The 576716-nt window shown below is 39.6% G+C and overlaps 3 protein-coding genes, 1 long non-coding RNA gene, 1 other non-coding gene and 3 pseudogenes across 18 annotated transcripts; 3 read left to right on the top strand and 5 right to left on the bottom strand.

The window, feature by feature from the left end:
- Positions 1-135654: 135654 nt before the first annotated feature.
- Positions 135655-538828, top strand: CASK (calcium/calmodulin dependent serine protein kinase). 8 transcript variants are annotated; one of them, XM_030933842.1, is made up of 26 exons: positions 135655-136320; positions 217780-217910; positions 275288-275393; positions 314384-314461; positions 320228-320300; positions 384010-384112; positions 390274-390449; positions 395269-395391; positions 414571-414654; positions 428092-428191; positions 444041-444162; positions 465610-465687; positions 468533-468613; positions 476179-476367; positions 483163-483241; positions 491620-491705; positions 493095-493163; positions 495823-495891; positions 497287-497322; positions 499003-499199; positions 510351-510466; positions 518207-518287; positions 518394-518474; positions 522257-522459; positions 529778-529861; positions 533205-538828. In XM_030933842.1, exons 1-26 carry the CDS (start codon positions 136262-136264, stop codon positions 533379-533381), a joined length of 2781 nt encoding a protein of 926 aa, XP_030789702.1. In that variant the 5' UTR covers positions 135655-136261; the 3' UTR covers positions 533382-538828. The 8 variants fall into 8 exon arrangements, with proteins under 8 accessions (XP_030789702.1, XP_030789703.1, XP_030789709.1 ...); XM_030933843.1 differs by having other exon boundaries at positions 217780-217892; positions 533205-533381; XM_030933849.1 differs by lacking the exon at positions 497287-497322 and having other exon boundaries at positions 217780-217892.
- On the top strand, positions 139927-140022 carry LOC115898866 (annotated as a pseudogene).
- LOC115898667 lies at positions 312440-312831 on the bottom strand (annotated as a pseudogene).
- Positions 328271-332331, bottom strand: GPR82 (G protein-coupled receptor 82). Its single transcript, XM_010368969.1, has 3 exons — positions 332197-332331; positions 329629-329699; positions 328271-329472 (listed from the first exon to the last, which is right to left on the bottom strand). The coding sequence occupies exon 3, from the start codon at positions 329436-329438 to the stop codon at positions 328428-328430; it is 1011 nt and encodes a 336-aa protein (XP_010367271.1). The 5' UTR covers positions 329439-329472; positions 329629-329699; positions 332197-332331; the 3' UTR covers positions 328271-328427.
- On the bottom strand, positions 359699-368320 carry GPR34 (G protein-coupled receptor 34). 7 transcript variants are annotated; one of them, XM_030933852.1, is made up of 4 exons: positions 368209-368301; positions 367474-367564; positions 366066-366153; positions 359699-361422 (listed from the first exon to the last, which is right to left on the bottom strand). In XM_030933852.1, the coding sequence occupies exon 4, from the start codon at positions 361341-361343 to the stop codon at positions 360198-360200; it is 1146 nt and encodes a 381-aa protein (XP_030789712.1). In that variant the 5' UTR covers positions 361344-361422; positions 366066-366153; positions 367474-367564; positions 368209-368301; the 3' UTR covers positions 359699-360197. The 7 variants fall into 7 exon arrangements, with proteins under 7 accessions (XP_030789712.1, XP_030789713.1, XP_010367273.2 ...); XM_030933853.1 differs by having other exon boundaries at positions 359699-361349; XM_010368971.2 differs by having other exon boundaries at positions 367474-367561; positions 368209-368299.
- LOC104666835 lies at positions 424513-425666 on the bottom strand (annotated as a pseudogene).
- Positions 482003-482109, top strand: LOC115898862. The gene has a single exon (XR_004058520.1). It is a non-coding gene; the product is annotated as a U6 spliceosomal RNA (small nuclear RNA).
- Positions 538829-553805: 14977 nt separating the features above from the next.
- LOC115898571 lies at positions 553806-565713 on the bottom strand. The gene is made up of 4 exons (XR_004058265.1): positions 565552-565713; positions 556795-557022; positions 555559-555650; positions 553806-554019 (listed from the first exon to the last, which is right to left on the bottom strand). It is a non-coding gene; the product is annotated as an uncharacterized LOC115898571 (long non-coding RNA).
- Positions 565714-576716: the final 11003 nt, after the last annotated feature.

The raw sequence follows: 576716 nt of genomic DNA, 5'->3' as shown, positions 1-576716 counted from the left end.
CAATAAACATACGTGTGCATGTGTCTTTGTAGCAGCATGATTTATAATCCTTTGGGTATATCCCCAGTAATGGGATGGCTGGGTCAAATGGTATTTCCAGTTCTAGATCCTTGAGGAATCGCCACACTGTTTTCCACAATGGTTGAACTAGTTTACAGTCCCACCAACAGTGTAAAAGTGTTCCTATTTCTCCACATCCTCTCCAGCACCTGTTGTTTCCTGACTTTTTAATGATTGCCATTCTAACTGGTGTGAGATGCTATCTCATTGTGGTTTTATTTGCATTTCTCTGACGGCGAGTGATGATGAGCATTTTTTCATGTGTCCATTGGCTGTATAAATGTCTTCTTTTGAGAAGTGTCTGCTCATATCCTTTGCCCACTTTTTGATGAGATTGTTTCTTTCTTTCTTGTAAATTTGTTTGAGTTCTTTGTAGGTTCTGGATGTTAGCCCTTTGTCAGATAAGTAGATTGCAAAAATTTTCTCCCATTCTCTAGGCTGCCTGTTCACTCTGATGGTAGTTTCTTTTGCTGTGCAGAAGCTCTTTAGTTTAATTAGATATCATTTGTCAATTTTGGCTTTTGTTGCCGTTGCTTTTGGTGTTTCGGACAGGAAGTCCTTGCCCATGCCTATGTCCTGAATGGTATTACCTAGATTTTCTTCTAGGGTTTTTATGGTTTTAGGTCTAACATTTAAGTCTCTAATCCATCTTGAATTAATTTTCGTATAAGGAGTAAGGAAAGGATCCAGTTTCAGCTTTCTACTTATGGCTAGCCAATTTTCCCAGCACCATTTATTAAATAGAGAATCCTTTCCCCATTTCTTGTTTTTGTCAGGTTTGTCAAAGATCAGATGACTGTAGATGTGTGGTATTATTTTTGAGGGCTCTGTTCAGCTCCATTGGTTTATATCTCTGTTTTGGTACCAGTACCATGCTGTTTTGGTTACTGTAGCCTTGTAGTATAGTTTGAAGTCAGGTAGCGTGATGCCTCAAGCTTTGTTCTTTTGGCTTAGGATTGTCTTGGCAATGCAGGCTCTTTTTTGGTTCCGTATGAACTTTAAAGCAGTTTTTTCCAATTCTGTGAAGAAAGTCAATGGTAGCTTGATTGGGATGGCACTGAATCTATAAATTACCTTAGGCAGTATGGCCATTTTCACGATATTGATTCTTTCTATCCATGAGCATGGTATGTTCTTCCATTTGTTTGTGTCCTCTTTGATTTCACTGAGCAGTGGTTTGTAGTTCTCCTTGAAGAGGTCCTTCACATCCCTTGTAAGTTGGATTCCTAAGTATTTTATTCTCTTTGAAGCAATTGTGAATGGAAGTTCATTCCTGATTTGGCTCTCTGTTTGTCTGTTATTGGTGTATAGGAATGCTTGTGATTTTTGCACATTGATTTTGTATCCTGAGACTTTGCCGAAGTTGCTTATCAGCTTAAGGAGATTTTGGGCTGAGACGATCAGGTTTTCTAAATGTACAATCATGTCATCTGCAAACAGGAACGATTTGACTTCTTCTTTTCCTAATTGAATACCCTTTATTTCTTTCTGTTGCCTGATTGCCCTAGCCAGAACTTCCAACACTATGTTAAATAGGAGTGGTGAGTGAGGGCATCCCTGTCTTGTGCCAGTTTTCAAAGGGAATGCTTCCAGTTTTTGCCCATTCAGTATGATATTGGCTGTGGGTTTGTCATAAATAGCTCTTATTATTTTGAAATACATTCCATCAATACTGAATTTATTGAGAGTTTTTAGCATGAAGGGCTGTTGAATTTTGTCAAAGGCCTTTTCTGCATCTATTGAGATAATCATGTGATTTTTGTCTTTGGTTCTGTTTATATGCTGGATTATGTTTATTGATTTGCATATGTTGAACCAGCCTTGCATCCCAGGGATAAAGCCCACTTGATCATGGTGGATAAGCTTTTTGATGTGCTGCTGGATTCGGTTTGCCAGTATTTTATTGAGGATTTTTGCATCGATGTTCATCAGTGATATTGGTCTAAAATTCTCTTTGTTTTTGTTGTGTCTCTGCCAGGCTTTGGTATCAGGATGATATTGGCCTCATAAAATGAGTTAGGAAGGATTCCCTCTTTCTCTATTGATTGGAATAGTTTCAGAAGGAATGGTACCAGCTCCTCCTTGTGCCTCTGGTAGAATTTGGCTGTGAATCCGTCTGATCCTGGACATTTTTTGGTTGGTAGGCTATTAATTATGGCCTCAATTTCAGAGCTTGCTATTGGTCTATTCAGGGATTCAACTTCTTCCTGGTTTAGTCTTGGGAGAGTGTGTGTGTCCAGGAATTTATCCATTTCTCCTAGGTTTTCTAGTTTATTTGTGTAGAGGTGTTTATAGTATTCTCTGATGGTACTTTGTATTTCTGTGGGTTCAGTGGTGATATCCCCTTTCTCATTTTTTATTGCATCTATTGATTCTTCTCTCTTTTATTCTTTATTAGTCTTGCTAGCAGTCTATCAGTTTTGTTGATCTTTTCAAAAAACCAGCTCCTGGATTCATTGATTTTTGAAGGGTTTTTTTGTGTCTCTATCTCCTTCAGTTCTGCTCTGATCTTAGTTATTTCTTGCCTTCTGCTAGCTTTTGAATGTGTTTGCTCTTGCTTCTCTAGTTCTTTTAATTGTGATGTTAGGGTGTCAATTTTAGATCTTTCCTGCTTTCACTTGTGGGCATTTAGTGCTATAAATTTCCCTCTACACACTGCTTTAAATGTGTCCCAGAGATTCTGGTATGTTGTATCTTTGTTCTCATTGGTTTCAAAGAACATCTTTATTTCTGTCTTCATTTCATTATGTACCCAGTAGTCATTCAGGAGCAGGTTGTTCAGTTTCCATTTAGTTGAGCAGTTTTGATTGAGTTTCTTAGTCCTGAGTTCTAGTTTAATTGCACTGTGGTCTGAGAGACAGTTTGTTAAAATTTCTGTTCTTTTACATTTGCTGAGGAGTGCTTTACTTCCAACTATGTGGTCAATTTTGGAATAAGTGTGATGTGGTGCTGCGCAGAATGTATATTCTGTTGATTTGGGATGGAGAGTTCTGTAGCTGTCTATTAGGTCTGCTTGGTGCAGAGTTTAGTTCAATTCCTGGATATCCTTGTTAACTTTCTGTCTCATTGATCTGTCTAATGTTGACAGTGAGGTGTTAAAGTCTCCCATTATTATTGTATGGGAGTCTAAGTCTCTTTGTAAGTCTCTAAGGACTTGCTTTATGAATCTGGGTGCTCCTGTATTGGGTGCATATATATTTAGGATAGTTAGCTCTTCTTGTTGAATTGATCCCTTTACCATTATGTAATGGCCTTCTTTGTCTCTTTTGATCTTTGTTGGTTTAAAGTCTGTTTTATCAGAGACGAGGATTGCAATCCCTGCCTTTTTTTGTTTTCCATTTGCTTGGTAGATCTTCCTCCATCCCTTTATTTTGAGCCTATGTGTATCTCTGCATGTGAGACAGGTCTCCTGAATACAGCAAACTGATAAGTCTTGACTCTTTATCCAGTTTGCCAGTCTGTGTCCTTTAATTGGACCATTTAGTCCATTTACATTTAAGGTTAATATTGTTGTGTGTAAACTTGATCCTATCATTATGATATTAACTGGTTATTTTGCTCATTAGTTGATGCAGTTTCTTCCTAGCATCGATGGTCTTTACATTTTGGCATGTTTTTGCAATGGCTGGTACCGGTTGTTCCTTTCCATGTTTAGTGCTTCCTTCAGGATCTCTTGTAGGGCAGGACTGGTGGTGACAAAATCTCTCAGCATTTGCTTATCTGTAAAGGATTTTATTTCTCCTTCACTTATGAAACTTAGTTTGGCTGGATATGAAATTCTGGGTTGAAAATTCTTTTCTTTAAGAATGTTGAATATTGGCCCCCACTCTATTCTGGCTTGTAGAGTTTCTGCTGAGAGATCTGCTGTTAGTCTGATGGGCTTCCCTTTGTGGGTAACCCAACCTTTCTCTCTGGCTGCCCTTAAGATTTTTTCCTTCATTTCAACTTTGGTGAATCTGACAATTATGTGTCTTGGAGTTGCTCTTCTCGAGGATTATCTTTGTGGCATTCTCTTTATTTCCTGAATTTGAATGTTGACCTGCCTTGCTAGATTGGGGAAGTTCTCCTGGATGATATCCTGAAGAGTGTTTTCCAACTTGGTTCCATTCTCCCCATCACTTTCAAGCACACCGATCAGATGTAGATTTGGTCTTTTCACATAATCCCATATTTCTTGGAGGCTTTGTTCATGTCTTTTTACTCTTTTTTCTCTAAACTTCTCTTCTTGCTTCATTTCATTCATTTTGATCTTCAATCACCGATAATCTTTCTTCCAGTTGATCAAGTTGGTTACTGAAGCTTATGCATTTGTCATGTAGTTCTCGTGTCATGGTTTTCATCTCTGTCAGTTTGTTTATGGACTTCTCTGCATTGGTTATTCTAGTTATCCATTCTTCCATTCTTTTTTCAAGGTTTTTAGTTTCTTTGCATTGGGTACGTAGTTCCTCCTTTAGCTCTGAGAAGTTTGATCGACTGAAGCCTTCTTCTCTCAACTTGTCAAAGTCATTCTCCATCCAGCTTTGTTCCATTGCTGGCAATGAGCTGTGTTCCTTTGGAGGGGGAGATGTGCTCTGATTTTTTGAATTTCCAGCTTTTCTGAACTGCTTTTTCCCCATCTTCTGGTTTTATATGCCTTTGATCTTTGATGATGATGAAGTACTGATGGGGTTTTGGTGTGGGTGTCCTTTCTGTTTATTAGTTTTACTTCTAACAGTCAGGACCTTCAGCTGCAGGTCTGTTGGAGTTTGCTTGAGGTCCACTCCAGACCCTGTTTGCCTGGGTATCAGCAGCGGAGGCTGCAGAAGATAGAATATTGCTGAACAGCAAGTGTTGCTGTCTGATTCTCGCTCTAGAAGCTTCGTCTCAGAGGTGTACCCAGCCATGTGAGGTGTGAGGTGTCAGTCTGCACCTAGTGGGGGATGTGTCCCAGTTAGGCTACTCAGAGGTCAGGGACCCACTTGAGCAGGCAGTCTGTCCATTCTCAGATCTCAACCTCCGTGCTGGGAGAACCACTGCTCTCTTCAAAGCTGTCAGACAGGGACATTTACATCTGCAGTGGTTTCTGCTGCTTTTTGTTTAGCTATGCCTGTCCCCAGAGGTGGAGTCTATAGAGGCAGGCAGGCCTCCTTGAGCTGTGGTGGGCTCCACCCAGTTTGAGCTTCCCAGCAGCTTTGTTTACCTACTTAAGCCTTAGCAATGGCAGGCACCCCTCCCCCAGCCTTGCTGCAGCCTTGCAGTTAGATCTCAGACTGCTGTGCTAGCAATGAGGGAGGCTCTGTGGGCATGGGACCCTCAGGGCCAGACATGGGATATAATCTCCTGGTGTGCCATTTGCTAAGACCCTTGGTAAAGCACAGTATTAGGGTGAGAGTTACCCAATTTTCCAGGTGTTGTGTGTCTCAGTTTCCCTTGGCTAGGAAAAGGAATTCCCTTCCCCCTTGCGCTTCCCAGATGAAGCGATGCCTCACCCTGCTTCAGCTCTTGCTGGTTGGGCTGCACCCACTGACCAGCACCGACTGTCCAACATGCCCCAGTGAGATGAACCCGGTACCTCAGTTGACAATGCAGAAATCACCCATCTTCTTTGTCACTCACACTGGGAGCTGGAGGCTGGAGCTGTTCCTATTCAGCCATCTCGGGTGCCCCCAATTCATCCACTTTCTACTGACCATCCACCCACCTAGCAACGTGACAGGAGTTTTAAAAGCAGAAGAATCAGGCCAGGTGTACTGGCACAAGCCTGTAATCCCAACACTTTGGGAACCTGAGGCGGGAGGATCACTTGAGCCCAGGAGTTTGTGACCAGCCTGAGCAACATAGTAAGACCCCCATCTCTACAAAAAATATGAAAAATTACCCAGGTTTTATGGGCGCACCTGTAGTCCCAGCTACTCGAGAGACTGAGGTGGGAGGATCACTAGAGCCCGGGAAGTTGAGGCCACTGTGAGTCGTGATCACACCACTGCACTCCAGCCTGGGTGACAGTGAGACCATATCTCAAAAAATAAATAAATAAGATAGAAGAATCAGAGCCTATTGATTCACCATCGCAAGCAGTGAAAGCTGGCAGGGTAAGCTACAGATTCATGGTCACAAAGGCACCCAGAGTGAATGCCTAACCCAACCAACAGAAGGTTTTGGGCAGCAATGTTTTATTCTAGGCCTTGCCACACATGGCGGCTACGGCTAATAATGAGCATTCTGCTGTAATAATCCGTACAGATAACTACTAACACTTATTAAGCACTTACTGTACATCAAGGCACTGGGCTAAGCACTTCACATACATTAAATCCCAAAGAGCTGGGTACTATCATTATAAGCATTTTCCAGAAAAGAAATTATAATGCAGAAATGTCATAAGGCTCGTAATTGTAGTGCCACACTCATACATGGGGCTCAGCCCGTCTTATTTTCTAGGAGTCAAGCTCTCCCAGTCCATCCTGGGACAAGTCACAGACCTAATAGCAAGGAGCAGAGCTAGGATTGGAGCCCAGGCTGTCTGATGAGATGCAGGCATTTTTCCACTAAGAATTTCCACCTTCTGTGACCAGCCTAGCAGCAAAGTGGGCCCAGCCTCCAAGGAACACATTTCACAAATGCAATGAATGGCTGATTGCTGTTAAAGGCACGGTTAGGAGATGCAGGAAGGAGCTGACAGGGAGGATGACTCGGAAGTTTCTAGATTAGGAAACTGGGTAGATGTGGTGCTGTTACCCAAGATGGGGAATGCTAGAGAAGAGGGGTTCTGTGGAGAAGAACATAATGAGTTCAGTATTGGACATTTTAAGTATGGGGGAATGCTATTTATTCACTTTTTGAACACAGAGTGCAAAAGAATACCATCCCTCTCTTGAATTCCCTACTTAAAGAGAAAGAAAAGAGCTATTAAAGATAATTTCAGTCAAGTAATTTAAGGCATCAAATATAGAACATGGAATTTCATATATGGACGGGATCTTAAAATTCATGCAGCACCAATCTCCTCATTTTACAGATAAATAAATTGAGGCTCAGACAGGCTAAATGTTTTGCCCAAAGTCACACCTCCACTGTAATGAAGTAAGGGTCATTTGCCAAATCCTAAATTGCCAAGAGTTTTCTTTTTTTCGTTCCTTCTTTTACTTGGAAATACATGAACATTTTAAATCCCCAAACAAGAACTGCAGCTATTTGGGGAAGAACCAAAAAAAGACCCACCATGGCTTGTGCTCTGCTTGCAGCTCTGAAGGAACCGTTATCCAATCATTGCAGTTGCCATAGCTCAGCTCACATCCTACATAAATCCCCTGACAGCAGCAAAAACTCAGTGCAAAGAGTCGGCTTATTTTGAACAACGTTCAGAACCAGACGGAGAAAGGAGGAGACAGAAATCATCATTTATCATTCGGGACAAAAGGCACAGTCAGTGGGAAAATCTGATTTTCAATCATTTAAAGGGTATTAAAGTGAAAAAGAGATAGACCTGGCAAGATGTATCTGAGGAGGATTTTTTTTTTTTAATGAAAACAGCACATGGTGGGCTTAGTTACTGTATGGATTTAAATCAGATGTGACGTTAAATCTATATGCCAAAGAAGAGCATGAAAGTCCTGTGGCTTACTGATTCCCCTCATTCAACCCCAGCTCCATATTATTTTATTAGCTCATTATTGATATTTTGATTCATGGAACAGTGTTAAAATGCAGTACATAAGCATGAACACAGTGGAAGTGATTACTTGAACACCAACCAAAAAACACTCTAACATAAGGATAATCTAGGTGGTGTCATCAAAGCTCTTAGGCCATGATAGTGTTTTTTTTCTTAAGCTCTCAGGAAATAAAATAGAGAAATGGAAGCAGTCAGGGGCACTGTGGAAATGGTGAGTTGATATGGGGAGCCAAATAAAAATACATATTTCTTTGGACTCTTTTCTCAGTAGACAGCATATTTGCCCCCAAATTGATTATCCCCAAAATTAATTGCTTGAAATTAAAGTAGTTCAGGAGCTCAAGACCACATGAACAGCAACAAAAGATTTCATACACAGGCCTCACGGGAATTTGGCTCAGCTCTTGCAATAGAGAGATGGGAGGATGGATTGGTCCTCCTCTGCACCCACCCCTGTTAACATGGCCAAGCAAGATTTATCCATGCTTCTCTTCCCCAACCCCATTATCCCCCACCACTTTGGCCTTTATTCATGAATGTAGAAGGAGAAGAGAAAAGAAGACAAAAAGTAGCAGCAAGAAGGGACGGCTCAAGGGAAAGCAAAAATTAAGCTACTGAAACACCTGTTCCAAGCAAGCAACTCCACTCTAAAGATGGTTGTTCCATAGTCTAGAGAGTAGGGCTTTCATATGTATATTGACTCCTATGCCAGGGTAGGGCCATATTCCATTCAGATTCTCAAACATCTGCAGATATAGGCTATGTCCCTGTGGCAAAAATAATTACTTGTCCACTAAAGTTCTTGCCCCTTCAATAAAATAGACATTGCTAAAACACACAAAGCTACATTTCCCAGCATCCCCTATTATTTAGGTGTGGTCATATAACCAGTCATTACCAATGGAATGAGAACAAAAAATGAAGTACATCATTCCAGGCCAAGAATTTTAAGAAACAGGTGTACCTTCACCATACTCGTTCCCTTTCCATGGCTACATGCAGATAATGAATATAAGGTCCTAGGGTATAGTTGAACCATAAGGTGGAAGGATCCTGGGTGGCCTGAATCATCATGCAGAGGAAAACCAACCATTAACGAAATTAATGAGAAATATCCAATTAGAATATTAATGAGCAAGAAATAAACTTGTATTACATTGGGGCCATTGTACACGTTGTAGTTATTTGGCAGAAACACGATGGACCACCACTCAAAATTTGGTTTGGATATTGAGATTGATGATGACACATACACCAAGAACATACAAAAGGGTTTATTACTTCACATAATGAGGCTTTCTGGGCAGGCTCCCAACAAGGTCAGAAAATGACTTTGAGAGAAGATGAAAGAGAAAGTGAGTGCCTTGGTCACTCTCCATAATGTCTGGAACTCTGAAATGGATAAGCAGTGTGTCCGTGAAGTCTTGTATTGTGACTTTAGGATGTGTAGACACATGTGATATTCATTCATACTTTGAGGCTCTACAAGGCAGGAGCTTCCCAGAGTTCCTTACCTTGAAGAGGGCAACCTTGGGCAAGGAATTGTTGCTGCTGCCATTGCCCAAGCCAGACAGCCAGATCATTGGCAATGGCCCATGATTGTATAAATGTGGAAATGGGGTTAATTATTGGCCAGGGAATTCATTACTAAAATGACTGCCTGAAGTTCAGCCAATTGTGCTGAGGTATCATCCTTGATCAGGTAAGATCCGGCTAAGGGATGAAAAGCAGCAGCTCTCCCACAAGATTAATTGTATGTAATGGTGGTGATACCATACATAAAATGTATAAAGTCCCATTGTTGTTCACTCAGTTGATCCCAAGGTGTTTCCCAGATAAACAACGGGGACTTGGAAAGGGGTGACCTCCAGCTCCATGGCATCTAGCAAGAAACCAAGGACAGGGGAAGCTATCTACCCCCTTCTTCAAGTGGGATACACCAGAAGACCCAGGTTTGACTCCATTGGATAGCAAGGAGTCCTCAGTGTCCATGACAAACTTGCAGGGTGCGGCTCTTACGACATAATAGGCAGCTGGGTGTGGAAGGTCATAGACTCAAAGTCTACGTGAGTCTTCATCTTCAGAAGAACCCAGTATGTGGCCAGCACTTTTCCCTCTAATGGTGTATATGACAGGGGAAAGGAGGGCAGTTTCTTGCACCAGAAGGCATTGGCAATCTATGACCATCATGGGTGGTCCAGAGACTCCAGGAGGCCCAAGAGGAGGTTGCTAAAGCCTCTACAGTAAAGGAGTCTCGGGGTAGGGTGGGGCACGAACAGGAGTGCCTGTTTTATTGAAATTTGGACAGATTCTGGAGCCTTTTGTTGTTGATGACATTACTCAAGGTAGGCCAATTTGTAAGTAACACAAATGGGCTTAAGTAAAATTTGTACATTAAGAATGCATTACCTCCAGAGCCCAAAAATACCTAAAAGATGTTGGGCTTTCTTCAACATTGTGGGCGCTAAGAGAGTCAATGTTCATTTCCCAACAATGACAGAAATTTAACTGAGATAGCAGGGCCTAGTATTATGTGTGAGGCAATGGTCCATCCCCTTTTTGAGAGCTCCTTTGTGTTTGTATGGCCTAAATAAGTATGTCAAGTGAATCCCATCAGAGGAGGATGTCATCAGTTTGATGTCATACCTGCGCTCCTTGAGAAAGATAAATGTGGCTAAGATTTCACCTGTGAAATTGTGTGAGACAGCAGGACTGCTGACATACCCCATGAGTAGCCTGGTAAAGGTGAATTGTGTCCCCTCAGAGGCGAAGGCAAATTGTGGCTGAGAGCCTGTTGAAATGGTCACTGAACAGAACATATTAGCCAAGTCCATGACTGCAAAGCATTTACCAGTTGCTGATTGGACAAGAAAAATAATTTCCATAGTGCTTGCTGTGGGGGCCTCAGTGGATGGGACCACGGGATTAAGATTTCAATAATCCGTCCCAAGGTGCTATGCATTCTTTCCATGTTTAAGAACAAGTCAATTTGGTTTGTTAAAGGGATAAGTGGGAGGGATAATCAACCCTTCCCTAAAGTATAATGGATTTCAATCCTTGAAGGCCCTGTTCTAATTAACATTAGGCTGTCAGACCAAAATTCACCTTTATTTTACATGTTTTTTCCCAGCTGCAAAAATGGAAACTATGAAAAGGCTTATTTAGTTTCCACAGCTGGTTGTTTATATGATTACTTCATCCTACGAAGCATTCTGAAATCCAGACTCTAAGAAAGGGTGGCCTCTGAATCCACCGACCAGCTGCGTGGCAGCTTGTTTTCTGTTTCATGCTGTCCTTGTCTGTGGTGGTCACTTCCAATTCCATTGGGAACTTGCCATCTAAGTTACTTGTTGCTTCCAACTGAGCTTGCAGTCGCCTTGGAAACTCAAGGGAAGCAGGACTTACATAAAGGTCTTGAAGAGAAAGGGGTGAAATTGCCCTTCATTATGACTAACGCAACTTTCCTAAGGAGGAGACAGGAAGCTGATGATATGCCTTCTGCATTTGTTTCCTGTTAGAGCATTGATTTATTGACATATGGCTGAGAGATGTTGCCATTAATGAAGCTTTAGCCTGCTGAATGATGCCAGCCTAAACTTTTCAGCAGGGTGAAGCTTCCAGCTCTTGAATCTGGGATCGAGACCAACAGCTTCCACATGAAGAATGCCACTAACACAGGAAGAAAAGAAAAGCACTCTGTGCAAAAGTCAACCTTGAAGACTCAAGTTAAGTACAAATATTGCTGCAAGAGTTTTTCACATTTTTGTTTAGTTTTCTGCCTGTTACGCTGTTTGCATAATTTCAAGTAAGGTAGTTAATTTCTAATTATGCAGGCTGCTTATTGCTTTCTTTAGAAAATAAATACTGCCCTTGGACTCATACAATTAGGACACAGCCTTGGTGTATCTACCGTGTTATTTAATGTCCCAACAAGGCCCAATCATTTGGGCCACGTGATCTGCCTGTTTTGACATTGGTTTTCCTGTGATTGGCTCTGGTTGCCAAGCCCCATATCTCAGGAAAATCATTTTCCTGCCCCAGGTTTGCTGCTGGAAAATATGAGATCTCATAAAGTAGGACTGCAGACGTTCCTACTTGTTAAGTAATTAATGCAGAGTTAATTCCTTCAAAGTTCATCACATCAATTAGGAAACTGCCTTCTTTCTACCTTCTGAGGATGCACAGAGGGGCTATAGACGTAGAAGCAGACAAGACTGAGTTTGAATCCTGCTTCTCTCTAACACCTCATCACTTAAGTAATTGTTTCACCTTGGGCAACTTAACCTTAACCTCTAAGACTCAGTTTCCTATTCTGAAAAATGAGGATGGTGACAGTATCTACCTCAAAAGGTTGTTGTGAAGTGTCTGGGAGACAATGTACGTGTTCTTTGTTTTGCAGGGTTGGTCAGCCTCCCTTCCCCTTCAAGCCTAGAGTCAGCATTAAGTTCCTTGCCTGGAGGAGGGGTGGGGAGAGGAACTGGGCTGAAAGTTGAAATAGTCTACACATTTCCCAGCTTCAGTTTACAAAAGCCTAATCCCCTAGGACCTAGGAGAACAGAGAGCCTCTGAACTGCAGAACAAAAGTTTGAGGGAAAAAAATGAAGGAAGAAAGATTTCAGAACCCAGATGGAGCAACATTCCTCTAAGGGGAGATGAGGGGAAAAGAGGAGAAGAGCAGGGACGGTTCTGAACTCTGGGCTCTGAACTCTAGTAGGTTGGGCTCTAAACTCTGCTTTCCAGGAAGAAAAGATCTTAGAGATGGGCCAGACCCTCTCCAGGGGACTTAAGGGTTGATTGTTATAAGCAATCACACTTGCTTGTCCTAAGCTATCCTGTCTAAAATGTGCTACATTCATTCCTCCTTCCTGAACAAGGCACCTTTTCCTCTTGTCATAGTCATTATGCACATTCATTACTGGGCAGCTCCAGTGAGTAATACCTTACAGTTCTTTCTAAATCCATAGGGCCATTTATCTCTGCAATCCGTGGCCCTAGACTACAGTGCTAATGTTTGGATGAACGGAGGCAAGATGGCACACTTCCGGGTTCTTCATCCCCCCCAACTTTTCCCGCGCACGCGAAAATCCAGCTGGCGACCCGGGAAGGTGCAGACCAACTAGGCATGCGCCAGGTGATGTCAATCTGAAGAGACCAAGATTTACCTGGTCGCACCTGCGGAATGCCCCCGGACACGCCCGTGCCCCGCCTATCGCCCTCCCACTCCTAGAAAAGCCGCTCCGGAGGCACGCCACGCGCGGCCTTCCTCAGTCCTCCACTCCTGTCGGGATGTTAGGACTGCGGGAACTCCGTCCGAGAGCTGTATGGGTGACTCTGGGGGCCCCTTTTGTCGGGGGGCCAACAGACCTCTCCCTACCCACCTTCTTCCCTTGAAGCTAGGTGACCAAAATAAACTTGCAGTTTTGCTCCTACCCTTGTCTAGTCGCTGGTTCTTTTGTACCCGCTCTGGTGGTCTTAGAAAAACAAAACAGTTGGTGCCGAAGACCCGGGAGGAGACCCCTCCTCAGGCCTCTAAGGGTTGAGGAACCTCCTCCTGCTCCCACGCAGCAGACGGACCAGGACCTGAGACCCGCTTCCCTCACTCCCACGGCCTCTCTGGGGTAAGTGCCCTTGTCTCCTCTTTACCTCCCTCGGCCAGAAATCCTGCGCAGGTCCGGGGTCCATTTGGAGCCACCAAGTGGCTCGGGAGACCCGTTCAGGACGGAGACGTCCGCCTGAAGGTAATCTCCACTTAGGCTTCAAGAGCCTCTCGTCTGTCTCTGCTGGTTCCAAAGGACGCTTTGAAGCCAGGCAGGGATCCATTCCCATGTCCATTGGGTCCATTGTGTCGGTAAAGAGGAAACAAATGGGAAACCCCCAGTCCAAATTTCCAAAGAGCACCCCCTTAGGGTGCCTCCTAGCCAATTTAAAAACCTTACAGCTTGAACAAGACCTTAGGAGGAAGCGGTTAATTTTCCTTTCCACTGTGGCGTGATTGACCTCAGCAATTTCTGCCAGCGGCTAGGCAAGTGGTCTGAAATTAATTACGTACAAGGCTTTTGGGCCTTACGCTCTCGTCCCGACCTGTGTAGCCGATGCTCTTTGGCCCAAGTTATGCTAGCCAAGGACGCCGGCTCACAGGAACCCGAAAAAGAGGAGTCCTCATTCCTTTCTGTTCAGCCGGAGGATCTAGGGTTTCCCTCACTTCCGCCCTATACTTCTCCTCCCTCCGCTTGGACTCCTCCTTCCTTTTCCTTACCTACTAGTAATCCACTCAGTCCCGTGCTTCCTTCGGGGCCCCCAACTGGCTGTCTTGAGTCTCCTGTCTCTGCACACACCCGCTCTAAGTGCCCTGCTGATGCCTCCACTCCTGCCCCACACCCTCCTACAGTGTTAGCGCCTTTGCGAGAGGTGGCTGGGGCGGAGGGGGTAGTCAGAGTGCATGTCCCTTTTTCATTGGCCGATCTTTCCAAAATTGAGAAGCGTTTAGGGGATTTCTCAGCTAATCCCACCATCTACATAAAGGAATTTAGATACCTTTGTCAGGCCTATGACTTAACTTGGCATGACCTCCAGGTTATCCTAACCTCCACCCTAAACCCTGAGGAGCAAGAGCGCATCCTAGCGGCCGCCAGGCAGCATGCCAACCAACTACATTTAACTGACGCCACCATCCCACTAGGGGAGCAAGCAGTCCCCTCGGCAGACCCGGACTGGAACTACCAAGCAAACCAGCCTGGGCGCCATAGGCGAGACATAATGGTTCAGTGTTTGTTGGCTGGTATGCAAACAGCCTCAAACAAAACTGTAAATTTTAACAAATTAAAAGAAATTATTCAAAATCCAGAAGAAAATCCAGCCGCATTCTTAAATAGGCTGACTGAGGTTCTAACCCAATATACCCGGTTAGATCCGGCCTCCCCTACAGGGGCCACCATTTTGGCGTCTTATTTCATTTCTCAATCAGCTCCTGACATTCGTAAGAAACTTCAGAAGGTAGAGGATGGTCCTCAGGCACCAATACAAGACCTGGTTAAATTAGCCTTTAAGGTCTATAACTCCAGAGAGGAGACGGTTGAGGCAGTGCGACAGGCACGCCTCAAACAGAAGACCCAGCTCCTAGCAGCGGCTTTACGGCCCAGTTGTAACCCCAGACCAGAGAGCACATACTCCGCAGACTCCAAGGCTACGAAAGGAGCCTGCTATAAGTGCGGCAAGGCGGGACACTATGCCAACAGGTGTCCGCAAGGTCCCCGAGCCCCAACGCAGCCTTGCCGTAAGTGCAAGGCGTCAGGACATTGGGCCAATGAATGTCCTAAGCCTCGTCCACCAGCAACCCCCTGCCCTGCTTGCCAGCAGGGAGGACACTGGAAGTCTGATTGCCCCACCCTGAGAACAGGTGCTGCGTCTCCACGTGACCCCCTTTCCCAGGATCCTGGGAGCTCCTTCCAGCTCCTACATCTGGACGATGACGACAACTGAAGGTGCCGAGACTCGGGGACCCCCATCACCCTTGCCGAGCCACGGGTAACTCTCCTGGTAGCGGGTAAGACAATTAATTATTTAATAGATAGCGGGGCTACCTATTCTGTTTTGCCGTCCTTCTCTGGACCTAGCCTTCCATCCGATATCTCTGTAGTAGGAGTAGACGGAAAGCCATCCACCCCACGAAAAACTCCACTCCTTAATTGCTGCCTGGCCAACAACTACTTTGCGCACTCGTTCCTCATTATACCCTCATGCCCTACCCCCTTACTAGGCCGAGACATCCTGAGCACCTTAAAGGCCTCCATATACATTCCCACCAACTCATCCACTCCCCTTCAACCCCCTCATGACCTGTTGCTCATGCTTTGTGCAAGTGCACAGGCTCCTCCTATGTCGCCCCCACCCCCCATCTTCCCTATTTCTGTACACCCTCAAGTGTGGGACACTTCCACCCCGGTCATAGCTGCTCACCACCCACCAGTTCTCGTCAAGCTCAAAGATCCCACTCGTTTCCCAAACCGCCCGCAATTCTCTCTCTCTCCGACACATCTACAAGGTTTAAAGCCAATTATCACGCGACTACTTAGCCAACATATTCTTGTCCGCACACATTCCCCCTGTAACACTCCAATACTTCCAGTTAAAAAGGCAGATGGAACGTATAGGTTAGTACAGGATCTTCGGCTAGTCAATGAAGCCACCCGTCCCACGCACCCTGTAGTTCCCAACCCTTACACCCTTCTGTCCCATATCCCCACCAATTCTACTTATTTTACTGTCCTAGACCTTAAGGATGCTTTCTTTACCATACCCCTACACACAGACTGCCAGTTCCTTTTTGCTTTCACATGGGAGGACCCAGACACATCTCCAGTGGCAAGGGACACTCGGTGACTACACTGAAAATGAAGTCTCATTTTATACTTATATTGCTGTTTCACTCATACACTCAGACCTTTGCTAGTCCGCCTACTGTATGGCAATTTTTTTCTCATCACTGAAACTTGGCCATAAGACAGCCGAACACACTCAGTAGTACATAGTTCTGCCAGTTGTCTTCCTTAAGGCTATTTCTCGTGCAACTGCCCAATCCTTCCTTTCCGTTATTCAACTCCAAATTCATCCTGAGGTAATCATACTCAGGCACCCAATGGAGGCCAAAACGGCCCCCATTGAAGGCTATTTCTCGTGCAACTGCCCAATCCTTCCTTTCCGTTATTCAACTCCAAATTCATCCTGAGGTAATCATACTCAGGCACCCAATGGAGGCCAAAACAGCCCCCATTGAAGGCTATTTCTCGTGCAACTGATCTCTCTCTAAAACTCTTAACCATACAGCCACTAACTCATCCCTCTATGTCCCCGTGTCCTTGGTCCCCAGTCTAACTCTATACAGCCAGGCAGAAGTAGCAGAGCTTTTCCAGCAACTTTCCATGCCACTACGCCACTCCCGTCAAAACGGGCTGTTTTTCCTCCCTCTAGTTATTGGAATCAGCTGAAAGCCTGGCCTCCCTGCAGCGCCGAACTACCTCAATAGCCTAAGTAGCTGCCCAAAACAGGCAAGCCCTAGGCTTGTTTACAGCTGAAAAAGGAGGCACTTGTCTCTTCCTTAGAAAAGAGTGCTGCTATTATGTTAGCAAGTCAGGCCTAGCAGACACTAACATTCAAACCCTCAAATGCTTCCATACCTCGTTCCTATACTAATACTGTGCTTTATTTTATTCTTCATCCATACGTCCAAATGCCAACCATGGGCCCCGACCTTAACAGCGCCCCTTAACAGCAGGAAGTAGCCAGACAGACCACGGCGCCCCTTTATCACTATTATCAATAAAAGGTTGGACTGTTTGGATGAACGGAGGCAAGATGGCGCACTTCCGGGTTCTTCATCCCCCCCCCAACTTTTCCCGCGCACGCGAAAATCCAGCTGGCGACCCCGGAAGGTGCAGACCAACTAGGCATGCGCCAGGTGATGTCAATCTGAAGAGACCAAGATTTACCTGGTCGCACCTGCGGAACGCCCCCGGACACGCCCGTGCTCCGCCTATCGCCCTCCCACTCCTAGAAAAGCCGCTGCGGAGGCACGCCACGCGCGGCCTCCACTCCTGTCGGGATGTTAGGACTGCGGGAACTCCGTCCGAGAGCTGTACGGGTGACTCTGGGGGCCCCTTTTGTCGGGGGGCCAACAGACCTCTCCCTACCCACCTTCTTCCCTTGAAGCTAGGTGACCAAAATAAACTTGCAGTTTTGCTCCTACCCTTGCCTAGTCGCTGGTTCTTTTGTACCCGCTCTGGTGGTCTTAGAAAAACAAAACAGCTAAAGTAACCTTTGAATCTTCTTTTCCCTTTTTTTTTTTTTTTTTTTTTTTTTTTTTTGTCTCCTGATGGCTGGCAACCTCTTGTCCAATGTCCCTTCCTGCCTGGGGTCAATCAGTATGTCTCCCCACAGCAGTTCCTCTCCTTTTTCACTTTCATTTGCTATTACAAACTTTGTGTTGCCTAGAAATGGAATAAAAAATTTTTAGGCTGAGTGGAGTGGCTCATGCCTATAATCCCGGTACTTTGGGAGGCCGAGGCAGGAGAATCACTTGGACCCAGGAGGCAGAGGTTGCAGACAGTCAACTTCGTGCCACTGCACTTCAGCCTGGGTGACCGAAAAAGACTCCATCTCAAAACACACACAAAAAAATTTTAGAATTGAAAGGTAAGCAGATTCTAGGTGAGAGAGCAAGGAATGTTATAATATTGAAATATTTGTCTTGACTGTGTGATGGGCTAAGTTGTGTCCTCCTAAATTTCTGTTGAAGTCCTAACTCCCAGTGTGACTGTATTTGGAGACAGGACCTACAAAGAAGGAATAAAGGTTAAGTGAGGTCATAAGGGTGGGGCCCTAATCTGGTAAAACCAGTATTCTTATAAGAGGAAGAGACACCAGAGAGCTCTTTCTCTCTCCATGTGTGCATAGAGGAATGGCCATGTGAGGACACAGGGAAAAGGTATGGCCATCTACAAGCCAGGAGGGGAGACCTCATCAGAAACTGACCCTGAGGGCACCTTGATCTTGAACTTCCACCCTCTAGAACTGTGAAAAAAATTAATTTCTATTGTTTAAACCACCCTGTCCTTGGTATTCAGTTACTGCAGCATGAACAGACACAGACTACATAGGGAAATATGTTTGTGTTTTTGCCTCTGTTTTTTGAAAGGGAGTGGGTGTATTAGTTTGTTTTTATGCTGCTGATAAAGACATACCTGAGACTGGGTAATTTACAAAGGAAAAGAGGTTCGATGGACTCACAGTTCCACGTGGCTGGGGAGGCCTCACAATCATGGTGGAAGGCAAAAGGCACATCTTACATGGCGGCAGGCAAGAGAGAATGAGAACCAAGTGGAAAGGGAAACCCCTTATAAAACCATCAGATCTCATGAGACTTATTCACTACCACAAGACCACAAGAATAGTATGGGGCAATTAATTATCATTTAATTATCTCCCACTGGGTCCCACCCACAGCACATGGGAATTATGGGAGCTACAATTCAAGATGAGATTTGGGTGCGGACATAGCCAAACCATATCAGTGTGGTTGCCAACTTTCAGTATTCTGCTTGTGTTATGTCAGAGTGGAGTTACTGGATAAATAAGAAATTACTTTTAAAAAATTCAAATATAGTATTAGAAAAGAAAAATTAATGGAGATACTTCATTATGTGGCCTACTGAGAAATATTTCCTAAGGTAAAAGTCCAGTAATCTTCATCTGCATACTTGTGCAGTATGTCCTCTTGGTCAATGTAAAGCACAAGTAGCTAGCACACTGATGATACAAATCTAAGCAGAAAAACAATACATTATTATGAAGCCTCTGCAGTAACTGTGTTTTAATTAAACTCTAAATACATTTTACAATCACCACTAGTTTTCCCAATGCACCATCAGAAAATATAACTTTTTTGGTTCTCATTACAAGACCTTCTTGCAGTGGTGCAGAAAGTAAATCCAAGCTTCAAGTACTGTCTGGCAGCTTCGTTTTCTTTTCTTTCCTTTTTGTAAGAGAATATCACCAACTACTCAAAAATAGCTGTGTTGAGATAAATATTAGCCATTCAAATGGGGCCCATCCTCACTGCCATGAATATGCTTTTTGCTATTGTTTAAAAAGAAAAAATAAACAACCAGCTAACTAATGCTAGTCATGCATTACTTATCTCACAAAGAAAACAATTAAAATCTTAATTTTTTTTCTGAATTCTTCTAGATCAGCAATGGCCAACTACAGGTCATGTGCCAAACCCAAATCCAATCACAGCCTGATTTTTTGTAAGGCCTAGACCTAAGAATGGTTTTTACATTTTTAAAGGGTTGCAAAAGAAGAAGAAGGAGGAGGAGGAGAAAGAAGAAGAGACAGAAGCAGTGAAAGCAACAGAGACCTTATGTGGCTGACAGAGCCTAAAATATTTACTATCTGGTCCTTTACAGAAGAAGTTTGCTGGGTGGTAAAATAATATATTGACTTTGGGGTAGCATTACGAATGAAAGTATAATTTATACGAAATCACAAAATCGGGACTGAATGTACAAGGCTCTGCATACATTCATTCCGTTTACAGAATAAATACCAAATAATCAATCTCTACTAAAACAGAGACTGTGAAAAAGTGAAAATATTTGGGAAAAGTGTTTGTGATGAATCTCTGATATATCCCTTCCAATGCAGAAAGTAGGTTGGTGGTTCCAATACCAGGGTAGGAAAGGGGTGCTAGGGGCACAAAGGGTGATAAGTATCCAAAGAGATTAATTGGCTACAATTGGTGGCAAATCAAAACAATTCAATGTTCACTGCAGCACTATTCAATGGACAATTCAGTGGACAATTCAATGTCCACTGCAGCACTATTTACAATAGCAAAGACATGGAATCAACCTAAATGCTAATCAACGACAGATTGGATAAAGAAAACGTGGTACGTATACACCATGTAATACAATGCAGCCATAAAAAAGAACGAGATCATGTCTTTTGCAGGGACATGGATATAGCTGGAGGTCATTATCCTTAGCAAACTAACAGAGGAACAGAAAACCAAATACCACGTGTTCTCAGTTATAAGTGGGAACCAAATGATAAGAACTTAGGAACACAAAGAAAGAAACAACAGACACTGGGGTCTGCTTGACAAGGGAGGGCGGGAGGACGGAGAGGAGCAGGAAAGATAACTACTGGGTACTGGGCTTAATACCTGGATGTTGGAATAATCTGTACGACGAACCCCCGCGACACGAGTTTACCTATGCAACAAACCTTCGCATGTCCCCACAAACCTAAAATCAAAATTTAAAAAAAAATTCAAGAGGAACACTTTTGTATAGCACATGGCTAGAAGCCACACAATGTGACTAAATAGATCATAGACATTAAAATATACCATTTAATTTGGTTGAGAAAAAAATCAGAAGCGAAAGACATTTACATTATTCTTGAGAGCCTCTTTTGCTAGCAGAAATCTGTTTTTTCATCAAGGACAAGTGTACCAAAGAACTCTTATTTGTATTGCAGGGGCTGAATTTCAAGAGGAAATTTTAAAAAATAAAGACTGCTTTTGCTGTGGGCAGCCGCCCCATGCAGAAGGTGAAAAACAAAAGAGCATTATTTTACATTAAGTCTTCATTGGGATAGGTAGAAGGGTGTGCAGTGTGTTATTCTGGTTCAAAATCAAATACTTCAAATGAACAAAAGACATAAAGAACTAATTAACATTAGAAAATAAAGATATGAGGAAATGTTTATCCTCCCAAGTAAAATACATTTTAAAGTAACCTTGAGCTGTTATTTTACGCTAACATCAAATTAGCAAGATTTTTTAATGGCAAGAACATTGTGTGCTGGCAACATAGGGATAAAACTGGTATACTTCTACTGCTCTAGGGTGAGAGTGAGGGAAATACCCCTGGAAATGGGAGGAAATTTGGCCCCTCATATTAAGAGTCAGCAAGAGTTCCTTCACTTTGACATAGAATGCTCACTTTGGGGGAATTGATCTTAAGAAAATAAGAGAAAAAAATTCTTGAATCAGCAAAGATGTTCACTGCTATCCTACACACACACACACACACACACATTACACAGAGGTCACCGGACTCACCAAATGTTCAAAAATAGGAAACGTGAATAAATAGTTGATGTCATATTGACTTGAAAGAATACTATGTAGTCATTAAATCCTCATAATAAAGACCATGTAGTAACATGGAAAAATATTTTAGGATTATTTTCAAGTCATAAAACAAGTTGGAAATACAAAATAGTATGTGTGGTGTGTTTACAACTATTAAATATGTGTTTATTGGCCGGGCAGGGTGGCTCATGCCTGTAATCTCAGCACTTTGGGAGGCCAAGGCGGGCAGATCACTTGAGGTCAGGAGTTCAAGGCCAGCCTAGCTAACATGGTGAAAACCCATCTCTCTCTATTAAAAATATTTTTAAAAATTAGCCATGCATGGTGGCACATGCCTGTAATCCCAGCTACTCAGGAGACTGAGGCAGGAGAATCGCTTGAACCCAGGAGGTGGAGGTTGCATTGAGCCGAGATCTCACCACTACACTCCAGCCTGGATGACAGAGCAAAACTCCATCTCAAAATAAATAAATAAAATAAAAATAAAAAATAAATGTGTGTATTGAACACAAAAACAATATCCAAAAATAAAACACTGTATAGTCAATAAGGTTGTAAGAGGGTGGATGCTTTCTTGCCTGTAATTTTTTTAAATATTGATATATTGTTTTCCCTGTTGAAGAAAAAGCTTGCCAGAGCTGCTTCCATGTGCATATGAGCATTCTGCTGAATTAATCTAGACACATTGGAATTTAACACAGCCAATCTTGAACTTGTTTGAAACTCAGCTTCCTGGCATTCAGTGATGAAACACCTGAAACTAGCCACTGGCTTAGAAGAGTTTACAATCCATTTTATGAACCAGCCAGAGACCTGAACTCAGAATGTCTCATCATTCGATGTACTTTCTCCCTTTTCACCCCATACCTAGACCTTTATTTCTGCTAAGAGAGTCTGCTGATCCAGTATTTGTGTGTTGTCAGGCAAGCAAATAAATTTAGCTTTGTTTCAAACTGCCATTTGGTAGTCTTCTTTTCTTCTTCTTCTTTTTTTTTTTTTTTTTTTTTTTTGTTTGTTTGTTTGTTTGAGACAGAGTCTTGCTCTGTCACCCAGGCTGGAGTGCAGTGGCGTGATCTGGGCTCACTGCAAGCTCTGTCTCCCGGGTTCACGCCATTCGCCTGCCTCAGCCTCCCAAGTAGCTGGGACTACAGGCGCCCGCCACCACGCCCAGCTAATTTTTTGTATTTTTAGTAGACACGGGGTTTCACTGTGTTAGCCAGGATGGTCTCGATCTCCTGACCTCGTGATCTGCCTGCCTCGGCCTCCCAAAGTGCTGGGATTACAGGCGTGAGCCACCATGCCCAGCCTATAGTCTTCTTTTTTATCCTTTCCATCTCATTAGAATGAGATGTATTAGCTATAGCTCTCACTGCTTCTGGGAGACTGTCTGCCATGGTAGCTTCCCCCTCCTCGGTAAGGACCACAGTGACAATTTGACTTCAGAAAAAAAGCACACCATGAGCCCCATCTCCTTCCAGGATATGGCCAGCCATAGAAAACCCTTCATCCCAACACTAAGCAATCCTTCCTCTTATGAAATGTTCCCAAACAGCTCACTTGTCCCTTGCAACCAACCTGTGATGGCTACATGTACCTAGGGGCCATTAGAAAGTCTCCCTCCCTTCTAAAAAATCTCACCTTGATAGAACGCTTGCCAATCAGACTGTCTCAGCATTTCTTCACTAGCTATAAAACTGACTCTCCTCTCTAACACCTTTGAACCTGTGCAGAAATGGAAATGACCTGCACAAGGGTTCCCTTGCTGCAAGCTGATGAATAAACAGCCTTGGTTAATTTTGCCACAGACTTAGTTTCGTCTTTGACACTTTGTTTTGACAGTTTCTCTAAACGTTAAATAATTTAGATGATACAATCAGGAAGGAATAAAGACCTAGTGGTTCTTTAGAATTATAACTCAAATCCTATTAAAGAAAACAAAAAGCTAAACTTTTAGGAGCTCAACTATGAAACAACCAATGATGAAGCAAAATTTAAAAACTTACGAATGTGAAATTTCAATCACTTCCCAAATCTATTTAAATTAGAGAGATGTGTTTTACTCAAATCATAGGTCATTGTACCAAGATTTCTTTCCTTCTGGACTCATCCGAAATATCACCAAGATCCCTTAATTCCTACTTTTTCTGTCCAGCTGTAGCTACTCTCTCAGCCTCCTCTTTTTCGTTATGGTCAAATTGGCAGAGAGTCACAGGGCCACAGCAGACCCACCCTCAACATTAATGTGCAGTTAACAGCTCATTTCCAATCTTTTCTATCTGCCCCATCCTCCATCATCATGTCTCTGATTCTGAATTCCTTCTCAAATAAAGTCTGCTAAAAATGCTCCCACTCAACTGTAAGTAACTGGCAATAATTAGTGTTAACCCTTATTGTAGGTTCAACTGCATCCCCCAAAAGATATATCTAAATCCTAATCCCTGGTACATGCGAATGTGATGTTATTCGAACATAAGGTCGCTGAAGATGTAATCAAGTTAAGACGAGGTCATACAAGATTAGGGTGGGCCCTCAATTCAATGACAGCAGTCCTTATAAGAAGAAAGAGATTTGGGGAGACGGAGAGGCAGACAGGGAAGAAGGCCACGTGACCACAGATACAAAGATTGAAGTGATGCCGCTATAAGTCAAGGGATACCAAGAATCACAGGCAACCATCAGAAGCTAGAAGAAAGATGTGGAACAGTCTCCTCCAGAGCCTTCAGAGGGAGCATGGTGCTGCAGACAAGATGATTTCAGCCTTCTAACCTCCAGAACTATGAGAGAATACATTTGTTATCTAAAGTCACCAAATTTGTGGTCTTTGTTACAGCAGCCACAAGAAACTAATATAACCCTCCCATTTGCACTTTTAAGAAAGGTGTAGCTCTGATGATGGAATTGCAGGAATCAGTCTGCTGGTGGGGAAGATTTTTGAAGAGTCATAGGGGCTATGGGTAATCACCCTTAAAGCATACGAGGTATTTTAAGGCAAAAACCAAACGCTTGAGGGAGCATAGGGGTCAGTGTAGGGGTCAGGTATAAGGAGAGGGAAGAAAGAATATTTGAAGTGTTACCAAATACTGTTCACACCTAGCGTTGCTACACATGTAGTTCATGTAGTTTGATATCAGTTAATAACATAGGAGCCCATTACTCATCAAGCAGGCTAAATTAACTTAGTCCCCTAAACTTCTTTACTTTTTCCTCTCTTCCTTTAACCATCTTACTAAGACACTCCACTAGAGAGTAGACAAGGAATGAGGAGAAAGTGTTCCCTACAGGCTATTAGTAACCATGAAAAAATTATTTATTGATGAGCTGATTTGACTTTGCTTTTGCTGTATTTTTCCTTTCCCCAAAGAAAGGACAAATGCCTTTGTATTCCCTTGTGTAGGGTATGGAAAGATTGTGCAAGCAAGAGGGGGAAGTGTTGTTACATAGCAGAAAGCAGGAGGCACATACACTTTTTGGATTTGGTTTTCAAATCCTTGAGCTTATTGGGGTGATTAAATTAGATCCTAGAAAGGAGGGGAAAGGGATTATCCCCTTTGGTATTGAGGAATTCAAGAGTAGAAGCAGCTAAATCAGAGGAGAGGGCATCTCTGAGTCTGGTATGGAACCTGACCCCTCACTTGGAGAGGACCTCAGTAGGGAGAGACTGGAGAACCACATAGAGACATGCACCATGGCATGAGAAGCCCCAAGAAAAATTTCCAGTGGCTGCTTGAGCTGGAAGCAGCCTAAACTTCAAAAAACAAGGCAGTAGTAATCAGGTGATCTAAAAACCAGGCTCCAACACAGCCCAAGGAAGGAAGAGATAAGGACCTGTCTGTATCTGAGGTAGCATTTCTCACAGCCCAGGCAGGATGGAGACTAGAGTCAGATTTGATTTGATTTGAGAGAGAAAAAAAAAGAGTGCAATGTATTGTCTCTTATCCTCTCAAGTTTGCAGACTAAAATAAAATTTAATTGAGGAGCCAGGGGTTTATTAACTAAATTTAGTTTAGGGGTTCATATATGGATTTAGGGGTTCATATGTGGATTGCAGTTTTGCAAGTGTTTTCCCTGAACTAAATTAACACAGAGAATTAAGAGCTGGCATGAACACAGTTGTCCTTCATTTGTGAAGAGGTTTTTTGCTGCCAAATGACAGGTACTCTGCCTATGTGGGAGCATCCACGCATCCCAAAACCTTGTTCTATGACAACTAAAGCAGTCACCCACAAAATAGCTCCTGGGAAACTGAACTCTTGATGGCCATGTTAGAAACTCTGAAAATCACCAAGTCTTAGTCCTCAGGGAGTAAAAGCAGCCTTCCTACTCACCTGCTACACTGTGACTGGCAAATGCCCGGAACAAAATTCAACTCAGTTTAGTTAAGTTCACACAGGGCAATGTGTGACCATAGGTTGCACTGACCTGTGGATGAGACAGCAAATTTTCCATTAAAAATTTTAGAATTCTTCATAGCTTTGAAATATGCTTTAAAACACAGTTTAACCTTTCTTTTTTATTTTTTTTAAACTTGCAGATAGTCCCAATCAATGTATAGAAGACTTTGATTTAGTGTTTTTTCACTACTGCTGATTAGAGGTCAACATTAAGATAGACGACTATGGAAATCAATACAGCCAGAATCTGGTTATAGAAAAAATAATAATCTATGCTTGGAAATGAAATCACTGGAGGAGTTCAACTTCTGACATGACAACACAAAAAGCTCCATGGATGCACTCCTCAGCTATTAAGAAATTGGTGAAAATTGTTTTTAAAATAACCATTTAATCCTCTGGAAATGGCCATATGAGCATATGGCAAATGAAGAAATGTTTACTCAAAAAAACCTACTAAAATTTGGTAAGAATTGTAAGAATCCGTAGTATATGAACCAAAACATATGCCCTCCCACTTCCAAACTAAGTGAGCTGGAAACTCCACTTCAGACTGGTACAACCAGGAATACAGTACTCCCCTTTACCATGCTCCCAGTCAGGGCTATCCATCCAAGGAAGGGAGCAGGAAAATAACATTTCACATCCTGCCCCCAGTTAGCTGCTGCTAAATTTAAATTCCAGGTGATTGAGACAGAGAAGTATGTGCTGCCTTCTTCTGCGTAGCCACGACTCACAAAATAGAAGTTCTACCTTTCGTTCAATGCCTCTAAGAATAATGGAGCCCCAGTTGTCTTTGCCTTAGTTCCTGGGACATGGTTTTCATGCCAAAATAGGCAAGTCTAGGAGACCAGGACAGTTGCCCCCACTCCATCCACCAAGCATTCAGCTCCTAATACAAGGGTGTCATTCAGAGACCAGCCATTGACTCTACCATCAGCACCAGAGCCATGACTAAGAGATGTTGCCTGAAGGGAGAAGCAATCCATAGAGCAGAGAGTTCCAAATCCCACTACAAAGGAATTGGCTTCATTTGGAACAGAGAGTGAAGAAGTTCAAGCCTAAGGGCACTCTCAAAAACAGTGGAAGTGTGCTGAAAAGCAATAGGGAAACGATTAGTAGATTCATTGGAGATACAGGCTACATTGTAGGCCAACTAGTGTGCTGGAGAGAAACAAGGAAAGAAACAGCCGAAAAGACCTCTCTTGGGCTCAGAACATTTCTAAAACACTGACCTCAGGAACTACTCCTTTAAAGGAGCCCAGATGTGATTGGATTAGATTCAGAAGTAATCTGTGTACCAGGGCTTCGTTGAAAAAATATAGAACATTCAACTGACAATTAGAGAAGTGTCTTAACAGTTAAGTGTATTCGGGGAAAAAGGCAGTCAAAGAGAGTACTGCCAAAACCACTATCATGCCAAGGTGACTATGGGCATACTCAAGACTGACACTTCTGAGGAGCAACATCAGAGGCTCACACTGTGAGTGTAGGAATAAGTACACTTCACTAAAATAATCCAGCTAGTTATTAAATAAGTAAGGAAGCAAGTAATAATAACAAGCCCTGAAGTCAGTGATGGGGAAGTACCCATGTGCTGTAATATATTATTAAAAATGTCTAGTTTCAAAAATATGAGATATTCAAAGAAACAGGAAAGTATGACCCGTATGCTAAAGGGGAAAAATCAAGCAACAGGAGCTGCCTGTGAGTGTGACCAGATGTCAGATTTAACAAAGATTTCAACATACCATTATAAATACATCCAAAGAGCTAAAGGAAATAATAATTATAGAAGTAAAGTATGGAAACAAAGTTGCACCAAATATAGCATACCAATAAAGTAAAATGTATATAGTGAGAGTATCAAAAGGAAAAATGAGAGAGAAAGGAGTAGAAAAAATATTTGAAGAAATAATGGCTAAAACCTGCCAAAGTTTACTGAAAAATATTGATCTATACATATAAGAAGCTCAGTAAGTTCTAGGTAGGATAAGTACAAAGAGATCTACAAAGTGACACATTATAGTAAAAATGCTAAAAGTCATAGACAAGGAGAAAATCTTGAAAACAAAGAAAAACAATCACTTACATGAGAACCACAATAAAAATAACTAACATCTCATCAGAAGCAATGGAGGTCAGAAGACAGTGGAATAACATATTTAAAGTGCACAAAGCAAAAAGCCTGTCAGTGGAGAATCCTGTATCCAGCAAACCTAACTTTCAAAAATGAAGACAAAATGTTAAAAATTCCCAGATAAACAAAAATATATAATTTGTGGCTAGCACACCAATCTTGCAAGACATCATAAAAGCTCTTTAGGCTGCAACCAAGTGACTCCAGGTAGTAACTTTAATCCACACACAAAAAACAAAGGACATCAATAAAGCTAATTATGTAATTATAAATGACAGTACAGATGCATATTTATTCTCCTTTCTTTGCTTAACAGTTTTTAAAAATCAGTATTATCAAACAACGTGTATATAATGTGTCATTAAGCCTATAACATAGAGAAATGTAATACATTTGCCAATAAAAGCACAAAAAAGGGGGTGGAAGCAAGCTGTATTGGGCTAAAGAATTCCAAATGGTAACTGGAATCCACAAGACAAAATATAGAGACCCAGAAATGATAAATAAGAAGATTAATATAGTGAAAGCTACAAATATACACTTATTCTCCTTTTTCTCTTAGACTCTATAAAAGACATAGAATTTTGTAAAGTAATAATTATAAAAGTGTATTTTTGGATTTTTAACATTCCTCCCAATCTCTGTCTTGCTTCCGCCACTCCTTTCCTGACTTCCCTGGAGGGCAAATTATTGAATTCTAGGATTCATTTATTCATTCATTCATTCAATTTGTGTTTATTGAGTGCCTATCAGTTCCAGGCACACTGCAAACTTTTCTGGAAAGACTGCCAGGCTTAGGTTGGGTTTCCCAGAAGCAGACCCCTGAGTTGAAGATTCATGTGCAAGTGCAAGAGATTTAGCATTACATAGATGTAATATGTATAAGAATGCTGCAAAAAGTAGGAAAGGAATAGAACCATAGAGAAGTAACATTTCTGTATCTTACTAGAATTAAATTAGTATACATCTGAAGCTATCTCTGATAAATAACTAATAAATACATAGTCAGAAAAATCATTAAAGAGATGAAAATGCTGCATTAGAAAATATTCATTTAATGCCAAAGAAAGCACACATGAAGGAACAGAGGAGCAAGAAAAATATAAAGACAGAAGACATATAGAAAACAAAAAGTAAAATGGCAGATATAAATGCAGCTATATTGACAATAACATCAAATGTGAATGGGTTAAACAATCTAATAAAAAACAGATTGTCAGACTCGGTTTAAAAAATAAGATCTAACTATATGCTAACTAGAGAAGAAACAATTTAGATTCAAATATGCAAATAGATTGAAAGTAAAAGGATGCAAAAAGATATATCATGCAAATAGCAACCACAAGAAAGCTGAAGTGGAGTGACTCTAGTAATATAAGAGAAAATAGGTTTTAATGCAAACAAATTACTAGGGATTAAGATGGACACATAATGACAAAAAGGTCAATCCATCAAGAAGATAAATGAACCTAACAACAGAGCACCAAAACACATGAAGCAAAAACTGACGGATATAATGAGAGAAGTAGACAATTCAACAATGATAGAGATTGCCACACTTTCTTCTCAATAATGAACAGAGCAACTAGTTTGAAGATCAATGCAAATAGAAGCCTTCAGCAACACCATAAACCAATTAGAACTAACAAACATCTATAGAACACTCTACCTAATAAGGACAGAATACACATTTTTCTCAAATGACTCAAACAAATCAGTAAGGAAGAAACAAACAATCCCATCAGAAGGTAGGCTAAGGAGATAAATAGACAATTCTCAAAACATATGAAAGAAGGTCAACATCACTAATGATCAGGGAAATACAAATCAAAATCACAATGCAACCACCTTACTCCTGCAAGAATGGCCATAATCAAAAGAATAAAAAAACAGTAGATGTTGGCATGGATGCAATGAACAGGGAGCACTTCTACATTGCTGGTGGAAATGTAAACTAGTACAGCCACTATGGAAAACAGTGGGGAGATTCCTTAAGGAACTAAGAATAGAACTACCATTTGATCCAGCAATTCCACCACTGGGTATCTACCAAGAGGAAAATAAGTCATTATTCAAAAAAGACACTTGCACATGTTTTTTTACAGAAGCACAATTCACAATTGCAAAATCGTGGAACCAACCCAAATTCCCATCAATCAATAAGTGGATAAAGAAACTGTGGAATACACACACACACACACACACACACACACACACACACACACACATATTATATATATGAATACTATGCAGCCATAAAAAGGATTGAATTGCCAGACGCAGTGGCTCACGCCAGTAATCCCAGCACTTTGGGAGGCCGAGGCGGGCAGATCACGGAGGTCAGGAGATCGAGACCATCTCGGCTAACACGGTGAAACCCCGTCTCTACTAAAAATACAAAAAATTAGCCGGGCATGGTGGTGGGTGCCTGTAGTCCCAGCTACTCGGGAGGCTGAGGCAGGAGAATGGCGTGAACCAGGGAGGCAGAGCTTGCAGTGAGCAGAGATGGTGCCACCGCACTCCAGCCTGGGCGACAGAGCGAGACTTTGTCTCAAAAAAAAAAAAAAAAAAAAAAAAAAAAAGGATTGAATTAACAGCATTTGCAGTGACCTGAATGAGACTGGGTACTATTATTCTAATTGAAGTAACTCAGGAATGGAAAACCAAACATCGTATGTTCTCACTGATATGTGGGAGCTAAGCTATGAGGACACAAAGGCATAAGAATGATACCACGGATTTTGGGGACTTGCGGGGAAGAGTAAGAGGAGGATGAGGGATAAAATACTATAAATATGGGGCAGTGCATACTGCTCGGGTGATGGGTACACCAAAATCTCAAAAATCACCACTAAAGAACTTATTCATTTAACCAAATACCACTTGTACCCCCAATAACGTATGGAAAAATTAAAAAATAATTTTAAAAAAATGTTTTAAAAGAGAGAGCTATGGCCCTATGGACATTTGTCATGAGGGAGAGGGACAGCCCTAGGATTCATTTATTCATTCATTCATTCAATATGTGTTTATTGAGTGTCTACCAGTTCCAGGCACACTACAAACTTTCCGAGAATGACTGCCAGGCTTAGGTTGGGTTTTCCAGAGTCAGACCCCTGAGTTGAAGATTCGTGTGCAAGAGATTTAATAAGGAGGCCAGGAAGGGAGTAGGGGAAGCAAGACAGAGATTGGGAGGAAAGCAAGCAAGAGGGTGATTTCCGGTGAAGTCCCTTGGAGAGAAGTGCATTCCGGCCCCAAGAGGAGAATTCTGGAGTGTAAGTTACACTGCAGAGTTGTCCAGACTTGAGGCAAGGGAGCTGGGCTTTGATACTCCTAGGTGGAACCACCACAGGGTAAGCTTTCTAAATGCGCCTTAACTCTTAACCTATTTACCTTCCTTGATTTAATCTAGTGAGAGATAATTCTACTTCATTGAGTGATTTCCTCTCACCCCGCATCCCAAATGCCGCCTTGTTAATAGTCACTATCACTCTTTAAAGTTTTCTTCCCTCCCCTCTCCACTTAGTTCAGGCACACTCACTCACTCATTCAACAAGCATTGATGGAGCGCTTGATATGTGCCAGTCATCGAATTAGGAGCTGGAAGTAGGAGAAAAAGCAAATATAAATAAAGCTCAAACCCTTACCCAGACAGCTTCTGATGGCACCATGATATATAAAGACCTCTAACTTTGTAATTAGATAGAAAGAGCCCTTTATTTACTGACAATCTTGGACCAAACCACATAACTCTCTAAACCTCAGTTTTCTTAATCTGTAACATGAGAATTCTAATTCCTCCCAATAATCTTTGTCTCCAAAGGTTTTCATAGAGATTAAACAATGCATGTAAAGTGCCTAACTTTTAATGTCTGGTGCATTAAAAGTACACAGAAGGAAGTTTTGTTAATTGTGGAGAGTTTTGGAAAAGTGAGAGAAATGAATTATCTGTCCTCTTTCAAATAGTTGCAGTAAAACAGCCATAGTATAATGGAAAGATTAGTCGGACTTCGAAGACCTCGGTTTTGTTCAGCTCCAGTGCTTACTATTGTCCTTGGACATACAAACTCTGCTTTCCTCATTGGAGTAGATATTTACTAATGGGGTTTGGAGGCTCCTCAGCATCTAATCTCCTTTCCCATAGGGGAGAAGATCCTGTTGTGTGAACCTTGGAGGAAGCAACTACAAAATCCACAAGGCTGCAGCCAGGACACAGGCACGTGACCCAGGCTTAGCCAATCAGAGGTCTGAGTCAGCATTTGAGGACTCTGATGCAATGGGATCTACCACTTGGTGGGAGCAGTGGGCACACCAGCCAGTGCCCCTGGCAACGGTATCAGCAGAGATAGTTCAACGTTCACTATTTTTAAAATGTTAGGATACATTCTCTTCTGAAAATGAAGAGAATATCTACTTCACAGGATTTGGGGAAAATTATGCCAAAATTAAAAAATGATCACAGGACCTGGAGCAAATTAGATGCTTAATAGATATTTCTTGAGTCTGTTTAGGAGGCTTTCCCAAGTTTTACAAAAAAAGGCTGACAGTTTCTGGGTTGGCTTCTACCAAAACATAGAATTCCCAAGGACTGTTTTATCCAGCTCCCATCCCAGTTATGTATTTCTCTTTGATCACCACTCCAAGTTCAAAGTACATTTAATTCTGATACGCAGAAGAATTCAGTTCATTATCTCTGGTTAAAAAGTAACTGCTTTATCTGGTACCTTCTGAAAGGCAAGATCAGAGGGTTTTGTAAATAGCTTCCTTCCCTCAGTTTAAGGTCTAGGTGAAGGAGAGAAAACTAACAACCAGAGAAATCTCAACAGCTACAGTGAGACAGATGGCTAAGTGCTGGATGTAATTTATGTCAGCAAATCTTGTCACAAAAAAAGGAGTCTCCCATGGCAATGCTCTGTGCATCCAGGCATTCACTAGGGTCCACTTCATAGCCCTCTTCCTTGGCTCTACAAGGTTTTCTTTTGTGAAATCTCTTTCACTCTTTCATTTTCAACCATCGCCTCCAAGCTGGTGGCCCTCCATGGCTGCAATGCCACATTGCCAGCCACCTGCTGTACCCCTCCACCTGGTTCCACCTGCACTTCTAACTCAATACCTAAAACACTAAATTCATTATCTCCTACCTACCCTGCCCCTTTGCCCAAACAACTCCACTCTGAGTTTCTTATTTTTGTTCAGGATGCCACCATGCTCCCAGTTAGCCAGGCTCCAATCCTTGATAGTATTTCTATTCATTTCCCCTTCTCCTAGAATCTATTCTCTGTGTAGACATTCATATCCATTCACCCGTTTGTTTCCATTCCCACCCTGGTTGGGGCCCAAATGTTTTTTATGTCTCAATTATAACAAAGGCTTCCTAGTTGTCCTTTATCATCTCTTTCTTCTAGTCTGGCTATGTGCTCTCTCTCCTCCTCACAGACCTTAAATGACTGAACATTGCCTATTCAAGCCAACAAACATTTATTGCAAACCTAATTGTGCATAACACTATTCTAGGTGTTCTCTGAGATTCAATAATTGAAAGAGATAGTCCTTAATTGGAGGGGAAAAATGATTGTCCTTAAACTAAAGTTATTTGTGTATTTGTGTTATTTGTGTAACTGCCTTGCAAGAAGTATACACAAACACGCACACACACATAACATAACGTAACATAACATAATATAACATAACATAACATAACATAACATAACATAACATAACATACTGAACCCTATCAGTGTTCACAGAGAGGGATCAATGGATTTGGTGTAAATTTAAAAACCAAACTTTAAGACTCCATCATTTGCACAACACCTTTGAGAATGACTAAGATTTTGATAGGAGAGTTCAGTAAAAGGGCATCAGGGGAAAAAGTATCATATTAGGAAAAATCTTGGGGTGGGAGCACACAGGAGAGAATTTCAAGGAACTACAAGGAGTCCAGTCAGGATGAAACAAAGGGGACTGACCAAAAGATGAGCTGGGGAAACAAGGTAAAGCCCCGATGATAGTGGGCTTTGAATGTCAAGTTGTGAGATTTATACTTCACTTCCTCTACATTATCTAGTAGGTTTGGGGCATTTTGCTTGTTTTTAAAGAATTGAATATTTTTAGGCTGGGCATGGTGTCTCATGCCTGTAATCCCAGCACTTTGGGAGGGCAAGGTGGGTGGATCACCTGAGGTCAGGAGTAGGAGACCAGCCTGGCCAACATGGTGAAACCCTGTCTCTACTAAAAGTACAAGAAATTAGCCAGGCGTGGTGGCAGGTGCCTGTAATCCCAGCTACTTGGGAAGCTGAGGCACGAAAATCATTTGAACCTGGCAGGCAGAGGTTGCAATGAGCCGAGATCGTGCGACTGCACTCCAGCCTGGGTGATGGAGTGAGACTCCATTTCAAAAAAAAAAAGAACTGAAATTTTTTTTTATCATGGAAGTAGCACAGTCAGTGCTATTAGTCTAGTGATGATCAAACCTAAAAATAAAACAGCTCAAACAATATCAGGAAGTTTGCCAAAGGAAAATAAAGTAAGTATAGAGTGGGAAACTTCCTGTCTTATTGCAGGAGCACCTAGTACAATGGTTACACAGAATAAGCACACAGTAAATAGATGAACAAATGGATGGAGAAATGGGTAGTTAAAAGAAATGATGGGAAAGGGACACTGTCAAAGCATTTTTTCTACCTAATAATTTAGTTTAGAGAACCTGGATATCAGTTCTGGTACTTCATATCTTGAAGACTATGAATGTGACTTTTTTTATATCATCATTTTAAAAATTCATCTCAGCCTAACAACTGAATATTAAGCAAACTTCTGGGGAGCTTACCTATTACAAAAATGAGTAGGTACTCTGAGCCTGCCAAGTCCAAATGAATTCAGGTTGAGTAAAGTAAATGTTGAACAGACAGCTAACAGACATAATGTCTACATCTTCAGAAGAAGACAGAAACTCAGAGAGGAGTAGAGAGGTAATTCCAGTGGAAGGAAATGGTGACTACAGCAAAGATTGGTCTGCATAGATGGATGGATTTGACTGGATGCCTGGAGGCAATATTCTACAGAATATTCAAAAACCAGAAACGTCAGGAAAACCTGGTAAACTGAGTTACTAAACATGAAGGTAACGAAGTGTCAGCAGCTAGATTAGCTTTTTGGTACTGGGAACCTTAGGTTAATAAGTTTAAAGAGCTGTTTTAGTATGGCAATTCCTCAAGGATCTAGAACTAGATGTACCACATCACCCAGCCATCCTACTACTGGGTATATACCCAAAGGATTATAAATTATTCTACTACAAAGACACATGCACATGTATGTTTATTGTGGCACTATTCACAATAGCAAAGACTTGGAATCAACCCAAATGTCCATCTGTGACAGACTGGATTAAGAAAATGTGGCACATATACACCATGGAATACTATGCAGCCATAAAAAAGGATGAGTTTGCGTCCTTTGTAGGGACATGGATGCAGCTGGAAACCATCATTCTTAGCAAACTCTCACAAGAACAGAAAACCAAACACCGCATGTTCTCACTCATAGGTGGGAACTGAACAATGAGATCACTTGGACTCGGGAAGGGGAACATCACACACTGGGGCCTATCATGGGGAGGGGGGAGGGGGGAGGGATTGCATTGTGGAGTTATACCTGATATAAATGATGAATTGATGGGTGCTGACAAGTTGATGGGTGCAGCACACCAACATGGCACAAGTATACATATGTAACAAACCTGCACATTATGCACATGTACCCTAGAACTTAAAGTATAATAAAAATAAATAAATAAATAAATAAATAAAGAGCTGTTTTTAGAAGTTCTCATATACTTTTCCACTTCTTTATTGCACCACTCTCCTCATTGTCTTTTGTATTCTGTATAAGGCCTCTTGCTTTAACTTTGTTTTCTCTTGTTCTCGGATGAGCCCTTGTACTCATCTGGAAATGTCCTAGATTTTACTTTATAAAGAAGACAAAATTTTGATGTCTAGATGGTAAGCAGTGTACCCTAGGAAATGACTTCATGGTGACATTTTCAACCAGCAGTTATGCGCAGTAGAATGTATGTAAGGGACTGTCTCCATGGGAGTTAATCATAACATGTCAACGAAAGGACCCAGCTCCCTGGGCTGGTGGGCCGAGCCTCCCACTGCTGCCAAGTGTTGTAATATTAAACAGGGACACAATTTTTGACCCTGACAGTTTAGAATTTGGTGGCTTCCCTCAATCAAGGACTCAGAAAGGCATAAAATAAGTAATATTCTGAATTTATTTAAAATGCATGCCACCCATGAGAGGAAGAATGGTGAGGTAAACAGGTACCAGATGGGAACAGAGGATGAATCAAAGATCTTGTGTTTGAAAAACAGCAAGTGGTCCATTTTAGATGAGACATTTTTAAAAGTTAGAGAAATATTGGGGGGTGAAGCCAAGATATTAGCTTGGGATTATGTTCTTTGGGGGTTGAGTACCAGAGTGAGGAGCTGGTACTTAATTTGGCAGACGGTGAAATGTCACAGATTCTTTGAGCAATTTAACTGTTATAGTTAGCGCTACTTAATTCATTATCAATGTGTAGGCTAGATTTAATCAAGGAGATAGAGAAGACCAGAAAACAAGTTAGGAGAGTGTAATAGAGACAGCTAGCTGACCAATAAAAATACACCCTTCTCTGGTATGGAGTTGGGGCTTGAGAGTGGCTATCCAGACAGACTACACTCACCAGCTCCTCCTGCCCCTATCCTGCAACGATTTGGGATTATGTGATTAATTCTTGCCAATGGAATTCAGTGGAACTGATGCTCATTACTTCCAGATTAAGGTGGTGCTATAGTTTGCTTTGTTTGTCCCCTCCAAATCTCATGTTGAAATTTGATCCCAAATGTTGGAGGTGGGGCCTAATTAATGGAAGGTGTTTGGGTGATGGAGGTGGATCCCTCATGAAGGGCTTGGTGCTGTCTTCAACGTAATTAGTGAGTTCTCTTTTTATTAGTTCCCCCAGAGAGTTGGTTGTTATAAAGAACTTGGCACCTCCCCACCTCTTCCCTCCTCTCTTGCCATGTGATCTCTGCACATGGTGGTTCCACTTCCCCTTCTGCCATGATCAAAAGCAGCCTGAAGACCTCACCAGATATAGATAGCAGAGCCATGTTTCTTGTACAGCCTGCAGAACCATGAGCCAAATAAACCTCTTTGTGTTTATTTTTTACAAATTATCCAGTCTCAAGTATTCCTTTATAACAACACAAATGGACTAAGTCTGGCGGTTACATGGTTGATCCTCCATGCTTTCTCTTGACACTATCTTCCAGCCCCTTGACATCAGGACATTCTTGGAGCCATAATACAGCAGAGCCATAAGATGGAAGCACAGACCTTTTTCATACTCTGGGAAATTTTAAAGGTATGGGAATATGTTCAGTGAGGGACACTGGTTTAGTTACAATACAAGGCTCACAAACTGTAAATCATAGATTTCACTTTCAGGAAAGCTAGTTTCCTTGCATAGAGAAAAGCTAGAAGCTACTCTATTGACATTCCTATCTTTTTCTGACCCAGGTATTTCTTCCCATCTCCCACCTTAACATCTCGCCCCAAGGAGGATCTAATGAGGTAGTGTGGCTCTGTCATTAAAACCCATGTGGGATTTAGAGAAGAACTGCTTTTTTACTCATTTATGCTATAAGGAGCCAATTGGTGATTCAGTGACCTAAGGGCAAGTCTTTCCCAAATATCTTCTTTTTATTACCTAAACTTCAAACACCTAGAGGCTCATTTACTACTTAAAATAACACATACCCTTTTATAGGCTAAATGTGCTTGCCTTAACTTCTGAGGAAACCACATGGCCTGTGGCTTCACAGAAGAGGTGAGTCAAGGTGGCCATGTACTATGTATTTATTGGTAGCATGAGTAGGGCAGAACTAGGCAGAGGGCCCAAGATTAGTCAGTACCCTCAAGACTCCCAACATTCAAGTTAACATTTCCCAAGAAAATCAGAGCACCTCACTCCATAAAGTAACTTGGAGTTACTTATAATCCTGAGTCCCTGACAGGATTATAAGCAGCAGAAGGTAGGCTGGGCGTGGTGGCTCATGCCTGTCCCAGCACTTTGGGAGGCCAAGACAGGTGGATCATGAGACCAGGAGATCGAGACCGTCCTGGCTTACATGGTTAAACCCCGTCTCTAATAAAAATACCAAAAAAAATTAGCCAGACGTGGTGGCGGGCGCCTGTAGTCCCAGGTACTCGGGAGGCTGAGGCAGGAGAATGGCGTGAACCCAGGAGGCGGAGCTTGCAGTGAGCGGAGATCACTCCACTGCACTCCAGCCTGGGCAACAGAGCGAGACTCCATCTCAAAAAAAAAAAGAAGAAGAAGAAGCAGACGGTAGCAAAAAAGAAAAGAACAGACCAAAGCCAAGTCAGGGCAGATCCTTGTGTGAAGCAGAGATGATGCACAGAACTGAGGGAGAAAGACTGGTTTCTAGAACCACATCAATTGCTGATGTCTTCCTACTCTTTATTTCTAGCATGTGGACATCCAGATAATAAGTCCTCCTTTCTCCTGAGGTAACTTGAAAGAGTGAGCTTAAAAGATAAATTGACACAACACTTAAACAAGCTTACAAAAAAGGCTCTCATACGCTTAAATAACCAATATTGATGTTACTCTAAATCCTCTCTCAATGTTTATCAATATACAGCAATATACTTTTTCTTAGTTGGCCAGTGTATACTTCCTATACCTTCCCCTTTTTTCACTTAACATTATTTTGTATACATATTTCCAAGTAGCAGCATACTCACATCATTTCTTCCATCTATGTATCATGCTCATGAGCGTATGTGTCTATTTTGAGGTATTTGAGTCATTTTCTATAAAGTAAATTGATAACATAGTGGAATTCTGGACACAAAATGATACAAACCAATACTGAAGTTAAAATAGGTAAACAGGCTATTGGTCTGTCAAATGTGTGTGACCTTTCTTTCTGACTTGAAAGCAAGTGCATGTTGAAGCTGCAATAGGGGTGAGAAACTAAGAAGATCCAGGATGAAGAAGAAAATGTTAGAGCTTGAGGAGGAAAGGTCTCATGGGCAAGCCTCAGTCCAGAGACTCTTTGGTCAATAAGCTCAAACGACAAATGTTTGTGGGGTCTGCACTAATTCCCAAGTAGTTAATGTCATAATTGAATTAAATCGCAGGACAACCAGTTGGTGTCAGATAATTGCTGTCAGAACAAAACCATCATCTACATATACAAACGGCAAAACAGTACTCAAGAATGTTTAGAGCTGGGTGCAGTGGCTCACACCTGTAATCCCAGCACTGTGGGAGGCCGAGGCAGGCAGATCGCTTGAGCTCAGGTGTTTGAGATCAGCCTGGGCAACATGGCAAAACTCCATCTCTACTAAAAATACAAGGTTGATCTTTGTCACTTACCATTGTGACGTAATAAACAATGTATCTGGTCTTGTCCACTGTTTCTGGCACAGAGTTTCAAAACTCTTGGAATTCCCCATAAAAGTGTCTTTATTTATAACAAGCCCCTTTCCTTCACATCTGAGTTTATGCTAATGAAGTGACTTATGGTGGCTTCCCTAGATAGCTTCAGGACAAGAGCTGGTCATCAGAAAGACAGTCCCAAGAAAGGGGAAGGGAACTGGAGATTGGGTTCAGTCATGTGGCCAGTGATTTAATCATTCATTCTATATAATGAAACCTCAGTAAAATCACTGGACCTTGAGTCTCAGTAGAACTTCTAGTTGGTTAATACACTGATGTTCTTGGGAGGTGGTGTGCCCTGATTTCATGAAGACAGGTCATAGAAGCTCTGTGCCTCCCACCACACACATTTCCCACCCAGACCTTGCCCGATTCATCTCTTCCATTTGACTGTCCCTGCTTTGTATCTTCTATAATAAAACTATAATCATAAGCATAGCACTTTCAGTGAATTCTGAGTCATTCTAATGAATTAATGGATGTAGAAGGATGAGTAGTCATAAGAACCCCCAAATATGTAGCTGGTTGGGCAGAAGTGCAGATGGCTTGGGAACACCCAGAACTTGTGACTGGCATCTGAAGCAGGGGACACCTTGTGAGACAGAAACCCTTAACTTGTGGGGTCTGCACTAACTCCTGAGTAGTTAATGTCACAGTTGAATTCAATCTCAGGACAACCATTTGATATCAGATAATTGCTGTCAGAACAAAACCATCATCTACATATACAAACGGAAAAACAGTACTCAAGAATGTTTAGAGCTGGGAGCAGTGGCTCACACCTGTAATCCCAGCACTGTGGGAGGCCGAGGCAGGCAGATCGCTTGAGCTCAGGTGTTTGAGACCAGCCTGGGCAACATGGCGAAACCCCATCTCTACTAAAAATACAAAAGAATTAGCTGAGTTTAGTGGTGCATGCCTGTAGTCCCAGCTACTCGGGAGGCTGAGATGGGAGAATTGCTTGAGCCTGGGAGGCAGAAGTTCCTGTGAGGCAAGATCGTGCCACTGTACAGCCTGGGTGACGGAGTGAGGCCCACAGTCTCATGGCTGGATGCAATAAAAGTTTTTTACTCATATGAAATCCGAAAGTGGTGTTCTTCGTTGGGTGGTCTTCCATCTTGGGTATCCACCTTCTACGGGGCCTCAGAATACTCCACACACTCAACAAATGGGGAAAGAGCATGGGAGGGTATATATGGAAAATGTTCTACTCACATTCCATTGCTTAGAATTTAGTCTACCTCTTACTACAAAGCATCTCAGGAAATGCACTCTAGCTGTGAACCCAAGACCAGGAAATGGGTTTGATGAGCAAGCAGGCACTCTCTCTCACAAGTATACAAAATAATTTCCTTATTCCAGAAAATACTATAACATAATTGAGATTTTTAACCTGTTTAATCTCAGTAGTCAAGAAAGTTATAATGAGGTAGTTTCCTCATTGCCAGTTGTCATGCTAACATGTTTCAAAATGGAGCAGAACTACTATAGTGTTTCAGTTCACTGTAAGAAAGGTTTCTTCAGCACCTACCATCCAGGACCTGTGATAACCAAAGGGTATACAAAAAAGAATAAGACTTAGTCCCATTCTGGAGAATCTTACAGTCCAGTAGAGAAGCTTATAGACCATTGGAACTTATAGACCATTTAACTTTCATACATTAAAACTGTACACAATTAATGCAAAGAGAAAAGTTATTTGCAAGTAGGAGGACAGTTCAAAAGTAGAGATGCTTTAAAAATACTATACCAATACCACATCAAAAATGAGCATATTATCCAAAGGAGCAATTGGACATATTGATGGATGGATGAACAGATGTTCTAGTATAATATCAAAGAAAACTATTTTAATTGATGTAGTAAAACACACAAAGCAAGATTCGGAAAAGTATGGCTGACTTAAGGAAAGAAGAGGAAAAGTCACTTTTTAAAAACAACTACATCTCTAGCTTCCAAAACAAGCAGTTCCCAACTCAGGCACTGTGTTTTTAAAATCATGTTTTAAGTCAATTATTTGGAACACTGTGTGCATTTTTCTTTAGGAGCAGTGTCATAAAAGGTTATTTAGATTCCCAAGCCAACCAGAGCTGTTGGTCTACTTAACCCATAAAGTACCTGAAAAAATTGTACTAAGGGTCCTATTTCGTACAAGAAAATGCATCTGGTTTCTAACTCACAAAAGGGCCACTCCCACCTCCACTATTTCAACAGAGATTACAGCAGGTGAGGTGGGGGGATATATTGTAGTCCAACTGTGGCTGAAGCAGGAATAGATTCTTTAAGAAACCAGAATACAGCATGGAGAAAGAAACGAAGTCTTCATCATATGGAGAAGTCACAAGGAATAGATGTTTTTGGGCTTCAATAGCTAGTTAACATCCATAGATCCAGATTCTCTTCAAAACTCAGAAGACCTCAGTTCACATTCTCACACAGCAAAAAATCAGCTCTTCAGTTTAGCCAGTCCCCACCCTCCCTAGTATCTTACCCTTGTTCACTGCACTTATTTAAGTTACCTGCCCAGGATGGTCAGTGCTACAGAGAGCTAAAGTAAAGTAAGAACTGAAAAGTCAGGGCCGGGCGCAATGGCTCACCCCTGTAATCCCTCCACTTTGGGAGGCTGAGGCGGGCGGATCACGAGGTTAGGAGTTTGAGACCAGCCTGGCCAATATGGCGAAACTCCGTCTCTACTAAAAATACAAAAATTAGCCAGGTGTGGTGGCGGACGCCTGTAGTCCCAGATACTCGGGAGTCTGAGGCAGAAAAATCGCTTGAACCCAGGAGGCGGAGGTTGCAGTGAGCCAAGATCCACTCCTGCCAGGGCGACAGAGCAAGACTCCATCTCAAAAAAAAAAAAAAAAAAAAAAAAAAGAACGGAAAAGTCCTAAATTTACAGAGATGGATTGTAAAACTGTGGGTCTTCGTGTCTAACATGCATCTATCTTCTCCTTGAAATTGTCGGTTCATTTCATCTGTTGAAAGTAAAAGGGCAGACGTGTGGTAGGCGGATTGATATGAGCATTGTAAGTCAGCTAAAGTTAGAGGCTGTTATTTGTGTGATGTTATCCCCAAGATTGCTTCATTTTCTTCAGTAGAGATCAGCAGATTCAGTGTTTAAGTGGGAAACCCAGAAACATCTCAAAATTTTCATAACAGAAGGTACTTCTTGAAAAATTATTTTCTAGAATGTCCGAATTGGAGAGAAAAAGAGCAGCTATATCTGAAAGAGGAAGGAAGATAATATGGTTTTTGTTCGCAAGTCATCATATTCCGATACGGTTTACTCGGATGAAATTTTTTCAGTTTGGGACCGTTTAAATCTGTGGCATTTTCAGGTGACTAACACTTTTTAAGGAGAAACTACTAAGCAACTATGATCAAATATTTACTCTGGAACTTTTTCCAAAGAAAAAGAATATGACACATGAGTTACTATGAATAAATAATTTGAGGAAAGGATGGGTTACTCAAGGAATCTAGATAAAAATTGTCATCAAATGGCTCACTCGGAAAAAAAAATTACTTCCAACTTGTAAATTATTAATTTCAAATATTGTGCTTTTCTTTTTATTTTATATAATATTTTATCCATGTGAAAGGATAAATGAAATACTTAAGTTTGAAAACATAGGAATATAATAAAAGTCAACGAAACCCTTACCTAAGCACTATAACATTGTAAATAACTTGTATCTACTTATGTGTTCTTTCCTATCCAAGTCTCCCACCTCCCTACAGAAGTACTTACTATCTTGATTTTGTGCTCATCATTCTATTCCTTTTTACAGTTTTATCAAATATGTATGTGTGTTTGAACCCTATATTATTAAGCTTCCTTATTTTGAGTATAAAAGTGTGTATTACTAAATAAGTAATATGGGCTAAATACTGTATGATTCCATTTATATGAAATTCAAGAAAAATCAAAACTCTAGGGATAGGAAAAGTTTATTACCTAAAAAGTACAAATGTTTATAGCTTGATTTTTCACTAAATGTTATGCTCCCCAAAATAATTCATGTTGTCACTTGGAGATATAGTTCATTGATTTTCATTTGTGTATAATATTCGATTTTATACATACAGCACATTTTGATACATTCTTCTGTGGAACATTTAGTGATTTTGTTTTATATTTTTTCCATGTGTGTATATTCCCTGGAACATACAGGAAAAATTTTACTTTGGGTATTTAAAAAAGAAGAATAGCTAGCTCATAAGGTAAGCAAATGTTTAACTCTACAGCATAAATGCCAAAATTTTTTCAAGAATGGTTGCAACAACTTGCAATCTATCAACAACACATGAGTTCCCATTAATCAAATCCTCTCCAGCACTTACTATTGTCAGACTGCATCATTATTACAAATATAGTGGGTGTAAAATCTTATTTCACATTAATACACAAAACAACATGGGTAATCTCAGATATTAATACATGCTAAGTGAAAAAAGTCAAATGTAAAAAGGTAAATACTGCATGAGTCCATTTATATTAAATTCAAGAAAAACCAAAACTCTAGTGATAGGAAATAGGTCAGTGTTTGCTCGGGCCAGAAGAGGAGAGCATTAAGATGATGAAACTGATATAGACCAATGGAACAGAACAGAGCCCTCAGAAATAGTACCACACATCTACAGCCATCTGATCTTTGACAAACCTGACAAAAACAAGAAATGGGGAAAGGATTCCCTTTTTAATAAATGGTGCTGGGAAAATTGGCTGGCCATAAGTAGAAAGCTGAAACTGGATCCTTTCCTTACTCCTTATATGAAAATTAGTTCAAGATGGATTAGAGACTTAAATTTTAGACCTAAAACCATTAAAAACCCTAGAAGAAAACCTAGGTAATACCATTCCGGACATAGGCATGGGCAAGGACTTCATGTCTAAAACACCAAAAGCAACGACAACAAAAGCCAAAATTGACAAATGGGATCTAATTAAACTAAAGAGATTCTGCACAGCAAAAGAAACTACCATCAGAGTGAACAGGCAACCTACAGAATGGGAGAAAATTTTTGCAATCTGCTCATCTGACAAAGGGCTAATATCCAGAACCTATAAAGAACTCAATCAAAGTTACAAGAAAAAAATAAACAACCCCATCAAAAAGTGGGCAAAGGATATGAACAGACACTTCTCAAAAGAAGACATTCATGCAGCCAACAGACACATGAAAAAATGCTCATCATCACTCGCCATCAGAGAAATGCAAATCAAAACCACAATGAGATAGCATCTCACACCAGTTAGAATGGCAATCATTAAAAAATCAGGAAACAACAGGTGCTGGAGAAGATGTGGAGAAATAGGAACACTTTTATACTGTTGGTGGGACTGTAAACTAGTTCAACCATTGTGGAAAACAGTGTGGCGATTCCTCAAGAATCTAGAACTAGAAATATCATTTGACCCAGCCATCCCATTACTTACCCAAAGGATTATAAGTCATGCTGCTATAAAGACACATGCACACGTATGTTTATTGCAGCACTATTCACAATAGCAAAGACTTGGAATCAACCCAAATGTCCATCAGTGACAGACTGGATTAAGAAAATGTGGCACATATACACCAGGGAATACTATGCAGCCATAAAAAAGGATGAGTTCATGTCCTTTGTAGGGACATGGATGCAGCTGGAAACCATCATTCTCAGCAAACTATCACAAGAACAGAAAACCAAATACCACATGTTCTCACTCATAGGTGGGAATTGAACAATGACATCACTTGGACACAGGAAGGGAAACATCACACACCGGGTCCTATTGTGGAGAGGGGGGAGCAGGGAGGGATAGCATTAGGAGATATACCTAATGTAAATGACGAGTTGATGGGTGCAGCACACCAACATGGCACATGTATACATATGTAACAAACCTGCACGTTGTGCACATGTACCCTAGAACTTAAAGTATAATAATAAAAATAAATAAATACAAAAAAAAAGATGATGGAACTGTTCTATATCTTGATTGTGGTAGATGTTACATGAATTACATGTATGCAATTACCAAAATTCATCACACTGCACTTAAAATGAGTGACTTCTATTGTATGTAAATTGTATCTTAACAAGCTAAGAATTTTTTTTTTTGTTTTGTTGTTGCTGTTGTTGTTGTTGTTGTTGTTGTTGTTGTTGTTGTTGTTGTTGTTTTGAGACAGAGTCTTGCTCTGTCGCCAGGCTGGAGTGCAGTGGCAGAATCTCGGCTCACTGCAACCTCTGCTTCCTGGGTTCAAGCAATTCTTCTGCCTCATCCTCCCGAGTAGCTGGGACTACAGGTGCACACCACCACACCCAGCTAATTTTTGTATTTTTAGTAGAGACCAGGTTTCACCATGTTGGTCAGGATGGTCTCGATCTCTTGACCTCATGATCCCCCCTCCTCGGCCTCCCAAAGTGCTGGGATTACAGGTGTGAGCACTGCGCCAGGCCAAAATGTTATTAATATTTTATTTTGGTCACAATTTCCATTTCCCTGACTACTAACAAGAGTGAGTGTAGCAGACACTATTGGTGCCCTGAGCAGATCTCCTTTATTGAGCCAGTGCATTTTTCCTTCAGATACTGCCAGATTGGCTGCTAGTGGCTCACAGCTTCTCTCTTCTCTGGAGAAATGCTCTTGGCCAATGTGAGTCATCTCACCTGAAGAAGCCTGGGGCAGCTCACAGTCAATGACTGGCCATATAGGAATAAAAAGGCCCAGTCCCTTGTCTTCTAGTGGGACAAATCTGTAGTGCCATACCATGGGGTCAGTCTGAGAACATATCTTTTGTTTGGCTTCTTCTCCTGCTCTGTGCTACTTCCCTCACTTCCTTACAGGTTTTTCCTTACAGCACTCCTCTCTCACTCAAGAATCCCTGTCTCAGGCTTCTAGAGAATCCAGCCTAAGATAGTCTCTCTCTCTCTCTTTTAATAAAATGCTAACTCATGTCTTTTGCCTATTTTCCTAATGGGTTGCTCTCCCTTTCTTATTAATTTTAGGAGTTCTTCATATACTGTCAGTTTCATGTGTTATAAATATCTTTTCACAATATGTAGCCTATTTTTCATTTGCTTTTCAGCTGTCATTTGATAAACAGATGTTCTTAATTTTAATGTAGACAAATTTATCAACAATTTTTTTGTAGTTTGAAACTTTTTATGTTGTTTAAGAAATCCTTCCATGCCCCTAGGTCTGAAATATATTCTTCTAGATCTCCTGTTAAAGGTTTTTAGCTTTTGCTTTTTACATTTTTCTCATTTGTCCACCTGGAATTGAATTCTGTGTATGATGTAGGGTGGGGACCTAATTTCACTTTTTAATATATTCATATATATTAATATCCATTTATTTAAGAATTCCCTTTTTTTCCCGCTCATCTGCAAGGGCATCCACAGCATGAATTATAGTTCCGTATATGTATGGATCTTTTTCTGAGCTACCCATTGCATTAATGGGATAAATCCTATTTTTACCTTTCTTTTATATGACTGGATTGGGTTTCCTAATATCTGTTAAAGATGTCTGCATAGATTCAGTAGTAAGATTGGTCTGTAATTTCTTGTTATAATGTCCTTGTCTGGTTTTGGTAACAAGCTTATAGAATAAATTTGGAAGTGTATCAATTGCTAACTTTTCTAGAAGACTTTGAATAATACTTTGTGTAAAATTAGGATGATCTGTTGCTTACAATTTCAATAAAACTTACCCATAAATCCAAGTAGATCTGATGATGTAACTTACTAATTAAATAAAACAAAATCACCAAGTCAATAAAAGTCTAACTACAATTTAATGTAAAAATAACTGGCTTACACTAAATTATCCTCTTAAACATAAGTATGGAACTGAATGTTATGGCCCAAGTTTGGTGGTGGTGGTGGTGGTTATTGCTGTTATTTTTGGCACACCTATATTGCAATGCATCTGTGATGACTAAATCCTCCCACTTCTTTATTCAAAGCCCTGGAACATCTTCATTGAACACTGGTGATGTCATTTGGCTTCAACTAGGGCAAAGACATCAGGATCATTTACTTTTTCCGACTGTCTCTAATTGCCTAGGGAGTCCTAATAAAACAACCCAGTTGGTATTATTTTGTGCCATCTAATCACTGAAGCCAATGCAGCCTCTGAAATCTTATGACTGTCCTCAGTTTAAAGGGTCATCCAGAACACACTGAATTTATTTTTTTTTTTTTTTTTGATTGTCATTCAGACAAAAACAAAAAATTCTTCAATTCTCGTAGACATTATTTGGCCAATGAAATGCATCACTTCTGAATAAAAGCTTCAGAGGACATTGTATGGCTTCCCATAGTTGTCTTTGCTTCTGCCCTGCCAACCATGAATGATCCAGATAGATTCCATTGTAAAAGCTTGGGCCCTGTGGTAAAGCAGAGCCACAACTGACCCAAAATGTAGATGTAATGTGAGCTAGAAATAACGCTTTGTTGTAAAAATAATCTAAAAGAAAAGACATGGATCTTGTAGACTAGGTCTGTAGATCCCATTTTAAGAAATACTGCTCAAAAAAGTAAGCATCTTACACTGGTATGTTTTAAAAGCCTTACATAATCTGTTCCAATCAACATTTCCCAAATATTTGCTCATCACTGCACTGAGAAATCCCTATACTTTCTTATCATTGAGCTTTTACTCATGGAATTCTCTCTCCCTTGACATTTATCTCTCTCCCCATCTCTGCTCCCTACAGATAATCAAAGACTCAATTATTCTTCAATCATTCCAGTGGAATGACTATTGAACTTAATATCTCTTTAGTGACACATGTTACATCTTTCCTTCTATTTTACTTTTTCTCTATGTATCTTATATTCCCTACCAGATCCTCTCCCTGAAAGCTGGAATGGATTTTCTACATCTTTGTATACTTCCCAGTGCCTAAAACAATGTGTTGTTTATACTGAGGGCTCAATAAACAGTTGTTGAATAACTGAGTTTATTTAATCTTTATTAATGTGAGTTTAATAGCAATAACATTAAGATTGGTAAACATGACAAATCTAGACCATGCAACTTTCTTTGTAATGCAGCTGCAAAAACTGCTCTCCTACAATGACTGATTATGTTTTTGAAGAGTTGTAAAACGTTAGTTATGGAAAATGCCACAGAGACAGAACTAATTTATCTGGTACTTAGTTAAAATTCCACAGGGCATGAGGCAACAGAGGAATTATTGTAAATGCCTGTTCTTATGAATGATTTAATTAGCCTTCTCTACCTATAGAACAAAATTAATTTAGAGACAAATATTGCTGGAAAATTTTTCAAATGTAAACTTTTTCAAAACCTAGAAGTTCTTGTTAAATTTTATAAGGTGTCTTTAAAATAACGCAAAACAGCCTCCCTAAGCATCAAGATAATTTTTCATCAACCACCTTTAGGAGGTGGGGATGGTGCAGGCTGGCTAGGCAAGACAAAACCAAGGGACAGATAAGGGATTAGAGTCTAGGACCTTCAACTCTTTGCCCTACCTGTCTTGTTTCAAAACCCTACACTGCTCTAGAGTCTGTGTTCCTCTAGACTCTGACTTCTGGCTGTTTTGGTCAGACTGTTCAATGCCCTGTCTTCACTCACTATTAGCTTCATGAGAGTTGGGGCAGGAGCAAGAATAGGGGGCTCAGTTCTGCACCACATTTCCTTAAACACCACACCCAAGCCAGCTGACATTCTACTGCCCAGTGCTCACCCCCATAGTCACAGGAGACTAATGCAAAATGCCCTGGAGTCCCTGTGGGTTGAGAATTGAGGGGTAGGGGGAGTCATACTCTGGGGAAGAATTAGAGCATAATCTGGGGACAGAGGGAAGGGGACACAATTGTTATAGGCAAAGAACCATCATGTGTAAAGGAAGAGAGCATTGTTGTATTTAGGAAGCTATTACATGTTCAGATGTGTGGGACACAGATAGAGGTTGAGGAGTGATGAAAGACAAGGCTTGAGAATACCATCATGATTCAGTTTTTGTCTTGAAAAGGTCATTCTGCAAGAGGAAGAAGTCAGATGGGAGCCAGGGAGACCAATTAAGAGGGGATTGCAGTCGTTTGGATGAGAAGTAATGAAGGGGAAACTGGGACAGCTGCAGTGGAGACAGAGAAAAGTGAATGGATCTGAGAAATTTATGAAGATACAATTGAAGACTTAATCACTGCATTCAGGGGGATGCCCAGCTAAAATCAAGCTGAATGGTTTGGTGCACCAGAGCCAGTGTGTTAAAAAGGCAGTGAGTTCTAGACACACCACGGGAATAATTTCCCTCTGTTAGTCAAATCAACTTTGCTGACCTAAGCTATGGATCCTGGACATTTGTTATTCAACCCAACTCCCTAACACTCTTACAGCTCCACTGCCCAATCACTTCAACTTCTCACTGTCCATCCTCCTTCAGTCCAGGTCTCTGATTCAGAGACCTCACGTAAATTTCTGATCCAGTAATTACCTTGGCTTTTCTTCTAATTCATCCCATGGAACAAAAGATGCAGATCTGTTTAAGTCAACTGAGGCCATCCCAGGAGCCTGGAATGGGGTCAGCTCTCTCCAACATACATGGGCTGTAAGGGTAGGGTACAATTAGGAAGGGGACTGGGTAATATGTCTCTTGTGAATGTCCTCCTGCATGCCTATTGAAATAATTCTACCAATCTGTCAGGATAAGATTCAAATGCTACCTCTTTACGTTTTTTTCAACCTTTATTTTAGTTTCAGGAGGTACATGTGCAGGTTTGTCACATGAGTAAATTTCATGTCACTGAGGTTTGGTGTACAAATGATCCTGTCACCCAGATAGTGAGCATAGTACCCAATAGGTAGTTTTTAAACCGTTGCTTCTCTCCCACTCTCTCCCCCATAGTCCCCAGTGTCTATTGTTCCCATATTTATGTTTATGTTTACTCAATATTTAGCTCCCACTTATAAGTGAGAATATGTGATATTTAGTTTTCTATTCCTGCATTAACTCACTTGGGATACCTGCCTCCACCTTCATCCATGTTGATGAAAGGACATGATTTCATTCTTTTTATGGCTGCATAGTATTCCATAGTGTATACATGCCACATTTTTTATTCAGTTCATCACTGATGGGAAGCTAGGTTGATACCATGTCTTTGCTGTTGTGAATAGATGCTGCAATGAACATATGAGTGCACGTGTCTTTTTGGTAGAACCATTTATTTTCCTCTGGCTATATATCCAGTAATGGGATTGTGGGGTCAAATGGTGGTGGTTTTGCTTTAAGTTCTTAGAGAAATCTCCAGACTGCTTTCTACAGTGGTTGAATTAATTTACATTCCCACCAACAACATATAAACATTCCTTTTTTCTCTGCAACCTCACTAACATCTGTTGTTGTTGTTTTTTACTTTCTAATAATAGCCATTCTGACTGGTGTGAGATATATCTCATCGTGGTTTTTATTTGCATTGCTCTGATGATTACTGATGTAGAGCTATTTTTCATGTTTGTTGGTTACTTATATATATTCTTTCAAGAAGTGTCTGTTCACGCCCTTTGCCCATTTTTAATGGGGTTATTTCCTTTTTGCTTGCTGAATTTTTTAAGTTCCTTATAGATTCTGAATATTAGACCTTTGTTGGATGCATAGCTTGTGAATATCTGCTCCCATGCTGTAGGTTGTCTGTTAGTTTCTTTTGCTGTGCAAAAAGCCCTTTAGTTTAATTAGGTCCCACTTGTCAATTTTTGTTGTCATTGCAATTGCTTTTGGGGACTTAGTCATAAATTCTTTGCCAAGGCTGATGTCCAGAATAGTATTTCCTAAGTTTTCTTCTAGGATTTTTATGGTTTGAGGTTACATTAAAGTCTTTAATCCATCTTGAGTTAATTTTTGTATATGGTGAAAGAAAGGGGTCCAGTTTCAACCTTCTGTATATGGCTAGCCAGTTCTCCCAGCACTATTTATTGAATAGGGATAAATTCACCATTCCTGATTGCTTGTTATTGTCACCTTTGTCAAAGATCAGATGGTTATAGGTGTGTGACTTTACTTCTGTATTCTCTATTCTGTTCCATTAGTCTATGTGTCTGTTTTTGTACCAGTACCATGCTGTTTTTGTTACTGTAGCCTTGTGGAATAGTTTGAAGTTGAGTAATGTGATGTCTCTGGCTTTGTTCTTTTTGCTTAGGATTGGTCCAGCTATTGGGGCTCTTTTCTGGTTCCATATGAATTTTAGAACTGTTTTTTTCTAATTCTGTGAAAAATGACATTGGTAGTTTGACAGAAATGGTGTTGAATCTGCAGATTGTTTTGGGCAGCATTGCCATTTTAATATTGTTGATTCTTTCAATCCATGAGCATGGAATGTTTTTTCCATTTGTTTCTGTCATCTATGATTTCTTTCACCAGTGTTTTGCAGTTCTCCTTGTAGAGATCGTTCACCTTCTTGGTTAGATGTATTCCTAAGTACTTTGTGTGTGTATGTGGCTAGTGTGAGATTGCATTCTTGATTTGGCTCTCAGCTTGAACATTATTGGTGTAAAGAAATGCTGCTGGCCGGGCGCGGTGGCTCAAGCCTGTAATCCCAGCACTTTGGGAGGCCGAGACAGGCGGATCACGAGGTCAGGAGATCGAGACCATCCTGGCTAACACGGTGAAACCCCATCTCTACTAAAAAAAAAAATACAAAAAAAAAAAAAAAAAAAAAAAAAACTAGCCGGGCGAGGTGGCAGGCCCCTGTAGTCCCAGCTACTCGGGAGGCTGAGGCGGGAGAATGGCGTAAACCCAGGAGGCGGAGCTTGCAGTGAGCTGAGATCCGGCCACTGCACTCCAGCCTGGGCGACAGAGCGAGACTCTGACTCAAAAAAAAAAAAAAAAAAAAAAAAAAAAAGAAATGCTGCTGATTTTTGTACATTGATTTTGCATTCTGAAACTTTACTGAAGTTGTTTATCAGCTCTAGGAGCCTTTTAGTCAAGACTTTAGGGTTTTCTACAAATGCTACCTCTTTAAAGAAGTCTTCCCAGACTCCACCACCATTAACCCAAACTGCAAGTATATATTTAGTTAAAAGTCTCCCTCTTTTACATTTTTTTAACTTTTTTTTTTTTTTTTTTTTGAGATGGAGTCTCACTCAGCAACCCAAGCTGGAGTGCAGTGGCACGATCTCGGCTCACGGCAACCTCCACCTCCGGGGTTCAAGCGATTCTCCCACCTCAGCTTCCCAAGTAGCTGGGACTGCAGGCACATGCCACCACATCCAGCTAATTTTTGTATTTTTAGTAGAGACAGGGTTTCACCATGTTGGCCAGGATGGTCTTGATCTCTTGACCTCATGATCTGTCTGCCTCGACCTCCCAAAGTGCTGGGATTACAGGTGTGAGCCACCGTGCCTGGGCTTTTTTTTTTTTTTCTTTTAACATTTTTAACCTGTCTTTGAGTACTTACATGGTCTATAATTTATAATATCTATAAATTTATAATTTGACTACATATGTTTTGTCTCATACTAGATAATAAATGCCTTGAAGTTGAAAACTGCCTTCTTAATCTTTCATTTATTCATTCAACAAATATTTGAATGATTGAATGAACTAAGGAATGAATCTCTCTCTACTCCCCAGTGCCTTATATATAACATCATCCTTCCTCAGAAAATCTTCCCAGAGCTATTAAAAAGAGAATACTTTATCGACCTTAAAAAGAAGGAAATCTTGCCATTTGCGACAACATGGATGAACCTGGAGGACATTCTGCTAAGTGACATAAGCCAAGCACAGAAAGACAAACAGTGCATGATCTCACTTACACACACAAATTTTAAAAGTTGAACTTATAGAAAGAGAGTAGGAGAGTCATTACCAGGGGTCAGAGAGTGGGGGAAATGGAGAGCTGTTGGTCAAAGGGTACAAACTTTCACTTATAAAATGAATAAGTTTTGGATATCTAATGCAGAGCATGGTGACAATAGTTAATAATCCTGTGTTGTATACTTGCAATTTGTGGTTAAGTATTCTCATCGCAAAAAAAAAGGTGGCTGTGTGAGGTGATGACTATGCTAATTAGCTTGATTGTGATAATCATTTCACAATGTATACATATATCCAAATATCACTTTGTGCACTTGAATGTATACAATTTTTATTTGTCAATTATACCTTAATAAAGCTGGACAAAAATAAAATAGGGTACTTTTGGTAGTCATGACTGATACCTTCTTCCTCTAGGCTAGGAGTGAAACTATAAATAGACAAAGAATGGAGTAAAAAGAGGAGTTTAGAAGAAGAGGGCTAGATCCAATTGATCTTCCTCTTTCTTTTACATTACTTTTTCCACTTTTTTAAAAGAAATTGCTTTGAATGGCTGATAAAATCCCAAAGGCTTGGTATTTTTATAGCCCAATTTGAGGTAAACTATTTTTCTTTATCCTGTCAAATCTCTTCTCTATAAATATATCAAATAGATTCACCTTATTTTCCTTCCATCAATATAAGTGTAAGTAAAATGATTTACGGGCTGGGTGCAGTGGCTCACTCCTGTAATCCCAGTGCTTTGGAAGGCCAAGGCAAGAGGATTGCTTGAGGCTGGGAGTTTGAGACCAGCCTGTGCAACATGGAAAGACCTTGTCTCTACAAAAAAAATTAAAAGAAAGCCAGATGTGGTGGCGCACACCTATGGTCTCTGCTACTCGGGAGGCTGAGATGGGAGAATCTCTTAAGCCCAGGAGGTCAAGGATGCAGTGACCTGTGATCTCACCACTGCACTCCAGTTTGGATTTACAAAATGGTGGTCTGTAATAGGATGCCAATATGTGGCACATATTTGAAGCACTGTCATAATGGAATTTTTAAGTAATTAAAATTATTTCACGACTAATTAACAACAGTTTATAACCCCATAAAGCATTCCAACTTAAGCATTTCTATTCATACTCCATCTGCTAAATATTAAGTAGAATAGTACAAAAATAGGAAAGGGGAAGCCATTTCCAATTATGTTCCCATTTTTTACTTATTTAGGACAATGGCTTAACTCATTTACTTCTCTTCACAGCATTTAATATATATAAATGACTATAAACATTCATTATGAATGCAGAAGAAACACTGTTTATTCTATTTTTAAAAAGCAAAATGGAACTATCCTGACTTTCAGATTTGTCTAAACAAAGGCCAACACTAGTTAGAGAAAACATCTGTCTGAATAAAGTCAGAAAATTCCCAAGGATATACTTAACTACTTCTAAGCATGCTTTCAGAACAGACGTACCCATATACGTGTCTTGCAGTCCAGATGGAATGATGAAACTTCCAAGACCCTCCTGGCATGTATTTAAATGTTTGGCTGTCCAGATACAAACTTTATCCACAAATAAGAATTACCATTCCAAAAATAAGTGGTTCAAACCATCCACTTGCTTGTAGAAGTAACAACTGAATTCTTCATGCTTTAATTCATACTGTGCTAACACTGTTTCTATTCTAGAATTTGAAGACCTTTAGTCAACACACATTGATTGGTCTCCTGTCCATCACAAGCCACTGTGCTGCAAGTCTAGAAAAATGAATGATATACATCTATCTCTCCAAAAGTGTCTTGGTAGGAGAGATAGAATTTATGTATGAATAACTATAATGCAATAGCAGGAAATTACACAAGAGAAGACATAGTATTTGACATAGAATGTAAAGTTGGTTAGGATTTCAAGAAGCAGTAGTACCAGGAATAAAGGGAAAAAGGCAGAAAATATACAGTGTAAATGCATGAGCTTTTGTGATATTATTTACGATATGTAGCAGACACTATTGACACTCAGCCCGTATCCCCTTGTAACTCTCTGTTCCCTGCACACTGTCCTCAGATGCAGAAGCATGAAAGGTGGTTAATCAATTCCTCTGCTTCTTCACCTCTCAAGTAGGATGTATTGTACACTCTCCTAGAGATCCCCAGCAGAATAAAACCCAATTACCCACATTAATAGACTATGTATTGGCTATTTTTCCTTCCTTGTCTAACTTCCCTATGTCCCTAGAAGTGCTTCTCAACATTACCTCCCATGTAAAATTCTTCACTCAGACTACTCATAAGATCAGCTTTTTGGGGAATCCAAACTAAAACACAAAAACTCAGCCAAGTGGGAATGTTACTGATGACTGACAGAATGATCTGTTATTTCACAAGTCACTGGAATAGAGCGACATTTCCCCAAACAGACATCCACAGGATATCCATGACCAATGATTTGCTCTTCTTGGAGATTTACAATACACATTAGGATAAGGACAACATTAAAAAGTCCAGTGGCATGCCGGGCATGATGAGTCACACCTTTAATCCCAGCACTTTGAGAGGCCGAAGCAGGTGAATCGCCTAAGGTCGGGAGTTCGAGACCAGCCTGACCAACATGATGAAATCCCATCTCTACTAAAAATACAAAAAGTTAGCTGGGCATGGTGGTGTGCACCTGTAGTTCCAGCTATTTGGGAGGCTAAGCCAGGAGAATTGCTTGAACCCAGGAGGCAGAGGTTATGGTGAGCCAAGATCACGCCATTATACTCCAGCCTGGGTGACAAGAGCGAAACACCATCTCAAAAAAAAAAAAAAAAAAAAAAAAAAAAAAAAAAAAAGGCAAGTGGCAAAACCAAAACCCATTTAACATTGTTTCAGAGTTAACCAAACTTATTTGGCACCTTTGTTAGCCTCCCAGTTAAAGCAAGTCTGGGAAGTGCTGGAATTGATATTGATGCATGTCTAATTTTAATGAAATGTACTCTTCTTTCATAGAGACCCAGAACCTAATTGAAACATGTTCGCTAGTGTGCAGATATTCAGAGTTTTAAGCCAAATTTTCATTTCTTTCAAGTATATTTTCAGTTGTTTGCTAATGATGGCAGATTGATTTTTGAATGCCTTAACCTAAGTAATGTTCTATACTGTTCAGAATCTCAGCTCACATGACTTTCTATGCACCAATGGCCTTGACCTAACTTTCTATGGGAACCCCCTACACTCAGAGGTGGAAAGAGGGTTAAAAAGGATTCTAGAAAGATGTCAACAGAAACACGCATCCCTGCTGCCCAATGTCTCACATCGCCAATCTGAATGCCTTTTACCTCTCCTGCACAGGGGCAGCCACAGGGCCCAGAGAGAAGGTGGAGGCTGAAAAGTGTGAGGAAGGCCTGGTCAGACATATTGGAGTTCTGAGGAAGGAACTTTCACACAATTTTGCTTCCCTCCAGACTGAACTAGAGTCTGGGAAATTCCTGTGGCAAGAAACTCTAGGATTGAGAACCAGAGCTTCTCAATTCCTAGAGATACATTTGCTCCCTAAAAATCTCAGAACTCACCCCACCCAGAGGCAGGGTAGTGAAAGCCACTGGGAGTGGTCCAGAGAGGAGCTGTGGGGGAGCTAAATCTGGAGGTGAGTCCTCCCTGCCAGAGAGATTGTGAGAATCTGGTCTTTCACTCTGAAAAGACAGTGAGCAGTGCAGCAAACAACTTGCCCAAGAGAAGCTGCAAGTACTAAAACAGATTTCCTAAAGGACATCATAAAGGAAAAAAAACACCTATGAGGATCAAACAGTTCAAAATAAGAGTTTCTGAGGCCAATAAACATGATTTTTTTTTCACTTTCAAGAAAATCAGTGGATGAAATGAAAGAGAAAATGAACACTTTTGAGACTCATATTGATGGTATGAAAGATCAAAAGGGAAAAATATTACAAAACACAATGCAAAGAATTTCAACTTCCAGCCACAAAGGAGCAACATTTCTGGGAATAATCTTCCTGCCAACAACCATTATAAAAGTTGTTGGATACGTCAAGTATCTGTTTAACATTGTTGGAGAACAACAAGACAGGCAAAACTTCAAGGGTCAAAATGTTACAATTGGGAGGTACATTGAGGTGAGCCCCACATTCACCTGTGACTTTTCCTTTACGACATTTGCTAGTTCACTGCACTGAAAGTTGGAGCCTAGCAGAAATCGGTGGTCAGGGGCTTGTGGAAATCTCTTTGGGCTACAGAGAAGAGTTAGTTTGGTGTTGCCCAGGGGACCAATGTCTCAAATAAGAGGAGAGAAGTAAACTAAAAAAATTCTAGAATCAACTTCACCTTGAGATGTTTTCTAATTCCTAAGTTACGTGCATGCTTAAGTGAGAGTCCCAGAAGCCAAGACAAAAGTCACATCTGGGAGGCTAAAGAGTTATTAAAGAACTTCAGCAGTCCAATAGTGCTAGGGAATCAGAGAATGAAGTTCAAGCTCAGCAAAGTGGGATGGTTCTTTTAAGCCTACAAGGGTTTAAGTTGGGACTCCAGAAGGGAAAATTCCTAAGTGTAAGGTAATATTCTGCCAGTAACAACAAACTGGAAATAGACCAGCCATGACAAAGGCTAACACCTGCCATCAATTGAATCAAGGTGATCTTCAAATGCTGTGTGCCTATGAAGAGAGCTAACATGAGTTGAAGCAGCCACAATTTTTCATGCACAGTGTCCTGCATCCAAATAATAAGAATTTCTTGACACATCAAGAAACATAAATAGATCCCTGAAAATCAAGAGATAAACCAGATAATAAAAATTGACGATTCAAATATTGGTGTTATCAGACATGGAACTTAAAATAATTATAAACAATATGTTTAAGAAAGCAAAGAATGAAGAATCTCACCAGAAAACTGAAATTTTATATATATATATAATTCAAGAACTTAATTATATATAATTCAAAAAATTATATATATATATATAAAACCCAAGAACTGAAAAACACATTTATTGAAATGAAGAATTCAATAGATGAATTTGATAATAGAAGAGAGAATGGACAAACTGAAAAACAGATCAATAGAAAATATCCATAATTGAGAGAAAATAAAAAGATGGAAAATGCAGAAAATAAACATATGGGACAAAATTAAAGGATCTAAGATGTGTAATTGAGTCCCAGGAAGAGCGAGGAAACAAAAACAATGATTAAAGAAATGCTGGCTAAGATTTCCCAAAACTAAAAAGAAAAAATTAATAATAACAATATCAATTCAAGAGACTCCTAACAGGATGCTTTATAATAAGCTTCCTAAAAACTCAACACAAATAGAAGACATTTAAAGCTTCCAGAGGGGAAAAATGACATATAACCATCAAAATAGTAATAATACCAACAACTGTCTTTTCCGAAGAAACTGTAGAATCCAGAAGACAATGGAATTACATCTTTAAATGCTTTAGAGAAAAGTGCCAACATAGAATGCTACAGTCAGTGAAATTATTTCAAAAACTAAATGTTCTAACAAATAAAACTAAGACAATTCCAGCAAACCTCCACCAAAAGAAATACTAAAGGGAGTTTTTCAGATGGAAGGAGAATAATCTCAGATAGAATAATTCAAGAAGAAATTAAAAGCACTGGGAAGAATAAATATGTGACTAAATCTAAATGTGTACTTTCCTTAGGGTTTAAAATTATAACTTTAATATATCATTGTAAAATTTTAAATATATGAAGAAGTAAATATTGACATCAGTAACACAAAAATGTGAAGGAGAACAAATGGAGTTGAGTTAGAAAGAACCAGGCGAAATGGCTTACACCTGTAATCCCAGCACTTTGAGAGGCTGAAGCAGATGGATTGCTTGAATCCAGGAGTTTGAGACCAGCCTGCGCAATATAGTGAGATCCTGCATCTACAAAAATTAGCCTGGCATGGTGGTGTGCACTTGTAGTCGTAGCTAGTCAGGAGGCTGAGGTGGGAAGACCACTTAAGCCCAAGAGGTCAAAGGTGCAGTGAGCTGTGATCACACCACTGCAATACAGCCTGGGCGACAGAGTGAGACCCTGTCTCAAAAAAAGGTTATGAAGTTATTAGGTTGCTCAAGAAATGATAAAAGTATTCATTTAAACTAAACTGTAACATGTTGATTAAGCATGTTATAATCTGTAGAATGGGCACTAAAATAAAAATTTTATACCAGCTTCATTAAGATACAGTTCACATACCATGCAATTCATGCATGTAAAGTGCACAGTTCAGTGGCTTTTTGTATATTCACAGATATGGGTAACCATCACTACATTCAATTTTGAGCATTTTTGTCACCTCAAAAAAAGAACCAAAACCCTGTACTCTTTAGCTATTGCCCAATCTCCCCATCCCAGTCAGCTCTAAGCAGATTTGTCTATCCATGATGTTTCTTACAAATGGAATTATACAACTTTAGTGACTGGTCTGTTTCACTTAGCATAATATTTTCAAGGTTTATCCATGTTGCAGCATATACCAGTACTTCATTCCCTTTTATGGCTAAATAATATTACAGTCTAAGGATATATCACATTTTTTAATCCTGTGTTTGGTTGAAAAAAAATGAGTAGTTTCCACCTTTTGGTTATTATAAATAACATTGCTCATGAATATGTTTTTGCATTGACATATGTTTCCATTTCCTGTGTGTATATACCTAGGAGTAGAATTCCTGAATCATAGGTTAACTCTATGTTTAACCATTTGAGAAACTGTCAGACTGTTTTCAAAAGTGGTGGCACCATTTTGCATTCCCACAAGCAGTGTATGAGAATTCCAAATTCTCTACATCCTCACTAACACGTGTTATTATCTTCCTTTTTAATTATAGTCATATAGTGGGTATGAAGAAGTATCTCACCATGTGGTTTTGATTTGCATTTCCCTGACAACCAATGAGGTTGAGCATTTCTTCATGTGCTTATTAGCCATTTATATATCTTCTTTTTTACAGAAATATCTATTTAGATAATGTGCCCATTTTTAATCATGTTTTTTTATTATTGAATTATAATTGTTCTTTGTAGACTAGTTCCCCCTTTATTTGCAGTTTCACTTTCCACAGTTTCAGTTACCCATGGTTAATTGCAGTTGAAAAGTATTAAATGGAAAATTCCAGACATAATCTACATTTTAAGTTGCACTCCATTCTGAGTTGCGTGAAATCTTCCTCCATCCCACCCAGAATGTGAAACATCCCTTTATGCAGCATATCAATGCTGTGTATACTAACCAACGTCACTTAGTAGCCATCTCAGTTACCAGATTTTAAAAATAACATCATACATATAGAATTCAGTACTATCTGTTGTTTCAGGCATCCACTGAGGGTCTTGAAATATATCCCCTGCAGGTAAGAGGGGGAGATTACCATACTTTCTAGAAACAAATCCCTTATCAGATATAGAATTTGTGGATATTTTCTTCCATTCTATGAGATATTTATTCTTTTCCTTGATAGTGACCTTTGAGGCATAGCAGTTTTTTATTCTGATAAAATCCAATTTACCTATTTTTTTTGTACTTTTGCAGAATTACCCCAATGTTTTCTTCCAGGAATTTTATAGCTTGAGGTCTCACTTTAAGGTCTTTGATCCATTTTGAGGTAATAATTGTATATAGTATGAAGATAAGGGTCTAACTATATTCTTTTTCAACCAGTTGTTCCAGCATCATTTGTTGAAAACACTCTTCTTTCCCATTAAATGGTCTTTGTACCTTTGTCAAAAATCATTTTCTCTGTTATGTAGTCTCTATATCATTTTAGTCTCTGTATCATTAATTTCCTTTCTAATGTTTATTATTTCTTGTCTTCCGCTGCCTTTGCTCTGCTTTTTCCAGTTTCTTAAGGTGGAAGGTTAGGTTATTGATTTGACATTTTCTTCTTTTTTAATATAGGGATTTACAGGTATAAATTTCCCACTAGCACTGCTTTAGCTGCATCCCAAAGATTTTAGCATCTTGTGTCTTCATTTTTATTCATCTCAAAGTATTTCTAGTTTCATTTTCTATTTCTTCTTTGATCTATTGGTTATTTAGGAGTATATACTAATTTCCACATTTGTGAGTTTCCAAAATTTCTTTCTGTTACTGATTTCCAATTTTGTTCCATTATGGTTAGAAAACATACTTTGTATTTTTCTATCACTTTAAATGTATTCAGTAAATGTATGTAATATATGGTCTATCCTGGAGAATGCTCCATCTGCTCTTGAGAAGAATGTTTATTCTCCTGCATTAGATGCAGGGATGTTTGTTAGGTCTAGATGGTTTGTAGTGTTTTTCAGTTCTTCTATTTGCTTGCTCATTTTCTTCCTGGTCATTCTTTCCATTCATTGAAGGCACTATTACTGTAGAATTGCCAGCTTGTTTGGTTTTTTCCCTTTATATCTGTCAGTTCCTACTTTATGTATTTTGGTGTTTTGCCATTAGATATACATATGTTTATCATTCTTATATCTTCCTGATGGTTGACCCTTTCATTATTACAAAATGTCCCTATTTATCTCTAGTAATATTCTTTCTCTTACGGTCTATGTTTTCTCATGTTAGTACAGTTTCTCCAGCTTTCTTGTGGTTGTTGTTTGCATGATATATCTTTTTCCATACCTTTACTTTTGATTTATTTGTATATTTGCATCCAAAGTGTTTCTCCTATAGACAGCATATGATTGGATATTGTTTTCCTACCCAGTCTGAAAATCACTGCCTTTCTTATTGGATTATTTAATCCATTCACTGGCAGCATGCTTAACAGTGCCCCACATTTCTCTAAGACTCCATTTATCATCATTATTCTCAGTTGTTTAGATTGCATAATCTCTTTCAATCTATCTTTCAGTTTGCTGATTCTTTCTTCTGCCAGTGCTAATACATTATGAGCCCCTCTAGTAAATTTTTCATTTAAATTACTGTACTTTTCAATTCCAGAATTTCTAATTTTTTTTAATTTCTCTATCATTTTCTCGACTTGATGTGATATTGTCATTATACATTATTTTACTTGTTTAATAATGGTTTCCCTTAGTTTTTTTGAACATATTTATAATGGCCATTTTGAAATCTTTGTGGTTTTTTTTGTTTGTTTGTTTTGTTTTTTGTTTTTGTTTTTTTTTTGAGACGGAGTCTTGCTCTGTCGCCCAGGCTGGAGTGCAGTGGCCGGATCTCAGCTCACTGCAAGCTCCGCCTCCCAGGTTCCCGCCATTCTCCTGCCTCAGCCTCCCGAGTAGCTGGGACTACAGGCGCCCGCCACCTCGCCCGGCTAGTTTTTTGTATTTTTTAGTAGAGACGGGGTTTCACCGTGTTAGCCAGGATGGTCTTGATCTCCTGACCTCGTGATCCGCCCGTCTCGGCCTCCCAAAGTGCTGGGATTACAAGCTTGAGCCACCGCGCCCGGCCCTGAAATCTTTGTTAATTCTGACACCTGGTCACTTACACAAACACTTCAACTGCCTGCTTTTTTTTTTTTTTTTTTTTTTTTTTTTTTTTTTTTTTTTTTTTTTTTTTCTGGTGTAGGGACCATACTTTCTTGTTTCTCTGCATATCTCATAATTTTTGTTGAAAATCAAGCATTTTAAATAATATATTGTAGCAATTCTGGGTACTCATTCTCCCTGTCTGGGCCTGGTCATTGTTATTTGCTTGTTTACCAGTTTAGTGAATGGCTTGTTTTAAGGAACTCTATTCCTGTCTCCCCTGTAGTGTGAAATCTCTGATGTAGCTCCTCAGGGATACAGCCTTGGATATGCCCAGAGTCACTCTAGGATGACAGTGGTATTCCACAGCTCTCTTTGACTAACTCATTTTCTGACCACACCACATTTATAAGCTCCATTAATTGCAGTTCTAGCTCCTTTGAAGAGATAGTTCCTGAGGTCAGGGTTTGAAATTTGTTCTGACCCCAGGAGGTCTCCCCAACTGTCTCTTTCCTGTTTCTCTCTAGCAAACTAGTCGACTTACAATATGGCCTATATGTCTAATAAATCAATCAATCTTTTTACAGTTGCCTTTCACTACCGTTTCCACTGTTTCTGTGAGCTTCTTAGGCTTGAATTGCACCAGGTCTGTTGCAAATAAAATTAGTTTTGGGGAGTAGAGATTTGTAGCTCTATGTTCTACAGTCTGCTTTCTCTCCCCAGCTCAAACCTTTGAGCCAAGGTTCTAGCACTGAGTACACAGAGAGCATGCTTCTTTTCCAGTGACACCACTGCTTTAGAAACTGAGCACTCAATGGATGGGGGGGGAGAGAGCATTCAGCATGGAGCCCCTGCCCCAGGGGCTGGGTGCAAGGGCACTCTGGACCCCAGTATTCGAAGCAGCACCATGCCCAAGGTAGAGCCTTCATCTCACAAGTAGTGCTGGGCAGAAGGAGCAGAAAGTCATATGAGAGACTTTCATATGAGTCTCTCAGCCCCACTCATACAAAACTTAGTCTCAGCATCAGGTAGCTAGGAGCAAGATGAGAAATGTTAACATTCTGCCTCTCCTTGGAAGCTAGCCTTTTATCTAGGAGCTAGGGAGAGAGAGCCTTACGTTCTTGGTTTACCAGTCTAGAATGGAGCTTCCATCTCACCAAAGTGGGAAGGGGAAGGATGGCACAGATATTGGTTCAAATACCAAAGACTCTTGCAATTCTTTCCAAGTTTTAGAAGATTTTCTTAAATATATGTTTAGTCATTTGCTGTGTGTCCATAGGGCCACTGAACCAGCACAGTATGACAGAGCTTGTCGCACTATCATACTGGAAGTGGAACTACTAAAATAAAATTGTAAACTATATAACTAATAAGCTAACAGAAGATGAAATAATAAGAAAGAATTCAATAGTGTATGAGAAGGAAATAAAGGAAGAAAAAGGAAACAAGAACAGATTAGACAAATATGTAAGTAAAATAGTAGACAAAATCAACTCTATCATTAATTACATTAAAACTGAATGAACTAAATACTCAAAACACAGTTATCATTCAATTATCTTCTTCTGAGAATGTCTATTCAAATCATTTGCTCACTTTTAAATCAGATTGTCTTGTTTTGTTTTGATTGATGCATAATAGTTGTACATATTTGGGGGTACATGTGATGTTTTGATACATGCGTACAATATGTAATGATCAAATCAATGTAATTGGGATATGCATCACCTCAAACATTCATCTTTGTGTTGGGAACATTCTAATTCTTCTAGCTATTTTGAAATACACAGTAAATGATCGTTAACTATAGTCACCCTACTGAACTATCAAACACTAGATTTTATTCCTTTATCTAACTGTATTTTTGTACCTATTAATCAACCTCTCTTCATCCTCCTCTTCCCCTACTCTTCCCAGCCTCTGGTAACCACCAATCTACTCCCTATCTCAATGAGATCCACTTATTTAGCTCCCACATATGAGTGAGAACATGTGATATTTGCCTTTCTGTGCCTGGATTATTTCACTAATGTATTCCCAGTTCATTTATGTTGCCGCAAAGGATGGAATTCCATTCTTTTTTATGGCTGAATAATATTCCATTGTGTCTATATATCACATTTTCTTTGTTCATTCATTGTTTATAAACACTTAGGTTGATTCCACATCTTGAATATTATGAATAGTGCTGCAATAAACACAGGATTGCAGATATTTCTTTGATATACTAATTTCCTTTCTTTTAGATATACACCTAGCAGTGAGATTGCTGGATCATATAGTAGTTCTATTTTTAGTTTTTTTATTAATCTCATTGCTGTTTGCCATAGTGGTTGTACTAATTTATATTCCCACCGACAGTGTACAAGGGTTCTGCACCTTAATCTGCATTCTTACCAGCATCCATTATTTTTGTCTTTTTGATAAAAGTTCTTTTAACTGGGGTGAGATGATATCTCATTTTAGTTTTGATTTGCATTTCCCTGATGATTAGTAGTATTGAGCATTTTTTCATGTGCCTGTTGGCTATTTGTACATCTTCTTTTGAAAAATGTTTATTCACATCTTTTACTCAGTTTTAAATCAGATTATTTGGGTTTTTTGCTAGTGAGTTGTTTCAGTTCCTTATACACTTTAGTTATAAACCCCCTGTCAGATGTATTGTTTGAAAATAGTCCCTCCCATTATGTAGGTTGTCTCTTCACTCTGTTGATTGTTTCTTTTGCTATGCAGAAGCTTTTCAATTTGATATAATCTATTTGTCTATTTTTGCTTTTGTTGCCTGTGCTTTTGAGGTCCTATCCATAAAATCTTTTCCCAGACCAATGTACTGAAGCATTTCCCCTAGGTTTTCTTCTATTAGCTTCAGAGTTTCAGGTCTTACATTTAAGTCTTTAATCCATCTGGGGTTGATTTTTGTACATGGTGAGGGATAGAGTTCTAATTTTATTCTTTTGCATGTGTACATCCAGTGTTCCCAGCACCATATATTGAAAACTGTTCTTAACCTAGTGTATGATCTCAGTGCCTAAATGGCTCGAATAAATGTAAAAAAAAAAAAAAAAAAAAAAAAAAAAAAGTCGGATAACTAATCATCAGGGAAATGCAAATAAAAACCACAAAAAAATATCATCTCACTCCAGTTAAAATGGTTATTATAAAAAAAGACATAAAATAAATGCTGGTGAGGAACTCTTATATACTGTTGGTAGGAATGCAAACTAGTACAACCATTATGGAAAACAATATAAAAATTCTTCAGAAAACTAACAATAGAACTACCATATGATCCAGCAATCCCACTGCTGGGTATATATCATAAGGAAAGGAAGTCCCTATGTCCAATAGATATATGCACTCCCATGTTTATTGCAGCACTATTCACAATCCAATATATGTAATCAACCAAAGTTTCCATCAATAGATGAGTGAATAAAGAAAATGTGGTATATATACACAATGAAACATTATTTAGTCATAGAAGGGAATGAAATTCTGTTATTCATGTCAATACAGATGAGTCTGGAGAACATTGTGTTAGGTGAGATAAGCTAGGCACAGAAAGACAGATACTGCATCTTCTCATTCATATGCAAAAGCTAAAAAAGTGGATCTCATAAAGCTACAGAGTAGATTAGTGCTTACCAGAGACTGGGAAAGACAGGGGAGAAGGAGGATGAAAAGAGGTTGATTAATAGGCACAAAAATGCAATTAGATAGAAGAAATAAAAGCTAGTGTTTGATAGTTTGGTAGGGTGACTATAGTTAATAATTTACTGCATATTTCCAAACAGCTGGAAGAGAGGTTTTTAAATGTTCCCAATACAAAGAAAAGATAAATGTTTGAGGTAATGGCTATCCTAATTACCCTGATTTGATCATTACATATTATATACATGTATTGAAATATTACACTGTATCTCCAAAATATATACAATGATTATGTATCAATTAAAAATAATAACCAAAAAAGTAAAATAGAAAATAAAAGACAAATTTATCAGACTGGAATTTTTAAATCAACTATACGCTGTTCACAAGAGACATGCTTTATATATAATGACACAGAAAGTAAGAAACTAAAAGGAAGGAAAAATACTAACCAAAGGAAAACTGGTACAACTATACTATTAGATAGAGTATTATTTAAAGCAAGAAACATTATTTGAGATAAAGAATGATATTTTATAATAATAAAGCATTCAATTCAACAGGAAGCTATAACAATCCTAGATTTGTATGTGACTAATAAAATATGTATAGCAAAATTGGCAAAACTTAGATGAAAATTATAGGGAAATCAGAAATAATATTTGGAAATTTTAATATACCTCTTTTTTAGTAACTAATGATATCATTAAGAATGTAGAAGAATTGAACAACAGGACTAAAAAACTTGCCCTAATAGACATATATAGAACACTGCAATAAACTGCAGAATAAACATTCTTTTCAAGTGAATATGGAACTTTTGCCAAAATTGAACATAAGGTAGAGCCATTAGTCAAGTCTCAACAAATTTCAAATGGTTAAAATCAGACATAAATTGAATTATCTAAACAGGTGAATTAAACTTGAAATAAAATCCTCAAATGTGTTAGAATTAATCAGGATGCTTCTGAATAATCCATGGGACAAAGAAGAAATTACAAGGGATATTAGAAAATATATGAACCATATGGTAATGAAGATACAACATATCAAAAGCTTATAGAATACAATGCTTAGAGAGAAACATGTAACCATAAATGCATAAACTAGAAAATAAACAAGGCTGAATAATAAGTCATCTAAATTTCCATCACAGAAAGCTAAGAAAAAAGCAGGAAATCAAACCCAAAGAAAGAAGGAAATAAATCATAAAGATAAGAGTAGAGTACCATAGTATAAAAAACAATTGTGCAAGAAAGAAAATTACCACAGCCAAAAAATATTTCCTAAAAAGATGAATATAACCAATAAACTCCTAGCAAAACTGATCAAGAAATAAAGAGAACAGAATTATCAATTACCAACATGGGGAATGAAAAGAGGACATCATTACAGATCCAAAAGACATTAAAAATATAATAAGATACCATGAATAATATTTTACAAAGTAATTTGGCAATATTTATTAAAACTGTAATTACATGTACTTTTCAACTCAGAAATCCTACTCCTTGAACTCTAACGCATAGAAATAAAAACACCAATTCAGAAACAAATCTCCCATGTATATGGAATATATCCAAAGACGTTTCTTGCAGCAATGTAAGTAGTCCCAAAAAAACCCATGAAAATAAAAATCAATGCAAACTAGTTGGAGAATGGAATATTAGGCAGATATAGAAAAGAATGAGGAAAAAAAATGTACAATGAGAAAAGGAAGATACATTACAAAGATTCTGGGATTTGGGTTTTTCCATTTTAATTAATTTATTTTAAAATTGATGAATAAAAATCACATATTTATGATGTACGATGTGAGATTTTGATATATGTATACATTGTGGGATGAGTAAATCAAGCTAATTAACATATTCATCACCTCACATACCATTTTTGTGGTGAGAACATTTAAAATTTACTATTAGCAATTTCGAATATGCAATACATTATTATTAACTACAATAGTCATCATGCTGCACAATAGATCACAGAAGATCTCCAGAACTTATTCATTCTAACTGAAACTTTGTACCCTTTGACCAACATTTCCCACTCCCCCAGCCTCTTGTAACTACTGTTTTGCTCTTTGCTTCTATAGGTTTCACCTTTTTTTGTTTCCACATGTAAGTGAGACCATGCAGTATTTGTCATTCTGTGTCTAGCTTATTTCACTTAGCATAATTTCCTCCAGGTTCATCCATGTTGCTGTAAATTACAGATTTTTTAGAACTGAATAGTATTTCATTGTATAGAATCCTGCATTTTCTTCATTCATTTGTTGATGGAACTTAGGTTGGTTCCATAGCTTAGCTATTGTGAATAATGCTGCAATGAATACAGGAGGGCAGATCTGTTTTCGATATACTGATTTCATTTCCTTTGGATATATACCTAGTAGTGGGATAACTGGATCATGTTGTAGTTCTGTTTTTAAGTTTTTGAAGAGCCTCCATATATTTTTTTCATAATTGCTGTACTAATTTAAATTCCACCAACAGTATACAAGTGTTCTCTTTTCTCCACATCCTCACCAACACTTCTTATCTTTCATCTTTTTGATAATAGCCATTCTAACAGCTTTGCAGTAATATCTCACTGTGGCTTTAATTTGCATTTCCCTAATGATTACTGATGTTGAGCATATTTTTATATATCTGTTGGCCACTTGTATATCTTCTCTTCAGAAATGTCTATTCAGGCCCTTTGTTCATTTTTTTAATCAGACTATATATTTTCTTACTATTGAGTTGAGTTCATTACATATTTTGCATATTAACCGCTTATCAGATGTATGACTTGCAAAGATTTTCCCCCATTCCATAGGTTGTCTCTTTACTCTGTTGACTGTTTCCTTTGCTGTGCAGCTTTTTAGTTTGAAACAATCTCACTTGTTTACTCATGCTTTTGTTGCCTGTGCTCTTTTTTTTTTTTTTTTTTTTTTGACAGAGTCTTACTCTGTCACTCAGGCTGGAGTGCAGTAGCGCGATCTCCCGGGTTCAAGCAATTCTTCTGCCTCAGCCTCCTGAGTAGCTGGGATTACAAGCACACACCACCACACCTGGCTAATTTTTGTATTTTTAGTAGAGACAGGGCTTCACCATGTTGGTCAGGCTGGTCTCGAACCTTTGACCTCGTGATCCGCCTGCCTCAGTCTCCCAAAGTGCTGAGATTACAGGCGTGAGCCAACGCGCTCAGCTGCCTCCAGCTTTGTTCTTTTTGCTCAAGATTGCTATGGCTATTCATGGTCTCTTGTGGTTTCACACAAATTTTAGGATTGTTTTTTCTATTTCTATAAAAAATGTCGTTGGAATTTTGTTAGGAATTGCATGGGATCTGTAGACCACTTTGGGTAGTATGGACATTTTAACAATATTAATTCTTCTAATCCATGAACATGGGGTATCTTTCCATTTTTTTGTGTCTCCTTCAATTTCTTTTATCAATGTCTTATAGTTTTCAGTGTACAGATCTTTCACCTCCATGGTTAAATGCATTCCTAACTATTTTTTGATACTACTGTAAATGGATTGTTTTCTTGATTTCTTTCTCAATTTGTTGTTAGTGTATAGAAATGCTACTGATTTTTGTATGTTGATTTTGTACCCTGCAACTTTACTGAATTCATTTGTCAGTTCTAACAATTTGTAGTGGAGTCTTTAGGGTTTTCTATATGGAAGATCATGTTGTCTGCAGAGAGAGACAATTTAACTTCTTATTTTTCAATTTGGATGCCTTTTATTTATTTTCCTTGCCTAATTGTTCTGGCTAGGACTTCAAATGTTATGTTGAATAGAAGTGGCAAAAGTGAGCATCCTTGTCTTGTTCTTGCTCTTATTGGAAAGGCTTTCAACGTTTTACCATTGAGTATGATGTTAGCTGTGTGCTTGTGATATATGACTTTCATTGTATTGAAGTATAGTGCTTACATATCTAGATCCTGTTTCTGTTAAATGATTCTTAACTCTGTGTGTGTGTGCGCGCGTGTGTGTGTGAGAAATTCTATGATCTTGAGAAAAGGTCTGGAAAAATAAACACCAAGTCATTTATACAGGTCAGTGGAGGTGACGGTGGGAGGTTAAAGTATCAATAAAAAATTAAACAAAATTCATGTTTTCAATGCATGTCTGTATCAAAACATTTCATGTACCCCTATAAATATATATACCTACTATGTACCCACAAAAATTAAAAATAAAAACATTTAAATTTTTTAAAAAGAAAAATCATTTTCAAAAAAAGTTATCCGCAATTTAAAAGATAGTATGTATCATATTTTCTCTTTTAAGTAAAAGTACTCATATAAATATGCATGCATCAACGTGAAAGGATAGTCTCCCAAAACACTAGTGGTGAGGATCTTGGGGTGGTGAGATTTCAGAAAACTTTTTACTTTCTTCCATACCTGTTTTCCTAAATAGTTTGAATTTTTTGAAAAGCAACAATTTTTTAAAAGCTATTTTCATTGGTAAAACAATAAATAGAAATAAAGGTAGAAAGCTGAAAGGAGGGAAAAGTCAAAGTAGAATTAGAAATTGGGCAATGAAGCATCCCAGAAACATGGCGAGAAAAACTCTCTGTGTCTTCTTTTAGTGGAACCTGTCACCACGGCACCAGTCAGGGAATTCCAGATAATCTCTCTTTTGTTGTTTCTTAAATGACCATCACCAATATCTGAAGCAGAGATGACTGACAATCCAACCATGAATAATTAGCCTGGGTCCCTCTGAGAAGCCAGAAGAAGAAACCAGGGCATAATATTTCTGGCAATCCTCCTTACTTTGTCAGCCTTCCTGTGATTCTACTTGGTATGGGTCAGTGTAACTGTTTCCTTAGATTTGCTTATTCAAGATGACGCCATGGTCCATTATACTCAGATACCAGGTTCCATTATCCAAACGGTCACCTTCTGCCTACTCTGTGTCATTTAAAACAACCGTGCCTCAGCCACCACCCACTAAGGCTATAAAACCGGTTTCAGGTTTTCATAGTGAATCACATCCCTGTGATGTTAACAGGAACCTGCTTTTCCCCGACTGACATGTCTTTCCTTGAGGGTAACACCTTTCATTTTCCACCCACACACCACCCATAAAAGTTCTTTAATCATCTTCAGTTCTATTTGCTCTGAATAAATCTTATTCACAGTTCCTGATGGGCATGTGGGATAGAAGTAAGCTATCACTTTTCCTTTGCCCAATAACAGCACCCATTTTCTCTTTCCTAATGACTATTCCCGAGTTTTTCCAGAACCACTGAGATCATGTCACATTTAACCCTGTTTCTAAATTCTATCCACCTCTTTCACTGTTATTTCGCTCAGGCCAAAGTCCTTGAAATCATCCTTAACTCTTCACTCTCTTTCACATTCCACATCCATCACATCAGTAAATCTGGCTCTACTTGGCTCAACATCATTAGTTGTTAGGAAAATACAAATTAAAATCACAATGAGATACCACTTCATATCTAAGAGAATGACTAAAGTAAAAAGTACCAACAATATTCAATACTGACAAGGTTACAGAGCAACTGGAACTCTCTTGCATTGCTGGCAGGAATGCAAAATGATGCAGCTGCGATGGAAAGCAGTTTGGCAGTTTCTATAAAGTTGAACATGCACTTACCACATATACCAATCATATTCCCAGATATTTACCAAAAAATGAGAACTTATGTTCATACAAAAGACTGTGCACAAATATTTATAGACACTTTATTCGTAATCACCCAAAACTGGAAACAACCCAAATGTCCTTCAGTTGGTGAATAGAAAAACAAACTGAGGTGCATCTATACAGTGGAATTCTACTCAGCAGTTATTAATAAAATAAATAAACTTTGATTCATACATCATAGACGAATGTCAAATGCATTTTGCTTAGAGAAAGAAGCCAGACACAAAAGTCTACAAACCATATGATTCCATTTATGTAAAATTCTGGAAAAGAATTTCTGCCCATGGGGGCAGAAAACACGTCAGTGGTTACCAGCTATTGGGCTTGAGGGACTAGTGTGACTACAAAGAGGCAGTATGAGGCAATGTTTAGAATATGAAACTGTTTTATACCATGACTTTGGTGGTGGATATGTGAATATATGAATTTGTCAAAACCCCCCTGGTCCAAGCCACCATCAACTCTGCCCTAGACTCCTACGGTGGTCTCCTAACTGCTCTCTTGCCTCCAGTATTGCCCTTTTACAGTGCATATGGTAGCCAGAATGATACTTTCAGACCTAAGTCATATCATGTCACACCCATGCCCAACAGGCTTAAAATAAAATCCAATGTTCTTACCATGATCCCTACGGCCCTACATGATCTGGCCCCTTGATAACTTCTCTGACCTCATCACCTAGTATTGCCTTCCTCACTCGTTGTATTCCACCTACACTGGCCTCCTTTCTTGCCCATGAACAGGCCAAAGATACTTCAACTTCAAAGTCTTAACCCTTAATGTTTCCTCTCATGGGAATATTTTTCACTAAATACTTGCATGGCTTATTCCCTTGCTTAAAACCATCAGTGGCTCTCCATTGCACACAGGATAAAATTTCAACTCCTCAGCATGGCACTTAAGACCCGTGATGTGACCCACACCTATCTCTACATTCTTATCTGTCACACATTGTGCCCCGAACACAGCAAATTGTGTTTCTGAATTCTATCCACTTCCCCTTTTTTGCCTGATGAATATCTACATATTTTATTTTTTGAGACTCCCTTCAAGCACTGCCTTCAGATAAAACAGATGACTCCCTCTTCATGTACCTACCATGTCCTTCAGTGCTTCCATCTGGACATGTGTTTCATCAAGCTCTCCAGGTGATTCTTATGCATATTAACATTTAAGAAGCACTGGCCCAACATTTATCACATGTGATGTATGTGATTATATGTCTGTTTCCCCTGGCTGGACTGAAAAGGGTTTTGATCTATCTCCACAGCCTAACACAATGTCTGACTGCCAATAGGAGCTCAATAAATATTAGATGAAAGGACAATTGAATGAATACATGTCCACGTTTTCTACTTCCATGTTTCTGACCAAACAGAGTTCTCTCCCTGTAATGACCACGTCCAACCAGAAATTATCTGGCACACACCTGCCCTGTGGTGTTGGAACCATACTGTGAGTTTTCTTTCTTTTTAGGCTGGCTCACTACGTCATTACAGACTTACTCAGGTTGCTGTTAATTTAGCTAGATATTTAGTCACAAGACAGTCCCTGAAATCTAAGTTTGAGGGCTGCATTCATTAAGTACACAGCCTGAGTGCAAAGGTCTAGGGGTCATTGTAGATTTTTAAACCTAAACCAATTATTTCACTGACTAGATCTCCATCTTTCTTTGAAGGAAACCATCCCTTAGATGTAGAAAATTTGATATATTCATACTAAGTTCTTTTTTTAAGTTGACTTGTTTCATAATTACTGCTTCTGATTAAAATTCACTATTCTAGGAAATAATATGTTGAACAAAATCTTTATCAATGTTAGTTTTTTTATTGAACTTAACTTGTACAAAGAATTTTAATCTGTAAAGTCCTTGGCCTTCTCAGACATTTACTGAAAGACAACATAGGTTCTCTCCACCCAACTGCCTTTTAGTAGTATCACAAGTGTTCCTTTCCCAGTAGGGATGATGAATTGCTAAACAAGACCACTGGCAATTAAGAGTGAGGCACATGATACTTGTTACTATTAATGCCATCAATCCTGAGAACTGTCATGAGGCTTTATTTCTACCATCTAACAACTTATCTTCACTGTTCCAACCACCTACTCCAATTCTAATGCTTTCCAATAAAGCAGTGGTAGGTTGGAAAGAAAGAAAAGAGTAAAGGGAAGTAAGTGTCTTTCTAATTGTTATAAGGAAGATGGGGAATTGGGGATAGAAGGAGGTGGCTGCCCAGACATTTTGCTTGGAGTGAGTGCTCATGCCTACATCAGCCTGAATATTAGGTAGGTGTGGCCAAGAAAAAAGAAAAGGTTTTTAACTGATCGTGACTCATTCCTACATAGTGTACACTAATTAAGCTCCCACCCATTTATTTTTCCAGCTCAAAAAAAAAAAAAAAGATTTATGGCAAGATAGTCTGGGTTGCCTGCACTGTGACTCAGCAGTTTCTGTTTATGAAACCCAAACTGCTATAAAATCTTAAAGAAATTAGGATCAAACATCTCTAAAGTTGGGATACTATATATTAATGGATCTTCTATCCCCAGATGTGTTTGATCTAATTTTTCCAACTAGATTCCTCTAGTGGGTTTTAGGCATACACACAGCCCTATGGCAAGAAAACAGAACATGTCAGAAGCCTACCAATGCCATCTGACGCTTTCCCTCTTGCATCCCTTCTATACTGGTTTGTACAGGAGGGTGTGAGGCTCAGTTGAAAACTGACACTGGTTTTCGCATGGTTAAAATTACTGCTGTGTAAATTTTCTGAGAATTTATTTCCGAGAATTTAAACAAGAGGCTGTGGCTGAGACTGCTTGTTGCCCTCCTAAGTCCATTCTCCTTGACTTTCATAGTGACGGCAATGGCACATGACCACCCAGAATACATTACCCAACCACCTTTGCAGCTAGGTATAATAAATTATCCAGTTCTGGCCAAAGGAATGTGAATGGAAGTAGTATGTTCAACTTTCAGGTTGTGCCCTTATAGAGCAGAGGCCTGCCCTCACCTTGCACTTGACTCATTCCTATTTAATACTAGAATGCTGGCATGATGGTGGGAGCTGAAGCAAACATCTTTGACCTAAGTTGGAAGCAATGAATTAAATGTAGAGGAGAAACAAACAAGATAGAAGGTGCTTGAGTCCATGATGATTATGGAACCAACATACCAGCCTTGAATGGTCTACCTAGATTTTTATATTAAAAGGAAATTTAAAACTTCCATCTTGTTTAAGCCACTATTAGTTTGGGTTTCTCTGTTACAACAGCTGTAGCAATATCCTAACTAGTATAGATACTTTCTTTTTTTTTTTTTTTTTTTTTTTTTGTAAGCAAAATCAACTCTGTAGCAGGCAGAAAAACAGAACTTGAGATTAGACCACACCATGCTCAGTCATAGGAGCAAATAAGGATAAGACAAGGTATTATCTTAGATGGATGGACCAAGACCAGGCCTAGAGGCAGGAGCAAATGACCTTGGAGGACAGTAGTTGCCAGCAGTCTCTGTAAGCAGGGATATTAAAACCCTTCCTTAGAAAAGCTGAGAAGTGTGGAAGCCAGAGTCCTTGTTGCTTTCAGAGGAGAAAAGAAAGAGATGTTCCTAAGCCCTGTGGCATAATGAGATTGGAATGCATCCTAATATTCCAGCATTTCATCTCTGATCATTCCCTTCTTTACTGTATGAGTAACTGTATTCCCTTGACTTCTACCTGTATTCCTTCTCAAACAAAAACGGCCGGAGTGGAAAACTTTGGGTCAATTTGAACATCAAAGTAAATAATAATGGTAATACATTATAACACGTTGACTTTTACAAGAAATATTCATAAGTCTACGGTGATACTCTAGAAAAGAGGAGGGAGGCAAAGTCTTTTTTCTCAGAAGAATGCCAGCAAACAACCATAAGAAAATGATAGAAATTAGAACATTATCTGATATGGTTTGGATCTGTGTCTCCACCCAAATGTCATGTCAAATTATACTCCCCGATGTTGGAGGTGGGGCCTGGTGGAAGGGGATTGGATCATGGGATCTGATTTCCCTCTTGATGCTGTTCTCTTGATAGTAGGTGAATTCTGAGTTCTCATGAGATCTAGTTATTTAAAAGTGTGTAGTACCTCCTTCCTCTTTCTCTTCCTCCTGCTCCTGCCATGTAAGACCCCTTCTCCTTCTTCGCCTTACACCATGCATAAAAAGCTCCCTGAGTCTTTCCTGGGAGGAGATGCCACCATGCTTCCTGTACAGCTTGCAGAACCATGAGCCAATTAAACCTCTTTTCTTTATAAATTACCCAGTCTCAGGTATTTCTTTATAGCAGCGCCAGAACCGACTAATACGTTATCATTTTGCAACCACCACTGTAATAATTGATTCAAACTTTGGTGAAAAGCTTGTTGAAGAACAAGATATGTATACACAGTCTTGCTTTCTTCACCATAGACCACTTTCTGTTTTTCTTTTTTTGTTGTTGTTGTTTTTATTTTACTTTAAGTTCCGGGATACAAGTGCAGAATGTGCAGGTTTGTTACATAGGCATACATGTGCCATGGTGGTTTGCTGCACCTATCAACCCGTCATCTAGGTTTTAAGCCCCACATGCATTACATATTTGTCCTAACGCTCTCCCTCTCCATACCATCCTGAACGTGCCCGATCTCGTCTGACCACAGAACACTTTCTAGGCACAAAGGAGAAAAGGTCCAATGGAGAAATCCACTCAACACTTACCTTAGCCAATTGCTCAAATTTAGTGCAATGATGAGAAAGCCTGAGACAATATGCATCCCGATGTGATGCACTGAACACTATACACTAGCGATTCTTGCAAACAATGTGTAACTGAATCTAATCATAAGCAAATAGTTGGACAAATTTGAATTGTAAGACAACAAAACAACTTGTCTGGACTACTTCAAAACTGTCATTGTCATAAAATTTCCCTCCTCGGCCTTCCCAGAAAATAACTTCAAAAATTGTTCTAGATTAAAGAAATGAAAGATACCATAGTTAAGTGCAATATGCAGTGCTTGAAAGCATCCTGGATTTATAAAAAATAGTGATAAAAGCTGTTACTAGGGACAATGGGGATATTTTAAATACAGATTTCAAAATAGATACTATAACAATATTAATTTCTTTGATGTAAAAATGATATCTCATTATGTATTCTCATTATAGCCATGTTCTTAAGAAATACATGCTGAAGTATTTAGGGGTGAAGAGTCATAATGGCTACAATTTACTTTCAAATGGTTTGGGGGAAAATTTTATGTATACAGAGAAAGAGGGAGCGAGAAAGAGAACCAAATATGAGAAAGTATAAATAATTGGTGATTCTAGGTATATGGTATATGGGTGTCCATTGTTCTGTTTAACCAACTTTCTTTATTTGAATTTTCATTAAAAACAAAGGAAAATAGCCAATTTGCTAATGATCCAGATTTATCTTTATTCCACATATTTCTCTCAGTAAACAAATTAGTTAAGAAAAGCGAGGCTATGCTTTTCTATAGTCACTCGCAATTCCTTCTCAACCTCCAAAGGCTATTATTTTTCAATGAAATTCCAAAGATTATGAAATATTTACATATTCTAATCAAAAATCTCACTTTTTCTTTGACAATTAATAAATGCAACAGGGATCTTCTTCAAAATTGTGTTTTGATTCTGGCAACTTTAGTCTGGTAGGCTCTGATGAATTGAACAAAATCTTGGCTTTCCTTCTGAAGAATATACATACCTGTTCCTTTCTAGACCAACAACCTTGAGCATCTGTTGACACATGAGAAATAGCTATTTGAAGTCCTTGAAGCAAGTCAGTATCTGAGTTTCTGTCTCAAATATTTCCAGTGGAGAATTCAGCATTCTCCTATGAGTAGGGGAAATTAGAATAATGGCGAGATGGGTACGTATTTGAGTTTTGCTGGGGTTAAAAGAATATTGTTTCATATGGTTTTACAATACACTGATATAGTTCAGCAATTCTACAGAAAGACTGTTCCACTGTCCTTGCAATGATTCATAAAATCATCTTGGACCATGCAGTGGACCAAAAAGTGGAAAAGTGAACTTCATCTTGAAAACCAAGAATTAAAACTCAAAGAAGTTGGTTGCTTTCAAGGTGAAGCCTCCTGTCGATCACATAGAATAGACTTTCTTCACTGAAGGAAATAAGGATATGACTGTCTCTAGGGATGGAATGGTTTGGCTCACTTGTCCAGAAAAAAGCCTTACAATTTAGAGCATTAGTGTAGTTAGTAAATAAGTGTCCACTCTCTATATGAAATTACTATTTCCTTCAATCTGCTCATTTGGATAGGTAAACTGAGGCACCTCAGCAGCTATTATGATATAACCAAGTAGCAAGTTCCATTTTCACTCTTTATCTATTTCCAGGGCACTCTCATGGATGTCCATAGCTCTGATTACCATCTCTACATGCTGACAGTTTCCGAATCTGTATCTGTAGCCCAGAGTTTTCTTCTAAGCTTCGCATCCATATATCCAATTGTCTAGGTGTTATTCTACTTGGAAGCCCCACAATTCTCTCAACCTGCATGTATCTAGAACAGAATTGGTGATGTGCTCCTTAAATCTTGCCCCTCCTGAATCCCCCCTTCAGTGAAAGGCATTACCATCCACTCAGTTGTACAAATCAGAAAGCTTGGCATCATCTGTGACTCTTCTCTCTCCCTCACTCCCGAGGTCTAATCAGTTACAAAGTCCTGTAATGTCTGTCTCTTATATATCTCCCAAATCCACCCACCTTTTCCATCCCCCTGGATTCAGAAGATATACTTCCAAATAGATTATTAAAATTATCTGCAAACTATACTTCAATTTTCTCCTCTTCAAACCATTCTCTATATTGCGACCACAGTAATTTTCCCAAAATGAAAATCTAGTTATAAACCTCTTCTGCCTGAAATGTTTTAATGGATCTCCATTGCATTTAAGATACATTTCAGATTCCTTGGGCTTAAAAGATCCTGTATGTTAGGGGCCCCTGCTAACCTCTTCCTAATTTATCCCTCACCAGTTAGCCCTTCAAACCCTGTGCTCCAGGAATACTGAGCTTCTTTCAGTTTCTCAAAAATAACTTGTTCATACCATAGGGTATTACACTGCATTGTGGGATAACTATGTGTATTGAGTGTTTGCTTATCTATGTTCCTTCACCAGACTATAAGCTCCATGAGGACAAGAATTGTGTCTATCTTATTCATCATTTTATCCCCAGATCATAGTGCAGTGCCTGCACAATTTCGCTTTTTGAAGTTTTCCTTAAGACATAGTAAAATCAATTTTGTAATTATGGTGTGGCTAATTAGAAAGAAAATATATTCTCTGTAAGGTATTAAGTTCAATTTTTTATTAAATTAATTTTATTAATTATGTTATTCAAATTCTACACATCCTTTTGTTTTTATAAATAATAGGGTTGTATCAAAGTCTCAAAGCTATTAGATTTATGTGAATTTGTCAATGAGTTTCTAACAGTTTCTGCTTTATAATAGTGGCACTAAGTAATTTAGCATATACAGTTTATTATACCTTTGCTCTGTATAATGCTTTTTGTCTTGAATTCCACTTCACCTGAAATTAATATTGCCACCTCTGCTTTCCTTTTGCTTGCATTTGCAAAAAAGATAAATTTTTGTCCATCTCTTTCTTTTTAAGATTTAGTGTCTTTTTGTATGCTATTTTGCAATATATAGGTATATTTTATATTACAATCTAATCACAGTATTTCTATTTTAATAAGAAGTTTTAGCAATTTATGTTTATTGTTATAACTGATGTTTTGTTGCTTTTATGACATTTTTCATGTTCTCATTGTTCCTTCAAGGCCACATATGCTCTACACATTGTGCTTACTTCATTTGGTCATTTAGAAAATATAAACTTTGTTTGTATTAAAGAGAATATGTAATTTTTAAAGAATAGTCTTTAACCTAGTACTTTAGTCTTCCAAGTTAAAAATGGTATTATGATATCCTCTGGCTCTTCCACTTAACTTGCCCTCACTTGCTATGCCATTTTCCAACTTTTATTATTTGTTGGTAGTCATATAATCTTAATAATTCGTCTTCACTTTCAGGAAGTGTGTGTGTGTACATATGTATAATCCATGTAATAAATGTTTACACAGAAGGAATATATCTTCAACGTATTTTTCAAGAAGTAACATGGATGGACTATTTTCTGAGTCCCTACTATTCATGTCTTTCTGTTGCCTTCATTCTTAAAAGAAAAGTGACTACTTGAACCAAATATTTTTCTGTACAAACATTTTAGTCATTGCTTTGTAATCTTTTAGCACTTGCTTTAGTGGAAAATGCAAGTGTTCGCCTTATTTTTTTTCTTCTTTTATATGTAAATTAATTAAATATCTAGACACTTACAGAATGTTTAAATCTTTAGGATATAAAATATGTCTACATGGGAAATTCTTTTTATTTTCCATGTCTGGAAGATTCTAGACTCTTTCAATCTGCACAATCAGATCTTTTTCTACTCATGAGCATTTTTTGCAATTATATCTGATTATTGCTTGTATTCTAATCATTCTGATCTCTTTCTCTAGTATATCTGCAATTTTTAGGTTTGATAATTGTTCTTACTCATGCCTTTTCACTTTTTTCTACTTGTTACATAGATTCTGGGGGAAAAAAATGTGTTTGTTTTCTGCATTACCACTTCAATTTTTAGTGTCAGTTCTGCTCTTCTCCAACACCAGAAAGGATTTTTGATTCTGCTATTGAATTTTTAGCTCTCTCATGGTTTCTTTTTTAAATTTTTTTCTTTACCGCAATTGTTTTTCTGTTATTCTCTTAAAATTTTCTTCATTTCTGCTACAGTTTCCCTAAGCTTTCTGATCCTCTTTTATAGAAGTCACATCTTCTTCTAGCCTTAAAGATATAATTTTCTTTTTTTAACTTTTAAGTTCAAAGGTACAAGTGCAGGTGTGTAATATAGGTAAACTCGTGTCATGTGGGATTGTTATACAGATTATTTTGCCACCCAGGTACTAAGCCTAGTACTCATTGGCTGTTTTTCCTGATCCTCTGCCTCCTACTACCCTCTACCCTCTGATAGGTCCCAGTGTGTGTTGTTCCCCTCTATGTGTCCATGTGTTGTCTTCATCTAGTTTCCATTTATAAGTGAGAACATGTGGTATTTGGTTTTCTGTTCCTGTGTTAGTTTGCTAAGGATAATGGTCTCCGGCTCCATCCATGTCCATGCAAAGGACATGATCTTGTTCTTTTTCATGGTCGCACAGTATTCCATGGTATATATGTACCACATTTTCTTTATCCAGTCTATCATTGATGGGCATTTAGGCTGATTCCATATCTTTGCTATTGTGAATAGTGCTGCAATGAACGTATGCAAGCATGTACCTTTATAATAGAATTATTTATATTCCTTTGGGTATATACCCAGTAATGGGATTGCTGGGTCAAATGGTATTTCTGTCTTTAGGTCTTTGAGGAATTGCCACATTGTCTTCCACAATGGCTGAACTAATTTAAGACTGCATACCTACAAGATATAATTTTCTACTAGTTTCGGTAGTAAATCATTTCCACAGTCCCATTTTTCTCCTGAGTCTTCACTGTGGTGTTTCTCTTGTTTTGCAAGGTTTTTTTCATAGGTTCCTACGTACCTCTTTTCTATTTGCGCATTCCTAAAATAAAGAGAGATCTAGCCTGGCCCAGTTCTTGACAAAAGACAACTTTGGTTGTTCTCATTTTCCTTTGGATATTGCTCAGTTCACCTTCTGAGGGTTCAATTGTGTTGATATTCACTGTTCTCAATCCAATTTTCACTGCCCAGAAGATATTCATTTTGGGCACTCTGATATACTAAGTTGGAACTTTCTCCCACCCCTATGGCTTGCTTTTGTAATGCTCTAAGTCAATAAAGAACATGGAAAACTATAATGACATTAAGTTGTTTCCAAAAAATTGCTTCACCCCCAAAAGACAAATGACAACATAGATTGAATCAAAAGTGCAACCCTTATATACATGTAAGGGTTCTTTTGGTCTCTTCAACTGAAATGAGGTATTATTAATTGTTTTCTGAAAGATTTTTGGTCTCTACTAAATATAAGAAGAGATATACTAATATAAAAGTAGATATACAAGAAAGAATGCTCTGGCTGTCTCATAAAATCTCCCCACTAGCAAATGGATGGCTGCCATGTTTTCTGGTAGGTCCATACCTGATGATTCTGAGCCACAGAACAGACAGTGAAGGAAGCATGAAATAAACTCCTTTATAACACTGGCAGATTCTGTTTTCCGAAATTGATGGCAAAGTACCAGATCACAAATTGTACTTTTCAAACAAGTATATCACCCTTGTAATTAAGTGAAATTCTACAGAGCTGACAAACGACAAAATGTCAGTCTTGCTTTTCTTTGTTATTATGAGCCTTCATCTTTTTCTGTGTTCATGATTATTTTACTGACAAGAATTATAGCAGCAGAAACCACCAACCAGATACCATCTTAAGACAAAAATTACACCTTAATTTTGTCACGTCGCCTCCAAAATCCCTCTTCCCAACCTGTCCAAAAAAAAGTAGAATCAAACCTAAATATATAACTTGTATTTACCTTGTTTATCTTGGAATGACATTAAGTTATTTCCAAAAAGTTAATTCATCCTCAAAAGACAAACAAGTGACAACAGAGGCAAATTCAAAAGTTCAGGCCACAGGCTCCCTAAGTAGGAGTTTCAAAGGTTCTTTGAACCATGGCCATATTGAAAGAATGAGTTGAAAAAATTTCCATGAAACTACTTTGAAGAGAATGGTTCTCATTTGTATGCTGAAGTTATAGCGTGTTGTTAAAAATTCAATCACATTACTTTATAGCCACACCTCTACATGAGGTGTTTCTTTCTCACTCACATATTGCCTCATTAATTGCCATTAATCAAGCATTCATGTTAATGTTCTTAGGCCTAATCTTTACTTTCCTTGGGGTAGAAATCTTAACTTTTCTGAGTTGCCTTATTGTCAAAAGTTGTTGTGCCAGTTGTTAAGCTATTCTCTCTCAGCTCCAAATCCAGCCTTCTATACTTTGTTTTATGATGCAAACAAATACAAACCACATTTATGCTTTGTTAACTGCTCCCTGTTAGGCACTGCCTATAGGGAACGCTAGAGAGAGAGATGCAAGATTAGAAGAGGAAAAAGAGACATGCTCCTTCCGGTTTACTTCCTCTTCTTGGGATGTTCTATCTGCTTGTTGCTTCTGTGAGAGTCACCCCAACCTCGCTTCCTAATTCCAGCAGTGACAGTCCCTACCTGTAGCAGCAGCTGAATCCAGTTTGCAGCTTTTCCCACACTTATAGAACCAGTCTCATCATGCCCCCATCCCAGAGACGCCCAGCCAGCCAGCACCCCCTCCTCAGGAGCTGGGTCCAGGCCCCATGAAACCTCTTCTCTCAGCACAAAGACACCAGCACCAGTCAACTGGCTGGTGTCCCTTCCTCAAGTACCTGCAGCTCAGCCTCATGTAGTCCCTCCTCCAGGTCTTTAAGTTTTAATGATTTCAACTTCCTCCCTTTGTTTTTTCAGCCATAGGGATGGTAGCTGTTTCCTAAAGTTGCTACCTACATAATATGTTAGAATTTTCTCTTTGCCTCTTTAAGTATTTTTTTTGGTTGAACTGTGTCCCCTAAAAAGATGTTGAAGTCCTAGCCCTCAGTACCTGTGAATGTGACTTTACTTGGAAATAAGGTCTTTGTAGATGATCAAGTTAAGATTAGGTCATTAGGATAGGCTCTAATTCAATTTGACTGGTGTCCTTACAAAAAGGGGAAATTGAGGCAGAGGGACAAACATATATAGAGAGAAGGCAATGTGAAGACACAGGGAGAAGACCATCTACAAGCCAAGGAAAGCCTGAAGCTACCAGAAACTAAGAGAGAGAGACTTGGAACAGATTCTCCCTCATAGCCCTCAGAAAGAACCAATGCTGCCAACACCTTGATCTTAGATTTCTGACCTCCAAGGATGTAAGACAATAAATTTCTCATTATTTAAGCCATCCAGTTTGTGGTACTTTGTTATGGCAGCCCCAAGAAACTAATATAAATACTAAGTTGACAACTTTACACCTAATTAACAATTTTTACAGTAAACTCTCTATGTTAAAATAAGTGGTGGGGGACCAGGTACAGTGGCTGATGCCTGTAATCCTAGCACTTTAGGAGGCTGAGGCAGGCAGATCACTTGAGGTCAGGAGTTTGAGACCAGCCTGGCCGATACGGTGAGACCCCATCTCTACTACAAATACAAAAATTAGCTGGAAATCACTTGAACCCAGAAGGCAGAAGTTTCAATAAGCTGAGATCATGCCACTGCACTCCAGCCTGGGTGACAGAGTAAGACTCTGTCTCAAAATAATAATAAGTGGTGGGATTTCTGTCTCCTGACTAGACCCGGGCTGATACTTGGGATTCCCTCCAGAAGCAGATCCTGAAAAAAGGATGTGAATGCAAGTAGTTTATTTGGTTTCCAGGCGGTGGGCGACCAGGGCTGAGAACTTGCCCCAGGCTACCAGCCTCCCAGCTGAGAAAGCAAGCAGGGCTTTTGCGCCTCCCTGCCTGTCAAGTCTGCAAACTGGATTCACGCCCTCCCCCGTGTTGTGGCCAGGAGACTTGGCAATCAGTCGGAATTGTTACAAAGTTCAGCTGGAGGTTTCCTTCTCCCTGTGGTCTTTTCCCAGTACCTCTGGCAGCCCTTCCCAAGGACCCCTGTGAAACAAGTCAGAAATAGGTTCCCTGGGGACCCAGAGAGCCCACAGGGCTTTTCCCACTGCTTCCTCTACCCCTGTATTTCACTCAGCTCTCTAAATTGACTCAGCTTCAGTTAAGGTTGAATCCTTCTCCTGTGATCTAGACCTTCAGTTTCCCCAGTGAGGGTGTGTGTTTGGGGGCGAACAATCCCCCTTTCCCACTTTCACAGCTTGAGTACTCACAGTATTTGAGTTGTCTCCCGTATCCTGTAGGAACAATCCACTTCCTTCAGAGGATCTGTGGATTCTCTCAGCTTTCCTCGTGTATTTCTGCAGTAGTTCTGGAGCAAAAGTTCACAATGTGTGTCTCCACATGCTGCTCTGTGTCTGAGTGGGAGCTGCAATCTAGTCCTGCCTCCTATCTGCCATTTTCCCTTTCTTTTCCAAGTAGTTTATTTGGGATGTAGTTTATTGGGGAGTAGTTTATTTTGGAGGTGATACTGAGAATAACCAGTAGCAGAGACAAGGAAAGGAAGGAAGGCAATACAGGGTGAGTTAATGAAGTTACTGCTATGGGCAATTACAGTTTAACCCTCCTGGGGACCTCTGAGTGACTCTGTAGAACATGCCTCAGAATTGTCCCACTGAAGGGATGATGAAGCTAGGGTATTTATCCACCAGCTCCTGTCCTTCATTACTGGAGAGCTAGTCCTGGAGACATTAACTCCCTAGCACCTCCAGTCTTCTTTGTGCAGAGACTAAGCATGCTCCTATGGTCAGAGAAAGCCCTCAGGCAGAGTCACAGGTACTTACGGCAAGAACCAGTCTCATTATGTTCCCTTCTCAGAGACACCCAGGCAGCCAGTACCACTTTCTCATGGGTCTGGGTCCAGACCCGGTGAGACTTTTAGAGAAAAAGACACTAAGCACAAAGACACCAGCACCAGACATATATATCTGGTCATACGCAGGAATGGTGAGGACAAAAAGATAGGTGAGTACCAACAGCATCTGCTACATTGATTGTTAAGTCTTCAAAGTCTAGCTATTCAAAGCCTAAAGTTACCTTAAGTGGCACAGGAAATTATGAAATGTGAGCACCTTTTATTTTGCCTAAAGAATTGTACTGAAGTGGCCAGGTACAGTGGCTCACGCCTGTAATCCCAGCACTTTGGGAGGCTGAGGCAGGCGGATCACGAGGTCAGGAGTTCGAGACCAGCCTGGCCAACATGTTGAAACCCTGTCTCTGCTAAAGATAGGAAAAAGTTAGCCAGGCGTGGTGGCGCGTGCCTGTAATCCCAGCTACTCGGGAGGCTGAGGCAGGTGAATCGCTTGAACCCAGGAGGCAGAGGTTACAGTGAGCCGAGATCGCACCAATGCACTCTAGCCTGGGCAACAGGGCGAGACTCCGTCCCAAGAAAAAAAAAAAAGAATTGCGGTGAACCAGGAGTACTATTGCCTTTGTAAATCAAGAGCCTCGGCAGAGTTGCACAATACAACACAATAACGCTCCCTTTGCACTTGCTGTCTGAACTTGTCGAATGCCTGAAGGTATATTATGAAGATATATTTAAACTATTTTGTTTATAGTTCTGATCCTATACCCTCTTTCCAGTGACTTGACAGAATCACAGAAAATAAGAACTAGAGAACATCTAAGAGATCAACTTGTTTGCAAGTTTTCAAAAAAAAAAAAAAATCAGATTCAAATCTTTCTGCAAACAAAATCTTATGATAGCAAAAACAGCTGAAAGTGGAGTTGTCCAAGTTGACACTTGTGACAGGGCAAAAGTTGAGGGGTTGTGTCTTTTTTTGAGTGCCCCCTCCCTCACATCCCACTGGCACCCTCGAGAGGAGGTCAGAAGACCCCTAGTGTTCATTTGACCCAATTTAACAAGCAGTCATCTACTCCAGCCTTCTCTTGCTAATGGGGAGAGAGAATTCCAACTTTTCTCCCCCAAAATCTACAAAATCATACCATGTTATCAAACACTGACTTTATCTTTGTTTTTAAAAATCCTCATAATTTGGATCAGAATAATTCAGAGTGACTGACTGGGTTTTTACTTGAATGCTTACTACTGCAAACAGGATTCACAAAGCAAATGAATTAGATTAAAATAAAATGGTTTGATGACCATTTCCACTTAAAAATCCTTCCAGCCACTTTACATAGTCTGTTTTCATGTTTTAAACTGGGAAAAATAGCTCAGTGGAGGGACAGAAGTGAAGAGTGGGATAGAAGAAAGAACTGGCAGTTACAGATGTAAGAATCAGTAAGTAGTTGTTGAAGGAGTACTGACATTGTATGTGTGGATAAGCTTCCTGAAGGTACGAAGCCCAAAATGAAAAGAACAGAAACCACAGGATGGGGCTTAGAAGCCAACTATCATTAACGGAGGAGAAAAATTAGCAAAGACACAGGAGAGTCAAAAAGATAAGAAAAAACACAACCAATGTCAGAATTTAACAGAGAAGAGACATTTAAAGAGATTCAAGTAGTTAATGTAGCACAGCTGAGTAGTTAAGAATGAAAGGTAAATTTGTGCCACTGGCTTTGGCCAAATGGTTTTAATGGCGCTCTTAAATGACACAGTTCTAAAGAATGGTAATGCAGATTCCAGAGGATTCTAAAGAACATAGGTGTGGCCACCTATTGGGATCTTTACTAATTAAAAAAGACAAAAGTCTGCTTTTCATGAGGTTCTTTTCAAGGAATCTTTTGTTCAACCTCAATTACCCGTAGTCTACTTTTTCCTTAATTTGTCCTCTAGCCAAGGTTATGGGTACCAATTTGATGAATCTCTAGTTCAGCTAAAGGCTCTCCTATTTTAATCTGCATCACAGCTTGATTTCTTAGTATAGTTATGTTTGTGGAATACTAAGAGGCTATTAAAGCATTTTTGTTGTATCTTCTGAAGATGGCTCGATTCTGGACATAATTCTTCAATCTCATAATTTTTTCAGTTTTATATTTATTGAACAGTCATAATTTATTTGAAAAGGCCTGCAGCAAGCATCAGTGGTAGTTTTCATTATTTGACAGTTTTCATAAGAATTCAATATGTTGGAATGCATTCCTCACTGGCACTTCAATATGCAAGTCTATACGCTACGCAACTGACAATAATTCTTGTAGGCTGGTCAATCCTTACTCAGGGTCATCCTTGCTGCAACGAATTGAAACTTTAATACTTATGAGAATTTCTGTGGTGTTCCTGATAGTACTGAGAATGGTAATGGGGAGATTTTTATCAAAACAGAAGGGATCCCTCATTTTGATGCTGCTTCTAAGGGATAAGGGATGATCACGTTTCTCTCCTTCCCTGATTATTTGCTATCATTGGCAATCTGCATGTCATGAGTAATGAGGACCACCATTCACTTAACCCTCAAGTAGGAGACTCAGAAATGATCTTTGCCTCTTCACTCTCATGCCTCCCTGTGGGTGTTATTAAAGTCTGCTTTTTCTTCTTTCACACGCATTCTAGTTACTATTATTGGGTAACAAAACACCCTGCAGTAGTTTATGTTTCAACTTGACTGGACCACAGGATGCCCAGGTAGCTGATGAAATGTTATTTCTGGGTGTTTCTGTGAGAGTGTTCCTGGATGAGATAAGCATTTGAATTGGTGGACCGAGTCAAGCAGATGGCCCTCCCCAGTGTGGGTAGGCATCATCCAACCTGTTGAGGACTTGAACAGAACAAAAAGGTGGAGGGAGGTTGGATTCAAGCTACTCTGCCTGACTGCTTGAACTAAGACATCAGTCTTCTGCCCTCCTGGTTCACAGGCCTTCAGACTCAAACTGGAATCTACCCCATCAGCTCTCCAGCTCTCAGGCTTTTAAACTACACCACCAGCTTTCCTGCTTCCCCAGCTTGCAGACAGAAGATTATGGGGACTTCTCAGTCTCCATAATTATGAAGCAAAACCACGCACACACACACACACACATCCTATTCTGTTTCTCTGGAGTATCCTGGCTAATACACTAATACACACCTCAAACTCAGTAGCATAAAACAACAACAATGTAATGCTCACAGATTCTGTGGATTAGAAATTTAGACTGGGCCCAGAAAGGATGGCTTGTCTATGTGCTATAATTTGGGGGACACACAGATTCAGATTTAGCCGCAAGTGGCTCAAATGACTGGGAGCTGGAATTATCTGAAGGCTTCTTCATTCACCCATCTGGCACCTGGACTGGGATGACTTCAAGGCTGGGCTTGGTTGGGACTGTTGACCAGGGCACCTACATGTGGCCTCTCTGTGTAGCTTGGGGTTCCTTACAGCGTAGAGCCTCACTTCCAAGAGGCAGTGTCCTGAAAAGTAGCATGTACAGAATTAGTATTTCAAGGGAAGCAGGTAGAAACTGCCTGGTCTTTTCTAACATGGCCTCAGATATCATGCAGCATCACTTTCATTACATTCCATTGGTTACAAGCAAGTCACTATGGCCACCCCATATTCAAGGGGAGGGGTCCCTTGACGGAGAAGTGGCAAGTTCTCACTGCAGAAGAGCATGTGGGATGGGAGATATTGTTGTAGCCATCTTTGGAAAATACAATCTGCTACAACACTTTTGATGGTCATTTTTGCTCTCTGTTTTGTAACAACTCAGCAAAACCCCTCGTCTGAGCCCTGGCTATCTTCCAATCACACAGTAAAAGCCTCCTCTGCAATAGCTTCTATATTTATTTTCTTTTTTAAACACAAATTTATTATTTTACAGTTCTGTAAGACCAACACAGGTCTCACCAGATAAAATCAAGGTGTCGGCAGTGCTGCGTTCCTTTCCACAAGGCTCTAAAGGAGAATCTGTTTCTTTGTTCATTCAGGTTGTTGGCAGAATTAAGTTCTTTATAGTTGTGGGACTAAGGTCCCATTTCCTTGCTGGCTGTCAGCTAAGGGCTGTTCTCAGCTTCTAGAGGTCTCTGAATTCCTTGGCTCATGGCCCCTTTTCTCTAGCTTCAAAGCCAACAGTGGTTGAGGCACGTCTCTCTCACACTGCCTTTCTCTCCTGCCTCTTCTTCTCTCTCTCTGACCTACTCTTCCGCCTTCCTCTTCTACCTTTAAGGTCCCTTGTGATTACATTGGGTCCACCTAGGTAACCCAGGATAATCCCCTTATCTTAGGATCCCTAACCTTAATTCCATCTGCAAAGTCCCTTTTGCCAGATAATATAACACATACAGGCATAACAGGAGGGATTAGGATATAGACATCTTTGGGGGAGGAGGGCCTTATTCAGCCTACTGCAGTGACTCCACATGAGAGCATTGCCTCTGTTTCTCTTTTTATTAGTATAGTTGTTGTAAAATATACATAATAAAAATTTGCCATTTTAACCATTTTAAATGTACAATTCGGTGGCATTAAGTATGTTCACAATGTTGTGCAATCATCCCCACTATCCATTTCCAAAATCCTTTCACCATCCCAAACCAAAGCTCTATAACTGTTCATCAATAACTCTCCATTCCTCTCTCTACCCGGTAACCAATAATCTACTTTTTGGCTCTACAGATTTGCCTACTCTGGATATTTCATATAAGTGGAATCATATACAATTTACCCTCTTGCGTCTGGCTTATTTCACTTTATTTCTTTGCATGGCTGAATAATATTCTGACATATGTATATACCACATTTTATTTATCCATTCATCTGTTGTTGGATACTTGCGTTGTTTTCGCCTTTTAGTTTGTGAATGACGCTGCCATGGACATTAGTATACAAGTACCTGCAAGAGTCCTTGATATCAATTCTTTTGGGTAAATACCAAGGCGTAGAATTACAGGAACATATAATTTTTTGCAGGAACCAATAGTTCTATGTTTAACTTTTTGAAAAAAAATGCTAAATTGTTTTCCACAGCAACTTCACCATTCTACATTCATATCAGCAATGTATGAGGGTTCCTATTTCTCAACATCCTCACCAACACTTGTTATTTTCTGTTTTTTGTTTTTTGTTTTTTTAATTATCCTAATAGGTGCAAAGTGATATCTCACTGTGGTTTTGGTTTGCATTTCTCTAATGACTAATGATGTTGAGCACGTCTTCATGCACTTATTGGCCATTTGTATACCTTCTTTGGAGAAATGTCTATTAGAGTCCTTCGCCCATTTTAAAATTTAAGTTGTTGTCTTTTGGTTGTGGAGTTATATGAGTGTTTCATATATTCTGGATATTAAATGCTTATCAGATATATGATGTTTTAGTCTGCTCAGGCTGCCATAACAAAATACCATAAATTGGGTGGCTTTAACAATAGAAACTTGGCCGGATGTGGTGACTCACACCTGTAATCCCAGTCCTTTGGGAGGCTGAGGTGAGGGAATCACCTGAGCTCAGGAGTTCAAGACCAGCCTGGGCAACATAGCAAAACCCCATCCCTACAAAAATTACAAAACTTAGCCCGGCATGGTGGTGCACTCCTGTAGTCCCAGCTACTCAGGAGGCTGAGGCAGAATGAGCCCAGGAGGCGGAGGTTGCAGTGCACCAAGATTGTACCATTGCAGTCCAGCCTGGGAGGCAGAGCAAGGCTCTGTCTTTAAAAAAAAAAAAAAAAAAAAAAAAAAAAAAAAATTCTCACATTTCTGAAGGCTTATAAGTCCAAAATCAAGGTGCTGGCAAATAGGTTTCATTCTGAGGCCTCTTTGTTTGGCTTGCAGGTAGCTACCATCCCACTTCTTTTCTTTGTGCAACACAGAAAGCAAACATGCTCTGTTCTCTCTTCCTCTTCTTATATGAACACTAATCCCATTATGAGTTTCCACCCTCCTGATTTCATCTAAACCCAATTACTTTGCAAAGGCCCCACCTCCAAATATATCACAGTGGGGATAGGGCTTTGCCATGCAAACTTTAGGTAGGCGTGAATATTCAGTCCACAGCATATCCAAATATTTTCTCCCATTCTGTGGGTTGCCTTTATACTCTCTGAATAGTGTCCTTTGATACACAGAAGTTTTTAATTTTGATGAAGTTCAATGTATCTCTTTTTTCTTTTGTCATCTGTGCTTTTGGTGTCATATTTTAGAAACCATTGCCAAATCTGGGTTATGCAGAACTTGCCATTATGTGTTCTTCTAAGAGTTTTAAGTTTTAGCTCTTATCCTTAGGCCTTTGATCCACTTTGAGTTAATTTTTGTGTATGATGTCAGATAAGGGTTTGACTTCATTATTTTACATGTGGATATTTACCAGCTCCAGTGCCGTTTGTTGAAGAGATTGCTCTTCTCCCATTGAATTGCATTGACTTCCTTGTTGAAAATGAATTCAATACTTCTCTATTTCCTGAGCAATTTTTATAGGGTAATCGTTATTTGTTGCTTCTTTAATTTTTCCCTCTATCCTCATTAGTTTAGTTGATCCTGTCCTCAGAATATCACAGTGATTTCTGTTAACTAAGGTCAAGGCTGTTTCTTTCAGTGAGCAGTGCTCAGTCCACCTGGTCTGTCCACAAGTCCCTCTATACTGTCGTAAAATTCTCCCCTAGCAGATAATGTCCTATGGACAGGCAGTTTGTAAATTGTCCTCCTACTCCTCTTTCAACAGTTTTTTATAAGCACCCCCACCCCATCCTTTGTTACAGATTGTCAGAACTAGATCAAAGAACTTTTCCAGACCCTGCTTCTCATTCTACTCCCAGTAATGGGTTCCATCTTGTGGCCTCAAGTTAAAGACTCATTGCTTCATTCACTCATTCATTCATTTAACAAATATTTGTGAAATCCTTCTATATGCCAGGCGCTGAATTTGATGCTGGAATCTTCTATTCTCTGCCAAGTTGCTTTGGAGTGGTATTTCCCTCAAGCTAGCTCTTTAATTGTCTGCTCCAGCTCTGGCCCTGATTGCAGTTTTTTTGAAGGCCTTTGGCTGCATGCCTATCTTTCCTCAACTTCCTGAAATTCTGCCCTGGGTTTGAGCCCCGTACCTCCTGCTTGGCTCGAAACAGAGATTATACAGTCTTCCCAAAAACGTTATTTCTCTCCTCATGGTAATAAAAGAGGCTACCTTGTATTGACACCTACTATGTGTTGGATATTGTGCTGGATACTTGACATTTTATCTCTAATACTTATTCTGCCAATCATTGTTTCGGCCCTAAGGATACAACAGGGAAAAAAACAAAGATCCTACCTGAAAGGAGCTTATGCTCTCTTACAATCCTTGACATGGCTCAGCAAGGCACAGGGAAGCAACGGGGCCCAGAGAGCGTAAGTAACCTGCCCCAAACCACACAGCTATTAAGTATCAAAGCTGGAATTTGAACCTAATTCTCTGACCCCAACAATTATATTCTCTATACTGAATCAAGCTACCTCTCATGGTCTCACTGTAGTCAGTAGCTCACATTTTCCAGCACAAAATTTCTCAACACCAAAACTGTCACATTTTATCAATGGATTAAAACCTTGATGAACGATAACAACTGCATGTATTAAAGTACATGTAATTTGTGGATCAACTAGAAAATTTTTATTTGTTTCAACCTTATTTTTGGCATCCTTTAAAAAATATATTGGTTAGCTTTTCTGCTTTTATAAGAATAGTGCCTTGGGTTGCTCTTTATGTGCAGTAGTAGTATTCCCTGTATATACTAGAAATGTTTTCAAGGTGCAATACTTTGAGCACAGGTAGGCTACCTCCAGGTCAAATAGTTAATTTTTGTATTTTTAGTACATCTGAGTTAGTAGACTACATTCTAGCCTTGGCTCTGCTACAAGTTAGATGACTTCGTACAACTCGGGTCTTTTCTTGAGCCTCAATTCTGCCTTCTTTAATATAAAAGAGATTGGGTTAAAAGGAATTTTGTTAGGCCAGGCACAGTGGTTCACGCCTGTAATCCCAGCACTTTGGGAGGCCAAGGCTGGCAGATCACCTGAGGTCAGGAGTTCGAGACCAGCATGGCCAACGTGGCGAAACTCTGTCTCTACTAAAAATACAAAAATAAGGTGGGTGTGGTGGCGCACACCTATAATCCCAGCTACATGGGAGGCTGGCAGGAGAATCACTTGAACCCAGGATGCAGAGGTTGCAGTGAGCCGAGATCATGCCACTGCACTCCAGCCTGGGTAACAGAGTGAGACTCTGTCTCAAAAAAAAAAAAAAAAAAAAAAAAAAAGGCAATACTGTTTGTGTAGTGCTTTACATTTTTCAGTGCAATATTTGCATACCAGCTGATTGATCATAATAATGACCTCATTATCCCAATTTTATAGATGTTTCAGATTAGGTTTAAGGACATGCCCAAGTAATAAAGACTCAATCTTAAGCTTTATCTGTAGACCCCAATCCCACGTTATTTCAGAAGAAAGGATCTTCAATGTCTCCTGCAGTTTCTACAATCTAAAATTTTACAGCTATGCTACTTGAGTTCTGATTAATCAGGGTTATATTTATTCCAGCTCTATTTTATCATTTTTCTGAATATGTGCTAATATGTTCACCAGTATGAACAATATAATTATGAAAAAACTTACTGGAATTCAGATGACTAGAAATCAAGAACTTTTGACTTTTCTTGCTTAGAAAATAGCTTAAGTATGAAAAGTTGATATTTATTGAGTTTTTACTATGGGCAAGGTACTGTTCCAACTACTTTATATATATTCACTCACATACGTCTCCAACCAGCAATCTAAAGTAAATAACATTATGATGCCCATTTTGCAGAGGTTTGCCGTATTAACCAAAGTCCCATGGTGTGTTAGATTGCATTATTTGCTCGCAATTTTTGCTTCTTGCCATGTCCCCCCTGCATGGGAGAAGTATACTTCCCTGTTCCATTAACATAGGCTTTGGCCAATGAAATGTTAGTTGGCGTAACACAAGTAACGGTTTTAAATGTGCCTGTGTAGTTTGGCTTTCTTTCTTAAACTTCTGCCCATCTGCCATGGGGCAACATGCCCTGAGTTGCTTCTCCAGAATACGGAGACACATGGAACAGACCTGAATCCAATCTGTAACCTGGAATTAAGCCCAGCTGATTCCAGTTGAGCTCAAGAGCACCACAGTCAACCCAATGGCTTACTAGTGAGAAAAATAAGGGAGATTTGATAGTTATTTGTTACACAGTATTAGTTTAGCAAAATCATGAATAACACACAGAGCTGAGACAAGGTACAATCAGAATTCAAACTCCATAGCCCACGTTTGACTTGAACTACTTCTAATCAATTTAAGACACTGTTCTATAAGTACTCAGTTCACAGCTATTTGACCTGGAGGCAGCCTGCCTGTGCTCGAAGTATTGCACCTTGAAAACTTGACCAGTATATAAAGGGGATACTATTGCTGCACATAACGAGCAACCCAAGGCAGACAGGGCTTGTACTTATTTAGACAGGCTCTCATTCCACCAAAAATAACTCATAGATTTTGCTCTTGGGGGCCACATAGCCCAATTCAGTATGTTCTGCAAACTAACTTGGACAAAGCGATATGTACTCAATTACTTTCCTTAGATTTACTAATTGCTTTATTTTTCTTTTGTACTAGAATCATAAACTTGGGTGAGATATCCTATTTTAATGGTGCTGCACAAAGGGCATGGGAAGTCTTATAATGGTTCTTTCAAGATTTTTTTCCTCCAGTAGCACCTGAAGCAACATTATTAATTGTGTCTAACTCCATGTGGCAACCATAAATGTCAGTACTTGTTTCTGCCCACTAGTCTCTGACTTGGCTTATCTGTGTGGGGCCAAATCAAATGGTGCCTTCATTCCCAGATGGCGTCCCTGCCACTCCCGGATGCCTGGCTCAAGATTCCCTGGGTCTTAGGTAATCAGGAATATAAATCTCTTCATCCACTCAGCAACTATTTGTTGAGCATCTGCAAGATGAGGCATCATGCTAGACAGGCACTGACATGTCCTTTGTTGTTTTCTCTACACCATAAACAGATGACAAAAGAAGATGTGAAATTGAGATGTGGGTAGAAAGCTCTTGCTGCCTCTTTCCTTCACTTTTCTTCTGGTGAGTCTTGGTATTGTCACCTCCCAGGTATCCTTCCAGTCTTTTTTTTTTTTTGAGGTGGAGTCTCGCTCTGTCGCCCGGACTGGAGTGCAGTGGCCGGATCTCAGCTCACTGCAAGCTCTGCCTCCCAGGTTTAGGCCATTCTCCTGCCTCAGCCTCCCGAGTAGCTGGGACTACAGGCGCCCGCCACCTCGCCCGGCTAGGTTTTGTATTTTTTAGTAGAGACGGGGTTTCACTGTGTCAGCCAGGATGGTCTCGATCTCCTGACCTCGTGATCCGCCCGTCTCGGCCTCCCAAAGTGCTGGGATTACAGGCTTGAGCCACTGCGCCCGGCCTCCAGTCTTTCTCAATTCTCTCCAGCCTCTGGCTACCCCCTTTCCCTTCCACTCCATACATTTAAGATCCTTTCTAAGGCAGATCTTTTCCATATCCCTTAAGTAATATCATTTGTCCCTTACATGTCAATCAAATCTACCTTGACTCCAGTTTAGAAATTGTACACTCAGGGGCAGCTGATATTTCTGGAATCTGTAGATAAGGCATCATCACTGGTGGGGATGAAACTGCTATTGACAATGTTTCCAAGTGTAGAGGCACAGAAATTGGTGTTACTTTTGGTATGCTCAGGCTTCTCTAACCTCTTTCAACCTCAATCCCCTCACTTGCAAAACAAAAAAAAAAATGCATGCAAAACAACTTGAATACACCCCAACAAAAGGCTGGTTAAAGAAGATATGGAATACACATAATTTGGGATTCTATGCAGCCGTTTTTTAAAATGAGGTACATTTATAGGAATTCACATGGAGAGATAATTATAAGTTATTATTGCTAGTAAAAAGCAAGTCAGTAATGCATGATCAAATTTGTAATACAAAACACATATTATTAGGACTTATTTTAGCCAGATCCTATGCTAGGCACTCCTCATGTGTTGTCATATTTAATCTTAATAATAACACTACAAATTGGTCATTATTATTTCCCCCCACGTTAAAGGTGAGGAACTAAGAGATGATAAGTCACTTCCAAGGCTAGTAAGTGTTGCAGAAAATATTTTAATGCCGGACTCCCCAACTTGAGATATTCCTTGAGTTATAACTCTCCTGTAGAGAAAATGGAGTAAAAAAATAATAAAGCACAGTTCTGATTCTTCTCCCTGATTCTAGGCTTTTAGTCTCTTCAGAACAGTGGTTTCCCATTGTGTGGAATTTGTGTTACTGATGGTGGTAGGAGAGATAATTTCAGAGATGGCTTTTGGCAGGCCTCACATCTACCATTAAATAACATTAAGTCACATAGTGACAGCATTATTCCTTGTTCAATTCTTTTTAATCCTCTGATTACATCACTACCAAAGTTTCAATTCAGTGAGCTAGTCCGTAATACTCTGTAACACTTTTTCTTTCTCTCTCTCTCTCAACAGAAAGCCGACCTCAGGCCCTGAGCAGGCAAGTGTATCTAGTTAGAATTCAGTAACATTGTGCTGTTTTCATTATATTTTTCTCTATGGTAATCTTCTATTTAAGGCAAGTGATACAGGATATTCATTTACGGTGATAATGAAGTGTTTCCACCTTTAAGGTAATATAGTTAATATTTTTCTTCATTTAAGCATATTAATTTGAAGACAAATATTAAGTAGTAGGATAAGTGGTAAGATAAAACAAAAGTCAGTACTTACACGACTAAAATGTGAAATACTGTACTGTGAAATAAAGCAAATGCCTCCAAATAGTCATAAAACTGAACTTACCTGTCTGCACATACCAACTGTTTGTCAACCAGTTGACACCAACAAGATAACATGAATAATATATGTTTTATATAAACGGAATTTGAACAGTAAAGTGTAAATAAATTTTTGACTGCTAAGTAAGGAACCTAAGTTCGGTAAGGAACCTAAGAAATATAAGGTTACAATAACTGATGCTTATTTAACACTTAATATGAGCCAGGCACCACAGGCCTATGACGTATTATCCAGTCAATGACACCCAGTCATCCGATGAAGTCTGTGTTGGTGACTCCAAATTAATTAATTAATTACATACATTATGTTTTACATATATTAACTGACAACAACGCTATAAGATAGATACCATTATCTCCATTTTAGAGATGAAAAAACTGAGGTACAGAGAAGTTAAGTAACATGTCCGAGGTCACACAGATTGTAAGTCTGACTCCAGAGTCCATGTTCTTAATTACTATTCTACACTGTCTCTTGATGTTTAGATGATAAAATTATTCTAAACATTTATTCAGATTCTTCTTCTTCCTAATTACTTTCTGAGAATCAAGAAACTGAATATCAGCTTTCAGTTGTAATGCCAATCATTACTTTGCCACCTATATTCTCTTCTTTGAAAACCTGCTTTATCTTCCACCATAGAAATGGCAAGCTTACTACATCCCATGTTATGTCATCCCCATCCTTAGTCACAGTTTATTGGACCAGGAGATTATACCTTACCCAATCTGAGACAATCAGTTACTTTCTCCTGGAAATTTGGAATTGGAACATGGTGAAACTGAATTCAGAAATCAGGGTGCTGAGAGACTGAATCTTGGATAGAAGATCGAGTAGAGACAGGGCAGGAGCCAGTGCCATGGCAAGCTAAAGCCACACATGAGCTAAAGTTTTGGATGTATAAAAAAAGCCATGCACGACAGCACCAAGCAACCTTGCCAAGAGAAGAAATTGTGCTGTGGCTCCACAAGAGTTGGCAGGACCCCCTTCGGGGCCTGACGTCCCAGTTCCCATTCCTCTGTGGTGTGGCCACAGTCCAGTTCTTATCCTTGAGTGCTTATGAGACTGTAGCATTTTATGTGACAATAAATCCTGCTTTACTTCTAGATAGCTTGAGTAGATTTTTATCTCTTGCTATCAAACATGCCTAAATAGGAGTGAAGTTGCATACAATAGAGAGATCATCTGAAACTACCCATAGAGTGATGGTAGAATCAGTGGTCATAAGGTGTCCCCAGCCCCAGGCTGGGGAAAATGGCAATACTTGTATAGGTGGCAAAGCAACGGCTTAAGTTATAGCCAGCAGTCTTAAGTGCCTCTGAAGGGACACCCATTGAGAAGGAGGGTTTAGAGGACTTGGTAGCCAAATGTAAGGATATCTGAGTGACTGAGCTACATCTGGTGACTTAAGTAAAGAACATCAAGAAAAAGACAAATTATTTCCAAAGTGCCCAGCTGGAGGAAGATAAAGAAAAACAAAACACTTAGGTCATTTTCATAGGCTGTTCTTCCTGTCTGTAACAGTTTGTCCCAGGGAAATACTGGAAACTCTCTAAGATCTGAAATGTCTTCAGCAGGAAAGTTTATAATACTTTACTGAGTGATGATTTGGAAAGTTGTTAGTAGGCCTGATAGTCATAAATAAGTCATCTTGCAGAGATAATTTAAATGATACATCATTGGTAATGATTATTCAGGTGTAATGAGTTTAATTGATTACAAGACAGTGACTTTTTTTTTTTAAGATGATGTAGTAACTACCAGTGCTAGTTCGCTGTTTCAAGTGCACACTGGTGGGAATGATTTGAAATTTTAAGGTATCTGATTTGCATTCATTGTGAGAGATATTTTAAAATATGTAAACAGGATTGACGCTCTCCCATAGCCCTGGATTGCCTTATCTGTCACTAAAAGATAAGGCTTTGGTTAATGCCCAAAAGCTCCTATTTTAAGGCAGTTATTTCAATCAAATTCACAAAATCCATTGTTATTGGTTCTTGTCTCCCCCAACCAAAGAGGGAAGAAAGAAGAAAGAAAAGAAAAGAGATCTTGCCACCAAACCCTCCTCAGTTAATTGGAGGGCAGGCCTACAACCCCCAGACACGGTGAATTATTATGTAAGCCTGCCTTCCTTGTTCTTTCTTCCCCAATCCACCATGGACCAATTTGGAGATCCAGGAGTAGTCAAAATAATAGCAATAAAGTGAGTATATGTGGCAGTCATAGAGGTGTACTGCTCAGATTGTCCTTCGAGAAAAAACTTGTCATTCAGCTGCAAGAAGCTCAGGCAGCTGACCACACCCAGATGTAAAGTCTTCAGGATCTGCCTCAGCTCAGGCAACCCCAGCCAATGATCATGGCAGAAGGACCAGGGACTGACCATTTCTGCCTAGTGCAGGACTCCTCTAATGGCAATCTTTGATCCATAGCTCATGGTTGGGTTGATTCTTACTCAACCCATGGTTGGGTTGATCCTTAGCTACCTTTGCATAGCAATCTGTAGGTTTTCCCTATCCAATCCTGTTTCAACTCCCTTTTATCTTTCACAAGCTTTGCCCTCAATAAACCTACTGCCCTCCTAACTCCACCTCCACATTGACTTTGCAGAGGACCCAACTGACATAGTACGATTTCACTTTTGGTTGCTCCCGTCTCTGTGACCAACACTATTTTCATAAAGACTTGTTAGACAGGAAAATAACTTGGATTAAAAAAGGCTTACAAAATCTTCCACTATTGATTTTAAGCCATAACTAACCCAATATTCTGGAGATTTGAGTCCCCTGGGACTCAAACGAGGAGACAGTTACAAGCCTAGCTGGACATAGGTGGGCATGCGCCAGGCCAAATAGCACTATCTGGCTTCAATGCTGTTCTGGATTCCTTGGATTAAAATGAATGCCCTACTTGGAAAAGACTCAAATTTTAGTCATTAGAATGGGAATATCATGGAGGAGGCAAAGGAACTGAAAAAGTCTGAACCCTGGGACTCCTCCAAACCTCTGAGTCCTCCCAGCTGGACAAATATGATGATTCCTCCAAACATAAGACCAAGCCTGAGATGCAGCTGGACTGGTTACAAGCAGGAGCCACTGAAGCTCATTCTATGTGTCAAGTACCAAGCTAGGCACTGAAGGTGCAATAAGGGAGAAAAAGAAAAACCTTGCCTTCATGGAGCATGCCTTCTAGCAGGGTGTTGGGGGATGGAAACAGATAATAAAAAGGTCAAGTATATTATATGTTAAACAGTTATAAATGCTGTGGAAAAAATTAAGCCCAGAAAGGGGATAGAAATGACTGGGAATAGGGCTTCAATTTTAAATAGGACGGCAGGGAAAGCCTCACTGAGGTGTCATTTGAGTAGAGGTAAGAAAGTGAGCCATGCATATAGAGAGAGGAAAGGCATTTGAGGCAGAAAGAATCTGCACAGACCCTAAGATGGAAACAGGCTTACCATAATTTAAGAAACATCCAGAGGCCAATGTGGCTACAGAGGAGTCTACAAGAGGGAGAGGGGTGGGATGTGAGATCAGAGAAGCAGCTAAAGTCAGATCATGTAGGGCCTTGTAGGCCACAATGAAGACTTTGACTTTGACAAAAGTGAGGAGTCTGGGAGGGTTTTGATAAGAGGAGTAACATGATCTGGCTTATCAGGATCACTCTGGTTGCTCTGTGGATGGGGAGCTTGAGTGGAAGAAAGGAGGCCAGTGGCAGTTTGTTGCAACAGTCCAGGAGAGAAAGGTTAAAATTACATTGGTTTGAAGCAAATGGGGTAGCAGTGGAAGTGAGAAGAAGTAACTGGATTCTGGATATATTGTGAAGGTACAAACGATAGGATTTGCTGATTGATTGCATGTGTATGGTGTAGAAGAGAGGCATTAAGGATGACTCCAGGGGATTTGGCCTGAGCAACTGGAAAGACAGCTATTTCCTGAGTAAGGGACACTGCAGGAGGAGCAGGTTTAGAAGGAAGACTGGAAACTCCTTTTGGGACATGTTATGTGTAAGATGCCAATTACACACACCCAAGTGGACCTGTTAAGGAGGTTGTTGTATCATCAGAAAATTCTCAGGATCTGAAACAACACAGCAGACAGTCTAGCCAAGTAATTGCTAGGCTTCAATTCAAAGGATGCCAACCCTTGCCAGAAAGATACGTTTTGATGATGTATCTCCCTACAAGAGACTCCTTGCCAGTTTTCTTCCTCCAAAGCTGAACTTGCTCCAATGTTCCGAATCTCAGTAAGTGGCAACACCATCTATCCTGAAACCCAGGAGTCACTATCTTTTCCCTAAATATTCCTCTCACACATATCCAGTCAACCACTAAGCTCTATTTATTCTCCCTCCTCTACATGTCTTAAATTCATCTACATTTTTCATCATTGCTCCTATCTCTCTGATTCAAATACTGCCTTTGTTCAGCTGGACCACTGCAGGTGGTCTCCTGTGTTCTTTCACATCCCTTACATCCATTCTGGAGTCTACAGAGAACGGGAAAATTAACACACAAGGTTTCCCAGGAATACCCAGGATCCCACCCCATCTTGGACTCAAAATCTGGGATGCACAGTAGAAACTCAGATAGTTGTGTGAGAATCCAAGAATATCAGGAGTGGTGTTGGACGGTGGCAAATAATGATAACTGACATCCTTTTGAATTGGGTAGTGACAAATAATGGTCATTGAATTTGGGGAAATATTTAATAAATTGGATCAAGTATAGTGGAAAATGATAAAAATAAGTTATCTGCTTTAGCTAAAGTTTCCTTGATCTAGCTTGATATGGTTTGGCTCTGTGTCCCCACCCAAATCTCATCTTGTAGCTCCCATAATTCCCACGTGTTGTGGGAGGGACCCTGTAGGAGATGATGGAATCATGGGGGCAGATCTTTCCCATGCTGTTCTCATGATAGTGAATGGGTCTCTCGAGATCTGATGGTTTTAAAAACAGGAGTTTCTCTGCACAAGCTCTCTCTTTTTGCCTGCTGCCATCCATGTAAGACGAGACTTGCTCCTCCTTGCCTTCCACCATGATCGTGAGGCTTCCCCAGCCATGTGGAACTGTGAGTCCAATTAAACCTCTTTTGTAAATTGCCCAGCCTTGGGTATGTCTTTATCAAAAGTGTGCAAACAGACTAATACATAGCCAAAGTTGAGCTCAATAACAAAAAAATGATGTTATATTTATTTGCACATTTGTGCCATGATATGTGATGTGAACCTGGCTCAATGAACGATTATTACCTTCTTGTCTGTAAGACACACACCATTCCTTCTACACAAATGCTCCTTCCCCACTCCAAATGGATTGCTATTTATCTTTCAAAGCTCAGCTTCAATGGCCCTTCCTCAAAGAAATATCCATCCCCAGATTCAGTGGGTTCCCTTTCTACCCATTCTTAACACCTTCAGCATGTCCTTTCCAGCACTTACTACAAGTGTAACTGTATAATCATTTAAATCACTCTTTCATATCTGTCTCCTCTAGAATGCAAGCACCTAAACGGAGATTGCACTTAACTTGTTTACAAATTGTATATTACAAGGGCATAGCACAGTACCTAGTATATAGTAGATACTCAATAACCATGTGTCAAATGAATAAATTAATATGGATATTTTGCAATTTTGTAATTCCAAATTCATAATCTGGAATTTTTCCTTTTTTTTTTTCATACACACCTTCAATCAGATAGCCAGCTCTGAACCTCAAGGTAGAGAGTGGAAAAAGCCTACAAATCTTCCTGACTTTTGTTTTCTAAAAGCCTAACTCTTTTGGAAAAGATTTGTAGGTCTATATAGAGTTTCTTGAAGAAACATGTAAAGAAAAGAATTTCCCTCAGACTAGAAAGAGATTTCCTCTTTGGTAAGATCCCAGCCATGGGAATTAAATAGGCTTTAGGGAAGGCAAACCCAAAAATGATGAAAGTGACATTTTAGAAAAATTTACAAAAGGTCATTTTTTGCACACATGGGTTTGTGGACTGACATTCATTAATGCTACACGCTTGCTTTACCAAAGAGGCATTTACATACAGTTTAGCTTTCATGCCATACACGGTTTATTTTAGCCCAATCGTTTAAAACTGACCCCCTGCATATAGTGTTGAAAAAAACCTTGTATTTACAATCACATTTGTTTCTTACAATAATCCTGTGAGATAGAAAGGGTATGCATTATTTCCACCACTATCCCATTTTACAGGTGAAAAAAAAAAACCAATTTGGAGAGGTCAAATGAATGGACGAATGTCAGCCAGCTATCCCAGAAGCAGAGTTGATCTTCTGAACCATAATTGCATAAAATTCTTTATGTAATGCCATACTACCTTTATTAATCAAAATGTTGATTTACAAGAACATTCCATCTGCTGACCCTATTAGACAACTGTGAGTTTTCTGTATTTTGGATCAATTTTTCCCAACGAAGTTAACTTGCATTTTCCCACATTCAGTTACCATTTTCAAATATTCTTTATAGAACTGATGTCACATTGTTTGTTAATTGTTGCTAAATTATTGAATATACTCATCTGTTGGTACAACTACACTTTTTTTCCTTTTGGATGAGATACATTCTGCTAAAATTACCTGCTGTTGTTTGTGATTCTGGTGATGATGCTGCCAGCTGGAAAGAGGGACGACAGCTTGAGTGAAATTTTCATGTTTGATATCTTCAAAGTGAGGCCTACAATTACTTCTCTCCATTTTAAAACTTAAAACACGGTAGGGCTGCTCAAATTGCACAATGCGGTCCTGAGGTGTTCTGATGTTTCCTCAAATTCTAAGACTTTTTTTATAATCATGACTGTATAAAATCTCTCGGTGCCTCCAGCAGCAAACATGGCTACAAAGGAAGCTCACTTCATGAAATACTGGTGGAATAAAAAATATTTTCTTTAGCATTCAGCTATGTTAATGTTACGAGGACGATAATCCCACATCAGCCCTTCACCTTAAAATTGTATATTGTTATAATAGCATTCCAGAGGCATTTGCCAAAAATAAAAATATGATAGACCACTTCATTTCTTTCTAACATCTTCACATATATGAACACAAGAGGGGACAAAGTCTTCACAAAAATGGTTTTGCAAACACAAACATTGACCAGTGACTATTTTAACAATATGATAGAAACAGTGTTATAAAAGGTCTGCTTTTTCTGGTTTTCTATTTTCATCCCCAAAGCAAGCACGTGGTTAATGATGAAAACTAGTTTCACTAGAAGTATGACTGCAAAAGCAGAAGTGTGATGGTGTGGAGCAGAGAATGCTGGGCTAGGAGAGCTGCCGTGAGGACCGGTTTTGTTGCTGGCTTGTCAGCAAATCATTAAACTCTTTATGTGTACGAGTCTTATTTGTGAAAGGAAGATACTACCACCTGTTCTTAATCAAGTGTAAATGGATGTTAGGAGGATTAATTGTACAATCCCTTGAGCTCCAAAGGGAACAGTGAGGTACGTAGACAACAGTCGAAGTCTATTAACTAGATGCTAATAGACCACTATAGAAGCAGATGGCCTGTGTGTTGACATTTTCATTCTCTTATTTAGGAAATATAAACCATCAAAAACTAGTTTTTAAAGAATCAATAGCTTTAAGAATAAAGAATAACAAACATAAGCACCATCTATCATTGCCAGATACAGACATCTTTGTTAGAAACTCCTAATCAGTTAATTCAACAAGTTAACAACCAGGAGTAGATGTGCCATCTAGAAATTTGCTCCCCCTCCCTTTTTTTTTTTTTTTGAACCCTCTAGAAGAGATAGAGATTATCCAAGGACACACGCACACCAAATCCTTTCTTAAGTCGTCCAAATAGCTCAGAGCATAAGGTTCCATGTTACCCTGTGAACCCAGAATGCTAAATTGTAAATATAAAATTTCATACATTGTGCCCTAAAATGTAATCAATTTTCAAAATTAGACAAAAATATCTGATTATTATATTGTTTTTATTAAATGTATGTTTAATGAATAATAATTGTTTTAATTTTCTGGGGTTTAAAAAACCAGACTAAGGTGATAATTTGAAAAGTTAAGAAGTCTTAGCCAGCATACTTAAAGCATTTATAGGATCTATCAGTTTTATCTTTCAGATAATTGTTTCTATATAATAGCTGCTCTTACACCCCTCATAAACTTTCAAATTAAGCTTCTACATGCTCTCCTGATTCATAATTTTGTTCTTATGGATACTACTGATATCAGTTGAAGTCTAGTCACCTAATACCTTTCTCTTAAGAAAATGCACAACTAGCTGCTCATCTTACTTAGAATGAACAATTATGTTTGTAAGAGATAGAAAATGCACTAACAAATACAAAGTGAATAGATAATAAAGAACAATAACAAAATCAGAACATGGAATCCTTAGCCTACTCTTTGACTGAGAGAAGGGTTAGTTCTACCATCCCTGAATAATAGAATGAAACTTAGCAAAAATCACATCAGTGCATTTTAAGTCAGATTTTTGTCATTTGAAACATAGTACAGTTAACTTACAAATTAATCAAAAATTATGTTAAGAAAAAGAAAAGTAAAAAGAGTTTTCTTAGAAGCAAGCAATGGGCATTTAGTGAATGCAAGGCCCTAAAAATGTAAAAGGACTATTATGGTGCCATGCACATTCTTCTGCTTGGGGAAATTGGCTCCTAGAAAGAAGATAATAAGCATTGAATCAACTGAAACACAAACTAAATGATGCTAATGTCATGTTAAAATACAGCAAATACTAGGTTTTGTTTTCCATGGCCTCTATTAAATCTCATCACTGGTTTATCTCACAGACCCGGGATTAATATCATGTATTAGTGTTCTACTGCTGCACTGCAAATTACCACAGATTCAGTGGTTTCAAACAACACAAGTATGTCATCTCACAGTTCTATAGGTTAAAGCCTGGGCACAGTGTACCTGGATTTTTCTGCTTAGTGTCTCACCAGGCTGACATCAAGGAATTGGCCGGGGCTGTGGCTCTCATCTGGAGCTTGGGGTCTTCTTCCAGGATCACTGGTTGTTAGCAGGATTTATTTCCTTGCAGTTATATAATTTCGATCCCTATTTTCTTGCTAACTGTTGGCTGGGGACAGTGCTCAGCTTCTGGAGGTTGCTCATAGTTCCTTGCCATATAGCCCCTAGGCACTTCATGTGGATGTTTGCTTTCTTCTGGGTCAGCCAGACAGTGTCACTCTGCCTTCCTCTTCTGTGACCATCTGGAGAAAACTCTTGGCTCTAAAAGGCTCACTGTACTAGGCCAGCCCCACTAAGGATAATCTTCCTTTCTTACAGTCGACTGTGTCATACAACATAAAGTAATCATGGAAGTGATATCCCATCACATATATAGCTCCCTCCCACTCTCAAGGGGAGATTATATAAAGGTATGAGCCATTGTGGGTCATCTTAAGAGTTCTGCCTATCATACATAGTCTACAAAACATTTCAATATAGTTATCATTTCACAATCTCAGAAACCTAATGCCTATTTTTAATAATAAGAAAATCAAGATAGGAATAGGACAAAGAGGGGGAGGAACCATCAATTATGGAATTCCTACTGAATTCCAGGACAATACTGGGTGCTTCTTATGTAGTGCCTCTTAATTTTCACAAAGCTTTTGAGATGAGGGCTTTATCCAGCTTTATACATGAGAAAAACTAGGTTCAGAGTAGATGAGTAACTTGCCCAGTGTTACAAGGCATGTAAGAAATATAGCTAAGACTTGCACCCAAGTCTTTTGATCCCAATTTCCTTTTTTCATTTTATTTTTAAATTGTTATTCATAATGAGAACAAAATATTTTGTGTGATATGTGCTTGACAAAAAGAAGAAAAGAGTTACTGATGTAAGAGTGTCCTGGGTGTGGCAGTTGAAAAGAACATGGGCAAATGTGCAAGTGTGATTCAGACACAGCGATCGTGCTCAGAAGGCAATATAACACCAACAAATGGGAATAACTCTGTGAAAGGCGACTGGACCACATCTACCCAAATTACAAAAGTATATGACCTTTTTTTTTTTTTTTTGAGATGGAGTTTTGCTCTTGTTGCCCAGGCTGGAGTGCAATGGTGCAATCTCTGCTCACCGCAACCTCTGCCTCCCAGGTTCAAGCAATTCTCCTGCCTCAGCCTCCCGAGTAGCTGGGATTACAGGCATATATCACCACACCCGGCTGATTTTGTATTTTGTTTAGTAGAGACGGGGTTTCTCCATGTTGGTCAGGCTGGTCTCCACCTCCCAACCTCAGGTGATCCACCCACCTTGGCCTCCCAAAGTTCTGGGATTACAGGTGTGAGCCACCACCCCGGCCCAACAAAAGTATATGACCTTTAACCTAGCAATTCTACTTCTAAGAATGATTTCCTACTTCTAAAAATAAAGTATGTGGTAATTCGCAGTGCAGCACTAGAAAACTAATGCACGATATGAATCCTGTGTCTGTGAGATAAACCAGTGATGAGATTGAACACAGGCCATGGAAAACAAAAACTAGTATTTCCTGTCTTTTAACCTGACACTAGCATCATTTAATTTGTGTTTCTACAGATAGATTTCCCCATGGAAAAAATGAAGCACATACCAAGTTATACTTTTTTCAGTACTGTTTGTTTAAAAAAAAGAATGGGGGCCAAACACGGTGGCTCACACCTGTAATCCCAGCACTTTGGGAGGCCGAGGAGAGCAGATCACCTGAGGTCAGGAGTTCAAGACCAGACTGGCCAACGTGGTGAAACTCCATCTCTACTAAAAATATTTAAAAAATTAGCAGGGCATGGTGGTGCATGCCTATAATCCCAGCTACTTGGAAGGCTAAGGCAGGAGAATCACTTGAACCTGGGAGGCAGAGGCTGCAGTGAGCCAAGATCGTGCCACTGTACTCCAGCCTGGGCAACAGAGCAAGACTCCATCTCAGGAAAAAAACAAACAAACAAATGGAAACATTTTAATTTTTCATCAATAAGGGGCTGGTTAAATAAACCATGACACATCCATGCAATAAAGTGCTATAAATCCATGAAAAAGAATGAGGTGGCTCTTTATGCATTAAAATGGGATTATTTCACATTTTGTTAAGTGGAAAAAAGCAAGATGCAGAACAGTATGCATGGCACGTTACCATTTTTGTAAAAATGGGGGAAGAAACATAGATACATGTTGGTGTGTGTGTGTATAAAGTATATATGTGTGTACATGTGACTTGTGTATGCTTGGTTATCTGGAAATACACACACACACACACACACACACACACACACACACACACACACAAACTGCTAACATGATCACCTCCAGGCAGGAGAACCGAGTGGGTGAGAATAAGAATTAAAAGGAAACATTTTGCTATGTAGACTTGTGTATCTATTTGACTTCTGAACCATGTGGATAAGAATATATATATACACACACACACACACAAGTAGGTGGTCTACTTGCATGGTGGAAGAATACAAGGGAAAGGGAAGAAGAGGCTTGAGCCATGGAAGATATTTGTATATAGAAATGTATTTATTTGACAAGGGACACGGAGTTATTTCTGAAATTTTTGTTTGAGGGGCCAGTGTTGAAATTTATGATGTCACTGCCTATTAAGTCCAAAAAGCTAATAGCAAAGAAAAGTAAAGGTGAATAGAAGCCACTAAGAGAAGTATGAGGCACAGAACATTTAGAATTTAAATAAATGGGCCGGGCGCGGTGGCTCAAGCCTGTAATCCCAGCACTTTGGGAGGCCGAGGCGGGTGGATCACGAGGTCAGGAGATCGAGAGCCTCCTGGCTAACACGGTGAAACCCCGTCTCTACTAAAAATACAAAAAACTAGCCGGGCGCGGTGGCGGGCGCCTGTAGTCCCAGCTACTCGGAGGCTGAGGCGGGAGAATGGCGGGAACCCGGGAGGCGGAGCTTGCAGTGAGCCGAGATTGCGCCACTGCACTCCAGCCTGGGCGACACAGCGAGACTCCGTCTCAAAAAAAAAAAAAAAAAAAAAGAATTTAAATAAATGAAGAATGAAGCAATGTAAGAAGTCTAATGGAACCAGGACTGGAAATATGCGAAAATCACTTTAATGAAAGAAGTTACTGCTTTCTGTCCATGCAAAGCAGGTAGAGTAGATTCAGTTTATTCTCCTGAAACTTGTCATTTCCTACGTAACTTACATCTTTATACTTTTAACTATAACGTAGTAAATAACCAACCTCTGTTTTCTTAAAACAACTACAATTTTGGGAGCTGAATCAGGTGTGGATCCTGTCACAGACTTGGTGGCAGAACATGGGACAGAGAAAGAATTTAGATATCAGTCATGATGCTCCACATGGGGTCTGTTTAGTGCCAAGGAAACCAAGTTTATCCTCAAACCTTCAACATAAAAGTTTTAAAAGCTTGGGGTTTCCAGACAGCATCTGCATTAAATGCTTCCAGGACTTACACACAGAAACTTTTGCAGATCACAGTCCTTTTGATCCCCTCTCCTCGGAGGCAGCCTGGTGGTATTTAACGCTACAGGGGAAGGGCCAGATGGGGGAGAAACTAAGCATAGAGAAAGGAGCAAGCCCAGAAGGTCAGATAAGACACTTCTCTTTCTCCTCCTTACTCTGTCCTTAAAGGAATTGTTGCTTCCTTTCACAGTCAAGAAACTGGGAGATTCCACTGCAACTAGATTATGCCCTCTGTACCTAGACTGACACCAGGGAGTATCTAACAAGCAACATTTCTTGTTCTGTTATGCCTATGCTGTCCTCATAACCCTGCATTTCCATTTTGCACCAGAACCAAGCCACCCAGTACACCTTTATGAATCGTCGGTGGTTAATTACCCTCCTCCAGCATTTCCTTGAGAAGGTCTCCCTTTTAAATTTCTTTTTCATTTGCAAATAAAAACTTTTCCTGTAGGTGCTATGACAACAGTGGTTCAGGTCTGTTTGCTCCTGAAATTGTGTACATCCTTTTCACCTACTCTGTTTCTAAAGACCTCAATTTCTGAAACGTTCTCTTTATTTTTGGCCCTTCTTCCTCACAACCCTCAGGGGGTGGAAATTTAAGTAATTAAAATCTGAAAGAAAAAGTCTAATTTGCATTATAGCTTTAAAATGAAATTATTTTGCTGCAGAAAGTGCCACTGCACTATATCTAAAAATCATGACGTATAATGGAGCCTATAAAGTTTTGTTGGAACAAATTAACTCAACATATTGTCAACTCACAGTTCACAGGACAGTAGTAGCTTTATGGAATTCCATGTTTAATCAATCCACTAGGGACAAAGAAATCTTTTCAGTTTGGTCACTGACTGCTTATGTGATGGGTTTAAGTTTGGAGAATCCAAATGAACCCTAAATATTTGCACTCCCATTGCTTGGGCAGAATTAGCAAAAGAAAAGACCATAGTGGGAAAAAAAAAAAAAAGCAGTCAGGTAAGGCCATAAAGGGTTGTAAAGATGTAAAACTGGAGGCCATGTGTGCCAATTGTTGCATATTTTAAAATCTCAGAGGACAAAGGGCACAGACATCTGTCACATCCAGGATGCTAGAGGGAGAAAACACCACATTCAAATGAGAACAACAATCTCTACACTTCAGGGCAAGATTATTTTTGAGCTATGGAAGAATCAACAGCATTATGACTGTTCTCAAAAGTTTCCTTTAATCATTTGAAACTAAAATCGCCAATGCTTATTATGAACTCTCTGAGTTTGAGAGACATTTGGAAAGTAAGCTCTTAGGAATCAACTCTACTATTGTTTCATGGATTGTAAATGGCAGAGATTATAAAAACAACATCTAGGAATAAGGATTAGTTACAGGACAATTCATCAGGGTAAAATGTAGGCTAGGCATAGGCCTTAATTTGGGGTCCCTCCGAAGTAGACTCTGAGAAAGGAACTGTAGTACAAGTCATTTATTCAGAAGGCAAATGAAATACCCAAAAGCAGAGTGAAGAAGTAAAACAGGAAACGGAAAGGAGCCAATAAAACTACCTGTTTTCACTGTTGGCGACTTGAATTCAGGTTCACTGAGGAATCCTGGCAGCCAGTGGAGCACATACACTTGAGAGTTGTTCCACCCAAGGGGCCAGAGAGCTGGGGTATTTATACACCAATTCCTGTTATTTATTGAATAAGCAGTACTCCCAGGGAAGCATTAGTTTTCCTGTACTTCCGGCCTGCTATGTGAATGGCAAAGTAGGCCCTGGAGGTCAGAGAAAACTTTCAGGCCAATGTGCTTTAAGGTTGTAAGGGTGAGGGGATTCAGGCAGGGTACCATTAGCAACCGTTACCCTCTCTCATTGTACACTCCAATTTGCCACTGAAGTAATGACTATAACTGTATTTAGAAATCCTTAACAATGTGATTGCTGGCCTCCAAGTCCCAGCCTTTTGTACCATGCTGTTACGTGTAGTTCCTAAAACATATTGGTTGAATGAATCAACAAATGATTTATCCCATCCGTTATTATTATTATTGGTGCAATATTTAAACAGCAAAAGCTCATCACACAATTTGAAGATTCTTTCCAAATGTGTTCTCCTCCAAAAATAGCATCTAAAAAACCAAACAGCACAGCCAAATGTGTGAGGAAATAGCAATTTGCACACTGTTAGTGAGCGTGCAAATAGGAGCAAGCTTCTTGGAGGCCAATTTGTCAATATTTATCAAAAAGTTAAATGTACATATTTTTGGACCCAACAAATGCGCTAGTAGGAATTTATCTTACAGACATACTTGCATAAGGGTACAACAATATGTATATAAGAATTCTATTGCAACATTCTTTGTAATAGTGACAAACTAGAATATAAGTTAACTATCGACAGTGTAAAGATTAAATAAATTTAGTAAATCCATAGAATGAAATGCTGCACATAGCATATAGGCATTAAAAGGAATGAGATATAGCCATATGGGCTGACAGAGAAAAAGTCCAAGATATATATTTTTTTCAAAACACCAAATTGCAAAACAGTATGTTCAGTATGATCCCATATGTGTAAAACAAAGGGAAGGCTGGATATTCACAACATAGGTATACTTATTTGTGCCGATAAAATACCTAGAAATCAAACCACTGAGTTTCCAAATTCATGAGACATCATAGAATCTTTTTATTTAATCTGGCCCTTACCCTCCAACTAAATTGATTGGCTGTTTTGACAACTATATATTATATATACTTCGCCCTTACCAAAAACTCCACAAACTGGACAATAGCATCCTCTAGAGTAGTCACTGTCAGTGCCCTCTTCATATCCCATGACCCACCTCAGAGGTGACCTACAGAAAATTCCAGTACAGGCCCTGTTTCCTGCATCTGTTTGCCTGGGGACATTCTCTGGGTACAGGAACCTTCCGGACTTGCAAGAGGTGTGGGCTAGAAGTGCCAGGAAGTGACCCTCATCCAATGAGTGACAAGAGTTGGTGGATAAATACCCCAGCTTCCTTGGCTTTCACGGGCAATGTTTTCAAGGTGCATGCTACACAGTCCCTTAGAATGTCCACAGTAAGATTGAGCCGCAGTTGCCCATAGCAGTAGCCTGCTCATCAACACACCCTCTATTGGCTTTCTCCTTTCCTTGTCTCACTTTCCCCACTCCTTCACTGGGTTTCCTGCAAAATTCTCCAAAACAAAATAATTGCACCTAAATCTTTGCCTCGGAGCCTACTGACCAAATGTTTATCTCAGGGTTCTTCTTAGGCTACAACATCAACATGTAATAGGTTAAGAAACTGAGACTCTAAATGGATAGGTAACACATACCACACCACGCAGCTGCTAGGTTAAACTAAATGAAACTGTTGTTTCTGCAAGTCAAAATGGTCAAATATCAACAATTTTATCTGGTTGAAACTAATAGTAAGTATTAGAGTGGAGGTTTGAGTCCAGATTGAGAACAAAGCTTGTGGGTTCAAAGTGGTTCTAATAGGTGTGGCCCAGGGTTGAATAAACTGTGCTTCAGTAGACAATAAAGGTTTGTTGTACACATTTAGCATGCTGGTTATGAGTATTGGCTTTGGATTGAGTCAGACTTGGGTTCAAATCCTGCCTCTTATTAGTGTGCAATGTTTAGCACATTCCCTAATCCTGCAGAGCTCCCACTTCATCACATATACAATTTAGCTCCCTCATAAATTTCCTGTGAAAACCATAAGAGATACCATGCAGCAAGTACCTGGCACATAGTAAGTGTCCAATAAATAAATGGCTACTTGCTCAAAATGAAAGAAACAAAAATGTTGTTTTTCTTTTTTCTTTTTTTAAACTGTTATTTTTATGTTATGTTCCAGGGTACATGTGCAGGATGTGCAGGTTTGTTACACAGGTAAACGTGTGCCATAGTGGTTTGTGGCACTTATCAACCCATCACCTAGGCATTAAGCCCATCATGCATTAGTTGGTTTTCTTTTGCTTGCAATGGGCAGAAACCCAATTCAAACAAGCTTAAGCAGAAAGGGGTTTGTATTGGGCTATGGAACCAAACAAAGAACATAGGTAAGCTGGCCTCAGGTTACTGGATGCTGGGACCTTGGACACCCTCTTTCTGCCCATTGCTTCACTCTGCTTTGTTTTTTGAAACATTCATCAGATTTGGGGGCATGGAATTGCAGGCAGGCGGCTGGTAGAAAGAGGTCTTACTCCTTTCTCCCAGCTCCAGTTTGAAAAATCCCAAGGAAGGTGTCTGAGAGGTCTGGCTTTGACTCATATGATCTGGACCAATTCTTATGACCAAAGAAGAGTGGCCAGGTCTGGGTCACTTACCCACTTATAGAAATGGGGAAAGGGGTCTGGCTATCAGCAGAAGTATGGAAGAAGGAGCTCTTGGCAAACAAAAACAAAAACTGTTCCTATCAATTTTAGCAGTCATGAACATAGACAGAAACAGGGTTTGTTTATTTTTAAATTAATTGGTTTTTATTTTTAGAACAGTTAAAGGAAAATTGAGCAGAAAGTACAGAGAGATACTATATACTCCCTCTCTTCCCCTTCCATTTCCCCTATCTTGCATTAGTGTAGTACATTTGTTGCAACTGATGAATCAATGTTGGTACATTATTATTTACTAAAGTCCATGGTTTACATTAGGGTTCACTCGTGGTTTTGTATATTCTATGGGTTTTGCCAAATGTATAATGGCTGTATTCACCATTACAGAATTATACAGAATAGTTTCACTGCCCTAAAAATCCTCTGTGCCCACCAGTCATCCTTTCCTTCCCTCTTCCCATCCCTGAAACCATTGATCTTTTTACCGTCTCTACAGTGTTGACTGAAACATTGTTTTGAACAAACACTTGTAAAGGATTTGAAAATGATATTCTATTTTATCAAAATTTCTATTGTTTTCAAAGGAAGAAATGGAGATTATTTTACAAACTGATAAACTTGTTTTTTTGAATTTGACAACCTATATATATCAGATCCTGTTGTGTTCTCACAAACTTAGTCTTACCCCAATTTGTCTCTTCTTACTCTTGTGCACTTTAATACCCCTCTCCGTCTATTTCTGGCATCTTTTAAGCTGCAAACACATGGCATTCAGATTAATTTACTGTCTATTAACTGGAAATCAAATCTGCTGTACTTGGTATGATGTTAAATGATTGGGTAGGTACATTTTTGTGGCTTTAGGAGAGGTGTCTTCAGGAGGATGGTTGTAGGGGTGCTGTTTGGCACTTGCTTTGTTTTCTTTTGATTTTCCCTTCAATTTTATTCCCTAACCTAAATGCCATGGGAACTGATATAGCAGGTGTAACGTCACTCACAGCCTCTTGACATTGCTCACAACTTGTTTATTTCTTTTCTTCATTGCTTCCTTCAGATCCTCCAACCTGATTTCTCTTCTAAAGCATCTTTTTCAAAAACAAACAAACAAAAATGTATTACAAGGAAAACCTACAGCTAAGAATTCATGCTGCATTCTTCATATTAAAAAAACACTTTGGGGATCGCCTTCATTTCTATCAACAAATAAACATTTTCCCAAGGCTTAAACAAAGGCACTGCTTTAACAGTCTATAAAAAGACTGGCAAAGTCTGATACTATATTAAAATGCTGATGTTATCATGTTAAAAATTATACAGATAACACATAAAGATTATATTGGCTGAATAATTTGTTTAAAGATATTTCAGTACCACCTTATTACATTTTTCTTTATTGGTTGTACGTTTAACAATGTTAAAAATCTTCACAATGATTTTCATCATATGATGCTCTGTGACGGGGGAGAGAAAATCAAGAATAATACTGTTTTTTTAAGTCCATAGTAAGCCGTTCAGTTCAACCAGCATTTATTGGGTGTGTACTGTGGCCTTAACAAGGTTTGGTTGTTAGTGATCAACACCTGTGAAAGGAATATGGGGGAATTGGGATTGAGCCGAGAGAGAAGTTGAAGTGCAATCCAAGTCTGACAGTCTCTCCCAACCCAGCAGGGAGCTCTGGAGCAAGAATTGCTCATTGAAGTTGTTCCGAATCTGGCTGAACTGGGTGAGGTTGAACACCAGCAGCTTGATCAGTCATTGATTGTGGGCTGCCTAGGAAGGGACCCAGGGCAAGGGAACGCCACAGCAGAAATAGACCCTGAAGGGGCTGGCCATCCTCCCTGCAACTGGACAGCAAGTCCTCCCTCCAAGGAGGATCTGGGCAGTGCATCGCTGTGTCTACCATAGTATGGTGGAAAGGACATAACCCAAATATAATTTTTTTTTCTAGGTATAATGATTCCATATATTTATCCATTGTGAATAGAACCTATGATGTACTTCAAAACATTTCTTTTTTTTTGTTTCTTTTTTTTTTATTATTATACTTTAAGTTCTAGGGTACATGTGCACAACGTGCAGGTTCGTTACATATGTATACTTGTGCCATGTTGGTGTGCTGCACCCATCAACTCGTCAGCACCCATCAACTCGTCATTTACATCAGGTATAACTCCCAGTGCAATCCCTCCCCCCTCCCCCCTCAAATATAATTCTAATCACAATATGGGGAAAGCTATGATAGAGTGTGTGTAGGTTGCTATAGAAATACAGAGCAGAGTCTGGGCCAGAGAGGGGATCAAAAAATGACTTCTAGGCCGGGCACAGTGGCTCACACCTGTAATCCCAGCACTTTGGGAGGCCGAGGCAGGCGGATCACAAGGTCAGGAGATGGAGACCATCCTGGCTAACATGGTGAAACCCTATCTCTACTAAAAAATACAAAAAAAAAAAAAAAATTGCTGAGTGTGGTGGTGGGCACCTGTAATTCCAGCTATTCAGGAGGCTGAGGCGAGAGAATGGTGTGAACCCAGGAGGTGGAGCTTGCAGTGAGCGGAGATCACGCCACTGCACTCCAGCCTGGGCAACAGAGCAAGACTCCGTCTCAAAAAAAAAAAAGGCTTCTAGAGAGAGGTACCCCTCAGCTAAAAAGTAGCCAGGGCTGAAGAAGTGGAAGATTTCCATTTTCACAGCATATTTGATCTGAGACTCTCTTAAGCATTGGCTTCATTTGGTTCCTCTCTGGATTGGGACTTTGAAGAATTTAATTATTTCCCTTTCACAGCAGGATGAAATAAGCTATTCAAAGTCATTTAAACACAGAACCAGAAAGAAACTTCAGCAGTCTTAGGAGCTCATATTTTAACCACTAACTTGATGGCCAAGGTGTTTGTTAGTTGAAGAAGATAGTCCAATCTGTTGGCAGGCTTGGTAGGAGGCAATACTCTGAGGTTGAGTCTAGTTATTGAAGGTTGAGCACCCTTTGTTTGTTGCATAATATGAAGTATCTAGCTCTGGGGAAAGATCCAGGTAACCAACTGAATGTTTCACACTTTTGTTGTTGTTGTTGTTGTTTTGTTGTTGTTGTTGTTGTTGTTTTTCAAGACAGAGTCTCACTCTGTCACCCAGGCTGGAGTGCAGTGGCGCGATCTTGGCTCACTGCAACCTCCGCCTACTGGGTTCAAGCAATTCTCCTGCCTCAGCCTCCCAAGTAGCTGGGACTACAGGTGCATGCCACCATGCCCAGCTAATTTTTATTTATTATTATTATTAATATTATTTTGTGGTATTTTTAGTGGAGACGGGCTTTCACTGTGTTAGCCAGGATGGTCTCGATCTCCTGACCTCGTGATCCACCCACCTGGGCCTCCCAAAGTCCTGGGATTACAGGCGTGAGCCACCGCACCTGGCCCTGAATGTTTCACATTTTTTATGAATTTTGGTGTTAGGTAGACACAACCAAACTAGTAATTATTATCAAAATGGTACAAAGAAGAGGAAAATACCAAAAATTAGCAAAAATTAGCAAAGGTAATTATCACCACAGGTAAAATTTCATCACTAAGATTTGCAAAACTTACTTCCAGCTCTCAGATTTTGCCTAACATAATGAATAAAACGTTGTATCTATGTGTGACAGTAAATATAACCAGGGCTGGTTTCTTGGGCAGACCACCTATGCAGTCGAACAAGACCCTGCAATTAGAAGGGGCCCACACTTCATTTAATGCTCTGCTGTTGCTGACTTGAAATTCTTAATTTTTTTAACAAGGTTTCATTTTACACTGGGCCCCACAAATTATGTGGTCAGTCCTGATTATAAACAACTGCTTAAACTATGAAGCAGGTCTGTTTTCTGGGTCTATGCAAAATCTAGTGTTAGTTGCTTTTAGGAAATTTCAATTTTAAGATCTGGAAACTGAAAACGTTTTGTGTTTTTATTTTGTATTTTTTAAATTAGATAACTATGTTTATTGTAGAATATTTGGTAAGTACATAAAGCATAAACAAAATCACTCAGAAATATATCTTCCTCGCGCCCCATCCATGACTGCAAAGATATTATTAATCATGTCATTGATCAATGTTTCTTTGATTGTTTCCTGCAACATTTAAAACGTTACTAGAGAAGTGTGTCTTGTACCAGGTTCCAAAACTAAAGGGGATGAGGAAAGGAAGACCCATGCGAATTCTAACTAGCCAGGGTGCAGTGGCAGATGCCTGAAGTCCTCAGCAGACTCAGGTGGGAAGATTACTTGAGCCCAGCAGTTCAAGGTTACAGTGAGCTATGATCATCCCACTGCACTACAGCCTGGGCAATGGAGGTAGACCTTCTCTCTCTCTCTCTCTCTCTCTCTCTCATTAAAAAGAAAAAAAAATGCTGAAATGATTAGGGTGGTGAGAACTTGAAGAGGAGATGTGTATTAAAACCCAGAGCTCACCTCCCATCCTTAGCACTCCCCGCCAAGAAAAGCACAGTGGGGAGGTTTCAGAGAGAATGAACATATTAGCAGTGTCTTGTTCACCACTGCACCTCCAAATCTAGCACTATACTCAGAAAATATTTGTTCAATTGCCATTGAATTGAAGGAAGATTTTGATACATGGAGAGGTAGTAGCAGAACACTTATGCAATAGGAGCAAATGAGGTGAATTTGGGTAAATGACCTATGTTTAGAATAGACAAATAGGAATGAATCTGGGGTAAGTCAAATAATGCCCTCTCCCCACCAAGATGTCCACATCCTTATCCCAGGAACCTGTGAAGATGTTACCTTACATGGCAAAGTGGACTTTCCAGATGTGATTAACGTAAAGATCTTGAGACGGGGAGACTATCCTGGATTATCTGGGTGGGTCCCATGTAATCACAAGAGGTTTATAAGAGGGAGGCAGGAGGGTCACAGACACAGAAGACAATAGGCAATGTGATAATGGAAGGAGAGACAGAGAAACAGAGAGAGAGGGAGGGAAAGAAGATGCTACACTGTTGGCTTTCAATATAGAGGACGGGGCCATGAGCAAACAATGCAGAAGTCAAGGAAGCTAGAAGTCAAGGAAACAGATTGTTCCCTAGAACCTCCAAAAGAAACACCTCCTTGTCAACTCATTTGAGGACTTCTGACCTCCAGAACTGTAAGAGGGAAAAAAAGTATGTTGTTTTAAGACACTAAATTTGTGGTAATTTGTTACCGCAGCAATAAGAAACCATTACAGAAGCTAAAGGTTAACTCAAGGAAATGGAGCAGATAATTCTGGAAAGATCAAGTTTTCAAGCAAATGAACATTTTTTATTCATCGTATAATGGCAAGCTAGTCTTAATCCCCACAGAAATCAGGAAGAGGCATAGATTTGTAACATCATTAGGCATTTTAATTCATCAAAGAAAATTGCGGTGTCTTCTTCAGAAGGAACTTAAACACTGGGGGAGTTTAATTTACCACTCTGGTATGGTTTAGGTGCAATCCAGCTGAAAGCAGAATCAACACCAAACATTTATGAGTTGTGCAGATCACAAGCGACCTTGCAGTAGATTTGCTTATGTTTCTCTATGATTAGAAAGAGTTTAGGAGCAAAGCCCAGGGGATGCTACCAGGGAATACTTGTTACAAAAACAGGTAGAATAATTGGAGAAAATGTTTGCCTAGAATTTGGATCTAAAGTTATATGACTCACTTTCCTGTTAAGATATTCAACAAGAGATTTATGGAAGGAGAAGACAAGCAAACTAAAAAGGAAAAAAAGGGAGGGTTGAAGTGGAATTCCCAAATAGAACTTTTCCATCCCATCACTGTCGTCTCCCTTTTGCTATTAGAATCTTGCTGCTTTTGAAAATCATGATTCCTGTAAATGACAATGAACACAAATATTATTATTCTCAGCTAATTGTCCATGGTATCTATTTTGTTAGTAATAAAAACAGAAGTACTATTACTTTAATATTTTTATGCCTATAAATAATGTTTTTTATGATCAGCAAATCTGTTAACCTCCTAACTACATCTCTAATCTGTTCATTTCCCTTCATACCCTGCCACCACCTACATCACTGAAGGTACCAAGAGGAAACATGTGACTCACTCAAATTAGGAGAATTGGAAAAAGGTTTATTTACAAAGGTGTGAGTGTAGAGAAACCACACCAAATAGAAAATATAGAAACCCCTGGCAACAAGAGCAAAGCTTTTACCACCCCCAGTCCTGAAGGGACCTGAAGAGGGAGCAGTTACTAGAGCCTGGAAAGAGAGTCATGTGCAGAAGGTAAATTTGAGAGGAATACATCTCTTGTTAAAGGACACAGCCAGCCAGAGGCAGCCCAGGAGGCAAGGAACTGGGGAAATAAATACCCTGACCTCATTCTCTTTTACAGGGGCTTCTTGTTGGCCAAACTCAGCCAGAAGCCAGAGGGCACAGAATGCTGTTTCTGTAGTTCATACGGTTCAGCTTCCCAGGGCATAAAGCAGGATGAAGAAGGTGGAGAGCAAAACTGGGTGGGGGTGGGGTGGGGATGGAGAATGTCCAGCACAGCCCCCTCATACCATCGATCACCATCTCTCCACCACACGAAAGCCTAAATGGTTTCTCACCATCCACGCTGGCTCCCCTCCAGTATTTACTCCAAACTGCAGCTGAAGTGATCTTTCCAATATGCAAATCTGATTATGGTAAATCCCTGTTTAAAACCCATCAATGGCTCCTCCAAAAGGATCAAAATCCTCAGTATATCCCCAATCTCATCTTGGGTCTATTTTCTCCTCACTCCCATTGTTCCTGTCACCACAGGCCTTCTTTCAGTTCCTACAATATGCCTTGCATCTTCCAGCCCCAGGGCCTTTGTACATGCTATTTTTTTCTGTCTGGACTTCCCCACTCCCCAACCCAACTCTTGGCCTAGTCCACACCTCCTCTGGGGAAGGCTTACCTGACCTCCCACTGTTACATCCCCAGTTCTAGGTTAAGTTTCCGTTTTATACACAATGGTGTCTTTCCTGAGTGTACTTCTCTTAGGTTGCAATTCTTTATCTATTTGGTGTGATCCTTTGATGAAGTTATCTTCCTCTGTTTTGTTATCCAACGTGTATCCTGTGCTGAGCACTGTGCTAGGAACTTAGCAGGCACGAAAAAAAGCAAAAGAACGAAAGACTAATATTAAATAAATTATGTAAATGTAAAAAAAGTCTAATATTAGTAAATTACCTTGAAATTGAGTTAATTTCTTTGAATTCAAGCAGAAGCTATAGTGGATATGGGAAAGAAAATTAGCTTTAAAATCCAGTTATAGAGGAACCTGCTAAAGAAAGCAGTTCTTTCCTTGCCAAAATGTGTTCTATCCCTTCATTTCTGAGAGCTATGATGCCTTCCATCATTCTCCTGCAACCATTTTTCTCCAGCACAGCCTCAGCGCCTGGTCTCCCAGAGGAGGCAATGCTTCCCACAAGTGCCTGGTAAGGTACAATAAAACTGCCTCCGTGTTCTAGACATAAATGATGACTTAACCAGGAGCCTCTCCCTGCCTCCCTCCTCTGCATTTGTCCTACCTCTCAGGTCATGAAGGAGAAGAATTCATGACTCAGGACATTTCAACTTATAGACCAGCTGCAGTATTTATTCCTCTCAATCTAAAGGCTGATATAAAAAGAGATCATAGTACTTGGTGGTATAAATATTTGTGTGTATGTTGATATGTAATGAATTTTAATGGTGGGTTTTATGACTTCCAATAACCCCAGGCTTAAAAAAATGACCTCCTATGTCTTAGAAGTCTGTAAATTCTAAACATTCAAGTTTAACAGGTTTTCCACAAGCCTAGTACTAATTTGGTTTCTTAGAGGTTTTTTTGTTTGTTTGTTTTGTTTTGGAAACAGAGTCTCACTCTATCGACCTGGCTGGAGTGCAGTGGCACGATCTTGGCTCACTGCAGCCTCTGCCTCCTGGGTTCAAGCGATTCTCCTGCTTCAGCCTGGGCAGGAGGGATTACAGGTGCCTGCCACCACACCTAGCTAATTTTGGTATTTTTGGTAGAGCTGGGGTTTCACTATGTTGGCCAGGCTGGTCTTGAACTCCTGACCTCAGGTGATCCACTCACCTCAGCTTCCCAAAGTGCTGGGATTACAGGTGTGAGCCACCATGCCCAGACCAACTTAGTTTCCTTAATTGAAATATTGATAAGGCAATGGGCTCATGTACTTTGGCTGGAGAGCCTCAACTTACTATTCCAAGTACTCGATATGATCTTTTATGTGATAAACCTGTTCAAATAATGCCTTATCTCCTGAAAAAATTTATTCCAAACCATTGTGGATTCAGCATTCTTTTTAACGTTTCTTACATTGCTTTCAGAAAAAGCAATTGTAAGGAAAATAGCTCACAGGCTAAGGGGAGGACAGTTTGCCCAGGTTTTTCTTCTTATTGAAAAGCATCACATTTGACAGAGAAGCTGTTTTATCAACACACCCAGATTCTTCTTCCAGCCATTTTTATATCCTCAAGTTCATGGCCCTAAAGAATTTCTAGAGATTTAGACCTTCTGGGAATTAAGTTCTAACCTGTGTGTGCAATTGTGAACTCCATCTACCACCTCCATGTTACCCCAGTATTTGTGAGCTTATAGAGGAACGGCAGGACTATGTTCCTTCACTTGACCCAAGTTCTGTCCCTGTTTGGTCCCACTTAAGCCAGTAGCAGGTCCATCTCTCCCCAGCTCCATTCTTGACACCCACTGCCTGATCCCAGGCTGCCTGCCAGTATTTCTCCTTTGGCCTAAAGCACAGTCCTCCCAACAGCATCCATCAACCTTGCTCTGCTCAACAACTTTGTGTGAATGGCTTTTTCTTTTTCTTTTCATTTATTTATTTATTTATTTTTGAGATGGAGTTTTGCTTTTGTTGCCCAAGCTGGAGTGCAATGGCACAATCTCGGCTCACTGCAACCTCCGCCTCCCGGATTCAAGCGATTCTCCCGCCTCAGCCTCCTGAGATTACAGGCGAACGCCACCACGCTCAGCTAATTTTTTGTATTTTTAGTAGAGATGGGGTTTCACCATGTTGGCCAGGCTGGTCTCAAACTCCTGACCTCAAGTGATTCGCCCACCTCGACCTCCCAAACTGCTGGGATTATAAGCGTGAGCCACCGTGCCTGAGTGTGAATGGCTTTCTTTAATGTCACAGTAGCTTCGGTCTGAAGTGCTTCAGTAGCTCCAACAGGTCATAACCCCCACACAGTCCCCATGATTATCCAGCCAGGACATCTGCCATTTTTTTCTCCTTTCCCTGGGAGAACCGCTCTCCAGCTCACACCCACCAACTACCTTATTTAAGTGAAAGCAATCTGTGATTCAACCAGAACTCTGGCATGTAATCAAGGGCTTTGTCTTAGGAAGTCATGCCCTCAGTTGCCACTCTGCCCTGCCAGCGACAGGCTTTTAAGGCAGCTACTCTACTTAAAAAAAAAAAATATGTCTTCTTTTGAGAAATGTCTGTTCATATCCTTTGCCCACTTTTTGATGGGGTTGTTTGTTTTTTTTCTTGTAAATTTGTTTGAGTTCTTTGTAGGTTCTGGATATTAGCCCTTTGTCAGATGAGTAGATTGCAAAAATTTTCTCCCATTCTGTAGGTTGCCTGTTAACTCTGATGGTAGTTTCTTTTGCTGTGCAGAAGCTCTTTAGTTTAATTAGATCCCATTTGTCAATTTTGGCTTTTGCTGCCGTTGCTTTTGGTGTTTTAGATATGAAGTCCTTGCCCATGCCTATGTCCTGAATGGTACTACCTAGGTTTTCTTCTAGGGTTTTTATGGCATTAGGTCTAACATTTAAGTCTCTAATCCATCTTGAATTAATTTTCGTATAAGGAGTAAGGAAAGGATCCAGTTTCAGCTTTCTACTTATGGCTAGCCAATTTTCCCAGCACCATTTATTAAATAGGGAATCCTTTCCCCATTTCTTGTTTTTGTCAGGTTTGTCAAAGATCAGATGGCTGTAGATGTGTGGTATTATTTCTGAGGACTCTGTTCTGTTACATTGGTCTATATCTCTGCCAACAGACACATGAAAAAATGCTCATCATCACTCACCATCAGAGAAATGCAAATCAAAACCACAATGAGATACCATCTCACACCAGTTAGAATGGCAATCATTAAAAAGTCAGGAAATAACAGGTGCTGGAGAGGATGTGGAGAAATAGGAACACTTTTACACTGTTGGTGGGATTGTAAACTAGTTCAACCATTATGGAAAACAGTATGGCAATTCCTCAAGGATCTAGAACTAGATGTACCATATGACCCAGCCATCCCACTACTGGGTATATACCCAAAGGATTATAAATCATGCTGCTATAAAGACACATGCACACGTATGTTTATTGCGGCACTATTCACAATAGCAAAGACTTGGAATCAACCCAAATGTCCATCCGTGACAGACTGGATTAAGAAAATGTGGCACATATACACCATGGAATATTGTGCAGCCATAAAAAAGGATGAGTTTGCGTCCTTTGTAGGGACATGGATGCAGCTGGAAACCATCATTCTTAGCAAACTATCACAAGAACAGAAAACCAAACACCGCATGTTCTCACTCATAGGTGGGAACTGAACAATGAGATCACTTGGACTCGGGAAGGGGAACATCACACATCGGGGCCTATCATGGCGGGGGGAGGGGGAAGGGATTGCATTGGGAGTTATACCTGATATAAATGACGAATTGATGGGTGCTGACGAGTTGATGGGTGCAGCACACCAACATGGTATGTATACATATGTAACAAACCTGCACGTTATGCACATGTACCCTAGAACGTAAAGTATAAAAAAAAAAAAAAAAAAAATCTAGGCTCTACCTCCACCAGCATTTAAAAGTGTTATATCTTTGGTGCAGAAGGAAAGAAAGTTATTGGAATAACAACAAAGGAAACCAAAAATTGTTATCCTGATTCCCCACGTAGATGCATTTCTCATTGTTGGGGTAGGTAGAGGGACTGTCATTATTATTAGAGATAAACCCTTTATGAGCACCCTTCATATCCACTGGTACCCATACTCTAAACTTGTTGCTCTGTGATCTCTTTAATGGCAGTGATTCAACCCAACAAGAGGTGGCTTTGTTCATTCATTTGACGACCTGGTTATCTAAGCTGGGTAACAGTTTAGAGCATGAATGTTAAGCACAGGAAATGGGCTCAAATTTTATCTCCACCCATGACTAATCATGTCACCTTGAGCAAGTGACTTGGTCTTTCTAAAACTGAGTTTGTTCTATAAAATGAACACAATAAAAAGCTCTCACAGAGTTGTTTAAAGATCAAAGGAGATAACTATTTTAATTTTACATTTTAAATTTTTAAAAAGCTTTTAATTGCAATGAACCACATTTAAAATTTACCATCTTGGTTTTTTTTTTTTTTTTTTTTTTTTTTTTTTTTTTTTTTTTTTTTTTTTTTCTGAGACAGAGTGTTGCTGTGTCACTCTGGCTGGAGTGCAGAGGCAAAAATCATGGTTCACTGCAGCCTTGAACTCCTGGGCTCAAGTGATCCTCCCACTTCAGCCTCCCAAGTAGTTAGGATTACAGGTGCATACCACCACACTGGGCTACTTTTTGTATTTTTTGTAAAGACAAGGTCTTACTATGTTGCCCAGGCTGATCTCCAACTCCTGGCCTCAAACGATTCTCCCACCTCGGCCTCTCAAAGTGCTAGGATTATAGGCATGAGCCAGTGGACTTGGTCATCTTAACTATTTTTAATGTACAGTTCAGTAATGTCAATTATATTCACATTTTGCAACCAATCTCTAGAGCTTTTTTATTTTGCAAAATTGAAACTGTATACTCATTAAACAAGTCATTAAACAACTTCTCTTTTTTCCATCCCCCTAGCTTCTGTCAACCACCATCCTACTTTCTATGAATTTGACTTCTCTTGATGCCTCATATAAAGGAAACCATAAAGTGTTTGCCTTTTTGTGACTGGCCTCTTTCACTTACCATAATATCCTCAAGGTTCATCCATGTCATAGAATGTGTCAGAATGTCCTTCCTTTTTAAGGCTGAATAATATTTCATTGTATGTGTATACCACATTTTGTTTAACCATTCATCCGTCAATGGCCATTTGGGTTGCTTACACCTTTTGGCTATAGTGAATAATGCTGCTGTGAACATCTGTGTACAAATATCTCTTTGAGATCCTGATTTCAATTCTTTTAGATATATACCCAGACGTGGTACTGCTGGATCATATGGTAATTCTATTTTTAACTTTTTGAGGCACCCACCATACTGTTTTCCATAGCAATTGCACCATTTCACATCCCCACCAATAGTGCATAAGGGTTCCAATTTCTCCACATCCTCACCACACATTATTTTCTGTTTTTGTTGTTGTTGTTGTTGTTGTTGTTGTTGTTTTGTTTTGTTTTGGAGAGCAGCCACCCGATTAGCATAAGGTGATATCTCATTGTGGTTTTGATTTGCATTTCCCTAATGTTGACCACCCTTTCATACGCATTTTGGCCATTTGTTTATCTTCTTTGGAGAAATGAATATTCAAATCCACTTTTGATTGGATTATTTGGCATTTTGTGGTTGAGTTGTAGCTCTTTGTATATTCTGGATATTAACCACTTATCAGATATGTGATTTGCAAATATTTTCTCCCATTCTGTAGGTGGCCTTTTCACTGTGTTGATTGCACAGAAATTTCACTCTTTCGATGCACAGAAGTTTTACTTTTGATGCAGTCCAATGTATCTGTTTTTGCTTTTGTTGCCTGTGCTTTTGGTGTCCTATTCAAGAGATCATTGAGAAATCTAATATCATGAAACTTTCCTCTATGTTTTCTTCTAAGAGTTTTATAATTTTAGGTCTTAGATTTAGTTCTTCGATCCATTTTGAATTGATTTTTGAGTATGGTATGAGGTAAGGCTGGCTCCAACTTCATTCTTTTGCATGTGGATATCCAATTTTCCCAATACCATTTGTTGGAAAGACTATCCTTCCACCGAGTGAATGGTCTTGGCACTCTTGCCAAAATAATTATACATTTATTTTTGTGATTATTTGATTAATGTCTGCCTCCCTCACTGAGCTATAAGCTCCAAGAGGGCAAGAATCTTGTTGATTTTACTCACTTTTGTACCTTTAGTCCCTAGTACATAATAAAGGTTCAATAAAGTTTTATTGAATGAGCCAATAAATGCTTGAAAAACACTTAGCACAGTGCCTGCCACTAAATTAAACTTCAATAGACAGGAATGATTATTGTCATTGCTGTTGTTATTCAACCTGTTGCACCTTTTGCCTGGGGCATACATTGCTTAATATGAAGAAAGTGAAGATAAGACTTACTGCCTCAGAGAAATACACAAAAGCGAAAGGCAGAGTGTACAATGATTCAGCCTCTGAGATCTGGCAGATTTGGTTCAAACATTGGTCCTATCTCTTTCTTGTTGTGTGATCCTTGGCATATTAATCAACCTCTCTCCAAGTCTCAGTTTCCTCATCTGTAAAATGAAGGTGATAATATTTATCTTATAAGTTTGTTATATGGGTTGAATGAAACATGTGTAATGTCTTTGCGTAGTGTCCGGCATTTACAGTAAGCCTCCAGTAAATGATCCTTCTGTTATTTCTTTACGAATCATTAGAATCTCTATCTTTTCCCCTCAGTTTGGTTTTGCTACCATCTCTAAAAATGCTACTTTCTTGGCTATTGTCTCCATTTATAAGACAATTTACAAGCGATGACAAGGGTAAATAAGCCAGAATGGGAAATATTTGATTAGGACACTTAAGGTAAAATACTACTAAAGAGTTCCTAACAGACCTGGAAATTAGCACAAACAGCCTATGTATTTTTTCTCTTGACCAAAATGGAAAACATCTCATTAGTGCAGATCCTGACATTATAGATTACCTCTGTGAATAAAGATTTTTCAGGAAGAGCACCTCCATTTTTAAGAAGATATCATTTTATGAGAAAGCATGCTGAGAAGGAAATATCTCCTTAAGAGTTTTATAGACTCAAACTGCCAGAAAAGACCCCCAGAAAGGATCTGCTTCACTGAAGCCCCAAGGAGGGTAAATGATTAAACCTTCCAGTGTTGATAGGCTTGTATCTCATATTGGTGACTTATTAATTACTTGACCTTTTCCACAGTGCACTTAGCATAGCAAATTATACTCTTTTCTATTGGGACTTGGGTGACTTACATGACTCTTTGCAACTTACTCAGGGCTGGGCTCAATATAAGTCACCCAGTGAACATATTGTAGCTGATTGCATGTTTTTCCCATGTGGTGTGACAGTTTCATGGCAGCTTGGAAAGAAAGCACCAAGAAATACAGATAAAAGAATTTAAGGGAGAGATTTAATTTCTCACATTTACCTTTGAAATCTTTCATAGCTAAAAACAGAAGGAAAAATTCCAGTGATGTGTGAAATTTTGTTTTTCTACATAAAAGATAGCTAGCAGAACTATTTTCAATTAGTAGAAACAAGTCCTATGCCCTCTTTCCTGTCCCTGTTCTCTTTGATACCTTTTTAGTTCTAATATTGTTGACTCTCCCCTCCTCTGAGAAAATCTTGTTTCTTCTGTTAGGCGTTTTCTCCCCAAGAATTGAACCACTTTGTTTCTGTTGACTTCTCATTCTTTTCCTAAGTATGCATAATTATCTAATTCAGTAAATATATAGTAGTTTATTTCTTTACTGAATATATATGGAGTACCCACTATGCTTCAGACACTTTCTAGGAGTTGGTGGTGAAGGGAAAAAAAAAAAAGGATATAAACAAAATGAATAAAAGGGAATTCCAAGAAGTGATAAGGGATATGAAGTCATCCATTCATTCCACATTCAACAAATGCCTTTAGAATGCTTACTACACATCAGGCATTGTTCTAGATGCTGAGAATCCTCTCTCATGGACATGAATTGAGCCTCCCCGGGGTGAGTAGGATAGGACAAGCAGTTGGAGGGAGAGGCCCAGTTAGTAAAGTGGAGTGACATTTTAGTATGGGTTGATGGGGAAGTGGATTGGGGTGGGGAGTGAAGAAAGGGGAAAGAAAGGAGGATCTAAATGAAATTTTGAAACAACAAATTGACAGGGTGTGGTGACTAGCTGAGCATGTAGAAAAAAATAGAGTGCTAAGAAAAAGCCAATACCAGTGTTTGGATAACTAGGAGAGCAGGGAGCCTTCCCACCATTCATTCTGCCCTTCTCCTGCTGAAAGTGTCTGGATTTTCTTTTGTGGATTTTTCCTATCCCCATTCCCACCCCCAGCTTAATAACTTAACCCTGATTGGTTAGGTTATTTAGTGATTCTCATTTCCCAGCTACATTGATTGGTTCAGGGATAATCATGTGCCCCACTATCAAGCTGATGAAAGAAAGTGAATCCTAGAACATTGGCAGGATCTATTGGATAAGACTCCTTTTCTCTTGTCCTAGATGTATAAGGAGATGAAGTCTGAAACAGTGGCAGCTGGTTTGCTACCTCAAAGGGAGAGCCTGGAGCTCTGGGGGCTACGTTGTTGCACCTAAGTAAGGATAAAGACAATACCACAGAATGCATAATGTTGAGACTGGGAGACGAAGTGGATCTTCAGTGATATTACTTGAGTCCTTGATCAAGCCTCACCTGAAGCTAGCCTACATCTCAATTTTCAATTATGTGAGCCAATAGATTATTTGTATTTTTAAGCTTGTTTAGGTTTTCTGTCACTCGCAACTCAAAGAATCTGACACTGTGCTGTTTCCAAAGGCAATATTGTTTCCACTGTCAAAGTTTCCAGTGACTTGTTCATTGATATTAAAGAAAGAAGGGCAAAATGAATAATTTTTATTTGTATGGTACTAGTACAATTTGTTACATGGATACATCACATAGCGGCAGTGGGGAAGTCTGGGCTTTTAGCATAACTATCACCCGAGTAATGTACATTGTACTCATTAAGTAATTTCTCATCCCTGACCCCCTCCCACCCTTCTGAGTCTCCAATGTCTATTATTCTATATACCATGTCCATGTGCACACATTATTTAGCTCTGACTTATAAGTGAAAACATGCAGTATTTGACTTTGTTTCTGAGTTGTTTCACGTAAGACAATGCTTTCCAGTTTCATCCATGTTGCTGCAAAAGACATGATTTCATTCTTTTTACGACTGAATAATATTCCATTGTGTGTGTATGCATATGTATGTATATATACCACACAAAATGAGTCTTTAGACAGAGGTTTACAGGACTGGCACCAGAAGAAATTGGGAAGGAATCACATTTGTAGTCAGGTCCTCTTCTGCTCCCTGGAATGTTCTTTTGTATTTCTTACGTCTTCTCCACACTAGTGATGAGGTCAACCCTGGATCCTTTTTTCCAGAGAGCTTATTCAGCAGCCAGTGTTAGGACAGTGGTTGTTAATTTTTAGGTGTACTAGACTTACTTGTGGAGCTCATAAACGTACAGATCCCTTGGGAGGGTGAGGCAGGAGAATTGCTTGAACCCGGGAGGTGGAGGTTGCAGTGAGCCGAGATTGTGCCATTGCACTCCAGCCTGGGCAACGAGAGCGAAACTCCATCTCAAAAAATAAAAATAAATAAAAATAAATACAGATTCCTGCAACATGTTCCAGGAGATTCAGGTTCAGTATGTCTTGGGTGGGGCCCAGAAATCAACATTTTTAACATTTTTCATAAGCTTCCAGGTGATTCTGAGGCAGTTATCACTTGGAGAAACACCATTGTCTTAGAATGGATTCCCCAAAAGCTGATCCTGATAGGGTATTCATGAACAAGTGATTTAGTAAGGAAGTGCTCCCAGGAGAAACTTGGTAGGTAATGAAAGAAGTAGGAAAGGGAACCAAACAAAGGTCGGATTTCAGGGAAAACTCTAGGAAGGGTACCTTCAGCCTGATCCCAAGGAGGACTTCTGGAGTGTAAGTAACCCCTTAGAGTTGTCCTGTCTTCCGCAGTCAAGGCTTTCATATTCTTGCACTATGGGTCATTGGCTAACAGCTAATCAACCTAAACTCCCAGGCACTTCTACGTGGGCAAAATGATTCCAGTAGCTTGCGGGAAGTCCTCTGGAGTCACAGGCATGGACTTTGGAAGCAAAAATACACTGAAGCTGGAGTGAGGCACACAGAAATGGTAAAGGGGATCCCAGGGAACTTGAGTGAAGCACCTACAGTGTCTGCTGAAACAATTGAAAGGACTTCATATTTACTACAGGGGTATCTGGATTTTTAAAAGTAAGGGAGAGAACAACATGCACCCAGTGCAAAGGGAATAATTACTTAAAAGTAGAATTTTGTTCATGCTTGGGATTTCAGGGTAATTCAGTCTACACATAAGACTCCAGTACCACTGAAATCTGTAATCTTTCAGTGAGTGAACTCTTTAAAATGGTAATTGATGCCTTTCAGTATCTGGCCCCTGCATATTTCTCTAACTCCCTCTGGCCTCTTTCTTCCTATAGGCTATCATCTAGCCATGACCTACTTCTCCAAAGGAGCATGTTCTTCTTCTAGAAGAGCATATTCTTGCTCACCTCCAAGACTTCACAAATGCTGTTTTCTCTACTGATAATCAACTGGCCCCTACTCCCTTCACCTGATTAATTTCTATATTTTCTTTAGTCTTGGTCTGAACATTTTTTCAACTGGGCCTTCCCCAACCCATAAGTCCTCTCAATATGTGTTCCCCGTACTTCCCAAACCCTAACAAACATCACTCTTCAGTGTAATTACTTGCCAACAACTTGTTTTCTTTTAGAATGAAGTTCAGAGAAGGCAGGAATCATTTGCAGCTATAGCCCCCATGGCTAACACAGACATTTATTGAATAAATATAAAATAAATAACTTGCAAAGTGATGTCAGAGTATAAGTCTAATATATGTAGCTTTTTCTGGAGAGAGGGAGGATGTCTTTCATTTTAGCTTAGAACATCCTGTTTATACCATGAGGCAATAACTATTCCAGTTGAGAACAGTGTCATTCTTAATTTTATTCATTAATTCAGTAATAATTTACATCCTTAAACAATCATACTACAGAGTGAGGCTGAACTCTAAATTGCCTAAATTAGCCCTGTCCACACTGACCTCTGTGTGTGGTCCTCATGCTATTATTTCTCTGGAGTGTGTTTTTCCCTTGTATATCTGTGTCATGCTGAAATGATGTGGGAGCCCGACAACCTGAGAATGTCTAGTGCAGTTGTGACGAAAGTCCAAGACCTCAAAGTCACTGAAAATTTGCACTGACATCTGAGAATCAAATTTGTTTAGCACCAACTCCATTCTTGTGGGGTTTTAGATGTTTCTACATTTTTTAAGGCCTATCAGTTATATACTAGAGGTATAGCTATATTATGATGAAGACGTAGTTCTGTTTTATTGGTAATTTTCCTAGCATTAGAAATTGGCCGGGCACAGTGACTCAAGCCTGTAATCCCAGCACTTTGGGAGGCCGAGGAGGCTTGAGGTCAGGAGTTCAAGACTAGCCTGGCCAACATGGTGAAACCCCGCCTCTACTAAAAATACAAAAACTAGCCAGGTATGGTGTTAAGCGCCTGTAATCCCAGTTACTTGGGAGGCTGAAGCAGAAGAATCGCTTGAACCCAGGAGGTGGAGGTTGCAGTGAGCCAAGATCATGCCACTGCACTCCAGCCTGCTGCCGAAGCCCATTTTCCCCCTACTTCTCCCTTGTCTACTTCCCAAGAGGAGGCAGGAGAAGACAAATACCCATGTCCCCAGCTTCCCTTGCAGGTAAGTGTTGCTGCCTGTGACTCTGTCCTGGCCCATGATTTGAGAAAAAGATATTTTCTTTCCCGAATAGATGAGAGAGGGAGCAGAAAGGCCTCTCCTGTCCTTACTGCCCTCCTGCTTCCTCCCTTTAATGTCTGAAATTGCAGCAGTCATCTCATAATGATGAGGCAACAAGCCTGAGGATGAGGTGTTAACATTACAAGAATGGCAGAGTGGAACGAATAAACCTAGGTCACCGATGATACAGTTGAATAGCTGATCAATGTTAGTAACCACACATCTCCAGGCTCCTTGCTACATGGAAAAGTAAACCACTGTTAGTTGAATATTCAGTTACTAACATCTGAATACAATCTAATAGATGCACTTACTTTAACATTTTCTTTGTGGAAACGAAAACAGAACCAAATTATTGACACCTAACTCACTAATACATGGGCTTAGTTGTTGGAACAGTATTGGATTTTTGGAAGACATTCAGAGAAAAATTAATTTAAAAGGTTTGGTTATTTTAGTCCCCGAGGCAGAGAGGATCTACCTCTAGCCATCATACATGGTACAACTTCTGAGGGATGTGTATTGCAGAGAATTTCTGTATGACTAAATATCACACTGGGAACTGGGAGATCTAAGTACAGATTAGGAAAAGAAGTCCTGAGCTTTGTGCTGATTGGCAGACCTCGAACCACTCAAAGCTTGTGGCCAGGGAGTGCCAAGAGCTGATTAAATTAGGCTTATGGCTGTAGGAAGGGGGCTGGATGTGTTAGTTTAATTAATCAGAGCCCACCTCTCCAGTTAAGATGGTTACAATCTCACCTCAAGCTCAGAGCTGCTACCCTATGGTGGGGGAGAGGGGTGGGATGGTTTTTGGGAGAGCAACCGCGGCATTCTTCCATCTGTAAGTGAGGGAGGCTCTTTCCAGATCCAAACCAACTGTGATCCCATGAGCAGAGCGCTTACTTATTTTTGCAATCGTCTCTCTCTTTTATTCACCCACACTTTCTTTTCTGTTTTACTTTATAATTGTCCTTTTCTACCTCTGAGCATAGGTCCCTGTGGAAGATAACAAACCCCAAAATGAAGTCAACAAGGCTTGGTATAGCTCACTCTTGGGCTGGGGAAAAGAAGTGAAGCTGACAAGGTGACTTGAGAGGGTCCCTGTGCACTTCAGGGCAGAATGGAGTGACGCCTTATTCATTAGACATGAGCTGGACATGCCAACTTGTGGTGAGTTACTCTTGGACCCTTAAAGGAGGCAATGTTTCTCAAGTTCTGAAGCCCCCATCTCTAGAGAATGCACAAGCTCTTTGAGAAAGGAGGAAAACCGTGTGCAATTACACTTGTCCTCTGGTCTGCATTTTTTTTTTTTTTTTTTAAGGTTTAGTACCCAAATCCTTAGCAGGCAAATCTCTCAGACTTTTGAGGGAGTGGTCAAGGGTTTTGCACGAAACGTTTCTGAAGAGAAAATAGGCTGTGAGTCTCCACATCACCCCCTCCACTTTGGTATTAATAAATACTTTTTTAAAAAAATTACCACACTGAGAAATTTACCAGACGATTTCTGGAAACTGACTTATGAACTAATTGGGCACTTTTGCTATGCGGAGGAACAAAGACTCTATTGGTCTTCAACTGAGGCATATACCTGTCTGATGGCGTTGGCTCATTCCGCACATGCTCAGTTGAACAGAAATCTTCATATTGAATGCAACCTAGCACAGCGGCAACACCCAGAACCTCACTCCCTGGCTGCTCCTGTGCCTGCACTGTCTCTAGTTGCATTTTGTTCCTGACAAGTCTAACATGTATAGGGAGTATAGAGAGCAGAGTAGGTGCTGGGAGTTTGAGGGCAATATACAAAGGAGCTTAAAGTCGCGGTTTGTCCCTGCCTTCCTGGCTTCCCTCTAGGTTGGTCTCTAGTGAGGGTAGGCGCTGGACAGGTATTTGTTGAGTTTGGGGCAGAACGTGGGAGAAGCTGTCTCTATAGATGACCGTTTGCTGTCGCACACCTTCCTAGGCAGTTTTTGTTTAGTCCTTTTCTCGGACGACCTCCCCTTGCCCCCAGCCCTCATCTTCATTAAGGAATGACAGGGTAGCACTAAAAGCATCCGCTGCCAAGCACGGATTCAGTGACAACCTCTCTCCACCTCTCTTTTAGCTTTCTCATTCATTAGCACCCTTTCCCTGCCTCTTTTCCCAGCAAAAAACTGGGAAAGGCTCCCTGCGATTACAAAAGAAGGAAAGGGGAGCGGCCAGAGTTTCGAGCCTCTTGCGGGACAACGAGCGTGCAGCCGTGGACCTTTTGTCTCCAGCCCCTTTCGCGGCTTGGTCGCGGCTAGGCGCGGAGGCGACGACCCCAACCAGCCCCGCCTCAGCAGCTGCAGCCGGCGCACCCCGCTCAACCCCCCGCGCCCTCTAGAATCCCGGTGCCCGCCCGTTCGCCGTGACGCGGTCCGCGCCGCGCGCATGCGCCGCTCAGCCCGCTCCCCTTTCCCTGGGCCACCGCCTCCCGACGGGCTAGAGTGGGCGGAGTCTGTGGTTCTGGAAGCCGCGCCGCCGACGGGGGAGGAGGGCGTGTCTGCGCGAGGCGGGTGCGCGGGGCTGGCTAGCCGGTCGGCTGCTGAGGCGGAGGGGCGGAGCAGAAGGCGGCGGCCGCGGCTCCCGCCCGCACAGAGCGCCAGTCCCGCGAAGCCCCCTCCCACTCCCGGGCGGGCGGTGGCGGCTGCGGGAGGAGGAGAAGGAGGAGGGAGCGTCTCTGCCACCGCCTCCTGGTCCCCAGCGCCGATCCGCCGCCGCCGCCACCTCCCTCCGCGGCGATCCTCCCTCCGCGGCGATCCTCCCTCCATGGTCCTGCCGCGGCCCCCTCTGTAGCCCGAGCTGCTCCGCGACGCGACGGAGCCGGCCTCGGACAGAGGGAGCGGTCGCGGCCTCGCGGCCCGCGCGGGCTGACGAGCGGAGAGCGCGACGCCGCGCGGTCCCCGAGGATCCGCACGCCGGGCAGCGCGGCCCGAGCAGCGCGAGGAGCAGCGGGCGGGCGGGCGGCGCCGGGCCCGGGCCGCCCTCGCTCCCGCGCCCCGGCCCCGCCGCCCGCGCCGGGGCGGTCGCCTGCAGAGGAAGGCGCCGCAGTCTCTGGGCCTCGCGGCCCCACTCGAGCGTCCTCGGCACCGAGGGCTCGCGGGTCCTGAGGGGAGGAGGCGATCCCGGGGCTGGGCACTGAGCTCTTGGGCGCCCACACCCCCGTTTTCGAAGCCCTCCACGCTGCGGCCGCTATCCCCTCCGGACCATGGCCGACGACGACGTGCTGTTCGAGGATGTGTACGAGCTGTGCGAGGTGATCGGAAAGTGAGTCTCCACGCGAGGGAGCGGGAGTGTGGAAAAATGCATTTCAGTGATGCCCCGGTCTTCCCGCACCCGCTCCGGGCCTGCCCCCTGCCCTCCCTCCTTCCCCTCTTCCTCTCTTCCCCTCTCGTCCTTCTCATCTTGGAGTATTTATAGACGTGTACCTGGAGCTCCTGCCAGGCGGGGGCCTGGGGGTTCTCAGCGGTCCATTGAGGCCACCGAGCGGAGGCTGGCCACCCCGTAAGGCGTGGGGCCGGCTGCCTGCATTTTATCTGACGGTTGCACAGGGACGTGGCACAGCCGATTTTATAGTTGCTTCAGTTGGGGTTTTTGTTACCTTGCATGTACCACAGACCATTTTTGAAAAGAGCAGCTTGCATTTCCTTTGCTTGTGTGGTGAGAGAGAGAGAGTGAGTCCAGGGTTTTAATTGTGGGGTGTGTGTCTATTGTGCGGGATATTAGACAGATGCCTTTGTGTACACCCCATGCCCGGATTGGAGGGGATCATTTAAGACGGGGTGCGTTCAGTTTCAGCACATTCCCTCCTGGTGTACATGAACGTGGAAAGAGTTGGGGGCATTCGAATTTTTAATGCTTCGTTATGCAATGACTGTTCAATCAGTGCTCGAGGCTCCCCTCGACTGTTGTTGGGATGGTGGTTAGCGTGGTAGAGCCGTCTGCTTTGAGTCACCGGGCTGGTCTAGAATATAGAACTGACAGTCCAAATGCTCATCCTTTCATCTGTGTTGTATAATTACCCTGGGGAAAAGCAGGGAATCAGATTAATCACAGTGCTGATTGAGAATTAAATCTGCAGTTCCTCATCTAATTGTCCATTCCTTAAATCTATTTTGAATAGTTTCCTTTTCATTCTTGTCAAACAGTATTCCAAGTGCACAATCCTGCTAATTTGCTTGTGAAGGAAATGCTGGCAATCTGAAGTTGATTTCCTAACACAGCGTGTATTCTGTGGCTTTAGAAGTTGAGGAGATAAGATTTAAGAGCAAATTTTTGCTTAATAAGGATCGCTAGAGCTACCATTGAAATATCTTACCTCTTTTTTTTTTGGAAGCGGTGCTTTATTGTCTATTTTAAGGTCCACAGTTGGGAAATGAAACCAAGACCTTAGAGCAGTTGGCCCTATCTCTTTTAAGTTGTCTGCAGTACACGATTTCAATTTGAGTGCTAATTTGTTTCCTTTTCTTTCCATATTGAGGTATTACAGTGTTGCCTCACATGGTGAAATTGTGGGTAGAGCTTGCTGCACACTTTACTCAGACCCAATTCATATGAGGACGTGTTACTCCTTGCCCTATTGTTACATGACCAGCCAGACTGTTAAAAGGAAAGTATCCAAATGTGTCCTGTTAAAGTGGTTGTGGAAGTGTTCTAGAACAGCACTGTCCAAAAGATATATTATGAGCCACATTTGTAATTTAAAATTTTCTAGTAGCCACATTTAATAAAAACATATAGGTGCAATTAATTTTACTAAAATATTTTATTTAACCCTGTAGATCCAAACTTAACACTTAAACATGTAATCAGTATGAAAAAATATTAATGAAGTATTTTACATCTTTTATGCTAAGTCTTTGAAATCCCAATGTGTATTTTACCCTAACAGCACATCTCAAATCTGACACTAAGCTACATTTCTGATGAAAATCAGAAATACTTAATCTGTATTTAGGTTTCATAAAATGTGCATTTGCAAAAGTAGATTTACATACCCAAGTTACCCAATATACATACCCAGTATACATAAAAGTTTTCCAATAACCTAATCAAGTACGTTTTTCTAAATTTAAATTTTAATTAATTAAAATTAAATAAAATTCAAAATTCAGTTTCCCAGTCGGACCAGCCACGTTTCAGGTGCCTAGTAGCCACATGTGAATAGCACAGTTCTAGAGAGAAAAATGTATCAAAAATCTCCTTGGTTTCCTCATTCTTAGCAGCACCCAGTGAAGATAAATTAGGTGTTTCCCAAGAGCCTCCAAATGACCGTATGTGTGGGTGAATTACGTTTGTTGCATCTTAGTTATAGCTGATGTAAACGAACTAACAAAGTCATAATTGGAAAATGTGAGATTAAAATGTTAATTATATTGTGAAGATGGAAAATAGCCATCACTGAATCAGTTTTGGTAACTAGTTCTGATTCCTTAAGGTCTGGAAGGGCGATGATGTGATCTCTTTGGATATCAAAAAGAAATGGTCAGAATCACATTAACACAGTCAGTATTCTGCTGATTTGTAATTGATAGAATATTTTCAGGAAACACCCCTGGGAGAAGAAAATTCATCTTTTCTGGCTGTTTCAGAGCAATAAAGAGGGGCAGCAAGCTAATTTTGAGGTGATAGGTACTGTATGGCCTCCTTAACTACTATGAACTGTGAAATCTCATTCATATTTGAAACTAATTCAAATCTGACTTGGTCAGTGCCAATTATAAAATGCCATTACATGAAATAATGAATTCAAGCTAGCCTTATTGTTAAAGAATGTAATACTAGTGTTCGTCAACCTGAGTAAAGGTTGAAGGTTTCTCTAGTAAATTGTCTTAGTATATATTGATCTGGAAATTGAAATTAGCTTGAGATTTTCTTGCAGGGACCTTGACAGCATACATTTTTAACTTAGAATTTGTTCACCTCTGAATTTGAACAGAAAGCCCTTGAAGATGTTCGCACGTACTGAAAACCTTTTTATTGATTTCTATCCAAATTCTATGGAATTTTGTTTTCTTTTTTACCAAATTAGTATCACAAGTTGTTTTTTACCACTAGATCTTAATAGGTTTAAATTTTTACTAAGGCACTTTAAAATAGATTTCACTTTTCAAGACTAATTGAACTCCCACTCACTCCTCTACCTACGCAACCACCTACTCACTTACCCTCTGTGTACTTGGCCTTAATTGATGGCATAAATGAAAGTTCTCGTCAAATTTAGACTCTTCAGTGTGTTTTTTTCCCCCCATTGGTTGAGAAAGACAACTTCTAGAGTTAATGAGGTTTTGAAATATAAGATCATTATTTGGAATATGTTTTCTTTCCAGTGGCTGCAGCCTTTACCCTTGTTAAAGCTGTCTTTGAGGGAACGTGTGCCCAGTTTGTTACAAATATTGGAAGGATGTCGTTTTCCTTTTTAAAAATTAAAACTCTTTTTCCTGTGTTTCTCATTTTTGAAAATCTTGCAGAAACTCCTTTGAATGCTTGTTGGTTCTATAACATTTTCTATGTAACTATCTTTCAAATGACTGAAACAAATCTCCAATAATACGACCTTATCGTACGTAGTCCCAAAACTTCTTGTCTTAGCAAATGTAGCAATTACTGGAAAGGAAAGGCGTTATGCAAATAAGGTTAATGACTAATTTTTATGTCATGATCATTTACTGTATCTTTTACAAGTATAAGTAAGTGTACAACCGGTAATACTACATGAAGGAAATTTAAGACAATTCATCCAAATTAAAACATAGAAAAATGCCTACTTTCTTGGTACAGCAGTGTCTGTGAAAGAGAATAACAAAATACACACCATTTTTACCTTGTGTTGGTACCTTTGCCTTATTATTTAGTAACCTGTAGCTTCTGACTTTCCTGCTCTGATAGGACGTACACTAAAATTGGAATGATGCAGCATGACCCTTGCTTAAGGATGACATGCAACTTTGTGAGGCATGCTGTATTTGCTTACACCTCGAGAGCACTTATATTTAATTACAGTTACTTATTTATGGATCTCTCTAGTTCACTAATAAGGAGCTTCTTGAGGGCAGGAAATGTTTCTTACACATCTTTCTCCATTAACACAGTGCTTGCAATATAACAGCCTTTCATTAGCTGTGGAGTGAATTGAGTAGTTTTAATAAAATCTCATTAAAAGGCAAAAAAGCATGTTTATCAACCTCAGAGCAATTATTGTCCCAAGAACCTGCATTAAAGTAGTGGTCCTCCACCTGGCTGCATATTAGAATCATCAGGGGAGCTTTTAAGAAAGATCAATGCCAGAGCCCTGTGTCAAAGCAGTGAAATCCGAGTTTCTGGGAGTGGGTCCTGGTCACTGATATTTTTTAAAGCTCTCTGTGTGATTCTAATGTGCAGCTATGATGGGGAGTCATTGGCTTAAAACTTAGATTATGTATGTAATATTTTGGGACTGGCTTTTCAGAGACTTGCAATTCTTACAAAGTGGAATAAACTCTTTTTGGAAGGTATCGAATGAAGCTAAATGGCTAAAACATGGATTTTATCTTCTGTGCACTTGTGTTTCTCAGACTTATTGTGTAAGAATTTAGTTTTAGCTTGTGTTTGGCTTTGATTTCTTTGGCCTTTTAAGATCCACATTGATTTATGACACTCATCTAATGCTAACGTGGCGATTGTCTGATGTTTGGAACAACACAGAACAAGGATTGCTTCAATAACAGTTGATGATGGTTTCCCACTATAATGACTTGATTTAATATTAAGAAATTTATCAGTTTAGTATGGATTGTGTTTGTACATACACTCTATTAAAAGAGTATGGTTAAGTTGCTTGTATGCTTTAAATTACATACTTGTGATTCCAGTAATGCTGTTAGCTGGAGAATTGAGTTAATGCAGTCTTTATGTAAATACTGGATTAATAATATGTAAAGTATATAATTCAGCATACAGAAAAATTCAGCTTTACTAATTTGTACTAATTACTATGACTTTCACATGTATTGATTCACACGGTGATTTGGGTTTCTAGTACCATAGAGAGAATGTCGCATTGTGTTGAAAAAATGTTTCCTGGAAATTTTAACTAGACTTTGTAGGTAAACTAGTTTTTAATGTTAGGAAAAGATCAAGTGTTTGCCTAAAGGAACCAAGAATTTTCCAGAAATGAGTAGATATTCCAAAAATACCAGTGGTCGTGAAAGAAGTGCATGATCACAGTGACAGCCAAGTAACAAGGTAAAAGAAGTGATCAGCAGCTAAATTGTTTGTAGCCCAGAAAGAATGCAAGCCATGGGAGTTAAGCTGTACCTCTACAGAGGAAAAACCTTTTGAACTCAGGATGTGGATCCTACAGATAGCAGGCCTCAATGGGAGTAGGGAAGCAATATTGATTCCTGATGACGGAGTTTGATCCTAGGACCATTTGGAGGGAGAACAGAGCTACGCCGTTGCTTTTCTGCATGTATACAACCTTCTGGAGTCTCTTTGTGTCTGCTTTTTACAGATTGCTTTAGGGCACGTTGTTTGAAGTTGTCTTCATAAATACTTCCTGTGGACTCCCTTAATTTTTATGACCGTAACACGCTTCTATGTACTTGACATAAGCAGTTCAGCTCCCTCCATTGTTTCCTTGTATCTGCAACAGTTTCACCTGATGAACTATGCCTCAAATGTCCCTAAATTGTGTTCCTGGATATTTCCTTTAAGCTGAAAATTCTTCTGTCTCCAGCTGTAGTTCTACTCAATACATTAAAGAAGCAGGTATACCTTGCTTCTTGACATTTTCACATTTTAAATGTGGTAGGAGTACTGACTGCATTTAAAGGAACTTTGACATAAGGTTGTTTAAAAAGCTTTTATAACTTAAAGCTTACTTTGTAAAGGGAATTGACATTTATCCCTCTAATGTTAGGCATTTTGGATGTATTATTTCATTTAATCGAACCCGTTTTACAAAGAACACTGAGATTCAGAGGGGGTGATCAGTAATTCACCCAAGATCACATGGATTCCAACACGGTTCCATGGTTTTAAAGTCTATTCATTTCGTGCTGCATTCTGCTGCTAATTCAAGTTGTGAAAATACTGCGTTGGATTTTCTTAAAGACACATGTCTTCATTTTCAGAGTTTCTATGCTGCAAATTTTAGTTGTTTGACTTTCTGGTTAAATTTCTTACCTCTTCAGTAGAGGTTCCATATACTATTCATTCTTTCATCTCTTTCTTTTTTATTTTTGTCTTTCTCTTTAATAAAACATCAGCATTTGTTACCAAACTAACTGGTAAATCTATGTATTGTTTAGCAATGAAAATATAGACTCTTGGCCATCTGTCCAAAATATAATTTGTTTTGGAACTTTCTCTACTCCTTTTACTCTCCAGATTTTTTCTTTCATTTCCCCTTCCCCAGCAGACAGGATAGTTGATTAATTACTCCTAACTTGCCAGACCAGAAGTAATAAGGTTTCAGAGGCAGATGTTTGTTGGGAGTGGGGTGGAGTGGTTTCCAAAGGATAGTTATTCCTGTATCCTGTGATAAAAATGTGGAAATTGTTCTCTCTAATTCTGAAAACCATGTAGTGAGCTGCAGCTGCTGAGTCTGTGAGCTTCTAGCTGTTTGCCAGCACTGTACACCTTCAATAATCAAGAGACTGAGTTAACTATTGCAGAGCAGGTACCTGACCCCAGCCAACAAGCTGATGGGGTGTGCTGTTCTCACATTTTTTGGTTTTATTTTTTAGTTGCAAATGACAGTGAAGATTCTAGAACCACCAATATGGCTCTGGATTTATGCTATAGGATTTAAGATGCTACAGAATTTGCTCTCCTTTCTTTCTGTCCTGGAGCCACTATGGTATTGGTTGTAGAGCCCAAGTCAGTATAGAGTCTCTGACTTCTACCCTGGGAAAATTTCATTTCTGAAGCTAGTTTGTTTTGAAGTTAATATGTATTTCCAACATTTAGATTTAACAATTTTGTGTTACTTTTCTTTATTAATTAGTTTTTATACAGTAAATTACAAAAGTAATGATGCACATAGTAAATTTTATTTTATTTTATTTTATTTTTTTTGAGATGGAGTCTTGCTCTGTCTTCCAGGCTGGAGTGCAGTGGCACGATCTCAGCTCACTACAACCACTGCCTCCCGGGTTCAAGTGATTCTCTTGCCTCAGCCTCCCAACAAGCTGGGACTACAATTGTGCACCACTGTGCCCAGCTAATTTTTTTATTTTTATTTTTTGATGGAATCTCGCTCTGTTGCCCAGGCTGGAGTGCAGTGGCGCAATCTCGGCTCACTGCAAGCTCCCCCTCCCGGGTTCACGCCATTCTCCTGCCTCAGCCTCCTGAATAGTTGGCACCACAGGCACCCGCCACGACGCCCAGCTAATTTTTTTTTTTTTTTTTTGTATTTTTAGTAGAGATGGGGTTTTACCATGTAAGCCAGGATGGTCTCGATCTCCTGACCTCGTGATCTACCCGCCTCGGCCTCCCAAAGTGCTGGGATTACAGGCGTGAGCCACCGCGCCCGGCCTAATATTTGTATTTTTAGTAGAGACGGGGTTTCACCAGGCTGGCCTCTTAACTCCTGACGTCAGGTGATCCACCTGCCTTGGTCTCCCAAAGTGCTGGGATTACAGGCGTGAGCCACTGTGCCTGGCCGTAAAATTTAAAATATAGGTGATACAAAGATAACCAGTGAGTCTGTCTCAGTTCTCCTATCATCCATATCCCCATTCTCTAGAGTAACCATTGTTCAGTTTCTTCTACATCTTTCTGGAAGCTTTTTGTTTAAAAGTGAGATCATATTTGTATAGTATGCTGAAATATTGATTTTTCATTAATAATAGTATATACTTGATGATCTTGTCATATCAGTTAATGTATCTGTCTGTCTCTATCTTCTCTTTAACTGCTGCCCAGTATTCTGTTATATGGATTGTTACTTTGGCTTTGGATTGAGTGTAAGCCATTTGTAATTGTACATTGCTGGAAATGCTGAACTGGAATTTGGGTTAGAGGTATGGAATGGCAGTGAAGATTTGGAAGTCATCTGTGTGGAAGTAAAACTGAGTGAACGAATTCTTGGGGATTGACTGCTCTAGGGCTTGTGGTTTGGAGTATAGCTCATAGAGTTAGAAGAATCGGGATAATGGACTGCACAGAAGTTTAAAAGTGAGGGGAGGATCAATAATGTAAAATGTCAATATTCTCTGAGGACTAAGAACACGCGTGGCTATAACGGAGAGATAATTTAAAGCCCTTATCAAAATGAATATTATGTTTAATATTCGATTCATGATGTGTCTGAAAAGCTGGGTCAGGCTTCTTTTCTGTGGATACTAGTAATTTTATCCTATCTCTCTGTAAATCTATCTCAGAACCAACATATTTAGGGTAAAAACGAAGATTTCTTTTTCACTGTAACTGTGTTTTGCAGATTTCTGATGGCTGGCTTTTAGATAAAATCATTTGGTTTTCCTAAGATTATGTCCTTTTCATTCCTGAGCTTGTGCGTGACTGTCAATTAAATGGAAGCCTTTCATGAAGTAACAAAGTAAATTTTAGATACTTTACATTCACTCTAAGTTCTTGGTATGTGGCAAACCACTGTTATTGTCTTGTATCTTTCTACGATAGGAAACTGAATTATTTCTAGCCTCAAGAGTTTTTGTCCACGCTGGATGAGTGTAGTACTGTCCTTCTCTTTCACGTTCCTCCTCCCGTCACTTCCTAACTAAATTTGTTTATTGGCTATTTTTGGTTGCCCACATCCATTCACAATAAGAAATGATTGCTTCATTGTACGTAAGCCAGTTTTTTGGTATCTAAGTGCGTGTTATTTCACTTCAGCTTCTTATATTCTATTTATTACTGGGCTGTTGTACATTGTTTTTCCCCCAATTTTTGTGATTTCTTTTAATATACTTTTTTTTTCCCTTTTTGCTTTGTAATCATTGTTTTGAGTATTTGAATTATTTGCAGGTAAGAATGAGGATTGTTCTGTCTCTCATGCAGTTTAATAATATCCAAAATATACTATGTTCGGTCTGTATTTCAGGCTTTTAACTCTGAAGTTAGAGTGTTTTGGTATATTTAAATCTAGGATAGAAGTACGCTGTATTACCATTCACCTACATGCAGATTTTAATGTTTTCTTAAATTAAAGGATGATAATATTCATTCAGTTACAGAGGTCTCTCTATAGTCCTTCCATGGTGTGCAGATTCCCATTATACTACTGCTGTTTCATAGACTCTAATTTGTGTTTTTAGAAAACATCATTGATTCTCGGCCTTTTTTCTTACCCTTGGTATGTGATTTCCCCTAAACATATGGATTGCCGTTGCTCCGTGGCTTGTTAGGCAGCCCTCTTCTGATCTGGTAACCTTTGGGCACAGTGTGGCTCTTTTCTTCTTATTTATAAAAGGAATGATAGCTGCTTCACAAACCATTTGCATGGATTAGTGGATTGTAAAGTGCAGCATAAGTATTTTTTATTTCTAGAATGTCTCAGATACTCAAATTACTTTTGGCAGTTATATACGTAAGTTTCAACAATTTCCAAATGTGCACATTCTCAGTGCTAAACACAGGCTCTATTACATAAATAATACGGTGAAATGAACATTCTTTTCTACCATGTGTGTAAAATTGTTAGTGGTGCTAACTTTTATTCATTGTTCATTCTTGCATTCATTTATAGCTCTGAGGCCCTGGGCAAGTTAGTTAGCCTCTCTGACCCTCAGTTTCTTTAGCTGTAAAATGTGGTTAATGGTATATACCTTGTAAGGTTGTTGTGAGGATTGAATAGCATGATCTATGTGAAATGTCTAAAGGTTGTTATTATTTTAATTGCCATTGTCATTATTATTCACCAAACACTTGAGTTCTCTGGCCTCAAGGAGCCCAAATGACTTATTCACACACTCATGCACATATCCTCTGCATAACTTGGTAACTAACAGACACATAGTAAAATATTTGGTCAGCAGTTGTTGAATGAGTGAGTACATTAACTGAGAAATCCAGAGACTGTGTGACCACCTAGTAGGAGAAGGAAGTTGGGGAAATCTTTACAGAGGAGGTGAGGCTTGAATGATTTGCCAGTCTTGTCCTTGGGTAACTCATGTTATCTTTATAGGCCTGTTTCTTCATTTATAAAAAGGAGTAGAGGAATACAAGTAGGGAAAATTAAAGAAATTTTAATAAAGTTATATATATAACTTTTAAAAAGTATGACTTTCATAAATTATATATATTATATATATATATAAATTACTTGCAAGAGAGAGGGAGGGAGAGAGGGTCTCACTATGTTGCCCAAGCTGGTCTCAAACTCCTGGCCTCAGGCAGTCCTCCCGCCCCAACCTCCCAAAGTGCTGCGATTACAGGTGTGAACCACTGCACCCAGCCTAAGAAATATGTTGAAGAGTGCTTTGTGTCTTTTTAAAAACCATCCAGGCCCAGTGCAGTGGCTCATGCCTGTAATCCCAGCATGTTGGAAGGCTGAGGCGGGTGGATCACTTGAGGTCAGGAGTTTGAGATCAGCCTGACTAACATCGTGAAACCCTGACTCTACTAAAATACAAATATTAGCTGGGCGTGGTGGTGCATGCCTGCAATCCCAGCTACTTGGGAGGCTGAGGCAGGAGAATTGCTTGAACCCGGGAGGTGGAGGTTGCAGTGAGCCAAGATTGCGCCACTGCACTCCAGCTGGGGCAACAAGAGCAAAACTCTGTCTCAAAAAACAGAAAACAAACAAACAAAAAAACCGTCCAGTGAGCTGTAATCACTTCACTGCACTCAAACCGAGGCAACAGAGCAAGACGCTGTCTTAAAAAAATTCTTTTAAAACTGTCATTGCTCTCATTGTTCAACTCCCACTTATGAGTGAGAACATGCAGTGTTTGGTTTTCTGTTCCTGTGTTCGTTTGCTGAGAATGATGGTTTCCAGCTTCATCCATGAGAACATATGGGCACAGGGAAGGGAATATCACACATTGGGGCCTGTCAGGGGGCAGGGTAGGGGAGGGATAGCATTAGGAGAAATACCTAATGTAGATGACGGGTTGATGGGTGCAGCAAACCACCATGGCACATGTATACCTATGTAACAAACCTGTCTGTTCTGCACATGTATCCCAGAACTTAAAGTATAATTTAAAAAAGTAAAAACAAAAACGAAAAAGCCAACAAAATTGTCATTGCCTCTTATGTACATAGAAAAGATAGTATTGAGTTACAGATTTTCATAATTTGTTTCCAAGTCTGTTCTAGATTATAATTCTGTAGTGTTGTGAAAAACTCCCAAGGTTATGTTAAAAGAAGGAATTTTTTATCACACTTCTTATGTTTGCGTCTAGACAATTGACAGATTAATTAATTGTTCATAGTGTGAAATTTCAAGACTGAAAAAAGGAAAATCCCAGAATATATATTTCAGAAACACCCATATATAGGATTTATGAATATTATAGTGTTCCTTTATGTAACTTCCCCAAATTTTATTACAACAGCAATTTCTACGTCTTAACAGTGAGCAAAATGAGGTGGAAAGATTCCGAAGTTGTAGTCTCTGACATGATTGGGCACTGAATTTAAGTAACCTAAATCCACAGAACAGCATTTCATCTACTAATTCTTATTACATTGTCAGGTATAAGAATGATCATGTTGAAATTGAGTGGTTGGTCTGTTTAGATCACTTCTATGGAAATACTGCTTAGGCTGATTTCAGAAATCCTTGGACAGTATTATTTATATTGCATTATTTAGGTTAGAAATTTTTGCTGACTTCCATCTGAGTTATTAGTTCAAAAGCAGAATCATCAGTCTTTACTTATATAGAATCTCCACTGGTCCTCATCGTAGGCTTAATATCTTCTTAACTGGGTTTTTGTTAGCAGTATAGTGTGGCATTAAATTTGAGACTATCTTTTTAATAAATTTTTTTAAATTTTGTCAGTTGTAGAATAATTAGATATTTGTAAAACAAGCAAGAAGCTGTTTTCACTGAGGACTTTCTTTAATTACATTTCATATAAATTTAAGAGAACCGTTACTAGAATATTAAAATCACTCGTTAAAGTGAGAATGTATTTCACATAATCAACATACATAACATTTTTAAAAGCATGCTAAAGACGGAAAAAACCTTTACCAACCAAACATTATAGGCAATGCTTTAAAAAAAAAAAAAAAAGAAAACATTTTGCTCTTATGGATGTGAAAGTGAATCTGTGTAAGTATGTATTCAAATGAAAATATTCATTATCATTGCAGAAGGAGTGTGGGTATCTGGAGAGGGAGCATTCTAAGCTTGCTGCTCTACTTTTTGGATTATCTACATTAATATTTCTCCCATTGCTGAGTATTTCTGTTATACTGCGGGATCATCACACTTCCATAATCTATGACCCACTTGCTCTAATGGTAGAATGGGCTTTAAATTGGCATCTGATTAAAGTTCAGGCTTCTTAGTTAGACTTGCCTGGGTGGCTTCAGAATTAGGCCCACAAATATGAATATGGACTTGAAGATCTTACTAGAACAATATTTTCCCCGATGAAGACACATTCATAAACATGGTCCTAAAAAGATATGTGTAAGTTGGATTTGAAAAATGCGATTTAAGAGTTACTAGGAAAAAGGGATTTTAAGGACAATTTTTAAATAATTTGCATGATATCACCAGTTGATCTTTCTTCAGTTTCTTCATCTTGTAAAAGAAGGATAGTAATGGCTATATTATCTACCTCATGAGATTCTCATGCACAGAAAATTACATAATTCTTAAGTCTTAAACTACCTTACGTATATTATTATTTCAATTTTATTGAAATAAAACACTTTTTTTTTTTTTTTTTTTTTTTTTGAGACGGAGTCTCACTCTATCGCCCAGGCTGGAGTGCAATGGTGCGATCTCTGCTCACTGCAATCTCTGCCTCCTGGGTTCAAGCGATTCTCCTGCCTCAGCCTCTCGAGTAGCTGGGACTACACACGTGCACCACCACATCCGGCTTATTCTTGTATTTTTATTACTGACGGGGTTTTGCCATGTTGGCCAGGCTGATCTCAAACTTCTAACCTCAGGTGATCTGCCTGCCTCGGCCTCCCAAACTGCTGGGATTACAGGCATGAACCACCGTGCCTGGCCCAAACTAAAACACTTCTAATGGACTTGTACTTTGGCCGGGCGCGGTGGTTCACACCTGTAATCCCTGCACTTTGGGAGGCCAGAGCGGGTGGATCACTTGAGGCCAGGAGTTCGAGACCAGCCCAGGCAACATGGTGAAACCTCATCTCTACTAAAAATGTCAAAAAATTAGCTGGGCATGGTGGCGTGTGCCTGTAATCCCAGCTACTTGGAAGGCTGAGGCAGGAGAATAGCTTGAACCTGGGAGGCAGAGTTTGCAGTGAGCTGAGATCGTGCCACTGCACTCCAGCCTGGGCGATAAAGCGAGACTCCGTCTCAAAAAAGGAAAAATGAAAAGCAAGAACATGGGCTTTGTTGACTTTGATTTTGTAAGAATCATTTACTTTTGCCTTTAAAACTGATTTTATTTTCTTGTTTGATTTATAGACATTAATACTTCTCAACTCCTTATAGGGCTTAGAACATGTTAGGTGAAAATATTGAATAAAGAGATTGAGAATGAGTTATGTTTATTTTACTGTTGGGGCAATGATAAATTTACACTGATGTCAAAGTAAAGAAAGACTCCTGAGTATTTTTTTCCCCCAGCTTCTTTTTAAATTGCTTAATTTTGTTGGAGCTTTGATGTTTGGAACTTACTACACGTGAAGAACGTTCCATCTGATATTGAACATCCTGTTTAGTCAGTGAGGTTTAGATCAGTGGTTTTCAAAGTGTGGATCTTCTGACCAGTAGCAGCATCTGGAAACTTGTTAAAATGCAGATTCTCAGGCCCTGCCCTGGCCCTACAGAATTAGAAGCCCTGGGGTTGGAGCACAACTATTTCTGTTGTAACAAGCCCTCCGAGGGAATTCTGAGGCACACTCAAGATTGAGAACCACTGTCTTAGAACTTTAGATCAGGGGTCAGTAAACTATGGTCCGTGGGCCAAATCATCCTACTGCCTGTTTTTATAAATAGTTATTTGGAACACAGCCACCGTCATTTATTTAAGTATCATCTGTGGTTGCTTTTATGCTATGGGGCAGAGTTGATTAGCTGTGACAGAGACCAAATGGTCCATACAGCCTCAACTATTTATCCGGCTTTTTACACAAAAAGCTTGCCAATCCCTACTCAAGATGAAGCCTTCGTGCTGTTTTCTTTCCTTTAATTCTGAACTGTGAACCGCTAAAATCATTAGGTAAACACTTGTGTTTGCCTTTACACCTGACCCTCCTCTTTCTACAGGTCCATTCTTCTCTCTGATATCAAATTATCAATTCAGTAACTAGAGACTTGTAAATGAAAATAACATACTACTCTGCCCTTTCCTTTTCTGTTAGGTAATGGTGGTAGCCTGTTTAACAATTCTGTGACCTTTTCTCACTGATTTTGTGCTGGTGTCCTTGGTTTTTCTGTACTCTAGTGTAATCTAACTTAATCATGTATTATAATCTTCATTTTTCCCAATTCTTACTGCCTTTTTACTTCCTCAAGAGAAAACCGACCTTGTGACTCCTAAGTTTAGGGATTCATGTGAGATGTTTGGTATGGTTTTTTTTTTTTTTTTTTTTGAGACAGAGTCTTGTTCTGTCGCCCAGGCTGGAGTGCAGTAGCACAGTCTCAGCTCACTGCAACCTCCGCCTCCCAGGTTCAAGCAATTCTCCCTGCCTCAGCCTCCCGAGTAGCTAGGATTACAGGCACCCACCACCACGCCTGGCTAATTTTTCTAATTTTTGTATTTTTTAGTAGAGTCGGGGTTTTGCCGTGTTGGCCAGGCTGGTCTTAAACTCCTGACCTCAGGTGATCTGCCTCCCTCAGCCTCCCAAAGTGCTTGGTGTGTTCTAAGCCAGGGGTCGCCAACCCTTGGGCCTCTGACCAGTACCGGTTCATGACCTGTTAGAAACCAGGCCACACAACAGGAGGTGAGCAGCAGGCCAGCCAGCATTACCGCCTGAGCTCTGCCTCCTGTAGAATCAGTAGCGACGTTAGATTCTCATAGAAGCACAAACCCTATTGTGAACTGCGCATGCGCGGGAACTGGGTTGCGTGTTCCTTACGAGTATCTAATGCCTGATGATCGGAGATGGAACAGTCTCATCCCGAACCCTCCCACCCCCACCCCTGGTCCCCGTCGTCCGTGGAGAAATTGTCTTCCACAAAACCAGTCCCTGGTGCCAAAAAGGTTGGGGACCACTGTTCTAAGCCATTGAAATAGTGCCATCCCTTCTGGAAAATTGTTACCCTTGTCCTGGAGTGCTGTAGTCACTGGTATTTCATCAGGATGTTAGTGAGCACATAGATATTGAATATTTTGGGCAATCTTAGACTGTTTACTGGGAGAGTTTTAAAAGTTAGCCTTCCCACATCCATCCAAGGATGGCTATTTCTCTTTGTAGTTGGAATGTCATGTTGTACTCTTGATTCTCCTTTGTACCTGCTCTCAGCCATTAAAGTGATTGGTGGTCAACTTCGTATAAAATACAACTGAATTTTACCATTGTTCTTATTGATGCACTTGAATGTTTCTGTTTACGCATATCACTGAGGGAAGTATAATAGCCTTTGAAAGAAAGGCCTTCTTATAGTCTGCACTGGCTCTGATAGCAAGGTCGGGCAAAAGTGGTGTTTTTGCAGTTGTGACTCCATGATTGTATTTTTCCTTATGTAACTGATGTTTTAAGTCAGAAAATATGACTGCCAAATGATACTGAGCTGTATTACTGGTGAGTTTGTTTGGTTCCTGATTGCTTTCAGTACATCTGGGTTGAATACTTTAGTAGTGGATGCTGGGGAAGATACAGGAAATAGTGAGCTGGAGACTGGAAATTATTGAGTTAGACATTTAATTTAGGCTTTCCCAATCAACTTACTTCATACCTTTTACCCTGCTTACTCATCCTAGAGGTGAGGAACAATGAGAAGAGGGGTCAGGCAAAGGCCATCCCTCAGAGTGTGGTTACTTATGTCTGTCGCCAAAAGCAACCTACCTACTGGAAAATTTGAGCTTTACGGTCTTCTGCAATATAGTGTTGGAAATGCAGTATTTTTAAAATTAAATTGTTATTTATAGCAGTGAATAAAATGTGAACTCTTTAAAAGAGAGTAGTGTTACGGTCCCAGCCAGCGCAGTAGCCACCCACATGAATCATCTGAACAACCGCCTCATTTCTGTTTTATCTACCTGAAATAGGGGTCAGTGGTAGGTGATGATGAAAGTTTGGGAAATCATGCCATGCATTAGGCAAGAGAAATGCTGTGGTGACTCTTGTTGTGTTGTCCTCCCCTCATGTGCATAGGAGTCTGGGGCAGCCCCAAGAGCTAGAGGTAAGCTTTAATAATTTCCCTGGGTTCCTTGGCAGCTGGCCATGCTTAGGAGCTGGGTGCTACTTCCAGTGTAGCAACTGCTGTAGAAAAGTTCTGCCAAATGTGTAGATTTTGAGCCATTTTAAAGGATATAATGTATAGATTCATTTTTAGTAGGCAGAGAATATTATTTAAGGGTACTTATGCTGCAGTATTGGATAAGGTTCATTGTGAAATAGATACTACAACAAGGCCTCCATGTGACATAAACCTATTGGAGCTTGTGTACTTTTAAAATCATATGTTTAATACATATTTTGAGCTTCATTAGGTCAGGATTCTTGGCTGTCATAGTCATTGTTGTATCTCTGCAACCTAGAGTAGTGTCTGGTACATAGTAGATGTTCAGTATATAGTTGAACCAGTTCAAACAAGGGGAAGAAGTGGCTGAACACATTAGAAAAGAAAATTTATGGCCTATAATGCACAAAGTCAGAAGTTCATATTTTCTTTTAGTGCTAATATCTTGCTGCTTCAAAACCATTTAGTTCTCATAATGTTCTTTTGAAATAGGGTAGTAGACTTAGAATTGTATAGTATATGCCGAACATAGTAGTGGAATTCTGAGTAATACCTGGTTTCCCTAGTTGAGATCTGTAAGACCAATGCTCTAATTAAATCAGATGAAGGAAAGAAGTCTCTTAAGGTTGAAATGGAATGGAGAATTTTATAGTGAGTGAAATTGCTAATGAGTGGCTTACTTGATCTATCTAAAACTGTTTCATTGTTTGTAAAATGGCGACAGTAGACTTTAACTGATAGTATTGTTATGAAGATTAAATAAGATACTGAGTATGAAGTCCCTGGAGCCTTGCAGGTGCGCAGTGAGCATGAATTGTTTTCAACATCAACAGTAATTTTTGAGAGCTTCCTAATCAGTCACCTAGCTAGTCCCACCCAGCCTTGGGCAAAGTGAAGGGGCCACACGCCAAATCCTGCCATCTGGTTTATATTGCAGCCACTAGCCAGATGTGGCTATTTCAAGTTAATTAAAATTAAAATTTAAAATTAACTGAACAGACATTTCTCCAAAAAATTTATAAATGACCAATAAATACACAAAAAGGTGCTCAGTGTCGAGTCATTATGGAAGTGCAAATCAAGACCAAATGAGATACCACTTCACGTGCACTAGGATGGCTAGAGTCAAAAAGACAATAACAAGGGTTGGCAAGGATGTGGAGAAATTGGATCTCTCATACATTGGTGGGAATGTAGAATGTTGCAGCCACCATGGAAAACACACTGGCAGTTCCTCAAAAAGTTAAATACAGAGTTTCCATATAGCCCAGCAATTCTATTCCTAGGTATGTGCCCAAGAGAATTAAAAATGTATATTTACACAGAAACTTATACATGAACATTCATAGCAGCATTTCATAATAGCCGAAAGGTGGAAACAACCCCAGTGTCCATCAATGGATGAATGGATAAACAAAATGTGGTAGTTGCACGCAATGGAATATTATTTATAAAATTATTTATTAAAATAAATTAAGATAAAGACACATACATATGTCTGTTCATCACAGCACTATTCATAATAGCAAAGGCATGTAATCAACCTAGATGCTGTCAATGGTGGACTGGATAAAGAAAATGTGGTACATTTATACTGTGGAATACTATGTATGCAGCCATAAAAAAGAACAAGATTATATCCTTTGCAGCAACATAGATGGAGCTGGAGGCCATTATTCTGAGTGAAGTAACGCAGGAACAGAAAACCAAATAGCGCATGTTCTTACTTATAAGTAAGAGATAAACATTGAGTCCAAATGGACACAAAGAAGGGAACAATAGACACTGGGGCCTACTTGAGGGTGGAACATTAGGATCGAAAAACTATAGGATGCTATGCTGATTACCTGGGTGACAAAAATTATCAGTACACCAAACCCTTGTGACATGCGACTTACCCATGTAATATGTGTCCCCTGAACCTAAAATAAAAGTTGGAAAGAGGAAAAAAAAGATCACTTTGGGAAGAATTGATAGCTTAAATGATTGCATCATCCAATATATGAACAAGGTATATCTCTATTATTTGGGTATTGTTTAATTTCTCTCAGCAGTGTTTTGTAGTTTTAAAAGTACAAGTCTTGTACATCTTTTGTCACATTCTTAAATATTTCATGTTTTATGCTGTGGTCAATCTGTTTTTCATTTGAATTTCTGATTGATTGTTGTTACTATATAGAAATGTAATTTATTTTTTGTATATTACTCTTGTGTCCTGCAACTTTGCTAGACTCACTTATTCTAGTAGAATGATGTATATTGCATTGGATAGTCTACATAGATGATCATATCATCTGTGAATAAAGACTTCCTTTCCCCCAAAAAGAAATAAAGTACAGATACACGGTGCAACATACATTAACTTCAAAAACATTATGCTGAGTAAAAGGAGCCAGACACAAAAGACCACATATTGTATGATTTCATTTTTAAGAAATGGCCTCAGTAGGTAAATCTGTTGATATAGATGCTAGATTAGTAGTTACCAGGGACTGGGAGGAGGAGAGTGTGGGCAGTGACTACTAATAGGTATGGGGTTTCATTCTGAGGTTATGAAAAGTTTAATGGAATTTAGGTAGTTCTTAGTGATCATGGCACAACTTTATGAATATACTAAAACCCACCAGATTGTATACTTAAAAAGGGTAAATTTTATGGTATGAATTATATCTCAATAAATGTTATTTTTAAAAATTCAGTTCCTTAGTTACTTTAGCCACATTTCAGTTGCTCAGTAGCTACATGTGGCTAGTGACTGCATGGTAGACAGTGCAGATTTAGAATGTTTCCGTCATCACAGAAAGTTCTGTTAGACAGCACTGATCTAAGAGTCTCAATCTGAGACCAAAAAATCAAGGAAGAAAAAACAGTCTAAAAAACACAGGGAATGGAGAACAGATTATGTTTTGAAGAAATGTTACTTTGGGGTAGTTTTACCCTTTGTTGCTCTTTGACTGTTCTACTAGGAGCGCTCAACATTATTTTCATTTTATTCTCAAAACAAATGCATGTGGTAGGTACTGTTATACTCATATTTTATGAATGAATTAATTGAGGCTTTAATGAGTTTTAGGATATTTGTGTGGTAAGGTAGAGCAAAATTTCTAACCTAGGTACATAATCTCTGTTACATTGTTTACCTCTGTTTATGGTATTTGATTTTCTTACCAACCATCCTCCACTCCCACTTTGTTGCTAGCCCAATAGAGCTATTTTTGGTACCCTAAGTGCACAGTTCTTTTTGTGCCATAGCAGGTGCTAGTCCTCCTTCCTCCTGCCATCTCCCAACACTAGTATGTGCATGTGTACACATTTACTGGCCCCACTTACCCGAAAGCATAGTGCACATCTCTCTTCCTTTGTGAAGCTATCTGATACCACAGTTTTAGGGGCTACTCTCTCACCTGGTTAAGGTTACATAATGTCGCAAGATATAAGCAAGAATGCTGACAGGATTCTTGTTGTGACACTATGACACATTGAGCCCAATTCATAGCTGCTGTGTTGGTGACTGTAACAAGGAAATGGTCTTCTAGTCCAGGCCCTTGGCTCCCATTTATACATTATCTCCTTTCCACTCACAGCCTTCTTTAATCCCCACCCTCACTGCTACAGTACCTGACTGAACTTTGCCTTTCTTTGCCTCTTCATATGTTTTTCTGCTTAAGCTTTTTAAACTTGATGAAATACTGCCATGTTTTTATATTTTTCTGCTCACAAAACCCTTAATGGTAAAGATACCTGACTGAATTCTGAAGTGCTTTCGTGGCTTTGCCTGATTCTGAGGTCATATTTTCTAACTTTATGCTAACATCAGTTTACTCTCTTGTTTTATATGGAGTGTGTATTCCTATAGCTTCTGAAGAAAGGTTTAATGGGAAGCAAATTTTGAGACCACATGTAGTAGGCTAAATCATGGCCCACCAAAGATGTACACATCCTAATTACTAGAACCTGTGAATATGTTACTTTACATGGTAAAAGGATCTTTGCAGATGTTATTAAATTTTGGATTTTGAGATGGGGGATTATCCCAGACTATTTGGGTGGGCCCAATTTAATCACAAGAGTCCTTATACGAGGAAGGCAGGAGGGCCAAAGTAAGTAAAAGGAGACACGACAATGGAATCAACCAGAGTTTGGAGTGATGCACTTTGAAGATGGAGGAAGAGGGCCACAAACTGGAGAATGCAGGCAGCTTCAAGAAGATGGAAAAGCTTCTCGCCTGAAGCCAACATCTTAATTTGAGATTTCTGATCTCTGATCAGAACTGTAAGAGAATAAATTTGTGTCATTTAAAGCCACTAAGTTTGTGGTAATTTATTACAACAGTAATAGGAAATTATGAATACACCATGTATAAAAATGTCATTATGCCCTTTGACTTGATTGATAGTTTATGTAGACCTAATATATATGTACATATACTAGTCTCTATGGCTCCATGCTGCAGTGGACCCAGGACCCAGGCCCACCATCCATGGACTCAGGTTCCAAGCCCACCCCAGCAGACTTGGCCTCCAGACTCACCCTGGTGTATCTGGGCTCCAGGATCATCCCTGGTTGTCTCAGACTCCAGACCTGCCCCTGCATTCCTAGTCTTCAGACCTACCTTCATGATCCCAAGCACCAAACCTGCTTCCTTGAATCCAGGTGCCAGGCTCATTCTAGCACCAGGCTAGTCCCTTAGGACTCAGGCTCAAGGCCCAGTGCAGCAGCAGGTTGAGCTTTATGGACCCAGGATTCACGCTGGCCCCTGTGAATACAGGCTTTAGGCCTGCCCTGCATGCCCAGTTGACAGGCTTACCTGAGTGGAACCTGGCACTAGGCTGGTCCCCATGCACACCAGGATTCAGATCCACCCCAGCAAACTCAAGCCGTAGGCCTGTCCTAATGGACCCAAGTTTCAGGATAGCCCACCTGAAAACTCCAGCAGCAAGCCCACCTGCCAGACAGCCCTCCAGAATTTCTGGACAGGCTGACTGCTAAAAAGCTTTTCCTGCCAAAGCCAGTCTGTGAAGACTGCAGGTGCCTACTTCTTTTTTTTTTTTTTTTTTTTTTTTTGTTCCTTTTTCTGAGACAGGGTCTCACTTTGTTGCCCAGGCTGAAGTGTAGCGGAGTGATCACAGCTCACTGCAGCCTTGACCTCCCAGGCTCAAGCAATCCTGCTGTCTCAGCCAGTCCTACTGCCTCAGTCTCCTGAGTAGTTGGGACCACAGGCAAGTGCTACCAGGCCTGGCTAATGTTTGTATTTTTTGTAGAGACAAGGTTTCTTCAAGTTGCCCAAGCTGGTCTGGAACTCCTGAGCTCAAGCAATCCACCCGCCTTGGCCTCCGAAAGTGCTGGGATTACACGCGTGAGCCACCGTGCCCAGCCAAGTGCCTGCTTTGTAAAATGTGCAGACACTCATGCAAGGCTGCAGAGATCACCAATAATCAGGGAAACATGACATCACCAGAGGAACAAAATGAAGCACCAGTAACCAGTCATAAAGAAATGGACATCTATGAATTGACTGATAAAGAATTCAAGGCCAGGTGCAGTGTCTCACATCTCTAATCCCAGCACTTTGGGAGGCCAAGGTGGGTGGATCACTTGAGGTCAGGAGTTTGAGACCAGCTTGACTAACATGGTGAAACCTCATCTCTACTAAAAATACAAAAATTAGCCAGGTATCATGGCATGCGCCTATAATCCCAGCTACTTGGGAGGCTGAGTCAGGAGAATTGCTTGAACCTGGGAGGCAGAGGTCACAGAGAGCCAAGGTCATGCCACTCCTCTCCAACCTGAGTGACAGAGCAAGACTCCGTTTCAAAAAAAAAAGAAAAAAAAGATTTCAAAATAATCAAATAATCATCTTAAAAGAAGTTCAATGAGTTAAAAGAGAATACAGATGGACAACAAAATCAGGAAAACAATACATAAACAATATGAGAAGTTCAACAAGGAAACCTCAAAAAAAAAAAAAGAAAGAAAAAAACCAGAAATTCTAGAACTGAATAACACAGTGTCTGAGCTGAAAAATTCCATAGAAAGCTTCAATAGTAGACTTGAAGTAAAAGAAAAAATTAGTGCGCTCAAAGATGGGTCATTTGAAATTACCCAGTTAGAGGAAGAAAAACACAACCAAATGAAAAAGAGTGAAGACAGCCTATGGGAGTTATGAGATACCATCAAACAAACCAGTAAATACATATGAGATTTCAGATGAAGCAGAGAAAGAAAAAGGGGAAGACAGCTTAAAGAAATAATGACAGAAAATGTCCCAAATCTGAAGACATGAATGAACATCCAGATCCATGAAGTCCAAAGAACCTCCAACTAGATTAAAGAGATCTTCACTGAGACACTTTATAACCAAATTCTCAAAAGTCAAAGATAATTTTGAAAGCATCAAGAGAAAAGCAAACCATCACCTACAAGGAAACCTCTATAAGACTGTCAGTGGATTTCTCAGCAGAAACTTTCCAGGCCTGGAGAGAATGGGATGATATATTCAAAGTGCTGGAAAAAAAAACAAAAACAAAAACCTGTCAACCATGTATTCTATACCTGGAAAGGCTGTTTTTCAGAAATGAAGTAGAGATGAAGACTTCCCTGTGGGAGTTCATGTCCCACTAGACCTATTTTACAAGAAATGCTAAAGGCAGTTCTTCAAGTTGAAAAAAAAGGACTCCAACAACACGAAAACATATGAAAGTATAAAACTCACTATAAAAGTAAGAATATAGTTAAATTCAAAATACTCTAATGCTGTAATGATGGTGCATAAATCTTTCTTAATTCTAGTATAAAAGTTAAAAATAAATATTAAAAATGACTAGTCGCAATAATTTGTTGACATGCAGTATATACAAGATGTAAATTGTGACATCAATAATAGTGGGGCAGAGGAGAAAAAATGTCGTACTTTTGTATGTGGTTGAAGTTATCAGCTTAAGATATTTTATAATTATAAGATGGCTTATGTACACCTCATGGTAACCACAAAGAAAAAATCTATAGTAGATTCACAAAAGATAAAGGAACAAAGCATATTCTTACAGAGAAATCATCAAATCAGAAAGGAAGGGAGCAAGAGAGGAGGAGTGGAACAAAGGAACTACAAAACAGAAAACAAGATATCAGTAGTGAGTTTTTACCCATCAATAATTACTTTAAATGGCTTAAATTCTTCAATCAGAAGACACAGAGTGAATGATTGGATAAAAAGAAATAAGATTCAACCATATGCTGCCTACAAGAAACTCACTTTAGTTTTAAGGACACACATAGGCTGGAAGTGAAGTGGAAAAAGATATTTTGTGCAAATGGTAACCAAAAGAAATAGAGGTGGCTATATTTATATAAAACAAGATAGACTATTAAGTCAAAAACCACAAGAGACAAGAAGGATAATTATATAATGATAAGGGGTCAATTCATCCAGATGATACAACAATTATAAATATATATGCACCCAACATCAGAACATTTACATATATAAAGCAAATATTAATAGAAGTGAAGGGAGAAGTAGATAGCAATACAATAATACCAGCAGATTTTAATACCCCACTTTCAACAACGCACAGAAAATCAATAAGGAAATAGCAGATTTGTACTACACTGTAGGCCAAATGGATCTAAGAGTCATCATCTGCAGAATATCTTATCCAACAGTAGCAGAATACAATGTTCTTTTCAAGTGCGCATGGAACGTTTTCTAGGATAGATCATATGTTAGGCTACAAAACAAGTCTTAACAAATTTAAGATTGAAATCATACCAAGTGGTTTTTTTCTGACCACAGTGGTATGAAACTAGAAATCAAAAGAAAATGGAAAATTCATAAATATGTGGAAAGTAGACAACACACTCCTGAACAACCAGTGAATCAAAGAAGAAATTATAAGGGAAATAAAATCTTGAGGCAAATGAAAATGGAAACACAACATACCAAAACTTATGGGATGCCATGAAAGCAGTTCGAAGAGAGAAGTTTATAATGATAAATACCAATACATGAAGAAAAAAGAAAGATCTCAAATAGACAACCTAACTTTACACCTTGAGGAACTAGAAAAAGAACAAACTAAGCTCGAGGCCAAAAAGGAAGGAAATAATAAAGATCAAAGCAGAAATAAATGAAATAGAGACTAGAAAAACAATAGAAGTTATCAACAGAACTGAGTTGGTTTTTTGAAAAGTAAAATTGACAAATCTTTAGCTAGACTAAGAAAAAAGAAGACTCAAAATTATAAATAAAAGAGACATTACAACTTAAAGAAATACAAAGATTTATAAGAGACAGCTATGAACAATTATATACCAACAAATTTGATAGCCTAGAAGAAATTGACAAATTCCTAAAAATACAGCCTATCAAGACTGGATCATGAAGAAATAGAAAACCTAAACAGACCTATAATGAGAAAGGAGATTGACTTAGTAATCAAAAACCTCCCCCAAAAGAAAATCCCAGAACCTATGGCATCACTGGTAAATTCTGTCATACCTGTAAAGAGAAATTAATGCCAGTCCATTTTAAACTCTTCCAAAAAATTGAAGAAGAAGGAATACTTCCAAACCCTTTTTATGAAGCCAGCATTACCCTGACACTAAAGCTAGACAAGGACAGTACAAGAAAAGAAAATTCCTGATGGATATAGATGCCAAAGTCCTCAATAAAATATTAGCAAGCCGAATTCAACAGCATATTAAAATCATGCATGCTTGGTACGACAAATATATCTGAAGAGACTCTTTTCTCTATGGTTGATTTCTTCTTGATTGTCACTACCTCTTAGGGTACAGGGAGCTCAAAATATTACTGTGTGACCTTAACAAAATAAATTTACTTCTGGTTTTTAGGGTTTTTTTCAATGGGAAAATGGGAAGGTTGGCTCCAATAATTTCTAAAGTCCCTTTGAGCTCTGAAATGAGTAATTTTATAATTTCTAAGTGTTTAATTCATTAACTAGATGACTTTACCTTTCTTTTTCATTATCTGTCAAATTCACTTAAAAACTATTATCACGCTTCATTTGCTTTCTTTTTTTTTTTTTTTTTTTTTTTTTTTTGAGACGGAGTCTTGCTCTGCCGCCCAGGCTGGAGTGCAGTGGCCGGATCTCAGCTCACTGCAACATTTGCTTTCTAATACATTACTGACAACATGAATGGGAGAAAAAAGGATTATATAACATGATCAAAGATGATTTATCCCTGGGATGCAAGGATGGTTCAACATATACAAATTGATAAATCACATTAACAGAATAAAGTACAAAAACCATATGATCATCTCAGTAGATGCAGAAAATAACATTTGACAAAATTCAAAATCTTTTCACGATAAAACTCTCAAGAAATTAGGTGTAGAAAGAACATACCTCAACACAATAAAGGCTGTATATGACAGGCCCACAGCTAACATCACACTCAATACTGAAAAGCTGAAACCCTTTTCTCTAAGATTAGAAAGACAGGGATATCCACTCTCACCACTTATATTCAGTATAACATGGGAAGTCCATCCTAGCCAGAGTACACAGGAAAAATACATCCAAATCAGAAAGGAAGAAATAAAATTTTCGGTTTGCAGATGACTTAAAATTACATATCAAAAACTCTTAAAAACTCCACCAAAAAAACCTGTTAAAACTAATAAAATTCACTAAAGTGGCAGATACAAAATCAACCTACAAAAATTAATAGTGGGGGAGGAGGGAGTAGAGATGGTTAATGGTCACCAAAATATAATTAGATAGAATGAATAAAATCTAGTATTGGATAGCACAACAGGGTGATTACAGTCAACAGTAATTTATTGTACATTTGAAAATAACTAGAAGAGTATAATTGGAATATTTGTAACACACAGAAATGATAAGTGCTTGAGGTAATAGATATCCCATTTACTCTGATGTGATTATTGTGCCTCTATCAAAATATCTCACATACCCTATAAATCTCTACACCTACTATGTACCCATAAAAATTAAAAATTAAAAACAATAGCATTTGTATGCACTAGCAATGAACTAAGAAATCACGGAAGTCCCATCTACAATAGAATAAAAAATATATAATTTATTTCTAAGAGGTTTTTTTGTTCTCTTTTCCATTTATATAGCTTCAAGATTTTGTTTCTTGTATGCTATGTCTAATGTCTTCCAAGAGAAAGAGAGGGAAATGGAATTAAAATTAATTTGACATTGTCTTTTCCCTATATTATCTGTTTTCTCTGATTTTCTTTTTTCCTGTTTTTTAGCTTTGGTACTTGTCTGTCTTTCATGTTAGAGGTATTTCTCAAGCATCTTTAGCTGTTTGTTGCTATTAAGGAAAAGTTTATTGCAAACTGTGTTCATGACTGTGGCTTGTTCAGTGATGGGCCTCATGTGGTGATTGGGGGAAACCTGGGTATTTATGTGGAACCTATCAGTTCTTTTTTCTTAAGCCACTCAGCTTTTCTAAATAGGATTTCTAAATTGAATCTCTTGTGGGAGGGAGTTTGGGAGTAATAAACTCACATCTAGAGCTGGATCCTTAATCACTGGCTGCAAAGACTTTTATTTAATTCTTGTTTTCAGTAAGGCATCCCATTTTTGTTCTCAGTTATGGCTAGTGTTCCTGGATTGAGGGGCTCTGATTCAACCTCTCCAGTGAGTAACTTAGGTCCTCTGCTGTGTGGAGAAAAGGCAGTTGCCAGATGCTCTGGTTGGGGTGAGAGTATGTGAAAATCTTCTCTTTTTAAAATAATTTTTCAACATCCCCCCACCACTTGCTTAAAAAAAGGATTATTTTCTTCAAATGTGCCCATAAGCTGCAATTCCTGAGCTTTTACCTTCTGTTCTTCCAGGGCGCTCAGGAGTGAAATGGCTTACTTGCCTCAATTTAGATTTCCCCACTGCAGGTACTTGGCACAAAGAAGAAAGATACAATCAAGTCAGTTACCTCTTTCCCAAATGCTTTTCATTTTAAATTTTGTGGACATATCTCCTTTTCTGTCATCATCTCCCCACTCTCTTAATCTTGTTGGTTTATATCTTTTCTAATTCTTCAGTCTTTTGATTTCTAGAGGGAGTTAGATAAATGCTTATATCTCATCAGTTATGTTTAAACAAAAGCCCCTCCCTCCCTTGACACCTTATCTTTTTCTTGGACTTCTGTTTCTTAGACTCTGTTTCTACAATTAGAATAAGAGCTTGTCAAGGGTAGGAACCAGGGTGTTTAATAGCTCCAGCATTTGTATAATGCCTGGAGTGTAGTAGGATTATTAAATAAATGAACATACCTTTATTTTCAATTATAGATTTCTCTGACTTGAAAAATAAATTCAAATGAAACAGTGAAGTCTGTCTTACAGATAAGTTAGGAAGCTCTCCTGTTTCCTTGATTCTTGCTTATTTTTATCCACAGTGCATCTCGTAAAGGAAAAGAATGGATCATTCTTTCTTGGTTTCCTCGTTGGTAAAGTATTTGGCTTTAAGAGCTATTCAAATTAATGTGCAAAGTAAGAGTAAGTTGGGTGTATTTCTAGCACTAAGTTGTTGAGGTTCTAGAAAGGTAGTTGTGTGCCTTCTAGATACCATGTCTACCTTTCCTAATGAGCCTGGTATGTACACTGTTCTGCCTAGCATAACCAGGAGCATTAGGATAGAGAGGTGGGATATACGATTTCAAAGATTGACTGATGCTGCTTAGAAACAAAAATCTAGGCCGGGCGCGGTGGCTCAAGCCTGTAATCCCAGCACTTTGGGAGGCCGAGACGGGCGGATCACGAGGTCAGGAGGTCGAGACCATCCTGGCTAACACGGTGAAACCCCGTCTCTACTAAAAAAAAATACAAAAAAACTAGCCGGGCGAGGTGGCGGGCGTCTGTAGTCCCAGCTACTCGGGAGGCTGAGGCAGGAGAATGGCGTAAACTCGGGAGGCGGAGCTTGCAGTGAGCTGAGATCTGGCCACTGCAGTCCAGCCCGGGCGACAGAGCGAGACTCCGTCTCAAAAAAAAAAAAAAAAAAAAAAAATCTAAATGAAAACCAATGTCCATAAATTAGATAATTCACATATACCATTAGAAATTCCACTTAAAGTAAGTACTGGTAGAAACCTTGTCATTACCTTGCTTTAAATGCTAAGCGCTTTCTGGTTAATTCTTTTTCAGTTTATTTACCTGGGAGGTATTCGATCTAAACACCACCATCCCTGCCCCCACTTTTATCTCTTAATATTTACAGGTTTCTTCCTCTATGAAGCTCCCTACTGAATTCTGAATGACTTTGAACTTGGAATTGTTCTGGGTCTGCTTTTCACCTCCTTTCTCTACTTCCCACCCCTGACCTTCACCAATTTGCTTTGTTGTTGTTTTGTATTTGGGTGGTTTCTTCTTGCATTCTCTTTTTTCTATATGCTCCATGACAGCCTGGACCACATTTCTGTTACTCACTGCTGTATCCAGTGCTTGGTACATACTGGGCCTTAAGTCACTGTTTATTGAGAAGAATAAATGGATTACTCACTGACATTTTTTAAATTGTGAATAACAAAAATTAGTAATCTAACTATATATTATCGATCTTTTGCTGTCTTATCTTACAGGTTTTCTTTCTGTTTTTCATACTGGATAGTCTCTATTGACCTAGCTTCCAGTTTGCTGATTTTTTTCTACTGTCAGCTTAAACTTGCTGTTGAGTCCTTCTAGTGAATTTTTTGTCAATTATAGTACTTTTCAGCTCCTCAATTTCTATTTTTTTAAGAATTCTTTTTCTTTATTGATGTTCTGTATTTGGTAAGTCATTATCCTCATACTTAAAAAAAATTTTTTTAGGTATAGCTTCCTTTAATTCTTTGAATATATTTATAATAGCTAATTTAAAGTCTTTACTAAGTCTAACAGCTGAGCCCCCTCAGGAACAGTTTCTGTTGGTTGCTTTTTTCCTTCTGTGTGGGCCATCTTTCTTTGAATGTCTCATAATTTTTCTGTTGTTGATAACTGAACATTTTAGATAATATATTGTAGCAACTCTGGATTCTGATCCACTCAGGTGGTGGTTATTGTTTTTACTTTTATTTTTCTATTGCTTAATGACTTGCCTGGACTAATTCTACAGAGGCTGTCTTGGCTGAAATGTGTGGCCACTGAAGTTTCTGCTAGGGTTTTTTTTTGTTGTTTTATTTTCTTGTTTTTATTTTTAAGCCTGGCTTCCTAGGGTTTTCCCCTTGGTCATCCAATGGTTGGCCACAAGTTTTCCTTAAACACTGAGAGCCAGTAAGCCTTCCATCTTTTGCTGAGGGAATCTCTGTGTGGGTTGGGGCATACATTGAAAGTTCAGGCAGTTTAAAAGTCTGCCTTGGCTTTCACTTTCTGCTTGTGCAGGGCTTCACAGTCAACCAGGAGCAACATGCATGCATGCACACAGCCCTCCAAATGGACACAACCTTCCAGAACCCCCAAGTATGTCAGAGCTTTAAGCTTTCTATGGCTGTCTCATTCCCCACATCTACCTTTTACATGTTTGGCTAATGTCTTGCTTACCCCAACCAGTATTGCAGATTTAAGCAGCTGTGATTGTTTGCTAATGGTTGCCATTGTTTTTGACAGTGCCTCTGGCCATGGGGCTTTCTCTTGGAGCTCCAGATCAAATCAGCTTCCTTCAGTGGAACTGTCCACAAAGCTACAAGGCCAGCGAATTGTGGTAGAAGCGGACCCAAGTTAAAATGCCACAGACCCTGCTGGTCTTACCTAGGATCATTGGTAGCTGAGGTCCTCACTCCGCCATTCCAGAAGTCCTGCCCCCCATCTCTGCCTTAGGTTTTCAATGTGTCTTTATAACTGTTTATAATTTTGTGGCTTTTCGTTTAGTATAAATATTTTCTCATGTTCTTGATAACTCATTATAACTAATTTCTACTGGCTCTCATCATTTGAATGTCTCATAATTGATTTGGTAATTTCCCCTATTGTTGGACTTCAGATAATCACTGGTGTAATTTGCCTTTCCCAACAGGCTGTAACCTGAATGAGGCCTGGAACTGCTTTATTTACTACTTCATCCTCAGTGCCTGACACAGTAATTCTTGTTAAATAAAGTCACCCCACAATTTTTAAAATGTTATAAATAACGCTTTGAGGTGGATTTTACTGCCAAAACTGTATTCAGATTTCAGATTTTTTTTAAGAATGGAGTTTCAGATATGGAATTGCTTGGTCAAAGGATATAGACATTTCTAAACCTCTTGACATAGGTTGCCAGATTGATTTCTTAAAAGGTCCTATCAAAATAGAACCTTTTGGCCGGGTGTGGTGGCTCACACCTGTAATCCCAGCACTTTGGGAGGTTGAGGTAGGTGGATCTCTTGAGGTCAGGAGTTCAAGACCATCCTGGTCAACATGGCGAAACCCTGTCTGTACTAAAAATACAAAAATGTAGCTGGGTGTGGTGGCACGTGCCTGTAGTCCCAGCTATGCGGCAGGCTGAGGCCGGAGAACAACTTGGACCCCGGAGGCAGAGGTTGCAGTGAGCCAAGACCACGCCACTGCACTCTAGCCTAGGTGACAGAGCCAGACTCTGTCTCTCCAAAAAACAAAAACAAAAAAAAAAAAAAGAGAAAAGAAAATAGAGCCTGTTTTTTCAGCAGCATCCCTATCTGTTGCATTGTATATTTGGCGACATCAAATGTGCTAGTTGCTCAAGCTTTATTGACCTTATTGGCAAAAAAAAAAAAAAAAAAAAAAAATTCTTGAACTATTTTGTGTCTTTTTTTGAGACAAGGTCTCAGTCTGTCACCCAGGCTGGAGTGCAGTGGCACAATCACAGCTCACTGCAACCTCAACCTCCTGGGCTCAAATAATCCTTCCATCTCAGCTTCTCAAGTAACAGGGACCACAGGTGTGTGCCACCACACCCAGCTAATTTTTTTCTTTTTTTTGAAGAGATGGGGTCTCACCATGTTGCCCAGCCTGGTCTTGAACTCCTGGGCTCCAGCAGTGCTCCCACCTTGGCCTCCCGAAGTGCTGGGATTACAGGCATGAGCCACCATGCCCAGCTTTTTTGTGTATCTTTGATAACCAATGAAAGTATTCGATTTCCTCATGCTTTTTAAAAAAAATTCTTTCTTTAAATTGGCCATTTGTTTTTCCCCCATTTTGCTCTTAGTTGCCTAATGTTTTTCTTGTTATTTATGTAAACTTTATATATCAAAGATATTTATCTATTATTGTCTTTTATATATTTTTCAAATTTTTCATTTTGTTCCTGATGAGTTTGGATGTACAGAAACTAAAAATCATACAGAAGCAGCCTCTTTATTTGATATGATTGGATCTTACAACTGGTCTGCTAAAGAGGGAGGAGTATAAAAAAAGTCTACAGATATCTCTTCAATATTTTAACTTAAAGACAAAATACACATTAAGTAGCTAATCCTTTGATACTGTGTGACCCTTTTCTTTGAATAAGTCTAATTGATTGGAAACCTGCTTTATATTTCTTTTATATAGCTCGTCCAAAATGCATCATCAACGATGTCCAGTTTTGATTTATTTAAAATGGAGTAATGACTTAATGAGCTGTAATCTGAGTGCAAAATCCTTTTGGATATTTTATAGATCCTTGCTCCCCCCGCCCCCTCACCCAGTCTTTTGCAGCTTTGTCACCCACATTTAATTCAGTATCTCCTTTATCTGGTCTTTGCAGCCAGTTCTTCTCTTTTGTAGTCACATTCGATTGCTGTAACATATATGTAACATATAATTAAGAATTATAGGCCGGATGCAGTGCGTAACACCTGTAATCCCAGCACTTTGGGAGGCCGAGGCGGGCAGATCACTTGAGGTCAGGAGTTCAAGACCAGCTTGACCAACGTGGCAAAATTCCATCTCTACTAAAAATAAAAACAAATAACTGGACATGGTGGCATGCACCTGTAATACCAGCTACTTGGGAGGCTGAGGCATGAGAATCGCTTGAACCTGGGAGGCGGAAGTTGCAGTGAGCCAAGGTTGCACCACTGCACGCCAGCCTGAGTGACAGAATGAGACTGTCCCCCCCCAAAAAAATTATAGTAACACCTACACAGCCAACATAAAGAGGTACACATTTAGGAACAAATACAAATAGCTCTTGGTAAGTAGACAACTTAATTTGAGGGGTTCATGGGCTCATATGTACTACACAGCACTCTGTCAGCATTGAGCAGTCAGCATGCAGCGGGCATTCATTAAGTTTCTACAGAGGGAATGGAGAATGGATCAGTCTGTGGAATTTGTTAAGAGGAGTTAATTAAGAGTGCTTCTACCATGGTCAGAATCTAATCAGTCTTTTTCTTTGTTGTTCCTGTGATTGTTTCCATGCTTAGAAAGTCCTTCCCTTCTTGAGAGTTATGCGAAAATTCACCTACATTTTTCTCTCTTTCTTTTGATTTATACATAACTCTTTGGTTCATCTGAAATTTATTTTGTTTTTTAGTAAGAAGTAAGGATGTAAGCATCAAAATGAATTTTCCACCTTCAAATAACGTGCCGGTTTCTTTCTTCCCCCAGTATAGCAAGTGCATCCTTCAAAGGCAAAGATCAAAAATGTAATTTCTAGTTCTCAACAATTAGAATAGGGGTTGAATGGGTCTGGGTCTTGGGAGTGGAAGGTCAGTATGGTCCTTGGGGTTGGGAAAGGGCAGGCAGAGCATAGAGTCGAATTTAAAACACACACACACACACACACGCATGCACACACACATGATAAGGAGAAAAGATAACCGAGAAATTGGGTAATAACAGAGCTAGTAGGAAGAAGATACTGTCCGAGGAACCCTCTTTAGAATGCAGACCCTTTCCAAAATGAAAATTTGAAGGGTACTTGGGCTCTATTTGATGAATTATAGTGAGGTGAAGTAGTTTATTAAGCATTTTAATAAACCTAAATAGTTAATAAGCTACTATTTATTAATAAAAGGTATACCAACAAGGAAGTAATTATGCAAAGTTCTACAGAGCTGTCAAACTTGAAAGCATGTTTTTCCCCACCAATTTTGCCAGTCTCTACTGGGAAATTATTTATGATCATTGCCTCAGTCTTTTGAATAAGTCAACTTCTCTCAGTGCAATCATTGCTTTTTCCTGGGCCATAGCATTAGGTCAGTTAGTGAAATATTAGGCATAATACTCTTTAAGGCTATAAATGGCCTTGAAGTACTGTATGAAAAATATGAGATTAATATTAAGAAGCTGCTATGAAGCAAATGTTACCAGTGGAAAATTTTATTATACAGTGGTGTTTATGCTGGTTTTAAGTTTTAAAACGTTTTATCTTTAAATGACCACTATATAAATGTTACTTTCAAAATATTCTTTGGTGTTGATAGGTTCTATTTACTCTTTCCAACATTTATTTGTATTATGAGTTACTTCATACTGACTCACCAGCATTGCATTAAAATAACCAATCACCATCAAAAAGTGGACTAAGGACATGAATAGACAATTCTCCAAAGAAGAAATACAAATGGCCGACAAGCATATGAAAAAAATGCTCAACATCACTAATGATCAGGGAAATGCAAATCAAAACCACAATGCAATACCACCTCATTCCTGCAAGAATGGCCATAATTTAAAAAATCAAAAAATAATAGAAGTTGGCGTGGATTTGGTGAAAAGGGAACACTCTTACACTGTTAGTGGGAATGTAAATTAGTACAACCACTATGGAAAATAGTATGGCGATTCCTTAACATCTAAATAGATTTTCCACCCTCGAATAACATGCCATTTTTTTTTTTCCAGTATAGCAGCTGCATTCTTCAAAGGGACAGATCAGAAATGTCATTTCTAGTTCTCAACAATTAGAATAGGGGTTGACTGTGCCTGAGTCTTCGGAGAGGAAGGTCGGAACTAAAAGTAGATCTACCGTTTGATCCAGCAGTCCTGCTACTAGGTATCTACCCAGAGGAAAAGAAGTCATTGTATGAAAAAGATACTTGTACACGAATGTTTATAGCAGCACAATTTGCAATTGCAAAAATATGGAACCAGCCCAAATGCCCATCAATCAAGAGTGGATAAAGAAAATGTGTGTGTTTGTGTATATATATATATGCATATATATACACACACGTACATATATACATATATAAACATACATATATGCATATACACTCATACACATACATATATATACATATATGTATGTGTATATATATATATATATATAATGGAATACTACTCAGCCATAAAAAGGAACAAAATAATGGCATTTGTAGCAACCTTGATGGAATTGTAGACTGCTATTCTAAGTGAAGTAGCTCAGGAATGGAAAAGCAAACATTGTATGTTCTCATAAGTGGGAGCTAAGCTATGAGGATGCAAAGTCTCAAGAATGATACATTGGACTTTGGGGACTCAGGGGAAAGGGTGGGAGGGGGTGAGGAATAAAAGACTACACATTGGGTATAGTGTACACTGCTTGGGTGATGGGTGCACCAAAATCTCAGAAATAAAAAAATAAAAATAAATGAATCACCAACCAACAACCAACCAATATGGGAGATTTGTTTCAGTTGGAGGGCCTTAGTCTCTTAAAGTTGTTTTCTTCTCTTGCTCTGGAAAGTACTAATTCCAAGCCCTCTTTTCTCCTCCAAGTTGTAGGATATTGGGGATTCTTACTAGAAAGCATAGGCAGAGCACATGCAGCCAGTGTCCCCAAGTTTTTTAGACCATCTGGAGCTACCTGTGGCTGCTGTGTAGTCTAAAACTTCAGAGGACCTTATGATCTGTTGGCAGATGGCTAAACTGGGATCCTTGTGTTAGGGTTTTATCTTATTTTTAAATTCCAGAATAGAAGAGAAAATGAAATGGAGAAAGAAGACATTGAAGGTTGTGGTATTTTCTGTGACGTTCAAGAAGTATTGACATTTCTCAGAAGAATATGACTATAGATGATATTGTTACTGTTTGGGGTGTTTTGTTGGTCATGGTGGTAGTGGTGGATTGTTTTTTTAAAAGTCACATTTCTTCACCTAGAATTAGCTGAGGAAAAGTGGCATCTGTATTGATAGTTTTAATAGATATGATTTTATTGGTGGTGCCTCCAGAGGAGTGGCTTAGAGTAATTAGAAAGACATCATTGTTTTGTATAGGTCTTAAAAAGAATGTTATTAAACTTTTAATTCAATGTTAGCTGAGCCTGCTCTGCCTGATACATTAAAAGAAAAAAGTCTTACGATTTACTGAAAAGAGTAAAATGGTCCTGATCTCAGCTATTCCCTTCTACTCATGCACACTGTGTTGCTTACTGCCCTTTTTAAATCCAAGGTGATTCTTCAACCTCATACATTGTTTTAACATTTCACTATATGTCTAGGACATGTCTAGAATATTTAAGTGCCTTTTTCTTGGAAATAGTATAGATGTATCATACCCAGTTTTATTTGCTTAGATAGCAGATAAAGACTTCAGGAATATTCAGTATTTGAGTATTTGGGTTGGAATTTGACGTGTGTGTGTGTGTGGACTCAACTATCCTAGAAGAAAGATAAATGCCTCTTAGAAGCTAGAGGGGAAAAAAATCTATGAAAACTTAGTTTGGGATGTACCTGTGATGAAGAATTTGCCCTCTGATTTCTCTTCCATGTGACTGATTTTGAAGGTTGTGTAGTATTTTGTTTTTATGTTTTGATACAACTTTTTTTTTTTTTTTTTTGAGACGGAGTCTCGCTCTGTCGCCCAGGCTGGACTGCAGTGGCCGGATCTCAGCTCACTGCAAGCTCCGCCTCCCGGGTTTATGCCATTCTCCTGCCTCAGCCTCCCCGAGTAGCTGGGACTACAGGCGCCCACCACCTTGCCCGGCTAGTTTTTTGTATTTTTTAGTAGAGATGGGGTTTCACCGTGTTAGCCAGGATGGTCTCAATCTCCTGACCTCATGATCCGCCCGTCTTGGCCTCCCAAAGTGTTGGGATTACAGGCTTGAGCCACTGCGCCCGGCCTTGATAACAACTTTTAATTCATGACCATTTTCCTCAGAAATTGGCACTTCCAGATTGGCAAAATCTAGTATAATTGTAGGTAGCTCTTTACAGATAAATTTGTACAGGAGAGTATGCAATATATTTTGAAACTTCTGTTTTTGTGTGTACAAATCTCTAAATCAGCCCAGATGGTGACCATTATGGATAGTAATAGCAAGGAAGAAAGCTGTTAATATCACAACTTCTAGCATATATGTCTTCTGATTGTAGGTATATATGCCTGGTGTCAAAGATATGCTACAGCATACCTATTATGGCTTTTAAAAAGTTACTAAGGCATTTCTATCTATATCAGCCAACTAGAAGGATGGATTAGACAACATGATATATGTAGTGCTTTTATCTCTGGCAGGTAGCTAAGTCTTTGAAAGAAGCTTTTATCTTCTCATCTGGCCAGAATGTTTTGATTTTAACTTGAAATTTCCTAACTCTTCTTGCATGTCCTTATGTGTTTATTTTTAAAACTATCCTTTAGCATTTAGGCACATTCATTTATAGCACCTGTAGAGCAATCAGTTGCAATATCTGCATATATGCCTTTTATTTTCTGTAGTTGAGATCTGTATTATATTTATATACTCAGTGTGTAAGGTACTGTAAAAGTTATCTAGTCAAGCTTGACTTTAAAGGTGTCTTTGTAACTTGTCTACATTGTTACTATTTCCTTCAGAAAGTTAAGTTTCCAGGCTTCTTTAAGTTACATTCTAGACTTTCCGAGGGGTTCCAAAGTTTGGAAAAGGAAATCGAAGTAAGCTTTGGAATATGTTAATAAGCGTCAACTGGAAACATGTATGGTAGCAGCTGTTTTAAAGGCTGCTGATAGTGAGATGTTAATTGAGTGCTTTTTTATATATTGCCCAACCTTCTCTAAGCACTGAAGCTTCAATTACATTTATCCTAGGCACTAAGACTTGAATCCAAAGGGGTTACTTCACTGCTCTTCTTGAGGTTGGGGGTCCTATGTTATTCACTATTGTAATAGCAACAGATTATAATACTTGGTAGGCAACCAAATGCTTGCTGATTTAATTAAACTTGCCTATTTTTACCTTGTTGTAAATTTTGGTCTGTAGAGCTGAGGAGATTTCTCCCCTTTTCTTTGAATTAAGAAAAAGCCACATATGTGTGGTAAACTCCTCATCACCATAATGAAACTACTTTTTCTTCATTGTTTGTAAACGATTAACCCAGTAGGGTAAAATCTGAATTCTTCCATGAATGGTGGTATTATTTCTGTCTGGCAAAATTAAAGCAATGGAGACCATTAGAGTATAACCTTGAACTTTTTGTGCTCCCTCCACCCTGGTCTGTTTTATACCTTTGGTATAAAATCAGAAAAATGAAATCTTAGTAGAGTTCTCATATCACTACACAAGACAATGTAACCATGCTCTTGAAATAGACTTAATTTTAGATGTTGAGTGTTCCTAATGGGTAGCAAATTGTTTTTGCTAATTGTGAGGGATAAATTACATATTATAGATTTATTAATAATTTACATGTTCATAGTAACTTAAGGTTCAAAGTTTGTTAACACTTATTTTATATATGACATTCACATCAACTGTATGAGGTTAAGTAGAGTTTTCTATCTTTTTCCATCTCATAAATGAAAAAACAGGTTTTTTGTGAAAATGTGACTTACCCAAAGTTGTAGAATTAGATTTTTATAAACAGATCTGAGTTACTTAATATGTGTAGAAATCTTTACTTGACAAATTTTTGACATTGTAAGGTTTGTAATTTTGTCTCAGAATCCTAGAATTCTAGAGCTGAGAGAAACTTAAGCTGATACAGATGGAAAATAGGTTCTTTATTGAGTGCCAGGTTAATATCAATTGTAGCTGTTAAGACTTGGAGTTGAGACATTTTTATTGACTTATTTCCAATTTATTGGCAGAGAGTGCCCTAATTGATTAACCATGCCTGAAGTGGACATGGTGCAACATATAGATGACAAATATGTGGCAGTCAGACTCAGTAAACTTGGTATCGCATTTTGAAAGTACCCGATACAGCTTTCTACAGATTCTGTCCAATGTGAGTTTCTATTAAATTTGGCAAATTCTTCAGTAAGTCACAGGATTCTGTATGTATCAAGAATTGAAATTTGCAATGTGGAACAGAGAACCCAAATAATAGTGGCTTAAGTACATTTGGATTCATTTTTCTGTCGTGAAATGAGAGAATTAAACATTCCAGGGTTGATAGGGTGCCTCCAGGATGTCATTAGGGCCCTAAGTGCTGAACTTCTTCCCAGCCATCCTTGTTGTGTGCTCCTAGTTATAAGATGGCTCCTGAGGCTCCAGTCATCCCATTTGTGTTCCAGGCAGGTTGGAAGACAGGGAGGAGCAAAATGGTGCCTGCCAGCTCAGTAAGACCTCTTAAAAGAGCTTTGCTGTAAACCACATCTATTGAAGTTTGCTTTTATCTCATTGACCAAGCTGTATCACATGACTGTCTCATCTACCACAAAGCTAGGAAATGTGTTTTTACTTAAACACATTGGAACCCAGCATCAATGGCCTTCTGACAGTAAAAAGAAGCAGATGGATGATTAATAATCTTTGCTACAGTACACCTCTTTAGCTATCCAGTCCTTACTCAGTCATCTTCCCATATGCTTAACCCTTCCTTAATGGAAACACTCTGAAATCTTATCTAGTTACTATATCCAACTTTTAAGTCTTTGATTTCTTGGTGATGCACAGTCCTCTCAATTAGGTCTAGGTGTGGCTTCTTGTAGTCTGATGTCCCACAAACTGCCCCCTCCTTCATTGTTACATAGATAGAAAAAGAATAGGATAACTTTAGTAAAAGTTCCCACCCAACCAAAAAGGAGCGAGTAGGAAACATAGCATTTAGCAGATCCTACTGGGCAGGAAAAGCAAAGACTCTCTGTCCTGGCTTGGATGGCCCATCTGGCAGGCCCCAGCCCTGCTCTAGGGGAATTTCCTTTGCCTGGGAAAGAAATTTGTGAGGGGAGCCCCAGCATCCTTGAAGAGCTCTGTGATCAGTGAGAAATTAACAGCGGGAACTGCGGCCACCGATTGGGAAACCTAAATACAATGGGGGTTATTTGATCCCAGGATGGCAAGGACCAGTAGCACTTAATTGCCAAAGGAAGGGTAGGCATGGTTACTGAAATGGACAGCAGAGTCAAAGCAACAATTAGAATGAACTGACTAGTACAGGATGATTTCCTTTGCTCCAAGCAGGCCCCTGGCTGTTCTCTGGAGATTCTTTATTGTCCATTCTTCTCCATGGCCCTATCCGAAGTGCTCTTTGGGGAGCTTATTTTTCTTGGGGACTACACGGCTTTCATAGCTAACATATTATTGTTGAGGTTTGGAGCCATGAATTATTTTAGAGATTTAATAGCTATTGGCTGCTGCAGGGCAGTTTTGGGGTTTCCATGATAATATCGTTCCCTCGAAAAATGTCGATATTTTTCTTTTTGTTTTTAGTAAGCTCCATGGGGAAGAAGCCACATCTAGACATAGTTTCTTAGCCTGAAAATTCTTATACTTACTGGCCTCTGTGCTCTGCCCTTTTCTTTTCGCTGTTGAGTTAATAGCCAGCTGCCTCAAGGTAGGCAACACCCTTAATCTGATTTTTGCTGGCTAGTTTTCTTCCTTGTCCTGAAGGGAACTCTTAAAACAGCTTGGGGTTGTGGTTTCATCTCCTGCTAAAACAGCCACTTCTCTGAGTTACTGCTTATAATCACCTCAGTTTGAGAGTACAGGAGCTGTTGATGTTTGTAGTCCTCCAAAGCTTCAAATTATGTGACTTGCAGTTAATTTAGATTGAAGGCTGCAGGCACAGAATGGCTGGCTCATGTTCTATTTGGTCTTTCCTAGGACTGGGCTCAAAAGCTGCAAGAGGAAACCATCATACATCCATATCCCGAAAATGTCCTACATTTCCATAAACTATAGCCTCATTTGGTATATGATATTACCAAATGTTTTGCCACTACCTAACAAGAGTAACCAGCTTTAAGAGTCACTGTGAATTGGTTAGAAACTGATGGGATTAGTTAAGACTATTTTTCCTTAAAGTCTTTCCTTTTCCTTGATATAGGTATATTCCAAGTGTTGTTGGGCAGCTTGGGGTTTATTTACTTTTTAGACTTATAAATTGGGAGAAATTAGGACTAAGGGAAATGATTTTTTTAAGGACGGGGCATTTATAAAAGACAAGGAAAAAGTATGACAGAAGAAATATGTGAATGTAATTGCCAAGAAAGGAGTTCATCAATGATGGGAAAATAAATGGTCAAGAAAAAATGGACAGTGTGATCTCCGTGTGATCCTGTTAATAGATATTGTGCCAGCCATTTTCCTATTTCAGCCACCAAATGATGTAGTTTACCCAGGGTCTGGGTTCCAGTCCTCAGTGAGAGCAACCATGGTTAAGAAGAAAGTGAACCTATAACCAGGAGTTTATATGTTCTCCCACATTTACCCTTTGGATGGTGTCTAATCATTTTCTCCTCTAAGTGAAAAGTATTACATTCTTTTGTGGCCGATTTCTCTAGTACTTATCTTATATATTCTTAAACTTACCTTTATGTAAATGTTGTCCATCAATTTTAATAAGACTTAAACTTCCTGAGCTCTACCTTTTAACAGCATGCTAGACTGAGAGTTAGTCTCAAAAGTCAAGTTATACAAGAGAATCCTTTATGCTGTTTAACTTGAGATGTAGTGTTGTGACTTCTCTACATTTCAGTGTTTCTTGATTAGGATTCCTCAAGGTATTTCTTTTGTTTTTAATCTTAAAAATTAACATGTCAAAGAAGAGAATAAATAGTACCTGGCCTTTATTAGAATCTTATTTTCCATAATGTTTTAAATATTTTCATATTCTATGAGATATGAAGGGAAGAGTTATCAAACAATAAACATTTGAACACCAACTATCAGCCTTTTACCACACCGTAAGGCTTAATAATAGTAAATCGTAGTTGATTTTTATTGAGTGCTTATTAAATACCAGGCACAGTGGTAAACATTTTACTTTATGTATATTAATTTTATCCTCACAACAATCCCAAGAGATAGGTGGTGTTATCTTCACTTTATGGATATATGTAAACCAAGGCTCAGAGAGATGTAAGCCACTTACCCAGGGTTACCAGGCTATTGAGTGGTAAAGCTAGGAGTCTAAGGAAGTTCAACTCCAAAGTCTGAACTGTGTAGCTACCTTGCTCTAATTGTAGATGGTCCCTGCCATTTGGGAACTTGGTTTAATAGAGGAAGTAAACACGGAAATAATAAATTGAATTATTTCCCTTTCTTAGTTTGGCCATAGTTGTTATGATCATTTTGTAATAATCATTTCTATAAATATAAGTTGGCACATATGAAGCACCTTTGGTATGATGTCAGAATATCATTTTTGAAGTATGGACTAAAATAGTATGTCAGGTGACCCAAAATGTCGTGAAGCTTTTTGGAAACATTCATTCTACTAAATTTATTGAATGATTATTATGGTCCAGGGTCTTCTGGGCCCAGAGGGTACAGTTGTGAATAATATAGAAGCTGTCCTTTCTGTCATGGAGCTTGCAAGTTAGAGAGGGAGGGACAGGTTAAATAATTCTACAAACAATTGTTTAAAATTCAATGGTGGTGAGTGCTGTGAAGGAAGCCATGGAAGTGCTACAACAGAATCAAAAGGGAACTGAGCCTACTTGGCGGTGATTCATCTTCTGAGTAGAGCTGTCTTTCAAACTCCATAACGTACTTGAATATTTTATCAATGAGTCTTGTAATTCTTGATCCGTTTTACTTTCTACTAGTGTACTGCAGTCTTATGCTTTGTGAGCACCAAGGGGAAGAGAGCTTAACTTGGTCTGAGGGGAAATGAAAACAATTCTTAGATACTTAAGGTAAATCTTGAAGGGATAGTAGAGAGGAATTAGACCAGGGGAAGTGTATTCCAAGCAGAGGAAACAGTTTGTATAAAGTTTACACAAAGGCATTGGGGGCAGATGAGAACATAATCCTTTAAAGATAATTATGGTTAGTATAGCTGGATGCAGTGTGTGTCTAAATGGTATTGAGAGATGAGGCTGGAAAGATAGATAGAAGATGTGAAATATTTATGTAACCAAATCTGGTTTCTGTAGAGTTGGTCTGTTAACCTTTTCCTGTATTTCAGAGGATCTTAAGAGATGTGAGATTTTCTTTTCTTTTTTTTTTTTTTTGAGACGGAGTCTCGCTCTGTCGCCCAGACTGGAGTGCAGTGGCCAGATCTCAGCTCACTGCAAGCTCTACCTTTCGGGTTCATGCCATTCTCCTGCCTCAGCCTCCCGAGTAGCTGGGACTATAGGCGCCCGCCACCTCGCCCGGCTAGTTTTTTTTTTTTTTTTTTTTTTTTTTTTTTTGTATTTTTTAGTAGAGACGGGGTTTCACCGGGTTAGCCACGATGGTCTCGATCTCCTGACCTTGTGATCCGCCCGTCTCGGCCTCCCAAAGTGCTGGGATTACAGGCTTGAGCCACCGCGCCCGGCGAGATTTTCTTTTCTCCCCCATATTTTAATTGTTAGCATTTTTAAATAAAGTGTGAAGATTGGCTTAAATAGGTGTATAGTGAGATTATCTTATAGTTTTAAAATGTATGTAATGCAGTAATTATAAGGGTTACAGTCAGATATCCAAAGCAAGGCAATTAATTAGTGAAATACATTTGGATCGCCTGGCTAGACTGAGGCTTGAGTGTTGCAGAAACACATATTACCGCATGTGTATAAGATTGGGTCTGCCCGAAGAGAAGGTTTAAGTGTGGTGTTCCAGGTATATTCCAAGGATGAGGCAGAATATTTTGTTAATGATCAAAGGAAAAATAAGAGATCAAGTGGGAGTAAATTATTAACAGTGAAAGCAACATGGGCAGTTTGATGTAGAACACTGAGAACTATGTAGGAGACACATGGCTTGCATCTGAGCTGGCCTCTACCACTGACCATAGGCAAGTCTCTGGGTATTTTGGAATCTGAATCCAAACTTCCTGTTGAAGTAAAACATGGCATACAGAAGAGTATATAAATTATTATTAGTATGTAGCTTGATGAGCTTTTACAAACTGAACACATTCCTGTAACCAGCACCCAAGTCAAGAAACTAGAATGTTACCAGAAGCCCTCTTTGTGCTACCTGTACTTCCATTTATTTAATCTTTAAAATAGGAGTAATAATGTCTTCTACCCTTTTAGAAGTGCTGAGAAAATGACAAATTGAAAAGTACCTTGATCTCTCTCAGTGTTGTTATACAAGTGAAATGAGATGCTAGGAAGTAGGACCAGCTTCCAAAGTTGTAGAAGTACATAGAGCTTACTTATAGTATTATTAGTAAACCTATTAAATTGGGGATGCATACGGAGATCACTCTGAAAACCACAAAGCAAAGGACAAAACAGTTGTCTAAAATGAATCATAAGGATGCATGGGCATAGTATATGTGATGCCTTTTGTTCTTATAAGTTGTCATTCTTGGGATTCAGTAGAGCAACTTGTATATTTTTACCTGTTCAAAAAATGTGAAACAATTCTCATTATTTGAGGATGCTGGAGAAATGGTAGCTTCCTGAAATAAAAGTAAATTCTGTTTTAAAAATAACCATAAGTCTTGAATCCACCAAATGTTTCTGTTAGGGTTTCAAGAGGTCTGATGCTGAGTCTCTTTTTGTTAATCTGAATGCTTAGGAATACTTTTAGAATGGGAAGTCCTCTTTCATGTTCTTAATGCCATTAGCTAAATTGATTTTCTTCAAAGTAACAAAGTAATCATAATTGAAATTACGTACAGTAGTCCCCCCTTATCCAAGGTTTTGCTTTCCATGGTTTGTTACATGTGTTCAACAGTAGTTCATAAATATTACAGTAGTTCAAAAATAAAGTATTTTGAGAGGGGGTAGCCACATTTATGTAACTTTTATTATAGTATATTGTTGTAATTATTCTGTTATTATTCGTTGTTAGTCTCTTACTGCTCCTAATTTATAAAATAAACTTTGTCATAGGTATGTATGTATGTATCAGAAAAATCATAGTATATATGGGATTTGGTGCTATCCACAGTTTCAGGCATCCACTGGGGGGCTTGGAATGTATTCCATGTGGATGAGGGTAGGGGACTGCTGTACTCTTGTAGCACTTTTTGAAAAAGTTTCAAATTTGTTTAGTATAATAACAGATTGATGCATACCATTTATTACATGACAATAGCTCTAGTCACCACAATAATCTGCATTTTTCTATCAGGCCTATTTACTTTCCAATTCTCCATCATCTCCCTGTACAGGTATCTATTAGATCCCCCTAAGATCTATTCTGTCATTTACCTGTGTAGAGTGAACTATGACTTTTAATTTCTATAAGGTAAGATCATTTTATTAGCATATTTTTGTCTTTGATATATAAAATTATCTTTGCTGAGCTCAAAAGTAGTAAATTTTTTGATTGATAATTTAAGGAAGTCTTTAACATAGGCAGTACAATTCTAAGGGATAGACAAATAGAGCAGCTTTGTTTATAATAAACATTTGGCTCTTTTGCAGGATTTCCGGATTTTAAAATACACTGGGCCCAATTTATAGTCTTTTATCCCTCACCGCCCCCCACCCTTCCCTCCCGCTAGTCCCCAAAGTCCATTGTATCATTCTTAGAAACATTCTAAGAACCTCATGTTACAGTTCTGAAAACTGTTACATTTACACTTGTTGTGTTTCTGAAGACTTTGTTACATGAGAGTTACAAATGAATGAATTTGAGGGAAAAACTGACAAAACTCAGCTTGAAAAGGAACCCACAGTGATTTCTCTACAGTGAAGGATATTTTTTGAATATGTAAATAATTTATTGGCAGCTTGCTTTGCAAAAAATACGCAAAAACCTATGGAAATAAAAAATTTTTTGAGAAGTCAGGAAAGACTGCAAAAACCGTGACCTTGCGCAAAGGCCATTGCAACCTTATACAAAAAAAAAAAGAACACTTCTGTTGAGGACATCTGCCCAGCCTTGGACTGGCATCACCCTTATTATTGATCCTTGAAGCCAAGGACAATGACCTAAAAACAATTATGTAATCCTCCTCATTTTTTCTTTGAAAACCTTTGTCTTCCTTTACTTCCCTGAATGCACACATAGTTTACTGTGGCACACATATTTTCATTGCAATGCCCTAATCCCAAATAAATATCATTTTCTGGTTTTTTTTTCTTAAGAATGATTTGTGCAATTATGTGATTGATGTTGGTTAGTGCTATTAGTGAAGAAGTTGGTGCTTTAAAATTGAAGCACCAGAATCTACTTATTTCACTGAAAGCACGTGCTAGTTAATTTTTAAAACATATCTTCACACCTCATGAAAATAAGAGACATTGTGTCTAAAATGTGTATTTTTTTATTGCTTTCTCATTAAAAATTTAATTGTGGTAAAATTATATAACGTGAAATTTGCCATTTTCACCATTTATAGGTGTGCAATTTAGTGGCATTCATTACATTAACAATGTTGTGTAGCCATCACCACTATGTCTATACCTTTGTGCTTTATTACCCTACGTAGATATGGGAAGAAGGAAGAACTCTTCCCATAGTATCTACAATGGTATAGAATTGTTAAATGATTTCTTAAGATAGTTTTATTATTTTAGAACTGGATTAAGTAAATCCTTTGGTAAATGTTATAGTTGGATGTGATTGGCCAGAATTCAAACCAGCAAGTATGTTACTGAATAACTGCTTTTGTAGGCACAGGCATTCCAGTACTACAGGGTATTGAGTATTTCAAACAAAAGAGGATTAGAGATATGTCTAATATTTATTGCCATACCCTCACCCTCTGGGCTTTGATCTTTCTGGTGGTATTAAGTTACTACTATAGATTGCTTCCTTGCTCATCATGTCTATTTGGCAATGGGACTGAAATCTGGTAACTTCTATTGGGAACAAACCTTTCCTCTCCACTGTGGAAATGGCTGTTGTCTCCTCAGTATTCTCCCTCCTGCTCCCGATTGGTAATACTAAATCTTTGGGTAAATAAAGTTACTCATCCGTAAAAAAAGATTGGAGACCAGTCTCATTCCCCTATTTGAAGGAAGCCCCGGAGAGTTGGAACTAATAGTTAGTGATGCATTTAGAACTAGAACACACCTGTTCCAATCTCCAGTCAGAGAAGTTGATTGTCTTGTGGTGGTCGATGAAACAGAGAGGGATAGTCAGTAGAAAAACCTATGAATAAATCTCCAGTGCTTTATGGTTTTTCCTGAAGTCAGAATTTAGAGCTTGAAAAAATGAAAGTATTTATCTAGTTCTAACCTTCTCAATTAAAAATGAGGAAACTGGCTCAGAGTGACTGTAACTTAAAAATATATAACCAGTCAGTTGCAAAGCTAGAACTGGACACCCATATATCTTGACTTTTGCCCTAGTGCCAGATATATGGAAGTGTGACTCTGTGCCTGCCTCGAATAGTTTATCTGACTACAAGATATTTAGTGGACTTGTCAGTGCCCCATTACTGTAGAATTACTTCAAAAGAAATATTTTTGATATTTTAGTTTTGTATCACCTTCTAACCAATTAGGAACAAGATGTTTTTAGTGCCAATTAATAGTGCAGTCTTTCAGCAGAAAGGAATCTAAATCAATATGCAGTGTTAAATTTACTTTAATAAATGTGAAAATTGTTTTTAAAGTAAATATTGATTATAAAGAGAGATGCTTTCTATAAATTTTGATGGGTACATATACAGTATTTTTCTCATATAAGTGAATACTTGCTATATACTATTTTTTTAAAAGCCTAAAGTCCTACAGAACATAAACATATAAGGCAACTGAAATCTGTACACCTTCTCAATATATACAATAAGTGAATCTTCTAATGAAAGAGATAAAGATTAGATAACTTCAACAGGGGACCTTGGCATATGTCTGATAATAGGTATGAGACAGGGATAGCATATTGATTAAAAAAGTCATGGACTTTGGATCTGGAATTTTAGGATCCAGATTCTGACTGAACCAGTTACTTGCTCTGGGGCTACAGCCAAGTTATTTAACTTCTCTGAAACTCGATTTCCTTATCTGTAAAATGGGGATAAATATGCTACCTTAGAGAGTTATGAGAATTAAGTGAGTTAATACCAGTACCTCTTAGAAACATGACTGACATATAGTAAGTACTCAATAGCTGCAATAGTAATAATATACCAATGCATACTAATACTAATAAAGTACCTGTTACTAATAATTTTATCATTGCTACTGTTGCTCTTGTTGGAAGATTATGGTAAAGGTGACATGTGAACAGGTAATCCTTTTATGTTTCTATGGTAAGTATAGGACTTTTGACCTGTGGATGCTTTTGACTACTTGGATTTAAATACAAATATTTTAATCATAATTAAACAACTATTAATGAAATTTTTTGTTAAGAAAATATTTCCCAGTCCAGATGGTTCCACTAAGCCAACTCCTTGATCAGTTTTCTTTACCGTGCAGTTAAACTATTTTTTTCCGTTTTCGTGTTTATGCTCCTGAAAGTATATTCATTGGGATTACTTTTTTTCTGTTTAAATACTAAAACCAGACTTTCTAAAGTATCAAATTGTATTAATCATGGTTTCCACTATTTTAATCTTCTTTTGTACTGGTATTGAAGTACATTTTTTTTTCTTTATCATTATACACTAATGTACTGACCAATATAGCTTTTTAAAAGAAGCATTATTACACCTCCCTATTATGCTTCATTTAAAATGTATTTTTGTTTCCCCTACAGTCCTCTCCACCAATCCCCACCCCCGACCTTCATATTATTCTTAACATCACTTTCTTCAATAACTCTAGAGTGAGAGAGCATAAACAGTAGGTTGTGGGTGAAAGTGAAATGACCCCATAGTGCTGTTTCTGATGACTAGAAGAGTAGCATGGCTGAGTCTTGGAGTACACCAAGATGTTCTGCATGAGAAGTTAAAGGTGGGAAAAGGAAGAAAGCTAAAATGATTTTGCAAATGCTCTACAGCATGTGAGTTATGAAGAGAGGCATTTCAACAGGAAAAGGAGGCCACAATGTTTAGTTAAGTGATAAAGAAGACTCACTGAAACTTAAGGAAAAACCAAAGAGTATTTCCATGGTTATTTTCAAATATTTGTTCTCTCATGAATTCTACTCTAGGCAAAGATATAATGCAGAATTTCACTTTTTAAAGAACACATTATTGGAACTATTCTGCTAAGCAATGACTTCTTAGTTTAGGGTAGGACTCACCAAGATTTTAAAGCAATAAAAGCAGATTTGCTCTAATGACTTTAGTGTTATACACTGTGGTTGATAGTTTAATGTTTTGCTAAGATTTATAAACATTAAGCATTGTGTGTTTGAATCAACCACTAATCCAAACCAGTAAGCATCTGTTACCGTTCGTGATTGTCTGTTCTGTGAAAAGCAACATTATTGCAGAGCTAAGAGTATCTTGAGCAATCATTGAAATAATAGCCTTTGCTAACTGGACTGATCACTATAACTGTCTTTATTTTCTGATCATTATAATGCATTTTATCTACTAGAGTTGAGGTTTTGGCTGAGTGATCACTTTCAAAAAGAATGATTAGTCTTGATCAATAGTGTATTACCTATAGATGAGACTTTTAGCATAATGCAATTTCCTTAGCTAGTGTTGAGATCCATTTCATCTGTTCTGGAAACGAAAGCAGAAGATACATAGTACTTTGGATTGTTTGTATTGCAGATTAGCTAAATATTTGTGGGAAATCAAAGGTCTAAAACATGCTTAAAATTCTAGTCTGATACCTGGATAAAGAAATTGCAGTACATATACACGATGGAATACTATGCAGTCATAAAAAGGAACAAGATCATGTCATTTGCAGGGACATGGGTGGAAGCCATTATCCTCAGCAAACTAATACAGGAACAGAAGACCAAACACCGCATGTTCTTACATGTAAGTGGGAGCTAAACAATGAGAACATATGGACATGGAGGGGAACAACACACACTGGGGCCTGTGGCGGGGGAAGGAGAGCATTAGGAAAAATAACTAATGCATGCTGGACTTAATGCCTAGGTGATGGGTTGATAGGTGCAACAAACCACCACGGCGCACGTTTACCTTTGTAGCTAACCTGCACGTCCTACGCATGTACCCCAGAACTTAAAATTTAAAAAAAAATCTAGTCTGTTATATGGTAGTAACAAACTATTAGGCTGGTGCAAAAGCAATTGTGGTTTTCGCCATTAAAAGTAATAGCAAAAACTGGCTGGGCGTGGTGGCTCACGCCTGTAATCCCAGCAATTTGGGAGGTCAAGGCAGGCAGATTGCCTGAGCTCAGGAGTTTGAAACCAGCCTGGGCAACATGCTGAAACCCCGTCTCTACTAAAATACAAAAAGTTAGCTGGGCATTTTGGCGTGCGCCTATAGACCCAGCCACTCAGGAGGCTGAGGCAGGAGTATTGCTTGAACCCAGGAGGCGGAGGTTGCAGTGAACTGAGATCATGCCACTGCACTCCAGCCTGGGCAACAGAGCGAGATTCCGTCTCCAAAAAAAAAAAAAAGTAACAGCAAAAACCGCAATTACTTTTGCACCAACCTAATACAATCTCATTAAGCACAGTAACTTTGCATTGTATATTGTAGAAGCACCAGAATTTTCTCACAAATGAAATGATAATGGCTTTTTCGATGTGTTCCCTAGAAAGAATTGTGGTCCATCATCTTTTCAGTAGATATACTTTTTGTTATTTAGTGCTTTAGGTGTTATTTACTAATATTACAGCCAAAATAAAATAGGAATGTGCAGTGGAACTCATTTCTTCTCTGTTATAGCTGGCTCTTTGAAAGTTGTTTGAGGAAACTCTAATTGCCTACAACCCTGCAATGAATTGCACAACAGATGTACTGTTTTAAAATCTTGATTCTTGCATGCGTTTTTCATCTTTTACTTCAGTTTTAGTCTTTCGTTTGGAGCACTTAATGTTAAGCAGTATAAATGTGTCTTTCTGGGTGACATAATTGGATTCTCTCTCTCTCTCTCTTTTTTTTTTGTGAGGAAGAAAGCAAGGTCAGCATTAGCTTTGCATTTTCTTCCCAGGTGGTTTTTCCTTGAATGGAGTCAGAGTTGGGTCAGGGTCAAAAATACTGACTACTACTGCTACTAATACTACTACTACTTCTTTAGCTAAAATATAGTAGTAGAATGACTACATATTTTTGATAAAAACCCCTTCTGAAATTTTGCATTTTAGGTAATATTCAAATGACATCATTTTAGTCCTTTTATTTGTTATTCTGACAAAAGCACTTTTCTGTAAGCTTTTCATTTCTTTTACTCTTCAGTCATGAAGTATTTGATTATATGAGGACACAGGAAGAAACTAGGAGTAGCCCATGGCCTCAGCTAATGTGTTAGACATCTTATACAGGATTAGTGCTAGATTAGTTCCATGAGGTGATTTGAACTGTCAAGGTCATCAAAAACAAGGTAAGTCTGAGAAACTGTCACAGCCAACAGGGGCTGAAGGAGAATGATGACTAAATGTAATTTGGTATGCTGGACGGGATCCTGGAGCAGAAAAGGGCATTTAGGTAAAAACTAAGGAAATCCAAATAAAGAATGGACTTGAGTTAATGCTGATTTATCAGTATTGGTCCATTAATTATAACAAATGTACCATTCTAGTGGAAGATGTTAATAATAGGGCAACTAGAGTCAGGGTATATGGAAGTCTCTGTACTATCTTTGTAATTTTTTTTTGATAATCTAAAACTGTTCTGAAAAATAAAGTTTATTCTTTTAAAAGAACAGCGTCGTAAGAGGCGGTCTGACTTTCTGTTTAGATGACCTCTTGGTAATGAGGTATAAGATAAATGTTTAACAAAAGCACAAGGAGCATAGGTAGGGTTATGCCATGAGATCTAGAATTTGGTAATCCTTGTAGTGCAGTATCAATTCTTGGACAAGTGCAATTCTAAGTCAGATTGACACACTGAATTCACTTGAAGAAGAATTGAAGAGGTAGGAAGCATAGTCATTTAGCATAACCTGAAACCTTTACTCCAAATGCATTATGTAACTGAGATTAAAACTTGTTGGGAACATCTAAGTGAGGGGTGGACAACCTTGTTTCTGTAAAGTGCCAGACAGGAAATATTTTAGTCCTTGCAGGCCATACCGTTTTTGTCACAACCGCTGAACTCTGCTGTAGCAAAAAAGCAGTCATACACAACGCATAAGCGAATGAGTGTGGCTGTACTCCAATAAAACTGTATTTACAGAAACAGGCAGCAGTCTGGATTTGTCCTGTGGTCTGTAGTTTGCTGACCCCTGATCTAAGTGATCATACTGCCCAGCTCCATTAGGTGTACTATAATATCTGTTTCAAAAAGGAATGCAATCTGAGCAAGATAGAATAATATTGCCTTCCCTCTGTTTTCAAGGAGAGTAGAAATGGCAGCAGTGGAGGGATAGAAGTACATGGTTTACTTGTACATATGGTCATTGTGCCTCTGGAAACGCTAAGATCTGTGTGTCTGAACTCAGAGCAATTTATTAACCACACTCTTTTTAGATTGAGTCTGATTATGGTCTCTTTGATTATTTGTTTGTTCTTTTTTTTTATATATACTTTAAGTTCTAGGGTACACGTGCACAACGTGCAGGTTTGTTACATACGTATGCATGTGCCATGTTGGTGTGCTGCATCCATTAACTCGTCATTTACAGTAGGTATATTTCCTGCTGCTATCCCTCCTCCCTCCCCCCTCCCCACTATAGGCCCCGGTGTGTGATGTTTATTTGTTTATTCTTAACTGATTTTACTATGACACAGTATTCAAAATCCTTTAGGGAAACCCTATACCACTTCTCTTTCCAACCAAATTTCGAACCGGGGCTTAAAGTAATATTTTCCCAAGTGCACGACAAGTATTGTGGTAGGCTGTGTTTTTAGGTGGTACCCCAATAAGTCATTAAATAAACATTAATAAGCAGAATTATCTATAGTCTTCTTTCAGTCTTTATTAATACGTTTGAGAAAATTTAGTTTTAATATAGCATAAACAACCAACATAGCCTCTGTTTTTTGTTTTTGTGTGAGAATAGCCGTCAAGTTCACAGCATTTGGAAAGGAACAATACTTTGCTGGACTTTTGTAGTGCTATTGTTTTAGTTTGTTCTATTTCTTTTTAAGGTTACCTTCTGTTTATGGCAAGTGATACTGTTTCCTGCTAATGAAAGTGGTATAATTAAAAAAAAAAAATAGTATCTAAGTAAAGAGAGTCAACTTAAAGGACATTTCCTGAAGAAAGAGATTCAAATTATGAGAAGAAATTGGTATGAGAGAGATTCTCCATTGCTGGCTTGAAGACGGAAGGGGCTGTGGCACGAACTGAGTGGCCCCTGGCTGATAGCCAGCAAGGAAATGGACCTTCAGTCCTACAGCTGCCAACAACTTGATTGAGCTTGGAAGTGGATTCTTCCCTACAACCTGTAGATAAGAGCCCAGCCCAAGTAACACCTTGATTTCAGCATTGTGAGACCCTAAGCAAACAACCGAGCTGAGACACCTGGACTCCTGACCTACAGAAACTGCTAGATAATAAATGTGTGTTTTAAGCTGGCAGATTTGTAGTGATTCGCTGTGCAACAGTCAAAAACTAATACAGCCTAAAGGCTTTATTCTTACTGCTCTTAAAACAGAGACCATGCCCTCCTCCCCCAACACCACTGCTTCCCCCAAGACAAAGAGACTGAGGAGTCTTTCTGTGCCTGGCTTATTTCACGTAACATAATGTAAGACTTAGTTAACTTTAAAATCTTATACAATACCCCATAGTTAATACACTGCAGAGCTAGGGTTTCAGCAGGAAATCGGCATAGCCATAAGGTCTGTGAACTCTCCGCTATCCATGCTGCATCTTGTGCCAGCCACTATTGCCAAGAATGAGAAAAAGTGAATTTAGAAGAATTTAAAGATTCCACAAATGGTCAGTAGATGCTGTTTGACACATTAAAGACACTCAGCATGCATTTGGCTGGCTGAGGATTCATAGAGGAGATTTTTATGATCAAGGACAAGCTACAAAAAAATGCAGAAAGAACAGGGTCTACAGACTAGAGTGGTAAGCCACTGCTCAGTCCTTTCCAACAGCTACACCTCCTGTCACCTTTTTGGTCTTTCTCTTCCCTTGCATTGGTTTGTTGAACTAACTTCTCCAGGCATGGTGATTGGTTCCAAGAAATTCCTATGCAATGTCTTATCCTGTCAAGCTACCCATGCTATACCCAGAGAAAAGAGATCTCCCTGCTATCACACCAGGAGTACCCTTGAAGACCTATGATTAGACCACTACTGATCCACTTGTTTTTCCCAAAACTCGAGGAGGCATTGCATAGGAATTTCTTAGAACCAACCACCATGCCTGGAGAAGTTGGTTTAACTTCCATTTCCTAGTCTTTAAATTTTTGTTATTTGGGGGAAATCATCCAGCATACAAGCAGCAGCCTAGAGAAAGGGAATGAGACAGGAGAACACAATATTGCCTGCAGATTAAGAAAAGCTCAGATTTTAGATGTACATAGGATGATATACTCAAAGAAAAGAACCATTACAAACCAATGCAAGGGAAGAGAAAGACCAAAAAGGTGACAGGAGGTGTAGCTGTTGGAAAGGACTGAGCAGTGGCTTACCACTCTAGTCTGTAGACCCTGTTCTTTCTGCATTTTTTTGTAGCTTGTCCTTGATCATAAAAATCTCCTCTATGAATCCTCAGCCAGCCAAATGCATGCTGAGTGTCTTTAATGTGTCAAACAGCATCTACTGACCATTTGTGGAATCTTTAAATTCTTCTAAATTCACTTTTTCTCATTCTTGGCAATAGTGGCTGGCACAAGATGCAGCATGGATAGCGGAGAGTTCACAGACCTTATGGCTATGCCGATTTCCTGCTGAAACCCTAGCTCTGCAGTGTATTAACTATGGGGTATTGTATAAGATTTTAAAGTTAACTAAGTCTTACATTATGTTACGTGAAATAAGCCAGGCACAGAAAGACTCCTCAGTCTCTTTGTCTTGGGGGAAGCAGTGGTGTTGGGGGAGGAGGGCATGGTCTCTGTTTTAAGAGCAGTAAGAATAAAGCCTTTAGGCTGTATTAGTTTTTGACTGTTGCACAGCGAATCACTACAAATCTGCCAGCTTAAAACACACATTTATTATCTAGCAGTTTCTGTAGGTCAGGAGTCCAGGTGTCTCAGCTCGGTTGTTTGCTTAGGGTCTCACAATGCTGAAATCAAGGTGTTACTTGGGCTGGGCTCTTATCTACAGGTTGTAGGGAAGAATCCACTTCCAAGCTCAATCAAGTTGTTGGCAGCTGTAGGACTGAAGGTCCATTTCCTTGTTGGCTATCAGCCAGGGGCCACTCAGTTCGTGCCACAGCCCCTTCCGTCTTCAAGCCAGCAATGGAGAATCTCTCTCATACCAATTTCTTCTCATAATTTGAATCTCTTTCTTCAGGAAATGTCCTTTAAGTTGACTCTCTTTACTTAGATACTATTTTTTTTTTTTTAATTATACCACTTTCATTAGCAGGAAACAGTATCACTTGCCATAAACAGAAGGTAACCTTAAAAAGAAATAGAACAAACTAAAACAATAGCACTACAAAAGTCCAGCAAAGTATTGTTCCTTTCCAAATGCTGTGAACTTGACGGCTATTCTCACTTACACAAAAACAAAAAACAGAGGCTATGTTGGTTGTTTATGCTATATTAAAACTAAATTTTCTCAAACGTATTAATAAAGACTGAAAGAAGACTATAGATAATTCTGCTTATTAATGTTTATTTAATGACTTATTGGGGTACCACCTAAAAACACAGCCTACCACAATACCTGTCGTGCACTTGGGAAAATATTACTTGAAGCCCCGGTTCGAAATTTGGTTGGAAAGAGAAGTGGTATAGGGTTTCCCTAAAGGATTTTGAATACTGTGTCATAGTAAAATCAGTTAAGAATAAACAAATAGGGGCGGAGCAAGATGGCCGAATAGGAACAGCTCCAGTCTCCAACTCCCAGCGCGAGCGACACAGAAGACCGGTGATTTCTGCATTTTCAACTGAGGTACTGGGGTCATCTCACTAGGGAGTGCCGGACAATCGGTGCTGGTCAGCTGCTGCAGCCTGACCAGCGAGAGCTGAAGCAGGGCGAGGCATCGCCTCACCTGGAAGCGCAAGGGGGAAGGGGATCCGTTTTCCTAGCCAGGGGAACTGAGACACACAACACCTGGAAAATCGGGTAACTCCCACCCCAATACTGCGCTGTAAGCATACAGGCATTCCAGGAGAATATATCCCACACCTGGCCGGGAGGGTCCCACGCCCACGAAGCCTCCCTCACTGCTAACACAGCAGTCTGCCGCGATCTATCCGCAAGGCAGCAGCGAGGCTGGGGGAGGGGCGCCCGCCATTGCTGAGGCTTAAGTAGGTAAACAAAGCCGCTGGGAAGCTCGAACTGGGTGGAGCTCACAGCAGCTCAAGGAAGCCTGCCTGTCTCTGTAGTCTCCACCTCTGGGGACAGCGCACAGCTGAAGACCAACAGGGGAAGTAGCGGGAGCCCGTGCAGACGCGAACGACTCTGTCTGACAGCTTTGGGGAGAGCCGCGGATCTCCCAACGCGGAGGTTGAGATCTGAGAACGGACAGACTGCCTGCTCAGGTGTGTCCCTGACCCCTGAGTAGCCTAGCTGGGAGAAATCCCCCACTAGGGGCAGTCTGACACCCCACACCTCACAGGGTGGAGTACACCCCTGAGAGGACACTTCCAAAGGAAGAATCAGACAGGTACACTCGCTGTTCAGCAATATTCTATCTTCGGCAACCTCTGCTGCTGATACCCAGGCAAACAGGGTCTGGAGTGGACCTCAAGCAATCTCCAGCAGACCAACAGAGAGTCCTTCTGACTGTCAGAAGGAAAACTATCAAACAGGAAGGACACCTATACCAAAACCCCATCAGTTCGTCACCACCATCAAAGACCAGAGACAGATAAAACCACAAAGATGGGGAAGAAGCAGGGCAGAAAAGCTGGAAATTCAAAAAATAAGAGCGCATCTCCCCCTGCAAAGGAGCGCAGCCCATCACCAGCAACGGATCAAAGCTGGTCAGAGTATGACTTGGACGAGAGGAGAGAAGAAGGCTACAGTCCATCAAACTTATCAGAGCTAAAGGAGGAATTACGTACCCAGCGCAAAGAAACTAAAAATCTTGAAAAAAGAGTGGAAGAATTGACAGCTAGACTCATTAATGCAGAGAAGATCATAAACGAAATGACAGAGATGAAAACCATGACACGAGAAATACGTGACAAATGCACAAGCTTCAGTAACCGACTCGATCAACTGGAAGAAAGAGTATCAGCGATTGAAGATCAAATGAATGAAATGAAGCGAGAAGAGAAACCAAAAGAAAAAAGAAGAAAAAGAAATGAGCAAAGCCTGCAAGAAGTATGGGATTACGTAAAAAGACCAAATCTACGTCTGATTGGGGTGCCTGAAAGTGAGGGGGAAAATGGAACCAAGTTGGAAAACACTCTTCAGGATATCATCCAGGAGAACTTCCCCAACCTAGTAGGGCAGGCCAACATTCAAATTCAGGAAATACAGAGAACGCCACAAAGATACTCCTCCAGAAGAGCAACTCCAAGACACATAATTGCCAGATTCACCAAAGTTGAAATGAAGGAAAAAATCTTAAGGGCAGCCAGAGAGAAAGGTCGGGTCACCCACAAAGGGAAGCCCATCAGACTAACAGCAGATCTCTCGGCAGAAACTCTACAAGCCAGAAGAGAGTGGGGGCCAATATTCAACGTTCTTAAAGAAAAGAATTTTAAACCCAGAATTTCATATCCAGCCAAACTAAGTTTCATAAGTGAAGGAGAAATAAAATCCTTTACAGATAAGCAAATGCTTAGAGATTTTGTCACCACCAGGCCTGCCTTACAAGAGACCCTGAAGGAAGCCCTAAACATGGAAAGGAACAACCGGTACCAGCCATCGCAAAAACTTGGCAAAATGTAAAGACCATCGAGGCTAGGAAGAAACTGCATCAACTAACGAGCAAAATAACCAGTTAATATCATAATGGCAGGATCAAGTTCACACATAACAATATTAACCTTAAATGTTAATGGACTAAATGCTCCAATTAAAAGACACAGACTGGCAAACTGGATAAAGAGTCAAGACCCATCAGTCTGCTGTATTCAGGAGACCCATCTCACATGCAGAGACATACATAGGCTCAAAATAAAGGGATGGAGGAAGATCTACCAAGCAAATGGAGAACAAAAAAAGCAGGGGTTGCAATCCTAGTCTCTGATAAAACAGACTTTAAACCATCAAAGATCAAAAGAGACAAAGAAGGCCATTACATAATGGTAAAGGGATCAATTCAACAGGAAGAGCTAACTCTCCTAAATATATATGCACCCAATACAGGAGCACCCAGATTCATAAAGCAAGTCCTTAGAGACTTACAAAGAGACTTAGACTCCCATACAATAATAATGGGAGACTTCAACACTCCGCTGTCAACATTAGACAGATCAACGAGACAGAAAGTTAACAAGGATATCCAGGAATTGAACTCATCTCTGCACCAAGCGGACCTAATAGACATCTATAGAACTCTCCACCCCAAATCAACAGAATATACATTCTTCTCAGCACCACATCGCACTTATTCCAAAATTGACCACATAATTGGAAGTAAAGTACTCCTCAGCAAATGTAAAAGAACAGAAATTATAACAAACTGTCTCTCAGACCACAGTGCAATCAAACTAGAACTCAGGACTAAGAAACTCAATCAAAACCGCTCAACTACATGGAAACTGAACAACCTGCTCCTGAATGACTACTGGGTACATAACGAAATGAAAGCGGAAATAAAGATTTTCTTTGAAACCAATGAGAACAAAGATACAACATACCAGAATCTCTGGGACACATTTAAAGCAGTGTGTAGAGGGAAATTTATAGCACTAAATGCCCACAAGAGAAAACAGGAAAGATCTAAAATTGACACTCTAACATCACAATTAAAAGAACTAGAGAGGCAAGAGCAATCACATTCAAAAGCTAGCAGAAGGCAAGAAATAACTAAGATCAGAGCAGAACTGAAGGAGATAGAGACACAAAAAACCCTCCAAAAAATCAATGAATCCAGGAGTTGGTTTTTTGAAAAGATCAACAAAATTGACAGACCGCTAGCAAGGCTAATAAAGAAAAAAAGAGAGAGGAATCAAATCGATGCAATAAAAAATGATAAAGGGGATATCACCACTGACCCCACAGAAATACAAACTACCATCAGAGAATACTATAAACGCCTCTATGCAAATCAACTAGAAAATCTAGAAGAAATGGATAATTTCCTGGACACTTACACTCTCCCAAGGCTAAACCAGGAAGAAGTTGAATCCCTGAATAGACCAATAGCAGGCTCTGAAATTGAGGCAACAATTAATAGCCTACCCACCAAAAAAAGTCCAGGACCAGATGGATTCACAGCTGAATTCTACCAGAGGTACAAGGAGGAGCTGGTACCATTCCTTCTGAAACTATTCCAATCAATAGAAAAAGAGGGAATCCTCCCTAACTCATTTTATGAGGCCAACATCATCCTGATACCAAAGCCTGGCAGAGACACAACAAAAAAAGAGAATTTTAGACCAATATCCCTGATGAACATTGATGCAAAAATCCTCAATAAAATACTGGCAAACCGGATTCAGCAGCACATCAAAAAGCTTATCCACCATGATCAAGTGGGCTTCATCCCTGGGATGCAAGGCTGGTTCAACATTCGCAAATCAATAAACGTAATCCAGCATATAAACAGAACCAAAGACAAGAACCACATGATCATCTCAATAGATGCAGAAAAGGCTTTTGACAAAATTCAACAGCCCTTCATGCTAAAAACGCTCAATAAATTCGGTATTGATGGAACGTACCTCAAAATAATAAGAGCTATTTATGACAAACCCACAGCTAATATCATACTGAATGGGCAAAAAACTGGAAAAATTCCCTTTGAAAACTGGCACAAGACAGGGATGCCCTCTCTCACCACTCCTATTCAACATAGTGTTGGAAGTTCTGGCTAGGGCAATCAGGCAAGAGAAAGAAATCAAGGGTATCCAGTTAGGAAAAGAAGAAGTCAAATTGTCCCTGTTTGCAGATGACATGATTGTATATTTAGAAAACCCCATCGTCTCAGCCCAAAATCTCCTTAAGCTGATAAGCAACTTCAGCAAAGTCTCAGGATACAAAATTAATGTGCAAAAATCACAAGCATTCTTATACACCAGCAACAGACAAGCAGAGAGCCAAATCAGGAATGAACTTCCATTCACAATTGCTTCAAAGAGAATCAAATACCTAAGAATCCAGCTTACAAGGGATGTAAAGGACCTCTTCAAGGAGAACTACAAACCACTGCTCAGTGAAATCAAAGAGGACACAAACAAATGGAAGAACATACCATGCTCATGGATAGGAAGAATCAATATCGTGAAAATGGCCATACTCCGCAAGGTTATTTATAGATTCAATGCCATCCCCATCAAGCTACCAATGACTTTCTTCACAGAATTGGAAAACACTGCTTTAAAGTTCATATGGAACCAAAAAAGAGCCCGCATTGCCAAGACAATCCTAAGTCAAAAGGACAAAGCTGGAGGCGTCACGCTACCTGACTTCAAACTATACTACAAGGCTACAGTAACCAAAACAGCATGGTACTGGTACCAAAACAGAGATATAGACCAATGGAACAGAACAGAGTCCTCAGAAATAATACCGCACATCTACAGCCATCTGATCTTTGACAAACCTGAGAGAAACAAGAAATGGGGAAAGGATTCCCTATTTAATAAATGGTGCTGGGAAAATTGGCTAGCCATAAGTAGAAAGCTGAAACTGGATCCTTTCCTTACCCCTTATACGAAGATTAATTCAAGATGGATTAGAGACTTAAATGTTAGACCTAATACCATAAAAACCCTAGAAGAAAATCTAGGTAGTACCATTCAGGACATAGGCATGGGCAAGGACTTCATGTCTAAAACACCAAAAGCAACGGCAGCAAAAGCCAAAATTGACAAATGGGATCTAATTAAACTAAAGAGCTTTTGCACAGCAAAAGAAACTACCATCAGAGTGAACAGGCAACCTACAGAATGGGAGAAAATTTTTGCAACCTACTCATCTGACAAAGGGCTAATATCCAGAATCTACAAAGAACTCAAACAAATATACGAGAAAAAAACAAACAACCCCATCAAAAAGTGGGGAAAGGATATGAACAGACATTTCTCAAAAGAAGATATTCATACAGCCAACAGACACATGAAAAAATGCTCATCATCACTGGCCATCAGAGAAATGCAAATCAAAACCACAATGAGATACCATCTCACACCAGTTAGAATGGCAATCATTAAGAAGTCAGGAAACAACAGGTGTTGGAGAGGATGTGGAGAAATAGGAACACTTTTACACTGTTGGTGGGATTGTAAACTAGTTCAACCATTATGGAAAACAGTATGGCAATTCCTCAAGGATCTAGAACTAGATGTACCATATGACCCAGCCATCCCACTACTGGGTATATACCCAAAGGATTATAAATTAGTCTACTACAAAGACACATGCACACGTATGTTTATTGCGGCACTATTCACAATAGCAAAGACTTGGAATCAACCCAAATGTCCATCTGTGACAGACTGGATTAAGAAAATGTGGCACATATACACCATGGAATACTATGCAGCCATAAAAAAGGATGAGTTTGCGTCCTTTGTAGGGACATGGATGCAGCTGGAAACCATCATTCTTAGCAAACTATCACAAGAAGAGAAAACCAAACACCGCATGTTCTCACTCATAGGTGGGAACTGAACAATGAGATCACTTGGACTCGGGAAGGGGAACATCACACACTGGGGTCTATCATGGGGAGGGGGGAGGGGGGAGGAGGGAGGGATTGCATTGGGGAGTTATACATGATATAAATGATGAATTGATGGGTGCTGACGAGTTGATGGGTGCAGCACACCAACATGGCATAAGTATACATATGTAACAAACCTGCACGTTATGCACATGTACCCTAGAACTTAAAGTATAATAAAAAAAAAAAAAAAAAAGAATAAACATAAACGTCACACACCGGGGCCTATAGTGGGGAGGGGGGAGGGAGGAGGGATAGCAGCAGGAAATATACCTACTGTAAATGACGAGTTAATGGATGCAGCACACCAACATGGCACATGCATACATATGTAACAAACCTGCACGTTGTGCACGTGTACCCTAGAACTTAAAGTATATTAAAAAAAAAAAAGAACAAACAAATAATCAAAGAGACCATAATCAGACTCAATCTAAAAAGAGTGTGGTTAATAAATTGCTCTGAGTTCAGACACACAGATCTTAGCGTTTCCAGAGGCACAATGACCATATGTACAAGTAAACCATGTACTTCTATCCCTCCACTGCTGCCATTTCTACTCTCCTTGAAAACAGAGGGAAGGCAATATTATTCTATCTTGCTCAGATTGCATTCCTTTTTGAAACAGATATTATAGTACACCTAATGGAGCTGGGCAGTATGATCACTTAGATCAGGGGTCAGCAAACTACAGACCACAGGACAAATCCAGATTGCTGCCTGTTTCTGTAAATACAGTTTTATTGGAGTACAGCCACACTCATTCGCTTATGCGTTGTGTATGACTGCTTTTTTGCTACAGCAGAGTTCAGCGGTTGTGACAAAAACGGTATGGCCTGCAAGGACTAAAATATTTCCTGTCTGGCACTTTACAGAAACAAGGTTGTCCACCCCTCACTTAGATGTTCCCAACAAGTTTTAATCTCAGTTACATAATGCATTTGGAGTAAAGGTTCCAGGTTATGCTAGATTTTTTTTAAAAAACAATTTTAAAATAATAGTCAATGTAAATTGTACTTCATAAACTGATCAAGGAGGCTAGTATGCTCCATTTAAAAATAGAAAGCAACTTTATATTTGTAAAACTCCTATTTCCTCTAGATAGAAATTGTGACATACTCATTTTATATATTTACAAAACAAAGAATACTAGAATAAAACACACTCATAGTTCCACCATTAAAGAATGTGATTTAAAAAAAAAAAAAAAAGGTTAACTAAGTCTTAACATCCTTGTCAGTAAAATGGGAATCATAGTGTCTTTCTTCTAGAGCTGTTGAGAAAATTGCATGAGACCTTTTGCAAAGCACTTAGTAAGAGTCCTTGGCCCAAACAGTAGGTATCTAATCAATAGTAGTACTGCTGCTATTGTCATCATCAGGGCAAGTCCAGGATGAAAGAATTTTTTTGGAAGCCCTCAAGGAAATGGAGGAGTGACAAATGTGGAAAGGATATGATATATTGAAAATAATGTTCACCGCAAAGTTAGCAGCAGAGCTGTAGCTGGAGGTATATGTACCTTTACGTCCACTATGGAGTGAAGGAATCTTTGCTCAAGGGTTACCTTCTTTGTGAGGCCACCGCTGACTACCCTATTTAGTACTAAAAGCTGTCCCAATCCCACCATAGTATTTCCAATTTCTCTACAGTATTCTACCTTTTTTCCCCATAAACTTATTTCCTTTTAATACATTTTATAACTTATCGTATTTATTGTTTGTATATTTCTTCATGTTCCTGGCACATCATAGTAATATTTTTGAATCTAAATATCCTATCTTATTTTGTACTTTGCTCGTCCTTCCTTTTCTGTTCAATTTTTAATTTTCTCTCCTTGTGTGATTGTTTTTATCACTCCATTTCCTCTCCCACTTAGTTTGGAATTTAAACACTGTGTCTCAGTTCTTTTAGTGGTTACCCTTAAAATAACACCATGTGTTATATACTTATCAAGTGTAATATTAGTAAGTCTTATTAGCCTTATCTCAGCCAATGCAAGGATCTTAGGACATTTTAACTTTATTCCTTCTTGATTTACATGTTAATGTCTATCATATATTTTAATTCTTTCTGTATTTGGAGACTCGGCAAGGCATTATTATTACTCACAGTCAGTTTACTTAGGTTTATTCACATATTTATGTTTTATCTGACTCTTCATTCTTTGCTGTATCTTTGACTTTCTATCCGGGGTAGTTTTCCTTCTGCCTAAAGTATCCTTTAGAAATTTGTGTAGTATGGGTCTGCTATGACAAACTGTTTGTGTTGTCTTAAGTTTGCTTTCATCATTGAAGATTATTTTCCCTGCTTATAAAATTATTTGGATGGCACTTTATTTTAGCTCATCAGGTACATCATCATTCTATTGTCTTCCAATTTCTATTGTACACTGTCAAAATGTCACTTCTTTGGAGATACTCTGTCCTTTTATTACCTCTGGTTATTTTCAGGTTTTTTCTTTGTCTTTATTTTTCTCTGTGTGTCTAGGTATAGATTTCTTTTTATTTATCCTGCCATGATTCAATGGAATCTTGAATTTGTAGATAGACGTATCTGATGAAAATTCTGTGAAAAGATCCTATGAAAAATTCTCAGCCATTTCCTCATAGATTTCCTCTAACTCATTCTCTCTTTCCTCTCCTGCTGGGACCCCAGTTGACATACATTAAATCTTCTTATTATTTCGTCTAAGTTTCTTATCCTAATTCTGTGTTTTTCACCTTTTTGTTTTTCTCCATGGTGTATTCTGGATCATTTACTTTGACCTATATTTCTCTTCATTAATTTTATTCAACTTTCAGTTACTCTGAAACCCATCCATTGAGTTTTAAAGTTTGGCTTTTTTTTTTTTTTTTTTTTTTTTTTTTTTTTTTTTTTTTTTTGAGACAGAGTCTTACTTCATCACCCAGGCTGGAATGCAGTGGCGCGATCTTGGCTCACTGCAACCTCCACCTCCTGGGTTCAAGCGATTCCTGTGCCTCAGCCTCCTGAGTAACTGGGACTACAGGCACGTGGCACTGCGCCCAGCTAATTTTTATATTTTCAGTAGAGACACGGTTTTGCCATGTTGGCCAGGCTGGTCTCGAACTCCTGACTTCAAGTGATCGACCTACCTCAGCCTCCCAGATTGCTGGGATTACAAGCGTGAGCCACAGCTCCCAGCCTGTATTTTTTGTTTGTTTGTTTCAATATCTCATGTCTTTTGTCTTTTACTTTTGCTCATTTTAAGATACAGTATCTTTTCTTGAGAGGATCCGCCTACCAGGTTTAGGGGATTGGGAAACTCATGGCCAGGACTGCTTTAATCCAACTTTAAGATTTAAAATTCCTTTGACCACCAGATAAAAGAGAGCCAGGCTCCAAGTCCATGCAAGGCCAGGTTTGTTTTGGGTTCACCTCCACCCTAGGCGTAGCCTTTCAGAAGAAACCACGATAAGGTGGGGGTTGGTTTATCAAATGGACTGTAGGTCTTCAGTCACTCATTGCTGTGAGGCCCTCTGAGCCCTATGGGGCAGCTGCTTCCTAGGGGTGGAGAATTGCCCTCCAGGCAAAAGTAGTTTTATGTGATTGAACTCACTACTGTGAGTTCCCTTTTTCTCCTAGATCTTCAACTGGTGAAATTTAAGTACCTTATGTTTGATACTTTCAAAAAATGATGGAGGGGGGAGGTTTTGTTTTGTTTTTCAGTAGGAAGGCTAGTCCAGGTTATCTATTTCATGATCATTAGAAGCAGAACTCTCTCTGATTCTTCCTTGATTCTTTGTTTTGGTAGTGAAAGGGTACCCTTTTAGTATGAGAGACATGATACTTTTTAGGGGAGAAGTAATGAAGAAGTACTTGTACAATAGCAGATCAGCCCCAGAAGTCTCCTGTTGTTGGTATGCGCCAGACACAACCCTTTATGCCTTGTTATTTCCTGTACTGCTGAGAACCCTCTAAAGTAGCTATTATCTCCATTTCACAGTGTAAATAAAGTAGCCCCAGAGAGATTGAATAACTGGCCTCTCATTATAGTTAGTAATGAGTAATGGGCACATCCAGGATGCAGCCCCAGGTCTTTTGAGCTATCAAGCCCTTGCTCTGTTTATGTTGTGGTGGCTTTGATTCAAAAAGGAAAAAGTTAGTCTATCAGAGGCTAAAGTGCATTCTCTCAAGGGGACTTTCCCATAATTATGGGGTGTTTGCAGCTGGAGTGTCTGTACTTCCAGGTTGCCTGGGCTTGCCAAAAGGAAGTTGTAAGTTCATTGTAAAATATTAATGTGCAGGGATTCTTGGTTAATAGAATAAATTATTTTTTCTTTAAAAAGTTCAGTTGTCTCTCAGTGGAGCTGCCTTAAAAAATTTATGTTAAAACATCTTGTTCTTTTATATGATCTCAAGCCATCTGTTTGCATCTATGATAGATATTCTTCATGCTTCATTCCTTATTTTTTCCCTACTGGTTGATATAAAATAAAGGATTCCATTAAAGGACAGGGCATAGTAATTGCATATGTCTTGATTTTTAATGAATTGATAAAGTCTCTCAGCATTTGCTTGTTTGTAAAGGATTTTATTTCTCCTTCACTTATGAAACTTAGTTTGGCTGGATATGAAATTCTGGGTTGAAAATTCTTTTCTTTAAGAATATTGAATATTGGCCCCCACTCTCTTCTGGCTTGTAGAGTTTCTGCCAAGAGATCCGCTGTTAGTCTGATGGGCTTCCCTTTGTGGGTAACTCGACCTTTCTCTCGGGCTGCCCTTAACATTTTTTCCTTCATTTCAACTTTGGTGAATCTGACAATTATGTGTCTTGGAGTTGCTCTTCTCAAGGAGTATCTTTGTGGTGTTCTCTGTATTTCCTGAATTTGAATGTTGGCCTGCTTGCTAGGTTGGGAAAGTTCTCCTGGATGGTATCCTGCAGAGTGTTTTCCAACTTGGTTCCATTTTCCCCGTCACTTTCAGGTACACTAATCAGATGTAGATTTGGTCTTTTCACATATTTCTTGGAGGCTTTGTTCATTTCTTTTTATTCTTTTTTTCTCTAAACTTCTCTTCTCGCTTCATTTCATTCATTTGATCTTCAATCACTGATACCCTTTCTTCCAGTTGATTGAATCAGTTACTGAAGCTTGTGCATTTGTCACGTAGTTCTCGTGCCATGGTTTTCAGCTCTATCAGGTCATTTAAGGTCTCTGCATTGGTTTTCCAGTTAGCCATTCGTCTAATCTTTTTTCAAGGTTTTTACCTTCTTTGCGATGGGTTTGAACTTCCTCCTTTAACTCGGAGAAGTTTGATCATCTGAAGCTAAACAGTCATTGACCAAAATATTTCTAATTTTATGATCTCATCCTGTGTGTATTTACTGGTTTAAATTTGTGCTCAAAATTATCAGTCTTCAGTCCAGCATTAATTAGGAACCATGAAGTTTTCTTTGTCGTCTGAGTCTTAATTGAGTTTATATACCTCTAACTTCACAAAAAAGTGATCATGTGGATAATGTAAGTAGTTTATTTCCATTTAATGGTATTTTCTGGTGGTAAGCTATTATAGTGATTGAGTGTCATATTTCATCTTGCCAGATGATACAAACTGAAATTTTTTAGCAAACTATTAAAACATCCAAGCCAACAAAAAGCTTGAATTAATTTTGAGCTAATCATTGTCACAGCTGATTTAGTAAACCTTTAGGTTGAAAAGCTTTTTGAATTTTAGGAGCTATGTTCGGTTCAGTTCTCTGCTATTATAAAATACTATTTTGTAAAATGCCTCAAGTTTATAAGGCCTATTTTAAATCATTAAGTATTTAAGAACAGATGTTATTACATGGTAAAAGTTAAAAAGTCTGCTTTTCGAGTCTTAGTTATGGTATCACTGGAAGGATTTTGACTTGGCAATGAACATCTCTAGTAAAACAAAATTGTTTTTGAAGATGTGTTTAAAAAATAGTTAACATGTGATATGATTTTACAGCTTTTGTTGACCTTTCAGTAATTGGCATTGACAAATCAACATTTTTATTTGTATTAGATAAGTGAAAATCTCCCCCAAGGTATCTAAGAGCTGTAACTTCAAATTAACTTAAATATAACTATACTAATGTAAGTATCTGGAAGATGGCACCCATGTTTGTACATCCTAAAATGTATTTATCTATTTGTCCATCCAGTAGCATTTACTGGGTCTTCATTAGCACAGTGTCAGGCACAGTTCCATATGTTAGAGACACAGGATGGATAAGAGAAAATTCCTGCCTTCAAAGAACTAGTTTAGTCAACTCGTAGGTCCTTTATTAAGAGCTGACCTTCAGTTATGTATAACCGTGTTTGTGTAGAATACTGTAACCCCTAACTTTCCTATTTGTGTAACATGGAAGGCCAAGTGATGAAATTGTTATTAAAAGCACCAATTCCCAAATAGTGTGCCGTGACTTTTATATGCTAAATAGACTGTGGCAATGTTAGATTTCCTTTTTGACTCAGAAAGACTGTGAGGGTGAGTGAGTGAGGATGTATATGTGTGTGCATGAGGAGACAACAGAGCAGAACCCCTAGTCTAGTATGCTTTGGTTAGTTGGTATTCGTCAAACCCCGAAAGATTGAGAAACATCAGTTGTTTGAGACCCTAAAATTCTAAAGTAGAGCCAGGAATCCTGGAAGACTACATTATGGGCCTGATGAGTTTAATGCCTGCCATTTTTAACTGAGTATGTTAATCGTAAAAGAACTGTAGCTTGTACTCTCATTTTAAATAGAATGAACTCCTTCTGTAATAGGGATTGTCAACAACAACAACAAAAAGAATGGACTCCTAATGCTAGCCAGAATAAAATGGGTTGAAAATGCGCGGATTTCCATTTCCAGAACAAAAAGGCGTAGACTTACTTTTCACTGCCCCTTCCTTCCTCTATAAATATAACTAAATGTCCTGGAAATTATTCAACTGACAGCAATAAAGGGATTCTGAAAGTTAGGAAGAAAGCAGAGTAGCTAGGAACCTCAGGACTAGAGGTTTGAGGACAATGAGTGCAAGTTCACTGGGTTTTCTTTTAATCTCCCATTTTCTCCTAGACTGGGTGCTGGAGAGACCTGCAACCCAGAATCACCAGTGGGCAAAGAAAACAGAACAAAAAGCCTGCTTTTTCTGGCCAAAGGACCAGGAAAGGGAAAGCCCAACAAAGAACTAAGTGGGAGTGCTCATCCCCACTGTTTCACAGTGGGTACTCTGATCTGTCCCTATTATGGCCCCAGTTGCTGCAGGAGCAGCAAAGCCCCTGGCCCTCCCACTCACTGCTCTACAACTGGGGCCATGACGGGTGGTTTGTTCTGCCAACTATGGTGAAGACCAGGCCATTTCAGCCCCTATGGTCTGCTCTGTAGACAGCAGCGGCAACAGCAAAGCCCAGGCTATACTGCCTTTGCTCCCAACTGGCCCCAGCAGGTGGTCTCTTCTGTAGGGAGCAGTAAGCAGCTGCAACAGCAGGGAAACCATGTGTCTTCCTGTCCTCCACCTCATGGCTTAAGGAGACCCAGGCCCCAGTAGGTGACCCCCTCCCCTTCAAGGTTTCCCAGCAATAGCAAGTGGCCCTGGGAAGTACCTTTTGTCCCTGCAGATGGCATCAGCAGGGATTGAGTGGGAGTCCCAACATGACCAGAAGAATGAAGCACACCAAAATAGCATTGTGAGGGCTCAGAAAACTAAACTGTCATCGGAACTGAAGCCCACAAAAGTAGTCTAGAACCTACACACTAAACCTAAGCAGGGTTACCACCCTGCTAAAATAGAAGATCTTGTCATCAAGTCTCCTAACAATAAGCAAAACATCCAGAATACAATTGAAAACCACTTGTCATAGCAAGCATCACAAACTATCTAGGACACGATATGAATGAAAAAAGACATCAACCGATTCCAATACCCAGTTGAATCAGATATGGGAATTTGATGAGGTTTTTAATTCAGCTGTCATACAGTTTATCCAACAGTCAGTTGCAAATTTTCTTGAAACAAATGAAAAGACAGAAGATCTCAGAAAAGTAGAGCCAAGAGCATTTCCTTATGAACTAGAATGTCAGAGAAAAAAAAGGGTCAAGAATGGTGCCATAATTTTTGGCTAAGCTGTCAGAAGGAAATACGGAGTTGCCTTCAACTGAGATAGCGAGAGGAGAGATTAGAAAGCTCAGTTCACTCAGATGTTTTGGGGGATATGATTGCCCTTTCTCGTCTTCCATGCCTTATTGACTAGCAGGAGTCATTACAGAGACTGAGAGGTTGGTCCGTCCGTGGGAAACGGGTTAAAAGTGAGCATTACTAACTTGCATACTCACATGCATGGACTTTGGTTTCTTACCTGACTTGAAAAATTCCACAAGTGTTTAGATATTTGATTTTACTATGTTGCCTAAACAGTTACATCCACTATACTCTTATTTTCAGATTTTTTTTCCCTAAAGCAATTATTTTCCAGATCATCTACTTTGTCTTTAGACCTAGAAACTGATTACTACAATTATGATTCAAAACCTATTTTCTGCTGCCCTGCACTGAGCTGAGTAATTGGTTGTAAATGGTTATTTCCTTTGTATGCTTTGCCTTTGTGTTAAGTGTTTTTTGGTTAAAAGACCAGAGGTTGCATTATTGCCTGCTGAATGTGCTTATATTAACAATTGTAAAAAAATAAATTACTTTTGGGAGTATTAATGAATAGGCATTTAAATTGCATAGTTAAATCTTTTCCATCCTTTACTAAGCAAACAATTGGATTACCCCCCCTAAGAATTTAATTGACAATTTCCATGCCACATTTGGGTAGGGAATATTTGTTACAGAAAAAAGTTGTTTGAAATCAGAAGGTTCTTAACTGTTTCAATTTCATAATTTGTATTTGTGTTGTTGTTATAAATACTAAAATTTAGATTATCATGTCCAAAGTCCACTGATAATAAATGCTACATGGGCACTGGGGTGGAGTGTGACAGAAGAGAGAGGTTTCTTAACCACAAAACTGGACTGCTAAGGTGTAATATGAGTATGGGGGCAAGAGGTAGGTATTTTATATGGTGTTTCCCAAACTTACTTGAACGAGAAACTTTCATTCTTTAAGGACTCCACAAGATGCCAATTTGTGAAACCCTGACTTAGAGTGTTAGGTAAATACATTTTTGTTTCTGTTTTACAGTGTAATTTTGTATACTCCTGATGCAACTGAAATGAATAAAGAGAGGCATGTTGGTGGCTTTAAGATATCTTTCACTAGCTTATTTAAATTAGATAATTTAATTTTATTTAATTTAGAAGTAGGTTTACCTGGTTATGAAGATCTTTAAAACATGGTTTTAAATGAGAAGAGATTAACAGTATTCCACAGAAGTGTCACTGAAATAAAAATCTGTTAAGGAGGATAACAACTTCAGAGTGCAGATATTAACCTCCGCCCCCTAGTTGCAGAGTTGTGATTAATGGCTTGCAACAATACTCTTATAGAATAATGTAGCATTTGGAAAACAACCTATGTTAGTGGCATATTAACAGAACACACCCCTTAGAAATATGATTTTCAACGTAACTTCAGACTTCCATAATTATTAGTTTCCATTTACAAAGTGTGGATTATGCACAGAGAATTTGACAATTGCGATAATGCTAGGTACTAGTTAAAAGTAATTAGGTTTATGAACACTAGTAGAGAAGGAGGAGTGAAGAGGAGGAGAAAAAGGTCAGTAGTGAGTTTCAAAAAAGTTGTTTCTCCACTAAATATTTTCATTGGGCCAATTTCTGATGTATAGGCCCACATTTAGAAAATAACAAAATGTGAATGTATAGCTCTTAACATAAAAATGAAAGTTATGGTTTTCTTGCACCAGCCTTAAGAGAAGTGTTCTTATTTAGGGCAGACCCTGCTAGGCCTCCTGTTATTTCCACAAGATATGGTACCCTAAGAGCTTGCCTTTAGCACTTTTTCTTTTTCCTTTCTGGGCTTCTTATAGTCTTTCTATGGGGATGTGTCCAGCAGTCCCTTGGGGAGGGGTTTGGGAATATATTCATGTTTTCTGGGGTCTGTCCTCTTTATTCTTAAGTGCTGTCATTAACAGCAATGGCTTCAATTACCTCTCATTCACTCATGCTACCTAGGGAGTATAGAGGTTAAGAATTTAGATTTCGAAGTTCCATATGTTTAGGCTCCAGCCCTAGCTCTAACTTCCACTGTTTGACCACAGACAACCTCTGAGCCTCAGTTTCCTATCTATAAAATGAGGCTGGTATTATATTAGCTATGATGACAAATAAATTATGATAAATAACGAGAATCTATGTAAACTTCTTGGCAGCATACTTGCTGCTGACATGTTATATTATAAATGACAGTTGTTGATGTCTTCATTATCATGACCCCTTCCTTGAACTTTATGCTCCTATTTGTATGCCCTCTATAAATCTCTGCCTGGATATTCCATGGAAACCAATATTTTCCAAGCATAGCCATGTGCTTTGTTTCTTTCTCAGCCTTTTGTCAGTTCTTTCTCTTGTAATTTCTTTCTCATTTGGTGGTATCATTCACCCAGTAACTGTTGCCAGAAATTTGTTACAAATTTTTTCTTACCACTCAACCCCAACCACCCTCTAGCTAATCATTCACTGTGTTATCTTGTGAATTTATTTTCTTAAGTATCTTTCCGCTGCCTTTACTTTATCACCTCTTGCTTAGGCTAACGCAGTTAACTTCCTAAGTGGCTCCCACCCACTCCACAACGGCTCTCACTCTCTGTCATAGTGATCTTTGGCCCTCTTTTCCCTTTCCAGCCACTTCTCACCCTCCAGTTTTTCATGCTAGCAGTACCAAATAGCTTCAAGTGCCCAGCACACAGTGGGTTTTGTTTTGTTTTGTTTTGTTTTCTGAGACAGAGCCTTGCTCTGTTGCCCAGGCTGGAGTGCAGTGGCATGACCTCTGCTCACTGCAACCTCTACCTCCTGGGTTCAAGCGATTCCCCTTCCTTAGCCTCCCAAGTAGCCGGGATTACAGGCGTGCACCACCATGCCTAGCTAATTTTTGTATTTTTAGTAGCGACAGAGTTTCACCATGTTGGCCAGGCTGGTCTCGAACTCCTGGCCTCAAGTGATATGCCCGCCTCAGCCTCCCAAAGTGCTGGAGTTACAGGCATGAGCCACTGTGCCCTGCCAGGGCCCAAAACACCACGCCCTGTGTTTTGACTTGGCTGTAGGCTGTTGCACAGGCTATTACTTAGCTCTGGAATCCTTTCCTTTCCCTGCTTAGCCCAAAAAAATGCTATTCATTGTTCCAAGCCCTCCAGGATATCCGTGTGTCATAGAGACATTCTCTGAGTACCATGCTATCCATAGATTTTTAAAACTCATAGTATTATACTATTTCTATGCTTTATAAGTTTATACTAACTTTATACTAACATTATATATAATGTATATGTATACATACATTATATATGCATATATGCAGTATATACACATATATACTGTATGTATACATGTATGTATATATGTATATTTATATATAATTATATGTACATGCGTTCTATATACATACACATTATATAATGCATCTATACATATATACATTATATAACGTATGCATATATATACAATATATATAATACTATATATTGCACTATATTATATGCATGTATGCATACACGTTATATATACATTATATATACATATATGTATGTATACATACATACATTATATATACATTATACATATATGTATATATACATTATATGTGTGTGTATATATACACACACACATATGTCAACAGAAGCCTACTAGATGGGAAGTTCCCTGAGGACAAGAATTGCTTTATTAATCTCTTTTCTTGTTTATTCTTTATATTCTTTGTCTTATTTTCATTGGGGAAATGAGGTAAGATAAAATGTGGAAATGTCAGTAGAATTTTTAAAATCTTAGTGCTTTAATATGTATTTGTGATTTAGCTAAGATTGCCTAAAGTGTGTAACCAAGTGAGAATTCTCACTTTTGTAATGTGTTTATCTTCATATATTTTCTGCTTGTTTCTTTCCATCCATGTCTAATCTCCTTCTTCACATTTCTTATGTTATAAAAAAACTTTTTTATCCTCTTATTAATAGTTATTGATATATCCTCCATCAAGTATGAGCTAACAAAGACCTAGAATCGATGTCCCTCTACATTGGCTGTAACCCCAGCCTTTTTCACACACGCATGCACACACACACACACACACACACACACACACACACACAAATCAAATTTTCCAGAACCTTTGCTTTGAGAAGAAATTGGCTTATGGGACCAGCAATCCTCTCATAAAAGTAGTAAATGATGAGTGTGTTATAGGTAGACTCAGACCAGAAGACGGTGTGCTACGTGAAATCTAAAGTGAGGTCTACTAAACTTCACTGAAGTATCAAGGTGTGACAGAGGTACTAATTATGTCAATGTAAGTACTGAGTTAGTAAATGCTAGTCTTAACTCTGAATTGTTCAGCTTTGACAGGTGAGCTAGATTTGTTCTGTTAGCTTATTGGAGATTCATTGCTAGCTGTTTCAAATAAGCCTCCCCCTTCTATTTTCAAGGAATGATCTGAGTCATACTGCGCTTAATTCCTTTGTCAGGTCTTTAATTGTTAACATTTAGGCAACAGTTCCTGAGACTTTTATTTTCATAATTTTCCACTTCGTGTGTGTTTTTTGCAGTAGCAATGAGTAGGAAAACTTTTTTTTCTTTGGTTTAATCACTGTACCTAAAGCAACTCAGCTTGGTGAATGTATGTAAGCACATGTGTTGGAGCTGGGGATGGGTACCAGAAGTGTTAAAAAGTGTCAGGACAGCATCTCTGTTCCCTTACCGCTATCACATTGATTACCACGATAATCATTGTCACAGCTGATTTTGTAAACCTTTAGGTTGAAAAGCTTTCACAAAGCTATCACAGAGCACAGGAAGACAAGGAAAGGATTTATTGATGAAATTATATGCATAAGCTCTTCTTTAGTGGAAATGACTACACTAAATAGTGTTGAAATAAGAGGGAACAGACCATCGTTATCTTTCATTGGTATAGTTTTTATGTAAATTTATGTATGTCTATAGTTTTCAAGATTTTATTCTTACTGCTAATGTTGTCATTTATAGTTATTTTATTTTAGCTTTGTTTCCTTTTTACCTACCCACTATCAATGTTCCTCAATTCTTAACGTCAGAACTGTGTAAAAAGTAGTAGGAAGATACAGATTTAGAAAATGGGTAGAGAAATATCTAGAACACCATGATTTCTCAAAACTTTATATACTTACATAAAATTGCGTTATTTAATAAATGTATCAATGGCTTATTCTTTTCTAGTTTGTCATTTTTCTTACATCATTCACCAAATATTTTTTGAGGGCCTAGTATGTACTGGGCACTCATTAAGTTTATATTTTAATATGAATACACACACATAAATATAACATTACATATTATAAGTATATATGAAATAATACAAATGCATGTATGTGTGTGTATATATGTGACTACACACAGTTTATTTTCATTATTCATGGTAGTTGTGTTCTATAAAGTTACCATGAATGCTGAATGAACCAATACTGAACCATTGCTCCTAGGGGAAATACACGGTTGGGTTCCTTCAAACCTCTGGTCACAACATTTTCATCAACCAATCAATACATAACCTTGTTTTATGTGTGCTTCTGTTTAAAGATACTGCATGTAATATATACTGTTGATTCATTAACATTGAGCTCACAGCCAACATTGTTATAACTCATGGCTGAAGGAAGCTTCTCTAACTCACATATTTTCCCCGTAAGACACATCACAGCCTTCTTGTGCTTAGGAACACTAGACCGTCCCTTCAGCACTATGCTTGGCGACCATCTTAAACAGCAAAATCACCAAGAAAAAGCACAAAATGCAAAAAATGCTCTAAATAGATTTTGAAAAGGTCACTTGTTGATGGCATGAGAGCTGAAACAAGAAGGCAGAGCATCATCTTGTTTGCCCTCAGCTGGCATCATGCACGTTGGGTGACTCAAATTTTTCACCATTACATGCGTGTCCGTAAACGACAAAGTACCATGACTATTGATTTGGAGGTTATAAGTGAATTTTACCAAGTAGGTGAATTTACAAACATGCACTGTGCAATGTAATGAGGATCAGCTGTATATCAGCTTTGTGTCTGTGTTGTGTGTTTATGTGTGTAAAACCTTGTTCTTGGCCTTCACTTTCCCTATCTTTGTCTTTTCTTTTTTAAATCATTCACGGTTTCCCTACGTATCTTGTGGTACATTGCACAATTCATTATAAATGTAATGGGGCTTCTAGGCTTGTGTTACGGACAGAAATTTCACCGCATTTATTAAAGGTTTCCTGAGACATGATGTGTTTCTGTTTATAGACCTCTCATAGGGTGAAAATTTAACATGTAACTCCAAAGTTTACATGTTGCAACTCAAAGTATTATTTTAAGTTTATTACAATTAGATATAAAATTATAACTGACAATTCATATTGACTTTATTATGTTTGAGATGCAGTGTTTTTTTGAAGTGCCCTCAAAAGCCCTTTGTGCTCTTCCCCAGTCGCAACTCCCTCCCCCTCAAACCACTATCCTGCCTTTTATATTAATCTTTTAAAATTCTCTTTATAGCTTTACCCCCTATGTATCTCTAAGGAGTATATTGTTTAATCTTTTAGAACTGAGTAGCAAACACAAACTTATCTGGGTAAAGAAAGGACAATATTACTACTATCGTGTGAAGACTTAGGAGAAGAGAAGCTGAACAAGCTCTTGTTCACAGTCTGGCTTCAGATGTTCTGAGAGTGGTTAGGAGCCCATTCTGGGAAGTCGGTTGGCACATGCACAAATAAATCCCAAGGTCATGCACAAATAAATCCCAAGACAAGGGGCTCTTCACAGGCAGGACATTTCTGCTGTAGTGCAGGATAGGGGGAGGTACTGAGCACCCAGCAGGAATGTGATGGGGGGCAATGGCTGCCCTGCATTTCCTGCTCTTCAGCTTCCTGATGCCTGCCTCCCATTCTCAGGAATAGGTCAAAGCAGGCACTGCTGTAGGGTGAAATTAGAGTCCTCTGCTAGTCTAGGCAGCAGAGAAGGGCAGAAATCTCCTCAACCCATTGTCAGGAAAAGAAAAATGGAAGAATCTGGATCCAGCTCACCTAACTATTCTGTTTTCAGTTTTAAAAGGTGCCTCGTGGCAGTGGGAAACTTACGGCTCTCAGTCTGGACTGGTTGTCCTCTGTGCCTGAGATTTCCCTTCCTTGCATTCCTGGGGATTCCCTTCATCTCTCTTCTGTGTTACTGGTCTACTCTTATTTTAGCAAACACATCTTACAATAATTTCTTCAGAAAGTATGCATGGCAAGTAATTTATTGAGCTTTTTTGTGTCTGGAAATGTCCTTATTGATGGTCTGGTTGGATTTGAATTCAAGATTAGAAATCATTTTCCTTCATGATTATGATGGTGTTGCTCTGTTGTCTTCTAGTGTTGCCATTGAGAGATCCAAAGCTATTCTGGATGAATTGTGTCATCCTTCCTCGCTGCACATCTTTACTCCCACTTCTGGAAACCTGACAATCTCCTTGTCCACAGTGATTTTAAATCTCACAGTGGTGTGTGTATGGATATGGGTCATTTATTTTGCTGAGTACTTGGTAGGTCCTTTTAATTTGAGCTCCTCATGATTTAAATTCTGGGAAGTTTTCTTGGATTATTCCTTTAATTTCTTCCCCTTCATTTTCTTTGTTATTTATGCTCTGCTTTTCCCAAGTTTATTGGCCAATGCTTCTATTGATAAATTTCTCTGTGTGTTTTTCAAGGGCTCTTTTGTTTTCTGAAAGTTCTGGTTTTTGTTTCACAATTGTGATATCTTTCTGAGGATACTAATGGTAATTTGAAGTCTTATTGTGTAGTGTGTTTCCTCTAAGTTGCTCTTTTTGTTTGTTTTTGGTTCTATCTTCCAAATTAGAGACTCTTCGGATGTCTTAGGAGCCTTAGTTGTTGTATACTCATGATTAGGAACAGTGGTTCTCAACTGGGGGCAATTTGAACCTTCCCCACCCCAGGAGGATATTTGGCAATATCTGGAGACCTTTTTGGTGGTTAAAGTTGGAGGGGGTGCTATGCTACTAGTATCTAGTAAGTAGAGGCTAGGAATGTTGCTGAGCACATTCCTATGAGTGCATAGGACATCCCTGCGCAACAAAAAATTAGCTAGCTCAACATGTTAATAGTGCTGATATTGGAAACCCTATAATAGAGGGCCTCAAAGCTGATTACGAGAGCTCCGAAGGTGCAAGTGAACCTGTTGACTTTGGGTTTTGCTGGAGGATGATCTAGTTGAGTAGTTTGGAGAACCTCTTCATTATCTTTAGGTCTTTTCTTCTGAGCTAGTCAGATATAGAAAAGTCTATCATATCTCTTGCCTCAAGGGTAAAGATCTGGCTTCCAATATTCCCCCGTTAGTCAAAAAGGGACTCGGGCTGTCTGCGTTTAGTGTATATGTGACCACATAATACCCTTGCTTTTCATATAATACCCACTTCCTCAACAGCCTTGTGTTTCCAGTTCTGAGACCCTATGTTTTTGTTTTTGTTTTTTGTTTTGAGACAGAGTCTCGCTCTGTCACCCAGGCTGGAGTGCAGTGGCGCCATCTTGGCTCACTGCAAGCTCCGCCTCCCGGGTTCACACCATTCTCCTGCCTCAGCCTCCCAAGTAGCTGGGACTGCAGGTGCCCGCCACCACGCCCGGCTAATTTTTTTCTGAGACCCTATGTTTTATTTACTCTTTCCAGAGAATTAACTTGTTGGGATGAGGGAGTGGCAGTTATCCATGGTATGGAGTACAGGAGACCACCTAGGGCTCTAACTGCTTCTCTAACACATTTCATTCAAACCTTGTTATTTTAACTCTACCTTCTCTTCACTTCCAGTTCCAGAGTTATCTGGAACCCATTCATGAGTTTCTTGAGGATTCTACAGTATAGATGGGTTTGGTTCTGAATTTTCCTTATTTTCTCTTTGCAGTTCAGCTTTCCCAGGTCTGCTAAGTCAGTTACCACTCTCCATCTGCTTTCTTGAATTCCAAATTTAATTATTACTATCATCTCCTCTCTTGTTCTCCCAATCCTTTTTTAAAACCCCTTTGGCATCATTTTAGTAGAGTTTGGATAGGGAAATGAATTAGATACATTGTGCTCAATCTATCCCATGATCCTGGAAACCAACATATTATATTCTAGCATAATTTCATTTAATTCTAGTCTTATTTTGGTGTATTTACCTTTGTTATCAGAATTATTTTCTAGACTTCAGTTTTCTTCACATAAATGAAAACTAGAGGGTATTATTGTGTCTGCATAGGGACACAGTTGAATTCTTTTCAAAACCTTAGGGAATATTATAGTGATATTCACTTCTAACATATTCTGGTTTAATTGACATTTTTGCTTAAAAACATAGACTGCTGTAAGCAGCCATCTGCCTCAAGTAGAACCTTATGTTACCATCCCAGTCAATATTCAGAGTTTGTAAAAAGTTGAATAAAGAATATATATTTCATTAAATCTGGATTGCTGTCAATTATCTTATTCCATTTTTATTAATACTGTGGTCATAATTAGTGGAAATATGAGAAAGATAGTTGTTTATGATGATGGCTTATAACTGTCTCTACCAGTATTTTCCCCCACATAAATATTCAAGAATTGACTATACCTTAGATTTAAAATTTTAAGAGTGAAATTTCGAACATCAATAAAAGGCACAGGGCAGACTGAAACCTATACCTCCTGAATTTTTGCTGTTCTCTAAGCTGTCATCCAAGCATAAGTAATAAGTGTAATATAGTAGGTGTATCACACTACTTTATCACTCTTCCCTTTTTAAGATGGGAAACCAAGCCAAATTTTAGATTTTTTATCAGTTTCTGCTGAGTTTCCAGTTAATGGGTTAAATCACAAAAACCTCAAAATATATTTTGGTATCTTTTTAGGGTGTTAAATTTGGTTAACCCCCTGGATGTCATTGACGGACAGACCCTTAAAATACTTTACTTGTAACCTGTCTTCAGGTCTTCAGTAGTTCATAGATATAATTATTTTCTTTGCCTCATATTACAAAATTAAAGAATTGGGGATTTGATTTGGTTTTTATTCACAGATTTTTAAAAGTTTGTGTTTTGTTGTCTAAGTATTCTCTTTTCTTCCTAGCTCTATTAATTTTATTGTTACTAAAAGAAAAGGGGGGAGAAGCTATGCTTTCTTCCTCACCTTCGTTCGAGCAGGAAAAAGTAAAGAATTGACTCAATTGACCGTGAACAATCAACCCCACGTACAGGTCTTGGGAAGTTTCCAAAAAGATATAGTGAATTGAAGCAGACTACACAAATGTATACATAAATAGAGTGCCAAGGGTTTATGTGTGGACAAAAACCAATTACGTGAAGCATTTCCTGAAATTGCTTGCTATTGTCAGGGTAAGTAATCACAAGTAAGACATCAGGTTGAGAATGAAAACGTTTGTCCCTCACTTTGTAATGTTGTCTTCTCACAGAGGAAAATCTTTGAACAGTTTTGAGAGATTATCAAACGGATCCTCTTTCTGTAGAGTTCTGAAAGATACATTATTACCATTTCTTTTCCTCCCAGGTTAGCTTATTTCAGTTGCTTGAAAAGAGAGATTTGAAGCTGTTGTATAGTTGATGTCCTCATGATGGCATTAATATCATCTTGGATAAATGTTTAAGTCTAAGATTAAATTTAGTAGTTTGTCCCGTAGTTGAAAGAAGAAAGACAAACTTTAAGGCCAGCAGTATCACAAGTATAGTACTGTATATGAAGAACTTTTCTCTATCTGCTAATTGAGCATATGCATCTAGGTGTACTGTTCGTACCTGTAATAGGCCAATGAAGGTGGTTTTTTTGTTTGTTTGCCTTCTCCCCAGGAGGGGAAAAATACACACATGTATACATGTACACATGTATTTAATGACCACCATATTAACCTTCAAATAAACCAATCACATTGCTATTGCATTCTGTATTTTATAGTCATTCAAACACACACAAATCTATCTTTGGATTATCTTAATTGAGTTCAGATATTTCTTTTATAACTGTTAACCACAAGGAACCGTGTGTGTGTCCGCGTGTGCGTGTTCCCTGGGCTGGGGTATTGGCATCTTTAAATCATCTCAGCTGATTCAACTGTGAGGTCTGGGTCAGCAAATAGCTAGACCAGTGGCTCTGCTCGTAGAAATTACTTCCTTTCCTCTGGTAATTTCAAACAATTCTAATTTGAAGTTTGAGGAAAATTAAGGATTTCTCTGATTTCAGGTGAAACTGGAGAGGTAGTTGGAGACCAAATCATGCAGGCCTTTCTCTTTGTGAAGTGTTTGTTCAAGTCTTTGCCCAGATTTTATTGGAGTGTGTGTGTGGTTTTTTTTCTTATTGTATTTAGAAGTTACTTATATATTTTGGTTCTTGACTTGGACTGTGTATTGCAAATACTTTCTGTCTTTCTGGTGTTTTAAACAGAGATATCATATCAGATTTTCATTTAAATATCATTACAAGAATGAATGGGAGAAATAAGTTTTTCAGTAGTTCTAGTAGAAGATGGTAGGATGTGGGACATGGAGAGAAGAGGACAGGTTCAAGAGATATTTGAGATAAACTCAGTAGAATTTGTTAGTGAAGATAAGGTAAATGGTGGGTAAGATGAGAGGGAAGTGTCAAGAATGGCTTCAGTTTCTGGTTCATAAGAATACCACCATTACTATGGACTTCTCTTATTTTGTTTAAGATGTTGATAATCTATATAGAATTATACAGTCATTATTTGCCTTAAGCATAAGACTACTATTTAGAATTTTTAAAAAATTACTGCACATTGCAAATTTATTGGTCATTTTATGATTTAGTAATCTTTTTAAATTGTTACCTCATGAATTATAAAAAATATGTTGGAAGTTATATTACTTAAATTTTATTTTGAAAACTATGTTCAATTTGGAGTCTAAAGTAGAATGGCTTCTTGGTTATATAATATGGCTATAGTAGATGATGAAACAGTAAGACATTAATGGGAAATAGGAACTTAAGAAAATCAGTGAATTAAAATTGACTTTTTGTTTTATAGGGGTCCCTTCAGTGTTGTACGACGATGTATCAACAGAGAAACTGGGCAACAATTTGCTGTAAAAATTGTTGATGTAGCCAAGTTCACATCAAGTCCAGGGTTAAGTACAGAAGGTAAGAGATGGATTTCAAGTAAGTTATTTGATGTCTGGCTTTATTCCATCTCCAAAATCCATTTACCAACCTAACCTTCATCTGGGGATGGGGAAGCAGAGGGTGTGATGTAGAGGGAAGTGGGTGGAGACAGTTTAAACTCTATTCTAGTTTGTCAGAATTCTAGGACATAGTATTTGAAAGACAGGGTAATTTACAGAGTTATAAAATCATCTAGGATTTCTATGGGCCTATGTTTTTTGACTAGGAAGAAAGCAAAAATCTGGACATTTATTTTTTAGGGTCTAATTTTGAATTCTATGACGTGGGTCATGGGATGGGAAAGGAGAGAGGTGAAATAATGGCAAGGATGATAATTGAAGATTCAGAAGAAACTTAGTTACCTCAAAATGCATCACTTACTACCTTTAGGATTATGATTTAGTGGAATTAAAACATTCGTATCTCACATTTGGCTTAAGTCACATATGATATATGTGTAAAACTTTGAAAGATCAGTACTGTTAGGACTTTCAGGACTTAAAATTTTGTTTCAACACATTATTATGGATAATCATATTTATATGTATATTTGTAAACAGTACGTAAACATTTTAAAGTTTTTTTTTGTTTTTTAAGCCATAGTTTCATGTAACTATGACGTACATGCTCATACTTCAGATGGCACAATTGATCATTATATTAATTTTTCTGATTAGCCCATTACTAACTTTTCACTTTTCCACAGTTCAGTAAAAAAATGAATCCTTCTTTAGTCCTTCCCTTTTTAATCCCAAGAGCAATACAGTTGATAATTTAGATTGGAAAATCTAGGGCAGTGTAGCCTATTTATATTTTGTCCAGTTATTTTACCTTGGGAAGTAGAAGCCCATGTAATTGTGAGTTAATCTGTTCCTGGAGATCTTTTTTTCTTTTAAATACTTTTGTGACCCTTTGAATTATTATTATTCATATAATGATCATGGAAGATTCTTAGAAGTTGCTACTCACAAAGAATAACTAACTGATTTGTTTTTAGTGCTTTAATATTTAAAATATTATGGTAAGATTTAGAGATTTTATATTTTATGGTTTTATACTCTGGAATTGGCTATTATTGCTTTTGAATATAAATTATTTTATAAATCTAGCAACATTTAAAATTGACTTTTAAGTAGGGTTTAGAACAAAATTATATTTTCTTACACTTTTAACTGCCTTTAAGATTAATATTCTGTGTTTGATTTTTCTGTACCTCTGTTGTCTGAGCAAATACTGAGGTGATTTTGTATAAACCTAATTCATTAGACATATGTTCTGATGCTGTTTATAAACTTAGTAAGATTCCAATTTTAAATCACAAGTCTAAGTCAGTTACTCAATTACCAATATTAAATTGGAATAATATAAGCCAAATTCTCGTGAGCATTATTATAAATAATTAAAATAAATATTAATAGCTTCTTTTTCAACCCAAAATTATCAGTACCAGAGTTTTGACTTACCTCATTGTTGTACCAAATTCTAATTCTCTCCAGGCTAAAGATATTTTTTCAGGAAACAATTACTTACTTTCTCATTGGCTGAGGTTGTTTATTGACAGATTTCTTCAGCCAGATCTCTTGAGCTACAGACTCAGAATGCCAAGCTGAACCTCTGTCTCTTGTCACTTGGTCAAGGGGTCAAATTCCAAATTTACCAAAGGGGAGAGGACTTAGTATATAGTTCATATACCTGATATTAAGTCCTGACTTCATTTAATATAATATATGGGAGTCTATTGCTGAAGTTATAGCTCACTCCTTCATTGCTTTGCCATTGCTTTGGCTATATAAATGTCTTCAAGTCCTATTCTGAAGACAAAGCCAGCCATTCTATTGATCCCTCATACTCTTAAGCCTCCTTGAACTTAACAGAATCCTGTGCTCTTTTCATATCCTTCCTATATGGTAGGACCACAACGTGTAGATATTAAATGACATCCAGTTGGATTCAGGATATTACTCATGACTTTATCTGATTTTGGTCAGAGTTCAGTGGTATTCAAGTGAAAATAGGCAATTGGCCCTTTATATTTATGGCACCAGAATTAGTTTTTCCATCATCTTTAGCATAACCACTCAGTACTCAGTATAAAGTTAGGAAACAATCAAAATTCCATCTCCATCACCTCCACCTTTTTTTTGCAATGGGATTCCCATACCCTCTATTGCTCATGTTCATACTAGCTGTCTTGATTCTAACTTGGACACATTTTATTATAAGATGTATAATATATGTAATAAATAGTAAATTATTTCATTATATGAAGTCTCTATGAACAGGGCTTCCCCTCCCTCAACTTCTTTCAACCCTTTTCCAGTCACTATGGGCAACACATCTTAACTCCTCTGCTCTTCTGGTACATTTACAAATTGTTAGGGTCCAAAAATGACCTCATTCATGGCTTAGCATAGAAGGAGATGCTACATAAGAAGACACATATTTTGAAGTAAAATTTAACACAGTAAAAAGGAATCCATAAGTTCAAATAGTATCTAGAAATATCTATATTTACTATTACATTCTTTCCCAAATAAACTTATCTCTTTAGCAACAGATAATTTAAAATCTATTTTATCTTTATTCTTTCCTTTTTGTTTCATTTTATTATTTTATTTTTGCCTTAGTGGTTTGTTTGCTCTTTGTTATTATCTCAATATTTTTTCTTGTTTTCCTAGTGTACTTGTATTCAAATACATTATTGAGTGAAATAGGTCTTTAAAGGGTTATCTAAGAACCTACCATATGCAGTTCATTTGAATAGGTCATTATAATACAAACGATAAATAAAAAGAGCCCCTAGCCTTAAGGGACCTATGTTTTAATAGTCTCCAACCATTGTTTATAACATGGTTTTTATTAGGAAAACAGTGTGTAATAAATTTGAAATAAATCATTTACAAATTAATTTTTTTTGAGATGGGATCTCTCTCTTGCCCAGGCCAGAGTGCAGTGGTGCAATCATGGCTCATTGCAGCCTCGACCTCCCTGAGCTCAGGTTATCCTCCCCCGAACCTCAGCCTCCTGAATAGCTGGGACTACAGGCATGCGCCACCACACACAGCTGATTTTTTGTATTTTTTATAGAGATGAGGTTTTGCCATGTTGTTCAGGCTGATCTCAAACTCCTGAGCTCAAGTGATCTACCCACCTTGGCCTCCCAAAGTGTTGGGATTACGGGCATGAGCCTCCACTCCCAGCCCATAAATTTACTTTTGAAATGAAATGTGTTGATTTGTTGGAGACCACCTGTACATGTTTTAATATTTTAAATTCTCATTGCTCTAATGAAGATGAGATATTATAATTGATGAGGCTAAAGATGAGATATTTCATAAAAGATGAGATATTTTTGAATATCTGTTCTCTATCTTTGCCATCAAAATCGTAATTTTTATTTTATAGGGCTTCTTAACTTGCAGGTTGCCAAGTATTCAATAATCCCTTGAAATTGTAAGCAGAATTATGTTTTTTTTTTTAGAGAGTCCATAGCTCTCATTAGATTCCTAAAAAGGTATATTATTCCTAAATGATTTAGAATTTCTCCTTTCACGTATATGGAAAAATGAAATTCATGGTTATGAACATGAGATGAATAAGAAGTTTCTACTAAATCAAAGCTGGATGGGCCGGGCGCGGTGGCTCAAGCCTGTAATCCCAGCACTTTGGGAGGCCGAGACGGGCGGATCACGAGGTCAGGAGATCGAGACCATCCTGGCTAACACGGTGAAACCCCGTCTCTACTAAAAATACAAAAACTAGCCGGGCGAGGTGGCGGGCGCCTGTAGTCCCAGCTACTCGGGAGGCTGAGGCAGGAGAATGGCGTAAACCCGGGAGGCGGAGCTTGCAGTGAGCTGAGATCTGGCCACTGCACTCCAGTCCGGGCGACAGAGCGAGACTCCGCCTCAAAAAAAAAAAAAAAAAAAAAAAAAAAAGCTGGATGAATTTATATTAGGATATGACTTCTGATGGGGGACTTTTTATACTTACATATACAGCTTCCATTAATGAGTTTCCTAGGTTATTATCTTGAACTTTTAATTAATATACTTTTTGTCTCTTATTCTACTGAGCCACTAATTAAATTAGACTTTTTGTTTTAAAAATAGATACCAAACTAATTCAGACAAATTATAATAAGGAAACTAAAGGAAAGTAAGATATATAGAATTGGAAACTAAATTATCAAAGTTCTGAGTTCTTGATAGGACTCAGTTCTTTATGGTTTATTATAAAAGTCCAAAATTAACAATTTCTATTTGGGAGTATTATACGTTGTGTTCTAGAAAGAGTAGATTTTGGGTTCTAGTTTGCTTAGTCTTCAAGAATGTCTCATTCTAAAGTCCCAGGTAGTAGATGATATCAGTGAAATTGAAGAATTAAGGACCTTGACAATTCTCAGTTTAATTTAAAAAAAAGAGAAAACTGACAGAAATGTCAGACTCAACTTGTTCGGGGCTCTGGAAATTGACCAAAGTCTTACAGCTATCCAGGAATAATTTATTCAAGAAAACTGACTGATTCTTGGTAAGAACAGTGAACTTCATAGCATTGTATAATAATTTGTCCCATTCACTTCCCCCTTTCTTCCAGTTCTGTAGTAACCTTGAAAACAAACAGTTCACAATCATGATGAAAACCAGCAAGTTAACAGCCATCAAAGGAGGCTGAATGGGGATGGAGCTCCTCCAAGGCCGCATTCCCATAATATTGTCATTTTTTTACTTGTCTGGTAGTTCCCCGGAAGACTTCTCAGTACATTTGTGTTTTTATAAAAGAATACCAGAGAGTGGGTAATTTATAAAGAAAAGAGGTTTATTTGGCTTATGGTTCTGCAGGCTGTACAAGAAGCACGACACCAGCATCTGCTTCTGGTGAGGGCTTCAGGAAACTTCCAATCCTGGTAGAAGGGGAAGGGGAGCCAGTGTGTACAGAGGTCACCTGGCAAGAGAGGAAGCAAGAGAGAGATGAGAGGTACTAGGTTGTTTTTAACAACCAGCTCTCATGATAACTAACAGAGTGAGAACCCGTTACTGCCAGGTTGGCACCAAGGCATTCATGAGGGATCCACCCCCATGACCCAGACAGCTCCATTGGGCCCCTACCTTCAACACTGGGGATCAGTCTTCAACATGAGGTTTCAGGGGACAGACATCCCAACTATAGCAACCCTTCTTGCAAGACTGTCTTTAATTGGCCTGACTCAGAGATCACCCAGTGCAAAAAAAAAAAGGTTTCCTCTGGGGGCATTGCCAAAAACCTTTAGAGGTAGTTATTTAATTTCATTGCTGCCTGAGGCATAGATAACAGCTGGGCAAACGAAAAGCTAACCTAAAAGCTTAAAACAAAAAGCTAGGGAATGAGATGGCCATAGAGGCTTTGAAAAAGCTACAACGTATTCTCTCGAAAATGTTATGTTAAGAAAGTCATGCACATATATAAGACTGTGAACAAGCTCAGGAAAGATCTAAGAAGGCCTTAATTTCTCACCTCTAGCTGACTTTCAGGCTATGCAAACAAGAATTGAATGATAAGGTAGACATGTGATCTCCCTGACTGAGTGTTGAAGGTATGCCCGACGCATCCACAAAACCCTTGAGCAAAGACTAAGCTAAACAAACAGAGACATAAAAAAGAATACAGACAGCAGAATGTGTTCCCCCCAAAAAATCACTAAGCAAAGAGCAGGAGTAACAATAAACAGCAACAACAAATCCTGCAGAAAAGGAGATTCTGATTTTTAGAGTTGACGCATAATATTATTTAAGACATCCAGTTTTCAACAAAAAATTATGAGGCGTGCAAAGAAACAAGAAAATATAGCTCATACTTTGGCAGGGAAAGCAATCCATAGAAACTGTTCTGAGCAAACCCAGATGTTGGACTTACTAGAAAAAGAGTTATCAAATAGAAAGTATCAGTAATGAGATAGAAACTATAAAAAACGAAAAGAGAAAATCAAATCAAAATTCTGGAATTGAAAAATACAATAACTAAAGAGGCTCAGCAGCATATATGAGCAGGCAGAATGAAGAATCAGAACCAGAAGACATGAAGACAGGTTCATTGTAATTATCTAGTCTCCAGAACTGAAAGATAAAAGAATGAGCTAAATGAGCAGAGCCTCAGAGACCTCTGGGGATACCATCAAGCATACCAACATATGCATAATGAGAACTTCAAAAGGAAAGGAGAGAAAGGAGTAGAAAGAATATTTGAAGAAATAATGGCCCCAAACTTCTTAAATTTGATGAAAACATAAATCTACACAACCAATAAGTTCAGCCAGCTCCGAGTAGGATAAATGCAAAAACACACCATAATCAAGCTGTCAAAAGCTATGGACAAGGGGAGTATCTTGAAAACAGCAAGGGAGAACTGAATCATCACTTACAAGGGATCTATAAAAATATTAACAGCAGATTTCTCTCAAAAACCGAAGATACTGAAAGGCAACAGGGTAACATTCAAAGTGCTGAAAGAAAAATAATATCTACCAAGAATTCTTTATCCAGCAAAAACATACTTCAAGCATGTAGGATAAATGAAGATATTTTCAGATAAACAAAAACTGATAGAATTTGTCACTAGCTTCCTTGCCCTACAAGGAATACTAAAAGTCATTATTTATGCTAAAAAGAAAAAATAATTTTTTTAATTTTTAATTTTTATGGGTATATAGTAGATATATATATTTATAGGTTACATGAGATATTTTGATACAGGCATGCAATCACATCAGGGTAAGTGGGGTATTCATCACTTCAAACATTTAACCTTTGTGTTACAAACAATCCAGTTATATTCTTTCAGTTATTTAAAAATGTACAATTAAATTATTAAATTGTTTTTCACTATACTCACCCTGTTGTGCTAGCAAATACTAGGTCTTATTCATTCTTTCTATTTTTTGTACCCATTAACCATCCCTACTTTCCCCCCCCTCCTACCAGCCCCCCTGCCAACTACCCTTTCCAGTCTCTGGTAACCACTCTTCTACCTGTATCCTCCTGACTTCAATTATTTTAATATTTAGCTCCCACAAATAAGCGAAACATGCAATGTTTGTCTTCCTGTGCCTGGCTTATTTCATTTAACATAATGACCTCCAGTCCTCTCCATGTTGTTGCAGATGACAGGATCTCATTCTTCCTTATGGCTGAATAGTACCCCATTGTGTATATGTACCACATTTTCTTTATCCATTCATCTGTTGATGGACACTTAGGTTGATTCCAAGTCTTGGCTATTGTGAATAGTGCTGCAGTAAACATGGGAGTGCAGATACCGCTTAGATATACTGATTTCCTTTCTTTTGGGTATATACCTAGGAGTGGGTTTGCTGGATTGTATGCTGGCTCTATTTTTAGTTTTTTGAGGAACCTCCAAACTGTTCTCCATAGTAGTTGTACTAATTTACATTCTCACCAACAGTGTATGAGGGTTACCTTTTCTCTACATCCTTGCCAGCATTTGTTACTGCCTAACATTTAGATAATAGCCATTCTAAGTATAGTAAAAGGAAGTATAGTAAAAGTATAGTAAAAGCAATGACAAGAAATCAAAGTGGAACACCATAAAATATCTATTTAACACAAAAGGAGGCAGTATTGGAGGAATACAGGAACAAAAAAGACAGATAGAAAACCAGTAGTAAAATTACAAACATAAATCGTACCTTTTCAGTAATAATATTAAATATAAATGAATTAAACACTCCAATTACAAGGCAGAGATTGGGAACATGGATGAAAAACAGGTGAGATGGTATCTCATGTAGTTTTTTGCTGTCTACAAGAGACATACTTCAGATTTTAAAAATACATGTAAGTTGAAAGTAAATGAGTAGAAAAAGATATACTGTGCAAACAGTAACCAAAAGAGCTCTGAAGTGGCTATTACTAATATCAGATGAAATAGACTTTGATAATTAAATCAGAAATTTAATAATCAAACAAATTGTTACTAGAGATGAAGAAGGACATTTTATAATCATAGCAGCATTAATCCATCAAGAAGATTTTGCAATTATAAACATATATGCACCTAAGAACAAAGCTCCAAAATACATGAAACAGAAAAAGACAATTGGAGGGAGAAATAGAGAATTCAGCAATAATAGTTGGAGACTTCAATACCTGACTTATTAATGGATTCAGCAGCTAAACAGAAGATCATTAAAGAAAGGGAAGGTGGATTTGGGCATCACTAGAAACCAACTAGACCTAACAGACATCTGTATAACACTCCACTCAACAACAGGAGAGTATACATTCTTCTTAAGTACACATAGAACATTATCTAGGATAGACTGCATTAGCCCGTCAAATATGTCTCAAATCAATTTAAAAATATCTGAAATCATACAAAGTATCTTCTCTGGCCACAATGGAATGAAATCAGAAATCAATAACAGAAACAAATTTGGGAAATTCACAAAGATGTGGAAATTAACATAGTAGCCAGTGGGCCAAAGAAGAAATTACAAGAATACTTAAAAAATACTCTGAGATGAATGAAAACAAAAATATAACATATCAATATTTATGAGATGCAGCAAAAGCATGGATTAGGGGGAAGTTTATTATTGTAAATGCCTATATTGAAAAGTAAGAAAGAGCTCAAATCAATAATTTAACCTTCCACTTTAAGAAACTGGAAAAGAATACTAAACTTGACAGGCAAAAATAAGGAAGTCATAAGGATTATAGGAGACATAGAGACGAGAAAAAACAGTGGAAGAAGTCAATAAAACCAAAAGTTGTTTCTTTGAAAAGGTAAAAATAAAATTGAGTATACTTTAAACTGACCAATAAAAAAGAGACAACTCAAAGTAATAAAATCCATAATAAAGGAAGGGACATTACTACTGACATTATAAAAATGAAAAAGATTATAAGAGAATATGCTGAAAAATTGTATGCCACTTAATTAGATAGCGTAGATTAAATGAGCTAATTCCTAGAAAGAGGCAAACTACCAAAACTGACTCAAGAAGAAATAGAAGATCTGAGTAAACCTGTGATAAGAATAGACTGATATGTACTCAAAATTTTCCCATAAAGAAAAGCCCAGGCCCAGATAGCTTAATGGTGAATTCTACTACATGTTTATAGAATTCATATCATTCCTTCACACATATTTCTGAAAAATAAGAGAGGGAACACTTCTCAACTTTTTCTATAAGGCCTGCAATACCCTGATACCAAAACCAGACAAAGACACTGCAGGAAAGGACCAATATCCCTTATGAATATAAACACACACATTCTCAAGAAAATACTATCAAACCGAGTTTAGCAATTTAAAAAATGTTCTATAGTTCTTCAGAAAGTTAAATCTAGGGTTATATGACCCAGCCATTTCACTCCTAGGCATATGCCTAAGAGAAATGAAACACATATCTAGATAAATCTTATATATGAATGTTCATAGTAGCATTATTCATAATAGCTGAAAGATAGAACCCAAATGTCTACCAACTGATGAATGTATAGACTAAATATGGTATATCCATACAGTGGAATGATTTTTTTCAACCATAAAAAGGAATGACATACTGATATAAGCTACAACATGAATGTATCTTGAATACATTGTGCTAAGTGAAAGAAGCAAGTCACATGAGATTACATATGTTCTATTCATGTGAAATTTCCAGAATAGGCAAATGTGTCAGAACAGAAGGAAGTAAATTAGTGGTTGCCCAGGGTATGGAGAAAGATGAGATAGGGGGTGTCTGGTAATGGGTATGGGATTTCTTTTTGAAGTGATTAAATGTTCAAAATTTGAACACAGTAATGGTTGCATGACTGTGAATATACTAAAATCCATTAAATTGTATACTTTATGGACAAATTGTATGATAAGTTGAATAAGGATTTTTTAAGTACCACGAGTAAGTAGAATTATAACAGAAATTCAAGCTTGTTTAAACATTTAAAATCATTGTAATACACCTTATTAATAGAAAAATGAACAGTCCACATGATCATCTCAACAGACAAAAAGCATTTACAAAATTCAACCCCCTTTCATGATAAAAACATTCAACAACCTACAAATAGAAGGAAACTTCTTTAACCTTTTAAAAGGCATCTAAGAAAAACCGAAATCTAACTTTATTTTTAACGTTGTAAGATAATTCTTTCCTCTGAAGATCAGGAATAAGATAAGAATATCTGTTCTCAATATGTTTATTCAACATTGTACTGGAAATTTTAGCCAGGGCAATTATGCAAGAAATAGAAATAAAAAGCATCCAGATTGAAAAGGAAGATTTAAAATGCCCTCTATTGGCATATAACATTATCATGTATATATGAAAATCCAAAGAAATTCACAAAAAGACTTAGATGTAATAAGTGAGCTTAGCAAGGTTGCAGGATACAAGATCAATATACAAAAACCAGTTGTATTTCTATACACAAGCAGTGAAAAATCTAAAAATGAAGTTAAGAAAGCAATTCCATTTACCATAGCATCAAAGAGAATAAAATACTTAGGAAGATACTTAACCAAGGAAGTGCAAGGCTTATAAATGGAAAGCTATAAATATTGTTGAGAAAAATTAAGGAAGTCCTAAGTAAATGGTAAGATATCTCATGTTTGTCTACTAGAAGACTTAATATTAAAGTGAAACTATTTCCCAAATTGATCTATGGATTCAAAATCCCTACTGGCGCTTTTTGTAAAAATTGGCAAACTGTTCTAAAAATTTCCATGGCAAAACAAGGTACCCTGAATAGCCTTAACAATCCTGAAAAACAACGGACAAAGTCACATTTTTCAATTTCAGAATTTTTTTTTTTTCCTGAAGATGGAGTTTTGCTCTTGTCATCCAGGCTAGAGTGCAATCTTGGCTCACTGCAACCTTCACCTCCTGAGTTCAAGCGATTCTCATGCCTCAGCCTCCCGAGTAGCTAGGATTACAGGTGTGTGCCACCACGCCCGGCTATTTTTTTTGTATTGTTGGTAGAGACAGGGTTTCGCCATGTTGGCCAGGCTGGTCTTAAACTCCTGACCTCAGATGATCCACCTGCCTCGACCTCCCAGGGTGCTGCGATTATAGGCATGAGCCACTGCTCCTGGCCCAGAATTTTTTATAAGCTACATCAATACACATAGTGTAATCCTGGCATAAGGATAGACATACAGGTTGATGAAATTGAATTAAAAATCCAGTCGTAAACCCACATATTCACAGTCAAATAATTTTCAACTGTGGTGCCAAGATTGTTCAATGGAGAAAGAATAGTTTCTTCAAAACAGTGATATTGGGACAACTGGATGCTGACATGCAAAAGATTGAAGATGGACCTCTACCCCTTACTATATACAAAAATTAACTCAAAGTAGATCAAAGATTTAAATGTATGAGTTAACACCATGAAATTTTTAAAGAAAGCATAGGCATAAATCTTTATGACCTCGGATTAAGTAATGGTTTCTTCATTATTACACCTAAAGCACAAGCAACTGAAGAAAAAAATAGATCATGGGATTCATCATAATTTAAAATTTTTATGTTTCAATAGACACTATTAAGAAAGTAAAAAGAGGCTAGGTGCGGTGGCTCATGCCCATAATCTCAGCACTTTGGAAGGCTGAGGCATGCAGATCACTTGAGATCAAGAGTTCGAGACCAACCTGGCCAACATGGCGAAACCCTGTTTCTACTAAAAATACAAAAGTTAGCCGGGGGTGGTGGTGCATGCCTGTAATCCCAGCTTCCCAGCTACTCAGGAGGCTGAGGCATGAGAATTGCCTGAACTCAAGAGGCAGATGTTGCAGTGAGCCAAGATCATGCCACCACAGTCCAGCCTGGGTGACAGAGTGAGACTGTCGCCCCCACCCAAAAAAAAAAAAAAAAAAAAGAAAGAAAAAGATAATACACAGCATTGGGGGAACTATTTGCAAATCATATATTTGATAATCTAGTATCTCAGATATACAGAGAATTCTTTAAAAGTCAACAATAAATAAAAACAGATAACCTGATTAAAATGATAATGGATTTGAATAGACATTTCTTCCAATAATATTTACAAATGGTCAATAAACACATGAAAAGACATTCAGTGTCATTGGCTTTTAGGAAAATAGAAATCCAAACCATAATGAGATACCACTTCACACCCACTAAAATGGCTGTAGTACAAAAAACAAAACAAAAACAAACAGTAACGTGTTGGCAAGGATTTGGAGAATTTGGAACCATCGTACATTGCTATTGGGAATATAAAATGATGTAACCGCTCTTGAAAAGTGTGGCAGTTCCTCAAAAGTTGAACTTAGAGCACCCTATGACCAATTCTCCTCCTAGGTATATACCCAAAAGCATTGAAAACATAGGTAGACACAAAAACTGGTACCTGAATAGTCATTGCAGCATTATTTGTAGCAGGCAAACAAACCAAATGTTCATCAACTGATGAATGGGTAAACAAAATGAATATTACATACAATAGAATATTTATTGTTCAGCCTTAAAAAGGAATTAAAAGTATGCAAAACTGGTTCAACATTTGAAAATCAATTAATGTAATCCATCACGTCAACAAGCTAAAGAAGAAAAATTACTTGGTCATATTAGTAGATGGAGAAAAGGCAGTTGACAAAATCCAACACCCTCAACTTGATAACGAACGTTTACAAAAAAAAACCCTACAGCTAACATCTTACTTAATGGTGAGAAACTAGATGTTTTTCCCCTAAAATTGGGAACAAGACCAGAATGTTCCTGTTCCCTACTCCTGTTCAACATCCTACCAGAAACCCTTGCTAATGCAATAAGACATAAGGAAATAAAAGCTATACAGATTGGGGGAAAAGAAGTAAAACTGTCTTTGTTCTGAGATGACATGATTGTCTATGTAGAAAGTCCCAAAAATCCCATAGAATCAACAACAACAACAAACTCCTGGAACAAATAAGGGATTATAGCAGGTTGCAGGTTACAAGGTTAACATATAAAAAGTCTATCACTTTCTTACATGCCAGCAATGTGCAAGTGGAATTTGAAATTTAAAATATAGCACATTATATTAACACCAAAATATTGAACTGCTTATGTATAAACATAACAAAATATATACAAGATACATACAAAGGAAATTTCTAAACTTTGATGAAAGAAATCAAAAAAGATCTAAATAAATAGATATTCCATGTTCGTGGATAACAAGACTCAATGTTGTTAAGAATCAGTTCTTACCAACTTATCTGTAGATTCAGTGCAATCCCAAGCATAATTTCAAGAAGTGACTTTGTGGATATTGACAAACTGATCTAAATTTTATATGGAAAGGCAAAAGATTCAGAATAGACACCATATTATTGAAGAATAAGAACGAAGTTGGAGAACTGACGCTACCTGACTTCAGTACTTGACTTCAATACTTTAAGGCTACAGTAATCATGACAGTGTGGTATTGGTGAAGGAATAAGCAAATAGATCCATAGAATAGAATAGAGACCCTAGAAGTAGATCCACACAAATATTGTCAATAGATCTTTGACAAAGTAGCAAAGGCAAACCAATGGAAAAAAGATAGTCTTCTCAAGTGGTGCCAGAACAACTGGACACCCACATGAATAAAAATGAATTTAGACATAGACCTTACATTTTTCCAATAAGTTTTTTCATAATACTTTTCCCCTTAGACCAGGAATAAGGCAAAGTTGATCACTTTTCACCATTCTTCTTCAACATATTTCTGGAAGCTACCACAGTAAGGGAAGAAAGGTAAATATAAGCATGTAGATTGGAACGGAAGAAATGACACTGTCCCTGTTTGCTGATGATGTGACAGTCTACATAGAAAAATGAAAAGGAATCTACAAATAAAAAAAGAAACTCCTAGAACTAGTGAGCGAGTTTGTCAAGGATATGAGATAACCATACCAAAAATCAGCTATTTCTCTATACTCACAAAGAACACCTGGAAACCATAGTTAAAAGCATAATACCATTTGCAGTTGCTTAAAATAAAATGAAGTGCTTAGGTATAAATCCCACAAAACATATACAAACCTTGTATGGTGAAAACTACAGAGCTCTGGTGAAAGAAATTAAAGATCTAAATAAATGAAGAGATGTACTCTGTTCAGGGATTGGAAGACTCAACATAGTAAATATATAATTTCTCCCCAAATTTATCTCTAGATTTGACCCAATTTCAATTAAAATCCTAGGAAGATTTTTTATGGATATAGAAGGCTTATCCTAAAATATTTCTGGAAAGGAAAAAGAGTAAGAATAGCTAAAACAATTTTGAAAAACTATGATAAAGCGGGAGGAATCATTCTACCCACTATATAGTGGGAGGAATCATTCTACCCACTATATAGATTTATATAGCTATAGGAATTAATATAGGGTAGTACTGGCAGAGAGATAGATACGTAGCTTGATGGAACAGATTAGATTACCCATAAGTACCCCCACACAAGTACAGCCAAATAGTTTTTGAGAAAGATTCAAACTCAATTCAAAGAAGAAAGGGTAATTTTTTTCTACAAATGGTGGAGAGCAATTGGACATCCATAGGCAAAAAATGAACCTCAATTTAAACCTCATGCCCTATAAAAAAATTAACTCAAAATAGATCATAGATATAAATATAAAACATAAAGCTACATAGCTTTTTTTTTTTTTTTTTTTTTTTTAAGACAAAGTCTCGCTCTGTCGCCCAGGCTGGAGTTCAGTGGCGCGATCTTGGCTCACTGCAACCTCCCCCTCCCGGGTTCAAGTGATTCTTGGGCCTCAGCCTCCTGAGTAGCTAGCTGGGGCTACATGCACACACCACTATGCCCGGCTAATTATTGGTATTTTTAGTACAGACGGGGTTTCATCATGTTGGCCAGGCTGGTCTCAAATTCCTGACCTCAGGTGATCCACCTGCCTTGGCCTGCCAAAGTGCTGGGATTACTGGCATGAGCCACCACGCCCGGCCAAGATACATAACTTTTGAAAGAAAATGTACCCTAATATCATTAGGACATGGAGGGAGATGAAGAATTCTTAGACATGACACTAAATGCACAATTCGTAGATGAAAAAAGAAAGAAAAAAAAAAAAACCTCAACAGTAAAAAATAAAACAAATAGTCCAATTGGATAGTGGTTAAAAGACATGAACATTTTTCCCAAAAAGGGTTATACAGGTTCTAAACAATTACATAAAAATATGTTCAACATCATTATCCATTAGGGAAATGCAAATTAAAGCCACAATAAGATATTGCTCCATACTTAATAGAACAACTACAATAAAAAGGTGAGGCCAGGGGCAGTGGTTCACACCTGTAATTCCAGCACTTTCACAGGCTGAGGTGGGAGGATTGCTTGAGCCCAGGAGTTCAAGACCAGTCTGTGCAACATAGGGAGACCCTGTCTCTTAAAACAAGTAAATAACAATAATGACAATACCATATTCTGGCAAGGATGCAGAGAACTGGATCTTTCATATATCTGATGTGAATATAAAGTGGTACAGTCACTCCAGAAAAGAGTTAGGCAGCTTCTTTAAAATTCTAAAACATACATTTGCCATACAACCCAGCAGTTGTACTCCTGGGAAATGTACATCCTAAGGAAATGAAAACTTATGTTCACAGTAAGACCTGTAATCAAGTTTTTATAGCAGCTATACTTGTCATAGCTAAAATTTGGAAAGTACCAAAATATCCTACAATGGGTTAATGGTTAAATGAATTGTGATACATCTATACCATGGAATCCTACTGAGCAGTAAAAATGAAAAATCTGATGCATGCAACTACTTGGATAGATCTCAAGAAATTCTACTTCGTTAAAAAAAAACTTTTAATTGTTGTGTACCGTATGATTTCCTTTATATAAGTTTCAAAGTGATAAAATTATAGAACTGGAGAACAGATTAGTGATTGTCAGGTGTGGGACTCTGCAAAGTTTAGGTGAGGATTGTGAGATGGGTGAGTGGGTGTGACTAGAAAGGGTTAGCACATGGGGTTTTTGTGGGAGATCATTATGTAGCAGTTCTAGATCTCTATTTTGGTGGTGACTACTTGAATTTACACACAGTGATAAAATTGAATAGCTCTGCACATAGACACGTGAGTGCGTGTAAAACTATTGAAATCGAAATAAAGTCTGTTGGTTGTATCAATAGTCAGTTTCCTGGGTTTGATATTGTACTACTGTTATATGCTACTATGGGGGAAAATAGGTTAAAGGTACACAAAATCTCTGTACTACTTTTGCAACTTTCTGTTAATGTACAATTATTTTAAAAGTTTAAAAAATTGTAAAGTTTCCCTTATGAACTGTTTGCTCTTCCATGAAAGAGATAATTAGCCCACAAATATTTGGGAGTAGAGGTAAAAACATTTTATCTAAAGGTTTTGATTTCCAAACAATCCAAATTGTTCTGTAGAGGCAAACCCTGACTGATGTAACTGATAGCATCATCAAAAACTGTCACTTGTTTTCCTCAAGAAACATGAATATTTAATAGATTTCATTTACATGGGGAATTTATATTCATTTTGTGGAATAATTACTGATTTAGTTAATAAATCTATATACCTTCCTTTGCATGCAGAAATCATTTGCCAAAACCTTTTATTCGCAGTTGCATTTTCTTAGTGTCATCATTTGCTTGACTATGGCTTGCAGTTGATATTGTTAGAAGTAATCCGGCAAATTTCAAGATACTAAGGCTTATACTTTTGTTTAATTTTGTCATGCAAAATACTATAGAATATGCTTCCAGAACAGTTTGATCATGTATTTTTTAATTCCAGTCCCATATTTAATATATCAAATTATAGTTTGTAAATTTAATATTTAAAATGAAAAGACTAATTCTTTGAAACATTAATGAATTATGTTCATTATGTGATATAATGAATATGTCACATAATATAAATGTGCAATATTTTATTTTTGAGTTGTCAGATAATCATTTTGAGCATTGGTATTATTATAGATTCTTAAGGATGATGAAATCCTTAAACGTTAATTGTGGTTCTGTGGAGAGAAGGGTTTTGTATTTCATGGAATAGTTTGAGCAAAACTGCTAGCGACCAGCTTCTAGCTGCTGTAATAATTTTCAACAAAACACCTCCTTTTCACAGTTCCCGATTATGATAGTAATTTAATTGTTGTTTTGCTCATTGGCTAGTTTTTCCTAAAGGGGATTTCCCTTAGGTTTTTTTTGTTTGTTTGTTTTTCTTTACTTTTAAAGCAAATTTTCTTTGTATAGAATTTCATATATTTCTGTAGACCTTATATCTTTTTTTTCTGCAGGGCAGTTTCTATCTCTAGACCTTAGACAATAAGTTATGAGTACTGTTTTAGCAAACTGCACATCTTTGGCTGTTTTTCCTAATGGTTTTGTGTATGTGTCTGTTTTGAATTTTTTCAGGCTAATGAGAGTCAACTTTAAATATGTCTGTTTCTCAATGATTAATTTTGCTGTATTATGACAAGCATTTCTGGATAACTATTTAAAATGAGATACAAATCTTACAAATGTAAAATGTATACTTGTCTTGCTAATCAGATCCTGCTATTCTAGTGAAAAACTGCTGATGAATCTCTAAACCTGAGACAATTTATAGTGATTACGCTTGAGATCAACTGCATGGGAAAAGAAAACTTATTTCTTTCATCTTGTTTTTTGCCTTTTAAAAAACAGTGTAGATTACCTACTTCTGAAAGTATGTGGCTATTTGTTAACTAAAATGACTCATACTTGTTCAATATAATTCTAGGTGTAAACATGGCTTGATATTACATGTAACATGTTGGCCATAATCCCCAGTGTCAACATTTTATTTGCAAATGTCTCTTAACCTGAATTTCTCATTTCATATGACTTCAGTATGTTGATGAGGAGGCTCGTGTTTATGTAATAGAGCTCTCAAAGCTCATTGGCTCACATATTCAATTTATCTTAGTATTATCTTAATGTTACATTCAGGAAATGTAGCAATATGAAAAAAACTGAGATGAGTTTCTCTGCTCATTTTTTATTCTAAAATAAAGCAGTTTTTAAAAATGTTTTTCCTGGCCGGGCACAGTGGCCAGGCATGGTGGCTCATGCCTGTAATCCCAGCACTTTGAGAGGCCGAGGTGGGTGGATCACCTGAGGTCAGGAGTTCAAGAGTAGCCTGGCCAACATGGTGAAACCCTGTCTCTACTAAAAATATTTATTTTTAATATTTTTCCTCTGCTATAAGTGGAATTTGTGTTTCACAAGTTAAAAAGTGCTTTTTATCATTGTCGTTCTCTTTTTCTATACAAATAGCTACCTATTTTCTTTCAAATCTGCGTTTTGCTAGCTTTTACATTATGCAACGTAGAGAATTCCTTAGGAAGCTGTGGGAATAGAAAATAGATGAAGACAGAGAATTTGGTGGGTTGACATAATCCTTGATATATGGGCTACAGAAGCTGGAAAATTCAGTCTATACACTAGGTACAAGGTGAATTTTGCAGTATACTTGCTAATTGAAATTTGAGTCTGAAGAATTAGATGAGGGGTGTTCTTAGATGTATTGAATAAGTTACCGTTATCCCATCTATGTGAAGAGCCTTTGGAAATAACCTAAGAAGTATCTTTTGTTATTAAGTTTGCTCTGTAAGAAATTTGTATTACACAATTAAATAATACATGTCAGATAGAAAATATAATAAATTCCAACTTAGGAGACAGTTTATTCAAAAGAATTATTGCAAGGGGGAGAGAGAAACTATTGCAATAGGGAGTGGGGTCTATTTAAATAGAGAGAACACTCTCACCATAAGATCTATGAGTATCTCAAGGGTTAGGCAAAAAATATTTTTCTTTTATGGGAGGAATAAACAAGACTAGAAAGAACTTGGTAGGAGCAAGTGGGAAGGCCTGGGGGAAGGAGAGAAGCTTAACCAGTTTGATTAACAAGCAACTTCAGACTAGGTACAAGAGCTCCTAATTGTTCACAAAAACTTCTATACAATATCAAGCATGAATAATTTTAAGGGAACCGCTTTTCAAATTCTTACTTCTATATATACTCTTCGTAAAGTTGATATACTTAAGAAAATGTCTGTAATGGATGTAGAAGTTCTCCTTTCTCATATCCCCTTTCACAAATTTTTCTTCTCTCATTTTACTATCGTCCTTCCTCTTACCCATCCAGAATCTTAATTGTGGTGTGTTACAAGATCTGTTGTAATATGTGTCAAAACTTCCACGGCGCCAAACGAAAGGACAGTTTGAAAACTGGCATCATTGTTGAGAAAGTGAATGACTCTGAAAGACCAATAACATACTTTTTCAAGTTAGGTCTATTCTTCCTTTGCTTTCAACAAAATTGATGGATGACCTTATCAATTTGTAAGTTGATGGATTATTAAGAGTAATTTTTGTGGCTCACTCCTATAATCCCAGCACTTGGGGAGGCAGAGGTGGGCAGATCACCTGAGCCTAGGAGTTCATGACCACCCCGGGCACAACATGGTAAAACCCCATCTCTACAAAAAATACAAAAAATTAGCTGGGCATGGTGGCATGTGCCTGTAGTCTCAGCTACCTGGGAGGCTGAGTTGGGAGGATCACCTGAGCCCGGGAAATCGAGGCTGCAGTGAGCTGTGATTGTGCCACTGCACTCCAGCCTGGGCAACAGAGTAAGATCCTTTCTTAAAAAAAGCATAATTTTTATTAAGTCATTATCATTCGTGGTATATAACTCAAAAAGAGATTACTTTAACAGAACTCCATCTATTCCTATATACTTGGTTTTTTTCAAATAGGTTTATTGAGATATAATTCACACACCATAAAACACTCCTTTAAGTTGTATAACTCAGTGGCTTTTAGTATATTAAGAGTTGTGCAACTCTCATTGCTACCTATTTTCAGAACATTTACATCTCCCCCAAAAGAAACCCTGTACCTTTTCATAGACACCCACTATTTTCCCCCCTCCTGGCCTCTGGCAATTACCAGTCTACTTTCTATTTCTATGTATTTGCCTTTTTTGGACATTTCGTATAAATGGAAACATACAATATGTGTTGCATCTGGCTTCTTTCGCCTTACATATTTTCAAGGTTCATCCATGTAGTAGCAGGTATCAGTACTTTATTCCTTCTTATGACTGAATAATATTCCATTGTGTAGATATATATCGATTCATTAGTTGATGTACATTTGGGTTGTATCAGTTTTTTAGCTGTTAGGTATAATCCTGATATGAATATTCATGTATAGTTGATCCTCGTTATTCAAGGATTCTTTATTTAAAAATTCACCTAATTGATAATATTTATAACCCCCAAACTCATACTCTTCGCATCACGCACAGACATGTGCAAAGTGATAACAAATTTGAATCATTCAACATGCACATTCCCAGCTAAGGTCAGACAAGGCAACACTCTTCTATCTTGTTGTTTGGGCTCTCATACCATAAATGAGTTCCCTTTTCTATGTCTACTTAGTTCCACATTTTTTCACCCTTTTGTGTTTTTTGCTGGTGATTTTGCTTCTTAAAGTGGCCCCCAAGCATAGTGTTGAGTGCTGTCTAGTGTTCCTAAGTGTGAGAAGGTTGTGATGTGCCTTACAGAGAAAATACATATATTAGACAAGTGTTATTCAGGCATGAGTTATAGGGCTGTTGGCCATGGGTTCAGTGTTAATAAATCAACAATATATATGAAATAACATGTCTTTAAACTGAAACACACATATAGTAAGGTTATGTAATGATCTGTGGACAAATATGGTGCAACCAGAGATTCACAGTAACCTGTATTTTCCCTAAGGAACAGTGTTTCTGTGTTTCCTCATTCAGTGTTTGTGTTGACTTTATAGAATATAAGTACTGCAAATAATGAAGATTGACTATATATGGTTTCATGTAACATACAGTTTCAGTTCTCTTGGGTGTATACCCAGGAATAGAATTGCTAGGTCATATGATAACATTGCTTGTTTTGTGAACAAGGTTTCTTAGTGTTTACATCTATAAAAGTGAAAATAGGAATAGAATTTGTATTGAGCCCTGTCTTATTCTACCAGATGCAAGAAAATGAGATCCTTGTCGGGCTGGTGTGGAACTGGCCCCATGACACACAGGAGTGTCACCTTTTGTGCCACTTCCATAGACGTAACTTCCAAGGACCCCTGAAGAGACATGTCCAAGTGGAAGAAATCACCACATTCAGGAAAGTCCAAAGCTGTTCAGTTATAATTTTCCTAGAGTAGACTGTTTTCTTTGTTCATTATACCAGCTTTCCACCATCTGTCTCACTTTCCTCTTTCCCAGTTCCTAGATGGCTGGTTTATGAGATTGAATCTAGAGAGTATAAGCCTTGCATAGAAAGTTGATGAGCCTACAAGTGGGTTAAAGCTTAGTGTTTCATTTTTTTTTTAAGTTTTGTGTTTTTTAAAAAGCATTTTCATATGAACTGTTGCTTATTTATTTATTTATTTTGAGACGGAGTCTCATTCTGTCATCCAAGCTGGAGTGCAGTGGTGCGATCTCAGCTCACTGCAACCTCCATCTCCTGGGTTCAGGCGATTCTCCTGCCTCAGTCTCCTGAGTAGCTGGGATTACAGGCGTGCACCACAATGCCCGGCTAATTTTTTTGTATTTTTAGTAGAGACAGGGTTTCACCATGTGGCCAAGCTGATCTCGAACTCCTGACCTCAGGTGATCAGCCCGCCTCGGCCTCCCAAAGTGCTGGGATTACAGGCATGAGCCACCATGCCTGGCTGAACTGTTGCTTTATAATATCTCAATTGTTTACTTCTTCAATAGCATGAATAATTTACTATATGATTAAAAGATTTTAGTGATCGCACATCAAAAAGAGTAGTATCTACAAACAGAAGCAGTTTTGTGCTTGTTTGTAGTAAAGACTGTGTCTATAACTGAGTCAGTAAGCATATTCTCCTTTTTAATTACTGCCATGTACTAATCAAACACTATTTAAAATGCCAGGCATGTTGCTAGGTGCTGTTCATATCTGTTGTCTTATCTTCAGAGAAACCCTGCAAAAAAAATACTTTATCTACATTTTGCAGTTGAAGATTAAAGAAGTTAAATAACTTTTGGATTGATGCACAGGAAGTGGTAGAGCCAGGTGAATCCAAGTTGGTCTGTTTTTTGGACTCCAAAAGCTGTATTTTTCCCACATCTCAGGCTGTTAACCCTCACCCTTTATATCCTAGTGCCCAGCTACTTTATGTGTCCTGCACCCCCAAACCCAAAAGTGGTGCTTGTGTGAAGTGAAGGTAGAGAGTTTTGTTTTTCTGGATTTGTTTTTTCACAGCTTTACTCTGACCATCTAGAACTATGCCTGGCACAATATAGGTAATACTTATTGAGTGAATGAAGGAATGCCATGTAAGTTTTGTGAGTTTACTGAGGAGTCTCGGGATGGTGCAGTAAGGGAACAGTGTGACAGTTGATGAACAAAGAAAGGTTTCTGCTTTTTGGCAAAGATTACATCTGTAAAAGGTAAATAGGCTGAGAAACACTTTTATGATCAGGACTCCAAAGCTGGACTATAAAAGCACATTATTCTAATCCATGTTTATCTATCACTTCTTACCTGGCTGGCATGCTAGTTTATCCAAACTACTTTATTGTACATGCTTGTTGTGCAGCTTGCTATTAATATAATGAGGTCATATAATTAGTTATGGTAGTAGATGGTGACCCTTCTCAAACTATGAGGAAGATGTTTAGGTATCCTCAAAGTAAATTCTGCAGAGATCCCAGAGACAGATTAGGAAGTCTCAGAGATGGACAAAAGACTTGAAAGATATTTCAGAGGCTGGACACGGTGGCTCATGTCTTTAATTCCAACACTTTGGAAGGCCGAGGCAGGAGGATCACTTGCGTCCAGGAGTTCAAGACCAGCCTGGGCAACATAGTGAGACCCGATCTCTACAAAAAATAAAAAATTAACCAGGCATGGTGATGTGTGCCTGTAGTCCTAGCTGCTTGGGAGGGTAAGGTGGGAGGATTGCTTGGGCCTGGGAGGCTGAGGCTGCAGAGTGAGACCCTATCTCAAAAAAAAAAAAAGAAAAAAAAAGATATTTCAGAAAAAAATGTATCCACATGAACAGTAAACAATGCACAACTCCATTAGTCATCAGAGAAATGCAAATTAAAACCTCAGATACCACTGCATTCCTAACAGAATGGCTAAAAAATGAAAATGACAGTTCCAAAGTGGCAGTGAGGATGGAGAGCCACCAAAACTCTTACTGCTAATAGTGATGCAAATTAGTTTAACCACTTTGATAAACTGTTCGGGAATATCGACCAAAACTGACACATATATTTATCTTGTGACCTACCATTTGCATCCCTGGGTATATACACAACAGAAATGTCTTAACATATGTTCACCCCAAAAAAAACAAAAACAAAAACAAGTACAAGAATGCTTTTAGCAGAATTCTTCATAATAGCCCTAAATTAGAAACAACCCAAATATCCAACAGTGGTGAAATGGCATAAATAAATACCACTGTATTCATACAGTGGAGCACAACAAAGCAGTGAGAATGGATGGACCCTTTGTTACACAAAAAACACAGATGAATCTCACAAGCATAATGATAAGTGAAAGAAGCCAGGCTTAAAAAACTACCTACTCTATGACTCCATTTATATAAAGCACAAAAACAGTGTAACTAATGTATGAAGTTTGAGGTCAAAGTAGTGGTTACCGGAGGGGGAAAGTAGTGACCTGGAGGGGGGACATGGTGGGAGCTACGGAGGTGCTGGTCATGTTCTGTTTCTTGATCTGGATGCTGGTTAAGTTCACTGAAAATTCATCAAGCTGTACATTTATAATATTTGTGTGAAGGATGGGTATACGTTGTCCAAAGGGAAAGAGTGGAGCAGTTTTATTTTGTCAGCTCCTGTGGTCTGGCATAAAGATCTGTCTGGGCTATTTAAATATTTATATTTTGCATAATGGGGATCTGACTTGTTCACAAAAGCATTCATTCAGTCTTGGGGAGAAAAGGGTGATGAGATACCTGTTCTGTGCCAAATGCTAAGTACTGGGATATGTAAAAATAGAAAGAAAACATAGATATCTTTAAATCTAGTAATCCAGACATAAGATGCTCTTCCTCAATAGTAAATGCTAAAGAGACAGAGTGACTCAGGGTACAGGTGAATCTGCTTTGTTATCCTTATTGGTTACTTTAAAAATAATGACAAAAGGCATTGGTGCAAAATGTATCTAAAGTTACAATGAAAGTGCCATTTCTAAAGCATTTTGGAAAAAATTCCACTAGTCTATTTGAATTGGCCTTGTGTTGTCTGTGGTGTTTGGCTTTCTCTTGGGTAGCTTAAATTTCCTCCCCATCAGTATAGTAGATTTTATCTATTTTGTTTACTCTTCAGAAATAACTGCCAGGGGATTTTTAAGGCTACTGATTGAGGAATGATTGCCAAATTACTTATTTTTAGTGTAAAGTCAGTAAGCAATGCCAGCTTTCTGAGGAGCTTCACGAATTTGTCTCTATAATGTGTAGTATTTCTTAACAGTTTTAATATATGAATGAAAATACTACCAAGTTCCTCCTGGATCCCCACCTTTGTTCATTCAGTGATTTTTTTGCTGAGCTTTGGAAATGAACCTTTTGTCTTTTTAGTATGATCCTCTTCCCTCATGTCATTTGAAAATACCCATCTCTTGCACGAGACTAAGAACAATGCTGTCCTGTTGAGTTCTTATAAAATCCAAAGAAAATGTAAGTACTAAGTGGATGATAGTTAAAGGGTTTACAGCTTTTCTTACAGATCCACCAAAGTAGGAAAATCATGAGAAGAGTTGGAGTCAGACATGCCAGACGTTCCAAATCTGCCCTGTAGTTCTATAAACCTCAGCTTTCCTAGTTGTCAAATGAGGAGAATGATACTGTCCTCATGGGGCTGGTGCAGGGATTAAGGGTGATGATATCTGTGAAGCATCTCAGCTTAGTGCTTAGCACACTGTAGGTGGTCAGTAATTTTCCTGTTCTCTGTTGTGATTTATCCTCTATTAATTCTGGAGTTATCTTTATCTTGCCTACCTCAATCCATTCTCTACAATTTCCATTTGTTTATTTTAATTATTTTGTCTTCCTCTTACTTTTTTTCCTAAATAAAGCTACCGGAGAGTAGTTTTTGTGGACTCTGACAGGATGTACATTTTTCTTCTTTTAATAATGTTAAAACAGATGTCCAAAAAAACCTTTAAATGAAAACCAAACGTGTTCAAGGAAGTTACTGTGTTTTCTAAACTCTGTCACCAGGGTGGCTGATAATATTAATTTTCTACTCATTAGTCTGAGATGCTTATTGAAGACTGCTGATTTAGGAAGTATGGGCCTGCTATGGTCTGCATGTTTATGTCCCCCACCCCAAATTTATATGCTGAATCCTAATTGTCGAGGTGATGGTATTAGAAGATGGTGCCTTTGGAAGGGCTCTGCCCTCGTGAATCGGATTAGTGCTCTTATAAAAGATGCCTAAGAGAGATCCCTTGCCCCCTCTACCATGTGAGGACACAGTGAGAAGATGCCACCTATGAACCAGAGAGCAGCCTGCATTAGATACCAGATCTGCTGGTACGTTGATCTTGAACTTCCCAGTCTCTAGACCCATGAGAAATAAATTACTGTTGTTTATAGACCACCTAGTCTATGGTATTTTGTTATAGCCAGCCCAAACAAACTAAGACAGGGCCCTTTTATGTTCTGGCTTACCATATTTAACTATGGCTATTTTACTAGTCAGAACCCCTCTTTTCTCTAGTGTATGTTTCTGTGACTTAGATTTAGTTTGAGGGCATTTTCATGTTTACTTTTTTCTCAAAATTTTTCTCAAGATTATTAACAGATGGGCCGGGCGCGGTGGCTCAAGCCTGTAATCCCAGCACTTTGGGAGGCCGAGACAGGCGGATCACGAGGTCAGGAGATCAAGACCATCCTGGCTAACACAGTGAAACCCCGTCTCTACTAAAAAATACAAAAAAACTAGCCGGGCGAGGTGGCGGGCGCCTGTAGTCCCAGCTACTCGGGAGGCTGAGGCAGGAGAATGGCGTGAACCCGGGAGGCGGAGCTTGCAGTGAGCTGAGATCCGGCCACTGCACTCCAGCCTGGGCGACAGAGCAAGACTCCGTCTCAAAAAAAAAAAAAAAAAAGATTATTAACAGATGCCAAGTGAATTTCCTTCGCCCATTTCAATTTTATATGGTATCTCTTTTAGATCCTTGATAAACTGCTAACACTTCAGTTAAGAGGAGTTAATAACAGTTTCACCAGTGCACATTGAAAATGATGGAAATTATTCAGGAGGTTCCATTAGTCAATAATTATTAAAAATTAAGCCAAAAATAATGAAAGGGATACAATTACACTAAAGTGATATTTGTGTCTTAGAAAGATTTCTCTTAAGTGAAAATTGACAATTATTAGACTAGCCATACACAAAATCTGGTATTTTAAAATTAATCTTGGCTGGGTGTGGTGGCTCACACCCATAATCCCAGCACTTTGGGAAGTCGAGGCAGGCAGATCACTTGAGGTCAGTTTGAGACCAGCCTGGCCAACCAACATGGTGAAGCCCTGTCTTTACCAAAATACAAAAATTAGCCAGGCATGGTGGTATGGCCCTGTAGTCCCAGCTACTCAGGACGCTAAGGTGGGAGAATTGCTTGAACCCGGGAGGCAGAGTTGCAGTGAGCCAAGATGGCACTACTACACTCCAACCTGGGCAGCAGAGTGAGACCCTGTCTCAAAAACAAAACGAAACAAAAAACTAAACCAAGGGCCAAAGTGGTGTGGTGACAGGGAAATATTTTCTATTTTCCCTTATAAAAGAGACTCCAGAGTGCTGACTCACCCTTTCACCTACCATGTGAGGACACAGTGATTACCATTGATTAATGTCTAAGAATATATTGAAGAAAATACTCCATTAGCCTAACAGGGAAACTGGCACAGTTTCGTTTCCACTATATTTTATTGATTAGAGAAGTCACAGAGCCCACCTGGTAGGAAGGAGAAAGGATGTAGATCCCACCTCTGGATGGGAGAGATGACAAAAAAATTTCTGCCCATCTTTAATCTGCCACATCAAGTAATTTTAAAGTTAAACTTCGTTGCCTTAATGTTTGAGTGAGATTGTAGTAGTTGATGCTACTCCATTCCAAAGCAGTACTAAAATCCTACCAGAGAATCAAATGTCCTCATTAAGTCCCAATTCAGGATACATATGACAGCAGTGAATAATTTGTCACTCTGAATAGGAGACTAAAATAAGGACATATCATGTTCCACAATTACAGACTATTTAAAATCCAGTCTGGCACTGTTTGTTAAAACAGAATTTTAATGTTTTTGTAATCAAAAGATAGGGAAATTATTTCAGGCAGGCTGTTTTTATAATTTCGTTTTGTCATTCTTAAGAGTGAATAATATAAGGAAATAGGTAGTGATTGCTTTTTGAACTGTAAAGTGCTTTTCATTTTTAGTAAGAGGTTTATGTCTATAAAATAATCTGAAAAGATAGATCATCTGCCAACCAGTGGTAGAGTGGCTATTGGAAGGCTCAGGACTCCTGAAACACATCATAAAATTGTCATGTAATTCTTAGAGCTGAGGGCAGAGCTAGTTTGATTTCATCGCAATAGGTAGATATTGATGGATTAACTTTGAGCATTTCATGAAATAAAACATACTTTGCTGTTTTGGGTTTATAATACATTTTAAAACATTTGATTCTGAAACAAAAATTCTAAAGCTGGTATTTGTCTTTCCTTTGATTCTATATGTGACCAGTTTAATTTTTATAATTCAAGGCAATCAAAGAATTTGCTGGGTATCTAGAGTGACTATTTTATCACTTTAGATAATCTAGTCCAATTAAAGGCCTCTTAAGCCCAGTAATAACAGTTTTGGTTATTTTTTTTCCCAGGTGGGGTAGTGTATCAATCAGGGTCCAGTTAGGAGACAGAAACCAAACAGTAATTTAATGTGTTTCTTCTGACTTTTTAAAAATTTTTGTTGGTACAGAGTAGGAGTGTATATTTATGGGGTACATGAGATGTTTTGATATAGGCATGCAATGTGTATTCATCACATCATGGAAAATGGCGTATCTGTTCCCTCAAGCATTTATCCTTTATGTTGTTAAAAAATCCAATAATACTCTTGCAGTTATTTTAAAATGTACCATTAAATTATTATCTGCTATAGTCACCCTGTTGTGATTTCAAATACTAGGTCTTTTTCAGTAGTAATTTAATTTGAACCAGCAAGGTTTAGCATAAGGAATTATTGCCAAGGGGTTGGGGTAATTGGCCAGTAAGAATTAGAGAACTATGAAAAATACAGGCATAAGGAGCAGTTGCTATTTCAATGGCTGAGATAGAATGCTCAAGGAAAAGGTTTGGCCTTCCTCCTGGCAGCACTAAGATCTGAACCTTGTTGAAGAGAACATGGCCATGGCTCACCAGATCACAGTGAGGTTCACTGAGACACCATGCTAGTGGAACTCATTGGAAATCTGCCCTCTGGAGTCCAGGGGAAGCCATCCTTAGGGACAGACCTCTGAACATGCAGCAAGCTCCCTGAGGGGCTGCTGGGGGAAGTCAGTAACAAGGATAGTACCTTACCAGCAGCACTCTGCTGCAAAGGCACCTGAAAGGAGTTCCAAGAGAAGCCGTGCATGGAAAGGTGCATGCTGCTGGCCACTGTGCACTGCAGATAAACTGCACACACTGCAGGAGCCTGATGAGAAAAACGCTGGAACTGGGACAACAGAACCCTTTCTCCTTCGGTGCCCATCCAGTGCCCTTTATGGACAAAGCTTAATGTTGTGCCAGCTGGAAAAATACTCACAGTCAATCTCCAGTAGTGCAGAGCAGGCAATGAAGTGTGGATTTGGAGCTGACAGACAATAGATTGATAAGTGGCATGAGGAGTGGAGAGATTGTGTATATGACAGTGAGTATAGTTTTGATGACATGTATCAAGCAACCCCATTCATTATTCTTGGCAATGTTTTTATTTCATCTTGCTTTTTTTTTCTCCTTCAAGGAGACTCATTCAATACAACTTAGTGGTATAGGGCTTAAGGAAGGAAATGCCCACATTTTTGCTTCATATGACTAATTGGATAGTGGTGCTACTTAATTTTATTCAAATGGATACTATCAAAGGGTCAGGGAGAATAAATGAATTTTTGACATCTTGCATCTTGTAACTTTTGAAATACAAATGTTGATCAGTTAAATATTTTAGTCTGAAATTTAGGACCACAGTCTAAACAAAAGAGAAAAGATTTGAAAATCTTCATCATTTGGGTAATAGGTGAAACTTCAGAGACACCTATGATTGCTTAAAGAAAGTGCATTAAAAGGCACTTAAAAGTGCATTAAAAGGCAATGAAAAAAAAATGGTCATGAGGAACCATTTTTGGTCATGAAAAATGGTCATGAGGAATGATCCTGAGGAACACCTAAATTTAAAGAAAGGATGGAAAGAAACGGAGGAAACCAGGAGGGGGAAAGAGAAGTAAAAGAATTATTATCAGAGAATGCTGTCATAGATGCTGAGATCAAAAATATTTTCTGTGTTGTCAAATGCTATAGAGAAGCCAAATGAGGGAATAACTGTAATGTCTGTGGAATTTGGCAACGTGGAAACAAGCGTGAACCTTGGCCAGAGCAATTTCAGTGTTGCACTGGGGACAAAAGCAAGATTGTAGTAGGCAGAGGAAGGAATGGTGAGTGAGGAAGCGGGAAAAATAAATATAGGATAATTTTCAAACGGCTAGACTGAGAAGAGGAGAGAGAAACAGTCATAGATGGAGGGGCATGTGGAGCAGGGATAGAGATTAAAATGGGAAGGATTCCAGTATCATGTTTTTTCCTTTTTTGCCGAAAGAGAATGCTAAGAGGAAAGAAAAGGGTGCATTGATGGACTGAGATCTTTGATAGGCAGCAGGTGGAGGGTGGGCGACTCTTCCATCAAGACCAAAAGAAAGTCAAGGTACTGATAGAGCTAGGCCTGCAGGCAGGAGAAGGAACCAGAGGATGTCCCTCAGCTGATGGCCTGATTTTCAGCAGGTGGGAGGCAGAGCCACCTACTGAGAGTAGGCATGGTGGTAGAGAGTAGAGAGATAAGAACGTTAGTAATAGCACCTTAGAGGTTAAGAGAGATAAGAAAAATTGCTAGGCTGCCTCAAGGCCCCTCCCCCCCACCTCCCTTAGGCTAAATGCAAGGAATTTGTAGCAGTGCTTATCAACATGCAGATATGATTTCTCTCAGCAGCACTAAATAGCCTATAATTGAGGAAAGGAAAATTGTATGGGTAGATTGTGCTACAGTGAGAAGTATTACACACAGCAGACATGATGGACGAAGGAATCAAGAGAGATGAAAGTAATAGTAATAGCAAGAGAAAAGACCATGGAGCTGGATGGGGAGGAAGATTTTAGAGGTATATCAAACATGTTCTAGTTGGTCAGTCTCCTCACCAGTCACAGTAGTTGTCACAACATCACCGTAAGAGGGACAATAGTGTGGTGAGTAAGAAAAGGAAGTTAATTTCAGGAGACTTGGGTTCAAATAATGATCCTGCCATTTATTTATTTTGACCTTATGAAAGTTACCTAACTTCTAAGCAAGCCTGCATTTTTTTTCTTTTTCTTTTGGAGACGAAGCCTCCCTCTGTTGCCAAGGCTGAAGTGCAGTGGTGCCATCTCGGCTCACTGCAACCTCTGCCTCCCAGCTTCAAGTGATTCTCCTGCCTCAGCCTCCCAAGTAGCTGGGACTACAGGTGCACGCTGCCATGCGCAGCTAATCTTTTGTGTTTAGTAGAGACGGGGGTTTCACCATGTTGCCCGGCTGGTCTCGAACTCCTGAGCTCAGGCAATCCACCTGCCTCAGACTCCCAAAGTGCTAGGATTATAGATGTGAGCCATCACACCTGGCCGCCTGAATTTTTATACATAGTAAATAGTCAACAAATATTTAATATGGAGTGATAATTTCAAGTGATAAGAAGGTGCAATACAACATATTAGAGATGCCATTCTGGCACAAAGAAACAAGTCAGTGCCTGCTCTAATTTTAATTTAAGATTACAATAGCCAGTTTTGATTAGAATATTTTGCTTCACCACATGGTGTTCAAGGTACTGTGGCTGCATAACAAATTACCCCAAAACTTAGTGTCATAAAGCAACTATTTAATATACTACAGCTTCTGGGGCTCTGCAATTTAGACAGGGCAAATCTGGGGCGTGAGCTAGAAGACTCGAGGGCTGGGTCAGGAATCTTCTAAAGGCTCACTAACCCACATCTGGCCATTGATGCTGGCTGTTGACTGAGAGACTTTAGGAACTTTGGCTACACTTGATGTGACTTCTCTATGTGAAAAGTCTTCCTCATAGCATGGCAGCTGAGTTCCAAGGGCAAATATTGAGAGAGACATCCTTTTGCTCAGAAGAATGGTCTTGAGATTCATCCCCATGTCTGTTGTATTACTTTTTAAATTGGTTAGTAATGTTCCATTTCATGCATATACCAAAGTTTTTAAATCCATTTTCTTGTTCTTAGAAATATAGGTTGTTTCCAGTTTGGGGCTTAGTAAAGCTGCTTTGAATGTTTGAATGTAAATCTTTTGAGTTGGACATATTGTCACTTCTCTCACATAAATGCAGGAGTGCAGTTGCTAGGTCATTAAGAAACTGCCAAACTGTTTTCCATAGTGCTTGCACTATTTTATGTTGCTACTGGTAATGTGTGAGAGTTACAGCTTTTCCACATCCTTGCCAATACTTGATATTGCCATCCTTTTTAATTTTAGCCATTCTGGTGGGTGTGTCATGATATTTCTTGTGGTTTTCATTTGCATTTACCTTATGACTAAAAATGTTGTACTTATTGGCCATTCATATATCTTTGTTGAACTATATCTTCAGATCTTACACCTATGTCTATTTTTCATTGAGGTGTGTATCTTTTGTATTAACTGGAGTTCTTTATATATTCTGGATACACTTCCTTGGTCAAATATACATATTACAAATATGTTCTCCCAGTTTGTAACTTTCCCTTTTATATTCTTAATGGAATCTTTGAAAGAGTAGAAGTTTTTCATTTTGACGAAGTCCAGTTTACAGTTTTTTTCCTTCATGGTTCATAATTTTTGTGACCTAAGAAAATTTCACCTACATCAAATTTGTGAAAATTTTCTTTATGTTTTCTTGTATAATTGTAGTTTTGGCTAGGTTTGTGATCCACTTTAGCATAAGAGTTGTATATCATGTGAAGTGTAAGGGTTGAGATTCATGGGTAGCCATTCGCTCCAGCACTCTTTGTTGAAATAACCCTATTGAGTTATTTTAGCACCTTTATCAAAAATAATGTGTTGATCTATTTTCTGCACTTTCTATTCTGATCTGTATGTCTATCCTTATATCAGATTCACACTGTCTAGATTGTTCTATATTAAGTCTTAAAATCCGGTAGCCAAAATCCTACAGTTAGGATTTTGTGTTTAGGCTATTCTAGGTTACTTACATTTTCTTCTTCTTCTTTTTTTTTTTTTTGGTTACTTATATTTTCATAAACAATTTAGAGTAAATTTGTCAATTTCTGCAATGAAGCATGAGATTTTGATTGGCGTTCCTTTTTTTTTTTTTTTTTTTTAAATTTTTAAAAAGGAGTCTTGCTCTGTCACCCAGGCTGGAGTGCAGTGGCCCGATCTCAGCTCACTGCAAGCTCCACCTCCCAGGTTTACGCCATTCTCCTGCCTCAGCCTCTCAAGTAGCTGGGACGACAGACGCCCACCACCTCACCTGGCTAGGTTTTGTATTTTTTAGTAGAGGCAGAGTTTCACCGTGTTAGCCAGGATGGTCTTGATCTCCTGATCTCATGATCCGCCCGTCTCGGCCTCCCAAAGTGGTGGGATTATAGGCTTGAGTCACCGTGTCTGGCTGGCGTTACTTTTAATCTATATATTAATTTGGGGAGAATGGAAATCTTAACCATATTGAGTCCTCCAATCCATAAACACTACTCCATTTATGTAGATCTTTTTTACATTCCCCCAGAAAATATCTTTGTAGTTTTAAGAGTAGATATTTTATTCATATTTCATTACATTTATTGTTAGGGCCTCATATTTTTGATGCTATGGTAAATAGTATTATTTTTAAATTTTTAATTTAATGATTATTGATAGTATATAGAAACACAATTGATTCTTGTATATTGATCTCATATTTTACAACCTTGCTAAATTTACTTATTCTAGTGGCTTAAAAGAAATCCTTAAGATTTTCTATTTGAACAATTGTGTTATTTTATTTCTTTCCATTCTGTGTGCCTTTTATTTCTTTTTCTTACCTTAATGCCCTAGCTAGGACGTTCAATTCAGTGACCTTATATTGATCTCGTATTTGGCAACCTTGCTAAATTCACTTATTCTAGTGGCTTTTTAAAAATCCTTAAGATTTTCTATTTGAAAAATTGTGTTATTTTATTTCTTTCCATTCTGTATGACTTTTGTTTCTTCTTCTTACCTTAATGTCCTAGTTAGGACATTCGATTCAATGATCTTAGGGAGCAAACCAGTGTTTTACCATTAAGTATTATCTGCAGGTTTTTCTTAAATGCCCTTTATTAGATTCAAGAATTTGTTTTCTTGTCCTAATTTGTTTAATTTTTATTATGGATAAGTGTTGAATTTCTTAGAATGCTTTTTTTCTGAATTGAGTTTTTCACATAGTTCTCCTTTATTCTGTTATTTACATTGAATTTTGAATGCTAAAGTAACCTTGCATTCCTAGGATAAACCCTACTTGGTCATGGTTTATTAGATTTTTTATATACCCATGTGGTAAAAATACTAGTATTTTAAAAGATTTTTGCATCAGTGGTTGTGATGGTTATTGCTTTCTAGTTTTCTTTTTAAAGTTTCTACTGGCTTTGGTATCAGTAGAGTCAGGTTTATTGGTCTCATATAATTAGCTCATTATTTTCTCAAAATGTTTGTATTGGATTGGTATTACTTTTTCTTAGTGTATTGTGGAATTCACCAGTGTCACTATCTCCTGGGCCTGGGATTTTCTTTGTGGGAATTTAAATTATACATGTAATTTCTGTAATATATTTAGGGCTATTCAGATTTTCTATTTTTTCTTGTGATAGTTATTGTAATTTGAGTATTTCAAGGAATTTGTCAGTTTCATTTTATTTGTTGGATATATTGGTATATCTTTATTATATTTCTTACAAATTTCTTGTCTGATATATCTGTAGTGATGTCTCCCCTTTCACTGCTGATCAACTTTTGTCTTCTCTCATTTTCCTTGATCATTAAAATCTTTCCAATGGAATCTTTCAAAAGAGCAGAAGTTCTTAATATTGACAAACTCCAGTTTACCATTTTTAGCTAGAGGTTTATTATTTTCATTGATCATACACTGAACCAGCTTTTGGTATCATTAACTTTATTGTTTGTTCATTTTCTGGGTCATTTCTGTCACTGTTTTAATAAAGTCCACTTTGTCAATGTATTTTTTTATGAATTGTACTTTCAGTGCTCCTTCTAAGAAATCTTTGCCTAATCCAAGGTTGGAAAGCTTTTCTCCTTTTTAAAATAGAAGCTTAATAGTTTTACGTTTTACATTTAGGTCTTTGGTCCATTTTGAGTTGATTTTTAGGTATTTTGTGAAGTCTGGATACAAGTTGTCTTTTTTTTTTTTTTTTAAGTCTTGTCTGTTTTTTCCATATATATAGTTGTTCCAGCATCATTTGTTGAAAAGATTATCTTTTCTCCATTGAATTTCCCCTTGCAATTTTGTTAAAATTTGATTATACATACCTGTGTGGGTATATTTCAAAACTCTATATTGTTTCATAGACCTATTGATCTGTCTTTAGGGTAATACCACACTATCTTGATTACTGTAATTTTGTGTGTCTTTGGATTTTTTAAAAAATAGAGATAGGGTATTGCTCTGTTGCCCAGGCTGGAGTGCAGTGGGGTGATCTCAGCTCACTGTAACCTTGACCCCTCAGGTTCAATCGATCTTCCCACCTCAACCTCCCGAGTAACTGGAACTACAGGCGTGCACTGTCACATATGTTTTGTAGAGATGGGGTTTCGCCATGTTGCCCAGGCTGATCTTGAACTCCTGGGCTCAAACAATCCACCCACCTCAGCCTCCCAAAGTGCTGGGATTACAAGTGTGAGCCACCGCACCCAACCCTGTAGTTTTATACGTCTTGAAATCAGGTGTCAGTGTCCCAACTTTGTTCTACTTTATCAAAATTGTTTGCAGTTTTCTAGGTCCTTACACACTTAGGATTATTATGTCCTTTTGATGAGTTGACAATGTTATTATCATGAACTGATCTTTTTTCTTTGTTCTTCCTTTATGCAGTGTGACCTTTTTTCTGAATTAAAAAATTTTGTTTTTTGGCTGGGCACAGTGGCTTATGCCTTTAATCCTAGCAGTTTGGGAGGACGAGGTGGATGGATTACTTAAGCTCAAGACCAGCCTGGGCAACATGGCAAAACTCTGTCTCTACAAAAATACAAAAATAAGCCAGGCATGGTGGTGTGCACCTGTAACCCCAGCTACCTGGGAAGCTGAGGTGGGAGGATCACTTGAGTGTGGGAGGCGGAGATTGCAGTGAGCTGAGATTATACCACTGTACTCCATACTGGGCAACAGTGCCAGATCCTGTCTCAAAAAAAAATTTGTCTTTATCACTGGTTTTATGTAATGGTTGATAATCTGCCTTAGTGCCTTTTTTTTATTTGTATTTTAATTTGCTTGAGATTCTTTGAGCTTCTTATATCTGTGGGCTTATAGTTTACATAACATTTGAAAATTTCTTGTACTTTATTTCTTCAGGATATTTTTCTTCTCCCTTTGTCTCTCCTCTCCTTTGAAGGGCTTCAGTTACATGTATGTTAGACCCCTTAATATTGCCCCACATGTCATTAAGCTTCTGTATTTTAATTTTATACTTTTTCATGCATTGTCTAACCTGTTTAGTTCATCCAGTGACTTTTTCATTTGAGATAATGTATTTTTTTAATTCTAGAAGCTCCATTTTGTTCCTATTTATTTTTTGTATTTCTTTTCTCATCATATCCATGCTTTCTTTTAAAATCTTTGAGCATATTCGTAAGCTATTTTGAAATTCCTGCCTTTTAATGCCTACATAGCTATCATTTATAGGTCTATTTGTATTGACTAGTTTTTCTTTTGGTTATATTTTACAATTTGCTACTTTCTTTATTAGTCTATTTCTAGAATAGCCATTATTTTAGTGCCTAATTTAGTTCCACTACTTAGGTGTGAGTTATCCTTAGCATTTCAGTGAGCTCTCTCTACCGTGTCTGGTTAGAACTCCAGTATCTCCCAGCTCTTTCTGACCAGCCTCATGGAGTTTCAAGTTATGCAAGGACAAATTATTATTAAAATATTGTTGGGACTTTTTTTATACCTAGTCCCTTCTTTTCAGTACCCTCTCCTGAACATTCCATCTCCCTCATCCTCCCCAAACCATAATCTCTGTTTTCTCTACTCAAGTGACACTGCATGCACTGCTTTGCTTCCCCTCCCTGTGCTGTGTACTGGAAATTGCTTCCAGGAAGAAGCCAGGCTCTAATTTGGTCTTCATTCCATTCATTTCCCTTTCCATAGGAATCACAAATCTTTTACTGCCTATTGTCTCAGTGCCTGATAATATTTGTTTCATACATCTTATTCAATTTTCTAGTTCAGTGGGTAAAGAAAGTCCTATTCCAATTAAATTTGCATGATTAGAAGCTCTTATCATGAGTTTTAATGTGATTTTAAAGAATCTTAATTCTAATGATATTACTTTCAAATAGAAACAGACTATTACAGAGTTTTGTCTGACAAAGCTAACATTTATTTAGCATTTCGGTGATGTGAGACACCTTGCTAAGAGGTTTCTCAGTTCCCATTATAATCCTATTATAAAGGTGCCATATTATGCCTATTTTATAGAAGGAAGGACTAAAGCTTGAAAACACTTAAGTGACTTGTTCAAGCTCACATGTCGAGTAAATGGCAAAACCTAGATTCAAACTCAATCTTGTCAAACTGCCAAGGCCTTGCTTATCATCACCGTGTGCTATGGTTTGGATGTCCCTACCAAAACTCATGTTGAAATTTAATTGCCTTTGTAACAGTATTGGGTACTGGATCCTTTAAGAGGTGATTGACCTGGCACGGTGGCTCACACCTGTAATCCCGGCACTTTGGGAGGCCAAGGCGGGTGGATCACCTGAGGTCAGGAGTTCGAGACCAGCCTGGACAACATGGTGAAACCCCATCTCTACCAAAAACACAAAAATTAACTGAGCGTGGTGGCAGACACCTGTAATCCCAGCTACTTGGGAGGCTGAGGCAGGAGAATCTCTTGAACCTAGGAGGTGGAGGTTGCAGTGAGCTGAGATCTTGCCACTGCACTGTAGCCTGAGCAATAAGAGCGAAACTCCATCTCAAGTAAATAAATACATAAATACATTCATGAGGAATCCTCCCTCATGAATGGATTGATGTTGTTGTCACTAGAGTGGGCTAGTTATTGCAGGAGTGGGCTCCTGATAAAAGAATGAGCTTGGGCTCATTTTCTCTCTATGTCTTGTGCTTGGTTGCCCTTCTGCAATGGGATGAGCCTTGCTAGATGCTCATGCCATGCTCTTGAACTCCTCGGCCTCCAGAATAGTGAACCAAATCTGTTGTTTATAAATTTCCCAGTCTGTGGGTTTCTGTTATAACAGCAGAAAACAGACTAAGATAGCATAGTATGCTGCTTTTAAGTGGGTGGGCAGCTGGGACAATTAAGGAATCAGCTTCAGTACTAAGTGTCTGGGATGCAATGGTTTGGGGGCCCATTTTCAAGTTTTGTACAGCAGTCTTTCTTGGGTCACATTTTCACTGCTCTTTACTTCAAAAGGTCAAGTCGGGCATCTTTTAAGCAACATTTATGGGTAGGTTCTGATGATGTCTTCCTTATATCTGTATATGATTGGAAATCTAAGAGCATTTGGGAACCTTGTCAGTGACCATCGTTTTTATTGTAACTCTGCATTGAAGTGGGGGTGTTGTTGTTGTTGTTGTTGTTGTTGTTGTTGTTGTTTGAGAATGATAACGTACTGTGGGAGCAGAATTACATTACTGGAAAAGTGGTGGCTAGGTTTATAAAAGCAAAGCAGTCAATGATGTTCTTAGTCTCAAATTATTTCAAAATCAAAAGATTTTTAAGAAAAATTTACCTAAAATAATTATTCTCTTTTCTGTTTAGCCACCAGCTTCCTATATTCTTAGAATGTTTTATTTTGATTTTGGGGGGTTTTTTATTGTGATTTAATTTTTTATAATCATGTAAAACATTTACATGGTTCCAAAGGCAAACTATAAAAGAAAGCATATTCAAGAAAGTATGTTTTCTATCCCTGTGCCTACCCTCCTCCATAAGTAATCATTTTCATTAGCTTTCAGTTTATACTCATTGTCTTTGCTTTAAAATTGTAAATATTGTATCTGTGTGTGTTTTTGCATACACATACATACACACACATTTCCCTCTTTCTTGGATAAAAGGTGGCATATTCTACACACTATTCTACATCTTCTTGTTTTATTAAGTCGTAGATACTCTGGAGTTCACTCATTAGCAGGGTATTAAGATTGTCGTTTTTTCTTTTTAAAGCTCCAGGATATTCCACTGGATTTAAATTTTTCAAAATCTCATTTGATAAACATTTATTGTCTACTGTGTGTGTCATCTGTCAAGGGTAGTGCATAGCATTGTAGGGTAAACAGAAATGAACAACATATAGTCTTCACCCTCAAGAAACTTACAGAATTTTAAAATACTTTTAAAAATGTGTTCCTCTCCCTGATGTACAGTAGCTGATCCAGTAATAATTATTTTTACCCATCTTCTTTTTAGAGACCAGAGTAAAAATTTTTTGCCATCTATTGTTTCTATGATCTTTAATGTCATTTCAGTAGTATTTATAAGCATTCTAGGAACACATCCCAACATTTAAAATACTTAGATATATGATTGTAAAGTGTGAGGCAGAGAAGTACATCATCTGAATGTATGCTATTTCTAAATATTTGCTATTAATTTTAGTCCCTCTAAATTCAGAATATACCAGACAGTCTGAATTACTATAATTATACCATCCTTTAAAAAACTTGGCACCTCTTTATTCCCAATATTACTCCAACCATTATTATTGTAACATCTTCTGTACCTCACTCACATCTCTGTACTCTTCTCCAGTATTCCTTATTTCTTTAACATCCGTACCTCATAAGGTGCTGAACTTTTCTTTGAAGACTTAGGCATTGGGGCTGTGGGGGTACTAGCCTAGACTTATTGAAAGCAGCTCACCTATGGTACTTTGTCACAGGAGTGGGTATGTCTGTGCTTACTAGGTACGGTCCTTCCTATCTCTTTGTTGGCTCTTAGGGGCACTCCATCTCTCAGGGTCTTGAGTCTGACTTTGCATCTTTGAATATGGTGTCTCTCCTTAAAGTCATCTTGATTACACCTTGGGTTTTCCTATCCTCCACTAGTGGCCCTGAAGCCTGTCCATGTTATCGTTTGGCTACTCCTGGCTCTTCCATCCTGGACCTGTTAACCTAGTTGCTCTTGAACTTTGCATATAATGCCCCCCTCCTTTTCTCTTTCCCTTATCCCCAGTTGCTCTCTAGGTTTTCTAATTTCTTTTCACACACTATGTGTGGCTTTAGTCAAGCGTAACCCTTGTCCCTAAATCCACAAATATAAAGCTAGGACACGTTACTTGTCTAGTTTTCCTAGAGAAGGAAACTTCTCAGGTCTTTGTATGCTTCCTCATACAATTGTAGGTTGCATCTAGGTTAAATGGCTGAAAAGCAGTGAAGGAACATGTTCAAGAAGTTTCGTATGATTTCACTACGTGAATGTAGATGTGGTAATCTGGCACCTACTGCACTCCTTAAAGCATTTCCTATAGTGAAGGCTTCTGAGAAAATGAATACTATTCCTGAATTAGCCTCACAAAAAAACCTTTTTTAATTCAGAAAATTGATTCCATGTTCACTAAGTCAGCATTTTCTCTCTGCAGGCATCGCAGCTAATGACATTAATGAGAACCATGCTATATTTTTTAAAACAAAGGATAAAAATGGGCAAAACTGAGAATTTTAAAAGGGAGTTATTTCCAGTGGTCTGTTTGAACATTGTAATTAACCAAGAAATAAAACAAGAAAAGGCCATTTAAATTGTGTTTTTTAGTACTCCATTAACAATGCATCAAGCTCCTTATGAATTGAGACAGCTTAAAATGAGTGCTTATGTTAAAGTAGGAAAGCCATCAGTCTGCAGTATAGAACCTTGTATTTATTAGAGTATCCAAGACCTGAATGAGTATTACCACCATTAGATAATGCTTAAGTGTCTATTTTAACAAAAGGGGGTTTTTTTTTTTTTTTTTTTTTGGTATTATAGAGAACAAACACTAAATTGACTAAATAAATGAAGTTTAAACAAGAAATAAAACAGAAATTGTTTGCTTTTGTTGGTGGTGATAGGCTCTTGCAGCCGCAGCAAATTACATCAGCATTGTTACCCTCGACAAGGAGCTTTATAATTTGTAGCATGTGAAATAACCCTTCCCAAAAAAGAAGAGCGCCAGGACCTGTGTTGAACTACTTACAAAGCAAGCATGTCCCTGGTGTCACCTTAGTAGTTTTAGTGAGAAAGATGGGGTTTCTAAGGACACTAGTTCACAGTTGTGCTCTCTCTCTTTTCTGTCTTTCATGCTTTAAGGTTTTTTTGCTCTCTTATTTTAATGTGTGTGTCTCTATGTATGGGCGTGTAAATAAATATACATATGGTGGCACCTATGTAAGAAAATGTCTGAACCCAGCCCCAATTTCAGAGCTCAATATGTCATGGGGAATTCTTGGGAGGATGTGACCAATTGAGGGTTGTTTGTTTGTTTGTTTGTTTTTAAGATGGAGTCTCCCTCCGTCACCCAGGCTGGAGTGCAGTGGCATGATCTTGGCTCACTGCAACCTCTGCCTCCCGGATTCAAGTAATTATCATGCCTCAGCTTCCCAAGTAGCTGGGACTACAGGTGCCCGCCACCACACCTGGCTAATTTTTATAACTTTAGTAGAGACAAGGTTTCACCATGTTGGCCAGGCTGGTCTCGTACTCCTGACCTCAAATGATCCACCCATCTCAGCCTCCCAAAGTGCTAGGATTGCAGGCATGAGTCACCGCGCCTGGCCAATTATCATAAATATATGCTTTTTAATGGACCATATAGAAAGTTATATTCTGGTTCTTTATATGATTGGGTTTTACTTTTAAGTAATATAAGCACATGGTTTTAAAAGTCAAATCATGCTACTTCTGACAACAACAAAAAAAAGCAGTGTCTCTCCTAATTTGTTCCAACTCCACCACTTTAAGCATTTTTGCTGTTTCTTCTGTAACTAACAACATATATTTATATTACTATTTCTTGATTTAATAGTTTCAGATATCATCAGTTATTGCCTTTCTGCTATGAAAGATGTAGCTCTTTTATGTTGTTACCCTCCCACCCCACTTCCTGGTCCCTATACTTTCCCTTCCCCACTTTTATAATATTCATATTTTGGTTATTCATATAATATGATTGTATTTCTTGTATAATTTATTGTTATATCTGGGGTGAATCATTGACTCATTTCTTTGATCGCTTAGTTTTTTGTTGTTGTTGTTTTTGACACAGAGTCTCGTTCTGTCACCCAGGCTGGAGTGCAATGGCATGATCTCGGCTCACTGCAGCCTCCACCTCCTGGGTTCAAGCGATTATCCTGCCTCTGCCTCCCAAGTAGCTGGGATTACAGGAGCGTGCCACCATATCCGGCTAATTTTTTTTTATATTTTTAGTAGAGATGGAGTTTTACTATGTTGGCCATGCTGATCTTAAACTCCTGACCTCATGATGTGCCCACCTCTGCTTCCCAAGGTGCTGGGATTACAAGCGTGAGCCACCGTGCCCAGCCCGATTGCTTGTTTTTTTATGTATTATTGCTAATTTATCTGTAGGCTGTCCCACTAAACTGTGTAACTTTCCTCAGTACATTGAACCCCATTGGATAATTTATCACATTCATTGGTTTTCTTGGTGACAGAGGGCCCCCTCCCTGTGAGCCTTTCATCTGTTTCATTCTAAGTTGGTTGCTGTCCTGGCCTACTGGGCTCATCATGAGAATTCCTTTTGCCTTTCATCTGTGCTAGAGTCTTTGTTCCCTAGGTTTCTTGTTTTTTTGCTTTTTTGGTTTTTTTCGCTTCCTTCTTCATTTTGTTAAAGTATGCCCTCTAGTAACTTTCTGAGAAGAGGTACTTTTCTGAGATACCTGAAAATGTCTTTATATTACTCTACAGTTTGATAGTTTGGCTGGGTGTAGAATTCTAGGTGACAATTTTGAAAATATATAGCATATGGATAAAAGCTTTCATGATGCAACCATACTACTTAGGTTCATATCATACTTAACCAGCTGTGTGTGACATGGGCACATCACATAACCCTTCTGTGCTTAAGTTTTCTCATCTAAAAATCAGGCATAATATCTTGCCTGCCCTTACAGTTATTGAGAGGATTAATTGAATAATGTATGTAAAGCACTTAGGGCAGTGCCTGGCCGTTTTTCTCCAAAAGCTTTAATGATATTCTCTTTATCACAGTACCCTAAAATTTTACAATGATGTGCTTTACTGTGGGCCTTTTTAAAAGTCATTATACTGAGTGCTTAGAAATATTTTTAAATCTGGAAACTCATTGTTCTTTAGTTCAGAAATTTTTTAAAATATTTCTTAGATAACATCCTTTTCTCCAGTTTCTTTGTTCTTCTTTTCAGGAGTTGCTGTGATTCAAATAACATAAGGGCTTGTAAGATAGGGCTTCATCTCTAACCTTTCCTTTCCTGTTCCTCTTTCTTTATCTTTTTGCTCTACTTTGAGAGATTTCTTCAACTTGATCTTCTAACCCTTCTGTTTGAGTCTCCTGGTTTAGCTCTCATTTTTTATTTTCAAGGACTTTTTTCTGAATGTTTTTCTTTTAAACTATTACATAGTTTCATACTCTTGTCTTCATAGGTTTCATATTCTTATCTATCTCAAAGTAGTATATTTTTGAAATTTTCTTTGCCTTATACAGGAAACAGTTTCCTCAGAAAAATATTAAGAGGGAAGTGTTAAATAGGTGCCTGGGAACACTTTGTATATGGGTAAATTCATTATTGGTGATCAGGCAAAGACTAGGCCATTTTTTGAGAGCCTTATGGATATCTGTTATCTGTAGATCTTTTGTTCTTAAGCAGGTCAGTTTGACAGAAGACTCTTCTGATCTTCTGCCTTGGGCTGGGGGTATGTGTGTTAGGGGGAGGAAGGGTACGTGGGGGCATCTAAGTCTGACTGCAGTGGTTCTGAGAGATAAAGGCTAAGGGTCTTTGTTTTAACATGTTTAATACATGGAACTTTCCAGTTAATCCTCTTGTTTAAGTACAGCAGTTAAGTTTGACATGAGCTAGGGGTCTGGTGACCAAAGTCTCCAAAAAGTGGGGGAAGGATAATTTGTTTGGTCAAAGATATCGAAGGTCGTACTGCTCCTATAAAGGTTCAGCCAGTCCTCCTGTTATCTGCTCTACCATGCAACCCTGCCCTCAAAGATACCTGGTGCTTCCTATTCCTAGACCTTCCTGGGGGACATTTTGACAGGCATATCAGCGTGCTTTTTACTGGCTCACCTTATTGAAAGCTTGTGTGCAGGTTCTACAGAAAGCTTGTGTTCAGCTTCTACAAAAGATGTCAAGAAGGGATTTGATGTGCAAGAAATTTATTGAGAGTGAAAATGAATGGGTAGGGAGCTGGAGGAGGCTGGGACAACCATCACAGGTTATGCAGGTCTGACCCCTTTGGAGGAAAAAAGGAAGAAAAGGAGGAGGATTGGGTAGGAAAATTATTTGACTAAGGTGCAGTTTCAAGGATGTTTTGGTAAGTCCTATTGGGAGTCCTTGAGCCAAAGTTGACCATCAGAGACCCATATCTCACAGGAATTAGTCTGCTTAAGTATTCCTGCTGCTGTTAGTCACCAGCTAAGAGTATTTATAATAGCTGCTTTGAAGTCTTTTCTGCTAATTCCAACATCTGGGCTCCCTCAAAGGCAGTTTCTATTTTCTGCTTTTCTTTCCCCTCCTTTGTAAAGGTCACACTTTTCTGCTTTTTGCATGTCTCCTAACACTTTGTTATAGCAACTGTGGATACTGACACCTTCCTCCACTCCAGGGTTGTTCTTTTTTAGCAACTTGCTGGACTAATTCATTGCAACCTCTGGTGTCCCTCTTCAGGACCGGTGTGGTTCTCATTCATGCATTTCTCTGCTACCTCTATTGGTGTTAAACTTAACCGATCGATAGCTGATTGCTCCCTTCTTTTTGACGATGCCCTGTGGTATAAATTACTCCATAGTCTGATCCAATTAAAATTGTGTCCCTTGTCAGAGACAAGTTTTTCTAGTCTTTGAGACTTGCTATACACTTTCCTGAGCAGAATCTCTGCACTACAGAGCAGGAGCTGGGGAAAATGGGGAACTCACTCCTCATTGGCTGTTCCACCCAGATCCTCCCTCTGCAGCAGGGTTTTTGTGTTGCCGGGAAGGAGGAAGTATGAACTGTGCCTCCTTTTGTCTCTGCTGCTGTTCAGTATGGATCTTCCACAGCCCAAAACCAGGGAGTATGATATCTGTCAGTGTTCACCAGGTGCTGAATGTACTCAGAATAGTTCTTTCACCCTACAAAGTTGAAGGAGATGGGAGCTGCCAGTCAGCTGCCAAACACACCTCTGTAGCTCTCTTGACAACACAGAGCTGTGTGGGCAGGGGGGACTGCACTCTACCAGCTTCCTCACCTGATTCCTCTGTTTTTAAGCTGGAGTTTAGGGTAAAGAAATGACTGCTGCCATCAGCTTCTGCCGCTTGCTCTATATAGGCCTTCCACAGCATGGAGCCATGGAAAATGGGATCTGCCAATGTTTACTAGCTGCCAAATCCACCCTGAGTAGCTCTTCCACCTCAAGGAGCGGATCTGCCCTTAGCTGCTGAACTCCTTAAAACAGTTCTTTGGCAAAACAGAGCTGTGGGGGGACAGGTGCAGTCCCTGTGCGGTCCCTATCTCAAATGCTACAAACTCTTATTCTTCCTATCGAATTTCTGTAGATTCTATTGAATAAATGCTTCTCAATTTGTTGTAAGCCCTTTGATCAGTCTCCAAGGACTTTGAATGATTGTGATTTTGGACCAGCTAAATATATGTCTCTCCAGGGGAGAGATATCCCTGAGCTCCTTTATACAGCCATTCCAGAAGCCCCACCTAGTTATTGTGGGGTTTTTTTGGGATTTTTTGAGACAGAGTCTTGCTCTGTCGCCCAGGCTGGAGTGCAGTGGCGTAATCTCGGCTCACTGCAACCTCTGCCTCCCGGGTTCAAGTGAGTCCCCTGCCTCAGCCTCCCGAGTAGCTGGGATTACAGGCGCATGCCACCACACCCAGCTAATTTTTGTATTTTTAGTAGAGACAGAGTTTTACCATGTTGGCCAGGGTGGTTTTGAACTCCTGACCTCAGGTGATCCACCTGCTTCGGCCTCCCAAAGTGCTGGGATTACAGGCGCGAGCCACCACACCTGGCCACAGCTTATTAGTTCTGTGAGTGAGTTACTTAACTGCACTCTGTCTATTCATATATAGCATGAACATCATCTGCCTCTTAGAATTATTGTGAGGTTAAATGGGTCAACACATCTAAAATAGAGCCTGACTCATATTTAGTGCTCAGTAAATGTTAGCTGATGGTTATTGTTGTTAGACATGTTAAAGGCAAATAGTCATCTCATCTTTGTATTTTATTATTGAGACCAATAATATTGTTTAAAACCAGAGACGCTGGTGAAATGCTGGGTGCCCAACTAGCTATAATGTGATCTTTAGTTCCCTCTAGTGGAAGAAAATTAGATAGGCTCTTTGCATAAACATGCTGCTTTTGGAATTGTGGTCATTTAACCTAATAAAATTACCCCTGAATAATTAACCAAAGACAATATCCACATACATAAATGGATTTAAGAAATTGTTAAAACTTACAATCTTACATATTCTTTCCAAATGAAACTTTTTTGGGGACATGTAATTTATAATATTAAGTAATACAGTATATAAACCAACCAGTGACATAAAAAGTTAGGCATATATTACTGTTGTTTAAAGCAAGTACATTCAGTAGTAGTAGTTTTCCATTTTAACATTCATACCCAGTTATCTGCAAGTAGATGGCATTTCTTGGTCATTCTCTGAGAAGTCTTTAATCATTATGATATACCACCGGAGTAGATTTCCTTGAAGTTTCAGCATTTTTAGCATCCTCTTCCACATAGCATATGTGGTAACAGAAAGATTGCTAGATTGAGAATCTGAGACCTGGGTTCATCTTCCAGTTCTGCTGTGAATTATCTGTGTGACTTTGGGCGTGTCTTACTAGGGCCTCATTTTCCTTCAGAGTAAAATTTGAGGATAGAGAGGAGCATGTGATGATGGCTGTCTTAACTGTCACTTCTGTTTCTAACATTCTCTGATTCAGTGATACATACACTTTAACGTGAGACAGGAGATGTGTAATAGATGTTGAGTCCAAATTGGGTAAATGGGTCCTGTATGCTTGATGTTGCCTTCTCGCAGGATTCGCAGGCGTGGAAATCACCAGCAGTGGAATAATTTGGTAAATGCCAAGATCTTGAGGCATCTATGGGGGCGGTTGCTAGATTGCAGCAGGGTATGCCTCCCTTAGCTTGGGAGATTGTTAAAGAGAACTTTGAGGCGACGTCTAAGTGGGATCTTGATGAACGAGTAGGGGTTTACCAGGCAGAGAAGAAAGCAAGCACATGGAGTATCATACAGAGGGAACAGCATTTGTTAGGGGACAGAGAGCAGGGGGCCGGTGCACAAGCTGCGGGTGGTTCAGGATTGGGGTCAGGGAGGCTGAAGGAAGAAGCTAATGGAAAGGAATGTATAAATGTGTGACTTCAAAAGAAGGAAAGCAAAAGCTAAATTGTTTGACTAAGAAGCAGGAGAGCTAGCTTCTATTTCCAGTTATGCTGTTAAATAGGTCTGTGAACCCTAGTTAAGTTGTTGGACTTAAAAGATTTTTTGGAAGGCTTTCAAAGCCATGCTGAGGGGTTATAATGTCTTGCTGTATGGAATGGAGCTCAGTGAAGGTTTTGGAATAATATAATAATATCTGTTTTAGAGTAAAACTATGATGACACTTTAATGAGTCTAAAGAGAAGAAACTAGAGGCAAAGAAACCCATTTAAAGATCTTTGCTGTGATCCAGTCAAGAATTGGTGAGGGCTGAAACTAGGGTAACCGCAGTAAGAGAAAGATAGTTTTGACAGGTGTTGCAGAAATAGAATGGACAGGTTTTGGCAGCTGCATATAGGAAGTAGAGAAGTGGTAGATGGTGTGAAGATGACTCCAAGGGCTGTCTGGAAGATTAATAATCTTGGTAATCAGTAGGCCACACACATACAGCTACGTGGGTTCTGTTTTACTTTTCTTAACTAGTGTGCTTATTATTAAATATTTTGAGTGTGTCTAGTTCTTTCCCCAAATAATCCTACGGTCAACTTGAGGTTTTTTATGAAATACATGATTTCCCAAAAAACTGTAGATGAAAAACTGCAAAGTTAAAGTAGGCATAGAATTGCACTATATATAGCAGTGTGGTTTGCTAATAGATGTTCATACTGCTGCCTTCTTGGTGTCAAACTTGGTTTGATTGACATTTGTTAAATATAGGAAAGAATGATTTCTACCAAAAATGGTGAAAGGAAAAGAAAACAAAACTTATTGTGCATGTGCACCATGGCAAGCACTTTCACATACTTTATTAATCATCCAGGCCTAACTACAACCCTGTATAGGAGTTGTTATCTTACTCTTTCTGTTTTACAAATGAGGAAACAGATGATCTAAGGTTATACAGCTACTAAGTGATGAAGACAGGAAAGACAGGCCTTTTGACTACAAGTCTATTGCCCTATCTATTATATCATAACTGCCTGCCAGCAGAATGTATTAGTGCTTAAAAGGATAGATGCCAGATCTGTGGAAGTAAGGTGACCAGTCATCTTGGTTTGCCTGGGAATGAGGGTGGATTCTCAGAACCCAGGGCTTTCAACCTGGATAGATCCTCAGTGCCACAACTGAGAAAGTTCCAGGCAAACCAGGAGAGGTTGGTACCCTATCCAGAAAAGTCACTTATATGAAATAAACCATTATCTAGAATGAATTAAATAAGGTATTTACTGTATTTCTTTCCCATAATATTGTGTCATCAATGCTAAGTGACAAATGATTCCTAAGTGAAGAGGAGTTAGGGCCCTGCCTTCCTTCCATCTGTTTGTTTTCACTGACTCTGAGCATCCTGCCTTGCTGCAGTTACACTCAACTGTGTGTGAATCAGATACTAGAAGCCTTTGCTTCTAAGTCAGTTTTATTTTATTTTTTATTTTTATTTATTTGTTTGTTTATTTTTAGACAGGGTCTCACTCTCTCTCCCAGGCTGGAGTACAGCGGCATGATCTTGGCTCACTGCAACCTCCACCTCCCGGGCTCAGGTGATCCTCCCACTCCAGTCTCCTGATTAGCTGGGAATACAGGCACACGTCACCATACCCAGCTAATTTTTGTATTTTTTGTAGAAACAGGGTTTCGCCATGTTGCCCAGGCTGGTCCCAAACTCCTGGGCTCAAGCGATTTACCTGCCTCAGCCTCCCAAACTGCTAGTATAATTACAGGCATGAGCTACCACGCCTGGTCTCTAACTCAGTTTTTAAGGAAACTTATGCTTTGCCCATTCCAAATTTGATGAAATGGCAGAAGAGCTATTCAGGGAAAAATCAAGCAGGGCTGTCAGTATCCGTGATTTCAAAGTATTTATCAAAACAGTTAACTCATTTTTCTTGGTCCTTTTTCAAATAAGTGTCACATATTGGTAGTTTTTTTTAATGATAAATTTGTTTTATACTATTTTTATGAGACTTTGCTGACAAAAGGATTCTGTAGCTGGATGGGGAAACCCATATTATTAAAAGAAAAAAAAAAACCTCAGATAATCATTTCACTATGCCATACAGAATTTTTACCTCAGTCGTTCCTTTTTTACGTATTGAAACAGACCACAAATTGCTTTCTGGGAAAAGTTTTGGCCCTGCTGTCAGTATTTCCTGGGCTGGCCCCATCCTGGAAGGAGATTTGGGGGAGAAGTGGGTGGTAAGGAAATCTATCCTATCAGCATGTCCTTGTTGAGCTCCTCAGCTATCAGTTAATAAATATAGAAAGTAAATTATAGATAACACAATTATGAAAGTATAAAGCATAGGTATGTGAAGAACATTTTTTTGCTTTGATATATTAGTTGAATTCCCATTTTATTTCAGTAACTTCTCTTTGCTTTTTAAATTTTATTGAAGAACATATGCACAATAAAATGAACCCATCTAATTGTACACTTCAGTGAGTTTTGACAAATGTATGCATTCTGTCATCGCACAAAGTTCCTTCGGGCTCTAACATGTATGATTTTTAAGACTTTAATATTGAGAAGTAATTGAGTTATGAACTGATATTTCTCTAATTTTCTTTTATAAAGTAAGGAATACCATGTTGAAATAGATGTCTGGTTTTTCTAATAGTAAAATGCCCTGATCTTCCCCTCTTTGGTTTACATTTCCCAAAATGAAAAGCAATACAGCAATTGCACCTTTTAGACAAATTTAGAGCAACGTATTTCTATTTTTGTCATATACAAATTTGTTACACTTATCAGAACTGAAAACTCTTTGGGAAACATATTACCAAAACCCCATTAATTTGTAAATGCTTAATGCAGTTAAGATTGATTTCTAATTAATACACATTTGCCTATTTAAGAAAATTTTCACATCAGTCAAACATTGAATTAATGATGTGCTGCTTCCTTTCTTTATTCACCTGATTATGATATTTGGGGCCATAGGAATTTTTTTTCTATGAGCAAGAATTCAAAGAAATTAGAAGCTGCTTGGATTTCTCTTTGTGTGTGTGAAAAAAGACAACAAAATGTATAGAGCTAGTAGTGAAACATGTGAAAAAAAAAATCAAAGAAATTATGAGTTTGCAGTTGACCCAGATTTCTATGGGAGCCTGTCTAGGCCTCTACTCTTCACTAGCTGAGGTCAACTTTCGTAAAGGTCAATGAGGAAGATAGCCTCATTAAAGCCAACCTGACCTGTGTTGTTGCCAAAGGCAGCTGGATCTTTATTCTTCAACTTGGTTATTAGATAAAGGTAGAACCCAGCAGCAGAAATTGACTTTGCTACTATAATCCTTCCAAGGTTCTGCTTGGATTCCTTTCTTAAAATATCATTTGGTCATTAATTTCAGTACACTAAGGAAAAATGTGTTGAGTCAATAATGACTTTCATTTACTTATTTTGTTATTAATATTTATTGAAATGAACATATTAATACTTGTCCTAGTTCTTTCTATGATTAGATTAGAATATTTTTTATTTTGATTTTGAGTCCAGGTCAGCTCTTAGCGAATTTTGTTTAACTGTTGAATTTCTAACACAATCTAGACATTGTTTGGAAATTAACGAGAATACTTATATATTTGTTAGGAAAAGAGCAGTATCTAGTTTCTGACTATCACTAGTTACAGTGCAGCTGAAATAAGGCAGTTCTGTAACAGTCTTGATAGCCTGTCATTCAAGTCACTGTTACCATATTAGCACTATTGTGTGATTGGATCTTAGGATGTGTAAAAACTATGCTGACCCAGGAGGCACTGTGGTGTGATGTAAAGAGCAAAGGACTTTGGTTATTAGTCCTGCTTCCTCCACTTACTAGCTGTGTGATTTATATCATTGGGCCCTGTACCTCAGTTTCTACCTCTGTAAAATGGGGAGATATATGTGCATATACATGTATGTGTATATGTATGTCATGCAGGGTTATTACAATAACAATTAAATGAGGGCTTATAGAGGGACACTTTAAAGTCTCAAAGGTTGCATTAGATTAACGATAGTGAAGAAATTCCAGATTTAGTTATTAAATGATAGATTTGGGTTATTAAAAGAAGCTATAGGATTTCCTTCTGTGAAAGTATTTATTAAAAACACATCTGAGTTTAGATTCTTTTTGGAATGACTGACATTATAAATATCTGTAAGAATTACAGAAGAACTCACAGTCAGGAGAGGATAAGAATTAAAGCAAGTCAACTTATCTAGAGTGGCACCATTCCAATTTGGTAGACACTAGCCACATGTAGTTATTGAGCACTTAAAATGTGGCCAGACCAAATTGAGATTTGCTCTAAGTGTAAAAATACATGCTAGATCTCAAAGACATAGTACAAAAAAAGAATGTAACTTGTTTTATTAATTTTAGTATGATTATATGTTGAAATAATACTTTGTACACATTGAATTGGATAAAATATGTTATTAAAATGAATTTTACCTGTTTCTTTTTACTTTTTTAATGTGGCTACTGGAAAATTTAAAATTATATACATGGCTTACATTATACTTCAGTTGGATGGTGCTGATGAAAATCTTTATTGAGCTGGGTGCAGTGACTCACACCTGTAATCCTAACACTTTGGAAGTCCAAGGCAGAAAGATTGATTGAGGCCAGGAATTCAAGATCAACCTGGGCAACATAGCAAGACTCTGTCTCTATAAACTATTTAAAAATCAGCTGGGCATGGTGGCACATGCTTGTAGCCCAGCTGCTCAGGAGGCTGAGGTGGGAGCATCCCTTGAGCCCAGGAGTTCGAGGTTACAGTGAGCTATGATCACGCCACTGTACTCCAGCCTGAGCAACAGAATGAGACCCTAGCCCCCCCCCCCCAAAAAAAAAAAAATCCTTACTGAATGCTCTTGAGCAAACGAAATCTTAAATTTAGATCTTTTAAGTTCAGATAAAGATAGAATGAAAAATTCTCCTAGTTCTTCAAGAAAAGTAGTAGTAAAATAGTACTTTACAGGAAAATTATTTTTAAAACAGACCACTTGAACCAGCTTCCCTAACTTTACCTTACTTGAGGACCAGCGATAGGCAGACTCTGGTGGGATACTTGCTTTACTATTGTTGAAGAGCCCAAACTTTTTAGGAAACTAATAGTAGTTCTAATGCCATATGGCAGGTTGATTTCATTTAAGTTTCTAATTTGAGTTAGAAAATTAAATATTGCTATCTGTATTACTAGTTCCCCTTTTAAAGGGAAATAAATTGATAAAATAAATATAGGCACATAGTTAAATATAAGGACACTAAACACAGAAATAGATTAGTTTAAAATATTTTTTAAATTTCCTGAGAAATTACAAAAAAGAAAGTACAACTTGGCCGTAAAAAGGAATGAAATAATGCCATTCACAGCAAGCTGGATGGAGTTGGAGACTCTTCTTCTTCTTCTTCTTCTTCTTCTTCTTCTTCTTCCTCTTCCTCTTCCTCTTCCTCTTCCTCTTCTTTCTTCTTTTTTCTTCTTCTTCTTCTTCTTCTTCTTCTTCTTCTTCTTCTTCTTCTTCTTCTTCTTCTTCTTCTTCTCTTCTTCTTCTTCTTCTTCTTCTTCTTCTTCTTCTTCTTCTTCTTCTTCTTTTCTTCTTCTTCTTCTTCTTCTTCTTCTTCTTCTTCTTCTTCTTCTTCTTCTTCTTCTTCTTTTCTTCTTCTTCTTTTCTTCTCTTCTTCTTCTTCTTCTTCTTCTTCTTCTTCTTCTTCTTCTCTTTTTTTTTTTTTTTTTTAAATCTGAGACAGAGTCTCGCTCTGTTGCCCTGGCTGGAATGCAGTGGCGTGATCTCAGCTCACTGCAACCTCTGCCTCCCAGGTTCAAGCAATTCTCCTGTCTCAGCCTCCTGAGTAGCTGGGACTACAGATGCACGTCACTACACCCAGCTAATTTTTGTATTTTTAGTAGAGACGGGGTTTCACCATATTGGTCAGGCTGGTCTCGAACTCCTAACCTCAGGTGATCCACCTGCCTCGGCCTCCCAAAGTGCTGGGATTATAGGTGTGAGCCACTGCACCCAGCTGGAGACCATTATTCTAAGTGAAATAACTCAGGAATGGAAAACCAAACATTGTATATTCTCACTCGTATGTGAGAACTGAGCTGTGGGGATGCAGAGGCATAAGAATGACACGATGGACTTTGGGGGAAGGGTGGGAGGGGAGGTGAGGGATAAAGGCTACACACTGGGTACAGTACACACTGCTTGGGTGACAGATGCACCAGAATCTCAGAATTCACCACTAAAGAACTTTTTCATGCGACTAAACACCACCTGTTCCACAAAAACTATTGAAATAAAAAAATCTACTCATTAAAAAAAAAGAAAGTACAAAGGAGAGTAAAGAGAGGTACCAGTTACTAGTCTGTAAACAAAACAATACTCCAAAACAGAGATGGTAACCCTGGGTCATGTCATTCACAGGTACATTCTGTGCTAACACCTGTAAGCAGTCAGATAATCACAACTTTAAATCATATTTTTATCACCTGCTTTCAAATTCCTTCCTACTTTGCCTCTAGAGTTGATTTGTAGGCAAATAGTGTTTTTAGTTTGCTATATCAGCATAGACAATAGCACTTAATACGTATATCTTTAATTCACATTCATATTTAGAAATAAACATTTTGAGTTTAATATTCATGGAATCTACAGTTGGAAAGGATATATAATGTATTTGTGTTTTTAAATTGTGCTTTCTATTTGAGCTCTTTAATTTATACTTGAATTCAGGAAAACATGACCACAATTTTTCTAGATCATTGCCCTTATCATTTGAAATATGTTTTTATGTTGTTAGTTTCATACTGTCCAATCAGTGTTCTGATTTTAGTTCTGAAATGTCAGATCCAGTGACATTTAAATTGCTTTGAAGGCTGGTCCCCCAGCAATTCTGCCTTTATTTTGAGAGTGAGTAGGTGATGAGAGACTAGACCAAGGACTTCTGGTTTACCAAATCAAAATGTGTGGCTCAAATGGAGGGGTCTAAAGAGCATCCATTTCCGCTTACAAACTTTCAGTATAACCAATGTATCACATAGCAGATGGTGAATGTGGAGATAAAAATATAATTTAGACTGGGCACGGTGGCTGACACCTGTAATCCCAGCACTTTGAGAGGCCAAGACGGGTGGATCACTTGAGGTCAGGACTTCAAGACCAGCCTGGCCAACACCGCAAACCCCATCTCCAGGTGCTAACGTTGAACGAACTGATGGATATGAACCACCAGTCCAAGAATCTGTTTAAAGTTCAGACTTATAATAGTGGCAAATAAAAAATCCTCATTTGTGATGGTTTGCTTCCGAAAGAAAAAAAAAAAAAAAAAACGTCTCTACTAAAATGCAAAAAATTAGCCAGGCATGGTGATGCACACCTGTAATCCCAGCTACTCAGGAGGCTGAGGCAGGAGAATCTCTTGAACCTGGGAGGTGGAGGCTACAGTGAGCCATGATCACTCCACTGCACTCCAGCCTGGGTGACAGAGCGAGACTCTGTCTCAAAAAAGGAAAAATACAATTTAGTTACATGAAAGAGGCAAAATAGAAAATAAACTGGAAAGAAGAGAAAAGATCCGTTTTAATTGTGGCAAATGCCAATCTGTTTACTTCATGACTCCAGTGTCATAGGATAGAGTTAAAATCAGGCTTTTGATTAGAATAGAGAGGAATGGAAAAAGAAAAATTTAAGTTGAAAACAGAAGATATGAAAGGGTGAGTTCTAATAAAAATGGGACACTAGAGATAAACATAAAAACGAGCATTAAAAATTTTAAGCTTTTCCTAGAAATAGAAGGCAGAACACTCTTGGAGAGGAAAAATCTGTGCAGGCATGTGATTGATGTTGTCTGGCTCAGCCTGGCCCTCCAGCACACTTGTTAAAAGCTTTCCTCATGGTTATGACTTCCCAGCACAAACCCCACAGCTGCTTCACATCCTCCCCTTCTGTGGGGCCTTCCTAACTACTTTTGGAGATGGAGGCATCTTTCCTGTGCCTCTGATCTCTTCCTTTGCAGTAAACACTGAGCCCCCAGCCCTGCTGTGCTTGGCTCCACACATCCAGCTTCTCATTAGAATCTTAACACTGCCCTTTCAAACTGATTTGGTAGACTGCAGGTACTACATCACCTGTCACTGCCCCATTTCATTGACTGTAAGGGAGTCATTTGTAGAAGTTAGCAGTCAGCCTGCAGATGGTAGGACAAAGGCAGGAGCAGCACCATATTTTCTGACTTCAGATCCTGTAGGCTTTTCATCACTACCACTTACAAACACAGAGTGCTTCCTTTAAAAAAACAAACAAGTAAAACCTTCTCTTGACCCCACTATTTCTTTCCTACTGCCAGATTCTTCTAATATGATCGTGCTCAAACCCAGCATGGCATAATGGAAGGACTGCTGACTTTGGAATTGGGCAGGCCAGGGTTCATAAACCTACCCTTATGATAGCTGTGTGATCTTGAACACACTTCTAAGTCTCAGTTTCTCCATCCATAAAATACCTACCTCACAGGGTAGTTGGGACATCAAGTGACAGTGACTGTATTAAGTACTTAGCCCAATGAGAGGTGTGATCATTTTAATTGATTATTGCATAATTGTCTCCTGCATACTGACTTCAACCCTGACTCCTCCCCAAAAATTGATCTTGCCCAGAATTCTCATGACCTTTTCTGGCTGAATCTTATGGTCTTTTCTCAGCTTTCAGCCTTCTCCAGCTACTTACAGCTTATTTCCTCTATTCCCTTGATTTTCTTAATATTATTGATTCTTCCTTTCCTTGTGGCTTCTCTTTTGTCAAATTTTCTGACTTCTTTTTCTCATTCTACCCTTATGTAAGTCAATCTTCTAAGGTTCCATCTACAATCATTGCTCTGTGGACAAGACTACGTTGAATTAATAAATCAGAAAGGAGATAATGTTATCTATTTTGCTTTGTGCAGTACATCCTTAGCCTTGGTTCTTCCTTACCTATCTCCCTTCTACTTTCTAATATAAAAATGTCACATTGGATTTTAGTCATCAGCAAACAGCTAAAGCCCCAGTGCTATTAGCACTGGATGGCTTTCATTATTCTATTCCATGTAGACATGGCAAGCGATTTCCATGCCCAAACTGTTTTATATGATGATGATGATGATGATGATGATATTAACAACTTTGTTTTCCGAATAGTATTATAGAGCTTACACAGTAGTCTTACATACATTATTTGGATTTGTTCTCCAAAGTAACACTGTGAGGTAGGTAAAGTTTGGAATTATCCAACACTTTTTTTTTTTTGAGACAGAGTTTCACTCTTGCTGCCCAGGCTGGAGTGCAGTGACGCGATCTTGGCTCACTGCAACCTCTGCCTCCCGGGTTCAAGTGATTCTCCTGCCTCAGCCTCCCAAGTAGCAGGGATTACAGGCACCTGCCACCACGCCTGGCTAATTTTTTGCATTTTTAGTAGAGATGGGATTTCGCCATGTTGGCCAGGCTGGTCTCAAACTCCTGACCTGAAGTGATCTATCTGTCTCGGCCTCCCAAAGTGCTGGGATTACAGGTGCGAGCCACCACTCCTGACCCCAGCACATTTTATAAATGATATTTTAAAAATTCGGACTTTGACTCTAGGAGTAGTGCCTTTTCTGTTTAAACCATACTATTTTTGTTCCCTATTCCATATAACTTCCCTGATAGGTCTATAAATGCTAGATTTTAGGCTAAAGAATAGACAACATATTTTTATTTAGGGAAAACTAAGAAAAAGAGGTAAAAATCAAAAGAGTAAATTGAGTTATTAGTTTATTAGCAGATCAAGGAAGAGTTACAAATTTGGAGGCTGAGATTTGATTAGAAGAGTTGGGGAAAGTATTTATTTGTGTATTTATTTTGCTTCGGGGGAAAGTATTTATATTAAGAAATGTATACTTTTTTATTAAGAGCTCACTCTATAGTGCATATAGATTTAAGCTTGCAAAAAAAATATGAAAAGCTATATTGTCAAAGACTTTAAAGGGTAAAAAGTTAAGCTAAGTTTAAATGGGGGATTTCATCTCTCTAGTTAGAGAAGTATCCATGTTACCATAGATCACATCCATTCATTCATCATTCACTCTAATTGTCTTTTGTTCCTACCTAATGAAGTATGCTGTATGTTTGTTTTACAGATCTAAAGCGGGAAGCCAGTATCTGTCATATGCTGAAACATCCACACATTGTAGAGTTATTGGAGACATATAGCTCAGATGGAATGCTTTACATGGTTTTCGAATTGTGAGTGTGTATTTTAATTCTTAAAGGGTAAAACTTTAAGCAATGTTGGTGTTGGATAATGCTAACACTTTTCTCTTGAAGTTTAACAGTGGTTGTGAACTTCTCTGTTCAGAAAGACCTAAAGTCACAAGACAAAAGGATTATGTCATCATAAGGTTTACAGTGGCAAAGGAAGCAAAAGCTGGGCATATTCAGTTACTCTCATGCTTTCAGCATGCTTCAGAGAAGAGAGTCCAAAAGGAAATCGAGTTCAAAGGGATAGGACTGCAAAATATAAACTTCTGAACAGTAGAAGTCTTAGTGAAGAAGAGTAGGATGAAAGTGGAGGCATCCATGTAGCAAGACTCTTGGCAACTAAAAACAAGTAATGACAGACTTAGTTTCCTCTTTTGATATAATCACCGTATTGCATATAAGGGCAATTTTATAGATCACATTGTATCTTGATTTCAGTAAGTCACTTGATATGTTTGTCACAGACTTTTTGTTGGTAAGATAGAGAATTGTGAGCTAAGGATAGTACAACTGGATCATCCAGCTCTGGTCGGATGATTGTGTCCAAGGAGATTGTATAACGCTTTATAGGACAGCATCCTGCAGGGTTTTATCTTTGATCCTACTCTGTTCAAAATTGTAATCAGGCCGAGAGTGGTGACTCATGCCTGTAATCTCAGTGCTTTGAGAGTCTGAAGCAGGGAGGATTGCTTGAGGCCAGGAGTTCGAGACCAGCCTGGGAAACATACCAAAATCTGTCTCTATTTTTTTCTTTTCAAAAAAAAAAAAAAAAGTTGTGATCAGTGACTTTGATTAGGGAGAAAAAAAACGGAAGATACTAAATATTCAAAAGATATCAAGGTCAGAGGGTATATTCATTACCTATTGCTTCATAACAAATGCCCCAAAACTTAATGGCTTAAAACAACATACATTTATTATCTCAGTCTCTGTGCATCAGGAATGTGTGTTCCATCTTAGCAGGGTCCTCTAGCTCTGGGTCTCTCACAAGGTGATAATAAAGCTGTTGGCCAGAGCTGAAGTCATTTTGACACTCCACTACAATGTGGATCTGCTTCCAAGCTCACTCACGTGATTATTGGCAGTCTTGCCTTCCTCACAGGCTACTGGACTGAGGGCCACAATTCCGTAAGAGCTGTTGGCCCAAGCCTCCCTTGGTTCCTTATCCATTGGGCCTCTCCATAGAGCAGCTTACAGCACGGCAGCTGGCTTCATCAGAGCAAGCAAGAGGACAAGTGAGAGTATGAGCAAGACAGAAGTCACAGTCTCATAACCTAATCTCCAGAATTACACACCATCACTTCAGCAGTTAGAAATGATTCACTAAATCCAGCCCATACACAAGGGGGATGGGATTATACCAGGGCCTGAATATCAGGAGGCGAGGATCACTGGGAGGCATTTCACAAGTTGCTCCCTACAAAGGACTAGCTAACACATTGACTGTCTACATCAAAATTCAAAAATATTTTTACAAGTTTGTAGCAAAGGAGCTGAAACAAAGAAGGTGAAATTTAAGACCAGTTAATGTTAACTCCATCATTCAAATATGAGTAAGTGCAAGATCAGTGTGAATTTAGTTGTGATTATGTGAAAAAAGATAAAAACATTTTAGTTGTTTGCCACAGCTTAAAAAGCCCTGAATGGAAGGTTATGCTACATTAATTAGGAGTATATAGTATTCAGAACAAAGCCATACTCCCCCAATTCACCCTGGACCATTCATAGTAAGCAGGACACTGGAATGTCTGCAGAATAGAATAACCAGAATGGAAAGGAGCCTGGAAATTGTGTCATAGAGACACAGCCTTCAAAATCTTTTCTGGCAAACTTGCTAAAAGAATTTTGAGGCCAGGCGTGATGGCTCATGCCTATAATCCCAGCACCTTGGGAGGGCAAGGCAGGTGGATTGCTTGAGCTCAGGAGTTCAAGACCAGCCTGGGCAACATGGTCAAACCCTGTCTCTACAAAAAATACAAAAACTAGGTGGGTGTGGTGGCACACACCTGTAGTCCCAGTTACTTGGGAGACTGAGATTGGAGAATCACCTGAGCCTGGGAAGTCAAGCTTTAGTGAGCCATGATTACACCACTGTACTCTAGCCTGGGCAACAGAACAAGACCCTGCCTCAAAAAAACAACAACAACAACAAAAAAGAATTTTGAAAAACGTATGTACCCCTTCACATATTTTTTAGGTTGATATATAAAAACTTTCATTGTGAGAATATCATTCTCAGTATCTTGAATATTCTTTTAAATATATTTTGTTTGTTTTTTTTTAAACAGAGTCTCACTCTGTCACCCAGACTGGAGTGCAGTGGCACAATCTAGGCTCACTGCAACCTCCGCCTCCTGGGTTCAAGCGATTCTCCCGCCTCAGCCTCCTGAATAGCTGGGACTACAGGCATGCACCACCATGCCCGGCTAATTTTTGTGTTATTTAGTAGAGATGGGGTTTCACCAAGTTGTCTAGGCTGGTCTCGAACTCCTGACCTCGTGATCTGCCATACTCAGCCTCCCAAAGTGCTGGGATTACAGGCGAGAGCCACCGCGCCCAGCCTTAAATATATTTTCTACACAACTGTAGAATTGCCTGTTTATCTCATTCACTGTGTGGAAAATGTCTGCTGTGTGACCTACATGGCAGTGCTAGTCCTTATTGTCAAATCAGTCAGCCAAATCAGACTCATTTTCTGTCAGGGAAAAAAAAAATCTGACTTCATTTTTCAAACAAAATTAAAGTGTTAAATGAACATCCCCGTGACACTCATCTTAGTATTGATTATGAATTCTAAAACAGCTTACCATGAATATATTGTCTGGTTCGAGTAAGGTGGCACCTCCCTTTTTTTCTCAAACTCTCTTTGTTTTGCTTTCAAGGATCTCTCCCTCCCTCAGGGGCTGTGCATTTCCCAGCCGTCTCTTTGAAGTTAGGCTTTTTGGGATGCAGGAGTAGTTTGCCTTTTGGATGGGTAGCTGGAGATGTGGAGATGGGTGATTGTAGATGTGGAGATGTAAAAGAAAAACAAGCAGACCACAGACTTGTTTACAGACAGATAAAATTATGGAAAATGAAGATATGGAAATTGATTGCCTTAAAAATATCCTACTTCATGTGGCTTCTGGAAGGACTTTGGGTATTCCCAGAGATAACCAAATCCTAGGTTGAAGACCACTGGCGTGGAAGAGCTTTTGAAAAGACTGGGAGGCTTTAGTTATCCACGAATGTATTCATTTTATTATTCTGCTAGAAGAGTCCCCAAAGCAGAAGCCCATAGATAGAACATAATCAATGTCCACAGTTATTTGAAAGATTGTCATATATAAGACTATATGCTTATTCAAGTGTAGCATCAGAGGCAGTAACTAGAATCAACAAGTGGCAGACGTCACCTCTAACTAAAGAAGACCTTTTTGATGATTAGACTTACTCCATGAATGAAGCAGGCTGTCTCACAGACTATGCAGTTTCTCACTAGAAGCACTCAAGTTGAAGCTGGATCCTTCCAAGGGGCCTGAAGATAAGGTTTTAATTTTGGACTAGAGCTGGCCTCTAACATCCCTTCTAATTTTAAGATATTATAATTCTTTTTTTTTTGAGACAGAGTCTTGCTCTGTTGTCCAGGCTGGCATGCAGCGGCGCAATCTGGCTCACTGCAACCTCCGTCTCCCAGGTTCAAGCGATTCTCCTCCCTCAGGCACACATCACCGCGCCTGGCTAATTTTTGTTTTTTTTTTTTTCTTTTTGAGATGGAGTCTCGCTCTGTCGCCCAGGCTAGAGTGCAGTGGCGCAATCTCGGCTCACTGCAAGCTCCGCCTCCCGGGTTCACGCCATTCTCCTGCCTCAGCCTCCCGAGTAGCTGGGACTACAGGCGCCCGCCACTACGCCCGGCTAATTTTTTTGTATTTTTAGTAGAGACAGGGTTTCACCGTGTTAGCCAGGATGGTCTCGATCTCCTGACCTCAGGTGATCTGCTTGCCTCGGCCTCCCAAAGTGCTGGGGTTACAGGTGTGAGCCACTGTGCCCAGCCAAGATATTATAATTCTTTTAAAATTACTTTTTTGGTTTAATTTTATCCTTTATTCAAGATATCTATTTCTGTCTATATGTATATTTTCTGAGAAAACTAAAAGCAAGTTGGGTTTGTTTTTTGTTGTTTTTGTTTTTAACCGTCTCACTCTGTCGCCCAGGCTGGAGTGCAGTGGCACCATCTCGGCTCACTTCAGCCTCCCCCTCCCAAGTTCAAGCGATTCTTTGCCTCGGCTTCCCATGTAGCTGGGTCTACAGGCGCATGCCACCACGCCTGGCTAATTTTTGTTTTTTTTGAAGAGATGGGGTTTCATCATGTTGTCCAGGCTGGTCTCACACTCCTGGCCTCAGGTGATCCACCCTCCTCAGCCTCCCAAAGTTCTGGGATTACAGGTGTGAGCCACCACGCCCAGCCTCCTAAAAAGCAAGTTTTATATACTATATAAAGTAATGATCACAGAAAGCAAATTTTAAAAATTCACCTAAATTTCACCATGTATGCTAATTGTATCAAAGGGGACTTAGTGACAGTGTAGTAGAAAAAAGATCTTTGATTTCATAAAACCTGGGTTAGCATCCCACTCTGTCAGTTTTACTAATTATGTAAGTTCCCTGAGCCTCAGTTTGTTTACCTTCAGAATCTTCCTAAGATTATGAGAACTAGATGAGAAACTGTATGTGACTTCCCTTTGTAAATGGTGAAGTGCTTTATAACTGTAAAGTATTATTTCCAGTGGCTTTAACAGGATAGTTTTAGTCCCTCGTTGTTGAAGTAGTCTGTATGGGATTTTATGTAACTAATTTTGTATGACTTAGTTGTGATGGAAATAATTCATGGTTGGCTGTATATAGAGATGAGACCTGCTTAAATGGAATATTTTCCAGTGACCTGATCCTGGTGTTAACCCAAATCACTAGAACATGGCCTTATGTTTTCTTTTCTTTTCTTTTCTTTTTTATTTTTTAAAAGTGTAATTGTGGAAAATTTCAAATGAAAAGAGAGAATAGTATAATAAACCCCAGCATACTGGTCACCAAGCTTCAATAGTTATCAAAATGTTTTTCCTTTCCTATTCTGTTCTTCCTGATGTCTTTTTCTCCGCTGGAGATTTCTAAAGCACTATCATTTCACCTATAAATACTCTCGTTTGTATTTCTAACAGATAAGGATTTTTTAAATGACCGTATTATTATTATACCTAACAAAATCAACAATAATTCCATAATATCACGTCATGATCAGTTGATACTCAATTTTCCCTGATTGAACATGAATTTTAACTGACAGATTTCTAAATTTAGAATTGTTTTATTAGCTCTAGGTACCTGGAAGTAGATTATAAATTCAGTTAAAATAACTTAGTTATTTCTCAAAAGGCCCGGAAACAAAATAGAAATAGAAAATTGTTCTTTTGTATCATTGTTTTGTAAATTCACCTCAACAGTTGACCTTACCTAGTTTTTTGCATCCTCCTTATCTCCTGGGTTTCAAACAAACCAAAAATATCGTTTACTGTAAGATTTAAAGTCATGTGGAGCAAAAAGCAAAGCCAATGCACTTGTGTATAGTTCCACCTACTGGCTAGGTGAGAGATTGCTTCTATAGCTGCAGTGTAGACTAAGCTACTCCAATTACTTCCATGTGGCTGGCAATAGATGTAATTGCCCCTGGTATTTAGGGGCTCATTGCTCAGGTTATGGGTTATCTGGATCCTTTTTACAGTTTTTGTAACATGACACCCATACAGTGTAGACAATGAAAGTCAAAAAATAAAATAAAATTAGGTCAGTTAGTTTTGTTGTTTATTGGCTACTTAGAAACAGCATTTATCATTTTGGTGGAGAAAAGGCTAGACAAAACAATATATTTGGATTATCAGTGAGTTTCTTAATGTGGTGTCCATATCTGTCTTTGCCACAGACTATGTATAACCAGCACTCCTTTTTTTCTTCCTAAACTGAAGTCACGAAATTATATGGCCCAAGAATGTTGTTTATCTTGTTAGAAAATATCTAGTTGATGGCTGGGCTCAGTGGCTTATACCTATAATCCCAGCAGTTTGGGAGGCTGAGGCAGGAGGATCTCTTGAGCTCAGGGGTTTGAGACAAGCCTGGGCAATATAGTGAGACCCCGTCTTTACAAAAAAATTTTAAAAGTTAGCCAAGCATGGTGGCACACACCTATAGTCCCAGCTACTTGGGAGGCTGAGGTGGGAGAATTACTTGAGGCAGGGAGGCAGAAGCTGCAGTGAACCAAAATCATGCCACTGTATTCCAGTGTGGGGCAATAAAGTGAGACCCTGTCTCAAAAATATTAAGCCAGACTTGGTGGCTTGCACCTGTAATTCCAGCACTTTGGGAGGCTGAGGTGGGCAGATCACTTGAGGTCAGGAGTTTGAGACCAGCCACCCTGTCTCTACTAAAAATACAAAAATTAGCCGGGTATGGTGGCACACACCTGTAATCCCAGCTACTCGGAAGACTGAGGCAGGAGAATCGCTTGAACCCAGAAGGCAGAGGTTGCAGTGAGCCAACATAGTGCCACTGCACTCCAGCCTGGGTGACAGAGCAAGACTCTGTCTCTAAAAATAATAATAATAATAATAATAATAATAATAATAATAATAATAATAATAGTTGATATCTACTTAATCACAAATGGTTTATAAGTTTAAAGCATGCTTAAATACAGAGACTCACAAAACCAGAATTTTAGAAATGGAAAAGATTAGTTTAGTAAATTTCAAATTTTAGGTTAGAAAATCCGGTATAAAACTTGTTAAACAAGCAGGTACCCCGGTCCCACCCCTAGACATTCACTTTTGCAGATATGAGTTCTGATGGGGCAGGTCAAGAGATGATTGACCTTTAAAATAGGGGTAATACAAGGTAAAGGCTATATCGTCATTGTCCCAACACACACAGTAGTTTTGTAGGCATTTACATATGTTTGCATATCCATTACTTTGGGATTACACTTAAATTTGAACCAGTCTGTAGCAATTTGCTGAAATGTATTTTAAATACAGGTTCAGTTTTGAAGACAGGCTGAGTTGGGTTATCCCCACAAATTAAATATTTATTTCTAAGAAACACATTTGGGCTTGTCTTTAGTAGTGTCTGGTACTTGAGTTAAGCTGTAAATCCTAAATTGGCTGGTCAAGGAATTTTAATTACCTTATTACAGAGTGATTACATATACCACAGGGAGACTTTTACAGTAATTAAATATGGATTTAAAACACATCTGACATGAAAACAATAGTTTGTGTCTTTTAAAATAATATTAGCAGTTTGTTTTTGTAGCTCACAAAGGCGATAAACTGAAAGCTCTTTTTTAATTTAATTTAATTTTATTTTATTTTATCTTATTTTATTTTATTTTTGGTCTAGTATTTATGCCTGGGGAAAGGAGCGTTTGTGGAATTTATTTATACTGATAGAGTGGAACTGATTACTACTTAACAGCAAACTTGCTGCTTAAGGGAAAATATGTTTGTTTCATACCAAGCAATAAATATCTGTACTGTAGCATTTTAATCTATTTGAAGATTTGTACATATTTTCATAGCTAGTCTTATATAATCTATTTTGATTTTTTCTTTTTATGTGTGATGATATAAATTGCTATTTGTTCTTTCAGCAAAGTAAACATTTCTTTTGACTCACAGTATCAAAATGTTTAGTTGATTTTAGTTTTACAAACTATGTGTCAGGGATCCCCAAGACTACTCCCAGGCTTGATGATTCACTAAGAAAACTCAGAGGACTCAGCATATAGTCATATTCACAGCTATGGTTTATTATAGCTAAAGGATATAAAGAGAAATCAGCAAAAGGAAAAGATACATTAGTTGAAGTCCAGGGGAAACCAGGCACAAGCTTTCAAGGGTCCTCTCCCAGCAATGAGTTGTGACAACACGTGTGAAATGGTGCCAACCAGGGAAGCTTATTAGAGACTCAGTGCCCTGGGTTTTTATTGGGGGCTGGTCACATAGGCATCTTCCACTTGGCACTTAACCAAATTCCAGACTCCCAGAAAGAAAGCAGGTGTTCAGCATAAATCATATTGTTAGCACAAACAGTTTAGACACAGTGAGTCACTCTTTTCAGTTAGGAATGTAGAGGACCCTCCTGAAATCCAAGTTCCCAAATACGCCTCTCAAGGGCCAACCTTAGTAGGCCTTTCAAGCCTTTCACGAGATGGTAGTTTAGGCCTGCTATGTTAACTCTTCTGCACAAACTAAAATAGAGATAAATAGAAGAAGGGTTTTAAAAGAGTTGATATAAACTTCTGGATCTGCAAACAAAATATAATTGCCTATAAAGATAATGACAGGGTTTGGCATTTTTTTTTTCTCGTTTTAACTGTAAATACAGTATCATTTTTACATCTGTTAAAAAAATTTAGGTGGTCAGATATTTGTATAAAACAAATCCTGGATTGGGATGTTACAGTGTAGAACCGATTTTAAGCTTTGAATGCTATATTAGAAGATAGACTGTATTCAGATGCTACTGTCTTAGAAATACATTTGAAATTGTCACTCTGATAACTTTTCGTCTATGAAAACTAATCTTCAAGCCACTAAAATAATTTTGAATAAATTTGTGTACATATAAAATATGAAGAAAATTCAGTTAATTTTCTGTTATTTAGAAGAAGTATAGTTTGTTCATTTAAAAATAAAAATTGGCCGGGCACAGTGGCTCACGCCTGTAATCCCAGCACTTTGGGAGGCCAAGGCGGGCAGATCACTTGAGGTCAGAAGTTCAAGACCAGCCTGGTCAACATGGTGAAACCCCATCTCTACTAAAAATACAAAAATTAGCGGGCACCTGTAATCCCAGCTACTCGGGAGGCTGAGGCAGGAGAATCACTTGAACCTGGGAGGCAGAGGTTACAGTGAGCCGAGATCGTACCACTGCACTCCAGCCTGGTTGATAGAACGAGACTCAGTCTCAAAAAAAAAAATTCTTAGTGTACAACCTTTGCCATATACATAACTTGTAAAAATTTAGAAATTACAGAAAATTTTGACAAAAAATAAACAATGTCATAATTTTGTTATAAAAATTGTGCAAAAATAAATGTCATTCACAAACATTTTGGACCATTTCCTTTTATTGGAAACATTTTGCTATACCATTAAATATTTTTTGGATACAGTATTTTAATGACTTCATTAAGACATCTAAATGTGTGCATGTGCCATGTTTAATTTAATAATTTCCCTATAGTTGAACATTAAGATTGTTTTTCCCTATTAGAAATAATGTTATAATTAATATCTTGTACATAATTACTTGTTCATGCCCCTTGATTGCTTTGTTTCCTCAGAATACATTTCTGAAAGTAGAATGACTGGGTAAAAGAGTATATGAATATATACAAATACATACATCATACTTAGATTTAACCTTTTTCTCAATACAGTGCATCACATTTTGAAAAATACATTCACATAAATATACAACTTAAAGAATTATTGTAGAAGTGAACAACCATTGACTATAACCCAAGTCAAGAGATTTTAAAACTGCCAGTACCTCAACAGCCCCTGAATTCCCCTTTCTCATCATCATCCCCTTCTTCTCTCAGAAATAACTAATCTGTACTTCACTTCTGTGCTTTTATATCCCTAGCATCAAAATAGGAATTCTCAAATAATAAAGTTCAGTGTTGTCTGCTAAATTTTTTTTTTTTTTTTTTTTTTTTTTTGAGATGGTGTCTGGCTCTGTCACCTAGGCTGGAGTGCAATGCTATATCAGCTCACTGCAACCTCCGCCCCCTGGGTTCAAGCAATTCTTGTGCCTCAGCCTCCCGAGTAGCTGGGACTACAGGAACGCACTACCATGCCCGGCTGATTTTTGTGTTTTTAGTAGAGACAGGGTTTTACCATGTTGGCTAGGCTGGTCTCAAACTCCTGACCTCAAGTGATCCACTTGCCTCGGCCTCCCAAAGTGCTGGGATTACAGGCATGAGCCACCACACCCAGCCTAAAATCTTTATTTGAATAGAATCATACAGTATATACTCTATTTTTGGTCTCTGAGATTCATCTGGTTGCTTTGTGCAGCTGTTCCTTTATTTTATTGCTATGTAGTATTGCAGTGAACAAACTTGCACTATTTATTCATTTTAATGTTAATGAGTATTTGGGTGATTCCCAGATCTGACTATTTTGTAGAGCAGATTCTTCCACGTTGTTCTTCTTCAGCCATGTTTTAAGGGATGTACTTGTCTGCATTTCTCATATACATTTTAGAATGAGGTTGTCAATTTCCACCAAAACAAAAAAACTATTGAGATTTTTGTCTTGAATTACTGTATCAAATCTTGATAGCAATTTGAGAATAATTGACATGTTTACAGTGTTGAATCATCCAATTCATGAGCATAGTGTCTATCTTCCCATTTATTTAGCTCTTTGATTTCTCACAATAAATCTTTATGTTTTCCTCTGTAGAGGTTGTGTACATGTGTATTAGATTTATGTATTATTAGATTTATTCTTAGATATTTTGTTTTTAGGGTAAGTCGGTTTCTCTGACTCTCCCTTCTCTTTCCCTTTCCTTGTACTAACTTTGTATTTGTGTTCCTTTCTATTCATCAGGCTTAATTAATTCCAACAATTAATCTGTAGAATCATTTGGATTTTCTCCATACATAATCATATCATCTGTGTATAAGGAGGATTTTGTTTGCCCTTTACAATTTTTTTTACCTCTTTTCTTGCCTTTATTACAATGGATAAAACATTCAGGGCAATGGTGATGGCAGTTATCTTTGCTTATTTCTGATCTTACAGTTTGCTAAGCATGAATGGATCATGAATTTTATCAAATGCTTTTTTTCTGCATATGCAGTCATGCATCCTATAATGATATTTCAGTCAACAACAGACCGCATATACATGGGTGCTCTGTAAGAGTATAATGGAGCCAAAAAATTCCTATCGACTAGTGATATCATAGCTGTCATAACATTATAGCTCAGCACATCACTCACATATTTGTGGTGATGCTGCTGTGAACAAACCTGTGCTAGCAGTCATATAAATGTATAACACATACAATTATATACAGCACACAATACTTGATAATGATAATAAACTACTGTGTTATTGGTTTATGTATTTACTATACTTTTATTGTTAGTTTAGAGTATGCTGCTACTTATTTTTTTTTTTTTTAAGTTAACTGTAAAACATCCTCAGGCAGATCCTTCAGGAGACATTCCAAAAGAAGGCATTGTCATTATAAGAGATGATAGCTTCATCTGTGTTATTGTCCCTGAAGACCTTCCAGTGGGGCAAGATTTGGAAGTGGAAGACAGTGATATTGATGATCTTGACCCTTTGTAGGCCTAGGCTAATGTGTGTGCTTTTGTTTTTTAACAAAAAAGTATAAAAAATAAAATAAAAAATTTCAAAAATAGAAAAAGCTTATAGAATAAGGATATAAAGAAAGAAAATATTTTTGTACAGCTGTACAATGTGTTTTAAGCTAAGTGTTATTACAAGAGTCAAAAAGGTTTTAAAATTTTTAAAGTTTATTATATAAAAAATTTATAGTAAGCTAATATTTATTATTGAAGAAAGAAAAATACTTTTATATAAATTTAGTGTAGCCTAAGTGTACAGTGTCTAGAAAGTCTACAATAGTGGAAAGTAATGTCCTAGGTCTTCTCATTCAGTCACCACTTACTGACTCACACAGAGCAACTTCCCATGAATGCAAGTTCCATTCATGGTAAGTGCCGTATACCAGTGTACCATTTTTTATATTTTATGCTATATTTTGATTGTACCCTTTCTATGTTTAGATACCCAAATATGTATTACAGTTGCCTACAGCATTCAGTACAGTCACATGCTATGTAGGTTTGTAGCCTAGGAACCATAGGCTACACCATGTAGCCTAGGTGTGTAGTAGGATATCCTGTCCAGGTTTGTGTAAGTACACTCTATGATGGTTGTACAGGAACGAAATCCCCTAACTATGCATTTACCAGACTATATCCCCATTGTTAGCAACACATGACTATACTGAAATAATTGTGTGATACCGTCCTTCAATCTATTGCTGTAATGAATTGCATTGATTCTTGGGTTAACCAAACCTGGTCATGATTTATAATCTTCATAATCCTTTTTATATATTGTTGGGTTTGGTTTAGGCTTTCTATGTCTCTGTTTTTTAATTTATTTTTACTTTTTTTTTTTTTTTTTGAGACAGGGTCTCATTCTGTCACCCAGGCCCTAGGGCAGTGACACCATCACAGCTCACTGCAACCTCAACCTCCTGGGCTCAGTTATTCCTCCTACCTCAGCCCCTTTCTGAGTAGCTGGAACCACACGCATGCCACCATGCCTGGATAATTTTGTAGAGATGAGGTTTTGCCATGTTGCCCAGGCTGGTCTCAGACTACTGGGCTCAAGTGAACTGTCCGCCCAGCTTCTCAAAGTGCCGGGGTTATAGGTATGAACCACTGTGCCTTCCTGGTTTTCATACCTGGATTACACTAGCCTCATAAAATGAATTGGGGAGTGTTCTCTGGGTTTTTTTGTTGTTACTATTGTTCTATTGATTGATTGATTGAGATGGAGTTTTGCTCTTGTCACCTAGGCTGGAGTGCAGTGGTGCAATCTCGGCTCACTGCAACCTCGGCCTCCTGGGTTCAAGCAATTCTCCTGCCTCAGCCTCCCAAGTAGCTGGAACTACAGGCATGCACCACCACGCCTGGCTAATTTTTTGTATTTTTAGTAGAGACAGGGTTTCACCATGTTAACCAAGCTGGTCTCGAACTCCTTACCTCAGGTGATCCACCTGCCTGGGCCTCCCAAAGTGCTGGGACTACAGGCGTGAGCCACCACACCCAGCCTCTATTGTTCTCTTTATATGTTTTGTAGAACTCACCTCTAAATCCATCCAGGCCAGAGTTTTCAATCTTGGTTCAATTTCTTAAATATTTATAGGAATATTCAGGGTTTTTATTCATTACTGTGTCACTTTTAGTAAACTGTATTTTGCTAAGAATGAGTTCATTTTATCTAAATTTTAAACAGTTTTGGCATAAAGTTCATAATATCGCTGCAGGTTCTGTAGTCATGTCTTCTTTTCATTCTTGATACTGGTAGTTTGTGCCTTCTCTTTTTCTTTCTCAGCCTTGACAGACATTTACCAGTTTTATTATTCTTTTCAGTGACAACTGTAGCTTTGTAATTCCTTTTTTTTCTTTTCTTTTCTTTCTTTCTTTTTTTGACAGAGTCTCACTCTGTTGCCTAGGTTGGGGTGGCGTGATCTCAACTCACTGCAACCTCCTTCTCCCAGGTTCAAGTGATTCTCCCACCTCAGCCTCCCAAGTAGCTGGGATTACAGGTGCCTGCCACCATGCCAGGCTAATTTTTGTATTTTTAGTAGAGACGGAGTTTCACCATGTTGACCAGACTGGTCTCAAACTCCTGACCTCAAGTGATCTGCCTGCCTTGGCCTCTCAAAGTGCTGGGATTACAGGCATGAGCTACCACGCCCGGCCTGTAATTTCTTTTTATTCTGTGTTGTTTTCTATTTTGGTAATTTCTACTTGCTGTTATTTCCATCCTTTCATTTTGGGTTTAATTTTCTGGGGGCTTTTTCCCTTTTAGTTTCAACCGTTTTGTATCCTTGGGTTTTAGTTGTGTCTTGTTAAAGGCATATAGTTGTGTTTTATTCCAGCCTCTTAATCTTTGTCTTTTACTTGGGTCATTTGGTCCATTTACATTTAATTATATTTTAGTATATTTTGAGTTATATCTGTGGTCTTATGTGTTCTCTATTTGCACCACCTATTCCATGTTTTTTTTCTCTTGAAAAAATAATCTCTTGATTTATTTGAATCAAATGAATATTTTTATCATTCTATTTTCCCTTTGTTAATTTTGAAGTTTAAGCACTCTTTTCTGTTATCTTAGTGTGTATCCCAGAAATTACAGCATGCTTCCTAACACATCAAATTCTGATATTGATACCATTATTATCCTCCTGAACAGTGCAAGTGCTGTAGAACATGTTAATTTTATATAATGCCTTCCTTGACTTTTAGGCTGTGTTTTTCATGTATTTAAATTATATTTATGTGTATAAAAGCATAAATCCCATGTATTTCTATCATCTCCTATTTCTTATATTATTTGTATTGACTTGGATTTACCCACACACTTATCCTTTGCTTGTTCTGTATTCTTTCAGCATCTCTAAGGTTTTATCTGGGTTCATTTTCCTTGTGTCAGTCTGCTGGATGCAAACTTTCCATTTTTCTTAGTTTCAGAATTATTTCTTATATCCCCTACAGTCATGAAGGATATTCACTGGGTAGGGAATTGTAGATTGGCATTTTCTTTCCGTTAGATATCATTCTACTATGTTCTGTTATCCATTGATGTGGAGAATTCAGCTAGCAGGGGCTGTAACTTCTCTGAAGGTAGTGTCATTTTTTCTCAGGTTATTAAAAATTATTTCATCATCTTTTGTTTTCTGTAGTTTGTGATGTGTCTTAAGAGTGTGCATATATGTGTTTGAACCTTGCCTTAGGTTCTTTGTTTTTTCAGTCAGTATATTGATATTATTCATGGTTTTGGAAAATTCTCAGTCATTATTTCTTCAAATGTTGCTCTGCCCCTTTATCTCTTTCGTCACCTTTGTGATCAAATTAAATATTGGTAGAGGTATACCTTGTGGTATTTTCTATGTCTCCTACCTTCTTTTCTGTATTTTGCATGTTTTTTTTCTCCATGCTTTGGTCTTTTGTTTCTTCTGTCCTCTCTTACTGGTGTCTTTCTCTTCAGTACTGTTTAATCTGATGTTAATCTAGTCACTAATTTTTAAATGTTAATTATATTTTTCAGTTTTATAGTTTCTATTTCCTTTTTAAAATCTACTGTATTTAATTTTTTGACTGGGCGCGGCGGTGGCTCACGCCTGTAATCCCAGCACTTTGGGAGGCCGAGACAGGCAGATCACCTGAGGTCAGGAGTTCGAGACCAGCCTGGCCAACATGGTGAAACCCTGTCTCTACTAAAAATACAAAAAAATTAGCTGACGTGGTGACAGGCACCTGTAATTCCAGCTACTCGGGAGACTGAGGCAGGAGAATCGCTTGAACCCGGGAGATGGAGTGAGCCAATCAGCCTGGGCAACAAGAGCAAAACTCCATCTCAAAAAATAGATTAGATAGATAGATAGATAGATAGATAGATAGATAGATAGATAGATAGATAGATAGACTGTAATATTTTTTGCTTTTATTCTCTTGCAAAAAAAAAAAGCTCAGCTTTTATGTTCTAGGACATAATAAGCTTCATTATTTGATAATCTGTGCTGGATAATCTCAGTATATGAAGTCCCTGTGGGTTTGCTTTTATTGTCTGTTATTTTTGCTGGTTATTGGTCACGATCTCTTATCCCTTCATGTAGCTTATTCATTTTGATCTTGTGCTAGAAATTATGTTGAAAATTATTGGCCTAAGATGATGCTTTCTTTCTCCAAAGAGGAATTTTTGTTGTTGTTGTTGTTGTTGAGACAGGGTCTCACTCTGTTGCCCAGGCTGAAATGCAGTGGCTCAATCATAGCTCACTGAGCTTCTACCTCCCGGGCTCAAGTGATCTTCCTGCCTCAGCCTCCTGAGTAGCTGGGACGACAGGCACATGCCACCACAGCCGCTTAATTTTTTTTTTAATTTTTAGTAGAGACAGTCTCACTGTGTTTCCCAGGCTGGTCTTGAACTCCTGGGCTCAAGGAATCATCCTGCCTCTGCCCCTCAAAGTGCTAGGATTACAGGCATGAACCACCATGCCTGGCCCAAAGATTTGTATTTGCTTCTTCTACTGCGAACCTTCAGGCACTAGCTGTTTAAGACTTTGTTACTCAAGATTCAAGGCTTAGACTTTCAGTGCCATCTAGACGTAAAGCCAGGTTGCAAGTCTGTGAAGGGGCTGATTGCTTCTAGTTCACCCCTAGCTCTTTAGGGCACCAACTCAGTGCTGGAGAGTAGAGTTTATCAGATTCTCTTGAATTCTGACTCATTTTCCCTTTTGAGCCCAGGAATTAGAGACCAGCCTGGGAAATATAGTGAGACCTCATCTCTAAAACAGTTTAAAAATTAGCCAAACATGGTGGTATGCGCCTATAGTCCCAGCTACTCAGGAGACTGAGGCGGGAGGATCACTTGGACACAGGAGGTGGAGGCTACAATGAGCTAAGATGATGGGAGACATCATCTAGTCTACCATTACAAGAAGCAGAACTCTAGCAATATATTTAAAACTCTTTTAATGTAGTTTTCATATTATTCTCCATAAAGATTTACCAATTTATATTCACACATGGTAAATAAATGTATCTATGTTTACATTTTGATAGGTCAAAAGGATGTTTCGGTTTAATTTGCATTTATTTTATCATTAGTGTGGTCAAATATTTAAAAGTATGTTTACCCATTTCTTTTGCATCTAGTCACTTTCATTAGTTGTTTAGTTTTCTTTAGTTGTTTTAGTTGTAAGAATTCTTTTTTGTTTGTTTGTTTGTTTTTGTTTTTTGTTTTTAATAGAGATGGGCTTTCCCTTGCTTGCCTAGGCTGGTTCTGAACTCCTGGGCTCAAGCAGTCCTCCCACATTGGCCTCCCAAAGTGCAGGGATTACAGGCATGAGCCACCGTACCTGGCGAAGAATTCTTTATTTGCTAAGGATATTTACCTTTTTCATATATTTGTAAGTATTTTCCCCAAATCTGCCTGTTTTATTTTGCTTATTGATTTTTTTAACATGTAGAATATTAAAATTCTGTCAGAAAATTACAGATAAGCAATAAGCAATAGGGAAGGCTAGAATGAACTCTTAGCTACTAGATTAGAGTTGAAGACAGCAATATAATCTCATATTGAATTTATTATATGTACACACACATGCACACATACACATACATGTACAGATATATACAGAAATCATCATAAATTATATGTGCATACATGAATTAGTACACATACATTCCTAGCTCTGTCCACTTAGAGAGCCTAAAGCATACCCACACCTAGATTTTTGTTTCTGAATGTCCTCCTTTAATTTAAGCAGCCAGGGATCCTTGGAGAAATGATTATAAATTCTAGGGCTGGAACAGAGAAAATAATAAACATGAAGCATCTTAGAGTGCCTGAAGGTAAGGAAGTATTCAAAAAGATGGGGGCATATCAGAGAGACATAGGAACCAACCTGAAAGCACTTCCAGTGACCAAAACTGGAACAATTTGAGCAAAAAATAACATAGAATTAGATTATAATCCAAAGTATAAAATAAATACATATGAGTGCATAGTGATATAAAGAAATAATTAGATGAACAATTGAGAGAGAAAAAAAAGAAGAATTCCAAGTGTTCGGTATAGATAATTTCCCTCCACCCTTGAGTGTAGGTTGGACTTAGTAACTCACTTTCAAAGAAGTATGGAGAGGGAAATAGTAACTTTACAGTAGAGAGAACTAACAGATTATCTTCACCAAGTGATCAAATTAGCATTACCAGTGATAATTCCTGTGTATATCATCTGCTCCTTGATGTGATGTGATGAGAAGGGCATTTCACCTCTGATATTCTTCCCAAGAAACCCATAACCCTGACCTAGGCAAGAGGAAGACGTCAGACAAACCCAAATTGAGGAACATTCTATAAAATACTTGGCCAGCATGCTTTAAAACTATCAAGGTCGTGAAAAACAAGTAAAGACTAAGAAACTGTCACCAACCAGAGGAGACTAAGGAATCTAGACAGCTAAATGTAACGTGGAATCCTAAATGGGATCCTGCAAGAGAAAAAGTATATAGTTGACAAACTGATGGAGTCCAGGTAAAGTCTGAAGTTTAGTTAATAGAAATGTACCAGAGTTACTCTTAGCTTTCACAAGTGTACTATAGTTACTTAAGACGATAACACTAGAGGAAGTTCGTTTAGTGGTATACAGGAGCTCTCTGTACAATCATTCCTCGGTATATATCCAGGGGATTGGTTCCTGGAACCTCATGTGTACTAAAATCCACGCATCTCAAGCTCTGCAGTCAGCCCTGTGGAACCCATATATAGGAAGTCGGCCTTCCGTATAGGCAGGTTTCACATTTGGCAAATACTGTATTTTTGATCTGCATTTAGTTGAAAACATTCTGCATATAAGTGGACCCACACAGTTCAGACCTGTGTTGTTAAAGGATCAACTGTACTATCTTTACAACTTTTACGTAAATCTAAAATTTTCTAAAATAAAAAATTTCCTTTACTCTAAACAAACAAAAAAGAAACCATGAGTTTACACCATTTCCAGTTTAAAATAGCAATTACAGATTTTTATTTGTAAGGCAGTTATTAAATAATAAGGAATTATTATAAGTAATTTTGGTATTATATAACAAAAAAGAGTTCTTACCTTTTGGAGATAAGTACTGAAATATTTATACATAATGCTTTTGTTTTTGTTTTTTTGAGACAGGGTCTCACTCTATTGCCCCAGCTGGAAGGTAGTAGCCCCATCTCGGCTCACTGCAACCTCCACCTCCCAGGTTCAAGCGATCCTCCTGCCTAAGCCCCCCAAGTAGCTGGGACTACAGGTGCGCGTCACCATGCCCAACTAATTTTTGTATTTTTTGTAGAGACGGCATTTCGTCATGTTGGCCAGGCTGGTCTCAAACTCCTGAGCTCAAGTGATTCACTTGCCTCTGCCCTCCCAAAGCGCTAGGATTACAGGTGTGAGCCAGTGCACCCAGTCATTTATGCATAATGTTTTCTTGATGTCTGGGATTTGCCTCAAAATCAAGCAGTAGGTAGGTAGTGGGTACTGTGTTGGAATACAGGTGAAACAAGATTGGCCGATGCGTTGTTAATTGTTAGAGCAGTATAATGAAGGTATGAAACTCTGTAATTTCTACTTTTGAAATTTTCCATAATATAAAGTTTTTTTAAGTGAGAAAGAAATTACAGATTTTTAACTTTTTAAGTTTTGTATTTGTATATCTTATCTCTGAAAATCTGGGTTCCTTGCCACATTAATATACTTATTTGCTTCATCCTACTAGTTTAAATATGCAATAAAAATAAGACTACTGAATGCAGGTTAGGATTTCTTTGCACTTCTTTTCATCTGAAGGGTGTATCCCACAGGAATGCACAATCAAAACGCTGGGTTTTAAAGAAATTTTAAATAACTCTTCTCATTGTGATTATGCCACAAGCTTGATATAGATAGATTTAAATTTGTTTGTTTCCGTTTGTTTGTTTTTTTATTTAAATAGTTTTTATTACAGTTTTAGATTCACATACAGCTATAAGAAATATAGATCCTTGTAGACTTTGCCCAATTCTTCCCAGCATTAACATTCTGTAAAACTATTGTGTTACAGCCAGGATATTGACACTGATACAATCCACTAATCTTATTCAGATATCTGCATCAGTTTGTTTTAATTTTTAAAATTGTCTTTTTTTCTCCTTGCTTTAATTTTGTTTTTAGATTATGAAAAGCATGTGTATGATTACACAAAGTCAAACCTGTGAATAGGATTCATTCAGAAAAGTCTGGTTTGTATCCCTGTCCCCATTCACTTTCTTGCCCTAAAGAAAACTATTTTTAAAAATTAGTTATTTTATTTTTCCATTATTTTTATTTGAAAATATGAGAAGATATGTATATGATTTTGTGCCACCCCCCTTCTTACACACTTCCATATATTCTCTTCTAAACCTTGATTTTTAAAAAATTTTAATATGAAAACACTAGGGATCACTCCATGGCAGTAAGTAGACATCTTCTTTCCCATGTATGCCTGCTGAATACTCCATTATGGTATAGAACTGTTTATTAAACCATTCCCCTAATGATGGACTTTGGGATTATTTTCAGCATTCTTTTACTACATGAATAACCTTGTGCATACATTATTTCATAGTGTTGCTAATGTCAGATTCCTTCCTTAAATGTTGTGTCATTTTGCATTGCCACCAGCACTGTGTGAGAGTTGTAGGCTTTAATTTTAAATTGTGATTTAAAGGACTAAACTAATCTCTGTCATATCAATTAGTATATGTCTTACTTCATTAAAAAACTGTACTCATATGTATAAGGTTAGACAAAGAGAGTCATAGATAAATTCTGATTTATTTTATGGCCCTCATTCATATCTGTGGACTTGACCAGAGTGCTTTTAACTAGAGTGGGTCTCTTACCATTGTAAGGTCACTAGGTCTAAGAAAATTTGTAATACTCAGGAATAGAGAGAAGGTCATCTGTCCCTCTGCCATTTGTTTACTTTAGATAATAGGCAGAGTCATTGAATCTTATTAGGAAATATAAAAAACATACTTGCTCTTTATGCCAGACTCGAAAAAGTACTAAAACTATTCATATTTCTTATACACACCATTGAGAGCTCAAGAGGTTCACAGGAAATAAAGGCAAGATTTTGATGGGACTTTTAAGACATGGCAAGGATTTGGGGTTTATCTCGAAGATGTGGAAGATGTGGATGCCATCCTAAGGCATATGATCAGATCACCATTTTTAAAGGTTTGTTTTTTTTTTTTGGGGGGGGGGCTACAGTATGGCTATAGTGTAGGAAGGAACACATTTGGATGTGGGGAGAATTGGGAGGCCATTGCCGTTGTTCAGTATAGATATTGATGGCTAGGATAGATCAGTGTCAGCAGAGAGCAACAGAAGTGAATTAGGAATTAGAAAGGATAGGGTTTGATGGTTAGATAAAGGAAGTAAAGGAGGAAGAGAAGTCAAAGCTGACTTGCCATCTCTGGCTTGGGCACCTGATATATGATGGTGCCATTGACTAACTTGGGCAACCCTGGAAGCAGATGATGCAATATACTTTGGACATGTTGAGTTTGAAGTCTCTGTAAGATATCTGAATGAAATGACTAAATAGGAAGTTAGGTATGTGAATTAGGAGCACAGAGAGAGATCTTGGGTAGATACAGAGATTTGGGAATGATTGCTACTTAGATGATTTAGAAGAGTATATAGAGGGAGAAGAAAAAAGGACTTGAGGACTGAGGTTCTTCCAAATTTTGAAGGTTGTAAAACAGGAGGAATAGCTAGCAAATGAGATAGAGAAGGAATAGTTGAAGAGATAGACAATCATGACAGCAATGAGTTGCAGAAGCCAGGAAAAAAAAGTATATCAGGAACAATATTATAGGAAAATGAAGGGTTTGGGTAATTTTTAGTTCCATCCTTTACAATATTGTAGGAAAATGAAGGGTTTAGGTAATTCTTAGTTCCATCCTTTACTAAATTCCTGTATTGTTCAACTAGTTTCCAGTGTTCATGCTCTGCACAGCTCCCATTCGGCCTCATTTCTGAGATGTGCTGCCTTTTTGGTATCTGTTGGTATCTCTTTGCTGCCATTTGGTATCCCTATCTGATATCTCATTTCCTTAGTGAGGGACATAGTGAGTGAAAGAACATTAGAGGCTAAATGGAAAGGCCTATACTGTTGTCCTAGCTCTGTCACCAACTTTATTTAGTAATTTTGTTTCTTTATGCCTATTTGTGAGATATAGCTAGAATATCAGGACAGAGATGGCTACACATGGAAACAATTACAATGAGAGGTAAGGAGAGAGAGGAAGAGAAAGAGCCATCACAGAGGAGCTGATACTGAGACTTGAAGGATGACCAGGAGTTTGCCAAGTGGGACTGGCAAGGATGAAACTAGACAAAAGTAGTAAATATATTATAAAGATACAGAAATATCATAAAACTTCCTTTTTGAGACAGGGTCCCACTCTGTCTCCCAGACTGGAGTGCAGTAGCACAATCATGGCTCACTGCAGCCTCAACCTCCTGGGCCCAAGCAGTCTTCACACCTCAGCCTCCAAGTAGCTAGGACTACAGGTACACGCTGCCACACCCGGATACTTTTTGTATTTTTTTGTAGAGACGGAGTTTTGCCATGTTGCCCGGGTTGGTCTCAATTTCCTGGGCTCAAGTGATCCATCTGCCTCCGCCTCCCAAAGTGCTAGGATTACAGACATGAGTCACCACACCTGGCAAAATAATAAAATTTAAAGAAAGAAAATAGAATGAAGCCAGGCCTCATAGGAACTAGGAAAAAAGATATCAGGAACCCAAGTTATTGCTCTCTTCATTCCTTAGGGTTTTGCATCTACTTTGCTCTGGAAGAACCAGCTTTCTCCATTTATTCAAGCGCCTGCACATGACCCCAAAACAGGCACCCCAGTTTCCAAAATTTGTATGACCTTGAAACCCAAGTAATTTCTTTCTTCTTTTCTTACTTCACATTCCAGACAGAGAAAAAATAAACTGAATGAGTGAATGTATCTATCTGATTATCTTAGTTTACCCCCCTTTTTTCTACAACTGAGTGGCCTAAGTTGTTGACTTAACCCCCCTATAAATAACATTCTTTTGAATTAGGGCTCTGTTTTATGTCCAACCAGTGGCAAACAGAAGCCCACTGCTGTTTCCATGCTTGGGCTGGGGCTCTAGATGGGAGAGTTTAATAGAATATAGATGGCAAATCGACTATATGAGTGGGAAAAGAGAGGCATTACAGGCAGGCAAAGAGCATGTAGAATGAATGGCCAGAAATATGAGCCAGCTTGTGTGGTTGGGGCACCGCTAATGGTGGTGGGCTATGACTTTGGAGCAAGGTGCAAGATGAGAGAATAGAGATTAGTTTGGATATGTAAAAATAAAACCATTGGCAAGTATGAAAGAGAAGCTGAGAGTCATGGAGGCCAGTTGAGAATATCCAACACACATAAACAGGAATTCTACAAGTAGAGCATAGAGGGAATTGTGAAGAAAAGAGACCTTATTCAAAAAGATAATAGCCCAAAACTTTCCCAAATTGAAAAAACATTGTAATCTCAGATAGATGTAAGGTTTGGAGAAGAAAACTGCTAATTTTCTTGGATCATTTGAGTGTATGGTGGTTGTAGGACACCCACCTGTAGGTGTCTACTCCAAACTGCCTGAGTCTGGCCCCCAGGAGGAGAACCTAGGCTAGCAATAAGAGTTTAGGAGGCATTACCATTAGCACAGGGTCCATTTCACTTCTTGGCACCTCAGTTTCTACCCTAGCAACTTTTGAGGATGAAATGAAGTATAAAAGTACTCTGATATTCACAACACTACATAGTTTTACCATTATCTTCATTTTCATTGTCATGAATTCTATTTGGTATAGAGTCTCAGTATTAGAGGAGAAGAGCTAAGGAACCTGGAGCCAGATTGCCTATGTTCAAATCCTGGCTCTGTTACTTTGTAACCGTGTGACCTTGGACAAGTTATATAACATTTGTCTTAAGCCTCAATTTCCTCATCTGTGAAAGAGTACCTGTCTCCTAGTATTTTTATGAGGATTAAATAAGTTATTACTTGTAAAGCACTTTAAATGGCACTTGGCATGTAGTTAAATGGGCAGTAAATCTTTGCTATTAGCTATTAACGTACCTGCATTTAACAGGAATCTTCAGTGTCTTATTCCAGAGGAGTGACTAATGTAAAAACCATAGTCTATGAGGATAATAAATTTAGGTATCTGTGTCTTCCTGTAATACTCAAAGGATCAGTTTAGTTAACTGCTGCCTTTTGTCTATGTAAAGAGTTTTGTGGCTGTTTGCAAATTGCTCATGATATTATTTGAACACTCAAGGACTTCTATGTTTTTCTTGGTAATGTCTGAAACTTGGAAATAATTCATGGGCATATGGGATATTCTCCTGAGAACACAATAATGGTTCCATTTTTCTTGCTAAGTTGGAACAATTTAATCTTGAGCAAATACCTATGCTTGTGCTTCTGTTTTTGTTTATATCTGTATACATCTGTAGTTTTACAAATGCCAATATTGACATTTTCATTTTAGCCAGGAACTTGCCTTAAAGTAAGATTACATTAGCTAGTTTGATAAATTAACTGTATGATTATCTTGTAATCCCCGGTATGTTTGTTCAAGGTGAGATCATTTTCCAGATTCATCCTTTACCTGTACCACCTTCCTGATCTGCAAGGCCATATCAGGGCTGGCATGGTTATTTACAGTTATTTAGATGTTCTGTGAGACAGACAAACAGAAGACATGACACGAGTAGAACTGTCAAAAAAAATGACCCCAAATCCTTGAATTCCACAAGCGACTAGAAGGAATTTGTTGTGGTTTTCATATCTACATCGTTTGAAAGGGCACTCCCTCTCCTGGAGATCAGGAACTTTACTATTAGTGGTGGCAGGGGCTGCACTGATACACCTGCCTCTGAATGAAGAGAAGGTTTTGAGGAGCAAGAGGGAGAACTTATTTCTAGAGAGAAGAATGGAAATAAGGGCTAGCGAGACTTAGGAACAATCACAGATACTCATCCATCCCACAGTTACAAGAACTTACACAGGATAGCAAGCAAACTGATGCATTGGTTATGATTGCTTTGGTTTGGGGTGGCAGAGGATCCATCCCAGCTTCTACCTGCAAAAGTAAGTGGGACTAGGTCAAAGGTCTAAGAAACTTAAAACAAAAATGTGTTTAAACTAGCTGAGCTAATACATCTGGTAGATAAAGAATTGCACATAAAATATTTGTATAATAATTATTTTTTTGAAATAATGAAGTTAAAAAATTTGGGGAGAGAGGGCTGGATAGAAAAGAGAGAAGCTTGAGAACTTGGGCCTTTAGACACTGCAAGCATAACTGGGGCCATTTAACTAACCAATGTCCTAGTTGAACAGAGCTCATTTTGAGTATAGAAACAATAGTAGCTTGGAAACTTAGTTCTACCTAACACCATGAAACCCTGTCTGTCTCCTGGTCAGTTGGGAAATAACTTGTGAGGATTTCAGTAATTAAAAAAATAATCCCCTTGAAGAATTAGAATGTCACTGTTCTCTCAATAACCCCCTAAGTCCAAGTTAAGGCAATAGCAACCTCCTCCTTCAAAAAGGTAAACAGGAAGCATGGAGTTATACAGCGGGCTGAGAATCAAGAGACTGAGGTTCTAGTCCTATCTGCTATTAATTAGTTACTAACCTAAAGCAAGTCTCTTAAAATTCCAGTTCTAAGATTCTGTGATGTAACTCATTGTGATTTATATCTGGAGGTCCCTCCCCCTCACTTTAGTGTTAGAGGTTAGGGAGGTGGGTGTTTAGCTGTGAGAATTAGTGAGTACACTGAGGACTAACAGTAAAGTTCCTACATGGTAGAAGCTAGAACAGAATAGGGGCTATTGCTCTCATCTGCCTTGCTTTTTTTCTGAAAATTATTAGAAAACCATACAGATATGTATGTTAACGTAAACAACAAATCCAGAGGTCATCTTAGAATTATTTGCTATCCCTTGTAGCTGGAGTTTCCTTATCCACTAGGAGGCACCATCACCATTGTCAGACAACGTTGATTGGGGTCAGGAGCTCTTGATCCTTTAAGCAATTGGAGAGGAAAAATGTCTAGAAAGAAGGAAAAATAGGTAAATATAGGACCCTGGAAATTGTGACAAATCAATCTTTGATATCTAGATGGACACTAGAACCGTTCTCAGTTTCTAAAATTCGATAAACAGTATTTCAGACTACATATCAATTTTATAAGTGGCAAAATCTTTCAAGGCAGTCTTTTTTTCAAAGAAACAAATCTGTAGGATATGAAAAAAGACTTTAAAAATTACTAAGCCAAATCCCATCTTTATTGAGGAGTCATGGTCAACCCAGAAAGGTTAAGTATTATGATCAAGATCTGCCAGGCAGTTAAAGGTAGACTTGAGTCTAGAACCAATGTGTAGGGGAGCATTTCTCATTGATTTTGGCCATCCCAACACCTGAACTCTCTTCAAGTATTTGGAGAATCCCTCATTTTAAGAGTCTTGATAGGGGAAAAATCCCATATTCTACTATAAAAGTTAAAAATGGCAGATATTTGCACTACTAAACATTTAGACCCACAGAGCTACCACAGGCCACACTTGGCATCAGATTCACTTAGAAGGATACAGGACAGGGGAAAGGAAAAACAGCTTTTTAGTCAGGCAACACTAGGCATTCCTCTTCAGTAGGAGTCCTTTCAGTAGTATATACAATAAAGTTCAGTAAATATAACAGGGAAAAGAAGGATTTTTAAATAGTGTCGAGAAAACAACAATTCAGAAATCAGTTTAGATTCACCCTTCCCTACACACATACACATACAACAAAAAAACTACAAACAAAATAGAGTTAATAGAAGCTAATCAAATCATAGAAAAGCTAGCAAAAGATAAAATTATTTAACAGATCTTTAGAGAGCTTTTAAAACTTCAAAAAACTGGTATCCACAAAGAAAAAAAGCATCAATAGATTTAACAAAAATTGAAAAAAATAGAAAATTAATTTGCTTCAATCTTGACATAAAAGATTTACATTCTATTGAACATAAAGAATTCACCCCAATGAAAGGGAAGATATTAAGCTTCATACACAAACAGGCAAGGACAGGAATAGACAGCTTCCACCAAAAGAACTACAATTGATAAAGAGGCATTTGGGGATATGCTCAGTCATTTTAATGTCTTTGACAGTATATCAGAATTGCTTTATTAAACAGTGAATATTCCCTTTCTCCATTGAAAAGGTGAAGGTTTCTTTCTACTTGCATATCTTGATTAACAATCCTGAAAAGCACCATTCATATTGAAAAAATATGATTATATCCTATTTACAGTATCAATGCAGGAGGAAGCCTTAACTCCAGTTATAGCACCTCAGGCATTCCCAACCCCAAACCCACCTGCTATGTTGGCACATTTCCTGGTGCTCTAGGCCTTATTGTTGTTTGTCGGAAGAAATGCCTTGAAATGCTACTATCCTCTTAACTACCACGTAGTCACCACCACTCCCCCACGCTGTCACTCTTGCTTCTTGAGGACCTATCACAGAGGCTGACCACTCCATGAAGACTTTCTTTTTCTTTTTCTTTTTTTTTGAGACAAAGTCTTGCTCTTGTCACCCAGGCTGGAGTGCAATGGTGCGATCTTGGCTCGTTGCAACCTCTGCCTCCCGGGTTCAAGCAATTCTACTTCCTCAGCCTCCCAAGTAGCTGGGATTACAGACACCTGCCACCACGCCTGGCTAATTTTTGTATTTTTAGTAGAGACGGGGGTTTCACCATGTTGGCCAGGCTGGTCTCGAACTCCTGACCTCAGGCGATCTGCCTGCTTGGGCCTCCCAAAGTGCTGGGATTACAGGTGTGAGCCACTGCGCCCAGCCCATGAAGACTTTCTTAATCTCTCCTTCTGTAATGTAGGCTCTTAGAAGATGGAATCTTCATGTAACTGGTCCTTCTATCCTCTACAAATAGTAGATGTTTAATGATTGAATACTGAATAAAACATAATCCCCCCACAACTACGGAATAGTTTAGATGGGGATAGGGTGAAAAAGATTGTGTGTACATGACTCCTTTCTTTCAGAAATGAATTCACCACCAACAAATATTTGTAAATACTCATCAGTATGTGGGATAGTATGCTGAAGATAAAATACCTGTTTATGCTCTCTATTTGTCTATAGACAGTTGTACAGACCAGAAGGCACCTACCCATGAAATAAATAATAATAACTGCCAGGCGCAGTGGCTCACCCCTGTAATCTCAACACTTCGAGAGGATGAGGTGGGAGGATCACTTGAGACCAGCCTGGGCAATGTAACAAGATTCCATCTCTAGAAAAAAATTTAAAAATTAGCCAGACATGGTAACACTACTTGGGAGGCTGAGGCAGGAGAATCACTTGAACCTGGGAGTTCAAGGTTACAGTAAGCTGTGATTGCACCACTGCACTTCAACCTGGGTGACAGAGCAAGACTGCCATTCTTGATTTGTAAATAAATACATACGTACACACAAACAAACAACTTGTAGTGTGGGTCTAAATGACCATAGAGAGGCACAGATTCTTAGGGCCTCATAAGTTCATTGGAAGAAACAGGAGCTAGAATAGGCAGGCAGGCTTGTAGGAAGTTGATAAAGGGCATCAACACCAGTCAGATGGGTGGAAAGGTGAAGAAAGGACATCCCAGGCAGAAGCATAAAGAATGCAAAAGTGTTGGGAAAAGATGGTAGTTATGGGACATTTGTGAAGATGTCAAAACCATACCACAAACAAAGCCCTGAATTAGAAAAAAAAATAGAATTAAAGTTTTGTTTAAAAAAAAAAAGACTGATTTGTATATGCAAAGATTACAGCATTTATCAACAAACTTACTAAATACAGATAATTCATTTAAACTAAATCAATAATATAGTATTCATATGTATCATCTGGAAAGATGGGGACACAGGCTCAGCATTTTGAAAATGCCCCTGGATGGTTCTGGAACATGGGGCCCCCATAATAGGCATGAAAATGGATTTCATATACAGAGCCTTTCTTTACATTATGATTTTACCTACTTAGTTGTAATCCCTTGTCTTCCATTAAGTAACTGAAAGCCTAGAGCAGAAGTGAGGAAGTTTCCCTCTTTGTAAACTGAGCATTTTGTGGAGGATAATGCATGGACTCTAAGTCAGCTCGCCTGAGTTGGAATCCAGGCTCTACCCCTTACAAGCTGTGTGAGCTCTTGGTCAAGTTACTTAACCTTTGCTGTTTCTCAGTTTTCTCCTAAGTAAAATAGGGGAGATAGTCATAATACCTATCTTGTAGACTTCTCATGTAAACATTGAATGAGTTAATGCATATAAGGGACTTAGAAAATACCATTCATGGGGAGTGGAGAGGGGGGAGAGATAGCATTAGGAGATATACCTAATGTAAATGACGAGTTAATGGGTGCAGCACACCAACATGGCACATGTATACATATGTAACAAACCTGCACATTGTGCACATGTACCCTAGAACTTAAAGTATAATTAAAAAAAAAAAAGAACTCCAAAAAAAAAAAGAAAAAACAAAATACCATTCACTTAGTAAGCACTCAATGAATGCTAGCTTTAGTTATTTATTACAGCAAAATAAGGTTACTTCTGTCTTTGAACTGTATGTAAAATAAACCAAGCAGTTTAGGTTTGGCTACATCTGCTTCACTCAGTATTTTATCTTCAGGATTCAGCCATATTCCTTTGTGTAGCTGTGATTAATTTCCTTTCATTGCTATATGGTATTCTATTGTGTGACTATACCCATTTTATCTATTCTACTATTGATGGACATTGGTTTGTTGACAGTTTGTGACCGTTGTGAACAATGCTGCTATGAACATTCAGGTACACATATCCTGGTCCATGTAAGCACACATTTCTTTGAAGAGACTGTGTTTGCCCAGTATCCTCCTTCATCATAAATCAAGCCTCTCTATATGTATGGATCTGTTTCTAGGCTCTCTGTTATGCTCTGTTGTGCTATCTGTCCTAGTATCAATGTCATACACTTAATTACTGAGGTTTATAGGACATCCCGTACACGGTAGCTGTGGACATGGGGGCGGAGGCTAAATTTTGAAATCAAGTACAGGAAAAACTCCAGGAGGTGTTATTCTTCCAGAATATCTTGAGTCTTCTTGGCCTTCTGCAATTCTGTATACATTTTAGATTCTGCTTTAGAGTTTCCACAAAACCTGTTGGGATTTTCATTGAAAGTCTGTTAAATCTATGCTTCAACTTGGAAGAGATTGGCTGTTTACAATATTGAATCTTCTTGTCCGTGAACAGGATAATTTTCTCTCCATTTATTTCATTTGTTTAATGTCTTTTAAAAAAAATCATACTTTTCTCCACAGAGATCCTATACACCTTTCTTTTAGATTTATTTCTACATTGTTAAAGAAACACTCTTTTAAAATTTCACATAACTTCAATGATTTTGCTAAACTCTGATTAGTTCTAATTTTAACTTAGATTATTTTGGATATTCTGTATATACCATCTGTAATTAATGACTTTCTTCCTTTTCTATTCTTACATATTTTATTTCTTTATCTTGCCTTACTGCCGTGGCTAGGACCTCCCAGAGTAATGTTGAGTTTAAGTTGTTAGAGTGGACTTTCTTGACTTGTTCCTGATCTAAGAGTTTTTTAAGTTTTTTAATCACAAATACATAGTTTTAAGTGTTTTGATGTTTATTGACATGATCACATAATTTTTCATCTTTAGTCTATCAATGTACACAATTTTATTAATTCCAAATGTTAAAAGTTTTGCATTGCTGAGGTAAACCCAATTTGGGCCTGGTGTAATTCTTATATATTGCTTGATTTGGATTGTTAAACTTTTGTTTACGTTACTTGCATCTATGTTCTTAATGAGGTTGTCTTTGAATTATCTCATACTGTCCATAGTAGGTTTTAGTATAATATAGATTGAACAATTTTCATAAAGTGAGTTGGAAACTATTCCTACTTTTTATTTGTTTTATTTCTCCTTGGAATGTTCAATAGAACTTGTCAGAAATGGACTGGGCATGATGGCTAACGCCTGTAATCCCAGCACTTTGGGAGGCCGAGGCGGGCAGATCAGGAGGTCAAGAAATCGAGACCATCCTGGCCAACATGGTGAAACCCTGTCTCTACTAAAAATACAAAAATTAGCTGGGTGTGGTGGCGCACACCTATAGTCTCAGCTATTCAGGAGGCTGAGGCAGGAGAATCTCTTGAACCCACGAGGTGGAGGTTGCAGTGAGCCAAGATGGCACCACTGCACTCCTGCCTGGTGACAGAGCGAGACTCCATCTCAAAAAAAAAAAAAAACTTGTCAGAAATGGCATCTAGGCCTACAGTTTTCTGTCTCAGAAGATTAAGTTACTGATTCAATTCCTTGAATCAGTAAAGGATTATTCAGGTTTTCTAATTCTTTTTGTTAATTTTGGTTAGTTTTATTTTTCTGAGAATTTGTCAGTTTCATATACATTTTTAAATTTGTGACATAAAGTTTCAGTATCATCTTTTATTTCTGCAGCATATGAAATGATATCTCCTTCTTCATTCTTAATACTGGGTGCTATATGTGTCTTTTCTCTTTTCTTTTTGTTATCAGTCTTGCCAGAGATTCATCATTTCACAGGGAACAACTTTTAGCTTTGTCACTTCCTTTAATATGTTTGTCTTCCATTTCATTAATTTCTGCTTCTATTTCCTTTCATCTAATTTGTTTGAATTTAATTTGATGATCTTTATGTAACTTACACAGGTAGATGTTTAGTTCTTAAATGTTTAGCCTTTCTCTTTTTTTGAGACAGGGTCTCACTATGTTGTTCAGGCTGGAGTGTAGTGGTGCAGTCATGGCTCACTGCAGCCTTGACCTCCCAGGCTCAAGCAGTTTGGCTGTCTCAGCCTCCTGAGTAGCTGAGACTACAGGCCCCACCATGCCCAGCTAATTTTTTTATTATTATTATTTGAAGAGGTGGGAGTCTCACTATGTTGCCCAGGCTGGTCTCGAACTCCTGGGCTCAAGTGATCCTCCCACCTCAGCCTCCCAGAGTGCTGGGATTACAGGTGTGAGGCACTGCACTTGGCCAGCCTTTCTTTTCTAATATGTACATCTACAGCAGTAAATTTCCCTCTAAGTACTGTTTTACCTACATTTTACAAGTTTTGATGTATTTACTGTTATTATTATTCAGTTTAAAATATTTTCTAATGATTTATTCTGAGATCTATGTAATAAAAGTATATTGTCTAGTTTCCAAATGTTAGGAATTTTCTAAATTTATTAATCGTTTTAAAATTTATTTATTTACTTTTTTAGAGATGAGGTCTTGCCCCAAAGCCCAGGTTGGAGTGCAGTGGTGTGATCATAGCTCACTGCAGCCTCGAACTCCTGGATTCAATCAAGCCTTCCACCTCTGCCTCCAGAGTATCTGGGACTATAGGCGTATGCTACCATGCCCAGCTAATTTTTAAATTTTTAGTAGAGAAGGAGTCTCACTGTGTTGCCCAGGCTAATCTCAAACTCCTGGCCTCAAGTGAGCCTCTCACCTCGGCCTCCCAAAGTGCTGGGATTATAGGCATGAGCCACTGCACCTGGCCTTTATTAATCATTTCTAAGAATCTATTTGTTGCTTTGCTTTTTCTCTATTTTTTTTTTTTTACTTCATTAATTTCTGCTTATTATTTCCTTCTGCCTTCATTGGGTTTAATTTGCTGTTTTTTTAAAACATGTCTCATGATGAGATGTCACTGACTTAGTAACTTTTCATATTTTCTAGTATTTTAAGTCAGCATTCACAATGTTTCTGTTAAATTTCTAATTAAAGTTTTAAAACAAGTTTATGGATACAAACTACTTTGTAAGTGCCGTTTCATCTGCATTCTGCTTTTTTTTTAACAGAACTGATTTCCTATGACAAAAGTATAGTGCCTATTCATTTTTTTAAAAAGTAAAGGTAAAAAGAAGAAAACAAAAAATTTCAAATACAATTCTACCCAGTCTTTAACACCCCATTTTAATACCAAAGCCTTCACGCTGCATCATATACATAAATATGCATGTATATATTTATACATGTTAATGTATTATGAACATCTATGTCAATAAATGTATGTCTGTAACATCATTTAATGGCAATATAATATTCTACTCTACCCCAATTTATGTAACCATTCTTCTATTGTTGGGCATTTAGGTTGTTTCTAATTTCTCCCTATTATAAATAGCTGTGATAAACCCTTCTCATTAAAACTTGACCAATATTCCTAATTATTTCCCTTGGAAGGAAATAATTGAGTCAAAGGACATGTACATGTTTAAGGTTTTTGTCATGCATTATAAAATTGCCCTTCAGAAAATTGTATTGGTGTATTTTTCTATCAACAGTGGATTACCTAATTTAAGCAAGGTTTCTCCAATGCCAAGTTGTGTTTGTAACATGGATCACCAACTTCTTAAACTGTAAGATTGGACCTATGCCCCTCCTCCTTTCAGCCATTTTTCTATATTTGTGGTCTATTAATGGCAAAACCATGATCTAGAAATGTAATGCACCAATCCTGTACAAGTTCTTTTCATTGTCATTGTTAGGAATATGTTTTGCTAGGCACGGTGGCCCACACCTATAACCCCAGCACTTTGGGAGGCCAAGGCAGAGGGGATCACTTGAAGCCAGGAACTCAAGACCAGTCTGGCCAACTCAGAGAAACCCTATCTCTACTAAAAATACAGAATTTAGCTGGACGTGAGGTGCGTGCCTGTAATCTCAGCTACTCCAGAGGCTGACGCAGGAGAATAACTTGACCCTGGGAGGTGGAGGCTGCAGTGAGCCAAGATCATGCCATTGTACTCCAGCCTGGGCAACAAGCAAGACCCTGTCTCAAAAAAAAAAAAAAAAAAAAAAAAGTTCTAATTTTCATTATGATGATTTCTCATTTGATTAATTGGTTATTTAGCATGATTTCTCAATGTCCAAGCATTTAAGGTTTTCTAGTTATTTTGTTAATTTATTACTACTTTGTGGTTAGGAAACATACTCTGAGTGCTTGTTTCTTGCTGAAGTTTTTAGGCTGAGCTTTTGTCTCCATGGTAAGCATTGAGGTTTTGGGTTTTTTTTTTTTTTAACCTTTTTTGGTGGGAGGGGATGGGGTCTTGCTCTGTTGCCCAGGCTGGAGTGTACTGACAGAGTCATGGTTCACTGCAACCTCAATCTCCTGGGCTCAAGCGATCCTCCCACCTCAACCTCTCAAGTAGCTGGGACCATAGGTGTGCATCACCACACCCAGCTAATTTTTTTTATTTTTTGTAGAGACGGCATCTCACTCTTTTGCCCAGGCTGGTTTTGAACTTTTGTGCTCAAGCAATCTGCCTGCCTCAGCCTCCCAAAGTGCTGGGATTATAGGCCTGAGCCACCACCATGCCCAACCAGCACTGAGGTTTTTCTGTGCTACCAACGTGACATACAGAATATATTCTGTACCCCAGTTTTCATGGTGCAGCTCTATGGTCCCAGCCAGGAGCAAAGGGTGTTTCATCAGAGCCTTAACATCTTAGATCACCCTAGTGCAAAAGCAGCTGGACCCTGTCATTCTCCATCTGACCACCCCACCCCCTCCTACCTCTCCAGAGTTCCTAAAAGTGCCCCTCCTTTCCAAAACCCACATGCTTCCCCTAGGGCAGAAGCAGCTCTTGTTCACGTCTTTGAGCTGTAATCCCTTCTCTGTTCTCAGGACTAGTTTTTCACTCACTATACTGTTAATTCTCAGAAGCTTTAACAAAAACTTTTTGTTTGGGCACAGTGGCTCATACTTGTAATCCCAGCACTTTAAGATGAGAGGCCCAAGCAAAAAGATCGTTTGAGTCCAGGAATTCCAGACCAGCCTGGGCAACATAGCCAGATCCTGTCCCTACAAAAATTAAAAATAAAAAAATTAGCCAAGTATGGTGGTGCATGCCTGTAGTCCCAGCTACTTCAGAGGTTGAGGCAGGAGGATCACCTGAGCACAGGCATTCCAGGCTGCAGTGAGCCATGATTGTGCCCCTGCAGTCCAGCTTTAGGTGACAAAACGAGACCCTGTCTCCATTTAAAAAATAAATAAATAATTTTAAACATTTCATACAGTTTTTGTAGTTGGCATTTTTGTCACCCTCAGAAAAAATGCTGGTTGGAAAAATCCAGATTTGGTCTGTACAACAGTGTTCTTCAAGGATATTTGCAGATAAATGCCAATCTGTCACCAGTCTGCCATGAGATATGTACAGAAATTGAGAGTAAACATTTAGAAACTGTTATAGCAATTTGACATTGCTGTGAAATCATAGCACGTGATTTTGTGCCTTCGACTCCAGATAATCCTGATGCCAAAGCAGCATATTTTGGAGTGGCATATTCTGATCTCCCTCAATATATAGCCAGTAATACCTTGTACCTCAAGACGTGTGATCTGTTTTGTTTGTTTGATGAATTTGGTTTTGGATAATTTCTTAATTATATAAATAATGCATGTTTATTATAAATTTTAAAAATTCAGATGGATGAAAAGGAGAGACAGCTAAGCTCATTCGTAATCCCACTACTTTTCACAATTCAGACTAAACTGCCCTTAATTTCTCTCTGCATACAGTATAGAAGTCCACCTCCCCCATACTCTTCCGTAAAAGGGTTTCTTCTCCCTCTCCTTTCATTCCCTCAGAATGGAGCCAACTAGGAAAATTCAGAATGTGTTCTTTGGGGGTTCTTGACAGCTCCAGAAGCACCCCAAGATGGGAAGCCAAAGAGAAAAGCAATAAAAGATGCCTTGTCAGTTTGTAGAATCATTATATTATCAAATGAAGTTTATCAAAGAATTGAGTCATCGTTTTTGTTCAGAAGGTTCAAGGTTAGGATATCAGGATGGTGTGTATTCTGAATATGTGTATTTTAAATTTCTTTGAATAAAGTTTGCATAAATAACAGTATTTTTAGTTTTTATTTCTGTATCTCATGAAATTTAAAATTAGTGGATTGCTTCTTTTACTTTAATGTCAATTAATATTACAAATAATCAAATAGCTTTAATAATAGAAAAATATTTTCACAGTGATGCCTCTCTTTCAGAATAACCCTTCAAAGAATGTGCCTGTATATTTACTAAGTTGCACAGGTGATTTTGTTTGATATCCGTGGTTACGAAGCATTGAATTTAAAAAAATATATAATGGCTGAAAGATCCCATTTATAATAGCAACTAAAATATAAAATGTATAGGGAAAAAACATAGTAATAAATATTTTAAATCAATATAAAGAAAATCGTAAAACTATAACTTAGAGACATGAAAGGAAGTGGAGAGACATATCATGTTCATTGATGAGAATATTAGAAAAATGTTAATTTCTAGAAGTTAATGTATAAATTTACCATCTGAATCAAAATATAAAAATTTTTTATAGTTTGACAAAATGATTTTAAAGGTCAACTGGGAAGAAAAAAATCATAAGAAAATGTTGGTGAAGGCCAGTTGCGGTGGCTTGTGCCTGTAATCCCAGCACTTTGGGAGGCCGAGGCAGGCAGATCACTTGAGGTCAGGAGTTCGAGACCAGCCTGGCCAACACGGTGAAATCCTGTCTTTACGAAAAAAATTCAAAAATTAGCCAAGCGTGGTGGCAAGCACCTGTAGTCCCAGCTACTTGGGAGGCTGAGGCAGGAGACTTACTTGAACCCGGGAAGCAGAGGTTGCAGTGAGCCAAGATGATGCCACTACACTCCAGCCTGCGTGACAGAGCAAGACTCTGTTTCAAAAAAAAAAAAAAATTGGTGAAGAATAATGAGATTTATTTTGCCAAATATTAAAATCTGCTACTACAGTATTTTATTTTGTCTGTCCATGTTTTTGTTTTTGTTTTGAGATAGAGTCTCGCCCTGTTGGCTGGAGTGGAGTGGTGCCATCTCAGCTCACTGCAACCTCTGCCTCCCTGGTTCAAGTGATTCTCCCGCCTCAGCCTCCAGAGTAGCTGGGACTACAGGCGCCGGCCACCATGCCTGGCTAATTTTTTTGTATTTTTTTAGTAGAGACATGGTTTCACCATGTTGGCCAGGCTGGTCTCGAACTCCTGGCCTCAAGCTATCCACCCGCCTCGGCCTCCCAAAGCACTGAGATTACAGGTGTGAGCCACCACGTCTGACCCTACAGTATTTTAAATGGTATGGGACTTGATGCAAGAATAGGCAAGTCAGTGGAAGAAAGTAGAAACCTAAAAATACCCCCATGTATGTATGCACATGGGTAGATACTGTCATTTCAAGTACTAGTATTTCAGATATGACCAGACAAAATGGATTGATCCATGCTGGTAATTATAGCACAGGGCAGTAAATAATTTCCAAGTATTTCTCACTGACTGGTTCCCTCCTTAGGCTTTATACCTCTCACCACTTTGCTGCCTCCTCCCCAGGCCCCGTCTTTTCCCTCATCCCTTCTAGGCCCCTCCAGAAAGTCCTCTAGCTCTCAGAACATCTCCCAAATTCTTTTTGGAAACACCAGAGTCCATTGAGGCATTTTATTTGTAAGTATGTATTACATTCCTAGAAAAAGAATTCCAGGATTTTCCCTCCTGTGTGTTTTCATCTTCCTTCTTCATGGTCCATGATGCCAGCTGAGGTCATTAGTACAGTGAATCCAAACTGGTAGGATGGGAACAGGTTATTCTGCCATTTTACTAGATCTTTGGGTTGCACATCAAATCTGGGGCTGATCACTCCACACTTGTTTAACCTGCCTGAGGTTCACAACAGTTTTCCCAGCTCTATGATCATCAGTGATTTCAAATTCACCAATGTAACCATGCTTCATCGTCACAGTTAGAAACCAGACAGTAACTTTGGAGCACAACCTAGTAAGAACCTAGTGTTTGCCTCTTTTTGGTATTGTTAATGCTCTGGATATCATCGGCCAGGACATTCATGCACACCATTATGGCAGCATGGAGAGATGGCAGAAAGAACCTAAATTCTTATTGCTTCATTATGCAATCAGTTTAGCTCTCTCCTTTTCCTAACCCCTCTCTCATCTAAGTTGAATAGTGCTTACCCTCATATATCACAATTACAAAGGAAAAAGCCTAAGCAAAACTGATTCCTTCACTATGAGATGTTTTTTAGTCCTCATAAATCAACCAACCAGCTTAAACTACAGCCAGTTTTTAAAATAGCATTTCTTTTCTCCCCACAGGACAAAGAAATGAAAAATATTTATTCTCTCTAGTAATCAAGGAAATGCAAATTAAAGCAATCATGAATGACTTTTTTCCTCTTATCTAATTGGCAAAGATGAAAAAAAATCATTATCCTAGTAGAGCAAGGGACACATTCACACTTGGTAGTGGGAGTATAAATTGTTAAACTGTTTCTGGTGTTGTATATGTATAAAAAGTGTTATTGTAGGCCGGATGCCGTGGCTCACGCCTGTAATCCCAGCACTTTGGGAGGCCAAGGGGGGCAGATCACGAGGTCAGGAGATCAAGACCATCCTGGCTAACATGGTGAAACCCCATCTCTACTAAAAAAATACAAAAAGTTAGCCGGGCGAGGTGGTGGCGCCTGTAGTCCCAGCTACTTGGGAGGCTGAGGCAGGAGAATGGCGTGAACCCGGGAGGCGGAGCTTGCAGTGAGCTGAGATCCGGCCACTGCACTCCAGCCTGGGCGACAGAGCGAGACTCCGTCTCAAAAAAAAAAAAAAAAAAAAAAAAAAAAAAAGATAGGTTTTGAAAATGAAAAGCAGTATATACAAAAAGTAAAAAAGAAAATGGTATACTCAGGGAGTGATAATAAGACCATTCTGCCTAGAGAGGAAGATTTTCTTGAAACATCAGTGGACAGGGTAGGTAGAAGAGGCAAAGTGTGGCCAAGACAACAAGAGGCCTTACTTATCTGGTGAGAAGTAGATAACTACTGTAAGTTCTGAGACAATATCGTGACACAGTGTTACCAACACATCTGTGTGTTACAATATGTTTGTAGCAATGAACTTTGGGAATGGCAATGTAAACAAAAATAAGTTTTATTTTATATATAAGTCATTGTTTTTTCCTTCCACAGCATATAGCCTGAATTTTCCCATTTGGTGGTAATAACAATAGCAAGATATTTTTTTTAAATCCTTGTATTCTACATAACTGAATATTTTTGGAATTTGACTTTAAAATATGCACACAACCCTAGCATTGCTATTTTCTGATGCTTCTTTTTGTGAAAACCTAAAGAAAATTTATAGTCAATTTTATATACTCATATTATTTGATATTACTGTTAGCCTGTTCTTCCTGTTTCTTTCCCTGCAGATTTTCAATGTGAAGATGACTATCATGCCCTTTGTAATTTATGTCTATATTTCATTGAAAGAAAGGAGATTTAAATAACATAATCCTTAGCAGTAAACCAACTAATAACTTAGTTACAATGTATTCACTTTCAGTGTTGTCTTCCTGGAATTTCCTCTTTTCTTATGTTCTTTTTCACATTTCTTTACAGTATGGATGGAGCAGATCTGTGTTTTGAAATCGTAAAGCGAGCGGACGCTGGTTTTGTGTACAGTGAAGCTGTAGCCAGGTATGTAGTGTATATCTAATCCCCATAGGTCAAGGTGAAAGTAAAAAAAGAAAATGACAAAGACATCACATGACAAACTGATGAAGAGCTTACTGCTGCTCTTTGCTACAAGGAATATCTCTGTTTTAGTATGTGTTAGTAGAATCGACAGTCACTGGAAATGCAAAATACCGAACAATGAGTTTATCTATTAACATGGGTTTATAGGGGCCGGGCACGGTGACTCACACCTGTAATCCCAGCACTTTGGGAGGCTGAGGCGGACGGATCACAAGGTCAAGAGATCGGGATCATCCTGGCCAACATGGTGAAATCCCTTCTCTGCTAAAAATACAAAATTTAGCTGGGCATGGTGGCATGCGCATGTAGTCCCAGCTACTCGGGAGGCTGACGCAGGAGAATCCCTTGAACCCAGGAGGCAGAGGTTACAGTGAGCTGAGATTGCGCCACTGCACTCCAGCCTGGCCACAGAGAGGAGGTTGCAGTGAGCCGAGATTGCGCCATTGCACTCCAGCTTGGGCAACAAGAGTGAAACTCCATCTCAAATATAAATAAATAAAATAAAAACATGGGTTTATAATACAGGCTTACATTTTCAGTACTGCTATCTTTCCCATTTGTGATGATTTTTGTACAAGAAGCGGGGATCTAATAGCTCAGGAACCATGTAGAATTCTACTTGGGTTTTTTTATTTTTGTTTTAGCAAATCTGCCTCATTAGTTCTTCATTTTGCCTTTTAGTGATATCAAATTATCTCACAATAATTAACGAAAAATAAAGAACAATAAAAGGAAGAGAAATAGAAGCACCATTTTAAAAAATGTATTTGCTTCAGGCCAGTGTGAGACCTACCAATCAAATGGCAGCTGTTTGTTCTAAGTGGAGAAGTTGTTGTAAAGACCTAATGACTCAAAATAAGAAGTAAATATGAAAAATCGCAGGAGCCATGCACGTGCTGGGCCACTTGCTTATAAATTTAGAGCAACACAGCTTTCTGTTTTGGTTACATTCAATCATATCATAATTACCCACTGCTGTAGGTTGCCTTTTTAATACATAGAATACAGCATCCCTCCTTAGTCACCAGGCATAATATGTTGAAGGGTTCAAACTCACAAACATATTAACTTTTTTGGGTGGGGGAGGGGGGACAGAGTCTCACTCTGTCGCCCAGGCTGGAGTGCAGTGGCGTGATCTCAGCTCACTGCAACCTCTGCCTCCCAGGTTCAAGTGATTCTCCTGCCTCAGCCTCCCAAGTAGCTGAGATTACAGTCATGCACCGCCATGCCCGGCTAATTTTTGTATTTCTTTTAATAGAGATGGGGTTTCACCATGTTGGCCAGGCCGATCTCGAACTCCTGACCTCAAGTGATCCGCATGCCTCAACCTCCCAAAGTGCTTGGATTATAGGCATGAACTCCCGTTCCTAGCTTAGGATTTATGAAAACTTTCTATCATTTGAAAAACAGTTATAGTAAATGATTTCCTCTGTCTTATCATTTCTTTTATAATTATAGCATCTTAGACAAACATAGCTGGAAACAACTTGGAGACCACCTTAATACAGCTTTGAGCTCAGCATGACTTGAATGTCTTCAAATTCATTGCCCTGACTCCTTCTGGCTGAAGAGCAAGGGACCTAGTCTTAGGGATGGAGCAGCCATGGCTATAGCACAAAATAAAGAATATGCTCAATGTGTGGTCGCTGTGTTTTGGTACTGCTGGGGCTAGGGCGAAGGAGCAAATGAAAGTTTATGTGTGTTCTTTAGGCTTCTGATCTATAGGTGGTAGAACTGAAGCTAAATATCCTCTTTTCTTTTGTGCTATGTTCTCTAAAGCACATTCTAGGGTTTTTTTTAATCCTATCTTCTATTATTTTGAGTTTTTATTACAATTTTAAATTTTTATTCTTCCTTGTCCCTCAAAATTTTAAAGCATTCTTTCATACCAAAAATAGTCAATACTAGTGAAACTCAATGGAAGAAGGGGATTTTTTTCCTTCTTGAACCACAGTAACACTGGGATACCTGGCAGGTATGCTGACAGGATTGATGTGAAACCAGTACCACTTTTACTCTGGTCCCCAGTCATCTATATTGCTTTTTCTTAACTTCAAGCCTATCTCTGCCACTGGGCTATGTGTCAGGATAGGCAGGATGGTAGTGTGAAGAGATGATGTCATACAATGACATGACTTGTGGTCTCTCCTAATCTTGAGATTTATAGAAAAGGTAGATGTTTATACACATCAAAATGAAAGCCTATTGATTTTTAAATCCACCTGTATAAGCTGTTAAAATGGTGAAACGAACTTTCCAGAGTGGACCAAAAAAGAGTAGCATTGGGACCAGTAGGTGACGTTGCAAAGAGAGAGGTTTGGAGGCAGTTTATTAAAGGTTCTTCCTCTGAACAATAAAAAAAGTAGGCGGGGACTCAGAAAGTATTATTATGTCTGTTTCCTATTGCAGAGGATCAATGACTGTGCAACAAGTGTGCATAGATTCCTCCATTGGTTTAATGACAGATGACTTCTAATCTTTTTTCATCCTCGCTGATTCTGTGATTTATTGTTAGGAAATTTAGCTTGTATCAGTATTCTAGTGAGACCGACTGCAAGAAGACTTTGAGACACCAAGTAATCAAATTGATAATGTTATTTTTCTCCAGCAGGCTGAGCTCCAAGAGGAGCAGCAAAGCATGGCATAAAAGTAAAACTGTATTCAGTCCTTAGTGCGACCCAATCAGTGATTACCTCCATCCTTTCAGAGGTGATGAGTTGTGGAGTGAGCTAACACACAAGATCGTATTATCAAATCAAACTCTCAGAGATCTTCTTAACTAGTACCACGCTTTACTAAATAATTTCAAGGATACAGGCAATCAGAAGGCTCAAGTGAAGCAGAGAGAAGGGAAGGGCAGCCACCCACGTCACTTCTTACTGCCTCAGAAATGCACCTCTGGCCCAGAATAGATGAGGTTTATACTGGGATTTGTGAGTTTCCACACACAAAGGGGAGCATTGCAAATATCTTTATTTTACACCCCAGAAATTTGGATAGCTCCATGACATTCTCCAGGAAGCCATCTGTGCCTCAGAGATCCCATGTTCTACTTACCATAGTAATCCTTAGCCAGAGATATCCTGTTAAGGGCATTTCAGAGATAAGGTCTCTTCTGCCTAGCAAATAGCATTAGGCTTTGTCACCTGCATTGACAAGAAGAGCAGACTGAATCACCTCTCTTCTACCATGCTGCACCCCTGAAATGCTTCCTTCCAAAGGCAGTAAATGCATTGCTGCCCAGCTCTTCCATGGAGTTATCTTGCTGATCCTTAGGAAAGATAAAGATAAACAAATATATTGCTGAATTTCTCTGAAAGCACAGGTCCCTATGATGCTTCATGAAGTGAAGTCTTTTGATTAAAAGTTCAGTCAGCAACTTTCTAGAACATTTGGGCAGATTTTAGTTCTTGTTTTATTCTGCTTGCACACTTTGACATGCATTGCCTCCCAGGATCATGATTGGGAGGGTGGAGAAAGATAGTTCAGTTCTGTTATAACTTGGGGAGAAAAATAGTTGAACTGTCTCCACACACACCGCAAAGATTCTGCTGTGTACGTATGTTTGGGTCAAATAATTGAGTGTTCTCATATGCAAATGAAAAAATCCTCATTCATTGAGTTTTGTTTTGTGTTATGAGACTTTGAGATAGGAATTTTCTTTAGGTTAAAGATAATTTAGGTGGCTGTCTCAGTGCTTTGTATCCCAAATAGTTCATTCTGTAGGTAAAAGCTATGTCCACTTTAACTAATTTTAATTTACCCATTATTTCCATGTTGACATCTAGATAGACAAATAAGCTGTTCCTAAACCTTTGACTGAACTTAACAATAATAATATTATAATAATAATGACTCAACCTTTGTAGCATGGTTTAGTTTACAAAGCACTTTGACAGGTGTAGTCTCTTAGCCATTTCAAGGGGTTACAGATCCTCCAAAGCCTGATTTGAACCAGTAATGGGCCACAACACCAAGTTGACAACCCCTCATTTAAACAAAACTTATGGCCAGGCATGGTGGTTCATGCCTGTAATCCCAGCACTTCGGGAGGCTGAGGCGGGCTGATCACTTCAGGTCAGGAGTTTGAGACCATCCTGGCCAACATGGTGAAACCCTGTCTCTACTCAAAATAGAAAAACTAGCAGGGCGTGGTGGCGCGTGTCTGTAATCACAGCTACTTGGGAGGCTGAGGCAGGAAAATCGCTTGAACCCAGGAGGCAGAGGTTGCAGTGAGCTGAGATCGTACCACTTCACTCCAGGCTGGGAGACAAGAGGGAAACTCCATCTCAAAAAATAAAAATAAAAAATAAACAAAACTTAATTACAGGCTACAATGGCCCAAGCAAAGAGTATATGAGCACAACCCCTTATATGTGCATTTGCAAAGTAAGATAAATTAAACATCAGAAGTAATGATTACAAGAGCCTAGCTCTCTGGCTTAAAGCCCAGTTGTAAGGAGCCTGTGATTAGTACAGGAACAAGGCTTGGGTTTGTTTTTGTTTTTGTTTTTTTCTCCTACATTTCATTTTTAAAATGGAACCCTTCCAATTAGTTGTAATACATGAAATAATGCATATGCTAACTAGAGGAATACTCCTGTGAGCTTGATTAGATGGTATCATGCCAGAGGGAACTTGATGGAAATGTCTTTTAATTGTAAAGCCAGAATAGAGAATTTTTTTTTTTTCCCCTGAGTCACATACACATGTTTAAGGTCACTTGTATCAGAAATATAAGATCTGGAAACAAAACAAAATTCGATAAATATTATACAATGAACAGTGTTAAGTCTGTTGCATTTCTGTCATGCTGGTTGGGAAGGAAAAGGAAAAAAAAGAAAAGAAGGGGGATAATAGGAAGAAAAGAGAAAGACAAATATAGAGGGAATAAAATACAGAAAATGAAACAGATACTCGGAGAAAGAGTAATAGGGCAATTATAGAAGAACTTTAGAAACAGGAGGCAGTCCTAAAGTAGTACTGAATCAACTATTCTTGTCACAGATGGTTGCTAGTTAACCCCATTACCATTTTTTAATGCCTGTTCTTTAAAATGCTGATTTCTTCTTTGTTCTCACCTGTGCTCCAGGAGGGATCCTCAGCTGGCCATGTAAGGAGTCAGGCTTTCTAGGACATGTGCCTAGAACTAACTCCACTTGGTTCAAGGGAGCCCCAACTAAAACTTGATTATGTTACAAAAGGAAATTGTCCGATAAGGGCCGTTCTTCCCTCATTTGTCCTCACAGCTAAATGGAAGTAAGATGGAGAGCATCTTATTATTTGCTGGCAGATCAAAGGCTCCCACCGCTCTAGTCTGAATCCTTGGAGCAGCCCTGAGCACTGTTTACATAACAGCAGTCCAGTTTAAGTAGAATTACCTGAGTATTGGGGAAAAAAATTGTCATGTTTTAAGCTTAAATTTTTAGTTTGCAAAGCAAATTTACTTATGAACTGTGTGTAATTATTTTGACTTAGATAGCTTAGAAAATATAGAGCATACTGTTTCTTCATGAAGCCCATAAACTTGTGAGTCTGCCAACATTTTCATTATTAAGCCTCACTTTACATCCATCTTGTCTGCTCAAATAAAATGTGGCCATGGACAACTAATATGAGAGTGGGAGTTATAAACTAGGAGCACTGTATATTAAGTTTTAAAATAAAAATTGTTTACGGTTTTTAGATTTCTTTTGTTTTTTGCAGCCATTATATGAGACAGATACTGGAAGCTCTACGCTACTGCCATGATAATAACATAATTCACAGGGATGTGAAGGTAAGTCATTTGTTATCACTAACTTTAATGTTTGTGAAAAAATACTGATATAGCAATGATAATCAAGAATTCTTTAATATTGTCATGAAGAACATCTTAATTTTAATTATAAGTAAAAATGTATTGAACTGCTTTGTATTTGGGAAGTCATTGTACTAATTCTTAACTAGGAACACTATAATTTCAATTTATTTATTTTTACTAAAGTGTTCATGCAATCTAAAATTGTATTCTTTCTCTTTTGCCATTGTGTGTGTGAGAGAAATGAAAAATCCAATAAATAGGAAAAACCAAACAATATCCTATACTGAGTTAATTGGGGGGAAAATTAGAATTTGGTTTATATAGTAAAAGTTAATCATACACATATTTTCATAATACTGCAATGCAAAATAGTCAGCATTTTTTTTTTGCAGATAGTTTTTAAATATAGTATGAAATCATAATTATACATATAATACAATTTTATGCTTGGAATACCAATATTATCGTTATTCAGTCTTTCTGCCTATTTGATCCCAGTATCGGGTTAATGAGAACTCTCAGTTGCTGGTTTTTTAACGGTGTCAAGCCAAACATAGAGGGAGGCAAGAAACAAGACCAATAGGCCTTCCTCCTGATCCCTAGCTTCTCCCAAGGCCCAGAATCACTAGGGAGCCCCTGAGGTCCCTTTGGCCCTGGGCTACACTTTTAAGCTCTGATATTTTGTCACTGGTCTTTCTCTAACCTCCGGCATGTGCAGACATAGTGTTCCTTCCCTCAAGATATATTATTAAAGGCCTGGCTTCTTCAATGTATTTAATACTTTAAATGATTAAGAAAATTAAGTAGAGTTTAATTAAAGTGTCTGTAATGTTTGGAAAATTTTCACAGAAATCCTTGTAGTTAAAAGCTGAGGGAAGGCATGAGCAATTCCAAAACCATCTAGTAAACTATTTTAATAGCAAATGAAAATCACTGGAGAAATGTACAAAATACACATTAGTGTAAATTAGTTGTAAAATATCTCATTCATCCTTTTCGGATGTGTTAAGAAAATGATATTGTTATTATCAAAACTCAATACCGAGCATCTCAATGGGTCCCCCTTTATGACAAAGTATTCTGGCCGAGCCCGGTGGCTCATGCCTGTAATCCCAGCACTTTGGGAGGCCAAGGCAGGTGGATCACCTGAGGTCAGAAGTTCAAGACCAGCCTGGCCAACATGGTGAAACCCCCATCTCTACTAAAAATACAAAAATTAGCCGGGCATGGTGGCGCATACCTGTAGTCCCAGCTGCTTGGGAGGCTGAGGCAGGAGAATCGCTTGAACCCAGGAGGCGCAGGTTGCAGCGAGCCGAGATTGTGCCACTGCACTCCAGCCTGGGTGACGGAGCAAGACTCCGTCTCAAAAAAAAAAAAAAGTATTCTTCAGTTATCCAAAGAGAAATAAAAATGTGGAAAGGTAAAAGGTGGGAAATTGTCAACTGTAGTAGCTTGTTGTGCAATTAGTTTGCATTAATTAATGTAAGAAAGTTCATATGTAGAGAGTAAAATATCTCTTTGTATATATTCTAAAATAGATGCAAGAAAAAAATGGTAATTTAAAAACCTAAAATGTGTTCATGTAATAGCATTATGTTAAGAACTGTTTTGCTCAAGAGGCAATTTTATTTTGAATGAATTATTCTCGAAAGATAATTATATCAGCATCATATAATAAACAATGATTTACAGCATATTATACTGTAATACTTTCAATAATATAGTCAACTTTTGATTAGCAATGGTATTTTGATATGACAGCCTAAAACTAAATAATATCCAAAAGTAGATAATTTGACCTCACCTTTTAATTTACCTTCTGATTTATTTATTTAACAAATATTTGAGTGCCTACTTTTTACAGATTACTGTGCTTGGAGCCCTAAAAGTATTATGGTCTCAGTAGGGAGATAAGGCTGGGCATCTCTTATCTACTGCAGCAGATCAACACATGCTAAAACATAATGACTTCAATCAATAATTGCTGCTTAGTTGCTCACAATTCTGCAGTTTGGGCAGAGCTTGATAGGGACTGCTCAATTCCGTTTCACAGGACGTTGGTGACGTAGCATGGCTAGTTTCCACATAGGCTTCACTCATTTTTCTGGCATCTCAACTAAAGTGAGTAGAACAGCTGGGAGCTGGCTGGGCACTCTTTGCAGTCTCTCATTCAAAACGTCTCTCTCCACATGGCCCTATGTCCAGCAAGACAGTGTTTTAGGGCTCTAAAAGAGCAAGAATGGAGGGTGTTAGGCCTCCTGAAGCAAACTGACACTGTGTCACATCTTATGCATTTCATTAGTTGAAACATACATCAGGAAAAGGTCACAAGGCTAGTCTGATTAAAGGGGAAGAAATATAGATTCATATTTTGATTGATGGAGTGCCAGATATATACAAGGATGGGAGAACTTGTTGGTGGCCACCTTTAGACAGACAAATAATTATTATGCAAGGTAGAAGGTGGTAAGTATCATTAAAAGATGAGGTCAGAGAAATTTCCTGGGGGAGGTCACATTGGAGCTTGGTCTTGAATCATGCGGTAGTTATATGGAGACAAGACATTTCAGGCAGAAGGAATTTGGGCAAAGACCCAAAAGTAGTCTTACATTGGAGTATATTAGATTAGTTTATTATTTCTAAAGTACATGCTAAATAATTTAGAGGAAGCACGTAGAAACTTGCCAACGAATGAAAAAGAAATAATTCTCAAACTGCAAATTAGTAAGAAGAAACCACCCCAAAAACTGCCATTGTTCAGTTGGGAGACACACTCAACACAGAGCACACGTTAATGTTGATTTTTTTATTATATTTTATTTTTTTCCTTTTTTTGAGACAGGGACTCGCTTTCTCACCCAGGCTGGAGTGCAGTGCTGCAATCTTGGCTCACTGCAACCTCTGCCTCCTAGGCTCAAGCAATTCTCATGCCTCAGCCTCCAGAGTAGCTGGGACTATAGGTGTGCGCCACCACACCTGGCTAAATTTTTTTTGTATTTTTTTGTAGAGATGAGGTTTCACCCTGTTGCCCAGGCTGGTCTTGAACTCCTGGGCTTAAGCATTCTTCTTAAGAACCTTGGCCTCCCAAAGTGCTGGGATTACAGGCGTGAGCCACCGTGCCAGGTGTTGATATTCTTTATATTTCAGAAGCTGAAATCCATACATTTTTACATGGGTGAATAAAATACATTTAGTTAATTGAAAATTTTTAATTTTGGTGTATTTTTCTTAAGACATTCGTCCAAAAGATATTTATTGAGTGCCTACTGTGTGGCAGGCACTGTCCTAGGAACTGGAGCTACGTCAGTGAAGAAAATGGACAAAAATCACTGCCCTCATGGAGCTGACATTCTAGTTCAGGGAGACAATACTCAGTAAACAGAAATGAACTACGTAGTAGGCTAGAATGTGAAAAGTATCACAGAAAAAACTAGAGTGGTCAGAAGGTTAGAGAAGGGCTTGCTTTTGTAAATACGGTGGTCAAAGCAGGCCACATTGAGATGATGATCTCTGAGCAAGGGCTTGGAAGAGAGGAAGTGGGCTAATCTGATAGCTGAGGGAAGAGCATTTTGGGTAAAAGGAACAGCCAGTGCAAAGACCGAAAGACAGGAACACAAGTAGCCTGCTTGAGGAACAGCAAGGAGGCCGGTGTGGCTGAGGTAAAATGTGCAAAGGGGAGAGTAAAAAGGAGACAGGAGATGATCCTGCCTGGCTCAGACCAGAGTAGTAGCAGTGGAGGTAGTAAAAAAATAAAAAATTAGTTAGATTCCTGATATATTTTGAAGATTATGTCAATAGGATTTCCTAATATAACTTTGGTAAACTAGGTAAAACTTAGTTTTATTCAAGACCTTGTTACAGGGGTATTCCAACATAGCGGTCATTGTGAAACTTCAAGAACAATACATTTCACATGCTAATAATGTAAATTTTCACTTGGTTTGATTTGTTAATATTTTTGCCAGTAAAGCAACCTATGAGCTTTTCTTTCCATTCAGATATGTATTCAGTGACTTATCTGTATGTAGGTTTTTGTTTCTGCAGTTAAAGTTTTTGTCTAAGTTTTCTTCCCTTATATTTAATAAAGAAAATAGAAGAGCATCGCAATGTTTTATTTCTCTAAGAAAAATTTATTTTATCATCTGTTTCATCTAGCCAAGAATATTCTCATTCTCTCTCTCTCTCTCTTTTTCTCTCTCATAATTCTTGGCATATGATCCAAAAGCATTACATTTCCCAAGGATCCTATTATTCTATTTAAAAATTCTATTTACTAATACTTTTTTCTTTACTTTTTTAGAAAAGGCATTTCCTTTTGTAATCATTGTAACTGAGTACTTAAAAGGATTGTTTGGCTAGATTTGAGTATATGGTACCATGTGATCTGTTTTTGGAAACTGCTTGCTCTGAAGAAGCAATTTCACATAAAATTGCATAAAAAGCAATCATATAATCCTTTGAAATTAGAGAGATGTGTGAACATAGTACTGGGCCTCCCCACAGCCATACTCTTATTGACATTTCGGGCTATATTCTTTGCTGTGGGAGGCTGTCCTGGGAATTGTAGGATGCTGCTAAGCATCCTTCACCCACTAGATGCCAGTAGCATTTCCCCCTAGTTGTGACAACCAAAAATGTCTCCAAACATTGCTAAATGTCCCCTGGGGCACAAAAATTGTCCCTGGTTAAGGCCCGCTGTCATAATAGACTGTTATAATTCTCAAGATTTGCCTCCCTACAGGTATTAATTAAGGCATGCATATAAATTTCTATTTTTTTCCTGTCATCTTCTTCCCTTTAATTCTACTTTTTCTTGTGAAAGAATGTGAAAACTTTCGTTATGTTTCTGGTACTTTTTTTTTCTTCCTCTCACCCCTAAATTAAAAGTACTTTAGAAAGAAATAGCACAGTTGTCAAGGTAAATGCCACTCCTGGCTCTTTGCCTTCTTTCATGGGCTCTACTAAGCACTGAGAGTTCGTGGAAGTTTCTCCTCTCTCCTAACTCCTGCAGGCAGGCTTACATCATGAGGGTGTGGGGAGACTTAGTTTTAGACCTTTCTGTCACTCTGACCTACTCACTTATAATTCTAATAACTGAAGTTGAAGTGAAACAGTTTCTCTGAGAATGCAAATTGCTACACACAATCACTTTCTATTCTAAATGGTGCCTTTGCCCAGAAGATCTGGATGCTGTTTTTAGTTCTCAGAACTGTGCAAACCCCAGTCACACAAACACTCAGCCAGAGGCCAGTGTGTTTCTGAGTGTGCTTCCTTTAAATGGTTTTCCTTGCTAATCTGTGTGAACACGCCTGGCTGCTTTTTGGTTCCCTTCTGGTCTCAGTTCTTCTTTTACCTGTTTAGGGCCAGACTATGCCAGACTATGATAAATTTGTGTTCATCACAGAACACTGGTTGGCATGACATTGTGGATTTCTTAAAGCATTCAGTAGTCTCTTGTTCTCCGTTACTGATGTTTCTTTCTTTCTTTCTTTCTTTTTTTTTTTTTTTTTTTTTTTTTTTTGAGACGGAGTCTCGCTCTGTCCACCAGGCTGGAGTGCAGTGGCGCGATCTCAGCTCACTGCAAGCTCCGCCTCCCGGGTTCACGCCATTCTCCTACCTCAGCCTCCCGAGTAGCTGGGACTAAAGGCGCCCGCCACCTCGCCCGGCTAGTTTTTTGTATTTTTTAGTAGAGACGGGGTTTCACCGTGTTAGCCAGGATGGTCTCGATCTCCTGACCTCGTGATCCGCCCGTCTCGGCCTCCCAAAGTGCTGGGATTACAGGCTTGAGCCACCGCGCCCGGCCTACTGATGTTTCTTTTACATCTGATACCACAACTCCCCAAAGTTTATCATGTTGTATAGAGAAATTTAAACTCTCATAAAACAAAAATGTATTTATTCTTTTTTATTATTATTATTTTTTTTTTTTTTTGAGACGGAGTCTCACTCTGTCGCCCAGGCTGGAGTGCAGTGGCGCGATCTCGGCTCACTGCAAGCTCCGCCTCCCGGGTCCACGCCATTCTCCTGCCTCAGCCTCCCGAGTAGCTGGGACTACAGGCGCCCGCCACCTCGCCCTGCTATGTTGGAATACCCCTGTAACAAGGTCTTGAATACTAGTACCATGGAAGTAGAAATAGACAAGAAGTTTATAGCTCCAAAGTGCTTATGATCTCCTTGGGCAGACAGAACACGCTTTTTTTTAATCGTAATATATGTACTTATTACAGAATATAGTCACCATCATTTGTCTACTGACAAGATTACATAGAAAAAAGAAATTAACATTAAGAAATGCTTATCTTTAAATGTTCACTTAGATATTGGAAAAAATTGGGGTGATTTACTTAACTATGCACATATATATATATATATATATATATATATATATCCTTTTTTTTTTTTTTTTTTTTTTTTGAGACAGAGTCTTACTCTGTCGCCCAGGCTGGAGTGCAATGGCAGGATCGTGGCTCACTGCAACCTCCGCCTCCTGAGTTCAAGTGATTCTCCTGCCTCAGCCTCCCAAGTAACTGGGACTACAGGCACAAACCACCACGCCCAGCTAATTTTTGTATTTTTAGTAGAGGTGGGTTTCGCCATGTTGCCCAGGCTGGTCTTGAACTCCTGACCTCAGGTGATCTGCCCACTTCGGCCTCCCAGAGTGCTGGGATTACAGGCGTGAGCCACTGCACCCAGCCCACTTTAATATTTTCATCAGTAAATTAGTACACTTTAGAGTTGTAGTGATTAAAATAATAGATATACAACATATAAGTAGAATGCTTGGCAAACAGCAAGTGCTTACTAAGCAGTGGCTACTCATAATAGTAACAGCTGATTTAATAATAGGATCTGTGAATAAGATAGTATTTTCTGCTCTACACATGAAGAAATTAATACTTGCAGAGGATAAGTAATTTGCCTAAGATTGTCCAGCTAAATAAAAAGTAGAGCCAGATTGAACCCAAGAAGTATAATTTCAGAGACCAATCTCTTAACCATGATACTATTATACTCCCTTATTATTCATTCATTTATTTCACAAAAACTTAACTGCCAGGTACTGTTTGTCACTAATAACATTATTTATATTGAAGACAGAAGAAAATATGCACAATGCGATGAAGATGGGCTTATAATGGCATAGCTTTTTACTTTGACAAAGCCTAATCCAAATATTTAAGCATTTGTATAAGTAACATCTGCTTTAAAAATATAGAGTCAATGAATATTGCTTCTCCCAATAACATGAGCCAGATAATTTCAAATAAATAATGTGTTTATAAAACCTTGGATTTTTTTTCACTGTATTATTCATGCATTTGGATAAGACTTGAGTGAGGATATTTCTTATTTATTTATTTATTTATTTTTACTTATTTTTATTTTTTTGTTTTGTTTTTTTGAGACAGAATCTTGCTCTGCCTCCCAGGCTGTAATGCAGTGGCGCGATCTCTGCTCACTGCAACCTCCATCCCGGGCTCAAGCAATTCTCCTGTCTCAGCCTCCTGAGTAGCTGGGATTACAGGCACCCACCACCATGTCTGGCTAATTTTTGTATTTTTAGTAGAGACGGGGTTTCACCCTGTTGCCCAGGCTGATCTTGAACTCCTGACCTCAAAATGATCCACCAACTCAGCCTCCCAAAGTGCTGGGACTACAGGTGTGAGCCACTGCGCCCAGCTATTTATTTTTAAAGATTTTAAAATTAACCAATAAACACTGGTCATAGATTGACCCTTGTATTCTAACTCCCAGAAAGCAGACAAGTCATAAACCATTTGCTTCTTTATCCTAGTCATGAAATAATGTGTTCTGAACAGAAGCACTCACAGTTGAGTTTAAACAGCCTGTTAGTTTCATATGAGTGGGATCCTTTCAGTATGCTTAATTTTTGCTTCTGAAAGTTTCTGCCATCTCAACTTTCAGTATAAGTAGAACTGTTTTCTGAGTTTTATGAATATATATTTATTTATTTTTAAAAACCAAAGAGATTTTCTTGGTGATTATTGTCAACCAAGCTGTGACATGTTAATGATGTAGTTTAGTGTCCCTAATAAAGTCACATGAATGCTTTTCTATATTGTGGGGTTTTCCATTCAAAAGTCAACCATATGATTGCATGTGTGCTGAATTAGACTTTGTAAAGAGATTATATAGTGTCTTCTTGAATGTTTTATCTAATAAAAGAAATATAATGGGGTCTGTGCTACTTCTGGCCGAAGCAAGACAGGTGAGGATGTTTTTTGTTTCTATTAAATAATTCAATTGCTGACAGTTATCTCTTTGGTGTAGAACATAAAAAATGGGTTTAAAAATACTATAAGGAAGGAAGCAAACTATTAGTAGAATCTGGATGACCAAAAGATGTCTTTTCACAGAACTGTAAGTCAAATCTTTCTCCATAATGGATGTACAGGTTCTTATTTTTCTCAGATGGCTTACAAAAGAGTAGTATGATGTTACTACCACTAAAAAGGAAAATCCAATAAATGTGGTTCCAATGAGACCTGCAATCTGAGAGATCATGGCTCCTAGTTCCATCTGCCGATTGTAGCATAGGCTTTCTTCTCCTTCTGTAGCCTCTATGACTGAGTAGTATATGGTAACTGGAATAATTATGCCCAGTACAACTCCCCATATGTAAATGCATAGTTTTCTAGCAAAGTTGGGCTGGCGAAATTTTTTCAGTAAATGGCCATAAAATATTTTCTCATAGCACGAAGTAGTCTCTTGCAAGGAATCCTTTTGCATTAAGGTAGCGTAGCGGCTTATGGCAATCCAACTTAAAATTAAGAGGCTGACAAACATACTTACATGCATGGATAGAGTTCCCAGAAAATTGACCACTCTGCATTGAGCAGATTGATATTCCCATTGGAAACCTTTCAGGAAATAGATACTCATGAAAGGCATGGCGCTGCACACAAGTAAGTTTGCAGTCACAAGGTGTGACAGGTAGGTGTGCGTTGATGTTTTTTTACCTATTTTTGTTAAAAATATCCATTGAGAGAGAGAGTTTCCAAAAACACCAACAATACAAAGGAGGATGTAAATGATTGGTAAAGCCATGGAAGAGATCATAGATGGTTGAATACAGGTTGTGTTGTTGTTCATTTATGTCAGATTTTCTTGAATTTTGTCACGGGAGCTAGAACAGAATTGCAGATATTTAATATTAAAATTATTTTTGGTACAGTATTTAAGCTGAATAGTTTTGTTTTTTGTTTTTTTTAAAGCATTGAATCAAATAAAATAGTAACAAAAATGTATTGGATGGAACGGGAAAGTGTAGATGGCTTCTTACCTTTTCCAATCACAATTGTCCGGTTGAAATAAAGACAAAAAGTTACTTATTGTGATGGATAATGCCTTTGTCTAAAAAACAAAATTTGATGTAAATAGTTACATGCCTGGGATTTATAATTTTACTTAGAGAAATGTGTATAGTTCTTAGATTATAAAACAATTTGTAAGTGATGATTGATTTTGCCTAGAAATATAATTTAAAAATTTTTAAGGCACATGCAACCAATACATGTTGACCAAAGTATTACAGAAGTATTTTGTGGCCACAATAATGGAGAGTTGACTGGTTTTAAATTACCACATTACTTATATATAGTTTTCAAAATGGTGTCTTTTTGTGTCTAGGCTAAAACACTCCTCTATAACCTAATACTATTAGAAGAGTCTCTTTTCATATTTCAGAAGTTACCTCAATTCCACGTGAGCAAAAATTCAGGCAAAATCCTGAATTGAACAGAAGAAAAGTGTAGCAACCAAGGACAGACTCCAAAATCCCAGGGTCATTACCAAAGAGTATTTAAAATTCATTTCAAATATTCAATGTTAAACTGTCATACTTTAATAAAAGTTTACACATGTATGTCAAAACTGTAGTTACAGCCAGATGTGGTGGCTCTGCACCTGTAATCTCAGCACTTTGGGAGGCCAAGGTGGGACGATTGCTTGAGACCAGGATTTCAAGAACACCCTGCGCAATGTAGTGAGACCCTGTCTCTATAAAAAAATACAAAAACTAGACTGAGTATAGTGACTCATGCCTATTATCCCAGCACTTTGGGAGGCCATGGCCAGCCTGGGCAACATGGTGAAACCATGTGTCTACAAAAAAATTAGCCAGGCATCCTGACATGTGCCTGGAGTCCCAGCTACTTGGGAGGCTGAGGTTGGAGGATCAGTTGAGCCTAGAAGTTCAAGGCTGCAGCAAGCTATGATCATTCTACTGCACTCCAGCCTAGGTAACAGAAAGAGACCCTGTCTCAAAAACAAAAACAAAAAAACTGTAGCTGCTGTGCTTGTTGGTTAGAGTATCCTTGTGTGTAAATTGGTATCTGAGTTTTTCAGAGGATTTTTTTTAAAGGATATGATGTTTTAATCACAACATAAATGCTGGTTTTTACTTTTTTGTGTCTTATATTTAAATCTTTCTCGCTTCAAAGGGTACATGTGAAGTCCTGAAGAATCATATACAGATTGCTTTTATTCTTATTTTTCTCCTTATTTCCTCACTTCTTTCAGGTGAGAATAACAAAAGTTACTGGATTCTGGTCAAATAAGAACTATGATCTCTATTCAGAATGTGCCATATTCTCTGTGTTCTTCACCATAGCCTTCTGGGCACCACATTCTCCACTCTTTCATGATCTAGAGCAAGGTTTCTCAATCTTTTTTTTAATCATGTTCTCTTTTGATAAACATAAAAATTGTACCATACACAGCCCTTGGAAATTCTTATATCCCCCAGCCCCTCAGGGCAATTTTACTCTCTACCCCCTTCAGAATTATGGTTTGATTTATTTTCTGTATCTTGGATTACAGAATTTGGGTTTTTTTCTCAAAATAATATTATAATTTTATAATAACTTTTTAAACCAATCCACACCCAAAGTCTTGAAAACTTGAGGACTGTGCAGTGTCTGTGGGTTTAAATACCAAGATTCTTAATTAATGTCTACTAGTGTCTTTATAATTTTGTTTCTTTGCTATTTGTATTTAGAAAACAGTCCATATGCTTCATTGTAAGTTTGTATCTGAATCTAGTGCAACCTGATGAATTATAATCTGGTTGCAGTTAGTGTAGACCCTGGCATAAATATATAAAAGCTAATCTGTAACTTCACCAGTTCAAAAATCAGTCAGATGGAGAGTGAAATGAGCCGATTTATTTAAGAAAAAAAATTATCTGCTCACAGTAGATTTTGATTTTACATAAGGAATGGAGCTTCCTTTTATGATGCTGTTAAAGAAAAGCATTAGCTCCTGCCTTGTGCAGATAATGCATAGTATACTAAAAACTGCAAAGGTAATGGTGCTTCTGTATGAATAGTAAATGCTTCCAAACAAAAGGAAGATAAAAAATACTTCTGCAGAGGCTAGCTTTATCAGACAGAAGTTGAGTCTCTGTAAGACTCTCAGTATGGCAGTCAGCAACTAGGTCACCATCTTTACCTTCCCAAACTTGTATCTACTGTGTACGTCTCCTTCAAAAATAAACTTTGATCATAAAACTACTAGATAACTATTTTCCAAAATTTGGAAAGTACTGTTGAACTTAAGAAATCAAATAAAAATTACATGTTACAGATGCAAAACTGGCCTTTAGAAAATGTCTGTAAGTCTATATTCCCCTCAGGAGAATGTCTATCTCAAGTCACTCGTGCATACGTTTTGTCTCTGCTAATTTGACAAATGAAAAAAGTTCTACAACTCTTCAGTTACTAATGACTGTCTACATAATTATATGCTGACTGCCTTTCTTAAGGATCAGCTTTCAAAATTTAAACCATTAGGTCCTGTTTATTTTTATAGTTTAATATTTAAGCTAAAAATGAATAATAATCACTCTTACCTGTATTAGTAGTTTATGCCAACTAAAGTTATATTGTTCAGGGCAGTGATGCCAAATTTCAGACTTAAAATTCTCTGATCTTCGCTCTTCCAATATCTTTAGTCAGTGTAAATAGATTCTTGTATGACACCAACTACTGTGGGAGGAAAAGGGGAAATTAAACAGAGTATTGAAGAAATTCAATAGTTATGGTCAATGTGGCAACTGCCTCCTCAAAAAACCCTCATTTCTCTATTTCTGTAGCGGGAGGAAGTTGGTGGACAATATACATATTATACTTCCTTATGATTATTTCATGAACTGGTTACACTCCAGTAAGCTTTGTTTGCACAATTGACTGAAGTTCACAGATTTAATCCCCCATGGCTAGTTTTATATGACACAGTGATAGAAGGAGCCACCCTGTAGTAACCCAATACAAATATTGGTGCAAATTTGTCTGTAAAATTGTTTGTGGGTGGCTTATTTGCAATCCATCTTTATCAAAAATAGAAACAAAACTCAAAGTTTTCTTATAACTTACTAGAATCAAATATTATAGAGCTAAAATAGAACTTCATGATCATCTATGGATTGAGACCCTTTGTTTTAAAGTTGAAGAAGCTGAGGCCCAGAGGAACTCACTGTAAGCACAGACTGCACCCAGGGTTGGGTCCCAGTTTGGTTACCAATGAGTTAACCCACTCTGTTTCTAATTGCCCTGCACTACCTCCATTTATCAACATAATACACTGTTTGGGGCATTTCATAATAGATTTGGCAAATCCTGGGAGTGCCAAGTATGCCTCAGATCAAATGACTAGTTATATTAATAAAGAATTGTGAAACCATGACTAGTCCAAAACAATAAAAATTTTAAAAATAGAATTGTGAAACCAATTTTTTGTACAAGATTGTCGAATCGGCCTGTGACCTACTAACTAAATGAAAGCTAAGTGTGTACATCTGGGGAGGAAGACTTGCATCAAGCACTCCCTCTCATCCTTGACTTGTTAAACCAGTGGGAGTCTGAAAAAGAGAACAGAAATCTAATTTCATCAAACTTGAGCACTTTAGTTATCAGTAAATCTTCACTTAAAATTAACAGAGGTACCTTGCCATTTCTCATAAACCCCTGATGCTTACCTTATTTCATGTTTATTTCATAAATTCTCTCTGATGTTTGCTAATATTTCTCTCTAAAACAAAAGTGAGAACTGCCTAAAGTGTCTGGATTGTGTTCTGCTGCTGTTCATCTTTGCCTTGCCCCCATTTACTTAAGAACAGTGACTCATCCAGGGTTACATGGCCATTCATTACAGAGTAATTTGGCTTTTAGAATTCTTATCACTTTTACTTCAGTAATGTATCATGTTCCAGGAAGGAATTACATAGAACAAAAAACAGTTTTAAGTAATTTAGAGAAGAACAGAAATGGAATGCTATTTCTAAGTGATTGAAAAATAGTTGTGATATTATCTGTTCAGGCATAAGCATCTTTGGTCTGAAAGAAAGAACACTCTTGTTTTCCTCCATTGTCTCCAAACTCAGTAAATGATACCATCACTCCTTCAGTTATTCAAGCCAAAAACTTAGGAATCATCCTTAATTTCTCCTTCTTTCACATCTCACATCTATCTAATCAATTGCTGGTACTACAGCTTCTACTATCACTACCATCATTCATTAGCCACATTTCATGAGAGCTTACTATGTGCCAGATATCTTGCTATGTGCCTTACATTCAAGTCTTACTTGGTTTTCACAACACCCTGTGAAATGTCTCATTTTAAAGGTGAGGAAAACTGAAACTCAGAAAGGTCTCATAAGTTGCCCAAGGTCACACAGCCATCTGTCCTCACGGGATGGTGATTGGCTCACCTCAAAGCAAGTAATTCAAGAACAAGTCCATAGCTGCAATGCCTTTTTGTGATCTAGCCTCTGAAGTCAACACTGTCATTTCTGCAGTATTCTATTGGTCACACAGAGCCAGCCCTGGATCAGTGTGGGAGGGGTAAATATCAGGAGGTGATGATCACTGGGAGCCATCTTGGAAACTGGCTACCACAGATGTCAATCAACCATTGAAACAAAGGAAGAGTCAGAAGTACTGCTTAAAAACCGTTGTCAGTCCACTGGTTGTTTATTGAGCAAGCATACCTGGGTAGGTGTAAGTTTTGCCAGTTCTTACACTATTTTGGTTTTTAGGTCTATTTTTGTTAAACAGTGTAATTCATTCAACAAATATTTATTGGAGTTTCTACATGTTCCTAGCAGCATGTGGAGGTCACAGAAGTAGGATGTTTAGTCACAAGCTAATTGAGGGTCTCTGGAAATTGAACAGATTCCACAAGCAAGCCAAGAATTTAGATTAATATGTGATATGTGATACAGATTTCAAATGCTCTGTGAATTAGAGAAGGGCAGAAACAGTGACTCAAAGTGGTTCTGAAAGGCTTTGTGAAAGCAAATGGAAGGAAGGAGAGGAGAACATAGCCTAGTGAGTGACAGTTCTGTGCCAGGTATGGGACAGAGCATTTTATGCCTAAGAACCCTAGAGATGTGTGGTGGGAGTCCCATTTTACATGGGAGGAAACTCAAAGAGGTTAAATAGCTTGCCTAGAGGAATACAATTAGTAAATTCGTTTTAAAATGACCTCATTCTCTGCCTTAGAAAGAAATTATTGGTTTTTCTTGCAGGTCAATAAGGGTACCTTATGGTACTCACGATAGGGTCATGTTTTAAGTATTTTTAACTTTGTTCAGATAGGGTTTCCTGTTCGATTTATGTATTTGTGTATCCTGTTCTAGACTTGAGGTAGCAGAAACTGACTATGGAAGAAATCAAGTCCAGTTTTTTTCTATCTTTGAAAACTCTGAACTTTGTTAAGCAAACTGTTATTCCAACAATGTCAGTATAAATTCTTTAGGATTCAGTGATTTTGAGTTCCCCAGTTGAAATATAGGTGAATTTTATTTTCATTCTTCTAAGAAATTAGGAAATACTGTTACAATTGGTAAAAAGAGTAAATGTCAGGGAATACTAGATTAATAAAGTATGCTACAAGTATTCTGTAAAGTGGCCCCTTTGGACTTTTCTCATTCAAATCAACAGTAGTTTTCTTTGGTTCTCATTCATCTTGCCCATCCATCTCTTCAAGGTTCCCCTTCTATTGTCCAAGTCCAAATGCTCTTGACCTAAAGTTCTAGTTGCTTCCTATATCATCTGCCAAATATTGATCTCCTAAGTGTTCTGCTCTCACCCTTAGGATTTACTTCCTTGAGGTGTTAAGAGTTACGTCCTACAATTGAAGTTCTGTCTTGTATTAATTTTCCTGCTTTTGAGATGGATTTGTGTATCAAGTGTGTTTTTTAATTTGGCCTCAAAATTCATTTGGAGTGGTTCAGTGAGAGTGTTTCAAAGGGCAGGCACATACTTACCTGGCAGAGGAGATACCATAATCAGAGGGCAGGCATGTGGACATTTATTTTGGCAATCCACGGTGGGCTGTACATAGCAGGGGGACATGAGAGCTTTCCTGACTCACATGGATTGTTGGGGTTAGAATTAGGGTCCCTTGGCCGGGCGCGGTGGCTCAAGCCTGTAATCCCAGCACTTTGGGAGGCCGAGACGGGCGGATCACGAGGTCAGGAGATCGAGACCATCCTGGCTAACACGGTGAAACCCCGTCTCTACTAAAAATAAAAAAAAACTAGCCGGGCGAGGTGGCGGGCGCCTGTAGTCCCAGCTACTCCGGAGGCTGAGGCAGGAGAATGGCGTAAACTCGCGGGCAGAGCTTGCAGTGAGCTGAGATCCGGCCACTGCACTCCAGCCCAGGCGACAGAGCAAGACTCCGTCTCAAAAAAAAAAAAAAAAAAAAGAATTAGGGTCCCTTATCAATTTCCCTCAGAGCCAGAACCCAGAGGACACAGGACAGCTTAGTCATTCCTGAAGCCATGTGCTTCATCTAGAAATTATTTTAGGCTATCCAAACTAGTGTTTAAACTGGCTGCAATTGGCCTTTTAAGTACTCTCACTAACCAATCAGGAGCTCAGGGCATTGAGAGGCTGGTATGCAGAAAGAAAAAACATGACTAATTTGTACACATTAGACTATCATATTCAAAAGATAATTATTTCTTTAAATCAGAGGCAGTAGTAAGTAAGCCTTGTCCAGTTCAACATATACCCAAGCCAGTGGTTATCTTTAGGAGGAGTGAGGCACAGTGCAGTTACCCAAAGCTATGGTTTGTTCAAGGCTCACTGATCCCCCTGTCCTCTCCAGGAAGTGGTATCTGGCCACAGCCTTGTTTCCAGTCACACTGTTCTCAGGCCCTCACCGCCTGCCACAAGTAGCTCTGATCGTGGGTGTCCCACCCTTAATTAGAGTGTGAAGAAAAACCTCTCCTTGTTCTGAAGAGCTGGTTTCTCAGCAAGCAATGGGAGCGTTTCTCTCAAGAATTACTTTTAAAAACAGCAGAAAATACAATCTGAAGTTTGTAAATTTATAATAACACAGAAAAGTTATCAGCTTTTGTAAAAAGTTAAGTAGAGGTTCCTCTTCAAAGACTTTCCTCTCCATTTAATTAGGAATAAATAGTAACTTCTCTTAGAAGCAAAATTTATTCAAAGACCTGTGCTAACATTCTTAAATATCTGCTAGCTGTGGTAAAGAAATCAATGTGCTTTATGTTCTTAGCTCCCACAATTTGGCCCAAATATTTGCCCTGGCATGCTTATACTGGTCCAAGCAAACATTGAGTCATAGCCTGTTCCTCTTCCTTATTTGAAGGTGTTTTTACCTTTCTCAGCATTCCACAAGTTACTTCCTCCTTCCTTTGTTCTCCTCTGCCTTTGCCTCTTTTAAAAAGTTCTAAGTTGCTAGCCAATCAAGACAAATACAGAATGTGAGGTCCCGTTCCAGCCAATGGAAACCGGACACAGCAGTAAGGTGGACGCATCAGGTTATAAATGACCCTCTTGTGGCAAAACTGCTGGCGAGTGTACCCTTTCTGCAGGAAGTAAAAATGGCCTTGCTGAGTAAATTAAATTTATGTTCAAGTGCTATTTCTTTATGGCACCGGGGAACAAGCATTTCAAACACTTTTAAGAAAAGACTAATGACGAAACAAAAATGGACTTTGTGAGTTGAAAAACACACATACACAAACTCAAAGGGCATTTTCTTATTAGTTTGCATTTCCTTATGCATCCAGTGAACCAACTCCCCAGGAGTTGGATCCATCTCTAAATTCCTCTAGTAACTTCACCTTCAGTAACTGATTGCAGCACAGCTGCTCCTCCAAACTGGGTGACCACCCAGGAATTAAAGGTTCCTCATCTCCCAACCCTTTCATCCTTTGTCTTACCAAACCACATGTTTCTGTGAACCTGAACCAGGGCCATTCCAACAAACCCCACTTCATGGACACTGAGACAGAGACAGGCTCGACTTCAGCTCACCTCCACTAGAGCACTCCCACTGATCACAAAACCCACACCACTACCTCAAATGCTAATCATTCTTAAAGAATTCCAGGAATTGGCCTTATGAGATAATTAAGATGGCCTCAGGAAGGAATGCTGAACAATTGATTTACAGCCTTGTTGCCACAGGCCAGGCCACCAGGTGGCCCATTACTCAAGATAACCATAGCAACCAGATCTGCTGACCTGCTTTGCTCAGCCCAGCCTGCATACCCTTCCCCTGTTACTAGTTCCTGCACTTTGCCTAATAAAAAAGCCCTATGACTCTTTTCAGGAGGAAGCCTGGGAATTCTCTCTCTCTTGTGCTGCCTCCCTTTTGTTTGGGCATAAGCTCCAGTGAAGCTTTGTCTATGAAAGCGCTTTTGGCCTCATATCAATTTCTGTTGCATTGAGAACCCAAGAACCCATGATCGGTAACAATGCCAATTGAGGGTAGAAAAAAGAAAAAAAAAATCACACACAAACTCAAAATGCTTTTTCTATTCTCTCATTCAACAAGAGTCTAAACAGATTACCTCTGTGACCAAATGTGTGGGGATTTCTCCCAATGAACAAGCAAGCAAGCAATTCAGTGGACACCAGCTGGGTGTCCTCTAATTCAGTTCTATTCTGACACTATCTACCTGGAGATAGCGTCAGATCCCACAGGTTGAAGGCTGAGTCCCCAAGACTTCTTCCCATCTTCAGATGCCAATGGCAAGCCCCAGGTTGCTTCACCTGTGCTTCTGACCCACAGGCTATATAAATCAAAGATCCCACAGCCCCCTCTTTGGGCCCAATTAATTTGCTAGAGCAGCTCACAGAATTCAGGGAAATATGTTTACCGATTTATTATAAAGTATATTACAAAGGATACAGTTGAAGAGATGCATACAGTGAGGTGTGGGGGAAGAGAGGGATGCAGAGCTTCCATGCCCTCCCTGGGCGTGTCACCCTCCAGGAACCTCCACATGTACAGCTATCCAGAAGCTCCTTGAATCCTGTCATTTTGGGGTTTTATGGGGGCCTCCTTACACAGCCGTGATTGATTGAAGCACTGGCTACTTGATTACCTTAACCTTCAGCCCCTCTCCCCTCTCTGGAGGGTTGAGAGTAGGGCTAAATGTTCCAACCTTGTCATCCTGCCTTGGTCTTTCCTATGACCAGCCCCATCCTGAAGCTACCTAGAGACTGCCAGACAGCAGTCACCTCATTAGCACCTCATTAGCATACAAAAAGACATCACTTTGGAGTTTTTGAGGATTTTAGGAGTTGTATGCCAGACAACAGACTGAAGACCAAATATATATTTCATAGTATCCAGTCCACCCTCTGTCTTGAATCCCTCACATCAAAAGGATGTACAACTCAAAAGATACAGCCAAATTACTAGAATCTCATTCAATCGGTAATAATCAGTCCAGCCCATCATAGTATATGAATGTCTCCCAAGGTGAGGCCACTCAGGTTTGCAGGCTTCCATTCAGTCTTGTCAGAGTGCTCTCAGTGAACATATAGCTTCACCCTTTACAGCAGCTGATATAATTGAGCTAGGAGACAAGATATCCTTTCTTGCTCTAAGCCTCTTTTGAGGTATTAATACAATACTGGATTTCTTTCCATTCATAACCCATTTATTCTTTACTCTCACTACTATTTTTCCTTATCTCTATAAACTCCCAAACTTTTCCACCTTTGGATGGGACAGTAGAATCAGCCACTGTGCTTGTCTAGATTGCAGGCAACAATACTAGTGTAGCAAGTGCTGCCCCCTCAGTCCACTCCCATTCATGTTAGAAATAAATTTTTGTTGCCACAAAGAAGAATCAGCACTCCTGCAAAAAGTTTTCTCAGCAAGGCAAATTAACTTCTATAGAAGGGTGCATCTCATGGATGGAGCAATGGCGAGAGCACACAGAACAAAGGAAAGCAGGGGTTTTTATTCCTAAGACAATGGGTTTCTACTACTGTGTCCTGTCTCCATTGGCTGGAGCTGGACTGCACAATCAAAACTAGTCCTGGTTGGCTAATTTGAAGTGTACAGGGAGGGGGTTACACTGGCAGGAAGGGCAGTTTTGGGGGTAAGAGCTGTTATGGCAGGAGGGGTAATTTGCAGAGTGAGTGACTAAGGGCAACAAGCAAGAAACAGCTGTGGACTGTAGATTAGGACTGGCAGGAAGGTTGTTTACTGCAGTCAGGGGCAAGGAGACATGAAGAACAAGGAAGTTGAGTTTGAGGACAAAGAACAAGGGAGTTAACATGCCAAACTTTTGAAGAGAACCTGACTGTATCTGACTTTCAGAAAGGGTAAGGTTCCATAGGTGCAGCAGAACGAGTGGGCTGTTTTTACCACCAGGGAGTATAGCTGCATTAATTGTTAGCCCCAATTTTGTCAGATGGGATAGGGCACAAGCCACTCCTTACGAGTCCACCCCACTGTCAGACCCTTAGGAATTCTGACTCAAAGTTTAAAAACATAGTTACAGTTTCTTACTTAGGAATCACCTTCCTTTCAGCACTTACAGTCGCAGCCCTGGTCCTAGGACCAATGCATCAGGTAGAGGAAACGTAAAAAAAAAGTTGAGGTGATATGGGAAAGAAAAATAACAATGTACTCCTCCCTTGGCAAGAAATGCATAGTCATACCAGCATCCTTCCACACACCCCCTTCCCAGATACCTCAGAAAAGCAGAGGAATCTACTGAGTGGGGAACTTCCCTTAGCCCCACTCATGTTGAATGTGAGCACACACTTGCGAAGGCAAATAAGGCAGCTCTTGGTGCTTTCATCTCCCTCTGTTTTAGACAACCAGTGTTTTCATTGCCTGTTCCACTCTCTATCAAACTGTTAATCTGAGGAAGATGTCTCTCTGCCCATTGCTGAACATTATAGGCTATATAATGTGTTCCTGGGTCTGAAGAAGTGGCAGCCATCCAAATCTGTGCAATATCTTCTGCTCTAGCTTTTATGGCACTCTGAGCAAACTATTACTGAGAAGAACATCTCTGCCCACTGCTGGAACATTATGGGTTGTGCCATGTGTTCTTTGGCCTGAAGAAATGGTGTTCAGCTCTCCAAATCTGTGCAGTATCTTCTGTTCTAGCTTTTTTATGGCATTCTCATAATTCACATCTTCCACCGGGCAAGCAAAGCCCAGTCCAGAATCAGTGTCTACTCTTGTCAAAACTCATTTGTGGCCTCCCAGGGCTACCAGCATCAGCCTCACTTGCCAACTTGTTCAGGGCTTTCCCACCAGGGAAATCTGCCCCACAGCCATGGGCAGTGTCTGTCTCTTTTGCTGGCAGACAGAATAGTTCTTATTGGCATTTTGTACCTGAGATGGTGCAAAAGAAACATGTCTAAATGCAGCCCATCTCTGCACTGTTGCAGTATCCATTCATCCACTCATTTCATGGACGCAGGTGGCCACTTCAAGGGAGCACACAGGGTTGTCTGCTTGTTGATATCAATCACTTTCCGAACCAGGATCCTTTTTTTTTTTTTTCAAGTCAGAGTTTTGCTCTTGTCTCCCAGGCTGGAGTGCAATGGCGCGTTCTCAGCTCGCTGCAACCTCTGCCTCCTGGGTTCAAGTGATTCTCTTGCCTCAGCCTCCCAAGTAGCTGGGATTACAGGTGTGTGCCACCACATCCAGCTAATTTTTTTGTATTTTTTGTAGAGACAGGGTTTCACCATGTTGGCCAGGCTGGTCTCGAATTCCTGACCTCAGGTGATCCACCCACCTTGGCCTCCCAAAGTGCTGGGATTACAGGTGTGAACCACCATGTCCAGCCAAGAAAGGAGCTCTTCTGATGGCCGTTGACATGTTCTACTTTAATGCACTCCTCAAATTTCCATAGGGCATCCCTTTAATAAATAGGCCAGGTTTCCACTGTCCTTCTGCCTGACCATGTGGCCAGGCCACTGAGTCAGTAAAAAAATCAAACACAGGGGCTTTTGCTATTGTTCATTTCTTCAGAATGCAATTCAGCCGCCAAGCTAATTTGATCTTACCTTCTTTGATCAAGAGTGGCATCCTTCCAAACAGGATTGTTCACCTTGGAACTGTCATCCACACACCAGGCAGCTCTTTGTTGGTCAGTTGAGAGCTGTTCACGGGGCCCCGTCCAAGGGTCAGTAGAATCCCGCAGTTCCTCACACAGTTCCAGAGTCAGTCCTAGGGAAAAAGAGGCTCCCTGCTTGAGAGTATTTCCTCCTTGCACTTCCCAGGGAGGATGCTCCTGTATAAACCATTTTCATTTTATTATGGAACTATTCTGGGCACTGCCATCCCCATTTGAATGTTTCTCTGACATCATGTGAGAAAGCATGGGTATTTCAAGTGTCAAGATCATTTTATGTCCTTCAGTCATAGGGGTTACCTTCAATTAATGTCCCATAGCAAGGTAGTAAATGCCCCCAAGTGGAAAGTCTCTAGTGTAAAGTCCCAGTAGTTGTCACTGGGAGATGCTCACAGACTTTTGAGTAAGACCCAGTAAACGCTCACAAAGAGCTAGCAAATGGAGAACTTGTCCCTACTGATATTCCAGCTTCTATTCTACACATTGTGGGCTTGGGTAATCTTACTGGTTCCCATTTAGCGTGTTCAATTAATGTTGCTACAAGGGTATTTTACAATACGAGGTAAGGGAAACATTCCCCAGTCAGACACAATATCCCCATAATACAGTCAAGTAAAAGAGACCCAACCACTTCATGTAAAATGTGTTCAAATGTACCAACTTACCTTAATTTTCTCAATGCTTACTTTCCTAACTGTAGCCTCTATTACGACTTTACCAACAGGTTTTGAGTTTACAATACTAGGTAGGGGAAGTGTTCCCTGCCGAGACCGGCTCAATCGGGGAGACCCTAACCCAGCGGCGCTAGAGAAAGACACACACACACAGAAATATAGAGGTGTGAAGTGGGAAATCAGGGATCTCACAGCCTTCAGAGCTGAGAGCCCCGAACAGAGATTTACCCACATATTTATTAATAGCAAACCAGTTATTAGCATTGTTTCTATAGATATTAAATTAACTAAAAGCATCCCTTAAGGGAAACGAAGGGATGGGCCGAATTAATTGCAGCAGGAACACGCCCTTAAGACACAGATCGCCCAGACTTTTGTTTGTGACTTAAGAATGCCTTTAAGCGGTTTTCCACCCTGGGCGGGCCAGGTGTTCCTTGCCCTCATTCCCGTAAACCAACAACCTTCCAGCTTGGGCGTTAGGTCCACTATGGACAAATCACAGTGCTGCAGAGATTTTGTTTATGGCCAGTTTTGGGGCCAGTTTATGGCCAGACTTTGGGGGCTTGCCTGCAACAGTTCCCCACCCAGATATAATATCCAGTTCCATCAAACATTCAGTTAAAGGAAACATAACTTCTTTACATAAAGCCTGTTTATAAACATTCTAAATCTCGTATTCCTACCAACCCTTACTTTCTGTCCCAGTCCCAGAATTTCTCTTCTTCACTCCCATACCAATTTACCGTTTTCTCCTTAGAAAAAAGCTTTGAATCCCCAGCAGAGGCTTGAGCCAAGGGACCTTGGCCCTTTTGTCAATCTTTGTCTTGATTAACCTGCCTCAACATTGCCCCAAGTAATTGTTGGCCAGCTTTCTCATTGTAATCTCTTCCTCTGATTTTTTCAATTTCTCCTAATTGGGGTAAATACAGCAAACCTGTTTGGTACCCCTTACCGTTAGGAGAACAGCAGAATCCCCTACCAGCCTTCTATAGTGAAGGCCTTTGTTTTAACCCCATCAATTTCCACTTTATTCATCCCATTTTTTAATAGCCCTCTAAAGACTACCCTGCTTAGATGAGTCCCATGACTCTCCTCTTTCTTTTTCCTCAGTTTCACCCCATCAATATTTTCTTCATTCACCTTATTTCTCAATAACCATTTAAACTTTCCACCTTCCTGTGACTCTCCCCTCTGCCTTTCCCCAGTCTCTTGTTAATAATGCTCATGTTTTCATTGGTGCCCATACAAAAGAGGCTCCCTTACCGACAGCATTTGCCATGACTTGGGTAATAGGCATATTCAGTCATCATAAAGCCAGTTCCACATGGTCTACATAGGAAGCAAATGAGCTGCTGCTTCAGGGTATTCCACTTGGCATTTATAGGTGAAATTGGACAGTCCCCTTCTCAGGGTAAACACATCCAGTCCACCATGCTGGCCATTCCCTTGAAAATAACCTCCTGTGTGTCTGGAAATCTACCTTTCCATCTGTGATTGTTCAGTAATGAACTCCAGGTCCTCCCTCATCCAAACATGCTCTTCCATTCTTGCACATTTAAAACCAAAGAAACTGCTCTGACAGTTCCTTCATAGTATACCCTCCAGTTTCAATAGTTTATCAGTTTTACCCTTTCCCCACATTGACTACCCTTCTTGATAACCACAGGTTGTGTAACTGCCCAGTGGGTTCATCTTGCCCGCTGTCTAGACAGAGCTGATTTATCAATACAGGGAAATTGCAATAGAAAAAAAGTAATTCACCCAGAACCAGCTGTGCGGAAGACCAGAGTTTTATTATTACTCACATCAGTCTCCCAGAAGACTCGGGGATCAGAGTTTTTAAGGATAATTTGGTGGGTAGTGGGCCAGTGAATCGGGAGTGCTGATTGGTTGACTCGGGGATGAAATCATAGGGAGTCAAAGCTGTCCTCTCATGCTGATTCAGTTCCTGGGTGGGAGGTACAGAACTGGTTGGCAGGTCCAGATCGGGCCATCCAGTTGGAAATGCAAATACCTGAAAAGACATTTCAAAAGGCCCATGTTAGGTTCACGATAGTAATGTAAGTTGCAAATCTTATGACCTCCAGAATAATGGCTAGTAACATTTAGAATTCCAGCCCCTCTCATCAGTACTTGGCTGGTGGCCTTTTCATTCGTTTTACAAGAACAGTTTAGCTTTTGGGAAGGGCTGTTATTTAAACTATAAGTTCCTTCCCAAGGCTAGTTTGGCCTATGCCCAGTAATGGACAAGGACAGTTTAGAGGTTAGAAGCAAGATGGAGTTGGTTAGGTCTGATATTTTTCACTGTCATAATTTCCTTAGTTATAATTTTGCAAAGGCAGTTTCAGTCGTAGAGGTACTTCATTGTCCTTGCATAATTTTTTCCTTGGGGGTCAGCTTTGAAGCTAGTAGCCTGGGCTCAGACAAAGTCTAACCTAGCACTCTCCTTTAATTTCATTTAGCTGTTAGAGATAAACACCAAAGAATTAAGTATTTCACTTTTTCATATTAGTCTGCATACCCTTATGCAACCAGTGAACCAACTGCCTGGGAGTTGCATCCATCTCTGAATTCCACCAGTAACTTTTACCTTTAGTAGCTGATTGCAGCACAGCTGCAGCTCAAAACAGTGAGAAACCACGTGGCCACCCAGGAATCAAAGATTCCTCATCTCCCACCTTTTTGACGCAGGATTTTTCTTGGCCACTTTGCCAATCAGGGACCTCCACGGCCAGCAACGCCCCCCTACCTGGCCTTTGCTTGGCCATGGGCCTGCTGAGGCGTCAGGCCCACTCAGCCCACCAGTACTATGGCTTGTACCTGCATTCAGCAGTTCCCAAGCTCCTGTCCTCATCCAAGAAGAATGAAGATACGCTGACAATTTGAAGGGTGAGGATGGGTAGGGAAGAATTTTATTGAGCAGCAGAACAGCTTTCAGCAGAGAGAAAACACAGGGTGGCCCCCGACCCCTGCAGTCGTGTGGTTTGTGTCTCTTCAGTGTGGCTGGGTCCAGGGTATTTTATGGATTCAGAATGGGGCGTGTGTGCTGATTGGTTTGTGAGTATGCAGAAAAGGTTAAAGTGAAGTCACCACTCAAAGGTGGGCACACCAGTGTAGAAAACCAATTAGGGAAGGGTAGGTATATGTAAAATAGGTGAGGGGTGGAGATCAATCAGAGGAAAGTGCACCAAACAGGAAGACAGGTTCTCAATCTGGTCCATGGATTTACCCGGGACATGTAGCTAGGCTTTAAACTGTCTTCAGCTTGAAAATTGGTTTCACTGAGGACTCGCCCCTATCTGTCTAGGCATTTTGTCTGCCTCCTGCTGCTGTCACTTTCATTCTTTCTCTTCCCAAACCACGTGTTTCTGTGAGCCAAGGCCATTCTAGCAAATCCTACCTCGTTGAAACCAATTCATAGTTTGGAAAGAAAACAAAACTCACAAAGTGCTTTTCTACTCTTTGAACAACAATTAACACAGATGATTTCTGTGACCAGATGTGTGGGGATTTCTCCCCAACCAACAAGCAAGCAAGCAGTTCTACAATGGACACCAGTTAGGCATCCTCTAATTCAGTTATGTTCTGACACTATGTACCTAGAGATAGCATCAGATTCCACAGGTTGAGGGCTTAGTCCCCAAGACTGGCCACCACCTTCAGATGCCAATGGCTAGCGCCAGGTTGTGTCACCTGTGCTTCTGACTGACTGGCTATAAATCAGGGATCCCACGGCTCCCTCTTTGGGCCCAATTAATTTGCTAGAGCGCCTCACAGAACTCAGGGAAACAGTTACATGTACCCGTTTATGATAAAGGATACAGATGAAAAGATGAGTAATGCTGGGTCACGGAGCTTTCCTGTCCTCTCTGGACAGAGGCACCACCATCTGGGAAACTCCACAAGTTCAGCTATCCAGAAACTCTCTGAACACTGTCCTTTTGGGTTTTTATGGAGGCTTCATTATGTAGGCATGATTGGTTAAACGATTGACCATTGGTGATTAATTTAACCTTCAGCCCTTCTCCCCTCCTTGGAGGTTGGGGATGGGGCTTAATGTCCCAACCCTCCAATCCTGCCTAGTCTTTCAAGGCTACCAGCCCCATCCTGAAACTACCTAAGGGTTCCAGCCGTCAGTCAACCATTAGCATACAGAAAGACATCATTCTGGAGTTTCTAAGTATTTTAGCGATTGTATGCCTGGAAAGAGGGTTGAAGACCAGATATATATTTTACAGTATCACAGACCTGATCATCAAAGTTTCACTATCCTTCAGCTTTGGCTTGTTGGCTTTTCATATAAGCTTGAGTGTGCTGGCTAAACATTGTCTTTTAGGAATGCACAGCATAGCGACTTCAGTGGCAGTCATAAGAATTGGAATCATTTCAGGGGTGGTAGTTGAAAAGCAGACAGGAAATTAGCAGATTTAGAATAGGGGAGAAACTTTAGCATTGAATTAGATGAGGCAAAAATATCTTTGAGGGACAAATTTTGAATTTTAACATCTTCAAATCAGTCAAATTTGGTTCATATTATGCTTCAGAACTAACCATTCTTTTCTGTAGATTCTTTAAAAAGCCAAAAGTAGATAAAGATTTCTAAGAATGAAACAGTTGAGGATAGAATTCCAAAAATAATGCTGTTCCATTGTATCGCCCCATGTACAAAACACACACACACATACACAGGCACACAAAATCTATACCCTGGGAAACAGTGACTTGGATTGCAGTGAGATTTAGGGAATTTAAAAGGCATCATATATCAGTGCCCAGAATTCTCCACTCCACTGTCTCTGTCTCTTTCTGGGACCAGGTGTCCTGGCCACGTTATTACCAATCACTTCTTTGAATTTCTAGATACAATTGTCTTAAGGTGAAGTCCCCTGCTCCATGTAACTTCCTGTCCTCAATCAAGGGGAAAAAAGAGAGATAGATGTCAAGGGAAGAGAAAGAAGAATTGAATATCTCATGTCTTCCCTCCTATACCTGTTAGTGTCTATATTCATTTTCTCTTAAGAGCCTCAAGCGTTGAAGTCACAGGTTTCTCTGAGAACCACATTTAGAAAATTAATAATAATAAATGATAGCCTCTGTATATATATTCATATAATTTTACAAATATCTCTGAGATTGATTCTATTATTACTATCACTTTCTAGATGATGGATGTAGGTCCACAGAGGATAACTTGCCTACAGTGATAGAACTGCTATATTATAAGGTCTAGATTTGAACCCAGATAGTCTGACTTTAGAGCCCACATTCTTTAGCTACTGTTTTATATGGACTCTCATAATATATGATAATACTCAATAGAATCTAGTTTATTGCTTTAAATAAGGAGACCAGCTATCCCCAATGACCAAAAATATATCTCATTTATATACTTGTTTCCAGTTTTCAATCTCGAGATTTATTAACTCCTGCCAACTGTAAAGGTACCCTGTTTTCATTGTAATTGATAAGTAATCTGAAGGTCATATTTTGAGACTCTATGAATATACCGTGTTTCCCTTTCACCCACTGGATTTTAACATTCTTCGATGATTCTTTTCTTGCCCAAATCAGCTGTTTCCTTGGTGGTAGCATCTTGGTAATCTTTTGGTGAATGGATATATTAGATTTGAGGTTGTCCTTTTAAGACATCTTTTGGTGAATGGACATATTAGATTTGAAGTAGTCCTTTTAAGACATCACTCTAAACAAGTCTTGTTCTTTTATATTATTTCTCAAACAGCAGTGTATGTGGCATACTTTCTAATATTTTCATGTTGCCTCTTCTTCCCTTTCCTCTTATCAAAAGCCAGCCTAAAAATGTATGGTTTTAATAAACCTACAAATAAAGGATTGAATCTGGGAAGTATAAGTTCTCTAAAGTTCCAGAAATATCTGGAGAGGAAAAAAAAAAAAACTGGAAAGAAGAAACCTGTGTTAAATTTTATAATAACACTGAGAAAAGTCTTTAAGAGGCTCACTTTTTTAATGGTGCCTTGGCCAGCAGAGGGCAATATATTACCAGCCCTAGTTAAACCTCTTTTGCTGACGCATAAACTGCCCACATTGCACTCTTTTCCAGCTAGAAACATAAAACAATAGAAAAGTTTGGGGATTTTTTGAAGCTCTAATACAACAATAAATTTCTTTTAGTAGTTGAAAACCACTTTACACATGATAGAGGAAAAAAAAATTGTATAGACAATGGATTTCTGTCCTTAAGATGAAAGCCCAGTGCCACTCATCAGCCTTTAATAGGATATGTCCTTTAAGGATAGGTTTGGTTTTGTTTTGTTTTGTACTAGTGATTATCGCAAGAGTTACTTTTGTAAAATATTCACAACGACAGTTATCCTAGTGGTAGAAAGAAAGTCTTACATTTTAATATGGGAAAGTTTTTATTACTGTATCTTTTAGTTTTTCTTTAACTCTTTTTGATCATAGAAATTGATGGACAGTTTTAAAAGTCAAATATCACTGAAAAGCTTGTAATAAAAACATGTTATGTCTATTAATAAATGTAGTTTAAAGTATTTTCACCTAATGAAGACAGTATAGGAGAAATCACCACTATCCTCGACTATAGTCACTTCCTCTTGTCAGTTTAACAACTTATGCTGCATGTCCCTTCCACTTAAGTGATTTTTTTTTTTTTTTTTTTTTTGGGAGCTGGAGTCTCGCTCTGTCACCAGGCTGGACTGCAGTGGCGCGATCTCGGCTCACTGCAACCTCCAACTCCCTGGTTCAAGAGATTCTCCTGCCTCAGCTTCCCAAGTAGCTGGGATTACAGGCAAGCACCACCACGGCCAGCTAATTTTTGTATTTTTAGTAGAGATGGGGGTTTCACTATGTTGGCCAGGATGGTCTCAATCTCCTGACCTCGTGATCCGCCCATCTCGGCCTCCCAAAGTGAAGAGATAGCTTATAATAACCATTGCCTCTTTATTCAGCGCTCCTCATCAGGGGAAGCATGTGCTTGTTTTTATCTCTGAGAACACATGGTTTGTTACTAAATCTTCAGCAGCTCCACCACTCCCTGCCCTTAATTGGTTTGGAAGGTACATTCTCTCTCTCTCTCTGTCTCTCTCTCGCTGTCCCTCTCTCGCACACACACACAAAGCTTTCAAGTAAAATAACTCGAGGCATTGTCTTTTTTGGTAAAGAAATTACTGTATTTGTTGTCATCTTTTTAGAAATCAGTGCTACACATATTCTTCATTTATATTTTTTATGCATCATTTATCTATTGCTGCATACTAAACTACCCCCAGACTTGGTGGCTTAACACAAGAACCATTTATTCACTCTCAATTCTGCAATTTGTTCCGGACTCAGCTGGGTAGTTCTGTTTGTCTCACCTGGTGGTCATTCATGCAGTTTAGTCATCTAGCAGCTCAGCTGAGGCTAGTTGGTTCAATGTGGCCTCACTCAGGTGTCTGGAGCATCACCTGGAAGAGTTGAGCCGGCTGTGCCCCTCTCTCCGTGTGATCTTTCATCCTGGGCTTATTTACAATGTGATGGTCTCAGGTTCCAAGAGGGCAAAACTGGAAGCTGCAAGGTCTCCTAAGGCCTTATTCAAATGTCATACAATGTCTACTACATTTTATTGGTCAAAGCAAGTCTTCATACCTTCCCAGATTCAACTGGGAAAGTAGACTCCACCTCTGGATGAGAAGAGTGGCCAGGAACTGGGGGCAGTTTTTAACACATTTCTTTGGATGTGCTTGCAACTTTAATGTTCTAACTAGACTTGTTATATTTTCTCCTTGAAGTGCAGTGAATTGGCTCTTTCTTTAGGGAGTACTATAGTATGTATATCTCAAAGTTCATAGTTTCCTGGGTAATATTCCTAAAAGAAAAGGAAATTCTACTTTGTGAGAGATACTCACTGTGTCCCACTTTGGAGCTGTCATGTTGTTTCGGTTGTTTCTTGTATTAAAAGGTATATTCAGTGTGCCATGAATCCAGCTGGGTGCAGTGGCACTTGCCTGTGGTCCCTACTACACGGGAGGCTGAGGCAGGAAAATTGCTTGAACGCAGGAGTTTGAGGCTATAGTGAATTATGATCGCACCACTGCACTTCAGCCTAGGTGACAGAGTGGGACTCTGTCTCTAAAAAAAAGTATATGTATATATATAAAATATGACATTAATCCATGGTGTTTCCTTTGTACTTTTTTATCTTCTATAAATCCTCTCCCTTTACCTTCTCTTTCCAGAATATTAATCTAACTTTTCAGTAAAACCAGAAGAAAAGTCTGTTGCTCTTGCTTCCCAATAGCTGGTTTGATCCTGAGAGCTGGATAAGTTCATTGACATCTTCAATACCAGAGCTTAAAAGGATGTAGAAAGATGATTAGCCTAGCATGGTGGGGTAGCTTTCCCTCCTACCATGCTGGGTTGTACTCATTACTCAAGGTTTCATTATTTTCGGGATCATAAATGTCAAACTACTGGGCCATGAGACTCGCATTCACTTACTTAGCTGCATCCTCTCCCTACTTGTCACATCTTTTTGGAACTCTGTAGTCAGTCCCCACAAGAGCTGACCCTGTGTGTTCCTGTGTTTTTCAAGTTTCACTAGCCACAAAGGGGAACTGAATATGAACATGCATGCAAACCTCACCAGTTCCCTTTGCAGCCAGCTGAAAGTTGTTTTTCATATAGAGGAAACAGCGTTTTTCTTCTGAGTACAAACTGAATTTCCACACAAATATGAAGCATTTCATCTTCTGACAGTTCAGAGGACCCAAGAGAAGAGGGCACCAAATTGTGAGAAAGGCCATTAAAAGAGAAAGTAGGAAAACAAAGAGACAAACTGAATTGGGGAAGAGAGAGGTGCTGCTGAGTACAGGAAAGGAAAAAAGCAGACCACGGGGAGGGGCACCGGGGTGCTAGAAAGTCTCAATACGTAATGGCACACAGGATGAGGCAGGAAACGTAGAAAGGAACTGTCTGCAAAGGACCTATAATAGCTATGCCAGCAGTATTAATGGAAGGCATTAAGAACTTTTGGTTTAGAAATTTGCTGTTGGACAAAATTTCAAAATATACCACATTTGCGTGATTACTGGGCCTGCCTGAGTTCATGCTATGGAGCCAGGTTTAGATGAAGGTGCCTTGTCCTCACTTCAGAATGCAATATGGTGACCTGTTTGGCATCTCTTATTACACGGAGAAAAACCAAGAATCAGATATGTATTAACATCTCTTCTTTTTTTTCTTTTTTTGAGAAGATCTCTGTCACCCAGGCTTGAGTGCAGTAACATGATTGCAGTTTACTGTAGCCTCAAACTCCTGGGCTCAAGTGATCCTCCCACCTCAGTCTCCTGAGTAGCTGGGACTATAGGCACATGCCACCATGCCCAGCTAATTTTTTAATATTTTGTGGAGACTGCTTCGCTACGTTGCCTAGGCTCGTCTGGAACTCCTGAGCTCAAGCAATCCTCCCGCCTCAGCCTCCCAGAATGCTGGGATTACAGGCATGAACCACTGTGTCTGGCCCAACATTTCTTCTACTGGCATCCTGCCAGGTGCCCTCACACTCTCCTCCTTACTTGCTCAAGTTTCAGAGTATGGTTCTGATTAGCATAAAATACAGTGGATCTGTTACCTCTCCTCTCCTGGACATCGCTATTATTAGTGAAAGCTGAGGCTAAATAAAATTACTCTTTCTGAGTTACTTCCCCCACCTCACTTGATCCAGATCAACTCCCACTATATATCTTCCTAGTTCTGATGTTTACCCTCAGCTTCTAGCCATTCCATTTTATGTATTTTCTCTGCCTTTGCCTTGGCATTTGGGTATTTGGATACCATATATTGTATGTTTTTACTTGCCAGGTACATTTATTCACTCATTGAGTCCTCATAAGAACCCTATGAGTTAGGTACTACTATTATTCCTGTTTTCTCAGTAGAGGAAATAGAGCTTGTCCAATGTTACATTGTAAGTGATGGCAGCAGAAATAACTTAGGCGGCCTGCATCATTCACCCTTTTAACCAGTCTTTTATGCTGCCTCTCAGTTTGTTATTTAATAATGCTTAATATTATTGGGATAAGAAAACCTATTGGATTCAGCCTTACCATAATTCTTGCCATGGCCTTAACAATGGGATCATAATAATCCATATACATTGGCCAAGATCAATCCCCTGAACTGTGTTGGATGGGCAATACCAACATTTTTCTAGCACTTTTTTTCTTCTACTTTTCCCTCATCCCCTAGTGAATGGCCAATTCTTTCTTTAGATATGCTAATGCTTTTAATCAGTTCATCTCCTGGTCTAAGAGACTTTCTGTCTCTAAAGTTGTTTTACATATTTCTACTCAGGTATTTGGATTTTGTAGTTGAATTCTTAGAAAACATTTCTATTTTCATGTTCTCAGGGAACACCTGATTTTGACTCCTCTATACTATTTATAGCTGAAATACCAAGCTATCTAATTATAAGATAATTTCATCTGCAAGTTCTTTAGCTTGGTCCTTGAGGAATGCATCAGGGCCAGTGTTTATTTAGATTTATTGATCAGAAAATTTTTTAAGTTTGCTTGTAGTGTCTGACAAAAGAAACCATAAGCAAAGTAAAAGACAAGTGCATAGTGTTAGAAGTTATTTGCAAACTATATAAATAACAAAGGATTTAGAACCCAGAATATATAAACAACTACTTCAACAATTTTTTAAAAAGAAAAAGGAAAAAAAAGATAAGCAACTCATTAGGGGAAAAGGGAGGGGGAGGGGTATAGCTATGAATAGGCCATTCATCCAAGAAGAAGCCTGAATGAGCAAAAATTATATGAAATGATGCTTCATTCACTAGTAGTCAGGGAAGTGCAAATTAAAGCCACAATAAGATACCATTTCACACCTACCAAATTGGCAAAAATTAGTAAATCTGATAAAACCAAGTGTTGGTAAGGATGTGGGTAAACAGGAACTCATTTCTGCCTCATAGTGGGATGGGCATATAAATGGGTAAAATCACTTTGGAAAGCAATTTGTCAAAAATGAGATAAGCTGAAAATGTACATACCCTTACAACCAAGCATTTCTGCTTTTAGGTGTCAGCCATAAACTTCACACATGGGCAGTGGGTATACAAAAGACTTCACTTGAGCATGGTTTCGATTAGTAGAAAAAGTGGAAACCACCAAATTGCCCAGTGTTTATGGAGAAATGAACTGTTGTTTATTCATGCAGTAAAACACTACATCAGTGAAAATGAATGAACAAGACCTACATGAATCTACGTAGATAAACATAATTTGAGTGAAAAGAGTTACAAAGAATGTAATAGTAAGACACCATTTGTGTAAATTTTTAAAAGAAAAAGTGCATATTGTTATGCATATGTATGTTGTAAAAGCGCAAAAATATACATCAGAGTGATATACACCAACTTCAGGAAAGAGGTTTCCTCAGGGAAGGATGTGAAGTGAGCTTTAATATATCTAACTTTTTGGATGTTGTATATGGGTACAAAAATCTTTTAAGTAAAACCAAAATGTTAACATCTGTTCAATTGGGGTGATGGGTATTTAGCTGCCTGTTATGTTGTGTTTTTCCATTTTTGTATGTTTGAAATGTTTTATAACTAAAAACTATTTATATGTGAAATTACCAAAAAAGAGTATAAGTGTAATAGTTAACTGTTGCTCCCAAAAAACTTGCGTGACTTATTAAAGCAAAAAGAGAGTCCATGTATCATCAACACCTGTATCCAAACCATAATTAGAAGGCTTTTCCATCTTTGATGGTTCTTTATGCATTTCATGGGCCAGAAGCAAAACTAGTAAGGGTAGGATGCTCTAATTTGATTCCATTTTTTTTCTTCTATTTAACCTGTGTGAGTTTGTTCTGGATTATCATACATGTTTCAGAGAGAGCTTCCAGAGTATACAAATGTGTGATGATTAGAAGACTAGTCTTAAAGATTGTTTTTTGTTTTTGTTTTGAGACAGAGTCTCACTCTTTCGTCAGGCGGGAGAACAGTGGTGCAATCTCGGCTCACTGCAACCTCCACCTGCCAGGTTCAAGCGCTTCTCCTGCCTCAGCCTTCCGAGTAGCTGGGACTACAGGTGTGTGCCACCACACCCAGCTAATTTTTGTATTTTTAGTAGAGATGCGGTTTCACCATGTTGGCCAGGATGGTGGCGATCTCTTGACCTCGTGATCCACCCGCGTTGGCCTCCTAAAGTGCTGGGATTACAGACGTGAGCCACCGCACCCAGCAAAGATTTTGTTTTTTTGACATCACACAATTTTGACGAGTGATAAGCAGGGATTTTTGCCCCCAATACATATTAATGGCAATTTATGTTTTTTTAAAATAAAAGACATCTCAGCAATCACCATTGTGCCTGGACAGAATTAAACAAAAGTGAAAAGCATTAGCAGAGACAATGTCAGTAGAATGGAAGTCTACCAACTTGCATCCCTACATATGTAAAATACAGTTGCTACTTACATCACAATGCCATGGAGATTAACTAATGATAATGCATGGGAAGCACCTAGAACAGTGAAGGGTGCATAAATAAACAAATGTTACTTTGCTTCCTAATCCCTTGCATGTGAACTTGAAGTGGGGAAATAAAAGGAAAAATAGAAGTTTCGAACAAACTTACTACCTCCTTTCCAGTTCTATGCTTACTGTTACCATCCCCAACCAGCTCTCCAAGTCTTCATCTGGAAACATGGACTGAACTGAGGCACTATGGCAGCCACTCAGCTGGGCCATGTAGCTGTGACAGAGGACCCTACATCATCCAACATGGAAATGCCCCATAGTTTATCTCTTGTCTGAGTTTACTTAGTTCAGATTATATTCTGAGTTTAAAATCTTTTCTTCCGATTAAAAATACCCCTACAAGTGTCTTTACAAGTGAACTTTGTTGGTGGCTGAAATAAAAGACTCTCCAGTAAATGTTATATCTGTTGTGAATATTTTTCCTGCTTTGTACTTTTGCTTCAGTTTTTATGGTTTGGGACAAAGAATCTAAATTTTTAAGTCAAAGCTATGAATTTTTCCCTATAGTTATTTCTATTATTTTGTTTAAAAGTTCTTTCCCATCTACAGATGAGTTAGTCATTTTTTGATCTTTTATGGTCTCATTATTTACACTTAATTCTTGAGTGTACTTATAAATTTTTGGGTATGATAAAAGGTAAGGCTGTAAATTGGCCTTTTATTTTACATAGGCACAGCACTATTATTTATTAATCCATCCCTTCCTTCCTGATGCTTTTTGTGATGTTTCCTTTATTTGCAGTGATTTTCTCTGAGGGAGGAGAATGTATGGGGGTCACCTGAGCTTTGCATAAATACACTTAACCCCACCTTTTTTTTTTTTTTTTTTGAGACTGAGTCTCACTCTGTCGCCCAGACTGGAGTGCAGTGGTGCAATCTCAGTGTGGCACGTTGGCTCACGCCTGTAATCCCAGCACTTTGGAAGGCAAAGGCGGGCGGATTACCTGAGGTCAGGAGTTCCAGACCAGCCTGGCCAACATGGCAAAACCCTGTCTCTACTAAAAATACAAAAATTAGCCAGGCTTGGTGGCACACACCTGTAATCCCAGCTACTCCAAAGGCTGAGGCAGGAGACTTGCTTGAACCCAGGAGGCAGAGATTGCAGTGAGCTGAGATTGCACCACTACACTCCAACCTGAGTGACAGAGTGAGACCCTGTCTCAAAAAAAAAAAAAGTCATATACCTATTTTGTACTTTTCTCATATATCATCATATCATCTAGGATCTGCTTACACACGTGTATTCAGTTCCACAGATTTATCCTTGTGTCTGCTCCCCAGTGTTATCCTTACCGAAGGATAAGAATATATTTTAATATCTGATAAAGTATTATATTTTGAAAACATAAAAAATAATTAGCCCATTAACATGTTACTGCAGCATCCAGGCTGCTTGTTGAGAGAACTGTTTTCATATTGCTTTTCTCTTGTGGGATAACTTTCAGTAAGGCTTTTGTTCAAACAGTTATATTACCTATACTTTTATGTCAGCAGGAATAAATAATCCATTTTTTTAAAGTTGAAAATAAAACTGTACTGGAAGAGAATTGTCTTTTTCTACTGACCTAATCTTCAAAATTCAACCACCATCAAACCTGGCTCTAAAACTAACAGCAATATTCAACACTGAGGTCTCACTCTGACAGCCAGACAATTCATTTTGCCCGTGTTTGGTTTTGCCTATATGAGATGTTATTTAGAAACCTGTTCTGAAGGTCTTTGCAAAGTAGAGATATGTATATACTTCTGAATTTCCTTTTTCTGTATACTTCTAAAACTAAACCTTGGGTTAGGAGAGGTAGGAACTGTTTCCTGCTTGCAAATACTAATGGCTCAGTAAGAAATAAAAGATTGTATATCATAAGTAGCCTTAACTTTGGTAAGTCAGTAGCATATTTTTTCTAAAAATTTAGAAACCTTCTCAGGATTCAGGTTACTCTAAGGCATGTTATCAGATTTCTCTCAGTAAGCAATCTGTTATAAATAGATTGATTTATATCAAAATGTATTTTATTGCAAATAATATAGCAAGAATTAATTGAGTATACTTTAAAACTTTCTTAAGAATGCCATTGTGCAGAGCTTTATAGTAATCATCTTATCTAGTATAATGAGACAGCTTCTAGAACTATGAGTGTTTTTATATTCATTTTAATGTTCCTTAAAAGTGATAATCGGCCGGGCGCGGTGGCTCAAGCCTGTAATCCCAGCACTTTGGGAGGCCGAGACGGGCGGATCACGAGGTCAGGAGATCGAGACCATCCTGGCTAATACGGTGAAACCCCGTCTCTACTTAAAAATACAAAAAACTAGCCGGGCGACGAGGCGGGCGCCTGTAGTCCCAGCTACTCGGGAGGCTGAGGCAGGAGAATGGCGTAAACCCGGGAGGCGGAGCTTGCAGTGAGCTGAGATCCGGCCACTGCACTCCAGCCTGGGTGGCAGAACAAGACTCCGTCTCAAAAAAAAAAAAAAAAAAACCATACAAACAGAAATGCTAAATTTCATTTAGATGGTATGTGTTAACATTGTCAGGGCAAAGTAACTAATTTTGTCACCTTTTTCTGACCCTCTAATTTTTCTGCAAATTTCAGTATTTATCCTCAAATATTACTTATTTTTAAAATATACTTTTGCTTTGACTTATTCTTTATTCAATTAATTTTGGGCACTTATTGAAATTAGTTAACTGGCCTGGCGCAGTGGCTCATGCCTGTAATCCCAGCACTTTGGGAGGCCAAGGTGGGTGGATCACCTGAGGTCAGGAGTTCGAGACCAGCCTGGCCAACATGATGAAACCCCGTCCCTACTAAAAATACAAAACTTAACCAGGCATGGTGGTGGGTACCTGTAGTCCTAGCTACCCAGGAGGCTGAAGCAGGAGAATCGTTTGAACCCGGGAGGCATAGGTTGCAGTGAGCTAAGATCACGCCACTGTACTCCAACCTAGGCAACAGAGCGAGACTCCATCTCAAAAAATATATCTATGTATAGTTAACTGAGCACTGTGTACAAGACAAATCTCATTAAAATAAACTCAGTTCTGATCAAAATTTTCATGCTCATTCACATTGATTTCTCAGCCAATGGCCTACCTTCAGTTTTAAGAAGTATTCTGACTATAAAAAAAATTTTTTTTTTTTTTGAGACGGAGTCTTGCTCTGTCGCCCGGGCTGGAGTGCAGTGGCCAGATCTCAGCTCACTGCAAGCTCCGCCTCCCAGGTTTATGCCATTCTCCTGCCTCAGCCTCCCGTGTAGCTGGGACTACAGGCGCCCGCCACAGATGAGTCCTTAGAGTTTGTTCTAAGAGGCTTTTACGTATTCAGTCAATAACATTCAGGTTCTGTGTATGACCGAAGAACTGGACAAATGTTGGCCAAACTTCCAAGAATGTTTGCCTAATGACACCCCCTAGATTGCAACTGTATGGTGTTCTATACAGCTGTATTCAAATGGACTAGGAAAAAAGCTAATTACACCCAACTTTTTTTCTTGTAAGCACTCCTTCCTTCCCTTTCTCCCTATCTTATTCATCTGTCCATTCTTGTTAATTATTCAACAAGTGTGTATTGATCTCCTATAGCCAAGAAATGTACTAAGCTCCAGGGAGGCAATGACGAACAAGACTAAGACCCCTTTCTTTTAGAGCTTGCTGTCCTGTTATTTTTGAATGTGCATGAAAATTGCAGAGTTTGCTCCTTTTAATTCTAATTTGCAGATTTTATTGTTGTAAAGTATTTCAAATACCCAGAAATTTAGCAAAAATAATATAATCACGTACCTACTACCTAGATTTAAGACATTAACATTTTGCCATATTTCCTTCAAATTTCTGCAGATATAGCCATTAACTTTAAGTTGGTATATATCTTGTATATATTACCGTACATGTTTTGTATCTTTATTGTATATGTATTGATCCATAAGAATGTGGTATTGTTTTCTACCAGGCATGGTAGCTCACGCCTATAATCCCTGCACTTTGGGAGGCCGAGGCGAGCGGATCACCCTGAGGTCAGGAGTTCGATACCAGCCTGGCCAACATGATGAAACGCCGTCTCTACTAAAAATACAAAACATTAGCCGGGCGTGGTGGCGGGTACCTGTAGTTCCAGCTACTCGGGGGGCTGAGACAGGAGAATTGCTTGAACCTGGGAGGTGGAGGTTGCAGTGAGCCAAGATCGTGCCACTGTACTCCAGCCTGGGCAATAAGAGCAAAACTCTGTCTCAAAAAAAAAAAAAAGAATGTGGTATTGTTTTATGTTTTTATATTTTACGTAAATGATTTCGTGCAGTACATACCCTTTTGCAATTTTGTGGGGTTTTTTTTACTCAACATTGTATTTGAGATATACTCGTGTTGATGCATGTGAAAGTAGTTCATTTCATTGCAGTGCTATATATCATATTCCATTTTGTGAGTAAACCAGTTCACTTCTCCATGCCTTTGCTGATATGTACTTATTTCCAATTGTTTCATATTATGAATGGTAGTTCACTGAGCATCATTACATGTTTCTTGTGTACATATCTGAGTGATTCTGTAAGATGTATACCTTGTAGATGACTTGCTGGATCACAGAATATGCATGTTCAATGTTACTATACCAAAGTGTGTCTGAAATGACCCTATTGTTTATAAACCTGTTTTAAGTAAGGTGTGGTTTTAAGACCTATTGCTAGGCTTTTGAATTGTTAGCTTATCTGTTAATTTTTACTGTACAGTATTTAAATTCTTTCCCTTTTTATCTAAGCAGTGATAGATAGTGAGTGATCTCATTTTTTAATTAGGATTTTATTAATTATCTTCGCATCTATTATAGAGATTTAGGCATAAATGAACACAGTGGCAAATTATACAAGATTTTAAAATGATAAATGAACATATATTTTCTGATACATTGTCGGTTCCCAAATCATTTACTTTTAAACACACTTTAAATTAGTATCAAGTGCTTGATTTTAATAACTACTTTAGTGACATGAGAAATGATGGCACTTTAATTATTTTGCTGTTAAAGTCATAAATTTCACCTAACTTCATAATCTATGTTAAGAGTATTAGCTTAAAAATGTATTTTGAAAAGATTTTACGTAGAGATTTAAAAGATAGTACCTTGAAATGGTTTACAGTTAAGCAAATGAAATATCACAGTTACAAGCAGAGCTTTGAGATCTGACTTTTGTAAATGCTAGAACTTTGTTTCCTAATTTTTTTAGTTCTTCAAAGAATTAAGAGGCTGTATTATATAATTCATTTTAGTATGTTTACCTTAAGTACTTTTACAACTAGACTGTATTTTCGCTGCCACAGATGTATCATGCAGGGAGTATCCTGGTTTAAATTCTGAAGTGCTTTCACTCCTACTTGGTTCACCTTGAAATCGTCTAAAAAGAAGTTGGCACATTATTTTGCGAATGTTACTGGACATCAGGAAATACATGACTGGATCTAAGCAACTATTGAAAGATGAGAGAACCAGCATGATCTCATTGGTTTTGTGAACAATTTCTTTCCAGTAGCAAGACGATACATTTAGCTGTGAAGAAATGTAGATGAATCGAAAGGCATGATAGGGAACAAAACATATAGTAAAAATGATAAGTACAATAAAGGAGTTCCGGGCTGTAGTGGCATATTTACCAGAATTAGGAAATTTTGACCTCCTTTTAGAAATCCTCAATAGATTCTTCCCAATCTTAATATATGAAAGGATTATTAGTAAAAAAATTAGCCAGAACATTACCACAAGAAAGAAGTTAAAAATGGCTTCTCCTTTTGCATTATGCTTATCTCTATAATGGAAACACATTGTGGAATTATGCCCCCCTTTCTTAAGTGTTAAAATAATCATAGTTAGGAATCCACCAAGAGCAAGCATCCATACTATACAGCAGACATAAATACTTTGTTTGGTTGTTACTGCCTTCCGTTGCTGTATAGACCGATTGATTTTTATATAGCGATCCAAACTGATGAATCCAAGCAAAATAATGCTAATGTACATGTTCATATAAAATAGTGTTCCCACAACCTTGCACAGAATCACACCTAGTGTCCACTTGTTTTGGTTAATGTGATACATTATTCGGAAAGGGAGGCAGAAGATGAGTAGGAGGTCTGCAATGGCTACATTAAGTAGATAAATTTGAATGGAATTTCTTTTGCGGTGAATACCCAGAAATACATAGAGGGCGATTATGTTCCCAACCAGTCCCACAATGAAAATAACAGAGTAAGATGTTGTTAACACAGTAGATAGCAATTTTTCATCCATGGGACAGGTAGTAACATTTGGTGTTCCTGAGAAGTTTTGTGGCGGTTGGTCGCTATGACTGGTTATAAAGCGCATTCTGTGGGAGGAGTAAGGCCAGCTGCTGACTGAAGTTGTCGTCATGGTTATGGTGTGACTTCTCATTGTCTTCTGTGGAGATCAAAAAGTGAAAGTGCTAAATGACATATTCCTCACGTGTAGTTCTCATGTCTTCAGATTTTTCCTACAACAGAATGCCAAACATTGAGTCATTTGCTATTTTAATAACAGTTACTTTAACTAAAAGTGTAAATAATAGGCTGGGCCTCCCAGCACACGCCTATGGTCCTAGCTACTCTGGAGGCTACAGCAGGAGGATTGCTTGAATCCAGTAGTCTAAGGCTGTAGTGAGCTATAATTGTGCCACTGCACTCCAGCCTGGGCAATAGAACAAGACCCCATCTCTTTAAAAAAAAAAAAAAAAAAAAAAAAAAAAAGACAGTGTAAGTAATAAATGATTTATTTTCAGACATTGTGAGAAACTTTACTTTTATCCTACTTCATCTAGTAACATTATTGTATCATTAAACAAGCAGCACATAGTGTGGTATCTCATGGAGTTTCATGCTCTAACCTTTCCTGTGGCCGTGGCCTACATTCAAGGTCTGTTTCATGTATTATATTAAAACAACTCAATTTATGAAATCATCTTCTCTTAGGGAAGTTCTTATGGGAATAGAGGTGGTAGTAAAGAGAAATGACAGCTCATATTTCTCAAAGATGAGCATCAGTTTCTCTAAAGGTATGCACAGCCGTAAGAGAGCTGGGCCCACTGCTGGCCCTGCCCAGCTCAGAACCACTTCCTGCCTTGACTTTTTCCCTTGTATGTGGCATTCATTCATTTTGACATGTATTGCTACATGGCATGTGACTTACTGTGGCGGTCTCATTCTGTAAGTGGGAATAAAGAAGAGGATCCTAAATTTCTTTTCAGCCTAAGACCAAGGTAGGGATCTTAGGGCATGCAATTAACATAATAGACTAAGAGAACACAGCACCTGCAAGGTTACACAGACTCTTGTATCAGTGGACAGGAGAAAAAAGTAACCAAACAAAACCAAGTCAGCTGGCAGCTGCTAGTTAGCCACTCCTAACCTAGAAGCATAGAGTAATAACGTAGATGGGAAACAGCATGTGCAATCCAAGATTTTGAAAGTAACCTGACCAAAGCTTAAATGTGCCCTGGGTTCAATAATTTGAGACTTGCTAGAACCTTCAAAGAGATAGTGTTTGAATTCTACTTGTTTGTGGCAGCAGAGAATATTATTTGCAAAGCTACTTATTATTGGCTCAATGACTGCTGTGAAGAGCTTAGTCTGAGAGCTGGTCACAACAAGTAAAGAAAGCGTTTCTGGAGGTCTAATCACATTTCTCTCTTAGAGTGACTGCCCTATTTCTCTACAGCAGCCACTTAGCAGCGTTAACATAAAGATGCCCAGAGCAAGGTTTTCAAAATCAGACCCAACTAACTTGTGACCAAGGGCAAATAACTTAATCTTTTCTATGCCTTAGTTTTCTAATTTGTGAAAATGAAAAATGCATAAGAAGAACTTAATCCTGGCACATAGTGATTGCTTAATAAAAGTTAGCTTTAATAAACACCTCTTGATTAATCTCATTTTAGTAAATATCTCACACTTGGCTAAGTACTCTGTGGGAAAGGAAGGTGAATAAGACAGAGACCCTATTAGTAAACATTCTGGAGGAGTGGACATTCAAACCCTGACTGCTACCATGCAAAGTGGATTTGAATTACATAAATTAAGTCCCTGATTTGATCTTATACACAGAGAAAAATAGCCTTTCTTAAAGCTCTACCCATAATTTGATTAAGAACAAAGCATTTTGGTAGAGGGTAACATTAAGGTTTAAAATGTTGTAAAGTTGGGGAGCATTGATTCCACAGAAGAGGAACTGGCTGGTGAAGAGGAAGTTATGTAATCCCTGGTAAGAGCCTGTTTCCAGAATTCAGGAAAGTGGAGGGAGAAAGGAAGGGAGCGAGGAAGGACTGAGTCTAGTCTGTCGTGTGTCTCAACTGCAGGGAGACAAATTTCAGAAAGTTTATAGAAAGATATAGGCATGTTTCTTGTGATCTTAGATTCTGGTTTTTTTGTTTGTTTGATTTGATTTGTTTTGTTTTGAGACAGAGTTTTGCTCTTGTCACCTAGGCTAGAGTGCAATGGCGCAATCTCAGCTCACTGCAACCTCCACCTCCTGGGTTCAAGTGATTCTCCTGCCTCAGCCTCCTGAGTAGCTGGGATTACAGGCACCCACCACCATGCCTGGCTAATTTTTGTATTTTTAGTAGAGATGGGGTTTCACCATGTTGGCCAGGCTGGTCTTGAACTCCTGACCTCAGGTGATCCTCCCGCTTCGGCCTCCCAAAGTGCTGGGATTGCAGGTGTAAGCCACCATGCCCAGCCTGTGATCTAAGATTCTGAAAGGAAAGGGCAATCTAGAAAGAATGTCAGGCTGCCAAAAATGAAACTGATAATGCAACCTGCATTACCAGGAAATGGGTGTCTGTAGAGGGACCACCTATATTGTATGGTTATCTAGGGAGCTCTCATAGGTTTAGGGAATTGAGGCACAGGAAGTGATGTGATTCTGAGAGCTCAAGTAGCTGAAATGACATGAAAAACTCACCTGTAAGTAGTTATTTTTGATTTTTTTTCTTCTCTCATGCTAGATTTTAAGTTCCATTAGGATTAAGAACCAAATCGGCCGGGCGCGGTGGCTCAAGCCTGTAATCCCAGCACTTTGGGAGGCCGAGACTGGCGGATCACGAGGTCAGGAGATCGAGACCATCCTGGCTAACACGGTGAAACCCCGTCTCTACTAAAAAATACAAAAAACTAGCCGGGCGAGGTGGCGGGCGCCTGTAGCCCCAGCTACTCGGGAGGCTGAGGCAGGAGAATGGTGTAAACCCGGGAGGCGGAGCTTGCAGTGAGCTGAGATCTGGCCACTGCACTCCAGCCTGGGCGACACAGCGAGACTCTGTCTCAAAAAAAAAAAAAAAAAAAAAAAGAACCAAATCAATTTTGTTTGGTTCTCTGTACCTAATGCTTAGCACAATAAATAATACTAAATCAAAGAGGGAATTTATTAGAAATACATATGAAGCTCTACATGTGGATATTAAAAGCAGCTGTACAAGTACAGGAAGAGCTTTAGCTGCATTAACAAACACAATTGCAATTGCTCTATCAGTAGCGTAGTGTGGTGGCAACGAAAAACCCATCTTTAGTTAGATATGTGGTGTCTGAAATGAAAATTGTTACTACTAAACTGCTTCCATCCCAAGCTGGTAGGATCTCACCTTTAATGTAGTGTTTGATTCATAGCAGCACACTTAGAAAAGGCCATGGACAAAATGGAGAGAAGAACTCAAATCATGTCATAGAAGCAAATTGAAGGAAATAAGCACCTTACCTTGAAGATGAGAATGCTTTACAAAGCCATAGAGAAAAGGGTTTCACTTTGTTATATGTGTCTTCGCAAAGCAAAACAAGAACCAATGATAGAAATTGCAGAGACAGATGTTGCCTCCTTTTAAGGAAATCATTTTTTTCTAATGAAATGATCTCTCTTGGGAGGCAATATAAGGATCTTACCACTGGAGATTTTTGAGACTACCACCAACTGGATTCTTTGTAGAAGGGATTATAAGTGGTTCTCAATCCTGGCTACATATTAGAATCCTTTTGAGGGCTTTTTAAAGATACCAGTGCTTGGCTCCTTCCCCAGATACTCTGATTTAATTGGTCTGGAATGGGTTTCAGGCACTGGTTTCCTTTAAAAGCTTCTCAGGGGATTTTAATGTGCAGTCAGAATTGAACCCTTAAGCTAGATGACCAAACCATTAACTAATATTTATTTAGTACTTTCTGTGTACCAGACATTGTGTTAAACACATTTATGTTACTTCCTTTGCATAATCCTTGCAATACTCTGTGAGGTAGGTATCACAAAAGAGGGAATGAAAGATCAAGAGGTTGACCAGGTACAGTGGCTCACGCCTGTAATCTCAACACTTTGGGAGGCTGAGGCTGGAGGATCACTTGAGACCAGGAGTTCAAGACCAGCCTGCCAGCCAAGGCAACATAGCAAGAACCTGTCTCTAAAATAAAAAAATAAAGGAAGAAAGAAAGAAAGTTCAAGAGGTTATGATCTTTACTCTTGGCCACACAACTCTTTTTTTTTAAGATGGAGTCTCACTCTGTCACCCAGGCTGGAGTGCAAATGGCGTGGTCTCAGCTCACTGCAACCTCCGCCTCCTGGGTTCAAGCAATTCTCCTGCCTCAGCCTCCCAAGTAGCTGGGACTATAGGCATGTGCCACCACACCCAGCTAATTTTTGTATTTTTAGTAGAGACGGAGTTTCACTGTGTTGGCCAGGCTGGTCTTGAACTCCTGACCTCATGATCCGCCCGCCTCTGCCTCCTAAAGTGCTGGGATTACAGGCATGAGCCACCGCACCTGGCAAGCCACACAATTCTTAAATGACAGTGCCCAAGGTGGGACTCAGATCTGACTTTCAGAGCCCATGATGCTTTTCACCAAACCTCACTCCTTTTCACATAGGATCAGCATTTTCTTGATTAATATTGAGTTCTATCAGCAGTATTTTGACATGATTCCTTTAACATACACTTTAACAATTTTAAGAACAGATTATGCCATCTAGCTTTACTTCTTTGGAAAGGGTGTTAGTCTTCTTATTTGCTATGTCCATTATTATAAGGAAGTAAATCTAGAGTTTACAGAATCACAAATCGTTCATCAGAATGATTGCCACTACCCGCAGAGCATATCTTTTTAAACTTACTTCTAGACCCGATAGCCATAATCAGGATGTCTCCAGAAAGCTGTTAGCACAAAGCACATATCCTGAAACCATTTGCCTCAGCTCTAATCTGCAAGTAAAATAAGTAATAGTTGGATGGTCTGTCAATAAGCATTTCTGGTTTTGCTTTAGTCTTCAGTTTAAAGAGAATAAAGCAAAGCCAATGCATTTGTTTACATTATAATAGTGGCCATCATTTACAACCATGTTTTAGACAGCTAGCATACAATTATTGATTCACAAATTGACAGCTGGGCACCATGATTCATGCCTGTGATCCCAGCACTTTGGGAGGCTGAAGCAGGAGGATCACTTGAGTTCAGGAGTTCTAGACCAGCCTGGGCAAGATGGTGAAACCCTGTCTCTACAAAAAATATAAAAATTAGCTGGGTATGGTGACACGTGCCTGTAGTCCCAGCTACTCAAGAGCCTGAGGTGGGAGGATCACTTGAGCCTGGGAAGCAGAGGTTGCAGTGATCCGAGATCACTCCACTGTGCTTCAGCCTGGGTGACAGAGTAAGACCTTGTCTCAAAAAAATAAAAAAAAAAAATTTTTTTTTTAAATTGGCTTGGCGCAGTGGCTCATGCCTGTAATCCCAGCACTTTGGGAGGCCGAGGCAGGCAAATCACTGGAGGCCAGGAATTCGAGACCAGCCTGGCCAACTTAGCGAAACCCTGCCTCTACTAACAATACCAAAAAAAAAAAAAAATTTAGGAGGGCGTGGTGGCACGCACCTGTAGTCCCAGCTACTCCGCAGGCTGAGGCTGGAGAATTGCTTGAACCCAGGAGACAGAGGCTGCAGTGAGCTGTGCATGCCACTGCACTCTAGCCTGGGCAACAGAACGAGAGTCTGTCTCAAAAAAAAAATTTTTTTTAATTAAAAATCACAATTAGATTCTGTTTTAAACTTGGTGACTGGTTTTTTTTCTCTTTTGAAGTTGGTTGATACATTACAATGTCATTCACTATATAAGGCTATTTATTGATACTTTTAAATTTACTTGTTTGATATGTTAAGAATTGCTTGTGAAGATAAGAAACAAACCACTGTGTTTACATAGGGGATTAATTTCCCAGTGGACATTGCTTGTGACCCATGTGCTATCTATATTGAAGTGGTCACAATAGTTTTGTAATAGTGGATAATGTTTTTTAAATGTTGTTACGTGGCAAATCCTATTCACAAGTTCAAAAACATAGTTTAGCGCATTGTACCCTCGCACCACCACCTACTCCTGCAGTTTTTTTTTCAACTGGCTCATGTAGGAGTACTGGACCCAGAGGGCAGGACCCAACAGATTCCACTGTGACTCCAGATGAGCAGAAGCTTTTAAAATGCAGTTTGGGTATGTTTGTGAAAATATCACATTGCTATGTTGAAATACATACCTATTTGGTAATAGTCGCAACCTTTCACCGTTTTTAGTTTGACTTGATAATGACAATCTATTCAGGGCATGCTTCAAAATTGCATTAACTGCTGTATACAAAATGAAAATTGAAAACATATTACTTTAGAAATAATACTATTAGTGATGTGTTAGGTTTTGTTACAAATTTAACTGTGTCCATAAAAAACACATTTTTAAAAATTATTATTTGAACTAAAGCATATTTCGCTTTCTCTGTTATCTAATATTCACCTTATTTACTTCTGAAACACCAAACTTAAATGTTATATGGTTTGGTAATACTATAAAGTAGTAATAATATAATAAAGAAAAGACAGTAATAGAAAATAGGGAGACAGCATAACTTAATAAAGTCAATAAGTTGTAATTTATAATACATTAGAAATAAAATGTACTGCATATGAAAATAACTTTTAATTCATGCAAGTAGATCTGCAAATCTTGATGGCAGTATCAATAATGTGACTATATTGACAGTAGGAGCTTAAATACCTTGAATGTCTTAAAGTACTTAAAATAACTAAAAAGGCAGTCTCATTTGAAATCAAGGCAGAGGCGTCATTCAAGCAATTTACTCAGTAGTTCTAAAAGCAAAGAACTGCTGACATTACAGTAGCCTTATCACCATGAATCACGTTTCACTTTGAATGTTCAGATAATCAAATTTTAGCTGAAATAAAGGTTGATTTATAGAGCTGAAATCAATACTCACAGTACAGGTTCGCCTGAAGTAAAAGGAGCTGAACCCCAAGCTTCCTTAGACACTGAGACTCGTCTTGGTTGTGTCAGCTGGGCTCTTCCATCCGGTCGTGGTGCAATTGGTTGGGGTTCTCTTCTTTTTTATGTTCACATGTGGTGGTAGGGTTTTTTTTTTCCCTTCTTTTTTTTTTTTTTTTCTTTTTTCATTATGACAACTCTCAGATTCCTTTTGAAAATATTAAAAAGCCCTGCTACCATGGAACAACTTTAAGCTCAACCAACACTGAACTTTAGGAAATTATTTATATCTTCTTTATGAATACCTTCCAACTTGATAATTGTGGAAAGTTTTTCTCCCCCGCCCAAAATTTAAAAGCTTTATAAATTCTAAGCAGAAATATGTATTTTCTATTTTTTGTAAGAAATGATACATAATATGCTATATGGACTTTCAAACCACAAGCACTGAATTTCTGTTTCTTTTTGGATTTGTTTTAGAAAGTAAGTTATTCAGATAAAGTGGCATTCCTTTATTGAATTATAATAACATTAATGATGAATTACTTTACTCTTTTTTAAGTTTTACTTCATTTGTACATTATTTTAGCATATTTCCATGTATTCCTTTAAGACCTTTGCTAAAACAATCTTGTGTTATTAGGACTAGATGAGATTTCTGATGGTGTTCTCCCCTTTTTATCACTATGATAAACTCTCCCAAGCAAATTAAAACATCACCTATATTTTAAGCAAAATAATGATGGGATTCTGCAGTTTTGGTTTTCATGCTAGTCCAAAATTTAACCACTATCTGTCCAACTATGTAACTGCTGACCGTGCAGTTTAGTGTTACTTCCCTTTTTTTGTTGCCATTTGAAATGAAGAAGTTAGTTTTCATTCTCCCCATAAGTGTTGTCCTGCGGCTTTGTTTACACTAAATACTTGACTCATTGGGCTGTATCTAACATTCTAATTATTTCTGGATACACTCTTCTGAACATGATATTCTCCAGAGCTTTTTGTTTGTTGTAAATATGATATATGGGACAGGATATTTTTAAATTGCTAGAATAAAAATGTTTTGCAGCTCTTACTTCCCCTCAGAACCTCTGAGAAGGAAGGTGGTTACTGTATTGGTCTGGCAGGATTTTCTTTTATTGTGGTACAATATGTAACATTAGATTTACCATCTTAACCTTTTTTTTTTTTTTTTTTTTTTTTTTTTTTTTGAGACAGAGTTTCGCTCTTGTCGCCCAGGCTGAAGTACAGTGGCATGATCTCAGCTCACGGCAACCTCTGCCTCCTGGGTTCAAGCTATTCTTCTGCCTCAGCCTCCTGAGTAGCTGGGATTACAGACATGCGCCACCATCCCTGGCTAATTTTTGTATTTTTAATAGAGACGGGGTTTTGCCATGTTGGTCAGGCTAGTCTCGAACTCCTGACCTCGAGTGATCCACCCACATCAGCCTCCCAAAGTGCTGTGATTACCGGCATGAGTCATCGTGCCCAGCCCCATCTTAACCATTTTTAAGTGTACAATTCAATAGTGTTAAACATATTCACATTGTTGTGCAACAGTTTCTAGAAGTTTTTCATCTTGCACAACTAAAACCCTTTACCACTAAACTATTTCTCTCCTCTTCCGCTGCCCTTGACAATCATGATTTGTGTTTCATTGATCTTGACTATTTTGGATACTTCATATGAGTGGAATCACACAGTGTTTGTCCTTTTGTGACAGGTTTATTTCACTTAGTGTCATATCCTCGAGGTTCATCTGTGTTGCAGCATGTTACAGGATTTCCTTCTTTTATCAAACTGCATTATATTCCACTGTATATGCACCACATTTTCCTTATGCATTCATCTGTTGATGGAGTTTTTGGTGGCTTCCACCTCTTGATTAATGTGAATATTGCTGCAGTGAACATGAGTATGCATATATCTCTTCAAGATCCTATCAGGAATTTTTTAATGACTAAATAGGCATTTACCTATGTGCATTCTATTTCATATAATCTAGTATGAATATAATTTTTCTATATTATTTTCCTATACCTAAGCCAACCCTTTTCAAAATACTAATTGTTTTAATCTTCAGTTTCCTCATATTGTGACCACATTTTCTCCTCAATGTGAGTCAACACAGCTACCACCAGATTTGAGTATAATCTTTTTCTAGTTATTTGTTTATATACGCCTTTTCCTGTTCATTCTGGACTTTCTGGTTTGTCTCTGTGTTCTTAGCTCATTTTCGGTATGTCCTTTTCCCTTCACGCTTCCTCTTTCTCTTGTTGAGATTGTAAGGTATTTATTTATATAAAGATAGAAGTAGAAAAGAATAAATGTATACGTTTGTTTGGTGCCATCTATTACTGATATCACCGTTCTCTTTAAATCCCAACCCCGGTTAAATTCAGCTCACCACCTATTCCAGGCCTAAAATGAAGACTGCTGGATACAAACACTCAAAGATGCTGATTGGTCTTGCTTCAAATTCATGACTATAAACCTCAAGTGGGCCCATGGGCCGCCAACAATCCTGGTATATTTCCTTAGTCCAGTGGTTCTCAAAACAGGTCCCAAATGAGTTGCATCAACATCACTCAGAAGCTTGTTAGAAATGTATGTTCTTAGCTGGGCATGGTGGCGCACGCCTGTAGTTCCAGCTACTTGGAAGGCTGAGATGGGAGGAGCACTTGAGCCTAAGAGTTTGAGTCTAGCCTGGGCAACATAAGAAAACCTTGTCCCTGAAAAAAAAAAAAGAAAGAAAAGAAAAAGGCTGAGTGTAGTGGCTCACGCCTGTAATCCCAGCACTTTGGGAGGCCGAGGTGGGCAGATCACCTCACGTCAGGAGTTCAAGACCAGCCTGACCAACATGGTGCAACCCCGTCTCTACTAAAAATACAAACATTAGCTGGGTGTGGCGGCACGCGCCTGTAATCCCAGTTACTCAGGGGGCTGAGGCAGGAGAATCGCTTGAACCTGGGAGGCAGAAGTTGCAGTGAGCTGAGATCGCACCGTTGCACTCTAGCCTGGGTGACAGATCGAGACTCCATCTCAAAAAACGAAAAAGAAAAAAATGCATGTTCCTGACCTCATCCCAGACCTGTGAGCCAGAAATTCTGGGGATGGGGCTCAGCAACCTGTGTGATTCTGATGCTAAGGTTTGAGGACCACTGTTTAATCAGTTCATTCTCCTATTCCTTGAAAATACTTTTTCACACCTGTACTCTTCTCAGACTGCCAGGAACCCCCCTCCTTCCTCACTCCCACCTGGTGACCACTTTTTATTTCACCAAGAGAATAGAAGCGCTCAGAAGAGAACTTTATTGTCTTCCAGTGTCCATCTCTGCTAGTATATACAAATGTCTCTCTTTAAGAAACAAAAACCGGGCACAGTGCTTCATGCTTGTAATCCCAGCACTTTGGCCAGCTGAGGTGGGCAGATCCCTTGAGCTCAGGAGTTCGAGACTAGCCTGGGCAACATGGCGAAACCCTGTCTTTACAAAAAACCACAAAAATTAGCTGGGTGTGGTGGCACGTACCTGTAGTCCCAGCTACTCAGGAGGCTGAGGCAAGAGGGTGGCTTAAGCCCCAGGAGTTGGAGGCTGCAGTGAGCCATGATTGTGCCACTGCACTCCAGCCTGGGCGATAGAGTGAGACCCTGTCTCAAAATAAATAAAATTAAAAATTTGAAACCTCCACAAAAAAGCTCTAGGTACTGCAATGGAATTACCTATAGAATATATTGTTATGTGGAAATTTTGAATATTTGTGTGTATTTTCTTATTTTTAAAAAATTGAAGAGTAAACTGAAAACTAATAAAAATAGTTACCAGTGGTGAAGAAAAGATTGGGAGTGGGGAAAGAGTGCAAAAGCTAGACCTCTCTGAATAGTATGTTTTACAGTTTGTACTTTAGAACGTATGTACATGTTTTATATAAATAAAACACAAATTAAGGCAAAATCTAATGAAAACAAAAGAACCTTGCTCTATTGCAAAGTGAAAGCATAACCACAAGGAGTTATTTTTAGTAACTTTAAAATAGTTACTATTTTTAGTAACTTTAAAATAGGGTAGGGGTTTTTGTTTTGTTTTTACATAATTTTAGACTTATAGAAAAGTTATGAGAACAAGTACGAGGATTCTAGATACCTTTTACTCAGATTCTCTATGTTAACATTTTTTTTCATTTGTTTAATCCTTCTCAATCTCTCACCCTTATCCATTTACATATTTCCTAAAAATAAGGAATTCTTTTACATAGCTGCAGTACAGTTATCAAAATCAGATAATTTATATTGACCTAATATCATTATGTATTCTACAGATCTTGTTTCAGTTTCATCGGTTGTCCTAATAATATCCTTTATAACAAATAAAAACAAACCGGGCACAGTGGCTCACACCTGTAATCCCAGCACTTTGGGAGGATGAGGCGGGCAGATCACTTGAGGCCAAGAGTTCGAGACCAGCCTGGCCAACATGCCAAAACACTGTCTCTACCAAAAATGCAAAAAAATTAGTCCGGTGTGGTGGCGCGCTCCTGTAACCCCAGCTACTTGGGAGGTCGAGGCACGAGAATCGCTTGAACTCGGGAGGTGGAGGTTGCAGTGAGCAGAGATCATGCCACTGCACTCCAGCCTGGGTGACAGAGTGAGACCCTGTCTCAAAAATATATGTATATTAAAAACAAGATCTATCTTTTCAGTCTCCTTTAATCACTTTAACCTGGAACTGTATTTGAAGAATATAGGCCAGTTACTTTCTAGAATGTCCCTCTTTGGGTTTGCCCAGTGTTCCTTCATGATTAGATCTGGTTATGTACTTTGGCAGGAATACCACAGCAGTGTTGCCAAGTTCTCAATGCATCATATCAGGAATCACATGCTATCAATCAGTCCCATTAGAAGCAGTGTTAACTTTGCTAGTTTCTGCTGGGTTTCTACCCTGTAAAATTACTAGTTTCCCATTTGTAATTAATAAGTATCCTGTAGAGAGATATTTAGAGATTACATAAATATCTTACCACTCTTCAAACTTTCACCCACAAGTTAGCATCCTTGATGATTCTTACGTGAATCAGTTATGATAATGAAAACTGCCAGATTCTAGCATTTCTTCTAATTTGATTTTCTACTTAAAACTTTTCCTCTTTCCCCATTCATTTACTTCTTTATTTATTTACATCAGCATAGACTCATGGATTCTTATTTGACTCAGTAGTAAAAGGGTATTTTGACCGGGCATACCTAGTGGGATATATCTTAAGGACAAAAAGAACCACAAAATCTTAAACAGCATTCAGTGGTGGTGTTATTGATAATGTAGGTATTACTATTATTTTAAAACTAACACACACACACACACACACACACACACACACATTCTGAAGCACAAAGCAAATGAGTAATTATGTTAGTGTCATTAGGTACCAAGATTACAGTTGACCCTTGAACAACATGGGGGGGTTAGGGGTACTGATCCCCGCACAGTTGAAAATCCATGCATAACTTTTGACTCCCCCAAAACTTAACTACTCCTGGAAGCCTTACCAATAACATAGTTGATTAACACATATTTTGTGTTATATGCATCAAGGGAGCCTCAAGTGATCCTCCCACCTCGATTCCAAAGCACTGGGATCCCAGCCGGTTTAATAATTATAGAAAGAGGTTTGGCTTTAAAAATGTCAAGATGTCGGGCCAGGTGCGGTGGCTCAAGCCTGTCATCCCAGCACTTTGGAAGCCGAGGCGGGAGGATCACGAGGCCAGGAGATCAAGACCATCCTGGCTAACACGGTGAAATCCCGTCTCTACAAAAAATACAAAAAAATTAGCCAGGCATGGTGGCGGGCGCCTGTAGTCCCAGCTACTCGGGTGACTGAGGCAGGAGAATGGCGTAAACCCGGGAGGCGGAGCTTGCAGTGAGCCGAGATCGCGCCACTGCACTCCAGCCTGGGCGACAGAGCAAGACTCCGTCTCAAAAAAAAAAAAAGTCAAGATGTCAGGATGCAGTGGCACATGCCTGTAGTCCCAGCTACTCAGGAATCTGAGGCAGGAGGTTCGCTTGAGCCCAGGAGTTCTGGGATGTGGTGCATTATCCCAATCAGGTGTTCACATGAAGTTTGGCATCAATATGATCTCCCAGGAGGGGGGTACCACCAACTTGCTTAAGGAGGAGTTGGCCCAGGTTGTCAGCGGAGCAGGTCAAAACTGTGCTGATCAGTAGTGGGATTGTGCCTGTGAATAGCCACCGTGCTCCAGCCTGGGCAACAGGGTGAAACCCCCACCTGTGAAAATAAATTAAAATTAAATAATGTCAACATAACAGGAGGATCAGTTTTGGTCAACAAAGAGGCAGCAGATGAGTTCTCAGATGCCATTCAGAAAATTATTGAAGAGGAACAATATCTGCCTGAACAGGCTGTTAATATGGATGAAAAGTGCCCTATTCTGGGAAAAAAAAATGCCACAAAAGACATCTATTAATAAGGAACAGAAGCAAGCACCAAGATTTAAGGCAGGAAGGGATACGCTAACTCTAATAAGCATAGTCCTGATATAATTCCAGCTGCATTTGCGCAAAACAGTAGAGTCAGCCTATCTGCCTCACTTGAGGCCAGGAGTTTGAGATGACCCTGGGCAACATAATGAGACACTCTACCTCCAAAAAAAAAAAAGTTTGTAATTAGCCAGGCATGGTGGCACACACCTGTAGTGCCAGCTTCTCTGGTGACTGAGGCAGGAGGATCGCTTGAGTCCAGGAGTTCAAGGCTACAATGATTGCACCACTGCACTCCAGCCTGGGTGACAGTGAGACCCTGTCTCTTTAAAAAAAAAAAAAAAAATTATCAAACCGTCTTTTGCCATCATTGCATTCTCCAGCTTTTAGATCCTTTTTTTTTTTTTTTTTTTTTTTTTTTTTCCTGAGACAGTCTCATTCTGTCGCCCAGGCTAGAGTGCAGTGTCAGCCTCTTGGGTTTAAGCAATTTTCCCGCCTCAACCTCCTGAGTAGCTGGAACTACAGGCACACGCTACCATGCTGGGCTAATTTTTGTATTTTTAGTAGAGATAAGGTTTCGCCATGCTGCCCATGCTGGTCTCAAAGTCCTTGACTCAAGTAATCTGCCCACCGCAGCCTCCCAAAGTACTGGGATTATAGGCATGAGCCACCACACCTGACCCCTTCACCTTCTTTTTGCTTTAAGTTGCCATTTCGCTTTTTCTCAAATTATGTTAGAATCTATAGATATACCTTTCTTATATCAATCCTTCACCCACATAAAAGCTGCATTTTCAGTACTACTTAAAAAGGTATTTCACAAAAAGTGCAAGATTTTAGCACCTACTGGTGTAGCTGCAGGAGCAGCTTCATGAATTTCCTTTTTTTTTTTTATTACAATGGTACTTATGTTGGATTCATTTATCTTGAGATGGCAGCCAATTGCAGTTGCAGACCTCAGTCTACAGTACATATCAAGCAATTCAGCTTTTTTTTTTTTTGAGATGGAGTCTCACTCTTATCACCCAGGCTGGAATGCAGTGGCGGGATCTCAGCTCACTGCAACCTCCGCCTCCCAGGTTCAAGCAGTTCTCCCACCTCAGCCTACTGAGTAACTGGGATTTACAGGCGCCTGCCACCATGCCTGGCTAACTTTTGTACTTCTAGTAGAGATGGGGTTTCACCATGTTGGCTAGGCTGGTCTCGAACTCCTGACCTCAGCGGCAGCCTACCTTTTCTTGTAATGTCATGACTTTCCTCTGTTTCTTAGGACCACTTCTAGCATCACCAGTGGCACTTTGTATGGATCCTATGGTTTAGGGTATTGCACTAAACACAATGAAAATAATGTGAGAACTGTGAGATTACTTTTACTGTGATACGCAATTTATTGGAGAGATGAACTGCTCAAGCAGAGATAAGTGGCGTCACACACCATATTAGGTGAATACTCGCAAGACTTGAGCTCACTGCAACAGCAATAGGAGGGAGCTGTGAAATTATTACAGTAGTATAATATGTACTACAGTTAATTTTATGGTTATGATTTAATACTGCATCTTTGCGTTTGTTCACATTTCTCTTGACTGTGAATGGCACCATTTACAGTCTGTGTAGGTGTAAGCTTTGATACATTTTAACTCTTTATAATAGATTTGTGTACCTTTTTATGGTACTAAATAATTAGTATCTAAATATATTTTATGCATTTATGATACAGCTTTTTCTTAATTTTTTATTCCAGAAGTCATCCTTCACCTTTTTCTTAATTTTTAAAATAGTTCTAGGCAACATGGTTGGTCCACGAGTTTTTTTCAAATTGTTACGAATCTCAAAAAAAAATTTCAATGTATTTTATTGAAAACAATCCATGTATAAGTGGACCCACACAGTTCAAACCCATGTTCAATGGTCAACTGTACTTGCCAAATCAAAGAATTAAAGTAAAAACGCTATAATTGAATAGGAAGAAATACCAGTATGAACTTGTGGTTTGTTTATTTATTTATTTATTTATATATTGAGACGGAGTTTCGCTCTTGTTGCCCAAGCTAGAGTGCAATGGCATGATCTTGGCTCACCACAACCTCCGCCTCCCGGATTCAAGCAATTCTCCTGCCTCAGCCTCCTGAATAGCTGGGATTACAGGCATGCACCACCGCACGCAGCTAATTTTGTTTTTTTAGTAGAGACGGGGTTTCTCCATGTTGGTCAGGCTGGTCTCGAACTCCCAACCTCAGGTGATCCTCCCACCTCAGCCTCCCAAATTGCTGAGATTACAGACGTGAGCCACCGCACCCGGCATGGTTTATTTTTCTCCTAAAAAAATGCATTCTTTTTCAGCACTGTCCACTGAAAAGCCAAAGTAATAATAACCCAGTAAAAATAATATGCCTAGTACCCACATCACGAATTTATTTATATTTTTTATTTTATTTTTATTTTTATTTTTTTTTTTTTGAGACAGAGTCTCGCCCTGTCGCCAGGCTGGAGTGCAGTGGCACGATCTTGGCTCACTGCAGCCTCCGCCTCCTGGGGTTCAAGTGATTCTCCTGCCTCAGCCTCCCAAGTAGCTGGGACTACAGGTGCATGCCACCACGCCAGCTAATTTTTGTATTTTTAGTAGAGACAGGGTTTCACCATGTTGGCCAGGATGGTCTCGATCTCTTGACCTCGTGATCCACCCACCTCGGCCTCCCAAAGTGCTGGGATTACAGGCATGATCCACTGCACCCAGCCAATTTTTTTTTTTTTTTTTTTGAGGGGGGAGGACAAGATCTTGCTCTGTCACCCAGGCTGTAGCGCAGTGGCATAATCTTAGCTCACTGAGTTCAAGTGAAGCTACTGCCTCAGCCTCTCAAGTAGCTGGAATTACAGGCGTGTGCCACCACGCCTAGCTAATTTTTGTATTTTTAGTAGGGACAAGGTTGGCCGCCCTGGTCTTGAACGCTTGACCTCAAGTTATCCACCCGCCTCGGCCTCCCAAAGTGCTGAGATTACAGGCACGAGCCACCGCGCCCAGCCCACATCATGGATTTAAATCTTTTTTCGCACTAAAAAGAAACAGGGCTGCTTAAGAGAAATGGATTCCAGATCTGGGCAAGAAATGGACATGACAAGCCTGGAACATCCTCTTGTGACTGAAAGCAAGGAAGTTATCAGACTCCTGGAGTCTTACAAAAATACAAAAGAACTGACTTAAAAGGGCTCCCACTGGCCTAAAATGGGACAATTTGAGCACAGAAATTTGTAAGGGCAGCAATTGATTAAAACACATTAAATATATAAAAATCTATAAGTTCATAAAAGAAAAAAAGAAAAAACCTCATCAGTCACCTTTGGAGGTTGCCTAGAAACTAACTTGGTATTCTGGAAGTAAATTATAACAGCTTTATTCATAATATCCAAAAACTAGAAATAGCCCAAATGTCTGTCAACAGGAGAATGGACAAACTGATATATTCGTACAATGGAATACTTATGCAATAGTAAAAAGAAATGAACTACTGATCACAACAAAGTGGATGAATCTCAGAACATGCTGAATGATAGAAGCCTTACATAAAAGAATACATACTTATGGTTTTGTGTCTATCAAGTTCTAATATAGGCAAAACAAACCTATGGTGAAAAAATATCAGAGTAGTGGTTTGCACTGGGGGAGATGGCAGCAGAGATTGAATGGGAAGGGGATTCAATCAAAAGAGAGGGAGGTTTGTGGGATAATGAATTTTTTTTAGGGATTTGGGTTACACAAATGTATGCAGTTTATCAAAACCCTAATGGTACACTTTTGTGCATTTCACAGTATATGCATTTTTTACCTTAAACATAACTTTACTTTTTTTTTAACTTTTTATAGAAGTTTTAAGAGACAGGGTCTTGCTGTCACCCAGGCAGGGGTGCAGTGGCACAACTTAAGCTTCCTGGCTCCAGTGATCCTCCTTCCTCAGCCTCCCAACTTACTGGGACCACAGGTGCAAGCCACCAAACCTGGCTTTTTTTTTTTTTTTTAAGTAGATTCATAATTTTAAACAAATATTACATTTCAATGATATGTGTGCTAAGATGTAGTAAAAAGTAAGATGGATAGAAGGATAAAGAGATAGACATTTGATAAACCAAATGTAACAATATTTAATTGTAGAATCTAGGTGACTCTTTACAATATAATTCTTTCTATTTTCTATATGTTTGATAGTTTTCATAACAAAATGTTGAAGAAAACCTCCATCTTGGAACCTCTAATTATGGGTCTAGGCATCAAGATCCACTCACATCATTGAGTGAAACGTTGATGGTGAATCTTATAATGATGGGCCAGGCAGGCAACACCTAAACCCACTGCTCAATCCTGTCACTAAAAGTAGGATAGCCAGGTTCTGTGTTCTTCCTGATGCAATACAATAGATATATCACCTATGAAGTATTAGTGCATAAAACTAAAATTGAATCTGAATCTAATCAAGATTCTAGATCTAACTACAAATTTACAGGAAATACAGGAGAGTAAAGAACATTAAATAAGACCATGTGGGTACCATTAGCCAAGTACAGATTGTGGGGGATTCCACAGGAAAAATTACCCAGTATCTTAACAAATCAGTGGCATGAACATTGAAAAAAAAAGCATAAGGAAGGGGATCTGTTACAGAGTAAGAGACACTCACAAGACATAGTCATCAAATGCAATGTATAGACCTTGGATCCTGTCTAGAACTAACCAACCGTAATAAGACTTTTCTTCTTTTTTTAGTCTCTTCTACTCCTTCAAGTTACTGTTAGAGAAAACATATTTTTGAGACAGTCAAGGAAAACCGAATGTGGACTGGGTATTAGATGATACTAAAGAAGTATTGCTTATTTTTTTGGACTTAATAATGATATTATGGGTTTTTGGTTTTTGTTTTTTTTTTTTTTTTGAGATGGAGTCTCGCTCTGTCGCCCAGGCTGGAGTGCAGTGGCACGATCTCGGCTCACTGCAAGCTCCACCTCCCGGGTTCACGCCATTCTCCTGCCTCAGCCTCCCGAGTAGCTGGGACTACAGGCGCCCGCCACCACACCCGGCTAATTTTTTGTATTTTTAGTAGAGACGGGGTTTCACTATGTTAGCCAGGATGGTCTTGATCTCCTGACCTCGTGATCCGCCTGCCTCGGCCGCCCAAAGTGCTGGGATTACACGTGTGAGCCACTGCGCCCAGCCCGATATTATGGTTATTTTTAAGTCCTGTGTTAGACATACTGAACTATTAACAGGTTAAATTACATTTATGTTAAAATACTTCTGGGGACAAAAAGTAAACAGTTGGGGATAGGAGAAGCAAATATGAAAGAATGTCTTTGTTTTGGGGTTTTTCGTTTGTTTATTTTTGTTTTATTTTTGCCTGGAGATGGGCAAGCTGCCCATACATACCAGCGGGCCAGGGGAGGAGCTGAAAGAATGTCAATAATTGCCAAAGCTGGGTGATAGATACATGGAAGTTTATTAATCTATTTTCTCCATTTGTAAATGTTAAAAAGAGGCATCCTCAGCTTCACACTTTCTTCTACATCCCATTTCTCCATTTTTACTACAGGAAGACTGTGAAAGATAATCTGTATTTACTGTCGCTACATTATCTCCTCCCATTCTCTCCTGAACCTAGTCCGGTGGGGATTTTTGCCTCCATCATGCCACCAAAACTACTCTTATCAGGGTCACCAGTGACTTCCAAATTGCCAAATCTAATGGTCAGTTCTCAGTTCTCATTTTAAATGACCTTAGTAACATTGATTACTACTAATCATTCCTACTTGAAAAAGTTTCTTCGCTTGATTTCAGGATACCAAACTGATTTTCCTCCTGCTTTGCTGTCTAGACCTTGTTTTCTTTTCTAGATTTTTTCATCTTCTGACCCTTCAAATATTGGTGTGCACCAGGACTCAATCCTCTGACTCTTCTCTATGACTTCCTAGCAATTTCATTCATTACCTTGGCTGTAAATATCATCTATATACTGTTGATTCCCAAATTTACACCTCTAATCCCAGACTCCCCTTAATCTCATCTTATGAAATCTCACACTCAATATGTATGAAACCAAATTCTTTTTTTTTTTTTCATTTTTTATAAAATAGAGATGGGGTTTTGCCATGTTGCCCAGGCTGGTCTGAAACTCCTGGGCTCAAGCAGTCTTCCTGCCTTGGCTTCCCAAAGTGCTAGGATTACAGGTGTGAGCCACCGCACCCAACCTGAAACCAAATTCTTGATCCACCTTACAAACTCCTCCCTCAGTGTTTCCCGTTTCAGTAAATGGCATCTTCATTTTCACTTAGTTGCTCAGACCAGAAGCCTAATTGTTATAATTGACTTGTGTCTTTCTCTCACGCTCATATTCAATAGCAATTCCTGTCAGCTTTACCTTTAGAATATAAACTGAATTTGACTACTTCTCATCATCTCTGCTTCTGTCACTCTAGTCTAGTCCAAGTCACCATCTTCTCTTGCCTGGGCAACTGCAGTAGCCTCTTAATTGGTCTCCTTTTTCCCTGTTTCTTCACCATCTCTTCACACAGCAGCCAGAGTGATCCTTTTAAAACCTAAAACTGATGATAGTGCTCCCCTTTTCAAAACCTTATGGTGATTTCCCATCTCGCTCAACATAAAACCCAGAGTTCTCACCACAGTTTCAAGGCCCTATACCTTTGATCATCCCTCAGATCACATTTCCCACCACTCTGCCCCTTGCTCTCATGCCTTTCCAGACACACCAGCTTCTTTCTTCTTCTCCAAACAACCCTCCTTATTCCTGTGGACCTTTGTATTGGCTGTCTTCTCACCTGGAACTTGCTTCCATGTGGCTTGCTTTTTCACTTCATTCTGGTCTCTGTTCAGATATTACCCATTAGAGATGCCTTCTCTGACCCCAACTAAACTAGCAGTTCCCTAGTCCCCATGCCTATAACACCTCCTTACCAGCTTAATTTTACTTCCTAACAAGTAATACTACCTGACTTTACATTCTATTAATTTGCATTTATGGCTCTATTTTCTTTCTTTTTCTTTTTTTTTTTTTTTTGAGACGGAGTCTCGCTCTGTCGCCCAGGCTGGAGTGCGGTGGCCAGATCTCAGCTCACTGCAAGCTCCGCCTCCTGGGTTTATGCCATTCTCCTGCCTCAGCCTCCTGAGTAGCTGGGACTACAGGCACTCTCCACCTCGCCTGGCTAGTTTTTTTTTTTTTTTTTTTTTTTTTTTTTTTTTTTTTTGTATTTTTTAGTAGACACGGGGTTTCACCACTTTAGCCAGGATGGTCTTGATCTCCTGACCTCGTGATCCGCCCGTCTCGGCCTCCCAAAGTGCTGGGATTACAGGCTTGAGCCACCGCGCCCGGCCTATGTCTCTATTTTCTTTCTTAAATTCAACTCTTTAGACCAGGCGCAGTGGCTCGTGCCTGTAATCTGGGCACTTTGGGAGGCCAAGGTGAGAGGATCACTTGAGGCCAGGAGTTCAAGACCAGCCTAGGCAACATATCAAGACCCCATCTCTTTTTAAACATAAATTAATTTAACTTAATTAGGTTCAAATTTTGTAACTTGTCTTATTTAAGGATTTGAGAATGACTGAATCTACACAGAGGAGAATTATATAGATTCCCTTGTAACATTAACTTAAGCATAAACGTCATCAACATACTATTAAGGGTATAGATACTTTGGAGTTCTGATTTAAGCTTCTACTACTCCTTCCTAAGGTGGTAACACTTACACAGGCATGGCCAGAAGACCCTGTTGGAGTCTAGTTTGCATTTGTTTCTTCTGTATCATGTTCATTCTTTTCTAGGCTTGCTCACTTGCTGTATCCCGTACTAGAATCATGCTAGGGGTATTGCCATCTTAGTCTGTTGTCATTGTTCTCTCTTTGAACCAACAGAAAGTTCTAACTAACAGCAGTCTATCAGTTGATTTCTGTAGAGGTTTGCCTGCTCTCCCATAGACTCTTCTTGCTACTCTGTGTCATGCTGTGGTTTGCTCACTATTCATTTGTACACTTGCCTGCCTTCTTTCTCTGGCTCTCACATACACACTTATATTTCCTGGCTCATCTCTCTTTGTGCTAGACTATTGTAAAATTCTTTAAACTTCTTTGGACAGAAAGAATAACTTCCAAAGTAGAAATCTGATGCTTTCATTGGGCAGAGTAAGGATTCCTCCCACCTGTGTGTCATCATCAAACGCAGGTGTACCAGCTCAGTATGATTGCACACTTTTTTTCATACCTATTATGTTGGCTAAAACTTAACTAAAACTGTGTCCTTTTATGAATGAGAAAGTATAGGAGATAATTTTTAAAAACCTTTTGTCTTCCATGACTAAAGAGACTTGCCTTTTTTACTAGCCCCTGTTTTGAGAGCTGGTCAGATGTAGTTTTAGTCATATTGGGGAGCACAGTGTTTGAGCAGAGACCAGAGTGCTCCATGATGAAATTCTTTCCTTACACCAGCCCCAACTAGGTCCCAGTAAGAAACAGATGCAGAGGACAACATGCTACAAAGAAACCCTCATTGTTATCACAAAACATATGATATAAGGGAGCTCTGGTCAAGTAGGATACCCCTTGGGGAGAGGATGTCTTTGCTCTGGACTAGGAATCAGGCAAGTGGTTTCCTTTCCCCTTCTCCTTTCTCACCTCCCACCCCCCACAGAGAGGAAAAGCAGGTCCAGAGAAGACATGCCCAGGAAGAGCGTTGAAGTCCCTGGGAACAAGGCTTAATTAAAGTCATTCAGTCTGACCCATCCATGTAGTACTCCTTGACTTAAGGGTGGAATGAATAAAGCAAAAAAAAGAGGACTGGGCAGGCTGGAGAAAGAAAGGGCCATGACTATCCCCTAAAAACCAGGATACAATGGCTCTGTAGGTAAAATCAGAGGTTTCAAGAAACGTTTTGGAAAGAAGTGTAAAATGTATTTTTTCTTAAAGAAATCTAGACTGTCACTCAAAGGAAGACAATATTGCATAGTAAGACAAAAAAATGTATCTGTGTTTCTTGAACATCCATGCTTCCTTAGTAATTCTTAGCACTGTACTCTAACCTTACAAGCAAATAATTCCTAAAGAATATTGGATGGAACAGGTATATATTTGGAGAAATCAGCCAGGCATGAGAGTATGACAAATAATTCAAGCATCCAAAATAATTTAAAAGTTTTTAAAGTGTTTCTCTATTATCATGTTATCTAGTTTTATGTAAACTGAATTGTTCATCTTCAATTAATCCTTATCTTCGGGTTTGTGTTTTGTTTGTTTGTTCGTCTGTTTTTCTTCTCAGCCCCACTGTGTTCTCCTCGCCTCAAAAGAAAACTCGGCACCTGTTAAACTTGGAGGCTTTGGGGTAGCTATTCAATTAGGGGAGTCTGGACTTGTAGCTGGAGGTAAGACTGCTTTACAAAAAATTTTTCTTCAAAACCTGGTCACTTCAGGCTGGTATAAAATTTTCAAGCTACATATTAGCTCAACCTCAGTGTTTCATACCTCATTCCACCCCACCCCAACCCCCAAAAAGCATCCTCAGATAGTTTTGAATTTAATAACTCTGTAGTCATAACTAGAATTTTACTCCCTTAAGAATAGACTCTTTTCTCTTTGTACCTCCAGTACTTAAAAGACTGTAAGAGTTTAAAACAGTGTTCAAAGAAAATAAGTTTGAGGCATAGTGCCTTTTAAAGTTGAACTGGCCAAATGAAGTCAAATCTAAAATGTGTAGATTAGCCACTTCCTGGTTTACACTGATGGCTAATTTTTAATTTCATACTGTTTTCTTTTTTCCATTTATCAAAGAATCCTGCTCAAGCCATCAGTCTGTATATTAGCAAAGAATAAGCAGATGTGAATGCAGACTGATTTTATTATTAGCCAAAGCAAAACATAATTTTTAAATTCCCATGCCAGAATAAAAAGAAAAAAGTTACAAATTGTAAATATCAAAAATAATCTTACACAGCACATTTCATATAACTCGGTTCATTATAGCTAGAACTTCAAGCAGTAACAACATAGACCATCTTCAGAAAAATGAGCCATTGGTCATAGTTATAATTTTTTTTTTTTCAGGCAAGGTCTTGCTCTGTCACCCAGGCTAGAGCGCACAGTGGCATGATCATGGCACCCTGCACTGCACCCTTGACCTTCCAGGCTCAAGTGATCCTCCCACCTCAACCTCCCAAGTAGCTAGGATCACATAGGCGTGTGCCACCATACCTGGCAAACTTTTTTTATTTTTAGTAGAGGCAAGGTCTCACTACATTGCCCAGGCTGGTTTCAAACTCCTGGGCTTAAGCAATCCTCCTGCCTCAACCTCCCAAAGTGCTGGGATTACAGGTGTGAGCCACTGCACTCAGCCCATAGTTTTATTCTTTAAATAATTTTTTCACGACATTGCCCTCTAAAATTAAATTACATTCAAATTTTCTTTTAGTTTCACATTCTTTTCCAGTTAATCATTTCTAATAATGTGCAAAACTGCAAGCTGAGTATAGTTTCAAAGAATGCTAATTTTTTCCCCTAATTTAAATTTTTCTGTTAGTGATTGGAAGACTGACCAAAGGGTCAGGTAGTAAAGCACAGTTTAATCATAGAATCTCAGCACTCCAAAGGGCCTTAACTTCTCCAGTCTTATATCTAATGATTGAATTCTTCCATAATATTCCCAAGAAAACATTGAGTTCTAGTATTAAACTCAGAGAGCAAAGTAGTCACTACATCCCAGGACAGTTCATTTAATTTTTTGGATAACTCCTTATGTATTAAAAAGCTCATCTTTGCATCTTTCTGTAACTTCTACCCAGTCATCCTAATCCTGACTTTTGAAACCACTCTGAACAATTTTCATCCTTCCATATGATAACCGTTCATCTGTTTGTAGACAACTACCATGTCCACCTAGGTCTTATCCAAGTTAACTTCCCTATGGTGATTTGGTCATTCTTCATATAAACTGGTTCAAAATCTCTTCAGTATCCGCAAAGTACAGGGCCTGAACTGAACACTCTAACTACAGGTGGTACAGTACAGCTGATCCAGTGCACAGTAGCATTGGGCTATCACTTTTTTGTGTTCTGGGCCTTAAATTTCTCTTAGGTTCCCCAAATTGCATTAGCTTTTTGGACAACTACATAGCACTGATGGTTCATATTGATCTTGTAATCAAGTGAAAATCCTAAATTATTTTTTAAACAATTGTTGCTGTTAAGCTAACTCTCTCAATTCTGTTACTTATACAGATCATTTCTATGTTAAGACTATGTAATTATAACAAATAATTTCTGATGATTATATTCCCAAGGTTAATGGGATGAAATGAAATGAATTTATTTTATATGTTATATACCGGCCATATATAATTACTTTGTTTCTGTTGCTCTGGATCTACATCCTGTTAGTATTCAGAATGCCATGGGCTTCATATTTTATTGTACATCTTGATTGAAGGGGAAAAATAGATGCATTACGTTTACCTGGACATTTTCTCTGTATTAATCTTTTTCTAAAGTCCACAAACCTTTCACCTAAGTTGTTTATTTTTAAAGCTAAGTTTGAACCCCCACCCCTGCCACCCCGTGGTGTGTCAGTATTCAAAATTTATTTTTCTCCATGCTTCTAGAATTAAAATACTTCCTGATGGTCAAAATATTGTCATTTCTTCCGGGCGAGGTGGCGGGCGCCTGTGGTCCCAGCTACTCAGGAGGCTGAGGCGGGAGAATGGCGTGAACCCGGGAGGCGGAGGTTGCGGTGAGCTGAGATCCGGCCACTGCACTCCAGCCTGGGCGACAGAGCAAGACTCCGTCTCAAAAAAAAAAAAAAAAAAAATATTGTCATTTCTTAGCACACCTTTTTTGTATTCTTGAGATAACTTTGAATGTTACGTTTTAAAAAATCGAATATGAATAAATAAGAGATAAATTATTTCTCTTAGAAAAAGCTTTTCTGCTGTTTAAGGTACTTTTGAAATTTTGCTAATTAAGATTGGGCACAGTGCCTCACACCTCTAATTCCAGCACTTTGGGAGGCTGTGGCGGACAAATTGAGCCCAGGAGTTCAAGACCAGGCTGGGCAACATGGCGAAACCCCATCTCTCCAAAAAGATGCAAAAATTAGCCAGGCATGGTGGCAAGAGCCTTTGCCCCAGCTGTGCAGGAGAATCACTTGAACCCAGGAGGCAGAGGCTGCAGTGAGTTGAGATCGCGCCACTGCCCTCCAGCCTGAGCAACAGAGCAAGACCCTATCTCAAGAAAAAAAAAAAGAAAAAAATTCTGCTAATCATTTAATTATTTATCAACTTTAAAGCAAAAAGCCATTTTCCTGTCAGTTTGAAATCCCAATCCCTAGTCCTCCAAATAGAAACGAATTCATTTCTTTATATGTTGCATATAATAAAAATCATTTAAACATATTTACACTCCCCCTACCTGAAACTCAGCTATTTAGGAAACTTACTTATCCAGAATACAACTAGAAACCTAGAAAATAACTATAATAGCAAAATTATTCCTACCCTTAAAAATCCACTCATGCTCCTCACAATTGAGCATCTAAAGACACTCTCTAAGGCTGACTTGCTCCCATGTTTTGAAAAGTTGTATAGATTCGTGTTCCTTCATACCTTGCACATGCTATTCCTTCTAGTTGGAGTGCCTTTTGTCATTTTATCTATCTGGTTAACTCCTACTGTTCTGGAAGGCTGAGCTAACAATTGTCTCCTCTTTAAAGCATGCTTATCTTCACCATTCCGAGTTGGAAAGCCCTATTCCTTCTCTTCTGTATTCCCATAACTATTTGGGCTACATACCTCCATGTAGCATTGGGTGCAGGGACTTACATCAAAGACTGTGATTTGTAAGAGTAAGGGGAACTGTGGCTGAGGGTATCTAGGACCTAGCAAGCACTTAGGAAATTGCTATTAAATGAAAGAATCTGGTTGCTAGTCAGGTTCTATTTAATAGGAGATTATAAAAGCAACAAATTAGGAGAATGCAGAACTAAAGCATAGTGAGAGAAAAGAAATAAAAGCCTAACAAAAATATATATGCTATATACTGAGCAGACACCAAAACTTGGAAAGCGCCAACAGCCTTTTAATATGAAAGAAATCAACTCTTGCATACCTCTGAAGTTCCTGAGGGTGCTTTCTGTTCTATAGCATAGTTCTTTAATCAATATCTACAATGACAACTCTGAGTCATCAAGAAAAGGTTAAATTATGAGCAGTATTCTGTGTAAAAGAAGTCAGGAAATTGTAGAAAGCCATACAACATTATTTAACTAAGGCGGGCACAGTGACTCACACCTGTAATCCCAGCTACTTGAGAGGCCAAGGCAGAAGGATCACTTGAGCCCAGGAGTTTGGGACTAGCCTGGGGAAAATAGAATCTCCAGAAAAATTATTAAAGCAAAAAGGATTGTGTGCATAAAGATTCAAATCACAATGTATTTTCAAATGTAGCTATTCAGAACAATTCTCCCACTGAGATTCTAGGTAGGAAGGTTTTATTGTATTGTCAAAATATATAACATTTAAATATTTGTCCAAAATATCTCAAACTGCCATTTAATTTAGTTTGCTAATTTATTTCCTTTTCTTAAAATTTTGTGGTCTAAGTCCTGAAAGTCAAGTGGTCACTGAATAAGTATCAGCAAAAACAAGGATTTTTAGGAAGTTGGTGTATATTAAAGATTAACTCCAGTCCTTTTTATCTTCTACTGATTTACATGAAATAAAAGAGCATTCCTCTACATTCTTTCTACTCTGGTTTTCCCCCTATCATCTATGAGCAAATTATTGAACCAAAAGACAGGCATCTTCCCAAAGATTGAACATTAATTCTCCAGAATTGGGTAGTCTTGGTCTAGCTAAATGGAAAGAACCTTCTCAGGATGGCTGGGACTGGCCATGGTCGCTCTGATTATTCCCAGGGCAAGGCCCCCATTTTGAGTGGCTTGGCCCAGGAAGTAATAGGAGTCAAGTTGAGTTTCAAAGCGTCATCCAAACTGTCAGCAGGTACCTGGCTGGTACCCTGGTACCAGTACCCTGAATGATACTGGTTTCCCCTACTCCTGCTAGCTCTTGTCCGTCAGAACAAGGCTAATTCTCCAGCGGCCCCTCCCTGTCCAGGCTATTAATGAAGTATAGAAGGCTTAGTTCCCATCCCTTCAGCTTCTTCGTGTTACTTGAGGAAGCAAAATGGGACAATACAGAAATAAAAATATTTCTCCAGCCAGGTCCTTCTAGCCAATAGTTTTCACTGATCTATCGTACATTTTAAATGAAAATATTTTCACTACTGGAACCCTGAACTTAATCTTTTCTATTATGGGGGGAGGAAGGGAAACCATATGATCTGCAGCAAAGGTACATCCTGATACACAAGCTAAGAGCTCTTTTATCTTTCTGCATCCAACTCAGTTTGATAATCATGAACAGAACTTGATATATTCTCTCTAGCTGAACCAGAAGATCTCTAAGGTCTTTTAAAATCACAATTCTGAGTTCTAGATAAAGTATTGCACAATCTTCAAACTAAAAATTATCCTGAACTCAGTATGATGAAGGAGAGAGAGAGAGACCGAGGGAGGAAGGGAGGTGGCTGGGCTTGCATACATCTAGAAGAGCTGCCAAGTCTCGTGAGCAGTGCCCCATCCCACAGTGATCTTCCTACAGGGTACAAGCCTTTCATTCCACAATAGAAGACTTCTTTTGGGATACTGAGTTAAAGATAGTTATGAATGTGCAAACAGCTGATATCAGATTCCTTACAGAAAGCTAATTTTTGATAGAGAAACAAGACTCTTTAAAGAAGATGAAAGTCAAAGAGGATTAAATGGGAGGAGCTTCATAATTTTGCTTTTGTTTATGCCGTATATTTGCTTTCATTCTCTTCATATGTTAATGTTAGGAGGAAGCTAAAAACTCCTACTATAACAAAATATTACTATTGTTAATTGCTATAATTAACCCATAAAATCAACTGAACAGGATTTCAGAGTCAAATTCATATTTCAAATAACAGTTCTCAGCATTAGGTTTCATTAGGGAATTTCCATTTGGCAGTCAAGTCATCTTTTTTCCACAGATTTTTTTTCATACCTTCCTCCCTCCTCCTCTCCTTTCCTCTGCCTCTGCCGAGGGCAGGCCTCCCAACTCTTTCCTGGACAGCTACAGGCTCTGCCTGTTGACTCTTTCACCTGCCTCTGCTCTATATATTTAGTGACTTTCAACCATGTGAGAATTAGAAAATTTAAACTTCTTCATGAGGTAAGAACCACATAAATACTTACTATGTAGCATGCAGAATTCAATAGGGAGTGCCAGTGTTACAAAACAGAATACCTATTCTGGGCTCAATATTTTCAGGAAGTGATTAGATAAGTAATTTTTTTCATCTGTGTGAACTTGATTTTATGGGGAGAGGGAGAAGTGGTGAGAGTATATGTATTGATAAACTTTTTATTTGGATTGTTACTGTTCTATTATTTTTAGTTTTCATGTGAAAACCCCACTTTATGTAAACATTTTTCCTTAATGTTGTTTTAAATGTAGGACGTGTTGGAACACCTCATTTTATGGCACCAGAAGTGGTCAAAAGAGAGCCTTACGGAAAGCCTGTAGATGTCTGGGGGTGCGGTGTGATCCTTTTTATCCTGCTCAGTGGTTGTTTGCCTTTTTACGGAACCAAGGAAAGATTGTTTGAAGGCATTATTAAAGGAAAATATAAGGTAATGCATCATGAACATTTTCTTTTTCCACTGAGATTAATTTATCCTGAAAAATGTTTCTTTGAAGTTACTGTCTGTCTTTTCCCACTGATTGACTGCCAGGTAGTTACCCCATCAGAGAAAAGGTCTTTGCTTACATCATTGATACAGTGGCCTTGGTAGGCAACATAGGCCTCAGGTAAATTTCTGGGTCACTGTCAACTGAGCTGTCACCCTGGTGAAGAAAACATTTATGACCCTTCTTTGTCTAATTTGAGAAAGAGGCTTCATTTTTAAAGCTTTCTGCTTAATTTGTAAAGTTAAAATAGAATTTCGTCCAGGTGTAATTTTAGTCATTCTTTATCTTAATTTTAAATTTAGGCCAGCACAGCTGAAAACATTTGCCATTTACATTCCAGGATAAACTGAAATGCCAGGATGACAACTGCATTTCATGATACAATATAGAGGTATTTCAGTGTGGCTTAAACATTCCTATTCTTCTTTAGTTACTAGGTGTTGGCAGCCTCATGTACTATCACAGACTTGTGATTAGTAAATCATTACTGTAGTAAAAAATTGAAAATTCATTACTGACATTATGAATAGCTATATCACAAACACCTAAGTACTTCTTGGAAATAAGTAGGCTTAAGGTTGATTTCACCACGCCAGCTTTTAGACTCCTTTGCCCTGTCCCACAGGGTACAGCTGACAGTGACTAGGAGGCTGGGCATGGGAAGCATAGGGGAGTGTGTGTCTGGATATCAGGTTAAGGCTGTTTAAGTTGGGGAAATTCTTTTTCCTCTCATTATTACTGAAACTCATACTTTCTATTCAACCTCATCACTGTTTCATTTTCAGCCATGACTGACAACATAAAACCAAAAACATGTGTATGTAACACTGAACTCTAAAACTGTGAGGCCCCTATTCCTCAGTAATGTTAGAATTTTATATGGGACTTGGAAAAATAAAATTTGAAAAGAAGAAAAGTAAAGTAGTTCCAGAGTTACAGTCGTCCTATCCTTTTAAGCCATAACTGAAGTTTATGGAGATGAGAATGGTGTATACTTTTGTTGGTTTATTTACCTCACTCGCCATCAGTTTATGAGTGCATGTAAGTTTCTCTTTTGTTTTAGTTAGTTTAAGATATATACCAAAACTCTGTTAACAGAGAAAGATGTTTTAAGTATAGCATTTTCTGCTCCTCCTAGAGTCAGTTGGCCACTGGGGAATAAAATCATAACTTATCAGGTAACTAAATGTCTCAGGAAACTGCTTGTAAGTAGTCATCCCTCTTCAATCCAGGGAACTTGTAAGTTGCTCTCAGGAATGCACAGCCAGATTCTGGTTGAATTTAGCCAAGTGAAATCACAGATACTAACATTTTAAAAGAAACATGATTAGTGATACATCAGCATAATAATAATACTACCAATAATGATAGCTAACTCAGGCATAGCACATAGCATAGCATACTTTACATAAGTAAAGTGCTTAGAACAGTTTAATTCATTTAACCCTCACAGCAACTTGTGAGATAGGTACCATATAATAATCCCCCACTTGTGTTTTTGAGTTATAGACATTTGCTAATAATAGAATTCTTCCTTTGTGTTTGTTCAGTTGTTAACTTCCTAGTTTCCAAGGCAATGTGCTTCATTCCAACAGACTCTGGTATTTTATTTCGTCTATTTTTAAAACATTGAATAGTTATTTTTGTTTCTTGGTAAAAACACTTAGACTATTCACACATGTGCAAAAATTAAGTCATTTAAAAATTCCTTCTTCCTAGTATTATAGTAAGTCAGATGGATGGTGGCAGCTACATCATAATTTTTTTTGTACCTGGGGTTTGAAGCTTTGAGGTTAATCATTTATTTAGTCTTTTACTTGGCTAACCTCACCTCTCATTTATCTTCAGGACTTTCCTTACAAAAAGCCTAGGTTTTCACCACCTTAGTTTGAAGTATAGATCCATCTCTACCATCTATGATGAATCTCGGCCTTTTTCTTTTAGTATACTGTGATATGATTCTGTCAGCATTTATTTTTCTATCTTTTATTATCAAAAATTTCAAACAAAAATAGCAGAGAGAATAGTATGATGAGCTCCCAGCTTCAATAACACAGACAATCTTGTTTTATCTGTATTCTACATATTATTACGTTATTTGAAAGCAGATCTCGGCTGCACTCACTTGAGCTCAGGAGCTCAAGACCGGCCTGGGCAACATAGGGAGACCTGGTCTCTACAAAAAGTACAAAAATTAGCCAAGTGTGGTGGCACACACTTGTAATCTCAGCTACTTGAAAGGCTGGGGGAGCAGGATTACCTAAGCCTGGAAGGTCAAGGCTGCAATGAGCCAAGATCACACCACTGCACTTCAGCCTGGGCAGCAGAGCTAGACCCCGTCTCCCCCCCGCCCCGCGCAAAAAAAAATTAGATTTCAAAAAAATTATTTCATCACCCTGATGGTTCTTTTTTGAGACAGAGTCTTGCTCTGTCGCCCAGGCTGGAGTGCAGTGGCAAGATCTTGGCTCACTGCAACCTCCTGCTCCCAAGTTCAAGTGATTCTCATGCCTCAGCCTCCCGAGTAGCTGGGATTACAGGTGTGTGCACCACGACGCCCAGCTAATTTTTGTATTTTTAGTAGAGATGGGGGTTTCACCATGTTGGCCAAGCTGGTTTCAAACTCCTGGATCAAGTGATCTAACTGCCTCGGCCTCCCAAAGTGCTGGAATTACAGCTGTGAGCCACCGCGCCCGGCCTCATTTCATCACCCTAATGGTTCTGAGCAAAAGAACTATTAACAAAATTCTTGATCTCTATGGATATTTTCAAGAAAAGTTTGATGACACCTTTTAAATGTAGTACTTTTTTTTTCTTTTTTTACCTCCAGCACTTGCAAATGTGAGACCATTAAATATAGTACATTTAAATTGTCATAGTTTATAAACTGCTACTGGTCTTAAGTGATTTTAATTTGACTTGTAAATTATCATTTGCTAGGTTATTTGATCTTTTAAAGTAGCTATTAGAAAATACTGTTTAACTGGAATATATGCTAACACTTAACCTCAATTAACTTCTTTATAAAGGGCAAAAATATATTTCCCAAACTATATATAAGAGGTGTAATGTCATATCATTATTACAGGTAGCCAGTTAGTATATACACAGCAAGATTCTAAGCTGCTATGGGTTTGGTATTCAAATAAGTAAGATTGTTCTATAGCTTATTTTGTTCCCCCTTATAGACTCAACCTCCCAAATTTATTTTAGCTACTCGTCTTAGCTGAAGGAATAGAAAATCCAGTATTGGACTCTCTTGTAAAAAGGACAAGGGAGTATCCTTCTAAACCCTTACTCGTTTCAGAAATCTTACCACCCCTTTCAGATGATTTCTCAATCCCTTTGTCAAGGAAAAATTATTCAGACTTTAAAGAACACATTCACTCCAGGATAGGGAGAGGAAACAAGTCTACCCAAGCTTTGTCTAATCACTTCCCTCATTTCGAACTGGTCAGTTGACCACAATTTCACTAGGATGAAAAGTGTGGGATTTCATCCCTCCCCAAGTGTGGGATTACAGGCATGAGCCACTGTGCCCGGCCAGATAATGATAATTAAACAGCAAACTTATGACATTAGTCTTAATGGGATTTGACAAGCAGAAGTGGCTACTATTTGAAATTCTGCCTGTTGGGGGGGAAAATGAAGCATACTTCAATTGTAAGGGCTTTCCCCAACATAAAAACACTTTTCACTCCCCGTCTTCAAGAACAAAGTCTCATATTAGTCAGAGCTAATGCTAGCCCTTCCTCAAATTGCAATGATTCATTCATACTGCAGTGCAAGTGCTGCAGTTTCACTTGGCTTTAAAATGTTGTGGAGTTTATTCTTCATCTTTCTTCCTTAGAAGGTGATGTAGGTCTCTGCCTGTTGAAGCCATGGCTTTGCTTGAAGGTCCTGGCACTGGGTAGCTCACATAAGCTCACCCCATCAGTAAACCTGTTGATGTTGAACAAGGAATGAGACCCTACTCTGTCTCTGCCTCCTTTCCCCCACTTGCCTTCTCAACCCCATGCCCTAACCACTCGGAGTTTTTTTTTATGATTCTGGGTCTCAGACATATCCCTTTTCCCAGGAGCCTTCTAGCACTTGGCTCACAGATCCACAGCCTTTCTCATAAGTCCTGTGTCTTTTCAACAATTCGTAATTATTTTTGTGTGATTTTAGTCAATATACCATGTGGCTTAGTTGTCTCATCTCTAAAAGAGACAAAAGTAACTTCACTGAGGACAGTATTCAAGCCAATCAGTTATTCTGTGGGACCTACGGTAGTAGAATACTTTTTCCTAAACACTGAAATTGATATGCAGTGATCAAAATATCCTATTAATAAGTTTGCATAGTTCACAATTATTGCTAACCTCAATTTTTAAAAACATATATTTAAAATAGTTATTTAAAAATTTTAAGTTTTATTTTAGTTCTTTCTGGATCAATGTATTCTAGTCTCCCTAGCTAAGGATTTAAAGATAGAAACTGGAATAATGAACATTCTAGTCTTCAATTATTGAAAATATTATGACTTACATAACAAGAATTTGTGTATGGAGTATTTAATAGCACAAATTCTTATATAGTAAAGAACAACAGAAGAATTGCATTTGTCCTTTTCTTCCTTAGAACGCAAGGCTTTAGAATCAAATTTCTGTTCTTTGCTCTCAGAATTTTATTCACATTGAAACAGTATAGGAATATTAAATAATAGTGAATGTTAATGTCTCACTTAAGGTAACTATGTAGTTTTCCTTTCCTCCTCCTCAGATGAATCCAAGGCAGTGGAGCCATATCTCTGAAAGTGCCAAAGACCTAGTACGTCGCATGCTGATGCTGGATCCAGCTGAAAGGATCACTGTTTATGAAGCATTGAATCACCCATGGCTTAAGGTACATGAGCATTCACAGGTCACCTTTTACACTTTGTCTGAACACTTCCAGTGACAGGAATGCATTGCTCTGTGAGATGGTCCTTTTTACCTTTTCTTTTTTCTGAGCAGTTTTCATTAGTTTTTTCATCTTGTTTGCTGTTCCTGCACATCATCTGTGAACATCTGAATAGAATACATACCATTTGAGTGTCATGCAGCTATCAGAGGTAAAAAACAGGATTAAGACAGAATATATCAGGGGAAGGCCTCTGTTCTCTGCCAACATGTGTTCCAAAGATATGCAACATCAACAACTGAAATAATACCGTGTTATAATAAACCAATTATCTTTATTTTGGGTGTGACTGTGTGCTTTATAGCATTAACTATTTTTCAGTAGATACTAGATGTGAATTTACTGTGTTAGGAAAGTGGCAGGTTTTTTTTTTCTTTTTTAGACAAGGTCTGACAACATCGCCCAGGCTGGAGTACAGTGGCACCATCTCTACTCACTGCAACCTCTGCTCTTGGGCTCAAGCGATCCTCCCACTTTAACCTCCTCAGTAGCTGGGACCACAGGCATGCAGCACCACACCTGGCTAATTTTTGTATTTTTTTGTAGAGATGGGGTTTCACCATGTTGCCCAGGCTTGTCTCAAACTCCTGGACTCAAGCGATCTGCCCACCTCAGCCTCCCGAACTGCTGGGATTACAAGCATGAACCACTGTGCCCAGCCAAAAGGCAGATTTTAAAAGTTCCTTTTATGTCCCATCTTGCCAGTGAGTATTAAGGAAAATTATAACTTGGGACAGCAATGAAACAGTACTTTTTGATTAAGACATTATACAGCCCAATAATTCCAGGCAGTTTTCACTTTAGAGGTTAGAAAACTAATGCTTGGAGAGGTTAAGAATTTGCGCCAAGTTGGCCGGGCACGGTGGCTTATGCCTGTAATCCCAGCACTTTGGGAGGCCGAGGCCGGCGGATAACAAGGTCAGGAGTTTGAGACCAGCCTGGCCAATATGGTGAAACCCCATCTCTACTAAAAATGCAAAAGTTGCTGAGTGTGGTGGCAGACACCTGTAGCCCCAGCTACTCGGGAGGCTGAAGCAGGAGAATCACTTGAACCCGGGAGGCGGAGGTTGCAGTGAGCCAAGATCATGCCACTATACTTCAGCCTGGGTGACAGAGCGAGACTCCGTCTCCAAAAAAAAAAAAGAGAGAGAGAGAGAATTCGCACCAAGTCACAGAAGTCAGTGGTGGAACCAGGATTCTAATTCAGCCTGCCACTACCCTTTCATCTGTCCACTAGATCCTATCCCTTTTTATTTGACCACATTGACCCAACAACTTCCTCCCTTCCTGCATCATCAGAGTTCTCTGTCAGATTTAACATGCTATAGTTTATTTGTATTATACACACACTTAATATAGACATATACCTTCTCCTGACCCTACAACCCCCTCCAGCTTTTGCCCCTATTCTTTGCCTCCCTTGACAGCAATTCCTGAAAAGAGTTGTACAGACTGCTCACATTGTCCAATTTCCCATTCCTTTCCCATGAACCCAGTCTAGTCAATATCACAATCTTACTTATTGCACTAAAACAGCTCTTGTCAAGTCACTATTGACCTTCATATTGCTAAGTCCAGTGTTCAAATCCCAGGGCTTGTTCTTGGCCTGTCAGCAACATTTGGCATCCATCCTTCTGAAACACTGTATTCTCTGGGCTTCTGGGACACCTGCTTTCTTGGTTGTCCTTCTACCTCTCTGGCTGCTCCTTCTCAGATCCTGCTGATTCTTCCTCATCTCCCCTCTCCCACCTCTTCACACTGGAATGCCATAGGCCTCCATCCTTGCTCCTCCTCTTTTTCTCTATTGAAACTGAAAAAACTCAAACTACTCTCACACCACACAGCAACAATCAATACAGAAGACTTCTGTGACCCGAGGTGTGGAGATTTCTCCCCACCAACAAGCAAGCAATCAACTCTGCAGCAGTCTGCAGCTGGGTGTCCTCCCAACTAAATTCAAACACTATTTACCTGGAGATAGCATCAGATCCCACAGATTGAGGGCTCAGTCCCACAACCCTCACCTCTTCAGACACCAGTCATAAGTCCAGGCCACTGAAACTTCTGCCAACCAACTACAAATTGGGGACACCACAGCCTCTTCCTCTTTGGGGTTGGTTAATTTGCTACAGCAGCTCACAGAACTCAGGGAAACATTTACTTATGTTTACCAGTTTGTTACAAGGGATATTACAAAGAATATAAATACAGAGATGCATAGGACAAGTTATAGGAGAGGAGGGGAGCAGAGCTTCCATACCCTGCCTCAGGCACAACACCTTCCAGGAACCTCCATGTGTACAGCTATTCAAAAGCTCCCCAAATTCTGTCCTTTTGGGGTTTTGTGGAGGCTTTATTACTATAGGCATGATTGATTAAACCATCGGCCATTGGTGATAACTTAACCTCTGGTACCTCTCCCCTCCCCAGAGATTGAGGGATAGGGCTGAAAGTCCCAACCCTCTAATCCTGCCTGGGTCTTTGTGACCCCATCCTGAAGCTGCCTAGAGGCTGCCAGCCATCAGACATCTTTGGAGTTTCTAAGGATTTTAGGAGTTGTATGCCAGGAAATGAGCTAGAGGACCAAATATATATTTCACAGTATACCTCTGGTCTTCAAACCTGGATTCCTTACATTAAAAGAATATAGGCCAACATGGTGAAACCCCATCTCTACTAAAAATACATAAATTAGCTGGGTGTGGTGGCAGGTGCCTGTAATCCCAGCTACTTGGGAGGCTGAGGCAGGAGAATCGCTCGAACCCAGGAGGCAGAGGTTGCAGTGAACCAAGATCACGCCATTGCACTCCAGCCTGGGCTACAAGAGCAAAACTCTGTCTCAAACAAACAAAAGAAATATAAAAGAATATATAACTCAAAAGACACTGCCACATTACTAGAATCTCAGTCAAGCATTAATAATTAGTTCAGTCCATCATCATAATGTATGACTAGGTCTCCCAGCATGAGGCCACTCAGGTTTGCAGGCTTTCCATTGATCTTGTCAGGTTCTAAAAGCAGGAATGGTCTTGGTTTCACCCTTTCAGAAACCTGATATAATTGAGCTAAGAGACAGTAACCTTTCTTGCGTTGAGTCTCTTTCAAGGTGTTAATGTAATGTAATAATGGATTTCCCTGAATTCATAACCTATTTATTTATTCCTTTACTCTCAGCTGTTAATCTTTTTTCCTCACTTTATTAATAACCTTTGGGAGAAACATTAGAATCAACATGGTGCTGGTCTAGATGGCAGGCAGCAATATTAGTCTAGTAATTACCTCCTCCTTAGTCCACTCCCATGCAGGGAGACTAAGGTTACATAGGTGCCAATTTAGTGGACCGTTTTTACCACCAGGCAATATAGCCGCATTCACGATTAACCCATTTTGCACAACTCACCCCCATCAGGTCCTTAGGAATTCTGACACGAGGTTTAAAAACATTTCTTGTTTGGGAATCATCCCTGGTTCTAACACTGGTAGTTACGGCTCTGGTCCTAGAACTACCACATAGGGAGGGGTGGGGGGAGTGTAGGTAATATGGAAAAGAAGGAAAGAAAAAAAGTATAGTCATTATATCAGCATCCTCCCCTCTTGTCAAGAATTGCATAGTCATACCAACATCCTCCACCACCCTCTCTTTCCCAGATCAATCAGAAAAACAAAAGAATATCTAGTGGGGACACTCCTTTAGCCCCACTCATGTTGAGTGTGAGTACACACTGGTAAAGGCAAATAAGCCAGCCCTTCTTGCTTTCATCTCCCCCTGATTTAGACAACCAGGTTTTACTGCCTGATTTTAGTCTCTATCAGACTATTACTCTGAGAAGAATATCTCTGCCTACTGCTGGAACATTATGGGCTGTACTGTATGTTCTTTGGCCTGAAAGAATGGTGTTCAGCTCTCCAAATCTGTGCGATATCTTCTGTCCTGGCTTTTTTATGGCATTCTCATAATTCACATCTTCCACCGGGCAAGCAAAGCCCAGTCCAGAATCAGTGTCCACTCCTGTCAAAACCCATTTGTGGCTTCCCAGGGCTACCAGAATCAGCCTCACTTGCCAGCTTGTTTAGGGCTTTCCCACCAGGAAATCTGCCCCACAGCCATGGGCAGTGTCTGTCTCTTTTGCTGGCAGACAGAACAGTTCTTACTGGCATTTTGTGCCTGAGATGGTGCAAAAGAAACCTGTCTAGATGCAGCCCGTCTCTGCACTGTTGCAGTACCCGTTTATCCACTCATTTCATGGACCCAGGTGGCCACTTCAAGGGAGCACGCAGGGTTCTCTGCTTGTCAGTGTCAATCAATGTCAATCCGAACCCAGAAAGAGGCTCTTCTGATGGGCATCGACATATTCTACTTATTGCACTCCTCAAATTTCCATACGGCCATTCTCCATATGGGCATCCGTTTAATAAATAGACCAGGTTTCCACTGCCCTTCTGCTTGACCTTGTGACAAGGCCACTGGTGACTGTCCATGAGTCAGTAAAAAACCAAACATGGGAGCTTTCGCTATTGTTCATTTCTTCAGAATGCAATTCAGCCGCCAAGCTAATTTGATCTTACCTTCTTTGATCAAGAGTGGCATCCTTCCAAACAGGATTGTTCACCTTGGAACTGTCATCCACACACCAGGCAGCTCTTTGTTGGTCAGTTGAGAGCTGTTCACGGGGCCCCGTCCAAGGGTCAGTAGAATCCCGCAGTTCCTCACACAGTTCCAGAGTCAGTCCTAGGGAAAAAGAGGCTCCCTGCTTGAGAGTATTTCCTCCTTGCACTTCCCAGGGAGGATGCTCCTGTATAAACCATTTTCATTTTATTATGGAACTATTCTGGGCACTGCCATCCCCATTTGAATGTTTCTCTGACATCATGTGAGAAAGCATGGGTATTTCAGGTGTCAAGATCATTTTATGTCCTTCAGTCACAGGGGTAGTTTCAGTTAATGTCACATTAATGCTTGTTACATAGCAAGGTAGTAAATGCCCCCAAGTGGAAATTCTCTAGTGCAAACTCCCAGTAGTTGTCACTGGTAGATGCTCACAGACTTGGGCCATAAGCCCCAGTAAACACCCTGCAAAGGGCGAGCAGATGGAGAATTTGTCCCTACTAGCACTCCAGCTTCTCTGCTCCACACTGTGTGAGCTCAAGCAATCTTACTGGTGCCTAGTTAGCATGTCCAATTAATATTTGCTTGAAGTGCAGATTTATATTTCTTCTGTTTTACAATACTGAGTAGGGGAAGTGTTCCCCACCCAGTCATAGTTATCCAGTTCCATAAAATGTTTAGGTAAAGGAGACATAACTTATTTATGTATATCCTGTTTAAACATTCCAAATCTCATACTCCTATCAACTCTTACTTTTACCCTTTTCTTTTTTTAAAAAAAAAATAAAAATAAAAATAAAAGCACTGAGTCCCCAACAGTGGGTTGAGCCGAGGGACCTTGCTCCTTTTGTCAATCTTTGTCTTGATTAACTTGCCTCAACATTACCCCAAGTAATTGTTGGTCAGCTTTCTCACTGTAATGTCTGCCTTCTGACTTTTTCAGTTTCTCCAAACTGGGGTGAATACAGCAAACCTGTTTGGAACTCCTTAACATTGGGAGAACAGCAGAGGCTCCCTACCAACCTTTGATAATATTATATTGAGATCTTTGTTTTAACCCCATCGACTTCCACTTTATTCATCCCATTTCTTTTATTTATTTGTTTATTTATTTATTTTTTTATTATTTTTTTTTTCTTGAGACAAGAGTCTTGCCCTGTCACCCAGGCTGGAGTACAGTGGCGCAATCTCAGCTCACTGCAACCTCTGCCTCCCAGGTTCAAGCAATTCTCCTGCCTCAGCTTCCCGAGTAGCTGGGATTACAGGTGCCCACCCCCATGCCCGGCTAATTTTTTTGTATTTTCAGTAGAGATGGGGTTCCACTGTGTTTGCCAGGATGGTCTCAAACTCCTGACCTTAGGTGATCCACCCGTCTCGGCCTCCCAAAGTGCTGGGATTACAGGTGTAAGCCACTGCATCCGGCCCTATTCTTCCCATTTCTTAATAGCCCTCTAAAGATTCCACCCTGCTGGGATGAGTCCCATGATTCTCCTCTTTCTTTTTTCTCTTAGTTTCACCCAATCAATGTTTCTTCATTCACCTTATTTCTTAATAACCATTTAAACTTTCCACCTTCCTGGGATGAGTCCTGTGACTCTCCCCTCTGCCTTTCCCCAGTCTTTTGTTAATTACAGTCATGCTTTCATTGGTGCCCGTACAAAAGAGGCTCCCTTAGCCATAGCATTTACTACAACCAGAGCAATGGATGTATTCAGTGAGTAAATATCCCAGTCATCATAAGGCCAGTCCCACATGGCCTGCATAGGAACCAAATGAGCTGCTTCACCTGGGGTACTCCATTTGGCATTTATAGGTAGAGTTGGACAGTCTCTACCTTCTCAGGGTGTACAGACCTTACAGTGGCTTTTATTCCATTCACTAGGCTGACTGTTCCCTCAGGAATAACTTCCTGTGTATATGGATCACATTATACCCATTGTTATTGTTCAGTAGTGAGCTGTGGGTCCTGCATCAACCCAAACATACCTGTCCACTCTGCGGCATTTAAAACCAAAGAAAGTGCTCTCACAATCCATTTTAATAAAGGATTTTCAGTAAACTGATTATACCAATCTATGAAATGAGACAATTTCTTCACACTGTACCCTCTGGTTTCAATAGTTTCTTGGTTTTGCCCTTCTCTCACATGAACTACCGTCATGGTAACCACAGGTAGTAGAGGTACTGTCATCCCTGTATAATTTTTCCTTTGGGGGTCAGCTTGGAGACTAGTGGCCTGGGCTCGGACAGACTGAAAGCTGAGCTTGGTCTAGCATCAAGGCCTCATCCAGCATTTGTTTCATTTCCGTTCAGCTATTACAGACAACCACCACCAAGGGATTGAATATTTCACCTTTTTCTTTCTAGTTTGCATATCCTTATGCATCCAGTGAACCAACTCCCTGAGTTGGATCCATCTCTAAATTCCACTGGTAACTTTTACCTTTAGTAATTGATTGCAGCACAGTTGCAGCTCCAAACCATGGAAGATCACGTAGTCTACCCAGGAGTCAAAGGTTCCTCATCTCCCACCCTTTCATTCTTTCTCTTCCCAAACCACATATTTCTGTGAGCCAGGGCCGTTCTAGCAAACCCTACTTCACTGACACTAACTGAAGGTGGAAAAACTCAGAACTGTTTTCCTCTGTTCTCGCACCACACAGCAACAACAATCAACACACAAGACTTTTTTCACCAAATGTGTGGGGATTTCTCCCCATTAAGAAGCACGTAATCAGCCCTGCTGCTGGGTATTCCCTAATTCAGTTCTGACACTATAGTATCACATCCCACAGGTTGAGGGCTTGGTCCCCAAGGCCTCCCCTTCCCACCCTTCCAGACACCAGTCACAAGTCCAGGCCTCCAGAACGTCAGACTGACTGGCTACAAATCAGAGATCCTACACCTGCTCTTTGAGTTCCATTAATTTGTTAGATCAGCTCACAGAAGTCAGGGAAACACTTTAACCATTGTGTTATAAAGAAAATTACAAAGGATACAGATGAAGAGATGCATTGATGGAGGTATAGGGGTGAAGTGGGAAGCTGTGGATGCACTGCTCTCCAGGAACCTCCATGTGTGCAGCTATCCGGAAACTCCCTGAACCCTGTCCTTTTGGGTTTCTACGGAGGCTTCATTACCATTGGCCATTGGTGGTCAACTCAACCTTCAGCCCCTCTCCCCTCCCTGGAGGTTGGGGGTGGGGCCAAAAGTCCCAACCCTCTCATCCCTCCTTGGTCTTTCCTGTGACCAGCCCTCATCCTGCAACTGCCTAGGGGCTGCCAGCCATCAGTTAATTATTAGCATACAAAAAGATAGCCCTTACACCATTCTAAGGATTTTAGGAATTGCATTCCAGGAAAGGGAGTTGTAGACCAAATATGTATTTCACAATATCACATCCATCTACACTCCCAGCCCTTGAAGAGCTCATCTAGTTTTGATGGCTTTAAATGCTGTCTGTACAACAGTGACTCCTGAATCCAGGCCTCTCCCTCTAGGTATTCTTTCTTAATTATCTATACGGTTTGGCTTCCTGACACTTGACTCATTTCACCCCTTCCTACTCTCCCTTCTTACTCCATTCCCATCATATCGGCCTCCTTGCTGTTCTTCAGACTGCTGGCACATTTCACCTCAGCACCTTTGCATGACCCTTCCCTAGAATACTCTTCCCTCAGATATCATGGCTTGTTCCCTCACCATCTTCAGGTCTTAGCTTAGGTATCAGCTTCTTAGTAAGACCTTCCCTGACTACCCTATTTAAAATGTAGGGGAAGGAATGCCACCAGTATTCCCTATCCCCCTTCTCCTACCTTATTTTTCTCTATAGCATCTGTCACCCTAAGACATACCCATATGTTACTTATATGTTTATTGTCTGTCTACCTCATAAAATATAAGCTGCGTAAGTGTAGGGATTTTTGGCTCTTGGTTCACTTCTGTCTAGCACCTAGAATGTATCTGGCATGCAGTAGGTGCTCAATGAATATTAGTGATTTAATCAATGAATGAATGTTCATTTTATTATACCATGCTACTTCCTCATATTACGCAAAGCAATAAAATATTTTAAAAGTAGATTAATAATGTATCTTAAGGCGATGACATGGAATAGTATTACAGGACAATTTTGAGATTTCAGTGGATCTTGATTCTCCTTAAGAATATTACTTCTCAGCTTGGACAACATAGGGAAATCCCATCTCTACAAAAATAAAAATAAAAAATTAACCAAGCTTGGTGGTGCGCACCTGTAGTCCCAGCAGCTCAGGAGCCTGAGGTAGGAGGACTGCTACTTCTCAAAATATGCATTCACCCCTCTGATACTCAGTGCTAGTTATTCCCGGTTTCCCCCAGAAAAGAGTAGTGAATAATTTTTAGATACTTTCTTTGTTTTGTTTTGTTTTTTGTTTGTTTGTTTTGCCCTCCCAGATATATAATGAACAGTTTAGAGGTAATTCCTATTTCTCCTTTACTTTTCTCACTTTCTCCATAACAGGGATCTTTTGTTCATTCAAAGCTAGTTTAAATGCCAAATAACAATGAAAATGGCAGCCATTTTAGTCATTTTTCAAATCTTTTAGAAGATAGTTTTAACATTATACAGTACCTACTTACAGTGACTTTCAAAGCTTATCTTGGCTAATAGCATATTTATTTTGTTCCTACCAATGATTATAGTTCTTGTTCTAAGTAATTTGAGCTTGATGCATAATAAATTTGTAGCGTGAAAAAGACAAAAAAAAAGTCAGTAAACTTAAAGGAAAAAGTTTAAGATGGCTCTTTGAGCTGAGTATCACATGCCATGTCTAAACAACAGTTTAACTTCACTACTTATGTCATCTGAAGATGGAAAAACTCAATTAGAATGTTATTCAGCTGGTATGAGCAGGCTTATGTTATATTTCAGTATTTGTCCATGTGTATTTGTAAATCATTACTGTGGATGTAAGAGGGATTTTTTTAGAATGGCTGAAATTTAAATATGAAAAACTCCTGGATAACTTGCAAGTTGAAGAAATAAAATGATACTGGTTGCAGTGGCTTGAGCCTACAGTCCCAGCTACTTGGGAGGCTGAGTAAGTAATTAGAGTAAGGTGGGAGGATTACTTGAGCCCAGGAGTGAAAGGCTGCAGTGAGCTACAACCATGCCACTGTACTCCACTCTGGGAGATAAGAGCAATACCCTGTCTCCACAAAAAGAAAAAAAAAGGAAATAACATAAAGAAAAACTTTGTAATGAAGGCTACCCAAAGTCATAATACCATTGCTTTGTGTCAGAAAAAAAAAACAAAAAACAAAAAACAAAAACCAGGCATGATGCCGTGCACCTGTAGTGCCAGCTATATAATTTTTTAAAGTTCACAGCCACTGCAAAAGCATGCCAAATTGTAAAGACCATCGATACTAGGAAGAAACTGCATCAACTAACGAGCAAAATAACCAGCTAACATCATAATGACAGGATCAGATTCACACATAACAATATTAACCTTAAATGTAAATGGGCTAAATGCCCCAGTTAAAAGACACAGACTGGCAAATTGGATGAAGAGTCAAGACCCATCAGTGTGCTGTATTCAGGAGACCCATCTCACGTGCAGAGACACACATAGGCTCAAAATAAAGGGATGGAGGAAGATCTACCAAGCAAATGGAAAACAAAAAAAAGCAGGGGTTGCAATCCTAGTCTCTGATAAAACAGACTTTAAACCAACAAAGATCAAAAGAGACAAAGAAGGCTGTTACATAATGGTAAAGGGATCAATTGAACAAGAAGAGCTAACTATCCTAAATATATATATACCCAATACAGGAGCACCCAGATTCATAAAGCAAGTCCTTAGAGAACTACAAAGAGACTTAGACTCCCACACAATAATAATGGGAGACTTTAACACCCCACTGTCAATATCAGACAGATCAACAAGACAAAGTTAACAAAGATATCCAAGAATTGAACTCAGCTCTGTACCAAGCAGACCAAATAGACATCTACAGAACTGTCCACCCCAAATCAACAGAATATACATTCTTCTCAGCACCACATCACACTTATTCCAAAATTGACCACATAGTTGGAAGTAAAGCACTCCTCAGCAAATGTAAAAGAATATAACTGTCTCTCAGACCAATGCAATCAAACTAGAACTCAGGATTAAGAAACTCACTCAAAACTGCTCAACTGCATGGAAACTGAACAACCTGCTCCTGAATGACTACTGGGTACATAACGAAATGAAGGCAGAAATAAAGATGTTTTTTGAAACTAATGAGAACAAAGACACAACATACCAGAATCTCTGGGACACATTTAAAGCAGTGCGTAGAGGGAAATTTATAGCACTAAATGCCCACAAGAGAAAGCAGGAAAGATCTAAAATTGACACCCTAGCATCACAATTAAAAGAACTAGAGAAGCAGGAGCAAACACATTCAAAAGCTAGCAGAAGGCAAGAAATAACTAAGATCAGAGCAGAACTGGAGATAGAGACACAAAAAAACCCTTCAAAACATCAGTGAATCCAGGAGCTGGCTTTTTTAAAAGATCGACAAAATTCATAGACCGCTAGCAAGACTAATGAAGAAAAGAGAGAAGAATCAAATCGACGCAACAAAAAATGATAAAGGGGGATATCACCACCGACCCCACAGAAATACAAACTACCATCAGAGAATACTATAAACACCTCTACGCAAATAAACTAGAAAATCTAGAAGAACTGGATAAATTCCTGGACACATACACCCTCCCAAGACTAAACCAGGAAGAAGTTGAATCCCTGAATAGACCAATAACAGGCTGTGAAATTGAGGCAATAATTAATAGCCTACCAACCAAAAAAAAGTCCAGGACCAGACGGATTCACAGCCAAATTCTACCAGAGGTACAAAGAGGAGCTGGTACCATTCCTTCTGAAACTATTCCAATCAATAGAAAAAGAGGGAATCCTCCCTAACTCATTTTATGACTCCAGCATCATCCTGATACCAAAGCCTGGCAGAGACACAGCAAAAAAAGAGAATTTTAGACCAATATCCCTGATGAACATTGATGCAAAAATCCTCAATAAAATACTGGCAAACCGAATCCAGCACCAGCAGCACATCAAAAAGCTTATCCACCACGATCAAGTCAGCTTCATCCCTGGGATGCAAGGCTGGTTCAACATACACAAATCAATAAAAGTAATCCATCATTTAAACAGAACCAAAGACAAAAACCACATGATTATCTCAATAGATGCAGAAAAGGCCTTGGACAAAATTCAACAGCCCTTCATAGTAAAAACTCTCAATAAACTAGGTATTGATGGGATGTATCTCAAAATAATCAGAGCTATTTATGACAAACCCACAGCCAATATCATACTGAATGGGCAAAAACTGAAGCATTCCCTTTGAAAACTGACACAAGACAGGGATGCCCTCCCTCACCATTCCTATTCAACATAGTGTTGGAAGTTCTGGCCAGGGCAATCAGGCAGGAGAAAGAAATAAAGGGTATTCATTTAGGAAAAGAGGAAGTCAAATGGTCCTTGTTTGTAGATGACATGATTGTATATTTAGAAAACCCCATCGTCTCAGCCCCAAATCTCCTTAAGCTGATAAGCAACTTCAGCAAAGTGTCAGGATACAAAGTCAATGTGCAAAAATCACAAGCATTCCTATACACCAATAACAGACAAACAGAGACCCAAATCATGAGTGAACTCCCATTCACAATAGCTTCAAAGAGAACAAAATTCCTAGGAATCCAACTTACAAGGGATGTGAAGGATCTTTTTAAGGAGAACTACAAACCACTGCTCAACGAAATAAAAGAGGACACAAACAAATGGAAGAATATTCCATGCTCATGGATAGGAAGAATCAATATCGTGAAAATGGCCATACTGCCCAAAGTAATTTATAGATTCAATGCCATCCCCATCAAGCTACCAATGACTTTCTTCACAGAATTGGAAAAAACTGAAGTTCATATGGAACCAAAAAAGAGCCTGTATTGCCAAGACAATCCTAAGCCAAAAGAACAAAGCTGGAGGCACCACACTACCTGACTTCAAACTGTACTACAAGGCTACGGTAACCAAAACAGCATGGTACTCATATCAAAACAGAGATATAGACCAATGGAAAAAGAACAGAGCCCTCAGAAATAATACCACACATAACCAACCATCTGATCTTTGACAAACCTGACAAAAACAAGAAATGGGAAAGGGATTCCCTGTTTAATAAATGGTGCTGGGAAAACTGGCTAGCCACATGTAGAAAGCTGTAACTGGATCCCTTCCTTACACCTTATACAAAAATTAATTCAAGATGGATTAAAGACTTAAATGTTAGACCTAAAACCATAAAAACCCTGGAAGAAAACCTAGGCAGTACTATTCAGGACCTAGGGATGGGCAAGGACTTCATGACTAAAACACCAAAAGTAATGGCAACAAAAGCCAAAATTGACAAATGGGATCTAATTAAACTAAAGAGCTTCTGCACAGCAAAAGAAACTACCATCAGAGTGAACAGGCAACCTACAGAATGGGAGAAAATTTTTACAATCTACCCATCTCTGACAAAGGGCTAATATCCAGAATCTACCAATAACTCAAACAAATTTACAAGAAAAAATCAAGCAACCCCTTAAAAAAGTGGGTGAAGGATGTGAACAGACACTTCTCAAAAGAATACATCTATGCAGCCAACAGACACGTGAAAAAATGCTCATCATCACTAACCATCAGAGAAGTGCAAATCAAAACCACAATGAGATACCATCTCACACCAGTTATAATGGCAATCATTAAAAAGTCAGGAAACAACAGGTGCTGGAGAGGATGTGGAGAAATAGGAACACTTTTACACTGTTGGTGGGACTGTAAACTAGTTCAACCATTGTGGAAGGCAGTGTGGCAATTCCTCAAGGATCTATAACTAGAAATACTGTTTGACCCAGCCATCCCATTACTGGGGATATACCCAAAGGATTATAAATCATGCTGCTATAAAGACACATGCACACGTATGTTTATTGCGGCACTATTCACAATAGCAAAGACTTGGAACCAACCCAGATGTCCATCAATGATAGACTGGTTTAAGAAAATGTGGCATGTATACACCATGGAATACTATGCAGCCATAAAAAAGGATGAGTTCAGGTCCTTTGTAGGACATGGATGAAGCTGGAAACCATCATTCTGAGCAAACTATCGCAAGGACAGAAAGCCAAACATCACATTTTCTCACTCACAGGTGGGAATTGAACAATGAGACCACTTCGACACAGGGTGGAGAACATCACACACCAGGACCTGTCATGGGGTGGGGCGGGGGAGGGATGGCATTAGGAGCTATACCTAATGTAAATTACGAGTTAATGGGTGCAGCACACCAACATGGCACATGTATACTTATGTAACAAACCTGCACGTTGTGCACATGTACCCTAGAACTTAAAGTATAATAATTTTAAAAAAATGTATAACATGAAAAATAAATAAAAGTAAAGCTTTTTTAGGCCGGGCGCGGTGGCTCATGCCTGTAATCCCAGCACTTTGGGAGGCCGAGGCGGACTGATCATGAGGTCAGGAAATCGAGACCATCCTGGCTAACATGGTGAAACCCCCATCTCTACTAAAAATACAAAAAAAAATTAGCAGGGCATGGTGGTGGGCGTCTGTAGTCCCAGCTACTCGGGAAACTGAGGCAGGAGAATGGAGTGAACCCAGGAGGCGGAGTTTGCAGTGAGCCGAGATTGAGATTTGAGACTCTGTCTCAAAAAAAAAAAAAGTAAAATTTTTTAATTAAATAAAACAGGAATTATTTCTTTGATAAAACCACCAAAGAAGGTTCTGTTCACTTATTTCACATCAAAAAAGAATTTGAGTATTAGACCAAGGAATATGTTAATGTCTTATGACTGTTAAATTATATCTATTTAACACCTTTATCTCTCTGAATTAATGATACTTGGTGTGAATATTCCAACAAAAGTAGAGCATCTAAGAGTATATTTTCCTCACAGATGGTTGAGCTCTTCTCACACCCTCTGTAGCCTTAATATATAGACTGTAAAGTATATTGTCATTTAAAAAAAAAAAGTGAAATAGGATATTTATATCAGGCTAATCAATTTGAATTTTGGGAAATGAACACACCAATTACACGTATTTTCCAAATCTTATATGCACAAGGGACTATGAATCATGTACTTCATTAAAGTGCAAGGCACATTACTATTGAATTTTTTCTGAATTCATGTTATATTATTATTATTAGTGTCAGGAGGTACTATTTAATTCAGAAAAAACAGCCTGGCCAACATGGTAAAATTTCATCTCTACTAAAAATACAAAAATTAGCTGGGTGTGGTAGCACATGCCTGTAATCCCAGCTACTTGGGAGGCTGAGGCATGAGAATAGCTTGAACCAAGAACACAGAGGTTGCCGTGAGCCAAGATCATGCCACTGCACTCCAGCCTGGGCAACAAGAGTGAGTCTCTGTCTCAAAAAAAAAAAAGAAAAGACAAGAGATAACAGACTTTTTTTTTAATCTTGTGATTTTACTAGCTTAGAAAATAATTTATATCATAATTGAAGCATAATTTTATTTAAAAAAATACATTTTGACTCTGTCCTTAGTGAATGGTGAGCAGAAAAGGTGTTTGCTAAAAATAGAGTTCACAGTCAGATATGTAGTAAACTTAAACATATTTGCAATATGTAAAGAATCCTCAGAACTCAATAATGAGAAAACATACAAACAACCCAATTCAAAATGAGAGAAGATTTGAACAGATACTTCAGCATAGAACATATATAGATGGCAGATAAGCACGGGCAAAGATGTTCATCATTAGTCATTAGGGAAATGCAAATTAATGCCACAATGAGATACCTGTACACATGTATTGGAGTGGCTAAAATAAAAAAGACTGACCATACTAAGTGTTGACAAAGATATAGAACAATGGAAACTGATACACTGTTAGTAGGAATGTAAAATGGTATAACCACTTTGGAAAACAGTTTGGCAGTTTCTTAAAAGTTAAACATACTTCTATCATATAGCCCAGCCATTCTACTCCTTAGTATTTACCTAAGAAAAATGAAACACTTCTTCATACAAAGACATTAATGTTCATAGCAACTTTATGTGTAATAGCCAAAAAATGGAAACAACTCAGGGTCCGTCAGCAAGTGAAAGGATAAATTATGGTACATGCATACAGTGGAATACCACTCAGCGTTAAAAAGGAATGAACTATTGATACATGCAACAACATGGATAGATTCAAAATCATTATGCTATATGAAAGAAGCTGGACAATAGTGAGCACATACTATATTATTCAATTTATATAAAAGTCTAGAAAATGCAAACTAAGTGACAGAAAGTAGATCAGTGGCTGACTGGGGATGGGGATGGGGGCTACAGAAGGGCATGAAGATACTTTTGAGCATGATGGATGTGTTCATTATCTTGATCACAGTAATGGTTTTATGGTTGTAAATATATGTCAAAACTTATCAAATTGTACATTTTAAATATTTGCAGCTTATTGTATGTAATTATACCTCAGTAAAGCTTTTTGGAGAAAACAAAAAAATATATATTCAGAGTCTATCTCTCTTTCACCCTTTTTATTATTTCCAACTGGTTTCATCCACCATCATCTTTCACCTGGATTACTGCAAAAGCCTCCTGACTGGTCTTCCTGCTTTTTTTTTTTAAAAAAAAAAAAAAAACCCTCATCTCCTTCCAATCTATTCTCGGCACAGCCACTAATGTTGCTTTAAAGTTGAGGGTTGAAGGCTGGGCATGGTGGCTCACGCCTGTAATCCCAGCACTTTGGGAGTCCAAGGCGGGCAGATCAGGAGGCCAAGAGATCAAGACCATCCTGCCCAACATGGTGAAACCCCGTCTCTACTAAAAATACAAAAATTAGCTGGATGTGGTGGTGTGCACCTGTAGTCCCAGCTGCTCGGGAGGCTGAGGCAGGAGATTTCGCTTGAACCTGGGAAGCGGAGGTTGCAGTGAGCCGAGACTGTGCCACTGCATTCCAGCCTGGCGACAGAGCCAGACTCCACCTAAAAAAATAAGATAAAATAAAAGTTGAGGGTTGAAAATTTACCTATTAGTTCTCTAATTGCTCTGACTTGGACATCTTGTACTATGTTGAGTAAAAGTGAGGGAAAAAAAGAAAAATTACCTATTGAATACAGTGTTCACTATTTGAGTGATGGGTATACTAGAAGCCCAAACCTTACCATTATGCAATATAACCATGTAGCAAACCTGCATGTGTAACCCCAGAATCTATAAAAATAAAGTCAGATCATGTCACTCTAGCTCAAGACCCTCCACTGGCTTCCTCTCCTACTCAGAATAAAAGCCAAAGGCCCGCATGGCCTACCCAGCCTTGTCATCTCTCTAATCTGATCCACTATTCTCCTTGACCCCTTCACATCACTTCACATACATTAGTCTCCTGGCTACTTGTTGAAAATTCCAGACATACTCCGTCCCTTGGGCCTTTGCATTGGTTATTTTCTCTGCCTAGACCACTCCCTCACCTCTTCTAAATGTCACTTTCTCAATTGGGCCTACTTTGACCACCCAATTTGTTTTTGTTTTTTAGAAATGAGGTCATGCTCTGTTGCCCAGGCTGGAGTGCAGTTGCAGTCATGGCTCACTGCAGCCCTGACCTCATGGGTTGAAGCAATCCTCAGCCTCCCGAGTAGCTGGGATGACAGGTGCATGCCACCACACCTGGCTAATTTTTTAATTTTTTCATAGAGACAGGTTCTTGCTAGATCTTGAACTCCTGGCCTCAAGTGATCCTCTCATCTCAGCCTCTCAAAGTGCTGGGATTACAGACATGAGCCACCACACCCAGCCAACCACCCTATTTTAAATTTCAATGTACCCAATCCCTCCTACCTGCTTCACTTTTTTGCGTTATTCCATAGTACTTTTGACATACTCTATAATTTACCTTTTTTGTGTTTTCTCACCTTCTTGCACTAGAATATGATCTACATGAGGGCTGGAATCTTTGTTGGTTTTCCTTGTGTATGCCAAATGCATAGGACAATGCATGGCATATAATCAGCTCTTGAAATATTTGTGAAATTAATGAGTACTTATAGCATATGAATCCTCAAGATACATTGGCAAATTAGAGTAGGACCAAAGTGAGGAGAAGAGTAAGAAGAGGTTTAAAATATACATGACGGGCCAGTCACAGTGGCTCACATCTGTAATCCCAGCACTTTGGGAGGCCAAGGTGGGAGGAACCCACGTGAGTCCAGGAGTTCAAGACCAGCCTGGGCAACATGGCAAAACCCCATCTCTACAAAATATACAAAACTTAACCAGGCATGGTGGCACTTGCCTGTAGTCCCAGCTACTCGGGAGGCTGAGGTGGGAGGATTGCCTGAGCCAAGGAGGTTGAGGCGGTGGTGAGCCAGGATCTCACCACTGCACTCCAGCCTAGGTGACAGAATGAGACCCTGTCTCTAAAAATATATAAATAAATAATGGGGGATTCATTTATTTTTGAAACAGGGTCTTATGCTGTCACCTAAGCTGCAGTACAGTGGTGAGATCCTTGCTCACCACAGCCTCAGCCTCCCAGGCTCCAACAGTCTTCTGCCTCAGCCTCCCAAAGTGCTGGGATTACAGGTGTGAGCCACCACACCTGGCTTGCAGTGAGCTATGATCAGACCACTACACTGCAGCCTGGGCAACAGAGGAAGACCCTGTCTCAAAAAAACAAACAAAAAAATAAAATAAGTGTGTCCTAATTAGAAGAGTCTGTAATTGTTATAGTCCATGACAATGTAGAATGCTGAATCAGTTGTGGAATTGATTTTTCAAATGCTTGTTTTACCTGGCAAATACATCAAAGGTAACTTGAGGCCAGGCACAGTGCCTCACACCTGTAAATCCCAGCATTCTGGGAGGCCAAGGCGGAAGGATCGCTTGAGCTCAGGAGTTTCAGACCAACCTGGGAAACATAGCAATACTCCTTCTCTATTAAAAAACAAAAAAGATTAGCCAGGCATGGTGCACTTATATCCCAGCTACTCAGGAGGCTGAGGTGGGAGGATCACTTTGAGCCCAGGGGTTCAAGGTTGCAGTGAGGTATGATTGTGCCATTGCACTCCAGCCTGGGCGACAGAGTAAAACCCTGTCTCAAAAAAAAAAGTAACAATGCCTTTATAATAATTACGATTTGTTATTTTAGCCATATGTATGAAATTTATGTGACCTATTATTTCAGCCCTTTATTGCTGAAAATGAAATATTATTTTATTACTATCAGTTTAACCTTAATGTCCCTCATTTCAGATTGCTTACCAGTATCATGGAATAAAATCTCCAATCTAAAATTCAATCTGAGTTTTCTATTTAAGAATTTTAGCTTTATTATTTGTTTTAGATTAAGCTTCTGCACTTTTGTAAACAGTTATATATGTTCATTATCTTTCATCTTACATAGGAGCGGGATCGTTATGCCTACAAGATTCATCTTCCAGAAACAGTAGAGCAGCTGAGGAAATTCAACGCAAGGAGGAAACTAAAGGTAAATTAAACAAATCAGCAAAAAAGCCAAGCAGATATAGTTAATGATCATGTTTTTATTCTGTTTTGGTGCCCATAAATATGTACTAATGCTGGCCATTGTTTTTGTTATAGCTAAATTCTCATTTCCAAAAATTACCACCACTTCAATAAGATTTTGGCTTTTTAAATTTTTTTTTTTTTTTTTTTGAGACGGAGTCTCGCTCTGTCTCCCGGGCTGAGTGCAGTGGCCGGATCTCAGCTCACTGCAAGCTCCGCCTCCCGGGTTTACGCCATTCTCCTGCCTCAGCCTCCCGAGTAGCTGGGACTACAGGCGCCCGCCACCTCGCCCGGCTAGTTTTTTGTATTTTTTAGTAGAGACGGGGTTTCACCGGGTTAGCCAGGATGGTCTTGATCTCCTGACCTCGTGATCCGCCCGTCTCGGCCTCCCAAAGTGCTGGGATTACAGGCTTGAGCCACCGCGCCCGGCCGGCTTTTTAAATTATTTAAGGTAGTATGTCAGTATGAGTCTAAACAATAAATTATAATAGAAGATTAGTTGTATTTTAGATTTGTCTTAAATTTATAGCAGAGATATATTATTATCCATTATTATTGAATATAAATCTAGACCATGTTTTTTAAAACTTAAATATTTTGACAAATGTATGTTTATTTCAATGGAAATAACTTTGAATTAGAATTGGAACTAGGGGCCGGGTGCAGTGGCTTATGCCTGTAATCCCAGCACTTTGGGAGGCCGAGGTGGGTGGATTGCCTGAGGTCAGGAGTTCGAGACCAGCCTGGCTAACATGGTGAAACCCCGTCTCTACTAAAAATACAAAAATTAGCCTGGCGTGGTGGCGGGCACCTGTAATTAATCCCAGCTACTCAGGAGGCTGAGGCAGGAGAATAGCTTGAACTCGGGAGGTGGAGGTTGCAGTGAGCTGAGATAGTGCCATTGCACTCCAGCCTGGGCAACAAGAGCGAGACTTCATCTCAAAAAAAAAAAAAAAAAGAATTGGAACTAAGATTGAACAACTATCAGAAAGCAATAAATAAAATCTTACACTACCTTGATCTACTAGAAAATATTTACAGCTCAGATCACTTTTCTCACCTTCTTTATTCTTCCCAGGTGTCTTTCTCCCTCTTACCACTCTCCCTATCCTCCACCTCACAGAAAAAAAAAAAAAAAAAAGAAGAAGAAAAGAAAACTGGTAATCACCCCATATGGGGAGTCCATTTGACTTTAAAAGGTTCTGAAAAAGACCAAACATAAAATAATGGAATCTTTTCAGCACTGAGAGAAAATGCTATGAGAGAGCCAACCCTCCAGAGTAACAAAGAAAAATTGATTATCTTAACTTCTTAAAATTAATTTATGTTTGACTTACTTTTGATACTGAAAAATGTTAACTGTTCTCTAAGTGGTTGATTGGATAGTAGTCTTCCTTAGTCACATGACTCCTGCCAACTATAAAACTTTTCTTCTTAAGTATTTTCAGATAAGGGCCGGGCTCGGTGGCTCAAGCCTGTAATCCCAGCACTTTGGCAGGCCGCGATGGGCGGATCACGAGGTCAGGAGACCAAGACCATCCTGGCTAACCCGGTGAAACCCCGTCTCTACTAAAAAATACAAAAAAAAACTAGCCAGATGAGGTGGCGGGCGCCTGTAGTCCCAGCTACTCGGGAGGCTGAGGCAGGAGAATGGCATAAACCTGGGAGGCAGAGCTTGCAGTGAGCTGAGATCTGGCCACTGCACTCCAGCCTAGGCAACAGAGGGAGACTCCGTCTCAAAAAAAAAAAAAAAAAGTATTTTCAGATATCCCATAAATTCTAATAATACTATGAATTTATTTTTCAACCCCTGAAGTTAGTGAATTATTACGTGTAACTCTAGACTTATAAAAACATTTATATGAATTTTGAGGAAACTATTAGGCCTCAATATTATCCTATAGACCTGAAACTTTTAACATGGTACCCACTAGCCACATGCAGCTATTTAAATGTAAATTAATTAAAATTAAATGAAAGGTCAGTTTCCCAGTCACACTAGCACATTTCAAGTGCTCAATAACCACAACCACATTTGGCTAGTAGCTACTCTGTTAGACAGCACAGATGTAGGTCATTTCCATCATTACAGAAGGGTCTATTCAACCGTGCTCCTATAGAACAAGGGAAATATTAACGTATCATTGTTGGTGTTGATTATTCCCATTTTAGCCTTTCTCCTCACTGATTTTGCAGTCAAGGGTTCAAACTGACTCTTCTCTATTTGCTTTAACAGTGGTTGGCCAAAATAATTATTAATGATAAGCCATTATTGAGATGGTACTCGAGGAAGTTTCCCAAAACTTTTATTCTTTTTGCCTTGATATCCACCTAAACCTGTGTAGCCTACAAATAAAAAACTCTTATTTTCCGTGGTGAAATTTGGTCAACTGTTTTTGAAGTTAGTTTCCTCCCCAAAGGAACTATTATTATACTTTTTTGTCAACTCTTCTGTAAGTCCTTCTAAACCTAATGCTGCTTTGGCCTCATGTGACATTACACTGTATGGGGTTGAACCTTTCATTGCCCTAATACAGACATTTCACCAGAGGGCTTGGGCTTGCCCCATCACAAGAAACACATGCTGTACTTCTCCCAGGGCCACAGAATCAGACTTGGGCCTAAAATAGCCAAAGTGGTGACTAAGATTCGTTTGGACAGGGCCAAGCTGTCAAAACAGAGGGGTCATGTGGATTTACCACATCCCTTTGCAGGGCTATTTAAAGTTTTAAGACCCACCAAACAACCTAGAACTAGGAGCATCAGCAGGGTCATTAGTGAACGTGCTTGGCTTCTGATAAGGCTGTATTCTTTTGAGTAGTTGAGCCACTTTGTTAAAACATGTTACACCTACCATCCTCAAGGAACTAATTCTCATTCTGCCTCTTCAGTGGACTTCTAGAACAGAGATTGCAACTTTCTTGGCTTTCAGAGTTCACCACACACTTTATTTTCACACAACTAGGTGCTCATCCTACCCAGACACTATTCTTAACCTCCTCAATGGTGGGTGACAGTTGAATTTGTAATGACTCCCTTGGAAGTGCTTAAAAGGAAGTTCACAGAAAGCATTAGAAAATTACTTTTGTGGCCAGGCACAGTGGCTCACACCTGTAATCCTAGTACTTTTGGAGGCCAACGCGGGCAAATCGCTTGAGCTCAGGAGTTCGAGACCAGCCTGGGCAACATGGTGAAACCCCATCTCTACAAAGTATACAGAAATTAACCAGGTGTGGTGGCCGTGCATGCCTGTAATCCCAGCTACTTGGGGGCCTGAGGCAAGAGGATCGCTTGAGCCTGGGAGGTGGAGGTTGCAGTGAGCCAAGATCGCACCACTGCACTCCAGCCTGGGTGACAAAGTGAGACCTTGTCTCAAAAAAAAAAAGAAAAGAAGAAGAAAATTACTTTGGTAACTTAGTCATGATGGAATGATGATAGAAAAATGTATTTTCCCCATTTTGGTTACCACACGTTTCATGTGTCAAGTTTTTTCCTCCTAATTCATACTAAGCTCTGGAATTGTAATACTTCAGTTAAAAAAAAAATCCTCTAGATAACAATACTTTCTTTAATAAACTACATAGTTCTGAGCACAGAACTGAATATGAGGATCATATTTTCTCAAACTGAATATTAGGATACATGAGACAGACTGCATGATCTCCAGGCTCTGTGGAAAATCTGTGCTCTGTGGTCTGGGGCTCTTAAGGAGGCACACCTGTACTCTAACCCTGGCTGTCATCTACTGAAGGAGGTACTAAGGAAAGTGGTAACTGTGGGTATCTGAAGATGTCTATCCAGAGAAGACACAGGAGGGAATGTATTCTGAAGTCATCCCCATTGCTGCTTCAATTATTTCTACCCCTAGAAAGCAAATTCCCCACAGTAAAGTATGCTGAAGAAATTCTATACAAATAGAAGCAATATTCTATGTTAGGGTAAGTTTATTGCAGTCCATTTAAGAGATGGTGAGTTGAGTCCACGTGATTCAGTTAAGAGGATAAAATCATTTATTTCCTATATACAGAAAGCAAGGATTTCGAATAACTTTCTACAGTTTTTCTTTATTATTATTGTTTTTTTGTTTGTTTGTTTGTTTTTGAGACAGAGTCTCACTCCGTCGCCTAGGCTGGAATGCAGTGGTGTAATCTCGGCTCACTGTAGCCTCCGCCTACCAGGTTCAAGCGATTACCCTGCCTCAGCTTCCCAAGTAGCTGGGACTACAGGCACCACCACATCCAGCTAATTTTTGTATTTTTAGTAGAGATGGGATTTCACCATATTGGCCAGGCTGGTTTTGTACTCCTGACCTCAAGTGATCTGCCCACCTCAGTACCCCACAAAGTGCTGGGATTACAGGCATAAGCCACCGCGCCCGGCCTTTATTAATTTTGCAAATTGCAAAAGTATTCTCTGACTTACTGATTGGTCTCTTGTGTTCCTGAACTGTGCATAACTACAAAAGGTTTGTTTAAGAGTGCCATTTTCTAGTACTGTATAGAGCTGTACTATCCAGTACAGTAGTAAATAGCCATATGTAACTATTTACATTTCAATGTTAATAAATTAATATTAAATAAAATGTAAAATTTGGTTGCTCCGTTGTGCTAGCCACCTTTCAAATGCTCAATACCTCGTGTGGCTGATGGCTACTGTATTAGGCAGCACAGGTTTAGAAAATTTCCTTCATCACAGATAGTTCTATGGTACGGTATTGCTATGGAGTCTTGGTACCTGCAGAGAAATGCTTATACACTAAGCAGCACTTTTTGACAGGTCAACCAGGAAGCTATAATAGATACTTTTTGGCAGTCTTCTTTCTGTTAATTCAACAAAAACTAACTTAAAGATTTATCAAAGACCTTTGTGCCTTAATGAAACCCAGCATTTACATACAGTCCTCTCTGTAGTAAGGGTTTGTACAAAGGCAGTAAATTGAGATAGCAATCGTTGTGGGCTTCTGCTAATCGGAGCATTAAATCTAGTATCGAAAAGATAACCTTTGAGCCCGAGCAACATAAGGAGACCCCGGCTCTACAAAAAATAAAAAATTAGCTGGGTGTGGTTGCACACACCTGTGGTCCCAGCTACTTGGAAGGCTGAGATGGGAGGATCACTTGAGCCTGGGAGGTCAAGGCTGCAGTGAGCTGTGATCCCACCACTGCACTCCAGCCTAAGTGACAGAGTAAGACTCTGTCTCAAAAATAAGCGGGGTGGGGACCTTAATTCTAAAAACTGAAAACTGTTATTCTGGTATGAACAGTTCCACAAATATTCTGGTATGAACAGTTCCAAAAATAATAAGTGATTTTGATCTTATATATTGATTTTACAAATCAGTTAATTTGTGATTTTTTTTTTTAAGAAATACAGGCCGGGCACGGTGGCTCAAGCCTGTAATCCCAGCACTTTGGGAGGCCGAGACGGGCGGATTACGAGGTCAGGAGATCGAGACCATCCTGGCTAACCCGGTGAAACCCCGTCTCTACTAAAAAATACAAAAAAAAAACTAGCCGGGCGAGGTGGCGGGCGCCTGTAGTCCCAGCTACTTGGGAGGCTGAGGCAGGAGAATGGCGTAAACCCGGGAGGCGGAGCTTGCAGTGAGCTGAGATCTGGCCACTGTACTCCAGCCTGGGCGACAGAGTGAGACTCCGCCTCAAAAAAAAAAAAAAAAAAGAAATACATATATAGGCCGGACGCAGTAGTTCACGTCTATAATCCAGCACTTTGGGAGGTTGAGGCGGGCAGATCACCTGAGGTCGGGAGTTTGAGACCAGCCTGACCAACATGGAGAAACGCCATCTCTACTGAAAAAAATACAAAATTAGCCAGGCATGGTGGCACATGTTTGTAATCCCAGCTACTCGAGAGGCTGAGACAGGAGAATTGCTTGAACCTGGTAGGTGGAGGTTGTGGTGAGCCAAGTTTGCACCATTGCACTCCAGCCTGGGCAACAAGAACGAAATTCCGTCTCAAAAAAAAAAAAAAAAGAAAAGAAAAGAAATACATATATAGATATATGTTGTTTTTTCTTTTTTAATTGAGACAGGGTCTCACTCTTGCCCAGGCTGGTCTCAAACTCCTGGACTGAAGCAGTCCTCCCACCTTGGCCTCCCAAAGTGCTGGGATTACAAATATGAGCCACCATGTCCAACCAGTTTATGATTCTGAAATGTAGAATTTATTACTTCCTGTTGGGCAATAGATTTTGAAAATTATGTACATTTAAGACCATCTTTATAAAATACTTTTACATAGACCCAAAAGAATTTCTAAGATATCTATTCCGTGCAATTACTCTTAAATATAGCCATAGCTAGTACACTTACAAGTGTCATTTTTCATTTTCTCTAGAGAAAATACTGCAACCTCTTTTAGTCATACATTCTGACTGAATATTATGAAATTCCAGGTTATACCAACCTATGTTTAGGTTATGTTTGAGTATTATATATGTATAGACTATGCAGACTAAATGAATGATAACTTTGGTTGTGATTATATGGACACGTATCAAAAGTTCTGATTTAATTAATCATCTCACCTAATTATCATCTAGGACCTAATTCTTAAGTATAATCAACCCAAATTATTTAACATCTCTACCTTGAAATGATTTTCTTGACTTTTGCTCTTCTCTGTTCAGCCTCAACCTCTCCAAATTCTCCACCCTTTTTAAGGCTTTTGAGTTCAGTCGTCTGAATTCTAATAGGATGATTATCTTTCGAATTTTTTTGTCACATTCCTATTAGTATGTTCTGGTGATACACTTTCCCTCCTCAGTATATTTCCCTGTTCACTCAGGAATATGACTATATATTACCTTGTTATTTAGGTATAAAGCCAATTATGCTGTATCTGATACTTGTATATTTCGTATTTAGATGTTTTAAAATGTACCCTCCTGCCATGACTGTGTATTACCTTGTTATTTAGGTACAAAACCAATTATTTTATATCCAATACTTGTGTATTTTGTATTTAGTGTTTAAAAATGTACCCTTCTGCCATTGTGCCTATCAAACTTCATGATGCATGTTTCTGAGCTCAGGAAATACCAAAAAGGGAGTATTCAGTTTTTGGCTTTTGTCTTCAGGTCAGCAATACATCTTTGTTCAGCTCTTGTGTTCCTCAATATCTTTGTTCCCCCCTTAAGTGCATTCAGTAGTTTAACTTAGCAGAAATCTGACCTAACCATTTTCTTGTTTTCCACTTCCTTAAATGCCACACAGAATCATCTAGCCAGAAGCATTCCATTCTGATGTTTGACATATTGACATTTCAAGAAAACTATAATTATGATTAAGAATTCTTTCTGGTTCTTAACTACAAATTAAAAACTTTTGGTGCTCTTTTTCTCTGAATTTATAATCTGCCTTCTCCTTTCTAGGTTAATTTGCTTGATAGAAAAGTACTTTAATATTATTTATCTTAACAGATTGTGAATAGTCTAATTAACTCAAAAGTATTGTGTTTTACCTTTAAAAGATACTAAATTATACCTTCTAAATTAAAGCAGGTAGAAAACTTCTTTGTCAAGGGTTTAATAAACCAGAAAGTTTGAAGAACTACTTGTATAAAATCTGATTTTTTTATTGTTGTATTACATTATTGCTATTGATGAGCAATATTACATTATTGCCAACCCCTGTATTACATTATTGCTCATCAGTAGCTCATCAGTAGCAATAATGTAATATAGGGGTTGGCAAACTATGACCTGGGAGTCAAATCCAACCCACTGCCTATTCTTGTATATAAAGTTTTATTAGAACACAGCAAAGTACATTAATTTGCATATTGTCTATGGCTGCTTTCACACTACAATGCAGGAATTGAGTAGTTGCAAAAGAGACCATATGACTTTTAGAGCCTAAAATACTTACTGTCTGGTTATTTACAAAAAAAAAAATTGCTGACCCCTAGTATAGTAGAAATCCTTGAACTGGGGAGAGTAGTCATTGGATGTCAATTATGTCTACTCTTCATTGTGTCTCTAAGTTGACAGAGACCTTAACAGGTTGCTAAGCCTCCCTGGACCTCAGTTTTCTCATCCGCAAAATGAGTCTCTTAGAATGAATAATCTCTAAGGTTGATTCTCAAACTCTAATAAAATTCTATGAATCCATAACCTATTTCAGAATGATGTTGCTGTTTTACATAATAGCTTGCATTGAATATTTAAACCACCTATAGTCACTGGGTTCAGACAACTAAATATTAGGTAGGGCGCCATGGCTTACACCTGTAATCCCAGCACTTTGGGAGGCTGAGGCCGGAAGAGTGCTCGAGCCCCAGAGTTTGAGACCAGCCTGGGCAATATAGTGAGACTCAGTTTCTATTATTTAAAAAAAAAAACTACATAAATAAGACAGATAAATTTAAAACATGCTACTATTGTTTCAAAAGCATTTACATCTCAGGGCTCTTTTAAATAGTGTTTTCCTAGTAGTATAGGTTTTTTTTTTTTTTTTTTTTTTTTTTTTAGCATGAATCTTCTTTATTGTCCTGATTTGTCTTCTTTGTTGGTTTTTATTTGCGGGGAGGGGCAGCTGAGCCAAAGGGGTCAGAAATTCTGCCATTTGGCTCCACCACATGGCATTCTGGTTTTGGTTTCTGTGTAGTTTTGGGTCTTTCTATGCTGGTTGTATTTATATTAAACCCCTGGTTAGTATATACTTGTGTCTGTGCTATCTTGCCCTAGCTTAGAGTTTGTCTTATACTGGTAGAGTGAATAGCTGCTACGGGGCAAGTACTTCCTCATATCAGCGCTTTGAATGCATCTTGTGCTGCACTGTAGGGTATTATAAATATATATCCAGGCCGGGCGTGTTGGCTTTTGCCCGTAGTCCCAGCACTTTGGGAGGCTGAGATGGGTGGATCACCTGAGGTCAAGGGTTCGAGACCAGCCTGGCCAGCATGGAGAAACCCTGTTTCTACTAAAAATACAAAAATTAGCCTGGCGTGGTGACGGACACCTGTAATCCCAGCTACTTGGGAGGCTGAGGCAGGAGAATCACTTGAAACCCAGGAGGCGAAGATTGCAGTGAGCCGAGATCATGCCATTGCACTCGAGCCTGGGCAACAGGAACAAAATCCTGTCTCAAAAAAAAAAAAAAAAAAAAATTCATATCCAGCCAGGCAGCTGGGATTGAATTGAAAAATTCATATCAATCCCAGCATTTTGGGAGGCCAAGGCAGGAGGATCACTTGAGTCCAGCAGTTCAAGACCAGCTTGGTCAACATAGTGAAACTCTTGGTCTCTACCAAAAAAATAAAATCACAAAAATTAGTCGAGCATGGTGGCACATGCCAAGTCTCGGCTACCAGGCAGGCTGAGGTGGATCACTTGAGCCCGGGAGGTCAAGGATGCAGTGAGCCATGATCAACCCACTGCACTCCAGCCTGGGTGACAGAGTGAGATCCTATCTCAAAAAAATGTTTTTTGGCCAGGTGTGGTGGCTCGTGCCTGTAATCCCAGCACTTTGGGAAGCAGAGGCAGGTGGATCATTTGAGTCCAGGAGTTGTAGACCAGCCTGGGCAACACAGACCCCTGTTTCTACCAAAAAAATTTTAAAATTAGCCTGGTGTGGTAGTGCACACCTGTAGTCCCAGCTATTCCAGAGGCTGAGGTGGAAGGACACCCTGAGCTGGGGCACATTGAGGCTGCAGTGAGCCATGATCAAGCCAGTGCACTCCAGCCTGGATGACAGCAAAACCCTGTCTTTTAAAAAAATAATTAATATCTTCTCTGGGGATGCAGCTCAATAAGCAAGACTCTTGCCTGGTGAGGACCTGTCTTGAGATTCAATTCATTCCCTCAGTCACTGTCATCCCCAGTCTCCTCCTCTTCTTCCTGAGCCATGGAGTCTTCTCCCTCTTCCCTCAGTCCTGCGAAGAAGTCATCAGTGCTCCAAGTCTTGCTGCTCAGAGCCCGCAGTGGTCCTCCCTTTTTTTTGCGCCGACGTTAGTCATCCACCACCACAGCTCGCAGCTGGGCCATGTCCCAAAACTTGAGGCGCTGGTCATGGCCACTACTGGCCAGGAAGCGGCCACAGTGGGAAAGGGCCAGCTCCTCCACAGGCTCCCCAGGGTGCTGGCCCACACTGCCCACCACTCGGTTCGGTAGGATGTTCACAGCCCTGATGACTCCATTGGTGGAGCCAGTACACAGCAGACTCTCAGTGACTGGAACCATGCAGTCGATAGATTCAGCTCTCACGGCAAAGCGGTCACTTGTGGCCCCAAAGCCATTCCAGTTGAAGAGGTAGATGGTACCTTCACTGGAGCCACAGGCCACCTTCTTCCCACATTTCATGAGGGTGACAGAGGTCAGATCCCCAGACTGAGGCTCTGAGAGCAGCTCAAACCGACGCCTCTTAACGTTGAAGACGCCAAGGCAGCCATCCCCACTGGCTGTCAGCAGCAGCTTCTTGGCTGGATCCAGAGCCATGTCTGCGATGTACTCTTCATGTTGCCTCATATCCATTTAGGGGCCTTCCTTCCGCTGGTCCCAGAGACGGATACCACCCGTGTCATCCCCAGTGGCCAGAACATTCTCATCCACCAGCAGAAGACTGTTGATGGGGGCACCATGAGCCTTGGAAACACGTCTTTCTAGTCGCCCCTGCTCCACATCTAGAACATGGATGGCTTTGTCCTTGGAGACAGTAACAAGCTTCTGCCCATCTTCAGAGAAGGCCATAGCTCGGCAGGCCTTGAGATGGTGACCCGATGACCAGAGCTCCTTGGTTTCTCCCTCTTGGCAAGAGTAGGAAAAGACGAACACGTCCCCGTCCACGTCCCCTGCAGCCAGTAGGTCACGGGCCGGATGGAACGCCAGCCACTGGCCGGAGCTTCCAGCACGATGTCTTCCGGAGTGTCCCGGATCCGGGTCGGGGCTTCTATGGAGTCTGGGTCGTCCTCGTCGCTCCCATCCTCAGCGGGCCTCTCCTCACAAGTGCGGTCCATGCTGAGGACTACGAGCCGCACCGCCGCAGGGCAGTCAGCATCGGAACCACCCACACCACGGGCGGAGTAGCCTGGGACTTAGTATAGGTATTTATTATAGATCTTTGACTATAGCAGTAGCAAGAACAGCCTTGAAGCATATAACTAACATCTTAAGAAATACAGTTGTACTTCATTTGAAAATAAAAATAAAGCATCTCTAAAAGCCTAGTTTCAGTGTGTGGGAAACGTGATTTCATATATAAAAATTCCATTCCCCCCCAGCTTTTAGGAAACATGTATAATACGTAAAGTGAAATAAGTTTCTATAGAAAGAAGAACTCAACATTGACTACTGTTTTTTCAACATGGCAACTATAATTCTGCATAAGAACCTTTCATGCGTAACTTTAGACTTTTGGAAATCTCAAAAGTTACCTGGAATGTTAACATCAGTATCACCTCTCTCTTTTTGCTCTTCCCTTTCTACAGTAAGTAAACTTTGTGGAAATATATTTTATTAATGTTTTCTGGCCAGGCACAGTGGCTCACACCTGTAATCCCAGCACTTTGGGAGGCCGAGGCAGGTGGATCGCTTGAGAGCAGGAGTTCAAGACCAACCTGGGCAACATGGTGAAACCCCATCTCTACAAAAAAATACAGTTAGCCAGGCATGGTGGCACAGGCCTGTAGTCCCAGCTACTTGGGAGACTGAGCTGGGAGGATCGCTTGAGCCTGAGAGGTTGAGACTGCAGAGAGCCGAGATTATGCCACTGCACTCCAGCCTGGGCAACAGAGCGAGGCACTGTCTCAAAAAAATAGTAATAATGTTCTCATATTAGCAGATACCTAACCACACACAAGTTTTATCTTTCCAGAAAAATTCAAGAGTTAATATTTAAAATGTAGACTTAGACTACTTAGGTGATTTGATAAACTAACTGAGTGATTCTACATAGACCAGCAAAAGGCTGTGCTCACGTTCTAGTTCTTTATTAGCAGAATTAGTAATGATATACACTTACAAAATGCTTTACAATTTGCAAAGCACTTTCATGAATACATTATGACTTTTGCCAATCCTGTAAGATAAGTCCGTTTTAATATTCTTTTTTTTTCTTTTTCTTTTTTTTTTTTTTTTGAGACGGAGTTTCGCTTTTGTTGCCCAGGCTGGAGTGCAATGGCACGATCTTGGCTCACCGCAACCTCTGCCTCCCAGGTTCAAGCGATTCTCCTGCCTCAGCCTCCCAAGTAGCTGGGATTACAGGCATGCGCCACCACGCCTGGCTAACTTTTTGTATTTTTAGTAGAGACAGGATTTCTCCATGTTGGTCAGGCTGATCTCAAACTCCTGACCTCAGGCGATCCACCCGCCTCGGCCTCCCAAAGTGCTGGGATTACAGGCATGAGCCACTGCGCCTGGCCCGTTTTCATATTCTTACTTTACAGATAAGAAAGCCTAGAGAGGTTAAATGATTTACTCCCAAATACCACATGTTCTCCCCTGTAAGTGGGAAGTAAGCTGTGGGTACACAGAGGCATGCAGAGTAGTATAATGGACACTAGAGACTCAGAATGGGGGAGGGTGGAGGGGCAAGGGATAGAAAATCACCTGTTGGGTACACCATACACTACTCAGAAGACAGATTCACTGAAAGCCCACACTTGACTACTGTGCTGTTTATCCATGTAACCAAAAACCACTTGTACCCTTAAAGCTGTTTAAATAAAAAATAATAATAAATATGATTTACTGAAGCAGTAACTCCCAACATTTTTCCACTGAACAGTCCTAAGGGATATCATGCACTCAAATGGCAGTGATTTCCAACTAGGAATGAGGGGAGGCTATGCATATAGCTTAAAAGAGTCATATGTAGTTGATTCTGTTGTGTGGCCTGATGGATAATTACTATACAAAAGTAACACATTGTCATTGTTAAAACTAAAAGAGGGAAAAAAGATTTTAAAAAGAAAAATGACTCATAATCCTACCACCCAGGGATAATTAATGCTATTAACATTCTGGTGTATATGCAGTCTTTTATATCCATATTAACTTTTTTACCCAAAAATGAGATTATAATATACATTGATTTTAAACCTTTTTCATGTAATTAATCACAGACATCTTTTCATTCCACTAAACACCCTTCTACAACATCAATTTATAATAACTGCAGAATATTCCATTCTGTGTTGCATGTTTGAATTCAAGATGTAAGTGATTTCATATACTTTTCCAATTCCCAATTAGTGTTATTCTGGTATATGCATATGTAATTTATTTAAAGGAACCTGAAATAATTTAAAAGCTACCTCTCTTCTAGCCATCATCTCCTATATATTTGACTTCATGGATAATCCTTAAGATAGATAATTTGTTAAATAACTTATTTATATTTGTGTATTTGTTTTAATAATCTATTTTTTCATCTCTTTGCTTTAGGGTGCAGTACTAGCCGCTGTGTCAAGTCACAAATTCAACTCATTCTATGGGGATCCCCCTGAAGAGTTACCAGATTTCTCCGAAGACCCTACCTCCTCAGGTAATTGGATAATTCACTTATTCACCTGTGTGAGTCATTTGGTATTTACATCCATTCTTTCCTATTGTGAATAAACTTTTTCTGTGCATTTAGTTAAATCCTCCAATGGATTCTAAGGAAGTTTGTCAGCAACCAAATCCTGTCTACATGTGTCTTGTTCCTTTTCATTTTAATACCAAAGTTGCTTTCTCCTATGGCTCCAAAACCAACATTTCACTTTTTTTTCTTTTTACCTCAGTAATACTTCCTCCCCTTTCCACACTCTTGACCCAGCATTGCACTCCATCCAATCTGACATCCTAGTCAGTCTTTTGGGATCTTTCTGATTACCTTCTCTCTCAACAAAAACTTCTGATATAAGCTTTTCCCCAGGTCAGTTGTATTAGATCAGACTGTGGAGCAGCACTGCTTTGAATGGAATCTTTCAATGTAGAGCTGTCCTGTGAATTATCTCCTGAAACAGTTACCAAGTTCTTCTCCATATATAAAAATCTGTAACACGGCCAGGCATGGTGGCTCATGCCTGTAATCCCAGCACTTTGGGAGGCCAAGGCAGGCAGATCACCTCAGGTCAGGAGTTCGAGACCAGCCTGGCCAACATGGCAAAACCCCGTCTCTGCAAAAATACAAAATAAATAAATAAATAATAATTAGCCAGGCATGGTGGCCTGCGCCTGTAGTCCCAACTACTTGGGAGGCTGAGGCAGGAGAATCACTTGAACCCGGGAGGCGGAGTTGCAGTGATCCGTGATCCGAGAGCACGACACTGCACTACAGCATGGGTGATAATGCAAGACTCCGTCTCAAAAAAAAAAAAAAAATCTGTGACACATGCATACAAGTATCCAAGGTGGAAGAAAATAGAAGAGTTATTTGTTTTGATGAACTGTATATAGGTACCCCTGAAACAACCTGCCAGTGTTCACAAAATCATTTTATAAGCCAGTGCAGTGGTGTGTGTGTGTAGTCATAGCTACTCAGGAGACTGAGGCACCCGGCTCAGGAGGATCACCTGAGCTCAGGAGTTTGAAGATGCAGTGAGCTGTGATCACACCACTGCTCTCCAACCTGGACAACAAAATGAGACCTCGCCTCTTAAAAATTAAGAGATAAAAGGCTGGGTGCAGTGGCTCACTCCTGTAATCCCAGCACTTTGGGAGGCCTAGATGGACAGATAACAAGGTTAGGAGATCAAGACCATCCTGGCTAACACGGTGAAACCCTGTCTCTACTAAAAATACAAACAAATTAGCTGGGCGTGGTGGGGGACGCCTGTAGTCCCAGCTACTCGGGAGGCTGAGGCAGGAGAATGGCGTGAACCCGGGAGGCGGAGCTTGCAGTGAGCCGAGATCGCGTGGCTGCACTCCATCCTGGGCCACAGAGCGAGACTCCATCTCAAAAAAAAAAAAAAAAAATTAAGAGATTAAAGAAATAAAAAACGGAAACCATTTTATAAAATGCTGAGATTTCCATCTTACCAGTGTGATATTCTCAAGGATCATTTACTAAAAGCCCATAGGGTCCTTTTATATGTATATGTAAATGTGTGTGTGCGTGTGTGTGTTCTAAATTTTTATTTATGCATTTTTTATTTATTTAACTCTTGAATCATGTGTCCTTTGGCCTCAGCTTTTTTTCTTTCTTTCGTTAGAGTCACTCCATATTTGTCATGTTTGATTTTGTGCTGACTTTGATTTTTGTACTCTGGTACTAGCTTCATCAATATTTATATATTACCACTGGGACTGAGGCCCTGGGCCTTTCCTAGAGCCTGAGGTGTTTGTCCCACAGCAATATAGGAAGAATGAATGTACTAATGCTTCTTCTCTATTGGTACCATGAGCATCTGTCAGTATTTACGCTTCTCCTCTCCTCTGTTTATACATGTGTGTGCACCTACACAATCACATACACGCCCACAGAATTTCTTACCAATTAGTATGTGCTTGTACCTTGTGCAAAATGACAAGATCTTGAGGTGATGGATACATCATTATGCGTCATATGCCCATATCAAAATATCTCCTGTACCCCATAGATATATACTGTGTACCCACAAAAATTTAAAACTTTTTTTAAATGACAAGATCAAGTTTCCCATTCCAGCAGTTTTACAGTTCCTCATTTTGACCTTTACCAATTGGGATGTGAATCTTCCTCTTTTGAATGAAGGTAATTTCCAAAAACATTCAGAAATGGGAATCTTAGAGAAGAGACTCTGAGGAGAAAGCCTTGCCATTTTTCTCTTGTGCTGACTTGGTCATTATCCAGAGCCCTTCCCACAAGAAAGGCAGGGATCTGGTTGTGTTTATAGGTGTGGTCCCCAGTGCTGCTTATTGCTTCATGTCTCTCTTTTCTTCCACTCCATTTTGTTCCCTCCACCTGTAACTTCTTTTGTTAGCTGAAACCTCTCTCTTCCCTCCTTACACTCAGATTACAGTGGACCCTATTTAAGGGGAGTGGATCCAGTAATGGTTTGTATTGTCATACTGTGGCTGTATGATATAATCATATGCTTATAATATATTTAGGATAAATCTCTTTGAGATTTTAGGTCAAGATCTCTACTACCATTTTCATCTTTAGAAATGGGGCTAAAACCTGGGCATGGTGACTCATGCCTGTAATCCCAACACTTTGGGATGCCGAGGTGAGTGGATCACTTGAGCCCAGGGGTTCAAGACCAGCCTGGGCAACATAGTCAGACCCTGTCTCTACAAAATAAAAAAAAGCTAGCTGGGCCATGTGCAGTGGCTCACACCTGTAATCCTAGCACTTTGGGAGGCCAAGGTGGGTGGATTGTTTGAGCTCAGGAGTTTCAGAACAGCCTGGGCAACATGACAAAACCCCATGTCTACCAAAAATACAAAAGTTAACCAGGTGTGGTGGCATGTGCCTATTTGTCCCAGCTACTTGGAAGGCTGAGATGGGAAGATTGTTTGAGCCTGGGAGGCGGAGGTTGCAGTGAGCTGAGATGGCACCACTGCATTCCAGCCTAGGTGACAGAGCCAGACCCTGTCCCCCCAACAGCAATAACAACAAAATTAGCCGGATGTGGTGGTACACACCTGTAGTCCTACCTTCTTGGGAGGCTGAGGCAGGAGGATCACTTGAGCCCAGGAGTTTGAGGCTGCAGTGAGCTATGATTTTGCCACTCCAGCCTGGACAACAGAACAAGACTCCGTCTCAAAAAAAAAGAAAAGAAAGAACCAGGCATGACGGCCCATGCCTGTAATCCCAACAGTTTCAGAAGGCAAGGCAGGAGGATTGCTTGAGTCTAAGAGTTTGTGACCAGCCTGGGCAACATACAGAGACCCTCTACTTTGTAAGAAGTCAAAATATTAGCCAAGCGTGGTAGCACACACCTGTGGTCCCAGCTACTAGGGAGGCTGAAGCGGGAGAATCACTTGAGCGAGCCCAAGAGGTCAAGGCTGCAGTAAGCTGTGAGTACATCACTGCACTCAAGCCTGGATGACAGAACAAAACCCTGTCTCAAAAAAAAGAAAAGGGGCCAGAAATAGTGGCTCATGCCTGTAATCCCAGTACTTTGGGAGGCCAAGGTGGGTGGATTACTTGAGGTCAGGAGTTCAAGACCAGCCTGGCCAACATGGTGAAACTCCCATCTCTACTAAAAATACAAAAATTAGCCAGGCATGGTGGCCACGTGCCTGTAATCCACCTGAGGCAAGAGAATTGCTTGAACCCAGGACATGGAGGTTGCAATGAGCCGAGATCGTGCCACTGCACTCCAGTCTGGGTGACAGAGCAAGACTCCATCTCAGGAAAAAAAAAAAAAAAAAAAAGGAAAGGAAAATAAAAAGAGTAATACTCTATGCATTTAGGAAAATATGAATATATAAAATAACAGTTTAAAAACTTGTCATCTAATGAAAAGTCAAACATGTTTAGGTATATTGTTTATGATGTAAAACAATTTTTCTGTAAATGATAATTTTCTATTTTGATTATTGAAATGCAAACATTATGCATTTACTATAATTCATTTAATCTTATGATAAACTGTGTGTTGCTTGAAGTGAGGCTGGGCATGGTGGTTCAGGCCTGTAATCCCAATACTTTGGGAGGTGGAGGTGGGTGGATCACTTGAGGTCAGGAGTTCGAGGCCAGCCTGGCCAACATGGCAAAACCCCGTCTCTACTAAAAATAGAAAAATTAGCTGGGCATGATGACATGTGCCTGTAGTCCTAGCTACCAGGAGGGGAGGGAGCTGGGCTGAGGTAGGAGGATCACTTGAGCCCAGGAGGCAGAGGTTGCAATGAGCTGAGATTGTGCCACTGTACTGCAGCCTGGGTGGTAGAGTGAGACCCCATCTCAAAAAAAAAAAAAAAAATTCAAAGTAGAAATATTCTTTTATCATATTTCAAATCAAATAATTCAGAATCAGAACCCAGTGTTTGATGTCTGAAATCCCAAACAGTTCCAGTGATTGTACTCATGGAACATAAGGGCTCACTTTGGGGTCGGCTGGGGGACTGTGCTTTTGGTGGCTCATGTAGTGGGCCAAACTGTGGCTTCATAACCTGCCTGTTCTAAAATCGTACTGTTTGTTGTTTGTCCATATGCTGCCTTCCTCCTAGGACTTCTAGCAGCAGAAAGTAGGTATCCCTTTGTTTTCCTTTAAGGTGTATCTTTTATGCAAAAGTGTTTGGCTTTGCATGGTTCGTAATCAGCTTGACTTTTTCCTTGGCTGTTTGTGTGTGGATGTTTAAGTATTAATTTTAACACTGCCTAGTCATAAAACTAAAAGTTGGATGTATTGATTTTTGAGGCGTTGTTACACAAACAATACTAACTTCTCACTTCTTTCATAAGAGGAAAAAAGGCAGTGTTAAAATTTCAACCGCACTTAATACTTCACATCTGAATTTCACATATGAATACATTAATTCTGGGGAAAGGGTAACATTTGTTTTATAGTTTGCTTTCAAGAAAACCTTCAGGGTAAGTGAATTTTTCTTTGACACATCACCTATAAGTGGTCTTTATTGCTTCCTGTTACTGAGTCCATTTTCAGTTTATTTGGAGCTGTGAAATAAATTCTGAAATCTTGTCTCTTAACAACTTTTACCATCAGATAGAACATTTATAAGGAATAATGTAATGGCTAGATTTTAATTACAAAGGGGCATAATTTGAGTATAGGAGAAAATTAAAATGTAAGAAATGTACACACAGTTGAGTACCTGTAAAACTGAGGCAATCTGAATAAGATGGATGGATTGTATCAATGTCAGTATTCTGGTTATGATAATATACTATAGTTTTGTAAAATGTTACCAATGGGGGAACTGAGCAAAGAATACAAGGGATCTCTCTGTATTATTTCTTACGAATGCATGTGAATCTACAATTATCTCAATAAAAATTCTAATTAAAAAAACAAAACTTTACCTCAAAGATAAATGAGAAAGCCTGGGTACTAATGATTGAATTCATTTTCACATTTTCTTACGTTAGTTATCTGTAGCTCAAATTGCAGCTGATTTAATATAAATCTCACAGTATATTAGTTACCTATTGTTGGGTAATGAATTACCTTAAAGCAGCAGTTGTCATCTCACAGTTTCTTTGGGTCAGGAATCTGGGCGTGGCTTAGCTGTGTGCCTCTGGCTCAAGATCTCTCCTGAGATTGTAGTCCAGTGCTGCTATCTCACCGGAAGGCACGACTGCAGGACGAATCCTCTTCCAAGCTCACTCACGTGGTTGTTGCCAGGCTTCAGTTCCTCACTGGCTGTGGTCCTCTTCACAGGGCTGGCTATTCACAGCATGGCAGCTCACTTCCCAGCACGAAACATAAAAGAGGGGGCAAAAGTGAGAGAGAGTGCCCAAGACTGAAGACACAGTCTTTACAGCCTAATCTCATAGTGACATCTTACCACTTCTGCTCTATTCTGTTCATTAGAAATGAGTCAGTAAGTCCAGCCTGCACTCCAGGGAAGGGGATTGATTACACAAGGGTGGAAATACCAGGAGACCAGGTTACTGGGGCCCATCTTAGAGGCTGCCCACCACGTATAATTTAATAACTATTAAAATGTAAGATTCTTTCCATCTAGATTTAGCGTTCCTCTTTTTTTTTTTTTTTAATCAGCCAACCTGTCATGTTTTTTGAGAATGAGCATCTTGAATGTATCAATAGTGATTTTCCTTAGTTGTAAAGCTTTACACGAGTGGGTACTTAACAGCAGAATGTTATTAAAGTACTTTGAAAACTTTGTGCTCAAAAATGTTTCTGTTTGGAAGCATAGACTATTTTAATAATCATAATGGCATTAGAGATTATAACATCTATATACTGACAGAATACATATGCAGAGTTTACTTCCTTTAATAAATTTCAAGGTATCTGTACCGTAATCTACATATGGAGAATCTAAAGCATGTATCACCATATGTAAGTTTTCATAACTTAAGTTGGATATGGCACAGATGCTTATATCCAAAATATAGTTTCCATTACAGGATTCATTATTGCTTATAACTTGATTGATAACAAAGAATTTGCTTTGTGCAGTGGGAATAAAAGGTATTGAACAGGGTGTGGTGATAGAGGGAAGAGATTGGCTGCAAAGGAACAAGAGAGAACTTTTTTGAAGTGATGACAGTGTATACTTAAATGGCGAATTTTAACTTAAAACACTATACCTTAGTAAGCAGATTTTTAAAGAAAAGTATTGTACTTGCAAGGAGGGGCTTTGATTGAGTAGGTGATAATAATGTGTATATGTAGTAATAAAATGTATTAATTGATCACCAATATAATAGGAAAGAAAAGGTATTGATTACTCTTAGAAGAAGCTAGGCTAGTTTCAGATTCTGGATTTGCTCAGTGATGCTGAGTTTCATAGCTATACATTGTAAATTAAGAAATACACACACACTGAGAATTTAATGTGTTATTTTGTGAAAATCTGAGAAGCAGGAATGGGATTTAATAATCTCAACTGTCATCCATCTGAAAAACCTAACTTGTGATTTTAAATAAGATGGCATACTGCCTTCCACTATTCCCTTTTAAAAACAGGAAATGTCCCTGCTTTTATCTTTATGTTTTATTTATGAATAAAGCTTGTACTATTTTTTAAAAAAAGAAATACACACACAAATCTTTATTGAAACAATTACAGTGAAAACCTGGGTATATCAAAACTCATTGAATGGTACACTTAAGATTTGTATATTTCATTCTATGTAAATTTTACCTCAGAGAGAAAAATAAACATTGCAATCTTTGCTGAAGTCTTTAAGGGTGAAGTCTACTAATGCTGGCCACTCTGCCATTTAATTTGAAATCAATGAAAAATACGTGAACTGATGGATAGATGGGTAGATATGTGATAAAGCAAATACAGCAAACTGTCAACATATGTAGGATCTAGGTCGTGGGCACGATTCTTTCAAACTTCCTGTATGTTTGAAGCTTTTCGTAGTAAAATGTAAGGGGAAAAACTTTTAAGACATACTCAGCCTACTTTAACACTGAGAACGTTTTAGTCTAAACATTTGACTGTTTATTTTTCTGTCCTCCAGTTGGATTATTTTTACTTGGTCAACCTTTTTATGAGACTTCCACTCTTATAATGAAATTATTCTGGACTCAAAGCTTTTATTGACCTTAAAAGCATATTCCTCTTTAAAGAAATAGACTTAGAAACATTTTTTAAACAGTTGACATATTTATGCTTTTTTTGACTATTATTTCATAATAGTAGCAGAAAACTTTTGAAAAACTTGTTTGTACTGGTGAGATTATTTGAAAAAGTAGAAGTTCAAAGTTAAAATGTGCAGGCCAGACATGGTGGCTCATGCCTTGCCAGCACTTTGAGAGGCTGGGATCGGAGGATTGCTTGAGGCCAGGAGATTGAGATCAGTCTGCACAACATAGTGAGACTCCATCTCTATTAAAAAAAAAAAAAGGTATGATTATAAACCTGATTTTTAGATATAAGCTTTATTGCCAAATGAATTATGAAAACAAAATACTATTCTGAAAGCAGGGCATTATAATATCTAATAAGTTCATGAATGTGGAAGTTTGGACTGAGGGCTAGGAAGAAACCTTATATGGTAAATCAAATTGAGATTAAAGAGAGAATAGAAATTGGACATCACGCCTGTAATCCCAGCACTTTGGGAGGCCGAGGCGGGTGGATCACAAGGTCAGGAGATCAAGACCATCCTGGCTAACACGGTGAAACCCCCTCTGTACTAAAAATACAAAAAAAAAAAAAAAAATTAGCCAGGTGTGGTGGCGGGTTCCTGTAGTCCCAGCTACTCGGGACGCTAAGGCAGGAGAATGGCGTGAACCCGGGAGGCAGAGCTTGCAGTCAGCCGAGATCGCGCCACTGCACTCCAGCCTGGGCGACAGAGCGAGACTCCGTCTCAAAAAAAAAAAAAAAAAAAAAAAAGCAAAAGAACTTGGACATCACCTCATTACCAAATGCAAATCATTCTGGTGCATTGCTGAGGATAAAACATGATTTTAGGGGTGGGGGACAGTCTTTTATGGAAGGAGCACTGAATTAGGAGTCAGAGACCTGGGTTCTAGGATTTGATCTTCTGCTCATTGCCTGTGGCCCTTGGAAAGGTTATGTAACCCTACTGAGCCTCTGGTTTTTCAAATATAAAAACACTTGCTGACCAAGCACAGTGGCTCACTGCCTATAATCCCAGCACTTTGGGAGGCTGAGGCTGGAGGATTGCTTGAGCCCAGGAATTTGAGAATAGCCTGGGCAACAGAGAAAGACCCCCATCTCTACAAAAAACTTTTAAAAAATTAGCCAGGTATGGTAGCATGCCTCTAGTCCCAACTGTTTGGAAGGCTAAGGTGGAAGGATTGCTCAAGCCTGGAAGGTCGAGGCTGCAGTGAACCAGGATTGCACCACTACACTCCAGCCTAGGCGACAGAGCAAGATCCTGTCTCAAAACAAAACAAAAACAAAAAACACTTGCCTGCAGAGACAGGGTTATTGTGGAATCACATAAGGTAGTGAGTGTAAAAGCACTTTGGAAATTATAAGCTGTTAATACAAATATAAGTATGAAAATAATATCAACTGTGGCTTTAAGGAAACAGTACTATAAAAGAAATTGTTTTCTGTGGTTAAGTCTTTCTCATACTTTGTTTTCAGTTCTTCAGAATTTTTTCAGAAAAACATCATTTTAATCAAGGGCCATTTTATGAAGTGTCTTTTGGTACAAAGCACTCTGCAAAGTACACCCCAGAATACAGAGGTGAATAGGATACCTACAGTCCTGCCATTAAATCAACTGCCCTCTGAGGTGAACTTGTATACTTTTTATTGATTGATTTTGTTTTCAAGATAGTTACAAGTTCATTCAGAGGTTTTATAGGAAAAACAGCCTTTTAAGTCTTTGAGAAAAGTAAATAGCTCTTTTATATGTGACAGTATTGATCTACAAAATGAAAACTAGTAACAGTTTAATTAGCATATGCTGCATGTGTTATATTAATAATCACTACTACCTCGGGGTTTAAAATCTAAAACAATAGCAATGGAAAAGCCCGAGAAGTGTCTTTGTGTCTATTTATATCTTATAATGAATTGAAACACCATGGGACTTTTAGATAGTTGGTACTGAACTACAGATATCAATTATACACAAATCTATCCAACCAAGAATGTGTTCTGTTGTTCTGTTTGTCATACCCAAAGAAAGAAATAACGGAACTAGAACAGGTGTTAATGGAAGGTGTTAAAATGATCAAGGGTGAAGGCAGATTTTGAGGTTAAGCCAAAAATATGTATTTATTCCATTTGAAAAGATGAAGGAGAAATGGAATAAAAACTCTAATTTTTCTACCTAATTACAGAAACTTAAAAATGGGGGCACTTTTCAGAGCTTGAAATAGACAACTTAAGTACAACTAGGGAAATGCTTCTTTCATGATTGAGAACCCATCGAGTTAATCATATTTGGATACAAGATAAGACTATAAATCAGTTCAGAAGAGGTGACAGATCCAAGGAGGTTTAATAGACCTGTTGGAATTGTGGCTCTTGCCTACTCTAAATGCCTGCTAACAGATGCCTTTGTGCTTTCCAGCAAAGCATCTGCTGGTTCTGTCAACACAGCTTTGATCCTGTGTGGGGGTGGTGAATTCCTGCTCATCCACCTCCTCTCTGCAGCTCCACAACTCCTTAGGCAACCTGTGTGTCAGTTTGTCTTTACCTCTTCTATATCGTTTACTTCAGGATATAATATGCCTACTTCACACATCAGTCTGAGAGCCCCTTCCTCAGGGCCAGGGATCATATCTCTGATTTCTCTGAAGCCCCTGCCTAGTACCTAGCAAAAAGCAGGAATATTCAATAAAGATTTTGGGGCCAGGAGCTGTGGGTCACGCCAGTAATCCCAACACTTTCAGAGGCCGAGGTGAGCGGATCACCCGAGGTCAGGAGTTCGAGACCAGCCTGGCCAACATGGTGAAACCCCGTCTCTACTAAAAACAAAGAATTAGCTGGATGTGGTGGTGTGCGCCTGTAATCCCAGCTACTTGGAAGGCTGAGGCAGAATTGCTTGAACCAAGGAGGCGGAGGTTGCAATGAGCTGAAATCATGCCACCGTACTCCAGCCAGGGCAACTGAGTGAAACTCTGTCTCAGGAAAAAAAAAAAGATTTTGATTATTGTCTGACCCAATAGGGCATTGTTCAAGTTCTTTTCCAACCTCCATATTCATGCATAAACCACACAATTTGCTGTTGAAGGTTTCTCGTATGTTTCCTAGCATAGCCTATTAGTGTAGTAAGTTAGGCAAAGCATAGACTTTGAAGCCAGACAAACCCAGGTTTGAGTCCTGGCTCCACCGTTTACTAGCTGTGGCCTTCCATGACCCTTCTGAAGCTCAGTTCCCTATCTAGAAGGTGGGATAATATATCTGCCTTACCGTGTTGTCCTGAGGATGTTCCTGGAACATAATAAACACTCAAGAACTGGGAGCTGCTGTTAATGTTTCCTTAAGTGCTTAATTCAGTGCATACTTTATAGATATTATAAAATGAATAAAATAAAGAGCTGCCTTAAGGACCTTACAGCTCAGGGAAAAAAAGGGTGAACAAGCACACGCGTAAGTAACCCATGGAGTGCGATGGTGGTACAGGAATGGCATGGAGCACTTGGGAAGTTCACAGACCAACAAATGATACATCCCTGGTCTGATACAGCCAAAATTGCTTCCCAGTCTTGAGACTGACCATCTTAGTATTCACTTGATAAAAGATTGTTTTTGCTTTAATCTTATATTATTAATAAACTGCTACGTATAGACTATATATCAGCAGCACGAGCAATGCTGGTAAGAGACCAGGCACAGTGGCTCACGCCCATAGTCCCGGCAATTTGGAAGGCTGAGGCAGGCGGATCTCTTGAGCCCAGGAGTTCAAGACCAGCCTGGCCGACATGATGAAACCGCATCTCTACTAAAAATACAAAAATTAGCTGGGCATGGTAGCCTGTAGTCCCAGCTGCTTGGGTGGCTGAGGCACGACAATCACTTGAACGCAGGAGGCAGAGGTTGCAGTGAGCTGAGGTCATGCCATTGCACTCCAGTGTGGGTGACACAGTGAGACTCTGTCTCAAAAAATAATAATTAAAATAAGATCACACTAAGATAACTGAGTGAAGATGATAATTAGGTTTCTGTGGTATCAGTGGATTTTTTTAATATACAAAAAAAGCACTTGATTAGTATTTTTGTTATTGTGGTTTCATAAGTCCAGAAGTTTAGAACTGGCTTTAGTAACTTGATAAACATAGCATCATTCAATTCGGTTGTTGATGACGTGCTGGGGTCAGGGGTTCAGTGGGACATTTGTGACTAATTTCTTCACATCATCTCTTGCTTTCCAAGGCTTTTTTTTTTTTTTTTTTTTTTTTTTTGAGATGGAGTCTCGCTCTGCCGCCCAGGCTGGAGTGCAGTGGCCGGATCTCAGCTCACTGCAAGCTCCGCCTCCTGGGTTTAGGCCATTCTCCTGCCTCAGCCTCCCGAGTAGCTGGGACTACAGGCGCCGCCATGTCGCCCGGCTAGTTTTTTGTATTTTTTAGTAGAGACGGGGTTTCACCGTGTTAGCCAGGATGGTCTCGATCTCCTGACCTCATGATCCGCCCGTCTCGGCCTCCCAAAGTGCTGGGATTACAGGCTTGAGCCACCGCGCCCAGCCTCCAAGGCTTTCAATAAGGAATGAAGAGAAAATTGGCTTTTAACTAATTTCCAGATTTTTTGAGGGAGGGGGGCACTCTAAACAAAGTAAAAATCCTGAGAAGATCAGGTAGAAGGAAGTGGATTGGGTTAATGCCTCTTTAGGAATAACAGGGGAGATGAGGACTGATTTCTGCCATTTATCTCTTTTATCCCACTTAATATCCACTTAATGTTTTCAGTGAAAGGATACCAATAGCCTGGCAGGCATAATTCAAAATTTAATATTATCCAGCCGGACATGGTGGCTCACGCCAGTAATCCCAGCACTTGGGGAGCTCAAAGCAGAAGGATCGCTTTAGCTCAGAAGTCCAAGACCAGCCTGGGCAACATGGCAGAACCCCATCTCTACAAAAAATACGAAACAACTGAGTATGGTGGCGCGTACCTGTAGTCCCAGCTACTCAGGGGGCTGATGTGGGAGGATCACTTGAGTGCGGGGGGTCGAGGTTGCAGTGAGCCGAGATTGTGCCACTGCACTCCAACCTGGGCAACAGAGCAAGACTCTGCCTCAAAAAAAAAAAAACATTATCCAGGCCAGGCGCAGTGGGTCATGCCTGTGATCCCAGCACTTTGGGAGGCCAAGGCGGGCAGATCACAAGGTCAGGAGTTTGAGACCAACCTGACCAACATGGTGAAACCCCATCTCTACTAAAAATACAAAATTAACTGGGGGTGTTGGCACGCACCTGTAATCCCAGATACTTAGGATGCTGAGGCAGGAGAATCACTTGAACCTGGGAGGCAGAGGTTGCAGTGAGCCAAGATCACGCCACTACACTCCAGCCTGGGCAACAGAACGAGACTCTGTCTCAAAAAAAAAAAAAAAAATTACCCATGGTTCCTTCAACAGACGAATGGTCAAACAAACTGGTACATCCACGCAACAACCTGGATGAAGCCCCAGAGAATTATGCTAGGTGAAAAAATGCAATCCCAAAAGATTACATACTGTATGATTTCATTTATTCTTTTTATTTTATTTTATTTTATTTTATTTTTTAATTTTTAGAGGGACTCCTCCTTGCAGACCAGGGCTACCCCATAGGCAGTATGCCCAGAATAGGAGCCTCATTTATTAGCAGAATGACAAAATTGTAGAAATGGAGAACAGATTAGTAGTTGCCACAGGTTAGGAGGGGGTAGAGTAGGAGGGGAATGAGCATGGCTATAAAAAGGCAATATGAGGAATCCTTGTGGTAATGGAGTGTTTTATAGCTTGACTGTATCAATATCAATATCCAGGTTGTGATATTGTACTACAGTTTTGCAAGATGTTACTATTGGAGGAAACTGGGTAAAGGGTACATGAGACCTTTGTGTTATATTCTTTTACAACTGCATGTGAATCTACAATTATCTCAAACTAAAAAGTCAAATTTTAAAAAATAACTACAGTAATTTCCATGTGGACAACCACACAGTATGTGGCTTAAGACCCAAATCTTTAACATAATTAAATAGAGCTACAAAAATCAGTAGCTTATATAGCAATCTATTTATTTATTTATTTATTTATTTATTTATTTATTTATTTATTTATTTATTTGCTATTGTAGAAAAACTTGGAAAGTATAGACAAGAACAGAATGAAATAGAAATAGGACAGTAAAGATAACTACTGTAACACTTTTGCTGTGTTTCATTCTGTTTTTTGTTTTTCCTGAGTTTGTATATATGTTTTGTTTTTTTTTTATCATAACTGGGAATATAGAGTTTATTTAGTTTTGCATTCTGCTTTCTTGAATTCTATATCATGAAGATTTTTCTATGTCTTTGAAATTCTTCAAAAACAATTTTCATTTGGCTACACATTCCATTATATGGATATTCTATAACCTATGTAATTGTCCTCTATTAGATTTATTTTCCATTTTGTATGATAATATCATTACATATAAATCTTCCATTTTTTTCCTTAAGGTGGATTTTCGTAAATGGAATTACTAAATCAAAGTGCATGAACATTTTTAAGGCTTTTTGATATATGTTACCAGATTGCTTTCTGGAAAAGTGGTACTGATATATATTCTCACCAATAATTGCATGAGAATGGATGAGGTCTAAGACAGGAAGAATTAGAAACAGAGTTCTGGAGCATGAAGATTTTTATCTTAATCAAAAGTAGAATTTCTCAACCACAGCACTACTGACATTTTGGCCCAGATAATTCTTTGTTGTGGGGGCTGTCCTGGGTATTGTAGGATATTTAGCAGCATCCCTGACCTCTACCCACTAGATAGCAATAGCCACCCTCCCGCTGTAGCTGTAACAACCAAAAATAACTCCAAACATTGGGAAATGTCCACCTGAGTAACAAAATTGCCCCTGGTTGAGAACCACTTATCCAAAGACTTAAATGTGCAATGAGGCACTTATTCTTAGAGTTTCTCTACTGTGTACTAATGTTCTGAAACTTAGCTCCTTGAGGCTCTTTTTTTGTGGAGTATGTATATGTATTCTGCATATTGCCTGCAGTGAGGCTGATCATTTTTTTAAGGCTGTGTAAAATGGCTTTGTTACTCCTCATTATGTATCTTTCCCTACTGACATCTGCCTGATTTCCTGATTATGAGAAGAAACTTGTGATGGCACTTCCATTTGCTTTGCCCTACAAAAATGATTTGCCTTGAAATATAATATGGTATTTGGAAGTGTCAGTGTACCTGCACTTTGTCTTTATCTTCTGAATAAGAAGGGTAATGCCGGGCGCGGTGGCTCAAGCCTGTAATCCCAGCACTTTGGGAGGCCGAGACGGGCGGATCACGAGGTCAGGAGATCGAGACCATCCTGGCTAACACTGTGAAACCCCGTCTCTACTAAAAACACAAAAAACTAGCCGGGCGAGGTGGCGGGCGCCTGTAGTCCCAGCTACTCGGGAGGCTGAGGCAGGAGAATGGCGTAAACCTGGGAGGCGGAGCTTGCAGTGAGCTGAGATCTGGCCACTGCACTCCAGTCCGGGAGACAGAGCGAGACTCCGCCTCAAAAAAAAAAAAAAAAAAAAAAAGAAGGGTAAGAGTAAGACAGAATGAGAATGATTTTGGGTCTCTTGGGTCTGTATGCAAAGGGAAAAAAAGGAGTGGACTGGGATTTTTGTTAACTAAAGTTTGAGTCTTAAAATCTAAGAAGCCTATTTTAGGCAGCAGGAGCTCCCAGTTGAAGGTCTGTTGCCTGTATCTACAGCTGGCTTTACCTTCAGTTCTTGATGGAATGCACCTGGGTAAAAGGCCGATCTTGTTTCTATAATATTTCAAAACATCTTGGAGTCCTAAAACCCATACTCTCTTCCTGACATAAAACTTGCTGTGTCCAGATCTTCTAGTGCTTCAGTTATACTTGATAAATTTCATTAATTCAAATAAGATAAGCTGCAGTTTCCTTTGAAAACTGAAGAGCATACAAATGCATTGATAAGAACATGAACTCTCTGAAAATACTCTGTCCTTAAATGATACGAAACTCATTTAAGTCTATCCTTCAGTAAAGACACTAGCCCTTGAAGTTCTGATATGAATTCATTGTTCTTAAGTGTAAGATTTAGGTTACAAAAGTTAGTCTGACATTGACTTTCTGTACTGGCTGTTTCTTTTCTGTTTGTCCCCCTTAGGAGCAGTCTCACAGGTGCTGGACAGCCTGGAAGAGATTCACGCACTTACAGACTGCAGTGAAAAGGACCTAGATTTTCTACATAGTGTTTTCCAGGATCAGCATCTTCACACACTACTAGATGTAAGTCTGTCTTTTTATTATTCTTGTTTTTTGGTAAATTGAATATTGGCCGGGCACAGTGGCTCACGCCTGTAGTCCCAGCACTTTGGGAGGCCGAGGCGGGTGTATCAGGAGGTCAGGAGATCGAGACCATCCTGGCCAACATGGTGAAACCCTGTCTCTACTAAAAATACAAAAATTGGCCAGGCGTGGTGGCGCATGCCTGTAGTCCCAGTTAGGACTGAGCTGAGGAGGCGGAGCCACAAGAATCACTTGAACCCAGGAGGCAGAGGCTGCACTGAGCCGAGATCACACCACTGCACTCCAGCCTGGGCGACAAAGCGAGACTCTGTCTCAAAAAAAAAAAAAAATTGAGGCCGGGCGCGGTGGCTCAAGCCTGTAATCCCAGCACTTTGGGAGGCCGAGACGGGCGGATCACGAGGTCAGGAGATCGAGACCATCCTGGCTAACACGGTGAAACCCCGTCTCTACTAAAAAATACAAAAAACTAGCCAGGCGATTTGGCGGGCGCCTGTGGTCCCAGCTACTCGGGAGGCTGAGGCAGGAGAATGGCCTAAACCCAGGAGGCGGAGCTTGCAGTGAGCTGAGATCCGGCCACTGCACTCCAGCCTGGGCGTGAGACTCCGTCTCAAAAAAAAAAAAAAAAAAAAAAATTGATTATTTAGCATACCTTTTTACTTTACATGAATTCTCAAATGTCTATCATAACAATCCTTTTCAGTTGCCTTAAGTCTATGAGAAATGTGAGAAATCATCCATCAAAAATTTACGGGCACAGTAAATCATCCATCAAAAATTACGGGCACAGTGGCTCATGCCTGTAATCCCAGCACTTTGGGAGGCCAAGGTGGGTGGATCACCTGAGGTCAGGAGTTCGAGACCAGCCTGACCAACATGGGGAAACCCCGTCTCTACTAAAAATACAAAATTAGCCAGTTGTGGTGGTGCATGCCTGTAATCCTAGCTACTTGGGAGGCTGAGGCAAGAGAATCATTTGAACCCAGGAGGTGGAGATTGCAGTGAGCCGAGATCGCTCCATTGTACTCCAACCTGGGCAACAAGAGTGAAACTCCATCTCAAAAAAAAAAAAAGAAAAAAGAAATACAGTATATGTACAGTACAAATAAAATAGAGCCTAGCAGGCTACAATGGGGAAAAAATTATATATCTTTGTAAATTATATGTACATAATGCATGCAAGTGATATGTGAGTTTTTAAAAACAGTAGAGTACAAACCTACTTTACTGAATTATCTTATATTTCTATTAGAAGAATCCATTGAGGTTAGCTGTGATTACTTTTTATTGCTTTGCACAGTACTTTAAAACATGAGTATAGCATGAGTATAGGAGAGAGAAAAGCAAATGAGATACTGTACAATAGGCTGTATTCCCACACACATTTAATATTTAACATGGTTTTGTTCCATAGACTCAAGGTCTTCTCCTTAAAACATAAGCGTATACTCCATCTTTAAATATTACAGGCTCCACTGACAGCAGACTGGGATACAAAGGAAAAAAGCAGAAGCTGACCATTTTCATTTCAGTCACATTTTAAGTAAAATACCTTTCTTAGAGAACTTGGTTCACTTCAACAGTGAAAACTCTTGGGTGGTTTTGATGGTATTTGAACATGTTAGTCTTTTTACAAGAAAAACCTTCCCTTAATGAGAGAATCATACTTGTTTTGGGGTGCCTGGAACTGTTTGGTGCTGAATAATTCACCATATGATGGAAATGAAACTAAAGCCAAATTTCCCAGAATGTGTTCCACAGAACATTGCTCTGGGAGGTGGCTATGGGTGTTGCCATGGTGGGAAGGGGAAGTAGATCTTAAATTTAGTGGTTAAATTATTTATTGACTAAATAAGTTTGGGAAATGCTACATTCTTTAGTCTTTTTATACAGATGCACAATGGGCATTGGTATATTGATAGCTCTGAGATGATCTAAAGGAAAGAAGCCTTTTTAACTTTGTTTAACAGCATTTCTCAAACTAATTTAGGCACAGAACTTTTATTCACAATCCTGTTGAGTTCTGTTTTGATGAGGACCAGTTTGGGAAAAGCTCAACTAAGAGTGTTTGTTGCATTATGCTTCAGCTTCACACTAAATGCAGCCGTAGGTATCTAACAGTTGCTTCTTTCCCCACATGTGGTCAGTTCAAATTAATTATCAGATTTTCATACCTAGTTTGGCCTTTGTATATAGTATACATATTAATTAGGGCTGACTAACCGTTATAACATGTAATTCTAAAATTTGAGTGGCTTAACAGAATAAAAATTTACTTCTTGCTCACTTCACAGTCCAATGCAGGTAGATGAAGGAGGTCTTTTCCACACCATCATTCAGAGACCCAGGCCTCTTCCACTAGGTCACATGGCTATTTCCCAGGGTCTTGGAATCTTCTACTGTATCCTTTGTACCTAGCCAGCAAATGAGAGAAGAGAGAACATGGAGAATCTTGCAGGGTCAAGCTTGGAAATGGGTTTATCTCACCTTCCTTGGCAACTGCTAGTCATGTGCCCACCTGGATGTGAGAGCTGGGGAACATAGTTTAGAAATGTGCTCAGGAAGATAAGGAATTGGGTCTTCTCTTTAGTGTAATTTATCTTAAGTAGTATATGTTCACTGTCATTGCTGCAGAAAGTTTTCACAATTGTGAATTTCCCACAGAAGTTTATACCCTTTACTAGAACTAGTTAGTGGAATATTTAGAAAAGGCTACAGCAATGTGTGGAAATTTTGTTTATTTCAGTGTGGTCAGTGGTTAGGTCATTGCCAGGTAGATTTACTGACCTTCTTTTGAATCAAGGACTTTTTGTAACAAAGACTCTTTGTACTTTAAACACTAAGAGAAGCCCAAATTGGTTTCAAAGTTGTATTTTTTCTTACTGATATAACAAGGTATCTGAGCACATCAAGCTTGAGATTGCAGGAGAGAAGCAGGAACATTACTGGCTTACACAAAGAAAGGGGCAGCTATTCAGACACAAACTGGACTTTCAGACTGAGCCAGGCTGCCACTCACTCCCCAATGGTGAACATCTCAGACCTCACAGAAAGCATTCATTTGGAATAACTGCTGCACTGTTTGGTATAAATTGTCACAATTTCAGAGGAGATTCTTAGATGTTAATGAGAAAAACATACTTAACTTTCCTTTGCATTTGTTTACATTATAAACCTAAAGAAGTATCTGCCTTATTGGCATCTGCCCTGTCAGTGCAGGTCAATTTGAAAGAGGAGCCGTTGAACTGGAAATGAACCATGCCTGTTAAAAAGATGCAGTATAAGACCAGGAGCAGTGGCTCACACCTGTAATCCCAGCACTTTGGGAGATCAATGTGGGAAGATCACTTGAGCCCAGGAGCTCAAGACCAGCCCGGGCAACAAAGCAAGACCCCATCTCTACAAAAAATTTAAAAAGTAGCTGGGCATGGTGGTGTATGCCTGTGGTCCCAGCTACTCCAGAGGCTGAGGCTGGAGGATCACCTGAGCCCAGGAATTGAAGGCTGCAGTAAGCTATGATCACACCACTGCACTCCAACCCGGGCAACAAACTGAGACCCTATCTCTAAAAAAAAAAAAAAAAAAAAAAGGTGTAGTATCTTCTGAATTTTGGAAACAGGTGCCATATATGAACTGCAGTCAAATTAATGACTGTGAGACCAAGCCCTGGACAATATTTGCATGCATGTGGTTCTGAATCTCCAAACTGAGCTATTTCTAAATGAAAGTTTAGGCCAGGTACAGTGACTCACGCCTGTAATCCCAGCACTTTGGGAGGCCAGGGCGGACGGATCACCTGAGGTCAGGAGTTCGAGACCAGCCTGGCCAACATGGTGAAACCCATCTCTACTAAAAATACAAAAATATGGTGGGTACCCATCATCCCAGGTACTTAGGAGGCTGAGGCAGGAGAATCACTTGAACCCAGGAGGTGGAGATTGCAGTGAGCTGAGATCGTGCCACTGCACTCTAGCCTGGTCAACAGAGCGAGACTCCATCTCAAAAATGAATGAATGAATGAATGAATGAATGAATGAATGAAAGCTTATTCATCATGAATGAAATAAGCCGTCATTAGAATGTGCCCTCATACCCTTTACCATAAATAAGGCTTATTAAGCTCATTTCACGGTTAACAGGCTACATTTTAATAATATAATCAATGAAGAATTCAAGTGACTGCCATATAGAGAAATCTAATCATTTAAAAATTTTTAATATTTAAACGTTTATGGTATACATTAAGGAAGGAACACGGCTATGACCAACTCTTGACAAGCAGCTGTTAAAACTTTGGAGTTTCAGGCTGGGCATGGTGGCTCACTCCTATAATCCCAGCACTTTGGGAGGCCAAGGCAGGAGGATCACTTGAGGTCAGGAGTTTGAGACCAGCCTGGCCAACATGGTAAAACCCTGTCTTTACTAAAAATACAAAAATTAGCTAGGCATGGTGGCGCACGCCTGTAGTCTCAGCTACTTGGGAGGCCGAGGCAGGAGGATCACTTGAACCCAGGGTGTGGACATAGCAGTGAGCTAAGATCACACCACTGCATAGTAGCCTGGGAGACAGAGCAAGACTCTGTGTCAAAAAAAAAAAAAATTGGCCTTTCATTTTTCTTTCTTCCTATGTTCCACATACCATGGTTGATTTGGAATCGTTTTGTTTTGCAGAATCAACATGAATTCTTCTGCCTTTTTTTGTTTGTTTTTTGTTTTTTGTTTAAGACAGGCTCTCTTTCTGTCTCCCAGGCTGGCTCACTGTAGCCTGGACCTTGTGAGCTCAAGCACCCTCCTACCTCAGCCACCCAAGTATCTGGACACACCCAGCTTTTTTTTTTTTTTTTTTTTGAAGAGACCGGTCTCACCATGTTGCCCAGTCTAGTCTTAAACTCCTGGGCTCAAGCAGTTCTCCTGCCTCGGCCTCCCAAAGTACTGAGATTACAAGCGTGAGTCACTGCCCCTGGCATGAACTCCTTTTTAAGGATTCCAATTAGGGACACCCAGGGGCCATAGTTTTATGGACCATGGATTAATTAAGGCTAATTAATCCCACTGAGCCAATTTAGGAAATATCTTTACCATATTTATGTTATTCCTGTTAACTCAATAACATTGTAAACAGCTAGGTATGAAGCCATAATTTTAAGGCTGACAAAAAGAAATGGGATTAAGTTCCCCAGAAAAACTAAAGATTATCTAGGACTTTATTTTTTCTAGTCATGTTCTTAAAATAATAACAAGCTCAAAATTTGAAGAATCATTATTAGAATTTGTTTAGAGGAAACAAAACTGCCAAACTGAAACATTTACATTAAAATGGAGATGTACTGTGATTCTACTGAAAGGGAAATGCTTTCTGAAAGTTTTTGAATTTGAGTAAAACACATTTAGTTAAATCTGTAGTTAGAAACTGATACAGAAAACTCTAAATGTTTGCTATCCAAGTAGTTCCAGCCTGGCACACATACGCAGCTTCTCATGTTGTGGGAAGAGATACAGAGGCATGAGTAACTGCTTTGTCCAGCTTGTTGCAGTATGCCTCTATTTAAAAATTAAAAGCACTGGTGCTAAGATGATCTTCATATGAAATGTATAGATCAATTGGTAAAGTACAATTTGACATTAGTCTGCTAGGACTGCCATAACAAAATGCCACAAGTTGCGTGGCTTAAAACAACAGAAATTGATTCTCTCATAGTTCTGGAGGCTGGAAAGTCCTAAATCAAGGAGTTGGCAGGGGCATGCTCCCTCCAGAGGATCCAGGGAAGAATCCTTCCTTGTCTCTTCCAGTTTCTGGTGGTTGCCTGCAATCCTTGGCGTTCCTTGACTCATAGATGCATCATTCCAGTCTCTGCTTCCGTCATCACATGTCATTCTCTGTGCGTGTGTGTCTGTGTATTTACATGACCTTCTTAGAAGGACACCAGTCATTGGACACCCTAATCCAGTATGACATCATCGTAATTAATTACATCTCCAAAGACACTTATTTCCAAATAAGGTCACATTCTGTAGTTCTGGGTAAACATAAATTTTGAGTGAAGGACAATATTCAACCCAGTACAGCATGGAAAACTGATTTAACCCTGAATTAATTCTTTACATGTGAGTGCAAATTACACAAATCTAATATAAAATAATGAAATGTTACCCTGTCATCCATTAATTATACTTTCTTGGAAATTGGTGTGTTAAAGTGTTATTTATGTCTTGTAATGATACTTTGAATCAGTTAGGGTTGTAATTTGTATGTGATACACTGAAAGGTCAGTGGGTGGGTGAGTTTCTGATGGACTGAAAAACCACGTGTTTCAGATAAAAAACATTTCACAAATATTATTTGGTAGTAGTTTTCAGTCTTCTCAGTTTCTAGTATAAATTTTCCTATTAAAAGAATAACTATTTAGGCCGGGCGCGGTGGCTCAAGCCTGTAATCCCAGCACTTTGGGAGGCCGAGACGGGCGGATCACGAGGTCAGGAGATCGAGACCATCCTGGTTAACACGGTGAAACCCCGTCTCTACTAAAAATACAAAAAATTGGCCGGGCGCAGTGGCGGGCGCCTGTAGTCCCAGCTACTTGGGAGGCTAAGGCAGGAGAATGGCGTAAACCCGGGAGGCAGAGCTTGCAGTGAGCGGAGATCTGGCCACTGCACTCCAGCCTGGGCGACAGAGCAATACTCCGTCTCAAAAAAAAGAATTAAAAAAAAAAAAAAGAATAACTATTTAGTTTGTAAATCACCAGTGTTACAAAACATTGTTAAATGACACATCTCTCTGCCAAACTTTGACAACTAAGTTTTAAACATTAACTGGCCATCTGTCATACCTCTGAACAGCTGTTAGCATTTGTTACTCACTGCTGTTTCCATAGTAAATGCCCCACCTAATTAAGATTATTTTTGTGGGAAGTCTCAAAATTATGGTTTCTGAAAATATAATGGGTGATTAGATTAATATAGCAATTTATTGATGGATTTTTTAAATTGCAGTAGCAATTAATTTAGAAGTCTTTATGATATTAATTTATAAGTAGATTTTTATAATAGACTTAGTAACTTTTAAATATTTCATTAGCAATTAACTGATACTTGGAATCTTTCATATTTTGTATGGCCAACATCTTTATTATAATTTTTTACTGTTTAGGGAGAGGTAGCATTTTTCCCTCTGGCCTGGAGTTAGCCATGGAAAACTACAATTCTTGATTTACTATTTAGCTTTTTTGAGATGACATTAAATTAGTAGCCATATTTAGAAGAGCTTATTTTTAGAACTCAGAAATTTCCTAAAGGAAAAAGATGGAACTTCTACAATAATCTAGTGATAATGTTTTTGAGCAATTTGGGGTCTGAGAAGTAAGTTAAATACAATGTTAGATTTAGATATTTAAAGAGATTGCCAATCAGGAAATGCCAAAGCTAAGTTTCCCAAGAATTTGTAGTCCAGTCAATTTGCATTTAAATGTCTAGAATAATAAAGCCTATCTGAGGACCTTCAGAGGATGAGCTACTAGTAATTTCTCAGGGCCCCGTCCAGTCTCAAGAGTCAGCTTTGGCAATTACGAAACCAGCTGGATAGTGGGCCCCTGCCCAGTTGTGGTGGTCTTTGTGCTTCTTGGCTCCTGGGGCTGTAGACTGAAGTGCATTGCTGCTCACTTTAAATTTGAGTGTCTCTCCACTGTTTTCTAACTGGATGGGCAAAACCTCCCATATCTGTTTCCCTCCGTGTTTTGAAGTATTATTGTCAGTGTAAAAGTACTGCATGAAACAAAATACCTGAAAGCTAGAAATACCATATGTTGTGAATATCCTCAAAGTATTTTTTCTTCTTTCTTAATGTAAATAAATGTCAATAAGCTTAGCAAAAAAAAAAAAAAAGCCACTAAGCATATGGTTCTTTGTTAAGCAGCAATAGAAAACTGATACAACCAGGAACAAGATGAGGATTGTCCACTCCCCACTTCTGTTCACTATTGTCCCGGAGACTCTGGCCAGTGCAGTTAAGACAAGAAAAAGAAATTCAAGGCATGAAGATTGGAAATGAAGAAGTAAAATCATCCTTTCCCAGAGATGTTATCTTGCATGTAGAAAATACTAAGGAATCCACAAAAAATCTAATAGCATTATAGGCAAGCTTAGCAAGGTCACAAGATACAAAACGAATATACACACATTATCTAAATTTCTATATATGAGCAAAAAATAACCCAAAAATAAAGTTAAACAAATATTCACAATATTATAAAAAGAATAAAATAGGAATAAATCAAACAAATAATATAGGATTTGCATACTGAAAACTAAAAAATGCTGCGAAAGAAAGATCTAAATAAATGAACAGAAATATACTGTTGGAATGGAGGACTTAATATTGTTAAGATGGTGTTTTTCTCCACATTGATCTATAGATTCAGTGCAGTCCCTATCAACATCCCAGTAGGATTTCTTTGTAGAAGTCAACAAGGTGATCCTACAATTTATGTGGAAATGCCAAAACAATTTTGTAAAAGAAAAAAATTGGATAACTGATTTCAAAACTTCCTATAAGGCTACAATAATCAAAATAGTATGGTGTTGGCATAAGGATAGATATACAGATCACTGAAACAGAAAAGAGTCTAGAAATAAACCCTCATATTTATGGTCAATTTTTTTCCAACAAGATTGCCAATGCAATTACATGGAAAAGGGGATAGTCTTTTTTTTTTTTCAAGTGGTCCTGGAGCAGTTGGAGATCCATACGCAAGAAATGAACTTAGACCCTGTCTCATACCATACACAAAAGAAAATTGCCTCAAAATGGATCATAGATTCACTTTAAGAACTTAAAACTATAAAACTTTTAAAAGAATATAGGAGTAAATCTTCATTACCTTGGGTTAGGCAAAGAGTTCTTAGATGTGACACAAGGGAATTTGGGGGGATTAAGGAAATGTTCTAAAACTGGATTGAGATGGTGGTTGTACAACTATATAAATTTACTGTCATCCCACTAGATTTCACAGGGCCATTACACTAAATTAAAATTTAGCTTTGTGGCTAAGAATTTACCACGGATTCAAAAATGCTAAATATGGTTTTTTCTCCCAAGAACTGTTTTATTAACCAGCGTGTAGTTGTGCCTTATGGAAGAAGTCCAAATTGTGTTTTTTGTTTGAAAATGTTGTGAATTACATAATTTTATATATTTTCAATATGGAAGACACCTCAGAGCAACTTATTTTAGTTCATTCCTTCTACATTCAAGTACATATTTGCCATTTCCAAAAATTCACAGCTTTTTGACACTTTTTTTAATATCAATTTTTGGTCTTTTTTATTGTGGTAAAATATATATAACATAAAATTTGCCACTTGAACCATGTTTAAGTGTACAGTTCAATGACATTAAGTATATTCACATTCTTACACAACCATCAGCACTATCCATCTCCAGAACTCTTTCATCTTCCCCAACTAAATGTCTATACCCATTAAATACTCCCATTCACCCCTCTCCTTAGCCCCTGGCAACCACCCTTCTACTTTCTGTCCCTATGAATTTGACTACTCTAGGTACCATGTATATAAGTTAAATCATCCAGTATTTGCCCTTTTGTGTCTGGCTTATTTCATTTAGCATGATATCTTCAGGGTTCATCCATGTTGTAGCATGTGTTAGAATTTTCTTCCTTTTTAAGGCTGAGTAATATTCCATCGTGCGTGTATACCACATTTTGTTTGTCTACTCATCCAATATTGATGTTTTGTGGTTGATAATTATGTGCTAGGAAAAACCAAATTCTCAGAATAAGACTGTCTAATAGTAGGGAATTCTGCCTCGTTCCATCTCCACACAGTTACTCTTTCTAGGTTGCAAGTTAGGTCTTATGCTGTACATCTTTGTGAAGGAATGTGTGATTTCCACTGAAAGTATTAATGACTACGGGAGTCCTTCCAGTTCCGTTATTTGTTCAGATAAATTACTTCTTAAAGCGAGGTTTAGAATTTACTCTAGAATACCAAGAATAATGAATCAGCTTGTCACCAGTACCAGTGTTACCCACTGAGTGCCATTCTCTTTTTATGACACCATGATCAACTTTACCAAAAGGCAAAGGAATTTGCAGAAAGCCTTCAAAGTACAACAAGCACTGATTCTTCTTTATGCTATTCTCAAGGAAAGGAGGGGTTTCCCCCTAGAAAGGAATGTGATATGCTCAGTTAAAGAATGTTCGATGGAGTGGCTTGCAGCATTCATAATCCAAGAACATAGCTGTTTTCTTCTCTTTGTGGCCCTTCAAACATTATCTCATAAAACTCTTCTGCCAGACTGCCTTTGTGTTATTCTCTTTAAATTTTTCATGACAGAAATTCATTTTTGCTACAGCTACACCAAGTACAAATGCTTGGTGTTTACCTATGCAAAATAAAAATGCTAGCAAAAGCCAAAAATAATTAAATAAAATATTATCTGACACACCTAATGTAACATAAATGTTATATTTTAAAGCAGCACATTAATAATGGTATGTTCATTTAATGTAAATATCATTTAACTCTTGTAGTTGCTTAAGAAGATCCAAGCTAGGAAATGTGACTTTAACACTTTAAAAAAATAGAAAGGAAATTAATATCATAGTGAAAATTTCCCATAGTTGGGCAAGCTCTTGTATCTGCTACTAAAAAGTACCGTATTTCAGATTTTATTAAAACAAAATAAAATCTGCCTATATTATATCATGTAACTGGTTTTTTTTTCCTCATGCTTTCTTTTGCTCAAGAATAGGCATTATGATTTGTGTTTTACAGGGCTTAATTTTAGAGTTATTTGCCCACTTGAAAAAGGCATAGAGAACAGTCAAGCTAGGTCATCTAAGGCCAGTGTTTTGAGTTTCTCAGAAATAGCTGCCACTGACCAGAAATCTGCCTCACTGGCCTATGTTGTTAGGCCACCAAAGGCACAGTCTTCTTGGATTGAACTAGGAGGTCAAGCAAGTCTTAATTTCTTGAATTCAAAAATAAATCCCTGTAAGTGCAATGTTCTAATAAGATTAGAACAAAAGCAGCCCTGTATACAGACAAATAAAACCTAAACAAAACAAGGGCCTCCTTAGAGGTTCTTTTGCTGTCAAGATCCAAAGGATTTTTGCAGCTTTTTCAGGAAATCTTGTATTGGCCCAGATGTACTGATTTTTTAATTGCCTTTTTTGCTGACAGAAGGAAACGTTAATAATGGATTTAGAGTAGCGTATTACTAGGCCAGCTGCACTCCTTCTTGCACCTTCAAGTAAGGATATATTCTCCATCATGATTTTACTAAAACTTGATTTAAGCTAGCATTTCACTGCTAAGCTATTAAACTAAAGCTGGAACACCAAACTCAAGAGCATCCAGGAACATTCTTATTGGCCGCTAAATACAGTAAGCAGTTGTCCATTACACGTCCATCCTCAACTTGAGTTATGTAGTACAAACTGGGCCATGGTATTGGGAGCAGCCCTGAACCTTAGTCCAGGGAAAATCTAAATTCCAGGGTGGAACTCTTGCTCCTTGATTTCAGTGACTAGATTTAGGAATTTACACACTTTTTAAGATGAGAAACAAATTTAGTTTAAGATTTATGAAATCTTCAAAATGAATAAAATGAATCTTCAAATGAATTACCTTCAAATGAATGGAGTTTGCTATCTCCATGCAGATAATCATCTGTATGACTATTATTTGAGTGCTTTCAACTATTTAAAATAAATTGATTTTTAGAAATTTTGCAGAATATAAAATTTCAAGAAAAACAATTTTTGGTGCAGGTAGGAGAGGCATTCTTTGTACCTCAAAAAAGAAAAATGGCCTGAGTGATTTTGATTTATTTTTGTAACTTGTAATATCCCAGTGGTACAAAACTGTGTTTAGATTTGTAAGAAGGACAGGTTATAGAAGTTCTTCCAGCCAGGTGCCGTGGCTCACGCCTGTAATCCTAACACTTTGGGAGGCCAAGGTGGGTGGATCACCTGAGGTCAGGAGTTCAAGACCAGCCTGTCCAACATGGTGAAACCCCGTCTCTACTAAAAAAATAAAATAAAATAAAATACAAAAATTAGCCGAGAGTGGTGGTGCATGCCTGTAATCCCATCTACTCAGGAGGCTGAGGCAGGAGAATCACTTGAACCCTGGAGGCAGAGGTTGCAGTAAGCCAAGATCGTGCCATTGCACTCCATCCTAGGTGACAGAACGAGACTCCATCTCAAAAAAAAAAAAAGAAAGAAAGAAAAAAGTTCTTCCTAGTGTTTAATTGTAGCTCCTTAAGTTTTTGAAAATGCTATTTTAATTTTGCAATCTTTCTTTCGCGCTTATGTTGCCCATCATGCAATCTTTAGGCCACTGCTAAATACACTGCTGTTCTCCAAGCTTGAACTACGTATTTAATGATGCCAAGGATCTTTGAAAGGACTGTGTGTGTGTGTGTGTGTGTGTGTGTGAGTGAGACAGGGTCTCACTCTGTCATTCTGGCTGGAGTGCGGTCATGCAGTCATAGTGCATTGCAGCTTCGACCTTCCAGGCTCAGGCAATCCTCCCACCTCAGCCCCCCAAGTAGCTGGGTTTATAGGAGTGCGCCACTACGCCTGGCTAATTTTTGTATTTTTGGTAGAGACGAGGTTTCCACATGTGGCCCAGACTGTTCTGAAACGCCTATCCTCAAGCTATCTGCCCACCTTGGCCTCCCAAGGTGCTGGGTTGACAGATGCAAGCCACTGCACCTGGCCTCAACAAGTTTATATGTAAACTTTAGCAAGAAAAATAGATTTTTAGATCTTACAAAGTTTTCTGTGATCTCCAACTTCAGAAAATCAGTTTCAGTACAGTAATTGAATATCAGTTCCCTGTGTTTCAATATTAAATCAGCTTTCCCTAGTATTTTGCTGGATTTCAAATGTATATGAGAAAATACCTGTTATGTATTGATGGCTGATCTGCTCAGTTCGCTGAAAAGATGTGACATTGGAACTTTGTTCGTATTTATCCACATAATTCACAGAAACTGTGAAGAAAGTTCTTAATAAGATAGTCTGTGTTTTCAGAACAAGTTATTTCAGTGTTCATTATTGCTACACAGTGTAATTCTGTGCACACTCTTATCTGTTTTCTTAGGATCATCACAGACACATTCATTAAATACTTTGCAGCTAAATATTTGACTCTTGCAAACTTTAATTCTTTTCCAGCAGGAAACTTCTTCAGTATCTGTAAGTGATAAGATGATGGTTGCTAATGAACATCAGTGTTCTTTGCAACCCTACAAGCCTATGCCTACAGTATAGTTGCAAAAGTTATAAACTTGTCCAAACCAATATACATTCTGGTCCTTAGATTTGGTTTTCTCTGTGCGAAAAAAAGTTAGTGGGACATACAACTCAGTGATAATTATTTTATAGCTTCTTACCATGCATTCCATTTTAAATGTTGATCTTGATAAATACTGCACATAAACTATGAGCCAAACAAAGGTTTCTATTTGAGAACTAAGAAATCAGAAGATAATGTGATATAATGGAGTATGATAAAAAATGAAACTTGATTTAGTGCTTTGAATGTAAATAAAAGGTGACAATATTAACCGATTTCATCATTCTTACGTTTGAAAGTACAGTCTCAGGAGATTTGAATTTAATATCACCACCAAGTTTATTCTGCTTCATTTGAAACAACCCATGTCAAATGTAGAATGTGGTCTCTTTACAGAACTGTGGCGACACTTCCTAAGACAGAAAGATGAATGAAGCGTGTCAGTGTAGCTATGTGTGGTCATATCTGACTCAGTGCCAGAGATTTGCAGAGAGCAGGCCTATCTGTGAGTGAGACAATATGAGACAGTCTGTTTCCCTTACAGCTGTTCACATTTCCTTGTTTTGCCCTGGTGTTGTACGCGTGTGTTTTTTTGTTTTGTTTTGTTTTGTTTTTTAATAAAAAGTGCTGAATTTGCGTAATGGTAATTTCATTAGAAAAAGAGAGTAAACAAGGCTGGGCGCAGTGGCTCACGCCTCTAATCCCAGCACTTTGGGAGGCCAAGACAGGTGGATCATGAGGTTAGGAGATCGAGACCATCCTGCCTAACACGGTGAAACTCCGTCTCTACTAAAAATACGAAAAAAAAAATTAGCCGGGCCTGGTCGTGGGCGCCTGTAGTCCCAGCTACTCAGGAGGCTGAGGCAGGAGAATGGCATGAACCCATGAGGTGGAGGTTGCAGTGAGCCGAGATTGCGCCACTGCACTCGACCCTGGGTGACAGAGCGAGACTCCATCTCAAAAAAAAAAAAAAGAAAAAGAGAGTAAACAGTAACAGATTCATTCTTGTTTTCCCTCTGGGGATAATTTATTAACATTCTTCCTTCTCTCTTCCTCCCCCTTCACACCTCAGCTTTACAAATATACCTGATATCTTCAAATTTCAGGAAAGCAAATAGCAAGAGGAAATACATTTTGTCATTCCAATATACCTTGAATTTAAGCTTCTAGAGCAGGCATTCACAAACTATGACTCTCGGGCCAAATCCAGCTGACCACCTGTTTTTGTAAATAAAGTTTTATTGGAACACAGCCATGCTCATTCATTTATGGATTATTAACAGCCGCCCTCACACAACACAACAGGGTTTAGTGGCTGTGACAGAGACCATATGGCCTGCAAAGCCTAAAATATTTCCTATCTTGCCAGGATAGGATTAGGATCCTGACATTCTATTTTTTTCTTTTTTTTTTTTTTTTTTTTTTCTTGAGACAGTCTCTCTCTCTGTTGCCCAGGCTGGAGTGCAATGGCATGATCTCGCCTCTCGGGTTCAAGCGATCCTCCCGCCTCAGCTACCCTAGTAGCTGGGACTACAGGCATGCACCACCACACCCGGCTAATTTTTGTATTTTTAGTAGAGAGGGGTTTTGTCATGTTGGCCAGGCTAGTCTCGAACTCCTCACCTCAGGTGAGAATCCTGACATTCTTTAACATGGCAAGGCTTGTAATTGATTAGCTAATAGTTTTCAAATCGTATTGAGTGTATTTTTTCCCTGCAGCCTATAAATAGAATTTTATACAGCTTTTTTCCCAAGCATTTGCCAAAGATATCTCCCTGGCACAAGGCACTGTGTATTACTGAATTCTAGTAACAAGCTGAGGAGATCTGGATGAGAGAAAGGACAGCATATCAGCAGGGCAGGGTCAGGTCCCTGCTACTCTGGCTGTATGACCCTGACCATGACACTTCACCTGACTGGAACTCAGCTTTTGACTTTTTAAAATGGAGGAGTTGAATCATGTTGACATCTAAGGTCTCCTCTTTTTTTTTTTTTTTTTTTTTGTACCCCAAACAGAGTCTTATTCTGTCACCCAGGCTGGAGTGCAGTGGCACAATCACAGTTCACTCATCCTGGGCTCAGGGAATCCACCCACCTCCCCCTCTTGAGTAGCTGGGACTACAGGCAGTCACCACCACACCCAGCAAATTTTTTTATTTTTTGTAGAGACAGAGTCTCATTATCTTGCCGAGGTTGGTGTTGAATTCTGGGCTTAAGTGATCTTCGTACCTCGTGTGGCCTCCCCAAGTGCCAGGATTACAGGCATGAACCACCACATCTAGCCCTAAGGTCTCTTTTACCTTGAAAATTGTATAAAGTAAGTCAGACTTGAAAGATACAAAAGAAAGAATTAAATATAGTCAAAACATATTTCTTAATTTTCAGGGAAAGTTTTTAACTGCACATGCAGGATCGAAGAGAAATAATATCTGGTTCCTAAAGAAACAAGCTGAAATAAATACTCCTGATGTGTTTATTTTGTTACTCTGAATTTTTTAAAAATCTGCTTACAATTTCTATGTACTAGTCCAAATATAATACTTATTTTTTCTAGAGGAAGCATTTCTTAAACACTGCTGTGTACTCAGCCTCATGCTAGGGGCTGTTACCTAATGTCAGAGAACCCGAGTCTGGTCATGGGAAAGAAAAAGAACCACTTAAACAGCATGTTCTATAATAATGTACCTCAGACATTCAGTTCCCTCTTGGCTGTTGATGGCCTTGGTGTGGCAGACACCCCGGGGTTGGCTCTGTCCTGAGTTGCAGACGTGTGGTTTCTGCATCGTCAGTATACTCAGCACCTGGTCTCAGAAACATGTTCTCGTCGCCTGACTCCAGGGGTTACCACATAGCTTTTTACTTCTGAGTCCTCTTGTCCTCCTGGGCAGGGCTGCATCCAGATAGCTCCAGTCAGCCTGCCTTCTGCAGTGTCTCCTTGACTCATGGAAAACACACACATGCTTAACTCAACATACACTACAAGCATGGCCTGCCCCAGGCGGCCTCCAGCCATGAAAGAGGCAGGCACCAGTCTCTTTTTGCTTAGGACCCCAAATGCCACATGTCAAGCTGCCCCAAGGACTCTCTCACACACAGAGATCCTTCCTAGTGTACCAAAGTGGGCCTATGCCTATAAGTTGCTACAACTCAGCAAGCATCCCTCTAGAGAATGAAATAGTGAGCTCTTCTGGCTGGCACCTCCAGTGTCTAATGTGTGGTTCTTTTGGGGCATCTACCATCCTTCACTTTGTATGAGGGAGGGTGCAATCCCCTCTCCTTTCTTCCTCAACAAGAATGAGAAGGAAATAATCAAATACTTGCTCTTCTTAGTCCTGTGACTCCTACAAATCCCAGACTCCTGCCTCTATAGGCAGAATGAGGGGTCCTGGGGTGAATGTGAAAGGGCCATTTTGACTGCCTTTCAGCAAGCCCTGGAGAAGTGGTCTAGCAGCTTCATAGCAGGTTCAGTGCCATTTACTTCTTCTTGGCCTTAGCTTTGGGCTTTAGCTGAAAGTCCAAGACTACTGGTAAGGTCCCAAGTAACATTTTATATATTCTTTATATATGATGGAATGGGGGGTGGGTAAAGGGTAAGAAAGACAAGCTGCAGTCTTCCTTTGTTCTCAAAATCCATCTACCTCTCACTTGCCCCAGACCTTGGCAAAACTCTACCTAGATTTGACATTTGAGTCCTGCATGTCCTTGCAGGCAGCATATAGTATGCAGACGACCCATGAGAATGAGAAATCCAAAAGCACTATGTTTCTAACTACTGTTTTTAAACACTTTAATGTTACATCACATTCGAACTTTCTTCCATTGATGACTTTATTTACCTGCTTTGCCATATTTCTCAAATGCTTTGTATATGCTATGGATATCACTAAAGTGTTTGGAGTCTCTAAGACAAAAATATAGAAGTTGGTGGGGAGAAATGAAGGTTGACATATTATGCATATACATCAAGATAGTCTCCAACTTCAGGTTGCCCACTGAGATCATTGCCAGTTGATATTGCTGGGGACCAAACTACTTACTCTCAGGTCTCCAAAGGGATGAATCCTTCATACATTTCTGGGCCTTTGGTTATACAGATTTTTGGAATTGGTGAGCTCTTTGAAGACAGGAACTCTCATCTTTTTCATCTCTGTATCCCTAGTACATAGAACCCCACATTTTAGTACATAGTAAGACTTAAATAAATACTGAGTGGATAGGTATGTGAATGAACCAACAAAGGGTCACTTCTCTCTGACAGTGACAAAATAAGCCCATTCCTCACTCCCTCCTGCTTCAGTTCTTGCTTGCCCTTTTGGTTGATGAACCAGCAGCTGAGATTCACAGTGTATTCACATGGACACCATCCTCTCTATCCTGTGACTGGCTTGACAGGTGCAGTTTCTAGGACTTGAGAGCCGCAGTTTTTAGAAGAAGCAGAGCCCAATGCCCCCACCTCAGGTAGAAGCCCCATCTTTTAATTCCTTCCCATTGTATCTACCTTTCATATTAAGCATCCCACCTCCCCCTCACTCCCCCTGCCACTACTTCCACTGAACTTTAGGTGAATTGAATTTAATTTAGGTGATTGAACTGAATCAGACCAGACCAAATGTATGGAATAAAATTTGGTCTGAACATCTTCCTTGGAGCAGTGCCTTAAAAGAGATTCCAGGCACTTGTGTGCCATCTATGAAGTTGTACGGCTAGAACAGCAGTTCTCACTTGACCACTCTGTGCCTCATTTTTCTCATCTTAAAGTGAGAATAGTAGGGATAACCAATTGCATAGGATTGTTTGAAGTTAAATGAATGAGTATATGTTAAGAGTTTAGACTAGTAACGATCATCTAGTAAGTGCTCAGTAAAAGTAGTAATTACCATTGTTGCTATTAAGTAGTAGTACTATTAGTACTCTCAAAAGTTAGCACTGGACATAAGATTTTCAAATACCTAAGGAGTTTATTAAAGCACAGATTTCTGGACCTCTTTCTTAAATTCTGATGTAGTAGGTCTGAAGGGGGGTCCAGGAATCTATGTTTTGTAAGTACTACATCTGATTCTGCCACACATTCTTAAGAAATTACAGATAAAAGACGTAAGCAACTGTATTTGACATAGTAAGACCAGGCCAAAAATTGTCTCCAATTTGGGGAGTTATGGGATTATTTTTTCTTTGTGAGAAAAATTGATGTCCATTTATTGAATGTTTAAATAGGAACGAACCATAATCATAGTTGAAAATATTGAAGATAATAGTCCTTGATCAAGAAAAAGGCAAAACTTAGTTTATCATGGAATTAGACATTATAAAGTGATAGTGCTATCAACTTGTAAAGCCTCAAATTAAATTTGCTTTTTTTTTCTCAAACATGTTTGAGATTTTTTTTTTTATTTTAATTTTTTTCGAGACAAAGTCTTGCTCTATCATGCAGACTAGAGTGCAGTGATACGATCATAGCTCACTGCAGCCTTGACCTTCTGAGCTCAAGCAATCCTCCTGCCTCAGCCTCCCGAGTAGCTGGGAATACAGGCATATGCCATCATGCCTGGCTAATTTTTGTATTTCTTTTGCAGAGACAGGGTTTTGCCATGCTGCCCAGGCTGTTCTCCAGCTCCTGGGCTCAAGCAGTCTGCCTGCCTCAGCCTCCCAAAGTGCTGGGATTACAGGTGTGAGCCACTGCACCCAGCCGGGTTTGAGATTTTATAAAAATATTGTTATGTATTCACTTAGGTTATTTAAACTTTCCTTGATAATTAATATTATGACACATCAGGTGATGACTAAATGTGTTTTTAAAGTGTTATGTATTTTTTTAATTGTGATAACAACACTTAACAGGAGCTCTACCCTCTCAACAAATTTTAAAGTGCACAATACAGTATTGTTGGCCGGGCACGGTGGCTCTAGCCTGTAATCCCAACACTTTGGGAGGCCGAGGCAGGCAGATCACAAGGTTAGGAGTTAGAGACCAGCCTGGCCAACATGGTGAAACCCCGTCTCTACTTAAAATACAAAAAAATTAGCCGGGCATGATGGCACATGCCTGTAATCCCAGCTACTCAGGAGGCTGAGGCAGGAGAATCGCTTGAACCCAGGATGCAGAGGCTGCAGTGAGCCGAGATTGAGTCACTGCACTCCAGCCTGGGAGACAAAGCGAGACTCCGTCTCAAGAAAAAAAAAAAAAGTGCACAATACAGTATTGTTAATGATAGACACAATGTTGTACAGCAGATCACCAGAACGTACACGTCTTGCAAATGTTATGTAGTGTGTGTGTTTCATGGTTTCATAGTTTTTTTGGTTTTGCACTTTGTTTGGGTTTGGGTGGTGGTTTTTTGTTGTTTTACTATTTTTATTGCATGCGTGCAGTGCAATTCATTTTTATAGGCTAGTCTGGAAACCTAATCACTATTTATAACATTATTTTTGTGGGAAAATATGATCCCAGTTACAACATTGACATTTCTTTAGAGATAGAAAGCATTCAGAAGATGGAGACTGCCCACATATATTTTACAGGGATTTAGGCAAACTTTTGTGGACCAGCCACAAATCACCAGTTCCTAAAATGTTAATATAATGTTTTAAATAGAGCAGCATTTTACTAGTCTACTTATACTATTTATTTAATCTCTGATTTAGTAGTGCTTTCTTAATTAATACATCATTTAAAAAATTGTCCCTGCTCTATCTTCACATTGCTTTTGTTAGGCATTTTTATGTATGATGTGGCCCAAATATTTACAAGTCATAAAAATTTATCTTGCATCAGTATAAACAAATCTGACTGTAATCTGAAGAATGTTTATAGTCAGTATTTCACTTCTCAGCTAGCATTGGTGTACAGAGTAGGTGAAGAAAAAAAAAAAGAACAAAACTGACAACAAAAATCCCCACCTATTTTAGAGAAGTTAGGAAACAGAAGTGTTCACACCAGCTGAGGTCATCTTTAACTTTTCACTTTTCAAAGCAAACTGTTGACTATGAAACGTTTTATTTGAGGTAGAAATTAATATTTTAATTGTATTTCTAAACTACAGAGATTTTTCTCTAAAGAATTAAATGTGTGTTCTTCAGAAAGCTGAACTTTGGATCATTTAGGTTTGTGGAATTTTAGAAATATATTTAGTTTCTTTTTTTTTTCTTTTTTCTTTCTTTTTTTTTTTTTTTTTTTTTTTTGGAGATGGAGTCTTGCTCTGTTGCCCAGGCGGGAGTGCAAGCCTGGGAGTGCAATGGGGTGATCTCGGCTCACTGCAACCTCTACCCCTCAGGTTCAAATGATTCTCCTGCCTCAGCCTCCCGAGTAGCTGGAGTTACAGGCGCCCACCAACATGCCTGGCAAATTTTTTTGTATTTTTAGTAGAGACAGGGTTTCGCCATGTTGATCAGGCTGGTCTCGAACTCCTGACCTCAGGTGATCCGCCCACTTTGGCCTCCCAAAGTTCTGAGATTATAGGCATGAGCTATCACGCCCAGCGTATATTTACTCTCTTTTTAGTGTCTTCTCCACCCTGAAGTTGCAGAGTCAAAAGAAAAAAAGTTTATGTCCTTGACTTCCTGCTGAAGGATACCACTGATCTGTTCATGAACAGCCCTAGTAAAACAACCATAAACCTTTGTGAGAACATTCCTTCCTAGAAGGAGTTGGGTTTGCCCTTTCCCAAGATTTAGATTTCTGTGAAAATTCTTCCAGACGTGCCTTGGCCAGAAAGCATTCTTTCATTTTACTCCGTATAGACGTGCCTTGGCCAGAAAGCATTCTTTCATTTTACTCAGTATTCAAGCTATTGAAAGTTCCTTCTGTCAGAGGAAACAAACTCTGTGATTGAGGAAATATTGACGAATTTAAAATGACAAGGAAATTGCCACATTGACAGAATTTTGGTCCATCTATTCAAAGGCGATTTTTTGAAGAGATATCCATGAGACTCATATTCTGACAAGTTTCACGGAACAATTCAGAGGTTATTACCAAGAGGATCCCACTGAAATCATCAGCCTACCTTTTTAAAAGGAAAATATTGTTTAGTGAAATAATAAATACGAAGCTCTGAATTTTAGCAAAGAATTGTGAGTGTTTACTGGATTTCCTTCTTTGCTTTTTAGCTGTATGACAAAATAAACACAAAGTCTTCACCACAAATCAGGAATCCTCCAAGTGATGCAGTACAGAGAGCCAAAGAGGTAAGTGATGTATTTTATAGAAGTATTTGGCATCATCATATTTGCTACCTTTATTGAAGACATTTCTGTTGCGCATTAAGAGGCAGTTTCCCTGGAGTCACAATTTGACTCATTATATTCAGATTTAGTATTTCTAAGTTTATTACTGAACATACAGAAAAGAAAAAAAGATCTCTGCAGCAATATTGCCTAGATTTCTAGTTCTGGTTCTGCAATGTAAACTTGAATACATTACCATCAATTTTACTTCTCTTTTTCTGTTTTTTAAAAAAGAAAGTTATTTTACAACACTTGGTGGAAATAGACATGCTATAAAAATTTGAGTTGCTTTTTGAAGGTGGTAATGTTTGAAAGTTAATTAAATTTCTGTAGCAATTAAATATACTGAGTTTAAAGAAGTCATTTTTGTAAATTGTCAATGTATGTGGCTATATCTGTCACAAACTTTTAAAAACCTATTTATGATAGAAACACGATATTGTAGAAAGTTTGGAAAATAAAAATAGATCCATAATCTCATCACCCTAACACAGTAGTTTCCATTTTTATATATCATTTTCCAGTCACTCTCTATTTGCATATATATATATATATATATATATTTTTTTTTTTTTTTTTTTTTTTTTGAGACGGAGTCTTGCTCTGTCACCCAGGCTGGAGTGCAGTGGCCAGATCTCAGCTCACTGCAAGCTCTGCCTCCCGGGTTCACGCCATTCTCCTGCCTCAGCCTCCCGAGTAGCTGGGACTACAGGCGCCACCACCTCGCCCGGCTAGTTTTTTGTATTTTTAGTAGAGACGGGGTTTCACCATGTTAGCCAGGATGGTCTTGATCTCCTGACCTTGTGATCCACCCGTCTCGGCCTCCCAAAGTGCTGGGATTACAGGCTTGAGCCACCGCGCCCGGCCAAATTTTTTTATCGTTGTAATCAGAATGTGTCTTTTTTTAACCTACCATTATATAATAAGCATATTTCCATGTTTCTACTTGATCTTTACAAATATAACTTCTAATGACTGTAATATTTTTCTTTGCTGTTATTGAAGTATAATGTATTAGCAGTTCTCCCATTGTTAGACACATAGGTTTTTGGGTTTTTTTTCATTTTTTGATCATATCAGTCTTTGTGCAAATAAACATTTTTCTTTTAGAAAAATTATTTCTTATAAAGTGAAATTACTAAGTGAAAGACTGTGAAGGACACAGTCCCTTCCCTACCAGATTTTAAACACAAAGTCTGTACTGGAAGATGGTGTATGTTTACTGAGAAATGAGACCCATGCAGTGGAGGCCGCCTGGCCTGCCCACTTGGTCAGGACTAGCTTGGAGGAATTGTCTCTGACTTCGCCCCCGAGGGCTGTTAGAAGGGAATTAAGGTATCACTGATAGAGGCGTGAATCACCATCCTGTCTTCACAATACACGGATAGAAGCAGAGACTCTGGGGACAATTCTTTGGCTCAACTGGACAGTGAAAACCTGCTGGTTTTCCCCTAGCCCTGCTTATGTGGAAATACCACACCTCTGTATTTAAAAATAAACTAGGAGAGGAGCAAGGACCCAGAGAGAGTATGTGGTTTCGTCCTCTCATTTCACTAGTAGAGAAACTCAGAGCATAAAATACACCAAGGATAATTGGTTTATCATCTTGAAACAATATGAATTAACAGCATAACCAGCACTCTAATGAACAGGGTATTTGGATAAGAAAGTTCTGTCATTTTTGCTTGTTTGTTTGTTCTTCCCTGAGGCAGTAGTTGAATAGCACAGAACATTCTAGTTATGATGGTAAAATCTAAGGCTCAGGCCATGTGACCTCACAACATCCCCTCCTACCCCAGTAGGAAGCTTTTGTATGGTTTTCACAGGTTGAGGTGAGAGTCCTCCTGGATGGGTGGTGGTATGCTCCTGCCATCCAGTTGTGCTGAAGCAATCCTTGATTGGCTTGATGGTTGGAATTCAGTTGAGTGTAATGCAAATCTCTCTGAATCCAGCCGTCTACAGTTAGAATAGCAGCAAGTGTTTACTCAGAAAAAGAACAGAGGCTTTTTCATGGGTTCGTGTCCCATAAATAAACAGGTAAACTCCATCCTGGTGGTAAAGGAGAACTTTTGAAAACAATTTTATTTGAACACAACCATTTTTACCTGTGCAGAAAAATATTAATAACTAATTAGTGAAGAAAATGTGAGTGGAAAGAAAAAACAAGGCTTTAAAAAATTGTTCTCTTAGGCTCCCTGGCATTTAACCCTAAGAGCCATTAGCAAAGGCATGGCTTTCTCTATGTGGGCAGATGACTACGGGGAATAACATTGATCTGGCAGGCATTTTTGCATTTTCTACGTTACTTAAAGAAAAATTACTTGTGTATTCTTAATTAAGTAGTATAATTAATTAGTACTGTTCTTGAAATCATTTTTATTTGTGCCAGTGTCATTTTGACATTTCTAAAGGGAACTGGCAGTGCTGTTAATATAAAAGAAAACTTCTTATTAACTTTTTGTCCATATTGATTTTTATGGTGAGTTTGGAAAAAGATATTCAGAGATAGTCTTCCGTTAAGTTTCATAAATCTGTAATAAATATATGTTGCAGGCTTGTCATTTTGTTTTGTATTTTTCAATAACCTTTTAGGTTATAGTTGACAGACTATTAGAACAATTTGCTTCATTTTTATTACCATCAATACTGTTCTTCTATGATAACATTTGAATAAAATGAAAAGTTTTTCAAAATAATTGTTTTGCCTGCTATAAAAATCCATTCATAATTTTTAACTTAAAATAATTTAACATTATGTAAATCTTGTGTCATGTTTGTACTATTACATATCTTGTTTATTTTTTAGGTATTGGAAGAAATTTCATGTTATCCTGAGAATAACGACGCAAAGGAACTAAAGCGTATTTTAACACAACCTCATTTCATGGTAAGTAATAATTAAACTTCCATAGAACTGAAACCTCACTTTCAAAAGAAGTTTTTAAATTACCCTCATAAAATGTAGCCAGCTTCATCTCATGCATTTTTGTCCATATCATATGAGACTATTAAGATTATAATACCAGGTAATACCAAATATTTTAAGATTCTTTTGTTTACTTTGTGTCACAACCGTAAAGATACTCTTGGTGAAGTGGCTTTTCAAGGACTATACTCATCAGACAAGGGATTTTCTTTCTTATGGGATAGTCCTTTAGTCACTGGAACTGTTTATGTTACTTAAACCACAAAGAACTAAAATTAGAGACAGTTTTCAGTAATAAAGAATTGTCTGAATCTAGGTGATATATGGGAAGAACTACATCTCTTTTGACAATGCAAAATTGCTGCACTTTCTTGGTTCATTTCTACTATATAGAAAATGGGGATAACACCTGTATTTAGCCAAATATAAAGCTAAATAACTAAACAAAGCTCAAAATAGATAAGATACTTTTCTGTGGAAAAAGGTCCATGCATATCTACCTAACTGCAATAGAAAAACACAATTACAGATGGAAATTCATGTTGAATATACCATTTTAAAAGCATTAACCACATCAGTTTATGTGGAAAAATATGTGAAAAGTGGAAAATTTACCTCACTGCCCTTTGGGAGAAAATCTGACTTAAAAGCCTTGTTCTTATTACTACTATTGCAGATGATACTTTGAATTTTTATTTATGTATTTACTTTTGAGATAGAATCTCATCCTGTCACCCAGGGTGAAGTGCAGTGGCGCGATCTCAGCTCACTGCAGTCTCTGCCTCCCAGGTTCAAGCAATTCTCCTGCCTAAGCCTCCCAAGTAGCTGGGATTGCAGGCATGTACCACGACACCTGGATAATTGTTATATTTTGAGTAGAGACGGGGTTTTACCATGTTGGCCAGGTTGGTCTAGAACTCCTGACCTTACCTCCGACCTCAGCCTCCCAAAGTTCTGGGATTACAGGCATGAGCCACCATGCCTGGCCACAGGTGACACTTCTAAAATAATAGTAATAGTATAATATGTGTATCAAAGCAATTACCTGTGAGTTATTATATATATGCTGTTTTATGATAGTGTTTCTAAACCTTTAACCAAGTTATTGAAATAATTTTTTTTTCCTCAAAGTAACTACCTGGAAAGAAGCAATTACCATATTCATCCTTCCTAACTCTCCCACCCAAGCATTAAAGGCTGAATTCAAGTATAATCCCTGAGAGTATTTGACTTTATCCTATGATAACAGCACTGTCCAGTGAATTACCATTAGGATACAGGTTCTAATGGCTGTGGATGAGTGCATTTTTACAACCTAGGTGCATAAACACAGAACTTCGTTCAAATCTCACCTCTGTTGTCAAGATCTCTTGTAACCTCTCTACACTTCTCTTGGACTTTCTCTTCTCTAACTCTTTTCCACTTGTTTGTATTCACCTGCATAACATTCTAATGCTTTCTGGCCTGCCAGAGCAGGTCCCTTCCTGGTGAATGAGCCAGGGCAATTTTTCTTTGTCCTTCCATATCCTGGCCCAATTTTGTTGTTCTCATTGAGCTTAGGATCTCATTTAGTCATTGTGATTATCTCTATTTCACAGAGCAGGAGAATAAAGTATATGCTTTGTTAATAATCCTCAGATTTGATGAATCACAAATATCTGCAGTAAAATTACCATTAATATTATCTTGTTCACTGTTTCATGCGTATGTGCTGTGTTTCCCCAGATTATAATTCATTCTCTTTTAAACAGCAAGTCTTCTATAGTAGGGGTCTCCAACCCCTGGGCCACTACCAGTACCCATCCGTGGCCTGTTAGGAACCAGGCCGCACAACAGGAGGTGAGCAGCAGGCCAGCAAGCATTACCACCTGTGTCCCCCTCCTGTCAGATCAGCCTAGGAATTAGATTCTCATAGAAGCGGGAACCCTATAGTGAACTGTGCATGCGAGGGATCTAGGTCGCATACTCCTTATGAGAATCTAATGCCTGATGATCTGAGGTAGAACAGTTTCATCCCAAAACCATCCCCTGACCTCTGTCCCCCACCCCCACCCACCCTGCCACCATCCGTGGAAAAATTATCTTCCACAAAATGGGTCCCTGGTGCCAAAAAGGTTGGGGACCACTGTTCTATAGTATAAAAGTGGTTAAAGCTGTGAATTCAGATGACCTGGGGTTGAACTCCATCCTTGCCACCCTAACTTTATGAACTCTGACTCGTGGAGTCAGAATAAGAATTAAGTAGCTGATAAATCTACTGCACGTAGCACAATGCTTGACATATGCTTAATGCCTAATAGATGTTATCTAATACCTATTATTAGTTGCTCCATAGTATCTATCATTTATAGGGCATGTAGTAAGTTATCAGTAAAACCTTGAATAGATTAGGAACCTGCCCATTTTCAGATAGGTTAGCCTCTCCTTGGCTGACTGCTCTATGCAGTGTTCCATAGCTGGAAACAGATATATAATAAATTTTGGACCAGGCACAGTGGCTCATGCCTGTAATCCCAGCATTTTGGAAGGCCAAGGCAGGAGGATTGCTTGAACCCAAGAGTTAAAGACCAGCCTGGGCAATGTAGGGAGACCCCATCTCTACAAAAAATTAAAAATAAACTAGCCAGACATGGTGGCACATGCCTGTAGTCCCAGCTACTTAGGAGGCTGAGGTGGGAGGATCACATGAGCCTGGGAGGTCAGGGCTGAAGTGAGCCATGATGGCACCACTGCACTTCAGCCTGGGCAACAGAGCGAGACCCTGTCTCAAAAAATAAAAAATAAAAAATGTCAGGCACTGTGACTCATGCTTATAATCCCAGCGCTTTGGGAGGCTGAGGAATGAGAGTCATTTGAGGTCAGGAGTTCGAGACCACCCTGGCCAACATGGTGAAACCTGTCTCTACTAAAAATACAAAAATTAGCTAGGCATGGTGGTGGGCACCTGTAGTCCCAGCTACTCAGGAGACTGAGGCAGGAGAATCTCTTGAACGCAGGAGGCAGAGGTTGCGGTGAACTGGGATCGCACCACTGCACTCCAGCCTGGGAGACAGAGTGAGACTCCATCTAAATAAAAAATAAAAATAAATAAAAGCCTTCCAGGCCATTGTAGGGAGTCTACAGTTTTCTCCTGATTGCAATAGGATGACACTAAGTGATGGCACACAGGAAAATATCTGATCTGTGCTTTGCTGGAGCCGAAGTGTAGAAAACGGACCGTAGCGGGGATAAGGGTTTAGGGAGACCAATCGGCAGGCTGTTGTGAGAGGTGGTAGAGGCTTGGAGAAAGGTGAAGATGGTAGAACATGGGCAGATGGGGTTTCTCTGTCGGAGATGGTTACATACAAGAGGACTTGCTTGTGGTTGGGATGTAACCTAGTGTGATTAAACCCATTTCACAATTCAGAGAGGAAATTGTGCCCTAACAAGGTAAAGAGACTTGTTTAAGGTCACTCACCTAGTCAGTGGCCTCAATGAGGTTCAAGCCAGATCTTGCTGGCGCCAAAGCCCATGCTCTTAAAAGTCAGTTGATTTATAATGCTAATCAGTTTTCTAATAAATTTAAGTTGAGCTCGTTGGTCATTCCCAAATAAGCTTATGTGTGGATAATATCTTATGTGGGAAATATAATTCTGAGATATATATATATATGCTATGTTAAATGAGCTTTTAAATGCTGAGGCTTTCTATCTTATAAGCATTTTTTAAATCATAATTTCAAAATCTTGGTATTTTTAAAGAAATATTAATAGCTAAGGGGAAATATGTTAATACTTATAATTTTTTTATTATGCCAAGGTTTGGGAGTTATTCTTGGCATATTTATAATTTCAGACTTATTTGCTCAGTCATCCGAATTTTTCTTTGCTTTCTGATTATTATAACATGAGGATTTAATGTTGAATTGCCCAACACTGAAAATGCAGCTACTTGTAAATATTTACAGTAACTAAAGGGAGAGGAAATAAGGGTAAATTTAAACAACTTTAAAACTCTGTGTTGTTTTTGTTTTTGTTTTTGTTTTTTAAGAGACAGGGTCTTGCTCTATTGCCCAGACAGGAGTGCAGTGACACCTTCTTAGCTCACTGTAGCCTTCAGCTCCTGGGCAAAGCAATCCTCCTGCCTCAGCCTCCCAAGTAGCTGGGACTACAGGCATGCACCACCATGCCTGTCTACTTTTTTTTATTTTTTGTAGAGACTGGGGTCTCACTTTGTTGCCCAGACTGGTCTTGAACTCCTGAGCTCAAACAGTCATCCTTCCTTGGCCTCCCAAAATGTTGGGATTACAGGCATGAGCTACCACACCTGGCCTAAAATCTGTATCTTTAGAGGTCATCATAAAAGAATATTATCTCACTGATTCCTTTTTTAGTTATTCCATTTGAAAGGCTGACTTTTTAAAAAGAACATTCCCTTTGCTTGTTGCAGTTGTAAAATATGAAACATTAAATAGTCAGATTTTTTCACTCTAGTCTGATGTTGTTAGTTGTCTTATACATATCCTTACTATAGTACAAAAAGTGAAAGTGTTTTTATCCTATTACGTGATTGTTACGTATTTAAAACTGACAGCTATTTCAGCTTAGTAACAACTGCTCACTCATACGTCTTAACATATTTGAAGAAAAATGTTCAAATTTTGGTTTCTCTATTTTTTATTTTACATACTCTTTTAAGCTTTTAAAAAGATAGTCTGTAAGTGGCCCCCTTTTTCTATTTGGATATGAATTAGAACTTTAGGTTAAGTTTCATTTTATGGTAGCAATCATTTACAGTGCCAAATTGTGGTTAATATTGAGTATGACCTTATTTGGTGACATCATTTGAGCATTTTTCTTTTAAAGTCCAGTTTGGGTATTATTTTATTATTGTGGGCTTATTCTTCCTTGTAAATAATGCATTAAATACAAATGTTTGCTTATATAATTTAAAAGAATGAGTAGAGGTCTGTAATCCCAGCACTTTGGGAGACTGGGGTGGGTGAATTACATGAGCTCAGGAGTTCAAGATCAGCCTGGGCAACATGGCAAAACCCCATATCTACAAAAAATATAACAATTATCTGGGTGCGGTAGCACATGGCTGTGGTCCCAGCTATTCGGGAGGCTGAGGTGGGAGGTTCACTTGAGCCCAAGAGGTCAAGGCTGCAGTGATATGACAAACATAATTTTAGCAAATGAAATGTTCCAGTTTTTATGTTACCGAGTTTTGCTTTTTGTCCTAAATCTTAGTTTCTTAACGTGACCACAATTAAATCAGAAAAAGAGGGATTTGCCCACATAGCACAGCCTCTATACTTGGGCTCAGGAGTACCAGTACAGGGTCCAGTCAGTGTACTGGTGAGGAAGCCAAGGTCCCCAGGGCCATCATGGAGCCCTACTTTCTTTCTTTTTTTTTTTTTTCTTTTTGAGATGGAGTCTCGCTCTGTCGCCCAGGCTGGAGTGCAGTGGCTGGATCTCAGCTCACTACCAGCTCCGCCTCCCGGGTTTACGCCATTCTCCCATTCTCCTGCCTCAGCCTCCGGAGTAGCTGGGACTACAGGTGCCCGCCACCTCGCCCGGCTAGTTTTTTGTATTTTTTAGTAGAGACGGGGTTTCACCGTGTTAGCCAGGATGGTCTCGATCTCCTGACCTCATGATCCGCCCGTCTCGGCCTCCCAAAGTGCTGGGATTACATACTTGAGCCACCACGCCCAGCCTGGAGCCCTACTTTCAAACTATGTATTGCTTAGTGCCCCTTGGTGCTCCTCACCCAAATCCCAGTTTAGACCAGTCTTCTGAGATTGTGAAAATATCAGCCATTTCCATTAGAAACCCAACTGTGTATAATAGTCAAGGCATATTCTTTACTGGTGACAAATCAGCATTATCTTCTTTATGATTTTACCAGATTGTTAACCTTTTTTTTGCCTCGTATGCATGCCTTTAAAATTAAAATAGCCAAGTCATGACTTTTTTAAGCCTTTTAATAAAATAACTTAATTTCAGATGCTATGAGTTATATTTTTAAAGCAATTTTAATTGCATTTCATTATATGCAGATATCTCATTACCACACAGATCACAAATTAAAATAGAACCAAATTTATAGTTAGCACACAAGAAAATATAATCTGTGTAAAGCTCCAGACATTCTGATAGCTATAGATTCTCTTTGAAATAGAAATGTTCAAATATTTATGCTTATTAAAAAGGGTTTATTATGATGGCACAAAAGGTGTGGTCAGTAAAAGGACATTCTTTTTTAGGGAAACAAGGGACATTTTATTATCGAAGTTCACCAAGCTGACAAATAGAGATGTCAGTACAAAGAAATCACTTTCTCTTTGTTAATAGGCTTTGCAAAAAGAAGTCATAATAAGGCCGGGCGCGGTGGCTCAAGCCTGTAATCCCAGCACTTTGGGAGGCCGAGACGGGCGGATCACGAGGTCAGGAGATCGAGACCATCCTGGCTAACACGGTGAAACCCCGTCTCTACTAAAAAATACAAAAAACTAGCCGGGCGAGGTGGCGGGCGCCTGTAGTCCCAGCTACTCGGGAGGTTGAGGCAGGAGAATGGCGTGAAACCGGGAGGCGGAGCTTGCAGTGAGCTGAGATCCGGCCATTGCACTCCAGCCCCGGGCGACAGAGCCAGACTCTGTCTCAAAAAAAAAAAAAAAAAAGTCATAATAATAATTCTCAACTTATTTTTTATTTAAACAAGTGCTCCAAAAAATATAATGAACAAAACAATTGAACATGTTTAGAGTTTGAGTTCCATATCATATGTGATATTTTGGAAGATTACATTTTTAAGGTACATCTGTATATATATTTTTTCTTTTTCTAAATCATATGCTATAAATTATTTTCATCCTTTGAGTTATATAAAAGTGTCATTGTAAATGCTTTGATGAAATATATTTGCTCAATACTCCAATTATTGCACCATTTCTTTTTAAATTTGTTTCAATTCCAAGCCCCAGCACAAATTTGCCAACTCTATTTATAGATGATTCTTTTGGCTAAATTATTTGAAATTGTACCGTCTGCTTTCATTTGAACAAGTTGGTTGATAACACTTCTGACCCAGATAGTCATTAAACACATCTCTTCATTGATTCACTCATTTATTCACTCATGTTTTAAAAAATCTATTTATCATGATTATTTGTCACAAAGAAATTGAGATATAGTTGTCTGTCGATATTACACACTTTATGTTCTCTTTAGATGAGTGATGCCTTTGAGAGGAAAAGAATGAGATATGTTTATATAATAAATTTGTCAGCCCCATGTCTACAAAAAAACTTTTAAGAATTAGCCGGGTGTGGTGGCATGCACCTGTGGTCCCAGCTACACAGAACGCTGCAGAGGAAGGATCGCTTGAGCCCAGGAGATGAAGCCTGCAGTGAGCTGAGATCTCACCACTGCACTCCACCTTGGGTGACAGAGTGAGATCCTGTCTCAAAATAAATAAATAACTAAAAATAAATTTCTGCTCAAATAGTAATGTTATTAATATTTTTTTTCTTCGTAAAACACTAGGCCTTACTTCAGACTCACGACGTAGTGGCACATGAAGTTTACAGTGATGAAGCATTGAGGGTCACACCTCCTCCCACCTCTCCCTATTTAAATGGTGATTCTCCAGAAAGTGCTAACGGAGACATGGATATGGAGAATGTGACCAGAGTTCGGCTGGTACAGTTCCAAAAGAACACAGATGAACCAATGGTAAGTAGGAAAAGAAAGTTTTCAATACTCTCATAAAATCCCAGCATGAGTTAGATCAGCTAACTTCAACCTATGCTACTAGGAGTTGGGGAGGGAAGGAAGACATGAATAGTTTTAAAGAAATGTTTCCAGATCTTCAGTTCCCCCCTGCCCTTCTTTTCTAGAATTGTTCTGCCTGACACTATGTCTTAGGCATGCTGATTCTCTTTCTCACCTCTCCTTTCACAATTGCCCCTCAACCGAAAAAAGGGGAACATATTGTAACATTCCTCTGGGGCAGCAAAGAAAGGGACAATTTGACATATTTGTATTGGTATTGAGAAAGTGAATGCCTAGTAACATTGTAAAAATCATCCTTTTATAAATCTTATAGTTTTCAGATCTTTTGCCTTCAACAAAATTAGATGAAGATTAATTCATGGGGCATTCGAAGAATTGAGTAACATTGCTGAAATGAAATTTCTTCCATTCCCACCTACCCACTTAATATGAATCAGTTTACTCAGTGCTTGGGAGTAGAGCTGGAATAGAATTGATGCTGAACCTTGCCTCATCATTCTCATAGAATTCTCGTAGACTGAGAAGATCAAGAAAAGGCTCCTTGATGTTAACTGAACAGAGCAAGGGGAGTGAGGGGAAGCAGGGGGATACCATTCAGGCAAACCAAATAGCACATGTGTAAACCTGGTAAAGGCTCTTATCATAGTTTCCCAATGGAAAGAAGGCACCATGGCTGAACTGCAGACAGCAAGGTGAGTGGCTGGAACAGAATCATACAAGTGTTGGAACACATGGTAAGGGTTCTGTTCATTATCTTGAAAACAATGGGAGGCTATTGAAGACTTTCAAGCAGGGGGATAATATCAGATTTTCGTTTTAAAAGTATCACTCTAAAGAATGGATGAGAGGGGTCAAGAGTGGATGTACAGAAACCAGTTAAGAGGCTGTTACTGCAGTAGCACAGGGCAGATATGATGGAACTCTGAACTTGAGGGATGGATGTCAAGATGGAAAGAAGTGAACACATTTAAGAAATAATGAAAGAGTAAGTAAAATCAGTAAGCCTTAACAATGGATTGACAATGGGACTGAGGGAGAAGCAAGGATCAAGGACAGCCCTTAAACAAATTACCTACTTCTAAAAGTTGCCTTTTAGATTAAGGGAAAAGTTATAAAGCAGTGATTCTATGACCACGATTTTTGGAGAGCCCTCAGCTTAGACATTTCTTGTCCTAATTCTCATTTAGTAATCTTTGCCAATTATACAGTATTATCTTGCAGCACATGGAGGGCATGCAGATCACCTCACCCCTTCTGGTACTATCCAGGCAGCTCTTTGGCTTAAGAGAGCATAGGCTACAGCAGGTTTTGGGTGTCTTGGGCAAATCACTTCATGTCAGTGGGCCTCAGCTGGCTCATCTCTTAAAGCATAGTTGACTAAATGAATGATCCCCAAGATCCCACCTAGCTCTGAAAGTCTGTTTCAAAAAAAAAAGAAAAGAAAAGAAACAGACTGAATAAAAGCATAAAACTACATCCCTGAGTTACTTTTCAGAAAGCATAAAATGGTCTTGAGTCTCCCCTAAAAGTCTCCTTTCAAAAGCTCTTCTGCCTTTAGTGATCCCAGTGAAGATGTATATTTCTTCTCCTTTTGATGGGTTTCCATGAAAACAGGAATTATTTTATGTGAAATATAAAATATATATTTTCAATAATAGAGTATAAATCTCTAATACACTTAATACAACTTTATTTGCTTTCTTAGTTGTCTTATTCAAAGCATTATGTTACTGTGCAGGATATTCCTACGTGATCTATTTTGTTTTTCAGACCCTCTACAATGTGTCCATTCCCCAAGGGTGATATACTCCTGTTACACACCTCTGTTTTCCCATTTGTAGCATCATACTCATAATTATTTTTTTTATTGATTGGGATTCCCATAGTTGCAAGTGACAAAAACCAAGCTTGAACTAGCTTACAAAATCGTGGAAAGGCTTATATAAACAGGGAAAGGCCAGGAGTATAACCTTCCTAATATCCCCCCTCAAGCTGGTAGGTTCAGGTGTAGGCACCTAACCCACGCTATGCCAATCCCTTCCCTAGAATTTGTTAACTTGGGAACAGAGAGAACATGAATCAGCTCCTCTCTACAGAGAAATATTTGGGACCTACAGAATAGTAAATGTTAACTACAGTTGGTTTGGGGTGAACTTCCTCTGGCCATGAGAGACCCTTTTTGTCTCATTTGCTGCTGTACCTAGCAAAGTGCTTGCCTCATAGTAAGTTCACATTAATGTTAGTTGAATGAATACATAAATCTATTAGTTTCAAGGGTGGAACCTCTATTGTACTATCATTTCCCTTATGAAATTAGATTTGACTTATACACTAATTTACAACATTTTTCCGGGAACACTTCTCTTAGTAGCCATACAAGCTGATTGAATGTACAAGTTGGAAATGAAACTTGAATATTACAATTGAATCTTAGGACTGGAAACATTTTGATAAACCAGTTTTTCACATTGCTCGCCTACCACTTCTGAAAACTGCAAAATAGGAACCATGCAAAGTTATAGTTTGTGGAATGGTACAAATTAAGTTTAGAGTATAAAGTCTCAGATATTTTTATCAAGCTTTCCGACAGAGTTATTCTCTAGTGAAAAATAAAAGACACAGTCCCTACCCTTAACTGTCTCAAATTCAAGGCCACTTTCCAGCAAGGGAGCCTGTTAAAAAGTACAGATTTCTGGGCTGCATTCCAGGCCTCCTGAGCTTACATCTAAGGAGTGGGTTTAAGAGTCAGCATTATTTAAAATTTCCCTGTGTGATTCTTAGGATTAACCAGATCTAGTGTAAAAAATATGTTTATGAATGCTTGTTTTTTTTAATAGTGGATTATCAGAAAACAAAAAGTGATCTACTCTGTAGAATAGTATTCTGGCATTAAATGTGACTGTAGAACTTTCATTTGTGGCCAAGATAGAGTAACTGGGACCAGATTTATCCTCTCATTTGAAACAACCCAACATATAAAAAACAAAATCTCATGAAAGAACAGTTTTCAAGACAGTAGACATCAGGCAACTAAGGACAGTGGTCTCTTATGAGACAGGAAACAAGGTGACCCATATGAATGCCTCACCATGCTGCCTTCAGAGAGTTTCCAGGCCATAGCACAGGGAGGGGAACTAAGGCAGAGTAGGCAGACTCCCTGAATTGAGGGGACAGAGCTGTGGGTCTGGGGAGACCAAAGCAACTAGAGTTCATAGGACAGAGTACTGAAGAGGAGAGAGCTGCACACAGAGAGAACCTCAGATCTGTAGAGGATCTCCCTCAAGTATTCAGCAGAGTATCGATCATTGCATGTCTAATAGGAAACTCCCCAACACTGAGAAACTCCCCAACACTCTCCACTTTGAATGGAGGAAAAAAACATCCGAAAGGATTGGAAGGAACAGCACCTGACACTACCTGTTCCCACCAGTCAGACTAGAAAAATTTCTAATTCATGGCTCATTGTGTAGAGTGCTCAGGGAAATCTTATCTCTGTCCTGAGAAGTAATTAGCCACAAACTGACAACTGCTCCAAACCTGCCTAATGGATCATGAAAGCAAGACCTAAAGGATCAAACTATGTCCGAGTAACTGATCTAAGTCTCAGAACAAAACACAAGAATATTTTTAGGAATACAAAAACATCAAGTATGCAACAAATTTACAATGTCTGACATCTAATCAAAGATTACTAGGCATGTAAAAAGACCAGAAAGTGTGACCTATAATATGGAGAATAATCAATCAAAAATGACATAGAACTGATAGATAATAGAATTAGCAGGAAAATACACTATGGGATTAATGGCAGATTAGACATTTCAGAAGAGATTAGTGAACTCAAAGACAGAGCAATAAAAACTATCCAAAAGGAAATACAGCAAGAAAAAGAATTTTTAAAGATTAAAAGAGCATGGCTGAGCTGTGGGACAACTTCAGTCAGCCTCATACATGGTTAATTGGAGTTCATGAAGAAGAGAGAGAGGAAAAGAAAGAAGAAATGTTTGAAGAAATAATGACTGAAAACATTCCAAACTTGATGAAAACTATAAACCCACAGATCCAAACACCATGGTAAACCTCAAGCACAAGAAACGTGAAGAAAACAATACCAAGGTGCATCATAATCAGACAGCTTAGAACCTATGACAAAGAGAAAATCTGAGAAACAGAGCAAAAAAAGAAAGAAAGAAAAGAAACTGGGAGACTGAGGTAGGAGAATCGCTTGAGGCTGGTAGGCAGAGGTTGGAGTGAGCCAAGACATCGTGCCACCGCACTCCAGCCTGGACGACATAGCGAGACTCCATCTCAAAAAAAAAGAAAAAAGAAACAAATTTTACACAAAGAGGAACAAACATAAGGATGACATCAGTGTCTTATCAGAAGCAGTACAAACAAGAACAGTGTCATAAAGTACTAAAAACAAACATTTCTCCACTTAGAATTCTAAACCAAGCAAAGGTATCTTTCAAGAACAAAGGCAAAATAAAAATGTCGTCAGACATACCAAAGCTGAAAGAATTCAGCCAACCCACACTGGAAGACCCACAGTATATTTAGGACATTCTTCAGGCAGAAGGAAAATGATAACAGATTAAAATCTGAGTCTACAAAAAGGGAATAAAGAGCACTGGAAATGATAGCTACGTGGGTAAATCTATAAGTTCTTTTTCTTATTACTTCAATCTCTTATAATTGGCAATTTAAACAAAAACAGCAATGTGTTTTAGAGTTTATAGTATATGGAAAAATAAAATATATGACAACAGTAGCACAAAGCAGGATACCACTAAAGCAGTACTTAGGGAGAAATATGTACCATTAAACACCTATATTAGAAAAGCAGAAACATCTCAAATCAATGACTTCAGCTTATACCTTAAAAGTAACTAGGGCAAAAAGGAGTAAATTAAACCCAAAATGAGTAGAAGAGAAGAAATAATAAAGATCAAAGTGGAAATTAATGAAATAGAAAACAGAAAGCAATAGAGTATCAATAAAACAAAAATACTTTTTCTTTGGAAAGATCAGACTGATCAGGAAAAATGACTATACAATTGGGGGAAAAAACATGAATTACCAATATCAGGCATGAGAGAAGGGGCATCACTATAGAGTCTACAGATACAAAAAAGATGATAAGGAAATAAACAGATTTGTGCCAATAAATTCAACAACTTAGATAAAATGGAAAAATTCCCTGGGAGACAGAAACTACTACAGCTCTTTTAAGAAGGAATAAACTGAATTGCCCAATACTATTTGAAAATTGAATTTGTAGTTAAAAACTATTCCTCAAAGAAAACTCCAGGTCAAGATGGCTTCACTGATAAATTCTATCAAACATACAATAGAGAAATAATACCAATTCTATACAAACTCTTTCCAAAACATTGAAAAAGAAGGAATTTTTCCCGGCTCATTCTAAAAAGCCAGCATTACCCTGATACCAAAACCAGGTAAGACATTACAAAGAAAGAAAACTATAGACTAGTATCCCTCATGAATGTAGATGTAAAAATTCTAAACAAAATCTTAGCACAGCAAATCCAACAATATATGAAAAGGTTAATATGTGCTTACTTCAGCAGCACATATTCTAAAATATAAACAGTAAAGAAAATATTTTTATGGCCTCTGTATAAGGTTGACATACGAATGCATGAAGTGTTCCAGATCTTAAAAATATATATGTTATGATCAAATGGTGATTAACCCAGGAATACAGCTTCACTTATAATAGCCCAAACCAGAAAACAATTCAGTGGGTGAATAGATAAACTGATACGTCCATACAATGGAATACCACTCAGCAAGAATAAAGAACAAACTACTGATACACGCAATAGCATGGTGGAATCTCAAAATAATTATGCTGAGAGAAAAAAGCAACAAAAAAGAGTTCATAATGTATGATTTCATTTATGTACAGTGCAAACAAATCTGTAGTCAGCAAAAGTTGACTGTATCAGCATTTGACTGGTGGACAACTATATTATCAGCTTTTTGATTGTCATATTAGTAGTTGCTTAGGGATGTGGTGGGGAGGGTATGGAGGGATGGGAGAATATTATCAACAAGCATGAGGAAGCTTTTGGGAATGATAGATATATCACTATCCTGATTGTGGCCATAGTTTCATACATATGTCAAACTTATCAAATTGTACACTTTAAATATGTGTATGTCAATAATATATCAATAAAAACTGTTTTTAAAAATAATAGGCAACATTAAAAATAGAGCAACAGGGAAAATAATCATAATTAGAAGATTTAAAAGCACTATCGGCCAGGCATGGTGACTCACATCTGTTAATACCAGCACTTTGGGAGGCCAAAGCAGGTGGATCACTTGAGGTCGGCAGTTTGAAACCAGCCTGGCCAACATAGTGAACCATGTCTTTCCTTACCCTCATCTCTACTAAAAATACAAAAACTAGCTTGGCATGGTGGCAGGCACCTTTAATCCCAGCTACTCAGGAGGTTGAAGCAGAAGAATCACTTGAACCCTGGAGGTAGAGGTAGCAGTAAGCTGCAGTCGTGCCACTGCGTGTGACAGAATGAGACTCTGTCTCAAAAAAAAAGAAAAGAAAATAGTGTGTTAAAAGCATTATATAAAATGTATGTATTCTATTATAGCCTACCGCAAAATCATAAATATTAAGAGAAGTACTATCGTAGTAATTCTGCTTTTACTGAACTTTGTATTTATTTTATTTTTTTTTTTTTACAGGGAATCACTTTAAAAATGAATGAACTAAATCATTGTATTGTTGCAAGAATTATGCATGGGGGCATGATTCACAGGCAAGGTAAGTTTCATATATATTTCTTTCTTTGCCTTCCTTAATTTTTTTTTCCCTGTAGCCTAGTGAAGAAAATGTTTTTGTTTGTTTGGTTTGGTTTTGAGATGGGGTCTCACTATGTTGCCCAGACTGACCTTGAGCTCCTAAGTGCAAGCAGTCCTCCCATCTCAGCTTTCCACAGGTGCATGTCATCACACCCAGCTAAGAAAGTATAAAGGATACATATAAAGGATCTTTTAAAATCATCTTTGATTTTAATCATTATTGGCCTCCATTGTTTCTTATTTATCTGCACATGCTCCAGCATGTAGATAATGAAGGGACAGTATATTAGAGTTCTGTTAGCCAGAGCATCTCTGTATCACTGTTAGATTACAACTTATGGGGACCACGGGAGATAAAGCAAATTATTACACTGGGCCTCAAGATGTAGGAGAGACATCTGTTCTAGAGTACAAGATATATGTAAATAAATAACCATTTAAGAACTGTTATCTCATTCATTTAGGAATTAGATATGCTATTTATAAATTAGGACATCATAGAGTTAAATAATATAAAAATTAAATGGTAAGAGATGTCAAATCAATGATTAAATTATTAATACCTGCCATAGTGAGTGCAGTCATTCTGTAGAAAGAATTCACTAAGAACTGGAATAGACAAAGAATGATGTGGGGTTTTTTCTTTCGGAGACAAAGTCTAGCTCAGTCACCCAGGCTGTGCAATGGCACAATCTTGGCCCACTGCAACCTCTCCTCCCGGGCTCAAGCAATCCTCCTACCTCAACCTCCTGAGTAGCTGGGACCACAGGCGCACACCACCATGCCCGGCTAACTTGATATTTTTGTAGAAATGGGGTTTTACCATGTTGCCCAGTCTGGTCTCCAATTCTTGAACCCAAGCAATCCGCCTGCCTCCTCCCAAAGTGCTGGGATTATAGGCATGAGCTACCCTGCCCAGCTCGAACAATGATTTTTTAAGAAGGTGCATCTTCAGTTAACTCTCAAGGATGGGCAGGGTTTGGACGTGTGGATTTAGGCTTTTCTTTGAAAGGACTGAGTTATATGTACTAGTATTTAGAGGATGTTCCAAAAATGATTCTTCTGGCAGACACTCTGTCTTTGAGATAGGGTTATTTTTGTACTTAACACCTCTTTCCTTACCCCCGGAGAGCAAGAAGTAACACTCTAAGCATTTTAGTGCCTTATTCTCCTCTTGAGGATAAGAGGAGACCACTGTGTACGCAACATGATGTCTGGCATCATTGCTGCTTTCGGAGGAATCTTTATAGGCGTAGAGAGTGTACAGCACTCCCACAGGAGGATATGTGATTTTAGATTCCAGTATGTATTTTTTGTTTGCTATTTTTAATAATTTTTTATATGTTTAGTAAAACCACAGCATCATTATTTCTTTTTTTTTTCTTTTCTTTTTTGTTTTTTATTATACTTTAAGTTCTGGGGTACATGTGTACAACGTGCAGGTTTGATACATAGGTATACATGTGCCATGTTGGTTTGCTGTACCCATCAACTCATCATTTACATTAGGTATTTCTCCTAATGCTCTCCCTCCCCCAGTCCCCCACCCCACAACAGGTGTGTGATGTTCCCCACCCTGTGTCCAAGTGATTTCACTGTTCAGTTCCCACCTATGAGTGAGAACATGCGGTGTTTGGTTTTCTGTCCTTGTGATAGTTGGCTGAGAATGATGGTTTCCAGCTTCATCCATGTCCCTGCAAAGGACATGAACTCATCCCTTTTTTATGGCTGCATAGTATTCCATGGTGTATATGTGCCACATTTTCTTAATCCAGTCTATCATTGATAGACATTTGGGTTGGTTCCAAGTCTTTGCTATTGTGAATAATGCCACAATAAGCATACGTGTGCATGTGTCTTTATAGTAGCATGATTTATAATCCTTTGGGTATATACACAGTAATGGGATTGCTGGGTCAAATGGTAATTCTAGTTCTAGATCCTTGAGGAATCGCCACACTGTCTTCCACAATGGTTGAACCAATTTACACTCCCACCAACAGTGTAAAAGTGTTGCTATTTCTCCACATCCTCTCCAGCATCTGTTGTTTCCTGACTTTTTAATGATTGCCATTCTAACTGGTGTGAGATAGTATCTCATTGTGGTTTTGATTTGCATTTCTCTGATGATCAGTGATGATGAGCATTTTTTCATGTGTCTGTTGGCTGCATAGATGTCTTCTTTTGAGAAGTGTCTGTTCAAATCCTTTGCCCACTTTTGGAGGGAGTTGTTTGTTTTTTCTTGTAAATTTGTTTGAGTTCTTTGTAGGTTCTGGATATTAGCCCTTTGTCAGATGGTAGATTGCAAAAATTTTCTCCCATTCTGTAGGTTGCCTGTTCACTCTGATGGTAGTTTCCTTTGCCATGCAGAAATTCTTCAGTTTAATTAGATCCCATTTGCTTATTTTGGCTTTTGTTGCCATTGCTTTTGATGTTTTAGTCATAAAGTCCTTGCCTATCCCTAGGTCCTGAATGGTATTGCCTAGGCTTTCTTCCAGGGGTTTTAGGTCTAACATTTAAGTTTTTAATCCATCTTGAATTAATTTTTATATAAGGTATAAGGAAGGGATCCAGTTTCAGCTTTCTACATGTGGCTAGCCAGTTTTCCCAGCACCATTTATTAAACAGGGAATCCTTTCCCCATTTCTTGTTTTTGTCAGGTTTGTCAAAGATCAGATGGTTGGATATGTGTGGTATTATTTCTGAGGGCTCTGTTCTTTTTCCATTGGTCTATATCTCTGTTTTGATACGAGTACCATGCTGTTTTGGTTACCGTAGCCTTGTAGTATAGTTTGAAGTCAGGTAGTGTGGTGCCTCCAGCTTTGTTCTTTTGGCTTAGGATTGTCTTGGCAATACAGGCTCTTTTTTGGTTCCATATGAACTTTAAAGTAGTTTTTTCCAATTCTGTGAAGAAAGTCATTGGTAGCTTGATGGGGATGGCATTGAATCTATAAATTACTTTGGGCAGTATGGCCATTTTCACGATATTGATTCTTCCTATCCATGAGCATGGAATATTCTTCCATTCGTTTGTGTCCTCTTTTATTTCGTTGAGCAGTGGTTTGTAGTTCTCCTTGAAGAGGTCCTTCACATCCCTTGTAAGTTGGATTCCTAGGTATTTTATTCTCTTTGAAGCTATTGTGAATGGGAGTTCACCCATGATTTGGCTCTCTGTTTGTCTGTTATTGGTGTATAGGAATGCTTGTGATTTTTGCACATCGACTTTGTATCCTGACACTTTGCTGAAGTTGCTTATCAGCTTAAGGAGATTTGGGGCTGAGACGATGGGGTTTTCTAAATATACAATCATGTCATCTACAAACAAGGACCATTTGACTTCCTCTTTTCCTAAATGAATACCCTTTATTTCTTTCTCCTGCCTGATTGCCCTGGCCAGAACTTCCAACACTATGTTGAATAGGAATGGTGAGAGAGGGCATCCCTGTCTTGTGCCAGTTTTCAAAGGGAATGCTTCAGTTTTTGCCCATTCAGTATGATATTGGCTGTGGGTTTGTCATAAATAGCTTATTATTTTGAGATACATTCCATCAATACCTAACTTATTGATAGTTTTTAGTATGAATGGCCATTGAATTTTGTCAAAGGCCTTTTCTTCATCTACTGAGATAATCAAGTGGTTTTTGTCTTTGGTTCCGTTTATATGATGGATTACGTTTATTGATTTGCATATGTTGAACCAGCCTTGCATCCCAGGGATGAAGCTGACTTGATCGTGGTGGATAAGCTTTTTGATGTGCTGCTGGTGCTGGATTTGGTTTGCCAGTATTTTATTGAGGATTTTTGCATCGATGTTCATCAAGGATATTGGTCTAAAATTCTCTTTTTTTGTTGTGTCTCTGCCAGGCTTTGGTATCAGGATGATGTTGGTCTCATAAAATGAGTTAGAGAGTATTCCCTCTTTTTCTATTGATTGGAATAGTTTCAGAAGGAATGGTACCAGCTCCTCTTTATACCTCTGGTAGAATTCGGCCGTGAATCCGTCTGGTCCTGGACTTTTTTTGGTTGATAAGCTATTAATTATTGCCTCAATTTCTTTTTTTTTTTTTTTTTTTTTTTTTGAGACGGAGTCTCGCTCTGTCGCCCAGGCTGGAGTGCAGTGGCCAGAACTCAGCTCACTGCAAGCTCTGCCTCCCGGGTTTACACCATTCTCCTGCCTCAGCCTCCGGGCAGCTGGGACTACAGGCGCCCGCCACAGCGCCCGGCTAGTTTTTTTTTTTTTTGTATTTTTTTAGTAGAGACGGGGTTTCACCGTGTTAGCCAGGATGGTCTCGATCTCCTGACCTCGTGATCCGCCCGTCTCGGCCTCCCAAAGTGCTGGGATTACAGGCTTGAGCCACCGCGCCCGGCTTATTGCCTCAATCTCACAGCCAACATATTGGTCTTTTCAGAGATTCACCTTCTTCCTGGTTTAGTCTTGGGAGAGTGTAGGTGTCCAGGAATTTATCCATTTTTTCTAGATTTTCTAGTTTCTTTGAATAGAGGTGTTTATAGTATTCTCTGATGGTAGTTTGTATTTCTGTGGGATCGGTGGTGATATCTCCTTTATCATTTTTTATTGCGTCTATTTGATTCTTCTCTCTTTTCTTCTTTATTAGTCTTGCTAGCAGTCTATCAGTTTTGTTGGTCTTTTCAAAAAACCAGCTCCTGGATTCATTGATTTTTTTTGAAGGGTTTTTTGTGTCTCTATCTCTTTCAGTTCTGCTCTGATCTTAGTTATTTCTTGTTTTCTGCTAGCTTTTGAGTTTGTTTGCTCTTGCTTCTCTAGTTCTTTTAATTGTGATGTTAGGGTGTCGATTTTAGATCTTTCCTGCTTTCTCTTATGGGCATTTAGTGCTATAAATTTCCCTCTACACACTGCTTTAAATGTGTCCCAGAGATTCTGGTATGTTGTATCTTTGTTCTCATTGGTTTCAAAGGACATCTTTATTTCTGCCTTAATTTTGTTATTTACCCGGTAGTCATTCAGGAGCAAGTTGTTCAATTTACATGTAGTTGTGCGGTTTTGAGTGAGTTTCTTAATCCTGAGTTCTAATTGATTGCACTCTGGTCTGAGAGACAGTTTGTTGTGATTTTTGTTCTTTTACATTTGCTGAGGAGTGCTTTACTTCCAATTATGTGGTCAGTTTTAGAATAAGTGCAACGTGGTGCTGAGAAGAATGTATATTCTGTTGATTTCGGGTGGAGAGTTCTGTAGATGCCTATTAGGTCTGCTTGTTGCAGAGCTGAGTTCAGGTCCTGGATATCCTTGTTAACCTTCTGTCTCGTTGATCTGTCTGATATTGACAGTGGGGAACATCATTATTTCTTTAACTTCTCTTTGTTATGTTACTGCACTGGCTAGGACCTGCAGTCTTTCAAGGAGTAGTATAGTAGACATCCTGTCATATTCTTATTTTTAAAAGGAATTTAAAATTAGCCGGGCATGGTGGTGCTCGCCTCTAGTCCCAGCTACTCAGGAAGCTGAAGTGGGAGGATTGCTTGAGCCCAGGAGTTTGAGGCTGTAGTGAGCTATGGTCACACCACTGTACTCCAGCCTGGGTGTCAGAGAGAGACCTTGTCTCTAGGGGGAAAAAAAATGTTTTTTTAAAAAAGAACCTTTCCAATATTTATTCATTAAGAATAATGTAGATTTTTAGTACATACCTTTTAATGGGGCTAAAGAAGTTCCTTTATATTCGTAGTTGCTGAGCATTTTAAACGTGAATGGGTTTTGAATTTAATCAAATGCTCTTTCAGTATCTGCTGAGATGATCATTTGTTTTTTTCCTTTTATCTGTTAATGTGGTGAATGGCTTTTAAAGATTTCCTAATGATAAACCACCCTTGCATTTCTCAGATAAACTCAGCTTAGTCATTACATATTATCTTTTTTAGGTACTGCCTGTCCATGTGCTAATGTTTTGTTTATAAGATCTCACTATTTGCATTTATGAGTAAGACTGGCCCGTAGTTAATTTTCCTCTCTTATATATCTCTGCCTGATTTTAGTTTCAAAGTTATATCTACCACATACAGTGACTTGGAGAGTATTCCCTCTTCAGTTCTCTGAAAGACTTTATATAATATTGGAATGATTTGTATCTTGAAAGTTTGGTAGGACTTGCCTATAAAAGTATCAGAGCCTGGCGTTTTGGTTTTTAGTTTTAAGAAAGTTTTGTTTTTGTTTTTTAACAACTGCTTCAATTTCTTTAACATTAAAAGGCCATCCAGGCTTTCTATTTCTTGAGTGAGTTTTGGTAAATTACATTTTCCTTAAAAAATCTAAGTTTTAAAATATTATTTCAGAGAGCTTCTTCATAGTATTCTCTTACCTTTTTATTCTCTGCCGTCTTTGTCATTACGTCCCCTGTTCATTTCTAGTATTGTTTATTTGTGCCTACTCTTTTTTTCTTGATCAACCTTGCCAGAGGTTTGTTCAGAAACCCACTCTGGGTTTGGTTCATTCTCTTCATTATATGTTTATTCTCTGTTTCATCGTTTTATGACCTAATTTTTATTATCTCCTTTTTTTTAACTTTCTATTAGTTTTAGCTAACTTTACAAATTTGACACATAGTTCATTTATTTCCAGTCTTTCTTTCTTTCTTTTTTTGTTTTGAGACAGGGTCTCGCTCCATCAGCCAGGCTGGAATGCAGTAGCATAATCATAGCTCACTGCAACCTCCTCAAACTCCTGGGCTCAAGTAATCCTCCTGTCTCAGATTCCTGAGTTAGGACTACAAGCAACAACACCCACCTAATTTTTTTAATACTTTGTAGAGATAGAGTCTTGCTTTATTGCACAGGTTGGTCTCAAACTCCTGGCCTCTAGTGATCTTCTCGTCTCAGCCTCCAAAAACACTGAGGTTATAGACATGAGCCGCCATGCCCAGCCTTCTCTTCTTTTTCTTTTCTTTTTTTTTTTTTTGAGATGGAGTCTCGCTCTGTCGCCCAGGCTGGAGTGCAATGGTGCGACCTGTGCTCACTGCAACCTCTGCTTCCGGGTTCAAGCAATTCTCCTGCCTCAGCCTCCCAAGTAGCTGGGATTACAGGTGCCCACCACCACACATGGCTAATTTTTATATTTTAGTAGAGACGGGGTTTCACCATATTGGCCAGGCTGGTCTCGAACTCCTGACCTCGTGAGCCGCCCACCTCGGCCTCCCAAAGTGCTGGGATTGCAAGTGTAAGCCACTGTGCCTGGCCCAGCCTTCTTTTCTAATATGTGCATTTAAGACTAAACTCTCCCTATAGATACTGTCTTGATATATCCCACCAGTTTTGATATGAAGCATTTTTATAACTCAGTTCTAAGTATTTTTACATTTCTATTATGATACTTTTCATTGACCTATAAGTTATTTATAATTGTCTGTTACTTTTCACACGGGATTTTCTGTATATCTTTTTGTAATTTACTTCTAACTTAATTGCATTGTGGTCGAAGAATGTAGTCTGTATGACACCATTTCTTTGAGGTTTGTCGAGACTTGCTTTATAGCATAGCACTTTAATCATTTTTATAAATGGCCCATGTGTACTTAAGATGAACGTTTATTCTTTAATTGTTGCATGCGGAGTTATCTTTTTGTAATGAAGCCAGGTCAGTATGTAAATTTGTGCACGATTTATAAATAAGGAAGCAAAATTGTAAATAACACTCTACGCATTGGTTCTTGGTCATTTCTTTATAGCTGAAGTATTACAAGATGCTGAAATGCCAACCAAAGATTAAATTATGTTTAACAGAACTTGCTGTTATGTAGATATTATCATGTCACAACTCTTGGAAAATTAACAACCTTCGTATCATATCTGGCAGATAACGATAGCAGCAAACACTGACATGGTGCTTGTTATGCGCCAAGAACAGTTCTAAGCCTTCTGCATATATTAAATTTGTTTAGCTCTTAAAACAGTCCTATGAGATGGGTACTGTTTTCATCTCCATTTTACAAATGTGAAAACTGAGGTAGGGAGCATTCCAGTAATTTACCCAAGATCTTAAAGCTAGTAAGCAAGGAAACGGGAATTTGAACCCAGGCAGTCTGGATCCAGAAGCCATACTTTTAAACCACTATACATACCACCTCTCTCAGAAAAATAAACAGATTTCTGCAGCCATCCATCAAAACTGTGCCTTCCATAAGTAGATATATCTGTTTTGATGAGGTTACTACATGAGTTAAATAATTGTGCTGCAACCAAACTTGTGTCTGTCTCTGAAATATTGGCCCTCAATATTCAACTTAGTTTTTAAAAATTACATTAATGCCTCTGGATTTTGTTACTATAAAAGCATATATCATTTCATGTTTATAATGTTATATAATTTCTTAGGTACACTTCACGTTGGTGATGAAATTCGAGAAATCAATGGCATCAGTGTGGCTAACCAAACAGTGGAACAGCTGCAAAAAATGCTTGTAAGTAAATGAAAGTTTTTCCTTTCCTAAAATTGACTTTTACTCTGTTAGCTTGTTTTTAAATACACAGATGAGGAGTATTCTGTAATCAGAGAATTTCTGGTACCATATTTATGTGGACTTGAACTTATATAACATTCACAAAACTGACAACTAGAAAAATGTTGAAATACAATGGAGTTTACAAACATTTTGCCTGTCTTTAGCAATGTGGGCTTTAACACTCTCCTTTTATCCTTTATCTCCTGTTTCTTACTAAGCAGATGTTTAAAGAAAACCTTTTCAGCTTTTATACATGTGAACTAGTTTCTCACTGACCTCAACTCTCCTGACATCAGCAGTGTCAGAAACCTCTTTCCTGTTGAGCTGAGTCATAGCCAGCTGTCGTGGATTTCTCTACAGCATAGAAGGGAGGAAAGCCATGGTTCACCAGGCCATTTTTGACCATACATATCCAAAATCTGTATTCAAATTAGGCTTTGGATTTTTAAAAAAGGCAAAATGACAGCCTTTGCCTGTGTTCATTGTCACAGCAAGCAGACAGAGGTGTTTTGGGCCTCTGGTCCCTTTTCCCACTGCAGTGTAGTAGCCCCCAGGTTATGAATACCTATTAAGTATGAAATAAACTTCACAGACTCACCAAAAAAAAATTTTTAAAGCCAAAATTAGTGAGCAAAAAGTGGCTGGGTGCGGTGGCTCACGCCTATAATCCCAGCACTTTGAGAGGCCAAGGTGGGCGAATCACCTGAAGTTGGGAGTTTGAGACCAGCCTGGCCAACATGGTAAAACCCTGTCTCTACTAAAAATACAAATATCAGCAAGGCATGGTGGCACATGCCTATAATTCCAGCTACCTGGGAGGCTGAGGCAGGCCAGTCACCAGAACCTGGGAGGCAGAGGTTGCAGTGAGCCAAGATGCTGCCACTGCACTCCAGCCTGGATGACAGAGCAAGACTCTCTCAAAATAAATAAATAAAAATTTTTAAAAAGTGAAAAGCATATTCTATGGGGTATACCATTATAATGTGGCATACTCAATATAATTTTTATGTAATTACCTAGTTTATTATCTAATTCAATGTATATTCACTTTTGAAAGGCATGTCACTTAGAAAGTTTTGTATTCATGTCTATAAAAAGGTGACCATTGAAGATCTGTGAGACCATTGCTATATGAGTAAGGCAATCGGCTGCTGGGCTTTTCCCAGGAACTTCCTCTACTGTTAACTCAAGCAGTCCCTGCTTCATGACTAGGTTTCATTGTCGGGCTGTGTGCTCTCAGATGGCTTGTGCTAATTGCCCCCACATATTTTGAGTGGCTTCTTACATGGTTTTGCGAACATTTGTTTGTAAGAAAACTTTTCTTTCTTTTTTTTTCCCCCTCTCCAGAGGGAAATGCGGGGGAGTATTACCTTCAAGATTGTGCCAAGTTACCGTACTCAGTCTTCATCCTGTGAGGTAATGACTCTAACAAACCACCCCCATCTCCTCTCAGTTCTTAACTAACTGTCTGCTGATGGCTGTATGTTTTTGCTTTCTGGGAGATTGTTTCTGCCTGTGCTGTTAGATCACTGCACACCAATTTTACAACAAAGATAACGGAACAGAGTAGGTCCCATCCACCTACTCAGCCCTGCTTCCATGTGGATCTCCTCAGCACTTGAACTTTTTGCAGGCTGAAATCTGAACAAAATGTGGAGAAGTTATAAATAATGACATAAGGCTTAATAAGGAAAAAACGGAGTGTCTGAGGGAAAAAAACTAAAGGCCATAATTGCAATAATATTTCCAGGAAGTTCATTCACTTCCCTTGTTAAGAAATCACATAGATAGTTCTTCTTTCCAAGAATCTGAGAAGTGATCTATTTCTGTTGAGATAGAGTTGTTCATGTAATTGCGACAGGTCTCTAGATGGAAGTCTGCAATGAATTGATAATTGACTTCACTAGAGGGAAATAGGCTTTTGCAACCTTTTGTAAAATTGTTCAAATTTAGAATGGTATGTCATCTGTAAACAAGTAAGTTTTCTAGAGTAATACAGCCCCGAAGTTTCTTTCTTGAAATAGGTTTATCCTATAGAAATTATAGTTCTTCTAACCTATATTATTCAGTTTCGTGTTGGTTATTAAATGAGATTCAAAAATCTATTCTTTTTATATTGGAAATATAAATGGGCATAAATGGTATCATCCTTTGGTCATTGCACATTCAGCTCGAGTGTTATTTATTGAAGCTTGTTCTTTCATGTGCATCTTCTAAGAATGTGTGCATCAATATGAAGTACACATTTCCTAAAGTTAATTTTTAAGACTGACAGGTAACTTATTGGATTTGTACTTAGAAGAACCTGAGAGAGAAATTGTAATACTTCTAGTCTCTAGTGATGGTGTAAATTTTATAAGAAAAATCAGAGGCTTCATATTTTTTTAAAACCTATTGAAGATACATATTAAAATGTGTAGTTTTGTCAAGTGTATTTTTGGTGAGCCATGGCAGTTGAGGTGTCCATTATAACGGGTCTTGAGCTCCTCTTGGTGGCTTTTTGTGGAACTTCAATTAATAGTATATTTCAAAAGAAAATGCAGAATTGCTTCTGTTCCAGGATTCAGAGCATTGAAATTTGTTACCTAGAGCACAAACTTTGCTGGGAAACAAAGAATGTCACACTTAACATTTTATGTAAATAATTTTAATATTCTAGAATTACAGATGTCCTTATATCATTTCTCATCTGTTGAAGAAATTTAGTAAATACAATTGATTTTTGTCTTTTTGGCTAACTAACCAGAAGGTACTGTTAGTTATTAATATAACGTAAGTTTCTCTTTTGTTTTTTAAGTGGTCGAACTAGTTTGGGGTGGAACCAGTATCATAGATGTAAATTCTATGTTCTTGAGTAAAAAGAAACCCCTCTTACCTTCTTTGCCTTTGAATAGTAGGAAAAATAATGATACTTCTCTCCTAGCTCCATCCCCAGCCTTTTTGGCCCTCCTCTTCCCTGGCAGAATTGCAAGTTTGTGGTTGGACTCTTCCCAGCTAGGGCAATATTTCAAAAAAAAAAAGAAGTCTCTCTGGCCACCTGCATCTGCATCCCCGAGGTCCTTGGTTAAAGAGTAGACCCCTGCCCCTCACCCTGGCTCTACTGACTTGAGTCTCTGCGGTTGGCACCTGGAGATCAGTCTTGCTCACTAACATATGAGAATGGTCTTCTAAGGGATCTCATTACCTTTAAGGCTAACAGGTTCTAGAAATGCTCTTAAGTCATCTAGGGAAAAAAACAAATGTCTTTTAAAGAGACATGCACATTTCTAAGGCTTAAAAGAACTCTACAGAAGCAAAAATTTAAAAGTACTTATTTCCTACCTCTCCTTGTTCTTATCGTTAAGAATGGAGCCTGGAAAATATTTTGAGTGTGTAGAATAGTAGAGAGAAAGCAAGCGACGGAGGAGCCTGGATATAGGAAGACTGGCTGTGGCTCCTAGGATCTTTGCCAGAAGTGTAATATTATTATAGGCTTGAGATTATTGTTTTAATCAATCTACTAAAATGGTCTTTAAAAAGAGTTCTTCTGTGATGTATATCTCTTTTACCCTTACTAGTAATAATATTTATTCTATAATAGAAAGATTCTGAAGGAATTATAACATGTGAAATCTTAGGTTTGTTTCTCTTCATATTGGGTCAGTTAGTAACTCTTGACACTGAGGTACTAAAAATTGTTAAATACTTTTCAAACCTAATCTTTAATAAAAATTAGGCAGTTGGGATCTTCAGCACAATAATTTTATAGTAATATTTGTCATCTTATACTTGATAGGGTTTAATATCAAGTCACTCTTCTAGGTCTCATTAAAAGAAAGAAAAGGTATAGAATGTTAGAGATAGGAAAGAATTGATTAAAATGAATGACACGGTCATCACTTATAATATGTGAGCCTTCGAACTGCAAAATTTTTTTCATACTTCTGTGAAATCATGCAAGCAAGTCAGTATGGCACTTATGCAGCTCAAACCTCAAAGGAAATGGTTGTCAGACTGTGGTTGTTACTGTTGATGTAAATATCTCTGTGTTTCTGTGCTGGTGTTCTGTGTTAATGAACCTTGTGTCTTATTTCAGAGAGATTCCCCTTCCACTTCCAGACAGTCCCCAGCTAATGGTCATAGCAGCACTAACAATTCTGTTTCGGTAAGAACTTTAGCTCCACACAGCAAAGTGTGACAATTTTGTTGGTGCTCACCTGCCATGAGTGTTCTAGTTACATGTGTTCAGTGGAAATAGTGTCTTCTGCTGATATACAAGGCTACTACAGCTACAATGCACTTTACTCCTGGAAAATCTTTTTTAACATTTCCTTCTCATTAAAAATTCCCTTCAGCAGTTAAATTTGAAGAAATGTAGTTCAATACTGCTTTGGTCATTCTAAAAATATTTCTATGCCACCCCACTTGTATGTATTTCTTTGCTCAAACCTATACAAACGATGTAAATGGAAATTTGTTTAAACTTCTAAATATTTTTTAATTTGAAAAAGATAAATGTAAAAATTTTGCAGAGTAGGCATTTGGGTATTCTTGGGCTTTGTAGTTTTCTATTCTGAGTGATATCAGCAACATGTTTTAGTTTCCGCTATCTAAGTTTACGAATTGGTGTGCCCTCTGTTATTGTGGTACGTGCACATATTTTTGTGAATTATAAGCCTTGCCTGGATATGAAAAGCAAAAAGAACTGGCTTCAAACTGCACTTAAGCCACGCTGTTATCACATCTTTAACACAAAGTACTTTATATTTGACTTGAACTTGGAGTTTTAAATTTTTTCAGAACTATCCGTTTTGGAATATAGAAAGAATTGTTTTTAACTTAGTTAAACAAATGGAAGCACTTAACAGGTGCAGGTTGGCAATATTTGTTGCTAATACTGCTGTTTATCACCCAGTTAAAATTATTGAGAGTTCTAATAATGCAGCAGTATTCTTCTATCCTGACTTTTAATTTGCCGTTTGAGAATATATCAACTTTTTTATCAGGTAAAATTGTAAATAATTTAGAAATTATCTCAAATGGAATGATATTCTAAGTATATCAGTAAGAGAAATTATGAAAGAAAATTTTCTACAACTTTATTTTCAACTTTAAAATAGGCTACCAAAGGAATTCATTCATAACAGTTAACATTTAATGCTTTTAAGATGAAAAACCATATAGCCATTGAATTTTTCAAAATCTAAATGGTTGCAGTGACTAAGTTGAAAAGGGCAACAGCTCCTTTTATTTATTTATTTATTTTTTAATAGGCTGTTTCACTTGCAGTGGCTTTTGTGTTGAAGATGCTGAGTTGTTTCTTAAGAACACATTATCTCTCTGCTTAAACTTACCTGCTTTCTTCAGCTTGCTGCTAAATGGCCTGGGTTTGATTTTTTTGATAACTCAACATTTCTGAGAAATGGAATAATGTATATCATCTCTTTACAACTTAAATCTAGCTCATTTTTTTAACCATATTGTAACAGAACACACAAATTACTTTGTACTCTTGAAAAATAAATGAAAATTTTTCTCCTGGGTTGGCTTTATTCTACAGGACTTGCCATCAACTACCCAACCAAAAGGACGACAGGTGAATAGATATCCTCTATAGAAACTTCTCTAAACTGAGCTGCTAATAGCCAATCCTTTATTAACCCTTTCCATCCCATAATGTTTGCATTTTGGACCATAACATTTGAGCATTGAGAGCTTGTACCATTTCATTTTAACACATTACACATGACTAATTCTCTATAAAGAATTTTTCCTCACATCTTTGTAGCTGTGATGGTTATTGTAATTTCAACCTGATAATTTTATATTAACGGTTAAGAATTCATCCTTCGAGGGGGCCTATGGGCCTGCCTCTGGCATGCAAAAGAATTTTAAAGGTTATAACATTCTTAGAATTCTAAGAATAACTAAAAAGTACCTGCTGATGAACATTTTTAAGCAACAGTTTTCTGAAGTTGAAAGCTTTTTCTTAAGTTTATATTTGCATGTGTATTTCTAAAAGCCATTTGCAATGAAAAATAAGAAAAGAATATAAATTATCTTGGCTTTACATCCTGATATACCTGTGCTAGTTCAAACATGAAAAGTTAAGTGCTGCCTAACACTGGCAAGTAACTTTCAAATTGCCAGCACTTTAGAGGTATAGATTTTAAATGCAAATGCAGAAACTTTTTAATTTTATAGGCTGGATTGCTGAAAATAAACAGAAAAAAATCACACAGTGGTTCCAAAGTCTTCAGGTTGGTTTTACAGTGACTTAAACATTAATATTCAATTTTAATTTCAAGAGATAGACTTTTTATGGGATTTTTATCTTGAAATATAGTATTAAAAATAATCAGATTTACTGTTAAGATATGTATAAATTAGTACCTGATAGAATTCAACCATAATTTTGTCTTAAGACTGTATAATTGATGCAACATGGGATATGAATTACCTTATCTTAAAGCATTTAAAAATCAAATAATTCATAAAATACAACCATATAATAAACCCTTGAATGCTAATCTATTTCCTAAGTAAATTCACATATCATAAAACTCAGAGCCTGGAACTATGCATGTCTTGAAGCTCTGTGCTGATTTCAAGTGTTACATTGGGGAAACCAGGGTTCAAATTCATTTTTATTCTCTCAGAAGAGTAAAATACAAATCTAAAACCTAAATTAGAAAAAAATAAAGCTATTTTTTTAACTTTTAAAAAAATTGTTTGAGTTACACTTAACTTTATCAGCAGTGGGTAGACACACTGCCAGTTGTCATATAAGCATTTTACAGCAGGATACCAACCCAGAGTTCTTGCTAGTTTTAATTCGTGTGCTGCTTTAGGGTTAAAACCTATCCTGACTGCTAGTATTTATGGCTTAAAGGCTGCCACACAGTCATGACAACTTATCCATAATGCCAGCATCACCAATGCAGGTTTAAAAAAGAGTGAGCATACTTTTCTATAATTATAGGCCTATTCTGTTATAGCAAAAGCATAAATTAAGTCTTTATTCTTATTAAACAAGTATTTCAAGTATTCCTTCCAAATAAAAACAGCAAAGTTTTGAAGCTATACACATCAAAGATTACTAGTACATTGTTTCTAGCGGTAGAAGTTTTTTGTGTCGTATTTCCATGCATTGTTTTTGCTTTCACCATCTAATGTCCTGTTAGTATTGTAAGTGTTGCTGTGTGGTTATGACATTAGAGCTAACTTCTCTTTCACATCACTATGGCATCCTTTCTTACAAACTCCTGTTTTATAGATCTATGTAAGAGCACAATTTGAATATGATCCAGCCAAGGATGACCTCATCCCCTGCAAAGAAGCTGGCATTCGATTCAGAGTTGGTGACATCATCCAGATTATTAGTAAGGATGATCATAATTGGTGGCAGGGTAAACTGGAAAATTCCAAAAATGGAACCGCAGGTCTCATTCCTTCTCCTGAACTTCAGGAATGGTATGTTTTTATGCGTGTTTTGCTTTGCTTGATTATAAAAACTAAGCCCTGACCATCCATTTTCCAATTTTATATTATTTTAGAGTGTAAAACCTGTTTGATATATTCCTTCCTTTACGAGCCAAACAAAATTTAAATTAGTCATCCACGAATTCTATATCTTCAGTATCTAGTGAGATCCCAGTTACAGAGTCAGGGCTTCATTTTACACACAAAGAAAGGAAGGTCTGGAAAGAGATTCGTTGACCAGCCCTGAGCCAAGTCATGGTCTCAGAGCAGAGCCCTCCACTCCTATATGCTGTTGCAATTGTTTTAGAATGGCATTTTAAAAATGTACCTTCTCCTTGCCCTTCTACATGCTTTCATGCCCATCCCATCCCACCAGCAGCAAAAAACGTAGGTGCAGCGCTTCAGTGTCACTCAGAGTATTTGAAGATAAAATGTATTTCACTGTTAGAAGAAAAGGGTAGTCAGAAGCTTTGTTCTTTACCTTGCCAGTCCTTTAAAAATACCTTTTCTGCTAGAAAGTTTAAGCCCTAAAAGCAGGCTAAAGTTAGGGGTTTTAGGCACTGTTTTTAACTGAGAGAAGAGGAGTCACAGATCACTGTATATTTTGATAAAATCTATTTCTGCTATTATTATTACAGTTTCCTTAGAAGAACTGTCTTTTGGAAAATATTGATGGTTTTACCTTTGTTGGTACTTGGGCGATATACCAGATTATTTCTAGCACAAAAGAAATAATGTCTGAGTTTTGTTTCATGTGGCAAAAATAACAGCTGTTAAGCATTCTGCCAGTTCCTCCTAAAATATTTGAACCCAACTAAAAGAGACTGAAGACATCGAGTCCATAGAAATTTCTTCCTGCTTTTATCTATTTTTCTCACTAGTTAAGAGATCTCTCAGTTAATCTCTTTTGCTTGATCGCCTCTTTCAGCTATCCCGTGTTTCCCCAAAAACTAGTATTAAATTTAGAATGTTGGAGCTGATGAGGACTTCAGATACCATCATTTTATACATAAGGAAACGTGGGCCCAAATGGAGAAGCAGCAGCCTTCCATCTGGCATTGTCTTCCAGTCTGATCTTCGAGAAACAGTTTAAGCATAAGCAGGAGGAAAGCAATCTCTAAGTCGTTGTCATGATGATGCCATTATATTCTTACTGATATTCACATTTTACAAAATGTCTTCTTTAGTGTTACCATATATTATGGGCATTTATTGAAAATAATTGTGTAGATTGCAGACCTCTTCTGCCTAGTCAGATCATCTATCTATATAAACGTTTTACCAGTGTCTAGAACTCCGAGTCCTCTGGAGGAATCCTGAGTGATGGCAGTGCAAAAAGCAGATTTGCTTCCTATTTCCCGTAATGATGGATGAGATTATTTGGATAAATCCTCTGGATGAAAAAAAAATGAAAAGTGCTGCAGAAAATATGTTTTTAAAATGACCTTGAAAACACTGAATAGCTGAAAAGGTATCAGGGGCCAGGCACGGTGACTCACACCTGTAATCCTAGCACTTCCGGACACTGAGGCGGGCGGATCACTTGAGGTCAGGAGTTGCGAAGATAGCCTGACCAACATGGTGAAACCCTGTCTATACTCGAAATATGAAAAAAAAAAAATTAGCCAGGTGTGATGGCAGGCACCTGTAATCCCAGCTACTTGGGAGGCTGAGGCAGGAGAATTGCTTGAGTCGAAGAAGCAGAGGTTGCAGTGAGCCGTGATTGTACCACTGCACACTAGCCTGGGCAACAGAGTGAGAGTCCGTCTCGGGGGAATAAAAAGAGGTATTGGGGAGCTCAGTGACCAATTTTTTTTTTTTTTTTTTTTGAGACGGAGTCTCGCCCTGTCGCCCAGGCTGCAGTGCAATGGCACAATCTCGGGTCACTGCAACCTCCACCTCCCAGGTTCAAACGATTCTCCTGCCTTAGCCTCCCGAGTAGCTGGGATTACAGGCACCCGCCACCACGTATTTTTAGTAGAGACAGGGTTTCACCATGTTGGCCAGCCTGGTCTTGAACTCCTGACCTCATGATCCGCCCGCCTCGGCCTCCCAAAGTGCTGGGATTACAGACGTGAGCCACCGCAGCAGGCCTCAGTGACCAATTTTTATATGAAAGCCTTTAATCAGAATGATAAGTGGAATATCAGAGTTACCACATGGCCCATTTTGCAAACAGGGCATTTGTCATTACTGAACACTTCTGTGCCAGAGAGCCAAGGTTAAGATCTAAGGCCAGTACAAGTTGGGGAATCTGTTAGTAGACACTCCTCATTGTTAGGAATGCAAAAGGCAATCCCCCCAGGCTAAAAGGAGACAGCTAAGCATGCCCTTATTTCCCTTCAACACCGGAAGACTATAGAGAAAGCTGCCTTGTCACTGAGCAAAGCAAAAGATGAGGAAATTGGGAACAAACTTCCCCTGAAAAAATTGCGGCCACCAGTCCACCTTGAATGGATTTGCACCCAGGTACACATAGCCTGGGGCAGCCAGGGGAGCTGAAGCCATGTACTTGATTTGAAGTTTCCCCTTCCTTTACTAATAATTTCAGATGTATAGTGTAAACAAAAAGAAAGTCTCTGAAGGCAAACACTTTTTTTTCTTTTTTTTTTTTTGAGACAGAGTCTCGCTTTGTGGCCCAGGCTAGAGCACAGTGGCGTGATTTCGGCTCACTGCAAGCTCCGCCTCCCGGGTTCACGTGAAGGCAAACACTTTTATCCTAATCCCCGCTAACTTCATCCTATCTGCCTGACATAAACTTTTTCCAGGGCAGTAGCCAGCAAGTCAAAATTATCAGGCACACAAGGAAACAAGTAAGACGCAACAAAAATGACAGATAGTAGAAACAATTCCAAACCTACTGCATGTATTGGAATTAAGAGACAAAGATTTTTAAAATCAGCTTACCAGGTTGGCTGGTTTGTTTTTGAGACAAGGTCTTGTGCTATCACCCAGGCTGGAGTGCAGTGGCATGATCACAGCTCACTGCAGCCTCGACCTCCTGGACCCAAGCAATCCACCCACCTCAGCCTTCCCAGTACCTGGGACAACAGGCGCGCACCACCACACCCAGCTAATTTTTTTCTTTTTCTTTTTCTTTTTTTTGTAGAGATGAGGTCTCACTATGTTGCCCAAGCTGATCTCCAACTCCTAGGCTCAAGTGATCCTTCCACCTTAGCCTCCCAAAGTGCTGGGATTATAAGCATGAGCTACCACGCCTAGCCCAGGTTTTTACAAATCATTAATAAGCTTATAAAATATCTTCAGGGAGCGGAAAAAATTTCTAATGACATAGCAGATTTTAAAAAGAACCAAAAGAACATCCAGGGGAAAACATCCTGTAACAAAATGAAAATCTCAGTGGTCACACCTATTAGAATGGCTAAAATTTTTTTTGAAGTTTCATCAGTAGGTAAATAGATCAATAAATTGTGATATATCCATACAATGGAATGCCATTCAGCAATAAAAAGGACCAAACTATTGATATCTGCAGCAATATGGATGAAACACAAGATCATTATGCTGAGTGAAGGAAGCCAGGCAAAAAAGAGAACATGCTATATGATTCCATTTACATAAACTTCTGGAAAATGCAAATTTATCTATAATGACAGTTGCCTAGGGATGGGGTGGAGGGAGGGAGGAATTACAGAGGAGCATGAGGAAATTCTGGGGGTAATGAATATGTTTTTCTTTTTTTGGAGATGGAGTCTCATCCCGTCGCCCAGGCTGGAGTGCAGTGGCGCAATCTCAGCTCACTGTAACCTCTGCCTCCCCGGTTCAAGTGATCCTCCTGCCTCAGCCTCCCGAGTAGCTGGGACTACAGGCACCTGCCACCACGCCTGGCTAGTTTTTTGTATTTTTAGTAGAGACAGGGTTTCACCGTGTTGGCCAGGCTGGTCTCGAGCTCCTGACCTCAAGTGATCTGCCTGCCTCGGCCTCCCAAAGTGCTAGGATTACAGGCGTGAGCCACCATGCCCAGCCATTTTTATTTTTTATTTATTTTTTATTCTTCTAAAGTCAAAGTATTTCTCTGTCTCCCAGGCTGGAGCGCGGTGGTGCAATCTTGGCTCCTTGCAGCCTGGAACTTCTGGACTCAAGCGATCCTCCTGTCTCAGCCTCCCAAGTAGCTGGGATTACAGGTGCCCGCCACCACACCCAGCTAACTTTTTAATTTTCAGTAGAGATGAGGTCTCACTATGTTGGTCAGGCTGGTCTTGAACTCCTGACCTCAGGTGATCTGCCCACCTCGACCTCCTAAAGTGTTGGGATTATGGGTGTGAGCCACTGCACCTGGCTATGAATATGTTTTTCTTGATTGTAGTGATAGTTTCATGGGATGTATACAGATATCAAAACTGATAAATTTGTATGCTTTAAATATGTTCAATATATTGCCAAAAAACTGAACTGTTAAAGTTGCAAAATATAGAGAGAGAGAAAGGGATTCTAACTGGGATGATAAGAAAGAGGCCCACTGGGCAGTGTGTACCCCAAGACCTGAGTAAGCTATTCCTGGCAGAAGAGAAAGATCAGTTTTCCTTTGCTTAGAAACTGAATTGACCTCTGGGATGTCGGTGGGCATGCAATGCTAACAAGAAAGATTTGAAACAATTTTATCAGCCAGACCCCCAAAACTTTGTTCAAATGTGTTGCTACCAAGTCACATTCTTCACATTTTCTAGATGAGAAATCAGTTTTTTTGGACCCAAATGCCTTACTCTAGGCACATCAATCTAGTCCTTCAATATATTTTAGCTCCCGGGCTCTGTCATCCCTCCCCTTGTCTTGCCTACAAGATCCTGATCTAAGCCATCAATAAATTGTTAAGCATGTGTTTGAAATTTCTTTCCAGATTGACCTTAACCCTAACACCGTTTCCATGCACTTACTGAGCTAAAAGAGATAATGTTTATTTCCGGAGTGTCTGGTAAAAATCAATTTCATTCCTCTGTCATCACACCACATGAGACAATACCACAAATTTTTCCTGGGAACGTGTATTTTTATGTTTTAAGCTTGAAAACATTTATTATAAGATACTCTCTACATTGTAACATAAGCTTCACAAGGTCACGATTTTGTGCCTTAACCTGTCAAAAAATTCCTCAATTCTGTTTGTTTCCAAAGATCTTATGCCTTTCAGTTCTGACTAATAGCACATACTGACTTGCACCAGAAGAATTCCCAAAGCAAGCCTTCATCAGCCTCCTCTGTATGCCACATAGGTAATATATGAAGATAGACTTTGATACTATTACTGAGAGTTCACAGTATTTTCCAATAAATGTCTTTCCCCCCAACCAAAAATAAATACATAAAAACTCAGTGAACAAGAGTGGGTAAGAGACATGAAGCCGGGCGCAGTGGCTCAAGCCTGTAATCCCAGCACTTTGGGAGGCCGAGACGGGCGGATCACGAGGTCAGGAGATCGAGACCATCCTGGCTAACACGGTGAAACCCTGTCTCTACTAAAAATACAAAAAACTAGCCGGGCGAGGTGGCGGGCGCCTGTAGTCCCAGCTACTCGGGAGGCTGAGGCAGGAGAATGGCATAAACCCGGGAGGCGGAGCTTGCAGTGAGCTGAGATCCGGCCACTGCACTCCAGCCCGGGCGACAGAGCCAGACTCCGTCTCAAAAAAAAAAGAGACATGGAAGGCAGCCTCCTTAAGAAAATAGAAAATAACACTTCCCAAATCATTTTATGATGTCAACGTTACCCTGATACCAAAATTCAGTAAAGGCAGTTCAAGAAAAGGAAACTACATACCAGTATGTGTCATGAACACAGAAGTAAAACTCCTCAGCAAAATATTAGCAAATTGAATCCAGCAATATATTAAAAAGATGATATATTATGAGCCAGTGGAGTTTGTACTGGGAATGCATGACTGGTTCAGCATTTCTAAACCCATCAGCCGATCCACTAGATTAACAGACTAAAGAAGAAAATCCACATAGTCATATCAATAGATGCAGAAAAAGCATTTGGTAAAATTCAAAACCCAATCAGATTAAAAGTCTCATAAACTGTGAATTGAGGGGAACTTAACCTGATGAAGGACATGTATAGCAAACCTACAACTAACATTACTAGAAAGGAAAAAAATTTGCAGATACGATTCTGTGTGTAGAATTCAAAGGAATCTGTAGACAATTAGAATTAGTAAGCAAGGTTTAGAAAGTTTGCTGATATAAAATCAATATACGAAAACCAATTCTATTTACAAGCCACAAACAGAAAATAAAACTTTTATTTTTTTTTTTTTTGGAATTTTTTTTTTTTTTTAAGTAGAGACGGGGTTTCACCGTGTTAGCCAGGATGGTCTTGATCTCCTGACCTCGCGATCCGCCCATCTTGGCTTCCCAAAGTGCTGGGATTACAGGCTTGAGCCACCGCGCCTGGCCAGAAAATAAAACTTTTAAAGGGTACCATACATAACACCACTTGCAACATGATAATATTATAAAATGTTCTTGCACACACACAAAACAAAACTGGATCTGATTAGGCCTCTAGATTTTATTACCTATTTGCAGGAAATACAAAGGACAGAGAGACATACTAAAGATGCCACAGGTACACAGCCAGAGAAATCCAGACTCTACAGAAACTAAAGGACAAACAACCAGTTTCTACAACAAACAAATTGTAAGAAAAGAAAGAGGAGGGAGAGGGAACCTATAGATTTTAAAGGGATTTCAGAAGAAAACTGTATTCTTGGATTTGTTCCAAAATAATCTAGGATAAGGTGGTATAAATGACATAAGGCCAGGTGCAGTGGCTCACGTTTGTAATCCAGCACTTTGGGAGGACGAGACAGGTGGATCACCTGAGGTCAGGAGTTCGAGACCAGTCTGGCCGACATGGTGAAACCCCATCTCTACTAAAAATACCAAAACATTTGCCGGGCATGGTGGCGGGTGGCTGTAATTGCAGCTACTTGGAAGGCCGAGACAGGAGAATCGCTGGAACCCGGGAGGTGGAGGTTGCAGTGAGCCGAGATCATGCCACTGCACTCCAACCTGGGCAACGAAGTGAGACTCTGTCTCAAAAATAAATAAATAAATAATAATAAAAAAAAAACTATGACTAATAATTGTCAAAGCTGGGTTGTAGATAGCTGGGTTTCATTACACTATATCCTTGTATGTGTCTGAAATTTTTAGTATTACAAAGTGTTTCTTAAAATACCATTTACAAAGCCTTTGTTAAAAAATGGCCGGGCGTGGTGACTCACACCTGTAATCCCTGCACTTTGGGAGGCCGAGGTGGGCGGATCACTTGAGACCAGGAGTTCAAGACCAGCCTGGCCAACATGGCGAAACCCCATCTCTACTAAAAGAAAAAAAATATATACAACAATTAGCTGGGTGTAGTGGTGCACACCTGTAGTCCCAGCTACTCAAGAGGCTGAGGCATGAGAATATGTCAAGCCTGGAAGGTGGAGATTGCAGTGAGCCAAAATTGCGCCACTGCACTCCAGTCTGGGCGACAGAGACTCTGTCTCAAAAAATAAAATAACCTAGGAATAAATCTAACAAAGATGTCAAGACATTTACAGAATAAATTATAAAATGTATTGAGACCAGGTACAATGGCTCATGCCTGTAATCCCAGCACTTTTGGAGGCCAAAACAGGCAGATTACTGGAGCCCAGAAGTTTGAGACTGTCCTGAGTAACAGAGCAAGATCCGGTCTCTACAAAAATACAAAAATTAGGCCAGGCCCGGTGGCTCACACCTGTAATCTCAGCACTTTGGGAGGCCGAGGCAGGCGGATCACCTGAGGTCAGGAGTTTGAGACCAGCCTGGCCAATGTGGCGAATCCCCATCTCTACTAAAAATACAAAAATTAGCTGGGCGTGGTGGCGGGCACATGTAATCCCAGCTACTTGGGAGGCTGAGGCAGGGAGAATCACTTGAACCTGGGAGGACGGAGGTTGCAGTGAGCTGAGATCATGCCACTACACTCCATCCTGGGCGACAGAGCGACACTCTGTCTCAAGAAAAAAAAAAAAAATTAGGTGGCATGCACCTGTAGTCTGCTACTTAGGAACCTGAAGCGGAAGGATCGCTTGCACCCAGGAAGTCAAGGTGACAGTGAGCCAAGATTGTACCACCGCACTCCAGCCTGGGCGACAGAGCAAGACTCCGTCTCAGGGGGAAAAAACAACAACAACAACAAATACATATATATATATGTATATAAAAACATTTAAAAAGATATAAGTAAATGGAGAGACATACTGTGTTCAAGGACCGGAAGACTCAGTATTATAGAGATGTCTATTCCTCCTAGATAGATTTCATAGATAAGATGCAATCCCAACAGTTTTGAAATTGACAAGCTAATTTTAAAGTCTACATGGAAATGCACAAGGTCAGGAATAGCCAAGATGCTCTTGAAGAACAAGGAAGGAAGTCTTGCTCTACCAGATACCAAGACTTGTTATAAAGCTATAGTAAACAAGATAATAAGGTATGGGTTTAGAGATGCTCAAATAGACCAGAAAGGAATAGAGAACCTGAAAACACTCCCATACATAAATGGACACTTGATGTGCATAGCAATGAGGAATGGACAGGCTTTTCAATAATGTGGGACGATTGGGTATCCATTAGGAAGAAAAAAGGAATTGGACCCCTCCTTTATACCATAAGCAAAAATCAGTTCTAGGCCGGGCACAGTGACTCACATCTGTAATCCCAGCACTTTGGGAGGCCAGGACAGGTGGATCGCACGAAGTCAGGAGTTCAAGACCAGCCTGATCAACATGGTGAAATCCCATCTCTACTAAAAAAATACAAAAATTAGCCAGGCATGGTGGCACACGCCTGTAATCCCACCTACTCAGGAGGCTGAGGCATGAGAATCGCTTGAACCTAGGAAGCAGAGGTTACAGTGAGCCGAGATTGCACCACTGCACTCCAGCCTGGGCATCACAAGAAGACTCTGTCTCAAAAACAAACAGGAAAAACAGCAGTACTAGTACACTAATACCTGAAATGTAAAAGACAAAACTATAAACTTTGAGAAGGTAATATAGGAGAATATCTTCTGGGACAAGGAAGGATTTCTTTTTATTTTTATTTATTTTTCTAAAGTCAGGGTCCCTGTCTCCCAGGCTGGAGTGCAGTGGTGTAGTCTTGGCTGACTGCAGCTTGGAACTCCTGTACTCAAGTGATCCTGCTTCAGCCTCCCTAGTAGGTGGGACTATAGGCACATAACATCACACCAGCAATTTTTTTTTTTTTTTTTTTTTTGTAGAGATAGGGTCTTGCTATGTTGCTCAGGCTGGTCTTAAACTCCTGGCCTCAAGTGAGCCTCCCTCCTTGGCCTCCCAAAGTGTTGGGAAATCCCCTGCTAAGAATTTCATTTTTGGTTTTGTTTACACAAGGTCTCGCTCAGTTGCCCAGGCTAGAGTGCACTGGCATGATCTCAAATCACTGCAACCTCCACCTCTCAGGCTCAAGTAATTCTCCTGTCTCAGCATCTGGAGTAGCTGGGACTACAGGCACATGCCACCGCACCCGGCTAATTTTTGTATTTTTGGTAGAGATGGGGTTTCGCCATGTTGCCCAGGCTGGTGTGAACTCCTGAGCTCAGGTGATCCACCTGCCTCAGCCTCCCAGAGTGCTGGGATTACAGGCATGAGCCATTGCACCTGGCTGAGGATTTCTTAAGATATCAAAAATACTTCCCATTAAAGAAAAGACTGATAAATTTGACTAAATGAAAACTAATAAGTTATGCTCATCAAATGATACCATAAAGAAAACAAAAAGGCAAGCCACAGAGTAGAAGAAGATATCTGCAACACATATATTAATAACTAACAAAAGCAAAATATCCAGACTATATAAAGAATTTCTACAAATCTATGAGGAAAAGACAACTGAATAGAAGAATGGTCAAAAGACTTGAACAGACACTTTACAAAAGAGGAAATTCAGTAGCCAATAAACATGAAAAAATGATCAATCTTACTAATGAGTGAAACGTAAACTAAAATGTAAATTAAAAACACAATGGTATTCCATTATTCATCCACCATGATGGCTAAAGTTAAAGATGGATAATACCAAGTGTTGCCAACGAAGTGGAACAGTAGGAATGTTCATACACTGCTGATGGGAATGTAAATCAGTACAATGTCATTGGAAAGTAACTTGCCATTTACAATAGCACCATATGGCATTCCGATCGTGATTTTGGATCTTATATGTGAGTCACTTGGGGACCCTTGGTTAGCCCCCATGAACAAAATCATTAAGAGAGCAAAGTCTTCTGTGGCAGTATCCTGAAAAGCAAGTATTTGCTTAGACTGAACCTAAAAGAGCAACTTTTTAACATCATCTTTGTTTATGTTACCAATGCTGGATATTATAGATCAAAATTATAATTTCCTGATTGTGGTTATAACTGTGAATTTAATCAGAACACACTTTTTGTATCTTATATTAGAATCTCCATGTAGCAGTAGTACCATTTATTAAGCATATACTGTGTGCCTGGTGTGCTAGGGACATTATTTACATTATTTGTTCTAAATCTTTACAACAGCCATCCAAAAGGCTCCAAGAGTGCAGATAGAATATTCTGGCTAAGATCATGAGCTGTGGTGCCAGACCTTCCCCACTCTTTCACTTATTAGCTGTGTAATTTGGGACAAATTGCTTAACCTTTCATTCCTTCAATCCCCTCATCTGTAAAATGGTGATGCAATTCCCTGTGTTGTTAGAAAGATTAAAGGAGTTAATACATGTAAAGTTCCTAGAAAAGTTTCTAACATTAACTGCTCAGTACCAGCTAACAAGTGACAACGCCAGAATTCAAACCAGGCCTGTGTTGAAACATTCTACTGTGTCTCATGGCCACATGTTTAGGCATCTAATCTGTGTTGTCAGTATACGTTCAAGGAATACCATGCCATTTTAATATAAGCCTATATTTTAAAAACATTTCTAGGAAATTGTCATGAAAACCAAAGAATAGCCTTTGTCCAAATTTTTTGAAAGATTAGGATGAGTATGGTTATGCTGTTTTATGTAAATTCTTCAAATGAATGACTCTTCTATTTTATCAACCAGAACTATAAATTCATTTTATTTTATTTTTATTTTTGTGTGTGCTAGGCGAGTAGCTTGCATTGCCATGGAGAAGACCAAACAGGAGCAGCAGGCCAGCTGTACTTGGTTTGGCAAGAAAAAGAAGCAGTACAAAGATAAATATTTGGCAAAGCACAATGCAGGTAGGGAAAAGCACGACTGTTACTGAGGCTGGGTTAAGCATCTCCAAGACCTAAAGAGATGTAATATTTTAATTCAGTCTTCAGTGTTCTCTATCCAAAAAATTCTACCATATGAGATCTTCATCAACTTTCAAAACCTTTAAGAAACCCCTACCTCCAATTAATATGTTGGTTATTTGCTAGATATTTTACAGAGCTATACTTTATAGAACAAAAATGTTATTTTGAAATAGTATCCTCTGGAATGAAAAGAATCCAACACGTTAAGTCCTCCCCTGAGAAATGAAAGCCTGAGAGTTTGCTGAGTAGCCAGAATTCTTATCTCCTTGGCTGGGATTGGTCTTGATCAGATCTCCTCCCCTCTGGCTCCTGCCTGGCCCTTGGGCGTGGCCCTGTGATAAACATCTAAGGTTAGAGGTGTGCTCTTATCAGAGAACTGTGCCACAAATGGTTCTGTGGTTGGTTTGAAAGAGTACAAATGACATGGACACTAACTTGGTTTTGTCCATTTCTGTGAGTAGTCTTCTTCCCTCATGATATTTCCAAGCTCCCACAAGAGCAAGAATCTTGGCCTTCCCTTTATAGTATGTATGTTTGCCCATATGGAAGTTTGTATTCAACTTAAGTCAAAATGTTCACTTGTCTTGTTAAAAACAGAAATTAATACCAAAAAGGCATGATCTGTTGTTGCAATAGAATATCCAGAAGATTCGCAGGGTGCAACTTAAGCTAAAGAAAATGCATAGTGATATACAGGAGTGCTAACATAAGAAGTTATTTTCAATAACTTCTTAATATGACTCCTTTTATAAGGAACTTTTTCTGAGGAATTGAAAGTCCTGACTGGCATTAGGTTAGTTCCCAAGGTTTCAGAAATAGCTCCAAAAATTAGAAATGTGGCCAAAAAAATCAAGTGAATCCAGTCATGCATACCCAGATTGATGGCATAATGTTTCTGACAAGTATGAAATGCATTTTTCTATGTAAATGTTATAACGTACTCTGAATTGTTCATTTCTCAATCAGAAATTAAAAGTAAACATTTCAAACTGCTATATAATGTGGAATGAATGTGAGTGGCCACATGGGTTAAGTTTAAACGGCTCAGTTAAATAAGGAATCATTCCCTTCTCGTTAGTTACATTGTACCACATTTTTATTTCCAAAAACAGTATAATTTCTGATTATGTGCTACTACAGAGCAGCAGTTTCATAATGGCTTTTTTGGTTTTATAAAGGGAAGAAATAGTTAAAGCAGACTAGTTACACAAAATGTAGCAACTATTAAGTAAATGCTCAAGTATACTATTTGAAGAAATGCACTGCAGAGCCAGTCACGGTGGTGGTGCCTGTAATCCCAGCTACTTAGGAGGCTGAGGCAGGAAGATTGCCTGAGCCCAGGAGTTTGAGGCCAGCCTGGGCAACATAGCAATACCCTGTCTATACAAAATAAAAATGAAATAAATAGAAATGCACAGCGGTATCAGCAGAATGTTGCTTCACACAAAACGTCAGTGGTTATTACCAAGTCTCCTTAGTTGCCCTTATTTCTGTCAGCTTCTAACAGTCTAACACAATCTAATAGGCTGACAAGGAGATGTGTTGACATGTAAATTGAGAAATGTATGCATCTTACCTTGTAATTTTTGCAACAGTGTTAAATGATACATAGATATAGATGGCATTGAAAGTAACTTACACCTAGAAAAGCGAAGAAATGGCTGGTTCAGGCTGTCAGTTCATCATTAGATTTATGCTGTACTAATAGAGGGTATGTAAACATGAGTATTCAGTTTGCCAGTATTCTTTAATTCAGCTCTGAGGAAAGTAAGAAATTAATTCATTGAAAAACTAGAATTCTCTAAATACTGTCAAAGAATCAATTTAATCATTCATTTAAGAATTTTGCCAGAGAATCAACATCCAATCTGGCAGCCAGTGTTTTCACTCTTGTGTGTGTGTGTGTGTGTGTGTGTGTGTGTGTGTGTGTGTGTGTGTTTACTTTTTCCACTCTTTTGCCACCAGGGCATCACTGGTCTTCTTCCATTGTTCCCATTCTCTGATTCCCGTTTGGTGGTGCACAGTGGTCCTGCAAACACGCCTGTAAGCTTAATAGGCAGCTGGAGATAGGACCAGGAATTAGCACACCTGAGTGTGCAATTTGGGCAAATCACTTCGCTCCTTCGGGCCTTGAAATGAGGGAATTAAGTTAGTCAATCAAGGATATCTTTTCTAATTCTAAAGATCAGTGGGTCTCAGGTTCTTTCATCACTGGGCCTGGCAAATGGCACTCATTCAATGAAGCCAAGTATTCTTGTACTGTCTATCTCAGGCTTTTGCTCTCTGGTAGACGTTGCCTATCCAAGTTGAAAGCTATTACCCTTGACATAGAAGGCAGGAGCCTAATGGGGTAGAATAGAATTGTTTTTTCCTCTGTCTTTTGACACTTACCTCCTATCCCAAACCATTGACCTCTCTAAGTTCTTGTCAACTTAGAATGAAGAAAGGAGGGCTTGAGAGGACAGGGGAGCCTACTGCCACCACCTGTTTGGTATCATCAGTATTTTCCTAACCAGCGGTCTTCTGGGCATCAGAACCTTCCTTGCCATGCTTGAGGGGTTGTTCTACATGTCAGTGTGTGTCACTGTTATAAGGCCCTCCTTTGAAAGAAAGTCTGAGCTTCTTAGATGGTCCTTGCAGAGACCCTTAAGTGTCTTTGTAGAACTTTGTGTTTAGGCCTATTTGTGATTCTCTAGTCAGGATATCATTGTTAGGCTTCCCTCGCCTGCAAAATAATCACTGTGAGCTCTCTTTTTAGTTTCTCTTTCTGGGAGAAGATTCCCAACTTTTTTCCTGGACTTTCTGAAATACACTGCCTGCAAAGCCTAGCATTCCTTTCTGTCACCATCTCTTCAGGTTTCTTCTGCATCATCAACCAACTCTTCCATTTTGTTCATTAGAAAGTCCAGAAGAACCATTTGCTTAGTATTATCTTTGCTTTACAAGAGATCACATTGTCAAGTATTTAATCAGCTGTTCTGCTTTTAGCTATGATGAAAGATCATCCCAATGTACAGAAGTGTCCTTATAAAGAATTGCTCTAAAAGACTGAGAAACAAATACTATTGACCTCCATTGGTGAGGCAGTTGCTTTGAGAAATATCATAGCCTTTCATACCAAACTAGATGGGCTCATGGGCCACAGATCAAACAAGATCTCGAAAGGATTTTTCTGGCTTCTTTAGAAGTTGATGGTAAAATACAGTACTCTGTTCTTCTGCTACTACTCAGTAAATTAAAATAAGGGCCATATGTTTTGTTTCCTGCTTCAAATCTTTGAGAATTCATCATATATTGATGGCAAGATCCAAACCTTATCAAATTCTGGCATTATTTGTATTTGTGGTACAAATGAAGGTTGGGAATTTTGTCATTATCTAGAACTGGTGGGAATGATAATACTAGAATTATTTCCATTTTTGTCACCAGGAAATTCTACATAGCTTGTTAAAGTGGAATTGTGTTCAGACTGTGTTACCTACAATTCCCATCATAAAGTGACAGCCTATTCGCTGAATTTGACCCATGAGTAAATTTTGTCCCTCTAACTCCCACACACAGTGTTTAAAATAAGTTTTAATAAGTCATCACATGTGAAAGTCAGGATATTTAACATAAAAATTTGGGTTTCAGAGTTCCCTTAGAAGAACAAGGAATGCAGCAATAGCAGGCCCTCTTTGTCTCGCAGTAACTCTGGGTGGTTAATGTGGCCTTTGAATGGTCACTCATTCTCCAGCACACACTGTCCACACCACTCCCTGTTTTTGCACCTGGCCCACTTCATTCAACCACATTAGCTACCTGACCCCTGCGGGCATTCAAGTATGTACTTCTTAACCCAATGCTACCAGTGTGCAATGCTCTTTTGAATTGGAGGTCTTTATAGTATTTGAAGATCTTGATAGCGTTTCCAACTGAGACAAGGATTCAATGTTAATGACTTTTTTATGGAAAAAATTCAACCTGGAAAGTAGTTACATAAATACTTAAAAGAAGTGTCTGGAATGTTAAGTAGTTTAGTAGGAAATCAGGGTAATATGAGCAAACTATGCCAGACAGTATTTCTGAATCCTTGGGAATAGATTTGATTATGGTGTGTGTAGCTTTTACAGCAAATACATTTTCTGTAACACATAAAAGGTTTCTAGCCATGTATACTTGGTGCAAAAAGCATTGTGGTGTGGCTAGAACAGCTGAACTCTAGAGGCATTGAGATTCCTCAGCCCCCAGGACTTCCAAAAGTCATTTTAGATCAAGTTACTAATGTAAACTTTTTAAAAATTTAGGAAGTTTTCATTAATTTGTTTTCTTAAATATTAGAGCCCCGAAATGTTTACATACACATATTTGAACATAGGGGATTTCTACAGTACCATTCATAGGTGTGTTTAAATTATGCTTAATACCACAAATTAGTACTGTTGACTTTAAAAGCTATTCTTTTTTTTCTGGAATACAAGCAACTCTAAAGGAAACGAAAAGTAACCCATAATCTCACTCACTGTCCTGTTGGCATTAAAAATAATAATAGGCTGTGCACGGTGGCTCATGCGTAATCCCAGCACTTTGGGAGGCCGAGGTGGGTAGATCACTTGAGGCCAGGAGTTCGAGACCAGCCTGGCCAACGTGGCAAAACCCCATCTCTACTAAAAATACAAAACTTAACTGGGTATGGTGGTGCACGCCTGTAATCCCAGCTACTTGGGAGGCTGAGGCAGGAGAATCACTTGAACCCAGGAGGCGGAGGCTGCAGCGAGCCAAGATCCTGCCACTGCTCTCCAGCCTGGGTGAAGGAGTGAGACCCTGTCTCAATAATAATAATAATAATAATAAAAGTAATAGGCACACATGGTTAGAAATTACACAGGGTACAGGACAGTACAAAGTGAAAAGCAAAAGGCTTCCATGTCTACACTCTCTGAAGAGGTTTTCTTGTAACTATTCTCGATAAAATGTCTATGCTAGTATATAAAATCCACTGGCTTTTATATAAGGTTATTGTTGAATTTCTATTAAATGAGTTTGTTTCTTAATGTGATTTATTTGCCTTGTGTTTAGAATATTGCATGATAAAGTTTATTTTGTACATATTATACTTTTATTTTACTAATATATGAAAAGCCATATTTCAATGACCCCTGTACATTTTTCATGCTGTCTCACTCCCAATGGCCTCTGTGCATGTAAGTAACCTGTTGAATGACTATGCCTCTGTGTTTTTGATGATTTTCTTTTAAGTCCTTTTTTTAATCAGCAAGCAACTTAAAACCTTTAAAAGTTCATTCTTTAAGTGCTTTCCTAATATTCTTTGTATCTCTTATTTTAAAATACCCTTTTTTTATTGTTTCTCAACCCTATGACCGTGTGGCAATTTCATTTAGACCAGAGTAACCTCTTCATGCCGCTCCTTTATGGTTAAGATATTGATGTTTAACATATTTGTTTCATTTCATTTTCATAACATAGCTGTTTGTGGTTTTGATTGTTGACATCTAACTCATTCTTATGTGTTTTTTTAAAAAAATGACAAGTCTTAATTTGGTAGGATTAGAGTTAGGGCTCTATAGAGGGACAGGTGTGTGTATATACCATTGAGAAAGCTTGTGTCATCATCATCATCTTGCTCTTTCGTGAGATGCTTGCTTATTTTTATTAAAATATATTAAAACATATCTGCTTGTCAATACACTTCTTTCGTAAGCATACTTTTTCTTGATGGAAATATCACTCAGAGGGCAATAGGTCTAAAAAATAATGCCATCAGCACTCCTGCTTTTATTTTCGCAACTCTCATCACTCCATTACTACTTCAGTGTAACTAACTAGCCCTACCACAGAGGGCCTCATGTTCATTTTAATTTTGTGAGTCTGCCATTCTGAACACAGAAAACATTTCTGGCTTTTTAGCTATTGCTAGAGGATATGCTTTAAAGACTTTCAGTCAACCTTTATAAATCAAGTTATCGAAAGAAAACAAATGCGCAAATACCCATTAATATACACTAACCTCTATTTTAATATATTGTATTTCTTTATATATTGTGATAATGGTGCTTTTTGTTTGTTTGTTTCTGATCTATTCTATTCCCAAGTATCTTATTTTGCATTTTAAGTGATTGGGCAAATCACTAATGTTAAGAATTAAGGTGATATTCACAATCATTTGGCCATATTGTTTCAAGGAGTAGAAGGTTCTCTTAATGAATGATTGGCTAAAGTAGCGCAGATTTCGGCCAGGTGCGATGGTTCACACCTGTAATCCCAACACTTCGGGAGGCCAAGACCAGCGAATCACCTGAGGTCAGGAGTTCAAGACCAGCCTGGCCAACATGGTGAAACCCCGTCTCTACAAAAATACAAAAATTGGCTGGGCATAATGGCGGGTGCCTGTAACTCGGGAAGCTGAGGCAGGAGAATTGCTTGAACCTGGGAGGCAGAGGTTGCAGTAAGCCGAGATCACACCACTGCACTCCAGCCTAGGTGGCAGAGCCAGAGTCCATCTCAAAAATAAACAAATAAATAAATAAATAAATAAATAAATAAATAATAAAGCAGCCCAGATTCCTTTATTACATCATTGAATCGATTTTACTGAATTTATTTTAACCCCTCTAAAATCCAGGGTTTATTCAATATTCTTTAAAAAAAGAAATGTCAGTATGTAACTGACAGCATTTGGGTATGACCATACAAAAATTACAGGAAACACAGACATACAATTTTAGCCCTTTTGAGAATTTCCAAATGTGTGTGAGAATTGGACCATGTTGAATTTCAACAGGAATGGGCATCTGCTCAGGAAAGTTTCGTACATTGCTTGAAATTGCTTTTATGATAGTGTTAAGAGGCAGGTTTCAGAAAATATTTGTTAAAATATTTCTCCTCAGTCTGTAGTGATTAGAGAACTCCACTTTTGCAAAGGTTTCGGAGCTCAGACCCTGCTCTATGATTCTTTCCATCCTGATCCACCACACGCAGACTGCCCATGTAATGGGCGACAAGTTTTCAGGCCCAGGAAAGCATGTAACTCTCCTTACATATTCAAGACTCTCCATTGAATGGATACCTGGGTTACAGTAAAGCTTGTGAGATGCTCATTGATAAGCTTGTGAAATAGTTACAGAACTTGCCTTAGAATCTAGCATGCCACCTTCATCAACTCTGTTGAAAGAAAGAACCATGAAGTTAAAGACCAGCTGCCCATGCATTTCTCATCCATCTTTAGAAATGATCTAGCTGGCCCCTCTCCTGGTTAACTTTAGTTGCATTCATGCTATATTCATGTTGGTCACTGTCTGTAGACTTTTTCTTTTTAGTATTACTGACTTCTTAGAATTGGAAAAATATGAACAGCATGTGGTTTCGAATGAATTCATATAATTTGTTGGATACTGCATGAAAAGATATGTAGCATCTTTTAGATTTGGACATTTTAATGCATGTGTTCAGCATCTTTGGATGCCCCTAGTTCTAAAGTGCATTTTCATGGGCTTAAAAATGAAAATTTCTCCCTAGATGCTATATGACTTAAATTACATATAAGCCATATATCGTAAGTTGGATTCATATTTTTAAGACATGGTTTTAATATAACTGTAGTTTTGCCAGTAAAATTATAATTTATGTACATGAAATAATCATTCCACAAATTCACCTTTCTTCTAAATCTTTGCGTTTTAGTGTTTGATCAATTAGATCTTGTCACATATGAAGAAGTAGTAAAACTGCCAGCATTCAAAAGGAAAACACTAGTCTTATTAGGTAAGTTTGATTGTATAAGTGGGTTGCTTATTCTCTCTTTCAAAACATTTTGTGAACATTATTAAGAGTTGTCAATTTTAACATTCTTTTTTCCTAAATGACATAGGCGCACATGGTGTTGGGAGAAGACACATAAAAAACACTCTCATCACAAAGCACCCAGACCGGTTTGCGTACCCTATTCCACGTAAGCAATGTCTCAATCTCTTTTCATTATATTTTTCCTATCACTTTTTTAACTCTATAATATATGTATTTTTTTCTGATTACATGAGGCATAACTGTTCATTGTAGGAAGTTCGTAAAATCCAAAAAAGAACAAGGAGGAAAATGAGTTAACAATAATCCCAACCCCTCTTTCCCTATAATAAGTGCTATAAATATTTTGTTATATACCCTTCTAGGCTTCTCTGCTGTATACCCTTCTAGGCTTGTCTTAGTACAGATATGTGTATAGAGTGTATGTGTGTGTGTGTGTGTGTGTGTGTGTGTGTATGTGTTTTAAATAAATTTAGGTTCATCCATTCTGTTTGTAACAATTTTTCTAACAACATGTCATACACATTACCTAGACAAATTATTCTTCGGAAAAATAAGTTTTCATAGTTGTGAAGTTTCTGATATGACAATTTTTCCCATAATTAATATTTAAATTGTTGATTTCTTATCACTTTTTAAACCCAATCAATATGCTAACAGTTGTTTCCGTAAAGATTTTCAAATCTGTAAAATTTTTAATTCTCCTTTATTTTCTGTATCTTATTCTTAACTTCTTGCCCACTTCATTTTCTCAATTGTAAAATGAAGTAATTCCAGGATTGCAGAGGGGATTTGAGATCATGAGTATGAAGCGCTTAGCAGATGATGGATGAGTAGAAGCTATCTACCACTATCGTTTCATTATTATCATCATTATTCTAAAATTTAAAATTTTAGGCAAGGCACGGTGGCTCATGCCTGTAATCCCAGCATTTTGGGAGGCTGAGGTGGGCGAATCACCTGAGGTCGGGAGTTTGAGACCAGTCTGACCAGCATGGAAAAACCCCGTCTCTACTAAAAATACAAAATTAGCTAGGCATGGTGGTGCATGCCTGTAATCCCAGCTACTCAGGAGGCCGAGGCAGGAGAATCGCTTAAACCAGAGGTGGAGGTTGTGATGAGCCAAGATGGCACCATTGCACTCCAGCCTGGGCAACAAGAGTGAAACTCCGTCTCAAAAAAATAAAATAAAATAAAATTTTCATCCCAGAAGCTTTCTAGCAGTTCAGGGTTGGAAGAGCTAAAGGAGAATGATTTTTTAAGAGCAACAGGAGAAAATGTGAAGATTGGCTGCATTCTATAGGGCCTTCACATGCCTTCCTGAAGCAATGTCACCACCACTTACAGTTATCTGTACACCTCAGAGAGCCAGGAGGCTTCATGAGACAACCTTCATCCCAAAACCCTGTCTGATTTACACAAGAAATTTATCCAGCTGGGCGCGGTGGCTCACGCCTGTAATCCCAACACTTTGGGAGGCCAAGGCGGGCGGATCACAAGGTCAGGAGATTGAGACCACGGTGAAACCCCATCTCTACTAAAAATACAAAAAATTAGCCGGGCACGGTGGTGGGCGCCTGTAGTCCCAGCTACTCAGGAGGCTGAGGCAGGAGAATGGTGTGAACCCGGGAGGCGGAGCTTGCAGTGAGCCGAGATCGCGCCACTGCACTCCAACCTGGGGGACAGAGCGAGGCTCCGTCTCAACAAAAAAAAAAAAAAAGAAAGAAATTTATCCAATAGTGCCTCATTTGGCACTACTGGGGTTTTCTAGTAAAACACTTTTAAGTGTTCTTTTAATTCTTCTTATGTCTAGATCATGAGTACAGCAAGCTTACCTAACATTTAGCTTCTTCTTAACCATGTAACAGTTGAACTTCCATGTTATTAAATGGCCAGTTAACTAGTTTGGTTTTAAAACTTACCTTTGATGACATCAATCTTGACTAGTCTTTGAAATATTTGACCCCATATGTGTATGTAACATATATCTAACTACTAAGACGACTGAAGATAGTACAACATCAATATGTTATGTCAGTTCTTTGCCGGGCACGGTGGCGCACGCCTATAATCCCAGCACTTTGGGAGGCCGAGATGGGTGGATCACGTGAGGCCAGGAGTTTGAGACCAGCCTGGCCAACGTGGTGAAACCCTATCTCTACTAAAAATACAAAAGTTAGCCAGGCATGGTGGCATGCACCTGTAGTCCCAGCTACTAGCGTGGCTGAGGCATGAGAATCACTTGAGCCCTGGAGATGGAAGTTGCAGTGAACTGAGATCTTGCCACTGCACTCCAACCTGGGCAGCAGAGCGAGACCCTGTCTCAATAAATAAATAGTAATGCCGGTTCTTCAGCTTTTGAGAGAAAGGGCTTCTCTTAAAATGTCCACATTTTGATGACCACAAGCACTTGATGTTCTAACAGGCTAGCAGGAAAGGGGGAATTCCCCATTAGTTTAGGCTCATGTACACAGGAGAGAGTAGCATAAATTTGTTCTTTCTCAAGGAAAGAAGGAAGCGAGGAAATTGGGAGAGAGAGGGAAAAAAGGGGAAGGAAGGGAGAAAAGAAAAGGGGTTAGGGAGAGAGAGAGAGAATGTTAAAACCAGTGTTCCTAGCTCATCTAGAAAAACATTTCCTAAAGTGTGTTTTGCAGGATACTGGTCCTATTAGTCTCCACAGAACTAGAGCTTATTGGCGTATACTTCAGTTACACTCACTCAGGTGAGGGGTGGGCAAACCTTTTCTGTAAAGGACCAAATAGTACACATTTGAGGCTTTAAGGCCATACAGTCTGTCACAAGCACTTGGCTCTGCTGTTGTCTCATGAAAACAACCATAGACAATATGTAAACAAAAACACATGGCTGTGTTCCAATAAAACTTTGTTTACAAAAACAGACAGTAGGTGGCCGGGTGCAGTGGCTCACACCTGTAATCCCAGCACTTTGGGAGACTGAGGCAGGCAGATCACCTGAGCTCAGGAGTTTGAGACCAGTCTGGCCAACATGGTGAAACCCCATCTCTATTGAAAATACAAAAAATAGCTGGGCATAGTGGTACATGCCTATAATCCCAGCTACTCAGGAGGCTGAGGGCACAAGAATCTCTTGAACCCAAGAGGCGGAAGTTGCAGTGAGCCGAGATTGCGCCACTGTACTCCAGCCTGGGCTACAGAGTGGGACTCTGTCTCCAAAGTAAAAAAAATAAATAAAAGACAGTAGGCCATATTTGGCCCATAAGCCAGTTTGTCACCTCCTAATTTAGGTCTTCCATAATAATTATGGCTATGTCTGGCCACAGTCATTGTGTTTTCAGTGTAATGTGCCTTTTACTGTATCCTAACATTCTCCTTTTGCAAGATGTTATAGACCATCACTTTTCTATAGAACTTTCTGTGACAATGACAGTACTTGATGTCTGCGCAGTCCAGTACAGTGGCCATTAACCACAAGTGGTTATTGAATCCTTGAAATGCCGCTAGTGAGACTGAGAAACTAAAATTTGAATTTTATTTAATTTTGGCTTATTTAAATTTAACCATATGCGGTTTTCCATTTTTTTATTCTCCTTTTTTCCTTCTACACAAGACCCAACTGCAGTAAGGCATACAGTGAGTTATATTCATCTTGGGCCATTTCATGTCTTCCTCCTGTGGTGATTCATGAAGGGATAAAATACATCTCACCTGAACACTGAAAGATTCACCAAACCAGACAACTCACTGGCTACTGTGGTGTGATGTACACAGATAAATATGGTTTCTAGAATTTAGTTCTGCAAAGCCACTGGGGGTGAGAACAGGGGATATGAGATACATGCTAAAGCATCCACAGCTTTTAGGAAGAGACTGGGTTTGAGTAAATCTGTTGGGAGCGTAGTAAGCTCATCAGCTCGGCCTTTTAAACCTCTTGTGCCATGCGGCCTTGCAGACACAACCAGACCTCCAAAGAAAGATGAAGAAAATGGAAAGAATTATTACTTTGTATCTCATGACCAAATGATGCAAGACATCTCTAATAACGAGTACTTGGAGTACGGCAGCCACGAGGATGCAATGTATGGGACAAAACTGGAGACCATCCGGAAGATCCACGAGCAGGGGCTGATTGCAATACTGGACGTGGAGCCTCAGGTAATGCCCAGCCTCCCTGAATGTCTGACATCCTGCCTGCATGCCAATAAGCACAGATTCTGAAATCAAAAATACCATCAGAAAGTCACAGGTCACATAATTTCATAAACTACAGAAAAGTGTTAGTAATGGAGGCATTGGGGGTTCACAGTCTAGAATGCCAGCTGACTAATCGTTGGACTCAGTGCACACACCAGGTATTTAAGAAGCAGACATTATTCTCTTAAGAGGTTTATTATATGCAGAAGCTCAATAAGGTTCCTGATTGGGTCTATGCCTGCCAGAAATCCTACAATCATCTGACCTCAGGATGAGGCTCTGGCACTTTGTTATCACAACAGACACCTTCCCTCTCTGGGTACAGCTCATGCTGGACCATCAGAGCCTCTGCCAGCACATTATGTTCATCTCCAGTGAGAAACTGATCCTGGGGCCTGGGTCTAAAACACAGCACTAGCTTTATGAAAGCAAGCATGAGTGAGCCCAGATGTCAAAGACAGCAGGGATGGAAACCCATGGTGTCTCTCAGCCTCTGCCATTTCCTTACCTGAGCACAATGCCTGACCCTGAGCGAAAAGTAGGAGAGGGATAAAGACCTGGAAGAGGACTCAAAAGAGAGCCAGACACAGAGATGATAAAATGGTTTCTAGATATGTCTTGCAATAGAAATTATTAAACTTGGAAAAGAGAAAGCTGAAGGCTTTACATCAAAAATGCTGACAAGCTGTTTTTTCATCTCTGAGTTCAAACCAAGTAGACATGGGAGGTAAAGCACAGTAGGAAGGATCTGGGAGTTGTAGACATCAAGGTGGGTTACAGGAGAGGCTTGTGGGTGCCCATGTGACTCCGAGTCTGCCATTTCTAGGACTGACCTGTACCAAATCTCCTTTAACACTTAGAAATAGAACCAGTATGCTACCTGCTGAAATAGTAGACCAGCTTCCCTCAAGCAGGCTGTGTTTCATCAGGAGGCTTACCTGGCTATCCTAGGCAGGGCGAATCCCTGTTCAAGGGCCACTGTATGAGACTTGGTCCCCTAACCATCCCTAAAGCAAAGACAGAACCTGTATAGCCAGAGTCTGTGTGACCTGGGACCTGACAGCTCAGTTTCTGGGCTCCAGGATCCTAATTTGTGGCCAGTGGGTTCACCCATTTCCGTTTACAACACCTGATGGCGTTCTTGAACTTGGAACTTTGGAAACCACAAAAGGATCTGTTTACGGGGCTAGGGAGGAAAGCAGCAGTATGGTGAACACTGCCATTTACTTAACAATTAACTTGGACCTATATAGAACTAAATATATGATGTGTACCACAGATTGATTTTTGTTTAACTGCTAATCCCTCCTTACTAGGGATTGGAAAAATCTTCTGGCCAGGGGTGGCTAGAGGCAAAGTCTCAATCCTGGTCCTGGTCTTCGACATCCTCTCCTTGGGTTCCACACTGGTCTTCACCTGAACGTCGTTTTCTGCTGGTAGTAATGTCTCTAGCAGTATGCTGGCTGCAGGGCTCCTCAGACTCCCTCTGCATTACCTAAGGCCACTTTCGAGGGCTTTCTGCCTTACCTGCCTCCGCTGCTGCCGCCGCCACCGCCACTGCTGCTGCTGCCGCTGCTGCTGCTGCTCCACCCGTAGCGTCCAGCTCTCCCTGTCTCCTTGCCCTTGCACAGCCATGCATTGCTCTGCACTGCTGAGTGGGAGACACTTCTCTCAGCCTCCTCAGGACACCCACAGCAGTTACTTTTACCCATTGCACTTGGCCCCAAAGCACTTCCTCACCCCGGCTGGGCACTCTCCTCTGCTCCCCTGAGTGCTGGATGAGCTCACCTGCACTCTTCTCTCCTGCTTCCTGGGTCCCTGCATCTCAGAACTGTGATGTCTCAGATCCACCTAGCCCTGAGGGCTGGCCATAGGCATCCTGGCTGCCTGAGCCTCTTTGGGCCAGCGGCCCTGGGGATAGGGATTGCCCAGGTCCTGCCCCTCCCGTTGGTCTGGTTGACTACACTCGTCCCAGGCCCTGCTGCCCAGGCCAGCCTCATGCCAGTCCTGGTCTCACAATGACCGCTGCATACCACAGTACAGCTGAGGATGCCCGCAATCTGCACCGCCTGGGCTTCACTCTTGGGCTTCTCTGCCCTCAGCCCAGTCTCTCCTCGGCTGGGCAAGGCCTTCATCCTGCCTTCAGGATGCCTGTGACCATGAACAACTTGCTTTCAGGCAGAGCCTCATTGCTCCAGGGAGGCTCTCTCCTTAGGACATTTTTATCCACCCCTCTTTCCCACTCCAGCTTCTTAGATGACCCCTCTACTGTATCTCACAGACAGTTCAATCCAACAAACTTGTATTAAGCACTTATATGCCAAGCACAGGGTCAGGGGCTAAGAATACAATTCAGAAGACAAGATGGTGAGGATGAAATTCCTGCTCATTGTACATCCAAAACTGTCCATAACAGAAGGGCCTTGTGGCATTTTTTAAAATCCTCTCACTTCTGCCAAACTACATGTGGACCATAAGAAAACCACCTAACACGTGTCCAACTCTTTTAGTGCAGGTCTAATACTGTATGCCATCTTATTTCAGACAACTGAGGCCCAATTGAGCACGTCTAATAACACTATATGATAAGATGTTGTGGTCCAACTTTAAAGCTACAGGATGATGGTAAAGACATTAAACTAGAAAGAAATTAATAACCTGGCTTCTTATAAAATAGTAATAGATTATATTCTTATAGTGCTGTATATTTTGCCAGGCATTATGACTCCTTACCTTATCCTTGTAACCCTATGAGCTAGAGATCAGTATCTACTTTTGTAGATGGAGAAACCAAGGCTTAACATACTTGTGACTCGATTAAGGCTTTACAGTCAATTGAAAGTGAGGTGTGAAGTTGAACTCTGTTGAGTTTTAAATTTTTATTCTTTTACAGTAAATCCCCACTTCCTTTCATTGTACCACCCTAGAAGAGGTAACCCTGGGAATCCTTAAGATGGTTCACCTTATCCATAGTAGTACAATTTAAAGCCTCCTTTTTTTTTTTTTAATGTTCAGAAAAATCTATAATTCAGTCAAACCTAAGAAAAACTGCAGAATTTATTTCTCATGAAAATAAAGCTATGGCTCAGAAAATAATCTGTGCCCCTAAAGCTGAAACTGTCATAGCCACATTGTGTAATCAGAGCTTAATGTGATGGTTTTAGATTTTAACTTTATTCTGATGTATCCATTTGTAGCATGAAAAAGTTAATAGTAGCAGAATATTTGTAATTTTGCTTTTGCCCACAGAGGAAGAGGTCATCATCAAGAGGTAGCGTACAGTCTTGTTAGGAATCCATACTTTAAAACAAGAGCCAGGTTCTGAACCAGAGACTATTTTGTGAAATCAGTTAGCTCTCTTGAGATGGGTTCCAGGGTCACTGCACTCTTCCTAAACCCTTAGATTTTTGTACCAAATGACTCAGATGCTTGCCCCTGTGTGGCTTTTAAGCTTGCAAACCAAAATAGATATCTGCATCTTATACACTTGGGTCAAATGAGTTTCTATTCCTTGAAGATAATAACCTGAGATTAATTATTGGCCATAACCAAGCCATAGAATCAATTTATCTCCACAAATATTAATGTTACTTTGACTATCTAAATGTAGCATGCTTTCAGTGGTCTTTCTAGAGCATGCTCTTTCTCTCCCTGTCCGTATCTGTCCCTGTTTCTCCTCTCTCTCTCTCTCTCTGTCTTTCTCTCTCTCTTTCACATACGCACACTCATACTCTCTCTCTGTCTCTCTCTCTCCCTCCCTCTCTCTCTCTCTTCCTCTCTCTCCCTCTCTGTCTCTCTCTCTGTCCCTGTCTCTCTCTCCAAATCCCAGAGAGATTCAGAGAGAAATATTTGCCCATGAACATTAAAAAATTTGTGCCTCATCCTGAGTCAGAAAGGAAGAGGGCTTAGAGTTCATCTTTAAGTCACCTGTTAACTGCCTGGGAGAGGGGAATCCTTGTGAGCAATTCCATTTCCTGTCCCTGAAGTAACTCTGAACCTCAGTCAGGCTGCCACAGCACCAAAAGTGGCACCCACTGAGACCCGTAAGTAGTGCAGAGTATGGCACAAAGACCTTGAAGAACAAGTGAGGAAATGTGTGGTGAGTCTGCTGAAAATACGAGGCCGACTAGACAGGAAAATCTCAATCAGGATTTGAGGCATCTTAGAATTTTTGAAAGTACAGTAATAAAGTACAGGAATAGAAAAAGCCACAAAAAGGAGGAGAGAGCAAATATGCTAACCACAGGGCTACTTTAGTTACTGTGATAAATATTAAATTTGGCTCTGAACTTCCTGACAACCAGGGCAAAAAAAGGAAATCAAGGAATATAACCTGATTCGTAGACATAAGAGGCATCTGGCAATGTGAGGAACATGGCCACCATTGATGGTTTTATGCAGTAAGTGCAGTCTATGGATATAGACCAAGGACATGAATGCAGTGCAGAGATGGGCAATCTGCAGAAAGCTAAACTAATGTTCCAAACAGTTTGTTTTCTGCTGTTGTAATGTGATAGCTGGAATGGAAAACATGAGAAGGATTGGGTACCTGGCAGGCTGGGCCACTGAGTGGAGAAAAAAACCATTTCATGCCCAGGGTGTCATTCTCTACTTTATCCGTGAGTTCCGTTCAGCATCCAGGCTGGGTGGACTTCCATCTAGAACTCAGAGTAGCTTTGGAGATAGAAGCAAATAGGGTTCTTTCCCATCTCAGTTGCCCAGAAGCAGGCTATGGGATGGGTATATGTGTGTGACCAGGGGTAGGGGTGATGAGAAAACCTTGTCTCAGCTGACCCTGTATTCACCTGATCTATGAGTATAGGAAGGAAGGAAAAAAGGCCTAAGATAATACTGACATAAAGGATATTTCTAAGTGAAGATCCCTGTTAGCTTGCTTGACCTATATATGGACTTCATCATAATGTTTGTTCCTTGCTAAAGTCTTCAGTCACAAAAGGATTGGCAAAGAAATTGCCAGTTACCTCTTTCAAAAATTAACATATATGCAAGCTTCAAGAGCTTTCTTGCCAGGCGTGGTGGCTCAAGCCTGTAATCCCAGCACTTTGGGAGGCCGAGACGGGTGGATCACGAGGTCAGCAGATCGAGACCATCCTGGCTAACAAGGTGAAACCCCGTCTCTACTAAAAATACAAAAAACTAGCCGGGCGACGTGGCGGGCGCCTGTAGTCCCAGCTACTTGGGAGGCTGAGGCAGGAGAATGGCGTGAACTCGGGAGGCGGAGCTTGCAGTGAGCTGAGATCCAGCCACTGCACTCCAGCCTGGGCGGCAGAGCGAGACTCCGTCTCAAAAAAAAAAAAAAAAAAAAAAAAAGAGCTTTCTTACCAGAGGAATCAGAGCCTAGGACTTTAAGAATTAAAGAACTTTGATGGATAAATACAATGTACCAGTCTCCCTCAACCCACAAGAAGATGCTGTGTGACTAAAATTCAGAAATATAATCCTAGTGAAAGTCAACCTTGCACTAAAAAAAGAAAGAAGCTTTCATGTCAAATTTGTCTCTTACATGCCTATACACACAAAGAGGCTAAGAGAGTCCCTTCAGCCAAGAGAGTAGAGTGCTCTGTAGATGAACCTGCCTTAAAAGACAAGATAAATTCTGTGCAAATTATATCTACTATTTTTACATTTTAATTTTTTTATAAGGGCAGTTTATGCTGGGTACCATATTGGCCATGAGTGAGACAGCTGAAGAAGACACAGTCCCTGCCCTGATGGAGGGTACCCGCTAGTCCCTGGGGTCTTGGGTTTCCCATGTGATGGGTACTTCAGGAACACATGGGAGGGTCTCAGAGCTCACAAAGGACTTCCCAGAGAAAAGAGCATCAGTACTGAGTTCTGAAGGATTACTCAGCCAAGCAAAAGGGCGAGTGGGGAAGAGGAAGAGAGGATGGGAGGTCCAGGCAGAGGGAGTAGTAAGTCAAAAGGCCACAAAGCCAGAAGAGAGTCTGGCCCTTTCTGGAACTGAAAGTAGTTCAGGACGGCTGGCCCGTGGAGGCAAAGGGGCAGAGAGAAGGACTGAAGAGGTTAAGCACAGGCATGCTTATGAGGGAGAGAGGTGACATTCATGCTGAGGAGTATACATTTTATCCTGCGGCCAAGAGGGAACTGTTGAATTCTGAGCAGGAGAGCCATGGGTTTTGAATTTCAGAAAGATCATTCCAGTAGCAGGGTAGAGTGTCGATTGGAAAGCAGCAAAACCAGAGGCAAGGCGACTAGTCTAATTACTATGACAATAAGCCGGGCAAAAGATGGAGCAATAGGAATAGCACGAAGCAAGCAAATTTAAAGACCATTTAGAAAGCAAAATATGTGGGGAGCAGGATAGTTAAATTCTTGTGTAAATGACAGCAAGATATTTACCCCAGCGCATATGAATTAATCACATGTCAGTCACTTGTGAATTGGGTATCTGTATGTGTTGGGTTTTGTTCCTTGGAAGGGAGTTTGTAACCTCCAAGATAATCATATCCTCCTGGGGAGGAGCTGAAACAGTAATCCCTTAGCAGAATTAACTCCCGCAGCGTCTGATTGCAGCGTTGCAGTATATCTATCCAAACTAGTAGCTTGCAGTTAGAGGTTTTCAGTGCCTTGGAAGGGAACTGAAAGGGATCTCAGAGGCCCTTCTCTCTTGAATGCAGCGATTTTTCATGGGCCTACACATTGCCCACAGCCACACAGTGTCTTTAGCGACAGGACTAAGACACAAAGTCTAGGGCTCCTAACTCCAGCCCTGGGCAAGCTTCCCCCTTCCCCAGGAGTCCCAGGGGGCTTTTCAGCAGAGCAACGCACTGCTACAGTGGACAGATTTGCTAGCAGTCCTTGGCTAGCAATTTGAAATTTGAAATGTGAGGGAGTGGCCTCCAGATTAGTGGTAAAACCAGCCTGCAGGTCCAAGTCTCTCCTTAAATGCATTTCCTGTGGATTAAAATTCAGGCTACAACTAATAGCCAGGTTTAAATGGACATTAACCAACATAATCAGTGTTAACTTTTATGAAGAAAAACAGATTGATTCATGAGTCGTAAGAAAAATGTCCAGTTTGCCAACTTTTATTGTCTGATGGCTATTGTCCATCCTCTAGAAAAAAAGTAATATAAGTTATGTATAAAGTTGGTAAATTTAATAATACCTTGCCAAAAATTTGAGCCAAGGGCTTGAAATTTTCAGTTGTATAAAAATATTTGTAGACTCATTTGAAAGTTACATTAGTTATTTCTTCTTTTAAGTCTGGATTTTTTTTTTTTTTTTCTTAACACAGGCACTGAAGGTCCTGAGAACTGCAGAGTTTGCTCCTTTTGTTGTTTTCATTGCTGCACCAACTATTACTCCAGGTTTAAATGAGGTAAGAATCAATCTGTTTTTCCCCAAATAAGCCGTAAGGATCAAGCCTTAGTCCCCAGCACAGTCAGAAGCCTGTCAACCTACATTTGCAGCAAGGCTGCTCTGGTGAAATGGGATGTGGAGTAGAATGCTACATGGGACAGCCTTATCAGTAAGTTGACTTCTAAAATCTGAGGACAAACCCCCTCACTCCCACCAGGACCAAGGCATCCCAGGTGTCTCACAACCTCCAGGGCTGCCAGCCTACTCCCTCCCCAGTTAGAGGTTGTGCGGCCCGTGGAGTGGAACCTTTGTGGAATTTCTCTCCAGGCCCCTGGAGACTACCAAACCTAGAAATTAGCTCTGTCCACTGTCAAGCCAGCTCAAGTCAGAAACTGCCACAGACGTGGTACTCATGAGAGTTGGCTGCCGACTTAGAAGGTTTTCCATTGCTGAGCAGATCCAAAGGGTAGTTACCATGTGTCTGCTAAGTGTAGCAGTGCCTATCTGCTATAGGTTCCTTAGTTAAGGGGAGACTCTTATACAAAGTTATCCTGAAGACAGTTGCTTTCATAGGTTCTAGAAATCATCAGAGGACTCGACTCTGTTCAGTCAACACTGACCTAAACTCACCCAAGCTTAAAATCTAGTTAAATCAAGGCTTGGAAATTTTCCCTTTGTGTACCTTTAAGGAAGATTCAGGATTTTGATTTACCTATGTTACTCATATTTTCCGTCATGTTTTTGTCATTCCATCTGCAAGAGATATATTCCTTTGTAAAATTCTACTTTCCCATCTTTTTTAATACACAAGCATGTTTGAAACTCCACATTGTGGTTAGCTTTTATCCTTCAGTTGCCATGTATTTTTCTTGAATCATCATCTTTGCTTTGTTTTTGTTTTGCCTGTTTTCCTGCCCTTTTACTAATTTTCCATAGCTGCCAAAATGGTGCAGAAAATTGCCTGTAAGTACCAGCTAGGAGGTAGTGAAATACAGCCTTGTTTCTTTTAATAGATTTAGAATGTAGACACTTTGTTCCCACAAATCCTTGCTTTTGCTGTTAGAATAAAGGCATTTTGTTTTCACTGAGTTAAACCCTGCTCACGTGTGAGTCAAGCACACAGACAAGCTGTTGTCGAGGAAGAGACTGACAAATATAGCTTCATCTTAAAAGATTCTTAAGAGGGAGCTTTATTTTTCTGTAAAGAGACCTACATTAAAAATGTGATACTTTCAGCCATAAATTTTCTTGAATATTTTCATCAGCCCAGCTTGCTGAGCAAATCATAAACTCTGCTAGTGGTTTTTGAAGCTCAGGACTATATATTCAAATAGAATCCCGTGTGCCAGAGAGTGATGTTGTAGGAATTGTTCCTTTTCATCCTGGTAGGAAGCACTCCTGTCTTTGGGTGAATGCACGTTTGCTAAAATGGTGGGTTTTTTTGTTTGTTTGGTTGGTTGGTTTTTTTGCATTGTATTGGTTATTAAGTAAAGCCACAGTGAAAATACTATGCTTTTTAAGTGCAAGCAGAACTAGAAGGTGATGATTAACTGGGGTCTTAGCTACACTGTAGTACTTAACACTCTCATTCAAAGCATGCCCTGTCCTGCTTTGAAATGCCTGTAAAAGAGGACAAAACAGGTAGGACATTCTTGGTTCAGAGTGCCCTGAGAGAAAAGATTGAGTTCCCGTCTGCTGTGGTGTCTGTGCATGCCCACTGCAGGGCCAGGACAGAATCAAGCAAGTCTCTTTATCTCACTTCTAGTCCCCTTTCTTGAGAGCTGTACCCAGAGAGCTGAGGCTTGCCTGGACCTCCCAGCAGCCTCACCAGGAAGGGTCTCTTGCCAATAATAGAGGGGCCTTAGAGAAGAGGAGGGGAGGGGCCCTAAGCCAGTACTGGGCACTACGGCTCCTAGGTCCTTGAAGGTACTGCATCTTTTATTTTCTCTGGAGATCTTTCTCTGTCACCCGGGGCCCCCATTTCCGGGAAGAATTGCTCAGTCTCTTGATTTTAGATTTAATACTTGTAAAACCCTGTAATGACTGGCACTAGTCAGACAAGTGCTTGTTCTTTTGACAGCATTTATTAAGCACTTACTATGTGTAAGGCACTATGCCTAATGCTGGGGCACAGCAATTACAGGGCACACAAGACAAGTTTATAGCTGGAGACAGAGCCACTAATCAAATAAAGAGGTATTTCATTATCTCTATGTATATTTAAGACTCAGCCCAAGAGCTCACCCACCTAGTGTTTGGCAGGTAGGGGGTGGTTAATTTGACTCACAAAGTTCCCTAGTGTCAAGGTTGAACTTGCCCTTTGGGAGTTCAGCATGACAAATTTGACTCATGAAGATATAGAGGCAGTCTTCTTTCTGGTGGCTCTTAAGAGACCCCTGTCTTGAAAGAACTGCCACTCTGTAGCGGAAGCTACACTTGCGTGACAAAGCTGGGACCTAAACTCCCTCCTCCTGTTGGATCCCTCTTGCGAGAGTTCTTAAAATCTGTGGCAAGCTGCAGCTTAGGGAACATCCTTTGTTGCAGCAAACCTCTCTAGAGTTCAGTAGCTTCTCTTCCTTTGGTTTTTTTCATAAGAGATACAAGGACCTGTGAACAGTGACATTTGTCCAGCCATTTCTAATGCAGACCAATTTGGGGGGATTCATCAGATGCCAGGTGCCGTTTGTTGGGGAAACAGCCTTATTCCGGCCATTATTTGTAACACTCAAAGAGCTTTTGCCTCTGACATCAGCTGCTATTGAGTGAGGGCCATTATATGTAACTGAATTCCTGGAATGGTGGCACCTTTAAGTACAAGAGGAAAAAATACAACTTAATTTGTCATCCAAGGGCAGGGACTTGCTGGTGCAAACCCTGAGGCCTGGTTCCAGTGAGTGCGGAGAACCAAGGGGAGGGGGACAAAGAGCTCCGGCCTTGCCACCGTAGCCCTCTCCCAATTGGGAGAGTGGCTTGAGGCTAGGGCAGGGGGCTTCCTGTGGGCCTGTTTGGGCCACCATAGCCACTGTAACCCACACCTGGCATGGCCCTACCAAGCCTGACTCTGGGGACAGGCACAGCTAGGCCTGAGTGGGGGTGGCGTGTTTCCTGAAGAGTGTCTGTTTTCTCTGGTTCGTCTGCTTTGTCATGGACCCTCTGTTGCATGTTGAGCGATCACTGTCTCCTCTGTCATGGAGCAGACTTGGCCTCATGCTGGAATACGGCATGTCAGGGTCTGGCCTTGACTGTTTCTGACACTGGGATGAACAAAAATGTGAAAAGAAAATGAATCCAACTGATTTCTCTCTTCTGTTTGCTTTTCCTCCTCTCATGCCCACCCCTACCTCCATCTCATCACCATTTAGGATGAATCTCTTCAGCGTCTGCAGAAGGAGTCTGACATCTTACAGAGAACATATGCACACTACTTCGATCTCACAATTATCAACAATGAAATTGATGAGACAATCAGACATCTGGAGGAAGCTGTTGAGCTCGTGTGCACAGCCCCACAGTGGGTCCCTGTCTCCTGGGTCTATTAGGCCTCTCCCCAGATATCTGAGCATAACTGGGAGCAACTCATACGTGGAAAAGCCTCTTTGTTATCGGCCTTGTGTCAGCAGGTCATGGTCCCTAGAGACTACCTAGTTGTAGTGTGACCTACATTTATGATTATTGTCATGTCCGAATAGATAGGAGGAGAAAAACAATTACACACTAATTTAAAGAGACAGTATCTTTTTTAATCAGTTCTCCTAAACTTTAATAAAATGTATCTTTAAATGTATGTATTATTCAATCCTTTGGAATGTTATATTTTTGGAAATCATAGCTTTTTATTTCCAAGGCCCCTAAAAACTGCACAAAATAGATGCTGCTTTCTATAATCTATTTTAATAATAATAAACAATGATTCTGTTACCTTGACTGGGGGTGGAACACTACATTCTTTTTAGAGTCTGATTTTATGGATTGGAATATCTTTCTTTCCTTTATTTATTTGAAATAATTAGTGTAGTGATTACAAAACAGTCATAAATTTTTAAAGGCCTTTTTTCTCTCTTTTTTTTTTTTTTTTAGAATAGTATTTTTTTTTAAGTCCTTTATGTAACATCCAGATAATGTGATACTGTCTCTTTGAAGCACCCTGTAAACCTTTTAGAGATTTGAAGTTGGGTCTTGACTCTTAATGCATGTGGACAGTCGCGAGCGTTTATGCTGTCGGTGTGTCTGTGTTGGACAAAACAATCTGTAATCTACAGCAAAGTACATTCTACATTCCGTTCATGGGGCACACCCAGGGGAATAAGAATAAAATGCTATTATGACTAAGTTGTAAACCTATGCACATCCCTTGCATTTTGGGCAACTTTATAAAAAAAAAAAAGAAACTGATTTTTATTAATAATAATCATGTAGTGAAATGTGTTTGTAATTTTGTCTCAATTTAATTTGTTGTAAGGTGGGGGGGAATTGCTGGTTTCACCATTTCAGATCTGTGTTGTCTAAGAGTATTAACGTTTTAAGCAAAGAAATGAGGATTTTTAATCTGTATGTAATTGTTTTAAAGCACCCATTTTAAGAGAAAATACTGTGCAATGAAGAAACCAGTTTTGGCATTTGCTATAAACTGAAATATTCCAAAAGAATAATCTATAACAGCCCTGTAAATTCCTTTAAAATGATAACAGGACAGTTTGACCAATTTTTTTTAAATATACTTCCTTTTATGTGTTCAATAATTAAAATGCCTTTGGGTCCTTCATTTCATTATAGATTTGTTCAGGCTTCCAAGCTGATAATCTTTTCAATTGTATAATTTGTTAGATGCTCATCGAACCTTTGAAGGCCCAGGAGTGAGTATCAGTTGGCAGGGCGACAAAGGAGCCTGCCAGAGCACAGCTGGACCGCGTCTGACTCGCACAGAGCCATGCGCCCAAGGGCCACGGGTGTACTGGAGGCCACCTGTGGTCTCTTCTTCCTCTTGCTGTATCCCTTGGCACAGGGGAATCATCTGTCCTTGTTGCTTTAGAGACATTAACCATCTCATAACCCTTCCATGAAGTCACATTCTTCCAATACAGGAGATTTGGGCTGGGGTTCTCAGACTCTTTGCCAGAGGTCAGTAGAATGTTTTTCATTAGCGTGTGAGGGTGTGAAGTACTTATATTAGCCTGTGATCCTTGAAAACATACCATCGTTTTTTGCTTCTTGTAGGTTAGATGGCCTTGTCACTTTGTGCCTTGGCAGGATGTGCAGGGTGTTTTCTGAGCCGAACAGCTCCTCTTAAAGGACCAAACAGAGAAGGAGTTAGTATACTTCTTTTACGTTGTCAGCACCCTACCCGCCTCCGCCCCCACTGCCTATTATGAAATGATGACGATTTTTTTTTTTTCTGATGTTGTTCTTTGTCAGTGACCAGATGAATCTGCAACTTACTAACAAGGTATTGAGTGAACTACTTCTATTTGGGCCCCACAGTGGGGTGACCAAGCCACCAAACCAGAGACAAGCTCCACAGTGGTCTCACGCTAGATGGAGAGAGAAACCTTCAAAGAGTTGGTTAGGGCTGTGTTAGGACTGATTCAAATCTGATAGATGCCAAGGCCAGACAGTCATTCCTGGTATGGTACTGACCACAATTGGGGCTCTTAGTGTGAAGGTGCCCACTCTACCTCTTTTCTGGTGAAGCACAAAGACAACTACAACTAACACATGGGAAACAGAAACTTCCCTCCCTCTAGTGGAAACCCCCACGCCCCCACTTGCCCTTTGAGCCCACATCTCCAGAGATGCTGACGGTGCCTGTCTTAAGCCAGCTGCCATGTTTATAAAGGTGGATTAAGCAGAGGAGGAGAAAAGCAATGCCAACTTAAATGTCTGTGGCCCCAGACTTCACAGGCACTGTAGCACTCTTCCTCCGTGGCTTTATCCATCCTCTGAGAAGCACCCAGGCAGGCATCATTGTTGCCATCATTCCGATGGTGAAATCCCTGCATGCAGAACTCACTGACTTCTCAAAGAGGTTATGTGTTCCATTCCACTAATACATGTCTTCTCTAAAGCAGTGTCTTTATGACCTAGCTGCATATACTTAATTTCTGAATTCAGAGTAATTTCAGTACATTGCTGCTGCTGCTGCTGCTGCTACTGCTACATTACAATTGTCCACTAAGCAATCAGAGAAAATTGCTAAAAGCTTCTTTACTGCTTCCATTCCATCAGCAGAACCCCCCCCCCCCCCCCCCCACTTTTAAAGACCAGAACGAATGATTAGAGTACTAAGTCTTATTAGTGGTCAGTTGAAGTACTGGAGAGCCATATTTTGAAGGTTCTCTCCCCCACCCAACTCCATTCCCCACAGCAAGAAAGGGAGTGTTTTTATATGTTGAATTCTTTGTTAAAAAGATGAAATGTCCTGATTTTCCAATCACAAGACAGTAATTACTTTGCACATGCAGCATATCCCATTTTAACGCTAAAAAGGGAAATGTCACTCAATTTAAGTCATCTGGAAGTTTCCCAGTGTCAAGATAACATTGTAGCCTTTTTAAATGCAATTAAATGTACCTCTTGTCAGGTGAGATGATTTAAAACATTTGCTCAGAGAGTAAAAGAAATGGTCGACCTACTTCTTGCTATTTGCATTCAGAAAGCATCGTCCCAGCCCATCCTATTGGTGGCGGAATATCTGAAGATGTCGCAAAGTCCCCCACTGCAGGAGAAATGCAGGAGGTGTGCCTGTTCCCCGTCCAATTCCTTCTTAGGCTGCTAGAGCCAGCCAGTGGGCCAAGCCTTCCTCTGTGCTCCAGGCAGGCCTGGGCTGCAGCTACTATTATCTTTTTACAGCCTTTGATCTGATCGCTGCAGAGTTCTTTTGTTTTTAAATCACTTGTATTTGTCTCTTCATTAAGGCTTCAAGTTTGTTTCTTGAAAAAGTTTAGTCAATTGAGCCACCCTCCAGGAAGATCCCAGCGTGGAAACTGCCCCTGAAAAACAAGGCAACCCAAAGCCAGCTCTCTTTTGTCCCCCACTGATGTCATGTCCTTTTTTTTTTTTTTTTTTAATTTCAGGCCAGTTTCTTAACTTGGGGCAAAGAGAATCTGTGTTGCTAAAGCTACCAAGAAACTGCTTGATTAACAAATTCTTAATAGAAATGCCTCCCACGCTGTCTCTTTGGAAAGAGAAGGCACCTTGGAATCGGCATTCCAAAACCAAGCTCCTTGTCGTCCTCATCCCTCCTCCTTCTTGCTTCCTATTATCAAACTCGTGTGTGTTTCTTGTTTTCTCAGAACTGAACACAGCCTCCTAATTCCATCCTCTTGACTAGGGCTTACAATACTGAGAGCAATTACAGCCTGTAATAGGTTAAAGGCCCCTGAGCGTGGCTCTCTTGCTCTGCGCCTCTAATTCTTCTATTAAAAATATGCTTTCCTTCTCACTGCAGCTTACAGAAAGGCGACAAGCTTTAATCACAGATCATTTCATTTGCCAGAGCCTTTCCTTTTCTAACTCCTTTAGAAATAAGATTTCCCTCTCTGTTTGGAATATCTGAATACAGGGCTCTCCTCCAAGCTCGTGGCTTGATTGGCTTTGCCTGTGCACACACACATCAGTTTGCCTTAAACTTGGAGCTATGGGGAGTCCCGGATTTTTCAGCTTAGTGGGTGAAGTTTAGCTGTCACATACATCCAGGAAGTGGGAGAAAAGGGAAAAGAAGAGGATATTCCCCACCATGTTCCCATCTGGTTTTTCCCCTGCCTTGCTTTGTGCAGCAGGTGGGCAGACAGAGCCCACAGAAACAGAAGTAGAAAGAGGACCGCACCATCTCTGGGGCCAGCACTCCCAAGTCTTAGCTCTTTGTGGGGATAGAAAATCCTGAGCTCCCACCACCTCTCATCTGACCCTCCATCAACTCCCTTGAACCTACCTGTGCAAATGGACTGAGCAAAAGAAAATGGAAAGAGACGTTTGTCACCACACAGGAGACCTTTCTGGCCCCAAGCACAGCTCAATCTCTGCGCATGCTCAGAAACTCAAAATTTAGCTACTACTTATGTGTTAGCTCCATTCTCTCCGGTGTGTGACTGAGAGAACACGCCAGTGTTCTTACTGACAGAGGCTTGGGGTGACCCTCTCTGGACCCAGAGGAAGTACAGCCTCTGTAGCAGGAGTTGTCCTTGGGAACAGAAATAGGCATTCCTCCACAATGAGTGGCTCCCCCTATTTTTTTTATTTGGAAGAGACCAAGAATTGGGGGAATTGATTTCCAGTCTTAGCTGTTTCCCGGAATGTCATCTGTGCAGGCAGGTAGGCGGCTGCCGGGTGCAGCAGGCAGCGTGACTGATGTGAAGGCCACACAACCCTCACGTGCTGAGACCCGAGTATCGTGTTTAATTGCAGTGTAGGCGCGTCCCCATTCAAACTCAGTTCTGGGGTGGTTTTGCATAAAGTTTTGCCAACGTGTTCTTTTTTCTGTATGTATTATTGCCTTTTTATAAAAGGTGTTGAAGTATTGTCTCAGTGATAAAAAGAGAGAGATGTTAATGGTTGTTGTATATTTCACCGTATCCAATTGTAAGTATTTGCAGGGTACAGCAGAGCCTTAGCTTGCAAGAGCGTTTGTGCAGGAGGTGTCCCTCAACACCCAGGAGCTGAAGGGATTGGAAAGGTTTGGATTCTTTGTAAATGTCCTGCTTTTCTTTCTCTCTGTGTGTATCTATTTACATGCCTTAGCACACGCCCTCCCATCCTGATCCCTTTGCCCTGTCGCTGGAACAACCAGAATGCTGGTGCGCTGCTGGCACAGTACAAATTGATGAAACCCTAATCAGTTATCTTGTGTGACAGGGGAAGAAGAGAAACTCCATAGTATTCCTTGTAGAATATACATACCTGTAGGATGCTGTGTAATGGGAAACCATAGAATTGGGCTTTTGTCATTTCAAAGTTGGAGAAATGTATGAATAAAATGTATAAAACATGAAAAGGCAGTTGTCTCCTCAGATTGCAGGTCAAACAGCTTGGGGACAAACAACACACTGTTAAAAGAAGAGGGATGGCCTGATTTCTAAAGGCCCCTGCAGAGTTCATCCACACGGTTAGGCCTCAGACCCCTTCCCGCAATGGTTGGGGTGGGGTGGGGGTGTTGCAGAGGGACAGCTCCCGCCCCTGTAAAGGAGCACAACCCAGGCTCCTGGTGCCCATCCTGCAGGTTTCAGTCTTCATTCAGCCATGGCTGTTAACAGACGGCATCCTGCAAGCAGTTCCAGCTCAGTTGCTTGCGTTTGGATGCAGGCTTAAAATAGCTTCATCTTTAAAAGAAAAAAGAAAGAAAAAAGAAAAAGTCTAAGTTGTGACATCTCCTAGAAATAGAAGTCTAAATTGATTTTGGTGGTGTAGGTGCCGCAGCATGGAAAATGTGGCCCTTGGTTGACATTTGCATCAAGAGCCGTGGGAGGACGCCTGCTCCAGGACTGCCGCTCCACGCAGTGCCTTTGTGATGTCATGGTTTGATTTGGTCTCTGGCTGGAGTCTGGGATGTGCTTCCTGGCATGCCTCACTAACCTGGTTTACACACGATTCCTTCCCTGTCCTTGCCCTATGCTTTGCCAAAGCAAGGAACCATGGTGGCTTCAGAGGCAACACTTGTATGTGTCACACACACCCCAGAAAGAGCCCAGGCCTGAATGAGCTTACCTGGCTCACTTTCAGAAGACCCATATGAAGGAAACATAAACTACCAGTGATTATTTGCTTTACTCAAATAAATATCATGCTACAAAAATTGTATAGAAGAGTTTAGGCCACATTCAGGCGCAAAATATGAGCCCCTGGCCTTTTAGTTCAGAAAATCCCGTTACCTTTTTACAGACTTCTTACCCTAGATACACAGAGGACAGAAAGCAAAATGCTACCATAAAGCTCATTTTTTGAACTTCATGGTATTTAAAACACATCCAACATGTCAATATTAAGCTGGTAGGAAAATATAAACATGTGTTTTCTGTGTTTTTGCCCAGTTTGCTATAATATGATAAGCTGAAGATCGTTCCATGAACCGCCATGAACAGCACATCATGCGAAAAGAATGCAATGAGATTGGTGCAGAGTAATAGACAGAGTTCAATGTCACTGAGGGTAGCAAGCCCTATGAAAGGTCAATGTTGTAGTGCAAGTGAGTTACCCAGTCACTAAAGGAAGGGATGCTCTGGGAAAGAATGTTTCAGAAAGTGGTATGTGACTTTATCAACAAGTGAGCACACACACAAGGCATGGGGCCTGCAGATAAAATCCCATGGCTGTGGCACTGTCGGAAATACTGCACCCACCACCCGTATTCCCTACTCTCCTCACCCATCATTACCTTTCAAGCCAGGTGCAGTGGCTCTCACCTGTAATCCCAGCACTTTGCAAGGCCAAAGCGGCCGGATCAGTTGAGGTCATGAGTTCGAGACCAGCCTGGCCAACATGGTGAAACCCGATCTCTACTAAAAATACAAACATTAGCTGGGCATAGTGGCAGGTGCCTGTAATCCCAGCCACTCAGGAGGCTGGAACAAGAGAATCCCTTGAACCCGGGAGGCAGAGGTTGCAGTGAGCTGAGATTGTGCCACTGCACTCCAGCCTGGGTGACAGAGCAAGACTCCATCTCAAAAAAAATTTTAAAAAAACCTTTCAGGGGGTGGTGCCCAGAAACGTTTTTGCCGTAGATGTATTCTTAGGCAGGACTTCAAAAAGCTTCAATCCACTGCTGTTGCCCTCTTCACTCCTCCAAAGGCAGCTTTATAACCCCTCCCCATGGCCACTTGCCCTGCAGAGAATCTGGCTCCCTTCTGCCACCAGAGTGGTCTGATGAACAACTTGAGAGTGACAGAGCAGCCTGCTGGGACCTCAAAAGTGGCTTCAGGCCGGGCATGGTGGCTCACGCCTGTAATCCCAGCACTTTGGGAGGCCAAGGTGGGCGGATCACCTGAGGTCGGGAATTTGAGACCAGCCTGGCCAACATGGAGAAACCCCGTCTCTACTAAAAATGCAAAATTAGCCGGGCGTGGTGGCGCGTGCCTGTAATCCCAGCTACTCGGGAGGCTGAGGCAGGAGAATCGCTTGAACCGGGAGGTGGAGGTTGCAGTGAGCAGAGATCGCGCCACTGCACTCCAGTCTGGGTGACAACAGAGAAACACAGTCTCAAAAAAAAGTGGCTTCAGGCCTGTAGGATGTTAAACTGAGCCCGGAGATGGGGAAATGGAGACCATGTACAAAGCAGGTGGCAGCAGCTTAGCCACATAGATCAACAGCTTACCACAGAATTTTCCCCAGAACTTTCTGGGGGTGGTGGAAATGTTCATTTCTTGTTTTCAGTGGTGGTTGCATGGGTGTATACAATGGTCAAAACACATCAGACTGAACACCTAGGATCTGTGCATTTTATTTTCTGTAAAATATACCTCGGTTACAAAAAGGAAACAAGGAAAACCATGATCATCTTTGCAGCTGCCAAAAAAAAAAAAAAAATCACTTCACATATTTCAACACCCAGTTCTAATTTAAAAACAAACAAAAAATCCTTAAAAATAAGATAGGACATATTCTTAACATATACAGAATAACTGTTTCAACCCACAGCCAACATAATCCACCTAGAAGTGACACAACAAAGGCATTAAAGTTGCCATTATTTAAAAATTAAATAACACGTGATCATCATAGAATGATTAGAAAATATGGATAAACAAAAAAAAGGCAGATTCAACCACATTCTGCTATGGAGAGCCAACTGCTATAAACATATCTTTTTTTTTTTTTTTTTTTTTGAGTCTGGCTCTGTCGGGGCTGGAGTGCAGTGGCCGGATCTCAGCTCACCGCAAGCTCCACCTCCCGGGTTTACGCCATTCTCCTACCTCAGCCTCCCGAGTAGCTGGGACTACAGGCGCCCGCCACCTCGCCTGGCTAGTTATTTGTATTTTTTAGTAGAGACGGGGTTTCACCGTGTTAACCAGGATGGTCTCGATCTCCTGACCTCGTGATCCGCCCGTCTCGGCCTCCCAAAGTGCTGGGATTACAGGCTTGAGCCACCGCGCCCGGCCTAAACATATCTATATATATATCTGTCAGGCTAGCAGGCTAGTGTAAATTTATATATGTGTGTGTCTATGTATGTGTGTGTGTGTATATATATATACACATATATATACACACACACACATATGTTTTGCTCTTTTTTTTTCTTCCGTTTTTGAGACAGGTTCTTACTCTGTTGCCCAGGCTGGAGTGCAGTAGCATAATCACAGCTCACTGTAGCCTCAACCTCCCGGACTCAAGTAATCCTCCCATCCCAGCCTCCCCAGTAGCTGGGACTACAGGCGTGCGCCACCATGCCTGGCTAATTTTTGTATTTTTTGTAGAGATGGGGTTTCACCATGTCGCCCAGGCTGATCTCAGACTCCTGGACTCAAGTAGTCCTCCCACCTGGGCCCCAAAGTGCTGGGATTACAGATGTGAGCCACCCACCTGGCCCTATACTTATTTTTAACACAGTCAGAAAGTCATACTAAACACACTGTTCTATTACATAACATATCTTCCTCCATCATAATTATTTACTATTGCTTTTATTTATATTTTTAATTTATATTTTTATTTTTAGGGTCCCACTCTGCCACCCAGACTGCAGTGCAGTGGTGTGATCACAGCTCACTACAGCCTCAAAGTCGGGCTCAAGGGATCCTCCCACCTCATCACCCCATGTAGCTGGGACTACAGGCACCACCATGCCCCGCTAATTTTTGTATTTTGTTATTATAGAGACAAGGTTTTGCCATGTTGCCCAGGCTGGTCTCAAACTCCTGGGCTCAAGCGATCTGCCAGTCTCAGACTCCCAAAGTGCTACTATTGCTTTAAAAGCATTTCTCAACAACAGAACAAAGTATAACCATTGGAAAAGACACAAAATTATCCATATTTGCTAATAATATCATTGTATACCTTGAAACACTAAAAAGGACAACTAGACAACCATTTGAGTTACAGAGCAGCTACTCGGGAGGCTGAGACAGAAAATTCACTTGAGCCCAGGAGGTGGAGGTTTCAGTGAGCTGAGATTGCACCATTGCACTCCAGCCTAGGTGACAGAGCAAGACCCTGTCTCAAAAAATAAATAATAAATAATAAAGAGCACGGCCGGGCGCGGTGGCTCAAGCCTGTAATCCCAGCACTTTGGGAGGCCGAGACGGGCGGATCACGAGGTCAGGAGATCAAGACCATCCTGGCTAACACGGTGAAACCCCATCTCTACTAAAAAATACAAAAAACTAGCCGGGTGAGGTGGCGGGCGCCTGTAGTCCCAGCTACTCGGGAGGCTGAGGCAGGAGAATGGCCTAAACCCGGGAGGCGGAGCTTGCAGTGAGCTGAGATCCGGCCACTGCACTCCAGCCTGGGCGACAAAGCCAGACTCCGTGTCAAAATAATAATAATAATAATAATAATAAAGAGCAGATCCAAAAACACCCAGAAATCAATAGTACTCTTATATATTCACAATAAAGTTAGAAAATTTAATGGGGAAAGGATGCCATTCTCAACTGCAACAAGTGTTTTCAAACTAACAAATCCATGGGATCGATATGAGAAAAGGGCAAAGCTGCATTGAGAATATAAAAGATGCAGATAAACAAAGAAATGTTTTTGGATGAAAGAATTAAATATTTTAATGGCATCAGTTATTTCCAAATTAATGTGTAAGTTTAATATAATACCAAATCAAATGCCACACAATGATTTTTCTGAACCTTTATAAAATGACTGTTCATTGGCCAGCCGCGGTGGCTGACGCCTGTAATCCTAGCACTTTGGGAGGCCGAGGGGGGTGGATCACGAGGTCAGGAGATCGAGACCATCCTGACTAACACGGTAAAATCCCGTCTCTACTAAAAAATACAAAAAATTAGCCAGGCGTCGTGGCGGGCGCATAGTCCCAGCTACTCGGGAGGCTGAGGCAGGAGAATGGCGTGAACCCAGGAGGCGGAGCTTGCAGTGAACTGAGATCCGGCCATTGCACTCCACCCTGGGCGACAGAGGGAGACTCCATCTCAAAAAAAAAAAAAAGATTGTTCATCTAGAATAATAAACAGGAAATTCTAGAGGAAAAAAGAATAAATGAAGGATGAGTAGCCTTTTCCGATGTTAATTTATTCTCAAGCTAAAACAATTAAGATATACACCAGGCTGGGTGCGGTGGCTCACACCTGTAATCCCAGCACTTTGGAAGGCGAGGCAGACAGATCATCTGAGGCCAGGAGTTTGAAACCAGCCTGGCCAACATGGTGAAACCTCGTCTCTACTAAAAGAGAAATACAAAAATAAGCCAGGTGTGGCAGGGCACGCCTGTAATTCCAGCTGCTCTGGAGGCTGAGGCAGGAGAATTGCTTGAACCCGGGAGGCAGAGGTTGCAGTTAGCCGAGATTGCACCATTGCACTCCAGCCTGGGAGACAGAGCGAGACTCTGTCTCAAAAAAAAAAAAAAATATATATATATATATATATATATATATATGTATACATATGTGTGTGTGTGTGTGTATATATATGTGTGTGTGAAATTAGTTTCAGCCCAATTAAAGGGTTAAATATTAAAATTCAGTGCTAGAAAATGAAAACAGAATAAGTAGTCAGTAAAACTCTGGAAGAGGGTAACCTTTTAAGCTTATGCAGGAGGAAAAAGTCAGAAAGCAATTGAAAGATTTCACCCCATGAAACCATTACAGCATTTTTCTTTCTCTCTTTTTTTTTTTGAGGTGGAGTTTTGCTCTTGTTGCCCCGGTTGGAGTGCAGTGGCACGATCTCAGCTCACTGCAACCTCCACCTTCTGGTTTCAAGTGATTCTCCTGCCTCAGCCTCCGGAGTAGCTGGGATTACAGGTGCCCATCATCACACCCGGCTAATTTTTGTATTTTTAGTACAGATGGGTTTTCACCATTTTGGCCAGGCTGGTCTCGAACTCCTGACCTGGTGATCCGCCCCCTCGGCCTCCCAAAATGCTGGGATTACAGGATTGAGCCACCGCGCCCGGCCGAAACCATTACAGCTTTGATATGAAAACTTGTAGACCACAAACAGAAAGGAAAGGCATTTTACAGCAAATATAATATACAAAGAGTTAATATATTTATTATACAATGAAGTTATATAAAGTGGTTAAAAATGCTAACATTCCAACAAATGAACAAAGGACATGATGAACATTTCACAGACTACACATAGAGCTACTATTAAAAACATTGAAAAATATCTCAATGATCAAGAAAATATAAGTGGCACAGCGGCTCGCACCTGTAATCCTAGCACTTTCGGCAGCTGAGGCAGGTGAATTGCTTGAGCCCAGGAGTTCGAGACCAGCCTGGGCAACATGTCGAAACCCCATTTCTACAAAAAGTACAAAAATTAGCCAGGTGTGGTGGTGTGCACCTGTAGTCCCAGCTACTCAGAAGGCTGAGGTGGGAGGATCGCTTGAACCTGGGAAGCAGAGGTTGCAGTGAGGTGAGATCCTGCCACTGCACTCCATCCTAGGTGACAGAATGAGACTCCGTTTCAAAATAAATAAGTATATAAAATAAAAATAATAATAATAAAGGCCAACTGGACATGGTGGCACACACCTGTGGTCCCAGCTACTCAGAAGGCTGGGGCAGGAGGATCACTTGAGCCCAGGAGGTCGAGGCTGTAGAGAGCCATGATTGTGCCACTGCACTCCAGCCTAGGTGACAGAACAAAACCCTGTCTGTTAATAAACAAAAATAAAGGCAACCAAGCTGGGTGTGGTGGCTCACGCCTGTAGTCCCAGCTAGACAGAAGGATTGCCTGAGGCCAGGAATTTGAGACCAGCCTGGGCAACATAGCAAAACCCTGATTTAAAAATGTTTGTAAAAAGGCAATCAGTACCATTGACTGAGCCGTCACTCTGAGGTTCCAGTCACTGAGTGCTTTGCATGCCTCAGCATACCTCCATCCTCAGTCCTCTGACCTGAGGGCTCTTAACCATAAACATTAATAAATATCCCCAAATTTAAACAGTGCTTTATGATAGGATAATCAATGAAGTTTTTCTTTATTTTACAAGTCTACTTGTAATATTTTATTTTTTATTATTTATTTATTTATTTTGAGACGGAGTCTGACTCTGTCACCCAGGCTGGAGTGCAGTGGTGCGATCTCAGCTCACTGCAACCTCCACTTCCCGGGTTCAAGTGATTCTCCTGCCTCAGCCTCCCGAGTAGCTGGGATTACAGGCACCTGTCACCACGCCCCGCTAATTTTTGTATTTTTGGTAGAGATGAGTTTTTGCCATGTTGCCCAGGCTGGTCTCGAACTGCTGACCTCAAGTGATCCGCCCAACTTGGCCTCCCAAAATGCTGGGATTACAAGTGTGAGCCACCGCACTGGGCCTGCTTGTAATATTTCACATACAATTTTTTTTTTTTTTTTTTTTGAGACAGGGTCTTGATTTGTCACCCACACTGGAGTGCAGTGATGCAAACACAGCTCACTGCAGCCTCAACCTCTCGGCTCAAGCCGTCCTCCCACCTCAGCCCCCCAAGTAGCTGGGACTACAGCCTTATTCTGTCACCCAGGATGGAGTGCAGTGGTGAGATCATGGCTCACTGCATCCTCAACCTCCTGGGCTCAAGCAATCCTCCTATCTCAGCCTCCCAAGTAGCTGGGACTACAGGCGTGCACCACCACACTTGCCTAAATTTTGTATTTCTTGTAGAGATGCGGTTTTGCCCTGTTGCCCAGGATGGTCTCGAACTCCTGGGCTCAAGCAATCCACCTGCCTCGGCCTCTCAAAGTGCTGGGATTACAGGCTTAAGTACACATTTTTAAATGTCTCTCAAACGCATTTACCTGTTCCCTTAGTTCAGGTGACTGTTGAAACATTACAGGGATGATATCATGGCCAATTTCCCACATCATTTATGTGTCTACCTTTGGTGTTCTCTGCCTTCAGTGCTGGTGACATGGGGTAGGAGCAGAGAGAGGCCAGCCTGTGCACAACCGTAGTGCTGCCTTTTGCATCTGAGTATCTTGCGCAACTTGCTCAACCTCTTAAGCTCAGTTTTCCTCATAGATAAAATACAGAGAACAGCATCCATCCGCTGGGCTGGTTGCAGGCATTGAGTGAGGAGAGTGTGCGACTGTTGAAGCTCACTCGGTCCCCTTCCTCCTCCCTGAAATTCCTCTTAATTCCTCTTCATCTACCCGCATATGTATATGCCAAAGGCACTCGCTCCTGGCGGGACTAGACCATTGTAGTGGAACGCAGATGACATTTTTTTCATTATGATAATAGCTGCTTAAATGCACATCTACATGAAAATGGTGATTTTATAGGTATCATTGCTCAAGTGAAGCAAAGGTAGGGGAGCTCTCTGTTTTTATTTGGGTTTTTGTTTTGTGTTTTGTTTTGTTTTGTTTTGAGACAGGGTCTTACTCTATCGCCCAGGCTGGAGTGCAGCGGCGCCATCTTGGCTCACTGCAACCTCTGCCTACCAGGCTCAAATGATCCTCTGCCTCAGCCTCCTGAGTAGCTGGGACTACCGGCATGCACCACCATGCCAGGCTAATTTTTTGTATTTTTAGTAGAGACAGGGTTTTGTGATGTTGGCCAGGCCAGTATTGAATTCCTGGACTCAGGTGATCTGCTCGCCTCGGCCTCCCAAAGGGCTGGGATTACAGGCCTGAGCCACAGTGCCCAGTCTCTGTACACTTTTTAAAGTGAATCAACCTGAGTGCTTCTTTTATGGCAGCCCTGATGCGAGTGTAGCAGAAAGCACGGTCCGGGAATGGCTGACGCCAGCCACTCTCCGGATCCGCTTTCACCCTGTCACTAGGCCTGGCTCCCACCGTCAGGAGCCTGAGAACATTTCTGCTTTCCTGCAAGGACACCCTTCTCCAGCCAGCCAGACCTGAGAAGTGGGGGCTCACAGAGTGGCAAAGAGGAAAAGGGACGAAGTCAAAGGACACCTCATAGGAAGACATGAAATTCAGTCTGAATAATTTATTCACCCCAATAAGTGCTTTGGATTTCTGCCTAAGAACTCCAGCTGTCAATTTTCCGCTAAGTGAGCTACACAGGTTATTCATCTAAACAAACTGCAATGGCAGAGTGTACTAGGCTGAAAAGAATAAACATCTTAAGGGCAGAGTTGCCCAATCAGAGAACAAAATACATTAGCGAGCTTAAGTGAAGTAGTGAACGCAGTGTGCAGGGCCCTAGGAACAGAATAGAGAGCCCAGAAACAGAGCCCGGGCAGATGAAAAACTGAAGATGGCAAAGATGAGACTTCAGGCCGGGCGCTGTGGCTCATGTCTGTAATCCCAGCACTTTGGGAGGCCAAGGCGGGTGGATCCCCGAGGTCAGGAGTTTGAGACCAGCCTGGCCAACGTGGTGAAACCCCATCTCTACTAAAAACACAAAAAATTAGCCAGGCGTGGTGGTGCACGCCTGTAATCCCAGCTACTAGGGAGGCCGAGACAGCAGAATCGCTTGAACCCGGGAGGCTGAGGTTGCAGTGAGCCGAGATTGCGCCACTGCACTCCAGAGCGAGACTTCATCTCAAAAAAAGAAAAGAAAAAGATGGGACTTCAATGCAGTGGTAAAATCATGAACTCTTCGAGAAGTATTCATATGGAAAAAATAAAATTAGATCCCTACCTCATGATACATAAAAAATAAAATTTTAGATGGCTAAAAGATCTGTGAAAATCTTAAAATATTACATATACACACACACACACACACACACATTGGGATATATATATATATATATTATATGTTATAAAATATTTTTCATGACCACAGGATAAGAAAGGATTTCTTTGGGTGTTTTGTTTTGTTTTGTTTCCTTTTTTACTTTTTGAGACAAGGTATCATTCCGTCTCCCAGCAGGAGCTCAGTAGCACAATCATGGCTCACTGTAGCCTCGACCTGCTAGGCTCAAGTGATCTTACCCCCGGTAGCTGGAGCTACAAGAGAGCACCACAACACCTGGCAAATTTTTAAAAAGTTTTTTGTAGAGACAGGGTCTCACTTCATTGCCCAGGTTGGCCTTGAACTCCTGGCCTCAAGCAATACTCCTACCACAGCCTCCAAAAGAGCTGGAATTACAGGTGTGAGCCACGAGGACTGGTAAATTTCTTAAATAAAACTCAAAATGTGCCAGACACAGTGGCTCATGCCTTTAATTCCAGCTACTTGGGAGGCTGAGGTGGAAGGATTGCTTGAGGTCAGGAGTTCGAGACCTGCCTGGCCAACATAGAGAGACACCTATCTCAATGAGAGCAATTTTTAAAAACCCACAAAATGTATAAGTTATGAAAGAAAAGGATTGATAAAGTTGAATGTCTTGAAATTGAAAACTGAGAAGTTTTATTTGCAAAAATCTACATAAACAAGCTAAGTGCTCCCAGCACTTTGGGAGGCTGTGGCAGGAAAGTGGCCTGAGTCCAGCAGTTTGAGGCTGCAGTGAACTATAGATTGCACCACTGCACTCCAGCCTGGGCCGCAGAGTGAGACCCTGTCTCTTAAAAAAAAAAAAAAGGAAAATCCCATAAACAAACTAAAAAGATAAACCACAGGCCTGAAGATACTAGCAGCACATGGAACTGCCATCCAGAATTTATAAAGAACTTCTAAAATTCACTTTTCAGGTGTGGTGGTACACGCCTGTAATCCCAGCTACTCGGGAGGCTCAGGCAGGAGAATCACTTGAGTCCGGGAGTTCAAGACCTGCCTGGGTGACATAGCAAGACTCAATCTCCAAAATTTAAAAAAAAAAAAAAAAAAAAAATCTTAATAAGGGATTTGTATTTCATGAATAGCACACTATGTAATTTGGACCCAACCCTCATTCTTAAGACAACTAAAGCAGCTGATTGAAATATTAAAAACACCTGTTTGGAAACTTTTGCAAACTAACAAGATAGTTAGTTTGGGCCAGGATCTGGGAGAAAACTGATGTCCAAGGGAAGGAGAGAGCACTGAAGGCCACTTCTCCTCAGGTGCCATTTGCCGGCTCCAGAGGAGGCAGCCTAGAAGCAGACCAGCACAGGGGTTGGGGGAAGGAGCTGGAGTCGGGTGCGTCTGCTGGAGTGAGAGGGGCTAGCGCACTTCTCTCACTTTCAGTGAGGACCCTGAAGGTTTGCCTCCTAGGAGGAAGGGTGACCTCAAACAGGTCCTCACAGCGACTGCTCACCTTCAGATCTTCTCAAGCTAGCCCTGACATTTGATTGAAGTGATCCCAGTTTGGTTGTGTCCTGGGTGCTTCCCAGAAGAAAATGTCATTCATCCCTGAAGGAAGTTAACATACTCCTAGGTCTTAAATAATGTCTACAATTTAGCAGGTACAGTGTGACAAATGACACAAAATAATTAGGCACAGGAGGAGAAAACAGGTAAACAGATGGATACATCTGTATAAACAAATAGCAGGCCGGGCGCGGTGGCTCAAGCCTGTAATCCCAGCACTTTGGGAGGCCGAGACGGGCGGATCATGAGGTCAGGAGGTGGAGACCATCCTGGCTAACACGGTGAAACCCCGTCTCTACTAAAAAATACAAAAAACTAGCCGGGCGAGGTGATGGCGCCTGTAGTCCCAGCTACTCGGGAGGCTGAGGCAGGAGAATGGCGGGAACCCGGGAGGCGGAGCTTGCAGTGAGCTGAGATCCGGCCACTGCACTCCACCCTGGGTGACAGAGCAAGACTCCGTCTCAAAAAAAAAAAAAAAACAAATAGCAATCCGATCTTTTGGATTTTAAATATACATAGGATTAGGCCAGGCGCAGTGGCTCATGCCTGTAATCCCAGCACTTTGGGAAGCCGAGGTGGGTGGATCACCTGAGGTCAGGAGTTCGAGACCAGCCTGGCCGACGTGGTGAAACCCCATCTCTACCAAAAACACAAAAATTAGTGCACATGGTGTCACGTGCCTGAAATCCCAGCTACTCAGGAGGCTGAGGCAGGAGAATCCCTTGAACCCGGGAGGTGGAGATTGCAGTGAGCTAAGATCGCACCACTGCACTCCAGCCTGGACGACAGAGTGAGACCCTGTATCAATAAACAAACAAACAAACAAACAAACATAGAATTAAAATACATGTCATACCTGTAATCCCAGCACTTTGGGAGGCCAAGGCAGGGGGATCGCTTGAGGCCAGGAGTTCGAGACCAGCATGGGCAACATAGTGAGACATTGTCTCTACTAAAAATAATAAAATAAAACTAGCCAGGCACAGTGGCACACACCTATCGTCCCAGCTACTCAGGAGGCTGATGTGGGAGGATTGCTTGAGCCAAGGAAGTCGAGGCTACAGTGAGCCATGATTGTGCCACTGCACTCCAGCCTGGGCAACAGAGTGAGACCCTGTCTCAAAAAAAAAAAAAAAAAAAGAATTAAAATACATGATAACTCTGACATATAAGTTACAAAGGAGGTAAATAGAGTTAACATGTCTTAAGGTCTTTACATTGTCAAGGGAGAAGGGATTAGGATTAATTAATTTGACTAGTCAAGGATGCAAGCTTAAAGCAACCACTAAAAGAAAAATAAGAATGTATAACTTCCAAGCTAAATTAAACAGGACACAAAAGCACAAACCATAAAGAAAGAGATTAATAAATTGGACAAATAAATTTAGGATGCTAAGAATTAAGATCTATTCATCAAAAGATATAATAAAAAGCTGAAAAGGCAGCCTTAGCAACATAGCGAGACCCCGTCTCTACAAAAAATAAAATTAAGCAGGCATGGTTGTGTGTGTGTGGCTCCAGTTACTCAGGAGGCTGAGGAAGGAGGATTGCTTGAGCCCAGGAGGTCGAGGCTACAGTGAGCTGTGATCACGCCACTGTGCTCCAGCCTGGGCCACAGAGCATGAGCCTCTCTCAAAAAAAAAAAAAAGAAGAAGAAAGAAGAAGAAGAAGAAGAAGAAGAAGAAGAAGAAGAAGAAGAAGAAGAAGAAGAAGAAGAAGAAGAAGAAGAAGAAGAAGCAGCAGCAGCAGCAGCAGCAGCAGCTGAAAAGGCAAACCACAGAATGGACCTGGCATCTTTTGAACAACCTCTGAAATTTGGAATTTCCTACATTATAAATAAATCTCCTCAAAGTAGAGCCACAGTCTCTCTTTCTCAGTTTCCCTTGCAGCTGACAACCAGGCATGTGTGTGATCTAGGTTCCACCCCTGTAAGGCACCTGGATTCAGAAGAAAGCAACATGAGGAGCAAGTGTCCAAAGAGGAGCTTTATAATCAGGGTGGCAGTGGTGGCATCTGGCTGTCAGGGGCAGAGGTGACAGAGGTTCTGACCTCCACGCTCAGCAGCAGTGGCCATGGGGTTTCACCGGAGGAACCCCTCAAGATAGTTTGAATTTTCTTTCTTTTTTTAATTTTTCTTCACTAATGAATGTCTGGTCCACACCAGAATTCCTTTTTTTTTTTCTCTCTCTCTCTCTTAAAGAGGGAGTCTCGCTATATTGCCCAGGTTGGTCTCAAACTCCTGGGCTCAACCGATTCTCCTACCTCAGCTTCCTGAGTAGCTGGGACTACAGGTGCAAGCCACCACGCCCAGCTCACCCCAGGATTCTTTGATCTACCCTAATAGTTTTTTAAATTCTAAATTTAAAAAATTAAACTTTGAAACAAATACTTTGAAATACTTTGAAACAAAAAAGTTCCAAATATAGGTGGGGCACAGTGGCTCACACCTGTAATCCCAGTAGTTTGTGAGGCCAAGGCAGGAGGATTGTTTGATGCTGAGAGTTCAAGACCAGCCTGGGCAACATAGTAAGACACAAAAATAAATGAATTTTTTTTTTTTTTTTTTTTTTTTGATATGGAGTTTCACTCTTGTTGCCCAGGTTGGAGTACAATGATGCTATCTCAGCTCACTGCAACCTCCACCTCCCAGTTTCAAGTGATTCTTCTGCCTCAGCCTGCCGAGTAGTTGAGATTACAGGTGCACGCCACCACACCTGGCTAATTTTTGTATTTTTAGTAGAGACGAGGTTTCACCATGTTGGTCAGGCTGGTCTCAAACTCCTGAGCTCAGGTGATCCACCTGCCTTGGCCTCCCAAAGTGCTGGGATTACAGGCGCAAGCCACTGTGCCAGGCCTGAATATTTTTTAAAAAAAAGAAGAGTCGCAAATATAGTACAAAGAATTTCCATATACTCAGACTCCCTAAATGTTAATATTTTATATAACAGTACAGGGCCGGGCGCGGTGGTGCACACCTGTAATCCCAGCACTTTGGGAGGCTGGGGCAGGTGGATCAAGAGGTCAAGAGATCGAGACCATCCTGGCCAACATGGTGAAACCCTGTCTCTACTAAAAATACAAAAATTAGCTGGGCGTGGTGGTGCACACCTGTAATCCCAGCTACTTAGGAGGCTGAGGCAGGAGAATCGCTTGAACCCGGGAGGTGGAGGTTGCAGTGAGCCAAGATCATGCCATTGCACTCCAGCCTGGGCAACAGAGTAAGACTCCGTCTCAAAAAACAAAACAAAACAAACAAAAAAACAGTAAAGGCAGGGCACAGTGGCTCACGCCTGTAATCCCAGCACTTTGGGAGGCTGAGGTGGGTGGATCACCTGAGGTCAGGAGTTCAAGAGCAGCCTGGCCAACATGGTGAAACTGCATCTCTACTAAAAATTCAAAAATTAGCTGGGTGTGGTGGTAGGCACCTGTAGTTCCCAGCTACTCAGGAGGCTGAGGCACAAGAATTGCTTGAACCCAGGAGGCAGAGGTTGCAGTGAGCCAAGATCACACCACTGCACTCCAGCCTGGGTGACAGAATGAGACTCCGTCTCAAAAAAAAAAAAAAAAGTGTGTATATATATATATGTAAAAATATAACAGTACAAAGATGAAAATTAAGAAATTAACACTAATACATTACTGTAATCTAATATAGGGACTTTATTCAAATTTTACCAATTGCCCCACTAATGTCCTTTTTCTGCTCCAGGATCACATGTCATCCTAGTCATCATGTCTCCTTCAATCTGGGCTAGTTCTTGAGTCTTCCTTTGTCTTTCATGACCTTGACACTTTTGAAGAGTACCAGTTATTTGTTGAACATTCCTCAATTCTGGCGTCTCTGACGTTTCCTCACGATTAAATTCAGGTATGCATTTCTGTAAGAATACCACAGAAGTGATAGTGTGTCTTTCTTAGTGCATTATATCAGGAGGCACAAGTTGTCAATTTATCTGATTTCTGGTGATGTGAACATTGATCACTTTATTAAGGTGGTGCCTACCAGGTTTCTCCCCTATTAAGTTACTGATTTCCCCCTTTATAATTAAAAGGTACCTTGTGTAGACCTAATAACTTTTAATACATTCCTTCTATACTTAAACTAGCTAGAATGATTCTTGATTCTAGAATGCTGACTTATTTTCTATTCCTGGTTTGTCAAGAATGTTTATCAGGAAAGTGTTTTGAACATTATCAAATAATTTCTTTGGCTATTATTGAGATAATTATATGGATTTTCCCCTATTAAGGTAGTGAACTGCCAGGCATGGCAGCTCATGCCTGTAATCCCAACACTTTGGGAGGCCAACATGGAAGGATTGCTTGAGCCCAGGAGTTTGAGACTAGCCTAGGCAACATGGTGAAACCTTGTCTTTATAAAAAATACAAAAATTAGCCAGGCATAGTGGCATGTGCCAAAAAATACAAAAATTAGCCAGGCATAGTGGCATGTGCCTGTAGTCCCAGCTACCCAAGAGGCTGAGGTGGGAAGATGGTTTGAGCCTGGGAGACAGAGGTGAGCCAAAATCATATCACTGCACTCCAGCATGGGCAACATAGCAGACCTTATCTCAAAAAAAGAAAAAAAAAAAAAGGTAGTGAACCATCCTTGCATTCTAGGGGACACTCTAATGGTCTTGAGAGTTCCTCATAATATCCAGATAATCAATACAAGAAAAAGATCAATAAAAGTGAATCCACTTGAAATAGGGAGCGAGATTGTGGTAAGTAATAAAGAAAAATTCTGATTAAAACTCTTATCTTGGGAATGAAACCTAAAATTTATGAAAATGAATATATTTGATCTTATACCCTCAAAAATATGGCATAATTAGCCGGGCACAGTGGCTCATGCCTGTAATCCCAGCACTTTAGGAGGCTGAGGCGTGCAGATCACCTGAGGTTAGGAATTCAAGACTAGTCTGACCAACATGGAGAAACCCCATCTTTACTAAAAATACAAAATTAGCTGGGTATGGTGGCACATCCCTGTAATCCCAGCTACTCGGGAGGCTGAGGCAGGATAATTGCTTGAACCTGGGAGGCAGAGGATGTGGTGAGCCAAGATCGCACCATTGCACTCCAGCCTGGGCAACAAGAGTGAAATTCTGTCTCAAAAAAAAGGGGGGGGGGCATAAGTGCAACTGTGCTGTGATACTTAGAAAAAGTAATGGATTAATTTTTTTATATATTTTTGTACAAAATTGTATGATAGAATATATTATGCCTTTTACTTTATGATTGACTTTTGGAGCAGAAAGATAATCATTTCAGTAAAAGGTTCTGGGGCTTCACTGATTTTCCCAAGGGCCTTTCTCAATCTTTTGCTTATCACATGTCTTAGTCTGTTTTCTGCTGCTGTAACAGAATACCACAGACTGGGTAATTCATAAAGAAAACAAATGTATTTGGCTCACAGTTCTGGAGGCTGGGAAGTCCAAGATCAAGGGGGCCACATCTGGTGAGGGTCTTCTTGTTGTATCATAGCATGTCAGAAGGTATCACATGGCTAAAGAGGGCAAGAGAACACGAGGTGGAGTAAAAGGGAGCCAGACTCTCAAGATAACTAACCTACTCCTGAAATAACAACATTAATCCATTCATAAAGAGGGGCCTCAGTCCAGCCCAGGTTGCTGCTGGGATGTGATCATTGGCAGGGATGACATTGACGGGGACAGTCAGCTGGAGAGGACAAGGACAGGGCATAGCTGAACTATGGTGGTGATGGCCACAGGCTTACCACAGGATGGGAGGGAAAGGCTTCCAGTCCCACTTGTAAGGGCTGCCTGCCATTCCATAGCCACTGTCTCCTCTCTTGTGGATGGGAAGATGGTGGCACCTTCCTAACCAGTGTGTGGGGAGGACTAGATGGGAGAGGTCTCCTAGTGCGGAGGCTTACAGCCCTTGCTCAGCCACTGGGAGCTGTCGCCACCTGCACTGTCCTCCTGCCACAGGTGTCTGGGGGCAAGGAAAGAGTTCTGCCAAAGCCAGAGATAGGGTTGGACCCCCAGGGCTCCTTGGTTGGCACCTGGAGGGAGAGTGGCATGTTTGCCCCATGGTCCTGGTGGCCCAGCTCTGGCCGTTGCCTTCGGGGTCAGAGGCTTTTCATCCTGAGTGGCAGCTGCTGCCCAACTCTCTGGCTGGAGCTGGTGCCTCTTAGATAGTATCACCATCAGCAGAGGAAAATAGAAGTGCTGACTAACATTTGATGAAGGCCTACTATGATGGCAGCATTTGATGTGGCCAGGTGAAGTCCTGGGGGCAGCAGCTGAGGCTCCCTGTTCTCCAGCGTCCCTGTCCATGAGATGGGCATATCTAACTCCTGGGATGACTTTGAGGGTAACATGCTTCCTGCAGGTGCTTGGACCAATATCTGGCACGGGGCAGGTGCTCAATGAAAGTTGGATATTAATCGCTGCACTTTTCACTATTGAAAGTAACCCAGTGTGTTCGCTTGGTGGTTGCACAAGCACTGTGGAAGAAGGTGGTGTGTCTGTTCACCCCTGGGTCCCCAGTGGCTAAGGCAGAGCCAGCCGCGTAGGAGGCATTCAACACGTATATTGGATGGAAGATTGAATTGCATAATAAAAGATATTAAAGATTTCCAACGTGAAGGAGTGAGGAGGTCAACAAACCCTCTCCCTAAAATGTACCTGTAAATCTGAATGAAAGCCAGAAACAACCATTTCAGTGCTTTGGAATTTAACCAAAGGCAAACAACAAACCAAGGAGTGTTTATTCGTTAAAGAGCCAGGTGCTGTGGTTCCAGCTACTCGGGAAGCGGAGGTGGGAGGATCACTTGAGCCCAGGAGTTCAAAGCTTCATGAATTATGATCACACCACTGCTCTCCAGCCTGGACGACAGACAGAGACCCCCATCTCTAAAAAGAAAAAAAAACCTGAACTTTAGGACAAAACCCAAAATTACTTGGCATAAGTGAACCAGGAAAACATCAATTTAAATGGAAAACAACAGTCAGTAAATGCTAACACCAAGATAGCACAGACTCTGGGATTTGTAAAAAAGGCACCAAGACGCAGTTGTAAGCCTTTTATATCAAGCGATGGACAGTGAGCGTTTGACAAAATTTAGCATGTGTTCACGATGAACATCTCAGCATAGTAGGAACAGAAAATAACTTATTCAATCTAAGACAGACCTCTGACTAAGTACAGCCAGTGCTGTACTGAGGTGAGAGGATCCTTTTCCCAGGACCAAGAGCAGGATGAGGACGTCCACTCTTGCCCCTATTATCAACATCTACTGGCCAGGCATGGTGGCTCACGCCTGTAATCCCAGCACTTTGGGAGGCCGAGGCGGGTGGATCACTAGAGGTCAGGAGTTCGAGACCATCCTGGCCAACATGGTGAAACCCCATCTCTACTTAAAAAAAAAAAAAAAAAAAAAAAAAAAACAGGTGTGGTGGTGGGCGCCTGTAGTCCCAGCTACTCAGGAGGCTGAGGCAGGAGAATCACTTGAACCCAGGAGGCAGAGGTAGCAGTAAGCCAAGATCACACCACTGCACTCCAGCCTGGGTGACAGAGCAAGACTCTGTCTCAAAATAAACAAACAAGAAAAAAAAAAAATCTGCCAGAAGTCTTAGCAAGTAAAATAAAACAAGAGAAACAAATTACAGGAATACAGATTGAAAATGAAGAAATAAATCTGTCCCAATTCCCAGACAACATTGTTGTCTATGTAGAAAATCCCAAGGAATCTACAAAAAAGCAAATTCAATGAAATTCAATGAGTGGGGTTAGCAAGATTGCGAGATACAAAGTCAACATGCAAAAATCCATTGTATTTGACATGGTTTGTCTCTGTGTCCCCACCCAAATCTCATGTTGAATTGTGATTCCCAGTGTTGGAGGTGGGGTCTGGTGGAAAGTGACTAGGGCATGGGGGTGGTTTCTAATGGTTTAGCACCATCCCCTGAGTGCTGTCTGGTGATAGAGTTTCCCCTAAACCTGGTGGTTTGAAAGTGTGTAGCACTTCTCCCTTCACTCTCTCTCTCTCCTGCTGCCACATGAAGACATGCTTATTTCCCCTTTGCCTTCTGCCATGGTTGTGGATTTCCTGAGGCCTCCTGTACAGCCTCCAGAACTGTGAGGCAATTAAACCTATTTTCTTTATAAATTAAAAAAAAAAAAAAAAAAGGCAGGGCCTCATGACCTAATCACATCTTGAAGGTCCCACCTCCTAATACCACTACACTGGCAATTAAATTTCAACATGAGTCTCGGAGGGGACATTCAAACTGTAGCATTATGCTCTTTTGATGTTCCCATCATCACCATTGTCAATTTATTCTCCATTTGCTACTTGGTATCACTACCAGAGGCTCATTTGTCAAGAGCTTTGCAATGTAGTTCAGCATCATTTTCATTGACATTATAAAATCTGCATCGTTTTGCAACGTTTGTAATTTCCATTTGTAATAAAGTGCATAGTACTGTTTAGCACTGTTTAATTAGGTATCACAACATCAGACAATCATCAAGAGACTGATGACAAAGACATGGAAGCAGAGCCAGGCGGGGCTTCTCAGACAGAGGAGAGTTTAAATGGGACTAATTTCATAAACGATCAGTTTATTAGTGTATAGTTAGAGGCTATGATGATGTTTGCTTTCTGGAACAAAACTCACAAATAGCAGGAATCTGGATACTGTCTACTTGGAAAATAAAGATACTTATGTTATTCTTTTAATTTTTTCATCTTTTCCTTATTCCAAAACAGTTATTTTTTCCCTTTATCTTATCCCAGAACAAATTTTGGGGGGATTATTTGCACAATTGCTTTGAATAATCGCTGAATGTCTCCACCTTTCTGTCCCTCTCTCAAGATTGAGAGACCCAGACAGACGCATCCATTTGAGGGTGCCTTGATCACGCCCCCACCTGCCAGAGAGGGAGAGGAAAGAATATTTGCCTCTCTTCAGCATTTAAAGTGTAAAGTAGGGCTCCACCTCCCCACCTATCTTGAAATATCCCCCCCAAATAGGAATCATGTTCTGATGCTTGACCCCCAACATTGAGAGAAAGAGTTGGGGAAGAATATTATTTGTTCTGGTTGCAAAATGACATTCAACAGCTCAAAACCAAACTCATTATTTCCCTCTTGCTTCTACCCAAACCTGCTTCTCCTCTGTCTTCTTCCACTTCAGAGTGAATCTACCCATCACTCAAGACACAAATTGAAATGTGTTCTAGGCTGGGTGTGGTTGCTTACGACTGTAATCCCAGCACTTTGGGAGGTCGAGGTGGGTGGATCACCTGAGGTCAGGAGTTCGAGACCAGCCTGGCCAACGTGATGAAATCCTGTCTCTAATAAAAATAAAAATAAAAGTAAACTAGCTGGGCATGGAGGCAGGTGCCTGTAATCCCAGCTACTCAGGAGGCTGAGGTAGGGAAAATTGCTTGAACTCAGGAGGCAGAGGTTGAAGTAAGCCGAGATCATGCCACTGCACTCTAGCCTGGGCGACAGAGCAAGACTCCGACTCAAACAAACAAACAAACAAACAAACAAACAAATGTGCTCTAGATGTTTCCCATTTCCTCCCTCACTTCCCACATCCAAACCATGGCCAAGTCAAGTCACTTTCGTCTTCTAAACGTCTCTCCAATGTGTCCCCTCATCTCTGCCTCCAGTCCTAGATTTTCCAGCCTTTGGGCTTTCCTTTGAATGGAAGGACAACGTGTCTTTTTAGTGCTCTGCAGCGGTGATTTCACATTGTTTTACTATCCTTCCTATATGGGGAGATCATCCCAAGATGCGGGAGAGGCAAAGCCCCTCCCCACTTTGAAAGCCTTCATCCTTTCTTATGGAGGACATGGAAATGGCATCCTAACTGAATTCTCATCTCCTCACTCACCAAAATAATATTTCTAAATCACAACTGTTACTCCATTTCTTCTTTGCTTAAAAACTTCCAAGTGGATAAAGAAACCATGGCATATATACACAATAGAATACTATTCAGCAATAAAAAGAATGCAATAATGTGTTTTGCAGCAACATGGATGGAATTGGAGGTCATTATCATCAGTGAAACAAGCCAGGCACAAAAAGACAAATATTACACGTTCTCACTCATGAGTGGGTGCTAGAAAAGGTGTAGACAGTGGAGTGATAGACAGTGGAAACTCAGAAGGGTGAGGGGAGGGCGAGAGGGATGAATGATGAGAAATTATTTAATGAGTACAAGGTATATTATTTGGGTGCTGGATACGCTAAAAGCCCTGATTTGACTACTATGCAATCTATGCGGGTAATGAAATTGCACATGTACCCCATACATTTGTACAAATTAAAAAATATACATTAAAAAGGTTCCAAGAGCCATCAGCTGATGGCAAATGAATAAACACAATGTGGTGCATCCACACTATGGAATATGATTGAGCCATAAAAAAAGAATGCAGTGCTGGGCCTGGCGCGGTGGCTCACGCCTGTAATTCCAGTACTTTGGGAGGCCGTGGCGGGTGGATCACCTGAGGTCAGTAGTTCGAGACCAGTTTGGCCAAAATGGTGAAACCCCGTCTCTACTAAAAATACAAAACTTAGCTGGGCATGGTGGCAGGTGCCTGTAATCCCAGCTACTCAGGAGGCTGAGGCACAAGGATCACTTGAACCCCGGAGGCGGAGGTTGCAGTAAGCCAAGATCACACCACTGCACCCCTGCCTGGGCAACAAGAGCAAAACTCCATCTCAAAAACAAAAATAAAAATAAAAATAAAAATAAAGCAGACAAGAAAAAACAGGAAGAAAAGAAGGAAAGACAAAAAGAAAGAAAGCTAGCTAGCTTCCAAAACCCCTCTAATGCCAGCAGGAAAACGTCTCACTGTTTAAGAGACTAGACCCTGATGTCCAACAGGCTTAGTTCAAGTCCCAGCCCTACTTAGTCCTTGTTATGCAATCTTTGTCAATATGCCTAACCTCTCTGAGTCTCAATGCACTCATCTGTAAAATGGGAATAATAATAACACCTCCCTCACAGCGTCACTATGAAATTTCAGCCAGACAATATCTATAAAGTATTTAGCGCAGTGCCAGGGTCATAGTGAGTGCGAGAAATATTTCCAATCTTCTTCTGCCTCCACTCCAGCTTCATTTCCCATCATCTCCCACCACGCACCCATGGCCCCAGCCATCTTGCCATTGGTTCCCTGGGCCACATTCTTCCAAGCTTCTCTGGCTTTGCTCGCGCTGTGCCCTCAGCTGGGAATGCCCTTCCTTCTTGTCCAGCCAGGGACCCTGCTCACCTCAGACCACAGTTCAAGCAACGTTTCCTCTGTGAAGTCTTCTCTGATGCCTCTTCACACAGGCCCATCCCGCCTTCACTGCCCTGTGCTACATCTCCATATTAAGCCCCTGTGTCTTTTTTTTTTTTTTTTTTAAATGAGACAGGGTCTCCCCCTGTTGCCAGGCTAGAGTGCAGTGGTACAATTACGGCTCACTGCAACCTCCATCTGCCAGGCTCACGTGATCCTCCCACCTCAGCCTCCCAAGTAGCTGAAACCACAGGCGTGAACCACTATGCCTGGCTAATTTTTGTATTTTTTGTAGAGACGAGGTCTCCCTATGTTGTCCAGGCTGGTCTCGAACTCCTGGGCTCAAGTGATCCACCCATCTCAGCCTCCCAAAGTGCTGGGATTACAGGCATGAGTCATCATGCCCGGGCTAAGTAGTTTCGTTCAAGGTCACATATGTGGATGCTTGATATAGATGTTGAACCACCAGGTTCTAGAGAGAAGGAATCCCAACTCCTATCCCCTGCATGTTTTCAGAAACTGCTCGATGTCTCCCATATGGGACTGCAGGTGGCCACAGGAATGGGAAAAGTAGTGGCTATGAGAGCAGTTTTCCCTTCTGGGACCTGGGGAGTGTTCAAGGGGCGCTGCTGCCGCTGCGGGGCCAGGCTGAAAGCAGGCAGGTAACCCGAGCAAACGAGGGATCCCTCAGAGCAGGGAGATGAGAACGCTAAGGGCAGCAAGGACATGTACTTGTCCTTACCTTCAGTCATGCCAAGATGGGGAAAACCTCCCAAGGACCTGGGACAGGGCTAAGGGTGAGTTCTCCCAAGGGTGGGGGTTCCTACTTTCAGGCCAGTTGCAACCTAGAGTTGGCTTGATATGAAAGGCACACTGTGCGTATTTTTGTCGCCACGATCAAAGTCCATTGGCGGCCGGGGTCAGTGACCCACACCTGTAATCCCAGCACTTTGGAAAGCCAAGGCAGGTGGATCATCTGAGGTCAGGAGTTCGAGACCAGCCTGGCCAACATGGTGAAACCCTGTCTCTACTAAAAATACAAATAATTAGCCGGGTGTGGTAGCGGACACCTGTAATCTTAGCTACTCGGGAGGCTGAGGCGGGAGAATCGCTTGTACCCGAGAGGCAGAGGTTGCAGTGAGCCGAGATCGCACCATTGCACTCGAGCCTGGGCAACAAGAGCAAAACTCCATCTCAAAAAACAAAAACAAAAAACGGCCCGGCCCGATGGCTCACGTCGGTAATCCTAGCACTTTGGGAGGCCGAGGCAGGAGGATCACGAGGTTAAGAGATCGAGACCATCCTGGCCAATATGGTAAAACCCCATCTGTACTAAAAATACAAAAATTAGCTGGGCGTGGTGGCATGCGCCTACAGTCCCAGCTACTCGGGAGGCTGAGGCAGGAGAATAGCTTGAACCCGGGAGATGGAGGCTGCAGTGAGCCAAGATCGCCACTACACTCCAGCCTGGCGACAGAGCAAGACTCCGTCTCAAAAAAAAAAAACAACAACAACAAAGTCTGTTGGCAAATGGTACAATCTTCCCATAGGTCACCAGTGGAAGTTACAGAACAGGCCTCTACTTTCCTATAGCACTAACCAAGTTGTGGCAATCTCCCTTTTTCCTGTAATTTCCCATTTTTAAAAGTAGCAGAACCCTCATTATTTATTTATTACTTTTAAGAGAGAGGGTCTCCCTCTGTTGCCCAGGCTGGAGTGCAGTGGCGTGATCACAGCTCACTGCAGCCTTGACCTCCTGGGCTCAAGCAATCCTCCTGCCTCAGCCTCCTGAGTAGCTGGGACCACAGGTGTGTGCCACCACACCCAGCTAATTTTTTTTTTTTTTTTTTTTTTTTTTTTTTTTTTGGTAGAGAAAGAGTTCTGCTATGTTCCCCAGGCTGGTCTTGAACACCTGGGCTTGAGTGGTGTTCCCACCTCAGCCTCCCAAAGTGTTGGGATTATAGGCGTGAGCCATTGCACCCAGTCCAAATTTCCATTATTTAGCTGGGTACATGACCAAATAGAATAACAATTACATTTCCCAGCCTCCCATTCATGTTGACTTGGTCATGTGACTAAGGTTTGCTGACTTTTTTTTTTTTTTTTTTTTTTTTTTTGAGACAGAGTCTCACTCCGTCACCCAGGCTGGAGTGCAGTGGCCTCCTGGGTTCAAGTGATTCTCATGCCTCAGTCACCCGAGCAGCTGGGACTACAGGTGCACGCCACCACCACTATTTTTATATGTTTAGTAGAGACGGGGTTTCGCCATGTTGGCCAGGCTGGTCTCGAACTCCTGGCCTCAGGTGATCTGATGGTCTCAGCCTCTCAAAGTGCTGGGAATAAAGGTGTAAGTCACTGTGCCCAGCCTAGGTATTTATTTTTAATTGACAAAAAGTGTAAGCCGGGTGCTGTGGCTCACAACTGTAATCTCAGTGCTTTCGGAGGCCCAGGTGGGAGGATCATTTGAGGCCAGGAGTTCAAGACCAGCCTAGGCAACATAGTGAGACCCCCCCCCCATCTCTACAAAAAACAATTTTTTTTAAGTAGCCGGGCGTGGTGGCATATCCCTGTAATCTTACCTACTCGGGAAGCTGAAGCAGGAGGATCACTTGAACCCAGGAGTTGGAGGTTGCTATGAGCTATGATAACGCCACTGCACTCCTGCCTGGGCCACAGAATGACACCCTCTGTCTAAAAAATAAAAATAAAAAATAAAAAGTATATACATTTATCGTGTACAACATGTTTCAATATATGTATACTGATTGTGGAATGGCTAAATCAAGCTAATTAACATATCATCCATTACCTCATATCATTGTTTTCTGGCATATTTAAAAATCTACTCTCAGACCAGGTGTGGCGGCTCACGGCTGTAATCCCAGCACTTTGGAAGGCTGAAGGGGGCGGATAACCTGAGGTCGGGAGTTTAAGACCAGCCTGACCAACATGGAGAAACCCCGTCTCTACTAAAAATACAAAATTAGCCAGGCGTGGTGGCGCATGCCTGTAATCCCAGTTACTTGGGAAACTGAGGGCCCTGGGAGGTGGAGGTTGCGGTGAGCCGAGATCATGCCCTTGCACTCCAGCCTGGGCAACAAGAGCAAAACTCCATCTCAAAAAAAAAAAAAAAAAATCTACTTTCTGGCCCGCTACGGTGACTAGTGCCTGTAATCCCAGCACTTTGGGAGGCTGAGGTGGCAGATCACTCGAGGCCAGGAGTTAGAGACCAACCTGGCCCACATGGTGAAACCTTGTCTCTACCAAAAATACAGAAATTAGCCAGGCATGGTGGCGCACGCCTGTAGTCTCAGCTACTCGGGAGCTGAGGCAGAGGTTGCAGTGAACTGAGATTGTGCCACTGCACTCCAGGCTGGATGACAGAGTGAGACTGTCTCAAAAAAAAGGAAAGAAAGAAAAAAGAAAAGAAAAAAAATCTACTCTCTTAGCAATTTTCAAGTATACAATACATTGTTATTAACTATAGTCACCATTTTTTTTTTTCTTGAGACAGAGTCTCATTCTTGTTACCCAGGCTAGAGTACAATGGCATAATCTCAGCTCACTGCAACCTCCGCTTCTCGGGTTCAAGTGATTCTCCTGCCTCAACCTGCCAAGTAGCTGGGATTACAGGCATGCGCCACCACGTGTGGCTAATTTTTTTGTATTTTTAGTAGAGAAGGGGTTTCTCCATGTTCATCAGGCTGGTCTTGAACTCCTGACCTCAGGTGATCCACCCGCCTTGGCCTCCCAAAGTGCTGGAATTACAGACGTGAGCCACCACTCCCGGCAGTCATCATTTTAGTAATAGAGCTCTTGAAGTACAAATTTTTTACCCTTTGACCAACATCTCCCCAACCCCTCCTGCCCAGCCCCTGGTAACCACCACTCCACTCCACTCTTCCAGTTTGTCTCTTTTAGATTCCACATATAAGTGAGATCATGCAGTGTTTGTCCTTCTGCGACTAGTTAATTTCACTTGCATAATGTTCTCCACGATCATCCATGTTGTCACACTCCTGCACTTTATTACGAAAGAGGAATAAACTTCTACCTCGTTTAAGCCACTGGTATTTCAGGGTTTATGTTACTCACAGCTGAGCCCAATCCTACTTGAGCCCCAAGTGATGACTCACATTTCCTTGGCTGGCGTGAAGTGCTTCCCAGCTATTTCTGCTTTTCATTCTTCACAATAGCTCTTTGAGGTAAAAGGAATGTTCCTAATGAGGAAAGGGAAGCTTCGGCACTCCGAGGAGAGGTGAGACAAATGATGCTGGTTTTGTCTTTCCAGAAGGCTGTTCCTGCAGCTGCCGCCTAAATCACAAGGAGTAAGCCCTGTGACGTCAGCTATGTGCCAGAGAAACCAGAAAGCACACGCCGTTCCTCGTCAGCCATCACCTGAAATTACTAAAGTGCTGTATTGGGTTCGTTCATCTAGAGACCAGCTCCTAACCACAGGATGCTGTTTTACAAGGTCAAAAACATGCCAGGCAAACCCACAATGCCACCGCTCAGCTTGAGAGAAAAGTTTTACATCCCTGGGAGGCGCTTCTGACGATACGATTCACAATGTTCTGTTTTACTGATGAATGTATTTAATTTTTTTATGTTTTAATTTTAATTTTTAATTTTTGTGGGTACATACTAGGTGTATACTTGATGGATGTATTTTAAAACTAGAGAAGAACAAAACTAAAACAATAAAGAAAAACTGAATAAAACTAGAGAAATCAAAAAATCTACAAAAAATTTTAAAGAAAACAAGAGAAAGCAAAAAAAATTATAAATTAAAATTACTAGTGGGGAGCAGGGGAAAGCCAAAAAAAAATGATACCAGAGTTTGTTTTTTTTTTTTCTTTTTGAGACGAAGTCCTGCACTTGTCACCCAGCCTGGAGTGCAATGGCACGATCTCAGCTCTCTGCAACCTCCACCTCCCAGGTTCAAGCAATTCTTTTGCCTCAGCCTCCCAAGTAGCTGGGATTACAGGCGCCTGCCACCATGCCCAGCTAATTTTTGTATTTTTACTAGAGACAGGGTTTCAGCATGTTGGCCAGGCTGGTCTCGAACTCCTGACCTCAGGTGATCCACCCACCTCGGCCTCCGAAAGTGCTGGGATTACAGGTGTGAGCCACCGCGCCCAGCCCAGAGTTTGTTTAACCAGTCACCCACTGAAGGATATCTGAGCTGGTTTCACGTTTTAGCTATTGTGAATAAAACTGCTGTAAACGGCCGGGCGCGGTGGCTCAAGCCTGTAATCCCAGCACTTTGGGAGGCCGAGACGTGCGGATCACGAGGTCAGGAGATCGAGACCATCCTGGCTAACATGGTGAAACCCCGTCTCTACTAAAAAATACAAAAAAACTAGCCGGGCGAGGTGGCGGGCGCCTGTAGTCCCAGCTACTGGGGAGGCTGAGGCAGGAGAATGGCGTTAACCCGGGAGACGGAGCTTGCAGTGAGCCAAGATCCGGCCACTGCACTCCAGCCTGGGCGACAGAGCGAGACTCCGTCTCAAAAAAAAAAAAAAAAAATTAGCCGGGCATGATGACTCTTGCCTGTAGTCCCAGCTACTTGGGAAGCTGAAGCAGAAGAATCATTTCAACCTGGGAGGCAGAGGTTGCAATAAGCCTAGATCATGCCACTGCACTCCAGCCTGCACAACAGAGCAAGACTCCATCTCAAAAAAAAAGAGTGGACATCCTCACCTCATTTTGACACCCTGTCTCAAAGAAAAAAAGCATTCAGTCTTTTACCGGTAAGTATGGTATTTGCTATAGGTTTCTTGGTTTTGTTTTCTTGTTGGTTTTTTGTTTTAGAGACAGGGTCTGCTCTGTTGCTCAGTCAGGAGTGCAGTGCATGCTGATGCTGATCCCAGCTCACTGCAACCTTGACCTCCTGGGCTCAAGGGATCCTCCCATTTCAGCCTGCCAAGTAGCTGGGACTACAGGCATGTGCCACCATGCCCAGCTAATATTAGTAATATTAGGTTGGTGCAAAAGTAATTGTGGTTTTTGACATTACTGTTTTTTTTTTTTTTTTTTTTTTTTTTTTGAGACAGAGTTTCACTCTTGTTGCCCAGGCTGGAGTGCAATGGTGCGATCTTGGCTCACTGCAACCTCCACCTCCTGGGTTCAAGCGATTCTCTTGCCTCAGCCTCCCAAGTAGCTGGGATTACAGGCATGCACCACCATGCCAGGCTAATTTTGTATTTTTAGTAGAGGTGGGGTTTCTCCATATTGATCAGGCTGGTCTTGAACTCCGACCTCAGGTGATCTGCCTGTCTTGGCCTCCCAAAGTGCGGGGATTACAGGTGTGAGCCACTGCACCTGGCCCTTTGCCATTACTTTCAATGGGAAAAACCACAATTACTTTTGCACCAACGTGATAGGTTTCTTGTAAATGCTATCAAGTTGAAATAATTCCCCTCTAACTTGCTGAGCATTTTTTATCATGAATGGGTATTGGATTTTGTTAACTGCTTTTCCTGCACCAGTTGGCATGATCATATGATTTTTCTTCATTAGCCTGTTAACATGATAAGTTACATTAATTTTCAAACGTCGAACCAGCCTTGCATATCTGGAATAAATCTCACTTGGTCATGGTGTATAATTCTTTTGGAATTTTTAAAAGTAATTTCTTCTGAACTTCAACTATTAGCCCCAGAAGAGAAATGTCACCTTATTATCTAGAGATAGGGATGTTTACTCAGGGTCTGGAGCTTCTGGAACTTAAGAGACCCGGATTCACAACCCAGTTTTGTCATTTACTAGCTCTGGGCCTTTGGCAAGTCACTTAATTCTCTAAACTTTAGTTTCCACACCTGCAAAATGAGGATGACAAAACTTATGTCAGAGGATTGTTCTTTTTTTTTTTTTTTTTTTTTTTTGAGACGGAGTCTTGCTCTGCCGCCCAGGCTGGAGTGCAGTGGCCGGCTCTCAGCTCACTGCAAGCTCCGCCTCCCGGGTTCACGCCATTCTCCTGTCTCAGCCTCCCGAGTAGCTGGGACTACAGGCGCCCGCCTCGTCGCCCGGCTAGTTTTTTGTATTTTTTAGTAGAGACGGGGTTTCACCGTATTAGCCAGGATGGTCTCGATCTCCTGACCTCATGATCCGCCCGTCTCGGCCTCCCAAAGTGCTGGGATTACAGGCTTGAGCCACCGCGCCCGGCCCAGAGGATTGTTAAAGGAGCTAAATGAGAGAATAAGGTGATTCCGCATTGACTACCTGCCTGGCAGTCAATCATGGTAACCATTTGATTTCCAGAGCAACAACCATTTTGGAGTAGAAATTGGAGAATTTTGGAAAGGCAGTTAGATACAGTATTAGGAACAGGACACAGAGCTGACACGATGGGATTTATCCTAAATGATCACAACCTCTGTAATCATTTATCCTTGGGTGATTGGGTGGGGGTTTTTTCTTCATGTTATTGAGTGCTTTAAAAGTATCACTGCAAGACACCAAGAAGGTCATTCAAAGACATTCTCATCAATAGTTATTATTAACATATTAAACGAAACAGAATTGCACTGCAGGAGTTCAGCACTCATTAGTGGTCTGCTCTACACATAAAAATTCACCCTGCCTTTTCAGGCTGAAGAATCCTTCAATTACGTTATTTTTACCATTGAAAGTAATGGCAAAAACTGCAATTACTTTTGCACCAACCTAATAACTCCTGACTGCCCAGGTGACCTTCAAAACTCCCCGTCTTACTTCTTTGGATCTATGTCTTTAAAAATGGTATAAATAAGGCAAGTCCACTTTGTGGTGGTGGTACAGGAAAATAAATTGGCCGGGAGACAAATAAGCAACAAATGAAATGGAGTACTACTGCACTTTACCTTCAATCCCATGCTACTTGAAAACAAATAAGGAATCAACCTGACCTATGACACCGACTTTGTTTCTTTTTTTTTTTTTTTGATATGGAGTCTTGCTCTGTCACCCAGGCTGGAGTGCAGTGGTGTGATCTCAGCTCACTGCAACCTCCACCTCCTGGGTTCAAGCGATTCTCCTGCCTCAGCCTCGAGTAGCTGGGATTGACAGGGGTGTGCCACCCCCAGCTAATTCTTTTTTTTTTTTTTTTAGGCAGGTTCTCACTCTGTCGCCTAGGCTGGAGTGCAGTGGCACGCGATCTTGGCTCACTGCAACCTCTGCCTCTCGGATTCCAACAATTCTCCCACCTCAACCTCCCGAGTAGCTGGGAGTACAGGCACGCCACCATGCCCGGCTAATTTTTGTAATTTTTTTTTTAGTAGAGATGGGGTTTCACCATGTTTGGCCAGGCTGGTCTCGAACTCCTGGCCTCAAGTGATCCACCCACCTCGGCCTCCCAAAGTGCTGGGATTGCAGGCATAAGCCACCACACCCAGCCAACACTGACTTTCAAATATGATCGTGACTGACAGAAAAATATGCTTTTTTTTTTCTTTTTGAGACTGAGTTTTGCTCTTGTTGCCCAGGCTGCAGTGTAATGGCACAGTCTCAGCTCACTGCAACCTCCACCTCCTGGGTTCAAGCAATTCTCCTGCCTCAACCTCCCAAGTAGCTGGGATTACAGGCTCCTGCCACCATGACTGGCTAATTTTTGTATTTTTAGTAGAGACGGGGTTTCATCACGTTGGCCAGGCTGGTTTCGAACTCCTGACCTCAGGTGATCCGCCCGCCTCGGGCTTCCAAAGTGCTGGGATTACAGGCATGAGCCACTGCACTGGCCACTTTTTTTTTTTCTGAGACAAGGTCTCACTCTATTGCCCAAGCTGGAGTGCAGTGGTACCATCACGGCTCATTGCAGCCTCAAGCGATCAAGCGAGCCTCCCACCCCAGATTCCCGAGTAGCTGGAACTACAGGCAGGCACCACCGGTGACACGCGGCTAATTTTTTTGATTTTTAGTAGAGACGAGGTTTCACTATGTTGCCCAGGCTGGTCTCAAACTCCTGAGTTCAAGCAATCCTCCTGCCTCAGCTTCCCGAACTGCTGGGATTGCAGGCATGAGTCACTGCACCCAGCTGAAAGATGCATTTTTGTATTGTGATCTGGTGTACACACACACACACACACACACACACACACATATAACTGAAGCAAACGTTTAATGAAGTAGTACTTATCTTACCACCTGTGATGAATGTGGAAATTTCCCCATCTACTTTGTTACTATTATTTTGTATTGCAGCTTGTAACTAATGATGCCACAATCCACGTGACCTGCTACTGGATGGCAAGTGAGCCACAAGCCGGCATAGGCCCGAGGTGATGTAGGCCCATTAGGGAACTCCTGCTAGGCAAATGGGAACCACGAAGCAAAGACCTCCGCGGGCTTCCCTACGGGTTGGTGTTTCAGTGAGTCCGCATGTGAACAAAAACTCCTTTTCTCCTCTCGGGATCACAGTTGTAAAAGTCAGCAAAATGTCAAGGGAACTCCCTTGAAGATGGCATGTTTGTCTAAGGGCTTCTACATTTCCTCTGCCTGGAACATAAATAGACGGAATAGAAATAACATTCATTCAGGAACTGAAGTTGACTGGGAGAGGCTGCACTTCATCCCTGTCTGTACCCCAGACCACAGTGAGGGCAGACACCAAAGTGTTGGGTGCCCCTGCCTATACCCAAGACCACAGTGGGGACAGACACCCAAGACCAGGGGCTGCTTGAGACCAGAGAGAGGAGAATTAGACAGAAGACTCCTCAAATCAGCCCAGTCCTGTGAGAGACCTGGACTTGACTGCTCCTTTCGGCAGCTCTGATGGCCCACACAGTAGGACTATGTGTGACATCCTGTGGGGAGTGCTGCTGAGGACAAAGCGGGCCACTACCTGGAGAGTAGAGTTTCCCGTGTGGGGCTGGTGAGGTGGGCTTTACGCTGAGGGATAAAAAAATCTTCCCTGAGAATTTGGCCTCAGAAACAGAGGGAGGCCTTAGCATTCCTAGTGCGTGTGGGTAGGGAGGGAAGTTAGGCCAGCTGCAGGGGCCTCTGAGGGGGTTGGGGGCTAACAGTTCTGCCAACAGCCCCGTCCAGTGTTAGTCAGTGGCCTATTCACTTCCCTTCTATCGTAACCAACCCTTTGGAAAAGTCTCATTCACTTCCCAGCCTGGTGTTCTCTTCTGGGCTGTGAAGCAAGGGCCTAAACCATCTTTGGGCCTGAGGATCAAAGAGGACTAGGGCTCCCTTCCTTGAGGTCAGGTTGAGGACGGCAGAAGGGACAGCCAGCCAAGGACAGCTGTGCCCAGCAGATATTGTCCTCTAGAGGGCGGCACTGTGGTAGATTAACAAAGGTGGGTGGATGTGGGGGCTGTTGACCTCAGTTGTGAAACCACCACAGAGGAGTCTCTCGGAAAGAGCCAGAGGGCTAAGGGGGAATATTTTCCAAAGATCAAGCTTCTGGGGAGTTGAATATTGTAAGTTGAGTATTTGTAAGGAAAACATTTTTTAAAGGAAAAATATGAGCCTTTTGTCTCTATATTTTCTGCTCCCTTAACTTGAAAGAACCAATACAAAGAGGCCATAGCATTCCTATTGGCTAAATACAGTGTCCAGAAGTCTAGCTGGGAGCTAGTGGATTGCTCACCAGATTTCCCCCTCGAGTCTCTATTCCTTTTGACAGTTCTGAAAAGTACAGGTTTTTATTTGTTTTTTAGAGACGGAGCCTCACTCTGTCACCCAGGCTGGAATGCAGTACCGTGATTGTTAGCAGTGGTGAATCCGCCCGGGTCTGCAGCAAACTCAATCCTTGCCTCTGCAGAGGAAAGAATTTGTCTAAGGGGCATAAGGCAGAGTGAGAGACCAAGGCAAGTTTTAAAGCAGGAGTGAGAGTTTATTAAAAAGTTTTAGAGCAGGAACAAAAGGAAGTAAAGTAGACTTGGAAGAGGGCCAAGCTGGCAATTTGAGAGATTCAAGTGCATGGTGTGACCTTTGACTTGGGGTTTTCTATGTTGGTGTGCTTTTGGGGTTGCGTTACTTCTCCCCTAAGTCTTCCCTTGGGGTCAGCTGCCTGCATGCACAGTGACCTGCCAGCACTTGGGAGGGGCTGCATGCATAGTGCATTTACTGGAGTCACACGCATGCTCACTTGAGGCATTCTTCCCTTACCAATCCAGTGTTCCTAGAGGAAGGTTAAACTCCACCATTTTGCCATTTTGTGTGCATGTTTGAGTCCACTCGGCCAACTCCTGAGATCTTATGAGGAAGCTGCTGATCACCAGTTTCAGGTGTTTTCTATCTTTTGGCAGCCTGCCTTTCCCTGATACCAGCTGCGACAAATTATTATTTGAGAGGGACACCTTAACAACTGCCTGCCCATCACCTGATAGTCGCCTGACATTCCTGGTCGGGGGAGAGCCCTCTCCTGCTCTGCTCATGCCTGACTACCTACTCTAACATTATCATAGCTGCCTGCATCCTTGAACTCCTGGACTCAAGTGATCCTCCCACCCCAGCCTCCCTAGTAGCTGGGACTACAAGCACGTGCCACCACAACTGGCTAATTTTTTTTTTTTTTTTTTGTAGAGACGGGCTCTCGCTGTGTTGCCCAGGCTACTCTAAAACGCCTGGTCTCAAGTGATCCTCCTGCCTCAGCCTCCTGAAGTGCTGGGGTTACAGGAATGAGTCACCACACCCAGCCTGGAGCACTACTAGTGTTCACTAATATTCCCAGTTCCCCTCTCCTGGGTTCATAGGGGAATCATGTTTCCATTTCTCAGTGAAGTTAAGTCTGGCTATGTGACCTTTTTGGTCAATGAGATTTGAGCAGCAATGTGTGTCACATCTGGGTGGAAGCATTTAACAGTGATGCACAGGGTGGGTGCAGTGGCTCACGCCTGTAATCCCAGCACTTTGGGAGGTGGGCAGATCACTTGAGGTCAGGAGTTCAAGACCAGCCTGGCCAACATGGTGAAACCCTGTCTCTACAAAAACACAAAAATTAGCCGAGCATGATGGCGGGTGCCCTCCCAGCTACTTGGGAGGCTGAGGTGGAAGAATTGCTTGAACCCGGGAGGGGGAGGTTGCAGTGAGCCAAGATGGTACCATTGCACTCCAGCCTGGGTGACAGACAGACTCCATATCAAAAGAAAAAAAAAAAAGAAAAAAGTGATACACAATTCTCCCAAGCTGTCCTCTTCTGTGGCAAACCCTAGAGCTTCGTGTTTAATAACAATGTCCTAAGATGGTGTATCCTTTGTCAGCCTGGGTCCCTGAATGGCTACAATGAGCAGAGCCCCACTAATGATCCTACAATGGACAGGCAGCATGAGCAAGAAATAAACCTCCGTAAGCCACTGAGCTTTGGGAGTTACCTGTTACCGCAGCATAGCATGGCCCATCCTGACTGATACGCATAGTTTTGCTTAACAGAATCTATAGTACCTACTATTTACTTAAGGTACCATGTAGCCAGTGATGGGGTGAGAGCCTAAATGAACTCAAAATGGAAACTCTTCATTCCCTGTTTTCTCACGAGAGCTCATGATGGCCACAAATTCACTGGGAACTCAGTCCAAGCAACTCTGGGTCTGTTTGGCAGTAAGTAGCTCCCACGTTCCCAGAGTTCTACTGGGCTGGGTAGCTCTATAAATACCTGTTTCCCTGGAGGCTATTTTAATGCTGATACTCCTTCAAAAACATTCAGCCAAGCAAATGTCCATTAAAAAGCTGGCCATCTAACCACCCAGGCAGAACCGGAGCAGCATTTTGAGGCTGACTCTCACAAACCCGCTCCAAATGAAAGGAAGGACATTCCTCTCAAGGCAGCACCTTGTTCCTCAGTAACCCAGGCTGCATGTCTGCCATGGACTTCCCTGGATACCTCAATGCAGAAATCTGGTCTCCAGGATTCTCGTGACCTTCACTCAGTTACCATGGCCACGACACTGGGTTTGAGCAAACAATTCTGCCCTCATCTGATTCTCACTTTTCAGAAGTAAGATATTTGGAGAACAAATTCACTTTGAAACATTACAATCAATCAACAGGTTTCCAGTTTTGAATACTGTGACCAAACCAAAGCAAGCCATGACCTAGAAACCTCATTTTTAGCCCATAGGAAAAAAAATGACTGCTTAATAATTTTGATAATTGTTAAAATTTCAATATAGAGTGAATCTTTTTTTTTTTTTTTTTTTTTTTTAAGAGAAGACGTCTTGTTCTGTTGCCCAGGCTGGAGCACAGTGGCGCAATCATAGCTCACTGTAACCTCAAACTCCTGGGCTCAAAAGGTCATGATGTTTGCAAGCAACTCAAACCATTAGTAAGAAATAATAATAATACAGAGAGAGAGAAAAAGCAAATATGGTAAAATGTTAACAATTGGGAAACCTAGGTGAATGGCCCAAGTGTTCATTCTTGCAACTTTTCTGTAGGTTTGAAAAAATCACACATGCTCCAGATTAGTGACTTTCAAATTTTAACCATAACCCACAATAAAATATAAATTATACACAGTAACCCAGTACACACACACATACATGTATAATTTAACAAATGCATATATATTAAATAAAAAGTTTCACCGGGTGCAGTGGCTCATGCCACTGAGCTTTAATCCCAGGACTTTGGGAGGCCGAAGCAGGCAAATCACGAGATCAGGAGTTCGAGACCAGTCTGGCCAACACAGTGACACCCCGTCTGTACTAAAACTACAAAAATTAGCCAGGCACGGTGGGGGGTGCCTGTAGTCCCAGCTACTCTGGAGGCTGAGGCAGTAGAATCACTTGAACCCAGGAAGCAGAGGTTGCAGTGAGCCGAGATCATGCCACTGCACTCCAGCCTGGGCGACACAGCGAGACTTTGTCTCAAAAAAAAAAAAAAAAAAGTTTCACAAAACAATAGTCTTATAATATTACGTGATACTCTGTGACTTTTCTATTCTATAATTTTTTTTTTTTTTTAATGCTGGTTAAATTTTTTTTTTTTTTCCAGACAGGGTCTTGCTCCGTCACCCAGGCTGGAATGCAGTGGTATGAACACAGCTCACCGCAGCCTCAACTTCCTGGGCTCAAGACATCCTCCCACATCAGTCTCCTGCATAGCTGGGACTATTGGTGCTTGACACCATGCTCAGGTAATTTTTTATTTTTTTGTAGAGATGGGGTCTCACCATGTTGCCCACACTGGTCTCAAACTACTGAGTTCAAGCGATCCTCCTGGCTCAGCTTCCCAAAGTGCTGGGATTATAGCCATAAGTCACTGTGCCCAGTCTGGTTTTTTAAAAATTTAAAACCCATTGAGTTAATGACCATTAATGGTTGAAACATTTGAATACACCTGTCCTCAGCAGTACTTTGTGCGACATTTCCAATACTTAGTATTACACAGAGACACAGGAGTGTCCCCATGAAGAAGTGACAGCTTGGCCGGGAATGGGGGCTCACACCTGTAATCCCAGCAATTTGGGAGGCTGAGGCAGGCGGATCACCTGAGGTCAGGAGTTCGAGACCAGCCTGACCAACATGGAGAAACCCCGTCTCTACTAAAAATACAAAATTAGCCGGGTGTGGTGGTGCATGCCTGTAATCCCAGCTACTTGGGAGGCTGAAGCAGGAGAACTGCTTGAATCTGGGAAGCAGAGGTTGTGGTGAGCCAAGATCGTGCCACTGTACTCCAACCTGGGCAACAAGAATGAAACTCCGTCTCAAAAAAAAAAAAGTGACAGCTTGGTGCACCCTGAATTCATGTGGGTTTTCTTTCTTCTTTTTTTTTTTTTTTTTTTTTTGAGACGGAGTCTTGCTCTGTTGCCCAGGCTGGAGGGCAGTGGCGCAATCTCGGCTCACCACAACCTCTGCCTCCCAGATTCAAGCGATTCTCCTGCCTCAGGCTCCCAAGTAGCTGGGACTACAGGTGCATGCCACAATGCCTGGCTAATTTTTGTATTTTTAGTAGAGATGGGGTTTCACTTTGTTGGCCAGGCTGGTCTCGAACTCCTGACCTCGTGATCCACCTGCCTCAGCCTCCCAAAGTGCTGGGATTACAGGTGTGAGCCACCACACCCAGCCTTCATGTGGGTTTTCAAAACCCACCTCTTCAAATACAGAGAGGACATTAAAAAGATTACAATTTCCAGAATGTTGACAAATGCAGTCATAGCATGCAGTGTAGAGAACAGCTTGGGTTCTTGGGTGAGTGGTGAGCAGCATATGCACTTTTCTTGACTTGACTGCCTTATAGTCTGTCAGGAATCTCTGCCTGTTGTGACCAGCTTAGGACGGTTCTGCTGCAAACCACAGAGATGGGCACGGCAGGCCAGCAGAGCCAGCATTTGCAACTCAGCCTGCAAAGCCTTATTCTTTTTTTTTTTTTTTTT

Source organism: Rhinopithecus roxellana, chromosome 7 (assembly GCF_007565055.1).
Source record: "Rhinopithecus roxellana isolate Shanxi Qingling chromosome 7, ASM756505v1, whole genome shotgun sequence".
Taxonomy (NCBI): Eukaryota; Metazoa; Chordata; class Mammalia; order Primates; family Cercopithecidae; genus Rhinopithecus; species Rhinopithecus roxellana.
This window is presented reverse-complemented; position numbering and strand designations above follow the sequence as displayed.

What these genes read in the sequence shown, in the direction of transcription:
- CASK (XM_030933842.1), top strand. Translation starts at nt 136,262, where the DNA reads ATGGCCGACGACGACGTGCTGTTCGAGGATGTGTACGAGCTGTGCGAG. An exon ending in AACAGCTGCAAAAAATGCTT is followed by an intron (nt 491,706 to 493,094) that starts GTAAGTAAATGA and finishes CCCCCTCTCCAG; the next exon opens with AGGGAAATGCGGGGGAGTAT. An exon ending in TTTGGCAAAGCACAATGCAG is followed by an intron (nt 510,467 to 518,206) that starts GTAGGGAAAAGC and finishes TTTGCGTTTTAG; the next exon opens with TGTTTGATCAATTAGATCTT.
- GPR82 (XM_010368969.1), bottom strand. Translation starts at nt 329,438, where the DNA reads ATGAACAACAACACAACCTGTATTCAACCATCTATGATCTCTTCCATG.
- GPR34 (XM_030933851.1), bottom strand. Translation starts at nt 361,343, where the DNA reads ATGAGAAGTCACACCATAACCATGACGACAACTTCAGTCAGCAGCTGG.